Source organism: Scyliorhinus torazame, chromosome 16 (assembly GCF_047496885.1).
Source record: "Scyliorhinus torazame isolate Kashiwa2021f chromosome 16, sScyTor2.1, whole genome shotgun sequence".
In the NCBI taxonomy this organism is placed as follows: Eukaryota; Metazoa; Chordata; class Chondrichthyes; order Carcharhiniformes; family Scyliorhinidae; genus Scyliorhinus; species Scyliorhinus torazame.
Genome location: NC_092722.1, coordinates 177,326,613 through 177,802,979, shown reverse-complemented (window position 1 = coordinate 177,802,979; position 476,367 = coordinate 177,326,613). Strand labels below are relative to the sequence as shown.

At 48.6% G+C, this 476,367-nt stretch overlaps 2 protein-coding genes, 1 long non-coding RNA gene and 1 pseudogene across 5 annotated transcripts; 3 read left to right on the top strand and 1 right to left on the bottom strand.

The window, feature by feature from the left end:
- The first annotated feature begins 80,035 nt into the window (after positions 1-80,035).
- LOC140392457 (ubiquitin-ribosomal protein eL40 fusion protein-like) lies at positions 80,036-80,480 on the top strand (annotated as a pseudogene).
- A 12,841-nt stretch (positions 80,481-93,321) lies between these two features.
- rbm20 (RNA binding motif protein 20) lies at positions 93,322-367,576 on the top strand. The gene is given in 18 exon segments (XM_072479520.1): positions 93,322-93,498; positions 259,576-259,909; positions 259,911-260,124; positions 260,127-260,293; positions 260,295-260,523; positions 260,526-260,824; positions 273,743-273,804; positions 276,606-276,691; positions 278,132-278,217; positions 293,160-293,306; positions 294,336-294,467; positions 307,160-307,239; positions 309,911-310,592; positions 313,943-314,044; positions 316,143-316,788; positions 328,631-328,747; positions 330,341-330,462; positions 366,967-367,576. Coding segments are annotated over 18 exon segments (3,762 nt in total). The 5' UTR covers positions 93,322-93,364; the 3' UTR covers positions 367,090-367,576.
- LOC140393253 (uncharacterized) lies at positions 325,117-328,807 on the bottom strand. Its single transcript, XR_011935556.1, has 3 exons — positions 328,706-328,807; positions 327,860-328,233; positions 325,117-325,859 (listed from the first exon to the last, which is right to left on the bottom strand). It is a non-coding gene; the product is annotated as an uncharacterized lncRNA (long non-coding RNA).
- A 38,025-nt stretch (positions 367,577-405,601) lies between the features above and the next one.
- pdcd4b (programmed cell death 4b) lies at positions 405,602-460,423 on the top strand. 3 transcript variants are annotated; one of them, XM_072479518.1, is made up of 12 exons: positions 405,602-406,012; positions 406,903-407,000; positions 416,275-416,571; positions 428,655-428,749; positions 429,828-429,941; positions 438,523-438,744; positions 446,170-446,267; positions 446,538-446,652; positions 448,469-448,576; positions 457,237-457,347; positions 457,883-458,022; positions 459,706-460,423. In XM_072479518.1, the coding sequence occupies exons 2-12, from the start codon at positions 406,997-406,999 to the stop codon at positions 459,752-459,754; spliced, it is 1,353 nt and encodes a 450-aa protein (XP_072335619.1). In that variant the 5' UTR covers positions 405,602-406,012; positions 406,903-406,996; the 3' UTR covers positions 459,755-460,423. The 3 variants fall into 3 exon arrangements, with proteins under 3 accessions (XP_072335619.1, XP_072335620.1, XP_072335618.1); XM_072479517.1 differs by lacking the exon at positions 406,903-407,000 and having other exon boundaries at positions 405,603-406,012; XM_072479519.1 differs by lacking the exons at positions 406,903-407,000; positions 438,523-438,744.
- Positions 460,424-476,367: the final 15,944 nt, after the last annotated feature.

Here is a 476,367-nt window from a genome sequence, read left to right as displayed (position 1 = left end):
CTGAAATTGCGTGGACTGGGTTCCGGCCTGTCTAGATCTAGCTGCAATTTTACACAGGACCGTGACCTGACCGCCCGCTTGCCCAGAGGGCCGTAACACCACCTTGAGTCTTCATTCGTCAAATGATCAGCATTCTCCAGAAATCACAATCCATCTCATTAGAATATTGATTTACTAAGTTTAGGTTATTGTGAAGTAGTTAGCTTCAATTTAACTTTTGCTGCAGATCATTGAGTCGTTCAGCATATGGATAGAACTTTCAACTTGAGATTATTCTACATTTCTTCATTTCTTTTTGGCTTCGTCCCTCAACCTAGATGAATTGGATTATATGTACTTGTCCATGTATCTTTTCAATATTTCAATTTGTCCTCCATTCCAGATTGGGTTAACTCCTCATAAAGCAGGCAGCCCAGTGGCTTAGCATTGCTACCTCACGGAATGCTGGTTCGTAATGGTGTATGTTTTCAATTTGGTATAATGCCAGGAAAGATATGCAAACCAGTGAGGAAAGATTCAGTCTTGCTGTAATCAATCATCAAATAATATTTATTAACTTAAAAGAAATGGACAAGACTACAACACAAGACAATTAACTACAGCAATGGCTACACACCATGTCCCATTACCGTCTATCTACAATTTGAAACTGAGAAATGTCTCGTCCCAAAACAACACCCCACGTGGTATAACAGAGTTAAAACCAGCCAATGGTTACCACCGACAAGTAATCTTTAGGTTTGGGAGAATCTGTCTTCAGATCAGTATAGTTCTCTGGTATCTTTAAAAACCAGCAGCTTTTAGACTGGAATTCTGTGCTTCTTGGGAGAGTCCTGCTTGCTAGCTGTTCCCTCTCCTACTGTACCCAGTTACCCTGCTATAGATGTACTATTTTCCTCCTTTGATGTTACTCTCCAGATAATGCCTTGTACCAGGCTTTAAGCATGCCCGTGTAAATTGTATTTTTCTCTCCATTTTGAACTCCACTCTTCTGCTAAAGTTGTAACACCTATTTCTATACACTATATTGTTCGGCATCCCTCTCCACCACCCCACCCCCCACTCCCCTTCAACTAGTCACTTATGTGGTACTGGGAGCAGGGTGACAAGACACAGGCTGGGAACAGAAATTGCCAAATGAGGCTGGCTGAAATTGATACTGGCTCCCTACCAGAGCACTCATGCCAATACAGAAGCTTATTGCTATATGGACGTTATGATTACCCACTCAGTAATTAACACTTTTATACTATAAAGAATAAGACCATGCTATAAATATGTAACTAACTTCCAGACAGAAGGGATCAACTTTGCAGCAAGACAAATAATAAACAAAAGAGGCCATCAGACTCCACAATGGTCTAATAGCTTGTCAGATGCGCATTTCAGAGCCCAATGGATCTTGATTGAATCGCCCTGGCTGAACAGGAAAATCCTGTTTTTTCCTATTAATGAGCTTGAGTCTGAATGGGACAATAAAACTCAGGCCAGGTGTGGTGTGTACCAATGACTCCGTGCTAACAGAACCAATATTAAAAAAAGGAACGTTGGACCAGATCGTCAACAAAAACCTGGGCGTCCCCCATGCACAACCATCACAAAAAGAGGCCCTGAACTCCGAGAAGAAAGTATCCACATCGAGTAACTGTAGCCTGGCTAGCCTCCTTCACTAAGTGCAAGTAACATTCTGTGAGCAATATTGAAGATTGTAATTTCTAAATAAAGTAGAGTTACAGTAAAATAATCAGAATTGTAAATAAAATTGAGTTAAACCATGAACATGTTTCTGTTTGTTCGTCTCATAAGTAAGGGCACCAGGGTAAACGTTTTAATAATACACTTGTTGAAGTGTGATAATTCACCAGACAACACTTAGGTAAACATTTGTTTTCCTGCTGCTAAGCTAATTTGCATATCAAAGACCCCCTTCAAGCAGATGCAATTCCATTCTTCACTTTATTTTATACAAATCTTTTATTTAATCTTTATTTTACTCAATTCTTGAACCTTCCTTTTCTTTGAGGATCTTGACAGCATATATTAGGCACAAATGGTCTATTTGATGTGTAAAAAGGCCAAGCACAACAGGCAAATGCATCTTGACTTCGAGAGAACCCATCAAATGAGTGTAAATTATGTTGCTGACAATGTTCTTGCTGCTCTTAGCCTGGTTGTTGAGGGACCACAGCGTGACACAGTAAGACTACTGTCAAATGTATTTCCTGAGATTTATACAATTCCCACCTCTTATAGCGGGAGTGCTGCGTGAAAGTGGTTTGTCTGTTTTATGTAGTAACCAGTGTAACATTAGAATATGGTGAGAGATGGTGGAGGCATAAAAGAACGCTGAAAATCCTTCACAGAGGGTGATTCGGAAGCCTAAACCATCAACTGATGAATCTGTTACTTTACTGAAATTCAAACCCTAGAACGTTATTGAAGGCAATTGGTATTGGACAATAAAATAGTTGATCCACCCAGCTACACACAGGTCCCATGAAAGAACTTCAAAAAAAATTCCGATGTCTACAGGAGAGTGAGGTAAATGGGCCGGGCGAGCTTTCTGATCTTAAAAAAGCTGTCTAAGTGCTTTATTATATTAAAGTTAGATCATGTTTAAGCAGAGAGAAAGAAAAAGAAATACTCTCAGGTGTTTAACAAGAGTCAGAATGTGTCCAGCCCTGCAGCGGCAAGAAGAGTTTGCAGCACAACAACTTCCACCTGTGAGAGATATAAGACTTTATACTGTATATCTTTTAGAAAATGGATAAATGGCTACATAATAGATGGATATATATATTTTTATATATGTGGCTATTTAAACATTTTTAAAACTGGACAAACATCATTTAAAATGACTTAACCTCTGTCTGTGTACCTCCAACAAAAGAAGTACCCTGGAAGTTTCAAATAAAACTTGCAGTTCATTGTCTCTGAAGAGAGACTAATGATCCCCCATGGGCTGCAAAGACCAAGTTCAAAGAGAGCCATACAAAGGCTATTTGCATTTATAACCCAAGGTTGGCCATCTGGAGTGTATTCATCTGTTGGGACAAACGGCCCCACAACCTCCTTTTCAATTCTTAATCAGAAGTCTGACAGCACCAGGTGGAAGTCCAACAGATTTATTTGGAATCACTAGCTTTCGGAGCATAGCTGCTTTTATCAAGTGAGTTCTTGATAGTTGAGACATCTTTAGGAACCCAGATGGTACCCAAGGGGGTACACACCCTTTGTTAAAGACAATGTGGGAAAGTGGGAGACATGTGACACAGTCCTCGAGTATATGTAGCCAGTTATATTGCCTTTCTGCACTATAAACTCGGTTTGCCATTTTACCATTTAATTAGCAGCATCATAGAAAAGAAAGTCCTGCCCAAATTGAATATCTGGCCCCAGCTATAATGTTTCGATCTACTGGAGATCTGAACCATCGCCAGCAAGACTGATTGATCTTTACTTCTAATTGTGTGAAGTCAACACCATCAGAAAAGTGTATTGCACCGCATTGGTTTTCAGTCCACTGACCTCCATGAATAAATACCTCGTTGGACTTTGATTTGGATTCTGGAACCCACTTGGAACAATAAATATTTTCCCTGTGGTCTTTGCCCTGCAGGTTTTTTCTGTATCCTTCATTTACTGTATGAATGTGAAAGGGGCAATATTGCTACCCTCCTCCTGCAGTTTGAGTGTGCGCAAATAAATTAACCCTTTGAGTTCATCCTACCTGAAGCTTGCTGTGGGCCTATTAGAAATTGGATCACAGCAAAACCGAGGGGTTGGGAAATATGCCCCTGTTTACGAGGGGGGAGAGCAAATCAAAAACACTTTTCTATTCCTGCACAGGTAGTGAGAGGAGAAATTATTGCTGTTTAAATTAAACACCTTCCTGTCCGTAACACACTCCATGCAACCACTATTACAGAAACACGGTTAATCAGCTTCATTATAGAGAGTTATCTATTTTCTTCCCCCTCCCCGAATGGACACCTCTTCACTTTTCTTTTGACTGAATATATTAAAAGTTTCCATGAACTGACATATACTATTCCTATGTAGGGGATCAGTTCAGCTCAGTTGGCTGGATGGAGGTGCAAACGATTGTACAGCCTGTTCAAGAAGTAATTGTTAAGAAGAATTTCAAGAATTTACTTTTGTGGTGCCTACTGTGGTTGATAAGCCAGTGGAAAATCAGACAACTGAAGTGTTGAAGGACGAATATCCTGGGATTTTTCCGGATTGTGTAGTAACAAGGTCGCAAAGTCACAGGTTAAGACAAGAGGAGAAATCAAAGAGTGAAGATGAAGTTGAAGTGCAATTATCAGAAACGATTTTTGATCAGATGGTTGAAAAAGAACAAAAACAGGTGGAGGATGAGGCAGATATTTTTAGTTCAGGAAAATTGGCGGAGTTACAACAGAAAGATGTAGAAATAAAACGGATATATCAGAAAGCATATACGGAAGAGGAATCTAAGAGGATACCAGAGTGTTATTACCGCCTGCATATGTACAGGTCTCCTAAAACAAAAAGTGGGAATCAATATCTTTTGACTATAATGGATGTGTCTACTAGGTTTCCAGAGGCCATTCCAGTACGTAATATTACAGCTAAAAGGATTGTGGAGGAGTTACTTAAATTCTTTACTAGATATGGACTACCCACGGAAATTCAATCAGATCAAGGATCAAATTTTACTTCAAAGTTATTCAAAGATGTTATGGATAGCTTAGGAATAAAACAATTAAAATCAACTGCGTACCATCCAGAATCGCAGGGAGCGTTAGAAAGGTGGCATCAGACATTAAAGACAATGTTGAGGGTGTATTGTCAAGATTATCCAGAGGATTGAGATAAAGGAATCCCATTCGTATTGTTTGCAATTAGGGATGCACCTAATGAGTCTATCAAATTTAGTCCTTTTGAACTAATTTTTTGGTCATGAGGTAAGAGGACCACTTAAATTGATTAAGGAAAAATTGGTGGGTGAGAAATCGGAAATTAAACTATTGGATTACGTGTCAAATTTTAGGGAACGATTAAATAGAGCAGGTGAATTGGCTAGACAACATTTGAAAGTTGCACAAAATGTGATGAAACGGGTAGCGGACAAGAAATCCAAAGTTCGTAGTTTTGCCAGTGGGGATAAAGTTTTAGTGTTGTTACCAGTGGTAGGTGAGCCTTTAAAAGCTAGGTTTTGTGGACCGTATCAGATTGAAAGGAAATTAAGTGAGGTGAATTATGTGGTAAAAACACCAGATAGAAGGAAGATTCACCGAGTGTGTCATGTGAATATGCTTAAAAGGTACTTTGAAAGGGAAGGAGAGAAAAAGGAGGTTTAATGATTCTAACTCACAGTGACGAACCAACTCCAGATGACTGTGAATTTGACATACCTCAAATTAAATTGGAAAATGAGGATGTTCTTAAAAATTGGGGTGAATTGTTAAGTTACCTTCCAGAGGAAAAACAAACTGACCTGAAAGAGTTATTGATATCACATGGGCAAATTTGTAGAGATAAATTGGGAAGTACTAAAATGGCTATACATGATGTAGATGTGGGAAATGCTGTTCCGATCAAACAACATCCATACAGACTTAACCCTTTAAAATTGGCGCAGGTTAACAAAGAGATTGAGAGTATGCTTAAAAATGGCATAATTGAAGTGTGTTGCAGCCAATGGAGCTCACCCATAGTGATGGTACCTAAACCAGACGGTACCCAACGGTTGTGTGTGGACTGTAGAAAGGTGAATGCAGTCACAAGAACGGACTTTTACCCTATCCCACGTTTGAAGGATTGCATTGAGAAAGTGGGACAATCTGCTTTTATTTCCAACTTCCAGACATGGAAAGAACATCATATGGAGTTATTCGATCGACTTCAGGGGGCTGGTTTGGTGATAAACCTTGCCAAAAGTGAATTTGGAAAAGCCCAAGTCACTTTCCTTGGCCATACAATTGGACAGGGTCGAATGGTCCCACGGGATGTGAAAACGAAAGTTATTGGGGAGTTTCCGATACCCTCGACACGACGGGAAATAATGCGATTTCTTGGTATGAGTGGATTTTACCGGAAATTTGTATCAAGTTTTAGCACTGTGGTCACTCCACTGACGGACTTGCTCAAGAAGCGTAACAAATTCCAGTGGACAGCGGAGTGTCAACAGGCATTTGACGGCCTGTAGGCTGTGTTAACCACTGCTCCTGTGTTAGTCATCCCAAATTATACCAAACCATTCAAAGTGGCTGTTGATGTGAGCGTAGGTGCGGTGCTTCTACAAGACGACGACAACGGGCTAGAGCGGCCTGTTGGTTATTTTTCAGAGAAATTGAATTCTCACCAGAAAACGTATTTGACGATTGAGAAGGAGACTTTGAGTTTGGTGCTGGGTTTGCAACATTTTCACATTTATGTGACCAGCAATCCGTCTGACACCGTTATATATACTGATCATAATCCTTTGACGTTTTTGGAGCGATTCCGGAATAACAATGCAAGGCTGTTTCGCTGGAGTTTATTGTTACAGCCATTTCATTTTAAAATAGTACATGTGGCAGGACAGGAAAATGTGATAGCCGATGCTTTGTCAAGAATGTGATGAATGGAAGGATTTTGGTTGGAGGAAAAAGAATGGGAAAATGGACTTTATTATTATACCTGTTTGTGTGTTATTGTTTTTTTTTGAACCGGTAAAGTGTTTTTACTGTGTGCATTTCTTAATTGATGGTGCAAAGGTGAAAAATGAATCTTGAAGTTGATGGTTTACTTTTTTTTCTTGGGGGGAGGTGTCATGTGAGAGTACCTTTAAGAAATGGATGTTTAAGCAATGTACCTTTAAGAAAACAGTGGTGTCAGAGAGTGGGTGGAGCTGAGCTCAGTTCAGCCATTTTGAAGTTTCAGTTTGAAAAAGAGCTTGGTGTGTGTCTGTGTTTTGCAGTGAGCTGGATCTTCTGTGATTTCTGTCATGAAAGACTATCTCTGGATCATTTGGGTGATTTAAACTCATAATAGTAAAGCCTTTAACCTGATGTGTTTCTGTTTAAAGGTATTAAGTCTCATGGATGTTGAAAGGGATAACTGAAGGATTATTTCGTGTTGTAATATTTTTGGGGTTATCTTTGAAGTAAGGGGTGTTAAGAGATCCAATGTTTATTTAAGAAGTTAAGTTGAGTTCATGGAATAAACATTGTGTTGTGTTTAAAAACCCACGTGCCCATAATTGTAATATCACACCTGGAGAACAAGCCGCATGCTTCAAAAGCAACAATCCATTAAAGGGAGAGGTTGGTTGAACTCCATGATACATTTTGGGGTTCTGAAAACGCCTCTCCCATAACACAATCCACCTACCCTGCAAATCTTTGAGTTGTGGGGGTGAAACCCATGCAGACCTGGGGAGAATGTGCAAACTCCACACAGACAGTGACCTAGAGCCGGGATCGAACCTGGGACCTCAGCGCCGTGAGGCAGCAGGGCTAACCCACTGCGCCACCGTGCTGCCTTCCTTCCGCATTTGATTAGACGAAGATAGTTTAAACCCACCCCAACAACACCGGAACGTCTCCCTGTGAGCATATCAGTGCCAGTCCTTTTAAGATGTAACCCGCCCATTTTGTAAAGGTCCCACCGCTCCCAATGCCTCAGGAATCTGATGCCCTTCCTCCTACACCATTTCTCCCGCCATGAATTTAATCAACCAATTTGAGCGAACAAGTTCAGAAACACTTCTTCATGGAAAGGGCAGTAGTAGTGATGGATAACCTACTAAAAGCAGTAGTAGATTTATAACTTTAAATCTGAGATCGACAGGCTTTTGTTGGACAAGAACAAATGAATACAGCTGAAATGGGTGGATTAAGTCAAGGTACAACATCAAGCCACAATCTAAATGGATAGTAAAGGTAAGATCAAGTCCCCATAGTCCCTGATGGAACAGATTTGAAGCTCTGAATGACCCACTTCTGCTCCTACATGTTCAATATATACTTTGCAAAGTTAAACTTGCCAATGGAAATTGAAGTCAATTTCTCCAAAGATGCAATGAGTTTGGTTCTGAATAAGATTACACAATCTCTTTGTCAAAAGTGGCAGGCTCAGTAGTGCTAAAAAAAAATATTTTGACCACTTTTAATTCACTTTTCATCTACTCTAAAGATATCCACATGCCGCATGCTAAAACTGACTGAAAAGTTGGGACATGCACAGCTGGTATTCAAAAGCCAACTGCAGTGTCTGTCTGGAAAGTTCTGGGCCATCCATACTCTGGCTGGAATTTCCCCAGTCAAGTGGAGGGCAGTTCTGGTTGCAAATGAGAATTGTTTTTAACACAGCGCGTTACAACCTGGGATGCACTGCCTGTAAGAGTGGGCAGGAAGCAGATGTAATAGTTTTAAAAGGGAATTGGATAAATTCTTGAAGAAGAAAGCGTTGCAAGGTTATGTGGCGAAAGAGTCGGGGAGTGGGGAGAATGGGATAGCTCTTTCAAAGAGCTGGCATACGCACCGAGGACTAAAGATTCAATGAAGTCAAACATGCATTCCCCCATTGCCAGAGCATCAATAAACAGGACCACTTCGTTACTGGTTGGAATGATGGTTTCAGGTTCCGAGAATTTCATAACAAGTTCCTATGTAGAATCCAATTGTTCCGAAAACTCACAAAGGCAAACGCATCTTTTTGGAGAAAATCTCCGAACTAATGTTCTCACGTTTTATTTTGAGCATGCAAATCTAAATTTAAAAACATTGTAAATTAAATTTAAATATCAGAAAATTCAAACCTTGAGCATTCATTGTTAGGCAGCTATAATGTAATCTGAGACGGAAGATTTAATTGTATTCAGAAACCACTTCAAGTGACTGATAATTAATCATAATTAAAGCCTCTTCAGTGTGTCATTGCTTTATTTAATGTCTGTTCATCTCCATGGCTTTGATATTGTTCCTCAAGTAGAGTCCCCAAAGTTGGACACAATCTTCTAACTGCGGGCGAACCGATGACTTGTAAGGTTTAGAATTTAAAATTGCAGGAGGAGGCCATTCGGCCCATCGAGTCTGCACCGGCCCTTGGAAAGAGCACCCTACTTAAACTTAAGCCCACGCCTCCACCCTAACCCCATAACCCAGTAACCCCACCTGACCTTTTAGATGCTAAGGGGCAATAGCATGGCCAATCCACTTAACCGGCACATCTTTGGACTGTGGGAGGAAACAGGAGCACCCGGAGGAAACCCACGCAGACACCGGGAGAACGTGCAAACTCCACAGAGACAGTCACCCTCGGCCGGAATTGAACCCGGGTCCCTGGAGTTGTGAGGCAGCAGTGCTAACCACTGTACCACCGTGCCGCCCATGGCCTCATTGCACCCAGCTACCTCCAGCTGAAATAACAAATACCAGGGCTCAGCAAGGGACAATTTTGGGGACTATGACCCCGAACCCAAAGAATGCCCAACATTTGTCGGACCTGATGTGAGGTCAGGTCATTTCTCAGGTTGCTCCTCATGGCCCTTTCTATCTGTAATGAGGGCCCAGAATCCGATTTTAAGCTCCTTTTCTGGGAAATTGGGTAGAGATGAGTGGAGCTAGAACAGGGCCTGGTGAATTTGGGATTCTTCAGTACTGTAAGCTTTTTTTACATTTGAGAAATCCTTCCGGAGGAGGCAGGAGGAATTGGGGTCTCCTCACGGGCTTTCATGGTATTTCTGATGGCCACCTCCTTCTGCAATTTGCTGAGAAATATATTATTTTATAATGGCCAACCCCTCCGTGGTAGGGCACGTGTTGTTGCTGGCTCTCCCACTATAAGGAGGCCCGATCAAACCGGCCCAATCTCGTGTTCACCTCAGGCCTCGGGCCTTCTGGGTGGGGTGCAGTCCTTAGGCCCAGACGCAGGACGCAATGGGTTACTGCCACCAGCAATTCCATTGTGCTTTGAAGTATGGAATCGGAGGCCACGCAATGGTGGAAATGACAGGCCTCATTCCTTGATTCGGCCTACAGCTGCCTCGTGCATTTTTGCAGTTCAACACAAGACAGTTTTATCGTCTCCTCATGATGTTCAGTAAGTTGAATATGCATCATGTTCCTTGCGTGGAATTGATTTACAGATTGCTTCACCAGTCTTCAAAAAAAAAAAGATGATGCCGTCATTCCTACTTGGTTTAAAGTTGCAGTGGTTGGGCTCAACGCAGGTTCCAGTGACTGGTACTTGCTGCTGACTTTATAGGGTGCTAATTTGGTTTTAGAAACCATGCCCACTCTATTTACTGTTTTTAACTTTTATGTTACTTTCTCATTATAAGCAGAAATACCTTTTGTGATGTTTCCATTTGCTGGTAAAGATAGGCTCACCTACCAGTGCATTCAACTGAAAAGGCAGAACAACAGTTTGGAAACTGTAGCTATCCGGTATTTCATTGAAAAATCATGGGTGAGATTCTCCCTCGGCTGACGGCAAAATAGGGAAACGCGATTGGGCGGAGAATAGGTTCTGACGCCAAAATCGCAGCGAGCGCCAATTTGTCGGTAAATCACTATACTCCGTCACCTCGACAGCGGCATCAATGTGGCCTGGAATGCATGTGCAGTCGACACCGTTTGCATACCGTCGGTATTCTCCGGGGCCGCCACGATTCTCCCCCTCCGATGGACCGAGTTTCCGAAGGCGCGGTTCACTTAAAAATCGTGAAATTGGCGTTGTGGCTTCTGAGGGAGAGAGAGGGGGTGGGGAAAGTGTCCAACATGGCCATAGTTTGCTGACAATTGTGTTGCTGGCCGGGGGGGGGGGGCTTCTGCCAGGGCCGGGGGAGTGGCAGGCAGTGGCCAGGAGGTGGGCTGTGGGGTCGGGGTGGACACCTATATGACCCTTGATGAGGAAGTTGTGTTATTAGGACATTCCTAGATTGTGGCTTTGTTATCAGGTTTTAATAAGGTCAGGCACTATCTTCCCTCTTCTGGCCTTGTATGATACAATTATGTGGATTCTTAGCTTTGTCTAGTTTGTCAGGGTCTGATCTTGGCACTTAGCTGACACAGCTGTCTCACACTTGGTTACATAAGTTGGCTATTTTTCCCATCATGCTATTGCTGAGTTTGTACACTTTCACAAATGTAATGTCAATCCCCATTTGTTTGTTTTTTTGGAAGGCGTTTTTACGCAGTTTTCTCTGTCTCAGTACAGATTGCAAACCTCCAGTCAATTGAAAGCTGAAATGTCATTAAAAATAAGGGAGCCTTGTGATGCTATTGACAGTGAATATTCTCCGCCTTGCTTGTGTTTTAGTAACAGAACACCAACAGTTAGTTTGCTGAATAACTAGTCACATATTTACCAGGACTTAGTTATTAGCACAATAAAACCTTGCAAAACAGGAATGCATGCGTTTGCAGTTTACTGCCATTGACTGCAGAGGGCGCTGGTGGGTCTCTGTTGCCTGTGGATGGCATTTGTACTGTACAATTACTCTGGAGTATTAATAGGCACCGCGTGATGAGGAACGGGGTGAACGGATTGTCAGATTACTCAATTCTAAATGGATAGTTTAAGACAAAAGAACAAAGAACAAAGAACAAAGAAATGTACAGCACAGGAACAGGCCCTTCGGCCCTCCAAGCCCGTGCCGACCATACTGCCCGACTAAACTACAATCTTCTACACTTCCTGGGTCCGTATCCTTCTATTCCCATCCTATTCATATATTTGTCAAGATGCCCCTTAAATGTCCCTATCGTCCCTGCTTCCACTACCTCCTCCGGTAGCGAGTTCCAGGCACCCACTACCCTCTGCGTAAAAAACTTGCCTCGTACATCTACTCTAAACCTTGCCCCTCTCACCTTAAACCTATGCCCCCTAGTAATTGACCCCTCTACCCTGGGGAAAAGCCTCTGACTATCCACTCTGTCTATGTCCCTCATAATTTTGTATACCTCTATCAGGTCGCCCCTCAACCTCCTTCGTTCCAGTGAGAACAAACCGAGTTTATTCAATCGCTCCTCATAGCTTATGCCCTCCATACCAGGCAACATTCTGGTAAATCTCTTCTGCACCCTCTCTAAAGCCTCCACATCCTTCTGGTAGTGTGGTGACCAGAATTGAACACTATACTCCAAGTGTGGCCTAACTAAGGTTCTATACAGCTGCAACATGACTTGCCAATTCTTATACTCAATGCCCCGGCCAATGAAGGCAAGCATGCCGTATGCCTTCTTGACTACCTTCTCCACCTGTGTTGCCCCTTTCAATGACCTGTGGACCTGTACTCCTAGATCTCTTTGACAAGATGGACTCAGCTCCAATGTTATTCAAAGTTACAGGCACCAATTTGCAGGTGAAGTGTTTTCGACTTATTTCTTCTTAGGCTGAGCTTGTGGAAATTCTGTGCTGTGTTCTTGCAGCTGATCTTTGATTTTTGCATAAAATTAGGAAAGACGGAGAAATCACTGACAGAGGTATGGAGTCTGTGGCTGTATCATGGCCATGAGATGGAGCAGAAACTGCAGAGAGGGGAAGCTCAGTGAAGAGGAAATGTCTCCAAAGAAGGCACGATGATCAAGGTTTTTCAGGAACACTTCTCCTACCTACACCTGATCCAGGAACAATGCTTGAGGTGACTAAGGTTCAACACAAAGGTTACCACTGAACTGTCCTCTTGCAACCCGACCGGGAGTATCACACTGGAGTGAGGAAGCTCCTGTCAGCACCTATCAAAATTATCATCACCGTAAATGTTAAGTGTCCAGTCCTTACAGGTCGACGTGTGAGACACCACCGACGTAGCCCAGTATGCCGCTCATCAGGGCATCCAGGAGGTCATGGTGGTCATCTACTCCAGACAATGACCAGTTTGACCAATCTGGTAGCATGTTGATGCTAGAGTGAGGGATGTGGTGGACAGTAAGGTTATTAATTGTGGTGGAATGTAATTCTGTGGCTATTGACAGTCAGTTGTGCCTCATTGATGCCCAGTTTTGGGCTGCTGGACCTATTCGGAATCAGTGGATTCAGATTTAGGGGCAGAAATGGAAGATGTTAAGGAAATGGAATTCAGCGGTACTCATGATGAAGATACGGGAGATTAAATTCACTTCAAAGACAATCAGGGCTCAGGAGATCAAACCAATTTAACATGACGATCATGCTACACAACAAAGTGTCCTCAGAGTGAAGGTGGAAGTTTGTCTCCAGAGGGACCGTTTGGTGGTCACTTGTACCGATACTGTCACGGACAAATGAATCTGTGGCAGGTAGATTGGTGAGGACGAGATCAAATAAGTTTTTTCCTTTTCTTGTTTCTCTTGTGACATACTAGTCTGGCAGACATGTCTTTCAGGATTCAGTCAGGTAGATCAGCGCCGGTGCTATCAAACTTCTCTAAGTGAAGGGCTTTGAAACCTTCCGCCAAAAAGTACATTTTGTGCCCTTCCTCCACACAGTGCTTCTTGGGGCAAAATCTAACGCCTGCATCTGACAGAGGCCACAACCTGTCTAGTAAATCTCGCAAGAGGCCTCTCGCGAGATTTATCCGGCTCACTCCGCCTCGTGATCTCTTGAGATGTCGCGATCTGGAACCCGCCCACAATAGGATCTAAATTTGCATATTCAAGTGTGTCGTTAGGCACATTTAGATACATTTCCACCGGATCTAACCAGTGCCCGGAATCGAACCTCCTTGCAGAGGAGACCCCGAGCGAGATCTGTTTAGCACTGGTCTCCACAAATGGGGACAGGTTGAATGGCACTTTGGGAGGGGGTGGTCTCTCAGGTGATCGGAGGCACCCGGGTGGGCCTCTGGTTAACAGCCTGCAAAGAAGATCCTTAACCCGGGAACAAAGCAGTAGGAAGATGATTTCTTGAGGTATGGTTTTGTCCAATTGTGCCAATGCAAATGAAGATGCAAAGTCCAAATGTGTTATATGCAGGGAGGTACTGACAAATGGGAGGAGAAATTTCAGATTTTGAAAGAGAAGTGGTGGGTGAAAAATTCCTTTTGAGGTTGAGACCCCAGAGTCAGTTATTAACTTACAGCTGACTCCAAATGAAAAGAATACGCTACTATATCTGACCTGTGACAGCACATTAAAAACACGCCAAAACCCCATGAGACTGTCAGCATTCTGGAGTAGCATCTCCCAGGAGTGTCCAGTGCTGAGTAAAACAAACATTTTGTTGCTATTGTCCATCACGATGACCTACACATGTGAGGTTGGATTTTCTGCTTCCATAAAGATGAAGACAGCACAAAGGTTCTGCACCTGATAAGCGCATTGCCCTCTCCTCTTTTGAACCTTATTCAAGTGAGATCGTGAGGACCAAGGAGGCTCCCCTTTTGCATTAAAGGTAGGCGAATGTGGCGGGTGTCGCAAAGGTCGACCGTTGTGGATGGTCAGTGTGGGTGGCAAACGTGGGTCGATTAGAAAAAGTGCGTCCTCGAAAAAAAAGTTGGATGTGAGCCATCGAAAGAATACAGTGTTAGATGATAACAGAGATTGAGGGTCTATAGTTATGAGAGGTCATTTAAGATTCTGGAATTGTTTGCACTTAAACAGAGAACCAAGTAAAGATTTATGGTAGGATAAATAGGGAAACACTTATTTCCTCTGTTTGGGCAATCAGTGTTGTTAGTCACCCAATTGTTATGAAAAGTGTGAGGAAATAGAATAGGAGTAATTTCTTTATGGCGTGAAACTCAATTGCCCGATTTCTGGGTGGGGAGTTGCAAGTCACGATGTGTCTGCACCCTTTCACACCAAGGTGGGTAAGACAACTTAACTGGTCTGCCCACCTTAGCTGCGTTATTCTGGGCCTCCCCCAGTGCCAGCCTCTTGCACTTTTGCTGGGCGGTTTTGCAGAGTCGGTGGCATCGGCAGTGTTGTTTGCTGATCACCTGGATCAGGCAGGCTGCTCTTCTTAAAGGCAGTCTGCCTTTTGAAAGGAAAGTGGTCAAAAGATTGGTGCAATTGGAATTGTAGAAAAAACACTCACACAGGGATCCAAATTAACAGATACGGCACTGGAGGCATTAGTGCTGCAGCAGGAGGAGAGACCCCATGCTCCTTAGGGGTAGGGGTGGTGGGGTTGGGGGGATGGGGGTGGATGTCAAGTACAGGAGATTCTGAAGGTAGTGTGAGCAGGTGAATGGTCACTTCTGAGTGATTGAATCCGAGACCCTGACAGCACTGCCACGAGGTGTCTAAATCCCTCATGCGAGTAGTCAAGGTCGGTGAATACATCTCCCCCTGACATCTCCCACCCACTACACCATCAACCTCTCATACTGCTCAATCACTGCAGCCACACCGCTTACGTGTTAACACTCCCCGGAACTCTAAATGCACATTCTAACATCCAGGTATTCCACCTCACTCTCACGCACCTGCCAATGCTGCCAGCCTCACCTCCGCCTGTCGTTGCCCCCACATGCCTCCAGCTATTAAGCTATCATCAAAACACAGTGCAACTCAATCAGTGACATTCTGTCCTTCCTCTTGTAAGACAAGGTGTTGCACAATATCAGGAAGCAAACCAAGAACAACGGCCCCTGTGGAGGAGACGGTTGTCCATGTATCTGCCAACAGCATTCGTGATAATACCGAAGGTGATTGCATCTTCCTGCCTTATGCCCCTTCTTGATTCCCAGCACGCCCCTCATCCTGCTCCCTGTGTTGAACAAGCTGGAGATGGAATGTCCATGAATTCCTTGGTTCTCACTCCACTCCCGGATCTGAATCCCGGATTTCAGACACACAAGAACTCCAGTCTGCCCAACCGGAGGAGCTTCTGGGGGAGGGGGCGGTGGGGGCATTGAGGATGAAAAGCAGCACATCACTTATGCAGGAGCCCCGTAACCTGATCCAACACTTGAAACCACCAACTCAGGTATTATTGGCACTGCAGTTACCTTGTAGTTTAGCACAGAGTTGGGTTCAACATGTGGTGAGTCACCAGGCATGATATGTTGCAACTAGGCCAGGAGTAAAAGATGTTTTGTTTGCTATCTCTCTGGAGAATTAGGTCACAGACATGTTCTGCTGCAGAAGATTCAGATAGTGACTTAACAAATATACAGTAAAGGGTGAAGGCATGGAGTTAACTCTCTTGAAACGCCATAGCATACAAGGCTATGGACCAGGAGCTGGAAATTGAGATATGAATAGATAGGTGCTTGGTGGCCAGGACAGAAAAGATGGGCTGAAGGGCCTCTTTTTGTGCTGTAAAACTCTATGACTTTGAGAACTGGGGCTTGTTTCCAATGGTGAATACGCAATGCTAAATTTACATCATATCCAATAACAATATGAATATAGAATCCGCCTGATGATAAATCACCTAGATTGGTGACCCTCTTGTACCCCATGGATATCCAACATGTGAGTATAATAGGTATGGAATAAAAGATTTGTAGACTCTTTCCTATTGACATAGACATATTTCCTTCCTTGTAATCAAGAACATTTTGTGTTCAATAAATCTTGGAATTACATACATCCATATATGTGTACACACATAAACTTTTCTCCAGTGCCAGAACCTTACTTAGGACTGGACTGCAAGTCCAACACAGTATGAGTCCAACAGTATTAATCTGTCCATCACATCTGCAATACTGTGTGTTTTTAAAGGATCTGCTATGCCGTACTGTGTTGATGCTCTCTTTGTTCAAGGCACTGTGACTGAGATGAAATAATTAGCATGGAGTGGAGTGTATTGACACATTAAAGGTTACAGTTTTGTTTGACACAGTTCACTCCATGTACTGGGATAAAATATCAGCACCGTCAGTCAATCTGCCAGTAGGTTTCATTATTTATGTAAGTGGTAATAGTTCAAATGAAATGTTTCAGGTTTAGGGTACATCTGCTTAATTTGAAGGCTGATTTGTGCTTATACAACAATTTGATTGACCTTTTGATAATTTGTGTTCCAACAGGTGTTAGCTGTAACTTTAAACATAGTACGCTATTTAGACACTGCGTTGCACCCAGAGTCTTCCCTACGCTGGTTCAAAACAGCATGTCCAGTTGGAATGATTCAACGTATGCTTGAGGCTCAGTGTCTGCAATCTACCAACACGCATCGCGAATCTTCTTCCCATTTTGACTCCGCCGCCGGTTTGGCCGAAAAGATTGTTAACGGTAGATAAAACGATAGCACAGTGTTAAGTGGGGAAATATGTGCTGTGCGCCATCGGGTCTCCACGCATCTTGACACAAGTTATCGTGCTCTCAACCCTAGAGAAACATCTCCAGATTTCATTGTCGTGTATAACGCTTAGCCTCGTAAATCACCAATCACTTGCCTGGCAGCCCTCCAATTATTTTAAAGTTATAAGCAACCACATTACTGACTGTCTCCCTCCCCCAACTCCCCATCAGTCGCCTTCACTCCCAGTCCAATCCTCAAAAATAAATCTGCTGCCAGGTGTAATATGGCAATAATCATATTTTGATGAAGAAGCTCTATGAATACACAGGAACTTTACCCAGGTCGTGCCAATGCTTAGATGCCGACGGACATCAGTAAATTAACTTGAAGTGCCGATTTATCGCATTGTTTTGTAAGGGGCAGCGAAAGGAGTCCACACCAAGTTGTAGAGAAAAACTGAACCTATTTTATTTAACACATTAACTATTATGTACAGCTCCAGTAGTTCCCTGCTGGGTCTTCTCTAGTCGAGTGGCCGACTCTATTTATACAAAGGCACGTGAGCTTAGTTAAGGGTCCCCCGCTCCCTTATGGAGGGGAGTTTATATTCTGCAAGCTCCATGGGATAGTGGGTCAACCCTACCCCGTAAGACCTGTGCGGGTGATAACACATCGCATTGATATTAGTGGCTGTTCTGGTTGGAGGCTGATGTGACTTGACTTGTTGAATTGTTGATTCCTGCTGCTGAATGCCAATAAATAAGTCACCTTACTACAACAAATTGGACGTTTATTACCACATGTCCTGTTTTCTCAAAAGCAAAGGAATTTCTTTTTTTTACAATTTCTTTGTCGAATTGACTGTAGTTATCAGCAAAGCACAGGTTAAATCCTCTCAGTGCTACTTAATAAATCATTTAAGATAAATGAATTCAATCGGATTTATGGAATAATCCACATCTATCTATATAATTAAAAATATTGTAGGAATGTAGCAACAAAGGACTGCACTCTAACATTGGACAACTGCATCCCACAGGTAAATTCAGCTCCCATTTCTATCAGTCCTTTAAATGCGTAGTTCCTTTTCTGTGGTTAAACAAATTAGATTCTGCCAAAATTCTCTCCATCAAGCTAACCATCACCCCTTGACATTCAGTGGCATTCCCATCGACAAATCCATTGCTATCAACTCCTTAGGAGTTACCATTGACCCGGGACTGAATTGGACTGGCCATATATAAAACTGGCTATAAGAGCAGGTCAGAGGCTAGGGGCTGGATTCTCCGATTTTGGGGTTATGGCCGGCGGATCCATGGCATTTTATGTGGGAAAAATCGGCGAGGCCCCAGTACCAATGCTCCAACTGGTGAGGGGCTAGTAGCCAAGCCACGTAAAACGCTGGGTGTGTGGCTGCGCATGCACACGGTGATGACCTGCAGCAGTCACGCCACACAACATGGTGCTGGATGCGTGCAGACCCCCCCCCCCCCGGGACACCTCCTTGCAACCTCCGGGCCACCCCCACCAGTCCCCCCAGCCCTCATCGCAGCCCCCCTGGCCAGCAGCACGGCTCCTGCCCGACTGTGGCGCCGCTGGTCACAGTCCGCAGCCGTCACGTCGGGTTCCCGACCGCTGAGACCATACTTGCTCCGCGCGGCCGGGAAATCAGTCCATCGGGGGCAGAGCATGAAGGGGAGGGGCTGAGGCCGTCCCAATGGCGTGCAGCAGACTCCTCGATGATGCTGTTTCGGAGGGGGCAGAGCATCTGAAAACAGGTGCCCCTCCCGATTCGGTCGTAAGAAGGGATTCTCCGCCCGATCGCCGATTATGAAATCGGAGTTGGCAAGCGGAGAATCCCTGCGGAGATGTCCTGCGGCGAGTAACTCAAGTTATGACTCTCCAAAGCCTGTCCACCATCTACAAGGCACAAGTCAGGATTGTAATGGAATACTCTCCACTTGCCTGGGTGAGTGCAGCTCAAACAACACTCAAGAAGCTCAACACCATCCAGGACAAAGCAGCCCACTTGATTACTACCCTTTCCACAAACATTCAATCCCTCCACCACCGACATACAGTGGCAGCCATGTGTACCATCTACAAGATGCAATTGCAGGAACTCAGTAAGCCTCCTTAGGCAGCACCTTCCAAACCCACGACCACTACCATCTAGAAGGACAAGGTCAATGGACGTATAGAAACATCACCGCCTCGAGGTTCTCCTCCAGGTCACTCGCCATCCTGACTTGGAAATATATCACTGGGTCAAAATCCAGGAACTCCCTAACCCTAACAGCACTATGGATGTATCTACAGCGGTTCAAGAAGGCAGCTCACCACCACCTTCTCAAGGGCAATTCGGGATAGGAAATAAATGCTGGTCTAGCCAACAATACCTATAATCCCGTAAACATATTTTTGTGAAGAATTCTGATGTTTTGCAACTGTTAGGAAAATTTCTTACCTTTTCCATTATATATTTCTAAAAATACATTGATAACATCATCCATAGATTAAAGATAATGAACCGTGTAGAAACAATTGAATAAACTTACCTATAAATTTTCCGATAACAACTGTTCCTCTTTCCCATGGCATGATGCACGTACCGGGATTGATGTTTATGTCTCCCTGTTTGTGAACATATTCTCCCAGACACTCCATTGCTTGGACCATCAGGCTAATGCAGGACTTCATCAATGTTCACAGCAAAGTGTATATACACAGGGCTCTAATTATTCCCTTTGCTGTCTGCCATGATGTAACTGTTACCATTGCCACATGCCAGCAACTTGAGCCTCCTTCTTGGGAGTTTCAGATCAGGGTATATCGATGCAGTCCACCTGCTCTGGATGCCTGCATCTTAGATATGGGTGGCATGGTGGCACAGTGATTAGCACTGCTGCCACACAGCGCCAGGGACCCGCATTCAATTCCGGCCTTGGGTGACTGCCTGTGTGGAGTTTGCACGTTCTCCCCGTGTCTGCGTGGGTTTCCTCCATGTGCTCCGGTTTCCTCCCACAGTCCAACATTGCGCAGGTTGGTTGGATTGACCATGCTAAAATTTCCCCTTAGTGTCCAAAGATGTGCAGGTTATGTGTGTGTGTGTGTGGGGGGTTACGGGGATAGGGTGGGGGAGTGGGTCGAGGAATGGCGCTCCTTCAGAGGGTCAGTGCAGACTCGATGGGCCGAATGGCCTCCTTCTGCACTGTCGGGCTTCTATGAATTCTATCCTATGTTGTTACAAAATAATCCGCATGCAAGTTGTCGCATGTCATAAAGCATGCACAAACAAGTAATGCCATGGCAGAAAATATTTCAGGAATGTTATGTAGATGTAATATTTCATTTTAGATTTCCAGCATCTGCTTTTGGCGTTTTGGAAAATTGAGATTCAAGCAAGTGAGAAAAGGTGGGACCAGAATGCGATGTTGCATTTGAGCAAGATTACTGCTTCGACCAAAGGCCCAGAAGCTAAAATAGAAGTGACGGGATATCCAGATGCAGATAAATCAGAGAAATGGCAAAAGGCGCCAGGCCACTTTTAGATCTGTTTGGTGGATGAAGCTCTCAGAATAAAGGACCAAGTGATATGGGATATGAAGGAATACAAGGATCTGCTGTATTTCAATTTTTTTTTTTGCCAGGCAACACTGAGATCAGGATAAGTTACAATAATAAGATGCTCAGGCTGCAAGTTGCACTGTGGGGAGAAATAAAATGGGACTTGAGCGAAAGGAGGACTTCATTAGAGGGTATATTAAAGGGGCTGGTTTAGCTCACTGGGCTCAATCGCTGGCTTTTAAAGCAGACCAAGCAGGCCAGCAGCACAGTTCAATTCCTGTACCGGCCTCCCCGAACAGGCGCCGGAATGTGGCGACTAGGGGCTTTTCACAGTAACATCATTGAAGCCTACTTGTGACAATAAGTTATTTTAATTTCAAGAGATGAACCCGTGTAGTCTGTGAACTCTGTTGCGGAAGCAGAGTTCTGTTCTGCCTCAAACGAGGAATGACTTGTTTGACAGGTGAGTTTAAATGCACAGGGTACACATTTTCTACATAACTAGAGCCAAAATAAAAGCCTTTAAGAAAGAGCTCAAATCTCAGCTGTCCGTACGAACCGTGATGTGAACATGTTATCCCAGATGTCACACGGGGAGAACGTGCAGACTCCGCACAGGCAGTGACCCAGTGGGGAATTGAACCTGGGACCCTGGCGCTGTGAAGCCACAGTGCTACCGTGCTGCCCGATGGAATTGTATCTCACATTAAAAACCCTTGTGCACAACCAGTATGTTGACTCAGTCACTTTCTTCCCCAATGCGGCTGACCTCCGCACCCTTGGCCCACCTCTCCAGGCATCCCCCAATGGGTGTGAGCGAGCACTCAGCAGACAGGCAAGGGTCAGACTATGGCATAGTCTCATTGAGGAGCACCAGAGCCCAGCTCTCTGTGGGTCATCACCCCCTCCCCCTGCCCTCGACAGTGACCCGTTGATGGTGCCAACAGAGTCCCAGCACCCTGGAGTGATGTGACACACATACCCTGGGAGGGTGGGAGTGAGTGGTGATGGACCTGGCCACGTCCTAAGTGATTCAGGCGAGTGTGAAATAAATGACACCTTTGAATAATAGGTAAAAAGGTGCACTCATCAGTACACTCACCAGTGACTGCTCTGCAGTGCACAGCTCACGTGCCATGAAGCTGGTGGGGTTCAGGCACTGTCATCTTTGCTTATCACTCATACCTTGCGAGGCAAATGGACATACAATAAAAATGATTTGCAGCATTCTGCAAATGCAATTCACCATATGCTTCCCACAAGCTAAAAGGAGAAACACTGTCCTAAATATGATGATAAATTACAAACTACAATCCTCCATGCTGTTCACTCTGGCAACATGCTGCCTTTTTTCATTCCTGCACAATTTGTTCTACGCCAGATTAGTAACAAGACTTGCCTTTCCTGTCGCACCTTGAAGAAGCTGTTGTTTCTTTCTTTTCCAACTCTTCTCACTTTGCTTTTTTAAAATAAATTCAGAGTACCCAATTATTTTTCTTCCAATTAAGGGGCAATTTGGCGTTGCCGATCCACCTACCCTGCACGTCTTTGGGTTGTGGGGGTGAGAGATGAAGACCTTACCTCCATCTCACAAAGCCTCTAATTGTTCATTATTTCTGTGTTTTAGCTCAATTAGGAGCACAGCCCAGGGTTTAAACATCCTATAATGTTTACTCCGCAAGATTTACAGAAAATTGAGGGTTTTTTTGCAAGGCACGGTTAATGGGAATGCTACAAAATAGGAACAGGAGCAGGCCATTCGGCCCCTCGAGCCTGCTCCGTCATTCAGTAAGATCATGGCTGATCTGTTTGCGTTTCTTGTTCCATGTTTCTCTCTGTTGTGTTCTGCGGTCTTGCTGTTGCAATGATGCCCACAGAACTACTGATCAGCTATTTAGAACGATGATTTATTGATGAACACGTGGAAGGATACAGAATGCAATATAGATTAGGTTGCTCTGGAACTACCCGATGTGCGACTGTCCTTGTGTACGCCTTACTGCCACAAGAGTCTGCCACATCACGTGGACAAGATCTGACGCCATCAGCTGGTTGGAGGTCGCATTGCTAACTGCATATATTATTCACAGACCTATCACCACACCCTCTACCCCCGATAACCTTTGATTTCCTTCCATAACAAGACTCTATCTACCTCTGCCTTAAAAATATTCAATGGTCCGTCCCCCACCGTCTTCTGAGGCAGAAAATTCCAAAGTTGCACAGCCCTCTGAGAGAGAAATAAAAGTTCCTTGTCTCGGTCCAAAAAGTGTGACCCCCTTAGTTCTGAACTAACCCACAAGAGGAAAGATCCTTTCCACGTCCACCAGGTCAAGACTGTTCAAGATCTTACATACTTCAATCAAGTCACCCCTCACTCGTCTAAACTCTTCTAAACTCCAGTGGTAACAACCCCAGTCTGGCTAACCTTTCCTCTTAAGGCAACCTGCTCATTCTAGATATCAATCAAGTAAAACCTCTGAATTGCCCGCCAATTTATGTAGAAAAGGAGACCAAAACTGCGCACAGTATTCAAGATGTGAGCTCACCAATGCCCTGTATAATTGAAGCAAAACATCTTTACTTTCACGTTCCATTCCTCTCACAATAAAGGATTGCCCATGGTGTTGGAGGTAGTATATTGGCATGGATAGAGAATTGGCTAATGGGCAGGAAACAACGAGTGGGGATAAGGGGCTATTTTTCAGGTTGGCGACCTGTAACTAGTGGGGTTCCACAGGGTTCAGTTCTGGGATCGCAACTGTTTAAAACATATATTAATTACTTGGAGGAAGGACGCAAATGTACTGTTGCCAAATTTGCAAACGACACAAAGATGGGTGGAAAGGCAAGTTGCGAGAGGGATACCAATATTTTGCAAAGATATATTGATAGGTTAAGTACTTGGGCACAAGGTTGGTAAATGGCGGGAAAATGTGAAGTTGTGCATTTTGGAAGGGAGAGCAAAAGAACAGAGTACTATATAAATGGAGAGAAACTGCAGAAAGCTGCAACACAAAGGGACTTGTGTTGGGGTACTTGTGCACGAAACACAAAAAGTTAGCACACAGGTGCAGCAGGTAATCAGGAAGGCTAATGGAATGTCGGCCCTTATTTCAAGGTGGTTGGAGTATAAGAGTAGGCCTTGCTGCAACTGTACAAGGTACTGGTGAGACCACATTTGGAGCACTGAGAGTAGTTTTAGTCCACTTATTTAAGGAAGGATATTTAAATAGAGGCAGTTCAGAGAAGGTTCACTAGGATGATCCATGGTATGGAGGGATTGTCTAATGAACAAAGGTTAAACAGGAATTTAGAAGAATGAGAGGTGATCTCATTCCTCATGGAAATCGCTTATTGTCACAAGTAGGCTTCAAATGAAGTTACTGTGAAAAGCCCCTAGTCGCCACATTCCGGCGCCTGTTCGGGGAGGCTGGTACAGGAATTGAACCGTGCTGCTGGCCTGCCTTGGTCTGTTTTAAAAGCCAGCTATTTAGCCCAGTGTGCTAAACCAGCCCCTCATATCTCATATGGGATTTTTAAGGGGCTTGACGGTAAATGTTGAGAGGATTTTCCCCTCATGGGAGAATCTAGGATTAGAGCTCATAGTCTCAAAATAAAGGGTGCCAATTTAAGACGGCGATGAGGATGAATTACTTTTCTCAGAAGGTTGTGAGTCTATGGAATTCCTTGCCGCAGAAAGCTGTGAGGACAGAGTCCTTGTGCATATTTAAGGCTATGATAGACAGATTATTGAGCAGTGAGGGGATCAAGGGTTACGGGGAAAGGGCAGGAAAGTGGGCGTGAGGAATGTTGGAGCAGGCCATGATCCTATTGTTAGGTAGAGCAGGCTTGAGGGGGCGAACTGCCTACTCCTGTTCCGATCTCTTATGGTCTTATTAGTCTTCTTGATTACAAAACACCAAGTGAGCTAAAAAAAGACAAACAAGGTCCAATAAAAAATAAGGAACACAGAGTAGTTATCTCTGATTACAACTGTTGAGAAAGAAATATTGAACTCAGGAAAGTAAGGATTGAATTAATCCAAAAAAGGTTTAACCGCAAGTGGTATTAAAATCCCATTATACAAGATAATGAAACTACAATACTTGAAATCAAGGCAAAAGGGCAAGTTTGAGATTAAACAGGAGAAAGGGAGCGGAATCATGGTAAATCTTGATTTGAGTATAGCCAGAACACAGGAAGCAGGAAGGAGGCATATTTGGGGTTTGGGAAGAAAGTTCTGGCGGGACATTGATCAAATAGAAAAATACAAGAACATGTTGTAGTGAAGAGGAAAGGGTAGGTGAAAGAAGAGCTTCCTAAAGAGAGGGCATTCCCCACGTCCTCCTGTGGTCAGGTGACCCATGACCTCCAGGATTGTGGCAGAAATATTGATATTTTTTCATGAACATGGATAGAAACTCGAAATGTGGAAACCGAGTTTAAACCAATTCGAAAACCGCAGAGCATGGACAGATAGTATTCATGCTGCCTTGGACAATCAGCCTCCCGTCGAAACCAGACAGGAACTGCTTGGCCAGGTGCTAACCACCACATTGTTTCAGAACGAACCGTTGTTTGTGCCTCCAGTGAAGCTGCTTTGTTAGAAGAATGCTACGCAGACTTGGTGGCACCCAGTTCAGTAGAAGCCAGAGGCAGAGTGCAACAAGGACAGCACTTGAAGGTTCAAAACCATGTTCTTTGACCTCCATATATGGGAGGTAGTCACCTCATTGGATCTTCCTGACCCGCCCGATGCTAGTATTGGACACAGGCCACAGAATCTTAACCAAGGGCACAACAGCGAGAAGGAGGTGGGTAAAAGTGGAACCCCAGCGTTCGCTGCTTTTAGCACCTTCTTCAACGGCGTCTCCAGAGCGCATCTTCAACTGGCGGCCGAGCAGCATGGCATCCTCAGCTCCTAGTACCTCATTGCGAGCATCGTCTGACTGACCAGATCCAGGAGACCATCCTGGTGAGATGACCCGAAGACCCAGAACCAGACCAAGCCGAGCGGGGAAGCCCAAATCGACGACTGCAGATCTTGAAACATCAGTCAATCCTCAAAGACCGAGGAACAGCCTGTCCCAGCTTTATTGAACGGGCATTTACCAGTCTTTAGAGACCAACAGTTCAAAAACAGCGATATAGACCTGTGGATAGGGTGCAGTGCATCCACGGAAGCACGTGTTAGAAGTAGGTAGCTATTGTAGATTTGAGACTGTTTACTTAGAGATTTAAGACTGTTTAACTGAAGAGTCCTGTGAAGAGACTGATAGTTCAATTAAAGTACAATAGTAAAGTCTGATAAATATTGTTTTTCCTTGATAAAGTGATCTTCGGTGGTGGAGGGTTTGAATGTTTGTGGAAGGATGAATAATCAAGCGGGCTGCTTTGTCCTGGATGGTGTTGAGCTTCTTGAGTGTTGTTGGAGCTGCGCTCATCCAGGCAAGTGGAGAGTATTCCATTACACTCCTGACTTGTGCCTTGTAGATGGTGGACAGGCTTTGGGGTGGCCAGGTGAGTTAGTCACCATAGGATTCCTAGTCTTGGACCTGCCGTGGTAGCCACAGCCTTAATGTGGCTAGTCCAGTTCCGTTTCTGGACAATGGTAACCCCCAGGATGTTGATTGTGGCGGATTCAGCGATGGTAATGCCAATGATTGTCAAGGGGAGGTGGTTAGATCCTCTCTTGTAGGAGATGGTCATTGCCTGGCACTTGTGTGGCGCAAATGTAACTTGCCACTTGTAAAATGAGGCTGTTGGGCTTGCATCATAATCCCATAGGTCCCAAAAGACCCCAATGTATGGCTTCTAAAGCTCTGGTTGCAGGGGGAATCCAGTCCTGTGCCAGTATTTCTGCAGTTGGGAACATTGAGTATACTTCAGTGAGACTTTGCTGCAGTGGTGAGGTGCTGGTGATGAAGTTGGGTAACAGAGATGTTGAATGACAAATAGGTTCTCATGGACTCTGGCAGTTATTAGTTGACCGGCAGCGGGATTCTCTATTCCCCCACCGGCCAATGGGACGTCCCATTGTGCCCACCCCAGTTGAGTACTCAGTTGAGTAAACAAACTTATGGTGGAAACTTTCAATTTTCGTGCATCTCAAAAGTGGGACAAACATTTTTCTCAGTTGCCCGGGGATTATATTCCCCCAAATTTCCTTCACGTACAAATATTTGCACCGAGATTAGTATTGCTGGAGGTAACATGGAACGATATGGATAGATAGAAATTGTTCTAGAGCGTAATCATTCTCATTATTTTTGAAAAATCAGATCATGGCAAAGAAGTAAAATAAATTCCATTTAAGCACTAAACCATCCCAAGGTGCTTCACAGGACTGACTCACTTTCCGGCACACTGAGGAATTCTATCTCAAGAAGCTTCCTAGTTCCCGGAGGAAACACCCCCTCACATTTGTTCTCCCAGCTCAGACACACTTCAGTTTACAGAGTCAAACATCCTGCATCACGCCCCTCCATCACCCCTTTCCCCCACCATAACACCCGCCCCTCCAACCAACACCACCAGCCACAAACCCATCCCATCACCCCCACCACCAGCCCTAACACCACCTCCCTATGCCCAACACCCCCATCAACCCCCCCCCCCAAGACCACCAGCAGCCGAGCTCTAGACCCACCACTCCGAAAAGCCCCCCACACTCCCACCCCTGCTCTCACTGCTACTCCCACTCCCCCACCTACCCTAATCACCCCACCACACCCATCACCCCCGCACCCCCAGCAGCCCTGCCCTCCATACCCCCACACTCCACTACACGCATGTAGCCCCGGCTGCGGGTTTCCCAGCAGCGTGGGGTGGGCACAATAGGAAGTCCCATTGGCCGGCGGGCAAACAGAGAATCCCGCTGCCAGCAATGGCGTGCCGCCAAGGAACACACAGCTGGGTAGGCGGAGAATTCACCCCGGAGAATAGGAACAGGAGGAGGCCCTTCAGCCCTTCGAGCCTGCTCCACCATTCACTATGATCATGGCTGGCCATCCAACTCAATAGCCTAATCCCGCTTTCCCCCGCATATCTTTTGATCCCCTTCGCCCGAAGTGCGAAATCCAACTGCCTCTTGAAAACATATGTTTTAACTTCCACTGTTTTCTGTGGCAGCCAATTCCAAAGGCCGACCACTCTCTGGGTGAAGAAATTTCTCCTCATCTCTGTCCTAAATGATCTACCCCGTATCCTCAAACGGTGCCCTTTGTTCTGGACAACCCCACCATCGGGAACATCCTTCCTGAATCTACCCTGTCCAGTCCTGTTAGAATTCTTAAGGTGACAATGAGATCCCCCCTCATTCTTCTGAACTCCAGTGAATACAATCCTCACCGACTCAATCTCTCCTCATACGTCAGTCCCGCCATCCCAGGAATCAGCTTCTTTGACTGTCGTGAAGCACCTCGAGAGGGCAACATGATATATGTGTAGAACCAGAATATTATTGAACTTTGTGTGATGTCCATTTTGAAATGTGTGTAATGTTCTTTCAGATATTTTACGAATAATGTATATTTTTGCAACAAAAAAAAAAGTTTTCTTTGGAGGGAGAAGTCTTCAGAACTTTCTTTCTCTTTGCTATTCCAGATTATTTTTCACCTGCAACCAAATATATAACGCCTGGAGTGTGACAGACATACTCAAAATGCCAAACTTTAAAATTTTGAAATGACTATTGGCACTGCGACCATCTTGAATTGCGTTTATGGAATGACACCACACACACACACACGTATATATCCATCTCAGGCCGGAGAATAATTAAAGACAAATATTATACAATATTGTTTTATTGACCTCATCGATGACTCAACAGCACCTTGAACAAATCTCCTGAGTTGTCTATTCACTGCAATAAAAACATGTGGGACATGCTGCAGCAGGCTGGAAAACACACAAGTCCACTTCAAAAGCAGAATTGTGTATACTGGTATAGGGCTCTTATAGGACAGTATTTCTTCTGACCTATCATGATAAATGGCTTCAGGGGGAACTGCTAGTTGTGACATAAGAGATTGATGTGAAGTTTGTATTTGCATCTGTCCCGTTGACAGATAAAACCCAACCTGCTGATCATTATCCCAGAAGGAGTTCAACATTTATTACATTAGAACATAGAACATAGAACAATACAGCGCAGTACAGGCCCTTCGGCCCACGATGTTGCACCGAAACAAAAGTCGGTCCGAAACATTGTCGGTCATGTGCAGCAGCTTTGAATTTTCTTTGTTACAAATTTCCATCAGTCCCTCAGAAGATATTTCAAACAGGCAAATGGCTGGAGTTATGTTTTTATGGTGAAGTATTTATAAACCGTCACTTGCATATTTGTGGGGCCTGTAGCGGGGAGTGCTTCCTATTGATTCATTATTGATAAATTATTGATTAATTTACGAAGAAGCTCCTTCGTTCAAGTTTCCATTATCCCCCCTCCCAATCAGTCATCCAGTCAAATCCATTGACGATTCCGGAAAATAGATATCGCTAATCCCGCTTCCAGGATGGCGAGGTAGTAACTGTTGGAACCATGGCAACGTGGAGTCACGTGCCTGCCAGGTTTTTCCTATCTGGTTTATGTGCTGTAGTTCAGAAACGGAGATGCTCATGTTGGGATGGAGTTGGTGATCGAACTTGTCTGGTGAAGACATCTTCATCGCCTTCTGCATGTTAACAGCAAGTCTTTATTAACCACAGGTGGGATTCTCCGCCCGGTCACGGCAGCCAGAATCTCCGGTCCCACTGCAGTGATTGGGAGATTTGGCTGAGTGCCAACTTCTCCGCCCCCACTGGCAGCGCCAGGGAGGTGGACTCTCAATGGAGTTGTGGTGTTATAGGTATTACGGTACCTGATAGGCTGAAGCACCATTGGTGGAAACTGTATGCTTTCTATTGGTTAGAATGTATGATAGCTCCGCCCTGCTAGGCGGGGTATAAGAACCCGTGCCGCCCCAGCAGCCTTCATTCTGTACCTGAGCTGCTGGGGGAAGCATCTAGCTTATTAAAGCCTTCAGTTGGACTACAACCTCGCTTTAGTGGTCATTGATCGTGCATCAACTTAATAAGCTAGATATTTAAGAAGAAAGGATGGAGCTCCAAATCAAGCCGGAGTGTCTGCAACTTAGCCCCCACACGGCGAACTCAGCGGCAATCTTTAAGCACTGGCTGGCGTGTTTTAAAGGGTATCTCCGGACTGCCGAAAACGCACCCACGGGAGAGCAGAAACTGCACGTCCTGCACTCAAGGGTGAGCCCATAGATTTACACCCTAATTGAGGAAGCGAAAGACTTCGTTGCTGCAATAGAGCTGCTAAAAGGACACTATATTCGCCCGGTAAACCAGGTCTACGCCCAGCACTTGCTTGCAACAAGGTGACAAACCCCTGGGGAATTGCTGGAGGAATTCTACCGTGCACTCCTGGTGTTGGGAAGAAGCTGCAGCTGCCCGCAGGTTTCGGCGAGCGAACACACGGAACTCTTAGTCCGGGACGCTTTCGTGGCAGGTATGCTAGCTTCTCAAATCCGCCAGCATCTATTAGAAAAGGACACCCTGTGTCTCAGGGAGGCATGGGCCCTTGCAGGCTCCCTGGACGTGGCCTCCAGGAACGCCCACGCTTACGTTCCCGACCGCGCGGCAGCCCCCTGGGCAGCATGGAACCCCACCGCGGCCGACCCCGAGACTCCCCCATTTCTCCCACAGGCCTGTGCTGCAAGGTGGCCTGGCAACCCCGGGGGGCCCGCTGCTGCTTTTGCGGGCAGGCCAAGCACCCCCGCCAGCGTTGCCCGGTCCGCGCATCCTCCTGTAAGGGATGCAGCAAAAAGGGCCATTTCGTGGGGGTATGTCAGGCCCGTGCGGTTGCCGCGGTCTCCGGCGGCGAATGTGGACCGCAACCACAAACTTCTCCACTGTCCCCGTGCGGCCAGCGGTCGCGGCCATCTTGTTCCGCAGACGCCACATTGGAGGGATGGGCGCCGCCATTTTGTGCACCCCCAGCCATGTGCGACCAATGGGAGCCGCCATCTTGGATGAACCCCCAGGACCCCAGCTCGGCTGACCACGCACTGCCCGAAGAGAACTCTCAACTGCTGCAATTAGCCTCGGTGTCTCTGGATCAGTCTCGGCCTCGAACATTCTCAACTGCTACGATGGCCGTATTCATCAACGGGCACGAGACGTCCTGCCTAATCGACTCTGGGAGCACGGAGAGCTTCATACACCCTGACACGGTAAGGCGCTGTTCTCTCCTCATCCACCCCGTTAATCAAAAAATCTCCCTTGCCTCCGGTTCCCACTCAGTGGAGATAAAGGGGTTTTGTGTAGCGAACCTCACAGTCCAGGGAAGGGAGTTCAAAAATTTCCGTCTCTACGTCCTTCCCCACCTCTGGAGCGGCCACACTCCTGGGTTTAGACTTCCAGTGTAACCTTCAAAGTCTGACCTTCAAATTCAGCGGCCCTCTCCCCCCCTCACTGTCTGCGGCCCCGCGACCCTTAAGGTCGACCCGCCTTCCCTGTTTGCAAACCTCACCCCGGATTGCAAACCAGTCGCCACCAGGAGCAGACGCTACAGTGCCCAGGACCGGATCTTTATTAGGTCAGAGGTCCAAAGGCTACTGAGGGAAGGGGTCATTGAAGCCAGTAACATCCCCTGGAGAGCTCAAGTAGTGGTGATAAAGACCGGGGAGAAGTATAGGATGGTCATCGACTACAGTCAGACCATCAACAGGTTTACGCAGCTGGACGCGTACCCTCTCCCCCGCATATCCGACCTGGTAAACAGGATCGCGCATTACAAGGTCTTCTCCACGGCGGATCTCAAGTCCGCCTACCACCAGCTCCCCATCCGCACTAGTGACCGCAAATACACTGCCTTCGAGGCAGATGGGCGGCTCTATCACTTCTTAAGGGTTCCCTTCGGTGTCACCAACGGGGTCTTGGTCTTCCAGGGCGAGATGGACCGAATGGTTGACCGGTACGGTTTACGGCAACATTCCCGTATCTCGATAATGTCACCATCTGCGGCCATGACCAGCAGGACCACGACACCAACCTCCGAAAATTCCTCCAGACCGCAAAAATCCTTAACCTTACATACAACAAGGATAAATGCGTGTTTAGCACCGACCGCCTAGCCATCCTCGGCTACGTGGTGCGAAATGGAGTTATAGGCCCCGACCCTGAACGCATGTGCCCCCTTATGGAGTTCCCCCTCCCTCACTGCTCCAAGGCCCTGAAACGTTGCCTAGGGTTTTTTAGCTACTACGCCCAGTGGGTCCCCAACTACGCAGACAAGGCCCGTCCCCTGGTCCAATCCACAGTTTTTCCCCTGTCAAGAGGCCCGCCAGGCCTTCAGCCGCATCAAAGCAGACATTGCAAAGGCCACGATGCGCGCCATCGACGGGTTCCTCCCTTCCAGGTCGAGAGCGATGCGTCTGATGTAGCTCTGGCGGCCACCCTCAACCAAGCAGGCAGACCCGTGGCCGTCTTCTCACGTACCCTCCATGCTTCCGAAATCTGCCATTCTTCAGTCGAAAAGGAGGCCCAGGCCATAGTAGAAGCTGTGCGACATTGGAGGCATTACCTAGCCGGCAGGAGATTCACTCTCCTCACGGACCAACGGTCGAAGTTCATGTTTGACAATGCACAGCGGGGCAAGATAAAAAACGACAAGATCTTGCAGTGGAGGATCGAACTCTCCACCTACAACTACAAGATCTTGTATCGTCCCGGGAAGCTAAACGAGCCTCCTGACGCCCTGTCCCGCGGCACATGTGCCACCGCACAAGTGGACCGCCTCCGAGACCTCCACGAGGACCTCTGCCGCCCAGGGGTCACTCGCTTTTTCCATTTTCTCAAGACCCACAACCTGCCCTACTCCATCGAGGTCAGGACAGCCACCAGGGACGGCCAAATCTGCGCGAAGTGCAAACCGCAATTCTACCGGCCAGAGAAAGCGCACCTGATAAAGGCTTCCCGTCCCTTTGAACGCCTCAACATGGACTTCAGAGGCCCCCTCCTCTCCATCGACCGCAACATGTACTTCCTGAACGTGATTGACGAGTACTCCCGGGTCCCATTCGCCATCCCCTGCCCCGACATGACCGCAACTACCGTCATCAAGGCCCTCCATAGCATCTTTGCACTGTTCGGGTTCCCCGCTTACATAGACAGTGATAAGGGGTCCTCCTTTATGAGCGACGAACTGCGTCAATTCCCGCTCAGCAAGGGCATTGCCTCGAGCAGGACGACCAGTTACAACCCCCGGGGTAATGGACAGGTAGAACCGAACGGTCTGGAAGACCGTCCTACTGGCCCTACGGTCCAGGAACCTCCCAGTCTCCCGCTGGCAAGAAGACCTCCCGCATGCCCTCCACTCCATCCGGCCACTGCTTTGTACGACCACCAATCAGACACCTCACGAACGTCTCCTTGTCTTTCCGAGGAAGTCCTCCTCTGGGACCTCGCTCCCGACCTGGCTGGCAGCACCCGGACCCATCCTGCTCTGAAAACACATGAGGGCGCATAAGTCGGACCCCGTTGGTCGAGAGGGTCTATCTGCTCCATACTAATCCCCAGTACGCCTACGTGGCGTACCCCGACGGCCGACAAGATACGGTCTCCCTACGGGACCTGCCGCCCGCCGGAACCCACGCACATCCCAGCCACCAGTCCCACCCTCCCCTCCACCGCAGCACCTTACAGGAGGATCGGTCCTTCCGCCGGCCCCGTCTAGGCCCTCCCACCCACCGACACCCCCCCCGCAGGCGCTCCGTCCCCAGGTCAACCGTTTTCCCCACCAGCGCCGTCTAGGGGTGCCCAAGCTGCCATGGAGATCGAAGCCACGCTCCCGGAGTCACAGACGCCCGAGCCTCCAACGGAGTCACCACCGAAGTTACGACGATCATAGAGGACGACCAGGGCCCCCGATCGACTGATTGCTTCATTTTAATTGTAAACTGTAAATGTAAACCGTCAAATGTACATAGCTATCAGAATTGTAAATTGTTTTGTAGTTTCAGGCCACCACCCCCGCCGGATTCTTTTTTAACAGAGGGTGAATGTGGTATTATAGGTATTACGGTACCTGGCTAAAGCACCATTGGTGGAAACTGTATGCTTTCTATTAGTTAGAATGTGTGATAGCTCCGCCCTGCTAGGCCGGGTATAAGAACCAGTGCCGCCCCAGCAGCCCTCATTCTGTACCTGAGCTGCTGGGGGAAACATCGAGCTTATTAAAGCCTTCATTTGGACTACAACCTCGCTTTAGTGGTCATTGATCGTGCATCAGGAGTGTCCCAGCCAACAGGTAATTATATACAAATATACAGTGCAGGGGACAGGCTGTCTCCAACCTTGGTCTTAACATGTCTCTGGCCAACACCACACTGACCCTAGCTGAATCATAGTGGTGAATGATAGCATTTTCAGTGCAGAAGGAGGCCATTTGGTCCATCGAGTCTACACCGGCCTTTGAAAGAGCACCCTAGCTAAGCCAACACCTCCACCCTATCCCCGCAACCCAGTAACCCCGACGAACGTTTGGACACTACGGGGCAATTTAGCGTGGCCAATCCGCCTCACCTGCACATCTTTGGACTGTGAGAGGAAACCGGAGCACCCGGAGGAAACCCACGCTGATATGGGGAGAACGTGCAGACTCCACAGACAGTGACTCAAGCAGGAATCGAACCCGGGTCCCTGGCGCTGTGAAGCAACAGTGCTAACCACTGTGCTACCGTGCCACCCTAGGTCCTGTGCCTTCTTACAGTACCGTGTGGGTGGTACGATACTCAGACTCACATTAACCCTGTATGTACCAGAACCGTATGCTACAATTTTCTCAGCCACCAACAAAAGAGTGCTGAGATTTGCAAGTTAGGTGGATTGGCCATGCTAAATTGTCCCATGGTGGCCAAAAATGTTAGGTGGAGTTACTGGGTTACAGGGATAGGGTGGATAGGATGGAGGTATGTGCTTAAGTAGAGTGTTCTTTCCAAGGACTGTTGCAGACTCGATGGGCCGAATCGCCTCCTTCTGCACTGAAAATTCTATGATACTATGAGATTTCAGTTTATTTGTATAAATAACGCACTGCTTCCTGGGACAATATTTTATGTGGAAAAGAGTGGTATTTGTTTTTTGGTAATGGATTTGAAAGTCGCGTAGTACCCCACAATATTGTGACTTGTCTTTTCAACAGCAAGGTTAACTAAAGGCATTTCACAGGAGCATTACCAGATAAAATTTGACACTGAGCAACAGAAGGAGATGTTCCGAAAGCTAGCCAAACGTTTATTCCCAAAAGCACAGTTTTGAAATAAGGGGCACGATCGAACAGCCACACTGCGGCCAAAAAAGCATCTCGATATGGTGCAGCGTGGCCGACAGTAGGCGGGAGACCGCACTCCCAGGATCTACCCAGCTCACAATGCCTCGTGAGATCTAAAGCGATCTCGCGAGACATTGAGATGTAAATCCTGCCCATTGTGGGCAGGATCACTTTTGCGCAAATATGCATATTAGAGCGAGATAGTTAGTCGCACTTTAATGTGCAGATTTCCGAGTTACCCGATCTTGGAACCTATCTCTTTTGCCTCGGAAACCTTGGGTGAGCGCTGTTCAGTGCTGGTCTCCACAAACGGGATGGCACTCATGGGGGTCACCCAGGGGTTTGGAGGCCCCCAGGTGCATGCCCTTTGGGCAGAGTGGTACCCTGGCACTGCTGGTGTTACCTGGGCACCCTAGCACTGTGTGCCTGGCACCCTAGCAGTGCCACCTGGGTGCTAGCCTGGCACTGCCAAGGTGCCCAGATGGCACTGCCAGGGTTCCAGATTGGCTGTGCCAAGTGGCATTTTTAATGTGCTGGTGATCGAGCTGGAGAAGCCCTATGTGGGTGATGGGAGTTGCGGCCGGGTGCTTGTGCCCTCCCATATTGCGTTGAGGCTTGGGGGGAGGGGTTGGGGGTCACGGCAGAGGCCTTGGAGATCGCTTGCGAGCGGAGATCCTCAGTGCACAAAACGGAGCTATGTGCGACCTCGGCCATGCTTTCCCGCTGAGGCCCCTTATCTAACGCGAATGGCGTTTTAAGGCCATGTGTTTCTTGGCACTCACGACTAAACACACTTGCTATAGGACTTTGTTCCCTTTAAATCGTGCCATAGGTGTTTCCTATTTGCGAAGGAGGTGAAGAGGGATGCTCCTCTCTGAAGGTCGTTAGTGTTTGGAATTCTCTTCCCCAGCGAGCTTGGAGGCTGGGTCACAAAATATACTCAAGGCTGAGTTAGATGGATTTGTGACTTACAACCGTTCAGGGTGGCAGGCAGGAAGGTGGAGTTAAGGCAACTTCCTCTTTTCTCTGCTGAAAGCACTTTCCTGCTTTTGATGTAGTCAAGAGCTGTCAATCAAAGCTAGATGTTTATAAACATTGCGGTTGGTTGCACAGCTGGGTACTTGGGATCCATTCAAGCATGAAAGGAAATGACATTGCACAATCCAGAAAACTGACTATGTGCAAGGTGTCACTCTCAGCCTAATCTAAGCAACTAGCCATTGATGTGAATGAAAGCCTTGCAGATCAAAGATCTGAAGGGGTTTAAACCCTAGAGATGTAGCTTTCACTTCCCAGGAATTTTCAGCTGCTGCTTTCTCTGCCTGAGACAGCAGGTGGAGGGCACTAGTGAGTATTAAAGCAGTGAAATTTTATTCACTGTCTCTGTCTGGACTGCTTTCTGGCTTCCAGGCAGGGATCTCTGTATTGCCAGGTCTTTGGTGGGGATCTCTCTTATGGGGCAGGTCTCTGTTCGGGGCTCTGGTATGGGGGGGGTCTCTGGTGGCAGGCTCTGATATGGGGGTCTCTTCTGAGGGGCTCTATTATGTGGGTCACGGGTCGGGGGGTCGGGTCACCCTCGTATTGTTGGAGGGGAGCGGAATTGCATTGTGCACAAAATGGCGGCCCGATAGCGGGATTCGCAATGCAATCCCTTGCAATCCCCGCCATGCATAAATTTGCATGGCCAAAGGATAGTGAATGACCTCTGAGAACCCGCTCCCGGCGTGAGTGCAAATCAGCGGCGGCTCATCTCCGGCAGGAAAACATAGTCTCCCAAATGGAGAATCCAGCCCGATGACACTATTGGTGCTCCTGGAATTCGCTGCTTGGAAATAGGTTAACCTTTCTGGGAAATGAGAAGGAAATATTAAGGTGGCAGTAATTACCGATGGAGGAGTGTAGGAACCATTGAAAGCAATACATCCAATTCTCTTCCTGCACCTAGTGATGTGCTGAGGCAGACTTCCATTTGTTTCCATAGCTAGTTATTCCTGGAACAGGCCGCTACTCTGTCACCAGAGGCTTATGTGGCTTGAGGGGCGTCACTCCACATCAAGCGTGACTGACCAGGAGTCTCCCCCACTCTGACCACCAGCCATTGGCGAGTTGGAACGATTTGTAGGTTGACATTCAGCCTGTTTGACCCCATTATGAACGCGCCTTCCTCGGGCATTCAAGTCCTGGGGTGGGACTCAAACCCGGAGCTTCTGGCTCTGAGGCGGGGCCGCCACCCATTGTGCCACAGAACCACCTTGAAAGCCTATTGAAAGCAACAAAAGAGGATAAGGCTCCAGGATGGATTCAAGGGCGCCTCAGGAAATGGTTGACAGAATTAGTCACATTGGTGAGGATCATTTGTGAATCAGAAATTGTACCAAATATGGTAAAGAGGACAACCTTAAAACTACATTTAAAGAAACAAGTCTTGACATCTTTTTGCGTATAAACTATTGGAGGCCAAAGTGAAGAAGCATGTCATAAGACACTTAAAAGAGCATGAAGGTACCAGGGCAAGTCAATATGACTTTGTCGGGGAAGATCGCACTCCATAAACCAGTTAGAATTCTTTAGGAGGTGTGGATTCTGCCAGACCTTGTTTAGTTGACAGGGTGTTATGTAATCAATCAGTCCATGGAATAAGAGAAGTGGATGAACAATGTTGTTCATCAAAGGAGGTGGAAAGAGGCTGTATGCATGGAGTTAAATTGGAGTGGTATAAGTGGGGTGCCGTAAGGATAAGCGTGGACACCTTTGCTATTCACATTTTATATCAACAAAATCAGAAAAAAACGAAACTATTAAAGTCTGCCGACGAGGCCAGGGCACTTAGGGGTTGGGTGTCAACGTTCAGGAACGGAATGTTCAGGGGCAGAGATCTAAAAAAATAGCTGGAGAACATAGACTAAATGTGAACAGATAAACTCAGAGATGGAATTGGTTACTCAGGGCGCCTGTACCTGAATCGGAGAAATCTCGCAACGAAAGCAGATTCCTCGCTCTCGCTCCAACTTTAATTTTGGTGAAGCACTGACCGTCCAAACACAACAACTAACCTCAGTTTTATCCTTATAATTTTAAACATGACCTTGCGCTATATTTCAACCAACATCTAGTCCCCTGTTGGCAGGCCACCATGACTGGAGCGTTTTACAATCATTGTTGAGTATTTCTGTGGGCATTTTGTTCCTGATTTATGATATCTGAGGCCATGTGCCTATTCTAGTCATTCACTGCCATTACTGTTTGCCAAGGGCAAGTTCTGACCCTGAAGTTTACAGTTTCTCTGCCTTCTAACCACCCACTTCTACACTAAACACATGAATTATATAAATAGTAGCTCTTACATACATCGTGTTAGCAAATCATTCACTTGGATAATATTTCAATAATAACAACATAAATCCTCAAATAAATAAGCTGATAAATATTAGATTCCAGCATCCGCAATCATTTGATTTATCTTTGTGATTAATATTGGGTTACATATAATAAGGATTTCCTTCCCACAGTGGTCTCCCAGTGGTGTACTGTGACAAGTGGCTGGTGATCTGCAGTCTCATTTATACCAGTAAAAGTAAAGTTGCCATAGTCCCAGATGACCACAGGCTGCTTTCCACTTTGAGGGGGGAGAGCTGACTGGTGGTGATTTAACCTGAGGATCACCCCAGGCAAGGGGCAAGGTTGAGAAGGCAGGGTCTTCATGAATAACCTCAGCCGGTACAGGGATTGAACATGAATTTTACTCACAGTGACTAGTTGATGAGGTAGAAGTAATATTGGTAAAGTATTCCTTGGGATATTGGTTTTCTTTTTGGACTGGTCAAGATATCACTGAGGAAAGAGCAGTGCTCCGAAAGTAAGTGATTCGAAACAAACCTGTTGGACTTTAACCTGCTGTTGTAAGACTTCTTACTTTGCCCCCATTAGCATTCTTCCGTCCTTAATGGCACCATTAACACTCTCCTTTGTCTTATGTCCAGGACAAATCTGCCCATATCTCCTTTGCCCTGACCTATCCTGGTCTTCTATTCTGCCCCACCTCCTCTGCCCCCTTCCCACCTACATAACTTTGCACATTTCTACCTTCTGTAGAAGACTCATTAGACCTGAAACGTTAACTCTGTTTCTCTCCACCGATGCTGACAAACCTGCTGAGTTTATCCAGCATTTTCTGTTCTTATTTAAAATTCCTTGATCTTTTGTGTTGGTTCTGCCTATTACCCCTGTATTACTCTGATAATACTAGCCCAATGTTACAGGGCAACGCGCAGTTTTACTGGGCAGTCAATGAATGTTAAACATTGAGTTGTATGTGTGGATAATGCCTCTGCTCTGATGTAAAGTACCCAGTGCTCTTTGGGTATCGTAAATGACTTTAAACTCTTCAAAATTGTGACATTTAATCCGAGTGTGCCATCAAACAAGCAAGCTTTAACACTCTCCAGTCTAGACCATGTTACTTTACTGGGATTATACGGAGTCTGGTATCAATTATTAATTCCAGCTGCGCGCTACCATCAGCCGAAAATATTTTAACAAATGACCAGTAGGATCTAAACATCAATTATCACTATGTTAATTGGCAAACTGTCCTGACAGTTGCTGTGAAAGGTTTCAGACTGTGCTACACTGATTCTTTATATTTTCGGCGAGCATTCCTAAAAGAAACAAATGTTATTCGAATAGAGTGTAAAAACAAACTCCCAGTATAAAGGTCACTGCATTAGACACAGGCCCATGGGATAGATAGAAAAGCATTAACTTGGATTAAGAATAGTTAGTGAAAATAAACAGGTTAATGCCTCGGTTAAAATGGGACAAAGGAATGTTATGTGAACCTGTCCATGGTTCATTTACTTTTGACTCCAGCAGGGAGTTCCTAACATTGACGACTTTCGCACTTATCCTGTGGAAATGATCAACAATTTGTTTGCCAGCATTCACTGCCAGGGTCCCAGGTTCAATTCCCGGCTTGGGTCACGGTCTGTGCGGAGTCTGCACGTTCTCCCCCGTGTCTGCGTGGGTTTCCTCCGGGTGCTCCGGTTTCCTCCCACAAGTCCCGAAGGGCGTGCTTGTTAGGTGAATTGGACATTCTGAATTCTCCCTCAGTGTACCCGAACAGGCGCCGGAGTGTGGCGACTAGGGGCTTTTCACAGTAACTTCATTGCAGTGTTAATGTAAGCCTACTTGTGACAATAATAATAAAGATTATTATTACATTTAGATGGCTCTTTGGGTTCTACAGGAATGGAACAAAACCTGGGACATTTTCACTCAATCCCTGACTCAATGGGCAGTACACTTGCTTTTGGGTATGAAAGTAGTGGGTCCCACTCCAAAGACGAGCACAAAACGTAGCCGGCTCCAGTGAAGTACTGAGGAAGTGCCGCACTGTCGGTGGTGCTGGGATGCCTAGACGGGGGGGTGTTGGGGGGTGGGACTATCTTATGAGGAAAGGTTGGACAGGCTGCATGGGCCTGCAGAGGTAAGGTAAACTCACCATAGTCCCAGATGACCAGAGGCTGCTTTCCCCTTGAAGGGGAGGGCTGACTCCTGGTGATTTAACCTGAGGGGCTAGGGGCAAAGTTGAGAAGGCTTCATGAATAACCTCAACCAGTACAGGGAGTATTCACTGCAGTTTAAAAGAATGAGAGGTGATCTTATTGAAACACGCCAGGCGCGATCGAACAGAAATGTTTCGAAGTGTCATTTGTGGCAGGTTTTTCTGGGAGTTTTGCACTTGCTCTGTCGGCGAGTTCCCCACCGCTATCGAACTGCATTTGTCACTTTTTCAGGCCCTGGGGAATTTCTGCCCAGTCCACCTCACACTTAGAATTGTTTACATCGCCTGGGAGCTGAACTTGCCGGCCAGATCAGTTCCTCAGAGATAGGGCCGCCATTTTGAAAGGGTGATCCGATTTCTAAGTGGGCTTGCGGATCTCCCAAACCCCCCACCCATGCGTAATGTCACCCCCCCCAACACACATGGGCATTATCCCACATCGCCTCAAGTGATGACACCCCGCTATGGAGTCGCTGAGCATCCCCCCTTTTGGCCCCCCCCCCACTTCCAGGGCCCCCCCCCCTTCACCCCCCCAACCATCCAGAGGCCTGTTCATACCCATCCTGCACCTCACCGTCCTTCCTATACGGCACCCTCTCAGGCCCTGGTCCTTGGCAGTGCTCCTGCCGGCTTTGCAGTGCCACCCCGTGGGTTTCCTCCGGGTGCTCCAGTTTCCTACCACAAGTTGCGAAAGCTGTGCTGTTAGGTGAATTGGACATTCTTAATTCTCCCTCAGTGTACCCGAGCAGGTGCCGGAGTGTGGCGACTAGGGGCTTTTCACAGTAACTTCATTGCAGTGTTAATGTAAAACTACTTGTGACAATAATAAAGATTATTATTTTTAAAAATTTTTAAATAAATTCACATGTTTGTATGTTTCAGATGAGTTGTTGAACCCTCTCAGCTGGATGTATAAGGGCAGCAGTGGTTAGCAGTGCTGCCTCACGGCGCTGAAATCCCAGGTTCGATCCCGGCTCTGGGTCACTGTCCATGTTGAGTTTGCACATTCTCCCCGTGTCCTCGTGGGTTTCACCCCCACAACACAAAAGATGTGCAGGGTAGGTGGATTGGCCACGATAAATAATTCCAATTAAGGGGCAATTTAGCCCAGCCCAATCTCCCTGTGCTGAAGACTATGTGATTGCCATCGTGAACAATTATGTGCCAGTGCAATGCCAAGCGAGAATATCACCATCTATATTCGTGAAAGAATGAGTTAAGCAGTACTGCCATCTTTGCACAAACGATATTCAAAAGTCACGACTTATATAGCTGGCCATTGTGGTAACCATTACTCACTGAGTGTTTTATTCTCATTCATATTTGTTCAAATACATTGAACAAAGATGTACTCAGAAAGCATCGGAAACATTGAATCCTAATGAAATGAGATAAATTGTAGTCTTTACCACCTGTGCGTTCAGGAATTAAATGAATGGGAAGAAATTCCAAAGGGTTCTTTGGGGGGTGATTGAGAACCAGTCCATCAAACTTTCATTTCTGTGCAGCTGCCGCTTAAATGCCCGGGCGATAAATAAAAACAAAGATCGACCCCAATGTCCAACATGTATAAAAATATTGTAAACAAAATAAATGGTTGGGAACCTAGATAAAAAACGAGAAGCAGTTCTCCACTGCTGTGGTGCTGAATGTTCAGGAACAATAATATAGCAAGAAATCAAAAGATACCAGGGGCCGTAACAATATATATCCTGTTGCATTATGATTATAGTTCATACTGCAGCATTAAGTTTTATTGAGGAAGCGACTATGACATGATAAGCATCCAAAGGTTATAAAACAAAATATGACACTGAGGCACATAAAGAGATATTAAGGCAGATGAGCAAAACCTTGACCAAAGAGGTGAGTTTTAATGGTGGAAAGCAAGGCAGAGAAACAGAGAGACACAATGAGGGAATTCCTGAGTTTCGGATCGAGTTAACTGAAGGCACTGACACCAATGGTCGAGCAATTAAAATGGGGAATGTTCATGAGGTCCAGAGAAGTGCAGATATTCTCAGGGAACTGTAGGGTTGTCGGAGATTACAGAGGTTAAGAGGGACAAGGCCATGGGGGGGATTTGAAAACAAGGATGAGAATTTTAAAATCAAGGTGTTAGTTGACTGTGAACGAGTGCAGGCCAGCGAGCACTGCGGCGATGGGTCAACAGGACTTTTGGTCCGATTTGCTGAGAGGGATTCTGGTGGCAGATTTAAAGGAGAGAGGGAACCGTCTGCAAAATCTGCTAACGGGGCGGGGGGGGGGGGGGGGGGGGGGAGGGTGCTGCTGCTATCTGAACCTTACTGCTTCCTCAAACCTTGATCCCTTCATCATTCTTTCAGGCAACTTCTCTCCGCCCTCTTGTTCCGTGTCCATGACTTTCCCAACAGTTTGTTACATGGAAATGCTCTATATTAGTGCATGTTATGTATTGATGGTTCTTTTAATTATTGATTATTAATTCACTCAATGGTCGGAACTTTCTGCTCCTGTTTCCGTTGGACGGGTTCGGCGACAGGAACAGAGAATTTGGTGAAATATCTAAATTGCATTTCACGCCAAAATAAAAGAATGACGCAATTGTCCCCGTCCCTCATCAATGGCGTAATGGGATTCCCAACATTGAACATCGGGAACATTATTTCCACACATTAACATCTCGTTATCAGGGCTCTACACTTGAGTCATTCCCCCCTCGCCCAAGTAAGACAGTCCATTCATGTAAGCGTGAGGGCAGGCGAAGGTGAATCATGGCTGGTCTCCCAAGGATGGCACCTGGCAAGCAGATCTTGCACGGGAGCTCAGGTAGATGCATTGCTCAGGAGGGAGAGGGGTATGCCTGGGCACTACCTGGGCACTGTGCCTAAGCACTGCCGCAGCACTACTATTTGGCACTGCCCCCAGCACTGCCTTGGCACTTCCTCTGGAACTACATGGGCACTGCACTCTGACACTGACCCCTGGTGTTCTGATGTGGCACTGCCTCTTGGGGTGCGTGGGGCGGGGAGTTCCTGGTTAACTTTTGTGCACTGGGGTGGCCTTTAAAAATGGCAGCCCCATTCTTCACAAAAGCCAAGTTGCTGGTGGAGAAAGCGCAATCAGAGTCTGCCCTGTCAGCATGATGTTTTAGGACATTCCTCTTGCCATTTTTAATACAAGTCTGAGACCATATGGTGAAGAAAGCTGCCATTAACACTGCTTGCCCCGCCTGCTATCAGCCTTTACCAATATTCAGGAAAATTCCATCAAATGAGTTAGGATCAAGAGTAGACTAGGAGACCGATAATCCTGGAGACACAGAACTACACTGTCGGGACTGTTGCTCTTAGACACTTTGTACACATGTGCACATATTACCTCACCCAGAACTGGAAGGTCGACATGTTTCAATATCGTTTACAGTGGCTGAGACCAGGAGTTCAGTGACAGGCAGCCATGACCCATCTGGCCTTATTCTTATTTGACTTTTCTGTGGCATATAATACAAGGGAATGGCTTGCTCGGCCATTTCAGAGTCAACCACATTGCGGGTGAGGACAGCAGATTTCCTCCCCTGAAGGACATTAGTAATTCATTATCAAACGCTACAAACAGTCCTCTGCTGCTATTCACTAAAACCAGGCTCAGTTCAGTTGAGTAATACTATCTGCACAAACAAGAAGACATAGCCACATGTGGTAACTAAATCTATAGTGTGACGAGGATGCCCCATGCCCTGAGAAAAGCCTGAATGAACTGACCTCTCGAATCAAGTTACAATTTTGTCCGAAACTGTCCTTTTCAGCTTGACCTTGACTTTGATCTAAGATTTTAAGAGTGGTGCCTCTAACACCAGTTGCCGTTCCCTGGTGAATTCTGATTAAAATCCGGACCTTGCAAGTCACAAGCCTACAATGTTCCCCATGCAGGCATTTCTGAGTTGAAGAATCTGGGGTTACGTTTGTTAAGATCTTCTCCAGCCACCCTCCCCACCCATTGCAATTATCTGGTTCTCTGAATACCACCAATTACTTTTCCTGCAATTTTATTCTGGGAACATTCTTAATTGTTCGACCCCAGTTCTGGAGTTTTTAACTCATTTATTATGCCTTGGATTTCTTTTAAGGTCTATTTTTAGTTGTATTTTTGGACTCCCCTGAGATGTGGGCTTGAATCGTTTATCATTATTTTTCATTCATTGCCAGATGTGGCATGTTGAGACACAGGGTAAAGCTGTCTGCCAACGCTCTTAACAACCTACAAATGCCATCTTGGGCGCGCATGGCATAATACTGGTGGCAATGTTGGGACAGTGCCTGTTGCTGAACTCTGCCACACACCAGACGTTTTTGGGTTCGCAGGACACGCCTAGAGGAGTGTGTCCTTGGAGGATTGTTGTAATTTATGGGGTTCTCTCGGTAAAGAGGTAGGAAATGCCTGATGATGGTTTCCACAGTGAGAGGCTGTGGAGGGTTGCTTCAAAAATAAAATGGATTTTGCGTGCAAGCGTTCACAATCTGGACCCCAAATGCACCCCAACTTCCATTTGGGCTCCAACTCTGCCAATTGTTGTAGAAATTTCCAAACCTTTCCTCTCGCGGAACGCCTCGTGTCCTCGCAAGAGGATCGGGGCCCACCCCAAACATTCTTATCATGTCGATGACCCGTTTTAGCCCCCTCACATGAATCCCCCCCATCCTCCCAAACCCCCCACCCCCATGGCTCTCTCACATCAGCCTCTCCCATGGCCCCCCTCGCATGAACCCCCTCCCAATCACCCCACCATCCCATAACCCCATCCATCAGCCTCTCCCATGGCCCCCCCTCACATGAACCCCCTCCCAGAACCCCCACCTCCATGGCTCCCTCACATCAGCCTCACCCATTGCCCCCCCTCACATGAATCCCCTCTCAAACCCGCCTCCGAAGTCCCCCCTCACAAAGCATTTCGTTTCTTTGCCAGGATTTATTTTTTAAAATAATCTTTAGTGTCACAATAATGAAGTTACAGTGAAAAGCCCCCAGTCGCTACATTCCGGCGCCTGTTCGGGTACACGGAGGGAGAATTCAGAATATCCAAATTACTGAACAGCACGTCTTCTGGGACTTGTGGGAGGAATCCGGAGCACCCGGAGGAAACCCACACAGACACAGGGCGAATGTGCAGACTCCGCACAGACAGTGACCCAAGCCGGGAATAGAACCTGGGATCCGGGCGCTATGAAGCAATAGTGCTAACCTCTGTGCTACCGTGCTGTCCAGTACTGTTCTCAGGATGTGGTTGACACTGCCAAGCAAACACTTTCTCTTACTTAGTAAGAGTACTTTCCCCCGAGGCTGCCCCTTCTCTGCTGCAGGGATCACTTCTCCACGCGCTCAGCTGTCGTTCTGCCCACCTACAGAAAATAAATCAAGAAAGCAAATTGGCCAATCAGAGCCCTGTCTCGCTGATCATTGGCTACTGACAGGCTCACTAGTCAGCCTATCAGAAGCCAATGCTCAAAGAGGGTGGGCAATTTGATTTTCTTGTTTTCCTTTGGTTTGTGCCCGTTGCTCTTTGCATCTTTAGCTGACTGATGCACACTGACTGATGCATGCATTTTAGTTTGCACGCTCTTTTTTCGGGAAAAAACCCTCAATTTTTGTTTCTGCCTGGAATTGAGGGAAGAGGAACAATTCAACCACCACTGTTATCCCTACTGCAGCTCATCACTGGAATCCACCACTGCAACTCACCACTGCAACCACTACTGCAACCCATCACTGCAACCCACCACTGCAACCACCACTACAACCACTACTGCAACCCATCACTGCAACCCACCACTGCAACCACCACTGCTACCACTACCGCAATTCATCACTGGAATCCACCACTGCAACTCACTACTGCAACCCATCACTGCAACTCACCACCGCAACCACACTGCAACTACTTATGCAACCCACCACTACAGCCCACCACTGCTACCAGCACTGCAACCACCACTGCTACCACCACAACAACTCACCACTGGAATCCACCACTGCAACCACTACTGCAACCCACCACTGCAACTCACCACCGCAACCACACTGCAACTACTTATGCAACCCACCACTGCTAACAGCACTGCAACCACCACTGCTACCACTACCGCAACTCATCACTGGAATCCACCACTGCAACCACTACTACAACTCACCACTGCAACCACACTGCAACTACTTATGCAACCTACCACTGCTAACAGCACTGCAACCACCACTGCAACCACTACTGCAACTCACCACTGCAACCCACCACTACAACTCATTGCTGACACCCATCATTGCTATCATTACTGCAACCCATTTCTGCTACCCCACCCCTGCTACCCCCTGCTGCCCACCACTGCAATTCCACCCCTGTAATCCTAGCACAGCAACCCTTCCATAGCAACACCCCTCCCATTGCAACTGGACCACTGCGAATATTGTGATCCATTTCTCTCTGCTCCTCCCTCACCCCCTGTCATAGGCCCACGACTACCTCATTCTTGCTCGGGGAGAAAGGTCCCAGGGAACACAGGCAACCACACTGCCTCTTGTCTCAACAGGGGTCATCAGCATAAAAGCAGTCGCAGCCTCTGGAGTAATGGTAGGTTCTCTCTTTGCAGAATGATTTCAAGTCAGGCTGTGGCTCCCTCTTTAAGCCCCTTACCTCATGTTAGAGGGTCTCCAAGTGTATTATGATGCACCTGTCTTGCACGGTGAAATGAAAACACTCCCTGTGACCCTTCTATTCTCTTTAAGTCTCTTCCTTTTCTTTCTGGTCCTGGAGCAGATGATACCCTGCGTCAGCGCTGTTGACCGTTGCTCCCTCTCAGCGCTCAGCATTCCATTAGTGACTGGAATTCCAATGGGAGAAAGTCCTCCACGCATAACGAGCCCTGGGGCAGGAAAATGGGTCAGGGTCGGGGCAGAGGGTGAATCGTCACCCATTAACAAAGCCTGACTGTCTGGACTAACAGGTGAATGTTCATTTAGTTCCCTCAAAGGTTAAGGTGCCACAAAAATAGCATCATCCACATAGTCATCATCTTCATTATCATCACCGTGATCATCAGCAACTATGTTCACACTACTTTTTAAAAAATCTATTGATTGGAATTTTCAGTTTTTTACAACAGAATTGCCTCAGACAAACAAAAGCAGAAATATATCTAGGTGTCAATGTACAACAGGTACAGCACAAAACAATAGTCATTACATAGTTGGGAATAAATAAGATTGGATGAACTGAAGAAAAAGTTTAAATGTTGTTTTTTTTTCTTTTGTTTTCATAAAGTTTGTTTATAAAATAACCAAGCCCTATTTCTTATATTATTACTCCTGGAACAAACCGATCCTTCCGCACTGCATTAAAACTTTAAAAGTTATGGTATCTGCTCCAGTCTCTTGGCCACTGTTGAGAGCTGACCAGTCATCCATAACAATGGTCAGTCATATCGAACATTGTGGAGCGTTGGCAAGAACAATTTGAGATAACACATTACAATCAGAATCATGGCTCTGACTAGGTCTGTTTTGGTGCATTGAGATGGGCAGAAGTCAAATGAGTAAGATTTAAAGAGACCGATACAAGAGAGATGGCAACTTTCCTGAGAAGGTATGGGGCAGCACGGTAGCATTGTGGATAGCACAATTGCTTCACAGCTCCAGGGTCCCAGGTTCAATTCCGGCTTGGGTCACTGTCTGTGTGGAGTCTGCACATCCTCCCCGTGTGCGCGTGGGTTTCCTCCGGGTGCTCCGGTTTCCTCCCACAGTCCAAAAATGTGAAGGTTAGGTGGATTGACCATAATAAATTGCCCTTAGTGTCCAAAATTGCCCTTGGTGTTGGATGGGGTTGCTGGGTTATGGGGATGGGGTGGAGGTGTTGACCTTGGGTGGGGTGCTCTTTCCAAGAGCCGGTGCAGACTCGATGGGCCGAATGGCCTCCTTCTGCACTGTAAATTCTATGATATCCTCAAGTACCTTAGACATGAAGGGAGGTTGAGACGCAATGCTAGAGTGGCGACTGACCATTCCTCTAACCTTCAAGAGCCCTGTCTGTTCTCTTCCCTTTCTTTTGAACAGAAACCAAATTCGCAGAAGCACCCTACTTGGTCACAACACAAATCAGTTCCCCCTGCTTTCCACAAGCAGTAGCTCCTTTGTTTTTGCCTCTCAGAGAGCAACTGTCCTTTTTCTGTGAGATACTCTGAAAAGGTGTCACCCTACTTCAATAGGCTTCTGTTTGACTTTCTCTCCCCCTGTCAACCTGATCACATAGGCATGTCTCCAAACTGAAATGTTTATCTGGAATCCTCGTTTTACTTTGAACTTTTTTCTTATTCCTCCCCATCCACTTCCTCTCGAAAACAGCTCTCCCAGTATTGATCCCATCCCCCCCATCTTTCACAGCTCCCAGGCCCATCGAAACCTGTTCGACCAGGCTCCAATGACCGTGGCCCCTCCCCACACCACACTCCCATTCACTAGCCGATTTACGCTTGCTAATGTGGCCCTGCCCAGGTCCCCCTCTTCCTAAACCCCTCCCCCATGCCCAGTTCCTGAAAAAATGCCCATCAGATAAACAGCTAAACAACCCCAGTGCAAACACACAAATCTTAGAAAACCGCTATCGCAAAGAATCCCAACTCCTACCCTTCCCAAACAGGCAACTTCCTATCCTTAAACCACTAATAAAAAATGAGAAACAAAACTATATACTGTCATAACATACATCTATGTATACAATGGAGTGCAGACAGGCAGTGATTGACACACAGGATGATCAGTAAGTACACAGAACAGAGCAGCCAATCACCCCAACAGGACACGACCACTATAAAGCCAGAGGGCACCAGTTTTCCTGCTCTCTTGGGACCCAGCCTCTGAGACAGTCAGAGCTCGTGAGCTAGCCAGTGCCTACACCATGTGGTAGCAAAGTTAGTCTGGTCAGGCTAGTGTCAGGTCTCCAGTCAGGTCAGCATAGTGTCACCCCACAGTTGAACATGTATAATAGTTTGGATTTTGAATATAATCGTGTTGCATTTTATCAAGTGTTGGAGGTCTGTCTCTCGCTACACTGCATCAAGTGCAGTTCACCTCGACCCAGCCTACCCAACACGTCATATACAACCTTCCACCACCCGACCCTAGGTCCAGGACCAGACCCAGACCTATTCCTCATTTCCGCCCCAGTCCTCAGCCTTCACAAAAGCCTCCACCGTTTCAAAGTAAAAGTCCTTTGAGTTGTAGATCAGTGTTCTTCAAACTTTTTTTTCCGGGTACCCATTTTTACCAATCGGCCAACCTTTGGGACCCAACCCGGCCGACCTTCGAGACCCACGCAGGCCAACCTTCACGACCCACACCAGCCGACCTGCGTGACCCACCATTTTCTCTTACCTTGTTTGCTGCTGACAAAAATGGAGGAAATGGTTTTGGGTCCCTTTGGCCCTCGTACACGCTCCTCCAATGGAACCTGTTGGATGAAGGTGAAGGTGTTGGAAGGTATGGAGTCTCCATCTGTCCAAAGTTCTGAATTTGTTTCCTGTAAAATTTTATCAAATAAAACCCCTCCCCCCGGACTTGTAAAAACGAACTTGTAAAAAAAAAGAATAAAATAAATGAAAAAAATGAAAAAAACCCTCCCCGAACTTCTAAAAAAAAATAAAATGAATGAAAAAATGAATAAACCCCCCCGCCCCGAACTTGTAAAAAAAAATGAATAAAATATATGAAAAAAAAAATTAAATGAATAAAATAAATGAATGAACGAATAAAAACCACTACAGAACTTGTAAAACAAAAAGCTGCCACCGTTTAAAAAAATAGCGGCCGCACTGCGCATGCGTGCCCGATGATCGGCGCGCATGCACAATGCGGCCGAATTTTTTTTTTAACATGTTCACGGCCGCTTGCAGCCGGCGTTATGAAAAGCCAGCCGCTGCGCGGGGATTTGTGCGATCGGGAGTGCTGCGGATAACGGCTCCGCGACCCTCCTGACACCCGCCCGTGACCCACCCGCGGGTCGCGCCCCCGACTTTGAAGGACACTCTTGTAGATCACCCTCAACTTCGCTGGATATACCAGGCCGAACCTCACACCACTGCTGTATAGTGCCGCCTTCACTTGACCTAAGGCCGCCAGTCCTCTCGCAGGCTCCACGGTTAAGTCCTGGGATATACATGTACAAGCTCTTGACCATTGCACCTCCCGCTTCTGTTTCGCCCAAATCAGGACCTTCTCCTTCACATGGTACCCGTGAAAACAAATTATTACCACACTTGGAGGTTAATTCGTCTTCGGTTTAAGCCTCAACAACCGATGAGCCCTGTCCAGTTCATACCGGGAGGGATCTTCCTCCTCCCCCAGCAAGTCCGCCAACATCTTGGCAAAGTACTCAGTCAGCCTGGGGCCCTCCATCCAACAAATCTTACGTTCTGCTGCCTGGACTTATTATCCAGGTCCTCCACCTTCACTGTCAGTCCTTTGTTGGCCTCCCATCCCCCGTAGCTCCTCACCCGTCGAGGTGAACTGGTTGCTATGCTGCGACAAAGCCTCTTCCACCCCCTTCAGCTTCTCTCCCTGCTCCTGCGTCTCGGCCGATGTCTTCGACACAGCCGCCTTCACCGGGGCAATCGCCTCCTCCACCAATACCTTCATTGCCTTCCTCATCTCTTCCATGTGTTTGGCAAACTGCTTCTCAAACTCCCCGACCCATCACCCCGGTTACCTTCTCCACTGTGAAGGGTGCGGCCCCACCCAGCGACCCGGCCTCCGCCGTCTGTCCTGCTGCCGCTTTGACCCTTTCGCTCGACGGCGAACCTTCACTCACCCCCATCTTCCCGACGACTTTCTTCTGATTTTTAGACATCCCCCTCCTATCTTACGTCTTCCTCCTACACCTGCTCGTCTAAAGATTCTCCTGGCACCGGGCATTAAATTCCGAAAAACTGAGCCTCAAGCAGGAGCTACCCAATGCGTGATTTCCACCTCCATACCGCCACCGGAAGTCTGTTTTACTTTGAGCGAAGGGTACAATTCAAAATTATAGCGTGTTGTAAAGTTCCGCGTTTGTGACAACAGCTCATTTAGGGTGGGGTGCTCCAATCAGAATCAGTGGCCTGGGTTAGGAAGGGGAGGCTAACAGGAGTTTCAAGCCTTGATCCTTATCTAGCAGTCCGTGCTGGGGAAGCAGAGTGTAAACCATCCTGTCGCCACATCTCCACATTTCTGGCGCTGATCAATTTTCGGGCTCAGCAATATAAACCGCTATCGGCGTGCTATCTGCATTGCCTGTATGCGACTACCAGCTGCACAGGCTAACTCCCACCGGGGTTATAACGCCTCAAGAACTCATGGCTGGGTATCACCAGACAACATTTCACAAGGTCGGCGCACTGCTCACATTACAGCTTAGGTTATGGTTGAGCCACGGGCTTCATGGAAGCTGTTACTCTTAAGCTGAGTAAGATAGCTTCCAAGAAAATATTTGGCCAAGAAAAAAATAATTAGAAGCGGATTCTAAAAAGGACATTTTTATAATAAGTTGGCAGTGAGTGCTTCATCTTGCGAACTGTGCCAGTTAATTTTTCAGCATTATAAATGCACTCTGAATTTGAAAGCAAACACAACGATCGCAATCTATTTAGTGATAGACTGTGATTCAATTACTCAGAAAGTGGTATAAAGTCCCCCTATTCCCCCTACATCAGAAGTGCCATCAATAGGACCAATATAATTTCCACCTCCTTTGCTTCCTTCAAACTGATGAAATAAATAGTAAGAGGTCATCTTGTGGGTCAAACAAAGTGAAATGTAATTGTTTCTCACATTTCCTCATGACTGCGTGGGGTTCCTCTGGTTTCCTCCCACAGCCCAAAGATGTGCGGGTTAGGTGGATTGGCCATGCTAAATTGCCCTTAGTGTCCAAGAAGGTTGGGTGGGGTTGCTGGGTTACGGGGATAGGGTGTGGGCTTGTGTAGGGCGCTCTTTCCAAGGGCCTGTGCAGACTCGATGGGCCGAATGGCCTCCTTCTGCACTGTAAATTCTATGATTCTATGACTTATTCCACAGCCATAGTCAAGGACCCAATATTCCTTTGGCAGTGGGATAAATAAAATGGGGAATGGGATTTCACGTCTCCATGAACTTGTGTTCATGATGTCAATGTGTGACTGGAGATACTGTTCACCTTGAGATTGCATTTAATGATTTATGAGTGGAGATATACTGTTCAACTTTTAAAATTGCGTTTTATGATGTTGGTGTGTGAGGGAAGCTTAAATCCACCCCTTTGAAATGGCGCTGCATGATGTTAGCGTGTGAATGGAGCTTCAAGCCTTTCCCTTGTCTATTTCAGCGTGCTTCTTACAGGGAACCTGCCGCAGTAATATTTGCTGGGGCCGGGTGAGAAATGAAGGGAATGAGAAACCGCGTTGTCATTTGCCTTCTAACTAGCAGAATGAATGGTCGACAGGAACCGCTGCTGCAGCTGCGGAAGATTAATTGTGGATCGGTGGCTGGAAAATGCTTGAAAATGTAATCCTCTTGAAATCTGATCAGTTTTTGCAGTATTTCCTGGCGGTCAGCTGCTGATTTTTAAAAGATAGATGGCGTAGAAAGAGGCAATTTGGGGCAAGCTGCCCGTGTCGAGGCTTCTACTCCACCCAGGCCGCTTCCTGGCCAGGATTCTCGCTTCCGGGGACTAAATCCCCACGCCGGCGGGAAAACCAGCGTCAACGACTCCGGCGTCAATGGGCCCCCAAGGTGAGGAATTCTCACCTGCCTCGGAGGGCTAGATGGACGGCGGGAGGGTTGGCGCCGGGGGGGGGGCTGCTGCCAACGGCCCCCGACCGGCGTGGTGAGTCCCGCCCCCACCCGAAAAACGGCGGTGGAGAATACGGCAGCCGGCGTCGGGGCGGCCGGGATTCGCGCCACCCCCCGGGGATTCTCCGACATGTTTCCTCATTTAAATCTATCGTTGTAACCCTCTACTAGTCTATTCTCTCTCATCGGCTGGTCAAGCTTCCCCTCAGGTGCATCTACACGATTCAACCATTCCCTGTTTTAGCAAGTCCCACATTCTCATCACTCTTTGAGTAAAGAAGCTTCTTCTGAATTCCCAATTGGATTCCTTGATGGCTATCTTATATCGATGGCCCCAAGTTAAACTCTTCGTCCCAAGTGGAAACATTAGCCGGGATTCTCTGAGCCCGCGGCGGGTCGGAGAATCGGCGTTGACGCCAAAAATTCCCGCCACGCCGCTCCGACGCTGGAACGCGATTCTCCAGCGACCGGAGAATCGGCGCCAGTCGCGCGCGCGCGGTCGACAAAGCGCCGATCGGGGGCCGTTGAAAGTGGCCCCCACTGCGATTCTCCGCAGTCGACCGGCCGAATTCCCGCCGAGTCCCGCCGGCGTGTTTCACATATGGAGCTCGGACCCGCGGCCGCGGTGGCCATCCTGGTGGAGGGGTGGGGGATCAGACTCCAGGGAGGGGGGCCTTCATGATGGCCAGGCCCGCAATCGGGGGCGTGCGATCTGAGGGGGGGCCTACCTTCTTCCGCGCAGGCCTGCTGTGTCGCTACGCCATGTTGCGCGGTGCAGGCACGGAGATGGCCACCACGCGCATGCGCCGGCGCAGAAATGGCGTGGACCCGCGCCGGCAGTGCAGGGCCAAATATCAGCACTGGAGTTACGTGGAGCACTCCGGCGCCATGCTGGCCCCCTGTCAGCCACTGAATCGCTGGACCAAGAGGCCCATTGATGCCTGCGTGAAACACTCCGGTGTTTACGCCGGCGTCAACACTTATCCGGGATTTTGGAGAATCCTGGCCATTCTCTCCATACCTATTTCATGAAAACTTTTCACAATTTTAAACATCTCTACCAGGTCAACCCCCCCCTTCCCCCCAAGCATCACCGGCAAGAGAAAAGAGATCCAGTCAATTCATGCTGCCCTGCTAGGAGTAATTTCTGGTATCATCCTTGTAGATTTTCTCTACATTGCCTCCAGTGTCCATAGAATCCCTACAGTGCAGAAGGAGACCATTCAGCCCATCGGGTCTGCACCGACCCTCAGAAGGAACACCCTAGCTAGGCCCAATCTCTCGTCCTATCCCCATTATCATTGCCCACAGTCAATCCACCTAACCTTCACATCTTTGGATTGTGGGAGGAAACCGGAGCGCCCAGAGGAAACCCACACAGACACGGGAGGAACATGCAAACTCCACACAGACAGTGACCCAAGGCTGGAATCGAACCCAGGCCCCTGGAGCTGTGAGGCAGCAGTGCTAACCACTGTGCCAACGTACCACCCCTGAACTGTGTCACTGAACTAAAAAGTTTTTCTTTATAATATGGCAAACAAAATTGCGTGCAGTTCTCAAAGTGTTGTCTTACCAAAGTTTAATTCAGGTTTAGTAGAACATCCATAATTTTCAATTCTATTCATTTGCAAATACTTGTCAAGAAACTCAATTTCATCTTTGCTTTACCAACTGACCCACTGGTGAAGTTCTGCTCTGTGTAAAACTATCAGAGTTTCCTGCATCATACACTGGCCAGGGATCACTCATTTGGAAAAGGTGCAAAGGAGATTTACCAGGATGTTGCCTGGAATGGAGAGGAGGTCTTACGAGGAAAGGTTGAGGGCGCTCGGCCTTTTCTCATTAGAATGGAGAAAGATGAGTGGCGACTTGATCAGAGGTTTATAAGATGATCAAGGGAATAGATAGACAGTCAGAGACTTTTTCCCCGGGTGGAACAGACCATTACAAGGGGACATAAATTTAAGGTGAATGTTGGAAGATATCGGGGGGATGTCAGAGGTAGTTTCTTTACCCAGACAGTAGTGGGGGCATGGAATGCACTGCCTGTGGAAGTAGTTGAGTCAGAAACATTAGGGACCTTCAAGCGGCTATTGGATAGGTACATGGATTACGGTAGAATGATATAGTGTAGATTAATTTGTTCTTAAGGGCAGCACGGTAGCATTGTGGATAGCACAATTGCTTCACAGCTCTCGGGTTCCAGGTTCGATTCCGGCTTGGGTCACTGGCTGTGCGGAGTCTGCACATCCTCCCCGTGTGTGCGTGGGTTTCCTCCGGGTGCTCCGGTTTCCTCCCACAGTCCAAAGATATGCAGGTTAGGTGGACTGGCCATGATAAATTGCCCTTAGTGTTGGGTGGGGTTACTGGGTTATGGAGATAGGGTGGAGGTGTTGACCTTGGGTAGGGTGCTCTTTCCAAGAGCTGGTGCCGACTCGATGGGCTGAGTGGCCTCCTTCTGCACTGTAAATTCTATGATAATCCATGATTAATCTAGGACAAAGGTTTGGCACAACATCGTGGGCCGAAGGGCCTGTTCTGTGCTGTATTTTTCTATGTTCTTTGTTCTATGTTCTATTTATTCATCACTATCCACTAATACACAAATAGGGTTGATTCCTTACTGGCAGCACAATCCTAGCATCACATTTTGACTTTCAAAATATACTTGCAGTTTCTATCAGACTATAGCATGTTTAAAGCACTTTGCAGTCACTGAAGTACTTTTGAAGTGTACCCACTATCTAATGCAGGAAGTGCACACAGCACATCCCACAAACGCAGACACGGTGGCACAGCGCCAGGGACCAGTGTTCGATTCCGACCTCAGGTAATTGTGTGGAGTTTGCACGTTCTCCCCGGGTCCACGTGGGTTTCCTCCAGGTCCTCCCACAGCCCGAAGATGTGGCGGATAGTTGGATTATCTGTGCTAAATTGCCCCTTAGTGTCCCGTAACAGCCTCCCCAAACAGGTGCCAGAATGTGGCGACTAGGGACTTTTCACAGTAACTTCATTTGAAGCCTACTTGTGACAATAAGCGATTTTCATTTCATTTCATTTCAATGGTTAGGTGGGGTTATGGGGATAGGGCGGTGAATAGGCCTAGGTAGGGTGTTCTTTCAAAGGGTCGGTGCAGACTCAATTGTCAAATTGCCCCCTTCTGCACTGGGGGGATTCTGCCATTGTTCTATAATGTTCTTCTTTGTGATGTTGATACAGGGATAAATATTAGCCAGGGTTAACATCCTGCTCGTTTGAAATAGTGCAATGGAATCTTTAACATCTACTTAAGAGGGCAGTTGTCTCATCCGAAAGCCGGCACCTCCACCAATGCAGCACACCCGCAGTACTGCACTTGATTTTAGTGCTCAGGTGTCTGCAATGGATCATAATTCACAGAACTGACAGGCAGCCTGATGGCGCAGTGATTAGCCCTGCTGCCTCACGGCGCTGAGGTCCCAGGTTCGAACCCGGCTCTGGATCACTGTCTGTGTGGAGTTTGCTCATTCTCCCCGTGTTTGCGTGGGTTTCACCCCCACAACCCAAAGATGTGCAGGGTAGGTGGATTGGCCACGCTAAATTGCCCCTTAATTGGAAAAAATGGATTGGGTGCTCTGAATTAAAAAATTAAAAAATGATACACAGAATTGTTAGAGCACAAGGAGGACATTTGGTCCATTGTATCTGCACTGGCTCTCTGAATGAACAATTCACCGAGTACCATTTCCCCCACCCTCTCTTCGTAATCTTGCACTTTTACCTTTTCAGGCAACAGTCTAATTCACTTTTAAATACCTCAATTGAATCTGCCTCCACCACACTCTCACAACTGTCAATCATTCTCAGCCATTCATTGTATCAATTTCAAAAAGCTTTTATCCACTTCAGACCTCTTACCCTTGAGTAAATAAACACACAGACCACTCTAAATAAACAATTATTTATTGCAAGGTATTAGCGATAACAATCAAACATAATTCTCATGAGCTGTAAGCTGTTCGAACATTGCCTCAGTTATTCTTGGAGCTCAGCCAGACATTCATAATGAGGCCTCCTGGCAACTATATAACAGAAACAGACCTTAACGGAGCTGTGTTTGCGGGGTTGGGACCTTTCCCAACTTTCAATAGCCGTCACCTTGACAAAATGCTGGTCTCATGTTTCTAATTTTAAAAAACATACCAGGAGCAAAATTCTCCATCCCGCCCCGCCACATTTCTGCCCCGATCCGCCGGCGGGATGCTCCGTTACACCGGCCGGTCAATGGGGTTTCCCATTGTGGGGCAGCCCCACGCCGTCGGGAAACCCCCGGGCGCCGGCAAAACGGAGACTCCCGCCGGCGGAGAATGACACCCCACATATTTTACAACAATCTGCTAAAATCTAAATATTGAATTATTTTTCATGGTTTGAATATGATCAATAATGTTTTCATTAGGAAGTCTGTTGGAGATTTAGGAGATGCCGGCGTTGGACTGGGGTGAGCACAGTACGAAGTCTTACAACACCAGGTTAAAGTCCAACAGGTTTGTTTCGATGTCACTAGCTTTCGGAGCGCTGCTCCTTCCTCAGGTGAATGAAGAGGTATGTTCCAGAAACACATATATAGACAGATTCAAAGATGCCAAACAATGCTTGGAATGCGACCATTAGCAGGTGATTAAATCTTTACAGATCCAGAAACGCGGTCAATGAAAGGAAGTGGTCGAGCCAGCATTCAAGTCCCCCCCCACCCCCTCCCCCCGCACCCTCCCCCCTCTTCCCCATCTGATCCCATCCAGTTGCTGATATGGGAAAATAGTCCGAGCTGCCATGTTTTCCCTCCACAAGGGCAGGTCTGACAGCTGTGGCCATTGTTATTCCAAAAGAGTTAAAATTACTAAGAGGGTGCTGCCATCTTGAATCACCTTATCTTCATTGTCAGGCCGCAGCTTTCGCACTGTTGGAAGGCCTCCATTGGCCCTCCAGTGTCGGGGGTCCACCTGCCGTCGAGTGCACCCTCTGGCCATCATTGGCCCACCCAACAAAACTGGCATTTGGAGTGTCAAACCTGTGATGATGTGCCTGTAAGCAATATTGTAGATGGCTGGTGGTGCGACCTCCAACCAGCAGGTGGTGGTACAGACACACCATGGAGTCTCAAGGCAGTGGTCATGTGACAAGGCACACAGATATAAGTGGGGCACATCTGGTGATACTTAGATGGTTATAAAACATACAAGAGGACAGACGTGCACTAGGGGTAGTTCCAGAGTACAAAGAAATGGCATGATAACTTGCTCTGTAACTGATTGTTATCTTACCACATATGATTTAATAAAGATCCTGGTTTGGACAAGTCACAAGTCGCAATGCTTGCATCCCATGGAAGAATTTAAGAAAGTCAGGGGCTCGGGGATCCGGGGGGTGGGGAGGGGGGGTGTTGGTGGCAGTTATAGCAGGGTTCCAGTGGAGACTCAGGAGTTAGAAGAGGTTTTATTTCTTTTAATCTTCCTTGGGTAACTATTCTGCAAAGTGAGTCAGAACAATGGAGGGCGCGGGGCGGAGAATCAGAAATCAGGTGCTGCTCCCGATTTCGGCGTCAAAACGGACTCTCCGCCCCATCGCCGAGCGCGATTTCGCCGTCGGGGAGCGGAGAATCCAGTCCAGGGTAATTGTCCAATGGAAGTTGGAAATTGGATGTTCCTGGCCAATTCCTGTGCAGCCAGTGTGTGGGAATATCAACGGTGTGCCCCCAGTGCATCCTCCGGGTACCTCTGGGGTACCACCATCCAGAGAACAGAAGATCTGACCAACAACCATAGCCAGGTGCCCTGAGTATTTTGCCAATGGGATGAATACGATGCCGAGTAGGATTTCACCCCCCCCCCACCCCCCCACCCCCCATTTCTCCACCATGTAATGATGTTGCATTTGGGTGGAGCTTCACCCCATTCCTTTGTAACCGCACTGCATGATGCCAGCGTGTGGGGTGGCGCTTCAATCCTCTCCCTTGCCTTTTGAGGGGAATGAGAAACGCCGTTGCCATTTGTTTTCTAACGAGCAGGACAAATGGTTGACAGAAGCCTCTGCACCAGCTGCGGAGGATTAATTGGGGTTTGGCGGCTGAAAAATGCTTGAGAATTTAATCTCCTTGAAAGCTGATAAATGTTGTTGTATTTCCTTAAAGTCAGCTGGCTAATTTGAAAATATTTGTCCAGAAAGGCAGTTCCAAACTGGACAGTCGCTTGGCCATCTGAGCCGCTGGTGTGGCTCTGCCCCGTACAAAACTACCCGAATTTCCTGCAGTTTGCATTCCTCAGAAATCACTCGCTTATCTATTCCTATTGATTGACAACAATTGCACAATGGTTTATGGTTCCTCTCTGTAACACAGTTACCCCAATCCATGCGTCATACTCTGGCTTTACACTCCAGTGTTGCACTGTTTGATTGAATGAGATGAAAACAGCACATCACAACTCATTGACTATCCACACTCACCTGTTACTAGAGAGGCTCACATAATTCTACCGCGCACTGAAACTTGACCAATCTGATCATTCAAGTTTCTTTACCGTTCAACCTGCTGATTGTATGTTTCCAATTGCGTTTCGGTTATGGAAAACCACATCAGTACTTAGGAATAGGGCGGCACGGTGGTCCAGCGTTAGCGCTGCTGCCTCACGGCGCTGAGGACCCGGGTTCGATCCCGGCCCCGGGTCACAGTCCATGTGGAGTTTGCACATTCGTCCCGAGTCTGCGTGAGTCTCACTCCCACAACCCAAAAATCTGTGCAGAATAGGTGAATAAGCCACACTAAATTGCCTCTTAGAAAAAAAAATAATTGGGTACTCTAAATTCATTTATAAAAACTGGGAAATGATATGCTGAAATGTACATACTGAAGTATTTTTCAATGTTTGGATATGTTCCACAATGTTTTCATTGGGAAACCTGGGCGAAATTCTCCGTTATCGGCGGAAACTCCGCCGATCGGCGCAAAAAACGGCGCAAATCCCACTTGCGTCACGTCATAAAAATGGGCCGATAGTCTGCGGCCCGAAATGGGCTAGCAGCGACGTAACGGGATCCGCGCTTGCGCAGTGGTTCACGCCGTGCAGCGTCATACGCGCTGCACGGCGTGACGGCTCATAAGGCCGCGCAGCTCCCCCCCACCCGACCGGAACAGCCGACCGCAACACCCGACTTGATGGCTGGCCGTCGCTCAGCCCCGAGGTTCGAGTCACGCGATGTGGAGGCGCTCCTGGATGCGGTGGAGCAGAGGAGGGACGCCCTGTATCCCGGGCACGGCCGCAGAGTTGCCCCACGCCACAGCCGGCGTCTGTGGAGGGAGGTGGCAGAGGCCGTCACCGCTGTGGCCCTGACACCACGGACAGGCACCCAGTGCCACAAGAAGGTGAACGACCTCGTCAGAGCAGGCAGGGTGAGCGTCCCCCATATCCCCCATATCCCCTCTCCCCCAAATCCCCCCCTCCCCCATATCCCCCCTCCCCCATATCCCCCCCTCCCCCATATCCCCCCTCCCCCATATCCCCCCTCCCCCATATCCCCCCCTCCCCCATATCCCCCCTCCCCCATATCCCCCATATTCCCCCTCCCCATATCCCCCCTCCCCATATCCCCCATATCCCCCCCTACCCCATATCCCCCCTCCACCATATCCCCCATATTCCCCCCTCCCCCATATCCCCTATATCCCCCCTCCCCCATATCCCCCATATCCCCCCTCCCCCATATCCCCCCTCCCCCATATCCCCCCTCCCCCATATCCCCCCTCCCCCATATCCCCCCTCCCCCATATCCCCCCTCCCCCATATCCCCCATATCCCCCCTCCCCCATATCCCCCCCTCCCCCATATCCCCCCTCCCCCATATCCCCCCCTACCCCATATCCCCCCTCCACCATATCCCCCATATTCCCCCCTCCCCCATATCCCCCCTCCCCCATATCCCCCCTCCCCCATATCCCCCCCTCCCCCATATCCCCCCCTCCCCCATATCCCCCATATCCCCCCTCCCCCATATCCCCCCTCCCCCATATCCCCCATATCCCCCCCTACCCCATATCCCCCCTCCACCATATCCCCCATATTCCCCCCTCCCCCATATCCCCCCTCCCCCATATCCCCCATATCCCCCCTCCCCATATCCCCCCCTCCCCCATATCCCCCATATCCCCCTCCCCCATATCCCCCCTCCCCCATATCCCCCCCTCCCCCATATCCCCCCTCCCCCATATCCCCCATATCCCCCCTCCCCCATATCCTCCCCTCCCCCATATCCCCCCTCCCCCATATCCCCCATATCCCCCCCTACCCCATATCCCCCCTCCACCATATCCCCCATATTCCCCCCTCCCCCAAAACCCCCATATCCCCCATATCCCCAAGTGAATCCAGCCCTAACCTTAACCTCTGCAATGCACGCGCAACCGATGGCGTGCATTCATATACCTGCCTAACACTGTTGCCTTTTACCCCTGCCACCACCCCCCCCCCCAGGAGAAGCGCGCACACAACAATAGGGAGCATGTGAGGACTGGAGGAGGGCCCGCTGATGAGAGGCCACTGACCGTACACGAGGAAAGGGCCCTGGAACTGGCTGGCGGACCTGACGACCGGGAGGTTGCTGATGCAGAGGTCGGGGCCCCACGAGCAAGTGAGCCACCAACAGCCCGTCCCCATATCCCCCCTCCCCTATATCCCCCTCTCCCGTATCACCTGATCACTGCCTGATGTCTAACCATGCATGCTTCATTGTGTATCGCAGGACCAAACGTCCAGGCACCCATCCCCGCAGATGCAGACCGCCCGCAGGATGCCCCTCCGAGACCACGGGAGACGGAGAGACCCGCACCCTCCAGCATGCGACGCCTGCAGGATGCCCCTCCGAGACCACGGGAGACGGAGAGACCCGCACCCTCCAGCATGCGACGCCCGCAGGATGCCCCTCGGAGACCACGGGAGACGGAGAGACCCGCACCCTCCAGCATGCGACGCCCGCAGGATGCCCCTCGGAGACCACGGGAGACGGAGAGACCTGGAGCAACAGGGAGACGACACCCCCGTCACGTGCGGGAGCGACCACCCAGCGATGAGGGGGGCAGCCACAGGCCACCGTCACATCCGAGCCAGGACACCACTACCCAGGACACCACTATCCAGGACACCCCTACCCGGGACACCACTACCCAGGACACCCCTACCCGGGACAGCACTACCCGAGACAGCACTACCCAGGACACCCCTACCCGGGAAGACGAAATACCGGACAGTGACTCAGAGTGGATGGGTGGAGACGAACCCCCACCCCAAAGTGCCATGGACTCAGAGTGGGACGAAGAGCACGACACAACGCCACTGCTGTCACCAACACCCTCCACCATCGCAGAAACACTCACCACGGTTGGGCACTTTAGTGATGAGGCGTCTGGTACACTCACTGGTGCGCACAACACAGCCGTCCCGGTACAGCAGGTGGAGGTAGGAGCAGCAGAGGGACCGGGCGGTCGGAGGGCAGCCCAGGCCAAGCGAACATCTGCCGCCCAGATGGATCCCGGGTTCCTGCAGTTACCACACCCACACATAGATCCGATGCAACCACCGACACGGAGACGAGCGAATAGGGTGACGGGTGGCTTGCGGCGGCTGCGGTCGCAGGTGGAGGAGTCCACCCGCGTCCAGGAGCTGGGAGTGGTCCCGGTCATGCGTGCCACCCAGGCTGACACCGCACGGGTGGCGTCCGCGGTGGAGGCAATGGGTGCGACGGTGTCAGACATGGGGAACGGTTTGCGAGGCCTGGGGCCTTCCGTGCAGGCGGCGTCTGTGGCCCAGGAAATGGCTGCCCTCTCACAGGAGGCCATGAGCCAGTGCCAGCGCCAGATGGCAGAGGCGCTCAACGCCATAGCCCAGTCTCAGCAGGCCATGGCCCAGTCTCAGCAGGCCATAGCCCAGTCTCTGCAGGCCATGGCCCAGTCTCTGCAGGCCATGGCCCAGTCTCAGCAGGCCATCGCTGAGGGCATCGGCGCCAGTGGCCATGTGCGAGCTGGCGTCGCACTGTCGCAGACAGGGTTCGACAACCCCCTGGGCTCCATGGCTGCAAACCTGCAGACCCCTGTCGATACCAGCACGGGCCTCCAGGACTGGCAGCGCCAGATGTCGGGGGCGCGTCGGATGGCCAGTCCGTTCGCATCCCCCACCCATGTAGAGGCCTGGGGGCCATCGGGCACCCCGAGGGAGGAGGAGGTGGTGTGGTCCGTCCCGGCTCCCTCTGTAGGGGAGGTCCCGGTACACCGGTACACCTCGGACTCCCCCCCTTCCGTCCCAGGTGCATCGGGTGGGCAACGGGCAGGACAGGCTGGCAGCTCGCCATCCCAGTCGCCCGGGCCGCAGCCTGGCCCATCTAGGCCAGGACGCCCCAGGAAACGGCCGCCAAAGGGATCCAGTGTCAGAGGGCAGGAATCACAGGAGTCCACCTCCAGTTCTGCTGTACCGTCTGGGGAACCACGTAGACGTAGTCAAAGGGCCCGTAAGGCCAAACAATTAGACACTGAGTAAGTTGGCACGGGTGCAGGGCACAGATGAGTTTTAGGCGCTAGGGCACGTGCATGAACTCCTTTGGTTATTAAAGTCAATGTTACACCTACCGAAGCTGCCTTTGTGCTCTGTCCAAAGTGTGCGGGGGTGTCATGTACGTTGAGCGCAAGTGTGTGTGTGAGGGGTGGTCTTACCTCAGCCCCAGGTGAGTCTGCCCCCTTCCCCCTGGGCCGCCATCAACATCCCCTGGGCAGAGGACGGGACCGTGCGCTGCAGTGTCACAGCCGCATGCAGGGATGGTCCGGGTGGATGGTGGTACTGTGGCCATGGGTCAGACATAGTCCAACGATGTAGAGCCAGGAGCTCATCGGAGGCGGGCTGTCATCATTCTCCATGGCCTGCGATAGACACGCGTCCACCCGCAACTGGGTGAGCCCGGCCCGTTGTGCCGCCGGTGGATCGGCAATTGGGAGTGGGGGGGTGGTGTGCATGCGGGTGGGGTGTGTGGGGTTGGGGAGGGGGGTGATGGTGCTGGGTGGATGGATGGGTGGGGGGTGTGGGTGGTCGGCTGTTGTCATGGTGTGCGGTCTGTGGCCATACTACCCGATTCCCACGCCCATCTAGTCAGTGAAGCGGGCGTCTATCAGTCTGTCCCGTGCCCGCTGGGCCAGCCGGTAACGGTGGACAGCCACCCGTCTGTGTCTACCCCGTCTGCCCTGACCATTGCCCCCATCCCCCTCATCTGGGGAGGACTGGGCCTCTTCCTGCTGCTCCTCCACTCCGCCCTCCTCTGCCTGCGGCACATCGCCCCTCTGCTGGGCTATGTTGTGCAGGACGCAGCACACCACAATGATGCGGCCGACCCTATCTGACCGATACTGGAGGGCGCCCCCAGAGAGGTCCAGGCACCTGAAACGCATCTTCAGCACGCCAAAGCACCTCTCGATCACTCCCCTTGTCGCTACATGGGCATCATTGTAGCGGTTCTCCGCCTCATTGCGTGGCCTCCGTATAGGCGTCATCAGCCACGATCGCAATGGGTAGCCCCTGTCGCCCAGCAACCAGCCCCTCAGCCGGGGATGGCGTCCCTCGTACATGCCGGGGATGGATGACCGCGACAACACGAATGAGTCGTGTACACTGCCTGGGTAACGGGCGCAGACGTGCAGGATCATCATGCGGTGGTCGCAGACCACCTGTACGTTCATCGAATAGGTCCCCTTCCTATTAGTGAACACGGCCCTGTTATCTGCAGGTGGCCGCACGGCGACGTGCATCCCATCGATCGCGCCCTGGACCATGGGGAACCCGGCAATGGCAGAGAAGCCCACGGCCCGGGCATCTTGGCTGGCCCGGTCCACGGGGAAGCGGATGTAGCGGTGCGCCATGGCATAAAGGGCATCTGTCACTGCCCGGATGCACCGATGCACCGATGTCTGCGATATGCCGGACAGGTCCCCACTCGGTGCCTGGAATGACCCCGTTGCATAAAAGTTCAGGGCCACCGTAACCTTGACGGACACGGGGAGAGGGTGTCCCCCGCCAGTGCCACGCGGTGACAGGTGTGCCAGCAGGTGGCAGATGTGTGCCACGGTTTCCCGGCTCATCCGGAGTCTCCTCCTGCATTCCCGGTCCGTGAGGTCCTGGTATGACTGCCGGGGCCGGTACACACGGGGCGCCCTCGGGTGCCTCCGTTGCCGTGGGGCCGCGACGTCCTCCTCCCCCTCCTCGTCCTGTCGGTCAGGTGTCCCTCCAGCCTGGGCGGCTGCCGCCTGCCCCTCTGCGGCAGCCTGCGCCGCCTCTCTGGCACGCTCCTCCTCCTCCTCATCCAGGGCAACATAGACATGAGCGGCTGCCACCACGGCGGCCAACATCGCTGGATGATCTGAAAACATGACGACCTGGTGGGGGGGAGGGGAACGACGACATGTCATCATTGCCCATATCCCCTCCTCCCCCCAGCCAGGTGGCATGGACCGCATGGGTCCAACTGTTGGAGGCTGGCACCTGGCCAGGTGGACCAACTCATTTGCCCTCCCATCACCCACCCCGGCACGGACCCCCCCCCCCGCCCCAACCTCCACCCCAGCACGGACCCACCCCCCCAACCTCCACCCCGGCACGGACCCCCTCCACAACCCCCAACCTCCACCCCGGCACGGACCCCCTCCACAACCCCCAACCTCCACCCCGGCACGGACCCCCTCCCCAACCTCCACCCCGGCACGGACCCCCCCCCCAACCTCCACCCCGGCACGGACCCCCTCCCCAACCTCCACCCCGGCACGGACCCCCTCCCCAACCTCCACCCCGGCACGGACCCCCCCCCAACCTCCACCCCGGCACGGACCCCCTCCCCAACCCCCAACCTCCACCCCGGCACGGACCCCCTCCCCAACCCCCAACCTCCACCCCAGCACGGACCCCCCCCCAACCTCCACCCCGGCACGGACCCCCTACCCAACCCCCAACCTCCACCCCAGCACGGACCCCCCCCCCCCCAACCTCCACCCCGGCACGGACCCCCTCCACAACCCCCAACCTCCACCCCGGCACGGACCCCCTCCCCAACCTCCACCCCGGCACGGACCCCCTCCCCAACCCCCAACCTCCACCCCAGCACGGACCCCCCCCCCCAACCTCCACCCCGGCACGGACCCCCCCCCAACCTCCACCCCGGCACGGACCCCCTCCCCAACCTCCACCCCAGCACGGACCCCCTCCCCAACCTCCACCCCGGCACGGACCCCCCCCCCAACCTCCACCCCGGCACGGACCCCCTCCCCAACCCCCAACCTCCACCCCGGCACGGACCCCCTCCCCAACCCCCAACCTCCACCCCAGCACGGACCCCCCCCCAACCTCCACCCCGGCACGGACCCCCTCCCCAACCCCCAACCTCCACCCCGGCACGGACCCCCTCCCCAACCCCCAACCTCCAACCCGGCACGGACCCCCTCCCGGCACTCCCCCGGAGCCCAGCCTACTCTAACCACCCCCCCCCCCCGCCGCACACACACACAACCCGAGACACACCTCTCCTCAGGCAATCAGTCTGCGGCCACGCCATTTCCTGCCCAGAGCCAACCCCCCAGGCCGTCACTCACCTCCTCGCTGGTCGGCGTGAGCCTGGAGCACCGGGTCACGCCGATGAAAAGGAGGTTTGATTGACGTCGACGTGAACGGTCATCACGTCGACGGGACTTCGGCCCATCCGGAAGGGAGAATATCGGCAGGCCGAAAATCGGCTGCCTTGCGCAGACCCGTGACATTCTCCGCGGCAGCGGCGCCATTAACGCCCCGCCGACTTTTCTCCCCTCGGAGACTTCGGCGGGGGCGGGGGCGGGATTCACGGCGGCCAACGGCCATTCTCCGACCCGGCAGGGGGTCGGAGAATGACGCCCAGGGCCTGCTTCAAGCCAAAGGTCTATATCAGTGGTGGGGAACCTAGGCCAGTGGGTGTCCCTCCTTCATCTTAATGGACCGTAAATTGAAATTGGGCTTGTGCACTAACCATGACCCTATGAAAAAGACTAAATACATTTATTACACGCTGAATATTTCATAACGAGTTATAGATAATGCTCCATAATTCATGCATTAATAGAACTGTCATCACCTTCAAATGATAAAAACAAAAGCAATGTTTATGCTTACCTTCCTTGCATCATTCTCTGAGCGACCTCTGGTTCAATCTGTCCTCCACAAGCTTTCTTACATTATGATTAAGCATGCAGACGCTTCACAATTCCACATTGGGGTTTCCATCAGCTACTCTGGATTCTCCGGCCTCCCAGCTGCATGTTTCTCGGCAGTGGGAGGCAGCGCGCTGTTCGGTGGTGGTGGGATTCACTGCTCCCACTGCTGTCAATGGGAATTACCATTGAATCCACCCCATGCTGCTAGGAAACTCATGAGCTAGGGTGCACTGACAGTGGGAAGAGAGAATCCCACTGCCAGCGAAAGGTTGGAGAATTCCACGGCGGGATTCTCTGTCAGCTGACGCTGAAATCAGGGGCGAAATTCTCCCCCAACGGCGGGATGTCCGCCGACTGGCGCCAATCAGACGGGCATCGCGCCGGCCCAAAGGTGCAGAAGGCTCCGCATCTTTGGCGGCCTAGCCCCAACATTGAGGGGCTAGGCCGACGCCGGAGGGATTTCCGCCCCGCCAGCTGGCGGAAATGGCGTTTGTTTCCCCGCCAGCTGGCGCGGAAATGCGGCGCATGCGCGGGAGCGTCAGCGGCCGCTGTCAGTTTCCCGGCGCATGCGTGGGAGCGTCAGCGGCCGCTGTCAGTTTCCCGCGCATGCGCAGTGGGGAGAGTCTCTTCCGCCTCCGCCATGGTGGAGGCCGTAGCGGAGGCCGAAGGGAAAGAGTGCCCCCATGGCACAGGCCCGCCCGCGGATCGGTGGGCCCCAATCGCGGGCCAGGCCACCGTGGGGGCACCCCCCGGGGCCAGATCGCCCCGCACCCCCCCCCCCCCCCCCAGGACCCCGGAGCCCGCCCACGCCGCCTGGTCCCGCCGGTAAATACCAGGTTTGATTTACGGCGGCGGGACAGGCAATTTCTGGGCGGGACTTCGGCCCATCCGGGCCGGAGAATCCAGGGGCGGGTCCCGCCAACCGGCGCGGCCGGATTCCCGCCCCCGCCCAATCTCCGGGAGCGGAGACTTCGGCGGGGGTGGGGGTGGGATTCACGGCGGCCAACGGCCATTCTCCGACCCGGCGGGGGGTCGGAGAATGACGCCCCTGGAAAGACAATTAGGCGGAGAATCGGTTTTGACACCCAAATCATGGTGGGCGCCAGTTTCACGCCAAATCGCAATTCTCCAGTGCCTCAACAGTGGCATGATTGCGTTCCACTCCACTCGTACAGTAACCGCTGTTTATATATCATTAGCGGTCCTGACCCGGTATTCTCCGGGGCCTCCGTGATTCTGTGCCTCTACCGGGGAAATTCCCGATATACTTTCAAAAATTGTGAGACAGGCGCTGTGGCTGCTGAGGGGGAGAGAAGGGGCACAGAAAGTATCCAATGTCGCCATAGTTTGCTGACAGTCGTGCTGCTGGCTGGGGGAGGGAGGGGCTTCTGCCGGGGCCGGGGGGAGTAACGGAGGGGGGGGGGTGTAGCCAGGAGGTGGGCGGTGGGATAGGGCTGGATGGGCATGGAACATCATTGCCGCAAACTGCAAAGCAGCCATGCAGCTGCGCACGGCGCTGCTGCCCACTGCGAACCGAGTGCCACGTGTCCGATGGGTCGTTCCCCCCCCCCCAGGCCACCCCCTCATCTAGGTGCCCTCTGGCTCCAGCCGACCAATCAATATGACGGGTGCGCTCCAGCGCAACTAGTGCTATCTTGTTGGCTGGGATGAGTGTGTGTGGGGATTGAAACGTGTCTATGCGGCTGCAGCTTGTCAGCCTCGTGAGTGTCAATCGCAGACCTGGCGAATCAGACACGTTTTTCATTGAAATCTGTCGTGTTCCACGTGCCGCCGGTGCTAACCCGTCAACGATTATTGAATGAGTCCAGGTGCGGTGCCAGTTTTGCTGTTGTAGAAGTCCACGAATCCTGCCCGGGTGTCAGCAAATCGTCTCAGGAATGGAGAATCAGACCCCAGGTCTCTGTTGCACTTCTTGCATTTGACGTGTCCCAGAGCAGTAAATGTCTGCTTACATGCAACGCTTTGCCTTGACTTAGAGGGACTGGGCGGCTCTCACAATCAATGTCGTGTGCAATTACACACCCTTGCTTTACGTGTGTATCTCCTCAGTAATACCAGCAGGAAAAACACATTACAGGGACAAAAACGGTCTGGCAACCGTGCACATGGGCAACGGTTCAACAAAATGTCCCGTGGACCACACTCAGAACCCTGATGGGCCACATGTGGCCCGAGGGCCGCAGGTTGCCGACCAATGGCCTATCTCCTACGGCGAAGCCCATTTACTGGGCTTTCTACTCAATCTCCCCCTCTGTATTGTTTGCACACTTAATTTTCTTTGAAGTCACCTTTGACAAGTCTCTTTCCAGATTCTTCCACTAGAGTTACAAACCTCTTCCCTAAGTTTACAACTTGCACGATAACCCTCACAATTCCGCTCTGCTGAAACCCTCAATTGTTTCTGATTTTAAAAAGTGAGCTTGTCCACATTCAGGGATTGAACACTTGCCAGGGAGCGGTGTGGGGGGGGGGGGGGGGGAGCATGGGTTGCGTGGTCTCATGCCGTGGCACCAGATGATTGCGAGATACTCCCCCCCCCCCCCGCAACCCCACAGCAATCCAACCCGTTCAGAGTTTGGCTTTACAGTCTCTGAATTCAGTAACGAATCACAGAACAGCGGAGGAAACATGGTGGCCTTTCTTGCCACTCTGATGCTGCTAACTCTTCAGCTGGCTCCGTGGATTCTCACCCCATTTCCCTGCATTTTATCCATATCCATTCTTAATTTGCAAAAAGTTAGCCAATCATCTATCAAATGACAGACAAGCTTGGTTATGCAAGCTTTCTATTGAACACAATATGCGGATGAAGCCGTGATTTTGACTTCTTTCTGATCTGTCAAAGGCTTGATTTGACTGAGACTGTTGACATTTTTTGAGTCACTTTTGTATTCATGAAAGGGCATATTTATAGTGCTGGGTCGTGGAGCTGACATTCTGTTGTAGGTATCCGATATCATCGTTAAGCTGTTATAGACCAGAGGAATGCTGTAGGTATTGTTTACTCTAACTCAACAATGTCCTTCAGTCTTCAAGGTGTGAGCCTTGACTCAGTGGCCAAGAACTCACCAAGCTGCCTGCACACTATCATGATTTGGAAATATATCACCGTGCTTCACTGTCGCATGGTCAAATACCTGGAACTCCCTCCCTAACAGCACTGTGAGTGTACCTACACCACATAGGCTGCAGCGGTTCAAGAAGGCAGCTCACCACCGCTTTCTCAAGGACAATTAGGGGTTGGAAATAAATACCGGCCCAGCCAGCTACGTGCGAGGCCGGGAAGAATAAATAAAAGCTTTCAGCGCTGAGGCCTTACTCCAGAAACCGGAGCACAAAATCAAGGTTTCCACTCCAATTCTGGGGGAGTGCAGCACTGTCAGAGGGACCCACTTTCAGTTAAACTGAGGCCCTATCTGCCCTCTCAGGTAGCCACAAAAGATCACATTTGAAGAAGAGTGAGGGCCTTCGGCAATATTCATTCCTTAAACAATATCACTAAAACGCACTATTGCAAAACAATGGGATCTTGCTTTGCACCAATGTGCTGCTGCATTTGCCGCATGACAACTATTGCTGCACTTTAACGGCCGCCCGGAGACATTTTCCATTTCTCACACAAACTATCCTGTGGCCTCTCTGATTGCGATTGCCAATTGGGACTTGGAGGCATTTTGATGGTGTGAGTCCAAACCTACCAGGAACTGGTCTAAAAATCTCTAAGCTTAAAGCCAACATTTTTTACATAACTGTACACGATCCCAAATGTAAGAGTTTCTAACTGCACTTTGAATGCCTTTCATAAAATATGTGCTGTGGAAAATTGAGCTGGGAGAAAACAAAAAGGCTTTCCTGGTCAGCCTCCTGTCATCTGAACTCCAATAACCTGAGCCCATCCATAATTCTATTGCTTCTATCTTAATGAGCACCAAGGCCCGTTCACCCATCAGCTCTGATTGATGGCCTGAATCTTTCTCTCGGCGTGCCTGCTGAATCAGCGGGCCCAGTAGCGGATGTAAAGCCCACTCCTACCCAACACCGACAGCCGACACCAATCACACGCTGGCTGGCCAGTTATCAGCTAGACAGTGGGAAAGTCGCTCAACAAGAGGCCCAGTACTGTCGGCGGGGTGGGGGGGGTGGGTAGGGGGAGGGGGTGGGGGGAGGAGGGGGGTAGCAGAGCAGGGTCCTCCATGAAACCAGCTGTGGAAAGGGAGTTTAGCATATGGGCACTGGGAAGACCAAGGGAAGAAACCTGGTACTTTGTGCAAAGGCAAGACCCTCTTCCTGGATGTCCAGCAGGAAGTATGGCGTCAGCTGGTGGAGCTTCCGGACGCTATGCGTGCCATGATTTGTACAATGGTGGCGGCCATGCAGAGCGTTAGCACTGTGGTCACCTTCAGCTCTGAACGCACGACGTCCTTCATCGAGGGATTGGCGACCCGCATGAAGCAGCAGCTCCAGCAGCTCAATCAAGAGTCTCTGGGGATGAGGCACCTGGTCACTCTGCTGGCAGCTCGTCCATCGATGGTGAGCCGAGCAAACCTCACCTTGGTGGATGAGTGGCCGCTCCGTGCAGCTGGGGGCTGCTCGCAGTGTGATTCTGACGGTGGCAGCAGCTCCTCTATCAATGACAGTACCAGCTGAAGAAACCGGGACGACTGGAGAACTTCCTACCACTGTGCAGGAATCCGCAGACACATTTGGGGCCCTCCACAGCTTTCAGCTACCAGCGGACGACCGCCAGGGCCATCCAGCCCAACGGGGCACCTGAGTCAGCAGCCTGCCTCCAATGCAGCTGCCAGCGATGGGGGCCCATTAAGATAAGGACTCATAGACGGTTTCCGCAAACACAGAATAGCAATTACGGCTGGAATATGCAGCTGTCTGACCTGTGTAATGTTGCTTCACATCCCTTCATTAAATTGTTGTTTCATATCACATGTTCCTCCTGTGCTATGGGTGGCATGAAGATCAGAGGCCTGTAACTCAATCCCAAAAAGTAATTGAGATGATTGCGCTTCTCTGGAGGAGCTTCAGGTCAAAGGGGGATTCAGGAGGGGTTCATGAGCATGAGGGGTTCATGAGGGGTTCAAGGGCAGCACGGTAGCATTGTGGATAGCACAATTGCTTCACAGCTCCAGGGTCCCAGGTTCGATTCCGGCGTGGTCACTGTCTGTGCGGAGTCTGCACATCCTCCCTGTGTGTGCGTGGGTTTCCTCCGGGTGCTCCGGTTTCCTCCCACAGTCCAAAGATGTGCAGGTTAGGTGGATTGGCCGTGATAAATTGCCCTTAGTGTCCAAAATTGCCCTTAGTATTGGGTGGGGTTACTGGGTTATGGGGATAGGGTGGAGGTGTTGACCTTGGGTAGGGTGCTCTTTCCAAGAGCCGGTGCAGACTCGATGGGCCAAATGGCCTCCTTCTGCACCGTAAATTCTATGATGAGCTCTGAGGGATTATGTAACTGCATTTCTTCAAGGGTATTGAATGAGGGCTTTGAAAGCCTAATGGAAGCTCACTTTGAAAGAGAGCTTCCCTGGTCTCCCTATTCCAGAGACCTGAGCACAAAATCTAGGCTTACACGCCAGAATAGTACTGAGGGAGTGCCCTACTCATTTAACTATGCAAGACTGGTTCATGCCCTCGCCCAGCGAGGCACGTACCCCGAAGAATAGCGGGAGGTGCGCCAGGCGCAACACAGGGGAGAATCACACCCACTGTCAAAAAACGAGAAAATTCCACTAAATTGGATGATAATTATTGATACTGTCATGTATGGGCAAAGAGGGTTGATGGTTTCTCATGCTGTGGGTTGGGTCTGGGTCAACGATGTGCAGGTTAGGTGGATTGGCCGTGGTAAATTGCTCCCTTAGTGTCCAAAAGGTTAGGTGGGCTTACTGGGCTACTAGGATTGGGTGGAGGTGTGGGCTTAAGTGAGGTGCTCTTTCCAAGTGCCGGTGCAGACTCAATGGGCCGAATTGCCTCCTTCTGCTCTGTAAATTCTATGATTCTATGAATGAATCCTTCTCTATCTGAAGGTAGGCGAGAAGGAGTTACAACAATGGTGTCCGAATTGAATGTGTTAAACAGGAAGGTAGAGTTCAGTGGTGAGTATTGTGAGTGTACCTACACCACATGGACATGCGTTGGTTCAAGAAGGCAATTCACCATTGCCTTCTCAAGGGCAATTCAGGATGGGCGACAAATGCTGGCCTTATTCCCCGCAATGCCTACATTTGAATGAATTACAGAGAACGCAGCTCTGTGTGATTGTACTGGATGGTTTCCTTCCCTATTAAATCATTAGAGGATCATGTGTTGAATTGCTTCTCTGACACTTCCGATGGGATCTGCTGGTCCCATCCACTGACGGGATTTACCGGTGTTGCCGATGACAATGGACTTTTGGCTGACCCGCCACGTTTTCTGGCACTGCCGGCGGTGCTGGTAAACCCCAAACTTTGTCAATTGTAAATGGAAGAAGTTACGGAATTAAAATATGAAAACAGGTCATTCGGCCCAACCAGAATGTATCAGCATTTACCCTCCATGCGAACAAATAATTATAAATACATTTACCCGCCCTATCCCTTGCAGCAGCCACTAAAGAGCAACTCTTCTGCTGCCCTCCTCCATGAAGTCCTGTCTCCAATGAAGTTAGTCCAACCTCCCCGACAACGTCAAAGTCCAGTTTTCATTTATGTAGTCGCTTTGTGTGGGGCAGCGAAGGCTGTGTGACACGCAGCCAACAGTATTGACCAGGTCCTGCTAACCTGTCCTGAACTGAAAGAGACGGCCTTTTCAATGATTAATCTTGTGGCGAAATGTGCCATGTCGTAACCAGCTGTTAACAATGGTCTTCTTCCCCTGAAGAGATCAGGCAGGGAGTGCAGCATGTCTAAGGATGATTGAATCAGAATAACATTCACTTCGGGCCGGATTCTCCGTCCGCGCCCAGCTGGCGACCGGGATTTCCACCCAAGGTCAATGGACCTTTACATTGTTTGCATTCTGCCCGCAGCGATCTTGCCCTGGAAGAATCCAGCCCTATATCTCGTATTAATATGCAGGATCCATTGCACGGTCATATAAAGATCTATTCAAGGAATAGAAACCTTTCTCTAGAGATAGTTGAGGCCTTTAGTTTTGATAAAAGGTTGCACAGCTATGTGGGTGCCATTGATTATACTCTGGGCCTTACTAAAGCCACAGTCCCCAGCACTATATTACTGTGACACCAAAGGACAAACCTCACAGCTCTCCTGTAAATTCCATCAATCACCCGACAGGTCCATTCCCCTATTGTGGCCTGACTGATGTTATCAAAATCATCTGTTCAAACCAGCCTGCGTCATGGAGGTTAAGCGTAGTCACCATCATCATCGCCGCGGAGGAAGCAGTATGGACTGTGACTATGTCTGCAGGTCTTTGTGCTGTATGAGGCCGGACTGGCTCTCCTGCCTCTCTGGTGAAGTGTGCTATTCTTATACACCTTAACATCAGCTTGCTGGTATATGGAGCCTTTAATGTAGTGAAGCACACCAAGGCACTTCCCAGGATCATAATCAGATTGACACCAAGCCAAAGTAGGACGCGTTAGGACAGGTCGCACACTTGGTCAATGGAGTGGGTATTAAGAAGCATTTTAAAGCTCTCAGTAAATTCCTTATAGCATCAAAGAGTTTTACAGCCCAAAGAGAGGCCCTTTGGCCCATCATGTCTGGCCCATCATGCTATCAACCATCTATCAAATGGGATCTAATCCCATTTTCCAGCACTTGGCCCTAGCCTTGTATGCTATGGCATTTCAAGTGCTCATCGAAATGTTCCTTAAGTAATGGGCGGGATTCTCTCAGCCCATGCCGGGCCCACGGACGCCACCCCCCCGCCCCCCCGCCCCCCCCCCCCCCCCCCGCCCGATTTTCTGCCCAGGACGGGCCGAGCAGCCGCAAAAAAAATCCGAGTCGCGCCGACCACCTGTGGTCTTACCCGGCGGGACCACGGCATGCATCCATCCGGGGGCGGCCTGGTGGAGGGGGGGGGGAGGGGGGGAGGGGGGGGTCCGACACCGGGGGGGGCCTCTGCTGTGGCCTGGCCCGCGATTGGGCCTACCAATCGGCGGGCCGGCCTCTCGGGCTGGGGGCCTCTTTTGCTCCGCGCTGGCCCCTGTGGCCCTACACCATGTTGCGTCGGGGCCGGGGCGGAGAAGGGAGCCACTGCGCATGCGCGCAATTGCGCCCGTTGCACTGCGCATTGGCGGCGGTCGCAGCGCACACCCGCGGCTTCCCATTTGTCGTCGGTATCGGCAGCTGGAGCAGCGTGCTGGCCCCCTGTAGGAGTCGGAATCGCTGCTCCTGGAGGCATGTTGACGCCGTTGCCTTACGACGGCGTCAACACTTAGCCTCAGGATCAGAGAATCCCGCCCATTACGTTAGTGTATTGCTGACAAAAACTGAAGCTGATTGGTTTTAAATGGTTGCTGCTTTTCATTGGTAGCTTTTCAGGTGAATGGTACTGAGGTTTGTTGATTGGTTCCCATTTAGTCAGTCAATTAGATATTGCAACCAATCAGCATAGTTAACTCAACAAATTGTGATTATTTTCACCAATTATGATGAACACATAACATCTTTGAGCTCCATGTTGCTATGGATGTATTCTTAATGTAAGACCTTTAATTAATCTGATTTTGAGCAAGATGCAAAAAAGATCAGATAATTATGTAGGAGTCGCCATTGTTAGAATTCCAATGGGGACGGAGTTGGACAACAGGGCTAACTGGATAACTATTTCAGGTGTAAAATTCTATGGTATCTTTATATTTATCTTCCTGGTTATAATATTTGTTACATTCTTATTTATACGCCTGTATAGATTTTCTTTTTGAAACACTGATGAAACAGAAGAATACATAAGTATTGGAGTATCTTTAACTTTTCAGGAAGTGTCAGTGGTAATGGTTCATGGTAAAAGGCTGGAACTGTTCTTTTCCGATGGGAATATTTGAGCAAATACTGTAAAGTTCAGAGCTCCTCCATGGAGGGTAAGGATTTACAACTTCCATCGTATTAATACCCAGTAAGCTGAGCGGTAAGGTGAATGTTGATTTATTTACAGTCGCAGAAGGTCTGCCCACATCAGCGAATATATTTACAGAGTACAATCCTGTTGGGACAGCCAACATGTCGGTCCCTTACCGGGGCCGGCCTTTATACTGAGTCCTTATGAGCCCCGGCTGGACAGGCATCCGCCCACTAGTGGGGAAGCTCGTAATCCGCGGGTTCCGAGGGGAGATCGATCAGCGTGTCCCAGTGAGCCTCGTGGGGGTTGTTTCACATTGCAAGGCTGGCAGTGCCACCTATTCAAGGCAGGTGCCATGGTCGATGGGAGGACGTCTGTTGGCTGGCAGCGATGTCCCGGGTGGGATGGCAGGTCAGGCCTGGGAGGGATGCAGGCGAAGGTGAAACCAATCCTGGAGGGAGCAAGCAGCAGGATGCGATATCTGCACTTAGCTCAGGGTAGAATTCCTGACCCAACAATCAAAACAAAGCTTGGTGCCTGATGGAATGGTGCACAGTGTGAGCCAGTGCCTTGTAAATATGCACATAGTCATCCATTGCCCAGTAAATCTGCATGGTGGGATCCAGTACCCAGTGAATCTGCACGATGAGATCCAGTGCCCGGTAAATCTGCACAGTGGAATCTAATGTCTGGTAAATCTGTGTAGTGGGGTACAGCACCTGTAAACCTGCATAGTGGGATCTGGCGTCAATAAATCTGCACAATGTGACCCAGTGCCCAGTCAACATGCACAATGGGATCCAGTGCCCAATAAACCTACACAGTGTGATCCAGTGCCCAGAATCCCGCACGGTGGGGGTCCAGTGCTCAGTAAACCTGCACCGTGCGATCAAGTGCCCAGTAAACCTACAAGGTGGGGTGCAGTGCCCAGTAAATCTGCACGGTGTGATCCAGTGTCAGTAAACCTGCAAGGTGTGATCCAGTGTCAGTAAATCTGCAGTGTGATCCAGTGTCAGTAAACCTGCAAAGTGATCCAGTGTCCAGTAAACCTACAAGGTGGGATGCAGTGCCCAGTAAATCTGCACGGTGTGATCCAGTGTCAGTAAACCTGCAGTGTGATCCAGTGTCAGTAAACCTGCAAAGTGATCCAGTGTCCAGTAATCCTGGCCGGTGTGATCCAGTGTCCAGTAATCCTGGACGGTGTGATCCAGTGTCCAGTAAACCTGTATGGTGTAATCCAGTGCCCAGTAAACCAGCATAGTGTGATCCAGTGCCCAGTAAACCTGTATGGTGTAATCCAGTGCCCAGTAAACATGGGATGTGATCCAGTGCCCAGTACATTTGCATGGTGTGATCCAGTGCCCAGTAAACCTGCAACGTGTGATCCAGTGCCCAGTAAACCTGTATGGTGTAATCCAGTGCCCAGTAAACATGGAATGTGATCCAGTGCCCAGTATATTTGCATAGTGTGATCCAGTGCCCAGTAAAACTGCAACATGTGATCCAGTGTCCACTAAACCCGCACTGTGTGATCCAGTGCCCAGTAAACCTGCAGTGTGATCCAGTGCCCAGTAAACCTGCACAGTGTGATTCAGTGCCCAGTAAACCTGTATGGTGTAATCCAGTGCCCAGTAAACATGAGATGTGATCTAGTGCCCAGTATATTTGCATAGTGTGATCCAGTGCCCAGTAAAACTGCAACATGTGATCCAGTGTCCACTAAACCTGCACGGTGTGATCCAGTGCCCAGTAAATATGGATGTGTTCCAGTGCCCAGTAAACCTGCACGGTGTGATCCAGTGTCCAGTAAACCTGCACAGTGTGATCCAGTGCCCAGTAAACATGGGATGTGTTCCAGTGCCCAGTAAACCTGTATGGTGTGATCCAGTGCCCAGTAAACAGGCAGTGTTCCAGTGCCCAGTAAACCAGCACGGTGTGATCCAGTGCCCAGTAAACCAGCATGGTGTGATCCAGTGCCCAGTAAACATGGGAGTGTTCCAGTGCCCAGTAAACCTGTATGGTGTGATCCAGTGCCCAGTAAACAAGCAGTGTTCCAGTGCCCAGTAAACATGCATAGTGTGATCCAGTGCCCAGTAAACATGGGCTGTGTTCCAGTGCCCAGCAAACTTGCATAGTGTGATCCAGTGCCCAGTAAACCTGCATAGTGTGATCCAGTGCCCAGTAAATCTGCATGGTGTGACCCAGTGCCCAGTAAATCTGCATGGTGTGACCCAGTGCCCAGTGCGCCATGCAGGTGTGATCCAGTGCCCAGTAAACCTGCATAGTGTGATCCTGATCCAGTGCCCAGTACACTTGCATAGTGTGATCCAGTGCCCAGTAAACCTGTACAATGTGATCCAATGCCCAGTAAACCTGTACTGTGTGATCCAGTGCAGCAGACCTGTGCAGTGGGATCCCGTACCAGGCAATCGACATAGCGCAAGCTCTATCCATTTGCACATCAACATTGGAATTGGAGTTCTAAAATGGCACTGGATGCTGATTTGCAGCTGGTTTGTGATGCAGAACAAAGCCAGCGGCGCGGGTTCAATTCCCGTACCAGTTGAGAATTCTGAATTCTCCCTCTGTGTACCCAAACAGGCGCCGGAATGCGGCGACCAGTGGCTTTTCACAGTAACTTCATTGCAGTGTTAATGTAAGTCTACTTGTGACAATAAAGGTTATTTATTTTTTATTTAATTTATTTTATACAGTTTCCTGTCTGAACAGCTGGGTTGTTGCTCGCCCATTTGCAAGCGATGCTTGATAATTGCCTCAGGAGGCCTCACCTATCTTCCCAACTGTTGGCTGTCCCCTTTCCTCCAGGTAGAAGTGAGCATCCATTGATAATGGTCCCTCCATTACAGTCACATCGCTGGGACTGTGCAAAGGTATCTCCTGTGCTCGGTTACTTCAGAATCGTTCAACAGGTTTGGCTCATTTGGTCGGCACACATAGACGATCGAGGGAAAAGAAAGAGAATATGTTCTTGGAGGTTAATTCGTCCCACGCAGTGTATCTTGAATTCAACTTCTTGCGAACTGTTTGCTTATCATAAAAGTGGACGACATTCATTTTAGGACCTAATAAGATATTGACTTTCTCAGATTACTTTTGTATGGTTCTGAATTGACGATGCATTGTGTCTTGGTTGGAGGTTGTTAGGGAAACAAAATTTATTGTAAGGCATTTATATTTGAATTGGTAAACATTAGAAATAAGGTATAGTTTTAAGTGGGTTTAATTTAATGTTTCTGTGTTTTTCGGTTTTGACAGTCGGAAACAGACAAGATGCAGATTTTTGTGAAATCTGACCGGGAAAACCATCACCCTGGAGGTGGAACCGAGCGACACCATCGCGAATGTGAAAGCCAAAACCCAGGACAAGGAGAGGATTCCCCCGGATCAGCCGCGTTTGATCTTCGCTGGGAAGCAGCTGGAAGATGGACGCACCTTGTCTGACTACAATATCCAGAAAGAGTCGACTCTACATCTGGTGCTGCGTCTGAGGGGTGGTGTCCTGGACGCTTCCAACCGAGTCCTTGCTCAGAAATACAACTGCGACAAGGTGAATCTGTCGCAAGTGCTATGCCCGTTTGCAACCCCGTGCATCAAACTGACGGAAAACCAAGTGTGGCCACACAAACGATCTGCGACCCAAGAAGAAGCTGAAGTAAATGTTGGGCAATCAGTCCATGGTAAACTTGTGTTTGTGCTAAATTTTCAATAAAAGCACACATTGCGTCATTAAATTTTTTTTTTAAATTAATGTTTCTGTGCCTGGAAGGGTAAAACCTATAGTTAGATTCATGCCGGATGAAGGTGTTTGTGTTTGGGGTTATTTTCAATTCTAATGGTAATTGTATTGTACTTAGAGAAGGCTATGGCAAAAACAGGAAACAAACCAGCAGTGGTTGCTTAGCAACTGGGGCCCTGTAAGGTAGAGAAGCTTTTAGGTTTCAAGGGGCTGGTTTAGCTCACTGGGCTAAATCGCTGGCTTTTAAAGCAGGCCAGCAGCATGGTTCAATTCCCGTACCAGCCTCCCCGAATAGGTGCCGAAATGTGGCGACTAGGGGCTTTTCACAGTAACTTCATTGAAGCCTACTCGTGACAATAAGCATTTTTCTTTTCATTTCATTTCAAGTTTTAGTTTAGCTAATTTGATTGCAGTTGGAGATAGATAGTGAGAGAGAAGTTAGCTGTCATGGCTCTGCTAAAAGTAGTTGGTTTTAGAAGGCTAAAGAGGGAACATATCTCTTTGCCTTGCGAGAAGAAAAGCCATACTATGGAGTAATGGGAAAGAAAACAGATGCTGGAAATCTAAAGTCCAGCTAGTTAAGGAAAATAGAGAAATGAGAAGTTTGGAGTTAATGGAACAGAGGAAACTGGGAGCCAGAACAGATTACTGTTCAGTAAAGTAACAGAGAGCTGAAAAGGCATTGCATCATGCAAGGTCAGAAAGATTCCTGCAGTGGTGCTAAGGTTTATGAGAAATTACTGTAGTTTGAGAGACATTGGGCTGGATTCTCCACTTCCCCAGCTATGTGTTTCTTAGCTGCGCACCATTCGTTGGCGGTGGAATTCTATACTCCTGCCACTTGTCGAAGGGATTTCCCATTGAAACCGCCTCACGCCACCTGGAAACCTGTGGGCAGGGATATGCTGCCAGCAGGAAAAGTTAATTACAGCAGCTGGAAAATACTGGCCATCATTTGAAATAATTGTGGAAATCGGTGGCTGGACCTCAGAGTTTGTTTAAAAAACATTTTTTTAAAATTACTTTATCAGAGTTGCAAAGCCAGAGCTCAGAGTGTGGACGGGGGCAAACCCCTAATCCAGCTCCTTGCCTGCTCCAAAAACCAATTCAAACTGAATCCAATTCATGGGGCGAGATTCTCCGACCCCCCGCCGGGTCGGAGAATCGCCGGGGGCTGGCGTGAATCCCGCCCCTGCTGGTTGCCGAATTCTCCGGCACCAGAGATTCGGCGGGGGCGTGAATCACGCTGCGCCGGTTGGCGGGACCCCCCCGCCCCCCGCGATTCTCCGGCCCGAATGGGTCGAAGTCCGGCTGCTAGAATGCCTGCCCCACCGGCGTGGATTAAACCACCTCTCTTACCGGCGGCGCGGGTGGGCTCCGGGGTCCTGGGGGGGCGCGGGGCAATATGGCCCCGGGGGGTGCCCCCACGGTGACCTGGCCCGCGATCGTGGCCCACCGATCCGCGGGCGGGCCTGTGCCGTGGGGGCACTCTTTTCCTTCCGCCTTCGCCACGGTCTCCACCATGGCAGAGGCGGGAGAGACTCCCTCCACTGCGCATGTGTGGGAATACTGTCAGCGGCTGCTGACGCTCCCGTGCATGCGCAGCCTGGCAATGTCATTTCCGCGCCAGCTGGCGGGGCACCAAAGGCCTTTCCCGCCAGCTGGCGGGGCGGAAATCAGTCCGGCGCGGGCCTAGCCCCTCAAGGTGAGGGCTCGGCCCCTCAAGATGCGGAGGATTCCGCACCTTTGGGGCGACGCGATGCCGGACTGATTTGCGCGTTTTTGGCGCCGGTCGGCGGACATCGCGCCGTTTCCGGAGAATTTTGCCCCTGATCTCACGCTTATCTTAGCAAAAAAGCCCAGAAGCGATTGTGTAAAAACTTGTAAGATGAAGGAAACCTGAAGGGAGAGGTGTAAAACCTGAAAGAGAAACCTTGATGGAAGCAATGGAGGGAAAGCATAATTTAGAAGAAGATTTGAAGACGTGACTTTTGAAAGCAGAATTTGAAATCACTGAATTCAGAAATCAGGGGCGAAATTCTCCGTTGTCGGCGCAAAGTCCGCCAATCGGCGCAAAAAACGGCGCAAATCCGACTTGCGTCACACCGGAAAAATGGGTCAAAAGTCTCCGGCCCGAAATGGACTAGCAACGACGTAACGGGATCCGCACTTGCGCACGTGGTTCACGCCGTGCAGCGTCATATGCGCCGCACGGTGTGACGGCTCATAAGGCCGCGCTGCTCGCCCCCACCCGACCGGAACACCCGACTGGATGGCTGGCCGCCGCTCAGCCCCGAGGTTCGAGTCACGCGATGTGGAGGCGCTCCTGGACGCAGTGGAGCAGAGGAGGGACGCCCTGTAGCCCGGGCACGGCCGCAGAGTTGCCCCACGCCACAGCCGGCGTCTGTGGAGGGAAGTGGCAGACGCCATCATCGCTGTGGCCCTGACACCACGGACAGGCACCCAGTGCCACAAGAAGGTGAACGACCTCGTCAGAGCAGGCAGGGTGAGCCTCCCCCATATCCCCCCTCCCCATATCTCCCCCTCCCCCATATCCCCTCCCCCATATCCCCCCTCCCCCATATCCCCCTCCACCATATCCCCCCCATCCCCATATCCCCTCCCCCATATCCCCCCTCCCCATATACCCCCCTCCCCATATCCCCCCTCCCCCATATCCCCCTCCCCATATCCCCCCTCCCCCATATCCCCGTCCCCCATATCCCCCCTCCCCCATATCCGCCCTCCCCCATATCCCCCTCCCCATAGCCGCTCTCCCCCATATCCTCCCTCCCCATACCCCCCCTCCCCCATATCCCCCCTCCCCCATATCCCCCCTCCCCATATCCCCCCTCTGCCATACCCCCCCATATCCCCCATATCCACCCCTCCCCCATATCCCCCTCCCCATATCCCCCATATCCCCCCTCCCCCATATCCCCCTCCCCATATCCCCCCTCCCCCATATCCCCCCTCCCCCATATGCCCCCCTCCCCCATTTCCCCTCCCCATATCCCCCTCCCCCATATCCCCCCTCCCCCATATCCCCCCTTCCCCATATTCCCCATATCCACCCCTCCCCCATATCCCCCCTCCCCCATATCCCCCATATCCCCAAGTGAATCCAGCCCTAACCTTAACCTCTGCAATGCACGCGCAACCGATGGCGTGCATTCATATACCTGCCTAACAGTGTAGCCTTTTACCCCTGCCACCACCCCCACCCACCCCCCACCCCCAACAGGAGAAGCGCGCACACAACAATAGGGAGCATGTGAGGACTGGAGGAGGCCCCGCTGATGAGAGGCCACTGACCGAACACGAGGAAAGGGCCCTGGAACTGGCTGGCGGACCTGACGACCGGGAGGTTGCTGATGCAGAGGTCGGGGGCGTACTAGCAAGTGAGCCACCGACAGCCGGTCCCCATATCCCCCCTCCCCCATATCCCCCCTCCCCCATATCACCTGATCACTGCCTGCGTGTCTAACCATGCATGCTTCATTGTGTATCGCAGGACCAAACGTCCAGGCACCCATCCCCGCAGATGCAGACCGCCCGCAGGATGCCCCTCGGAGGCGACGGGAGACAGAGAGACCCGGACCCTCCAGCATGCGATGCCAGCAGGATGCCCCTCGGAGGCCATGGGAGACAGAGAGACCCGGACCCTCCAGCATGCGACGCCCGCAGGATGCCCTTGGAGGCCACGGGAGACAGAGAGACCCGGACCCTCCAGCATGCGACGCCCGCAGGATAACCCTCGGAGGCCACGGGAGACAGAGAGACCCGGACCCTCCAGCATGCGACGCCCGCAGGATGCCCTTGGAGGCCACGGGAGACAGAGAGACCCGGACCCTCCAGCATGCGACGCCCGCAGGATGCCCCTCGCACACCACGGGAGACGGAGAGACCTGGAACAACAGGGAGACGACACCCCCATCACGTGCGGGAGCGACCACCCAGCGACGAGGGGGGCAGCCACAGGCCCCCGTCACATCCGAGCCAGGACACCACTACCCAGGACACCACTACCCAGGACACCACTACCCAGGACACCACTACCCAGGACACCACTACCCAGGACAGCACTGCCCAGGACACCCCTACCCGGGACAGCACTACCCAGGAAGACGAAATACCGGACAGTGACTCAGAGTGGATGGGTGGAGACGAACCCCCACCCCAAAGTGCCATGGACTCAGAGTGGGACGAAGAGCACGACACAACGCCACTGCTGTCACCAGCACCCTCCACCATCGCAGAAACACTCACCTCGGTTGGGCACTTTAGTGATGAGGCGTCTGGTACACTCACTGGTGCGCACAACACAGCCGTCCCGGTACAGCAGGTGGAGGTAGGAGCAGCAGAGGGGCCGGGCGGTTGGAGGGCAGCCCAGCCCAAGCGAACATCTGCCGCCCAGATGGATCCCGGGTTCCTGGAGTTTCCACACCCACAATAATATGATCAGGGATAGTCAGCATGGCTTTGTGAAGGGTAGGTCATGTCTCACAAACCTTATCGAGTTCTTTGAGAAGGTGACTGAACAGGTAGACGAGGGTAGAGCAGTTGATGTGGTGTATATGGATTTCAGCAAAGCGTTTGATAAGGTTCCCCACGGTAGGCTATTGCAGAAAATACGGAGGCTGGGGATTGAGGGTGATTTAGAGATGTGGATCAGAAATTGGCTAGCTGAAAGAAGACAGAGGGTGGTGGTTGATGGGAAATGTTCAGAATGGAGTTCTGTCACAAGTGGAGTACCACAAGGATCTGTTCTGGGGCCGTTGCTGTTTGTTATTTTTATCAATGACCTAGAGGAAGGCGCAGAAGGGTGGGTGAGTAAATTTGCAGACGATACTAAAGTCGGTGGTGTTGTCGATAGTGAGGAAGGAAGTAGCAGGTTACAGAGGGATATAGATAAGCTGCAGTGCTGGGCTGAGAGGTGGCAAATGGAGTTTAATGTAGAGAAGTGTGAGGTGATTCACTTTGGAAGGAAAAACAGGAATGTGGAATATGTGGCTAATGGAAAAGTTCTTGAAAGTGTGGATGAGCAGAGGGATCTAGGTGTCCATGTACATAGATCCCTGAAAGTTGCCACCCAGGTTGATAGGGTGGTGAAGAAGGCCTATGGAGTGTTGGCCTTTATTGGTAGAGGGATTGAGTTCCGGAGTCAGGAGGTCATGTTGCAGCTGTACAGAACTCTGGTACGGCCGCATTTGGAGTATTGCGTACAGTTCTGGTCACCGCATTATAGGAAGGACGTGGAGGCTTTGGAACGGGTGCAGAGGAGATTTACCAGGATGTTGCCTGGTATGGAGGGAAAATCTTATGAGGAAAGGCTGATGGACTTGAGGTTGTTTTCGTTAGAGAGAAGAAGGTTAAGAGGAGACTTAATAGAGGCATACAAAATGATCAGAGGGTTAGATAGGGTGGACAGTGAGAACCTTCTCCCGCGGATGGAAATGGCTAGCACGAGGGGACATAGCCTTAAACTGAGGGGTAATAGATATAGGACAGAGGTCAGGGGTAGGTTCTTTACGCAAAGAGTAGTGAGGCCGTGGAATGCCTTACCTGCTACAGTAGTGAACTCGCCAACATTAAGGGCATTTAAAAGTTTATTGGATAAACATATGGATGATAATGGTATAGTGTAGGTTAGATGGCTTTTGTTTCGGTGCAACATCGTGGGCCGAAGGGCCTGTACTGCGCTGTATTGTTCTATGTTCTATGTTCTATAGATCTGATGCAACCACCGACCCGGAGACGAGCGGAGAGGGTGACGGCCGGCTTGCGGCGGCTGCAGTCGCAGGTGGAGGAGTCCACCCGCGTCCAGGAGCTGGAAGTGGTGCCGGTCATGCGTGCCACCCAGGCCGACACCGCACGGGTGGCGTCCGCGGTGGAGGCAATGGGTGCGACGGTGTCAGACATGGGGAACGGTTTGCGAGGCCTGGGGCTTTCCGTGCAGGCGGCGTCTGTGGCCCAGGACATGGCTGCCCTCTCACAGGAGGCCATGAGCCAGTGCCAGCGCCAGATGGCAGAGGCGCTCAACACCATAGCCCAGTCTCTGCAGGCCATGGCCCAGTCTCTGCAGGCCATGGCCCAGTCTCAGCAGGCCATCGTTGAGGGCATCGGCGCCAGTGGCCATGTGCGAGCCGGTGTCGCACTGTCACAGACAGGGTTTGCCAACCCCCTGGGCTCCATGGCTGCAAACCTGCAGACCCCTGTCGATACCAGCACGGGCCTCCAGGACTGGCAGCGCCAGATGTCGGGGGGGTGTCGGATGGCCAGTCCGTTCGCATCCCCCACCCATGTAGAGGCCTGGGGGCCATCGGGCACCCCGAGGGAGGAGGAGGTGGTGTGGTCCGTCCCGGCTCCCCCTGTAGGGGAGGTCCCGGTACACCGCGACACCTCGGACTCCCCCCCTTCCGTCCCAGGTGCATCGGGTGGGCAACGGGCAGGACAGACTGGCAGCTCGCCATCCCAGTCGCCCGGGCCGCGGTCTGGCCCATCTAGGCCAGGACGCCCCAGGAAACGGCCGCCAAAGGGATCCAGTGTCAGAGGGCAGGAATCACAGGAGTCCACCTCCAGTTCTGCTGTACCGTCTGGGGAACCACGTAGACATAGTCAAAGGGCCCGTAAGGCCAAACAATTCGACACTGAGTAAGTTGGCACGGGTGCAGGGCATAGATGAGTTTTAGGGGCTAGGGCACGTGCATGAACTCCTTTGGTTATTAAAGTCAATGTTACACCTACAGAAGCTGCCTTTGTGCTCTGTCCAAAGCGTGCGGGGGGTGTCATGTACGTTGAGCGCAAGTGTGTGTGTGAGGGGTGGTCTTACCTCAACCCCAGGTGAGTCTGCCCCCTTCCCCCTGGGCCGCCATCAACATCCCCCCCCGGGCAGAGGACGGGACCGTGCGCTGCAGTGTCACAGCCGCATGCAGGGATGGTCCGGGTGGATGGTGGTACTGTGGCCATGGGTCAGACATAGTCCAACGATGTGGAGCCAGGAGCTCACCGCAGGGCGGGTTGTCATCATCCTCCATGGCCTGCAATAGACACGCGTCCACCCGCAACTGTGTGAGCCCGGCCCGTTGTGCCGCAGGTGGATTGGCAATGGGGGGGGGGGGCTGGTGTGCATGCGGGTGGCGCGGGTGGGGTTGGGGAGGGGGGTGAGGGTGCTGGGTGGGTGGATGGGTGGGGGGTGTGGGTGGTCTGCTGTTGCCATGGTGTGCGGTCTGTGGCCATACTACCCGATTCCCACGCCCATCTAGTCAGTGAAGCGGGCGGCTATCAGTCTGTCCCGTGCCCGCTGGGCCAGCCGGTAACGGTGGACAGCCACCTGCCTGTGTATACCCCGTCTGCCCTGACCATTGCCCCCATCCCCCTCATCTGGGGAGGACTGCGTCTCTTCCTGCTGCTCCTCCACTCCGCCCTCCTCTGCCTGCGGCACATCGCCCCTCTGCTGGGCTATGTTGTGCAGGACGCAGCACATCACAATGATGCGGCCGACCCTATCGGACCGATACTGGAGGGCGCCCCCAGAGAGGTCCAGGCACCTGAAACGCATCTTCAGCACGCCAAAGCACCTCTCGATCACTCCCCTTGTCGCTACATGGGCATCATTGTAGCGGTTCTCCGCCTCATTGCGTGGCCTCCGTATAGGCGTCATCAGCCACGATCGCAATGGGTAGCCCCTGTCGCCCAGCAACCAGCCCCTCAGCCGGGGATGGCGTCCCTCATACATGCTGGGGATGGATGACCGCGACAACACGTATGAGTCGTGTACACTGCCTGGGTAACGGGCGCAGACTTGCAGGATCATCATGCGGTGGTCGCAGACCACCTGTACGTTCATCGAATAGGTCCCCTTCCTATTGGTGAACACGGCCCTGTTATCTGCAGGTGGCCGCACGGCGATGTGCATCCCATCAATCGCGCCCTGGACCATGGGGAACCCGGCCACGGCAGAGAAGCCCACGGCCCGGGCATCTTGGCTGGCCCGGTCCACAGGGAAGCGGATGTAGCGGTGCGCCATGGCATATAGGGCATCTGTCACTGCCCGGATGCACCGATGTCTGCGATATGCCGGACAGGTCCCCACTCGGTGCCTGGAATGACCCCGTTGCATAAAAGTTCAGGGCCACCGTAACCTTGACGGACGCGGGAAGAGGGTGTCCCCCGCCAGTGCCACGCGGTGACAGGTGTGCCAGCAGGTGGCAGATGTGTGCCACGGTTTCCCGCCTCATCCGGAGTCTCCTCCTGCATTCCCGGTCCGTGAGGTCCTGGTATGACTGCCGGGGCCGGTACACACGGGGCGCCCTTGGGTGCCTCCGTTGCCGAGGGGCCGCGACGTCCTCCTCCCCCTCCTCGTCCTGTCGGTCAGGTGTCCCTCCAGCCTGGGCGGCTGCCGCCTGCCCCTCTGCGGCAGCCTGCGCCGCCTCTCTGGCACGCTCCTCCTCCTCATCCAGGGCAACATGGACATTAGCGGCTGCCGCCACGGCGGCCAACATCGCTGGATGATCGGAAAACATGACGGCCTGGTGGGGGGGGGGGGGGGGGGGGGGGAACGACGATATGTCATCATTGCCCATATCCCCTCCTCCCCCCCAGCCAGTTGGCATGGACCGCATGGGTCCAACTGTTGGAGGCTGGCACCTGGCCAGGTGGACCAACTCACTTGCCCTCGCACCCCCCCCTCCCCGGCACGGACCCCCCCCATCCCCCTCCCTGGCACGGACCCGCCCCCCCCGTCCTCCTCCCCGGCACGGACCCCTCCTCCCTGGCACGGACCCCCCATCCCCCTCCCCGGCACGGACCCCCCCATCCCCCTCCCCGGCACGGACCCCCCATCCCCCTCCCCGGCACGGACCCTCCATCCTCCTCCCCGGCACGGAACCCCCCCCATCCTCCTCCCCGGCACGGACCCCCCATCCCCCTCCCCGGATCGGAACCCCCCCCCCCATCACTCTCCCCGGCACGGACCCCACATCCCCCTCCCCGGCACGGACCCCAACCTCCTCCCCGGCACGGGCCCCCCCCCATCCACCTCCCCGGCACGGACCCCCCCATCCCCCTCCCCGGCACGGACCCCCCATCACCCTCCCCGGCACGGACCCCAGCCTCCTCCCCGGCACAGGCCCCGCCCCCCATCCTCCTCCCCGGCACGGACCCCCCCCATCCCCCTCCCCGGCACGGAGCCCCCCATCCCCTTCCCCGGCACGGACCCCCCATCCCCCTCCCCGGCACGGACCCCAACCTCCCCGGCACGGGCCCCCCCCATCCTCCTCCCCGGCACGGACCCCCCCATCCCCCTCCCCGGCACGGACCCCCCATCCCCCTCCCCGGCACGGACCCCAACCTCCTCCCCGGCACGGGCCCCCCCCCTTCCTCCTCCCCGGCACGGACCCCCCCCCATCCCCCTCCCCAGCACGGACCCCCCATCCCCCTCCCCGGCACGGATCCCCTCCCGGCACTCCCCCGGAGCCCATCCCACTCTAACCCCCCCCCCCCCCCGCCGCACACACACACACACACAACCAGAGACACACCTCTCCTCACACATTCAGACTGCGGCCACGCCATCGCCTGCCCAGCGGCCAACCCCCCAGGCCGTCACTCACCTCCACGCTGTTCGGCGTGAACCTGGAGCACAGGTTCACGCCGATGAAAAGGAGATTTAATTTACGTCGACGTGAACGGTCATCACGTCGACGGGACTTCGGCCCATCCGGAAGGGAGAATATCGGCAGGCCCAAAATCGGCTGCCTTGCGCAGACCCGTGCCATTCTCCGACGTCAGCGACGCCATTAACGCCCCGCCGACTTTTCTCCCTTCGGAGACTTCGGCAACCGGCGGGGGCGGGATTCATGGCGGCCAACGGCCATTCTCCGACCCGCTGGGGGGTCGGAGAATGACGCCCCTGAATTCATTGAGACCAGGGGCGAAATTCTCCCCCAACGGCGCGATGTCCGCCGACTGGCGCCAAAGACGGCGCCAATCAGACGGGCATTGCACCGGCCCAAAGGTGCGGAATGCTCCGCATCTTTGGCGGCCTAGCCCCAACATTGAGGGGCTAGGCCGAAGCCAGAGGGATTTCCGCCCCGCCAGCTGGCGGAAATGGCGTTTGTTGCCCCGCCAGCTGGCGCGGAAATGCGGCGCATGCGCGGGAGCGTCAGCGGCCGCTGTCAGTTTCCCGGCGCATGCGCGGGAGCGTCAGCGGCCGCTGTCAGTTTCCCGCGCATGCGCAGTGGGGAGAGTCTCTTCCGCCTCCACCATGGTGGAGACCGTTGCGAAGGCGGAAGGGAAAGAGTGCCCCCATGGCACAGGCCCGCCCGCGAATCGGTGGGCCCCAATCGCGGGCTAGGCCACCGTGGGGGCACCCCCCGGGGTCAGATCGCCCCGCGCCCCCCCCAGGACCCCGGAGCCCGCCCACGCCGCCTGGTCCCGCCGGTAAATACCAGGTTTGATTTACGCCGGCGGGACAGGCAATTTCTGGGCGGGACTTCGGCCCATCCGGGCCAGAGAATCCAGCGGGGGGTCCCGCCAACCGACGCGGCCCGATTCCCGCCCCCGCCCAATCTCCGGGAGCGGAGACTTCGGCGGGGGCGGGGGTGGGATTCACGGCGGCCAACGGCCATTCTCCGACCCGACGGGGGGTCGGAGAATGATGCCCCTGGAGGCTCACAGTATAAGAATCATCTGGGGGGAAATTTTGAAGAGAAATCCACAGACATTCACTTGGGTTCAGAGGGGAGTGTGTATTACCACAGTCAGCTTGAGTGCTTAAAAGGGGGCGGGATTCTCCACTCCCACGCCGAAGTGGCTGCGCCGTCGTGAACGCCGTCGAGGTTCACGACGGCGCGGAACGGCCCCGGTCCCGACCGATTCAGACCCTGACAATGGGCCAGGATCGGGGCCGTGTCATCTACCCGCGCCAGGCCTTGTCGCCCACGTAAAAGCGGCGCCGCATAGATGACGCGGCCGGCGCCGCATAACGGGCGTCATCCGCGCATGCGGCGTTGCCGTCCTCTCTAAGTCCGCCCCGCAAGAAGATGGGGGACGGATCTTGTGGGGCCGCGGAGGGAAGGAGGTCCTCCTTCAGAGAGGACGGCCCGACGATCGGTGGGCACCGATCGCGGGCCACCCGACATCTGAGGTACCCCCCGGTGCAGGATCCCCCCTCGCCCCCCCACAGGCCGCCCCCCCCCAGCGTTCACGCACCGCCCACGACTGCAGCGACCAGGTGTGGCCGGCGCCGGGGGGATACCGCCATTTTGGCCTGGCCGTTCGGCCCATCCGGGCCTCAGTATAGCGGGGTGCCGGAGAATCGCCATTTTCGGTGTCTCCGGCGATTCTCCGGCCTGCGGCCCACGAAACACGACCGGGCCGTTCCCCCTGCTTGGGAGAATCGCGGGAGGGCGTCGGAAATGTTGGCGGCCCAGGCGATTCTCCCAACCGGCGTGGGAGTGGAGAATCGCGCCCAGGGACTTTGTGTGTTAATGAGACCACTGTAGTTTAAGATGTACTTTGTAATCTGTGGTAATCCTAAAATACGTGTGTATCTGTTAAACTAAGGAGAAAGTAAATGAGTACTGTATCATAATCCAATTATTTCATATTTATTTTTTTCTCTTGTTGGTATAACTAATTAGCGGTCCTGTGACTCTGCTCCTCTGCATTTTATAAAGAAAAGTAAAAGTTCTTTTGATCTTCCCATCCAGTTATAACCAACTGGGATTGTAACAAGGTGCTGTGAGGAGGCATAGGGTCAGCATTTCCCTGGTTGTACTATAACTGCTGCCGGTGTGAAGCCCAGTTTACAGCCTGCATTGAAAAATTGTAGCTGATTCTCCTGTTAGCACTGGCTTGAAATTAAAAGTACGATTGGCTTTTAGACTCTCATGAATGTTTTTGGATGTGTTCACGCGTGTGCAGAACTTCGTACGCTTGACTAAATAGCAATGCGGAGCTGGCAGTATAACTCCGAATAATCAAAGCAGAAACTGGCTATGAACCGGTGTCTGTAGCGTAATAGCACCAGATGCAGAGAGGCAGAGAGTTTAATTAATTTATCATTGGATTTAATAAGCGGTGAGACATTACGTTACATATATGGAAAGCAGTTGATCAATACATCACACTCTGTAAACGTTACCTGTCATTCACACATTTGCTGTCACATTATTAACTGCTCTCCCTTATTTAGTTGCAAGTGTGTGACTTTGAAGTGAAGTGGAGTAAAGCCTGGCTTATTTTTAATCGATGATTTTCCTTTTTTATTATATGATTTATGATGCAGAATTCCAGTGCTATAAACTGTGCGGAGAATTCATGGGGCACTGCGACTGTAATGGTCAGGAGAGCTCGACACTGGCAACATTGGAATCTGATCCAGCTGCTGCATGAGGTATCAGAATAGCAGCTGCTCGCAGGCTGATCCTGTACCTACTGGGTGACTAATAGCATTCCAGACGCATCGACCGTAGTCTGTATGTGTATGTCCTGGATCTGGTCTCTGTCAATTGCACTTACAGAGCGGCAGCTTGGCCTATCTGCAGGATCTAAGTGGCCCATTGGATTCAAACCCTCTCAGCTGGTTTCCAGCACGTCTCCTGTGAGCCACCCGGTCTCCCACCTACTTCGTTCGGAGACCCTCGTACAGATGAGTAACTAAAAGTGGCTGGAGGAGCCTGATAGGGCGGTTGGAGAATTGGAGGACTAGGGACTTGGTTACACGGCCTTTGACCTCGTTGAGCCCGTACAGAACCTTCTTCAGCGCGACAGGCACAGGGGGTTTGGCTGGTTGGTGCTGTTGGGGGGGAGGGGGGGGGGAAACGGACGCTTGTCACTTCAAAGGAAGGGGATAAATAGCAGCGGATTGCTGGCATGAGGAAGCAGACCAGTGACTGTGGCGCTAATAAGCTTGCCGATAAGAGAGCTGGCGACATGGCTACCCACACGTCAGATTCTGGCTTTTCGGGATCAGGAGGGGAGCCACCTCCTACACCAACTGTTACAAGGTAATCTGAACAAAATCACACCAATGTATTTTCACGGTGCAATGAAGTACTGGGAAACCGTAGCTTTTTTGTTTGGTAAAAGCTGAGAATAAAATGGCTGTGCCTGTTGTGCAATGTTTGTTTGATGACACCCGGTGCCACAGATAATGCGCAGAGGACGAAGGGGGTTTGTTTGTTTGAGACTCCTCCACAAACAAAATAGAAATCACCTCCAAACGCTTCTGTCAGCAAGGTTAGAAAACACAGCGAGGTGAGATCAGTGTCATACGTAGCCCATCTGGAGGGCCCAACGGCTGTCAATTTTTACAAGTTGAGACAATTTGTGCAGCTGCGATTTTAAGCGATATATATTGATGCAAGAACCCAAGGAAACCTTCTGTCAGAAGCATTTTTACGATGTTCCGTGCGGAACGGCAAGGACAGAGAGAGATAGAGCATTTCACCAGTTTATTGTTGTGCCGTTGTCCAAGTAGCTTTCGTTTCGTTAAGGATACAGAGTGATACAGACATTGAAACACTGCAAGTCATGAACTCTGAGATCATAACATTGTACCTCTTTACCAAGATAAATCACTGAGAACTCCACTTAAACAAAGTTCACCTACATACAGATATACACGCAAATCTTTAATCTATAATAATCTGTCAAGCTTTTCCTCGGTTGGTATAATCCCTTGTATTAGTTCAATTAAAAAAGTACTGCTTGCCCTGTTACACATAATCAGATTTCACTGCTACATACATTTTTGTGCATTTTTGTTTAAGTGACCACGATAAGATTTATAAGACAGAAGTTCTCTCATACTTTGGGGGAAGAACAAAAAATAATTCCTGGCCAATTAAACTGGATAGGTTACAGAGCCATAATGTACGATATTTACTCATACACTCCTGGGAAGTGGATGAAATGTTCATTCAACAAAAATACTCAATATCACTCAACCTCTTTGAATGCTGAACATCCTTTGCAGCTTCCCAAACGGGCACAAACGCAGGGGCATGACCTATTTATTGCCATTGGCAAAGAGGTAAAGCAAAATAAAGTCGCCATAGTCCCAGGTGACCATAGGCTGCTTTCCCCTTTGAGGGGGGAGAGCTGGCTGGTGGTGATTTAACCTGAGGGTCACCACACCTCAGGCGAGAGGCGAGGTTGAGAAGGCGGGGCCTTCTTGAAGAATGGCAGCCGTTACGGGAATCGCCGTTATGCTGCCCGCCTCGCCCTGCAAGGAGGACGCTGTAAGTAAAAGCAGAAAATTACCATTTAAAAAAAATTTGAAATAGGAGCAACAAACAGAAAGAAAAAAAAACGCTTTCTTACATTACAACAGCATTGACACTTTTAACGTCATTTTTGTGTCTGTTGAGCAGTGGGATATTGCGTAGCAGTGAAAGACATTATGTAAATGTAATTTTTTTCATTACTCACTTGCTCGTAGACATCTCATCAGCCTCTGGAAAATGAAACAATAATCTTACAAGTTCTTGGTATCTGTGTGTTGCTGCTGACTCTAAGGGTAAAGGTTGCATATTTTTGATTAAAGTAGATCCGGAAAATGAAAAATGTTGTGTCAATGATAAAGGTCTTCTGGAGCGCATAAGGGAGTAACATGTTGGAGCTCTAGCATACTTGTACCATGGGCAGTGGGATGTCGGCTTGTTCCTGGAAATACCTGGACTTTTAGTTTCTGGGCCGGAATTCTCTGGCCGTTGGGATTCTCTTTTCCTGCTGGCAGCGCACCCCTGCCTGCGGGTTTCCCGGCGGCGTGGGGTGGCTTCAATGGGAAATCTCATTACGAGCAGCGGGAAGAGAGAATCCCGTCACCAGCGGACGGCGCTGCCGTGAATTACACAGCTGGCGGGCCAGAAAATCCAGCCCCTGATTCCTAACCGGCACAAAACACAACCCAGGCGTTCCCATACAGTGAGGAGGGGAAAATTACAGAACCAGTTACCCCCTTTCGCTCAGCTACACGGAGGTCTTCACAGAGGTTTGTGAACAGGTTCCAGGGCTGATGAAAAGGAGAGCACATGATCTGAGAAGGGAAGTAAGTGTATGATAAATTCAGGGAAAAGCGAGATTCGATGGGTGATCAGTGTCAAAGCTTTATTTACACTCCAGCTGATAACAGAAGTCTTCTTGCTCTTTAATCTCTGAAACATGCCCCTGGTTAGACCATTGGTTTGTGGCTTTTTAACAAAAGATAGGCATGAATTGCAGAACGTCAAGACACCAGCATGAATTGCAGGAAATGGAACTTGTCTTATTCAGTCATTTTAAACCAGTAACTTTCCCCATGAGATGCAACAAGATTTAATGTGAACAAAATGCAGGCGTAGTTTAACACTTTACTAAAATATGCAAAAAAAAGACTAACATTCTAAATGCAATTTGTCTGACTAAATTTCACTGTTAAATTGATAACTTTGATTTAAGTGCGATTGCGTTTTTGGCGAATGGAGATTAAGATGGAATATATACAGTTGCAACGTATTCTTTTGAGAGAAGACAGACTTGAATAATTGTGCAAATAATAAAATATTGTATATAATAAAATAGCTTTACACTTAACATTAATAATGCATCTTTAAAATAATTTCAAACTGATGGGCAGAAGCATACACATTTTGTGATAAAAATTGGAATTTGATGCGTGTCTTTTGAATTTTGCTTTCCTGGGTTTGAATTGCCAGCAATTTTTTTTTCTGTTTTCCCATCATGTTTTATCGAAAATGTAGTGAGCTTAATTCAAAGGTTTAGTTCACATTGGTGCAGCTTTTGTTTCAACTCTTGGTGTGTTTATGTTTGTTGTGAATTAAAGTTTAGTTCAATGTATTTATACAAACTACAAATCATTCATGCCACTAATGTGGATCCAGAGCCACATAAAGCTGACGGTTCTTACTGATGGAATGCAACAACGTTTTAATAGAGCTCTTCAAAATCCTTGTCCAAAGCCTATCTCTTCATTCTTCTTCTCATCACGTGTCCTCTTTTTCTGCAAACTGCTGTTAGATATCCCTCTCTGTGAGGGGTTGTGCACAAATGCAAATAGTTATTGTAAGCTTAAAATTCATGCAAATACGAGGCAGAGACTGATAGAGGTCCCTCCCTATCTGATATGCCCATATTTAACTCCGAAACATATCTTAAAGATGCAGCGAGCTAATTCCACACAGTATTTCCCCGGAAGAGCAAGATTTACCGATTTTGTTGCTATTGCTAGTCGCTGATAATAAGATCTGTGGACCTGTTTGATGTGAAATGTGCAGATAGTGGAACAATGCTCGGTAAAGATTGCTACTTTCATCACAAGATGTAACAAATCATGCAAGCTAAATCCAGAGCTCCCCTTCCCGTATAGGTGCTTACTCCCCTGTACACGACGGCCTCTAATGCAGACATGTGTAGGGGCTGGAAAGCATGGACAAAGCATTTACAACCTGGGTGGCCTCATCGCAAGTATTTTCCAGTTAATGGAAATCAGCTCTGGCATGTGTCTTGCCATTAAATGACTCTGAGAGTTCCATTGTAGCTACAACAACCCCGTGTCACAATGAAACAATGCTTGTTGCTTTGCCTGTGCTTGCTGAATAGACTTATTCGGACCCGTCATTGGAACGCAAGGTAAACAATCTCACTTTAAATTGAAATCCTGATAACACCATGAGAGTAAAGAATCCGTGCAGTGAATTACTGTGAGAATGTGAGGTGCCCTTCCCACTTCAGTGTTTCATGATTTAGAGGCAGAACCACATTTACTGAACTGGGGAAATCACTTTAAAAAAACAAGCTAAACCGTCGAATAAAGGCTGCAACTTATGCACCGTGCATGTACTGTGCCTTTAAATTAAACAAACTTAATTTCAGTTTAGATGGATAGTTTGGTTACAGTTGCAAAGAAGGTATCACGCTGAAACGTAGCTATTATTAAACTGGATATGGAAAGTTGTTGAAACTATTTGAAATTGCAGAGTGATTTATCGCTTTGTTTCTGAGAATTATAGGTTGTGAATATTATTATTTCTTTATACAAATGTTTTTTTTGGTCAAATTCTGCCTCTTTCCTTTGAGATGTTGATGTTCAATCCCGGCCTTGGGTGACTGTGTGGGGTTTGCACTTTTTCCCTGTGTCTGCGTGAGTTTCCTCCGGGTGCTCACCGCGGTTTCCTCCCACAGTCCAAAGATGTGCAGGTTAAGTGGATTGGCCATGGTAAAATTGTCCCTTCGTGCTCAAAGGTTTGTGGGTTTACGAGGGAGTGCACCTAGAGAGGGTGCTCTTTCAGAGGGTAGGTGCCAACTCGATGGGCCGAATGGCCTCCTTCTGCACTGTAGGGGTTCTATGGACTGCTCAGTGTAGCTTTGTGGATTTGGTCTGGTTGAATAATCTTCAGTGTAATCAACATCACAGAGTGAATAGTTAAATTTGTCTTTTAATATTTTTGTTCCTGCATTGAAAACTCACAAATCCAGTGATAGTGTTCCTCTAATCAGCCAATATTTTCCATGGGTTTTTATTTAATGAATTGGGACTCAGTATTTGAAAGTGTTTCTATTTCAAAAGGTTGTGTTTTTGTATTAAGGAAACGGAGCGAGGAAGCTCACGCCAATTCCTTTGGAGCTTCTGTTGATTTTATGGAAGGAATTTTAGTTTGGATCGCATCATATTATTTACTTTTGATTATTCATATTTGTCCTTTAGTTGGCATACCGCAAATAATGTCCTTATGACGATAAGTAGCTCGAGATATGACAAAATGATTCTATAAAATGCTAGACTGTGCAACATTATATTTTCCTGTGTCTCTGAAAATTTTCAGTACGAAAAGCTTATGTTGATGCAGTTTGAAATGTTCGATCCAGCAGTGAGTACAGTTAAGTGCTCTGCATGAAGAATTTGGAGTCAATGCTAAGTTTTCAGAGTAAATACTGAATTACTAATACCGCAGCTTTCAAGTTGTTAAGAGCTGCAGGTAATGAGGGCTTCCCTATCAAGCTGGTCAACGACATACTGCTCGAGCTCCTCCGCACTGCTCTGATGGCAATTACCAACCACAAAACGTGGAGAAAAAAATCCTTATGCTTCCTCTCCCAATCCAAAATAGCAGGACTGTTCTCATAACATTACGCAACAAACCGGATTGGGGCTACTTCCTTCCCACTTTCCGCTGGACATCAAAACAACAGTTTTATCAATAAAACTGCTCATGCTGATGCTGGTACTTGTCTACCAGTAATAGCGGTTGCATAATTACAAATATTGCTGCTGTTCACTGATAATGTATTCTGTTTTTTATTATTAAGGGCCACCGACCAAGTACTTGAAAATGGGATCATAATAGATGCTTGATGGCCGGTACAAATGGGCCGAAAATGAGCTGTAAAGCTCTATGATTCCAAGTCAGGGTATCACAACTGCAGACTTATCAAGAAACGTGTGTGGCAGACATATTGATCAACTGCATGTCCAGCACATACTCCAACAGCTTATATGTACATATATATCGATTTTGTTTAAAAAAAAAAATTCAGAGTACCCAATTCATTTTTCCAATTACGGGGCAATTTAGCGTGCCACTCCTCCTAGCTTGCACATGTTTGGGTTGTGGGGGCGAAACCCACACAAATACAGGGAGAATGTGCAAACTCCCCACGGACAATGACCCAGAGCCGGGATTTGAACCTGGGACCTCGGCGCCGTGAAGTAGCAATGCTAACCCACTGCGCCACCCTGCTGCCCTGCGATTCTGGTTTTAACTGAAACTAAATGATTGTCTATCATTGGCTTTATTCAACTTATCAAAGACAGTTAAATAAGAGCGAGAAGAAAACAGACAGTAAAGTTTCCTTTTACGGTTTAATTACGGGGCGGCGCGGTGGTGCAGTGGTTAGCACTGCTGCCTTCAGCGCCTAGGACCCGGGTTCGATCCAGGCGCTGGGTCACTCTCCATGTGGAGTTAGAACATTCTCTGCATGTCTGCGTGGGTCTCACCCCCACAACCCAAAGATGTGCAGGTTAGGTGGATTGGCCACGCTAAATTGTCCCTTAATTGGAAAAAAATAATTGGGTGCTCTAAATTTATTTTTAAAAATACAGTCTAATTTAGTACTTTCGCATGGTTTCTTTATTCACCAAAATGTTTACTATATTACAAGTTTATGGGTTTTTCGGAAACTGAAATTCTTATGGATATTATTCTAGGCAGCCCACATTCAGATTGTTATAATCCATCCTGAAATGTTGCTACAACTTTTGATAGATGTGTAATGGATATTTATTTTCAATCCCACACATGTGGACTGCACAGTAATTGATGATGTCATCTGTTTTAGCGCGAATGATAGTGCATTCCAGATGTGAAGAAAAGGGGGAGAGTTTAAATTGAAAATGAGAACCTCAGCAAGTTTAGGCAGGAAACCCTGAATAAATTTGTAACATGCCTTTCACAACGAAGTGGAAAAAATAACTGCGAATTCGCTTTTATAAAATCTGACATCTTCTGTTAATCTCTGCTAAAAAAAATGTTTGATGTTTGACATTTGTACCAGAAGAAAAATAATAATAATAACTTTGCCTGTCACATAAATTACTGAATGTCGATTCTCGCTCTTTTTATGGCTCACTTCAGGAAAACTGCTGTGGAGGAACAGACTCTTAATTCTTTTGGTTTATAATAGAAGGTACATAACAACCATGTGCATAATATATATAAAAGGTGGATACAAATTTGCACGACATGTATATATAATTTGCACTGTATATATACAGTAAATAATATTTGAGTATATGTGCATGCATATGGATATATGTGTCTACCTCGATGCTTGCATGTTTGAGGAAGCAACACATTTACATTGCTGTATATTAAATTTAATTTTAAGTCTGTGTCTCTGATAAGCAAACATTGGGGCAAAAAGTGAGCAGAACGGCAACTTTGTTGGTATTTGTGTGATTGAGTAGATGCTTGTGACTATTTGCGAAGGTATGTGGTCTGTATGTGTATGTGTGAGGTTCTAGGTTTGTGATTGTGAGTGCCCAGGCACACCTTATAAATTACAACTTACAATGTAAATTCTATTCTCTACCCACATCGGAAAAAAAAGGTTAGAAAACGATAAGTAACCGAATACTTGTCACAATGTGTCCGTGATCATTTTGGCTGTTAACTCTGTGAGTGCCAGACACACCGATAATCTAAATGTTATTTTGCGGTTTTCTAAATTTAAAATGCTATTTACTTTTGGAAATGGTACGAAATTGTATTCTGGAGTCAGTGAACCTTGAATTGGAGGTTAGATCAGATTTACAATGGGTGTTTGTCAGAGAGTTATTAAGGAGGCACAGAAGGTGCATTTGTGATGATTTTATACAAGCTTATGAAATTTTCTGGTGATGCGAAGTTTGCTGCCTTGACCTATGAAATCTCTGGGGGTTTTTGCTGAAACTTGTGGAAGTAACTGCAGAGTTTGCAGATCAAATCACTGATGACTCGAGCCTTCACATTTAATATGTTGTGCGTCCTCGGTTTCAGATTTATTGCTGCCCGAAAAGTTGTAAGTCAGCGACATTTTGTATTTCACCGCCCTTCCCGTCCTTCTGCACCACCTAAAGCCACAGAGCACAAATGCCCGAACCAGGAAAACTTGCCCAATCTTATGTTCGTCCTTGCAATAATCATTGAGGATCCTGCACAACCTGCCCTGGTAGTCCAAATTCATTTTAGAAATAAGCCTTTTCTCTGATTTTACGTACGATTGTTATTACACGAGGTCGCAGTGCCTGAAACTAATCCACTGTGAATTTTCAAAATTATTTCAGTCCAGGGGTGTCCCATTATTCTGTCCGTCAAACAAAACGCTTCTGTTTTGTCCGTTGGAATTATGGTTTAACAGAAAACCGCAAAAGCGGCAACTTACTAAAAGTCCCATTGAATTCAAGTTAATAAATGAACAAGCTAATTGTAATAAAATACCTTCCAGTTAATACGTTCTTCGGAAATCTCCTCAGTTCGAAATAATATCGTTCCAGCTTTACTTTGGGCCTGATTATGATAATTCATTAAAACCGAAGCATTATAAACACGCAAGTTCCATTGCGAATAAAACAGAAGCCCTTTATAAAACTGGAATGAGAACAGAAACATAATCCACTTTTTTTCAGAAATTACCTTTGCAAACTTTTTCTTCATAGTGTGGAATTTTAATTTGGATAATAAGCGGAAAATAAATTCTCAAATTAAATATGCTCATGTTTGCCTAGACTATTAATTACATTTTATGAACGTAAGATGTAATAAAATGAAAGACTATTTCACTCAAAAATGATGATGGATTATTGTTAGGGATCTAATCGAATATACTCAGTGATATAGGGAAAGGTTACAGCGGAAAGTAAACCACGGAATTGACCAACATTATCAATAGCAGCCAGATTCAAATTAGCATTTTTCTTTTCACCGATTAACTACAGACTATTGCAATTCATTTATTGTGGCCGAGGATGACTTACAATAATTTATTAGTACCGTAGAATCCAATTTTTTTTGACACACTGCTGTGATGGCGGAGAATCGGAACTTGGTTGGGAACTCTGAGAGCTTTTCGATCAAATCCAATCATTATGAGAAAATAGGTATGCACACTACACATCTGTATACCTATATCTGCGTGCTCATTTAGTCGACATGTATATACATTCACGAATGCGTGTGCATTACTTTATACGCATGCGCACCGTGTATGTGCATGTTGTGACCTTTTGTGTCTAGTGTGAGCATGCATGTGTGTTGGGAGGTACTATTTTTGGTTATGAGCAATGAATCACGTCTTCCCTGCACCGGAGACAGGAACAAGATTGAAACCATCCTGACAAAATATATTTGTGGTTACGCATGTCATTAAATTGTTAAAGTTAAACACGCTATCCCACTTTCCCAGTGAAATGCAGGAATCCTGCACTCCTTGATCCTTCCTCATCTTTCTGATTAGTTTGGGCCTATAGCTATTTTTCTTACCAGTAATTTCCTGACAAATATGAACCATATGAGTGCCTATATATATCTAATATGTTTTGCTGCTTTGCAAATTGATTATTTCTGGATAATGTGAAAATAATCTGAGAGGCGATTTTGATTAGTTTGCATGATCCACAGACACTTTAATAATATTGTTTAAAACTGGACATTTTATGAAGTAGGCATTTCTTCCTATGGGATCTCGGGAATGGCACCTGGTTTGTTGCTCAGGACACATATTGCAAAAGAAACGCTGCGACGGCAAACTATCGAGCTGTGGTCTCTGCAGTGAATGTTCAGTATCGGGTTAATCTTCACCACTCCCCCACCCAACACCACCCTTCTCTTTGATGGGTTGCTTCTTGGTGTCACTGCGGGATGATAGTGTGCACTCCTTATAAAGTAAAGGGAATGGCTTCCTTTATAGATTTGGCCAGGACACCGCGGTGTGTTTTCGGCTGTACCAGACACTTGGCTGACCGCGTAAACGTGGTTTCAGTGCTGCCATTTTTCTCTTCCACTGTCCTCTTCAGTTTCTGGGCAAACAGCCTGATGTTTGATCGAAATCAGATTGTCTGATTTGTTTGGGATGAACAGGATTATTGTAGATCTCTTTTTTGTGTATGATTGGTCTCCATGGAGCTTCTGGGTTTTGTCAATAAATAATTTAAACTGGTACCATCATTTTGATTCAACATTTGAGTAAATGTTTAACAGATACAGACCATACAGTCATCAAATGACTTTGGACCCAACAAACGTGGATAGGTGGAGATTCTACTGCTAGGCTATGAAAATGGCCGAGGTTTTCCAGTAGTAAAACGGTCTGCAATAAGATGAATGGCTTATTGTTGCTGTTACAATATTAGAAACCTAGGTGGTTTCAATTAAAAAATTAAGAAACTTGCATTTATGTAGCACCTTCTATAACCTCAAGATGTTCCAAAGCATCTTGCAGATGTGAAGTACTTTTGAAGTCACTGTTGCAATGTAGGGAAATGTAGTAGCCAAATGGCACACATCAAGCTCCTATGATGAGGTGATGGCCAGCTAACCAGTTTTAGTGGCAGGGCAGAGGTGGGGGGTGGAGGGGTTATATATTAGCCAGGACACTGGGAGTCCTGCCCCCAGCTTCTTCAAATAGTGGCAAGTTTATTTTTGAGGGATCTACAACAAGAGATATAAGTTTATTTTTACATCGACCTCCCTCTCTACCAGGATCTCAAAGCGAAGAGGCCATTTGTCACAGAAAACATGCCAAGGGCCAGTGCGCGGGTGGAGTCCTTTGAAGCGGACAGGCTGTTGCAGCTACCACACAGTTCTGGCTGACCAGGAAACTCTCCCACTCTTAGGCATCCCCACCTTGACAATCTACCTTCTAGGCCTTGCCTCAAACACACTTGATTCCCATCAAATTCCAGGGGTGGGACTTGAACCGGGAGCTTCTGGTTCGGAGGCGGGGAATTCTACCCACTGCAGCACATGGCCTCCTCCCGACATTCACCTAAAAGAACAGGCAAGGCCTCGGTCTAGTGTCTCATCCTAAAGATGAACTCTCTGACAGTGCAGCAGTCCCTCAGTAGTGCACCGGATTGCCAGCCAGGATCTTATGCTCATGTTTCTGACAGTAGACCTTCTGACCCAGAGGACTGAGTGTTGCCCACTGGAATTGCACCCCAGAGGAAGTAATTTTGAGGAAATTTTCAACTACCGCCTGCCTGCTGGGAAATGTGAGTGGCTGGCAGCTGGAAATTGAAAATAAATCATCTATTCATTGGCTGCTGACATGAGATTCACTTGTCAGTAGAAAGTCAAGGCAGTGATTTTTTAAAATAGAAATGACGTCCCATGTTTAAACGCTACTAAATATATACTCCTGATCATTATCAGAGAACGATCCAGCTTTCCATTCTTTCTACTTGGTCACAGTGGGTTTTTTTTTTTTGCGGACAAATCATTCCTTGAAAATTTGCTCCTTTTCTCACTTTCCATTGAGACAATGGCCTGGATTTTCCAGCCCTGTCTACTACCAGGATCATTCGGTCCAGCCGAAGGTCAACAGGCTTTTGGCTGGGCCGCCTAAACCCCCGCGAGTGGGTCCTGACACGACGGGATCAGAAAATCCCAGCCAATGAATTGACAAGGGACATTTGTTTTTCATGCCTCACAAAGACTTCTTTTGTGTGAAACCAATTCACACAAAGTACGTCAGCAGTTTAAAAAAAAAAACTTTTTAATAAAGTTTTGGTTTTTTTTGCCTTTCAAAACCTGTTTACTTTTTAAAATTAGTGTACCCAATTCATTTTTTCCAATTAAGAGGCAATTTAGCGTGGCCAATCCACCTACCCTGCACATCTTTTGGGTGGTGGGGGCAAAACCCACGCAAACACAGAGAGAATGTGGAAACTCCACACGGACAGTGACCCAGAGCCGGGATCGAACCTGGGACCTCGGTGCCGTGAGGCATCAGTGCTAACCACTGTGCCACCGTGCTGCGCTTCAAAACCTGTTTTAAGCTATTCACACGTAATGACCTTCTTTGAAATGCAGCATTTATTCTTATGAGAAACTATTTGCCTTGCAGTCCAGAATCAAGAAGGTAGAGCCAGCTCATTCAAAGGGTGAGGTCAGGAAGCACCTTCTTCACGCAAAGTGTAATGGAAATCTGGAACCTTTTCCTGCAAAAAGCTGCTAAGGATGGGGGATATTTCAAAGCTGTGAGTTGTTAGGTTTTTGTTAGGCTGAGGGTATTAAAGGTTATTGAACTAAGATGGGTAGATGGAGTTAAGTTCCAGGTTAGTCATGATCAGCTAAATGGTGGAACATGCCCAAGGGGTTGAATGGCCTGTCCTTTTTGCCATGTCCCTGTGTTGGTGAGCATGACGACCTTTTGGCTCACGTTAATATTACACAGTGGGCAGCACGGTGGCGCAGTGGTTAGCATTGCTGCCTCACGGCGCCGAGGTCCCAGGTTCAATCCCGGCTCTGGGTCACTGTCTGTGTGGAGTTTGCACATTCTCCCCGTGTTTGCATGGGTTTCGCCCCCACAACCCAAGGATGTGCAGGCTAGGTGTATTGGCCACGCTAAATTGCCCCTTAATTGGAAAAAATGAATTGAGCACACTAAATTTATTTTAAAAAATACTACACAGCGAAGTGAATTGGCGGTAATTTTTTTTTTACGCTGGTTGTTGTCATTGTTTTGTTTTGGGACCTATATTCATAGAATCATAGAATCCTTATAGGCAGAAAGAGGCCATTTGGCCCATCGGGTCTGCACCGACGCTTCGTAAAACCACCCTACCTAGGCCCTATTCCCCGCCTTGTAACCCCACCCTAAGGTGGGGACACATGGTCGGCACAGGCTTGGAGGGTCGAAGGGCCTGTTCCTGTGCTATATTAGTCTTTGGTCTTTGTAAGGGGCAATTTAGCATGGCCAATCCACCGAACCTGCACATCTTTGGACTATGGGAGGAATTTCATTTTTTCCCCACTTCTGAATGACGACAAGGGTTCTGCTGAAATGCCCCTTGATTCTTGGAATTATAGCTGATTGATGACTTCAAAGTAGAGGTAGTTCGATCAACTATTTCAGAAAGACTGAATTAGATCATACTAGCCGAGGACTAGACATATCAGAAATCAGGCCAATCTATGTGCCCGTCACTCTGTGCAAGCAAGCACTTCAATAGTTTGAGGTTAAGTTTGATTTTCACAAAGAGAAAATGTCACTCTCGTCGGTTAGTCGCTGTCTGTATTTAACAACAGTACTGCGCACCCCGCTACCCGACCATATCTATGAAAACTACCGCGGATGCTATGTTGGCTTCAGTGTGTGTTTGTTGGAAGGAAATACTAAGCTGTTGTTCTTGATTCCCAAAATGTGTGTAAATGAGACCGTTAACACATTTGAGCAGATGAATTGACTGTTTTGGATGACTGTATACCTCAGCTGCTATAAGTAAAGACAAACCAAGATTGTACTTTTTGAAATGAATTTCTGCGGGATTATGTGAAACACTCTGGGACAGCTGGATTTTGAAAATGCTGATCAGGCAGACTGGATATCTTAATACTTCTAAGTTTGGTCGGTTCTTAAGACTTCAAATACCAATTATCAATATCAAATTGTAATTTATGGCTTCCAGATACTTAAAGGAACCTTCAGTTTCATCTTCTGTTTCAGAAAATCGAGTGATACATGCTCAGCTACATAATTAATTTAAAGAATCTATATTGTTTTAATTACCATTATTTTAATTCTTGATCCACCATAAATCATTATCAAAGTAGTGACTCTATAAAAAAAAGTGTCAAGAGTATTTTTGTTTTAAATTTCACTCTAAAATAATGAGGGATTCAGAGGAGAGGCGGAGGCATAGTGGGATTGTCACTGGAATAGTAATCCGGAGACCAGGGTAATTCTTTGGAGACTGGTGTTCGATTCCCAGTCTCCAATTCAATAAAATTCAATTAAACCATTGTTGTAACAACCCATCTGGTTCATTCATGTTACTTAGGGAAGGAAATCTACCATCCTTACCTGGTCTGGCCTACATGTGACTCCAAATTCACACAGATGCGGTTATCTCTGAAATGGTATGACAATTAGGGATGGGCAATAATTGCTGGCTCAGCCAACATTGCCGTAACCCAATGAATAACACATTTTCCTGGTTCTCTCAATCCCATAGACTACTGCCTCCCTCCCTCATTCTCAGGCGCTACCATGCTCCTCAATCTTAGCTATTCATATCTTTCTTGATCATAGTTACTCCTTTCTCCCTCACTCCCAGTTTCTCTCAGCCCCAGCCACTCTCGAAATTCGAAATGGGACTCTGCAGTGATTCATTCATCATTATTTATTTCACACCATTATGTTGGAGACAGGCTTTTCTTCACATGACAAGCTTCAGAAATCTACTCTTGAAGCACAGTTTCAGCACCTGGTTATGTAACAATGACCATCGATCAGATATCAGAATTAATATTCTCACCTCTTCTCCTCAAAGTTACTCAGAGCTGTGATACTTGTTGACGTACTGACTGACAGGCAGCCTCGTCGGTTAATTTGATCCAGAAATTAACAACAGCTCCATACAATGGATGGGTCTGTTAAATATCCTACAGCAACTGAACCAGATGGACCAGGACACGGGGACGGTAAATTTAATTTTTAATCATCCAAAGGTTTACGGTGCTGTCAAAGGTTCACTTTTAGGGGGCGGCATGGTGACGCAGTGGTTAGCACCGCTGCCTATGGCGCTGAGGACCCGGGTTCGATCCCGGCTCTGGGTTACTGTCTGTGTGGAGTTTGCACATTCTCCCCATGTCTGTGTGGGTTGCACCCCCGCAACCCAAAGATGTGCAGGCTAGGTGGATTGGCCGTGCTAAATTGCCCTTTAATTGGAAAAAAAATAATTGGGTACTCTAAGTTTATAAAAAAATAAAAAAAGCTTCACATTTAGTTTGGAGAATCTTCGACCAAACCAATCTGACCTCTATGGGGCTGCAAGTAGTAACAGGATGGCTTAAAGAGCATTATTGCTACACTGTCATAAAAGTCTAGTTAACAAATCCATAATGGGCTAAAAAATGTTTTTGTTTTGCAGATTTCTAGATAGTTGGTGCTCAAGTCATGTTCTTCATGATTCCCACCCTTATATTTCACTGCTTTCTGTCAGTCCGTTTGATGGTAATGCCTAAAACCTGAATGCAATAAGACCTTAAAACCAGAAGCTGCAGAAGGAGGTGTTGACATAAATTGGTTGTTGTACTAGTGTGGTAGTCGGTATTAGGGGTATTACGGTACCCAGGTTGATGCTGTAAGATCATTGGTGTGGGAGGTACCTGAGACAGGAAGATCATTGGTGAAGCCTGCCTGCTGGTTCCGCCCAGTAAGGCGGAGTATAAGAGCCTGTGTCTCCCTAGCAGCTGCATTCTGTACTTGCGCTGATGGGGAAAACATCTCGTCCAATGAAGCCTTCAATTGTCGTCCAATTTCGCTTCTGGAGTTATTGATCGAGCATCAATTTATTGGACTAGATTTTAAAGAATGGAGCTCCGAATCAAGTCGGAGTGTCTGCAACTCAGCCCCCACATGGCAAACTCAGGGGCAACCTTCAAACACTGGCTGGCGTGCTTCAAAGGGTACCTCAGGACGGCCACGACTGCACCTACAGAGGACCAGAAAATGCAAGTTCTCCACTCGAGGGTGAGCCCAGAGATCTACACCTTCATCGAGGATGCGGATGATTTCGAGGCTGCAATGACCCTGCTGAAAGGACACTATATTCGCCCAGTAAACCAGGTCTATGCCCGACATCTGCTAGCGACGAGGCGGCAAATCCCTGGGGAATCGCTGGAGGAATTCTACCGTACGCTCCTGGTGTTAGGTAGGAACTGTGACTGCCCGCAAGTTTCAGCCAGCGAACTCACAGAACTTTTGATCCGGGACGCATTCGTTGCAGGTATGCTGTCCTCACAAATCCACCAGCGGCTGCTAGAAAAAGCGATACTAGGCCTCAAGGAGGCATGGGCCCTTGCTAGCTCCCTGGATGTGGCCTCCCGAAACGCCCGCGCTTACGTACCCGACCGCGCAGTGGCCCCTTGTGCAGCATGGAACCCCCCCCCCGATGCCGACTCCGATTCATCCCCCATCCCCCCACAAGCTTGTGCTGCGCGACTACCAGGCAACCCCGGGGGGCCCCGCTGCTATTTTTGCGGGCAAGCCAAGCACCCCCGGCAGTGCTGCCCGGACAGCTCCTCCACCTGCAAATGGTGTGGCAAAAAGGGCCATTTTGTGGCGGTATGCCAGGCCCGGGCGGTGGCCGCGGTCTCCGGGGCGAACCGGGACTGCCACCCCAACTCTCTCCACAAGCCACGTGCGGCCAGCGGGCGCCGCCATCTTCCTGTTCCAGAGCCACGTGCGTGCCCCGGCGCCGCCATCTTGTTCCCCAGGGACGACGTGCGCCGGATGGGTGCCGCCATCTTGCACACCACCAGCAATGTGCGACCAGTGGGCGCCGCCATCCTGGTATCTCAGGACCCCGATTCGGATGACCACACACCGCCCGAGGAAATCCTCCAACCTTTACCACGACTCACCTCGGTGACCCTGGACCAGTCTCGGCCCCGAACGCTCTCGACCGCGACGACGACCTTGCTCATCAATGGGCACAAAACATCCTGCCTGATCGACTCCGGGAGCACAGAGAGCTTCATACACCCCAACACGGTAAGGCGCTGTTCTCTTCCCATCCACCCAGTTAATCAAAAAATCTCCTTGGCCTCCGGGTCTCACTCTGGAGAGATCAAAGGGTTCTGCGTCGCGAACCTCACGGTCCAGGGAAGGGAATTAAAAAATGTCTGCCTCTACGTCCTCCCTCACCTCTGCGCTGCCACGCTCCTAGAATTAGATTTCCAATGTAACCTCCAGAGTTTAACTTTTCAATTCGGTAGCCCTATACCCCCCCCCCCCCCCCCCCCCTCACTGTCTGCAGCCTCGCGACCCTCAAGGTCGATCCGCCTTCCCTTTTTGCGAACCTTCATTAGGTCGGAAGTCCAGCGGTTACTGAAGGAAGGTATTATTGAGGCTAGCAACAGTCCCTGGAGAGCTCAAGTAGTGGTTGTAAAGACCGGGGAGAAGCATAGGATGGTCATCGATTATAGTCAGACCATCAACAGGTATACGCAGCTCGACGCGTACCCTCTCCCCCGCATATCTGATCTGGTCAATCAGATTGCACAATACAAGGCCTTTTCCACGGTGGATCTAAAATCCGCCTACCACCAGCTCCCCATCCGCCCGGGCGACCGCAAATACACTGCATTCGAAGCAGATGGGCGGCTCTTCCACTTCCTAAGGGTTCCCTTCGGTGTCACGAATGGAGTCTCGGTCTTCCAACGGGAGATGGACCGAATGGTTGACCGGTATGGTTTGCCCACGTTTCCGTACCTCGATAACGTCACCATCTGCGGCCACGACCAGCACGACCACGACACCAACCTCCGAAAATTCCTCCGTACCGCAAAAATCCTTAATCTAACCTACAACAAGGACAAATGCGTGTTCAGCACCGACCGTCTAGCCACCCTTGGCTACGCAGTGCATGATGGAGTTATAGGCCCAGATCCCGAAAGCATGCGCCCCCTCATGGAGTTCCCCCTCTCCCTCTGCTCCAAGGCCCTGAAACGCTGCCTGGGATTTTTTTCATATTATGCACAGTGGGTCCCCAACTATGCGGACAAGGCCCGCTCACTAATTCAATCCACGTTTTTCCCCCTGTCGGCAGAGGCCCGCCAGGCCTTCAGCCGCATCAAAGCGGACATTGCAAAGGCCACGATGCACGCAATCGATGAATCCCTTCCCTTCCAGGTTGAGAGCGACGTGTCTGACGTAGCTCTGGCGGCCACCCTCAACCAAGCGGGCAGACCCGTGGCCTTCTTCTCACGCACCCTCCACGCTTCAGAAATCCGCCATTCCTCAGTTGAAAAGGGGGCCAGACCATAGTAGAAGCTGTGCGACACTGGAGGCATTACCTGGCTGGCAGGAGATTCACTCTCCTCACTGACCAACGGTCGGTTGCTTTCATGTTCGATAATGCACAGCGGGGCAAGATAAAGAACGATAAGATCTTACGGTGGAGGTTCGGGCTCTCCACCTACAACTCTGAGATCTTGTACCGTCCCGGGAAGCTAAACGAACCTCCTGATGCCCTATCCCGCGACACATGTGCCAACGCACAAGTGGACCGACTCCGGGCCCTCGACGAGGACCTCTGCCACCCGGGGGTCACTCGATTCTTCCATTTCATTAAGACCCGCAACCTGCCCTACTCCATCGAGGAGGTCAGGACCTCCACCAGGAATTGCCAAATCTGCGCGGAGTGCAAGCTGCACTTCTACAGGCCAGAGAAAGCGCACCTGATAAAGGCTTTCCGTCCCTTTGAACGCCTCAGTATGGACTTCAAAGGGCCCCTCCCCTCCACCGACCGCAACACGTACTTCCTGAACGTGATTGACGAGTACTCCCGGTTCCCATTCGCCATTCCCTGCCCCGACATGACCGCAGCCACCGTCATAAAAGCCCTCCACAGTATCTTTACACTGTTCGGTTTCCCCGCCGACACACACAGCGATAGGGGGGTCCTCCTTTATGAGCAAGGGCATTGCCTCGAGCAGGACGACCAGTTACAACCCCCGGGGAAATGGACAGGTAGAGAGGGAGAACGGAACGGTCTGGAAGAACGTTCTACTGGCCTTACGGTCCAGGAATCTCCCAGTCTCCCACTGGCAGGTGGTCCTCCCGGATGCTCTCCATTCCATCCAATCACTGCTGTGTACCGTGACCAACCAGACACCACACAAATGTCTCCTTGTCTTCCCTAGGAAGTCCTCCTCCGGGACCTCGCTCCCAACCTGGCTGGCAGCTCCTGGACCCATCCTGCTCCATAAACATGTGCGAGCGCACAAGTCGGACCCATTGGTCGAGAGGGTCCACCTCCTTCACGCTTACCCTCAATATGCCTACGTGGCGTACCCTGACGGCCGACAGGATACGGTCTCCCTACGGGACCTTGCGCCCGCTGGGTCCTCACCCACCCCCCCACCACCAACCCCACCCTCCCTCCCACCGGCGCACCCCACAACCGCCCCCTTCCCAGGTGGATCGGTTCTCCCACTGATCCCATCTAGGGGTGATGAAGCTGCCGAAGAAGCCGAAGCAACGCTCCCGGAGCCACGGATGCCCGAGCCGGCGCCTGCATCACTGCTAAAACTGCGACGATCGCAGAGGACGACCAGGACCCCCAATCGACTAATTGCTTCATTTTGAATGTAAATAAATACAGTAAATAGCGACATGTAACGAGGCAAAACACTGTACTAATGTATACCGGGTACCACCATAACCTCAACCTCTACCACTATATAACGCGAGACCACCATCCCCGCCTGACTTTTTTTAACAGGGTGTGAATGTGGTAGTCGGTATTAGGGGTATTACGGTACCCAGGTTGATGCTGTAAGACCATGGGTGTGGGAGGTACCTGAGACAGGAAGATCATTGGTGAAGCCTGCCTGCTGGTTCCGCCCAGTAAGGCGGAGTATAAGAGCCTGTGTCTCCCCAGCAGCTGCATTCTGTACCTGCGCTGCTGGGGAAAACATCTACTCCAATAAAGCCTTCAATTGTCATCCAATCTCACTTCTGGAGTTATTGATTGAGCATCAACTAGAACATGGTTATCTGGGTTGTGGGGGTGAGACCCACGCAGACACGAGGAGAATGTGAAAGCTCCACACGAGCAGTGACCTGGGGCCGGGATCGAACCGGGGTCTTCGGCGCTGTGGGGCAGCAGTGCTAACCACTGCACCGCCATGCCACCAAACCAGAGGGCAATTAGGAATGGGCGCGCTGCCGATTGGGGGGTCTCCTTTGTGGGTCTACATCCGCGATCCAAGTCCGTCATGGAGCACGGCACGGCCGCTGGCGTGCGCATGTGCGGCCTTTGACCCGGAAGTGCGGGGGCCCGTATCTGCAGCAAAAGCTGCGAGATTTACTCCGGGTCCCTGCTAGCCCTCTGCAGGCCTCCGAATCCGTCTCCCTTTAATCCAGGATTTCCGGGAGTAAAACTCCACCATTTTGATGCCGGCATGGGGACATAGTCCCAATAATGGATAATCCAGCCCACTTTATATCTCTTGTTGTAGACCCCTCAATAACTGGAAACAGTCTAGGGGTTATTTTTGTCTTCACTGTATGGGCGATAAACCAAAAAAGGGCAGAGAAATCTGAGAGTTTCTATAAAACATGGGTGATCCAGTTTAGCCCTGATGAAGATCAAGATGAAAACATCCCCTCTATCTGGTTTGGCCCACCCCTTCGAATTAAAAAGCTAGTGCCAACAATGGCTTAATCGGCGGCAACCTTACCTCTGCTTAGGAGGTTGTGAGTTCAAGTACAAAATTCAAGTTGCCATCCCAGTGCAGTACTGAGGGAATGCCGCACTGCCAGAGGTGCCATCTTTTTGAAGTCATTAAACCAAACCCCATCTGCCCTCGCAGGTTGATGTTAAAGATCTGACACTATTTTGAGGAACAGGAGAGTTGTCTCCGGTATTTTGATCAACGAACTGCGTAAAAACAGATCTTCCGCTCATCATTGCGTTGCTGGTTATGGGAGCTTGCTGTGCACAAATTGTCTGCTCCATTCCCCAGATTACATCAGTGATTACACCTCCAGAATACTTCATTAGCTTTAAAGCGAACCCCATGCCATCCAACAGCCCCTGCCCACCCAGCCCCGGCCACAGCGGGGGCCCCTGCCCACCGGACCCCACACCCTGTACCCCAGATACCCGCGCAGTGTCCAGACATCAAGGTCTGGTTGGAATACTAGGCAATAATTCCCACATGCTACATGGCATGCCCACACACAGCAATTAATTTTTTCCAATTAAGGGGCAATTTAGCGTGGCCAATCCACCTAGCCTGCACATCTTTGGGTTGTCGGGGCGAAACCCACGCAAACACGGGGAGAGTGAATATAGAACATAGAACATTACAGCGCAGTACAGGCCCATCGGCCCGTACCCCCCCCACCACTGATGGCAGGACACCCCAACCGAGACCTGCCCCACCGAGCACCGAACCAGCAACCCCAGTGCCACCGGGCTCATTGCCCGGGAGCGAAGATGGCTAGTCACCTCCTTGGGTCTTCACAGCAGCCCTTCCGGCAGCTTCACGTTTTTAAAAAGGATTACTAATCAGCACCTCCGTCACCATTTGCTGGGGGGGGCAGTTAGATCACAGGATGCCATTAGATAGGGGGTCGTTCCCGTTAATTATATAGAGATTGGACTTAAGTGGTGATAATTGGCCTCTCAACATGCTACGTCGGGTTCATATTTTGCCAGCAGGAGTGGGCCGGTTAGATCGCAAACCAATCGGCACCCAGCGCAGTTCTCGTTTTTAGCCTCTCCTGTGATCTAACAGCCTCGTCGCGCACTACCTTCAGTGCAACGCGGCTATTAAATCGCGCCCTAAGTGTGGGTAAATACCGGTGTGGATCTCACCAAAGAAGCCGGCAAGAAACACCCTGCCAAACCCAGCCAAAATAACTTCAACCGTGCCCGCCGCAGGTTCGCCACGGGCGGGACGCAGACCACGTAAAGGACCATTGACCTCGGGCGGGAATTTCCGGTGGCCGGGCGGGCACGGTCGAAAAATCACGCCCTCAGAAATGTTTCCCAGTATTGGGAACATTTCTCCACTTAGCTGAATTTTACATTTTAGTTATTTTTTATAAAGTTGGACAAAACTGGCTTCCAGTGACATCCATCGAAACAAACCAATAAATCAGGAAACATTTTGAGGATTAATAAGAGAACATTAATCAGGAAAAAGAGCTCAGTATGTTGATCCGGTTAGGCTTATGGATTTCACATGAAACATCAGCTTTCATGATTAATGATATTCGAAATCTAGGAATGATTTCAGGCTCATTCAATGAGATGAAATGCAAACCATTATAGTAGATGCGGGTTAGTCAGTAATAACCTCATTGTGCTTTTAGTCTTCAAAAACCAGAACTGAATTTCAATTCTAGATTCAGACAAAATGCTTCCTTTAGTTCTGTTTCACTGTTGAAGAAAACTCGGAAGCTCCTCCTGTCTATTGCGGGGTGTACGTTTGGTTTGGGCTAGATTTTTGAAGTTATTGTCTGTTCTTCATTCTTGTTCTGGGGAAACTTTATTCTCTAAATCACACAGAATTTTTACAGAGCTGAAGGAGGTCATTTGTCTCATTGCGTCTGCACTGGCTTTCCAAATAAGCAATTCACCTAGCCTTCGCCCTCTACCTCTTAGCCTCTCCCTAATCTTCACCCTCTCCTTCCTATTTTCCCCCTCTCCTTCTTGCTGTGCCTCTCACACTCCACAGTCAACTCCCTTGCCATGCTAATGTTTGAGAGCATTGATTTTCGGCCAGCTTGGCTCGCTAGATGGTTGGCACATGGTTCAGACAAATGCCAACAGTATGGGTTTGATTCCCGTTCCACCTGAGGCCGACTTGGGATCTGCCTCCTTGCCCTACCCCGAGGAGAAGGCAATAACAAACCACCACTGAAGCAAAAAACTGCTAAGAAAGCAGCTTGGATGAAGCATGAGCGCCCGGAGAGTGAGTCAAAGACCTGCCTTTGGGCAGAGAACACATGACATTTGATGAAATACATTGGCAACGTTGCTGGCTGGGAATGGTAGCCTGGTGTTTTTGGGGGGAAATTCTGAGGAAAAATAAAATGAAAGGAATTGTTTACTGATACCCACACAGGAGGAAACAGCGACAGAATGGTACGGTCACTGGATTAGTCATCCACAGGCTCATACTCTGGGGATAAAGGTTCAAACAGTAGCTGGTATCATTTTAAATTTAAATACAGTCTGTAATTAGAGGCCTGAGGTACCCTCAATAATGATGCTAGAGATTAAGCTGTAAAGAAGGCTTTATTAGGCTAATAACTATGCTACAGATTTGGACGAGAGCTGACTGCCATACAGACCATGAGGCAGGCCTTTATGTATGGCTCCCAGATGGGCGGAGCCAGAGGCGAAGTCCCCAGGGTTCCAAGCCTGGTCTTAAAGGGGACATCACCTTACATGATGATAAGGCAGTAACAGTTCATCACATTCACCCCCTGTTTAAAAAGGAGTCCGGCGGGGGTGAAGTGCCATCATAGGTCCATCCGTCTCGGCGGCCGGATCGTCCTCCTCGATCTCCTCAGTTCGGGCGGTGGTGCGGCGGGCACGGACGTCCCGGTTGAGGGCACATCCGGGAGCACAGCGGTCGGAGCTTCGGTCCGGGTCGGGGCAGAGGAACTAGGCAGGGCCGGGGGTAGTGGAGCCGGGGCAGAGGAACTAGGCAGGGCTGGGGGTAGCGGAGCCGGCGCCGGCGGGGTGTGTAAAGTGGGGGCGCAAGGGGGGGTGCACGGTAGGAGCTCACTAACGGGTGGTAGGGCCGGAAGGGGGTGTGTTGTAGGGGTCGACGGGTCCTGCAGGGGAGCAGCGCGGGAAGGGGTGTCTGTGGTGGAGGATCCAGCGGGCGCCAGATTCCGGAGGGAAACCGTATCTTGCCTGCCGTCGGAGTACTCCACGTAGGCGTAACTGGGGTTGGCGTGGAGCAGTCGGACCTTTTCAACTAGGGGGTCCGTTTTATGGCTCCTCGCGTGCCTCCGGAGAAAAACAGGTCCCGGAGCCGTCAGCCAAGGTGGAAGCGAGACCCCGGAGGTAGACTTCCTGGGGAAGCGAAAAAATCGCTCATGAGGGGTCTCATTTGTGGCCGTGCAGAGGAGCGACCTAATGGAGTGTAGGGCATCGGGTAGGACCTCCTGCCAGCAGGTGGTTGGGAGATTTCTCGACCGCAGGGCCAGAAGGACAGCCTTCCACACGGTCGCGTTCTCCCTCTCCACCTGCCCGTTTCCCCGTGGGTTATAGCTGGTCGTTCTGCTCGAGGCGATGCCTTTGCTGAGCAGATACTGACGCAGTTCATCGCTCATGAACGATGTACCCCGGTCGCTGTGGATATAAGCAGGGAAACCGAACAGGGTGAAGATGCTGTGCAGTGCCTTAATCACCGTGGCTGAGGTCATGTCGGTGCAGGGAATGGCGAATGGGAAACGGGAGAACTCATCGATCATGGTGAGGAAATAGGCATAACGGTTGGTGGACGGGAGGGGCCCCTTGAAGTCCACGCTCAGTCGCTCAAAGGGGCCCGAGGCCTTCACGAGCCGAACCTTGTCTGGCCGATAGAAGTGCGGTTTGCACTCCGCACAGACTTGGCAGGCCCTGACCATGGCCTTGACCTCCTTGGTTGAGTAAGGTAGGTTGCGGTACTTGATGAAATGGACGAGCCGGGTAACCCCCGGGTGGCAGAGGTCATTGTGGATGGCTTGCAGGCGGTCCTCCTGCGCGTTGGCGCATGTGCCGCGGGACAGGGCATCTGGGGGCTCGTTGAGCTCCCCTGGACGATACTTGATATCGTACGAGTAGGTGGAGAGTTCGATCCTCCACCTCAAAATTTTATCGTTCTTTATTTTGCCCCGTTGCGTGTTATCGAACATATAGGCGACCGACCGTTGGTCGGTGACGAGGGTAAACCTCCTACCGGCGAGGTAGTGTCTCCAGCGCCGCACAGCCTCCACAATGGCTTGTGCCTCCTTTTCGACTGCAGAGTGTCGAATCTCGGAGGCAGTGAGGGTTCGGGAGAAGAATGCTACTGGTCTGCCTCCTTGATTGAGGGTAGCAGCCAGGGCGATGTCTGATGCATCGCTCTCTACCTGGAAAGGGATGGTTTCGTCCACCGCGTGCATGGCGGCCTTGATGATGTCGGCCTTGATGCGGTTGAAGGCCAATTGGGCCTCAGCCGAGAGGGGAAAAGTGGTGGTCTTTAGGAGTGGGCGGGCTTTGTCCGCATACTTGGGGACCCACTGGGCGTAATAGGAGAAAATCCCCAAGCACCGTTTGAGGGCCTTGAGGCTGCGGGGGAGAGGGAGTTCCTTAAGGGGGCGCATGCGATCGGGGTCGGGACCTAGGACCCCGTCTTCCACGACATAGCCGAGGATGGCCAGCCGGGCGGTGTGGAAAACGCATTTGCCCTCGTTATAGGTCAGGTTAAGGGCTTGGGCGGTCTGGAGGAACTTTTTGAGGTTAGCGTCATGGTCCTGCTGATCATGGCCGCAGATGGTGACATTGTCCAAGTACGGGTATGTAGCCCGCAAACCGTGCTGGTCCACCATTTGGTCCATCGCCCTTTGAAAGACGGAGACACCATTTGTGACACCAAGGGGGACCCTGAGGAAGTGGAAGAGCCGGCCGGCTGCTTCGAAGGCAGTATAGGGGCGGTCTTTTGGTCGGATGGGGAGCTGGTGGTAGGCAGATTTGAGGTCGACCGTGGAAAAGACTCGGTATTGGGCGATCCAATTTACCATTTCCGCGATGCGAGGAAGGGGGTACGCATCAAGCTGCGTGAATCGGTTTATGGTCTGGCTCCACGACCATCCGTTTCTTCTCCCCGGACCGGACTACCACCACTTGCGCTCTCCAAGGGCTGTTGCTAGCCTCGATGACCCCCTCTCCCAGTAAACGCTGGACCTCTGACTTGATAAAAGCCATATCTTGGGCACTGTAGCGCCGGCTCCTGGTGGCGACGGGCTTACAGTCAGGAGTGAGGTTAGCGAATAGCGAGGGGGGTGCGACTTTCAGTGTCGCAAGGCAGCACACCGTAAGGGGGGCAAGGGTCCACCGAACTTCAGTGTCAGGCTTCGGTGGCTGCACTGGAAATCCAGTCCGAGCAGCAGGGGGGCACAGAGGTGAGGGAGGATATAAAATTTGAAACGGGTGTATTTGGCACCCTGGATCGAGAGATCCGCAATACAGTACCCCGTGATTTGTACCGAGTGGGACCCAGATGCGAGGGCTATGGTTTGGGATGTGGGATGGGTGCGTAGGGAGCAGCGCCTTACCGTTTCAGGGTGGATAAAGCTCTCCGTGCTCCCGGAGTCGAAGAGGCATGCAGTGTCGTGCCCGTTGACCTGGACCTGCATCATGGAGTCCTGCAGGTGTTTTGGCCGAGTTTGATCGAGGGTGACCGCACCCAGTCGCGGGTAGTCGGAGTCGTAAAATGGCCGCTGCCGTTGGTCGCACGTGTCGGGTCGAGAAGATGGCCGCTCCCATGATTCGCACGAGGCTGATGACGCATCAGAAGAGGACGTGTCGGGTCGGTGCGCAGCAGCATTGCGAGGCCTTTGTTCTTTGTTTTTCTGGCCCCTGGGTCTGGCCAGGCAGACCCTCGCAAAGTGCCCTTTCTTCCCGCAGTCGCTGCAGATCGCGGAGCGGGCTGGGCAGCGTGGGTGCTGGCCCTGCCCGCAGAAGTAGCAAGGTGTGCCCCCATGGTGAGCGGGTCGCCGCGTGGCGCAGGCCTGTAATACGGGCGAGCCTGAGGAAGTCCGGGGGGGGCTGGCAGAGTCCGCGGGGTACGTACCCAAGTTGTGTCGGGCCACCTCCAGCGAGGAGGCGAGCGTTAGCGTCTCCTGGAGGTCTTTTGCCCCGTTTTCGAGCAGTCGCTGCCGGATGTAGGTCGAGCGGATGCCGGACACGAAAGAATCTCTGATGTGCAGGTTCATATGGACTTCCCCTGTCACATCCTGATGGTCACAGTCCCTGGCCAGCGCGGTGAGTTTCTCAACAAACTCGTCGAGCGATTCCCCCGAGCGCTGCCGGCAGGTAGAGAGAAGATGCCGGGCGTGCACCTCATTGACGGGTTTGACAAACCGCTTGCGGAGCAACTCAATCGCTTCCTCATAACTCGTCGCCTTTTCGAGCGTGGCGGAGATTCTGTGACTCACCCGGGCGTGGAGTAGACGCAGCTTGCGTGGCCCCAGGGTGGGAGTCTCTGCAGAGTCCAGGTAGGCCTCGAAGCACCGCAGCCAGTATTTAAAAATTTCCTTTGCCTCCGGCGTTCGTGCTTCCAGATTGAGCTTCTCTGGTTTTAGGCCTGCGTCCATCCTGAATCTAGTTTAGCCTAATAAATTGAGGTACCCTCAATAATGATGCTAGAGATTAAGCTGTAAAGAAGGCTTTATTAGGCTAATAACTATGCTACAGATTTGGACGAGAGCTGACTGCCATACAGACCATGAGGCAGGCCTTTATGTATGGCTCCCAGATGGGCGGAGCCAGAGGCGGAGTCCCCAGGGTTCCAAGCCTGGTCTTAAAGGGACATCACCTTACATGATGATAAGGCAGTAACAGTTCATCACAAGGCCACTATCAGGAAGGGTCACCAAGAGATTATTGTTTAAAAATCCATCTGGTTCACTAATTTCCTTTCGGGAATCTGCTGCCTTCACCGGGCCCGGCCTACAGTGTGGCTCCAGATCCTCACCAACATGGTTATCTCTTACCCGCCACTCAGCTACTCCTTTCAAGGACAATTGCTGACCTTGCCAGCGGTGGCCGCACCCTACGAAAAGGAAAATAAAACATTTGAACCATTTGTCCTGGCAGATGTATTCAACTTACAAGAGAAAGATTCACGTCAGCGATTACAGGCAAAGACACCAGTGGGCACCGCAGGGGCTGGATTGCTTTATAGACCCTCTTAACTACATTTTGATATGATGTTTGGCAAGTTTCCATTGCTCTTTCTTTTGTTTGGGGCAATGCCCCTACCAGGAGCAGCCCCTTTTAAGTTGTCCCTGAGTTTGTTTCTGTTCGTGTATTAAGTTGACCAACATCAAAAGACCGTCAGACCGATGCTGCCATTGCTGTGAAGTGGACGTTTCTCAAGCAACTGCTTCAAGTGGAAAGTCATCTCCGAAGCCAAATGAATGTAGAGGTTTAATAGAGAGCATTTGTTCCGAACGCCTTTCATCCTTAAAGCTGCAAAATATATATTTCCCAGCAGTGAGTGATAAAGTTAAACAGGTTTTACAGTTTGACTATCAATCTTTCCCCCCGCCTGAGACCGTGTAATTGCGCAGATGATTAATTTGTATATCTCGACCTGTCTTAAAACCTCTCACACAGAATTTTTAAGAAAACGAGGTTTAGGTCACCTCAGAAGTGCCGTCCAATGGAAATATGATACGGTGGGACAACACTGAGGCACCATTACATGGGGGAGGGGGGGGGGGGGGGAGGTGGTGACCAGGGGGGTGACCACTTGCTTCTAGCCTGTAACCAATAAATGAGGACTTTTCCGAGGGAAGGCCAGGCACAGATGGGATCGCCCCCCCCCTCCCCCTGCTTTATCTGACCCTGAAACCATTGCAGTCTCGGGCGGGGCTAGTTCCTAAAGCGACTTGCCAAGTGCTGATCCCTCCGCCCGTTGGAGGAGTCAGTGCTCCTGGGGAATGTTGCAGCGCCTGGGCAGGGCGGGCGGGGGGGGGGGGGGGCGGGGGGGGGGGGGGGGGCGGAGGGGGCTACTGAGCAGAAATGGCACCTTCTGAAATTTAATTGAAGCTCATGTCAGCGCTCAGCCAGCCTTGTTGGGGCAGCATTTTTGCTCTGAAACGTGTGGCTGGTATAAATGGTAATTTAAGCATCAATAGCTGTTTCTTCCCCCCCCACAACTCCCCTCCATTTTTGACCTGCATTGAATGTCATTCAGCAGACGGGGGGGGGGGGGGGGGGGGTGTTGGACCATTGACGCCCATTCCTTCCTGCACAATCGTTTCATCCATTGAAAGGCTATTGGGCAAACAAAACAATTACTGCCCCCCGCACTTCAACTGGACAGGTCTAATTCTGTCCTGATGTTCAACTTGTCTCTTGGTTAGATTGGTGATGACCAGATCTAACTTTCCAAAACACAGCTTTGACAAAGAGTCATTCAGACAGGAACCGTTAGCTTCAGAAGGAGCTGTGCTCCGAAAGCTAGTGATTCAAAACAAACCTGTTGGACTTAAACCTGGTAATGTAAGACTTCTTACTGTGTTCACAGATGCTGTCAGACCTGCTGAGATTGTCCAATGTTTTCTGTTTCCAAAACAATTGCCTTTCTCTCCATTGCAACAATGACCACCTGGGTTGGGGGGGTGGTGTGGGGGAGGCATCCTCAAGTTGTGAAGGTGCTATATACAATGCAAGCTCTATCTTGCTGTTTTAAAATAACACCACAAGGCAGCAGCCTGCACTTCCAACCTTGCCAATGAATTCAAAGTACAGTCTCTCCCAGCACCACACCACCCCTCCACCCAGGTGGTCATTGGTGCAACGTAGAGAAAGTCCAGTCTCTCTGACTGGAGCAGAGTGCTCCCAGCCAGTTGGTTAATTGAAACATTGTCAGATATAGAGTGTTCCATTCTTAGACTGTGGTGAAACACTAAATCTTTCTGCATGGATGGAAAGAAGCTCTTCTGCCCATCGTGTCTGTGTCGGCCAGCAAGCACCTATTTACTCTAATCCCATTTTCCAGCACCTGGTCCATAGCCTTGTCTGCTGTGGTGTTTCAAGTGCTCACCTAAGTAGTTCTTGAAAGTTGTGAGTGTTCCTGCCTCTACCACCCTTTCACGCAGCGAGTTCCAGATTCCAACCTCTGGATCAAAAAGTTTCCCCTCACATCTCCTGTAAACCTCCTGCCCATTACCTTCAACCTATGTTCCCTGGTCATTGACCCCTCCACTAAGGGGTCTACCCTATTTACGCCCCACATAATTTTCTACACCTCAATCAGGTCGCCCCTCAGCCATCTCTGCTCCAGGGAAAACAACCCTAGCCTATCCAGACTCTCTTGATAGCTGAAATGCTCCAGCCCAGGCAGCATCCTGGTGAATCCCCTCTACATCCTCTCGAATGCAATCACTTCCTTCCCACAGTGTGGTGACCAGAACTGCACACAGCTGTGGCCGAACCAGCATTTTATACAGATCCATCATAACCTCTCTGCTCTTACATGCTGTGCCTTAATAAAGGCAAGTATCTGATATGCTTTCTTAACCATCTTGTCTACCTGTCCTGCTGTCTACAGGACCTATAGACATACACACCAAGGTCCCTCTGTACTTCCTAGTGTCCTACCATTCATTGTATATTGCCTTGCCTTGTTCACCCGCCTCCCCCCCCCCCCCCCACCCCCCCCCCCCCCCCCCCGCAAAATACATTACCCGACACTTTTCAAGGTTAAATTCCATTTGCCACTGTTCTGCCCATGTAACCAGCCGTCTATATCACCCTCTGATCTGAGGCTTTCCTCCTCACTATTTACCACACCACCAATTTTCGTGTCATCTGCAAACTTACTGATCATTACTCCTACATTCACGTACGGATCATTAATGTACACTACAAACAGTGAGGGACCCAGCACCGCCCTGCGGGACACAGGCTTCCAATCGCAAAAACAACCTTCGACCATCATCTTCTGCCTCCTGCCACTTTGCCAATTTTAGACCAAAGTACAGGGACTGGATAAATGAGAGAAGAGTGGCATTTATGTAGCATCCTTTATGATCACCCAACATCTCAAAGCACTTTCCAATAATCTTTTTGAAGTGTAGTCACTGTTTTAATGTAGGAAAAGTGGTGCAGCCAATCTGTACAGAGCAAGCTCCCAAAAACAGCTATGTAACCACTTTTTTCCTATTGATTGAGGAATGAATATTGGCCAAGGCATCAGGGAGAAATCACCTGTTCTTCTTCAAAAATAGTCCCATTGGACCTTTTATGTCCACCCTAAGATGACTGATTGGACCTACAGGGTTTTCTGGACAGCCTTCAGGGGGCATGGGAAACCCTTGCCAGTGTAGGAGAATCCCTGAGCTGCCTCTAAATCTTGGTAGGCTCAGGGATAATGACCTTTGAGTGGCCGGTTAATGAGGTTAGTTAACCAGCGTATGGGTTCACGATGGGAATCAGCTTTCCCACCTGCAGGAATGGGCTGTGCGGCCTCTCCCACAATTATGTGGGTCTGCCCAGAACCCTCGCCGCTCCAGCAGCCTCCATTAAATCCAGCCCTATGAAATGTCTGTGATTTTGTCATCACCTCTTATGAAGTGACCTTTCATCCTTGAAATCATTGGGCTTCGAAATGGGCGATCTACCGTTGGGGGTATAGCTGGCACCAGCACCTCACCTAACATAATCGAACAATGCCCATAGCTCACTGTAAGGTTAGCCCTGGCCCTCTGTTACGTTCTTTGTTGAACGCAAAGAGAAAGAATCAGAGTGGCACATGCCAAGTTCATATAACATCATGCAAGGGATTTATTTCCAAGATGCTACTCAAAGAGTAAAATGGCGAACTTCACAAAAGCCCGCAAAATGCTCCGATGACATCTATGCGTAAGAATTGATATTACACCAGCCAATGGTGTTGCTCTGATACATAACGCCCCTCCCTCTTTACTCCTTTAGTTTCCCTGGCATTTTTACTTAATCAAACACAGATCTAACATCATGCCATAACTAACATTGTTATGTTATGGATACATGTCACATTAGTAAGGCAGTTTCTTGGTGGACGTCTGTCTCGTTTAGGCAGAATACGGTGTTCAGGAACTTGGCTCTCTGGGGTATTAGGAATGTCTTTCTGTACTCGGGTCGGTGTTACACCTGGGAAAACCAACTGTCTCTGGCTGTGTGGATGATTCCGCCGTAACAGATTCCGTAATTTCGGCAGTTTTGGTCCTCAAGTTAGGCATGTCACTGTCCATACTCTCTGTGGTGTGAACATCGGGTACAGATTCTGTGCTCTGACTACGTCACCATGCTGACACCAAATTCATTCATTGTAAGATTGTGCAGTACATGAAATTCAACCCGTTTTGGCTAGTACAATTTCTGGAGACTTTTTTCGCCTTCGGTGTAATTTCACACAAGAACACGTTCCCCACAGTCAAAGACTCTGCTTTTGCAGTGTTGTTGCATCTGATGTTGTTGTCTGACTATCTCTGAAGTTAAAAGGGTGTTAAAAGGTTGTACTGTGTGCTTAGTTTCCTTTTAAACATCAGTATAGCCAGGGAGCTTTGTATTGTTGAAAGCACAGTGTTTCTATATGTCATTAGAAAGCTACTGACATGTGAGGTAGTCACCACTAGCAGTATTATATGTATTACGGTAAGACACGTATACTAGAGGTACATGGGTAAATCCCTGCCTGCTGGCTCCGCCCAGTAGGCGGTGTATAAATGTGTGTGCGCGCTGGTGCTGCAGCCATTCTGGTAGCAGCTAAAGGAGGCACAACATCTTTGCTCAATAAAGCCTCGATTATTCCACTACTCTCGTCTTTGTGGTAATTGATAGTGCATCAACATGTTTAGGTAGAGAACGTTTACCCCTTAAAAGCTTCACTGCATCCCTGAGCGATTGTTTGAAACGTTCAGTTAAGCTGTTGGTAGCTGGGTGGTGGGGGGCAGATTTGATATGGCGAATGTTTCACCCCTTCAGGTAGGCCTCAAATTTAGCAGATGCGAACTGCATACCGTCATTGTAGTGATTTCTGTATGTAGTAATACATGATCAAGTAATGTTAAGCAAGTACAGGCAAATGATCACTAGATGGCCACACTACCAAGACCTATAAAAAGATTTTCCCGCTCTTTCGTCAAGGAGAGTGTGTTAGGAACGTGGAGAGTACAAAAGGGAAACAGCTAGAGAGAAGAAGTTAACAGATCTTAGTGTATAGCATTATCTTATTTAATAGTTTAATCTATAGTTATTTGTTTGTTTACTAGTTTAGTATTAAGTAAAAAGACCTCACTAGTTTATTTCACATTACTCATTAAATTATTTTGTCATCACCTGGAAGACTATATTTATATTTCAACAACTCGGCTGGACAAAATGAGTAATATATGTATTACAAAATCGTAATATAACAGTCATCGCACATGAGTTGTTCAGGTCACCTGAAACTTGCAAATGCCTCGTTGAACCTTTCTATGATCTGTTCCGTAGTTGTCGATTTCATGATGGCAGTACCCGGCCACTTCTAATGCGCCATAACTAAAAATATGTGTCCTTCGACTGGTCTCACATAATTGACATGGATTCTTTGCCATGGCCTGGTAGACCATTCCCATAGATGCAAAGGTTGTAGTGGAGGTACATTTCTCAACGCGTCCAACCTGGGCCACCAGATGTAGCTTCTCGTCAACTCTTTCATTCTAACTACACTGGGATGGCCCTCGTGCAGCTGTTCCAGCACCTTATAGACATGGCGGAATGATTACTCTAAAACCCCACAGCAATACTCCATTTGGTACTGTCAACTCAAGATGTCTCGTAAGATAGGGTTTAAGGTCTGGATTATTTCTGTGATCTTGCGTTAGAGTGCCTTTTTGAATCATGTCCAACTCCTTCCCCATCACTGGATCTGTTCTGGTAAATTTTCATACCTGTGAAGACATTACCAGAATATTTTCCACATGAGACAGATAGACTATTTTGTTGAAGTGTTCATCAGATTCATGCTTATCTTTTTGGCCTTGTTGATCTTGCAGCGGCAGTCTAGACAAAGAGTCTGCGTTTGCGTGCTGCTCAGACCTACAATATTTGATGACATAATCGTGCGCTGACAAGATTGACGCTCAAAGTTGTAATCGCCGATATTACAATCCTGGACCAGACCCCAGCATGGCTCGGATACTGGACTGAAACCCCAATATTTTAGTTTAACTTTGTAAGACTGTGAGTAAAGTTTACTTCGCTCCAGAAGTGATTTCACGCTAAATAGCAATATGGTCTAATTTAACAAACGTTATTACTAACACAGTATTAAAATATATTTAACATCACACAAGAAAATAGCTTACAAATACCCCTTATACAATGCTAATCAATATAGTGACACAATAACCCTTAACTGCTATCTTTATTCCCACTCAAACAACAAAACCATCTTAAGTCACAATCCACTTTCAAATATAGTTAGCAGACTCAGAAATACTTGCTGTACAGAGATGTCTTGGACATTCCACTTTGGGAAAAAGAGATCTTTTGAGATTGCTTAAAAGAAAGAAACCTGGCACCCTATCAGAATAATGCCGAATATCTGGCTGTATTCTTCAGAAACCTACTCAGCTCACCTTCCAGCGAAAACTAACACTGAAACCTCAACACCTGACTGATCAACCCCTGTCTTCTCCCATTAACTACATTATCATACTGAGCTGAACACAGTCTCTAATTAACTACTCCTTAAGGAACCCTTTTAATATAAATAAAAGCCCATTTGCCCAAACTTTTACAATGCTTTAATTGCCTCTCTGTCTCTGGAAAGCCTAGCTGTCTTTTAAACCAGGATTTTTAAAAACATGACTGCAGCAGTCGTACACACACTAACCCCGGCTTTTAATCCGGTACTGCAACAAATACATATAATACAATAGATCTGAAATTCCTACATTCACCACAACTAGCAGCGAGCGAAGGGATTCCTTTATGTGGCCCAAAGGTTGCTGTTAAAGGGCGATGGTCGGTCAATAGAGTAAATTGACAGCCAAATAAATAATAGTGGAACCTTCTATACCAAAATTAATGCTGAGAGCTTCTTTCTCAAGTCGAGCATAGTTGAATGCAACGCTAGTCAACATCCTGGAAGCAGGTGCTACTGGTCGCTCTTCACCTGAAGGCGAAACATCTGCTCCAACCCCATGGGATGATGCGACGTAAGAAAGCTGCAGCTTCCGTTTTGGGTTCTAATGGACCAATAACTCCAATTCCTCTAAAATTTGTTTAACATTTTAGTAAGTGTCCTCACAATCATTTGTCCAGAGTAAAGCTTGCTTGTTATAAAGCAACATATGTAAAGGCTTCAGCCTTTTTGCTAAGTGTGGTACCATCCTTCCATAGTAATTCAATAATCCGAGAAACGACTTTAACTGAGTGATGTTCTGTGGTCGTGGAGCGTCCAGGATCTCCGACACCTTCTTAGGTTTTTGTGAAGACCGCATTGGTCGATGATTTGTCCAAGATAGTGAATAGAAGATTTAAATAATTCACATTTCTCTTTCTTGACCCTGAGGTTATGTAGTTGCAGCCTTTAGGTTCTTTACATGCTCTACATCATTCAAACCTCTGATCAAAATGTCATCCAGGAAGTATTGAAGATCTGATAGTCCACTCAGATCATTGGAAGAGAGCCGTGCTGAGGTTATCCTGAACGGAAGCCTCCGATAACGAAACAGACCCTTGTGTGTTACAATGGTCACTAAGGGTTGAGAGTCATTTGTAGATAGACACGAGAAAGATCAGCTTTGCTACATTTTTGACCTCCTGAGAGTCCTGCAAAATGATCTTCGATAAGTGGTAAAGGGTACTGATCAGCACATAATGCAGGGTTGATAGTTGTTTTGAAATCCCCGCATATTCATATTGACCATCCTTCTTTAAGACTGGGACGATTGGGGTTGCCCAATCGCTGGCGGTAACAGGCTCAATGACTCCTGTCTTAAGTGAACTCTTGAGTTCTTCTTCCACTTTAGGTCGAGTAACATAGGGTATGGTACGCATTTTCAAACTTAGGCACGCTGTCTGTTTTTATCTAGTGTTTCACGTCAACCTTAGTCATGGATCCAAGTGACTCCTCGAATACCTTCGCATACTTTCTCAGAAGTGGTTTATAGAATCAACAGTTGGTTCACGATGGCCCAGTTCATCTTAATCTCCCTTAACCAAGGTCTTCCAAACAATGCTGGAAAGTTTCCTTGAGCTATGTGAAGAGGCAACTCCACTTTCTGCTCGTTAACCTCCACAGTCACCTTGATGAAGTCCTTCAGCAGCATGACCTCCTCGGCATATGTCCTCAAGACCACATCAGATGGTTACAATGGCAGGTACTTCAATTTTTGATGGTATATCGATTCGGGTATAAGTGATACTGCAGCGCCCGTTTCCACTTCCATCTTAATAGTGTTCCCATTTAATTTGGGATAGACCCAAAATTGTTGTTGGCCTCCTTGTACTGCTAGATCTTGCAGCTTAAATTCCTTAAGCTGACTTGACACTTTGGTACTTGGTGAGTCTTTAGTTGGATCACTTCACTGGTAAACTCGCCCTCTAGGCTTTGCAGTATTTTTCGTGATACATTTCTGTTGCGCTGATGAAGGTTGGCGTGACCAACATGCCTTGGCAATGTGGCCAACTTTACCACAATTTTTGCATTTGTTCTCTTGCTCCAATAATTTCCAGCCATATGTCCCACTTGGTTACAGCATTGACATGGCAGGCTCTTGGTAGACCTGCCGCTCACAGACTTCATCTTATGAACTTTGGTTTGAACACCAATCAGCAAAGCTTCTCTTGCAGCAAGTTCCAGAGATGTTGAGATTTTTATGGCTGATCTTCAGCCAACAATTTCCTTTGGATGACTTCATTCCCGAGGCCGCAAACTAATCGGCCGCGAAGTGTATCATCCAAAGCCTGACCAAATTTGTAGTACTTTGCTAGCTTTCACAGCGATGCAACAAATTGTGAAATGCTTTCCCCTTCCTCCTGTGCCCAGTGGTGAAAGTGGAATATTTCAGCTATTAATAGTGGTCGGGGATAGAAATGTTCTTGCAAGACAGTCATTAACTCATTATACGACTTATCTCCAGGTTGAGCTGGGTGTACTAAATTCTGTAGCAACATGAATGTTTTCCTCCCAACTGAGCTGAGAAAGGTCTCAGAATGCAGGTCTGCTGGGTTCCGATTGGCTTTAAGGAATGACTGGAACCTTTCTTTATAAGAGTTCCATGTCTTGCCGGTGAAGAGGGGGAGGGTGGGGGTGAGGGTGGGGGGTGGGGGTGGGGGGGTAGTATTATTTTCACATCACACTTACTTTTTTTTGCAAATCACATGGTCCGCACCATCGGGAACTCGGACCATCGGAGGCAGAGTATCGCGTTTGGGCCCGCTAATGACATTCCAACGGGGTTGCGACTGCGTGTATCGATGATGCCAATTTGGAGGGGGCGGAGCATCGCCCGGTGCCAAACCAACAGGTGCCGCGATTTTGGCGTCGGGAGCCATTCTCCACCTGATCATCGTTCCCGATTTCGGCGTTAGGCTACGGAGAATCCCGCCCCTCGTGTTTCAGCTTCAATGATTAGGTCATGGGGTGTGAGTGGGATAAAGATACGTCGTGATGGGAGGAGCCAGGTCTGTGGCAGGCAGTTTTGAGTCAGTTTAGCTGCTGTGAGCTGAAAAGCAGCTTCTACAAAATGCTATCAGGTTAAGCAGTAGTCTGACACAGACAAGAATTTGCTGTCTGTTTCCTGACAGAGACTGTGATTCACCATTCCTTCTCGACGGCAGTATTCTTCGTTCCCACTGTAGTGAATGGAGATTTGGCTGAATACCAAATTCGCCATCCCCGCTGGCAGCAGTAGCGAGGTGGACTCACAACAGATAATTCCGACTAGGATCTCTCTCTTCAAGCAGTCTTTTGAAATAAAGTTTAAAGTCTACAGCAGGTACCCCTGTGTGGATAACTGCATTTAATAGTGGGTTTTGACCTATAATGGGTTTTGCTTGATTGGAGATAAAGGAGGTATCAGGAGTTTAAATGTTTGTTGTAATAGATCATATCCATATCTTTGCGTGGAATCACTCTTGGAGTGAAGTATTCTTTCCTCAAAGTTTTACAAATTTAAAAAAGTATTGAGGTTCCTGTCCGGTATCCAAGAAAAGGTTGGGGTTTGGTCCGGGGTCGTAATAGATGAAATCTCCAGGAATACATTTAATCACACTTGCCAACCATTTTCTGGTTAGGCCTCAGCTGGAGTTTTGTGTCCAATTCTTCTCATTGAACTTTAAGAAGGACATCAAAGCGGTGGAATGGTGATGCAGTGGTTAGCGCTGCTGCCTCACAACGCCGAGGATTCGAGTTCGATCCTGGCTCCAGGTCACTGTCCATGTGGAGTTTGCACATTCTCCCCGTGTCTTGCGTCTCACCCCCACAACGCAAAGATATGAGCACGGTAGGTGAATTAGCCACGCTAAATTTCCCCTTAATTGGAAAAACAAATTGGATACTCTTTTTTAAAAAATGTTTTAAATGAAGGACATCATTTGGAAATGGTGCAGAGGCGATTTACCAGAATTGGCACTGAAATTGGCAAACCTATTTAAAGACATTTCAAGGTGGATGATGAAGTAGATGGAAAAATGTCACACGGGTGTAGAGGGGCAGTAGCGGGGGGTGCGGTGGGAACAGGTTACTTTCCTGAGGCTTGGGACTCAGGCTCATAGTTGGGACAGATGGAGGAAGTTATACCCAACACTGATATCTCTCAGCTTAAAGAGCACAACATTCACACAGGAGAGAGTTTGAAACAAGGCTTGGGTTTTAAAGGCTTGTGTATTGAACGAGGAAGGGAAGACAGGAAGTGGCGGCGACAATATCCTCTCATGATACTCCATTGAATGAGTTAGTCTTGATTTTGCAGAGAGAAAATGTGAAACATGAGCAAAGAACCAACTGTCAAATGAGAATCTTTTCGGTGCACCCTTTCCAGGTAGATGAGCAAAAATTACATTGAATATGCAGCACATAAACAGACCATCAGCCCAACATGAGGATATACCACACGTATTATTCTATTCCAGAAAGCCTGTTGATGAAGGATGATCCAGGAGCCAATAAACATTTATTGACTTCCTAACTCAAAACATACCACAGTTTCAGATACTTCTGGCTGATCATCGAAATTAGTTCGAGCTATTTTGATCCATCGTAAGTTGGTGCACAGCTGGCAAAATTCTGAGCTTTTCCTGTCATAAATGTAACAGATATTGAATTACAAATATATAGGACTACAAATACATGATACAGCCTTTGAGGTTATATGATATATTTGTAGTTCTATTAGCCTAGAAGTCCTGCTAAGCCTGCCAACAAGTTTCATTTGGAATACACTTATAAAGCAGCAGATCATGTATATTTTGATCTTTATTGACTATACCACATTGGGTACTGGTAATTTGTCAAAAAGAAAATATATGCTGAAAATTTAAATCGATGCTGGGAACTCAGAGCAGAATCTGAGATAAAAACGTGGGCCGAATTCTCCACCTTGCACTGCCGGGTAGCAGAGTTCCTGATGTGGTGGAGAATGCAGCGTCGGGGAGAAAACTGAATCGGCGCTGGGCACCGACCCATTTCCGATGTTCCGGCCCCCTGCTGGCGTCGGGAATGAGGTTCGCAACCGCGCCGGACCGGGCAACATATTCTCTGTGCTCTTGTGATGTAAAAGGGTTTCCTTTACTCCACAACAGATGGTACTGGGTGTCACAGATAACTGCGGGTGTCTCTCTCCTGCAAGTGTTGAAACCACAACCCAGAAGGTGCGCACTGGGACAGCTTCACAAGAGAGAGGAAACAAGTCTCACTGTTTATGCCTAACCAGTGGGCCTGGCCTTAAGCTGCACCAGTTACATTGCCACCTACGCCTGTGTGAGTCTCCCTCCTGCTGATGGTGAAATGTCACCCGAAAGTGCCCCACTAGTGCAACTTCACAAGAGAGAGAGCGAGAGGGACCACTGTTTATCCCAGACCAGTAGCCTCTCTTGAGCGAGTGTGTTGGAAACGCTCGGATTCTTTTTGGGTCCTCGACTACGGAATTATGTCCTGACAATTAGTGTGACTCAACCAGAGCAGACAGAGAAAGAAAGGCGAGACTACAACAATGGTAAATTTAAAAATAAATAATTTATTCAAGAAATTTAGGCCCTCCACAACCAGACTATAACACACAAACACCAGTTATCAAAATACTACGGGAAGCAAGAAACTAAACGGCATATCGAAAAGTCTTACTTTTACACAAGTTTACTGAAGCACACACAAACATATATATATATATCCACTCACCCACCCCAACCTCAACAATCTAACCTAATAGGGAGTTTCTGTGGGCTGAGGGAGTATACTCACCGGTCCCAGGAAGAATAGTTAAACTAGCTCGGGTGTCTCTGGCTCTTCCTCAAAACTGACTGGCCCGTTTCGCTGCTGGGCTTTGATCCTGTATAGTCTGGTGTTCGTGACGTTCTGTCTTGTAGTCTGGTAGGAGTCCCGTAGCAAGTGAAGAGAGAGCGAAGCAAGATGTTCGCTGCTCCCAATGTGGTCTCCTCTATATCGAAGAGACGAAACGCAGACTGGGTGATCACTTTGCTGAGCATCTTCGGTCTGTGCGCATTCAGGACCCTGACCTTCCTGTGGCTTGCCATTTTAACAAAAGACCCTGCTAACCTGCCCACATGTCTGTTCTTGGCCTGCTGCAATGTTCCAATGAAGCTCAATGCAAAATGGAGGAACAACATCTCATCTTCCAGTTAGGCACGCTACAGCCTTCCAGTCTCAACTACGAATTCAACAATTTCAGATGATCAGCTCTACCCCATCTCAACCCATTTGTTCTCATCTCACTTTATTTTAACTGTCTTTTACCATTTCTTTCTTTCTTAATATATATTTAATCTCCCCCCCCCCAATCTTATCCACCTATCCTTAACCTTTCTCCTCTTTGCTTCCCCCTTCCCCTCCCCCCACATCTACAGTTCATCCTCTGATAGTTTCTCTGCTGTTTGACCGTTCACATCTTTTGTCCTCTCTGGGGACTGCCATTAGCACTCTTTCCGCTGGTTTCTGTGGCTATTAGCACCCGGTTTCCCTGGGTTTCTGTGGCTATGACTCATCTTTCATTCTCACTCCACAGTATAAATATTTCCCACTTTCTCAGTCTGTTAGCTTTGACAAAGAGTCATCGGACTCGAAACGTTAGCTCTTTTCTCTCCCTACAGATGCTTCCAGACCTGCTGAGATTTTCCGGCATTTTCTCTTTCGTTTCAGATTCCAGCATCCGCAGTAATTTGCTTTTATTGAAGCAAGAGCGAGCCTCTGCCCTGAGTCCCGAACTTTTAAGGGCAAAAACCTGAATGGAGCTGACTGGCCACTCCCACAGGTGGGTTCCAGGACAAAGCCTGCTACTTGCTGGCAGGATGAAACTGATGTGATCAGTTTCTTCACAAAGGTTCATTAATGTCTCCGGAGACCCTGATCTCTTGCAAATGGCTTAAGTGGACGTGGGGGACAACTTTAATAATATTCCATTAGTATAGTGCGATTTCGTCTATCCAGGGCAAAAACCATTTACATCCCATTGTTTCTCCAAGAGTGAATTTGGGCCATGCAGATCTTCCCCCATAATATCTTCATTGGCCCTGTCATGACTCATGGCCCTGCTTTGTTCCTATCCGAGATGAGTCTTAGGGATGCAGACATGGGGCGGGAGTCTCCAACCCCCCACCGGGTCAGAGAATCAACGGGGGGGGGGGGGGCGGGGGGGGGGGGGGCGGCGTGAATCCCGCCCCGCCACTCCGATGGCAGCTGCCGAATTCTCCGGCGCGGGGGTGGTGATCGCGCTGCGCCGGTCGGGGGCCGTTGGCAGCGCCCCCCCCCCCCGTCAATTCTCCGGGCCCCGAAGGGCCGAGCGGCCACCCGTTTTCGGCCAGTCCCGCCGGCGTGAAATAGACATGGTCCATCCCGGCGGGACCTGGCTGGGAGGGCGGTTAGCGGGGTCCTCGGGGGGGGGGGATCCGGCCACTGGTGGGGCCCCCACGGTGGCCTGGCCCGCGATCGGGGCCCACTGATCTGCGGACGGGCCTGTGCCGTGGGGGCTCTCTTTCCCTCCGCGCCGGCCTCTGTAAGGTTCCACCATGGCCGGCGCAGAGAAGAAACCCCCTGCGCATGCGCAGGAAACATGCCGGCGGTTCTGCTCAGAGGCCACTGAAGCCGCAGGGTGGTTGCGGACAGGGTAAGGCAGTGACCTGGCATTGCCCTGGTTTCCTGGCAGTGCCAATCCGGCACCCCAGCAACCAGGTTGGCACTGCAGGGGTGCCAGGTAGGCACTGCCATGGTACCAATTCAATGCCAGGGTACCAAGCAGCACTGCCAGCATGGAGTCTGGCGATGACCAAGGCCATGAAAGGGGAGGTGAAGGGGGGGCATAAAGCACCGGGAACGGCCCCGCTATCTAATGGAACACAGTCAATCAGCACCGGGAAGGAACCTGCTACCTAACGGAACACAGTCAGTCAGCACTGGAACGGCCCCGCCACTAAACGGAACACAGTCGGTCAGCACTGGGAAGGAACCTGCTACCTAACGGAACAGTCTATTTTTCTTGTGCCTCAGTCGTATTTCCTGCACTGAGTTCTGCTCATCACTGCAGGCAGAGAATGGGACTGTATTTTTAAATAGCACCCCGATTTCTCGATCCCCTCAACCCAACCCCTGTACCACCCAACTCACCTCGAGCCCCCTGCAGCCACCTCATATGGACAGGGTACCCAGGCCCGGCCCTCTGCACATGGGCAAAATGCCACCTGGGCACCCTGGCAGTGCCAGGCTTGCACCCAGGTGTCACTGCCAGGGTGCCAAGTCGGCACTGCCAGGGTGCCAGGCTGGCAGTGTAAAGGTGCCCAGGTGGCATCAGCAGTGACAGGGTGATACCCTTCCCAGATACCAACCACTCGGGGGTCTCTGATCCCTTGGCAGCAGCACCCCCCCCCCCCCCCCGCCTAAATGTGGAGGAGTTGCGATCACGTCCAAACACCAGCAGAAATAATTCCACGATTCCCACCCAAGTATAGACTGCGTCATTTTTCTGAGAGACTCTCGCCCTGTGTCTATAAGGGCCTCTCCATAAGTTGGCAGAAGAAGCTCTCAAAATTATACTTTAGATCTGCACTTACAGGGGTCCTTCACCATAAGGTCAAATGGGTTCAGTGTGTAATCTCCATTTCAATTCAGCTAACAAGTAACAGCTATAAATAGCAAAGCAGTGAGAGGTGCAATTGAAGTGTTTTTCTTTGGGTTTCTAATCACTTAGTAGAAATATCTGCTTATCGGGGATTGAGTTATGTGGAAACAATAGGCCGGAGATATCTGAAGAGGAGTGAATGCTGGACGAGCTGCTGTGTCCTGTGATTAATTATCAGGACTGACACACTAACATAAACCAGGCTGCATTAACCTATCATAGGCCCTAAGCGAAACAATCAGCCTTCTCAGCATGAGATTCCTCTGTAAATGGGGATCTAAATTCTTGGGCCTTTCATATCTACTGTTGCCTACGGAGTGCACTTTAGAACAGACCTGGAATTTATGACTGCAGTCTGCAAATAGCAAATTGGTTAATGATTTTTTTAGAAACTCTGTCATACCAACATGACTGCTCGGCAATGTGATGCGAAGTTCCGTTTCATGAGCGTGCCAAATAGAGCCCGTAGGTGCCATTGTACACTAAATGAAGGCAAAGTGCGGCCTCACGTACAAGACTGTCTCAATGAAACGTGGCTATTAACAAGAAAAATCAACACATGTCCATTGTTTTGCCAATCCAGGGATCCTCCGGGACATCAATTTCTAAAGACTGGATATAGTTTCAGTGTTGGTGGTGAGCTTGCAGAGTTCCTTCCAGCATTACGGAGCTGGAAAAAAATAGTATCCAAATTTTCCCTGGGGTTGGGCGGGGGTGGGGGGGGTGGGGGGGGGTGGGGGGGGGTGGCATTCAGCAATTCCACAACCAGTGCAAAGCTGAAATGATTTCAGAACATCAATTTAAAGTGTTTCTTTCCAGGTCGGCAGAATTTAAAGCCCTTCCACACTTCACTTAAACTGCAGCTTTTCCATTAACATGACAGGTGAAGCTGTAGGGCCAGAACATTCAGTGCAATTTAGCTGAAATAGAATGGATTTCCACCATGTTGAGTGAATAGAATTAGCGGAATAGAATTCAAACGCACAAACGTCGTGTTCAACTTATTTAAATCCTGGCTAAATCACGTTTGAAACGTTGTGCACAGTTCTGGTTACCGTGGTAAAGAAAGCAGAGAAGCACAGGCGAAAGTGTGAAAACAGAGACAAGGAAAAGGATCATTACTATCAAGTAAACCTGAACAGATTTAGATTTAGATTTCTTGTCACGTATACCGGGGGTACAGTGAAAAGTTATTGTTCGCGTACAGTCCAGGCAGATTGTTCCATACAGAAAAAATATCAGACCTACGATAAATACACAATGAAAATACATAGCTATTGGCATCGGGTGAAGCAAACGGAGTGTAGTCCTACAATAGTAGAGAAGATGTGTGGAGAGATCAGTTCAGTCCATAAGAGGGTCATTCAGGAGTCCGGTAACAGCGAAGAAGAAGCTGTTTTTGAACCTGTTAGTGCTTGTTCTCAGACTTTGGTATCTTCTGCCCGGTGGAAGAGGTTGGAAGAGCGAATAAGCTTGGTGGCAGGGGTCTTTGATTATGCTGCCTCCTTTCCCACGCAGCGGGAGGTGTAGACAGAGTCAATAGATGGGAGACGGGTCCGTGTGATGGACTGGGCAGTGTTCACGACTCTCTGTAGTTTCTTACGGTCTTGGGCTGAGCAGTTGCCATACCAGGCTGTGATGCAGCCAGATATTGGCAGGAGTCAATGGGACCATGCCGAATTTCTTTAATTTCCTGAGGAAGTATAGGCGATGTTCAGCTTTATTGGTCGTAGCATCGATGTAGGTGATGGGCTGGGGCTCGTTGCTTTAGAAAAGGGGAGACCAAGAGGCGACCCGAGAGGTGACCTTTAAAATTATGATATTGTTGATTATTATAGAATCTAAGGTAGAGAGGGCAATTCCACTTGGGTGTAGTTCATAACTAGGGGTCATAAATATTACATTATCATTATTAAACCCAATAAAGAAATCAAGAGAAGCATATTTACTCAAAGAGCTGGGAACTTACTACATGGACTGGTTGAGATGATTGGCACAGGTACATATAAGGAAAAGCTGGATGAATAAGAAAGGCAACAAATATTATGTTGATAGGCCAAGGTGAGGTAAGGTGGATGGAAACATGTGTGGGGCCAAATGACCGGCTCTAAGATTTGATCTAATTCTACGATGGGTGATTTGCCAACCATAGCTGGGGCAGTCCTGGACATCTGGAACAGTTTTTGAGAGAAGTCTGGATGTGGGGCCAAAGATCTGCATTTATAGCAACTCTAGGCTTTTTTCTGCAGCCATACTTGAGGTTGGATACTTAGTATGTGGGTCAGAATGTACATCGTTCCACTCTACTATGTCCTCCAGAAAATGGCACTTGTTCCACAGGAAGTGGATAACTATGGCGCTCACTTGTGAACTACATGATCATTATTGTAGCAGAAAGCTAACATGCATCATTCTCGTGTAGAGATGAGACTTGAAGTGCTTCAGTTGCTCTAAATTATCATGAAAATCCTTAGGGTGATTATGGGGTACCAACGGCATCTTCCATTCAATGCCCTGCGTCACAAGGAGCTAATAAATCAAACGTTAGGATGCTTACAGATCTATGGCAATGTGCACACATTGTGAAATATGATAATCATTGCACCTCTGAAGAAAATGTCTCTTAGCTGCCAGAAATGAATGCTGTCATCAAGTAGAAATATTTTTGTACATGTTCCAGTTCAAAGGTCTCTTTCACTGTTTTATAATAATAATAACCAACAGGTGGTCCAGTGCGTCGACAGAGGTACATAAAAGGCCAGAGGTTTGTTGACCCATTTCGATACAAAAGTGAGGAACAATAAATCCATGGTGAACTGACCAAGAAGAATATAAAAGCAAAATATTGCAGTTGCTGGATGTCTCAATCAAAAACAGAAAATTCCGGAAATGCTCAGCCAGTCAAGGGTTTGCAAAGAGAGAAATACAGAGTTAACGCTTCAGGTCGATGACATTTCGGCAGAACTGGAAAAAGTTTGAGACGTGATAGGTTTTCGGTTTTGAACAAGTGCAGTAACAGGGAAAAGGCGATGGCGTAAGAACAAAAAGAGATCTGTGAAAAGGTGATGGGGGGGGGGGTGGTGTTTAAATGACGAAAGGGCTGATGGCATAAACTGTAAGGCTAAAGGAGGGGCTAATAGGACAAGAGAAGAAAAGAGACGTGGAACAACAGAATCACCACCAACAGCTGGACAAATAGGAGCAGTGGTTATGACCTGAAGTTATTGAAATGAAATGAAAATCGCTTATTGTCATAAGTAGGCTGCAATGAAGTTACTGTGAAAAGCCCCAGGCAAAGGGGGCAGGAGCAGAGATGGGGGGAGCTGCCGTTGAAGGTGGTGGGAGGGAGCTTTAGGTACCTGGGTATTCAAGTGGCACCAGAATGGGGTCAGCTTCACAAATTGAATTTGAGAAGACTAATAGAACAGATGAAAGGGGACTTCCTAAGGTGGGACGTGCTCCCGTTGTCACTGGCGGGGAGGGTACAGACTGTGAAAATGACAGTCCTCCCGAGATTGCTGTTTGTATTTCAGTATCTCCCAATTTTTATCCCTAAGGCGTTTTTCAGGAAGATGAATGCGACGTTCTCCGGTTTTATCTGGGCCGGAAAAACCCGCGGGCGAAGAAGGTATTGTTGGAGCAGGGGCGAGGGGAGGGGGGCCGCTTCTGAACTTTGTCAATTACTACTGGGCGGCTAATATATCGATGGTCAGGAAGTGGATAGTGTGGGAGGGGTCAGTGTGAGAGCGGGTGGAGGTGGCATCTTGTAAGGGCACGAGCCTGAGGGCTTTGTTGACGGCACCTCTGCCATTCTCGCTGGCTCGGTACTCCACAAGCCCGGTGGCAGTGGCAGCAGGTTTTTTGAGGAGGTGGAGGACAGGTGTGGGCGCTGTGGGGGAAGTCCTGCGAATCACGTGCACATGTTCTGGGCGTGCCCGAGGTTGAGGGGCTTTTGGCAGGGATTTGCGGACGTCATGTCTGCGGTCCTGGAAGGGAGGGTGACTCCGAGTCTAGAGGTGGCGATATTTGGAGTGTCGGAAGATCCAGGAGCCCAGGGGGGGAGAGAGCCGCCGTTTTGGCCTTTGCTTCCCTGGTGGCCTGGAGACGGATTCTGCTGGGATGGAAGGACTCGGAACCCCCGGATTCGGGGGTTTGGGTCAGTGACATGGCAGGGTTTCTCAGGTTGGAGAAAATCAAATTCGCTTTAAGGGGTTTGTTACAGTAGTTCGTTCGGATGTGGCAATCGTTCATTGACCTCTTTAAGGAAAATTAGTCTGTTGGGAATGGGGGTTGGAGGGGAAAAGGGGAGAGGCATAGAAGTGACGAACAAGGGTCGGAAAACCAATGAAGGGAGGGCCGTGAGACGGCGTGAGATGGTTTATATGGACCATGTTGTTGGGGGGTGGATGGCTATGTTATTGTGGGTTTTTTGTCTGTTGTATTTTTCTGTTTAAAAGTGTTAAAATTATAAATGCCTTAATAAAATATTTTCTAAAAAAAACAGATGAAATGCTGTTCCTCAAGCTTCATTGAACAGTGCGTTTTTCTACCTTTACCGTAATTCTTTATTTAAAAAAAAAAATATGTTTTATTGAAATTTTTTCGATCAAAATTTTTTCCCCTTACAGAACAAACATAACAGTAAAGAAAGTTTAACAATAAACAAATGGCTAATCAACATGGTAATCTAATCATATAACATAAACTAAAACTTCCACCCCCCCCCCCCCCCCCCCCCCGCCTCCCCCCTGGGTTGCTGCTGCTGGTCATCTGTCTTCCCTCTAACGTTCCTCTAGGTAGTCGAGGAATGGCTGCCACCGCCTGGTGAACCCTTGAGCCGATCCTCTCAGGGCAAACTTTATCCGCTCCAGTTTTATGAACCCCGCCATATCGTTTACCCAGGCCTCCAGTCCGGGGGGTTTCGCCTCCTTCCACATGAGTAGAATCCTACGCCGGGCTACTAGGGAGGCAAAGGCCACAACGTCGGCCTCTTTCGCCTCCTGCGCTCCCGGCTCATCCGCAACTCCAAATAGAGCTAGCCCCCAGCCTGGTTTGACCCGGGCCTTCACCACCTTAGAAATCACTCCCGTCACTCCCTTCCAATACCCCTCCAGTGCCGGGCACGACCAAAACATATGTGCGTGGTTTGCCGGGCTTCCGCCGCACCTCCCACACTTGTCCTCCACTCCAAAGAACCTGCTCAGTCTTGCTCCCGTTATGTGTGCTCTATGTAGCACCTTGAATTGAATCAGGCTAAGCCTGGTGCATGAGGAAGAGGAATTTACCCTGCTTATGGCATCAGCCCACATGCCCTCCTCTATCTCCTCCCCTAGCTCTTCTTCCCACTTTCCTTTTAGTTCGCCCACCAACTCCTCCCCCTCTTCCCTCATCTCTCGGTATATCTCTGACACCTTGCCCTCTCCGACCCACACCCCCGAAAGCACTCTGTCCTGAATCCCCTGTACCGGGAGCAGCGGAAATTCCCTCACCTGTTGTCTTCTGAACGCCCTCACCTGCATATATCTAAGGAAGTTTCCCCGGGGCAACTTATACTTTTCCTCCAATGCTCCCAAGCTCGCAAACGTCCCATCTATAAATAAATCTCCCACCCTCCTAATTCCCAACTGGTGCCAGCTCTGAAATCCTCCATCCATTCTTCCTGGGGCAAACCTATGGTTGTTCCTGATTGGGGACCCCACCAGGGCTCCCAGCACACCTCTCTGTCGCCTCCATTGTCCCCAGATATTCAATGTTGCCGCCACCACCGGGTTCGTGGTAAACTTTTTTGGTGAGAACGGTAGCGGCGCCGTCACCAGCGCCTCTAAGCTCGTCCCTTTACAGGACCTTCTCTCCAGTCTTTTCCACGCCGCTCCCTCTCCCTCCATCATCCATTTACGAATCATCGCCACATTGGCGGCCCAATAATAGTCGCCCAAATTCGGTAGCGCCAATCCTCCTCTGTCCCTGCTACGTTGTAGGAACCCCCTCCTTACCCTCGGGACTTTCCCTGCCCACACGAAGCTCGTGATGCTCCTGTCTATTTTTTTGAAAAAGGTCTTCGTGATTAGTATAGGGAGACATTGAAATACAAATAAGAACCTCGGGAGGACCATCATCTTAATTGCCTGCACTCTGCCCGCCAACGACAGAGGCTGCATGTCCCACCTCTTGAAGTCCTCCTCCATTTGTTCTACCAATCGTGTCAGATTAAATCTGTGCAGGGTTCCCCAGCTCCTAGCGATCTGAATCCCCAGGTATCGGAAGTTTCTTTCCACTTTCCTTAGAGGCAGGCCTTCTATCTCTCTACTCTGGTCCCCTGGGTGTATCACAAATAGTTCACTCTTCCCCATGTTAAGCCTATATCCCGAGAAATCTCCAAACTCCCTCAACATCCGCATAACCTCTATCATCCCCCCCGCTGGGTCCGACACATCCAACAGTAGGTCATCCGCGTATAGCGAGACTCGGTGTTCTTCTCCCCCTCTAATCACCCCTCTCCATTTCCTGGAGTCTCTCAACGCCATGGCCAGAGGTTCAATTGCCAACGCGAACAACAGTGGAGACAGCGGGCATCCCTGTCTTGTTCCCCTATATAATCGGAAATACTCCGATCTTTGCCGACCCGTGACTACACTTGCCGTTGGGGCCCCATAAAGAAGTTTGACCCAGCTAATAAACCCGTTCCCGAACCCAAACCTCCTTAACACCTCCCATAAATACTTCCACTCCACCCTATCAAATGCCTTCTCTGCGTCCATTGCCGCCACTATCTCTGCCTCCCCCTCCACTGGGGGCATCATTATCACCCCTAATAGTCGTCGCACGTTAACATTCAGTTGTCTCCCTTTTACGAACCCTGTCTGGTCTTCATGCACCACCCCCGGGACACAGTCCTCTATCCTCGATGCCAGTACCTTTGCCAGCAATTTGGCGTCCACGTTCAACAATGAAATGGGTCTATAGGACCCGCACTGCAACGGATCTTTATCCCTCTTCAAAATTAGCGATATCGTCGCCTCCGACATTGCCGGGGGTAAAGTCCCTCCTTCCCTGGCCTCATTGAACGTCCTCACCAACAACGGGGCCAACAAGTCCACATATTTTCTATAAAATTCCACCGGAAACCCGTCTGGTCCCGGAGCCTTCCCTGCTTGCATGTTCCTCAGCCCCTGAATAACCTCGCCCACCCCAATCGGTGCCCCAGGCCTTCCACCTCCTGCTCCTCCACCCTCGGGAACCTCAATTGATCCAGGAACTGCCGCATCCCCTCCTCTCCCTCTGGGGGTTGAGACCTATACAGTTCCTCATAAAAGGTCTTGAACACCTCATTTATCTTCCCTGCTCTTCGCACCGTGTCTCCCTTTTCGTCTCTAATTCCTCCTATCTCCCTCGCTGCTGTCCTCTTTCGCAACTGATGAGCCAGCAGGCGACTAGCCTTTTCCCCATATTCATACCTCCTCCCCTGTGCCTTCCTCCACAGCACCTCCGCCTTTCTGGTGGTCAGGAGGTCAAACTCCGTCTGGAGTCGTCTCCACTCCCTGTACAGTCCCTCCTCCGGGGTCTCTGCAAATTCCCTATCCACCCTTAAAATCTCCCCCAGTAATTTTTCCCTTTCCTTGGCCCCTGTTTTCCCTTTGTGGGCCCCAATGGAGATCAGCTCTCCTCTGACCACCGCTTTTAGTGCTTCCCATACCACTCCCACACGGACCTCCCCGTCGTCATTGACCTCCAGGTATCTCTCAATACACCCCCGCACTCTTCCACACACTCCCTCGTCCGCCATCAATCCCACATCTAATCGCCAGAGTGCTCTCTGCTCCCTTTCCTCTCCTAGTTCCAGGTCCACCCAGTGTGGGGCATGGTCCGAAACCGCTATGGCTGAATACTCAGCTTCTTCCACCCTTGAGATCAACGACCTTCCCAAAACAAAAAAATCTATCCGGGAGTACACTTTATGGACATGGGAGAAGAAGGAGAACTCCCTGGCCCTCGGTCTAAGAAATCGCCATGGATCCACTCCCCCCATTTGGTCCATAAACCCCTTGAGCACCTTGGCCGCTGCCGGCCTTCTTCCGGTCTTTGAGCTGGATCTATCTAGCCCTGGGTCCAGCACGGTATTGAAGTCCCCTCCCAATATCAAGTTTCCTACCTCCAGGTCCGGTATACGACCCAGCATCCGTCTCATAAATCCCGCATCGTCCCAATTCGGGGCATATACATTAACCAACACGACCTCCATTCCCTCCAGCCTGCCACTCACCATTACATATCTACCTCCGCTATCTGCTCCGATGTTCTTTGCTTCAAATGCTACCCGTTTCCCCACCAATATGGCCACCCCTCTATTCTTTGCATCTAGTCCTGAGTGGAACACCTGTCCCACCCATCCTTTCCTTAACCTAACTTGGTCTGCCACCTTCAGGTGCATCTCTTGGAGCATAGCCACGTCTGCCCTTAGTCCTTTCAAATGCGCGAGCACTCGGGCCCTTTTAATCGGTCCGTTCAGGCCTCTCACATTCCACGTGATCAGCCTCACTAGGGGGCTACCTGTCCCCCTCCCGTGTCAACTAGCCATCACCTTCTCTAGGCCAGTCCCATATCCCGCCTCCGCGCTCCCACTCGCTCCCCAGGCGTCGCATTCCATCCCCGTCCACCCACTCTTTAGCCATTTCCTTTTTGATTTCCGCAGCAGCAACCCAGTTGTGTTCCCCCCCCCCCACTAGATCCCTTTCTAGCGTGATTGCTCCCCCCATATTACTTCCGCAAGTCAGCTGACTTCAACTGACCCCGGCTACTCCTGCTCACTCCTTGTGGGGAACTTCCATCCGCCTTGCGTCTGTCTTCCCGCCATAATCTTTCTGGCACGGGAACATCCCTTTATCTGACCCGCCTCTTGTGGCGCAGCTCCCTTTCCTCTCCCCCTCCCATTCCTCATTCTCCGCCTATGTCCCTTCTTTCCCCCCTCACCGGCGCCCACATTTCCTAGTGTCTCCCCCCATCCCAATTTACTTCTCTATTTACATCAACCATAACAATAACATTCCCTACAGTATCAGTCCCTCAGTTCCGATCCAATTTCTCCTCTTTAATAAAGGTCCATGCTTCCTCCGCCGTCTCGAAATAATGGTGTCTCTCCTGGTACGTGACCCATAGTCTTGCCGGCTGCAGCATCCCGAACTTCACCTTTTTGTGTAACACCTCCTTGGCTCGGTTAAAACTCGCCCTCCTTCTCGCCACCTCCGCACTCCAATCCTGGTACACCCGTACCACTGCATTCTCCCATCTGCTACTCCGCACCTTTTTAGCCCATCTCAGGACCTCTTCTCTATCTTTAAGGCGGTGAAATCGCACGATTGTCGCCCTGGGTGGTTCTCCCGCTTTTGGTTTTCTCGCCGGGATCCGATGTGCCCACTCCACCTCCAAGGGGCCCGCAGGGGCCTCAGCACCCATCAATGAGCTTAGCATCGTACTTACATAAGCTCCACAGTCCGCTCCTTCCACTCCCTCAGGGAGACCCAGTATCCGAAGGTTCTTCCTTCGCGCTCTGTTTTCTAGGGCCTCAATCCTTTCAATGCACTTTTTATGGAGTGCCTCATGCGTCTGTGTTTTGACCGCCAGGCCCAGGATCTCGTCCTCATTATCCGTCACCTTCTGTTCCACCACGCGGAGCTCTGTCTCCTGGGTCCTTTGTGCCTCCTTGAGCCCCTCAATTGCCTGTAGCATCGGGGTCAGCACCTCCCTCTTTAGTAGCTCCACACACCGTCTCAAAAATTCGTCTTGCTCGGGCCCCCATGTCGCCTGAGCTTTTTCTGCCGCCATCTTGTGTCTTCTCCCTTTCTGTCCCTCTCGTCGACGATTCCTCGCGCTGCAGCCGCCGCCGCCGATATTTTCCTCCTTCGTTGGGGGGGGGGGGGGACTCCCTACTCACTCACCCCACACCGGGTCGCGTCGCCCAAAAATTTCCCGTTGGGGCTCTTAAAAGAGCCCGAAGGTCCGTCGGAGCGGGAGCCGCCGAAACGTGCGGCTAGCAAGGCATCGCCGCAACCGGAAGTCACCGTAATTCTTTATACTCTTTTGTCCAACTGCTCTTTGTAATGGTGTGTTCCACAATCTAACAACTCTTTCAATAAAGAGAATTCTCTGAAATTCCCTCTTGTATTTATTGGTGACTATCTTATGATCTTTAATTTCATTCACCATTGAATATATGTCCATTGTATATATACACTCATTATTTTTGGCTTAGGGAGCACAGCATTTTAATTTGTTGGTGGAAACTTTGGGGCTTTGCAAACTGTGAGGAGGAGTATACATGCATTCTTTGCTATTGTGGAATAATGGAGGCAAAGATGGTGGTGTTCCAGTTTGCCAGGCAGTGAAAGATAGAACTGGAGCCTGATCTTTACACACTTGAAAAGTATTTTCTTTCCAGAGAGACACATTACAAATATGCAGCGCTTAACGCAACAGCTACAATTTCACTCTGCGATGATATGTGGGAACCCAAGTGGATCCCCAAATACTGCCCACAACCCCGAATACAATCAAATGCACAATTACTAAAACATCAGCGGAGACTTTTGCAACATTCACAATAGAGTAAATAAATATTTTAAACTGCAGAGATTCAGGACGACAATGTGTTTGCAGCGATTAGTTTTAAATGACTCCAGTAAGGAGCCACCAAAGCCTTAATCAGCCAAATCACCTTTTCTGTTCTAGAGATCTCTATGGTTCCCTCAATGCCCATCCTTTCCCATGTTTTCAAATTAACCTGCTATTTGTTTTCATTCTTTTACTGTGGGCAGCACGGTAGCACAGTGGTTAACACTGTTGCTTCACAGCGCCACGGTCCCGGATTTGATTCCTGGCTTGGGTCACTGTCTGTGCGGAGTCTGCATGTTCTCCCTGTGTCTGTGTGGGTTTCGTCCGGGTGCTCCGGTTTCCTCCCACAAGTCCCAAGGGCTTGTTAGGTGAATTATACATTCTGAATTCTCCCTCTGTACCCGAACAGGCGCCAGTGTGGCGATTAGAGGATTTTCACAGTAACGTCATTGCAGTGTTAATGGAAGTCTACTTGTGACAATAATAAAGATTATTATTATTATGTTGTTGTTATTTACAATGCTGATAGCAGCAGCCTTCAGTTACAAAAAAAAGTTTCTGATGATTGCTTCCGAAATGTTATGGCCCACGGTCTTTACAGCCACTGATTTTAGCAAGAGGTGCAGACAAAATGTCTTACGTTGTTGACAAGTGGGATCAACTTACTGTCATTTGCACCAGTGTCCTGAGAATGGTGCAACGTGATGAGCTCATCTTAAGTCTTTAAAAAGCCATGTATCAGAGCTATCGGATATCTTGTGCAAAAGCCCGAGTCCCTTGAAAAGTCTAGAACGAAATAGCAGTTGTGGGAGACGTCATGCTTGTCTTGAGGAAAGTTACAGTTGAGTCTATTTTTAACGTTTCCTTTGAAGTCAAAACTTCATTGTACAGTTGAGCAGGTGATCCTGAAAGTAAGTATATAACGGTTGTTGACATGCATCCATTCATGGGGCAGCATGCTAGCACAAGTGGATAGCACTGTGACTTCACAGCGCCAGGGTCCCAGGTTCGATTCCCGGCTTGGATCACTGTCTGTGCGGAGTCTGCACGTTCTCCCCGTGTGTGCGTGGTTTCCTCCGGGTGCTCCGGTTTCCTCCCACAGTCCAAAGATGTGCAGGTTAGGTGGATTGGCCATGATAACTTGCCCTTGGTGTCCAAAAAGGTTTGGAGAGGTTATTGGGTTACGGGGATAGGGTGGAAGTGAGGGCTTAAGTGGGTCGGTGCAGGCTCGAAGGGCCGAATGGCCTCCTTCTGCACTGTATGTTCTAAAATAAAATCTACAAGATAGTGACCCTATCAAGGGATTCACTCAATCATGTTTCATTTTAAGAGCAAAGCTCTGATTGAGGCCACTGCCTCGTAAATGTAGCTGCTTTATTAAAAAAATTAAACTGTGGTGCTTCGTCGAATCGTAGGTGTTAAACTGCAACAGGAAATATTTGGATCATCCTCTGCTGACTCTTTAAAGAAGCTATCTAATTATTCCCAGACCCTTGTCCATTTCCCAGAATCCTGCAAATGTTTCCCCTTCAAATAATTATCTAATTCTCCGCGGAAATGACTTCTGCCTCACTTTTAGAAGGTGCATTCCGGAGCATAGTCCCCCACTGTGTAATTTTTTTCATTTTGTTGTCAATTGCTTAAATGTTCTCCGGACACCAACCCTTCCGTTAAATAAACAGCTTCTCTTTATTTGCTCTTTCAATATCCTTCACGCGTTTGAACATCTCTATCAAATCAGCCTTGCTTCTCTACGAAGAACAAACCTAGCTTCTCTATTCTCTGAAAATAACTTAAGTTTTTCCTCACTGGTACCAAGCTGTTAGATGGCCTCTGCACCCTCTCCAAGGCTTTGACACCCTTCCTGGAGCGTGGTGCCAAAATTGGCTACTTTACTCCAACTGAGGCCATACCAACGTTGCATAAAGTTCCAGCATATCTTCCCTGTGTTTGTACAGTATGCCTCTATTTAGAATGCTAGAATCACCACAGCGCAGAAGGAGGCCATTCGCCCTGTCAAGTCTGCACCAACCCTCCGGGAAAGCACCCTATCAAGGCCCATGCCTCCACCCTATCCCTGTAACCCGACCTAACCTTTTGAGAACTAAGGGACAACTTAGCACCTAACCTGTACCTTCTTTGGACTGTGGGTGGAAACGGGAGCACCCGGAGGAAACCCACGCAGACACGGGGAGAAAGTGCAAACTCCAGGGCGGCACGTTGGCACAGTGGTTAGTACTGCTGCCTCACAGCACCAGGGACCCGGGCTCGATTCCGACCTCGGGTGACTATCTGTGCGAAGTTTGCACTTTCTCCCCGGGTCTGTGTGGGTTTCCTCCGGGTGCTCAGATTTCCTCCCACAGTCCAAAGAGGTGCAGGTTTGGTGGACTGGCCATGTTAAATTGCCCATAGGTGGGGATAAGGTGGTGGATTAGGCCTAGGTAGTGTGCTCTTTAAGAGGGCTGGTGCAGACCCAATGGACCAAATGGCCTCCTTCTACACTGTAATCCACAACGACAGTCACCCGGGACCCTGGCACTGTGAGGCAGCAGTGCTAACCACTGTTGCCACCGTGCTACTTATGGAGCCAAGAATCTTGTATGACTTCAGAACAGCTGATCAACTTTCTCTGCCATCTAAGACTTGTGTACCTACACACCCAAGTTCTGCTGTGCCCACTCTAAAATTATAACATTTACTTCATATTGCTTCTCTTCATCCTTCCGACTGAAATGAATCGCTTCACACCTCTTTGCAGTAAATTTCATCTGGCATGTGTATTTCAAGGTCTATGTCCCCATGAAATGTTTTACAATTCTCTTAAACGTTTATTACATTTCTAAGCGACACATCATCCTGACTTGGAACAACATCACCATTTCTTCACTATCGCTGGCCCAAAGTCCTGGAGCTCTCTTCCTAACTGCGCTGTGGGGGTATGTACACCACTTGGACTGCAGCGGTTCTCCTCCACTTTCTCAAGGGCAATTAGGCTTGGGCAGTAAATGCTGGCCTGGGAAGCAATGTCCCCATCTCATGAAAGAATAAAGGAACTCTAATGCCATCTGCAAGTTTCGACTATAGCCAAATACAGGACTTGAAAATATATCAAAAAGAGCAGTGGGCCTAATACTGACCCCCTTATAAACATTATTGTGTGCTTTCCTCCAGTCTGAAAAACCATTCACCCCACGGCACTGCTAATTCGATTCTATGGGCCTCAACTTTGCAGCCAGCAAAGGGTGCAGTGGAGATTTGAGATAACAACACCACTGTAATATAAAAAACCTGATTGTGAATGATTGTCCCCATCTTTCACTCATGCAGGATGTTGTGTATTTGGAACAGATTTATTAGCAAAGTTAAAAATGACAGTGTACAAAATGTCAATAAAACATTGGAAGGTACTATCTCATCAGTTCAAATGTACGGGGAATGGAATCTCCTGACTCTAAACAAGAGTATTTGAGTTATTTGAAATTCTTATTTCATTCACGCTGAATAGAGAGCAGACTTTTTTTTCCTTTCTTTTTTTTTAAATTTAGAGTACCCAATTCATTTTTTCCAATTAATGGGACAATTTAGCGTGGCCAATCCACGTACCCTGCACATCTTTGGGCTGTGGGGGTGAAACCCACGCAAACACGGGGAGAATGTGCAAACTCCACACAGACAGTGACCCAGAGCCGGGATCGAACCTGGGACCTCGGCGCCGTGAGGCCGCAGTGCTAACCCACTGCGTCACCGTGCAGCCCTAATAGAGAGCAGACTTAACTGTGGATAAACTGTCACCTTGATAACATGGCTCTTCTCATACGCTCTTCCCCACTAACAATGAAATGTTTTGAAAATTCAAAGCTAATTCTTAAGAGGATAAGCTATGCATTTCTATATATGATGATGCTCAAGACGGGTTTGAAAGAATTATGTTGACTTGTCTCGAATAAGTATTTAAAAAAAAATTTTTTTTTAGAGTACCCAATTCATTTTTTTCCAATTAAGGGTCAATTTAGCATGGCCAATCCACCTACTCTGCACATCTTTGGGTTGTAGGGGCGAAACCTACAGGCAGCAGTGCTAACCACTGCGCCACCATGCTGCCCGGTAAGTATTTTTAAATGTCACTATCAACCAGTCACCATTAAATTATTTCAGCCTGAAGGCTATTCTATTCTAATCTATTCTACAACTTCCTACTGGATTGTTGTGAACTCCCAAACCATCATACAACTCACCCTGTGGCCTTAGTGATGTTGTCAAATTTCTACCTCCTGTTACCTCTGAAGAATGTTCATCTGGATTGAAAACGTCAATTCTATTTCTCTCTCCACAGATGCTGAGTTTTCCGAGCGTTTTCTGTTCTTATTTCAGATTTCCAGCATCCGCTGTATTTTGCTTTTATCAATTTAGTGTCAAGTTATACGCAGTTTTTGCTGCGAGCTTACACTTGCATTGACTGGGTTACGAGTGCGTCATCTCTTTCATGTAGGACCTCATAGGCAGATGAAAGAGACTCATGGTCTGCAGCGAGGAATTCACCTCCTGACTCCCCGAAGTCTGTCCACAATCTACAAGGCACAAGTCAGGAGTGTGATGGAATAATCTTCACTTGCCTAAATAAGGGCAGCTCCAACAACGCTCAAGAAGCTTGACACAATCCAGGAGAAAGTAGCCCGCTTAATTGACCCTCCATCCGCCAGCATTCACTCCCTCCACCACTGATGCATGTGTACCATCTACAAGATGCACTGCAGGAACTCACCAAGGCTCCTTAAACAGCACCTTACCAAACCCACGACTACTACCACCTAGAACGACAAGAGCAGCAGATACATGGGAACAGCACCACCTGGAAGTTCCCCTCCAAATCTTTCACCATCCTGACTTGGAAATATATCACCGTTCCTTCACTGTTGCTGGGCCAAAGTCTTGGAACTCCCTCCCTAACAGCACTGTGTTGTACCTATGCCACATGGGCAGCAGTAGTTCAAGAAAACAGCTCACCACTACCTTCTCAAGGGCAATTAGAATTGGGCAGTGAAGGTTGGCATCGCCAGCCAAGCCCACATCCCATGAACGGATAAAAATAAAAATGGTGAGCTAATTTGAACACGGAATCCAGGGGAAGGAGTGGAGCTTGGTCCGTGTAACATGCATATTCTTAAATATTGAGGGTATCTCTCAGTAGCTAACACATCCAAAGCAAGTGATACTATTTCTTTAAGATATTTAACTTCCTCCCCAACAGCTTAATGTAAAACAAATATTTGTCAACCATCCACGAGGTTATGGGCCACTCAGATGTTTATACTGAATTAAACCATGGGTAATAGCGATAGCTACAACACAGGGGTCCAGATATGAACTTGTCATCACAGGGATATGAAAAGCCAGCCATAAATCTGTATTTTGCCTCTCCGCCTTCACTCTGTCCATCCTACATCTAAGCCCTTTTGCTGGCTGAATCTATACATACTGTTTTTGGCAAAGGGAGGGGGATACCCAATTTAGACATTCTAATCTGGGCTTGTCAGGTTCTCATCTAATGGTTACAGACAGTTCAGAGTTAGGTTCAGTGTTTGAGTGTAACTATAGCTCTTAATGGGGGTACTCAGATTTCCCTAAGCTGCAACTTTACAAGTGTCTCCATTGCATAGTATAATTTTTAAACATTTAAAAAAAAAACGGGAAGTATATTTGAACGACCTAAATCCCAAGCAGATACTCAATCCACCATCGTTTGTTACATATGCATTCCCATTGTGTGATCGCAATTTGCTGCCATTGGCACATTTTTGTGATGGTGATATTATAAACTGTAAATTACTCCTGCCAGTATTTGGGGGCCGATGTTCAAGTAGTGTAATGAAGGAAATCCAATCGCGTTAATTGCTAACAAAGCAACAATCATTTGTAGTCTTATTTAACATTTAAGATCATTATGTCCTAATTGTAGGAAAGCATTTTCTGAAGTCCACTCCCCTACGGGGTCAGGCAACAGCTAATTCAAGCACAGCATTCTATTATGGAAAGTCACCCTACTCTCTCTTTGTGTAGATTGTCTGACTTAAACAGTGTTCCCTAAGGAGATGCACATTTTAAAAATGTTATTAAAGAAATTGGGACCATTATCGTGTTAAATTACAGTCTGGCATTTAAAAAGTGGTGATTTAGATCTTTTGATGTTGAATGTTAATATGAAAGGTTATTTGGTAGTAGAGAACTTGAGTTTTGCTGAAAAAAGAGACATGCCATCGAAGTTTGTTATCTCGCACTCACCAGGATGGCTCGCAAGAATTTTGCAACAGTAATGGGGGAAGAACAATATATGCTGCATGGAATGAGAGTGCTGATTCGTTGGCAGGTTGACTCAGACTGGTGCCCAGCTTTGTTCAAATTCAAACTGGGCAGGTTGACTACGGAGGGTCAAGATATTTCCCTGGGGAATGAACCAGGGAATGACTGTTCCCTGACTCTCCTCTGTCCTTTGCAGACAAAAGTAACAGATCCACACTTTGCAACAAAACTTCAACCAAACAAAGCAATGGATATGGATAGTTTTATTGACATTTTCAATTGACCACTGACAGTATTTAGGATTGTATACATCCGAACTATTGAATAATACTGTGAGTGGGGCTAATGGTGACACCCAGGCCAACAGGTAATTACTAAGGGAAAGATGGGCCCAACGGTCTTTTTCAGTGTTGTCTCATTCTATGAAGATTCCAGATTGCAGAGTTTGGAGTGAGGTCCTGCTGATACACTGGGATGGATTTACTCTTACGATCGTGGCACTTTTTGACTGGCTTTGAAGTTGCCAGGAATCTCGTGGGGCCTGTGGCTGGTGGCTGAACCTGATCATGTCACTCAGAAATATCAGAAACTGCAGGAATGGGGTTGGGAATCCCGGAATTGGGTCCCGGCTGCCATTTTTAAAGGGCACCCGTGCCATCCTACCTCAATGAAAATCCAGGCCTGTGTCTCCAAGATCAATCCAGCGTCCTGTGAGTCACTGTCTTGGATGTCCTAATGACTCACACTGGGCCAAAGGAAACCAGTTTTCACTGGCCGTGTTACTGAAGACATGAGAGACACATGCGAGGTTCACTCTCGGGGAGGTAGGGCTAAAATGTGTGAAATTGCATATACATTATACGCAAGTGGGCAATTATGCATATCAATGAACTTCCCGCCCCTGACATTATCATTTACAGTTTTCCTGTCACTGGGGGTTTGATGCAAGTAACTTTCCGAGCCCACTTGCCACCTTGCCCACTCCAGTGGGCTCCACAAAATCCAGCCAACAAAGTCTGATATCTCACCAAAACCCTGCAGCTTTGCCGCACACCTTCGGTCCGTCCGCAAGCAGGGCCCAGACCTTCCTGTCACTTGCCGTCTCAACTCACCGTCCACATGTCCGTCCTTGGCCTACTGCAATGTTCCAGTGAAGCCCAGCGCAAACTGGAGGAACAGCACCTCAGCTTCCGATTAGGCACGTGACAGCCCTCCGGACTTAACATTGAGTTCAACAACTTCAGACTGCGAACTCTGTCCTCCGCCTTCACCCCATTTTTATTTCTAACAATTCGTTTCATTTCTTCCATCCATCTGTTTTTCCCTCATCATTGTTCTTCCTTCCCCCCAACACCGCCCCCCCCCCCCCCTCCAACAGCTCCCTGTTCCTAGTTGTCCTTTGACTCACTGCTCACCTTTGTTCTGCCATTAACACATTCTAATCTCTTTATGAGCCACTATCAGCACCCTTCTTAGCCTTAATCGTCTCCATTTACATTCCCTTTGTCTGTCTGTCCACAACATCTTTGTCAATCTCCACCTATCGCGGACCCTCCATCCAGCACCTAATGCTCCACACACCCGCCACAACAGTATAAATCTGACCCTAATTCCAATTCTCTCCAGCATTGTCAAAGAATCACCCAGACTCAAAACAGCTCTCTTCTGTCTTCAAAGATGACGGCAGACCTGCTGAGATTGTCCAGTATTCTCTGTTTTTGTTTCAGATTCCAGCATCCGCAATAATTTGCGTTTATTTACGAGCTGCATAAGACGCTGGTTAGGTCACAGCTGGAGTACTGTGTGCAGTTCTGGTCACCAGACTATAGGAAGGAAGTGATTTCACCAGAGAGAGTGCAGAGGCGATGCAGCAGGATGTTGTCTGGGCTGGGGCGTTTCAGCTATCAGGGGAGACTGGATAGGCTGGGGTGGTTTCCTTAGAGCAGAGAAGGTAGAGGGGGGCCTGATTGAGGTGTATCGGATTATGAGAAGCATAGTGAGGGTAGGTAGGAAAAAACTTTAGTGGAGAGGCCAATAAAAAGGGGACATAGATTTAAGGTAATAGGCAGGATATTTGTAGGAGAAGGTGAGAAAAACCTCTTTCGCCCAGAGGGTGGTTGGAATATCAAACTCACTGTCTGAAAGGGTGGTAGAGGTGGGAACCCTCAACACTTAAGAAATATTTAGACGACAACTTGAAACGCCATAACATACAAGGCTATGGGCGAAGTGCTGGAAAATGGGATTAGAGTAATAGGTGCTTGATGGTCTGCCCGAACACAATGGGTCCAAAGGCCTCTTTCTACGTTGTAAAATCTCTATGACTCTTATGAGGGACCTTATCAAAAGCCTTCTGAAAATCCAAATACACCACATCCACTGGTTCTCCCTTATCTATTCTATTAGTTACATCGTCAAAAAACTCAGTAGATTTATTAACCATGATTTGCTTGTCATAAACCGATGCTGGCTTTATCCAATCCCCTCAATGCTTTCCAAATGTTCTGTTATCACGTCTTTTGCATCCTCCCCACTGCTGATGTCAGGGTAACTGGTGTTTAATTCCCCCTTTTTTCTCTCCCTCCCTTTTAAATTATAAGGTTACATTTGCCACTCTCCAATCTGTAGGAATTGTTCCAGAGTTTATAGAATTTTGGAAGATGGCCATCAATGCATCCAACATTTCCAGGGCCACTTCCTTTAATACTCTGGGTTGTAGATTATCAGGCCCTGGTATTTGGTCAGCCTTTAACCCCATTAATTTCCCCAACTCCATTTTCATGCTAATGCTGATTTACTTTAATTCCACCCTCTCACTAGATCGTTGGTTCCCTCACATTTCTGTGAAGTTATTCGTGTCCTCTTTTGTGAAAACAAAACCAAAATATTTGTTCAATTCTTCTGCCATTTTTTTGTTCTTGATTATGATTTCCTCGACTTCTGACTGTCAGAGACCTACATTTGTCTTCACTAATCTTTTTCTCTTCACAAATTTATAGAAGCTTTTGCAGTCAGTTTCTATGTCCCTGCAATTTTTCGCTCATACTCTATTTTCCCTTCTTGACCCTGGGCTGGATTCTCCGTTTCAGCAGCTAAGTGACGACATGAAAACTCACCGATTCCAGTACTGGTAAGAGGCTAGCACCGGCGCCAACTGAAACTCCCGCCGCCCGCGCCGAAAAGGCCGGAGAATAGCCGGGTCCCGGGCCGCACATGCGCACGGCTGACGACCTTCACCGGTCGCGGCGTACAACATGGCGTCGGCCGTGTGCGACCCCAACCTGTCAACCGGGACCCCACAGCTCACCCTCTGACCATCTGCACCAAGTCCCCCCAGCCCTTGCAGAAGCCCCCCCCCCCCGCAGCCAGCGGCAAGGATCCCGGCCGAGTGTGGCGGCACTAGATACAGCCCGCAGCCGGCACGCCGGATTCCCACACGATTGGGACCACACGTGACCCGCGCCGACGGGAACTCGGCCCATCTCGGGTGCAACATCGTGGGTGGACCGCTGATGGTGTGGCAATACCGTTGAAATGGCGCGGCACGCATCACGATGATGTCAGTTTGGAGGAGGCTGTGCATGGCGGACCGATGTCAAACCGGCGCTGGCCCCGATTTCAGCGCGCAAATCCATTCTCCACCCAATCGCCGAACACAATTTTGGCGTCGGGCTACGGAGAATTCAGCCCCACGTCTTTTGTCCTCATTTGCTGAATTCTAAAATGCCCCCAATCTTGAGGCTTGCTGCTTTTTATGGTAATTTTACATATCTCCTCTTTGGATTTAACATCATCCCTAATTTATTTTGGATGCCATGGTTTAGCCACCTTTCCTCTTTTATTTGTGCGCCAGGCAGGAATGAATAATTGTTGTAATTCATGCACACGTTCTTTAAATATAAACCATTACCTATCCACCGTCAACCCTTTAGTAATGTCCGCGATCTTGCAAATGTTCCAAATTCGCACCTTATACCCTCATAGTTCCCTTTATTAAGATTCAGGACCCTAGTTTCGGATTTGACAACTTCACTCTCCATCTTAGTGAAGACTTCTGTTGGCTGGAATTCTCCAGCCATTGGGGTTCACTTTTCCTGCTGGCAGTGCACCCCCGCCCACAGGTTTCCCGGCGCTATGCGCACCCCTGCCCACGAGTTTCCCGGTGGTATGCGCACCCCTGCTCCCGGGTTTCCCAGCGGTATGCGCACCCCCTGCCCATGGGATTCCCGGTGGTATGTGGTGGCTTCAATGGGAAATCCCATTGACAAGCTGTGGGAAGAGAGAATCCCACCGCCAGCGAATGGTGTCCCGCTGAGAAACATGCGGCAGGCGGATTGGAGATTCCCGCACATTATATTATGGTTGCTCTTTCCCAAGAGACTCCGCACAACAAGATTGTTAACTAATCCTTTCTCATTGCACAGTATCCAGTCTAGAATAACCTGTCCACTGGGCTCATTCCTCAATGTATTGGTCGAAAAAAACCATCACGTACATACTCCAGGAACTCTTCCTCCAATGTACCATTGCTAGTTTGGTTTGTTCAATCTATGACTAAACTAAAGTCACCCATGAATACAGTCATACCCTGATTGCATGCATCTCTGATTTCTTGTTTAATACCTTCCCTTATATTTCCACTGCTGTTTGGGGGCCTGTAGACAACCCCCAACAAAGTTTTCTGCCCCTTGGTGTTTCTTATCTTCACCCGTAAGGATTCCATATCATGATTTTCCAATATCCTTCCTCGCTATTGCATTGATTTCCTCCTTCACTAACAACGCTACCCCACCTCCTTTCCCTTTTTTGAATACACCTGGATGTTCTGTTCCCATCCTTGGTATCCCTGTAATTGCAACTACATTATAACCCTTTAAATCTCTCAGCGCTGTTAATTCATCTACCTTATGGTGAACGCCCCGTGCATTAAGTCACAGCACGTAGACTTGTCTTTTTAACCTTGTTACACATCCGAGCTTTATTTAGCATTCTGCCACCATTTGTTTTTGTCTTTGCTTTTCTGCCTTCCAATTTTGCTTCTTACATTTCTGGCTTTTGTTCCAAAGCTTGTTTCTCCTTCCTCTGCCCCCCTGCACAGGTTCCCACCCCCCTGCCATTCTAGTTTAAACACTCCCCGAGAGCACTAATAAAACACCTCCGAACTTGTCTACATAGGTTTACTTTTAGCCCTTCACCCAAAATTAGGACTGTTATCTCCTAGCCAGAGACTACCTGTCCTTCTAATTCATTTCGCAGCAAGTAAACATCCAGAGTCCCAGTCCAAGCAAATTGTACTTACACGGTTCAATCTTAGATCATTCTGTGGAGGAATGGAGACATAATAATAAACTTGCAGCATTTGTTTTACCCCTGTATTTCTTTCAGGCGACTTCTACTTGAGAAAAAAAGTGCAATAGTATTTTTAGCTTTTAGCTCTGGGTTATATCACACAGCCCTTTGTCAAAATCTGATTATCACTCTGTTCTTTGTTTATGTTAATTCCAGCTCCAGGAAAATATAGGACTGTGTCCTTGACAAAATCCCGTGGAGGAATTTGCTAGAAGTCCTGTTGAGCAGACCAACTCTGGTTGGATATGTCTCTCGGGAACATATCCTAGGTGAACAACCCACCAAAGCATCACTCCCACCATCATGCGTTTAAACCTTTGTTTGATTGCTAGTATATTGCTTCATGCTAGCACAGTGGTTAGCACTGTTGCTTCACAGTGCCAAGGTCTCAGGTTCAATTCCCGGTTTGGGTCACTGTCCGTGCGTAGTCTGCATGTTCTCCCCGTGTCTGCGTGGGTTTCCTCCGGGTGCTCCGGTTTCTTCCCACAATCCTGAAAGACGTGCTGCTATGTGAATCGGATATTCTGAATTCTCCCTCAGTGTACCCGAACAGGCGCCGGAGTGTGACGACTGGGGGATTGTCACAGTAACTTCATTGCAGTGATAATGTAAGCTTACTTGCGACAATAATTAAGATTTTTATTATTATTCACGTCCCTGGTCATTCTGGCTAATGGACCTGTGTTAACACAATAGATTCTTTTTAAAAAATATAAATTTAGAGTACCCAATTCATCTTTTTCCAATTAAGGGGCAATTTAGCGTGGCCGATCCACCTACCCTGCATATCTTTGGATTGTGGCGGTGAAACCCACGCAGACACGGGGAGAATGTGCAAACTCCGCACGGACAGTAACCGAGAGCTGGGATCGAACCTGGGACCTCGGCGCCTTGAGGCAGCAATGATAACCACTGCTCCACCATGTTGCCCAACACAATAGATTATTGTTGCCTTGGTTTGTAATAGTCTGTTGTGACATCTTCAAAAACAGCTCTTCTGGCCTGAAGATTTCGCCTTCAATGCCTGCGAGAAGGAAAAGAAATAGCAAAACCCATGAAATGACTGGTCCTGGTTCTAGCTGGTCGCTTAGATCTTGGAATGGAACTCAGAACAGCACCAGTCACTTCCAAGTTTTACTGACTTTTTCTTCTGCGGCTGTGGCCTTTAATACCTGTGCAAACATCACTTTGTTTTAAAAACACAACCTTTGAACTTAATCCTATTCCATGATGAAAAGAAATTCAAAACCCCCAAAAAGGGCCCCGAGTCAGATTGAAGCAGCTGAATGATCTGGCAATCTTTCCCCCATACAGTTAGTTTCAATGTTTCCATCTGGTCATTCGGCATCTTTGGACTTCGATAGGGAGTGGTGTCAGCCAATTATTCTAACCCAGGGGCCATTATCCATTTAGCAGCTTGATAGCATGTAGATCTTCCAATAATCGATTGAAATTGCCACTTGCATTGGTGATGTTGTGATTACTCTCGAATTCAGGTTCATGCTGAAGTTAGGAAACTGGTTTCATCTCAGAATCTGTTCACATCAGTGCAGTTACCCTGAGAAATCTACAAACTCGGCGACTGTGCTTAGAATTCCCCAGGCAGCCTGACTGTCGACACGTGGTATGGGAGGGCCCATCCTGTTTAGGCACCCTGTACCCCATGGGCCTCCCCAGTGGCCAGGACCGCCCCAGCTTGGTCGCCCCAGTCAGGTCTTCCAATTGCCCTGTTCTTAGCACCCCCCCCAAAAACATGCCAGGGCCTACCTGACTAGCCCCAGCGAGGCCGCCCCACTTACCTGCCTCTCCGGCCACCTACATTACTCCTGACTAGGCACTGTCCCCCATCTGAATGACCAGCCACTCTTGGAGGCAGCACATCCTGCCTCAGGGGCAGAATCCAGAACCTGAGGCAACAAATTATCCGCTGATCGTAAATTTCTGTTGTGGCTTGCTGGGCGGGCAGAGGCGGGCTCACCCGCAGGTTTACTGTGGTGACCTTTATTAATCTATACCTTGCAGATATCTATGCGTTCAAGACGCATTTTAGAGATAGGAACGTTGGGCGTGATTTTCCGCTCCCGCGACTAAGTGCCCACGCCGGCGTGAGCGCCGTCGAGGTTCACGACGGTGCAAAATGGCCCCGATCTCGACCGATTCAGGGTCCGAAAATGGGCTAGGTTCGGGGCTGTGAGAAACTCGGGGGGGGGGGGGGGGCGTGTTGCTAAAGCAGCATCGTCAGCACACGCCGGGCATTGGCGCCGCATAAAAGCGGCGCCGTGTCATCTGCCGCCTAACTGCCGTCACCTGCGCATGCGCGGGTTGGCCGGCGCCAGCCGGCGCATGCGTGGTTGCCGTCCTCCCCGACGCCGCCCCGCAAGAAGATGTCGGATGGATCTTGCGGGGCGCGGAGGAAAGGAGGATCTCCTTCAGAGAGGCCGTCCCGCCGATCGGTGGGCACCGATCGCTGGCCAGACCCCTTTTGAGTGCAACCCCGGTGAAAGAACCCCCCTCGCCTCCCCACAGGCCGCCCCCCCCAGCGTTCCCGCGCTGTTCCCGCCGGCAGCGGCCAGGTGTGGATGGCGCCGGCGGGAAGCCGTCGTTTTGGGCAGGCCGCTTGGCCCACCTGGGCCGGAGAATAGCGGGTGTAGCGGAGAATCGCCATTTTGGGTGTCCCGGGCGATTCTCCGGTCTGTGCCGCGCAGAACTCGACGGGGCCGTTCCCGCCGCTTGGGTGCATCGCGGGAGGGCGTCGGACCGGCGTTGCGGGATAAAATGGCACGCCAGGCAATTCACCAAACCGGCACGGGAGCAGAGAATCGCGCCCATAATCCTGTATGAATTCTCAGTGTAGTACTGAGGAAGTTCGGAACAGTCGGAGGAGCTGTTTTATGGATGAGACATTAAACCAAGGCCATTTTGTCTGCCTGATAGTAAGTGGCCTATCCCCTGGTCCAATTTGCAATAGAGTAGGGGAGTTCTCCCATTGCCCTTGTTAACATTAATCCCTTCATCAATACCTCAAAATAGGTCACAAGGTCATTTATCACATTGCTTTTCTGGGGGGGCATCTTGCTGTGCGGAATTGGCTCCTGAATTTATTACATTGCAGCAGTAATTACACTTCAAAAGTGTGTTACTAGTAGTAAGGCCCTGAGTTCAGGAAATTGTGATATAAATCAAGTCTTTTTTTCTGAATGGGACTTAATTAATGTTAAGAGAAAATGAGAAGGGCGTGCAATTGTTTTGCAATGAAGAAAAGTTTGAATGGAAGAGAAAATAAATTATGTATTTTTGCAACTTTCTATTTCCTCACCAAGGTGCAAACTCTGTACAGCTCAGTGGGAATGCAACATCTTTCCAAAGCATCTCTTCTTTAAACTCTTGCCTAAAGGTCGACTGTTGACAGATTGTTTGATCATGGAACAGGGGGTATGATAGCTGAGTCTGGTTAATATCACCAGTATCCACGCTGAGCCACTTTTAAATGTAGAAGCATTAGGTGATTTTTCTCCTCCATAGCCCATGTCCTATGATCTCAAATGTAGCATTCTTATACAGACTTAACTAAGTGAGGAGCTAATGCAACACAGACCATGGAGTGAGTGTAAGGAACTATCTTCCTCTGTGTTGCTCAGTTTTGTACAGGACGGTGTGTTGACAAACTGCAATATTGAAGGCGGATGCAGCATTCATTTATGTAATTGAAAACAGTGCAGCAAAATGCAAGTTCCAGGGTTAAACAGTCACAAAAACTCGATGTTCAGTGAATGTAAATTTTGAGGAGCCACTCTCCATGCCCATAAATCTGTCAATTTGAGTTTAGTATCAAAAATTATTTTTTTTTAAAAATTTTTGGCCTGGGGGAATTACAGACAAATCCAATATTTCCTTGAACTCAATGGTTTGCTGGGTCATTTCAGAGAACGGTTAAGAGTTGGCCACGTTGCTGTGGGTCTGGAGTCATATATAGGCCAGACTGGGTAAGGATGGCAGATTTCCTTCATTTGGATATAGTTCAGGACACATGTGAGCCAGATGGGCTTTTATGACAAGCGGTGATAGCTTCATGGCCACGATCACTGATGACTAGCTTTTCAGTTCCAAATTCATTAATTAAGTGAATTTAAATTCCCACCAGCTGCCATGATGGGATTTGAACCCACATCCCGGAGCATTATCCTGGGCCTCTGGATTGCAATTCAAGAACATTACCACCATGCTACCATCTTCCGGTAAAGGGCCAGTTGTAAACATTTCTAACCAGCCTGTTTTATGATGAAGCATCGTCATGATATGCAAACATGCAACCAATGAACACTCAGAATAGGACACAACCAATGGCCAGTCAGGACACTCAGAGGTGGCATCACCACAAGGGGGCATGACATAAACACTATGGGGGCGATTCTCCAAGTGTTCGCGCCGACGTGAACGCCGTCGCGTTTCATGACGGCGCAAACAGGGCCCGGGCACGTCCTATTCTGGCTCCCACAGGGGGCCAGCACGGCGCTGGAGCGGTTCATGCCGCTCCAGCCTCTGTACGCGGCGCCAAATGGGCACTGTGCCAACCCGCGCATGCACAGTTGGGGCAGTATAATCCTGCGCATGCGCAGTTGGGGCAGCATAATCCTGCACATGCGCAGGGAACTTCTTACGCACGTCAGCCCCGACGCAATATGGCGTGGGTGTTCAGGGGCCGGCCGCAGTGGAATGTAGGCCCGGGGTGGGGGGGGGGGGAGAGGCCGGGCCGCCGATCGGTGGGCCCCGATCGTGGGCCAGGCCCCTTCGGAGACCCCCCCCCGGTGAAGGAGACCCCCTCCCACCCCGCAGGCCGCCCCCCCGAGCGTTCCCGCAGAGTTCCCGCTGACAGCGACCAGGGGTGGAAGGCGCCGGTGGGACCCCGTCGTGTCGGAGCGGCCGCTCAGCCCATCCGGGCCGGAGAATCGCCGCTCGCCGTTTGCGCCGATTCTCCGAGCGGCCTGGCGTGATTCGCGCGGTGCTGGTTTCGGGGGGGGGGGTGGGAGAATCGCGTGCGGGGGTCGTGGCGGCGTGGCCCGATTCGCGCAGCGCCCTGACGTTTCTCCCACCTGGCGGGGGAGGGGGGGGGAGAATACCGCCCTATAAAAGGGATGAGGCACTCACACCCCGCCTCTTTCCACAGACAGACATCTAGAGAGTTAGACAGGGTTGATCAGCAGCATCACACCTCAGCACGTGGCTCAGAGCAAGCTGGTACAGTTAGACTGAGTTACTACAGTTAGATTAGCAGAGAGTCGAACTCATTTGAGAACTGTGTTAATAGTTCAATAAACACGTTGAACTCACTTCAGAGTCTGGAGCATCCTTGAGTTAAGACTGCATCAAGTAGCAGCCTGTGTTATCCGAAGCAGCATAACACAACAGCTATGTCCTCTCAGGATCAGCAGGAGAGCTCTTTCAGCCAAGTTTGATAGGTCACCCTTCGGTAGTCAACATCATGCATCCAAACTTAGAAGATTATTAATGGTGACTTTATTACCCATCCAGTCAAGTTAAAGCTGGTTTACGAGACCATATCTAATTACAGTACATTGTGCGTGGTGAGGGATTAAACAGAATTCAGCCATTGCAAACAACCCAGTCTTCTCCCTTGAGAAGCACCTCGTTCATTTGTGGACAGTGATATCAAAGCTTCACTCACCGGTCTTCCAAACTGATTTGTCCTTGTTCTTGGCTTGCATTACAATGCTGCAGTTTTGTAATGGAAGCTTTCCTAAGGATTAGTCATGTCTCCTAGCACCTGGGTTTATACCAGCACCTCAGACCATGTTTAGAAGGTGCATGTTTAGGGGTTTTTGATCCTGACTGAAGCAACTCCAACATGAAGAATGCAAAGCATTAATACAAGCAGGTTGTTTAAGTTGCATTGTGATAGAGATGGTCAATATGAATGGGACAGACATTGAACCTGTCGGATGTACAGTTCAAACACTGCGCCTTTCAGCACATAGGCAGGAATGCTAACCATTAAACCAAATTTTAACACAACCCACCTGGGCAGGTCAGTGGCAGTATTGGATCGATGCCTGATTGGCACTCTATCCAATTATACTTATCATTGAAGCCACCAGGCAGTCGGACTGAGCCTTTGATTTTATGGGTTAGCGTTCCTGCCTGTGGGCTGCAGGGTTCGAAACCTACTTCAGATGGTCTGCTCCAAATCCCACCTCATAATAGTCCTGCAGAGTGAAGGCCAGAGCTCCCATTCTGAATTCCTGATTAACATTCAGTCAGGAAAATTGGGCGGGATTCTCTGATCCTGAGGCTAAGTGTTGCCGCTGTCGGGAACGCCTCGGGATCAGCAATTCTGGCCCCTACAGGGGGCCAGCACGGCATTGGAGCGACCCACGCCGCTCCAGCTGCTGATCCCGGCGTCAACTGGGCGCCGCGGGGTTCGCGCATGCGCAGTGGCACCGACGCCAACGCGTACATGCGCAGTGGCTCCCTTCTCCGCGCCGGCTCCGATGCAACACGGCGTAGGGCTAAAGGGGCCTGCGCGTAAGAAAGGAGGCCCCAAGCCCGAGACGCCAGCCCGCCAGTCTATTATTCGGTTCATGAATCTTTCCGATGCCTCCTGCTATTATCCAAGATATGAGTATGAAGATTACGCCTTTAAAAAATGCAACGTGAAATCGGGCAGAGTTTAAATTAGCTGTCTGACCTGATCCTGTCAGTCTCCTACTGTGTTGGTTTGGTTAAAATTATCTGCATAATATTTTACAGCACAAGAGGCACTGTTCTATCTGTCTACCAAGATCGTGCCGGCTTCGGAAAGGTCTACCTCCTTACGCCCTTATCCTTTAGAATGTTAATTTTGCCCCCAACTATATATCAACTTCCCTTTAAAAAACATTTATGAAATCTGCTACCACAGTGTTTCTGGCAGATATTTCCATGTCCCAACTGCATGAAAGAAAAATCTAACTTTTCTCTTCATCCTTTTGGTGCTAAAATTAAGAGTGAAGTTAAAGATAGCAGAATGGCACACAGCTCAATGGTGTTTCTATGCAGTTTCACCAAGGGGCCAGTACTTGTCTGCCTAGGTTATTAATTCTAGTTGATGTGATGTGTAGTTGCACACAAACTGTGTTTGTTAAGCACTTTCTATGCGCCATTCATTAATCTGTGAGGGAATGATCTCTGGATTGCTACCTGAGCCACCAGCAAATAATGGCATGGATTCTCCACTTGGCAGAAGTGTGAATTGCGATCGGGCGGAGAATCACGGGTGATCCAAAAATCGAGGTTTGTGCCTTGCCCTGGTTCCGATGCCATGCTCGAGTCCCTCACTGGCAGCGATATCAATGATTGCACCCCCGCACCAGCAGATCCATGTAAAACCATCACATGCACCATACGTAGGCACACGCCGTGCCCCATCTCCACAATGGGGAAATTTAGAATGGCTAATCCATCTAACCTGCACATATTTGGACTGTGGGAGAAAACCAAAGCACCCGGAGGAAACAACGGCGGCGGCACGGTGACACAATGGTTAGCACCGCTGCCTCACAGTGCTAGGGACCCGGGTTCAATTTTGGCCTCGGGTGACTGTCTGTGTGGAGTTTGCACTTTCCCCCCAGTGTCTGCGTGGGTTTCCGCTGGGATGGGAGAGTTGGCCGATACTGAGGCTCAGTAAATTGGGTCTATGTTCTCTGGAGCTGGAAGACTGAGAGATGATCACATTGAAACAAGATTATGATGGAGGTTTGACCTTCGAACGCTGCACAATGTTTCCATTGGTTGGAGAGTCTAAAACATGGAGGCACAGTTTCAGGCTGAGGGGCCAATCATTTAGGACTGAGCGGAGGAGAAATTCCCTTACTCAAAGGGTTGTGAATCTTTGGAATTCCCCACCAAAGGGGTTTGTGGACGCTCCATTTGATATGTTTAAGGTGGAATAGACAAAGCTTCGGTCTCTTAGAGAAATCAAGAGATATGGTGAATGGCAGGAAAGTGAAGTTGAATTCTCAGGTTAGCCATGGCCATCTTGAATAGTGGGGCTGGCTCGATGGGTCATGTAGTCTACGCCAACTCCTATTTCCGAAGTTCTGAAATGTATTCTGTCTATACACCGGTGTACATTGAGATCTCAGCTTGCATTCAAATTATGCCAGCTGCAATCAGCAACCTGTTATAAAATGCATTAATTTGCATGCAAGCTATTTAAGTTTGTGCGTAAACTATATTTCCATTGAATAGAATCCATGGAATCCCTACAGTGTAGAATGAGGCCATTTGGGCTAACGGGTCTGCACCGCCCCTCCGAAAGAGCACCCTACCCTGGCCCACTCCCCCACCCTACCCCATAACCCCACACATTGATCATGACCAATCCACCTAACTTGCACATTTTTGGACACTAAGGGGCAATTTAGCGTAGCCATTCACTTAACCTGCACACCTTTGGACCAAGGACGGAAACCGCAGCACCCGGAGGAAACCCATGCAGACTCCGCACAGACAGTGACCCAAGGCCGGAATTGAGCATCGGTCCCTGGCGCTGTGAGGCAGCAGTGCTAACCGCTGTGCCTCTGTTCCGCCCTTTGCATATATGAACATAAGAATGGAAAATGCAAATGTCTTTTGGACCATTTAGTACATTGTTTGACCAGATCATGTGGAATCCATTCCATCAGGAATGCTCCAGACGAATGATACTGCAAAGTTTCTCTGTGTTCCCCAAGAGCGAATGGAAGAAAATGAACTAACCTGATAACACAGCATTTCCAGAGATCGTTGTTCCAGGGAGAATCAGATCTATTTTATTGCCTTTTTAAGACTTTCATTGACTTCACATTTCCACTGTTCCACGGGTGAAAAAATCAATTGCTGTGCGAAATAAGTTGATTTGTCATTGACGTCCTGGAAGACAGCTACATTTCATTGGTTTCTGAAAGCCTCTATTGTATTGGAAAGAATCAACATAAATTGAATAATTCAAAGCGTCACTCTGGTTTCATTGGTGACATTTATTTCATGTCAATAACTTCAAAGTGCAATTTCCTTTACTAGCCGAATGTTCAATTCCATAAGATTTAGACCCTTCATTTTTTGGTTGTTTTTAAAACAGGTTTTCCATGTTAGCACAGATCTTTGAATAAATGTTCAGTTTTTGAGCAGGGTGGTGGGGTGGTGCTGGTGGACAGGATATTTTCCAATGGTTGTTTTGGGGCCTAAAGTAAAATCTCAAAATGAGACCCGCTCCAGTGGCTAATAAACTACTGAGAACACAAACAGATACCCAGGGTCACCTGTAAGGAGGGAAGCAACAAGCAATAGGAATGAATACCAGTATATCTAAATCTGAAGCTTAATCAAAATAAAGATCTATAAAACAAGACGAGGGAAAGAACAGTAGATGAAAAGAAAAGTGGAAATTTCCCCTTGCGCCCTTTGAAGTTTGGCATTTTTGCATTTGTCCAGATGAGTGTACGATAAAAAGATTTGACAGCACTCTCTTTTCAGCAGTAAATCTGTAATTCTGTCCTGCAAATGGTTTGGAGATTATAGAACAATTGAATCATATAAGATACATAAGACTAGATTTTATGACCAATGTGCAGGATCAGTGGACAGATGTGCAAGCAGATGTAATGTCTTCTTCCACCCAGTTCAGTGCCCCCACGGTGATTTAATATCATGTGGGGCATTAATTGCTTTGAGGCAGGGGGTCGGTTAGCTCAGTTGGCTGGACGGCTGGTTCGTGATGCTGAGTGACACCGACAGCATGGGTTCAATTCCTGTACCGGTTGGGGCTATCCATGAAGGCCCTGCCATCTCAACCTTGCACCTTGCCCGAGGTGCGGTGATCCACGGGTAAAATCAGCACCAGTCAGCTCTCGAAGGGGAGAACGGCCTATGGTCCCTGGGGACTAGGGCGACTTTCATTTCACCTTGAGATGAGACATCTACCCCCACCTTGGAGGGGTTTCTCATCCCGAAGAGCAGCTGGTCAATTGGTTGGCCAGCAGCTCTTTGATCCCAGCAGTGCCACCAGGCACCGGTTGGGGGGGGTGCGCATGTTATGGAAAGGAGAAGGCTCCTTACCATCCAAACCCTAAGCTGTGCTACCTCCCGGGTTTCTGACCCGTTGCTTGCCAGGCCCAGTACCCGTGAGGTAGCAGTGGAGGCAGCAAGTGACCCACTACAGAGTCTCAAGTCACACGAGGGCAAGTACCGCTTACCCTTACCGCTCGTAGAATTGCAGCCGGTGGAAAGGGCAGACAGAAAGACGTGTGAAAGGTATCCAGGGCATTTTATGGGTCTCCATGCCTACGAACCTTAAAATTCTGCCCATAGATTTTTGTTGGGTGAGGGTATTAAAGGATATGGAGCCAAGGTGGTAGATGGAGTTTAGGTGCTGGTCATGATCTTACTGAATGACGCGACTGGCTGAAGGGGCTGAATGGCCGACTCAGTACCGATGTTCCGATTCCACAACAGGCATTGTGGCTGGTCTGTATGGTTTAGTGCTGCACTTTACTAATGGAGCCACAAGCAGTGCTCGGCTTTGCAAAATCCCTGATGGCAAACATTTGTAAAGCAGCTTGCAAACTCTGACAGCAATGGAAGATGACTATTCAGCAGCGGACAGAGCCCCCTGTGGGCGACAGGATTAAATAATGATACAGTGCAAACTGAATCAAGATTCTCCTCATTTTAAATGGTAGCTGAGAGATTTTAGCAAAAAGAAGTACTGAGATTTCTTTTCAAAGAACATACTTTGTTCATTAAACTTGTAAAAGTACATGACAAAACATTCTGACTTGAAAACTACAGGAAGTGCAATAAAATTCAACTTATCTACACACAAAATGTTCCACTCTTAGTACACCCAACAAAAATCTATGGGCAGAATGTTAGGGTTCGTAGCTATACAATTGTATTACCCTTGATATTTACAAAGTACATTAAATGTCAGGCACACGGCTCAGGTGGGGGGGGGCGGGGATTTACAAAGTTGCTGCCCTTCTGTGTACTATAATCGGAAAGGACATAGACAGCGACCGTCTCCATATTTCCCCAACAGCGGCTGCCCCAAGACTTTGTGCATCCACCTAGCCCCGGACTTTGGAATGTGCCACACTGCAACACTCATACTAAAATTATTAATCTCCAAAGGTTTGACGACATAATTCCCTCTGACAACAACATCCTAGAGTGGAGTGTTCTCGCTTTTAGATAAAATTAGTGACGATGGGGCTTTGATCTCGCAATGAATTATCCAAGGTTTTGTTAGAATTATTTTGAAGTTTGCTTGTAATTTGAGGAACACATTGAATATGTCGATCTACTTCAGTCAAACCTCTGTGAATAATGCAGATAACAGTGGACCGTGAGCAGATTGTTGTTTGAAGGCTGCTTTTTCGTAGAATTATCAGAGAATTTACAGTGCGGATTGAGGCCATTCGGCCCATCGAGTCTGCACCGGCCCTTGGAAAGAACACCCTACTTAAGCCCACACCTCCACCCTATCCCCGTAACCCAGCAACCCCACCCAACCTTTTTGGACTCGAAGGACAATTTAGCATGGCCAATCCACCTGACCTGCACATCTTTGTGGAGGAAACCGGAGCAACCGGAGGAAACCCACGCAGACACGGGGAGAACGTCCGACATCCAGTGCAGAATGAGAGGAGATTTCCTCCACATTGGGAAGATTGGAGACATTGTTTTCTGTCCCCGCTCCAAATTCTGTTCCCTAACGACTGACTCCATTCCATTCACCTCCCCCCCCCCCCACCACCAATGCCCCGATGACAATCTGAGATAAAGTCAGTCTGTCCACAACCTTGATGCGACATTTTGATTCTGGGCTTCCAACCTTATATTCATGTGATCACAAAACCGTCTGATCGCAACTCTTTAACGTTGGCCAACTTCATTCCGTTCCAATTTATCTGCTGCTGAAACCCTCCATTATGCCTCGGTTACCTCTAAGCTATGGGAGAAGAACAGGTTTCGGCGAATGAGTTGAAGGCCAGGTGGGGGAGGGGCTGGGGCCATTTTGGAGGAGGAGGTGGGGAGTGAGTCCCTTCATAGGGTAAATGTTACATCCTCCTGGTGGGGCTAAGCTTGATGCAACTATATTTTTGTAAATTTAGAGTACCCAATTCTTTTTTTTCCAATTAAGGAGCAATTTAGCGTGGCCAATCCACCTATCCTGCACATTTTGGGTTGTGGGGGTGAGACCCAGGCAAACACGGGGAGAATGTGTAAACTGCACACGGACAGTGACCCGGGGCTGCGATCGAACCCGGGTCCTCGGCGACGTGAGGCAGCAGAGCTAACCACTGAATCACTAAGCTGCCCTAGAGTGTGATGCATTTGAAGGTTGTGTTCAGGAGGCACCTCACCAGGCCCAGGATGAGTCCATTTTTTGAGGGGTCGGAGATAAGTGTGAGCGGTGCTTGAAAGGACCTGCTCACCACAAGCACATGTTCTGGTCCTGTCACAAAGTGGGCTAGTGGAGATCCTTTTCTGCATCATTACGGCAATCCTGAATTTTGACTTATAGCCCTGTGGGTTAGTCGCCACATTTGGAGTGTCGGACCAACCAGAGCTGAGGACGGAGGTGAATGCTGTGGCATTTGCATTACTGTTGTCAAGGTGACGAATACTGCTGAGCTGGAGGCAGGCCAAACCACCCAGTGCCGAAGCATGGCTGGGTGATTTAATGGAATGTCTGTACCTCGAGTTTACGATAAGAGGGTCGATTGACGCGTTCTATCGTTTGTGGGGAGTTACGGAAGGGGGCCGGTTAAGCTCACCTGGCTAGACAGCTGATTTGTGATGCAGAGCAAGGCCAACAGCGCAGGTTCAATTCCCGTACCGGCTGAGGTTCTTCATGAAGGCCTCGCCTTCTCAACCTTGCCCCTCACCTGAGGTGTGGTGATCCTCAGGTTAAATCACCACCAGTCAGCTGTTCCCCAGTTTTAGTCTACGGCAATCAGGACTATGACAACTTCACCTTTACCTAAGGGAGGGGGGAGGTTAGTGAGTGGGGGTGGTGATTCTGGCTAGTATTATGGTTGTCAGGGTTCATCTTGCTGTCTGGTTTACTGATGTATGTATTGGTATTGTTGGACTGTCTAATTGTTTCTCCTTTTTATAATATGTTTAAAAGTGCAATGAAAATATTGTTTTTAAAAAAATAAAAATAAATAAACTTGGCCATTCTGGTGCACTCCTGACTGGTCTCCCACATTCTACTCTGTGTAAATTTGAGGGCATCTGAAATTCTGCTGCCTGTGTTTTAACTTGCACCAAACCCCATCCACGGTCTTTATCCTGCCTAGCTCTGGGATCTTCTTCAACCCTCTCAGATATCTGTGCTTCTGGCCTCTCCTGCATTCGCAATTCCAATTGCTCTCCCACTGGCAGCCATGCATTCAGTTGTTTAGACCCCAGGCCATGGAATACCCTTGCAAATGCTTTCTGCCTCTCCAGCATTCCTCCTTTAAGATGCTCCTTATTTCACCTCTTTTAATCACGTTGTTGCGATTCACTTTTCCCGCTGGCAGTGCACCCCTGCCCGTGGGTTTACCAGCGGCATAGGGTGGTTTCAATAGGAAAAACCATTGAAAAGCGGCAGGAGTATAGAATCCCCCGTACGGCGAACAGCGCACCCCCGAGAAACACGCGGCTGGGGGAACGGAGAATCCCGCCCCTAATATCTCCTACGTGGCTTGCTGTCATTCCTCATTTATAACTCTCCTGTGAATTAAGCATGTTGGGCTGTTTAATAATAAATATATAGGACGCAATTCTCCCATCGGGAGTCTAAGTGCCGACGCTGGAGTGAAAACCAGAGTGTTTCACTCCGGCGTCGGAGCCCGCTACCAGCCCCCTATTCTCCCACCCCCTGGGGGCTAGGAGCGGTGTTGTGTCATTTACGTGCGCCGGCCCTTGGCGCCGCGTAAAAGCTGCGCCGTGTAAATGTGTGGATGCCGTCCTCCCCTCGGCCGCCCTGCAAGAAGATGTTGGATGGATCTTGCGGGGCGGCTGAGGAAAGGAGGTCCTCCTTCAGAGAGGCCGGCCCGCCGATTGGTGGGCACCGATCGCAGGCCAGACCCCATTTGAGACCCCCCCCCACCCCCGGTGCAGGACCCCCCCCCCCCCACAGGCTGCCTCCCCACGTTCCGCGCTGTTCCCGTCGGCAGCGACCAGGTGTGGACGGCGCCGGCGGGAACCCGTCGTATTGGGCAGGACGTTCGGCCCATCCGGGTCGGAGAATCGCGGCTCACCCGTTGCAAACGCCGAGCGGCGATTCTCCCAGCGGCCAGCCGTGATTCTCGCCGCGTCGGTTTGGGGGAGGGTGGGAGAATCGCGCGCGGGCATCAGGACAGCGTGGCGGGACACGCGTGGCGCCCTGGCGATTCTCCCACCCAGTGTGGGGGTGGAGAATTCCGCCCATACTGTTGTCGTCGAAGCTTCACTCAAAAAGGCCTTGAAGCTTCAATAAAGATGCATGTAACAAAAACAACCTATTCTGTGTGACTGCACTGGAACCACGGGCGTCATTCTCCGACCCCCCAGAGGGTCGGAGAATGGCCGTTGGCCGCCGTGAATCCCGCCCCCGCCGGTTGCCGAAGTCTCCGAAGGGAGAAAAGTCGGCGGGGCGTTAATGGCGCCGCTGCCGCGGAGAATGTCACGGGTCTGCGCAAGGCAGCCGATTTTCGGCCTGCCGATATTCTCCCTTCCGGATGGGCCGAAGTCCCGTCGACGTGATGACCGTTCACGTCAACGTGAATCAAACCTCCTTTTCATCGGCGTGACCCGGTGCTCCAGGCTCACGCCGACCAGCGAGGAGGTGAGTGACGGCCTGGGGGGTTGGCTCTGGGCAGGCAATGGCGTGGCCGCAGTCTGATTGCGTGAGGAGAGGTGTGTTTCGGGTTGTGTGTGTGTACGGCGGGGGGGGGGGGGGTGGTTAGAGTAGGCTGGGCTCCGGGGGAGTGCCGGGAGGGGGTCCGTGCCGTGGTAGAGGTTGGGGGGGGGGTCCGTGCCGGGGTGGAGGTTGGGGGGGGGTCCGTGCTGGGGTGGAGGTTGGGGTGGGGTCCGTGCTGGGGTGGAGGTTGGGGGGGGTCCGTGCCGTGCCGGGGTGGAGGTTGGGGGTTGGGGGGGTCCGTGCTGGGGTGGAGGTTGGGGGGGGGGTCCGTGCTGGGGTGGAGGTTGGGGGGGGGGTCCGTGCCGTGCCGGGGTGGAGGTTGGGGGTTGGGGGGGTCTGTGCTGGGGTGGAGGTTGGGGGGGGGGTCCGTGCTGGGGTGGAGGTTGGGGGGTGTCCGTGCCGTGCCGGGGTGGAGGTTGGGGGTTGGGGGGGGTCCGTGCTGGGGTGGAGGTTGGGGGGGAGTCCGTGCTGGGGTGGAGGTTGGGGGTGTCCGTGCTGGGGTGGAGGTTGGGGGTTGGGGGGGGTCCGTGCCGGGGTGGAGGTTGGGGGGGTCCGTGCTGGGGTGGAGGTTGGGGGTTGGGTGGGGTCCGTGCCGGGGGTGGAGGTTGGGGGGGTCCGTGCCGTGCCGGGGTGGAGGTTGGGGGGGGTCCGTGCTGGGGTGGAGGTTGGGGGGGGGTCCGTGCTGGGGTGGAGGTTGGGGGGGGGTCCGTGCTGGGGTGGAGGTTGGGGGTTGGGGGGGGTCCGTGCCGAGGAGGGGGATGGGAGGGCAAGTGGGTTGGTCCACCTGGCCAGGTGCCAGCCTCCAACAGTTGGACCCATGCGGTCCATGCCACCTGGCTGGGGGAGGAGGGGATATGGGCAATGATGACATGTCGTCGTTCCCCTCCCCCCCCACCAGGCCGTCATGTTTTCAGACCATCCAGCGATGTTGGCCACCGTGGTGGCAGCCGCTCATGTCTATGTTGCCCTGGATGAGGAGGAGGAGGAGGAGCGTGCCAGAGAGGCGGCGCATGCTGCCGCAGAGGGGCAGGCGGCAGCCGCCCAGGCTGGAGGGACACCTGACCGACAGGACGAGGAGGGGGAGGAGGACCTCGCGGCCCCACGGCAATGGAGGCACCCGAGGGCGCCCCGTGTGTACCGGCCCCGGCAGTCATACCAGGACCTCACGGACCGGGAATACAGGAGGAGACTCCGGATGAGACGGGAAACCGTGGCACACATCTGCCACCTGCTGGCACACCTGTCACCGCGTGGCACTGGCGGGGGACACCCTCTCCCCGTGTCCGTCAAGGTTACGGTGGCTCTGAACTTTTATGCAACGGGGTCATTCCAGGCACCGAGTGGGGACCTGTCCGGCATATCGCAGACATCGGTGCACCGGTGCATCCGGGCAGTGACAGATGCCCTATATGCCATGGCGCACCGCTACATCCGCTTCCCCGTGGACCGGGCCAGCCAAGATGCCCGGGCCGTGGGCTTCTCTGCCGTGGCCGGGTTCCCCATGGTCCAGGGCGCGATCGATGGGATGCACGTCGCCGTGCAGCCACCTGCAGATAACAGGGCCGTGTTCACTAATAGGAAGGGGACCTATTCGATGAACGTACAGGTGGTCTGCGACCACCGCATGATGATCCTGCACGTCTGCGCCCGTTACCCAGGCAGTGTACACGACTCATTCGTGTTGTCGCGGACATCCATCCCCGGCATGTACGAGGGACGCCATCCCCGGCTGAGGGGCTGGTTGCTGGGCGACAGGGCCTACCCATTGCGATCGTGGCTGATGACGCCTATACGGAGGCCACGCAATGAGGCGGAGAACCGCTACAATGATGCCCATGTAGCGACAAGGGGAGTGATCGAGAGGTGCTTTGGCGTGCTGAAGATGCGTTTCAGATGCCTGGACCTCTCTGGGGGCGCCCTCCAGTATCGGTCAGATAGGGTCGGCTGCATCATTGTGGTGTGCTGCGTCCTGCACAACATAGCCCAGCAGAGGGGCGATGTGCCGCAGGCAGAGGAGGGCGGAGTGGAGGAGCAGCAGGAAGAGGCCCAGTCCTCCCCAGATGAGGGGGATGGGGGCAATGGTCAGGGCAGACGGGGTAGACACAGGCGGGTGGCTGTCCACCGTTACCGGCTGGCCCAGCGGGCACGGGACAGACTGATAGACGCCCGCTTCACTGACTAGATGGGCGTGGGAATCGGGTAGTATGGCCACAGACCGCACACCATGGCAACAGCCGACCACCCCCACCCCCCACCCATCCACCCACCCAGCACCCTCACCCCCCTCCCCAACCCCACCCACCCCACCCGCATGCACACCACCCCCCCCCATTGCCGATCCACCTGCGGCTCAACGGGCCGGGCTCACACAGTTGCGGGTGGACGCGTGTCTATCGCAGGCCATGGAGGATGATGACAACCCGCCCTGCGATGAGCTCCTGGCTCTACATCGTTGGACTATGTCTGACCCATGGCCACAGTACCACCATCCACCCGGACCATCCCTGCATGCGGCTGTGACACTGCAGCGCACGGTCCCGTCCTCTGCCCGGGGGATGTTGATGGCGGCCCAGGGGGAAGGGGGCAGACTCACCTGGGGCTGAGGTAAGACCACCCCTCACACACACACTTGCGCTCAACGTACATGACACGCCCGCACACTTTGGACAGAGCACAAAGGCAGCTTCGGTAGGTGTAACATTGACTTTAATAACCAAAGGAGTTCATGCACGTGCCCTAGCCCCTAAAACTCATCTGTGCCCTGCACCCGTGCCAACTTACTCAGTGTCTAATTGTTTGGCCTTACGGGCCCTTTGACTACGTCTACGTGGTTCCCCAGACGGTACAGCAGAACTGGAGGTGGACTCCTGTGATTCCTGCCCTCTGACACTGGATCCCTTTGGCGGCCGTTTCCTGGGGCGTCCTGGCCTAGATGGGCCAGGCTGCGGCCCGGGCGACTGGGATGGCGAGCTGCCAGCCTGTCCTGCCCGTTGCCCATCCGATGCACCTGGGACGGAAGGGGGGGAGTCCGAGGTGTCGCGGTGTACCGGGACCTCCCCTACAGAGGGAGCCGGGACGGACCACACCACCTCCTCCTCCCTCGGGGTGCCCGATGGCCCCAGGCCTCTACATGGGTGGGGGATGCGAACGGACTGGCCATCCGACGCCCCCCCCGACATCTGGCGCTGCCAGTCCTGGAGGCCCGTGCTGGTATCGACAGGGGTCTGCAGGTTTGCAGCCATGGAGCCCAGGGGGTTGGCAAACCCTGTCTGTGACAGTGCGACGCCGGCTCGCACATGGCCAATGGCGCCGATGCCCTCAGCGATGGCCTGCAGAGACTGGGCCATGGCCTGCTGAGACTGGGCCATGGCCTGCAGAGACTGGGCTATGTCGTTGAGTGCCTCTGCCATCTGGCGCTGGCACTGGCTCATGGCCTCCTGTGAGAGGGCAGCCATTTCCTGGGCCACAGACGCCGCCTGCACGGAAGGCCCCAGGCCTCGCAAACCGTTCCCCATGTCTGACACCGTCGCACCCATTGCCTCCACCGCGGACGCCACCCGTGCGGTGTCAGCCTGGGTGGCACGCATGACCGGCACCACTCCCAGCTCCTGGACGCGGGTGGACTCCTCCACCTGCGACCGCAGCCGCCGCAAGCCGCCCGTCACCCTCTTCGCTCGTCTCCGGGTCGGTGGTTGCATCGGATCTATGTGTGGGTGTGGTAACTGCAGGAACCCGGGATCCATCTGGGCGGCAGATGTTCGCTTGGGCTGGGCTGCCCTCCGACCGCTCGGTCCCTCTGCTGCTCCTACCTCCACTTGCTGTACCGGGACGGCTGTGTTGTGCGCACCAGTGAGTGTACCAGACGCCTCATCATTAAAGTGCCCAACCGTGGTGAGTGTTTCTGCGATGGTGGAGGGTGTTGGTGACAGCAGTGGAGTTGTGTCGTGCTCTTCGTCCCACTCTGAATCCATGGCACTTTGGGGTGGGGGTTCGTCTCCACCCATCCACTCTGAGTCACTGTCCGGTATTTCGTCTTCCTGGGTAGTGCTGTCCCGGGTAGGGATGTCCTGGGTAGTGCTGTCCCGGGTAGGGGTGTCCTGGGTAGTGGTGTCCTGGGTAGTGGTGTCCTGGGTAGTGGTGTCCTGGGTAGTGGTGTCCTGGCTCGGATGTGACGGGGGCCTGTGGCTGCCCCCCTCGTCGCTGGGTGGTCGCTCCCGCACGTGACGAGGGTGTCGTCTCCCTGTTGCTCCAGGTCTCTCCGTCTCCCGTGGTGTGCGAGGGGCATCCTGCGGGCGTCGCATGCTGGAGGGTCCGGGTCTCGCCGTCTCCCGTGGTCTCCGAGGGGCATCCTGCGGGAGTCGCATGCTGGAGGGTGCGGGTCTCTCCGTCTCCCGTGGTCTCCGAGGGGCATCCTGCGGGCGTCGCATGCTGGAGGGTCCGGGTCTCTCCGTCTCCCGTGGTCTCCGAGGGGCATCCTGCGGGCGGTCTGCATCTGCGGGGATGGGAGCCTGGACGTTTGGTCCTGCGATACACAATGAAGCATGCATGGTTAGACATCAGGCAGTGATCAGCTGATACGGGGGAGGGGGATATAGGGGAGGGGGATATGGGGACGGGCTGTCGGTGGCTCACTCGCTAGTACGCCCCCGACCTCTGCATCAGCAACCTCCCGGTCCTCAGGTCCGCCAGCCAGTTCCAGGGCCCTTTCCTCGTGTACGGTCAGTGGCCTCTCATCAGTGGGCCCTCCTCCAGTCCTCACATGCTCCCTATTGTTGTGTGCGCGCTTCTCCTGTGGGGGGGTGGGGCAGGGGTAAAAGGCAACAGTGTTAGGCAGGTATATGAATGCACGCCATCGGTTGCGCGTGCATTGCAGAGGTTAAGGTTAGGGCTCGATTCACTGGGGATATGGGGATATGGGGGAGGGGGGGATATGGGAGAGGGGGGATATGGGGGATATGGGGGAGGGGGGATATGGGGAGGGGGGATATGGGGGAGGGGGGATATGGGGGAGGGGGGATATGGGGGATATGGGGGAGGGGGATATGGGGGAGGGGGATATGGGGGAGGGGGGATATGGGGGATATGGGGGAGGGGGGATATGGGGGAGGGGGGATATGGGGGAGGGGGGATATGTGGGATATGGGGGGAGGGGGGATATGTGGGATATGGGGGAGGGGGGATATGGGGGAAGGGGGGATATGGGGAGGGGGGATATGGGGGAGGGGGGATATGGGGGATATGGGGAGGGGGGATATGGGGGAGGGGGATATGGGGGAGGGGGGCATATGGGGAGGGGGGATATGGGGGGGATATGGGGGAGGGGGGATATGGGGAGGGGGATATGGGGGAGGATATGGGGGATATGGGGGAGGGGGGAATATGGGGGATATGGGGGAGGGGGGGATATGGGGGAGGGGGGATATGGGGGAGGGGGGATATGGGGGAGGGGGGGATATGGGGAGGCTCACCCTGCCTGCTCTGACGAGGTCGTTCACCTTCTTGTGCCACTGGGTGCCTGTCCGTGGTGTCAGGGCCACAGCGGTGACGGCCTCTGCCACTTCCCTCCACAGACGCCGGCTGTGGCGTGGGGCAACTCTGCGGCCGTGCCCGGGATACAGCGCGTCCCTCCTCTGCTCCACCGCATCCAGGAGCGCCTCCACATCGCGTGACTCGAACCTCGGGGCTGAGCGACGGCCAGCCATCCAGTCGGGTGTTGCGGTCGGGTGTTCCGGTCGGGTGGGGGGGAGCAGCGCAGCCTTATGAGCCGTCACGCCGTGCAGCGCGTATGACGCTGCACGGCGTGAACCACTGCGCAAGCGCGGATCCCGTTACGTCGCTGCTAGCCCATTTCGGGCCGGAGACTATCGACCCATTTTTCCGACGTGACGCAAGTCGGATTTGCGCCGTTTTTTGCGCCGATTGGCGGACTTTCCAGCTGGCGGGGCGGAAATCCCTCCGCCGTCGGCCTAGCCCCTCAATGTTGGGGCTAGGCCGCCAAAGATGCGGAGCATTCCGCACCTTTGGGCCGGCCCGATGCCCGTCTGATTGGCGCCATGTTTGGCGCCAGTCGGCGGACATCGCACCGTTGGGGGAGAATTTCGCCCCATATGTTTGACAAATCTACTGGAATTCTTCACGGATGTAACTAGTAGAATTGATGAAGGGGAGCCAGTGGATGTGGAGTATATCGACTTTCAGAGGCTTTTGACAAAGTCCTGCATAAAACATTAGTGTGTAAAATGAAAGCGCATGGGATTCGAGGTCGTGTGTTGAGATGGAATGTTCAGATGCAACTTTGGTCTTCTTTTCTGAGGAAGGATGTTCTAGCTATAGAGGGAGTGCAGCTAAGATTTACTAGACTGATTCCTGGGATGACAGGACGTAAGTATACGAGGAGAGATTGAGTCGGTTAGGATTGTATTCGCTGAGGGTGGCATGTGGCGCAGTGGTTAGCACTGGGGCTACGTCACTGGGTCACTGTCCGTGTGGAGTTTGTACATACTCCCCATGTCTGCGTGGGTTTTGCCCCCACAACCCAAAGATGTGCTGGTTAGGTGATTGGCCACGCTAAATTGCTCTTTAATTGGAAAAAAAATAAGAGTACTCTAAATTTGTTTTTAAAGGGGCGGGATTCTCCAACCCCCCCCACCGGGTTGGAGAATCGCCGGGGGGGGTGGGGGCGGCGTGAATCCCGCCCCCGCCAGCTGCCAAATTCTCCAGAGCCGAGATTTGGCGGGGGCGGGAATCGTGCCGCGCCGGTCAGCCCCGGCGATTCTCCGGCCCGCGATGGGCCGAGTTGTCGTCTGTTTTCGGCCAGTCCCGCCGGCGTAAAATACACCAGGTATTTGCCGGCGGGACCTGGCTGCACGGGCGGCCTCCGGGGTCCTCGGGGGGGGGGGGGGGGGGGGCGCGGGGGGATCTGGCCCCGGGAGGTGCCCCCACGTTGGCCTGACCCGCGATCGGGGCCCCCACCGATCCGCAGGCGGGCCTCTGCTGTGGGGGGCACTCTATTCTTCCGCGTCGGCCGCTGTGGTCCTCCGAGATGGCCGACGCGGAGATGAACCCCCCCCCCCCCCCCCGTGCGCATGCGTTGGGATGACGCCAGCACACGCTGAGAGTGGTGAGCCTGTGGAATTGGCTGCTACAGGAAGTAGTTGAGTCCAAAGCATTGTATAGTTTCAAGAAGCAATTAGATATTGCACTGAGGCCGAAGGGGAAAAAAGGATATGGGGGAGTGTGGGATTAGGCTACTGAGTTGGGCGATCTGCCATGATCATAATGAATGGAGGAGTGGGCTTGAAGGGCCGAATGGCCTCCTCCTGCTCCTATTTTTTTCAATGTTTCTAAATACATTTTATGTGGGTCAGACCCTGTTTGGAGTATTGTGAGCAGTTTTGGGCCCCGTATCTGTGGAAGGATGTGCTGGCCTCGGAAAGGGTCCAGAGGAGGTTCACAAGAATGATCCCTGGAATGAAGAACTTGTATGAGGAGCGGTTGAGGACTCTGGGTCTGTACTAATTGGAGTTTAGAAGGATGAGGGGGATCTTATTGAAACTTACAGGATACTGCGAGGCCTGGATAGAGTGGGCGTGGAGCGTATGTTTCCATTTGTAGGAAAAACTAGAACCAGAGGACACCATCTCAGACTAAAGGGACGATCCTTTAAAACAGAGATGAGGAGGAATTTCTTCAGCCAGAGGGTGGGGAATCTGTGGAACTCTTTGCCGCAGAAGGCTGTGGAGGCCAAATCACTGAGTGTCTTTAAGACAGAGATAGATAGGTTCTTGATTAATAAGGTGATCAGGGGGTTATGGGGAGAAGGCAGGAGAATGGGGATGAGAAAATATCAGCCATGATTGAATGGCGGAGCGGACTCGAATGGGCCGAGTGGCCTAATTCTGCTCCTATGTCTTATGGGCTTATGGTCTAACTTCCTTTGGGGAAATCGTCCGGGAGTTTATGGCACCGTGGCACCCTTCGATAAAAAATGTTGAGCGATGGGACTTCTATACCGAGCATTTTGACTATTTTGCGCAGACAAAGAAAATAGCAGAAGATATTCGGGTTTCACGTTCCTCAGTGCGATTTAAAAAAAGCATGATTCAATTAAGAGGCAACCTAGTGTGGTCAATTCTCCTGACCTGCACATCTTTGAGTTGTGGGGGTGAGACCCACGCAGACACGGGGAGAATGTGCAAACTCCACACGAGCAGTGACCCGGGACCGGGATCAAACCCGGGTCCTTGGCGCTGTGAGGTGGCAGTCCCAGCCACTGCGCCACCGTACCACCCTTCCCTGAGCATGATGAGGGCAAAAAGTTCAATCTCCTCAGAAGTTTAGTGCAACTTATGGACAAATTGTAGAGATCCTGCCAGCACACTATTCGCTGAAGCCGTTGGTGATTGCAGAGCCTTTCAGATTCCACAAAAGTCTTCAAGAAGAGGGGGAATCAATTGCTCCATTTGGAGCTGTATTAAAAAGACTGGCAAGAGTACTGTGAGTTCGGTGGCGTGTTGAATGGCGCAATTTGGGGCAGATTGGTTTTTGACCTGCGAAGTGACGTATTATAGAAATGGTTGCTAAACGAGAGTAGCCTTACTCTGAAACAAAATGCTGTTTCGATCTAACTGGCTGCGAAAGAAGCTCAGCAGCTTAATTTGAAACCTGGATACACAAAATGTCGGCTGAATCGAAGCCGATGAGCTCTGAAACCCGTACATGTCACTGGTGCGCGAAGCCAGGGTATTCAGCTGTGGAATGCTAGTGCAAGGGTATAACATGCAGAAGCTGTGGGGAAAATAATATACAGCGTGCCTTTTAGAAGAAAAAGCAAGCTACGAGGAGGAATTTCTTCAGCCAGAGGGTGGTGAATCTTTGGAACTGTTTGCTGCAGAAGGCTGTGGAGGCCAATTCACTGAGTGTCTTTAAGACAGAGATAGATAGGTTCTTGATTAATAAGGGGATCAAGGGATATGAGGAGTGGACAGGACATGATCGAATGGCGGAGCAGGCTCGTTGGGCCCAATGGCCTAATTCTGCTCCTATGTCTTATGGTCTTGTGGTCTTAAAAATAACAAGAAACACGAGCAAACCAAAACAGCAACCAAACAAAAGAAGACATGTTCATGCTGTGCAAAATGGTCGAGGGAAACGAGGCGACTCATAGTCTGAAGACGAATTGTCACTGAATATGCTCGCCATTGCTGGTGGTACGAATAGACACTTAGTCACTCCATTGCTGGATGGATAGCCAGTGAGGATGGAAGTTGACACTGGGGTAGCAGTCTCACTGGTGCCCGAGACCGTCTATAAAGATAAAACAGACGTATTCCCTTGAAACCTTCAAGAATAGCGTTGAAGACACACACTGGTGAAGTGGTTCCATTGAAGGGCTGCATTGGCATAGCTGTGCAACTTAATGGGAAACAGCAGATTTGTCTTTACGTGTAGTAAAGGGCAATTATCCAGCATTGTGTCGAACATGGTTCGAAAAGATTCGACTGAACTGGGCTGAGGTCAACCTGATGACTAATGAAGGATTGGGCTTTACAAAAACTCTAAAGAAGCATACTGTTGTGTTTGATGGAGAACCGGGGATTATGAAAGCCATCACAGTTAAGATGAAGATGAAAGAAGGATGCCCAGCAAAATGCTTGAAGGCAAGGTCGATGCCCTATGCTATCAGACTAAAAATGGAGGCTGACTTAGAATGACTGGTGAAGACGGGAGTCTCGGAACCTGCCAGTATTAGTGAATGGGCTACACCAATAGTACCGGTCTTCAAAAAGGATGGATCCGTACAGATTTGCGGAGATTTCAAAGTCACCCTTAATCCAGTGTTGTGCAAAACAATACCCACATTGGTGACTTGTTTGCAGGATTGACAGGAGATCAACAGTTTAGAAAAATCGACCTGAGCCAGTCATAATTACAGATGAATGTAGAGCGCGTAAATCGAAAGTGATGCCTTAGGGATTATCTTTGGAGTAAGTAGTTTGTCAAACTATTCGAGTGGAAATATCTTGAACATATTTGTTTGCACCGTACCATCACATTGAGAGCAATCAGGGAACAAGGTTCACTGATCAAACGCCTTAATCAATTCCTACTGGTGTATAGGAATACCGCTCATTCAATGACTAAAATCTCTCCTGCATTATTAATGATGACAACTACGTTCAGTATTCGACTTGTTGAAACCTCCAAAAATGAAAGAAACACCAAGGACAGACAAAATGGAGGGGAAGTAAAGCAAAACAGTGTACCTTCCACCAAGGACAAGGAATGTTGGCCAGGAATTACTCCGCAGGAGAAAAATGGGTTCCTGCCACAATTCTTGCACAGACTGGACATGTCTCGTATACTGTCCAGACCAGAGATGATGCCATCTTGAGGAGGCATGCACACCAGCTGTTGGCGGAGACAACCGATCCGCCGGAAATGGAACCTGCTGAAAATTCGGATTCACTGTACAAAGTTCTGACCTGAACCTTCCTACAACACTGACACTGATGAGGAAGACAGCACCTCACCTTCACTAAGTACAGAGTCAACCTCTAGATACAACATCAACACCGGTCAAAACAATCACTGCTGACATTCATATGAAGACAAAATAGCAGAGGTTATAATGAGTGCAAAGAAGCAGACGCCAGATGTTCACCGCCAGCCGTTCCGAGAGCGACGACCTCCAAACTGTCTGGCTTACTGATTATTGTTATTTGATTATTGTTCGTGTTACACTTGTTTGAAATTGTTGAAGGCTGCTGTCAGCTAGATAATAGGACCAAATTGACCCTGTCGCTCTGCTTTGGGCAGTTCATCACTTAATGATACTGCGAACCATACCTGAAGTACCAATCAACTGTAGCTTGGACATTCCTGGCATTCGCTCGCTTATTATTGCTGTTACAATTCTGTCTTCGACTGTAATTTCCTGGTCTGTCAAAGATGCTGTCATCCTCTTTCCGTCTGCCTGTAATCCTTCAATTGCATTGATTCCCGGGGTTAAGTATCTGGACCAATTCAAAATCCTGCAATAACGGTGTCTTCTATTCTTTGTCCCACTGCAGAAATTCCCATTTGTTCCACCAAGACTGCGGGAAATAACTGTATTCCCGGGAACAGCAGATCCAACTGGGAGTCTCTCTCTGAGATCCAAACACCAGTTAGAAACAAGAACATATCCAAATGTGACACTGTTGTGATTTTTGCCAACTCCAGCAATTTAAATACAAGCACAAAACCAGAGAGCTCAAAATTTAATTTCCTCAATCTTTTATACACTTTGTATATATATTCTTGATATATTCTTCCTTGAGTCTGTTTTCCAAAATCTACCAAAGTCTAATGGTGTTTCATATGTATTAATAGATTATCCTTTGTGTAAATTTCATTTACAAACTCTAATAGACCGTCCAAACTTTCATCAGTTTGCAAAATACTTTCTGATTTTATTTCTGACAAGAAACGACAAGGCCAGGACCATTATGTTTGATTTCTAATAGAGACATAACCCATGTCCACTTAATTCATCCACTGGTCATATGGTTAGATTCCAAGTACATCGCAGGGTAATCATATCCTCACAACTGAAACTTGCTCTCTGACAACTCTCAATGACTACAACGATTACGGTCTTCTTTCTTATTATCCTTTTGGGTCTAACCTTCACCTTTAGCAATCATTCTCTGTGACCACGTTCTATTTGAAAAAAAAGCCACGTGGTGAAGCATAGTACTGGAGCCAATGTTTACCCAATCTTACATTTATTTACAGACAGAAGTGCACCCCTTCCAACTCAACGGGACCGCAGTTTCAATACGTGTCTTTTTATTTCCGCTCAAGTGAAATCCAAATTTATGCCTACCAGCTGCAAACAGTAAAACTTAATTATTGTACAGTTAATCATCGCTGGGGAAGTACTGATTAGAAGCACTACGTCAGATAAAGGAACACACGAGACAGGCGAGATTCTGCAGGGTGTAGCAGGTTTTGATAAATTGTGTGACATGCTCGTTAGAGTGGAGCAGGGCTACCGCTGAGCAGTCCAGGTAGCGGACACATTGAGCACCCCAGTGGCGTGCTCAGTAACATTTTGTTTGGCTTTCATTCCATGAATGTTTCCCACGTGTGGTTGGGTTGAGGACCGGAGTCATTATCTAGTACAGTGTCTTCAAACTTTCTTTCCTGGGACCCACTTTTACAACTGGCGGAAATTCGGGACCTATGCCGACCGACCTTAGCGAATCACGGCAGCTGACCTTCGCGACACGCCATTATTGCTTACCTCTAATGTGGCAGGTGAGCCTGCTTGGTCTGCATAATCTAACTTGCTTTGTCATTCAACGTTGCATTTATGCTGAGGACTTCAGCTGATGTTTTAAGTTCTCGCTGCATCCTTTGAAAAAAATGAAGAGGCTTAATAATAATAATAATAATAATCTTTCTATTATCACAAGTAGACTTACATTCACATTGCAATGAAGTTACTGTGAAAAGCCCCCTAGTCGCCACATTCTGGCTCCTGTTGGGGTACACAGAGGGAGAATTCAGAATTCTCAGCTGGTACGGGAATTGAACCCGCGCTGCTGGCCTTGTTCTGCATCACAAACCAGCTGTCTAGCCCACTGAGCTAAACCCTGTAACTCGCCATGCTTAGTCTTCAAATACCCTTGAAGACTTGAAGCTTTTAAACTTTAATTTGCCAGTACTTCCCTGCATATGACACACATGGGCTTTGCATCCTGAGTTGCATTGACATAATTAAAGCCATAGCTCAATAGATCATCTTTCTACTTCTTTGTTCCCGATTTCTGTTTCTTCTTAATGGATTGTTCACCAGAGCCCCTGGAGCTCTGTATACAACTCAAACCAGCACTGCTTTGTCCTGCTGTGGACTCTCCTGAGAAGCTCTCTCCAGCAGATTCAATTGTGAGATCCTGGCCTCTTTGTGTCTCTGATCCTCTCTTCCCTATTACAAAAGAATCGATCTTCAGTTCTTCACACAGTCCTGTTGCTCACTTGCAGGCAGCTACAAAATGGAGGAATCTCTCCTCCCTGATTTTGCGCTCAAAGCACAGACCTACAGGGCATGTGCTGTCAGTTTACGTGTCGGGCGTGTGACCTTCTCTCTGCCTCTGCCTCTGGCGGAAAGACTCCATCGTTCTTATTAAAAGGCCGGTTGCGGCTCTCAGAGAGAGGCTCCCAGTTGGATCTGATGTCTGCTGTTCCTGGGAAAACATTCTTTTTTTTTTAACTTTGAAACTTTATTTCTACTACCTGATTTTTGCAAGTTTATGACTTTTTACTACTGAAAATTAAAACAGTTTCAGTTGAACATGGGCATCATTACATTTACACATGAACTTTGTTTTAAATATATTCCAATTTCTTTAGAAATTTAAACAAGTATAGAAAAAGGTACAATCTTCTTTTTACTTTACAAACTATGACTTTCGGCGAGATGAAGTAACTTGTCAAACACACACAGTGACACAATATTTATTATTGCGTTTCACTGCATTGCACTATCCGAATATCCAAGTCATCTCCTTCTCCATTCTCACCAAAAGCACTGACTTCCTGGTTTCCAGAGAGCGGCGACACAAAGTGATGAGTGTGTAGGTTTCTTTCAGTGTTGACATGTGTCAGCTGTATTGACTAGCCTTGTTTGATCGGTATTCCTGGCTGACAAACCTGGCTTGGCTTCCTTCTCAATTCCAGAAGCTGCATCTAACCCAGTCACAGACTGCTGACCACTTCCGACCAGTACTTCACGTCGTGCGAGTGCAGGCGGACGTTGTGCCGGCATTGAACAGCTTGACCACAGAGCCGCAGGTCGCATACTGCCGATCGGTGGGGGGGGGATGAGCCGAGCAGCACGCAGAGGACAAGCACCAGAGCAGAGCTCCAAGCTGGGGCCACCACCGTTAGCATCGCGCTCCCACATGGACGCTCGTCAGCCCCTGTCCCCAGCCTCGCGCTGCCCCGCCCCCTCAAATGCCACAACCAATCGGGGACTGCCCGCGGCCGGCATTCTTAAAAGCTGGTCGCGGCCATTGGGGGCTTCTTCCCGCGATCGGGAACGCCACAACCCATCACTCCGCGACCCTCCCAACACCTGCCCGTGACCCACTTCCATGTTGCGACCCTGCTTTTGAAAAACCCTGATCTGGTGGATAGCGGATACCCCTTGTTGTCTAGTAGTCACCCTCTGTTTTTTTGTGTAGGCTGAAATGCTGATGATACAGCAGACTGGTCCAGAATAAAGGCAGGGTGACTGCTGCGATGATATCGGGCATTGGCCTGCATGATGCATTGACTATGGTTGCATACCGACTACACATTGAGGGAGTGGAACCTTCTGTGGTTGCTGTACATCTCTGAATTTACTTGTAGTACCTGTAACGTGACATTCATGTACTCAATGGAACCCTGCACCCTGCTATCCCGATGAAGCCACTTGTTCACTTTACCTCTTCTTTCTGGAAATAGAGACGGTAATGTACACCCCATACTTTGCATACAGAATATCAGTGCCCCCTTTATTCAGCAGTGGAGGTTGTCCTGTGAGATGCTAAATATGTTGCCTGCTCCAGTCTACCAGAAGCTGAATGCAAAGGTGTAGACAGCTGGCAATGCCATCTCTCTGCCCTGAAGCTGCAAGTCTGCTGGTAACTGGTGGCAGATTTCATAGAATCATGGAATCATAGAATCTACAGTGCAGAAGGAGGCCAATGCACCCCATCAACTATGAACCGGCCCTTGGAAAGAGCACCCTACTTAAGCCCATGCATCCACCCTATCCCCGTAACCCAGTCATCCCACCTAACCTTTTCGACACTAAAGGGCAATTTCGCCTGGTCAATCCACCTAACCTGAACATCTTTGGACTATGGGAGGAAACGGGAGCACCCGGACAAAGTGCAAACTCCACAAAGTCAGTCACCTGAAACCGGAATTGAACCCGGGACCCTAGAGCTGTCAGGCAGCAGTGCTAACCACTGTGCCACCCTGCCTCCCAAATTCTACCTCCTCCCCCCCCCCCCCCCCCCAAGCCCGAATGCAATATGGGGGGGGGGGTCCCTGCCACCCCCCCACCCCCCCCACTCCCCCCCCACCCCCCCACTCACAGCCCCCCAACACCCACGCCGGGTAACCCTGGCCTGATTGCGCTCATAAGATACCAATCTAGCACCTTGGCAGTGTCCTTGCCAACAGTGTCAGGCTCGCACAATCAGATGGCAGTCCCAGGGTGCCAGGCTGGCATTGCCAGGGTACCCAGGTGGCACCATCAGTGCCATGGCACCACCCTGCCCAAAGGGCATGCCCCACTATTGAGGTTTGCAGCCAGTAGTGTCTTTTTAACTCTCCCCAAGCTTCTTGCCCAGGTTAACAATAATTCTCTCAGTTGGTGAAGGACTGCCTCTTTGTGCAGGGTATGAATGAGACCTCTCTTTCGCTTCTAACCAAAATGGTCCACCCTGTGCGGCTGACTGTTTTAAACCCCCAAGGTCAACGGGAGTTCAAGAATGTCAACTCAAACCAGCCAGTCTTTAGACTCGCTCAGTCATTAGAATCCAATTGCCTTTGGGGAGGAAAGCTCAGCATATTTGGTAGTTACGAAAGCCGTAGTCATGAAGGGCTGACATGTGCGGGCAGCCAGAGTCCGCTGTGGTGATATACATCACTGTGAGTACACAAAGGGTTAATGTACATACACTACACCTAGCTAGACACTAGAGGGAACACCAGAGACATGACACACAGACAGTCAACCAATAGGTCAGTAAGATAGGACACGACCAATGAGCAGTCACGATACACAGAGGTGACACTACCACAGGAGGGCATTACACCAACCCATATAAAAGGACACATCACACATGCTCAGTCTCTTTCCAGTGGAGACACTCAGTGAGTACAGACACAGGGTTGATTGAACATCACACCCACCACGTGGATTGTAGCAGACTGGTTCGTCAGTCTGAGTAGCTATAGCAGGATTAACAGTAGCGTCGAATCCAAGTAGGAGAATTGTTAATAGTTTAATAAACGTGTGAAAGCTATCTCCAAGTCTGAACCTTCCTTTGTCAGAGTGCACATCAAGGAAGCAGCTTCTGCTACGTCAAGAGCATAACAAAACATTTGGGGAGGAAAGCTCAGCATATTTGGTAGTTATGAAAGCCGTAGTCATGAAGGGCTGACATGTGCGGGCGGCCAGAGTCCGCTGTCGACGGTGAGGCATCATGGCAGGCCCACTGAGTGACAGCCACAGCCTGAGGGTGATGACAGGTGGAATTTTGCTGTGGTGGCAGTCAGTCGGACGTGGGCCAGCCAACCTGTGCTGCCAGAACAATCCTCCGAGAGGTGTTCCTCAAAGCTGTTATTCTGGCCTCCTGCCCTATTTTCCAGGTTGATTTTGCTTTAATTATTCTCTTCAGGTTTTCTCATTTTTGTTCTCAAGGCGGTAACTCAGCCAGGCTTGCTCAAAGGGCACATGACAATTAAAAGCCATAGACCTGGACAGCGATAGTCAGCAAGTCATTCACCGCAAGGTGTCAATCCCCACTCAACAACCACACCTGAATGGCATTGCACTCCTGGGAGAGTTTGGGAGCCAGTGTAGCATCCCAACTTCTGTTTGACTGAGATGAGCTGAATCGGGATAGACACAGAATCACAGAATTACTATGGCACAGAAGGAGGCCATCTAATAACAATCTTTAGTGTCACAAGGGCAGCACGGTAGCACAGTGGGTAGCACAGCTGCTTCACAGCTCCAGGGTCCCTGGTTCGATTCTCGGCTTCGGTCACTGGCTGTGCGGAGTCTGCACGTCCTCCCCGTGTGTGTGTGGGTTTCCTCCGGGTGCTCCGGTTTCCTCCCACAGTCCAAAGATGTGCAGATTAGGTGGACGGCCATCCAAAAATTGCCTTTAGGTTAGCTGGGGTTGCTGGGTTACGGGGTAAGAGTGGAAGTGTGGGCTTAAGTAGGGTGCTCTTTCCAAGGGCCGGTGCAGACTCGATGGGCCAAATGACTTCCTTCTGCACTGCAAATTCTATGAAATTCTATAACTAGGTTTACATTAACACTGCAATGAAGTTACTGTGAAAATCCCCTAGTCACCACACTCCGGCGCCTGTTCGGGTACACCGAGGGAGAATTCAGAATGTCCAATTCACCTAAGAAGCACGTCTTTCGGGACTTGTGGGAGGAAACTGGAGCACCCGGAGGCAACGCATGCAGACACAAGGAGAACGTGCAGATTCCGCACAGACAGTGACCCAAGCCGGGAATCGAACCTGGGTCCCTGGCGCAGTGAAGCAACAGTGCTAACCATTGTGCTCACCGTGCCGCCCTTCATCTGGCCCGCCATGTCTGCACCGACTCTCCAAATGAGTATTTTTGACTTAGTGCCATTTCCTGTACCCCTGAACATTGTTTCGATCCAAATAATCACCTAATACCCTCTTGAATGCCTCGATCGAACCTGCCTCCACCACATTTTCAGGCTGTGCGTTCCAGACCCGGAACACTCGCTGTGTCAAAAGTGTCAGCCTCCTCATGATTTTGGACATTTCTGTCATATCTCGTCTTAGCCCTTCTTCTCCCCAAGGAGAGCAGGCCCAACCTCTCCAATCTATGCTCATAACTGACATAACTCCCCATGTCCTTCCTGCCAAAATGCATCACCTCACACTTCTCCACCTATCTGCTCACTCCACCAACTTGTCTGTGTCACACCAAGATCTAGATCATTAATATATATCAGGAAAAGCAAGGGTCCTAATACCAATCTCTGGAGAACACCAGTACAAACCTTCCTCCAGCCTGTAAAATATCCATTGACCATTACTCTCTGCTTCCTACTATTCAACCAATTTGGCTGAATAATTCAAACTTGGAACCTTCAGGCCTGACTGGCTCAGTACCATTGGATTGATGTCCATAGAGTTGATGTTTATTCGGGAATTTCCTCCAAGCTGCTCCCATTGTGTCACCAGAACTACACTAGACCCCATCCCATTCAAATTAACTGCGCTTCTGGTGAGGTTTTGGTGGTGGATTAGGAACGTGACCGAGGATCCCTGGCACCGCTGGTGCGGTTATGACGATGGATTGGGAACGTGACCGAGGGTCCCTGGCGCCACTGGTGAGGTTGTGACGATGGAGTGGGAACGTGACCGAGGGTCCCTGGCGCCACTGGTGAGGTTGTGACGATGAAGTGGGAACGTGACCGAGGGTCCCTGGCACCGCTGGTGAGGTTGTGACGATGGAGTGGGAACGTGACCGAGGGTCCCTGGCACCACTGGCTCATCTTTCAGACGTGCGGAGCTCATTTTGTTTCGAGTTCGCATTTAATACGGGGCAGACTCACCCTCACCGGATTGGAGGTCCTCAGCACACATTTCTGGCCTTTGGCACACTGCGCGCATAGTTCCACAAACAGCAGGAGAGATGGTTCTGCATTTTATTCAAAGAAAAAAAAATCACAGTGTTTAGAGAAACAACTAGATTTAAATCCTATTGAAGTCAAGGGAAAGACTCGAGGGTAAGAAAAAACAGGAGGAAATGAGGGCCGAGATTCTCCGTTTCGGAGCCTAAGTGCTCCCGCCAGCCGAGGAGCGAGACTGGGGTGAGATTCTCATGACCTGACTGCAAAAATAGGCATAGTGCCGAACACACCCGATTTCCTTGCATTTACTGGGGTCGGGCTGCTTTTTTAAACGGGCGCCCTGATTTCAGCATCCAGGGGCAGGCCCCACTCCTCCCAACAATGGCAATGTTGACCCCCCCGCCCCCATTGACAAGGGGAGTACCCCCAACCCCTCATCAAGGAGGGGCATCCTCCCTCCCCCCACCATGAGAAAGATGGATCACACCCCCACACCATGTATACATGAAAGTGACCTGACCCTCCCACCTGACCCCATCAGCACTCACAGCCGCCCCATAACCCCCTCCTTCCAGCCCCCGGCCTACCCTTCAGTCCCCTCCCCCCCTGGCACTGTATGTGGTGTTTTGCCCCCTGGCACCATGGCGCTGACACCCTTGTAGTGACTCCCAAGCCTGGCACAATGGACCCCAAGTGGGGTCAAGGGCTTTCGCCCATTGCTCATGTGCCCCCCCCTGCTGCTGCCTGCCTGCAGAGGTCGGGTCCCCCAAGAGTCCTGGGGGTTGTGGGGGGATTGTGGGGGGGCTCGGGCTATGTGTAGGAGTGATGGGTGTCCCGTGTCTGGACTGCACCCCCGAGCCCTGGGAAGATCACTATTGGCATGGTGACCCCAGGCAACCCTCTGTTCAAGGCCTTCATCCTGGTCTGACCTGTTTATGCTCTGAAGTGGCCCTCTCACTCTGAACTGCTCTGCCTGACAGCTGATGAGCAGAACAGATAGTTCAGTGAAGATGTAACCCAGGAACACTTTCCCTCTCCCCACAACTGCGCCCTCAGACCAATGCTTTCAAAACTGCTGCTTTTTAAAATGTCGGAGCCTTCTTAGAAAGCCCACAACACTTGAAGTCCCCCAATATCCTTAGAGCAGCAGGAGGTCCTTCAGGTTGAATGCAGGTGAAGTACCCTCCATTGATCCTAACTGCAATGTTTATGAACATTCTTGTTGTGATTGGCAGCTGTTGACCACTTCACAAATGCTAAGTGCTTTCTGCTGTTAGAAAAGAGGAAGTGAAACTGGAGAGATTTCCAGCTTGTTAATTGCATTCAATTCAATGCAAATCCGCTGCATGTTTCTGCCGTTGCGGAGCGGGACGCCTGACGCGGCTGGCAGGGCGGGAGTGAAGGCTACGGACAGGTCTGCCGCCCAGCGCCGATCCAGTTTTTGGCCCAACACGGGATTCTCCGCCCGATCTGAGATTCCCGATCTCAGCGCGGGGGTGGGGGGGGGGGGGGGGTGAATGAGAATCCCGCTCGAGATTTCGCTGCACAACTCATGACGATCACACAGCAGTGATGTCGATAAAACCATCGATCTTTGCTTTTCAACCGTGTTACGACACTCTGGCCCATTGTTGGGGGTGGTTGGAGGGAGAGGGGTGAACATTGTCTGGGGCGTGAACATTGCCGGCGGGAGGGTGGTGGTGGTGGTGGGTGGGGAGGGGGTCGGGGGGGTGAACATTGTCTGTGTGGGGGGGGGGAGCAACATTTACAGGAGGGAGTGAGGTAAGCATTGTCAGGAGTAGTGTGGGTGCTGAAATTCTTCGACACTCTGGCTGATTTACTTCAAGCTGTGCTCCTCAGCTAACCTTACACCTGTTTGGAATATCTATAAGTAAATCTGTGTGAAAGACAAGGTAGATTAGGGCAGCACAGTAGCGCAAGTGGTTAGCACTGTGGCTTCACAGCGCCAGGGTCCCAGGTTCGATTCCCCGCTGGGTCACTGTCTGTGCGGAGTCTGCACATTCTCCCTGTGTCTACGTGGGTTTCCTCCGGGTGCTCCGGTTTCCTCCCACAGTCCAAAGGCGTGCAGGTTAGGTGGATTGGCCATGATAAATTGTCCTTTAGTGGCCAAAAAGGGTAGGAACGGTTATTGCGTTATGGGGATAGGGTGGAAGTCAGGGCTTAAGTGGGTCGCTGCAGACTCGATGGGCCGAATGGCCTCCTTCTGCACTGTATGTTCTATGTATAAGTCAAACAGCCCAAATATCCATGATTCTGGGCATGTGGTCCAACTATCCTAAGGACCAAGCAGCAGTTTGGACAGGGTATAGACGGCCAATTTGAAGTTTAAACTTTCCGTGTAAGTATTGGGCATTTAAACACATCAGGACTTCCCAGGTTCCTGAGGCAGCGGCTGAAGATTCAGACCATTATTTCCATTGGCCATTGTGGCCCTTGAGCATCGAAAAACAAATAGGACAAAGTAAGAAATGGGGCGGAATTCTCCATTTCTGAGACTAAGTGTTGATGCCAACGCAGAATCCGTGGACTTTTACGACAAAAAAAACGGCGCCGTACCTGGGCCAATTCTGCTACCGATGAGGGGCTAGCACTGGTGTCGTTTGGGATTCTCTAGGTCTGTGATTGACAAGCTGCAGCCACACATACACATTACACTCCCCACACACATTTATGCCAGCCAAAAAGATGGCACTGGTTGTGCTAAAGCACGCCCATTCAGCTGATGGGTCGGCTGGGGCCAGAGGGCACCCAGGGGAGTGCCCTGGGGGGATGGGGGGGGGCACCTATACAACCTGTGGCACTAAGTTCAAAGTGGGCTGTTAGCGGTGTGCGCAGCTGCATGGCTGCCTGTCCGGCTGCAGCAATGGCGTTCCCTGCCCGTCCACCCCGACCCCGCAGCCCACCTACTGGCCACCCCCCCACTACTCTCCCCGGCCTGGCAGAGGCCCCCTGGCCAGCGGCACGACTGTCAGCAAACTATGGCGATGTTGGGAACTTTCCGTATCCACCTCTCTCGTCCCCAGCAGCCACAACACTGGTTTCACGATTTAAAAAAACACAAGTGAACGGCCCCCGCCGGAGGTGGAGAATCACGGAGGCCCCGGAGAATACCGGGCCATGCCCGCTAATGATATGCAAATGGTGTCTACTGTACGTGTGTTCTGGAATGCATTGACGCTGCTGTCGAGGCGCTGGAGCATTGCGATTTGGCATCAAATCGGCGTCTGCAGCGATTTCGGCATCGCAAACGATTCTCCACCCAATCGCCTTTCCTGATTTTGCCGTCGGCTAACGGAGAATCCTGCCCGTGATTTCTATTGCAATAGGCAACTAACATGTGGAAGGAAAACATGTTGATGTTTGTTGCTGGAGCTTTAGATTGTCCTGCATCATAAAAGCTCCAATGTAACCTCACCCGGTAGTAAGTATTATTGTGCAGGTTTAGCCAAAGATAATACAGTGATATGTTCTGTTCATTTACCACTGGCAAGGGAAATATCAGAATAACATGCAAATGAACTTGTATTATTTCTTAAATCAACAAACAGACAGGAATATTTCAAATGGTCCAGCTCCCAATCCACTTAGCAGGGCTTTACTCGAGTATGTGTTGTGACAGAACATGATGCCAAGGCCAGCAATTGACCTCAGCAACATTAAGCTCGTCAGATGCTAATTCTGAAGCATGTGGGCTTTGATTTAATCCTTTTGCTATCGTTTCCTAACATGATAAGATCACAACTAGGCAACCACCCTTTCATGTGCTGGTAGGGTGTAGTATTTCACAGCATGAAGCCATGGGACGATTTTAGAGAAATCAAGAAATACTGATTACTTTGCTGAGGAAAATGCGTGTGGGGAGAAAGATAAAATTTAGCAGAGTGAGCACCAAGGCCCAGATTTTACATTAAAAGTAACAGTGAGGTTGTTGGTGCTCACTGTTCTTATGGAAAATAACCAGACAACAACCTCCGGAATCTCCCCATGTGCAGTTGAACTTGGAAATCAGGATGTTGTGGCCTGAGTAACTCCGTTTCATCAAATACTTTCCCTGTGCTATCACAATCCTCGCTGAAAGGCTCAGAAATATCAGGGAATAAAATTGTGGTACTTTTCCACCAGTTACCAACTAATGTTGCCAGGAAAGGTTCAGGCTGGTGCATTGAGGTGTTGTGAATTTTTTAAGAAATGGTTAGTCATGATCATTGCCAAATAAAACCCTTTTCCAGAAAGTGTAACTTTACAAGTGTGGAGACTTATCCTTTCAGAATTAGTGAAGGAGAATTTCTTTTCAAACTATAATATTTTAAAACATTTTCTGCCTGTTTCTTTTGTATTTCAAATCCAATCTTCCTTTTGCAATCCTTATTTTGCTTCCTGTACATGGTTTATATATCATTTTTACTTCTTGCTTCAAACTCTGCATGGTTCAGTGAGAATTCCTCACTCTGCGGCTATACAAGATCTTAATATATTAAGGCAGAGTCAACATGGTTTTGTGGAAGGCAAATCACATTTGACTAATTAATCAGAGTTCTTTGAGGAATTAACAAACAATGTGGATAAAGGGGAACCTATAGATGTGGTGTACTTGGATTTCCAAAACGGATTCGGATAAGGTGCACATCTAAGATTACTATGTAAAATGAGAGTTCATGATGTAGGGGGAAATATATTTCCATGGATAGAGGATTGGTTGGCTAATCAGAATCAGAGAGTAAGGCTCAATTGTGGATTGGCAATCTTTAACCAGTGGAATGCCAAAGAGATCAGTGCTGGCACCTCAACTATTTGCAATCTATATAAATGACTTAGACGAAGGGATTGGATGTATGGTGTTAAATTTGTTGATGACACAAGGATAGGCAGGAATGTAAATTGTGACGAGGACACAAAAGGTTAAGAGAATGAACCAGAATTTGGGAGATGGAGGATAATATGGGGAAAGGTGAACTTATCCACTTGGGCCAGAAGAATAGAAAAGCAATACATTATTTAAATGGAGAGGGATTGAAAAAACTCTGTGGCACAGAGGGATCTGTACAGGAATCAGGAAAAGATAGAATGCAGTTACAGCAAATTATTAGCAAGGCAAATGGGTTGTTGTTTATTGCAAGCGGAAAGGAATATAAAAGTAGGGTTTTTTTGCTCTGGGGAGTTCATGAAACCACATCTGGGGTTCTGTGGATGGTTTTCTCTCCTTACCTGAAAAAGGATATAACTGCATTGGAAACAGTTCAGTTCAGCTGAATGAATCCTGATGTGAAGGGGTGATGAGGAAAGGTTGGATGGGCTGGAATTTTATGCATTGGAATTTAGGATCTTATTGAAACAAATAAGATCCTGAGGGGATTTGACAGCGTGGATCCTGAGACGATGTTTCTCTGTGTGGAGAGACTGGAACCAGGGATTGCGGTTTAAACATGAGTGGTCTCCAATTTAAGATGGAGATGAGAAGAATTGTTTCTCTCAGTGGGTTGTTGGTCTGTAGAATTCTCTTTCCCAGAGGGCAGTGGAGTTAGGGTCTTTGAATATTTTTAAGGCTTGAGATAAATAGGTTTTTGATTGACAAGGAAGTCAACGGGTATGGGATAGAGAGGAAAGTGGAGTTGAGACCACAATCAGGTCAACTATGATCGTATCAAATAGTAGAGCAAGTTCGAAGGGCCTCCTCCTGCTCCTAATTTGTATATTTGCATTTTCTGATTGGTTGAAAAGCCACATCTTGCTTGCCCTGCCAGAGATTCCCTGCAGAGGGCACAGATCTTGGTCAGATGATGGTGAGGGAACGATCTGGGGCGTGATTTAACCGGAATAAAGCAGAGTCCCGTGCCGAGTGCGTTTAGCCGGGTGAGTCCCTTTGCTGGCAACGCCGTGAACGGCCCTGCTATTAAACAGGATCGTGCTTCATTTCTGGGCCCTGGCAGGAACGTCCCGCTGAGGCTACACTTAGTGCAAGCAGATATTGGGGTGCCAATAACAGGGGAGACCCCCCAATTAACAGGGGCGACACCTGGTCCACGTTTGTGGAAACAAACTGACGGCGCTTGTTCAGGGTCTCCGAGTTCAGGCTGTTGGGCGCTGGGTAGATCTGCCGGAGACAAATTCAACTGAGACTAACTGCTCACTTGAATATGCAAATCTGGGTCCCGACCTCAATGGCTGGGATCCCGATCGTAACACCTCGCGAGACCTCGTTGTCGCGTCGCGAGTTGGCCGCGGTGCGGCCGCTAGACCGCACCTCTGAATTCAGAACCCATTCACTTAAGAGTTAAAAGTGGGCCCAAAATCGTTCTCACACAAAATCCAGTACGAACTCTGTGGACAACTGCATCATAGTGAAGGGCAAGGTCTGTCCCATCACTGCTGGGCCATTAATGAGATGAAGAGGGAAAGGAAGATCGAGTAAGGATCTCTGATTAGCAGTAGCTATGTGTAATTCACATAAGTGTTTTCTCATGTAATTTGCACCCACTCTGTCGCAAGCCTATTATCTGAGACCATGTGGTAAGGGTATGTGTTGAGTGGGAGGACAGGCAGAGAGTGATTTACTGGTAACATGTGGCTAGGATACTGTGATGGCCAATCACACCCCAGGAACTTCCTCTGCAATTGCTGATTGTTTCACCACAAGATCCCAAAGTAGGTTTGGATGAAGACAGCTCTTACTCCCATTTCATCTGATCTATCCAGGAGGACAACACTTGGACATCTCGTTGTTTCTTAAATGAGCCTGGTGTCCTGAGATCAATTACTCTGCCTGCCAACCATTCCAGTTCTTGATCAACATCAATATTTCCTAACATTTGTCTTAGGTTTACTGTGAACCTGCCCCCTTACATTCTCACTGCTCTGGGATATCAGATAGTGTCGTCATGTTTTTACTTCCTCCAGCCCTTTATGCAATGATATGTATAATGCAGGGAGTGTAAAGGGTTAACAAGATGATGATCATGTATCTCAACACTAGATGGCACCACAGAGTAATCATATAAATAGACTCTGCCTCCTAGAGTTCTGGGAGAAGGTTGGAGAAGGTGTTGCAGAAGGTTAGGAGAAAGGTTGAGATGGGGGGACGATTCTCCGAGCCCCGCGCCGCGCCGGAGAATTGGAGCAACCGCGCCCCGACGCCGGCGCGCAATTCTCTGAGGTGCGGAGAATCGGCGCCATTTGCGCCGGCGCGTTTGGTGCGGCGCCAGCCACAGGAATCAGCAGGGCCGCCGATTCTCCGGCCCGGGCAGAGTCCCGCCGGCGCCGTTCACTCCTGGTCGCTGCCGGCGGGAACTCTGCGCGAACGCTCGGGGGGGGCGGCCTCACCGGGGTGGGGAGGCCTCCGATGGTCTCTGGCCCGCGATCGGGACCCACCGATCGGCGGGCCGGCCTCTCTGTCAGCGGGCCTCCTTTCCTCCGCCGGAAATGTCACATCCCTGAGCCATTGTTGTGCGGGGCGGCCTGGGGGAGGGCGGCCACTGCTCATGCGCTAGCTCCCGCCTGCCCAACTGCACATGCGCGGGACCCAAGACACCGCGTCTTCTACGCGGCGCTGGGTCTCCGACACTGCGCCGCGGTCCCGCCCCCGCAAATCATGCCTCGCCACTGCCAGCCCCACGGAGGCCCCAGAATAGGGGTCTGGGAGCGGGCAACGACGCCGGAGTAAAACACTCCGGTTTTTACTCCGGCGTCGCCATCTAGACTCCCATTGGGAGAATCTCGCCCAGGGTGTTAGTTGTATTAAGGAGATATTATAGATTTCTGTAGCATAGATTTAATACTATTCTTTTATTAGCTATTACGTGGTAAGGTGTGCTAATCATTTAAAGTGGTGTAAATAAACTAGCTTTGTTTCAAATACATAGCTTAATGTTCTTTGTCAGCATTACGACTTTAAGCCATCTTGAAGGACTTCACAAGGAACATCACACCTTACACTTGTATAACGCTGCTCCTTTCACATTTCTCTTATCGAATTGCCTCTCACAACTTCTCTGTCCATTTCCTGATATCAGCCTCCCTGTTCTCTGAGGAGCGGCCTGTGGAGATTAGCTGACCCATGCAGTATCCTGGTCAGAGCTGTATGCAGCAATCTGGTTTGGCATCTTCAGTGGGACCTCTGGAGAGCTGGGATCATAACACATAAATACTTTGGGTAGCACAGGCACTATGATGTTGCTTCAGGAAGGACAAACAATGTGAATGGCAATGATACAATCCGACAGTCATCGTTTGATTTTTCTATTGTGATCAGGGGTTATGGGGCGAAGGCAGGAGAATGGGAATGAGAAAAGTATCAGCCATAATTGAATGGCGGAGCAGATGTGATGGGCCGAGTGGCCTAATTCTGCTCCTATGTCTTATGGTCTTATGGTGCGTGGTGGGGGACAAAGCAGTAACCTGCTACAATGTCAGTTTATTTGTGCCCGGTACACCCAATTTGCGAAATTTCCCATTTCTTGAAATGGATAGCCGACCTGCACAATTCATGAAACAGGCAGTTTAACCACCCGTTCATGAAATGGGCATTGGAAAACTTGCCCAGTTCATGAGCTAGCTAACTTTTATGAACAAAGAGAAAATACATTTTGCAAATGTATAATCAGCTTGATTATATTTCTTGTTCTCTTACATTTCTTCCAGTATTACATTCAAACAATTCAGATATGGCTTACAGTCATTAATGGTTAAAATACAGCAAAAATAAAGTAACAATTCATACATGCATAATGTGTCTTCATTCAATGTACATTTCAGATTCATTGTGAAATCCACACATTTCAAATTAATTGGTTTATGATCTGTTATATTTCATTAAGGATTACACCCAGCCTATACATCAATATTTACAAAAAAAACATAAATACAATTCATACATTGACACAGCAATACTCGGGTGATTTCTTCTTTTGCTTTATTAAGGGCGGCACGGCAGCAGAGTAGTTAGCACTGTTGCTTCACAGCGCCAAGGACCCGGGTTCGATTTCCAGCTTGGCTCACTGTCTGTGCGGAGTCTGCAAGTTCTCCTCTGTCTGCGTGAGTTTCCTCCGGATGCTCCGGTTTCCTCCCACAAGCCCTAAAAGTCGTGCTTATTAAATGAATTAGAACTTCAGAATTCTCCCTCAGTGTACCCGGACAGGCGCCGGAGTGTGGCGACTAGGAGATTTTCACAGTAACCTCATTGCAGTATAATCTAAGCCTAGTTGTGACAAAAGAAAGATTATTATTGTCTAGTAATGAGGTTGGACTGCTTTACACCATCTGTTATAGAATGTTATTATTATGCATCTTCTTATTTAAATCAATTGCTGATGTCATCAGTGAGTGCTCTGACGTCATTAGCTGTTGTTGTTACCTGTGTGTATACGTATTTAACTGTCGTTAGTTCTAATTCTATTCAGCTATTGTTATTTCAGTGTTTAACTAGCTGCTCCCAGTTTTGAGTCCATGCTGTATTTTAAACTATTTTTATATATTAAAGAAGATTAACTTATAACGCATTTTCGACTACCTTTTTGTGGTCAGGTTACCACACCTTTCTTTGGTTTTCTGAAGTGCTGTATTTGCTAATCGATGATTATGAATTCTGCATTTCACCAAGATTATATTGCAGAATTAGATTATCTATTTGTAGCCGATGTACAGAAGCATTCAGTTACATTGGAGTCTTGTTTGTATTGGGAGCTGGATCTAGCATGTATCAGCAGACATTCAGGAGCTGTCCTGATTTTGGAATTTCTTCCCCTCTTCATTTATCCACAGTTTTAGGACTTTGACAAATACGGTCCAAGTAGCAAGGGACACAGCAGTGCTCGAATCCTTAGTTGCGGTGCAGTAAGATGTTGTTGCAACAGAGGGCAACAGTGCTGCTTCTCAGAAAGTGTTGTTGGCTGAATGAAAGATCGTTTCAGAGAGATCAGGAAATGGGATCTTCCTATCTGTACAGTCTTGCTATCTTCTTTGCAGAATGTAGACAGGTTAGCGATTAGTACAATCGGACAACGATCAGAGTTGGCTGACTGCAGCCTTTCTCATTTCATACACCCCCATCAATGTAACTGCTACAGGCTGGGTCTTTAATTGAGGTAAACAAGTTACGTGAGGGCCATCTTGTGGTGATCATTGATAGAGCTGGAATGGTATTCAAGTTCGGATCAACCCTGATGTAGTATCATAGGGCAAAACTTTAACCCACTCAAAACCCATCCACAGAATTAGAATTGGGCCCTAGACAACATCTGTGAGGGTTTACAGAGCTACAAACAACCCTATCCTTTCTTCTCTTTTTCTTCCTCTCGCTTTCTATCCCTCCTTCCCACTCTCCCTCTCGGGATTCTGTCATCACCTTTGACAGGCCAATGGGAGAGGTATGTAAACAGCACAGTGTCACTTGATCACTCAGTTTTAACAGCGCCTCTGCACAAATTGCAGAATAAATAATTTAAGGCCTATTCCAAAGGCTCATTCTGTAAATTGTCGGGTACTCAACCTAGCCGTCCTATTGCCAATCTCTTGTGTGGGGCAAGTCACAGCCAAAAGAGTTGCTGGCGTGTTACTGGTCTCAATGGTGAATCTTTAAAAGAATAACGCTGTTGTTTAAAATCTTGATTTTATTTCCTGTCACAATAGCTTGTCCAGCTTTGCTGTGCCTCGTGCAAAGGTACTTATTCTTTCAAACTTGATGTCATTGAGTGAATGAATTATATACTTAAAATCTGAATCAGAGGGCAGCACGGTGGCACAGTGGTTAGCACTGGGACTACGGCGCTGAGGACCTGGGTTCAAATCCCGGCCCTGGGTCACTGTCCGTGTGGAGTTTGCACATTCTCCCCGTGTCTGTGTGGGTTTCACCCCCACAACCCAATGACGTGCAGGTTAGGTGGATTGGCCACGCTAAATCGCCCCTTAATTGGGAAAAAAATAATTGGGAACTCTTAATTTTTTTAAAAGTAAATCTGAATCAAAGAGAATTTTAGCACACTGCAGGCACCCAATCCAAGCCCAGCAAATCGAGTCAATGCAGAGCTGTATCGCTTCAAATTTCAAGATTGGAGGGTTCGATTCTTGCTTAGCACTTCTTGATCAGCGTTTTCCCTACCTGCTATTTTGTGACTAAGAAATTGAGCCGGTCAACTAATATAAATTTACTTATGTGGATAGAGCACATAAAGTGTACACACTTGATGCCACAACTTCTATGTATTATATACACATATCTTTATTATATTATATATCATACATTTCTGCATATATATACATTTTGACTCACTAGCTCTCACAGATCAAGTGCGATAGCTGTCCAAGGTGATATGCCACATCACTGAGCTGTTTTAGTTGTAACGTCATGTCTTCTAAAATGAATGCATGATCGAATGATTAGCTTCTGAACATTCTCTTTTCACCTTCTTCACTTCCCTTCTCTGCCTCCCCAATGCTCCATTCTCCAAATAGGCAGTGACTGAGTCCATAAAGACTTCAGAGCAGGAGTAGGCCATTCAGCCCTTCGAGATGCTCCACTATTCAACACGACCATAGCTGTCCTGGTTGCGGTCTCTACTGAGGTTTAGCAGTTGGGAAACTGAGAAGCCCGTGTTTATCTCTGGTAATCTGCCTGATTATGTTTTTGGAATTGATTTCCCAGCTGTAGCCACATTGAAAGGCAACTTCTGGCCTCTTCTTTGTAATCTGTCCGCAGGGGCTTTGTGATAAACAATAAGGAGAGAGAACTCGGTCTGATTATCTTCCCCTTCCTGCTCCCAGGCTTGTGTCACTCGGTTCCAGTTGAAGACCTCAGGTGTTAGCTAACACACGCAATTAAACTCTGACCCTCATGAACTGTCTGCCTCTAATTGTCAGCCATTGATCCACCTGAGGAAAAGTGACAAAAGCTTATTAGTTGAGAGCATCAACTCTAGTGAATTAGATATATAAGTGCAGGTATTATTACATGAGCAATTTAGAGAGGATATCCTGTGGGGTTGATGTGCTACGTCATTTATGCAAATGGCCATTGTATAGTGGGCGGTACGGTAGCACAGTGGTTAGCACTGTTGCTTCACAGCTCCAGGATCCTAGGTCTGATTCCCGGCTTGGGTCACTGTCTGTGTGGAGTCTGCACGTTTTCCCCGTGTCTGCGTGGGTTTCCTCCGGGTGCTCCGGTTTCCTCCCACAAGTCCCGAAAGACGTGCTGTTAGGTAATTTGGACATTCTGGATTCTCCCTCTGTGTATCCGATCAGGCGCCGGAATGTGGCTTTTCACAGTAACTTCATTGCAGTGTCAATGTAAGCCTACTTGTGACAATAAAGATTATTATTATAGATACAGTGCAGAAAAGGCCCTTCGGCCCATCGGGTCTGCACCACCGCATAAAAGGCACCTTATCTGCCAATCCTAATCCCATTTGCCAGCACTTGGCTCATAGCCTCGAATGTTATGACGTGCCAAGTGCCCATCCAGGTGCTTTTTAAAGGATGTGAGGCATCCCACCTCTACCACCCTCCCAGGCAGTGCAGTCCAGATTGTCACCATCTTCTGGGTAAAAAGCTTTTTCCTCAAATCCCTCCCGAACCTCCTGCCCCTCAACTTGAACTTGTGTCCCCTCATAATCGACCCTTCAACTAAGGGGAATAGCTGTTTCCTATCACCCTGTCCATGCCCCTCATAATCTTGAACACCTCAATCAGGTTGCCCTCAGTCTTCTCTGCTCCAGAAAAGATCACCCAAACCTATCCATCTCTTCATAACTTAAATCTTCCATCCCAGCATCACCCTGGTAAGACGCCTCTGCACCCCCTCCAGTGCAATCACATCCTTCCTATAACATGGCGACCAGAATTGCACACAGCACTCCAGCTGTGGCCTCACCAATGTTCTATACAAATGTCCAAAGATGTGCGGGTTAGGTGGATTGGCCATCCTAAATTGCCTTTGGTGTCCAAAGTTGCCCTTAGTGTTGGGTGGGGTTCCTGGGTTATGGGGATAAGGTGGAGGTGTGGACCTTGGGTGGGGTGCTCTTTCCAAGAGCCGGTGCAGACTCGATGGGCCGAATGGCCTCCTTCTGCACTGTAAATTCTATGATCTATGATCTATGAAATCCAACATGACTTCCTTGCTTTTGTAATCTATGTCACGATTGATAAAGGCCCTTCTGCCTTTAGAGATCTATTTACAAACACACCAAGGTCTCTTTCTTTCTCAGGACTTCCCAGTGTGATGCCATACATTAAATATTTCCTTGCCAAATTGCTCCTTCCGCTGTGTACCACCTCCCACTTTTCAGCATTAAATTCCACCTGCCACATTTCTGCCCATTTGACCATCCCGTCTATATCTTCCTGTAACCCAAGGCACTCAACCTCACCGTTAACCACCCGGCCTATCTTTGTGTCATCTGCGAACTTTATGATTCTACCCCCAACATAGTCATCAAAGTCATTGATATGAATGATGAATAATAGGGGGCCCAGCACAGATCCCTGTGGTACGCCACTGGACACGGGCTTCCAGCCTCTAAAGCAGCCGTCTGTCATCACCCTTTGTCTCCTACAGCTCAGCCAGCTTTGAGTCCACCTTATGAAATTTTCCAGTATCCCATGTGTAATTTTTTTAAATCTCCACCGCATAAATGTCCGTTGGAAAGAACGCCAGGAGAAAATCACCAATTTCTGGCAGACATATCACAGAATTAAAAGGAAGGATACTGTCTCCAGCCAGGTGCAGTTACCTGGATTTCAACTCAACGCCAGAATTTTAAAGGGGACCAGCTAGCTTCAAAGCGCTGCAATCTTCAACATTCTCCACCTCAAGGACATGCAAAGACCCTAATTGCCAGCTTGAGAAGACCCCACTTATGCCTACTCTCTGCTTTTATCCATTAACCCAATCCTCTATCCATGCTAAAATATTACCACCAATTAGCCCGTATCTTACCTCTTAAACCTATTAACATTTCGTATGGCACATTATTGAATGCCTTTTGGTAATCCAGGTATACTGGGCGGCATTCTCCGACCCAGTGCCGGGTCAGAGAATCGCTGAGGGGGGGGGGGGGGGGGGGGGGGGCGTGAATCACGCGCTGCCGCTCTGACGCTGGTCCGCTGATTCTCCAGCGACCGGAGAATCAGCGCCAATGGCACCGGCACGGTCGCTGCGCCGCCGGTGAACCCCCCCCCCCAGCGATTCTCTGCACTCAACAGGCCGAATGCCCGCCGAGTTCGGCTGAGTCCTGCTTCCGCGGGTTACGTATGGTCCTACCCGGTGGGACCTCGCCGTTCATGCTGCGGGGACCGTCCTGGTATGGGGGGGGGGGGGGGTGTCCGGCTCTGGGGGGGGGTCCTCCATGTTGGCCAGGCCCGCGATCGGGGCCTACCGATCGGCGGCGGGCTTACCCCGGAGGGGCCCTATGTTCCTCCACGCCGGGCCCCTGTAGGGCTCCGCCATGTTGCCCAGGGGCCGGCGTGGAGAAGGCAACCCACGCGCATGCGCAAACTCGCGCCAGCCATGCTGGCGCCCGTATCAGCAGCTGGAGCTGCGTGAAGCGCTCCAGTGCTGCCCTGGCCCCCTGTGCAGTGCAGGATCGCTGCTCCTAGGGGCCAGATGACGCCGTCTTAAAACGCTCCGGCGTTTACGACGCCGTCAACACTTAGCCCCAGGATCGAAGAATCCCACCCACTATATCTACTGGTTCAACTTTATCTGCCCTACTAGTACAAAAAACACAAATAGGTTTGTGGAACGAGATTTTCCTTTCGTCAAATTATGATGCCTTGTTATAATAATACTTTGCATTTCTGAATGCATTATTAAGCGTTCCTTATTACTAGATTCCAGCATTTTCCTAACAACTGATGCTAGGCTAACTGGCCTGTAGTTCATTGCTTTCTGATTTCCCCCTTTACAAAAAAACATTCACCAACATTCAGCCTAATGGGACTGTTCCCAAACTAGCAAATCAGCTGTTTCCACCCTCCTCCCATTCCCACTGGTCCTGCAAATCTTTCTGTTGAGGTGTTTGAAAGGCTTGATTGTATCCTCCTTCACCACAGCTTCAGGCATAGCTTTTTAGATCCTTGGATTGGATTGGATTGGATTTGTTTATTGTCACGTGTACCGAGGTACAGTGAAAAGTATTTTTCTGCGAGCAGCTCAACAGATCATTAAGTACATAGGAAGAAAAGGGAATAAAAGAAAATACATAATAGGGCATCACAACATATACAATGTAACTACAAAAGCACTGGCATCGGATGAAGCATACAGGGTGTAGTGTTAATGAGGTCAGTCCATAAGAGGGTCATTTAGGAGTCTGGTGACAGTGGGGAAGAAGCTGTTTTTGAGTCTGTTCGTGCGTGTTCTCAGACTTCTGTATCTCCTGCCCGATGGAAGAAGTTGGAAGAGTGAGTAAGCCGGGTGGGAGGGATCTTTGATTATACTGCTCGCTTTCCCCAGGCAGCGGGAGGTGTAGATGGAGTCAATGGGTGGGAGGCAGGTTTGTGTGATGGACTGGGCGGTGTTCACGACTCTCTGAAGTTTCTTGCGGTCTGAGCAGTTGCCATACCAGGCTGTGATGCAGCCTGATAGGATGCTTTCTATGGTGCATCTGTAAAAGTTGGTAAGAGTCAATGTGGACATGCCGAATTTCCTTAGTTTCCTGAGGAAGTATAGGCGCTGTTGTGCTTTCTTGGTGGTAGCGCCGACGTGGGTGGACCAGGACCTTCGACTCATATCGCTTTTGGTTATTTTGGCAGTCACCTTAAATCTGTGTCCTCTGGTTTGCTACTCTTCTGTCAGTGGGGGCAGTTTCACCTACTTTGACCAGACCCCTTGTGAGTTTAAACACTCTCCTCTCAAACTTTGCTTCTCTAAGGAGAAATAATCCCATTTTATCCAGTCTGGCCACATCAGTGCTTGTTCCAAAGAGCTAGTATTCACTGACACAAAAGTGTTAGGAAAACAACGGTATTTTTAAGGGATTTATATTTTTATTGGTAAACATTAGAAATAGGTATAGTTTTAAGTGGGTTTAATTTAATGTTTCTGTGCCTGGAAGGGTAAAACCTATAATTAGATTCATGCTGGACAAAGGTGTTTGTAGGTGTGGGGGGTGGTCTCAATTCCAACTGTGTTTCTATTGTGCTTAGAGAGGGCTATGGTGTGAAGAGTGAATAAACGAGCAGTGGTTGCTTAGCAATGTTTAGTTTTAGTTTAGCTTATGTGATTGCAGTTAGAGATATGTCATGAGAGAGAAGGTAGCTCTCGTAGCTCAGTTACAAGCAGTTGGTTTTACAAGGTTAAAGAGGGGCCTTCTCTCTCAGCCTTGCTAGAAGAAAAGCCATACTATGGAGTAATAATTAAAAGAACAGATTCCGTAAATCTAAAGTCCAGCTAGTTAAGCAAACTAGAGAAATGGAGGGACATTTCCAAGAAGTCGGAGTTAACATAACAGAGGAAAGCGGGAGCTAGAACAGATTACTGTTCAGTAAAGTCACAGGGAGTTGGAAAGTCATTGGATCATGACAGGCCAGAAAGATATCTGCAGTAGTGCTAAGGTTTGTGATAAATTACTACAGTTTGGGAGACATTATTTGAAGTAATTGTGGAAATGGGTGGCTGGAGTTTGTATTAAAGCCTTTAAGAAAAAGGAAACCTGAAGGGAGAGGTGTAAAATCTGAAAACAAAACCTCGATTGAAGCAGTGGAGGTTCTGAGCCCAACTCGTTGGACTGGGCATAATCCATGGGTCACCCACAATGCTGATGGGAAATTCCAGTTGGTGTGGGAATAGGGCCTTAATAGGCCCCCCAATTAACTATAATTGGTCTCGGCTGGCTGTCTGCCACACTCCAGCTGTCTGACCCAAAGCAGCACAGAATCTGACAGTGGCAAATTGCACGCCTGCCTCTAACGAGACCCTAACACCTTTTCCCATCTCTGAACTTTATTCAAACCTGATAATCTCAAAACTTTTCCTGGTTCTGACGTACTTTAGTCTACGCAACCTTAATCTAATTGTTTAAGGGAGGCTACTTTTTACTTGCTTCAAGGTTTGGAGAGCCTTTGAAGTGCGAAAATCTATGGTTAACCAGTATGAAACCATATTTATCTACATTAAAGATCAGCTAAAAGACATGTGTTTTCATATCACTGAAATTATTTTGGTTAGGAATTTGTTTCGGCTCAGTGGTGTTAATGGGAAGCCAAATGACAGCTGCAGTCAAGGACTCTTGGCACTGTATAATATCTTACTTGGATGGCCATAATTATAAAACTGTGAATGATTCCCATGACAAATCATTGCTCTTACAGCAGCAGTCTTATCCATCCATATTAATTTCTACCGGACTGTGTATTCATTAAGGCCCAGTGCCTGTATTACTATCTTATGCTGAAGTTGGTAAAGTTAGTCCTGCTATACTGAGACATGGGCCTGGATTCTCCAAAAATGGGGCTATGTCGCCATGCCAGCGTACAAATGCTGCCGTTTTACTCTGGAGATTCCTTAAAAATATTAGCAGCTATTCTCCTACCTGCAGGGGGCTGGCAGGGCCTTGCCGTGCTTCTCGCAGCTTCAGCTGCGGATACGGCCCCCGCATTTCTGGTTGCGAGTCCACGCATGCGCAAGGCGGCGGCCTCAGGCGGCCGCACCAAACGCTATGGCAGACTCAGCCGGCGGACGTGGGCGAGGAAAGAACGTCCCAACGATCGGCCCCGCGCCGCTGCATCTCACACGCCCGATCGCCTCCCCGGCTGCCCATAAGGCCACCCCCGCCCCCCCCCCACCAAGGTGACCCCGGACCGATCGGCCAGACGCGGTTAGAACCACGCTGTCGGGAATTCGGCCGGTTGGGGCCGCAGCATCGCTGGGAGGGCCTCTGGCAATGCCCCCCCCCCCCGCCAGCTTTGCCGCGTAAACCGTGCGCGAGCGATTCTCCGGAGACCGGAGCGGCACCAGGCCCGATCCTGTCGTAAAGGTGGATTCTCTGCCCCCGCGCCAAACACGATTTCGGCGCAGGGCTGCGGAGATTCCAGCCCCACATATTGTAAAATCTCTGATTAAGAATGCTTATTTCTTCATGGTAAACCCATTTTCAGCAGTTTCACATAATTGTTCCTGATTGCTCTGGTTAATGGAAGATTTTGAGTTTGGCGTAAAGGTGCTCACATTGAGTGAAAATATCATCAAAAGGTTCAACTGAGAAAATTAGTGCAATTTTCCGCTCAATTTGCAGTCAGATTGCTAATTGTACCCAAACCGTAAATTCTACCCAAATCTGATATCATTACGGTAATTCCTTTCTACTCTTCACAGGATGTGACCATCACTTGGCTAAGACACCATCTTTTCCCCATCCCTAATTGCCCTTCAGAACCTGTTGGTGAGCCACCTTTTTTGACCTGCTGCATTCCATGTACAACCACAGTGCTGTTCGGAAGGGAGTTCCAGGGGTTTGACCCAGCAACGGTGAAGGAACGGTGTTATAATTCCAAGTCAGGGTGGTGTCTAGTTTGGAGGGGAACTTGCAGGTGGCGGTGTTCCCAACATCTGCTGCCCTTGTCCTTCCATGTGGTGAGGTTGCAGTTTTGGAAGGTGCTGTCCAAGGAGCCATGGTGAGTTGCTGCAGTGCATCTTGTAAATGGTACACACGGCAGCCACATGCATCGGTGGCAGGTGGAGTGAGTGTTTACAAAGGTGGATGGAGTGATGATCAAGCGGACTCTACTTTGGTCTGGATGTTGTCAAGCTTCTTCATTGGACTCATCCAGGCAAGTGGCAACTATTCCATCACACTCCTGGTTCGTGCTTTGTAGATGATGGACAGGTTTTGGGGAGTCAGGAGCAGAGTTGCTCTCTGATCTACTCTTGTAGCCACAGTATTTATATAGTTAGCCCAATTCAGTTTCTGGTCAATGGTAACCCTGAGGATGTTGATAGTGAGGTATTCGGCCATGGTAATGCCATTGAATATCAAGTAGAGATCGTTAGATTCTCTCTTTTGGAGATGGTCATTGCCTGGTGCATATGTGGCACAAATGTAACTTGCCACTTATCAGCCTAAGTCTGAATGTTGCGTAGGCCTTATCGCCTGGGGGCACAGACAGCTTCAGTATCTGAGAGTTTGTAAATGGCATTGAACATTGTGCAATCACCAACTAACATTCCCATTTCTGACCTTACGATGGAGGAAAGATGATTGATGAAGCAATTGAAGATGGTTTGGCCTCGGACACTACCCTGAGGAAATCCTGCAGTGATGTCCTGGAATTGAGATGGTCGACCTTCAACAACTGCAACTGTATGAAATGAAATGAAAATCACTTATTGTCACGAGTAGGCTTCAATGAAGTTACTGTGAAAAGCCCCTAGTCGCCACATTCCGGCGCCTGTTCGGGGAGGCTGGTACGGGAATTGAATTCCTTTGTGCCGGGTATGACTCCAACCAATGGATAGTCTCTCCTTTGATCCTAATTGAAATGAAATGAAATGAAACGAAAATCGCTTATTGTCACAAGTAGGCTTCAAATGAAGTTACTGTGAAAAGCCCCTAGTCGCCACATTCGGCGCCTGTTCGGGGAGGCTGGTACGGGAATTGAACCATGCTGCTGGCCTGCCTTGGTCTGCTTTAAAAGCCAATGATTTAGCCCTGTGCTAAACCAGCCCCTGACTACAGGTTGACTACAGGTTTGCTAGTGCTCCTTGATGGCACACTCGGTGACGTGCTGCTTTATTGTCAAGGACAGCCACTGTCACATCACCTCTTGAGTTCAGCCCTTTTGCCCATGTTCGAAGTAAGGTAGTAAGTTCCTTTGGTTGTTTAATTGTCCGCCACCATACATGACTAGATGTAGCTTGTGCACTTAGATTTAATCCACTGGTTGTAGCATTTCTCATTGCTGTCTATCACGTGCTGTTTCGGCTGCTTGGCATCCTGGTAGTCCTATGCTGAACTTTTAGCAGTTGACACTTTATTTTTAAGTACGCCTGGTGCTGTTCCTGGCCTGCCTTCCTTCATTGAACCAGAGTTGATTCCTGAGCTTGATGGTAATGTTGATTGACCCAGGTCACCAGGGAGAGGTGCCCTACTCTTCTTCAAAATTATACAAGGGGATTGTGCTTTATCAGAGACAGCGGATGGCGCCGAGGTTATTTCATAGAATTTCATAGAATTTACAGTGCAGAAGGAGGCCATTTGGCCCATCGAGTCTGCACCGGCTCTTGGAAAAAGCACCCCACCTAACCCCACACCTCCACCCTATCCCCATAACCCTGCAACCCCATCTAACCTAAGGGCAATTTAATACAGCCAATCCACCTAACCTGCACATCTTTGGACTGTGGGAGGAAACCGGGGCACCCGGAGGAAACCCAGGCAGACACGGGGAGAACGTGCAGACTCCACACAGACAGTGATCCAAACGGGAATCGAACCTGGGACCCTGGCGCTGTGAAGCTATAGTGCTAACCACCATGCCACCGTACTGCCCACAGAAAGATGGCACCTCCAATGGTGCAGCACTCCTGCGATGCAGCCTTGAGAATGGCAACCTGGATTAGCTGCTCAAGTCTCACAGAAACATCTCCAGTCTTCTGATGAGAAGCAAATGGCGGAGAACCTTTGTAGAACATCATTCCAAGATTTATGGGAGGGCATTTGTGTGAATGCTTTATTACACTTCAGGGGCGAGATTCTCCTACCCCCCGCCGGGTCGGAGAATCGCCGGGGGCTGGCGTGAATCCTGCCCCCGCCGGTTGCCGAATTCTCCAGCACCGGAGATTCGGCGGGGGCGGGAATCGCGCCGCGCCGGTTGGTGGGCCCCCCACCCACGATTCTCCGGCCCGGATAGGCCGAAGTCCCGCTGCTAAAATGTTTGTCCCGCTGGCGTCGATTAAACCACCTCTCTTACCGGCGGGACAAGGCGGCGCGGGCGGGCTCCGGGGTCCTGGGGGGGGGGGGGGCGCGGGGCGATCTGGCCCCGGGGGGGTGCCCCCACGGTGGCCTGGCCCGCGATTGGGGCCCACCGATCCGCGGGCGGGCCTGTGCCGTGGGGGCACTCATTTCCTTCCGCCTTTGCCACGGTCTCCACCATGGTGGAGGCGGAAGAGACTCCCTCCACAGCGCATGCGCGGGAATGCCGTCAGCGGCCGCTGACGCTCCCGCGCATGCGCCGCCCGGCAATGTCATTTCCGCGCCAGCTGGCGGGGCACCAAAAGTCTTTTCCGCCAGCTGGCGGGGCGGAAATCAGTCCGGCGCGGGCCTAGCCCCTCAAGGATAGGGCTCGGCCCCCCAAGATGCGGAGGATTCCGCACCTTTGGGGCGGCGCGATGCCCGACTGATTTGCGCCGTTTTTGCCGCCGGTCGGCGGACATCGTGCCGATTACGGAGAATTTCGCCCCAGATACCATTAAAATAAAGAACAGGTCCTACGATGTGCAGACTGGCTGCTGCCTATATAACAGGTTTGTTGACTAAATAAGGCAAGACTTCAATCCAAGGTAGCGATACTCTGTGCCTATGACCACTAACAGAAGGGCAGCAGTAAATCTTCCTGCGGCACACTCCTGCTGTGCAGTACTGTAGTTAGAGCTTCTAAATAAAACCAGAAAGGTGGCGCTAAACCAGGGAGGGATTTCTGCTCAAACAGTTCATGTACGGCAGAAATAGACTCCAAGGCCGAGAGTGAAAAACAAAGAAAGGCTTTCATTTGTGCAGCCCCTGGACATCTTTAGAACAAATGAAGTACTTTTTAAGTGCAGCCACTGTTGTAGTGTCGGAAGCCCAGCAGCTAATTTTGCCCACGTAAGCTCTTGCAAACAGCAATGTGATAATGGCCAGGCAATCAGTTTTATATTACATTGATTGAGGAATAAATATTGCCCCAAGACACTGGGGATAACGCTCCTGCAAAATAGCGCCGTTGGATTAATTCCACTAGTGTAGGCAGATAGGGCGTCAGTTCAACATTGTAAATAAAAGTCAGCACTTCCGTCAGCCTTGAGTCGGAGTAACAGCTTTGATCGTTGCACTCAAGCCCTGGAATGGGACTCGAATCCCAATCCTTGTGATTTGGTGGGAAGATTGTTATCCACAGAGCCATGGCTAACACCCTCTGAAGGTAATGAATGAGAGGCCATCATTAACAGCATTTCACTTCATCGGCAATGTAAAGCTCATCGTGGCAAGAGGCAACTATAGGACAAAGCTTCCATTGATCTTCGACTGTCTAAATAAATAATGGTTATAAATGGTTCTTGATGACAAGAGGCATGAGATTGAGAGCCTACCTTCTCATTTCTATCCCTCTGTTTTCTTCACAATAGTTTCTCTATAAAAGACAGTAAGATCGTCCTCAATCTAATAGCTATGCACACAGATATATTCTTCTTTGTTCCAGAGAAAATAGATCAGCAATTAAGGGAAATAAAATGAGATGAAAGCAAGGGGAGTAGTTTTTTTTGTACAAATTAAGACTCCAATTTGTTTAAAAAAATAAAACAATGTGCTTATGAGAAATCTTGTTGCAATAATAAGCTATTGGCTCCCTGAATATTTAGCATCTCCACTCTCCCCCTGCTCATACCATTGATTTTTTATACGCTAGTCCTTGTACATTTGTTACAATCCCAGTTAGTATTATAACTGGTCAGTAAGATCCCAGAATGGACCGCTATTTAGTTTTATCAACAAGAAAAAAAACATTTATTAAACATTTTAAAATTAGATTATGGTATCATGCGCTTTTACTCCCCACCCCACCCACCCCACCACCTCCTCCCTTAGTTTAACAATTACACACAGGTTTTAGGATTGACATGGATTACAAAGTACATCTTAATCTATAATGGTCTCATTAACACAAAGCCCTTCTTAAGCACACAAGATGATAAGGCAAATACACACTCTACTCTGAACCCCAAGTGAATGTTTGTGGATTTTTCCTCGGAATCCCCCCAGGTGATTGTCACGTGGGAGTTTCCAAACTCCGCTCCCAAGAACACGCTTTAAAATTTTCTCTCATAAGTATGCTTTCGCACAGCAGTTTACAATCTGAAACCCAGGCCAGGTTTTCCAAATGAAACTTTTAAACAAAGCTTCCGCTCCACTTTTAGCAGCTAATCCAGTCCAGGATTTTACACCAATCCCTTTACAATTTCTTTGTCTTGACTGAACATAAGAACATAAGAACTAGGAGCAGGAGTAGGCCATCTGGCCCCTCGAGCCAACTCCGCCATTCAATGAGATCATGGCTGATCTTTTGTGGACTCAGCTCCACTTTCCGGCCCGAACACCATAACCCTTAATCCCTTTATTCTTCAAAAAACTATCTATCTTTATCTTAAAAACATTTGATGAAGGAGCCTCTACTGCTTCACTGGGCAAGGAATTCCATAGATTCACAACTCTTTGGGTGAAAAAGTTTCTCCTAAACTCAGTCCTAAATCTACTGCTGTGCAAATTGATTTAACTCTCAATTTCCAGACTGCATTACAATTGCATCAGAGCCGGGATTCTCCTTTCCAGGGACTAAGTCCCCACTCCGGCGGGATAACCAGCGCCAACGACTCCGGTGTCAACAGCCCCCAAAGTGAGGAATTCTCACCGGGGGCTATGTGGACAGCAGAGGGGTTGGCGCCGCTCCAGCCGGCGCCGAAGGGACTGCGCGAGTTTGCGCATGCGCCAAAGGGCCGGCGTGATCTTGCGCGGAACCGGCGCCATGTTTTGGCACATGTGCGGGGGGTTCTCTTCTCCGCGCCAGCCATGGCGGAGTCCTCCAGGGGCCGGCACGGAAGGAAGGAGTGCCCCCACGGCACACGCCCACCCGCAGATTGGTGGGCCCCGATCACAGGCCAGGCCACCGTGGGTCGGATCCCCCCACGCCCCTCCCGAGGACCACCCCCAGCCAACTTACCTGCTAGGTTCCGCCGTGTTGGATCATGTGTAACCCATGCCAGCGGGACTGTCCAAAAATGGATGGCCGCTCAGCCCATCGGGGCCCGGAGAAATGCTGTGGGGGGGGCCCGCTGCCAACGGCCCCGACCGGCGTGGCGTGAAACCCGCCCCCACCTGAAAAACAGCGGCAGAGAATACGGCAGCTGGCGTCGGAGTGGGATTCACGCCGCCCCCCGGGGATTCTCCGAGCCGGCGGGGGATTGGAGAATTCCGCCTCTGATGTTTGATTTACCTTTAGGTAGCTGTCCCACTTTAAACATAGTTATTGCAGGGCAGCATGGTGGCACAGTGGTTACCATTGCTGTCTCACAGCTCCAGGGACCGAATTCAATACCGGCCTCAAGTGACTGTATGAGTGGAGTTTGCACTTTCTTCCCGTGTCTGCGTGGGATTCCTCCGAGTGCTCCGGTTTCCTCCCACAGTCCAAAGATGTGCAGGTTAGGTGGGTTGGCTGTATTAAATTGCCCCTTGCTGTCCAAAAAGGTTAGGTGGGGTTATTGAGTTACGGAGATAGGGTGGAGTTGTAGGGTGCTCTTTCCAAGGGCCAGTGCAGACTCGATGGGCCAAATGGCCTCCTTCTGCACTGTAGGGATGCTATGCAGCTCTCTAACAATGATTGTTACAATCAGAACACTTTGTTTACTCCTCCTTGAATTCTTCTGAACAATATCTTGTCTGTGTTCTCTTAACTTCAGGTGTCTTAAACATTCTTTCTGTCCCAATTCCCTGGTTCTCTGGATCGTGTTCTTTAGGAAGCTTGCATCTTTGCAACTCCCCTGTCCTGTCCTGACAGAATTGGGAGGGTTTCGTTCCTCAGTGTCCTGTCTCCGATTGAGCTAAAACTAAAACTTAAAATCTTCTCTACCTGACAGTTATTACGATCCCAGACTAGACCCCAACAGTGGTTAGGATACTGGACTGAACCCTAATATTTTAGATTATTTTTAAGACTGTGCGGAAAGAATACTTCACTCAAGGAGTGATTGCACGGAAATTAGGTATTTGGTATCGTAAAACAAAACTTGATTATTAGGACAGTATTAAAATCTTAAACCTAACACCTGAAAATAGCTTACAATTGCCCCTTATTCAATACTACTCAATTCCTAATTAAACAACAAGAAAGGAAAAACATACAGCTCTCAATCCATCCTACATCCCAACGGCACAGAGTAACACATGCTTTCCAGGCCAGATTTGGTTCCTGTAGGAACCCCTTCGAACTCTGGCTTCAAAAAGCTGTTTCAACTGGTTTGTTTCAGCTTCTCCCTTGTCCTCAGGCAAGGATATGCTGCTTTAAATACAAGGGAGAAGCTGAAACAGGTTTAAGATTTTAATACTGTCCTAATAATCAAGTTTTGTTGTACAATACCAAATACCTAATTTCCGTGCAATCACTGCTTGAGTGAAGTATTCTATTCTACTTCAGAGAATCCTAGAATCCCTACAGTGCTGGAGGAGGCCATTTGGCCCATCAGGTCTGCACCCACCCTCCAAAAGAGCACTCTTCCTCTGCCCAATCCCCTGCCCTGTCTCTGTAACCCCACCTAACCTTCGGACACTAAGGGGCAACTAAGCAAAGTCAACCCGCCTAACCTGCACATCTTTCTGCCCGGAAAGTGATGGAGGATGAATCTAACGGAGGCTCAGTTTGGAAGGTGGGATTATAAGCATTGTGGCGGCCTCACGCAGCCATGGGAATGCTGAAAGCAGATGGCAAAAGAATCCACTGGCACTAGCTGATATTTAAGTACAGGCTGTGTAATGCTTCAAGCATTGCTGCAGATTCCTGGAGACATGTGATCATTTTCAAAGTGCCCCCCACTCACCATCCCCACCCCCATACCACCCCCCGCACATCACCACCCACCTTCCACTCCCGTTCTCTGTCCTGTTTCCAGAGTGTTTGGCATTTGTAAATGCAATAGTGTGTTGAAGACCACCAGTGTTCTGCCCTCTGATTTATAGCCATTAATTTTAAACCGATTGAGGTGGCTGGGAATGCGGGATTGGATTTGAGCGAACTGCAAAAATTGGAATGGATCTAAACATTGAGTTGTGCCCTGTGACGTGAAACTGAGCCCGTTAATGTCTAGTCGGCAAAACGGTAAGAACGTCTTTAAATCAATGGAAACCTGATGGTTCCTGTTTCACTCATAACGACCCACTTTAACGGAGTTCATAACTTGACTAAATTGTTTCTGGATTCAGCATTTCTTCCTGTTTTACTTGCCGTCGTCCCATTTCCCAAACTGAAAACAGACTCCGAGGCAGGGGCTGAATTAGTGGGAAATTGAATGCAGAAACTGCAACAGTTAAATCCTGATCTTTGAGGCTGTCAAAATCAGCTTCTGGTCTTAAAAACACAGTGATTTTGAAGAAGTAAACTCAACTCCCAAGATTAGTCTCAGAGCGCAGAGCTTTGAAGAGGAGAGCTACCTTATCCGGCATTTAAATTAACTATCGGGAGAGGCAAACAAAACAAATGTTAACATTCTGTTCCAAAATGTTTTAAAATAATTCCGCTTTGTGTGAATTTCATGTGAAATTACGGTGACAAAAATGCACAAATCAACTCCACCACAGCTCATAAAGCATTTGATAAATCTTTCTATGAGGAGCGTGCTCCTTTAATAGAGTTTTAGCCAGCTTTGTGCAATAATAACAATCTTTATTGTCACAAGTAGTCTTACATTATTGTGAAAATCCCCTCGTCGCCACATTCCGGCGCCTGTTGGGGTCACTGAGGGAGAATTCAGAATGTCCAATTCACCGAGCAAGCACGTCTTTCGGGACTTGATGAAACCGGAGCACCCAGAGGAAACCCACTCAGACGCGGGGAGAACGTGCAGGCTCTGCACAGACAGTGACCCAAGCCGCGAATCGAACCTGGGACCCTGGAGCTGTGAAGCAACAGTGCTAACCACTGTGCTGCCTTGCTGCCCCTAAACAAAACAATGACTGTTAAAAAATAATTGACAATTATACACTGTTCGTAACTTCAGGACTTTCTCAAGCACTTTTCAGCCAATTAAGTAATTTTAATCACTTTTGTTAGTCGGAAAGTATTCTAATACAAAAGCAAAAAGTGCTGGGAACATTCAAACTTTCCTCAGAGCAGAGATTCTGAGGAACGCTTTCCGTACTGAAAATGCTAACTCCGTTTCCCTCGCGAAAGATGTGGCCTGACCTGTTGAACGTTTCCAACATTTGCTTGTCTTGTTTCGGTTCTCCAGCAACCGCAGTATTTTGCCTTCTGTTCAAAACTCCCAACTTGTTGTGTACTGCGGATTGCTGGAGCATTGGGTACTGAGCAGCTAGCTAGCTACGGGACACTCTTCATCATTGGGAAGTGAAGCAATGCTTCAAATAGAAAAGTTTGAATGACAATTGGGCTATTTGTGGTGTGCTAAAATACAAGCTTTCAGTTTTTTGGTACGTGACAGAACATGTGAAGAATCTCTGCAATGTAAACATTGTTGACCTGCTAGGGACCACTTGCACTATCGCCTCAAGGCCCAATCAGCCCCTCTTAACGCTGAACATTCAAAAAAATAATAAATGCGGTTCAAGAGGAAGGTTCAAATTATACATTTCTCTGCCAGAATGCCACACAAATGTGACATTTTATTGGTAGGAAAGAAGCCAACCCATTGGGTAAAGATAGTGGTGTGACTAGCACAGTTTATTTGCTCATTTGCCACCCATAAAAACTCAAATGATCCACTAGAAGTAAATATCTAGGGTGTTAATTGAGTTCTTTTGGATTGTTGGCATACTTTCTTTCGGAAAATAAATCCAAAGCTGAAGCAACGTGCAATTTACCTGAGCCTCCGATTTTGGCCAGTTTAACTTTTTTATCAAACTCATCGCCTCCCTGTTATGTTACAGACTGCTTCTGTTGAAACGTATGACTGAAAGGAAATCTTTACATTAAGTTTTGAGGTGTCGATTTTTGTACCATTGAACACCACAATGAAAGTCACTTCTTGTACATTTTTAATGATCAACCGGATATTATGCGTTAATGCAGAGTTCGCCTGGATGGCAATATTTGGCTGTTCAGCTCTGAAATGCCCATACTCTCTCCACTAACCATTACTGCACCTTCCTCACATCTCAAAGCTTTCTCGACCATCATCATGTTTTGATGATCCCCATATTCTGTCCCTCGCTGTCTGTTTTCACCTCTCTGAGATTTTCTCCTCCTCCACCACCATAGCACACACTGGATCTCCACACTTCTCTGGTCCTACTTTACATGCCCCAATGCCCTGTCGCCCTTGACTCTGAGGTCGCTCTGCACTCTCATTATCTCCAAGGTCACCCATCACTGGAATTCCCATTCCCTGGGCCTCTTACGCACACATCTCCACATCTTCAATGGTACTAATCTGGCCCCGGACCTCCAAGATCCTCACATCATCACCATCATCTAGTTACCTGCCATCTCCTTTACTCCGTAATTCATAGGCTAATTTGGAAACTTGGAGATTCCAACCCTCTCCATGGGTGGAGTTTTCCCAGATTTTTTTCAGAGTGTCAGGCCCTGACTGAAACCCAGTGTGCAGCTCTCCAGATGCATAGCTGAGTTTTAGTCCAGATTTTCAGGCTGTCTGGGAAAAAAAATGAGTGGGCACTGTCGGTCTGGCAAGGCAGGCATGGCCCTCTCCCACCGGGGGCTATACTTACCATGGCGACCCCAGCGGGTTCCCCCTGACTGTTTACCAACTTCACAAATATGTTGTGAACCTCGCCGACATGATGTCATGTCAGTGAGGTTTCAATATTCCGTGAGGGGAATAATGACCGGCGAGGGACAGGCAAAATCAGAAACGCCAGCGGCACAGTGGTTAGCCCTGCTACTTCACAGCATCATGGACCCGGGTTCAATTCAGGCCTTGGGTGACGTTGTGGAGTTTGCATATCCTCCCCGTGTCTGTGTGGGTTTCCTCTGGGTGCTCCGGTTTCCTCCCACAGTCCAAAGATGTGATTGCAGATTAGATGGATTAAATTGCCCCTTAGTTTCCAAAAATGTGCGGGTTAGGCGGGGTTATTGGGATAGGGTGGGGGAGTGGGCCTAGGTAGTGTGCTCCTTCAGAGGGTCACTGCAAACTTGATGGGTCAAATGGCCTCCTTCTGCACTGTAGAGACTCAATGGATGTACTTATTCTATGGAAAGTACTTTTGAAGTATAGTCTTGTAGGAAACATCATTCTGGAATAACAATTTAAAATTATAATGAAGGTAAAGGATCGACAGGGCCTTTATAACCCCCTCTATCCCTTGCTGAGTCCTTCAGCTGCTTTCAGACTCACCTGCAGCCTCTCCGTAAATATCACAGTCTGAGTGTCACCGCTGTGTTTCATTGTGGGGGCAATCCCAACGCTGATCAACCCTGTCCTCATTGCTCGCCAGTACGTTTCTGTTTTCAATCAGGCCGCAAATCTCCTTCAGGAACAGAGAAACTCGTTGATTTTCCCTGACCTGAAAACACCAGGACTGACATGATCTTAAACAATTAAATGGAAGTTTTTATGATGAGTTGAGCTACTCCTGCTTCTGGTCAGAAAGTCGATGACAAGGTGATTTAGGGCAGGGTATATAACAGGCATCCACTAACACCCACTTTACATCTGAAGATGAAAGTGGGAATTTCCACCCATTTGCGTTTATTTCCAACTCTAAAAATATCGATATCAGTGGCATTATTTTATAAATCACCTTTGTAAGTCTGTTGACGGTATGTTACTGATGATTGTCCGTAAATAGAACTTGGATTCAATATGGAAAATATTTATAGTCAGTATATACATGAGGGCTTGACACGCTAGCTAAATTTACTAACACTCATACAAAAAGAATCTTCGTTGTGCAGAACACAATGTTATTTTTCTTCTCCTAGTTCAGAAAGCATATATCAAGCCCATTTCAGAACAATAATCTATCAGTGTAGATAATATGAAGAGGGAGTTGCATAACTATGTCCCTGTGATTTCCCAAGAGGTGCACCCTGCGAGAGATGGTCTCCACTGGGAGTCCTGGAGTGTCACGTCACCCCAGGAAAGAAAGAAAGTCAATCCTTTGCTATATTTTTCCTTGGTCTCCAGGTAACCAATGGCAGTTGTGGGTGTCGCCTGATGGTTCTGGTTGGGGTTAGTGGCCCCTTGTCGTGCGTGGCCCCTTTAAAGATTTTTGCGGTAACTTAAGGGGGCTGACTTGCTCACAGCCTGCACAAGACCTTTTGGGTTGCTGCACTGTTTAGAGGGAACAGTGCTTGGTATCGTAGCTTGTTCCCTGAAATAGAAGTGTTTTGGGGGAATATTTTCATCCAATAAGGAGAGTGGCCAATGGGAGAGGACTCACTCTTGTTTCTTCATGGGTTGGCAACCAGTAGCACCTTCCCCGTCCCATCCCACCCACCTTCCTCTCCCCCATTAGAATGGTACACAACTACTGTATTTTCCACCGTTAGCGGGAAGGGCAAGTACTGCCTGAGTGGCACAGATGGCGACCAGGGCCGTGCAAATGGGGTGATTGCCCTCTGACCCTGCAAATAAAAGCAGGGCAAGGACCAGGTTCACCCAGTTATTGTTGCGGGATGTTGTTCTAGTGGGTTTTCAATCCTGATATATATTGCAGCCTCCTCTGCTAATAGCAAACAGGCTGCGTTTCCCCCATTTGACATTTCAATTTTTGGTGTTGCTTGATACATAAGACCATAAGACATAGGAGCGGAAGTAAGGCCATTCGGCCCGTCGAGTCCACTCCACCATTCGATCATGGCTGATTTCATAGAATTTACAGTGCAGAAGGAGGCCATTCGGCCCATCGTGTCTGCACTGGCTCTAAGAAAGAGCACCCTACCCAAGGTCAACACCGCCACCCTATCACCATAACCCAGTAACCCCACCCAACACTAAGGGCAATTTTTGGACACTAAGGGTAATTTAGCATGGCCAATCCACCTAACCTGCACATCTTTGGACTGTGGGAGGAAACCGGAGCACCCGGAGGAAACCCACGCTCACACGGGGAGGATGTGCAGACTCCGCACAGACAGTGACCCAAGCCGGAATCGAACCTGGGACCCTGGAGCTGTGAAGCAATTGTGCTATCCACAAGGCTACCGTGCTGCCCCTAATTTCAACTCCATTTACCCGCGCTCTCTCCATAGCCCTGAATTCCTCGAGAAATCAAGAAATTATCAACTTCTGTCTTAAAGACACTCAACGTCCCGGCCTCCACCGCCCTCTGTGGCAATGAATTCCACAGACCCACCACTCTCTGGCTGAAGAAATTTCTCCTCATCTCTGTTCTAAAGTCTAAGGCTGTGCCCCCGGGTCCTAGTCTCCCCTGCTAATGGAAACAACTTCCCTACGTCTTCCCTACATACTTCAATTATCCGATTTCCGGGATTTATACACAGCCAATTGTTTAATTTGGATTTTGGAAAACCAGGATCTATGAGACCGCTTCCCATGCCTCCACTGCCATATCCAGTATCCCTTGTCATGGATCCAGGATACAGGTCTGACACTGGGAGATGGAATCAATTTTCGCAGCCTACGCATTGAGAGCTGGCATCAATCAGGAATGTCAGTCTGCTGAAATCTAAACTTCACACATGCAAACATCAACACGCTTCTGGTGTGATGGATCAGTGGCTGGCACTCTCACCTCTGTGCCAGCGGGTTTGGGGTTTTGCGCTACGCTGCAGAATTATGTACAAAGATCTAGCCCCATGTTTCAATACAGTTGTGAGGGAATACAGTCCACTGTCAAAGGTGTCATATTTCAGGTAGTATGTTCAACCATGGCCCCATGCTCTGTCGGGTGGATGTTGTCCAGGGTTGCCAACACTCCAGGATTGGCCTGAAGTCTCCAGGAATTATAGATTGATCTCCAGGTCACTGCTGGGTGCAACCCTGGCATAAAATCCTCAGGGCATTGAAAAAGATTGTGTTATTTAAAACTTTATTTGAGTTTTTCTCTCTACCAGATATTAAAATATTGAAAATGGGAAGGAAAAGGTTGTTTGGTTGACAGTCTAGCGTCATCCAATTGGGTAATGAGTTTAATTTTGCTTGTCAATAGGCAGAGGAAGGCCGTATGTCACAAGAATGGGTGTATTGGCTGATGAATGGCTGAAGCATGAGAGGGCAAGTCAAGTGTTGAATACTCCAGGAATATACTCCCATCAGTTGGCAACCCTAATGTTGTTGAGAAACTAATGATAGCTACTGAGCCATAGAGTAATAGTGTAAATAGTGTAAGGAGCTATATCATAGTGAGGTCCCTCACGGAGTGAAGGTGAGTGAGAAGAAAGGAGCTGTATCTGTCTCCCGACGTTCTATAACTTTGTCTCCAGTTGGTGATGTGAACGAAAGAGTTTCTCAGGGAAGACCATTGCTTCCAGCAAGATCTCTTCTAGAGTAAGAAAATCACTGTCCCCCGAGACACCCCAGCAATAACAAAAATATAAAAGGCCCCATGGACTAGTTTGAAGAAAAGTTGTCCCCATAGCCCTTGCTACTGTTTATCATTGGATCAACATCATTAAGACAACTAATCATCCGGTCGTCATCGCATTGCAGTTTTGGGGAGCTGGCAGGGTGAACATTGCTGCAATTCAAAAGCATTTCATTGGCCTCCAACAGTGCTGCACTCCCTCAGTACTGCACTTGAGTGCAGGTCGGAATCTTCTGCTCAAGTCTCTAGAGTGGAAGTTGAGCCCCCCCGAGATAAGACAGCTGCCACCAGCTGGCACTAACCCCCAAAGGGATTGTTTGCTGTTCTAATGCGGTGTTGTGGATCCTATTTACATCTCTTGCACAGCAGGTATTATTTGCCTCATGTAGACATTACTGTACAATTGGCAGCACTGGTGGGATTTCAGGCTGCCTGACTCATACGGTGACGTTAGAATATGGAGGGAAGGGGGAGGAGGTGGCAGATGGAGCACCTGAGCCTTGTCCTGTATCAGAATTCCTTATTGGGATCAGACCTATCACTGTGGCTCCTATGGCAATATCATATACTTGACGTAACCATTGACAAGAATATCCACAACACAATGCCAAGAGTTAGGTTGCAGTGTGCCTCCACTGCATGCGTTCAAAACAATAGGATTTTATGAGGCTTGTAAACAGGGGAACCAAAATCCAGCAGGCTTGAATAATTCCGATTCAACTCCCAGATTAATATCCTGATATTATTCATATTTGGCACTTTCAATGGGCTGGGCTAAATCTACGAGGGCACAAATTGTACCTGGACAGTCAGAAATAATCGTTTCAAAACCTTTCAGTTTATATCTATACAAAAGCAGGACATTTGGATGAGTGTGGGTGGACAAGAGGAGCAGGTTGAAAAATAACAAGGCAGGAGCCCTTGAATTTTTCTGTCAATTCTGAAGTTCACACCTGTGTAAACCCACTGGCTTAAGCTGTCAGTGACTTTTGAATGCAGGGACTCATAAATCTCCTTGGTTTATCTAAGTGTCAGCCTGCCAGGCCTGCGGGACAAGTGCACCTCTTCCTGTGTGTCAGCGCTGGGAGCTGAAGTGAGATTAAACTCCAGACTTTCTTGACACTGGGCATCCTGAGCAGACGAGTCATATTTCAACAGGAAGATTTTTGCCATCAAAGCACATCAACAAAAATGGACTCATGGAAATAAATGAGAAGAGGAAAAGGCGTCTGCACCCACAATCTACAGATTGTTTCAGAGGATACGGCGGCACAGTGGTTAGCACTGCCGCCTCACAACGGCAGGGATCCGGGTTCGATTCCGACCTCGGGTGACTGTCTGTGGATTTTGCATGTTCTCCCCGTTTTTATGTGGGTTTCCTCCGGATGCTCCAATTACCTCCCACAATCCAAAGATGTACAGGTTAGGTGGATTGGACATGCTAAATTGTCTTTTATTGTCCAGGGATGTGCAGGTTAGGTTTGGGGTTACGTGGATTAGGGGAGTGGGCATTGGGTAGACTGTTCATTCGTAGGGTCGGTGCAGATTCGATGGGCCCAATGGCCTACTTCTGCACTGTAGGGATTCTACAATTCTATGAACGAATTGAATGATGGCACAGGCTTGATGGACCAAGTGGCCTATTCCTGCCCCTACTTCATATGTTAGTGTGTTAAGACACATCGGCCAGTTCTTTTGAATTCATGCATGGGGTTTGGAGGTGGCTGGCTAGACCTGTGTTTGTTGTCCATCCTTAATTGTCCTTGAGAAGGTTGAGGTGATCTGCCTTCTTGAAGCCCTGCTGTCCATGTGGTGTGGGTAGATCCTTAATGCTATTAGGGAGGGGGTTTTTGACCCAGGGACAGTGAATGAACAGCTGAAGTTACAACCAGATCAGCCATGATCTTATTAAACCGTGAATCAGGCTCAAGCGGCTGGGTGGTCTTCTCCTGCTACTAATTGGTATGTTTGTAGATGGTGGACAGGCTTTGGGGAGTCAAGAGGTGAGTTGCTCACTGCAGGATTTCTAACCTCTGACCTGCTCTTGTAGCCACAGTATTTACATGGATATTCTAGTTAACCTTCTTGTCAAAAAGGATGTTGATGATGTGGAATTCAGCGATGGTAATGACATTAAGTATCAAGGGAAGATGGCGTGAATGTCTCTTGCTGGAGATAGGTTTCCCGGCGACGAGGGGGTGGATTCAATGGGATACCCCGCTGACAGTGGCAGGAACCAGAAAAGCTCCTTTCGCTGCCGCGAAAGACACGGCGAATTGCGCAGCAAATCCCACCCAGTTTTTCACATTAGCGACCTTGGAATGCTGGACATTCCTAAGCCTTTTATTTCATCAGCTACCTATCCCTATCCCCCTTTGTAACACATGGACATTTTTACTGTTTCTCTGTGGTTTCCTCCAATCTTATGGCAGGAGAATGCATGTGGAAATGATACACCAGACCAGCATTAAGCAAACCACTACGTCTTGATTCATTCCTTCTTCTCTCCAACTCTTGCTGGCATTCTGCTGACTGGGCCGCGGTCATTAATCCAGGATTCTCAATACGGAGAAACAAGGCGCTTTAACTGGAATGGTCGGGGTGATTTGCTGACACCCGGGAGAATTTTCACAGCCCCTTGAGGTAAATTTGAGGCAGGCAATATGGAGAAATTGTAAAAGAAAAATGCCATAGGCCGATTCCCTGACGTGCTCCCACCTCTGGCCCCGCTTTGAGGGACAGAGGGCTGTGCGTGTTAACAACAACCCACCTGGTAACTGTGGAAAATCATTACCGTAGGGGGAGAGATGGTGGTGTCGTAGTAATTACTCTGGACTAGCAACCCAGAGGCCCAAGCAATGCTCTGGGGACATGGGTTCAAATCCCACCAGGACAACTGGTGAAACTTAAATTCATTTAATAAATATCTGGAATTGAAAACTAATCTCAATAATGGCCATCGATTGTTGTGAAAACCTGCCTGGTTTACTTAAGGGAAGGAAATCTGCGACCCTTACCCGGTCTGGCCTACATGTGACTCCAGACCCACAGCAATGTGGGTGACTCTTAACTGCCCTTTGAAATGGCAGAGTAAGCCACTCAGAGGGCATTTAAAAGTTAAATCTTTGAAAAAATGTCAAGAGTGTTAAAAATAATCACTGCTTGCTATTTCACTTAGTCTATTGACATAGGTCTGAGGTTTCTGTTACTGGATTAATGTGGTATGACTGATTTCACAACCATCCATTGTCAGTTGTCAATTCCATTTCACAGTTGGATTGACAACTACATGAGGTTATAGACTTTTTGAAGTGGGACTATGAATTCCAATGTTCCTTGCTGTAAGTCAGTGTGCACTTGAATTAAATGTTTGTGGTTATCAGACTTTATGTACCCGAAGGACTGTATTGGAGTAAGTAAGTTTTTATGAATTAGAGTGTTTTTAAAATGTAATGAAGTGTGAAATAGACACTTAAGGCTGGATTCTCTGTCCCGGGACGCCCGGAATGCGTTCCCTGATGGGAAGAGAATAAGATGTCGGGGCAAAATCGGGGTCGTTGACCAAAGTGCCATGCTCCAACCCCCCCCCCCCCTTCCCCCACAGACACCCTCCACCACACACTGACCCCCCCCCCCCCCAAACAGACCCTCCCACCCAGAAAAGGGACCTCTGCCTGGAAGCTAGAGAGCAGGTCAGACCGGGGCAGTGGGAAGCATTATAGCTGTAATACTTACAGCTCCACATGTCCATTCCTCAAAAGAGAGCAGCTGTATCTGCATCTGGTTCCTACAGATCCATTCATAGCTTTTGAGTAGTGGTTTGTGATTAAGAGCTCGTAAATCCATCTGGAGCATTGATCCAATCGTATCCTTTCATGTTCCAGTGGCTAAAGTGGTGAAACCGCAATGTTTGTAAACATGTCCATATCAAAGACCACAATGTTTGCAAACATGGCCACAATGTTTGTAAACACTGACCACATCAAAGAGATGTAAGTTGCACTGAGTGCATTTGAATCACTCAAGCGTGTGATTTCACTGCACCTACCTCTGTGGGGACCCCCTATTACAGGAGTATCTGTGAGGGGACCCCTTTACAGGGGTCTCTGAGGGGGGTTGCCCTATATGGGGCAGCACGGTATCACAAGTGGATAGCACTGTGCCTTCACAGTGCCAGGGTCCCAGGTTCGATTCCCCGCTGGGTCACTGTCTGTGCAGAGTCTGCACGTTCTCCCCGTGTCTGCGTGGGTTTCCTCTGGGTGCTCCGGTTTCCTCCCACAGTCCAAAGATGTGCAGGTTAGGTGGATTGGCCATGATAAATTGCCCTTAGTGACCAAAAAAGGTCAGGAGGGGTTATTGGGTTACGGGGATACGGCGGAAGTGAGGGCTTAAGTGGGTCGGTGCAGACTCGATGGGCTGAATGGCCTCCTCCTGCACTGTATGTTCTATGTTGTATGTTCTATTACAGGGCTCCCAGGGGGGTACCCTTATTACAGGGATCCCTGGCGGCCCTCTTATTACAGGGCTGGGGAGAGGTGGGTCAGGTCACCCCTGTACTTGGGTGGGGAGGGTGGCATCCAGGGAACCTGGGGGTCGGGGCTGCCTTGCAGTGGTGGGGGTCGGGCTGATTTATGGTGGGGGGAAGGGTCTGAGACACTTTGTGGTGCAGGTTGGTGGTGCCGTCTGCCGACCCAGCTATCGGGCAAGATAACGACCCGATGGCAGGATTCCCTGGGAATCCCTCATATTCCATGCCATGCACAAGGGATCATAATACTGGTGCAATTCAGCTGTCACTTAGAACTTAATTTTATAGAATTATTTTTTCTCATCTCTGCATGGGTCCTGAGGTCTGCCTGAGCTGGTATATTAGCTGCAATAGCAAAGGATGGTGGGATTGGACGGCATAGTTTGGCATGAATTGGCACTGACTTAGCGTAGAGTCGATAAAGGGCCATGAGGGGAGAGTGGTGGAGCATAGGTTGGCATGGAAAGTATGAGGGGAACGCGGAGGCACTGGATATGGGATAGCATGGATGAGGCATGAGGAGTGTGTGGGGAGTGAGAGATGAGTGCTGGAGGTATCTGTTCTGTTTTACGCTTGATAGTACATTTTTGGTCATCATGTTGGAGCCCCTGGGCAGACCTTCCAGAATTCTCCTCATGACCTCTGGAGACCCCACCCCAATTTCTAATCCCAGTTTTTAGAAGCTGGACTCGCGGAACCAGGAATTTTCCCAACTCTGTGCACTTGACGCGTGGATGGAAATTCAGGACAAACTCTTACCAGAGTATCTACTGACAGTGGGAAAAATTCTCAGATTGGGAGATTAGGTTCTCCCGCTGGAGCTGAATTGCTCCTGATTTACTCTCCCACTGGAAAAATAAATCAGGGAGCGATGCCTAATCCTTCGCTATGCAACTTTATGCACTGCACAGATTGCGAGGGATTCCTGCTATCAGGCGCCATTTTGATCTCAATAAATACAGTGTGATTCCCCCCAACAAAAAAGCTGTGAGTGAAAGATAGTTACCAAACAGAGGTTTTGTGTATTAAATCAATCCTAGTCACCCTCAGCGGGCAGGACTGACATGATTTAAATATGCATGGCCATCTTGACGTGCATTCACCCTGTGCCCCAGAGTCACTGGCTGCACCAACGAGGCCTCACCCAGGCGGCGATTCGTACCGATCTCCACCAGCGGAGACAGGAATTTCCCCAGTCACCTCCATTCTGGCCAGAAACAGCGTCATCGATGTTTACAGTTAACCCTTAAGTACTGATTGTCTGTGGGCATTGGAAGAGGGAAGTGAAAATAGGCACTGCTCAAGTAGGGCCTGAGGGTATATCTCCATCTGTTGCTTCTGAAGGAGGGAGGGAAGGATTAGATGTAACATCAGACAGCCTGGCAAAGATATTGAACGCTACCGTTGCTTTGTGCATCTTGTACAACCTCAGCCTGCTTTGTAATTCCAAAACGTTTCGGTTTACCTTCCAAAAGATTGGAAAAGTGCGGGTGAAGGTACCTGGTGAAAGATTGCTTTCTTTTTATCTTGGACAGTCTTTTTCTCTGGAACCCAACCAGGTATTACTTCATTTCTAAACCCTGATGAAACCTGATAGAAACGAGGGAAGGACGCATACCTCAAGGGGAACTGCTGCCGTACGAGAACAGTGATGGGGTTTCTCTAAAGTTACTTAGTCTCCCAGAGACAAGGTCCAGGAGGTGCCATATTTGGTGTGGGTGATGGGTCCCTATTACAGCATGGGATCATTTGCTGATTACCTTTGCATGGGTGGAATGTCAGTGGTGATCGGTGCTGAGTTAAGAGCTACTGTTTAATGTTAGCTACAAATTCATGAAGACAAGCTTAGCCACTTGACACTGAGATTCATTACGGAGCAATTATCAGTCATTTCAGACCCCGGCTGAGAGATGTGTTGGAAGATTGACTAGGAATGTTGGGCATGTGTGCTTGATCCCTGGTGCTGAGTAAACCGGCGTCAGCCGAGAGACAGTGTCAGGCCCAAGATTGATCGTATTCCTGGATGTCCGATCGCATGACATTCGACCATGTGACATTCGATCGCATGACAGCTGTGTACACTTTGCAGTTGATGTTGCATTTACCTCTTCAGGGTTGTGGCCCCAGCAACTGAGTGTCTTTTCTTTTGCACTGTGGTATTTTTAGGGAAAAAAAGGCAAGGGCAGTTAAAGGCTACTCATTTTCTACTGTGTCGTGAATGAAAGATATCAAAGCAGTTTCAGTTGACTGATGTATTTGCTTTGTAATTTGACCTTTATCCCTACTCGCCTGGAGATGCTGAGCATGGGGCAGAATTCCCCCCCCCCCCCCCCCCCCCCACTCCCCTCTGGGGCTGGCGCGAGGACTGTACAATTCCAGCCATGGTGCCCGGCTCCGAAAAGAGCCAATTTCCAGATAGGGCTGCCAATTATGAGTAAATGTGTTCCTGGAGGTATCATCACATGACTTGCTCCCTTGCTTCAGCCATTTGTCAGCCAATATATCCATCCTTGTGAAACACTGCCTCCCTATGCCACTTGCCTGGGTGGGTGCAACTCCCGAAACACTCAAGAAACTCGACACCATCCAGGACAAAGCTGCCCACTTGATTGCTACCTTTCCCAGAAACACTCACTCCCTCCACCACTGACGCACAGTGGCAGCAGAGTGTACCATCTACAAGATGCACTGCAGGGACTTACCAACGCTCCTTCGACCACAACCACTACCATCGAGAAGAACAAGAGCAGTAGATACCTGGGAGCACCACCACCTAGACGTTTCCCTCCAAGCCACTCACTATCATAGTCATAGAAACATACAGCACAGAAAAGGCCCTTCGGCCCATCGAATGCGCACCAGTCAAAAGCAACCAGCTACCTATTCCAATCTCATTTCCTAGAAATTGGCCTTTATGTCTTAGGACAGCAGGTGAACATCGAAAATTTAGAGGACTCATTTCAGTTTCTTTCCAATGAAGGGGTAATTTGGAGTGGTCAATCCACCTGACCTGCACATCTTTGGGTTGTGGGGGTGAGACCCACGCAGACACGGGGAGAATGTGCAAACTACACAAGCCCGGGTCTTCGGCAGTGTGAGGCAGCAGTGCCAACCACATGCCGCCCCACAAAATACTCCTTAAATGTTATGAGGGTCTCTGCCTCCACCGCCCTTTCAGGTAGTGAGTTCCAAACTCCTACCACCCTCTGGGTAAAACAGTTTTTCTTCACATCCCCTCTAAACCTCCTGCCCCTTACTTTAAATGTATCCCCCCCCCCCCCCCCCCCCCCGGCCATTAATCCCTCCACTCTATCTATGCCCCTCATAATTTTGTACATCTCAATCATGGGCAACTATGGTGGCACAGTGGTTAGCACTGCTGCCTCACAGCAGCAGGGACCCGGGTTCAAATCCGGCCTTGGACCTCTGTGTGAGTTTCCTCCTGGTGCTCCGGTTTCCTCCCACAGTCCAAAGATGTGCTGGTTAGGTGGATTGGCCATGCTAAATTGTCCTTAGTGTCCAAAAAGATGTGTAGGTTAGATTAAGGGGATAATGGGGTAGACTCGATAGGCCGAATGGCCTCCTTCTGCACTGTAGGGGTTGTGCGCCCACCCTTAGTCTCCACTGCTCCATGGAAAACAATCCAAGTCCATCCAATCTCTCTTCATAAGTAAAACTCTCCAGCCCAGGGACATCCTGGTAAATCTCACAAGAAGACAGCTCACAACCTCCTTCTGAAGGGCAATTGGGGATGGACAATAAATGCTGGACTAACCAATGAAGCCCACATTCCTTGAATGAATAAATATAATGGAAAGCATTTTAGCCCATTTTCAATTTTAGTAGCTGGTAAAGAGAAATGCTCAAAGAAAACTTTAAAATCACATTCATTTATAATGCCCTGCTGATTTTTCTCCAGGATTGCAAACAGCGGCGTCCTCGAGATTTATCTTCCTTTCCCGGAGACTCCAGACTAATCCTACAGGATTGGCAACCCTATTTCCAGGGCATTGGTTCACTATCAGATCAACACTATGAAATGGAAGTGAGTGTGGAGTGAAGGTGATAGAGGTAGCAAGGGGTATAAAACGTGTACCCTTTAGCTACTGTTAGGCTTCTGTAAAGACACAACTATTGCCCTGTATAAGGTAAATGAAAGAATATTTTCAAACTGTGGGCAAATGTCACCTGGTCAGCCGTCATGGGATCAAATGTCACATGATCGATCTAACCTCCAAGGTTCTGTCCAAGCAGACTTAGCAACCCTATCATCGCCTCATGGCTGACATCCATTAACCCATCACCAGAGCTCAAGCACAAATACCCAACATTTCTAGTCGGTGTTCTACCATATCTGTAATAGTGTGAGGTATCAACGAGGAGGCAGCTTGAATCGCAAAGTGATTTATTAGAACAACAATGAGGTTGAACTGTATAGAACATAGAACATTACAACGCAGTACAGGCCCTTTGGCCCTCGATGTTGCGCCGACCTGTGAAACCACACTAAAGCCCATCTACACTATTCCCTTATCGTCCATATGTCTATCCAATGACCATTTGAATGCCCTTAGTGTTGGTGAGTCCACGACTGTTGCAGGCAGGGCATTCCACGCCCTTACTACTCTCTGAGTAAAGAACCTACCTCTGACATCTGCCCTATATCTATCTCCCCTCAATTTAAAGCTCTGTCCCCTTGTGCAAGACATCACCATCCGAGGAAAAAGGCTCTCACTGTCCACCCTATCCAATCCTCTGATCATCTTGTGTGCCTCAATTAAGTCATCTCTTAACCTTCTTCTCTCTAACGAAAACAGCCTCAAGTCCCTCAGCCTTTCCTCATAAGATCTTCCCTCCATACCAGGCAACATTCTGGTAAATCTCCTCTGCACCCTTTCCAATGCTTCCACATCCTTCCTATAATGCGGCGACCAGAATTGCACGCAATACTCCAAATGCGGCCGCACCAGAGTTTTGTACAGCTGCAACATGACCTCATGGCTCCGAAACTCAATCCCGCTACCAATAAAAGCTAACACACCATACGCCTTCTTAACAACCCTCTCAACCTGAGTGGCAACTTTCAGGGATCTATGTACATGGACACCGAGATCTCTCTGCTCATCCACACTGCCAAGAATCTTACCATTAGCCCAGTACTCTGTCTTCCTGTTATTCCTTCCAAAATGATTCTCCTCACACTTTTCTGCATTAAACTCTATTTGCCACCTCTCAGCCCAGCGTGCAGCTTATCTATGTCCCTCTGTAACTTGTAACATCCTTCCTCACTGTCCACAACTCCACCGACTTTAGTGTCATCTGCAAATTTACTCACCCATCCCTCTACGCCCTCCTCCAGGCCATTTATAAAAATGACAAACAGCAGTGGCCCCAAAACAGATCCTTGTGGTACACCACTAGTAACTTGACTCCAGTCTATACATTTCCCATCAACCACTTGTCTTCTTCCAGCTAGTCAATTTCTGATCCAAACTGCTAAATCACCCTGAATCCCATGCCTCCGTATTTTCTGCAGTAGCCTACCGTGGGGAACCTTATCAAATGCTTTACTGAAGTCCATATACACCACATCAACTGCTTTACCCTCATCCACCTGTTTGGTCACCTTCTCAAAGAACTCAATAAGGCTTGTGAGGCACGACCTACCCTTCACAAAACCGTGTTGACTATCTCTAATCAAATTATTCCTTTCTAGATGATTATACATCCTATCTCTTATAAACCTTTCCAAGATTTTGTCCACAACAGAAGTAAGGCTCACTGGTCTATAGTTACCGGGGTTGTCTCTACTCCCCTTCTTGAACAAGGGGACAACACTTGCTATCCTCCAGTCTTCTGGCACTATTCCTGTAGACAAAGATGACTTAAAGATCAAAGCCAAAGGCTCAGCAATCTCCTCCCTAGCTTCCCAGAGAATCCTAGGATAAATCCCATCCGGCCCAGGGGACTTATCTGTTTTCACACTTTCTAGAATTGCTAACACCTCCTCCTTATGAACCTCAAGCCCTTCTAGTCTAGTAGCCTGAATCCCAGTATTCTCCTCGACAACATTGTCTTTTTCCTGTGTGAATACTGATGAAAAATATTCATTTAGCACCTCTCCTATCTCCTCGGACGCCAAGCACAACTTCCCACTACTGTCCTTGACTGGCTCTACTCTTACCCTAGTCATTCGTTTATTCCTGACATATCTGTAGAAAGATTTAGGGTTATCCTTGATCCTACCTGCCAAAGACTTCTCATGTCCCCTCCTGGCTCTTCTTAGCTCTCTCTTTAGGTCTTTCCTAGCTAACTTGTAACTCTCGAGTGCCCTAACTGAACCTTCATGTCTCATCTTTACATTAGCCTCCTTCTTCCTCTTGACAAGTGTTTCGACTGCTTTAGTAAACCACGGTTCCCTTGCTCAACCACTTCCTCCCTGCCTGACAGGTACATTCTTATCAAGGACACGCTGTAGCTGTTCCTTGAACAAGCTCCACATTTCCATTGTGCCCATCCCCTGCAGTTTTCCTCTCCATCCGATGCATCCTAAGCCTTGCCTCATCGCATCATCATAGATTATCATAGACTTTACAGTGCAGAAGGAGGCCATTCGGCCCATCGAGTCTGCACCGGCTCTTGGAAAGAGCACCCTACCCAAGGTCAACACCGCCACCCTATCCCCATACCCAGTAACCCCACCCAACACTAAGGGCAATTTTTAGGGGGAAAGGCAATCATAATTGCCTTTCCCCCAGATATAAGTCTTGCCCTGCGGTATATACCTATCCCTTTCCATCACTAAAGTAAACGTAATGGAATTGTGGGCACTATCACCAAAGTGCTCACCTACCCCCAAATCTAACACCTGTCCTGGTTCATTACCCAGTACCAAATCCAATATGGCCTCTCCTCTCGTTGGCCTATCTACATACTGTGTCAGGAAACCCTCCTGCACACATTGGCCAAAAACAGACCCATCTAAAGTACTCGAACTATAGCGTTTCCAGTCAATATTTGGAAAGTTAAAGTCCCCCATAACAACTACCCTGTTGCTTTTGCTCCTATCCAGAATCATCTTTGCAATCCTTTCCTCTACATCTCTGGAACTTTTCGGAGGCCTATAGAAAACCCCTAACAGGATGACCTCTCCTTCTTTGTTTCTAACCTCAGCCCATACTACCTCAGTGGACGAATCCTCATCAAACGTCCTTTCTGCCACCGTAATACTGTCCTTGACTAACAATGCCACCCTCCCCCCTCTCTTACCACCTTCCCTGAGCTTACTGAAATATCTAAACCCCGGCACCTGCAACAACCATTCCTGTCCCTGCTCTATCCATGTCTCCGAAATGGCCACAACATCGAAGTCCCAGGTACCAACTCATGCCGCAAGTTCACCCACCTTATTCCGGATGCTCCTGGCATTGAAGAAGACACACTTTAAACCACCTTCCTGCCTGCCGGTACACTCCTGCAACTTTGAAACCTTACTCATGACCTCACTACTTTCAACCTCCTGTATACTGGAGCTACAATTCAGGTTCCCAAGCCCCTGCTGAACTAGTTTAAACCCTCCCGAAGAGCATTAGCAAATTTCCCCCCCAGGATATTGGTACCCCTCGGGTCCAGGTGTAGACCATCCCATTTGTAGAGGTCCCACCGACCCCAGAATGTATACATTGAAGCCAACAAAATCTTTGCAACGGCGCATCTCTTGAGGGTGGTCTCTGCAAATCTGCAAAATTCGTCAAAATTCCTGGGCTGATGGCCCGTTTCTGTTCTTTGCGTCTGCCCACGATCCTGCTGCTGGGATCTTGGTTCATCTTCCTCTGTGCCGTCACTCGGGGTCCTTGTCAAGCAGCCGTTCCACTCAGAAGTTGCCTTCCTGCACGCACTGGAGCTGTTTGGGGAAACATGGGGCACGATTCTACCACAGCGACACACCCGGCGCAAAGCCACGCGTGAGTCACCTGACCTGGGTGTGAGCCAGATAATCATATTAAATAATCCATTAGGCTCATTTAAATATGTGCGGCCATCTTCACGCCGCATTCACCTGGCGCCCGGGAGTTACCAGCGAGACCTCAATGGGGCGCCCATTAGTACAGGTCTCCATAAGCGGCGACCAGTTGTGATGGCCACTTGGGGGTCCTGGAGGCCATCGGAGACCCTGAGTGGTCGGAGTCAGGACAGGGCAGTTCCCTGGCACTCACCCTGGCATCGGGCACCCTGGCAGTGCCTTTTTTGTCACATTCTGTGGCTTGAACAGCCTCTATTGCTTTATCCAGGGATACTTTCAGTTCAGCTGATAGTTTTCTTTGGACGTTGAGATTGTTAATATCACAAAGCAGGCGATCGTATAACATTTCAGTTAATGGAGAGTCGATTGCGCACTGTTCAGCCATTTGACGGAGCCTGGCTACAAATGCTGAAATGGTCTCCCCTGAGTCCATGATGGTCGAGTTAAATTTATACCGTTGCAGTACGATGGAACGTCTGGGGTTGTAATGCTCCTTCACTCGCATCGACTGAATAACTTGGTGTCTGGAGCATCTGGGGATGTTGAATTTCTAATCAGGTTATAAGACTGGGGTCCGCATTTCATAAACAGGGTGACCTTTAGTTTGTCTTCCCCGGTAATCTTATTAACAGTGAAAAAGTATCAAAGCCTCTCAATGTATTGGCCAGGGTTTTCGGCCTCCTGGTCAAAAGAATCGGGTTTTCCTATTGGTGGCATCATTTCTCATTCACTGTTACTGCAGAGACCAGTAGCTGGATTCTCCAATGCTCGGGGCGATAGCAAAGTTTCTGATGCGGCGGAGAATGCAATGTCTGGCAAAAAAAACGGGATCAGGCTGGGTCGGTGCGGTGGGGGGGTGTCGACGGGGGGGCGGGGACGCGGTGGTTGGCTCACCCTTGCACTGCGGGGAGTAGGTGAGGGGGTGCCCCAGAAAATACCAGGTGTGGGCTGAATTGTTTTGCGGGGGAGGCCCAGACATCGGGGACGAAATTCTCCACCAACGGCGCGATGTCCGCCGACTGGCGCCAATCAGACGGGCATCGCGCCGGCCCAAAGGTGCGGAATGCTCCGCATCTTTGGTGGCCTAGCCCCAACATTGAGGGGCTTGGCCGACGCCGGAGGGATTTCCGCCCCGCCAGCTGGCAGAAATGGCGTTTGTTGCCCCGCCAGCTGGCGTGGAAATGCGGCGCATGCGCGGGAGCGTCAGCGGCCGCTGACAGTTTCCCGGCGCATGCGCGGGAGCGTCAGCGGCCGCCGACAGTTTCCCGCGCATGCGCAGTGGGGAGAGTCTCTTCCGCCTCCGCCATGGTGGAGGCCGTGGCGGAGGCGGAAGGGAAAGTGTGCCCCCACGGCACAGGCGGCGTGGGTGGGCTCCGAGGTCCCCGGGGTCAGATCGCCCCGCGCCCCCCCCCAGGACCCCGGAGCCCGCCCACGCCGCCTGGTCCCGCCGGTAAATACCAGGTTTGATTTACGCCGGCGGGACAGGCAATTTCTGGGTGGGACTTCAGCCCATCCGGGCTGGAGAATTGAGCGGGGGTCCCGCCAACCGGCGCGGCCCAATTCCCGCCCCCGCCCAATCTCCGGTACCGGAGACTTCGGCAGGGGCGGGGGCGGGATTCACGGCGGCCATCGGCCATTCTCCGACCCGGCGGGAGTCTCCGTTTTGCCGGCGCCTGGGGGTTTCCCGACGGCGTGGGGCTGCCCCACAATGAGAAACCCCATTGACCGGCCGGTGTTACGGAGACTCCCGCCGGCCGGTCGGGGCAGAAATGGGGCGGGTAGGAGAATTTCGCCCCTGACCTCGCTATCGGGCCACCCGCTCAAAATGGCGGCCCAATAGCGGGATTCATGGGAATCCCTCGCAATCCCTCGCAATCCCCGCCATGCATAAATTTGCATGGTAAACAATTGTGAACCACTCCCGGATTTGCACTCCTGCCCACAGTCTCCCACAAGGAGAATCCTGCCCACAGTCTCCCATACGGAGAATTCCGGCCCACTTCTCTTCCCTTCCTTGGAGATTTCTGGCACAACCCCTTCCACCTCGAATTTTGTATTCCGCAACCTTTGCCCAATTTACTTTTGTCACCTATTTATTAGAACAACAGTGAGGTTAAACTATGTACAGGCACAGAGGTTTTTTAATACAGGTCTTTACTCCTTGACCCCTGGGTTCATGCTCACCGGGCCCCTCTCCCCAGGCCCCTTGTTTTCTTCCCATTGGCTAGGGTTCACACGCTCTGTGCGGTAGGCCCCAGGCAGGTCATGTGGCCCGCAAATGATTGTCCCTTAAAGGGGCCACGCTACCACAATGCATTTATTTGTGAGATCAGTAAGATAACATCTCGTCATTTCAACCAAAGTCCTCGTGTTCTGAATGCTGATGTCTAGCGTACCGCGGAGATCTGAACAGCATTGCCCACCGCTGGCACAATGATTTTTAAAATCAAAAACTTGGTCCTCCTGATGCAAAATCATGACAAAATACTCTCGTGGGGAGTTACAATATTTCATGTTGCTTTTGAGTGCTCAATCTTCGCGTTTATTAAGTGTTGTGTTTTATTCCCAACGTGAATGGGCTGTTGTCACATCTGCCCCAAGTTCCAATCCCTCTAATCTTGTCAGCCAGACTATCCTCGTGTACATCCTAGTGTGCAAAGTGAAACAGGAGCGAAGAAGCTGTGCAAGTATACCTGTATATCCGACGCTGCATCGCTCCCGACTGCACTACTGTCTGAGTAGCATTGCAGCCTTGTATCATTCTGCTATACACGCAGATGTGAAAATTATACTTGATATAAACCCCAGCGTCTGCACCAAAAGCTGTGATTATTTTGAGAACCACAAGGCCAAACAGTCATTTTTCATTATCACTTTTATTTTCTTGTTTTTGTCCAAGAAGATTAAATCGGGGTAAATCCAGCAATGGCGGGTGGATAGAGATTTCGTTGGCGGGGTGTTGCGATTTGTTCTTTCAAGAACTCAGTAAGATCTCTCTCAAATTCATATCAGTTTAGCGTACTGTTTAAAAAATGTTTTTATCAAAATATGTTTGAATTCAACTCGCACTCTTTGGAAATAATGTGAGTGGGCAAGTTTGTTCATTTTCCATTGAGGGTCAGTGAAGATGAATTGGGAACAATTTAAAAATTGGCATATTTGTATTACGATCCAAGACCCAGATCCCGACAGTTGCTAGGATACCTGACGGAAACCCTCAGATTTAATTTAATTTGTAAGACTGTGAGGAAAGGATGCTTCACTCCAGGAGTAATTCCACACAAATGGGGATATGGGCCGGGGATTCTCCGACCCTGCGCCGGGTCGGAGAATCCCAGGGAGGAGGCGCGAATCCCACCCTGCCCACCCGACGCTGGCTTCCCTATTCTCCGGCGCCGTTTTTCAGGTGCCCGCGGTATTCGCGCTGCGCTGGTCAGGGGCCATTGACAGAGGCCCCCCCCCCCCCAGCGATTCTCCGGCCTCTGATGGGCCGAGTGGCCAACGAGTTTGGCCGAGTCCCACCGGCGTGGATTACTCACCTCCCACATGGCGGGACTTGGAAGATAAGTGTGCAGGGGCCGTCCTGGAGGTGAGGCGCGATCGGGGCCTATCTATCGGCGGGTGGGCTGTTTCCCTGTCGGGCTCCACCATTATGCCCGGGAGCCAGCGCAGAGAAGGGAACCAGGCGCATGCGCGGAAATATGCTGGCCGTTCCGCGCATGCGAGAAAATACGCCGGCCCTTCTGCACAAGCGCGAACTCGGGCGGGCCGTTCGGCACCGGCTGGGGCTGTGGGAACCACACCGGCGGCAACCTAGCCCCCTAGAAAGGGGAGAATTCCTCACTTTCAGGGGCCGTTGACGCCGGAGTGGTTGCCGCTGGTTTTCACGCCGGCGTGGGCACATAGCCCCATTATTGGAGAATCCCGCCCATGGTATATTAGAACAAACTTCATGATTAACATAGCCTTAAAACTAATTTTTTATATCATCAAGAAAATAGCTTACAATTACCAGTTAAACAATGCTTAACAATGACAATGAAACACTAATTGCTAACTCCTATATTTTATTTCCACTCAAGCAAAACCCATCTCAGGTCAAAATCCACGTTTAAATGCAGTTAGCCAACCCAGGAATACTTGTTGTAAAGAGATGTCTTGCACAAACCACTTTGAGAGAGAGATCCTTCAGGAAACCAGCTTGCAGATTCATACCTGTGTCAAACTAATGTTTAACCTGCCAGCGTTTTCAGAAACTGTTGCTCTGTTCACAAAGCAAAATCTTTGTAACTAAAGTGCTTTGAGAGAAACTGCTAGGCTGTTCACAGGCATCTCAAAACTGAACTCCAAAACTCAAGACCTGATACTTTCAGCCCCTGGTGCCTGCCAATAACTATATCATCTTACTTAAGCTAAACAAATGTCTCTAATTATCGACTCCCCAGGGAACCTTCTTTATATAAACAAAATTCCACTAGCCCAGGTAAATAACATACATGGCTGGAATGATTTCAATTTTATGATGCTTTAATTACACCTCCGTAGCCAAAGGGTTGGATTCTCCGATATTCATGCTCTGTCCTGATGCCGGTGTGGGAACAGTGGCATTTTACAACCGGAATATCAGCACAAAATGGCCACCGATCTTCTTTTTGGTGGGGGACTAGCAAGCACGCAGCGTAGAGCACCCGGCTCTATTTGCCGATACAGCCGGAGAATTGCCAGGACCGCGGCCACGATGCGCACGGTGGCGGCCTGCAGCCGACCCGCCGCGCAATATGGCGGTGGCCGCGCGCGGATCCAGCCTGCCAAATAGTGCCCCCCATTTGGCCAGGCTCACGACCCCCGGACCACCCCCCCAACAGTGCCCCCAGCCCCTGCCAAAGCCTTCCCTGCCCGCGGATCGGCTCTCCCCCAACTGTGGCGACGCTGGACTGAGTCCGCAGCCGCCACGCCGAGTTCCCGACAAAACAATAGCATGAGAGACCCACGCCGTCGGGAACTCGGCCGGTCGGGGGCGGAGCATCGGGAGGAGGGCTGAGGTAACGTCTTGAGGCCGTCAATGCGGCCTGCGGCATACTCCTAGAGTACGCCACTTTGGAGGAGGCAGAGCATCGCGAAAGCGACGCCGCCTCCGAGTTCGGCTCAAACGGGGATTCTCCGGCCGATCGCCGAACACGATTTCGGCGACAGACACCGGAGAATCCCTCCCAAAATGTTGTCTTGCCAACCAGGATTTTTAAAAAACATAACTACAGCAATCATACACACTAACCCAGGCTTTTCACCATTTCCATATACATATAATATAATATATCTGAAATGCTTATATTCATCACACAGGGAAAATCAGTCGATCTAGAAGATTCCTAACAAGGTACTTGGTATCAGCATTGAACATGTATTGCAAATAGGGCTACATTATCATCAGATAAAACTATTCCAGACCAAGCATAGTTCATGACCTTTCAGTCCCAGGTTTGCTGAAGCAGATACATCCATCATACTTAAGGTGCTGCACTGCAGGCATCAAACATTTGATCACAATGTCAGTGTCCTACTTTTAAAAAAGCCTGATATTTGCTGTTGGGATATTTTAACTTCTCTTTTAGTAATTGATCATCTGCAGAGAAACTTCAGCCTATTTAAAAAGAGTGGGCCTTGTGTTATTAAAGGTCTCAGCCACGTAAGCCACCCTTTGGAGCAATAGGGTTTGTGTTGCCAGATGTCATGGCTCCTATTCATCAGAAACATGCTAGTCGCTGACCTACCTTGTGGAGAGTACCACAACTGATCTTCCATTTTGTATGCATATTTTTCTCCCTTTCTAATGAAGTGTGATGTAGCGGGGATGACCACACAGTGGTAATATTCCTGGACTAGCAGTCCCCAGATCCCCGGATTAAACTTTGGGAGGCATGGGTGCCATTCTACCACCACGGTGGGGGTGAAGGTGGGGGTTGGGGAGTCGTGAAAGGGGAGGGGGCCCAAAAGGTTGATGGGATGGCTGAAACAGGGGGGCCCATAGCGATCCCATAGCGGGGTGTCCTCACTTGGGGGGAAGGGGGTAATGCCAATGTTGACAGGGGTATCACGGCCCATGCGTGAAGGATGTGGGGGCCCCCTCAGGCTCACTTGGAGATTGAAACACTCTTTCAAAATGGCTCCCTGATATCTGAGGAACTGGTCTTGCCGGCGAATTCAGCTCCTCACCGCTCAAGAAATTTCGAATTGTGAGCTGGACTGGGGAAAAACTCCCCAAGTCCCCAAAAAACGACTAAGTGTGGGTGAATACTGATCTGGATCCCACCCAAAAAGCTGATGGGTAACACTCTGCCAAACACCGGGCAGCACGGTGGCACGGTGGTTAGCACTGCTGCCTCACAGCGCCAGGGACCTGGGTTCAATTCTGGTCTCGGGTGACTGTGTGGAGTTTGCACGTTCTCCCAGTGTGTGCGTGAGTTTCCTCCAGGTGTTCCGGTTTCGTCTCACAATCCAACGATGTGCAGGTTAGGTGGATTGGTCACGCTAAATTGCCCCTTCATGTTCAAAAGGTTGGGTGGGATTACAGAGTAGGGCCAGAGATAGGGTACGCTTTCAGTGGGTCGGTGCAGGCCCGATGGGCCAAATGGCCTCCTTCTGCAGTGCAGGGATGCTATGATTCAATCCCACCCAAAATGACACTTCTAAAATTAGCTCAAGACCCACTGTGGCGGCTCGTGAAGTTTAAAATTCTATTAATCAGTACACCTGCAATAGTGTTGCCTCATTAATAGTAATCATGAAACCATCTGGTTCACTAATGACCTTCCGGGCAGAAAATCGGCCAGTCTGACCTGGCCTGGCCGATATGTGACTCCAGAGCCAAAACAATGGGCGGGATTCTCCGCCGGCGTGATTCTCCGTTTTGCAGGCGCCCGGGGGTTTCCCGACGGCGGGGGGCTGCCCAACAATGGGAACCCCCATTGACCGACTGGCATAGCGGAGAATCCCGTCGGCGGGTCGGGGCAGAGAATCCAGCCCAATATGTTTGACTCTTAACAGCCCTCCAAAGTGGCACAGTGAGTCACTCATTTCAAGAGTGGCCAGGGATGGAGAATGAATGGTAGCCTTGTCAGTGATGCCCACATCCCAAGAATGAATCCCAAAAAACTTTAATCAGTATTCCAATTTTCTCTCATTCTTTCCTGAATATAATAAGTTAGGTCCGCAGATGTTGTCAGGCGTTTGGTACCTTTCCAGCGTCCTTCTTCATGTGTGAGTGTGGATGGTGAATGTCGGTGGGCTATTTCCATGCTTCGCAACTGAGCCAGTTATTGCTTTTGCCCAACGTATATTTGCACCAAGAGTCACTGGACAGCCATCAACATCTTTGGCTAATTTAGTTCCCCCAGTCTCTGGACATTGAATTGAGACACCAACTGTTATTCTGGCTGCAATGAACCAACTTAAAACAGGCCTTGGACAAAATGTTAGACATACTGATTTGGATCACCCAATGGCACACCCTCCAGACAGATATATTTCTAACTTGAACTCGCTGCAAAATGATTCTGTCTGTTATGTTTATATGACTGAATGATTTCTTAAAGCGCAAGTGTAAACTTTATATTATTAGTGAACAAGATTTCTTAGAACTGTGAAGAGGAGGCATTAAATGCAGATGAGTGTTGCAAATTCAAACCTCTTGTGCAGCCATTGTTTTCAAAAGGATACTTATGATGGATGTGGCTTATTTTCACCAGCGCTGCCAATTAGTGAGCTCTCACAGAAAGCATACAAGATCAAGTTTCAAAGCTTATGTGCTTTATAAATGTCAATGGTTAAATAAAGGAGCAATGGCACTGCTCACAGACAACTGTTGTTCATGTGCGATACAGTGAGATGGCAATGGACTGAGAACGGAGTCAAATTACATAGAATTTACATAGAAATGACAGCACAGAAACAGGCCAAAAATTCCAACAAGTTTGTGTTGGATTTTATCATCCACCCAAGCAGTGGTCCCAACCTACCTCCTCCAACCTGTCCCAGACGTCAAAGATTCCCTCAATAGGTTTATATTACATACTGCCGCAGACAGAATTTATGTATTTTCTTCCTGCCCATGATCAGTGTGTTTTGCATATGAGGGGTAGGTATTTTCATACCATCAAAGGGATTGTGAAAATTTAAATACTTCCAGCGGCAAACGTTTTGTGAACTTAAATAATAATAATAACAATCTTTAGTGTCACAAGTAGGCTTACATTAACACTGCAATGAAGTTACTGTGAAAAGCCCCTAGTCGCCACACTCCGGTGCCTGTTCGGGAACACAGAGAGAGAATTCAGAATGTCCAAATTACCTAATAAGCTCGTCTTTCGGGACTTGTGGGAGGAAACCGGAGCACCCGGAGGAAACCCACATAGACACGGGGAGAACGTGCAGACTTAAAGACTTGACATCTCACTCACTCCATTCACCCACGCTACCAAGCATACAAAGATACAGACGAGGGAGAAAAAAAACAATACAATTGCAATTTATGATTGTCTCAGTGTCTTGCACGCAGGCCTATAGTTTCTTTGATGAGTTGATGCTTTGGTTGAAATGAAGGTTTTGTAAAGTGAAGTTAAAAACTCACCACTATTCTTAGAAGACCCCCAAAACCAAAAAAGTGTCGATATTCTAAATGGTGAACAGGGATTCTCACTCCCCGACTCCGATGCAGGCTTCAGTGGGTGCTATTCAGGTCAAACTATATTTTCAAGTTATCCCCCGGTATAACCCATACCTTCACCGAAGAAGTTTACCTACTTACCCCTCAGTAGCATTGATATCCTGGGTCCTGCATTGCTAAGTAAGTAAAGTAGGCTAATAACCACTGTTTCAGGTTAAAACTTTTAAGTCATTTTATTATATATTTTTTTCTTTTTAAAAGATGCAATCACTGTCTTTACAGAAAAGTAAAAAGATCTTGCTTCTGAATCCTTCTGGTTGGTTGAAGGGACCTTCAGGCCCAACTTGACAATCAATCTTCTTTTTAAAATCTGATCTTCTTTAGATGTGTTCGCTGATGGGCTCAGTTGCTGTGTCCTATCTTTCCCATGTACCGAGCTGTGAGAGCTGGCTCTGCTGGCTATCTCTGAGCTGACTCTGAGCTGACTCTGCCTCCTCTTTAAATTCTAGTCTTCCTTAGATGTATTAGCTGTTTTAGCTCGGCTGCTTTGCCCTGTCCCTTTCCCATGGCCGAGCTGACTGTAATCTGACTCTGAGCTGCTTGTTCCTTCTCTGCTTCTCCGCCTCTCTGCTTTTCTCTGAGTTCTGGTTCTGGCTGCTGTCCCCTTTCTTCGGGTTTATATATTTTTCTGACAGTTACCTAGTTTTTATGACTTTACTGTAAAGTAACTCTTTGATTGTAAAAATGATCATAGAATTTACAGTGCAGAAGGAGGCCAGTCGGCCCATCGAGTCTGCACCGGCTCTTGGAAAGAGCACTCTACCCAAGGTCAACACCTCCACCCTATCCCCATAACCCAGTAACCCCACCCACCACTAAGGGCAATTTTGGACACTAAGGGCAATTTATCATGGCCAATCCACCTAACCTGCACATCTTTGGACTGTGGGAGGAAACCGGAACACCCAGAGGAAACCCACGCAGACACGGGGAGGATGTGCAGACTCCGCGCAGACAGTGACCCAAGCCGGAATCGAACCTGGGACCCTGGAGCTGTGCAGCAATTGTGCTATCCACAATGCTACCGTGCTGCCCATATCTTTGATCTAAACATTCTAATACAACTAAATATTCATTTTGACATAACCTCACCTTTCAGGCCTCTGATTACATTGTTTCCTTTGCGATGTTCAAAGTTCCTTTGTGATATTTAAAAGGTGTGAATTTTGGTTTGGTTCCTGTCATTTCTATAGTTTTATTTTCCAATTGTGTCCTCAGCTCATAATTTTGACTTTGATTTTGGCTTTGAATTATGTTTCTTGTAGACTGATGGTCTCCAGTTTTCTTTAATTTACCTGGTATTAGCAAAATTTCACACCTAGAATTATCACCAAATTCAACTGAACCTCATCCTTTCCTTTCCAGCTGCTTACTAAGATAGTTAATTTCAATGAAGGTGCGGAAACCATTGTTTTTAACTGTATGCTAAACATCCACTTGGTTATAACTTCAAAGATTTACATTTATCACCTAGCTCAACTGAAACTATCATCCATGCTTTTCCAGCTGCTTACTAAGATAGTTACGTTCAATGAAGGTGTGAGCCATTGTTTTTGGCTTCATTCAAAATCCTGTGTGTTTGCTAAGCCTGCTTGAGAGAAAGAATCTGCATTTTACAATCCTGCTCTTTGCAGCTGCTGTTAACCCTTTGTGGGATCTTTCCCTGTATCCTCTCCTGTATCTCTCAGACCAGATATTGCCAGACGTCCATGTTTCAAATGACACATCTTTCCATATTTTCAATAACAAAGATGTGGCGATGCCGGCGTTGGACTGGGGTGAGCACAGTACGAAGTCTTACAACACCAGGTTAAAGTCCAACAGGTTTGTTTCGATGTCACTAGCTTTCGGAGCGCTGCTCCTTCCTCAGGTGAATGAAGAGGTATGTTCCAGAAACATATATATAGACAAATTCAAAGATGCCAAACAATGCTTGGAATGCGACCATTAGCAGGTGATTAAATCTTTACAGATCCAGAGGTGGGGTAACCCCAGGTTAAAGAGGTGTGAATTGTGTCAAGCCAGGACAGTTGGTAGGATTTTGCAGGCCAGATGGTGGGGGATGAATGTAATGCGACATGAATCCCAGGTCCCGGTTGAGGCCGCACTCATGTGTACGGAACTTGGCTATAAATTTCTGCTCGGCGATTCTGCGTTGTCGCACGTCCTGAAGGCCGCCTTGGAGAACGCTTACCCGGAGATCAGAGGCTGAATGCCCTTGACTGCTGAAGTGTTCCCCGACTGGAAGGGAACATTCCTGCCTGGTGATTGTTGCGCGATGTCCGTTCATTCGTTGTCGCAGCATCTGCATGGTCTCGCCAATGTACCACGCTTCAGGACATCCTTTCCTGCAGCGTATAAGGTAGACAACGTTGGCCGAGTCGCACGAGTATGTACCGCGTACCTGGTGGGTGGTGTCCTCACGTGTAATGGTGGTATCCATGTCAATGATCTGGCACGTCTTGCAGAGATTGCCATGGCAGGGTTGTGTGGTGTCGTGGTCACTGTTCTGAAGACTGGGTAGTTTGCTGCAAACAATGGTTTGTTTGAGGTTGCGCGGTTGTTTGAAGGCAAGTAGTGCCGAAAGCAGCGCTCCGAAAGCAAGTGACATCGAAACAAACCTGTTGGACTTTAACCTGGTGTTGTAAGACTTCGTACTGTTCAATAACAAAAGCAGAGGATTCTCAGTAAGCGGTGAAGCTTCTTGCAGTTGACTTTGTAGGAGGTTCATTCTCAGTTGAACACAGGTTGGAGAGAGTCCCTTTCCCACTTTCTAGGTATTGCTGTCTCTTACATTGGCTGCTTGGATGTTCTGCAGCTGGATGGTAGTCCTCTGATGGATTTCTCTGCCTGCAGAACAGCTTTGTGCTGTTTTAAAAGCAGGCAAAATCATGGCTGTCTCACCATGTGACCGCTACAAGTTCAAAGTCCTTTTACAAATATCGCGGAAATTCCAGGAGAGCCTGAAACGGGATTTGTGCCAAACAGTGTGCGGCGTTCCCGGGCCCTCCCTGGAGGTGTAATCAGGTTCAATCCCAGTGAAGGAGAAAAATTAATTAAGAAGCGTGGATTTCCTGCCAATATCTGACAAAATGTGCGCAACTCTGCTGAGTAAATGACCCACCGTTTGAAGTGAAAATTGCATATGGAGGCCACAGTAGTTACGTACAACCAAAGGCATATTCCAGTTCGTCTGTACGGCAGGTTATCGTTCACTCAGCCAGTCCAACTGTCACTTTTACAGATAGTAGCCTCCAACCTTCTTCCCATCACATGGCTGATCAGGAATCTCTCCCATACTTACCACCTGCCGCTGGGGTGTGTTGGAAGGATTGGCCGGTTGATATTGTAACCTGTTTGGTCACATTATGATTGCACCTTCAATGGCCATCACTTCGTGGGGCTCAAACCCGGAGCTTGTGGCTCAGAGACAGGGACACTACCTACTGTGCCATGGGATCTGCTCTTAGGCCTTATAAAACACCCCAAATATCAAGAGTATGAAAGATCTACTTTCTTAACAATATGGTTTGCAGTAGTAAAAATGGAGTTGCGACGTGCAAATGATTAACAAAGCTAGACACAACGGTAATTTCGCACTCTGTTAGGTGGGTAAGATAACTCAACGGACATGGGCGGCACAGTAGCACAGTGGTTAGCACAGTCGCTTCACAGCGGCAGGTTCCTAGGTTCGATTCCCGGCTTGGATCACTGCCTGTGCGGTGTCTGCACGTGGGTCTGCGTGGGTTTCCTCCGGGTGCTCCGGTTTCCTCCCACAGTCCCGAAAGACGTGTTGTTAGGTAATTTGGATATTCTGAATTCTCCCTCAGTATACCTGAACAGACGCCGGAGTGTGGTGACTCGGGGCTTTTCACAGTAACTTCATTGATGTGTTAAGGTAAGCCTACTTGTGGCAATAAAAGATTATTAAATTAGAAACTGCTTGTAGTGAGCAGCATCCTGTAATGAGCACTCATGCCAGACAAAAGTGCTGAGTTTTGATTCTGATGACCCCTATTAATATACTTAAAAGAAGTACACTTCTGGGAGTTGCATTCTGCCTGAATCAGGGTAAATCTGGATGAGGGGTGGGGTAGGATGCACGGATTGATCATGGGATCAGATACCCTCTGGCACTGGAGGAGCAACAGCTGGTGGCTCTGCAAAATATTGGCAAGGGTCTACGCGACGACAGGGCTTGTGACTATAGCACCATTCCGAATTAGCACTTTGTGATCCGCCTAGTGATTGACGGTCCCGCCTGCCGTGTGTTCGATGAAGAAAAGAAATGTATACAATTGCAAAGTACCAAGAGGTCAATTTGAAAGTGTGCTAGGACATCGATGTGGTCTGTGAATCATCTTAGGACCAAGCCATCTTCACATTTGTTCTTTCCCTTTCCACTGTTGGAAAATTGATTAAGCTTCCTAACTAGGCTGGGTTGAAGCAATGTGAAATGTGAAGATATTGGGTTGGATTAATTTTCCTCATGTTGGTTTCAGATATTCAGACATTATCACGATACCATTTCAAACTAGCCCAATTCTCCATGATGCACCTCCATGTTCTTGGTCCACCCCGGTTACTGGAGCGATCCTACCTATGGTCTGAGCAGGGTGGGATAAGAGAAAGAGGCATTGTAACCCACACGAGACCTCGGGGGACGGATTAATTAGTATCCCCGTGAGCCTTGTGAAATATGAGCTGATGCGGGGCCCATCAACAGAGTAATGGAGTCTAGCATAAAAGCAGGCCCGGATGGGAGCCGAGTGTGAGATGTCCTTGCTGGGATCTAAAGTAGATAGTTTACTTTGCAATGAAATACATTTCTCTACGCTTCTCGTTTTGGACTCCATTGTGGCCACTAGGTTGGCGATGAGGGTAAAAGTGGAGCTACAGTCGTGCTGCTAACTGTTGGAAGAACGGTCACCTCCTATCGCACTACCAGGATAAGGTTTGCACTGATTTAAAAATGCCGCTCTTTGGGAGAGTTGATGTGTTTGATGGTAGTGTGGAAGATTGGACGCTACTTTTTCAGGGTTAACACTATAAGTGATGATGAGTGACAAACAGTAATAATCTTGACTGCCCCACCTTCAGTGTGATAAAAAAAAACCTCACGTACTCCACAGCCCTGGACTCCAAGATCTTTGAAAAGCTGGTAGCACCAGTGGCAATTATGGCCCCAAGCCGTCGGCCATCGTGCCTAACACGGCTGAGAGGGCCCCAGGGGAGTCCGTTACCGAGTCCTTAAAGCATTTAAGGAAACTAGCTGAGTTTTGTGATTATGGCCTTTATCTTCCCACAATCTACGGGACCGATTGATTTGTGGATTGAACAATATGGCGACCCGACAAAAGTTACTGGCTGAGCCATTGTTAAAACTTAGGAAGGCTGTAGAAATGTCTCTTTCGTGAGAGAGTGCAGGAAAGGGAGTACAGGAACTCCAACGGATGAAAGTGAACAGTGTGCGATGTGGCCCCTCCTGGCCTTCAGCCCCCCCCCCACCCCCGAGAATCGGAACCCCCGGAACCCCGCCTTGCGGCAATACCGCCGAGGCCAGGACCACAGATCTCAAATCACATGAACTAGGCCAGATATGCCCCCCCAGAATCTGAAGAGACGAGGTGGTGCGTGCAGCCGGAGAAACTGCAGGCAGCAAAAGCAACAGAGCAGCCAACAAACCCACCGCCCCACCCGAGGTAGACCACAACCCAGAGCCCGAACTTTTCACTTGGAACAGCCCGATGACGAATGCATGCAGCTGAACTGCATCACAGCACCCAAAGGTGCCCCCATTCAGATCACCGTGCAGGTAAACGTCACCCTCTTGTAATGGAATTGGACACTGCAGCCGCTGTCTCGGTCATAGGTAAACAAATGTTTGAACATACAGCAGTTGACTTTATGTGATATGGAGGTAAGACTACACCGGGGAGCCACTTACCATAGCGGGGACCACGATGATCCTGGTGATTTATGGGCAGCAGTCTATAAGGCTAACGTTGATTGTAGTGAAAGGACAAGGCCCTAGTCTGTTAGGCCATGATTGGCTGCCACGCCTTCGCCTAGATTGGCAGCGGATCTTTCAGATGAGCGCTGCAGGCCTCTGTGAGGTGTTGGGGAAAGAGGCCAAAGTTTTTCAAACCGGACTGGGGAAAATCAAGGGAGCCTTGGCGAAAATTCATGTCCACCCTGAAGCGGAGCCTAAATATTTTCAGCCCCATCCGGTTCCCTACGTGCTACTGCCGAAGGTTGAAGCAGAGCTCAGATGTCTAGAGGGCCTAAGGAGCATTCGGCCAATAAAATCCGCTAATTGGGCAGCATCGGTAGTCCCCGTCCTTAAACCGGACAAAACGGATTGACTTTGTGGCAACTATAAATTGATGGTAAATAGGGCCTCCCAATCGGAAGGCTTGTATGCGAAATTGGCTGGAGGTCATTCATTTACAAAGCTTGACAAACCACTTAAATACTTTGACTACAGGAACAGGTTAGAAATGGGTCTCACCTTCTGACTCCCCATCTACAAGCCTGTCCGTCTACAAGACACAAGTCAGAAGTGTGACGGAATGCTCTCCATTTGTCCGTATAAGTGCCACTCGAAGCTTGAACATCCAAGACAAAACAGTCAAGTTGATCGGTACCCCATCCACCCATTAACAAAGAACAAAGAAAAGTACAGCATAGGAACAGGCCCTTCGTCCCTCCAAGCCCGTGCCGACCATGCTGCCCGACTAAACTACAATCTTCTACACTTCCTGGGTTCATATCCCTCTATTCCCATCCTATTCATGTATTTGTCAGAATGCCCCTTAAATGTCACTATCGTCCCGGCTTCCACCACCTCCTCCGGCAGCGAGTTCAAGGCACCCACTATCCTCTGTGTAAAAAACTTGCCTCGTACATCTACTCTAAACCTTGCCCCTCGCACCTTAAACCTATGCCCCCTAGTAATTGACCCCTCTACCCTGGGGAAAAGCCTCTGACTATCCACTCTGTCTATGCCCTTCATAATTTTGTAGACCTTTATCAGGTCGCCCCTCAACCTCCGTTGTTCCAGTGAGAACAAACCGAGTTGATTCAACCGCTCCTCATAGCTAATGCCCTCATAACCACGTGCTCCCTCTACTACTGGCAAAATGTGGCTGCAGTGTGTACCGCCCACAAGATCGATTGCAGGAACTCACCAAGATTTCTTTGACGTCCCCTCTCAGACTCACCACCTCGACCATTGAGAAGGCCAAGAGCAGCGGGCATGTGGGAACACCACCATCTGCAAGTTTCCCTCCAAGTCACACATCGTCCGGTTTTGGAACTGTAATACCATTTCTTCCTCATTGTTAGGTCACACCACCATCTTCTCAAGGGTAATTATGCCTGGTCAGTCAATGCTGATTTAGCCAATGATGCCATGTCCTGTGAATGAATAAATAACACAAATTTTTAAAAGATTTGATAAGACTGCAGGGTGGATGCATGAATAGCAAATGAATTTAATGTAAGTAAGTGTGAGGTGGTGCCTTTTGTAGCGGTAAGGAATATCCCATACCATTTGGCAACTGAGAGCCTGAATGGGGCAAATAATCCAAGGGTACAGATTAACAAAGCATTAGTAGTAGCAACGCAATTTAATAAGGCCAGAAAATAAATGGCAAACATTCAAGGAACGCATGGAGGAACTGCTGCAACTGTTCATTCCTGTCTGGCAAAAAAGCAAAATGGGTAAGAGGACCAATCCATGGCTTACGAAGGAAATTAGAGATAATATCCAATCCAAGGAGGAAGCATAGAGATTGGCCAAGAAAAATAATAGGTCTGAGGATTGGGAGCAGTTTAGAATTCAGCAAAGAAGGACGAAGGGATTGATTAAGAAGGGAAAACTACAGTACAAAAGTAAGCTTGCAGGGAACATGAAGAGTGACACTAAGAGTTTCTATAAGTACGTGAAGAGAAAGAGATTGGTGAAGACAAATGCAAGTCCCTTACAGACAGAAACGGAGAAATGTATAACAGGGACAACGAAATGGCTTAGCAACTGAATACATACTTTCTGTCTTCACAAGAGAGGACATAAATCAGGGGCAGGATTCTCTCAGCCCACGCCGGGCCGCAGAATCGCCGGGCCGGGTGGGAATCGCGCGACGCCGGTCTGCCGATTCTCCGGAGAGCAGAGAATCGTCGCCTGGCGATTCTCCTCCCGGGATGGGCCGAGTGGCCGCATAAAAATATCCGATTCCTGCCGGCGCCATCCACGTGTGGTCTTACCCGGCGGGGGCGCGAGACCCGCACCGCACCACTCCGGCCCGTCGATTCTCCGGCGCCAATTCTGCGGGACGCCGCCGCACCGGTTGGGGGCCGTGTTGAAAGCACCCCCCAACCCTCCCGGCATTTCTCCGCGCCTCGACGGGCCAAGTGCCTGCCTGCCGAGTCGGCCGAGTCCCGCCGGCGTAGGTTCCATATGGCCCTATCCGGCAGGACCTCGGAGTTCTAGCAGCGGGGGCTGTCCTGGTGGGGGGGGGGGGGGGGGGGGGAGGATACCGACCCGGGAGAGGGGGCCTCCACGGTGGCCGTGCCCGAGATCGGGGCCTACCGATCTGGCGGGCGGGCTATTTCCGTGGGGGGCCTATGTTCCTCCACGCCAGGCCCCTGTAGGGTTCCGCCATTTTGCCCGGGGGCCGACAGCGGAGACGGGCATGCGCGAACACGCGCTGGCCGTGGCACGCCGGCTGTGAGCAGCGGAACCACCTCCGGCACCATACTAGCCCCTGGGAAGAGGGGTGAATACCTGGGCCTGGAGGCCCGTTGACGCCGGAGTGGCTCGCGGCGCTTTTGACGCTGGCATCAGAACTTGGCTGCGGGATCGGAGAATCCCGGCCACAAGATTTAGTGAGAGGGGAGAATTGAGGGAGAAATAGTGTTGGGGAAATTGATGGGGATTGAAGGCATGATAAATCCCTAGGGCCTGATAATCTACATCCCAGAGTACTTAAGGAAGTGGCTCTAGAAATAGTGGATGCGTTGACAGTCATCTTCAAGGACTCTATAGACTCTGGAGCAGTCCCTGCAGATTGGAGGGTAGCTAATGTCAGTCCAATATTCAAAAAGGGAGGCAGAGAGAAAACAGGGAATTATAGGCCAGTAAACCTGATGTCGGTCATGTGGAATATTCTCAAATCCATTATCCAAGGACTTTATAGCGGTTGCATTTAGAAAACAGTGGCAGGATCAGTCAGAGTCTGCATGGATTTATGAAGGGGAAATCATGCTTGACAAATTCTTGTAATTCTTTGAAGACGTAACCAGTAGAGTTGACAAGGGAGAGCCAGTCGATGTGGTATATTCGGACTTTCAGAATGCGTTTGACACGTTTAAGAGATTATCGTACAAGATTAAAGCGCATGGGATTGGGGAAGTGTATTGAGGTAGATAGAAAACCGGTTGGCAGAAGGAGAAACAATGAGTAGGAATTAACGGGTCCTTTTCAAATTTGCAGGCAGTAGCTAATGAGGTGCCATAGAGATCGGGATTGGGACCCCAGCTATTCACAATAAATATTAATGATTGGGACGAGGGAACAAAATGTAACATCTCAAAGTTTGCAGATGATACAAAGTTGGGTGGGTGGGTGTGAAGAGGATGTATAGATCCTTCTGCATTATCTGGAGAGGTTGGGTGGGTGGGCAAATCAATGGCAGATGCAGTTTGGAGAAATGTGAGGTTATTCACTTTGGAAGCAAAAACAAGAATCATAGAATTTACAGTGTGCAGGAGGCCATTCTACCCATCGAGTTTGCAGCGGCCCTTGGAAAGAAAGCCCTACCTAAGCCCACACCTCCACCCTATCCCCTGTAACCCAGTAACCGCAACCTAACCTTTTTGGACACTAAGGGCAATTTATCATGGCCAATCCGCCCAACCTGCACATCTTTGGACTGTGGGAGGAAACCGGAGCACCCGGAGGAAACCCACGCAGACACGGGGGAGAACGTGCAGACTCCGCACAGACAGTGACCCAAGCCGGGAATCGAACCTGGGACCCTGGAGCTGTGAAGCAATTGTGCTATCCACAATGCTACCGTGCCACGCAGAGTAGTACCTGAATGGCTATAAATTGGGAGAGGGGGAGTGTGCAGCTGGGTGTCCTTGTGCACCAGTCGCTGAAGGTAAGCATGCAGGTGCAGCAGGCGGTAAAGAAGGCTAATGGTATGTTGGCCTTCATTGAGAGAGGTTTTGAATACAGGAGCAGGGATGTGTTATTGCAATAATACAGGGGTCATGGTGAGGCCACACCTAGAATATTGTGTACAGTTTTTGGTCTCCCTTTTCTGAGGAAGGATGTTCTTGCTCTCGAGGGAGTGCAGCGAAGGTTTACCAGACTGATTCCAGGGATGGCGGGGGACTGACGTATGAGGCGAGATTGACTAGGTTAGGATTATTTCTCTGGAGTTCAGAAGAATGAGGGGGGATCTCAAAGAGACTTATAAAATTCTAACAGGAATTAGACAGGGTAGTTGCAGGGAAGGATGTTCCCGATGGTGGATGTGGCCAGAACCAGGGGTCACAGTCTGAGGATTCAGGGGTAAACCATTTAGGACAGAGATGAGGAGGACATTTCTTCACCCAAAGAGTGGTGAGCCTGTGCAATTCATTATCACAGGAAGTAGTTGAGGACAAGACATTGAATATATTCAAGAGGCGGCTGGATATAGCACTTGGGGAGAATGGGGTCAAAGACTATGGGGGAGAAAGCAGGATTGGGCTATTGTTTTTTTTTTTTAAATGTTTATTAAAGTTTTTTAACACAATTTTTCACCCTTACAAACAATAACCCCCCCCCCCCCCTAGTAACAAAATAGAAAGAAAACGCACATAGCAAGATATATACATGGTAGAACGATATGTTACAGAGCTTTGTACACTGGCTCTCTCCCGTACATGCCAGTTTCCCAAATCTTTCATGTGTTCTCTTGCCCAAACCCCCCCTAGGCAAACCCCCCTTCCCCCCTCCCTCCCCTCCCCCCCCCCTTCCCAGGATGTCCCTCCCCCCCCCCAGGTTGCTGCTGCTGCTGACCGACCTTCCTGTAACGCTCCGCGAGATAGTCTAGGAACGGTTGCCACCGCCTGTAGAGCCCCTGCCCAGACCCTCTCAAGGCAAACTTTATCCTCTCCAGCTTAATGAACCCAGTCATGTCGTTTATCCAGGCCTCCACGCTGGGGGGCTTCGCCTCCTTCCACATTAGTAAGATCCTTCGCCGGGCTACTAGGGACGCAAAGGCCAGAATGCCGGCCTCTTTCGCCTCCTGCACTCCCGGCTCATCCACTACTCCGAATATTGCTAGCCCCCAGCTTGGCTTGACCCGGACTTTCACCACCCTTAGATATTGTTCCCGCCACCCCCCCTCCCGAACCCTCCAGTGCCGGGCATGACAAAACATATGGACATGGTTCGCCGGACTCCCTGAGCACCTTCCACATCTGTCCTCTACTCAACTTCGCCCCTGTCAAGTGAGCTCTATGAACCACCTTAAATTGTATCAGGCTGAGCCTGGCACACGAGGAGGAGGAATTAACCCTACCTAGGGCATCAGCCCATAACCCCTCCTCAATCTCCTCCCCCAGCTCCTCCTCCCATTTACCCTTCAGCTCCTCTACCAGCACTTCCCCCTCTTCTTTCATCTCTTGGTATATTGCCGACATCTTGCCCTCCCCGACCCATACACCTGAGATCACCCTGTCTTGAATTTCTTGTGCCGGGGAGCAACGGGAATTCCCTCACCTGCCGCCTCACAAATGCCCCTCACCTGCATATATCTAAAAGCATTGCCCGGGGGTATCTCAAACTTCTCCTCTAGTGCTCCTAGGCTCGCAAACGTCCCATCAATGAACAGGTCCCCCATTCTTCTAATCCCCGCCTGATGCCAGCTCTGAAACCCCCCGTCCATCCTCCCCGGGACAAACCGGTGGTTACCCCTGATCAGGGACCACACCGAGGCTCCCATTGCACCCCTGTGCCGTCTCCACTGGCCCCAGATCTTTAGCATTGCCGCCACCACCGGGCTCGTGGTGTACTTTGACGGCGAGAGCGGCAGCGGTGCCGTCACCAGCGCCCTCAAGCTCATTCCTTTACAGGACGCCATCTCCATCCTCTTCCATGCCGCCCCTTCTCCCTCCATCACCCACTTACGGATCATCACCACATTTGCTGCCCAGTAGTAGCTCCCTAGGTTCGGCAGCGCCAGCCCTCCTCGGTCCCTGCTGCGTTCCAGAAAACCCTCTCCCTTACCCTCGGGGTCCTATTCGCCCACACAAACCCCATAATGCTCCTGCCTACTCTCTTAAAAAAGGCCTTGGTGATCACGATGGGAAGGCACTGAAACACAAAGAGAAATCTCGGGAAGGACCACCATTTTGACCGACTGCACTCTACCCGCTAGCGAGAGCGGTAACATGTCCCATCTTTTGAAGACCTCCTCCATTTGCTCCACCAACCTCGTCAGATTCAGTTTATGTAGGGCCCCCCAACTCCTGGCTATCTGGATCCCCAGGTACCGAAAGCTCCCCTCCGCCCTCCTCAGCGGTAGCTGACCTATCCCCTTTCTTGGTCCCCTTGCCTGTACTACAAAAAGCTCACTCTTCCCTACATTGAGCTTATAACCTGAAAAATCCCCAAACTCCCTTAAAGTCTGCATGACCTCCACCATCCCCTCCACTGGATCCGCCACATACAGCAAAATGTCATCCGCATAAAGCGACACTCGATGCTCTTCTCCCCCTCGGACCACCCCCCTCCATTTCCTAGACTCTCTCAATGATATGGCCAAGGGTTCAATCGCCAATGCAAACAACAGGGGGCACCCCTGCCTCGTCCCACGGTACAGCCGAAAATACTCCGACCTCCGCCGATTCGTCACCACACTCGCCACCGGGGCTCTGTAAAGGAGCTTAACCCAACTAATAAACCCTCCCCCGAACCCAAACCTACGGGATTGGGCTATTGTGTTGGACGATCAGCCATGATTGTGACGAATGGTGGAGCAGGCTCGAAGGGCCGAATGGCCTCCTCCTGCTCCTCTCTTCTATGTTTCTGTGTAAATCACACGAAAGACGGGATTCATTTTGAAAGGAATAGAATTGAAAAACTGGGAGATTTTGCTAAACTTGTACGCAACCCACATTAGACCACTTTTTTTGAAGTTCAGTGTACTGATCCAATCTCCACATAGCAAAAATGGCATTGAGGAATGGGAGCCAGTGCAACACCAATTTACACGGCTGATGCCACAACTGAGAGGTTCTCACCATCAGGAAAGATTGAACAGGCTGGTGATTATTCCTCTGCAAAAGCGAAGGCTAGGGTGGCACAGTGGTGCAGTGCTGCCTCATGACACAAGGACCCGGGTTCGATCCCGGCCCTGGTTCATTGGCCGTATGGTTGTTGCACGTTCTCCCCGTGTCTGCGTGGGTCCTACCCCCACATGGATTGGCACGCTAAATTGCCCCTTAATTGAATAAGAGATGAATTGGGTACTCTAAATTTATTTTAAAAAGGGGTAAAGGGAATGCCGAGGAGTGTCATAACAGTGCTTTTCAAGTGATGAAGAGTTAGGTATGCCAAGAGGAGATGGCTCCACCTACAGAGCGTGGGGAGATTCGGACTAGCGACCATAAATAATCACTACCAAGTCCAGTAGGAAATTCAGGAATACTCCATCACCCAGAGAGTGGTTAGATCGCGGGAAACTGCTTTCACAAGGATTGATACATTTGTGGAGAAACTAGATTATACAAGTCGGAAAAGGAATAAATGGTGATGGCGATAGGGCAAGAGGAATGGAGGGGGGAGGCTTACGTGAAACCTAAACACTGCCTTCAGCCAGCTGTGCCAAATCCGGCTTTTCGGTTCATTCGAGCACTGCTGTTTTCAAAGGTGGTTGGCCCCTTTGTCTTAACTCTGGGTAACTACAGCCTCTATTCGTGGCTTTGCAGCTCCAAGTTCAAACACGACCGTGAGATTTGTATTTTTTAAAAACACGGTAAGGTCTACTAACTTTTATTAAGTTGTTGCCGAATCGAACGCTTTGAAATTTCTTGGCCTGGCTGCTTCTCAAGATCAGGACCATCTCCCTAAGCGTTAAGCGGCCCCAGCAAGATCAATCCAAGATGATTCATGTCAGATGTATCTCATATATTAAATCGTTAGTTTTGATATAGAGCATTACACACAGTGGCTGACACTTCTGCTGCCTGAGTGAGCTGCCAGGTGCCTGTCAGCTTCATCCTCTGCAATAAACTGGTTTGGCAGCGTTTGCCTTCAAAGCGTAGAGTTTTACAAGGCCTTTGATTATGTGATACTTTGTGCTCCTTGACTGCACACTGGTAATGACTCCCAGGATTCAACTCGACCAGAGATGTGGCTCTAATCCAGACTGGGGTTGTCTTTTTTTTTTGATTGTTGCTAACTGGATTGTCTTTTACTTGCAGTTCTGCGAAGGCCTTGGATAGGAACCCTTTTTCCATCAGCACCCAGTTAAGCGCAGGGAGTCCAAACCCCATCCTGCCATCTGCGGCCAGCATCCAGCTCGCACAGCTCCAAGCTCAGCTCACTCTTCAGCGGTTGAAATTCGCTCAGTCCGCTGTGAACAACAATACAGCCGCTGCGACTGTCCTGAGTCAGGTCCTCAGCAAAGTTGCTATGGCCCAGCCTCTGTTTAACACATTAAGGACTCCCGCACTGATCAATGCCACTCATGGACAACCAGGAGCTGCGCAGCTCGGGCCTTGTATTTCAGGCCCTGGCATGCCACCTAGTGGACTACCCTTATCCTTCGCAAAACCCGGGACTACCTCCTTTGGTCGGGGGAGGCATCAGCCAAGGCGGAAGCTTACAGCCTCAAAACACAGGTCCAATCGGATTGAATCCTTTTGCGGGGATAGTATCGCAGCCGTCCACGCATTCAGCAGCAGTTTTGAATCTGAGCAAAGCCGTCTCGTCACATCCTCCGGGCGGATTTTCGGGATATCCCGGAGACTTTTCAACAAGCCTCATGTTCCTAATAGCCACGCGTATATGCATGACGAGGTGCTCACCACCCAGGATTTCAGACAGTTTGCCTTTAGCGGGGACATGTCCAGCGTACTTTCTGCCAACCTTGCCTCGGAGAATCCAGTTAAAGGACAGCATATTTTGAACCAGACTGGCTTTCCAGCGGGATTTCCAGAATCACCAAGGACAGCCGGTATGTGGAATGCAGCCGCCCCATTACTCGGCACAAATGATTGCTTGTGGCTTCCCACAGCAGTCCGAGGGCCTCCATCAAGTCAACCCAACTGGAGGTGGTAATCAGGGTACCTGGGCACCTGAGCAGTGGCAAGGTTCCTCACCGTTCTTGCAACCCAATAGGCCGGAGTTTGCAGCCCAGTCACAGAATATGTGCCACCGAAAAGTCAACAGCTGCAGGTGAGAAATGAGCTCTATAACCCAGAGGAGCCAACATCTGAGGGAAGGGTCAACATTGGAGGCCCCCCACCTTTCAACAGGTTCAACAACAATAATCAGAACTTCACGGGCCCGCAGTTCAATCAAAGTGGCAATCAGCCACAGGGCCCCTTCCACTTCAATCTACCAGAAAGACAGATCCAGCCGCATGAACTTAATGACTTCCATGGCTCGGTGCCATCACAGCTGCCGCACATCTGCTCAATATGTGACAAGAAAGTCTTCAACCTAAAGGTGGGTTTTCTAGCGCGACTGTAGCAAATCTTGTTGGGTGAGATGGGGATGGGCCCTGGTGCATGGAATGCGTGGCTTTAATTCGAGTGTGTTTCATTCCCATGGGGATCTTCTCAGCATTCTGAACTCATTGAGACAGAATCTATGCTACTCGGGTGCGCTTTACTTTTGATGAGTATGCATTGTGTGCCATTAATTAACCTCACTATGGCTTACATCCTTTAATCTGCAGCGGTCTGCATAAATATTCTCGAATGTGCAAAGGTTACCAAGCATAATCCAGAATATTTGCTGTCTTTAACAAGGACGCAGGTAAACCGAGCAGAAATAAGAAGAAAGTTTTATTTACAAATTCTGGGCGTCATTCTCCGACCCCCCGCCGGGTCGGAGAATGGCCGTTGGCCGCCGTGAATCCCGCCCCCGCCGAAGTCTCCGGTACCGGAGATTGGGCGGGGGCGGGAATCGGGCCGCGCTGGTTGGCGGGACCCCCCGCTCAATTCTCCGGCCCGGATGGGCCGAAGTCCCGCCCAGAAATTGCCTGTCCCGCCGGCGTAAATCAAAGCTGGTATTTACCGGCGGGACCAGGCGGCGTGGGCGGGCTCCGGGGTCCTGGGGGGCGCGCGGGGCGATCTGACCCCGGGGGGTGCCCCCACGGTGGCCTGGCCCACGATCGGGGCCCACCGATCCGCGGGCGGGCCTGTGCCGTGGGGGCACTCTTTCCCTTCCGCCACGGCCTCCACCATGGCGGAGGCAGAAGAGACTCTCCCCACTGCGCATGCGCGGGAAACTGTCGGCGGCCGCTGACGCTCCTGCGCATGCGCCGCATTTCCGCGCCAGCTGGCGGGGCACCAAACGCCATTTCCGCCAGCTGGCGGGGCGGATATCCCTCCGGCGCCGGCCTAGCCCCTCAATGTTGGGGCTAGGCCCCCAAAGATGCGGAGCATTCCGCACCTTTGGGCTGGCGCGATGCCCGTCTGATTGGCGCCGTTGGGGGAGAATTTCGCCCAATATATTTACAGTCCCCCATAGTCCCCTCTCAGGTCAGTGCCTTATTGGCCGACCTTATAATAATAATAATTATAATAATCACTTATTGTCAGAAGTCAGCTTCAATGAAGTTACTGTGAAAACAGTACATCCTTCTAAAGTTTAATTTCAAAGGTTTAATTTAAAGGAATAAATTCACCAAAGAGAAGGAATTGGTGGATGTTGAGTCTGGAGAAGGGAGTGTAGCTAGCCTGGGTCACATTGAGATCCAAAAAGACGAGGTGTTGGGTGTCTTAAAAAATATTAAGATAGATAAGTCCCCAGGGCCTGATGGAATCTACCCCAGAATACTGAAGGAGGCTGGAGAGGAAATTGCTGAGGCCTTGACGGAAATCTTTGGATCCTCGCTGTCTTCGGGGGATGTCCCGGAGGACTGGAGAATAGCCAATGTTGTTCCTCTGTTTAAGAAGGGTAGCAAGGATAATCCCGGGAACTACAGGCCGGTGAGCCTTACTTCAGTGGTAGGGAAATTACTGGAGAGAATTCTTCGAGACAGGATCTACTCCCATTTGGAAGCAAATGGACGTATTAGTGAGAGGCAGCACGGTTTTGTGAAGGGGAGGTCGTGTCTCACTAACTTGATATAGAGTTTTTCGAGGAGGTCACAAAGATGATTGATGCAGGTAGGGCAGTGGATGTTGTCTATATGGACTTCAGTAAGGCCTTTGACAAGGTCCCTCATGGTAGACTAGTACAAAAGGTGAAGTCACACGGGATCAGGGGTGAGCTGGCAAGGTGGATACAGAACTGGCTAGGTCATAGAAGGCAGAGAGTAGCAATGGAAGGATGCTTTTCTAATTGGAGGGCTGTGGCCAGTGGTGTTCCGCAGGGATCAGTGCTGGGACCTTTGCTGTTTGTAGTATATATAAATGATTTGGAGGAAAATGTAACTGGTCTGATTAGTAAGTTTGCAGACGACACAAAGGTTGGTGGAATTGCGGATAGCGATGAGGACTGTCAGAGGATACAGCAGGGTTTAGATTGTTTGGAGACTTGGGCGGAGAGATGGCAGATGGCGTTTAATCCGGACAAATGTGAGGTAATGCATTTTGGAAGGTCTAATGCAGGTAGGGAATATACAGTGAATGGTAGAATCCTCAAGAGTATTGAAAGTCAGAGAGATCTAGGAGTACAGGTCCACAGGTCACTGAAAGGGGCAACACACGTGGAGAAGCTAGTCAAGAAGGCATACGGCATGTTTGCCTTCATTGGCCGGGGCATTGAGTATAAGAATTGGCAAGTCATGTTGCAGCTGTATAGAACCTTAGTTAGGCCACACTTGGAGTATAGTGTTCAATTCTGGTCGCCACACTACCAGAAGGATGCGGAGGCTTTAGAGAGGGTGCAGAAGAGATTTACCAGAATGTTGCCTGGTATGGAGGGCATTAGCTATGAGGAGCGGTTGAATAAACTCGGTTTGTTCTCACTGGAACGACAGAGGTTGAAGGGTGAACTGATAGAGGTCTACAAAATTATGAGGGGCATAGACAGAGTGGATAGTCAGAGGCTTTTCCCCAGGGTAGAGGGGTCAATTACTAGGGGGCATAGGTTTAAGGTGAGAGGGGCAAGGTTTAGAGTAGATGTACGAGGCAAGTTGTTTACACAGAGGGTAGTGGGTGCCTGGAACTCTCTACCGGAGGAGGTGGTGGAAGCAGGGACGATAGTGACATTTAAGGGGCATCTTGACAAATATATGAATAGGATGGGAATAGAGGGATACGGACCCAGGAAGTGTAGAAGATTGTAGTTTAGTCGGGCAGCATGGTCTGCACGGGCTTGGAGGGCCGAAGGGCCTGTTCCTGTGCTGTACATTTCCTTGTTCTTTGGAATAAATCATGACAGGACAGCTCCAAGGCGTGGTCTGCTCCTCTTGCTCCATGTGGCAGGCTGGGGTCAGTTCCAGTTCCCAGGGTCAGCAGGTGTGCAGGAAGTGTCTCCGGTTACAGCTCCTGGAAGCTCGAGTTTCAGAGCTGGAGCGGCGGCTGGAGACACTGTGGAGCATCTGCGAGTCAGAGAGTATCGTGGATAGCACGTATAGAGAGGTGGTCACACCGCAGGCTCAGGCTCCGCAGGCAGGAAGGGAATGTGTGACCACCAGACAGAGCAGGAGAGCGAGGCAGGTAGCGCAGGAGTCTCCTGTGACCATTCCCCTGCAGAACAGATATACCGTTTTGGATACTGTTGAGGAGAATGGCGTCTCAGGGGAAACAGCAACAGCCAAACTTGTGGCACCATGGTTGGTTCTGCTGCAGAGGGGAGGAGTAATAAGTGTGACAGTGCAATAGTTATAGGGGATTCAATTGTAAGGGGAATAGACAGGCGTTTCTGTGGCCGCAAACGAGACTCCAGGATGGTATGTTGCCTCCCTGGTGCTCGGGTCAAGGATGTCTCGGAGCGGGTACAGGACATTTTGGAGGGGGAGGGTGAACAGCCAGTGGTCGTGGTACACTTCGGTCGAAACAACATAGGTAAAAAAAGGGATGAGGTCCTAAAGGCTGAATACAGGGAGCTGGGAAGGAAGTTAAGAAATTGGACCTCGAAGGTAGTGATCTCAGGATTACTACCGGTGCCACGTGCTAGTCAGAGTAGAAATGACAGGATATATAGGATGAATACGTGGCTGAAGAGATGGTGTCGGGGGAAGGTTTCAGATTCCTGGGGCATTGGGACCGGTTCTGGGGGAGGTGGGACCTGTACAAACTGGACGGGTTACACCTGGGCACAACTGGAACTGATGTCCTAGGGGGGCTACTGGCTAGAACGGTTGGGGAGGGTTTAAACTAATATGCCAGGGGGGTGGGAACCTACACAAGGAGTCAGAGAAAGAGGGAGCAAGGACAAAAGCAAAAGGTAGAAAAGTGAATAAGAAAAGTGATAGGTGATCAAACCAAGGACAAAATTCAAACAGGGCAGTAGAGAAAAATATTGGGAGCAAGACAAGCATTGTGAAAAAGACAAACTTAAAGGCTCTGTGCCTTTATGCACGGAGCATTTGCAATAAAGTGGATGAACTAATCGCGCAGATAGATATAAATGGGTATGATATAATTGGGATTTTGCAGACATGGCTGCAGGGTGACCAGGGATGGGAACTGAATGTCCCCGGGTTCTCAGTGTTTAGGAAGGACAGGCATAAATGAAAAGGTGGTGGCATGGCACTGCTGATTAAAGAGGAAATTAACACCATAGCGAGAAAGGATATTAGCTCTGACAATGTGGAATCTGTATGGGTAGAGTTGAGAAATACCAAGGGACAAAAAAACATTAGTGGGTGTCATATATAGACCCCCAAACTGCAGTGGTGAGGTTGGGAATGGCATTAAACAAGAAAGTAGTGATGCATGTAATAAGGGGATATCGGTGATCATGGGTGATTTCAATCTGCACATAAATTGGGCAAATCAAATTAGCCACAATGCAGTAGAGGATGAATTCCTGGAGTGTATATGGGATGGTTTTCTTGACCAATATGTGGAAGAACCAACTAGAGAGCAGGCCATCTTAGACTGGGTACTGTGAAATGAGAAGGGAATTATTGCCAATCTGGCTGTACGAGACCCCTTGGGGGTGAGCGACTATTACATGATAGAATTTGTTATCAAGGTGGAGAGTGAAGTAGTTGATTCGGAGACTTGGGTGCTGAATCTTAATAAAGGGTACTATGAGGATATGAGGTGTGAGTTGGCCTTGATAGATCGTGGAGAGTTACTTAAAGGGATGACAGTGGATATATAATGGCAAACATTCAAGAAACGCATGGAGGAACGACAGCAACTGTTCATTCCTGTCTGGCACAAAAGCAAAGAGGGTAAGAGGGCCAATCCATAACTTACAAAGGAAATTAGAAATAGTATCCGATCCAGGAAGAAGCATACAGATTGGCCAAGAAGAAGAATAGTTCTGAGGATTGAGAGCAGTTTAGAATTCAGCAAAGAAGGACGAAGGGATTGATTAAGAAGGGAAAGTACAGTACGAAAGGAAGCTTGCAGGGAACATAAAGACTGACACTAAGAGTTTCTACAGATATGTGAAGAGAGAGAGATTGGTAAAGAGAAATGTACGCCCACTGCAGACAGAAACAGGGGAATGCATAATAAGGGACAAAGAAATGGCTGAGTAATTGAATACATACTTTGGTTCTGTCTTCACAAATGATGATGTGGAGATGCCGGCGTTGGACTGGGGTGAGCACAGTACGAAGTCTTACAACACCAGGTTAAAGTCCAACAGGTTTGTTTCGATGTCACTAGCTTTCAGAGCGCTGCTCCTTCCTCAGGTGAATGATGAGGTATGTTCCAGAAACACATATATAGACAAATTCAAAGATGCCAAAAAATGCTAGGAATGCGACCATTAGCAGGTGATTAAATCTTTACAGATCCAGAGATGGGGTAACCCCAGGTTAAAGAGGTGTGAATTGTATCAAGCCAGGACAGTTGGTAGGATTTCGCAGGCCAGATGGTGGGGGATGAATGTAATGCGACATGAATCCCAGGTCCCGGTTGAGGCCGCACTCATGTGTGCGGAACTTGGCTATAAGTTTCTGCTCGGCGATTCTGCGTTGTCGCGCGTCCTGAAGGCCGCCTTGGAGAACGCTTACCCGGAGATCAGAGGCTGAATGCGCTTGACTGCTGAAGTGTTCCCCGACTGGAAGGGAACATTCCTGCCTGGTGATTGTTGCACGATGGCCGTTCATTCGTTTTCGCAGCATCTGCATGGTCTCGCCAATGTACCACGCTTCGGGACATCCTTTCCTGCAGCGTATGAGGTAGACAACATTGGCCGAGTCGCACGAGTATGTACCGCGTACCTGGTGGGTGGTGTTCTCACGTGTAATAGTGGTATCCATGTCGATGATCTGGCACGTCTTGCAGAGATTGCCATGGCAGGGTTGTGTGGTGTCGTGGTCACTGTTCTGAAGACTGGGTAGTTTGCTGCAAACAATGGTTCGTTTGAGGTTGCGCGGTTGTTTGAAGGCAAGTAGTGGGGGTGTGGGGATGACCTTGGCAAGATGTTCATCGTCATCAATGACGTGTTGAAGGCTGTGAAGAAGATGACGTAGTTTCTCCGCTCCGGGGAAGTACATCACAAATGATGACACAAATCATATCCCAGAAATGTTGGAGAATGAAAGGTTTAGTGAGAGGGAAGAACTGAGGGTGATTAACATATAGTAGAGAAATGGTGCTGGGAAAACTGATGGGATTGAAGGCGGATAAATCCCTAGGGCCTGAGAATCTGCATCCCAGAGTGCTTAAGGAGGTGGCTCTGGAAATAGTGGATGCATTGGTGGTCATCTTCCGGGATTCTATAGACTCTGGAACTGTCCCTGCAGATTGGAGGGTAGCTCACGTCACTCCGATATTCAAAAAGGGAGATAGAGAGAAAGCAGGGAATTATAAACCAGAAAGCCTAACATCGGTAGTGGGGAAAATGCTTGAATCCATTATATATTTTTTAAAAATAATTTTTATTAAAGTTTTCACAAAACATCAACAACAAAATGCAAAAGGAACCCAACAAAACCAAATACAAAACAAAACAAAACTACCCAGTGCTCCCCTCCCCCCCACACACAAACAATATATTAACACCCGCCGAAACACACAGCAAACATGTACACCCCCTCAGATCCCCCAGCACAGACAAACAAAAATAAAATAGAACCCCCCCCCCGGGCCTCCGCCGCTGCTGACCACCGTCCACCGTTCTGCCAGGAAGTCCAAGAACGGTTGCCACCGCCTGAAGAACCCTTGCACCGATCCCCTTAAAGCAAATTTCACCCTCTCCAATTTAATAAACCCCGCCATATCGCTGATCCAGGATTCCATGCTTGGGGGCCTCGCATCCTTCCACTGAAGAAGAATCCTTCGTCGGGCTACCAGGGATGCAAAGGCCAGAACACCGGCCTCTTTCGCCTCCTGCACTCTTGAATCCATTATCAAGGACTTTATACCGGAACATTTAGAAAGCAGTGGCAGAATTCGTCAGAGTCAGCATGTATTTATGAAGAGAAAATCGTGCTTGACGAAGCTGTTGGAATTCTTTGAAGAGGTAACCAGTACAGTCGACAAGGGGGAGCCAGTCGATGTGGTATATTTGGACTTTAGCAGGTGTTTGACAAAGTCCCGCATAGGAGATTATTGTGCAAAATTAAAGCGCATGGGATTGGGGGAAATGTATTGAGGTGGGTAGAAAACTGGTTGGCAGAGAGGAAACAAAGAGTAGGGATTAATGGGTCCTTTTGAAATTGACAGGCAGCAACCAGTGGGGTACCACAGGGAACGGTGCTGGGACCCCAGCTATTCGCAATATATATTAATGATTTGGATGAGGGAACAAAATGTAACATCTCAAGGTTTGCAGATGATACCAAATTAGGTGGGAGGGTGAATTGTGACAAGGATTCAGGGATCCTACAGCAAGATCTGGACAGGTTGGGCGAGTGGGCAAACCAATGGCAGATGCAGTATAATTTGGATAAGTGAGGTTATTCATTTTGGAAGCAAAAACAGGAAGGCAGATTACTACCTGAATGGTTGTAAATTGGGAGAGGGGAGTGTGCAGCGGGACCTGGGTGTCCTTGTGCACCATTTGCTGAAGGTAAGCATGCAGGTGCAGCAGGCGGTAAAGAAGGCTAATGGTATATGTTGACCTTCATTGCGAGAGGTTTCGAGTATAGAAGCAGGGATGTGTTGCTGCAATTGTACAGGGCCTTGGTGAGGCCACACTTGGAGTATTGTGTGCAGTTTTGGTCTCCTTCTCTGAGGAAGGATGTTCTTGCTCTCGAGGGCGTGCAGTAAAGGTTTACCAGACTAATTCCAGGGATGGCGACACTGCCCTATGAGGAGAGATTGACTAGTTTGGGATTGTTCTCGTTGGAGTTCAGAAGAATGAGGGGGGATCTCATAGATACTCATAAAATTCTAACAGGACTAGACAGGGTAGATGCAGGGAAGATGTTACCAATGATGGGTGTGTCCAGAACCAGGGGTCAAAGCCTGAGGATTCAGGGTAAACCATTTCAGACAGAGATAAGGAGACATTTCTTCACACAAAGAGTGGTAAGCCTGTGGATTTCATTACCACTGGAGGTAGTTGATGCTAAAACTTTGAATATATTCAAGAGGCGGCTGGATATAGCACTTGGGGAGAATGGGGTCAAAGGCTATAGTAGCTGGTTTAGCACACTGGGCTAAATTGCTGGCTTTTAAAGCAGACCAGCAGCACGGTTCGATTCTCGTACCAGCCTCCCCGAACAGGTGCCGGAATGTGGCGACTAGGGGCTTTTCACAGTAACTTCATTTGAAGCCTACTTGTGACAATAAGCAATTTTCATTTCATTTCAGGGAGAAAGTAGGATTAGGCAATTGAGTTGGATGATCAGCCATGATCGTGATGAATGGCGGAGCAGGCTCGAAGGGCCAAAAGGCCTCTTCCTGCTTCTAACTTCTATGTATCTATGTATTTATGTAAGCCCCTAATCGCCACATTCCGGCGCCTGTTCGGGGAGGCCAGTATGGGAATTGAACCTGCACTGCTGGCCTTGTTCTGCATTATAAGTCAGCTGTTTAGCCCACTGTGCTAAACCAGCCCCTCTATTGTCTAGATAGCCCGCCGCTAGTGTGGGAGCTCATACTCCGCAAGGACCACAGGGAAGCAGGCATTCCCACCCCCTAGGCCCCGTGCGGGATTGACCTTGGGGTAATGTTCTCTCAGTTTCCCAGCAGCTCAGGGACAACTAAGGTTTTAAGTTTCCATTACACCCAGTGGGATAGCTACTTCTATGTAACGAAACAAGAGTTTCTGAGGAAGTGAGAAAGACCTGTGGAGATACGTCTTTAAAAGTTCATCATGACTGTAATCAATTTAGGTCTGAATCCACTTACTGGTGACAGTTTTATGATGAAATTGGATCAGGAAAGCAATTGGCAAAGTGAAGAAAGTAAATGGCTCGTGTTCAAATATCTGACATCACAAGTTAAAAACTTCAGAGTCGTGAGTGAGAAGGGAAGTCAGGTGGAACCTGAGGAGGCCTTTGAACTAAATCGCTGAAGTAAATTGAAGTAAAACATTGTGTTTTGAACAGAGAAAAGTGGAACAGGGCGAGAAAGTGTAAAGGTAGGAATGGGAAGTGAGATCGTCTGGCGTTTTCCTGGTTCTCAAAATTCATTACATCCTAAAATACTTGGTTTCTTTGGCCTTTGTCTCATATTCCAGCATAAAACACATTTTAATGTTCGTTGAGATCAGAACCATTGTCCGTGTAAACAATGACAGAATTACTTGGCTGTGTCCGCAGGCCTCAGCGTTACACACATTTGGCCATGTTGTTTTCTTCAGCGACCAGATTAGACTAAATTGTAATTAGAAATAACTGCAGAAGCCTGGCTTTGTGTTAGTGATGTTGACCAGTTTTGTGTTTTCACAAAGCCTGCGGATCAATAAATGTTCACATATTGACGACCTGTGGCCGTTTTGTTATCTGCTATATGCACAGGGCCAAAGGAACAAAATGGCTGACATGAGAACAAAAGGAATCTGGAACTCTCACTCCATATCGAGTCCATATAACCTCACCAGCTCACCAAAAATCACCCATGCCCTAGACGATGTGTGTGAACGTTGTGGGGGGGGGGGGGGGGGGGGGGGCGCAAACCACGTTCATATGTTTTGGTCCTGTCCAAAGATGGAGGATTACTGGAAGGAGATTTTAGGGTAATCTCTAAAGTGGTGCACGTGAAACTGGACCCGGGCCCTCGGGAGGCCATATTCGGGGTGTCGGACCAGCCGGGGCTGGAAACGGGTGCGGAGGCAGATGTTGTAGCCTTCGCCTCGTTGATCGCCCAAAGGCAGATCCTGTTGGGATTGAGAGCAACCTCTCCACCCTGTGCCCTGGCGTGGCGGGGGGATCTGTTGGAATTGTTGACTCTTGAGAAGGTGAAGTTTGAACTGGAGGGATGGATGGAGGGGTTCTACAATTCATGGGCGTGATACATTATGCACTTTCAAGAATTGGATAACATCGAACATTAGTGGGGGGTTGGGTTTGGAGGTTTGGGGGAGGGGGACTGTATGTGTTAATGGTGACTATGGGTGATTCCTGATTCCTTGTTGTTATTTATTTATGTTAACATGCGGGGGTTTAGTGGGAGGATGTGATTGTTGTTGTTGATATGGAGGATTGACATTATATTCATTACTGCTTATTGTTTATTGTTGGTGGGTGTAAATTTGGGAGAAAATGTGAAAAAGGAGAATAAAAATAGATATTTTTTAAATCATCCGTGCCCATTTCAGCTATCATTCCAGTAATTTGCTCAATGTCTGTTTTTATGATTTTACAATATGGTTAGAAATGTGATCCACATTAGTTAATAACCAATTTGCCAACTACTATAGTTTCCAGAATTTTCCAGCTAATTTCTAACTGTTCCAGCCCCCACCATCTGCAAAGCTCAAATGATTTCTCAATGTATTAAAGTAAAGAGTCAGTAAATTAGTCAACGGCACGATTTTACCCCAAACAATTTCATGAGCAGGGTCACCGTGGGCGCGATTCAGCGGCCACACTGTGCCCGATAAACCAGCTCGGCGAGCTTGAACTACTGGCCGATAAAAACCCGGAGTTCCCGCTCCCGGGATCTACCCGGCTCATAACTCCTCACGAGATCCAACGCGATCTCGCGAGACGTTGCGATGTAAATACCGCCCAATGTGGGCGGGATCACGTTTTTGGCAAATCTGCATATTAGAGACAGCTAGTCTCACTCTAATGTGCAGATTCCCGAGGTACCTGAGGCTTTGAGATTCATTCCCTTGGAGACCGAGGGTGTGGGCTGTTCACCACTGGTCTCCACAAACAGGGAACCAGGCGAGCGCTGGGACGAATGTGGCTAAACCTGCTCGCTATGGGATTTTGTTCCCAATTAGTTGAATCGCGCCCTGTGTATTTTCTTTAATGTTTCACGGGATGGGAGCTTTGCTGGCTAGGCCAACCTTTACTGCTCATCCCTAATTGCCCTTGAGGGATGATGGTGACCCACCTTCTTGAACTACTGCAGTCCATGTGGTGCAGCAACATCCACTGATAGGAAGGGAGTCTAAGATTTTGCCCCAGCAACAGTTAAGGGACGACGTTACATTCCCAAGTCAGGATGGTGTGCTTCTTGAAGGGGATCTTGCAGATGGTGGTGTTCCCATGCACGGTGGCACAGTGGTTAGCACTGCTGCCTCACAGCACCAGGGACCCGGGTTTGATTCTAGCCTTGGGTGACAGTCTGTGTGGAGTTTGCATGTTACCCTCCCGTGTTTGCGTGGGTTTCCTCCGGGTGCTCCGGTTTCTTCCCACAATCCAAAGAAGTGGACGTGAAGTGGATTGGCCACGCTAAGTTGTCCCTTGGTGTCCAACACCACATAATTCCCAGCCTCTGACCTGTTCTTGTAGGCACAGTGTTCATATGGTACTGCTACTGTATATCCCAATAATATTTCTATTGAGTATAGGTTGTGATTTTATTGAGAAATAAAGATGCCAAAGTTTTAATTGGAACAAGCACCAAAAACATAATGGGCGATTTAATGGGGGAAAACTAGAGTCCCGTGTGGGTGCGTTTTGCAGGGTGCTTGCTGGTGATCGCAGCGCCAAGAGCAACCCCGCCATTAAACGGGTCTCTGTTCTTTTTTCAGGTCTCAGCGAGGAAAGCCCCACCGAGGCCACACTTATCTTAATTTCCTATATTGAGGAGTTCAGCTCAGGCATGACCTCCCCTGGACGAAGCCACGTTGACTCAGTCCTATTTTACCATGCACTTCCAAGTACTTCCCAATCGGTAAAGGAGTTGTGGGAGGGGGCCCGGATAGGCCTGGAACAAGGATTGTTCCAGATACCCCATAAAAAGGCAAGCATAGCTAGGACCCGTGCGGGTACCCATTGAGGAAATAGGTTCGGTGGGGCAAAGGGGTAGGTAAGACGAAGTATCTGAGAGTTAGCGCTCAGCCTCTGCGAGGTAGAGGTCAGTGCGCCAGACGACAACAGCACCCCCCTTGTCGGCAGGTTTGATGACAAAGTCGGGGTTAGACCTGACGGCCGATGTCCCGTCGACAGTTCTCAATGAAAAGATCAAGGGCAGGTAATTGTCCCGGTGGGGGGGGGGTCTACTTGGAGGCAGAATTTGTCATCCTTTTGCTGTTTCCAAAACAAGACAGACCTCCAGAATTCCACAGTGGCTTGTGTCTGTCAGCACCAGCCTCTTTAAAGCTGCTATTGCAAATGATGTCTTTCCCCACCACAGCTAACAATTTTTACTGCTGTGAGTAAAGCCAAGCCCTCAAGTTGTAAAGCAATGTAATCTTGCTTTGGTAATAGAGGCATTCTGTGTAGCCTATTCCTGCCATTTTACATGTGCCCACATTTCCCTCTTTGTTTTGTGGATCGTTGGTGTGTGTGAAATAGGTGAATCATTCCCAAAAGAAAGTTTGCTTGCTGATTGCTTGGCTCCAGCAGAGTGCGTACCTGGTGTGCTGCTCGCTAATTGTCCTTAAAAATGATTGGGACAGAAAATTAGTCTAGTGTTTCTTCAGTAACAGAACGCCAAAGTTGGGCCACATGTTGGGCATCGAATCACAGAATTGTCACTGAAGGAGGCCATTCGCCCCATCATGTCCATGCCAGCTCTCCGCAGAAGCAATTTAGCTAGTACCACACCCCCACCTTCTCCCACTCTTCCTCTTCAGGTAATAATCCAATTCCCTCTCAAATGCGTTGATTGAACCTCCCTCCCTCCCAATCGCTCTGGCAGTGCATTCCTGATCCACACAATCGCATAGAATCAACAATCTTATGCATTTGCTTCTCCTTTGCATTGGCAGGATTGGGAACACCATGTGAATGGAAAGCATCACATACAAAACTGTGCTCTCTTCTCAGAAAGGTAGGTGCTTCATCTGTATTAGCTTCCTTAAATAAATAAATAAATACATTTTTTTTTTCTTGTGATCCATTCTGACTCAGGAACAGATCTCCATGTGTTGCAATTCTAGATTATCCTTCAGATCGCCCATCACCATGGTGAGCCTTTGGTTTGTGTCCATCTTAGTCAAGCTGCTTGTATTGGTCATCCTGTACGATGACACGCCCAGCTGATCAGAATGTCGTGCTCGGTAATCCCTTCAGCTCCGTGTTTGAGAAGTTCCTGTTCTGTTCAGTGTTTTATTCATGAGTGACTGCAAACACAAAAGCTTTTTGTTCCATTGATCCCTCAGAGGAACAACATTTGTCGATGCTTTCAAACTTGGAGGGGCGTCAGACAACAAAGACGATATGAATCGAGTGCAACAGGACACAGACAGGCTAGCAGAATGGGGGCAATACTGAGAAAGGCAGCATGGTAGCACAAGAGGCTAGTACTGTGGCTTCTCAGCGCCAGGGTCCCCAGGTTCGATCCCCCGCTGGGTCACTGTCTGTGCAGAGTCTGCACGTTCTCCCCGTGTCTGCGTGGGTTTCCTCCGGGTGCTCCGGTTTCCTCCCACAGTCCAAAGACGTGCAGGTTAGGTGGATTGGCCATGCTAAATTGCCCTTAGTGTCCAAAAAGGTTGGGAGGGGTTATTGGGTTACAGGGATAGGGTGAAAATGAGGGCTTAAGTGGGTCGGTGCAGACTCGATGGGCCGAATGGCTTCCTTCTGCACTGTATGTTCTATATAAATGTGAGGAGACGGCAACAATGGCAAAATGGCACAGTTCTAAAGAGCTACAGGGTCATAGCGATCTGGGGGTACAGGTGCACATATCTTTGACGGTGGCAGGACATATTGAGGGAGTAGTTTGCAAAAATCTATGGGATCTTGGGCTTCATAAACAGAGAGATTGAGTACAAATGCGGGGAGGTTAAACTCAATCTTTACAAAATCTTCTTAGGCCCCAACTGCAGAATCACGTCGAGTTCTGGCTACTACACTTTAGGAAGGCGAGAGTGCAGAGGAAATGGTTCCAGGGATTTTCGGCACAAGGTTAGGTCAGTGAAGCTGGTTTGTTCTACTTGTAGAAAAGGAGATTGAGGAGAGATTTGATGGAGATGTGCAGGATTACGACAGGTTTAAGATAAGGTAGACAGGGGGAAAATTGTTCCTGTTAGCTGGTGGTGCAAGGATTAGATTTAAGGTTTGGGGCAGGGGCTGCAGGGGAGGGGATGGGAGGAAAAGCTTCAACCCTTTTCGTAGTGAATCAATAGCCCTCTGGTCAAAACTTAACTCAAATGTGGATGGACCCAAGTGGGAGCAGAGAGGATGAATAATTTCAAATGGGAATTGGATGGACACCTGGAAGCAAAGGCTGTGGGGATAGAATGGGGGAATGGGACTGATTGAATTGCTCCACAGAGAGCCGACACAGGCAGGAATTTCCGGCCCTTCACACCAGTGGCATCTTCTGGTTCTGCTGAAGGAACCCCCCCCCCCCTCCCCCCCAACATGTTTCCCGGCAGCGGAACGAGCAAACCACATAAAACGCCACAGACAGCAGCGGAACCAGAAGATCCCAATGGAAGCCAATGACGAAACACCTCCATTGCCGGAAAACATGCCCCCTGTGGAGGGGGAGGGGGTGGGGGGTGGGGGGGGGGGGGGCTGCAGAACCTCCCACCCACCTTTTGTGCCATAATAATTTGATGACTTTTCTCTTGTTCTTCCATCACTTTTGTAAGTTTGTAACCTATTCCCCCCTCGCTGCTCTCTAAACATTACTAAGTGCGGATTTTAGTTACTCGCCTTCCGTATTCCTTCCCTTTCTTTGGGAGAAGAGCTTCAAAACCATTCCGCAACTTCTTTGAGGTACATTTTGTAGCTCCAATCTCTCTATAGTATCATGATTAACAATGTGGGGTGTAGAAAATTTCTGTATCTTCACTGTACATCAAAACAGTAATGGACAGCAGCCAACTCCCCCCCCCCCCCCCCCAACAACACCACACAATTTAGGCCCACATCTAACTTAAGTTTTTAACCAGAGGACCTTTGATTCAATGAGGAAAGGGTTGAAAAGTAGGTACGCAGGCCCATTCGCGCAGTTCAAGTTGTTCTGGAAAAGTCTACATGATCACCATGTAGCCCTGACATACCATAGACAGTAAGGCACGTTGTACTGGTTAATTGATCTTCTGGTTTATCCAAAAATGTTAGAATTTAGATTCACACAGAATTAGGTAATGTGGACATTCTGAATTCTCCCTCTGTGTCCCCGAACAGGCGCCGGAATGGGGCGACTAGGGGCTTCTCACAGTAACTTCATTGCAGTGTTAATGTTAGCTTACTTGTGACAATAAAGATTATTATTAAAAGAACATCTAACGTAACGAATTAATGTGAACAATTTCAGTTCTAGAAATTATGCTAATTCTTGAAAATAAGCAGCAATAAAATAGTTGCCTTTCCACAATACCTATTACATCCCAGGATCTCCTCAAAGTGCTTTACTATGATTAGATTGCTATTGAGGCGTCGATGCTGTTTCTATAGGCAATAACTATATTTTATCCATATGCATCTCCCTTACGACAGTGCAGGAAGAGAGCCTGCTCTTCCGCAGTAAAATACATGAAATTCGGTGCAACGAGTCTTTACAGCTTCTGAGGTAACTGAGCCAGTGAAGAAGTTATTTGAGAGGATCTAGGTTTTTCTGCTATTTAGCCTGTGCTGTTCTGACTTTATTCTTATTGTTCATTCTGATTTTAATCCTAGTTCAGGCATCGGGTCAACTAATTTTACAAGATCAACGAATGGAGGTGTCAACTCATGCGGAGCCAGTATGGCTTTGAATCCGTCCGGTAATCAATCTAAATCCACTATGTGCTTTTGGTATCGGAAAAAATTGAATGTTGTGTCAGCAATCAAAGTTAAACACAATTTGCAATGTTAGTGGTGCTAACTGACGAGTGGTAGTTATCATTTTGTGTTGAATTTAGCAATAAATCCTCAATAGTGTTGATGCTGGAGAGAAATGTGGAAAACATGTTATTGGTTGTAAGTGGATGGGGTGGAGAGGATGAAATTTCAGTCGGGCAAGACAGTCCCATTAAGTCACCCATCTGTAGCTCAATAACCCAGGCTTGTGCAGTGTTGAAATTATCTGGTTAAACGATGATGTGAGGGATATTACATTTAAAACCCAGGGTTAGGGAATAGCTGGTGCAGGTAGTGTTATCTGGGTTGAGTGTGATGCTGCATGGATCTCCATTCACATTTTAAACTTGTCAGCGTGGGTGCTCACATCAATCCCTCCCTGCCCTGTGGAGAACTGGTTGGTCTCTCCAGAATCCTGCTCCTGAAAAGGATGGGAAAGGGGGAAACTGGTCATTTTGGGTTTATCGGGCAGGAATCGCACGCCGTGGGTGGAATCTGCTGATACTTTTTCAGAATGTCAATTTCAGCAAGATAACCGGCATGTAGCTCTCCAGCTGCGCAGCCGGGTTTTCTCTCCAGGTTCTCTGTCAACTCTGTGCACATAAAATCTGCAGGCGTGCAATGTGCCGTCACAGTGGCAGAGCTGGGCCTGATAGAGCTGGCAAGGTCAGCTCCACAGAGATCAGGGCATCTTTAAAGGGTGCCCCGATCTGCATTATAAATAAACTCCGCCCCACCCCCCACCAACCCCCTTCCCCCCCCCCCCCCCCCCCCCCCCCCCCCCCGGATAAGGCCCCCCTCCCCAAAACAATGGGGCAAACCCCCACACTTCACAAGAATCTGAGCCCCCCCCCTGCCCCACATATACACACGTACATATGAACACGCACACACACACAGGCTCACGCACACGCTATACTTACCTTTGTACCTCTGGCAGGTTCCCCTCTCCCAGCTTCACATTTTGCTTAAGCTGTTGTGAACCTTACGTCAGTGAGGGGTGGGAGGGGGGGGGGGATTTCCCTACCTGGGAGGAACATATGGCGGGGAAGCTATTTAGATGCATTTGAATTTATTTAAGGGTGGGAACCTCGTTGCGGCGGGGGGGGGGGGGGGAGAGAAATCCGAGAATGAGATCTCGCTGCCGAAAATCTCCCCTCCCCCCCCCAAACCCGCCACAAGCCCCAATGGTAATGACTCTCTGCCACTGCAATTGGTCTTGTTTCAGTTAATTCATACAATAAAAAATGGTCTTTTATTGTTTGCAAGCATACCACTATACAACTCTGGAGCAAGGCTAGCATTGTATATCTGCCTACTAACACTCATTCATTTTTAAAAAGTTATTGTCCATTATCTTTCAGACCTTCCATCAGATAGCAGCCAATCTCAATTGATGACATTTGCCCAACCAAGTCAAGGATTCTCTTCAGCACCTTCTGGGCCAAAGGTAGGTGCATTCTTAACAGTTATACAATTCCCCATGGTATTCTCAGATTTGTGCAATGCTGGCTAGGTTGTACTTGTTGCCTATCCACCAAAGTTGGATTTATGTTTCACAATTCGATGGCTTGCTGGGTGACATCAGAGGGTATTAAAAATGCAATCATTTAGAATGCGTATGGGATGACTAGTCCCATTTATTAAAGGACATTATTGAACCAGTTGGATGTTTGTGACAACAGAACAGTTTTCCAGGTTATGGTACGAGCTGACATTACTGAATTCCATTTACCATGGTGGGATTTGAACTTGTGACCTCTGGGTAATTGTTAACCCAGAACCAGAACCATTACAGCGGCTCTGCTACTAACACTGCTCACCTGTACTGTAGAAACATGTGTCAAGCTGCTACACAGGGGTTAAGGGGGAGAAAAAACAGTACTGTAGCAGTATAACATTTTTTTAGTAATGAATAGAGTTGTGACAAATGTGTTCCCGTGTAATATATCACACGGGACGTACGGGATGGGAATGCTTGTCTTCTCTGTGCTCCTTGTGAGTACAAGAACCCCCCGCTAGGGACGGGGTATCTCAATTACCCAGTGTATATAAGGTCAGCCAGTAAGACACCGACTAGGCAGGTAGCCAGTAGGGGTCAACCGGGAAGTTTATATGTATCGATTGTAAATAAAACTTTGTTCTTACTTTTACTCGGTGTGGACTCCCCCTGTCCTTATGGAATCCTGGAATCAATCTTCGGATTTCAGAAGCGGAAAATCCTGTGCAAGTCCCAAAATGCAGTTTACGCGTGGGATTTCCCGTTCAGGCTGTTCCCACCTCCCACTAATAGTGAGATGGGAATCCACATATTGACTGCCGGGCTGCCCACCTGAATATATTCAAATATAGATATCAGACCTTTACGCCTAATAGCCCCGACCACCTTCCTCCCCCCTGCTGACATCCCCCCACCTACCACCCCACCCCTCCCCAGTTAGACCTTTAGATTGTCCATTCAATGAGGGAACATTGACATGAATCACAACAGGCCTCTCACTGCGGGCACCTGGCGAGCAGAACCTGCCAAGGGACTTCAGGTGAGAGTTCAGCTCCTGGGGAGAGGGTTATGCCCGGGCAGTACCAGGGAGGTGTCTTTGTGGTGGGGGTGTTTCGTGGGTGGGTGTTCCGTGGGGTGAGGGGCAGCTTCTATGGAGGGGGTTGTTCTGTGTGTGTGGGGGAGGGGGGGGGCAGTTCTATGGGGTTGGTTCAAATGGCAGGGGGTTCTATGGGGGGTTGGGGTGTATTCCTGTGGGGGGGGTATTGGGTTCCGTGGCGGCGGGGGGTGGGGGGGGGGGGCGTTGTGTGATGGGGGGGGATGTTCTCACGTGGGAGGGCTCCATTGGGGGGGGGGGGTTCTTTGGCGGCATGGGGAGAGTTGTGTTCTCTGTGGGAGGGAGGAATGGTGGTGTTCTGTGGACTGTCTGGGGTGATTGTGGGGGAGGGGGGGTGGGGGGGGGATAGTGTTCTGGGGGCGATGTTCTCTTTTTATTTTTTTTGTATTGGGGTTCACTTTGAAAGTGCCTGCCCCACCAGTATGACAAGGTGGGGTCGTCCCTTTGCTTTTGCTTCTCCGTGTGCCTGACAATACGGTGGGCAGATCCCACTCTGTTTCCTGCCCACTGCCGTGCTCTGTAAACATGTGAGAAAATTCCACCCCAAGTGATTGTTGAAATAGGAGATCAACGTCTAATGTGGAAGGGAAGGCCAGGATAAAATAACGGTACATAGACTCTCAGTGGAATAGTTCTGTTCCTCCATGTGGTCTTTTCCCATGATGAGTTCTGTACTTTGATAATTGCTGGCAGAGATAAGGTGAGACATAAAATGATGAGTGCCTGGATTTTCTACAGGGGGTACATGATAATAGGTACATGCAGATACAATGGGCGTGATTTATCGTCCCGTCCCGTTGGAATCGGGATGGCACGCAGCCAAAAGGTCCATCGAGTGGTCTCTCCTGGGATTCCCAACAGTCGTTGCGCTTCGTGGGATCTAATGGGCGGGACCCAGACTCGCAGAGTTAAGTGAGTTTAGAAACTTACTTAACCCTGCCGACCCAGATTGAACCGGCTCGTGGAGACCTCACCGAGGAGACCCCAGCCGGACGCCGTTCACCACTGATCCCTACAAACGGGGACCAGGCGGAATGGCACTTGGGGGTCTCCCAGGCAATCAGAGGCACCCGAGTGGTTGGTATCTGGGCTGTTTGGCATTCTGGCACTGTTGTTGCCACCCGGGGACCTTGGCACTGCCAGCCTGGCACCATGGTAGTGTCACCTGAGCACCCTGGCAGTACCATCCAGGGATCAGGCTTGGGGGTGCCATGCCCATGGGAGATGCAGGAGCCTTGAGGACCCCCAACAGGTGAGTTGGGGTGTTGGGGTATCCGGGGTCTGCATCGGGGGTCGAGAGATCAAGGAACCATTTATATAGGCACCCCAATCTCTTCCTGCACCGAGGACCTCCACTCGTCAGAGCCTCTCTGCAGGAAATGCGGCTGAGTGGGGCCTCAGCGGGCATTTTCCACTGAGGCCTGAAAAAACAGAGTGCCGTTAGATAGCGTGCCGGGGACGACCCCGCTAATCCCGCCCAGAATGGATTCTGGTTTTTATTGGTTAGATCGTGCCTATAAACACAATATATGTACTTCCTTTATTATGTAAGAAATTATACATTCTTCCAGAGCCTCTTGGTAATTCGCCAAGTATTGGGTTGCGAAATATCAAATATTCATCTTGCGGCTCCCAATAGATTTTATTTTAGCATTAAAAAAAAAAGTCTCTTCAAGTAAAAAACGTTGCCAAAGTCTAAACTAGTCGTTGGAAAGATTTGGTCAACAAAAGACCAATTGCTGTCAACAAAGAGCTCACGGTTCAGTAAGAATTAGAAAGCCCCATGTCTTTTTTCTAAAGTGGTGATGTATGTTCCTGCAAGGTCTCAGCATCAGAAATAAACCTGGAGCACTTCCGCACTCACATTACGTAGGCTTACTCATTCTTCCTTGGCACAGATTGTGTTTCCTCCGATTGTGAGGGAAACTGGGCAAGGGTTGGATACTCTTGATCCAAGAAAATAATATTTTCTGGGAGGCTCCCATGTACATGCCAAAGATAGATTTTGGTAAACAATGAGTAACGTGGAGGGACCCTTGCTGTTATTCAGAAACTACCTTTTGTTTTGTCTAGAGAAGACATTAAATCTGCAGCAATTGTACAAAAAGCTGGAACCTGTTGCTGGAATCTTCATTGGATGCGATGTACAAAAGCTTCATTAAAAAGTTTCAAAATTGACTCACAGATTCCAAACCTTTTGTCAAGTTGAATGAGAAACACCTCAGATACCATTATACTTCACAAATGCTTAGTCCCACTGCTCTTATTTAGCATCTGTAGGTAAAGGTTTTGGACCTGTTGTGATGAACGGTTACTGCCTTATCATCATGTAAGGTGATGTCCCCTTTAAGACCGGGCTTGGAACCCTGGGGATTCCGCCTCTGGCTCCGCCCATCTGGGATCCATACATAAAGGGCTGCCTCATGGTCTGTGTAACAGTCAGCTCTCGTCTCTAGCTCTAGCATAATTATTAGTCTAATAAAGCCTTCTTTACAGTTTAATCTCTAAGCGTCATTATTGAGGGTACCTCAATTTATTAGACTAAACTAGATTCAGGATGGATGCAGGCCTAAAACCAGAGAAGCTCAATCTGGATGCACGAACGCCGGAGGCGAAGGAAATTTTTTAATACTGGCTACGGTGCTTCGAGGCCTACCTGGACTCCGCAGAGACTCCCACCCTGGGGCCACGCAAGCTGCCTCTACTCCACGCCCGGGTGAGTCACAGAATCTCCGCCACGCTCGAAAAGGCGACGACTTATGATGAGGCGATCGAGTTGCTCCGCAAGCGATTTGTCAAACCCATCAATGAGGTGCACGCCCGGCATCTGCTCTCTACCTGCCGGCAGCGCTCGGGGGAATCGCTCGACGAGTTTGTTGAAAAACTCACCGCGCTTGCCAGGGACTGTGACCATCAGGATGTGACAGGGGAAGTCCATATGAACCTGCACATCAGGGACGTTTCGTGTCCGGCATCCGCTCGACGTACATCCGGCAGCGGCTGCTCGAAAATGGGGCAAACGACCTCCAGGAGACGCTAACGCTCGCCTCCTCGCTGGCAGTGGCCCGACATAACTTGGGTACGTACCCCACGGACTCTGCCAGCCCCCGCCGGACTTCCTCAGACTCAACCGTATTACAGGCCTGCGCCACGCGGCGACCCGCTCACCATGTGGGCACACCATGCTACTTCTGCAGGCAGGGCCAGCACCCACGCTGCCCAGCCCGCTCCACGATCTGCAGCGACTGCGGGAAGAAAGGGCACTTTGCGAGGGTCTGCCTGGCCAGACCCAGGGGCCAGAAAAACAAAGAACTGCCGGCCCGAAAATCAGGCTCTCGGGCCCACAGGCCTCGCAATGCTGCTGCGCACCGACCCGACATGCCCTCTTCTGACGCGTCATCATCCTTGTGCGAATCATGGGAGCGGCCATCTTGTCGGCGGCCATCTTCTCGACCCGACACGCGCAGCCGGCGGCGGCGGCCATTTTACGAGTCCGATTCGGCTGAGGACTCCGACTACCCGCGACTGGGTGCGATCACCCTCGATCAAACCCGGCCAAAACACCTGCAGAACTCCATGATGCAGGTCCAGGTCAACGGGCACGACACTGCATGCCTCTTCGACTCCGGGAGCACGGAGAGCTTTATCCACCCTGAAACCGTAAGGCGCTGCTCCCTACGCACCCATCCCGCATCCCAAACCATAGCCTCGCATCTGGGTCCCACTCGGTACAAATCACGGGGTACTGTATTGTGGATCTCTCGATCCAGGGCGCCAAATACACCCGTTTCAAATTTTATAGCCTCCCTCACATCTGTTCCCCAGCTGCTGCTCGGACTGGATTTCCAGTGCAGCCACCGAAGGCTGACACTGAAGTTCGGCGGACCCTTGCCCCCCACTCACGGTGTGCTGCCTTGCGACACTGAAAGTCGCACCCCCCTCGCTATTTGCGAGCCTCACTCCTGACTGTAAGCCCGCCGCCACCAGGAGCCGCGCTACAGTGCCCAAGATATGGCTTTTATCAAGTCAGAGGTCCAGCGTTTACTGGGAGAGGGGGTCATCGAGGCTAGCAACAGCCCTTGGAGAGCGCAAGTGGTGGTAGTCCAGTCTGGGGAGAAGAAACGGATGGTTGTGGATTATAGCCAGACCATAAACCGATTCACGCAGCTTGATGCGTACCCCCTTCCTCGCATCGCGGAAATGGTAAATCGGATCGCCCAATACCGAGTCTTTTCCACGGTCGACCTCAAATCCGCCTACCACCAGCTCCCCAGCCGACCAAAAGACCGCCCCTATACTGCCTTCGAAGCAGCCGGCCGGCTCTTCCACTTCCTCAGGGTCCCCTTTGGTGTCACAAATGGTGTCTCCGCCTGTCAAAGGGCGATGGACCAAATGGTGGACCAGTACGGTTTGCGGCTACATACCCGTACTTGGACAATGTCACCATCTGCGGCCATGATCAGCAGGACCATGACGCTAACCTCAAAAAGTTCCTCCAGACCGCCCGAGCCCTTAACCTGACCTATAACGAGGGCAAATGTGTTTTCCACACCACCCGGCTGGCCATCCTCGGCTATGTCGTGGAAGACGGGGTCCTAGGTCCCGACCCCGACCGCATGCGCCCCCTTAAGGAACTCCCTCTCCCCCGCAGCCTCAAGGCCCTCAAACGGTGCTTGGGGCTTTTCTCCTATTACGCCCAGTGGGTCCCCAAGTATGCGGACAAAGCCCGCCCACTCCTAAAGACCACCACTTTTCCCCTCTCGGCCGAGGCTCAATTGGCCTTCAACTGCATCAAGGCCGACATCATCAAGGCCGCCATGCACGCGGTGGACGAAACCATCCCTTTCCAGGTAGAGAGCGATGCATCAGGCATCGCCCTGGCTGCTACCCTCAATCAAGGAGGCAGACCAGTAGCGTTCTTCTCCCGAACCCTCACCGCCTCCGAGGTTCGACACTCTGCAGTCGAAAAGGAGGCACAAGCCATTGTGGAGGCTGTACGGCGCTGGAGACACTACCTAGCCGGTAGGAGGTTTACCCTTGTCACCGACCAACAGTCGGTCGCCTATATGTTCGATAACATGCAACGGGGCAAAATAAAAAACGATAAAATTTTGAGGTGGAGGATCGAACTCTCCACCTACTCGTACGATATCAAGTATCGTCCAGGGGAGCTCAACGAGCCCCCAGATGCCCTGACCCGCAGCACATGCGCCAACGCGCAGGAGGACCGCCTGCAAGCCATCCACAATTACCTCTGCCACCCGGGGGTTACCCGGCTCGTCCATTTCATCAAGTCCCGCAACCTACCTTACTCAACCAAGGAGGTCAAGGCCATGGTCAGGGCCTGCCAAGTCTGTGCGGAGTGCAAACCGCACTTCTATCGGCCAGACAAGGTTCGGCTCGTGAAGGCCTCAGGCCCCTTTGAGCGACTGAGCGTGGACTTCAAGGGGCCCCTCCCGTCGACCAACCGTTATGCCTATTTCCTCACCGTGATGGATGAGTTCTCCCGTTTCCCATTCGCCATTCCCTGCACCGACATGACCTCAGCCATGGTGATTAAGGCACTGCACAGCATCTTCACCCTGTTCGGTTTCCCCGCTTATATCCACAGTGACCGGGGTACATCGTTCATGAGCGATGAACTGCATCAGTATCTGCTCAGCAAAGGCATCACCTCGAGCAGAACGACCAGTTATAACCCGCGGGGAAACGGGCAGGTGGAGAGGGAGAACGCGACAGTGTGGAAGGCTGTCCTTCTGGCCCTGCGGTCGAGAAATCTCCCAACCACCCGCTGGCAGGAGGTCCTACCCGATGCCCTACACTCCATTAGGTCGCTCCTCTGCACGGCCACGAATGAGACCCCTCACAACCGATTGTTTCTCTTCCCCAGGAAGTCTACCTCCAGGGTCTCGCTTCCACCTTGGCTGATGGCTCCGGGACCTGGTCTTCTCCGGAGGCACGCGAGGAGCCATAAAACGGACCCCCTAGTTGAAAAGGTTCGACTGCTCCACGCCAACCCCAGTTACGCCTACGTGGAGTACTCCGACGGCAGGCAAGATACGGTTTCCCTCCGGGATCTGGCACCCGCTGGATCCTCCACCACAGACGCCCCTTCCCGCGCTGCTCCCCTGCAGGATCCGTCGCCCCCTACAACACACCCCCTTCCGGCCCTACCACCCGTTGGTGAGCCCTAACCGTGCGCCCCCCCTTGCCCCCTTTACACACCCCGCCGGCGCCGGCACCGCTACCCCCGGCCCTGCCTACTTCCCCTGCCCCGACCCAGGCTGAAGCTCCGACCGCTGTGCTCCCAGATGTGCCCTCAACCGGGACGTCCGTGCCTGCCGCACCACCGCCCGAATTGAGGAGGACGATCCGGCACCGAGCCGGATGGACCTATGATGGCACACCACCCCCGCCAGGCTCTTTTTTAAACAGGGGGTGAATGTGATGAACAATTACTGCCTTATCATCATGTAAGGTGATGTCCCCTTTAAGACCGGGCTTGGAACCCTGGGGACTCCGCCTCTGGCTCCGCCCATCTGGGAGCCATACATAAAGGGCTGCCTCATGGTCTGTGTAACAGTCAGCTCTCATCTCTAGCTCTGGCATAGTTATTAGTCTAATAAAGCCTTCTTTACAGTTTAATCTCGAAGTGTCATTATTGAGGGTACCTCACCTGTCCTATAACGTTTGCCTTTGAACTTCCCAGATACATTCATGTGGAGGATGTGGGAGTGTGTCGGTTACAGGGCGAGGCTGGCAATCCTGTGATGTTGAATTCAATAAATCTGGTCACCACTGGTCTATCAAATGCAATAATCAGGGTGGGCCCAAATCTTCTGGTCCCGCCTGCTGAAGGAACCGTCGCAGGCAGGGGCGGAGAATGGGGCAGCCAAGCAAAATGTCCGCTAACCTTGGGCAAGAACTTCTAGTCCCAGGAAAGGCAGGACAGGAATATTCCTCTCCATAAAAGTCTGTGAACCTGCCATCTCTACCAGTCTCATCTCAATGTCACCTCAAGTCCAAGCTTCTCGGGGGAACCCGTGAATCGGCAGAACTGCGCCAGATTTTATTTTCCATTCACTTGGATAATATTGTCAAGATTTCTACGTTCAAATCAATTAAAAGCAACAGGAAGACAAGGAAATGAGTCTCCAAAGAGTTTGAACTATTGTTCTGCGAACTGCGGTGGAAAGATGAACAGGCATGCTATTAATTGGCCTCCAATTCACTCCGAGCCTATCTGGAGCTGCTGGAGTACAGGCCAATTTCACCCCTGAATCCCCTATGAAGAGGCCTAGCAAATAGTATGAAGCACCGTCTCCTCAGGGGAGATAGAAATGGGAAATAAATACAAAGATCAATCTCCTATATTGCCTCTAACATTGTAAATTCTCCTAAGGTACTTGACGCAGCTTTTCCAACGCCATTAAACAAATAAAAGTTACATTATTTTTCATCTCCGCACTCACCAGATTTATTTTCCTTTCCCCTTCCTTTCTTTTATTTACACTGAACTGCAAACATTTCACATCCCATTCCCAACTCAAGTGAAGATTCTTTGTTTTAGCCCCTTGGAAAAATAATTTTCAATTCAAAATAAAGTTGTTCTCAGGATGTGGGAAAGGCTAGCAAGAATGCATTCTTTGTTTGTCCCCATAAGACATAGGAGCAAAATTAGGCCACTCGGCCCATCGAGTCTGCTCCGCCATTCAATCATGGCTGATACTTTTCTCATCCCCATTCTCCTGCCTTCTCCCCATAACCCCTGATCCCCTTATTAATCAAGAACCTATCTATCTCTGTCTTAAAGCCACTCAGTGATCTACCTCCACAGCCTTCTGCGGCAAAGTGTTCCACAAATTCACCACCCTCTGGCTGAAGAAATTCCCCCTGTTTTAAAGGATTGTCCCTTCAGTCTGAGGCTATGACCTCAGGTTCTAGTTTTTCCTATTAGTGGAAACATCCTCTCCACGTCCACTCTATCCAAGCCTCAGTATTATTATGGGCCAGGATTTAGAGAACACCAAAAGTATATCATGGAGTTCACCTGACCCACAACTTTTAATAGATTTTGGTTATGGGGAGCACAATGGCCCACTTTACAGGTGTGATGCAACAGAGAGCTAAAGTATGTTTAAAACAAAACAATGTTTATTCTATGAATCCCGTTAATATTTTATAAACGCACAGTAAACAGTTTATCAACTACCAACACACGTAACTCCACAGATACAATACTCTATAGATAACCCGTAATAACTTCCCAAACAACATCCATAAGTTAAACCCTTTTTTTAAATAAAGACAGCAGGTTTAAATGCTCTACAGAAACAGGTATTACTTTGAAATCATCAATGATCTGGAGACATTCTTTAGCCTACACAGAGAGAGATCATTACACAGCTGCTTGCTTTGAATGCAACTCTCCACCTCCGAAAACAAAACCAAAACACACTGCAGCTCCCAGCTCAAAACAAAAGTGAAAGACAGGCAGCCCAGCTCCACCCACACACTGACATCACTGCAGCTATTTGATAAACACCCATTTCTTAAAGGTACATCCACCTGACAGTATCTTGTAGGGTTCAATAAGATCCCCCCTCATCCTTTTAAACTCCCAACGGGTGCAGCCCGCGCCTCATATGACAAGCTCTTCATTCCAAGGATCATTCTTGTGAACCTCCTCTGGACCCTTTCCAAGGCCAGCACATCCTTCCTTAGGCACGGGGCCCAAAACTGCTCACAATACTCCAAATGGGGTCTGAACAGAGCCTTATACAGCCTCAGAAGTACATCCCTGGCCTTGTATTCTAGACCTCCCGACATGAATGCTAACATTGCATTTGCCTTCCTCGCTGCCGACTGAACCTGCCCTTTAACCTTAAGAGTATTTTGAACAAGGCCTCCCAAGTCCCTTTGTGCTTCTGATTTCTTAAGCCTTTTCCCATTTGGAAAATAGTCTATGCCTCTATCATTCCTACCAAAGTGCATAACCTTACATTTTTCCACATTGTATTCCATCTGCCACTTCTTTGCCCACTCTCCTAGCCTGCCTGATCCACAGTACTACCATCATCCCCTGGGAGGTTGGTGGTGGACCATTACATGAAATCACAAAACTGTTACAGCACAAAGGCGGCACGGTGGCACAGTGGATAGCACTGCTGTCTCACAGCGCCAGGGACCCGGGTTCAATTCCGGCCTTGGGTAACTGTGTGGAGTTTGCATCTTTTCCCTGTCTCTGTGTGGATTTCCTGCGGGTTTAAACTAGTATGGCAGGGGGGTGGGCACGGGAGCAATAGGTCAGAAGGTGAGAGCATTGAGGGAGAACTAGGGAATAGGGACAGTGTGGCTCTGAGGCAGAGCAGACAGGGAGAAGTTGCTGAACACAGCGGGTCTGGTGGCCTGAAGTGCATATGTTTTAATGCAAGGAGTATTACGGGTAAGGCAGATGAACTTAGAGCTTGGATTAGTACTTGGAACTATGATGTTGTTGCCATTACAGAGACCTGGTTGAGGGAAGGGCAGGATTGGCAGCTAAACGTTCCAGGATTTGGATGTTTCAGGCGGGATAGAGGGGGATGTAAAAGGGGAGGCGGAGTTGCGCTACTTGTTCGGGAGAATATCACAGCTGTACTGCGAGAGGACACCTCAGAGGGCAGTGAGGCTATATGGGTAGAGATCAGGAATAAGAAAGGTGCAGTCACAATGTTGGGGGTATACTACAGGCCTCCCAACAACCAGCGGGAGATAGAGGAGCAGATAGGTAGACAGATTTTGGAGAAGAGTAAAAACAACAGGGTTGTGGTGATGGGAGACTTCAACTTCCCCAATATTGACTGGGACTCACTTAGTGCCAGGGGCTTAGACGGGGCGGAGTTTGTAAGGAGCATCCAGGAGGGCTTCTTAAAACAATATGTAGACAGTCCAACTAGGGAAGGGGCGGTACTGGACCTGGTATTGGGGAATGAGCCCGGCCAGGTGGTAGATGTTTCAGTAGGGGAGCATTTCGGTAACAGTGACCACAATTCAGTAAGTTTTAAAGTACTGGTGGACAAGGATAAGAGTGGTCCGAGGATGAATGTGCTAAATTGGGGGAAGGCTAATTATAATAATATTAGGCGGGAACTGAAGAACATAGATTGGGGGCGGATGTTTGAGGGCAAATCAACATCTGACATGTGGGAGGCTTTCAAGTGGCAGTTGAAAGGAATACAGGACCGGCATGTTCCTGTGAGGAAGAAAGATAAATACGGCAATTTTCGGGAACCTTGGATGACGAGTGATATTGTAGGCCTCGTCAAAAAGAAAAAGGAGGCATTTGTCAGGGCTAAAAGGCTGGGAACAGACGAAGCTTGCGTGGAATATAAGGAAAGTAGGAAGGAACTTAAGCAAGGAGTCAGGAGGGCTAGAAGGGGTCACGAAAAGTCATTGGCAAATAGGGTTAAGGAAAATCCCAAGGCTTTTTACACGTACATAAAAAGCAAGAGGGTAGCCAGGGAAAGGGTTGGCCCACTGAAGGATAGGCAAGGGAATCTATGTGTGGAGCCAGAGGAAATGGGCGAGGTACTAAATGAATACTTTGCATCAGTATTCACCAAAGAGAAGGAATTGGTAGATGTTGAGTCTGGAGAAGGGGGTGTAGATAGCCTGGGTCACATTGTGATCCAAAAAGACGAGGTGTTGGGTGTCTTAAAAAATATTAAGGTAGATAAGTCCCCAGGGCCTGATGGGATCTACCCCAGAATACTGAAGGAGGCTGGAGAGGAAATTGCTGAGGCCTTGACAGAAATCTTTGGATCCTCGCTGTCTTCAGGGGATGTCCCGGAGGACTGGAGAATAGACAATGTTGTTCCTCTGTTTAAGAAGGGTAGCAAGGATAATCCCGGGAACTACAGGCCGGTGAGCCTTACTTCAGTGGTAGGGAAATTACTGGAGAGAATTCTTCGAGATAGGATCTACTCCCATTTGGAAGCAAATGGACGTATTAGTGAGAGGCAGCACGGTTTTGTGAAGGGGAGGTCGTGTCTCACTAACTTGATAGAGTTTTTCGAGGAGGTCACTAAGATGATTGATGCAGGTAGGGCAGTGGATGTTGTCTATATGGACTTCAGTAAGGCCTTTGACAAGGTCCCTCATGGTAGACTAGTACAAAAGGTGAAGTCACACGGGATCAGGGGTGAGCTGGCAAGGTGGATACAGAACTGGCTAGGCCATAGAAGGCAGAGAGTAGCAATGGAGGGATGCTTTTCTCATTGGAGGGCTGTGACCAGTGGTGTTCCACAGGGATCAGTGCTGGGACCTTTGCTCTTTGTAGTATATATAAATGATTTGGAGGAAAATGTAACTGGCCTGATTAGTAAGTTTGCAGACGACACAAAGGTTGGTGGAATTGCGGATAGCGATGAGGACTGTCGGAGGATACAGCAGGATTTAGATTGTCTGGAGACTTGGGCGGAGAGATGGCAGATGGAGTTTAATCCGGACAAATGTGAGGTAATGCATTTTGGAAGGTCTAATGCAGGTAGGGAATATACAGTGAATGGTAGAACCCTCAAGAGTATTGAAAGTCAAAGAGATCTAGGAGTACAGGTCCACAGGTCATTGAAAGGGGCAACACAGGTGGAGAAGGTAGTCAAGAAGGCATACGGCATGCTTGCCTTCATTGGCCGGGGCATTGAGTATAAGAATTGGCAAGTCATGTTGCAGCTGTATAGAACCTTAGTTAGGCCACACTTGGAGTATAGTGTTCAATTCTGGTCGCCACACTACCAGAAGGATGTGGAGGCTTTAGAGAGGGTGCAGAAGAGATTTACCAGAATGTTGCCTGGTATGGAGGGCATTAGCTATGAGGAGCGGTTGAATAAACTCGGTTTGTTCTCACTGGAACGAAGGAGGTTGAGGGGAGACCTGATAGAGGTATACAAAATTATGAGGGGCATAGACAGAGTGGATAGTCAGAGGCTTTTCCCCAGGGTAGAGGGGTCAATTACTAGGGGGCATAGGTTTAAGGTGAGAGGGGCAAGGTTTAGAGTAGATGTACTAGGCAAGTTTTTTTACGCAGAGGGTAGTGGGTGCCTGGAACTCGCTACCGGAGGAGGTGGTGGAAGCAGGGACGATAGGGACATTTAAGGGGCATCTTGACAAATACATGAATAGGATGGGAATAGAAGGATACGGACCCAGGAAGTGTAGAAGATTGTAGTTTAGTCGGGCAGCAAGGTCGGCACGGGCTTGGAGGGCCGAAGGGCCTGTTCCTGTGCTGTACATTTCTTTGTTCTTTGTTCTTTGGGTGCTTTGGTTTCCTCCCACAGTCGAAAGATGTGCAGGTTAGGTGGATTGGCCAGGCTAAATTGCCCCTTAGTGTCCAAAGATGTGTTGGTTAGATAAGGGTACGGGGTTAGGGTGGGGGAGTGGGCCTAGGTAGGGTTCTATTTCAGAGGGTCGGTGCAGGCTCAGTGGGCCAAATATCCTGTTTCTGCACTGTAGGAATTCTATGGATTCATTAGGGTCATCCTTTCTGTGACGGCTCTCCGAATGAGAACTGCTGCAATCCTTGAGCGAAGGGTGTCCTTACCCACAGTTACAAATTTCACCACTGTGGGAATGTGAATGCAGCCAGAAAGGGGAAGCTTTCCGGCCTCATGGAGGCAACTTTGGAAGAGGAAAATCAGACTCAGGCATGTGGGCCTGCTTCCTGACACCATCCTGCCTGCAGGGGATTTTCCCAGAGGTGGCTCGTTGCGGCAGCAAATTCCCCACCGTCTGCGGCAAGTCGGCAATTATGGTATTTAACAGGGCATTTGGCCTCCAGATGCGCAGAGCGACGGAGATTAGAGGGATCTCCGAATCTGCTGCTCAGCCAAGAAGTGCACATCTAATGCGAACAGGGATGTGGGTACTTAACAGCTGCTGCCAAAAGGCTGATGAGGGCTGGATGAAAATGAAGGCCCAGAGCCTGTAGGGCCATTATCGTGGGAATGGAAATCCCCTCCCGCAGGAGCGTTCAGCCATGACTGTGCCATGTTGGAGGCATGAACAGTAGCATCTGAGACCCCTCTAATCTGCCACTGGGAGAATATCTCCAAACCCATGCTGGATTCCTGGCATAGTGCGGGATCTATGAACCTCCCCTAATACTGCATCGCTAATAATATACTTGAGGGCTGATTGCCCTTTTAAATAAACGCACCCAATGTCTGAAATGTTTTAAAGCAGAGAAGACTCTGCCCAAGGTTAACAGATATGGAGATGAATCATGGAATTAATTATAGGCTCATCGAATGGTTGCAGCGCCGATGGAAACCGTTCAGCTCCTCATATATGTGCTGGTACTCTGCAAGAGTAACTCATCAAGTCCCACTCCTCTGCATTTCCTCCATAGCCCTGCAACATTTTTCTCTTCAGAAAATTACCCAACCCTCTTCTGAATTAAACCTGCCTCCACCACACCCTCAGCCAGTGCACTCCGGGTCCCAGCCACTGGTTATATTGGATAGTGTTTCCCATTGCTTCAATCAACACAAATTGGCACCGTCTCGTTCCTGCTCCTTGCAGTTGGGCTCCTCCCTATCTGCTCAGCCGCGACCCCTCATGATTTGAACTCCCAAAAAAGAGTGCAGCAGCAAGTGGGTAAATACTGGGTGTACACCGTTCTGGGGTTACCCAGTAGAATAGTGAGTACGTTACAGGTTTGGGCCTTTGTGTCTGCCATCTGACTTTCTAACCCAATAGTATTCCCCAGTGCTGTGAAGCTAATATTCTTTATTCCCAGCTGTTCCCACAGTGGAAGCCTGGACCGAGCCGAGTTGTTCACATCTGTAACCTTCCTGAGGGAAGCTGCGCTGAGAGTGACGTCATCAACCTTGGACTTCCCTTTGGAAAAGTCACCAACTACATCCTCATGAGGGCCACAAAACAGGTACGAAAATGGTTTTGGCCGCTGTGAATCACAAGCCTACCTTCCCTAATCCCCAGTAGCATAGTGCTTGTCAAGCATTCCCACAAAACCAAACAAAGGCTTAAGTTTGGAGCTAACAACATTTAGTTAGAAGTAAAGCAAATAAAACTTCATAGAATTGACAGCACAGAAAGAGGTCATTCAGTTTAAAAGTTCCGTTCCACATGAACCTCCTTCCAACCTATTTCATTCAATCCTATCAGCTTAACCCTCTATTCCTTTCCCCCTCATGTACTTATATAGCTGTACCTTAAATACAAAATGGCAAAATTTGGTTCCAACTCCATCTACAAGTTTGCTGACGATATGACCATAGTGGGCTGGATCTCGAATAACGACGTCAAAATACGGGAGGGAGATAGAGAACCTAGTGGAGTGTTGCAGCGACAACAATCTATCCCTCAATGCCAGCAAAACTGAAGAGCTGGTCATTGACTTCAGAAAGCAAAGTACTGTACACACCCCTGTCAGCATCAACGGGGCCGAGTTGGAGATGGTTAGCAGTTTCAAATTCCTAGGGGTGCACATCTCCAAAAATCTGTCTTGATCCATCCACGTCGACGCTACCACCAAGAAAGCCTATACTTCCTCAGGAAACTAAGGAAATTCGGCATGTCCACATTAACTCTTACCAACTTTTACAGATGCACCATAGAAAGCATCCTGTCTGGCTGCATCACAGCCTGGTATGGCAACTGCTCGGCCCAAGACTGCAAGAAACTTCTGAGGGTCGTGAACACAAATACCTTTGCACAGCATGAATCAAACAAAAGGTTTTACTCTTCCAGGCACAGAAACATTAACTTAAACAAACGTAAAACATTATTTCCAATCTTTACGATTACAAATATAAATGCCTTAAAACTACCTTTGTTTTCCTAACACTGGGAATTCACATGGCATAGCACATCAGCACATCAAAGCACAGAATTCTAATTCAGAGCACCACCTTCACCAGGTACAGACTGATTATCTTTGATTGTTTCGCAGGCCTTCTTGGAGATGGCATATCCTGAGGCAGCGCAGGCCATGGTGCAATTCTATCAGCAAAAGCTTCCTGCCATTAACGAGCAACAGCTACTGGTGCGCATGTCCAAACAATACAAGGAACTCAAGCTGAAGGTAAGGTTATATCGAAAGACGCGATAAGGTCATTACAAAGCAAATAGAAATAAACAGCTCAGTGGCGCAGAAGAAATTGATCAAAAACTGGTGGGCATGTGGAGATGAGCTGGCTTTTAACAGCCTGTGGATTACAGGAAGAAGAGAAGACTAAGGAAAGTCAGGAATGCTACATTTGACATCCTAAAACAGAATGAATTTCAATAGAATGTGATACGGTAGTTAGATGTTCTTGCCTGCCCTTGTTGGCTATTTTTTTGTGAAAATGAATGCTCGGAATCATGCCCCACAGCGCACCCACCTTGTTGTGAGGCCCATACCCCAATTTCACTGTCTCCCCCACATTGATGCTTGCTAGTACAGCCAGGAGACAAATCAGTGGACAATACATGAGTGGATAATGTGCCACTGGACAAGATGCCAGTGTACAACACACTACTGGTCAATGTGTGTGTACCCTCAATAACGACGCTTAGAGAGTAAAACGGTAAAGAAGACTTTAATAAGCTAAGAACTAGCCTGGTGCAGAGACGGGTGCTTACTAGGCGGCACCTTATCTATGGCTCCCAGGTGGGCGGAGCCGGAGGCGGCGTCCCCCAGGGTTCCAAGCCCAGTCTTAAAGGGGGCATCACCTTACATGATGATAAGGGTACAGTAATACAGTAACCGTTCATCACATTCACCCCCTGTTTTTTAAAAAAGGTCCAGCAGGGGTGAAGTGCCATCATAAGTCCATTCGTTTCGGCGGCCTGATCGTCCTCATCGACCTCCTCAGCTCGGGGGGTGGTGCGGCGGACACGGACATCTTAGTTGAGGGTACGTCCGGGAGCACATTGGTCGGAGCCTTGGTCCGGGTCGGGGTAGGGGATCCGGGCGCAGGGGAAATAGCTGGGGTTGGGGGGAGCGGTGCCGGCGTGGCGGGGTGTGTAGAGGGGGGGGGGGCGCTAGGGGGCGCGCGCGGTCAGTGTCCACCAACGGGGAGTGGGACCGGGGCGGGGGGGGGGGGGGGGGGGGGTGGCGGTGGGTTGGTTGTGGGTGCCGGATCCCACAGGGGAGCGTGAGGGAAAGAGCGTCTGTAGTGGGGGAACCAGCGGGTGCCAGATCCCGGAGGGAAACCATATCTTGCCTGTCGTCGGAGTACTCACGTAGGCGTAACTGGGGTAATCGGATCCTCTCGACCAGGCGGTCCGTTTTATGGCTCCTCGCCTGCCTCCGGAGAAGAACAGGTCCTGGAGCCATCAGCCAAGGTGGAAGCGAGACCCCGGAGGTGGACTTCCTGGGGAAGACAAACAATCGGCTGTGAGGGGTCTCATTTGTGGCCCTGCAGAGGAGCGACCTAATGGAGTGCAGGACGTTGGGTAGGACCTCCTGCCAGCGGGTGGTTGGGAGACTTCTCGACTGTAGGCCCAGAAGAACAGCCTTCCAAACTGTCGCGTTCTCCCATCCACCTGCCTGTTTCCCCGCGGGTTATAACTGGTCGTTCTGCTCGAGGCGATGCCTTTGCTGAGCAGATACTGACGCAGTTCATCGCTCACGAAAGATGTACCCCAGTCGCTGTGGATATAAGCGGGGAAACCAAACAGGGTGAAGATGCTGTGCAGTGCCTTTATCACAGTGGCTGAGGTCATGTCCGGGCAGGGGATTGCGAATGGGAAGCGGGAGAACTCGTCGATAACGGTGAGGAAATAGGCATTGCGGTTGGTGGACGGGAGGGGGCCCTTGAAGTCCACGCTTAGTCGCTCAAAGGGCCCCGAGGCCTTAACGAGTCGAGCCTTGTCTGGCCGGTAGAAGTGTGGTTTGCACTCCGCGCAGATCTGGCAGGCCCTGGTCATGGCCTTGACCTCCTTGGTTGAGTAAGGCAGGTTACGGGACTTGATAAAGTGGATGAGCCAGGTAACCCCCGGGTGACAGAGGTCATTGTGGATGGCTTGCAGGCGGTCCTCCTGCGCGTTGGCGCATGTGCCGCAGGACAGGGCATCTGGGGACTCGTTGAGCTCCCCTGGACGATACTTGATATCGTACATGTAGGTGGTGAGTTCGATCCTCCACCTTAAAATTTTATCGTTTTTTATTTTGCCCCGTTGTGCGTTATCGAACATAAAGGCTACCGACCGTTGGTCGGTGACGAGGGTGAACCTCCTACCGGCTAGGTAGTGCCTCCAGTGCCACACAGCCTCCACAATGGCTTGTGCCTCCTTCTCGACTGCAGAGTGCCGAATCTCGGAGGCGGTGAGGGTCCGGGAGAAGAACGCTACTGGTCTGCCTGCCTGTTGAGGGTAGCAGCCAGGGCGATGTCTGACACATCGCTCTATACCTGGAAGGGGCTAGTTTCATCCACCGCGTGCATAGCGGCCTTGATGATGTCGGCCTTGGTGCGGTTGAAGGTCGATCAGGCCTCAGCCGACAGGGGAAATATCGTGGTCTTTGTGAGTGGGCGGGCTTTGTCCGCATATTTGGGGACCCACTGGGCGTAATAGGAGAAGAGCCCCAAGCACCGTTTGAGGGCCTTGAGGCTGCGGGGGAGGGGAAGTTCCTTTAGGGGGCGCATGCGGTCGGGGTCGGGTCCTCGGACCCCGTTTTCCACGACATAGCCGAGGATGGCTAGCCGGGTTGTGTGGAAAACGCATCTTTCCTCGTTATAGGTCAGGTTGAGGACTTGGGTGGTCTGGAGGAACATTTCGAGGTTCGCGTCATGATCCTACTGGTCATGGCCGCAGCTGGTGACATTGTCCAAGTACGGGTATGTAGCCCGCAAACCGTACTGGCCCACCATTTGGTCCATCGCCCTTTGGAAGACGGAGACTCCATTTGTGACGCCGAAGGGGACCCTGAGGAAATGGAAGAGCCGGCCGGCTGCTTCGAAGTCAGTATAGGGGCGGTCTTTGGGTCGGATAGGGAGCTGGTGGTAGGCAGATTTGAGATCGCCCTTGGAAAATACCCGATATTGAGCGATCCGATTTACCATTTCTGCTATGCGAGGAAGGGGGTATGCATCGAGCTGCGTGAAGTGGTTTATGGTCTGGCTATAATCCACGACCATTCGTTTCTTTTCCCCGGACCGAACTACCACCACTTGTGCTCTCCAGGGGCTGTTGCTAGCCTCGATGACCCCCTCTCCCAGCAAACGCTGGACCTCTGACTTGATAAAAGTCATGTCTTGGGCACTGTACCGTCGGCTCCTGGTGGCGACGGGCTTACAGTCGGGGGTGAGCGAATAGAGAGGGGGGTGCGACTTTCAGTGACGCAAGGCTGCATACCGTGAGGGGGGGCAAGGGTCCACTGAACTTCAGTGTCAGGCTTCGGTGGCCGCACTGGAGATCCAGTCTGAGCAGCAGGGGGGGCGCAGAGGTGAGGGAGGATATACAGTTTTAAACGGGTGTATTCGGCGCCCTGGATCGAGAGATCCGCAATACAGTACCCCTTGATTTGTACCGAGTGGGACCCGGATGCGAGGGCTATGGTTTGGGACGCGGGATGGGTGCACAAGGAGCAGCGCCTTACCGTTTCTGGATGAATAAAGCTCTCCGTGCTCCCGGAGTCGGAAAGGCATGGAGTGTCGCGCCCGTTAACCTGGACCTTCATCATCGAGTTCTGCAGATATTTTTGCCGCGTTTGGTCGAGGGTAATCGCTCCCACTCGCGGGTAGTCCGAGTCCTCAGCCGAGTCGGATTCGTGAAATGGCCGCCGCCGTCGGTCGCACGTGTCGGGTCGAGAAGATGGCCGCCCCCATGATTCGCACAAGGCGGATGGCGTGTCAGAAGGGGGCGTGTTGGGTCGATGCGCAGCAGCATTGTGAGGCTTGCGGGCCTGTGAGCCTGATTTTCAGGCCTGCTGTTCTTTGTGTTTCTGGCCCTTGGGCCTGGCCAGTCAGACCCTCGCAAAATGCCCCTTTTTCCCGCAGTCGCTGCAGATGGCGGAGCGGGCTGGGCAGCGTGGGCGTGGATGCTGGCCCTGCCCGCAGAAGTAGCACGGTGTGCCCCCGGTCTGGGCGGGGCGCAGGCCCGTAATGTGGCCGAGTCTGGGGAAGTCCGAGGGGGGCTCGCAGGGTCCGTGGAGTACGTGCCCAAAGTATGTCGGGCCACTTCCAGCGAGGAGGCGAGCAATAGCATTGCCTGGAGATCTTTTGCCCTGTTTTTGAGTAACCGCTGCCGGATGTAGGTCGAGCGGATGCCGGACACGAAAGCGTCTCTGATGTGCAGGTTCATATGGACTTCCCCCGTCACATCCTGATGGTGACAGTCCCCGGCGAGTGCAGTGAGTTTTTCGACAAATTCGTCTAGTGATTCCCCCGAGCGCTGCCGGCAGGTAGAGAGCAGATGCCGGGCATGTACCTCGTTGATGGATTTGACAAACCACTTGCGTACCAACTCGACCGCCTCTTCGTAGGTAGTCGCCTTTTCGAGCGTGGTGGAGATTCTGTGACTCACCGGGCGTGGAGTAGGCGCAGCTTGCGTGGCCCCAGGATGGGAGTCTCTGAGGAGTCCAGATAGGCCTCGAAGCATCGGAGCCAGTATTTAAAATTTTATTTTGCCTCCGGTGTCTGTGCTTCCAGATTGAGCTTCTCTGGTTTTAGGCCTGCGTCCATCCTGGTGTAGTTTAGCTTATTAAATTGGTGTACCCTCAATAACGACGCTTAGAGAGTAAAACGGTAAAGAAGGCTTCTATAAGCTAAGAACCAGCCTGGTGCTGAGATGGGTGCTAACTGGGTGCCACCCACAAGGCGGCCCCTTATATACGGTTCCCAGGTGTGCGGAGTCCCCCAGGGTTCCAAGCCCGGTCTTAAAGGGGACATCACCTTACATGATGATAAGGGTACAGTAATACAGTAACCATTCATCACATTGTGCCACTGGACAATATGCCAGTGTACAACACACTAGTAGATAATGTGCCAGTGGACAGTATGCCAGTGTCCAACACATTAGTGGACAATGTGCCAGTTGATGATAAGCCAGTGGACAACATACTGCAAAATACATTGTGTAAAATTGATGCAAATCAAAGAAATATATCCTTCAAATTATTTCCCAAGACATTCAGCTTCAGAAACTGGCTGCAAGTTCATACCTGTTAGTGCCAGACATCCCGGCCGGGATTCTCCCAAAGTATTGACGCCGGCATCAAAACCGGCACGAATGACGGCGGTGGCAACGGGCCGTCCTCAGGGGCTAGAACACCGCCAGAGTGCTGTGCGCAGCTCCGGCGCCGAAACCCAGCCCGCCACGGCCGGCGCGGGTCCGTACATGCGCGCCACAGTTGTCTCCGCGCCGTCCCGCGGGCAACATAGCGGAGCCCTACAGGGGCCTGCGCAGAGGAACATAGGCCCTCCCCGGAATAAGCAAGCCCGCTGATTGGTTGCCCCCGATCGCGGGCCTGGCCACCGTGGAGGGCCCCCACGAAGTCGGCTCCCCCCCCCCCCCCACCACCGGGACAGTCCCTGCAGCCAGAACGGCAAAGTCCCGTCGGGTAGGACCACACGCAAACAACGCCGGCGGCACTCAGTGGAACTCGCCGGCACTCGGCCCGTCGAGCATGCAGAATCACCGCGAGGCACGCTTTCAACAGCCCCCGACCGGCGCCGCGTTGACTGCGCCGGCGCAATAGGTGCCGATTTTCCGGTCGCCAGAGTAGCGTGGCAGGATTCGTGTGCCCCCCCCCCCCCCGGCAATTCTCCTACCTGGCGCGGGCTCGGAGAATCCCGGCCCCCGTGTTTCAATGGCGATTCAGGAAGTCATAAAAGATTTTTTGCATGTTGGGGGTTGCACAATGGTTTATCGAGTGATGGAATGTACATGCCTAAAGGGTAAATTATCTATTGTCTTGCCAAAATGGAGACAGTACTGTTCTCTAGCACTGCAACAAACTTGTACTTCAATGGGACTCCACTGCAAAGGTCAGGGCACCCCGCACCCCCCCCCCCCCCCCCCCCCCCCCCCACCCCCCAACTTCCCCCTATACGATGTTCAAATGATTCAAAAACCAGAAGATGGGCTGATGTCTGGGGAACATCTCTGCAATAAGTAGCAGTTCTGTTCAGTCCTGTCTCACCAGAGATTCACCCTTGAAATCAGCAGAAGTAGACAAAATATAGACCAATACGGGCACGTAAAGAGGATGATAAGTGGGTGGACAAGTGTATATGGAGTGTAGGAAGACAGCTGCTAATGATGTCTCTGAATTATATGATAGAAGGTCCATGTCATCTCCTTCTGCAGTTCATCAGATTGGGACATGTTGCTCATCCATTGCTACAAATCAATTCAATAGAATTTGAACTTGCTGCCGTCTAGAGAGGAAGGTAATGCCCTTTCACTGTGTTACTCTGCCACCTGTTACACATTAAAAAAAACAACTGTGGCAGTATCCCTGTGGGAATCCATGCCTCAGATCAAATTCTGCACTTGGGTCTAATTTGGGCAGGAGGGTAATCTGTCGCACCCAGTCAGAGCGCGCCCTATCACTCTCTTTATAAACTCACTCTCTTAAATCAGAAAATAATCAGCTGAGCAAATCTTTTCCAGTGTGATTTGCCCAGTTACAGTGCCACCCTTCCTATTCGCGCTCCACCATCACAATCCCCAGAATAAATAACGGCATCCTGTTGACTTCCCGTGGTTGTATTACTGCGCAAAGCGATTCCTTGATTAGTGCAACTGCGAACCAAGCAGTTTGAGTAGCAGAAAGGGCAGGGTAACTCAATGATAGCGACCAAGCTATAATTGATTCTCCCTGGTGGCAGATCACTTTTAAAGCCTTGGTTTATGAATCAGCGTTTTGACGCAACTGCTCTGTGCAATGAGATTGGAGCAAGCCCAGTTGGTGTGGTGTTAAGTTTGAGCAATTAGGAGAAGGAGTGGGTCAATTGGCCTCTAGGATCTGTTCCAGCATTCAAGTTAATCATGGGCTGGATTTTACAGGGGTACAGGGATGGGAGGCTGTGGTCACGAGAACTCTGGGTGACCGCCAGTGGGTAAAGGCGACAACCGTTTATTTACAAGCAGAAAAACTATTTATGGGCACCTATTTACAAGGCACAGCCAGAGCAGAGCACCACTCCGACAACCTAATAAAAGCAAATTACTGGAATCTGAAACGAAAGAGAAAATGCTGGAAAATCTCAGCAGGTCTGGCAGCATCTGTAGGGAGAGAAAGGAGCTGACGTTTCGACTCTTTGTCAAACTCCGCCAACCTCCTGGTGCAAGCTTTGACTGCAGGTATTAAAGCCCGCGCTCATCTTTGATCCGTGCTCACTCCCATTCCATTGGACGGGGAGTCACGGGGTCTCCGAGGTGCTCTGTGACATCCTTCCCCCTTCAGGTCCCCGAGTGCCTGAAAATCTCAAAATCAGTACCCCAGTCGATCGGGGGAGTTCCGTTTATGTTGAGAGCAATGACGTATCATTGGTTGGGATTTCTCCTCAGCAGTTGTCTTGATCAGGACAGCCTCTCCATTGACTTCTCCTGGTACAAGTACCTCCTCAGCTGACACCTCTCAACACCCGCCGCAACGGGCTCTGTGTTTACAACAGCCTGTCCAGTCCCCTCAGTACTTTGATCAGTTGTAATGGCAGACATGTGTGAGGTTGGTGATGCCACCTGCATTTTCAGAGGCTCTTTTTTCCTCAAATGGGCTAAATGTTTTCCAGGATCTTATCCTGGTTTCTTACCATGTACGATACTGGCCCAGCCTAAGTCACAATGATCTCGGAGCCAGGACCATTTCCACCCGATTATAGAGACCCCACCAGCGACACTCCATTACACAGACCCCCATAAGCGACCCCCCCCATAAGAGAGAGCTCCCACCAGAGATCTCCCCATTACCGAAACCTCAATAAGAGAGACACCTATTACAGAAACCCCCACCAGAGAGCCCCCATTAGAGAGACCCTCTACAAAAGAGACCCCCACCAGAAATACCCCATAAGACAGACCCCCACCGGAGCCCCCCCATTAGAAAACCCCCACATCAGAGACCCCACTCATTTCAGAGACCCCTGCCTGGAAACTAGAGCGCCCCCCAGACCGAGACAGTGAAAAAAATCTCTGCTTTAAAACTTACCTGAGCAATATACCTGCTGACTCAGGCAGAGGAAGCAGCACCTGTCAATACCCAGAAAGCAAAAATCACAGCAGTGGGGTTTAAACCCCTTTCCCTGGGCCACACTGGGAAATAGCTGCCCCAATTCTCGCCCATGTGAATCCCGGCCCAGAGGACTATGCGGACTTGGAGAATGTGCTCAGTCTGTTGATAGAATGTACATGGGTCAATGTGACCTATTTTGCATCCTCCTGCTGATGAACCTCGATGCTACCGCAAACGGGGGACCGGAGCCTCACCTTTATTTGACGAGACTGGAGTCTCCGCTGCATCGGGAACTCCACTACCAGAGGCGGGCAGTGAAAGGTCCAGCCTAATATCTTCAGGGTCCACATTTTTCCTAGCTTCATAGATTATCATAGAATTTACAGTGCAGAAGGAGGCCATTCGGCCCATCGAGTCTGCACCGGCTCTTGGAAAGAGCACCCTACCCAAGGTCAACACCTCCACCCTATCCCCACAACCCAGCAACCCCTCCCAACACTAAGGGCAATTTTGGACACTAAGGGCAATTTATCACGGCCAATCCACCTAACCTGCACATCTTTGGACTGTGGGAGGAAACCGGAGCACCCGGAGGAAACCCACGCACACACGGGGAGGACGTGCAGACTCCGCACAGACAGTGACCCAAGCTGGAATAGAACCAGGGACCCTGGAGCTGTGAAGCAATTGTGCTATCCACAATGCTACCGTGCTGCCCCGAGCTTGGAGCACCTTCGTCTTCCATTGTTCTTCTTGGAAAACCTTGGATATTTCCGGATGACTTCGTATCAGCCTCCCTCACTCGGTTTAAATATTTCTATCCAGTTTCTAATAATAATAATCTTTATTAGTGTCACAAGTAGGCTTACATTAACACTGCAATGAAGTTACTGTGAAAAGCCCCTAGTCGGCGCATTCCGGCGCCTGTTCGGATACGCAGAGGGAGAATTCAGAATGTCCAAATCACCTAACAAGCAGGTCTTTCAGGACTTGTGGGAGGAAGCCAGAGCACCCGGAGGAAACCCACGCAGTCACGGGGAGAACATGCAGACTCCGCACAGACAGTGACCCACACCGGGAATCGAACCTGCGACCCTGGTGCTGTGAAACAACAGTGCTAACCACTGTGCTACTGTGATTTAATTTAATATGTTGGAGTGAGTCACGCCTTATTAATCTTGGTCCTTGTCCCAACACGACAATGAGCAGGAGCTGAACTGATTGCGGTCTTTAAGCTACCATCTTGGTCCCCTTCATTTTAAAAGACTCTCTCATATAAGTGACTCGCTGGGCTGTGGTGTTCTCCAGCTTCTATAGTTGGACCACGTCTTGTAAGCAATGGTAACTTTGTTCCCCTATGATGGTTGTTGAAGTACGGTGTCTACTTCCATCTTCAAAGCATGTTCAGTTACTAGCAATACCACGGTTATTAGAGTCATTTTGCCTACCTCAGTATGGTTCAATGTCAACACAGGTGATTGGTACTCCCCGATACTATGGACCAACACTGGCTATTACCCCCTTCCTGGGCTGGGTAGGCTCTGCTTGCTCTTACATCTATGCCTTAAGTGACCTCTCCTACCGCACCTGAAACAATCTGCATCCTGCAACCTGCAATCCGAAATGCCCATTGAAATTTGATGTTGATGGAAACAACGGGCTTTACCTCAGTTTCCTCTGTCGGTCATCCTTCCATTGTTTGAACAGGAACCTTCAACCCCGCTGATGCTGTAGCTCACGGTCCCTCTCCTCAACTAGTAGACCTCACCTCCAGGTACGCTTTGAAATTCTGAACCTTCCATGGAAAAGGCTATTTCCATAAACTTTTTAAAGTCTAACTCTGATTCTGCCAGCAATTTCTTTTGGATAACCACGTCATTTATCTTGCACAATAGTCTATCCCTTAGCATATCATTCAGAGTTGCTCCAAATTCGCAATATTTTGCCAGTTTCCTTATTCTGGCCACAAAGACAGCAACAGATTCTCCTGTAAAAAACATTTGTACCTCTGAAGAATGATTGAGGGTTTTGATTAATAATGATTCCTAACTAACTCTGAGTTTGGTAAATGATTTTCAATCAGGGACTTTAGGGTAGGTTAAACCTCTTCGTACACTGAATGTCTGGGTGCTGCAAGCTGTGAGCAAAACAATGCTCTGCCCCTTCTTCCACCTCTATTTTATTTGCTCTAAAAAAAATAAAGCATAGGGTCTACGTATTGTACCAAATCTTCTTTGTTCACATCAAAAGGTTCGAGCTTACCAAAAAACGGCCCAATTGTACTTATTTCGCAGTATATTGAAATAGCTTTGAATCAGTATGGGAAGGTCTTCTTTTCTTGTCCTTGCTATTGAAGCATCAATTACTTTTCTCCTCATCGCCAATGTGATAATGAAAATACGGGGCGATCATCAGTGGATAAAAGCAGCAACTAATTATTTACAAGCAAAGAAATGATTTACATGCAACTATTTACAGGACAGAGCCACAGCAAACTATAACTCGTACAATCTCCTAGACCAGGCCTTGACTGCTGGTATTAAAGCTCGCACTCACTTTTGATCCGCGCGTGCTCCTACTCTATTGGACGGGGAATCATGTGGTCACCGAGATTTTGCGAAACCTCAGACGAAAAAGCCAGGTGGTCTCCGAGATTCGCTGCGACAGAAGCCTATTGCTCGCTCTCCCTAGTAGAAAAGAATTCTGATTAGCCAGCGCCTGAATAGTCCCAGCAGTGCCAGACGCAAATAGTGGCCACTGTTGGGACTACAAGGAAGTCCCCGGGAAGAAGTGCCATGGACGCCAGGATGAGACAAGTTGCCACTTTTTGGGCCTGGAGGAATCAGGGACCTGGGAGCAGGGGCTGGGAAGGGGATTGGGATGTCAGATTTTGGAGACCAACGGTGGAGGTACAAAGGGAGGGATAATATATCTCAGGGATGGGGGTGTGCGCAACCGATGTGTACCTACAGCTCCAAAAGGAAGGGACTTCTTGTATGGTGTTGGCCACAGTTTGGTAGGTCTGAAGAAGTCTTTGTTGTCATACATAGGTTAACTGTAAGTCTTTATTGGCTCTTAAAACTATTTATAAATATACAGTTGTGGGACCAATCTAGGATGCTACAAGACTTCAGTACCATTGCCAGAATATTGTCAGGGCCCATAGCCTTTGCAGTATCCACTACCTTCAGCTGGTTCTTAATATCACATGGGGTGAATTAATCTGTGATGCTGGGGACCTTTGGAGGAGGCCGAGATGGATCATCTGCTCGCAGTAGCAAATGCTTCAGCCTTATTTTCTGCACTGATGTGCTGGGCTCCCCCATCATTGAGGATGGGGATATTTGTGGAGCCTCCTCCTCCAGTGAGTTGTTTAGTTGTCCACCACCATTCATGGCTGGATGTGGCAGGACTGCACAGCTTAGATCTGATCCGTTGGTTGTAGAATTGCTTAACCCTGTCTATCACATGCTGTTTCCATTGTTTGGAGTGCAAGTGGTCCCATGTTGCTGCGTCACCAGGTTGACACCCCATTTTTAGGCATGCCTGGTTGCTCCTTGCATGCCCTCCTGCACTTTTCATTAAACAAGGATTGATTCCCTGGCTTGGTGATAATGGTAGAATAGGGGATATGCCAGTACATTAACCTCAGGCTATGTTCTGTAGGTATCAGTGTAAACAGTATTCTTTCTGGTGAAAACTACATTTGATTGTTCTGTACAGCACTACTAATAGGTTTAAATTGGAATGGTATGCCTTGGTGGCATCATAAATAAGAGACAGCAGCGTCGCAGTGAACATAAATTAGTGCAATGTACTGATTTATTTTTCAGTTTCCATTGTACAATGTTGATGGCAGTCCATTGTAAAACTGTCTAGGTAGAAGGATATATTGACCATTGAGCAGGTGCAACGAAGATTCACCAGCATGATACTATAGCTAAAAAGGTTCAATTATGAAGATAGGTTGACTAGGCGAGGCTTATATTCCTTTGAGCAGTGGATAGCTGAAACTCGCTCCCCCTATTCACTGTAGATCAAAATGCCGAAACTGCGATTGAGTTTTTTTTTGTTATGCAGGGATATTAAGGGATTATAGAACCACAGGCAAGTAAATGGAGCTAAGGTACAAATCAGCCATGATTTAATTGAATAGTAAAACAGACTTGAAGTGCTGAATGGGCTATTCCTATTCCCATGCTCCTTATGTGTGTGGCTGTCTTGTAATAAACTTGTTGCATGTTAACTCCCCACTGCTAGTTTAGGTATACCGAAAACCCATGCAATTTTCACGCTGGTGCTGATTAGCTCTTGGTACCAAATGTTACATGCTTGACAGCAGCAGCCTTCAGTCTAATGACCATTTGTATGATGGATTTAAGAAAGACATCGGTTAGCATTTCACACCTCACAGTGGGAATAATTATTACTTTAGCTTCCTTTAGAGTGAACTTCAGTACTAAAGAACATGATTGCGCAAAAACTAAGACTGAATCTGTAGCCTGATCACCTATTTAATCTGCTGTGGCCGTCAGGAGCAATCAGGGTTTTATCCATAATAGAGCGAGACAGCACATTTTAATTTGCATTCTTTGAATTCTCCTTAGAAACCAGGAAAGAACGTTGACTCAATAATCAATGATATTAATTCTCAAAAGGAGAGGGAGATGCACAAAGACTGGGACAGGTAATGTCATGTATTAATAAAATACTAACTGCGGTCATTTTGCCTGTTCAAATCATGAGCGGGATTCTCCGTTGGCAGGACCCTCCTCTTCGCTGGCAGCTCACTCACACCGCCGGACAAGTCTGGTAGGATGGACAATCCTGCCCCATTCGTTTAAAATGTAACCATGCTGGCAAATTAAATTCATATCCGAATAAAAATATACAGGGGTGTATTGTGCGGTTATTGGGAAGGGAGTTGATGATATGATTATGTCGCCTGTTGATCTCCTTGATGAGAAGATTGTACCATTGAGTCATTTCCATCTGATTGGAGATCTTTGATTGATGGCCCCGATTGCAATGGGTGGGGGGGGGGGGTCGAAATCTGGTGCTATCTTGGAAGAGTCGAACTTGAAGTGATAGCTTAAAGGACTGAGGAGAGGGGCAGCACGATGGTGCAGTGGTTAGCACTGCTGCTTCATGGCGCCGATCCCGGCTCTGGGTCACTGTCCATGTGGAGTTTGCACATTCTCCCGTGTTTGAGTGTGTTTCGCCCCCACAACCCAAAGATGTGCAGGGTAGATGGATTGGCCACGCTAAATTGCCCCTTAATTGAAACAAAATGAATCGGGTGCTCCAAATTTATTTTTTCCAATTGGACTGAGGAGGGGCTTGGGGCACAGGGACGGGGAGTCAGTCTTAGAAACAAAAGTATAACCCGTTGGTAGCAAGATTTGTGAGGGGTCAGGATGAGCATTTTGCAAAATAACAGATTCTCTGATCATTATCACATTGCTGTGTGTGGGATCGAACTGCGCACAAATTGGCTGCCGCTTTCTTACATCTCAACAGTGGCTACAAATGCTTTGTTGGCTGTAAAGTGCAGGACATAGCGAGATTGTGAAGGCACTGCACAAATGGAAGTCTTTCTATTCTCTTTTCATTTCTTGCTTCTCGCTATGTTCTCTGAGTGCCCACTAGTTAGGTCACTCAACACATGTGCCAATGGACGGAACTGTGATGTGCTCCACTACATAACTTCCAATGGACTTGTTGTTAAATTTAGCCATTGGTTTGTTATGAACTGGATTTGTTTCTTCAGGTTACTCGAAAGCACGATCTGCCCCCAGAAAATCCTGATCTCTTTTTTAGCTTTATTGGGTGCATTTTTCAGAAGTTGGGAATATACTTTTCACATTCCAGTCAATAGTTATGGTGTTGCTGAGGCCAATTCGCCAAGGGAAATTAAGTCAGAGGGTGAGAGACGATTGTAGAAAATCCTACCCCTGGTCTCACTTTGACAGTGCAGCACCCAGAATCCCACTGAACAACCAGGCTGGAGTCGGTCCTTAAATCTCTGCAGAGGAATTCCAGTCATGTAATGAAGGGTGGGATTCTCCGCCGAGTCGGAGAATCGCTGGGGGCTGGCGTGAATCCCACCGCCGCCGGTTGCCAAATTCTCCGGCACCGGATATTCGGCGGGGGCAGGAATCGCGCCGTGCCGGTTGGTGAGCCCCCCCCCCCCCCCCCCCCCACCCCCCGGCGATTCTCTGGCCCACGATGGGCCGAAGTCCCACTGCTGGAATGCCTGTCCCGCCGGCGAGGATCAAACCACCTCTCTTCCCGGCGGGACTAGGTGGCGCGGGCGGGCTCCAGGGTCCTGGGGGGGGCTCGGGGCGATGTGGCCCCGGGATGTGCCCCCACAGTGGCCTGGCCCATGATCAGGGCCCACCGATCCGCGGGCGGGCCTATGCCATGGGGGCACTCTTTTCCCTCCCACCCATACACCCCCTGCGCATGCGCGGGGTGATGTCAGCAGCCGCTGACGCTCCCGCGCATGCGTGGACTTCCGCCGCCCGGCAAAGTCCTTTCGGCCCCGGCTGGCATGGCGCCAAAGGCCTTTGCCCCCATCTGGCGGCGCGCCAACCACTCCGGCCCCACTCCATCCCGCCGGGACCACCCGCCCCGCTGGGTAGGGGAGAATCCCACCACTATGGCCCCTTGATAAATCGTTCTTATTGTCTGAATGAGAAGACTGAATCAGTGTGAACCCGGACTAAACCCTGTGAAATTTCCTACACTGGAACTGCAAACAATAGAAATAGATTGAGAATGACCCAGTTCCTTTCACGGAGTGCCCTTGTTAAGATCTTTCAATACTGTACCAGAATTCCCATTTTGAATGACATTCAGAAAACCAGAAAGATAGTAAACTACAGTACAAAGTCTTCCAACACCAGGTTAAAGTCCAACAGGTTCGTTGGACTTTCGGAGCGCAGCTCCTTCATCAGGTGAGTGAAGAGGTGGGTTCTACAAACACATAGATAAACAAAGTCAATGATGCAGGTCCAGATGGTGAGACTGGAGAGAGGGATAATCACAGGACCAGTAAAGACTTAATTACCTGCAAAGTCTTGAATTCAAAGTATTATCTTGCATCATTGACTTTGTCTATATTTGAGTTTGTGGGACCCACCTCTTCACTCACCTGATGAAGGAGCTGTGCTCCGAAAGCTAGTGACTCCAAACAAACCTGTTGGACTTTAATCTGGTGTTGTAAGGCTTCTTACTGAGCCCACCCCAGTCCAACGCCGGCATCTCCACATCATGGAAAGTAAAGTACTGAGAGCTATTACTGATATCTTTTCACTGAGTGTTGTTTTATACAATGGGAACATTTCTCGTTACAGATTGGAAAGGCCCAGGTCCCGCAGTCCCCTGACTCGGTCACTGAGCCCTAGAATGGAACCACATAGCCCAAGCTTGACTTCCTGCAGTTCTTCCCAACGTTCCTCAACGAGCCCCAGGAGGAGAAATATGAGCCCAATAGTAATCAGCAAAGGAGAGCGGAATAATGGAATGGAAAGAAAAGGATCACAGGACTACCTTTCTCATAAAAGAAGAGAGGAGGAAAAAGAATCCACAGGAAAGAATTATTGCGAGCTGAATCGTGATGGAGCTGACAAGTGGAGCTATGACAGAAAGCAATACTTTAAACCAAGTGGACGATCGAGCCCCAAGTCCCTGGAGGACAGAGGAGATGACTATCAAGGGCATAAAGATAAATATGCAAAACCTAGCCTTCAAAGCCCGATTCCATCCCAGTCTAAGTACAAGATCCAAAAAGAAGAGGAGTATAAGAAAGAACAAAAGCTTAATTCAATAAAGAGTCAACATTCACTGCGGACTAAAAGGAAAGATAGTGAGGTCCACCAGCGAGCAGGTCGGAGAAGATCCTCAGGTAGCCAAGATCGGATTGAGGACAAGGGTGAACATGATAGTCTGACATCTCCAATTCTGACAGACACGTTCCATGCAGTTCTTGGACAAGATGAAAGGAGTGAGCAGGAAGATGAAACATCTGATAGTGAGGTGAGAATGAAATATTATGGCCATGATCATAATCATGGAATCACATCTCTCATTGTCACCGACCACTGTTCTTGTAAAGTCCTATTTGAAGTAGATTTTTTATCAGAGATTTTGAAGAAAGAGCTTTATTTGTACAACGCCTTACACAACCCCGGGATGTCACCTCATGCTCTACATCTAATTAAGTCCTTTGATGTCTTGTCACCCATTGCTCAGTAAAACTTTTTCAGATACAGTAGTTCATAAGTTACAAGTTTCATTGCCAAAGGTATCAGACTTAGTTTACTTTTATTTAAGATCTTGGATGACCCTCTGAGATAAGTAATGTCATGGTAGACTGTTATACTTGGATTTAGCTTTCCTGACGCATCAGAGGTGGGCCATGGTGTGTTGGGAAGGCAGGCAGAGCTTGGAGGTCAGGTCACTGAGCCATCTCCCACCTGGAATTTAGCCGGAGCCTTGGCTCCCAGTCAGGTGGGGACTACATCAGTGAATATTCCAGGGGCATGGGGGTGGTCGATTGAACATGGATCAAGGGGTTTCAATCCCAGTGAAGTAGCAAGGAGGGGCGCATCGTGATCCCAGGGAAGCTGATGACACGGGGGGGGTTAGATCAGAGGCCTGGAGAGATGGAAATCAGAGACCAGGGAAGGGAAGGGAATCAGAGGCCTTGGAAAGGATCAGAGGCTTGGGAAGGAGAGGTCAGTGGCTTGGGATTAGTGGGAGGACCAAATTCCTAGGAGCTAGAGGACTGGGAGGCCTGGGGCAGTGATGTTAGGAGGTCAGAGGCCTAAGTGGCTTAGAGGCCAAGGTCGAAAGCTTCCTGAGGAAGGTCTGGGGTGGGGGTTTGCGACAACAATAACAACAACTTATAATTGTATAGCTCAGGGCAGCATGGTGGCGCAGTGGGTTAGCACTGCGGCCTCACGGCGCTGAGGTCCCAGGTTCAATCCCGGCTCTGGGTCACTGTCCGTGTGGAGTTTGCACATTGCACATGATGATTGCACAATGTTCAGCACCATTCGTGACTCCTCAGACACTGAAGCAGTCCAGGTGAAAATTCAGCAAGACCTGGACAATATCCAGGCTTGGGCTGACAAGTGACAAGAAATATTCCCGCCACACAAGTGGCCAGGCAATGACCATCTCCAATAAGAGAGAATCCACCATTGCCCCTTGACATTCAATGGCATAACCATCACTGAATCTCCCATCAACATCCTGGGGATACCATTGACCAGAAACTGAACTAGACTAGCCATATAGATACCATGGCTGCAAAAGCTGATCAGAGGCTAGGAATCCTGTGTCGAGTAACTCACCTCCTGACGCCCCAAAGCCTGACCACCACCTATAAAGTATAAGTCACAAGTGTGATGGAATACTCCCCACTTGCCTGGCTGAGTGCGGCTCCAACAATATTCAAGAAACTCCACACCACCTAGGACACAGCAGCCCGCTTGATTGGCACCCCTCCCACAAACATTCACTACCTCCACCGCCAACGCACAGTAGCAACCGTGAGTGCCATCTACAAGATGCACTGTAGGAACTCACCACGGTTTCTTCAACAGCACCTGCTAAATCCACTACCATCCAGGACAAGAGCAGCAGATACATGGGAACAGCACCACGTGGTAACTCCTCTACAAGCTACTCACCATCCTGACTCCGAACTATATTGCCGTTCCTTCATTGTCGCTGGGTCAAAATCCTAGAACTCCCTCCCTAACAGCACAGTAGGTGTACCTACACCATGGAACTACAGCAGTTCAAGAAGGCAGCTCACTCTCCCCTTCTCAAGGGCAATTAGGGATGGGCAACAAATGCCAACCGCGCCAACCAAGCCACATCCTACAAACGTGAATTTTAAGAAAGTATCGTAACGAGCCACAAAAGGAGCTGGTAGGTCCGATTGGTCAAAGATACAGATTTTAAAGGGCGTCTTAAAAGAGGAAAGTGAGGCAGAGAAGCGAGGTTTAGGGATGAATTCGCAGAGCTTAGGGCTGAGGCACCCGAAGGTGGAGCAATTCAAATCAGCGGTGCTCAGGAGGCCAGAATCAGAGGCGTGCTGGAGGGGTTGAGGGGCTGGCGATTACAGAGAGAGAGGGAGGGGGCGAGGCCACGGAGGGATTTAAAAACAAAGATGGGAAACTTAATACCAGGACACGATTGATCAATTGGGTGCAGAGCCATCGGAGTCTTCTCAGGTAGGCCTGCTGAATTCAGCAGGAAGGTGTAAAGGCAGCTGGCTCCTTCAGGTAGCAGTCCTGCCCTAAGAGTAGCTGCCTTGTTTACGGAGAATTAGGAAAATCAGCTGTCCACAGTTAAATTAAAGATTGCAACTTATTATAATATCTAAAATGCCAACCCCCCCACCCCCCACTTCCTTGGAGCGGGTTGATAGCCCACCTGCCTTCTCACCTCTGTTAAGCATGGATGGTTTGGAGGTGGGATTTGATCCGGATTCTGACTTTTAACTCATCCATCTTTAATAGTTAGGGCAGCACGGTAGCACACGTGGCTAGCACTGTGGCTTCACAGCGCCAGGGTCCCAGGTTCGATTCCCCGCTGGGTCACTGTCTGTGCGGAGTCTGCACGTTCTCCCCGTGTCTGCGTGGGTTTTCTCCGGATGCTCCGTTTTCCTCCCACAGTCCAAAGACGTGCAGGTTAGGTGGATTGGCCATGATAAATTGCCCTGAGTAACCAAAAAGGTTAGGAGGGGTTATTGGGTTACAGGGATAGGGTGGAAGTGAGGGCTTAAGTGGGTCGGATGGCCTCCTTCTGCATTGTATATTCGCCTAAGTTTCTGCCGATTTGATATTTAACCAAAGTGCAATAGGTACAAGATTAACATATCTGTAAAAAGTTACAACATCCTTTCAATATTATTCTCAGCTTCATGCACATATCTGGAAGTTTTAAATATATTTTCAATCACGTTATTATAGAAAACTATATTTTCTTTGCAAATTATATACCAATCAGGTCGATGGAAGATAACAGGGGAAATGAAAACATTTCTTCTTTCAGGCCCCCAGTATCCGTGCACATCAAACATTCCTGGATCAAACATCGCATCGTTAGGTGCAAAACAATTTTTTTCTTTCTCTTCCTCAGTAATATCCTTCAGAACCATCTTCAGGGCTGTGTCCTTTCCCCCATTTCCCGTACCAGTTATTCTGTGGTAATTATGTACCTGCTGGGAACAAGGTAGAGATGGCCCAAACTAATTTGGTGCAGCTCTCTTGCAGCTAACAGGCAGAGAAACTCATTTATCATTGGCAAACATTTTATTCTTGCTCAGTTCAAGGCATGATACTTCAAAATCACCCTCATTGTGATGACAGGTCAATGAAGAAGACGGTCAGTGTTCTTGGAAACAATCCTCATCGCCCCACAGCAGCAGAGGATCGTCAGAACCAGAGCTAGAAAGGAACATAAAAGAACAGGTATGTCCCAGTGATTGCTCTACTGGTTAACCCTGTGACAAGACTATCCAACAATCAAAGACAAGGCATTCTAAGGCAGGGTATTGGCGTTCTAGTGCACAATAAGCTGTTGACAGTAGGACATTGAGACGGTAGCACAGTGGTTAACACTGGTGCTTCACAGCTCCAGGGTCCCGGGTTCGATTCCCGCTTGGGTCACTGTCTGTGCGGAGTTTGCACACTCTCCCCGTGTCTGCATGGGTTTCCTCCGGGTGCTCCGGTTTCTTCTCACAGTCCAAAGATGTGCAGGGTAGCTGGATTGGCCATGCTAAATTACCCTTTGTGTCCAGAAAGGTTATGTGGGGTTGCTGGGTTATGGGAATAGGGTAGAGGTGTAGGCGTGGGAAGGGTGCTCTTACCAAGACCCGATGGGCCAAATGGCCTCTTTCTGCACTGTAAATTCTTTGAAATCTATGAAATCATGCTCTTGATTCCTGATCACAACCAGGAAGAAATGACCAGGGACCAGACCATTTGCAGAAAGGTTGAGGAACTTAGAGGGGGAGTCGACCCAGGCTGGTGTTATACCTCTCCTGTGTGGAGACTGCGAGCAACTTCAACAGATGTCTGACATCAGGTGGTTTCCCTATCTTCCTGGTTCAGTAAAATCAAGTGATCCAGTAAAACACAGGAGAAGGAATATAAATCGAGGAGGGATTGAAAAAAAGGAAATGTACAGTTCGAATATTCCTCAGCAAAATTGATTAATAATAGCCCAGAGTTTATTTACACAACTGAGGATGATCAAATCCTAAAATGAGATACAAATAAGAGCAAACCATAGATCGAGCTCAAGACTGGGAGCATTTATACCTCTAGGACAGCCTTGGTGTTCAAATACAGGCCGCACTCTTTAAGTATAAAGATTGAGATTGTTTAAATTTGCAATGCAGCGTGTAGGCTATTTATTGACAATATTATCCCCCTAAGGATAGAGGTTCAGTTTGGGGGTTTGTCTATTTGCAAGGATAGCCAATATGACTTTATTTATACAATTCAAATGTTAATCACATTTGGATCCCTATGATGTTACAAGTTGGAAAAAATAGATTACATTTTCGCAAAACATTGATTAACAAACAAAGCTCAAATATTTTTGTTTTAGATTTAATGATGCCAGCTGTTTAATTAAGCCACTAGAGACATATTTCTAAGGATATTCTTTGGATATTTTTGAAGCTGAGTTTTTTTTTTTACCCCTCATCTTTCAGAATTGGATGGATACTCTTTTTTTATTCATCGATGGGATGTGGCTGTCGCTGACTGAGCCAGGATTTATTGTCCATCCTTAAGTGCCCTTAAACTGAGTGGCTTGCTCGGTCATTTCGGACAGTTTTCTAAGAGGCAACCACTTTGCAGTGGATCTGGAGTCACTTGACCAGATAAGGACCACAAAAGTCCTTCCCTAAAGGACATTAGTGAACTAAATGGGTTCTTAAGACAATCAACAATGATTTATTTCATGTTTACCCATTAGACTTCTGATCAGAGATTTATTATTGAATTTAAATTCCGCCATCTGCCTTCGTAGTGTTTGAACCTGGGTCCCCAGAGCATTACCCTGGGTCTCTGGGTTAACAGTCCAGTGGCAATACCACTACACCACTGCCTCCCCCAAAGGAGAAATTTGCAGGGTTTTGGGTTAAGAGCAGGGGAGTGGAAATATTTGCTCATTCTTTCAAACAACTGGTACCAACACTATTGGCTAAACAGCGTTCTTATGAGATGTTTGATTTTACTTTTTTGTCCCATGATTCTTAGTCTCCCTACATCATAAGCCGTGTTTGGCTAAGTGGATGTCCTGACCACCTACTGTCAGACTTCCACCATGGCCGCTCTGATCCGGGCTTCTAGTGGCATGAGAATGTAACATAGGGATGGTCACTCTTCAGTGGGGACTAGATGAAGTTGAGATCAGGAAGTCAATCATGGTGAAGAATCATGGAACGATACCTACATCCCACCACTGGATAGTGTATTAGTGCTCCAACACAGTAGACTTCTTGACCTGACCTTTACATTTAATGATATCTTTGTCAACATTCACACTCTTGTATAGAGCGCAACTTGGGAAAGTGGAAGTGAAGCTGAAGGAGAAGCTTGGTATTCTGGCAACATGGAAGAGTTTGTAACTGTGGATGAGGTTGGAGAAGAGGAAGAGCATTCGATGGAGATACAAGTGGTCTTGCCTGAGAACAAGGAGAATGACTGCATTCAAGCTGAACAGGATGGAAAAATGGAAACAAGCAATGAAGACTTGATAACAAAAGAGACAATTCCTAACTGCGCACATCCCAGTGACAATCATCGTAGCCCTTCACCCGAGGAGCTAAGAGTAATGAGTCCAACTCCGTCTGCAGGCAATGACCGAGTGGAATCTACGAGTCATTCTCAAATGACATCTACTTCAATGAATGAGACTGAACAGAACCTGAGAACGTCTGTTAACCAACCCATAAGTCCTGCGAATTGTAAAAATTGTGAAATGAGCAAGGTGTTGAGTGACGCTGAATCCACTGGGCATCTGGATACAGAGAACCAGAGCGCACCTCCTGTGTCTTACAAAACTGATGAGAAGTTTCAGGAAGAACATTTTTCAGAGGAAATACCAGAAACCCAGAAAACTGACCAACCAGGGCCAAGCTGCAGTAAAAGTTCAGAAACAGATGAACTCAAGAAAGTGTCCTCAGAAGCATTTAGTAAAGGTACTTAATGTTTATCTCTCTTAACAGAATTTTGTATCTTGCTTTTTGCTTATAGTTCTTTTGTTCCACTCAAAAATATTGCATTTATTTAGCAAACAAAACGTGTTCTTGCTGCATTCCTGTAGTCCTTGTTTATAAAAATTAGTATGTCGTATAATATTCAATATTGGGCACTCTAAATGCTGACAAGTTTGGCACAGTCAATATGATGCCTTTTTATTCGACTTTTGACTAATGTTTGAATCCCAGTCTTGGGGCTTATATTTGTAATCATGAAGGCCCATATTTCGCAGTCAGAGTTGAAGTGAAAGCACTAACCCCTTACCTCAAAGAAAATTGCCACAAAGATCTAGCAGTCTGTGTGGCACAGATTTCCGACATCAGTTTTAGTCTGGCATCAAGACAAGGGAATTTCTAGACATCCAGCAACAGTGATATCCTCAGGCAAGGTAAGCAGCCAATCACGTTGAAGTATTCTCACAAACCACAAACCAGGAAGTAAAAAGCACTAATTGTCCTTCATTCCTAAGTAATTTTTATGGAGAGTGACATAAATGTTTAGGACGTACTCATGGGATTAAGGTAAAAGCGGAAAAAAACATCAAAAGAACTTGAAACATACTCTTAAAATATGGATCATTTTTACCATAATAGTAAAATGTGACAGTGCACGAATAAAAAAAATAGTTTTTCAGGGCCAATGAGGCTGTTAGCAGTAATTATAAACTTAGCATGCTGTTAAAAATCCAGTTACACCTCATTCAACGAGATGGATTTTTTCCAAGGGAATTTACAATGAAACCAAATGATGGAAAATGACAAGTTCTCCTCAAATTGGTGATTTTAGTTAATTGCACACTGGGAAAACATCAGCCTGACTAAGGCTGAACCAGAATGTTGCCAATCTCAGGTGCCCAATTCGACCCTTGGGTGAACTTCCAGCCCTATATCCTCTATAGGATCAAAACTGTTTATTTCCACCTCTGTGACTTGACTCACTTCTGTCTGAATTCTTCATATCTTCAACTGAAACCCTTTTTCATGCCTTGATTATATCCGGACTTGGCTATTTTAATGATTTCCTGGCCAGCCTCCTTTGATTTTAGGCTCTTCCAATAATCTGAAGCTTAAAACCTATCCTGCAGCAACCATGCTCAGTCCTATCCTTGAGCCACACTGGTCCCAGGTTCCCCCGACACCTCAAATTGAAAATCTTCTACCTGTGTTTGAATTCCTTCATGGCCTTCCCCTTTCTTGTGTAGGGAACTTCCTTCACTGCTTTAAACCCCTGAGAAGCTGTCCTCCCCTCTGAATCTTATCCCTTCGGCCTACACACCACCTCTCCCTTCCTTCACCTTCCAATTGGTGTTGCTGACTTCAACTATCCTGTACTGTAGAGTTCCATTCCCAATACCTCCACCTCTTTCATGCCCTGTATGAACTATCTTTAAACCCATCTCTTTTGGTCCCTTAACTTAAATTCATAAAACCATCTCATACGACAGCAGAGGAGGAGGTCATTCAGCCCCTCAAGTCTGCGCCAGTTTTTCCATCCAGTTGGTCACTCCCCTTCACGTTTTTCCCAGACCTCAGCGGTTTTGGTCCTTCAGGTATTTATTCAATTCCCTTTTGATGGTTACAATTAAATCTGCACCCACCTGCCAATCGGTGAGTGCATCCCAAACCTTAAATGTTGTATAAAAGGCTTTTCCTCACTTTGGCTTGGATTTTCATCCTCGAGGCGAGTAGTGGGATTGGGGAAAATTCTGAGGCGGTATCTTCATTATTGGAGGGTGGGTCCGGGCTGTAGTCCGACATGTCGACGCAGCAAGAAGTTTGGAGGCAGCCACAGGGGCTGCTGGGTGTCAAGTTATTATAATGACATAGTAACTTTGGGCTTATTTCCTGTCCAGGACACAAGGAACCCAGTCAATCAAAAGTGATTGGGTAAACACATTGTGTGTTCATTTATTAAGACTAGGTATATGAGAAGTTATACAGAGGTATAAAAGTTGAAAGCATCAGAGCTGTTTGTGTTTCTTTTAGACTAATCAAATAAACGGATTCAACAAATTGAGGGATACATTAAAAGTCAGACCTTAAGGATACTGCATCAAAGTAAACAGAATTTCAAAGGAAACTTAAAATAGGTTAAAATAATATGATTATTATTATATGGATAAAACATCCCAGGTCCCTGCATTTCCCACCGGGCACAGAATGCCTCATTGTGCCAGGGGACAACATGTGCTCCCTTTCCAGAGACCCCTGACAGCGGACATAGCCTTGGAAAAGTGGTTGACAGTCAGGACGGGCGACCCACTCGACTGCCCACTGCCTAACAGAACTGTGTGTGTGTATGCTCTGTTCAAAGCAAAAGTGAAACTGAGACTGGATCACATGACACATTTCCCTTCTAGTGACATCATGCTAATATCCCTTAAAGGCATATTACAACATCTCCCTTTCTTTTTAAAAATATTTTCCCACTTCTAAAGAAGCATATCTTATGGCAATACATGCTTTGTTACCATTACATATGCGCGTAGTACTGATTAATCTTTGAGTCTCTAAACAGTGGAGTTATTCTGCCGTTTTGCCCAGATCTTGTGATGGTAACCTTGTCTGGAGGTTTCTTTAATTGCTCACAGTAATATGTGGGAATGTCATTCTTGGATATTATTCCTGGTGGCACTTTGGGTGTTATCTTAGATACAATAGGACTGCACAGTGGCTGAAGAGCAGGAATGTATCTGATTTGTCCTTGTGACATGACAATGGATCTAAACCCGAATTACGTATGGATATATTGAACTTTTATGGTTTTTAAAGATGGCCATACAAGCCAAAGATGGCTGATAATGTACATTCAGTGACTGTTTGATAAGTTCCTGTGTGGATGATGGTAAGTCCTGAGAGAGAGGCAATGGAATATCACACTCTTTTTCAGATAGGGACATACCAAATAAGACACAATACAAACTGAACTGTCATCTCCTGTGGGGATAATAGAAGCTGAATATCAAATCAGCAGGAATCACATTATGCAAGTTATTTCCCAGACCTGTTTGTGAGGTTTTTCCAGGAATACCCAGGGGACTGGGATAAAACGTCAACTGCAAGCCTGATCAGTGTGGATTAGTGCTGGATGTGACAGAAAAACAAGGAAAGACAGCTGACTCTGGCAGGTGAAAAAGCTTTGCCCCCTTTCTGATTGTGGGAAGCAGGTCAAGTCAGCAAAGCCACAATGGAAAAGGAACTAGGCTAAGTTCTTTTAGATTAACTGCAGAGCCAGGAATCATGAAACCAACCATTCAACCTCTGAAGTCAGTGCCATGGAAATCATGGATCTAAATGACTGCAACGGCTCACCACCTACTCCTCATGGACAAGTCAAAGATTTATTAATTTCTTTTTTTTAAATTTATTTTTGAACTCACTTCTCATTTCTAATCTGTCTGCATGTATGTGCGTGCATTTTATTATCTTTTCTTGTGTTTTTGTAGCTAATAAACTCACTCTTTCTTTAACTCAAGAAAACCTGGTTAAATTGGCCCCTTTTAAAACAGAAATATATTTGGACTGGGAAAAGGTCGCCACGAGGGGAGGGATCCTTTTTAAATTGATATTGTTGTGACCAACCGCGGGGGTTGAATAAAGAAAGGGAGCAGGTTCATCCTTCTTCACCCCCGGGGGCGGGGGGGGGAGCGGCATATAAATTGAGGCTGTCCAGTCCAGAATTTAATGAATTGGGGCTCTTGCTGAGATAGTTCCCACAGGTAGGTGAACGGTAAAGATTGAGGGACCTCGTCAGGGACCAGTTGTAACATTGTTTACGCCCCACCATTGCAGCTTTGTATGTAATAACTTTATGGGACCTTGGTTCTGAACATTGCAACCTCAGTTGGTTGCCATGTAGCTTCCATGGGATCCTGGATGATCCCTTTCTTCTTTATGACACATGTGATTGAGCTGCACTAATTTGAATGTTCTTGTACTCTTCTAATTATTCCGTCTTTCTTCATTTTGTCTGGTTTGACCTTCAATTTGACTTGTATGTAGATGCAGTGCTTATGTGGTAGATCAGTTGATGGACTTGTATTCCCCTGCAAGTGTAATGTTGCAGTTCCCTTGCAAATTGCCAATGTTGTCGAAACATTCTCAATATTTTGATCTTAGATCATGAACTGATGTGATAGGGCTAGTTTCTGAGGTATATCTACCTTGTAAAGTCTGACTGATTCCATGGGCTGTTACTAGTGTGGGGTCCCAACTAGTTGGTAGACCTGTAATTGCTGAGCTTTTAGTTTCCATGATGTCGAACATCTGTAACACCAGGAGGATCGATTGTACTTACACTCCAGGACTATGAATCCTGCACCTGGGATCAGTGAACCGTTGTGTGCTGAAAGTTTTATAGTATTAGGTTTCACCAAGAACTTCCACCTCTGTGGATACATTTTTTTAGAATCCTCAGAGATGGTATGTTGGCATTTGCCACTGTGTCAAATAGTTACCAATTTTCTTGGGAATAATAATTTAAATCTTTGTAAACACTTTGGATAGGAAGATGGCATTGTCTCTGTTTTCCACGAGACCTTTGGTGTGTAACATGTATTCACCACCGTTTTGTCTCATCATGCATATTATCAGTATTTTCTGGTTTGTCAATAAGCTCTTACATATGTTTCTGATGGGATACTGGTGTTAAACCCCGATGGTAACTCTATAGGAAGCAAGTCTTGACTTCTTCAACTCCAAGTTTATTGCATTCAGTAATCACTTCACCAACAACAAAACAATGCTACCTGCATCCCCTTAAAGTATTGGTGCAGTCTATTAAACAATTAGAGCAATGTATTAAGCAATTAAAACCCTAATGCCAACTTCAGTATTAGGAAACATTAACTCTTTCCTATTCCCCCCTTAAAAGAAACATTTTGACGTAAGTTACAATATGCCAGAACACAAATGTACATATATTTTTTAATTCAGTAAATGCACCCTATTTTCCCTTTCATGTTAAATCACATATATCTTTAGGCTTTTCATCAAACAGTCAGATAATTGGTAACTACTATCTTGTGAATTTCTCTGTTCTCTCGAATCTGTTTTAGGCTTGCTATGTCAATCCATAGTCACTTTTCATTGACGCATTTTATAGAATGGACATTCTCCCAATTGTCTATGTGACACTCTATAGGTATTTTTCGTAAATGCCCTGTACCATTTAAAATATCAGTCAGGATCCTGGATATAAAAAATGCCATATCTAGTACCTCCGGGAGGGCACGTGTTTCCACTGCCAATGTACTTTTTACCACTCTTCGTATCTTTTTAGTTTCCCATGTCAAAGGGCAACATTTACTTTTCTCCCCCAGGAGAAAAATTATAAATTCTCCCGTACTCGAAAAGCCATCACGGAGATTAGCATAACATGCGGCACAATAAACAATCAGTTTCAATTGTCTAATATCACCGAAAGATGGAAATTTAAAAAAACAATTCTATTAAAATTTTGCCAATGTTTTGTTTGCCATATCCTTTGTGATGCCTACCATGAGTAATTGCTATGGGGCTTAATATTCTCCAAGTAAGGCTGCTGATGACATACGAGCCACTCTCCCTGATTTCTAACCCGATGCATTTGAATACACCAGAGGCCTGACTTCCAATCTTGAACTTCGTTCTAAGCTCATGAATAACAATATTTTCAAAATCGCTACCGCCGTCCCACAAAAAGTGATCTCCATGCACCATGACGATGGCCGAATGTTTCCCTCCATGGTGCCAATAAAACATTGCAGTGCAGCATGGTAGCATTGTGGATAGCACAATTGCTTCACAGCTCCAGGGTCCCAGGTTCGATTCCGGCTTGGGTCACTGTCTGTGCGGAGTCTGCACATCCTCCCCGTGTGTGTGTGGGTTTCCTCCGGGTGCTCCGGTTTCCTCCCACAGTCCAAAGATGTGCAGGTTAGGTGGATTGGCCATGATAAATTGCCCATAGTGTCCAAAATTGCCCTTAGTGTTGGGTGGGGTACTGGGTTATGGGGATAGGGTGGAGGTGTGGACCTTGGTTAGGATGCTCTTTCCAAGACCGGTGCAGACTCGATGGGCCGAATGGCCTCCTTCTGCACTGTAAATTCTATGATAATCTATGGTTTGATTTCAACTGAAGACAACCTAACTTCTACAAAACTGACCTCACTGAGAAATACCAAATTCTGGAAGCGTCATTCACCCACACACACATTTATTTAAATTCCAGAGTACCCGTTCTGTGTTCGGCACCTCTTTCCAAGGACAAAGAAAAATTTCTCTTTAAAGCTGATGTTGCTGTAAAAAAGCAGCTTTAATATCTGTCGACTTCCCTAGCATTGCAGCTAACAGAGCCAAAAATATCTTCAAAATAACCTTTCCTGCTGTCGGTGAATCTACCCTTACATCTTGCTCAACCAAGTTTTCTTCAAAACCTTGTGCCACCCGCCTGGCTTTGACCTTACAAGTTCCATCAGGAAACACCTTCTCCGTGCATATCCATCTATGAGATAGAACTTGGGGCGCGATTCTCCGCTCCCGCGCCTGTTGGGAGAATCGCCTGGCGCGCCATTTTTCCCCGCCACGCCGGTCCGACGCCCTCCCGCGATTCACCCAAGCGGCGAGAACGGCCCCGTCGAGTTCTGCGCGGCGCAGGCCGGAGAATCGCCCAGGACACCCAAAATGGCGATTCCGATGGGCCGAGCGGACTGCCCAAAACGCCGGCTTCCCGCCGGCGCCATCCACACCTGGTCGCTGCCGGCGGGAACAGCGCGGGAACTCTGGGGGTACGGCCTGTGGGGGTGCGAGGGGGTTCTTTCAACGGGGGGGGGGCCTCAAATGGGGTCTGGCCCGTGATCGGTGCCCACCGATCGGCGGGCCAGCCTCTCTGAAGGAGGACCTCCTTTCCTCCGCGCCCCGCAAGATCCATCCGACATCTTCTTGCGGGGTGGCCTCGGGGAGGATGGCAACCACGCATGCGCGGGTGACGCCATTAGCGTCATTTACGCGGCGCCGCTTTTACGCGGCCCCAATGCCCGGCGCGCGCTGACGACGCAGCTTTCGCGACATGCCCCCCCGAGGTCTCGCGGCCCTGATCCTAGCCCATTTTCGGGCCCTGAATCGGTCGAGATCGGGGCCGTTTCGCGCAATCGTGAACCTCAACGGCGTTCATGACGTCGTGGGCACTTAGTCGCGGGAGCGGAGAATCGTGCCCCCTGTGTCTCCTATCTGGCACCTCCGTGTACACCCCAAATTCTTTGCAACTTTGTCGTTCGTGCTGTTTTGCATCTTTTATTAATTTATCATCTGATTTGTTGGAAGTCACTAATACCTCTCGATCATATGGGCTTCTGCTCCCTGGAGCCTTCCTAGTCTGTACCATATTTCGTGACCTTGTTAAGCTGCGCCTTCTATCCTGACTTCTATCTTTTTCCTGACTACTACTGCGTGATCTCTCCTTCCTATTATTTTTTTTTTAAATAAAAAAAATTGAGAGTACCCAATTAATTTTTTCCAATTAAGGTGCAATTTAGCGTGGCCAATCCAACTAGCCTGCACATCTTTGCGTTGTGGGGGCGAAACCCACACAAACATGGGGAGAATGTGCAAACTCAACACGGACAGTGACCCAGAGCCGGGATCGAACCTGCGACCTCGGCACCATGAGGCAGCAGGGCTAACCCACTGCACCATCGTGCTGCCCTCCCCTTCCTATTATGAGATGTTCTTTCAACAGTTCCTGATCTCTTCCTAAAGGCATGTTCACTACCAGACCTACTATCCAAACTGACACTACTTTTCTGTGCTCTCCATTTTTGTACTTCATGTTCCCAACCTCCTTCCCTTTACCTTGTACATTCAACCAGTTTTTATACTTTCCGGTGACCTTTCTTACTCTATCAATGATAGTTGAGTCCTTCTGCTGACTGTCCCCTTCTGGCAAGTATGTCACTTTAGTGTCAACTTTTGGCAGTTGTCCTTTGGGACAAACAGCCTCATCCAGTTTATCAGAATTACTATGCCCTCTTCAGCTACCTTGTCACTTTCTGCGATCTGGTCCTCATAATTCTGTAACATATCTGTATGAGAAGTACCTGGTTCCTCAGCACTTTTAGTAACCCCCTTTGGATCTGTAAACTTGTAATTTGTGCCCACTAATCTTGATGATTGTACCTGAACAGTCTGGTTTCCATGCTGCGAAATGATTGCTTTACCATCTGTACCTATATCCTTTCCTGGACCTTTCCACTCATTAAATCTGATGCACGATCAATTGCACAAAGACTAAAGTTGGGTACAACTGTGGCTTTATTGCAGTCAGATGCCTGGCTTCCTGCTGCAGCTGGCGAAATGGCAGCTGAATGGAGGACATGCATATTTATACTCCTCCCACTGGGCAGGGGCTACCGGCGAACCTGTAGTACAGGTCCTACCTTACGTCCCCTAATACAAGTGTACAGTGATTCACCACATTCATCCCCTGTTAAAAATTAGTCCGGTGGGGGTGATGTGGAACTACATACAGTGTTGAACATTAGTTACAGTGTCGTAGAAACAACATGAAGAGAGAGAAGAAAAAAAAAAATTGTCCACTTTGAAGGTCCAGTTAAAGGTTCAATCTGTCTGGAGCCTTGAAGTTCCGCTGGGAGCGACGTAACGGTGGCGGCGACGGCGGTGCTGGCCTGCTCTTAGATGACTCCGGGAGCGTGCCGAAATCTTCCTCGTCCTCTTGCATGGGCAGGGGAAGGAGGGATGGGCCTGGTGGGGACAATGATGGAAGTGCCGGGGAAGTGGAGGATGACACTGGGGCGGGGGAGTATGTTCAGTTGGAACCTGACGGTGCCAGGTCCCTGAGGGAGACAGTATCTTGGCGGCCGTCGGGGAATGCAACATAGGCATACTGGGGGTTGGCGTGGAGCAAGAGTACCCTATCCACCAACGGGTCCGCCTTGTGGAGTCGGACGTGCCTACGGAGCAGGACCGGTCCTGGAGCTGCGAGCCAAGTCTGGAGCGACACCCCGGATGTGGACTTCCTGGGGAAGGTAAAAAGACGTTCATGGGGTGTGTTATTAGTAGCAGTGCACAGTAGTGACCGGATGGAGTGCAGTGCATATGTGAGGACCTCCTGCCAGCGAGAGGCTGGAAGGTTCCTGGACCGTAGGGCCAGCTGGACGGCCCTCCAAAACATCCCGTTCTCCCCGGTGCCAGGTCCCGTATCAAACCAGATTGCCTGCAGCTGGATCCGCAATCGACCGACGCCAGAAAGGACATTAATCACTGGCTAGCTTGCTTCGAGGCCTACATTAATTCAGTTGCCATTTCGCCAGCTGCAGCAGGAGGCCACACATCTGACTGCAATAAATTGATGCACGATCAATTGCACAAAGACTAAAGTTGGGTACAACTGTGGCTTTATTGCAGTCAGATGCGTGGCCTCCCGCTGCAGCTGGCGAAATGGCAGCTGAATGGAGGACACGCATATTTATACTCCTCCCACTGGGCAGAGCCAGCCGATAGGGGCTGCCGGTGAACCTGTAGTACAGGTCCTACCTTACATCCCCTAATACAGGTGTACAGTGGTTCACCACAAAATCCATCTCTTTTATGGTATGCCACGTCTCCCTATTTGAAACTAGTTTCCCATGGCGGCACGTTTTTTGCCTGAAATCTCTCCAAATTCTTTATGAGATTGCTGCTTTAAGGAATGATCTCTTGCCCACGTGCAGTGCATTCAAATGCTCAGAAAGGGTAAAGCTAATCATAGCCCCTCCCAAACTGGAGGGTAATCACTCACGACTGAAAGAATTTGGGGATTTCTTCCAAACACCAACCGATATGGACTGTAACCCCAACCATGTGTAGTGAATTCTTGACATGGAGACCCATGCTAAAGCCAGAGTTATTTTACAGTTTGGCCTATCGTCGAAATTTTACAAAGCATTTAATCTATCACAGCACGATTTCCCACACAAACCCCGTTACTGAATGGGCTTTCTGCTGGTGTAGTCATAACAATTATGTTCATGTTCTCACAGATATCCCAAAATTCAGCATGAGCAAATCCACTCCTCGCTCCCTCTATTATCAGTGAGAAACTTTGCCGATGGCCCCAGCCTGGTCGCTATCCATTTTTCGATTATCTATTCCACAATTATTTACTTTTCTTCACTATGTATAATTGTCGAATGACTAAACCTCATTGCCAAGCCTTCGACGTGTAAAATGAAAATATTATTTTCTTGATCCTGCATCTTAAGATCCATTGCCTCAAGTTCATTAAAATCTGTCACTAAGGACATTGTCACTGTGGGTTGCTGTGGTGTTCTTCTATATTTCTTACATGTGTCACATCTATCGTTTATCTCTTCCGTAAGTTTGGTGTATTCTTCATCTCTTATACCTGCATTTCTGTGCAGACTTTTTAATCTTTGGGAAGACAGATGGCAAAATGCGAATGCAAGTTTAATGCAATCAACTTTTTGTTTTATAAACTCCTGTTCTCTGATGCGTGGAGGGCGAAGGGGGGTTTAGGGCTGGTTTAGCACAGTGGGTTAAACAGCTGGCTTGTAATGCAGAACAATGCCAGCAGCGCAGGTTCAATTCCCATACAGGCCTCCCGGAATGTGGCGACTAGGGGCTTTTCACAGTAACTTCATTGAAGCCTACTTGTGACAATAAGCGATTATTATTATTATTATTATTGTTGGGGATGGTGTGAAGCAAGAGTCACTTGCCACTCCGTTATCTGAGCAGCTGCAAATTAAACTGATCACTGTGCTATCATCAGTGATCATCCCCACTTCTGACCTCGTGATGGAAGGAAAGTTAATGATGAAGTAACTGAAGGATCTAGGACACTACAACAAAAAGCTCCTGCAGCAATGTCCTGAGACTAAGATGATTGACCTCCAGAAAGCTAAACCATCTTTCTGTTTGCTAGGTATAACTCCAACCAGTGGAGAGTTTTCCCAGTGACTTCAATCTTACTGGGGCTCAGACACTCAGAGTTGATGTGAATGGTAGTCATTCTCACCTCACTCCTGGAATTCAACTCTTCTGGCAATGTTTGAACAAAGGCTTTAATGATGTCTGGAGCTGAGCATTGCTGGTGAAGCCCAAACTGAGCATTTATGAGCAACTTATTGCTGAGTATGCGGCGTTTGATAAGATTGTTGATGGTCCCTCCCAATCACTGTTCTGATGATTGAGGGGAGACTGATCGGCCGGTAATGAATTGGATTGGATTGGTCCAGCTTTCTGGAGACAGGTCATATCTGGGCAATGTTATCGGGTTAATGCTACGGATTTGGCTGGAATGGAACAGTTTGGCGAGAGGGGTGGCCGGTTCTTGAGCACACGTTTTTCACGCTGTTGTGTTGTCGGGCCCATAGCATTCCAAATGATTTCCTGCTGGGAATAACGTAACGGTTCCATGAACAGTGGAGATTTCAACCAGGAGAGATTAGCACTTTGAATTGTCATTCAATTAATCAAACATGACACCGTGTGAAAGCAAAGAATGACATGTCCCGGATAATTGGACCATTATGTCACAGAAAGAATCTAATTAGAATCCAGTTACTTTCAAATGACTTTGATCAGTACTTACTAATTGTAATAATTTTATCCTGCCAATGGTCATCAATTATGAACATACCAGATAATTTGATTACAGTTCATTTGAAAAAGTTAATTAAATTGTGTGTTCTCTTGTGGCAGGCCCCTTTTTATGTGCTGCCATTTTTCACCATTCCCCGATCGAATGGATATTGTCTCTCCTGATTCTTTTTTCTTTATCATTTAGAGAACTCAAGCCAGTCACTCCCAGAATCAACCGGAAACAATCAACAACTACCAAATATACAACAATCTCACTCACCGTGGGAGCAGAACGTCTTCTGCAATCTTAGCATCCCCTTAGGTAAGTGCTGCTGCTGCTGTGTCTTGTTTCATCGCAGATTTTTTTTTGTGACTGTTGTTCACTGCAGGAGCGGTTAACAGTTACCTTTAGTTTAGTGCAGCTGTCAGCATTTGTTTTGGCAAACTAAATATTTACAAGTTCACAGTCCACCTTTTTCTCTTCCCCACACCCAATAGTGCGCTAAAGCAGACTTGCATCCGTTTCCAAAGCTCGTTACTCCTGGAACAGGTTGCTAATCTGTCACCAGGGACTGAGAGCTTGAGGAGTTCTACTCCCATCAAGCATGTCCGACCAGGAGTCTCTCCTGCTCTTACTGCTGGCCGTTGGCGCCTTGGAAAGATTTTGCAGGTTGACACTCAACCTGCTTTGGCCGCGTCATGAACACACCTTCCTTGACCACCAAGTCCTGGGCTGGGACTCGAACCTCGAGCTCCTGGCTCAGAGGCAGGGATGCTACCCACTGCGGCACAAGGCCTCCTCTTGGTCCTCTTGCCTAATGTCATCCTTGAGATCCAGAGCCAAAGCAGAATGTCAAAAGGGGAATTAAATGGAGAAGTTCACATTTCAGAGATGGGGGGCGGGGGCGGAGGAGGAAGAAATTCAACTAATGAATCCATGTTGTCCTCTGGGAAAATAAGCCCGGCAGATTTAGATGTCATTGCAGAGTGTGCGAGCGGGGTCAGTGAGAAGAGAAGGGGAGGGGAAGGTGGACCAAATGACCGTCTTCACAACTTACAATGGACTGAATTCTCCAGTCCCGCAGCCACGTGTTTCGCGGAGCCGCGCCATTGGCTGGCGGTAGGATTCTCAACCCCTGCTGCTTGTCAATGCGTGAAGCCACTCCACGCTGCTGGAAAACCCGTGGGCGGTGGTACGCTGCGGGCAGAAAAAGTGAATCGCAACAGCCGGAGAATTCCAGCCAATATTTCGGATCCACCCTCTGCTCGCTACATCAATAGCTGCCTCTTCCGAGCAGACAGCCATTGATATGATGGTGTTCCTATTCCTATATAAATCTATCCTTTTCTTATTGCGTACTAGCTTGTCCTCCAAGAAGGAAGGGTTTTGGTTAACGCTGGCCCAAAACTGAAGGGTTTTGAAGATTTGTGTGGGTCGGAGGAGGAGAGTGTGAATGGTGTGTGCTGACATGTATCAGAACATATTTTAACATTTTCCCAAACCAGCTATATTCTTAAGAGTCTCTGAACATATGGAGCAATTTAGTGCCAATTTACATCAAATCAGATAGAATATACAGTCCAGAAACTGGGCATTCAGCCCAACTGTCCGGATCAACCAATTGCATTAAGCAAGAAATGAATCAGGGTCCTTTGAGACGTGGAGACCTCATTTACCAAGGGAGCTCCCAGTAAAGTTCTATTCAAAATATGTTTCATATTAATCTGAAAAGCCGAACAGTAGAGAGAATAAAGTAAGAAAAGCTTCAATCTGTAGAACTTCAAAGAAAAAAAAATTGAAATGTTGCTATTTGGGCTTGTGCATTTCACAGTTCAGAAAGGCCTCAGCAATTGCCTGTCAATCGGTGCTGATTGAGCAGATATGTTCCCTAACTGGGGCGCTCTCATTTTTCAGGTGTTGAGTTTGTGGAGGCGAGAACAGGGTTTTACTGCAAGCTCTGTGGCCTCTTTTACATTACTGAGGAAGCAGCGAAGACCAGCCACTGCCGGAGTACTGTACATTATAAGAATCTGCAGGTAAGTGAGAAAAGAACTACCTGATTTGATTTGCTTCCCGGGATGTGGGCAGCTACGTTGGCATTTATTGCTCATCCCTAATTTCGTTGCGAAGATGGTGGTGAGCCGAGTTGGGATGGTGGCCCTTCGAGCCAGCTCCGCCATTCATTACGATCATGACTGACCATCGAGCTCAACACCCTGATCCTTCCTTCCCTCCATATCCCTTGATCCCTTTAGCCCCACGAGCTATATCTAATTCCTTCTTGAAATTACACAATGTTTTCGCCTCAACTACTTTCTGTGGTAGTGAATTCCACAGATTCACCACTCTGTGGGTGAAGAAATGTCTCCTCACATCAGTCCTAAAAGGTTTACCCCATGTCCTCAAACTATGAGCCCCTAGTTCCGGACTCCCCCACCCTCAGGAACATTCTTTCAGAATCAATCCTGTCTCATCCTGTCAGAATTTTCTCAGTTTCTATGCGATCCTCCTCTCTCTGTTCTGAACGCTGATGAATTATAATCCGACCCGACTTAATCTTTCCTCATATGGCAGTCCCACCATCACAGGAATCAGCCTGGTAAACCTTCGCTGAACTCCCTCCATAGCAAGAACATCCTTCCTCACATAAGGACACCAAAACTGCCCACAATACTCCAGGTGTGACCTCGCCAATACCCTATAAAATTACAGCAAAACATCCCTATTCCTATACTCAAATCCTCTCGCTATCAAGGCCAATCTGTAATCTACGTCAGCGAGGCATGGAAGGTGTCACGCAAGTTGGATGTCTTTCACCAGAGCTGCCTACGTAAGACCCTGAGCAGTACATGAAGAGACACCATCGCAAATGAAGAAGTATTACAGAGGACTGGTGAGATGCATCACGCTATGTGTGGGACATCGTGACGGACAGATGACTGAGGTTGGCGGACCAAGTATTTTGCCTACCGGATCTATGCCCTGCCAGATTGGCAGTAAAATGGACACCAACAGATGGAAGAAGAAGACGGGGTCAGCCAAAGAAGACCTGGTAAAGTACATTTAAGAAGGTCTTACAAGAGTGAGACACCATCAGGGCTGTAACAAAAGAGATTGCAATGGACCAGTCTTGCTGCTCATTGTCCCTCTCTGGATTACTAGTCCGGTGACAATACCACTGCTCCTACTTACTAATATTTGTGGGTTTTTCACATGTTGGATCCACCCAATTCTTTCCCCACACCACATGTTGGAACATTTAGGGTTAACTATGCTCAGGCACTCAAGCAAAACTCAATTGACATTTGGGATTTACTTTGTCATCAGTCAACGGCAACATAAGACCATAAGACATAGGAGCGGAAGTAAGGCCATTCGGCCCATCGAGTCCACTCCATCATTCAATCATGGCTGATTTCAACTCCATTTACCCGCTCTCTCTCCATAGCCCTTAATTCCTCGAGAAATAAAGAATTTATCAACTTCTGTCTTAAAGACACTCAACGTCCCGGCCTCCACCGCCCTCTGTGGCAATGAATTCCACAGACCCACCACTCTCTGGCTGAAGAAATTTCTCCTCATCTCTGTTCTAACGTGACTCCCTTTTATTCTAAGGCTGTGCCCCCGGGTCCTAGTCTCCCCTGCTAATGGAAACAACTTCCCTACGTCCACCCTATCTAAGCCATTCATTATCTTGTAAGTTTCCATTAGATCTCCCCTCAACCTCCTAAACTCCAATGAATATAATCCCAGGATCCTCAGACGTTCATCATATGTTAGGCCTACCATTCCTGGGATCATCCATGTGAATCTCCGCTGGACCCGCTCCAATGCCAGTATGTCCTTCCTGAGGTGTGGGGCCCAAAATTACTCACGGTATTCTAAATGGGGCCTAACCAATGCTTTATAAAGCTTCAGAAGTACATCCCTGCTTTTATATTCCAAGCCTCTTGAGATAAATGACAACATTGCATTTGCTTTCTTAATTACGGACTCAACCTGCAAGTTTACCTTTAGAGAATCCTGGACTAGGACTCCCAAATCCCTTTGCACTTCAGCATTATGAATTTTGTCACCGTTTAGAAAATAGTCCATGCCTCTATTCTTTTTTCCAAAGTGCAAGACCTCGCACTTGCCCACGTTGAATTTCATCAGCCATTTCTTGGACCACTCTCCTAAACTGTCTAAATCTTTCTGCAGCCTCCCCACCTCCTCCATACTACCTGCCCCTCCACCTATCTTTGTATCATCGGCAAACTTAGCCAGAATGCTAAGGGGTATTTGACAGGCAACAATCATTCATGTTCAACATGATTTCTTATATATCGTCATATGTCCTTCCAGCATCACTTGATCTGTGATTCCATGTGAGTCTCCCATTCCTGCTTTATAGTTTGGACATTGCCAACTTTCCTCCCTCCTCCATATAAAACACTTACTGTCGCTAATGCAGTTTATGATCATCATTCTTACTTTGGGGTAAATTTTCCCTTTCGCCGCCTTCCTTGGGCTCTTGGATTAACAGCACCGTGAAGATGGAATCTAAGATCAAAGAAACCTTAGACCAGATTAATGGAGAGCTTTACATCAAAACTTTAATTTTTAAGTTAAACAAAAAACATATGCTACCATGCAAAGTCTTCAGAACTTTTCGGTTCTGTATTTATAAGGACATATTTCAAAGGAAATGAACACTAAGTGTAAATACTTTCTACTTCTATCTGGACACTTTGATCTGATAGGTTTATACTTCAGATCTAAAGAATCCATGTGAGGATAAATGGTGAATAAAATTTTAGCTTGCAGAATAAATGTTCGGCTTGTTGATCACGCAGTCAGAAATTTATATTTTTCAGGACAGCACGGTGGTACATTGGTTAGCACTGCTGCCTCATGGCACCGAGGTCCCAGGTTCAATCCCGGCTCTGGGTCACTGTCCGTGTGGAGTTTGCACATTCTCCCCGTGTTTGCGAAGATGTGCAGGGTAGGTGGATTGGCCATGCTAAATTGCCCCTAAATTGTAGAACATAGAACTGTACAGCACAGTACAGGCCCTTCGGCCCACGATGTTGTGCCGAACTAGTCTGAAACTAAGATCAAATCAACCTACTCCCAATCATTCTAGTGCACTCCATATGCCTATCCAATACCCGCTTGAAAGTTCCTAAAGTGTCCGACTCCACTACCATAGCTGGGAGTGCATTCCACGCCCCAACCACTCTCTGAGTAAAGAACCTACCTCTGACATCACTATCCCTCCTATATCTCCCACCATGAACCTTATAGTTATGCCCCCTTGTAACAGCTACATCCACCCGAGGAAAAAGTCGCTGAACGTCCACTCTATCTATCCCTTTCATCATCTTATACACCTCAATTAAGTCACCTCTCATCCTCCTTCGCTCCACTGAGAAAAGCCCTAGCTCCCTCAACCTTTCCTCATAAGACCTACCCTCCAATCCAGGCAGCATCCTGGTAAATCTCCTTTGCACCCTTTCCAATGCTTCCACATCCTTCCTATAATGAGGTGACCAGAACTGCACACAATACTCCAAATGTGGTCTGACCAAGGTCTTGTACAGTTGCAGCATAACCTCACGGCTCTTAAACTCAATCCCCCTGTTAATAAATGCGAACACACTATAGGCTTTCTTCACGGCTCCATCTACTTAGGTGGCAACTTTCAGAGATCTATGGACATGAACTCCGAGATCTATCTGCTCCTCCACATTCTTCAGAACCCTGCCGTTAACCCTGTAATCCGCATTCAAATTTGTCCTACCAAAATGAATCACCTCACACTTATCAAGGTTAAACTCCATCTGTCACTTTTCAGCCCAGCTCTGCATCCTATCAATGTCTCTTTGCAGCCTACAACAGCCCTCCACATTATCCACTACTCCACCAATCTTACTAACCCAATCTTCAACTCCATCATCCAAGTCATTGATAAAAATCACAAACAGCAGAGGACCCAGCACTGATCCCTGTGGTACACCGCTGGTGACTGGACTCCAGGATGAAAATTGACCATCTACCACCACCCTCTGTCTTCTATGTGATAGCCAGTTACTGATCCAATCAGCCAAATTTCCCTCTATGCCATGCCACCTTACTTTCTGCATGAGCCGACCATGGGGCACCTTATCAAACGCCTTACTAAAATCCATGTATACGACAACATCAATTGCTCTACCTTCATCTATGTACTTAGTTACCTCCTCAAAGAATATAATCAAACTTGTGAGGCAAGACTTACCCCTCACAAATCCGTGCTGACTATCCTGGATTAAGCTGTATCTTTACAAATGATCACAAATCCTATCCCTCAGGACCCTTTCCAATAATTTACCTATGACCGAAGTGAGACTAACCAGCCTATAATTCCCAGGGTTATACCTATTCCCTTTCTTGAACAAGGGGACACCATTTGCCTCGCTCCAGTCTTCTGGCACTATTCCTGTAGACAGTGAGGACATAAAGATCAAAGCCAAAGGCTCTGCAATCTCATCCCTCGCCTCCTAAAGAATCCTAGGCTATATCCCATCAGGCCCAGGGGACTTATCTATCCTCAGGCTTCTCAAAATTTCTAACACATCTTCCTTCCGAATATCTACCTCCTCCAGCCTACCAGCCTGTATCGCACTATCCTCCTCAACAACTTGGCCCCTCTCCTTTGTGAACACTGAAGAAAAGTATTCATTTAGGGCCTCTCCTATATCTTCAGACTCCATGCACACGTTCCCACTACTGTCCTTGACCGGCCCTAACTTCACCTTGGTCATTCTTTTATTCCTCACATTAGTGTAAAAAGCCTTGGAGTTTTCCTTGATCCTACCCGCCAAGGAGTTCTCACGCCCCCTCCTAGCTCTCCTAAGCCCTTTCTTGAGCTCCTTCCTAGCTATCTTGTATCCCTCAAGCGCCCTAACTGAACCTTTTTTTCTCATCCTTACATAAGCCCCCTTCTTCCTCTTGACAAGACATTCAACCTCTTTTGTAAACCATGGTTCCCTCACTCAACCATTTCCTCCCTGCCCGACAGGGACATACATATCAAGGACACGCAGTATTTGCTCCTTGAACAAGCTCCACATCTCAATTGTGCCTATCCCTGACAGTTCTTGTTTCCATCTTATGCTCCCCAATTCTTGTCTAATCGCATTGTAATTACCCTTCCCCCAGTTATAAACCTTATCCTGCCGTATGTTCCTATCCCTCTCCATTGCTATAGTGAAAGTCACCGAATTGTGGTCACTATCTCCAAAGTGCTCTCCCACAACCAAATCTAACACTTGGTCCGGTTCATTACCCAGTACCAAATCCAATGTGGCCCCGCCTCTTGTCGGTATATCCACATATTGTGTGAGGAAACTCTCCTGCACACACTGGATAAAAACAGTCCCATCCAAACTGATGCGACCATCAATTCACTCGAAGACACGTGGAGAAGTAAACCGTGGTTTTAATCAGCTTAGAACTGTGCCAGCCTGCGACGGGTACAATACTGAATACAGGTCAGCTGCTCTTATACTTCCTCTAAAGGGGAGGAGCCATGGGCGGAGCCTGTACATGCCCGACATATCCCCCTGTGGGTGAAGCCACACAATGGCCCATAGGTGGAGCCCACAGGGTTCATAACATAACATAACAAAATACAGTGCACTGGTGAATTATCAGTAATTATACATTCACCACATTCACTCCCTGTTTAAAAAAATGAATTATGGCGGGGGTGACGGGCTCATAGATTCAGTCGGTCCAGTGCCCGGATCATATGTTGCGACCGCCGAAGCACTGGTGTTGCAGCCGCTTCCGTGGCTGTGGAGTGGGTCCGGTGCGTGGACTCCGGGAGCGGCTCTCGGAGCTTCATTCCTGTGGACCGGTGCGGTGGGTGGGAGGGAGCGCGTGAACCATATCGGGGTGGGGGCGCTGAACATGGGAGGTTGGACGGGGGATGCAGTAGTGGTAGTGGTGGTGGAGACTGCGGACGCCAGGTCCCGGGGGGAGACGGTATTCTTGCCGGCCATTGGGGTGTTCGACGTATGCTTAGTGTGGGTTGGAGTGCAGGAGCTGGACCCTCTCGACCAGGGGGTCGGTCCTATGGCTCCGAACGTGCTTTCGGAGGAGGACTGGACCCGGTGTCATCAGCCAGGACGGAAGCGAGGCCCCTGAGGTAGCTCCCCTAGGGAAAATAAACAAGCAGTCATGAGGAGTCTGGTTTGTGGCTGTGCAAAGGAGGGACCTAATGGCGTGGAGCGCATCAGGGAGGACCTCCTGCCAGTGAGAAACAGGGAGATTCCTGGACCGCAGGGTCTGTAGGACGGTCTTCCAGACCGTCGCGTTCTCCCTCTCCACCTGCCCGTTTCCCCTGGGGTTATAACTGGTAGTCCTGCTTGAGGCGATGCCCTTACTGAGCAGGTACTGACGCAGTTTGTCGCGACGAGCCCCTGTCGCTGTGGACATAACTGGGGAAACCAAACAGGGTGAAGACACTATGCAGTGCTTTAGTGATAGTGGGGGTGGTCATATCGGGGCAGGGGACGGCAAACGGGAAGCGGGAGAACTCATCTATGATGTTAAGGAAGTACGTGTTGCGGTTATTGGAGGGGAGGGGCCCTTTGAAATCGATGCTGAGGTGTTCATAGGGTCGGGATGCCTTCAACAGGTGGGCCTTATCTGGTCGATAGAAGTGCGGTTTACACTCCACACAAATTTGGCAGTCTCTGGTTATAACTCTGACCCCCTCGGTGGAGTAGGGCAGGTTGCGGGCCTTGTTGTAATGGGCGAACCGGGTGACCCCCGGTGGCAGAGGTCATCGTGGATAGCCTGTAGTCGGTCATCTTGCGCTCTGGCGCATGTGCCGTGGGACACGGCATCTGGGGGCTCGTTAAGCTTCCCAGGATGATATACTATATCGTTGTTTTTAAAGGTGGAGAGTTCGATCCTCCACCTCAAGATCTTATCATTCTTGATCTTGCCCCGCTGTGTATTGCAAAACATGAAGGCAACCGATCGTTGGTCGGTGACGAGGGTAAACGTCTACCAGCGAGGTAGTGCCTCCAGTGCCGCACGGCTTCCACGATGGCTTGGGCTTCTTTTTCGACCGAGGAGTGTCGAATTTCAGAGGTGGTGAGGGTGCGTGAAAAGAACGCTACCGGTCTGCCTGTTTGGTTGAGGGTGGCGGCGAGAGCGACCTCTGAGGCGTCGCTCTCCACCTGGAAGGGGACGGACTCGTCCACCGCGCGCATCGCGGCTTTGGCGATGTCCACCTTGATGCAGTTGAAGGCCTGGCAGGCCTCGACTGCCAGTGAAAAGAGGGTGGCTTTAAATAGTGGGCGGGCTTTGTCCGCATACTGGGGGACCCACTGGGCGTAATAGGAGAAAAGTCCAAGGCTCAGGGTCTTGGGGCAGTGAGGGAGAGGGAATTGTAGGAGGGGGCGCATACGGTCAGGGTCGGGCCCTAGGACCCCGTTTTCCACGACGTAGCCGAGGATGGCTAGCCTGGTTGTGCGGAAAACACATTTCTCCTTGTTGTCGGTGAGGTTGAGGTTTTGGGCGGTTTGGAGAAATCGGTGGAGGTTGGCGTCGTGGTCCTGCTGATCATGGCCGCAGATGGTGACATCGTCCAATACGGAAACGTGGCCCGCAGCCCGTACTGGCCCACCATTCGGTCCATCGCTCGTTGGAACACCGAAACCCCGTTCGTGACGCCAAAGGGGACCCAGAGGAAATGGAAAAGGCGGCCGTCTGCCTCAAACGCCGTGTAGTGGTGGTCCTCCGGGCGGATTGGGAGCTGGTGGTATGCAGACTTCAGTTTCACCGTGGAGAACACGCGGTAGTGCGCGATCTGATTTACCATGTCTGCAATCCCGGGAAGGGGGTACGCATCGAGTTGCGTAAACCGGTTAATGGTCTGGCTGTAATCAGCCACCATCTGGAACTTTTCCCCGGTCTTGACGACCATCACCTGAGCTCTCCAGGGGCTATTGCTGGCTTCTTTGACCCCCTCCCGCAAGATACGCTGGACCTCGGACCTAATGAACGCCCTGTCCTGCATATTATACCGCCTGATTCTGGTGGCTACTGGCTTGCAATCGGCGGTAAGATTTGCGAAGAGAGTTGGGGGGTTCATTTTTAGGGTCACGAGGCTGCATATGGTGAGCGGGGGCTGGGGTCCCCAGAACCTAAGAGTTAGGCTCCTGAGGTTGCACTGGAAGTCGAGTCCCAAAAGGAGAGGGGAGCAGAGGTCTGGGAGCACATATAGTTAAAAATTAGTATACTCAGCGCCCTGTATCGCTAGGGTTGCAGTAGTGCACCCTTGGATTTGTACTGGGAGCGACCCAGAGGCGAAGGAGATAGTTTGTTGCATCGGGAATATTGTGAGCGAGCAGCGTCTTACCAGATCCGGGTGAATAAAGCTCTCTGTGCACCCGGAGTCGAAAAGGTAAGGTGTCATGGACGGCCATCATGGAGCTCCGGAGGTGCTTGGGTCGCGACCGGTCCAAGGTGACTGCGCGGAGTCGGCGGCATGATCGGAGGTGCTCGGGTGGCCCCGCGATGGCTGTCCGTGCAGGGCGTACGCGTCGAGCGGCGTAGCAGATGGTGGCCAAGATGGCGGCCCCCGTTGATCGCACGTGGCCGGCCGCGTGGGGAGGATGGCCAAGATGGCGGCCCCCGTGAGTCGCACGTGTTATGTGGAGGAGGAGGAGGCAGACACGCTGCCACATTGCGGGGTCTGCGGGCCTGTGAGTCTGTGGATCGGGTCTGTGGGTTCGAGTTTTTAGACCTGGCCAGGCAGACCTTGGCGAAGTGTCCTTTTCGCCTGCAGCTGCTGCAATTTGCGTTGCGGGCCGGGTAGTGCTGTCGGGGATGTTGAGACTGGCCGCAAAAATAGCAGGGTAGCCCCCCATGATGGGCGGGCGGCCGCGCGGCACAGGCCTGGGGTAATCTCTGGTCGGGGACCCACGAGGGGGTCGAGTGGTCGGCGGGGAACGCAGTAAGGCTCTGAAAAGCGGCCTCCAGAGAGGTAGCCAGTTTTACACGTCGTCCAGGTCCTGGGCCCCTTTTCCGACCTGGCGCTGTCTCACATAGTTCGATCGGACCCCCGCCACGTAAACGTCTCGGACGGCGAGCTTCATGTGCTGAATGGCCGTAACGGCCTTGTAGTTACAGTTGCGCGCGAGGGCTTTGAGGTCGCGTAGGTAATCTCTAGAGACTCCCCGGGGCGCAGGCGGCGAGTGGCGAAGATGTGTCGCGCGTAGACCTCATTCACAGGCCGCACACAGAGGCGTTCGAGTAGTGCGAGGGCCTCTGTATAGGAAGCGGCTTCGTCGAGATGGACAGAAATGCGATGGCTCACCCGTGCGTGGAGGAGGCTCAGCTTCTGTTCGTCAGTGACGGATGGCGTAGACGACGCGGCGAGATAGGCCTTGAAGCATCGAAGCCAATGCGAAAAAATTTATTTCACCTCTGCGGCCTGTGAATCGAGTTCCAGTCTGTCAGGTTTGAGGGCTGATTCCACAGTAGTATTTTAAGCTGATTAAATTGATGCAATTCACTCGAAGGCACGTGTGAAGTAAACCGTGGTTTTAATCAGCTTAGGACTGTGCCTGCCTGCGACCGGTACAATACTGAAGGCGGCCCCGCAGGTCAACTGCTCTTATACTTCCTCTAAAGGGAAGAGCCATGGGCGGAGCCTGTACATGCCCCAACATATCCCCCTGTGTGTGAAGCCACACAATGGCCCATAGGTGGAGCCCACAGGGTTAATAACATAACATAACATAATACAGTGCACTGGTGAATTATCAGTAATTATACATTCACCACACAAACTATTCGAATTACAGTGGTTCCAATCAATATTTGGAAAGTTAAAGTCACCCATGACAACTACCCTGTGACTACCGCACCTATCCAAAATCTGCATTGCAATCTTTTCCTCCACATCTCTGTTACTGTTTGGGGGCCTATAGAAAACTCCTAACAAAGTGACCGCTCCTTTCCTATTTCTCCTAACTTCAGCCCACACTACCTCAGTGGACAGATCCTCCTCAAACAGCCTTTCTGCAGCCATTATACTATCCTTGATTAACAATGCTACTCCTCCACCTCTTTTACCACCTTCTCTAATGTGATGAACGTATTATAGTAACCATTCACCACTGTACTACATTGTAGCACGCTGTTGCCCATGTGGGCTCCACCTATGGATCATTGTACTGTACTACACTGATTGTATCATGTTGGTCCCCTTGTGGGCTCCGCCCCTGGCTCCGCCCCCTTGAGGGGAGGTATAAAGAGCAGCTGCCCTGTAGGCGGCTCTCTCATTGCAGAGCAGTCTCAGGCAGGCACTGTTCTAGTTGATTAAAGCCACTGTTCACTTCAACTCTGTCTCGTGTGAATTGATGGTCGCATCACCTAATCTTACTGAAACATCTAAACCCCGGAACCTTCAACAACCATTCCTGCCCCTGTTCTATCCACATTTCCGTAATAGCCACAACATCGTAGTCCCAGGTACCAATCCATGTTTCAAGCTCACCAACCTTATTCCTGATGCTCCTCGCATTGAAGTAGACACACTTCAAACCACCTTCATGCCTGCAGGTGCACTCATGTGACCTTGGTACCTTCCTCGGTACTGCACTACCCTCAACTTCCTGAACTGTAGCAACACTATCTCCTGGTCCACAAATCAGTTTCCCATCCCCCTGCCAAATTAGTTTAAACCCCCCCTCGAAGAGCTGTAGCAAATTCCCCTCCCAGAATATTGGTGCCCCTCTGGTTCAGGTGTAACCCATCCTGTTTGTACAGGTCCCACCTTTCCCAGAATGTGCTCCAATTATCCAAGTAACTGAACCCCTCCCTCCTACACCATCCCTGTAGCCACGTGTTTAACTGCACTCTCTCCCTGTTCCTCACCTCGCTAGCACGTGGCACTGGCAGCAAACCAGAGATGACAACACGGTCTGTCATGGCTCTCAGCTTCCATCCTAGCTCCCTGAATTCCTGTTTTACATGCCCGTCCCTTTTCCTACCTATGTCGTTGGAACCGATGTGTACCATGACTTGTGGCTGCTCTCCCTCCCCCTTAATGATCCTGAAAACACGATCAAAGACGTCACGAACTTTGGCACCTGGGAGGCAATACACCAACCGTGAGCCTCTATCGATTCCACAGAACCGCCTACCTGTACCTCTAACTATAGAGTCTCCAATAACTAATGCTCTCCTGCTCTCCCCTTTCCCTTCTGAGCCACAGGGATAGATTCAGTGCCAGAGACCTGGTCACCGTGGCTTACCTCTGGTAGGTCGCCCCCCCCCCCCCCCAACAGTATCCAAAACGGTATACCTGTTATTGAGGGGAACAACCACAGGGGATCCTTGCACTGACTGCTTCTTTCCCCTCCTTTTAAAAGTCACCCAGCTACCTTCATTCTTAGGAGTAACTACATCCCTGTAGCTTCTATCTATAACCGACTCTGCCTCCTGAATGACCTTCAGTTCATCCAGCTCCAGCTCCAGTTCCCTAACACCGTCTTTGAGGAGATGGAGATGGGTGCGCTTCCCGCAGGTGAACTCAGCAGGGCCACTGACGGTGTCCCTCATCTCGAACATCCTGCAGGAGGAACATTGCACTGCCCTCTCTGCCATCCATTCCATTTATCCACTTGACAATGACAGAGAGAAAAAAACAAAGCAAAATAAAGGCTTACCTGATTTTCACACTCCCCGCAGGTTAGAGGTGGTGGAAGGGTGGAGAGAAGAAAAGGAAAGAAAAGCTTACCTCACCAACTCACCACACAGTCTTTTTTTTGGATAGAGGAGGAGGATGGCTGGGAGACACTACCTGTGTAGTGTCTCGGGTTTAGCCACTGCCTGAAATATATTAGTTCTAGAAACTCACCCGACAGCTGCTTTCCACAATTCACTCCCCGCAACAGCCAATCAGCGTCGCCGCTCTGCTGCCCTCTGCAGGATACTTGCCTCAACTTGTCCCCACAGTCTATCCTCACTGAGAGCTCCTTCTAGTCGCAGTGACTGCGCCTGAGGCAAATCACTCCCCGCAACAGCCAATCAGCGTCGCCGCTCTGCCACCCTCTGCAGGATACTTGCCTCAACTTGTCCCCACAGTCTATCCTCACTGAGAGCTCCTTCTAGTCGCCTGAGGAAAATCACTCCCCGCAACAGCGAATCAGCGTCGCTGCTCTGCCGCAGGAGGAAAAAATTGGAAAAAATGAATTGGATACTCTAAATTTATTTAAAAGAAGAAATTTATATTTTTCTTTCAAAAGCTTGGAGCTTAAAACCAAATTAATTTTGCCTACGTTGGTGTGCTAAATGTGAGTATCATGGAAGTAGTAAGTATAACATGATACGGTTGAAGAGTTGACGAAGTGAGAGGAAAATTGTCAACATAAAAATTGGAAGACCAGATTTAGTTAGGGCAGATTATAGAAAAGTGAGAAGGAAAGTGGAAGAAGTAACGTTGACGCCTCACAAGTGCCAAGCAATGACCATCCGCAACCAGAGAGAATCTAGCCATCTCCCTTTGACATTCAATGCATTACCATCGCTGAATCCCTCACTATCAACATCCTGGAGGTTACCATTGACGAGAAACTGAACTGTACTAGCCATATAAATACTGTGGCTAGAAGAGCAGGTCAGAGGCTGGGAATTCTGCAGACAGTAACTCACCTTCTGACTCTGCAAACCTGTCCAGCATCTACGAGGCACAAGTCAGGAGTGTAAAGGAATGCTCTCCACTTGCCTGGATGAGTGCAGCCCCAATAACACTCAAGTAGCTCAATACCATCCAGGGCAAAGCAGCCCACTTGATTAATACACCTTCAATATTCACTCCCTCCGTGTCTGATGCATAGTGGCACCAATGTGCACTATCTACAAGATGCTTTGCTGTACCTTACCATGGCCCTTCGACAGCACCTTCCAAACCCACGACCATCTAGAACAGTGTTATTCAAACCTCTTTTCCCCGGGACCCACTTTTGCCAACTGGCCGACCTTCGGGACCCACGCCATGTTCGTTTGCCCAGTCTATCCTGAGTCAAGGCAGTGTTTGGGACACTAAAGGTTTCTTGCCCCAACCAAGGGACAGAAACAAAATTATCCGGTTTTCCTGTTCATAGCCACCATGCAGTAGCTCCTGGTATATTAGTCTTATGTTATTATTAGTGCAAAAACTGCTACGAAGGAAGATTCAGAAACACTACTTCATGATTGACTCAAAGTTAAATTCCGTAGGGAAAGTTCTTCAAAATTTCCTCATGCCTTCCAACGATAATCAAACAAAACTTGAGGGGATCTGTGCATTTCCACATCCCTAGCAATTGCGAGAAACCAAAGAGGCATGTTTTTGTGAAGGTTGAAAGATTGTACTCTCAGATATCAGAAAACCCATTACAGGTTATCAAATATTTGCAAATGAATACTTTTTAAAAATGCAGAGCCTCTCACCTTTCTATTTCAGTGCTCAAAACATTCTCCTTCCTGCCGCCAATCCAAAAGTAGAGTTAGGAATAAACGTGAGGTTTAGAGGGAAATCCTAACGTTGCCATGCACCTGCCGCCATTATCTTTCTGCGAGGCGGAGGTCGCAGATCGGGGACGCTGTGTCACTAAGGAGTATTTCTGGGCTCCACCTCTGTTATGGTTCAAAGTGCTGAGGGGCCAGTACTTTGGTGTGGGTCAAAATAAAACACCAGGTGAATGGATTCTGGTGACAGCAACTTACTGAGCAGTTGCAACGAGTCAGGAGTGAGGCTAAGGGCAGCGAGCGAGGCGGCACACAGCCAACACAAGAGACATGGTTGAATAAGTGAACTCAGTGACTATCCTTTGCTTCGATATTTTCCCCATCTCTTCTGTCACAGTTCTGTCTCTCATTCACTTTCACTGGATTGTTTGAAGGATGGGTCAGTGTGTCCATGTATCTGACCCCCTCCCCCCCACTTCCCTGTTTGACAAAAGTGCAGAGCGCGACTCTTAACTCCGCAACCCTTCTGACACCCGCTCGCGATCCACCCACGTGCCACGACCCGCACTTGGAAAAAGCCAGATCTAGAAGGCCAAGGGGAGCAGATACATGGGAACACCTCCGCCTTCAAGTTCCTCTCCAATTCTCACATCATCCTGACTTGGAAATGTATCAGCGTTCCTTCACTGTTGCTGGGTCAAACTGGAACCTCCTCCGACACAGCTCTGTGCTTGCACGTGCACTACATAGACAGCAGCAGTTCAAGAAGGCAGCTCATGGGAGGGCCACTTGATGCGAGCACGGGAGTGGCTGCATGTTCATAGGCTCCGGCTCTGCTCATCTTTTAATCCGTCTTTTCATCCTGTTGTACGTTTCGTAGTTGCCTCTTCTTGGGATGCATAGCCTGTGCTATGTCTCAGCAAGTGTTTGGTCGCTGTTCTTCCAAGAAAAAGCCAAGATAAAATGCTACAAATCCTCATTTGTCCATGGCAGTCGGAGTGGGCTGGGGCCCTGCCTTCAGTGGCATAGCTGCTATTGAGCGGGCCCCCATCTTGCCGGTGCTGTGTGCAGTGGATAATGGCTGCTAGCGGAGATGTCGTCCTGGCTGAAAGTCTCATTTCCAAGAATCATTAAAGTGTTGCAGGTGCACGAGGAGCTTCTTGCACTTGAGAAAGCACATCTCCATACGGTTTTGATCCTGCTGTATGGCTTATCATCTCTGCTGATGGATTTGGGCGAGGGAGAGGGGGACTGAGAGAGGCACACTGCTGAGTCTGGTGAGAGGTGGTGGAAGGGATCCCGAGTGAGTTTGAATGCTATCTGCCATGTTTCCGTAATCTCGATTTAGAGACTTTCAGATTGGATGGGGCACATTGTATCCAGTCTTCGAGGCCAGGAGTCAGTTTGGCCTACTGATCACTGGTCCTGTATTGTCCTATTCCTGATGCTCATCCTGATGGGTTGGAGATGGCCATGCTGGTCGAGTCAGCTCTCCGCCACTGGAGCCTAGGCTCTGGTCCGCCTGGGTGTTGATGAGACCGTGTGGTGGAAGTAATGGTGTGATTAACGATCAATTACACAAAGACGAGAGTTGGATGCAATCGAGGGTTTATTACACTGAGATGTGTGGCCTCCTACAGCGGCTGGCGAAATGGCTGCTGTACAAGGAGCACACATATTTATACTCCGCCTACTGGGCGGAGCCAGCAGACAGGGAACTACCCCCGTACCTGTAGTACAGGGCCTTACCACAAAGCACCTAATATATACATCAGTGGTGACTACCACATTCACTCCCTGTTAAAATTGAGTCCGGTGGGGGTGGTGGAGAACTATATACAAGTAGATGTTTTAAAGTACAGAAACAAAATTGAGTCCAGCGGGGTGGAGGAGAGTTATACAGAAGGATGTTTTTTTTAAGAGTCCCGATCAAGTTACAGGTTCAGTCGGTCCGGAGCCTTGATCTGCCGTTGGGAGCGCCGCAGTGATGGAGGCGATTCCGGTGTCGGTCTGGTCTTCGGTAACTCCGGGAGCGTGCCAAAATCCTCTTCATCGTGTTACGGTCGGTGGAGGGGAGGGGCCCTTTGAAGTCCACGCTGAGGCGTTCAAAGGGGCGGGAGGCCTTCGCCAGGCGCACACGGTCTGGCTGGTAGAATTGCAGTTTGCACTCCGCGCAGACCTGGCAGTCTCTGGTGATTGCCCTGACTTCGTCGACGGAGTAGGGCAAATTGCAGGTCTTGATGAAATGGTAAAAACGTGTGACCCCCCCGGGTGACAAAGGTTGTCGTGCAGAGTCCGGAATTGGTCCACTTGTGCGCTGGCACATGTACCTCGGGACAGGGCATTGGGGGGCTCGTTGAGCTTACCGGGGCGATACAAAATCTCGTAGTTGTAGGTGGAGAGCTCGATCCTCCACCTCAAGATTTTATCGTTCTTGATCTTACCCCGCTGTGTGTTAAACATGAAGGCTACCAACCGTTGGTCAGTGAGGAGAGCGAATCTCCTGCCGGCCAGGTAATGCCTCCAATGCCGCACAGCTTCAACGATGGCTTGGGCCTCTTTTTCGACGGAGGAATGCCGAATTTCGGAGGCATGAAGGGTTCGTGAAAAGAATGCCACGGGCCTGCCCGCCTGGTTGAGGGTGGCGGCTAGAGCGACGTCTGATGCATCGCACTCGACTTGAAATGGTAACGTCTCGTCGACTGCGTACATCGCGGCCTTGGCGATGTCAGCCTTAATACGGTTGAAGGCCTGGTGAGCCTCGGCCGTTAGGGGAAAAAGAGTGGATTGAATGAGTGGGCGGGCCTTGTCCGCATAATTTGGGACCCACTGGGTGTAGTAAGAAAAGAACCCCAGGCAACGTTTGAGGGCCTTGGGGTAGTGGGGGAGGGGGAGTTCCATGAGGGGGCGCATGCAGTCAGGATCGGGCCCCAGAACTCCGTTCTGGACCAAATAGCCGAGGATGGCTAAGCAGTTTGTGCTGAACACGCACTTCTCTTTGTTGTAAGTGAGGTTGAGGAGAGTGGCGATGTGGAGGAATTTGGCAAGGTTGGCATCATGGTCCTGCTGATCGTGGCCGCAGATGGTGACATTATCTAGGTACGGGAAAGTGGCCCGCAGCCCGTACCAGTCAACCATTCGGTCCATTTCCCGTTGGAAAACCGAGACCCTGTTGGTGACGCCAAAGAGAACCCTAACAAAGTGATAAAGGCGGCCATCTGCCTCGAAGGCAGTGTATGGGTGGTCCGCCTTACGGATGGGAGCTGGTGGTAGATGGATTTTAGGTTGACAGTTGAGAAGACCCGGTGCAATCTGATTGACCATGTCAGATATGCGTGGGAGGGGGTACGTGCCGAGCTGCGTGTACCGATTGATGGACTGGCTGTAGTCCACGACCATTCTGTGCTTCTCCCCAGTTTTCACCACTACCACTTGGGCTCTCCAGGGGCTGTTGCTGGCCTCGATGATGCCTTCCTGAAGCAGTCGCTGGACTTCGGACCTGATGAAGGTCCTGTCCTGGGCGCTGTACCGTCTGCTCCTGGTGGCGACGAGTTTGCAATCTGGGGTTAAGTTTGCAAATAGGGAAGGTGAGTCGACCTTTAGGGTCGCGAGGCCGCACACTGTAAGGGGTGGTAGAGGCCCGCCGAATTTCAATGTTAGGCTCTGGAGGTTGCACTGGAAGTCCAGGCCGAGTAGCAAGGCAGCGCAGAGGTTGGAGAGGACATAGAGGCGGAAGCCGCTGATCTCCACGCCCTGGACAGTGAGAGTGGCTATGCAGTACCCCCGGATCGCCACGGAGTCGGACCTGGAGGCCAGGGAGATTCTCTGGTTGGTGGGGTGTACCGCGAGGGAGCAGCGCCTTACCGTATCGGGATGGATGAAGCTCTCGGTGCTCCCGGAGTCCAGCAGGCAGATCTCATGCCCATCGATTTTCACGTTGGTAGAGGCCATTGCTAGGTTGCGTGGGCGGGACTGGTCAATCGTGACCGAGGCGAGACGCGGCTGGTCGTCGATGGTGGCAGACAATGGGGTGCTCGGGGGGGCATGGGTCCTGGTACGATGGCAGCGCCCACGGGCCACATGTGGTGGGGGTCGAACAAGATGGCGGCGCCCACGGGCTGCATGTGTCGTGGGGGAAACAAGATGGCGGCGCCTGATGATCCTGGGGAGGGCAAGATGGCGGCGCCCATGGGCTGCACGTGGTGGGGGTCGAACAAGATGGCGGCGCCCACGGGCCGCACACGGTGGGGCTCCAATAGGATGGCGGCACCCACGGGCCGCATGTGGTCTGGGGAGAGGAAGATGGCAGTGCCCACTGGCCGTACGTGGGGGGGGGGGTCGGTACAATAGCGGCGACTGCACACCGCAGCGAAGTGTCCCTTCTTGCCGCAGGCCTTGCAAACGGCGCTCCGGGCCGGGCAGCGTTGTCGGGGGTGTTTTGGCTGTCCACAGAAGTAACTTTTGGGGCCCCCGGGGTTGGTTGGCTGCCGTGTGGCACAGGCGTGGGGTTGGCTGAGTGGGGTCCCCGATGGGGCGGCCGTCTGCGGAGTCCACGATGCGTAGGAGGGGTGGGCCGCGCGGCCAGGGGTGTCGGCCTGGATGTTGTGCGAAGTGACCGTCAGCAAGAGCGCTAGCTTTTTGGTTGCCACAAGGTCGAGCGTGGCCCCTTCTAAGAGGCGCTGGCTGATGTAATCCGACCCTATCCCCGTAACAAAAGCGTCTCTCATGAGCAAGTTCGAGTGTTCCGTGGCCGTGACGGCCTGACAGTCACAGTCTCTGACTAGGGGAATTAGAGCACGCCAGAAATCTTCCACTGACTCACCAGGAAGTTGACTACGAGTGGAGAGGATGTGTCTGGCGGAGAGCGTGTTAGTCCGCTGAGCGTAGTTTTCCTTCAGTAGCGCCATGGCAGCTTCGTAGGTCGGCGCGTCCTGGATAAGCGGAAAGACGTTGGAGCTCAGCCGCTTGTAGAGGATCTGAATCTTCTGAGCTTCCGGAATTGGGTCTGGTGCAGACCTGATGTAAGCTTTGAAACAGGCTAGCCAATGTTCAAAGTCCTTTTTGGCGTTTCTGATTGCGGATCCAGCTGCAGGCGATCCGGCTTGATGGGGAGGTCCATCTTCTGAAAACTTTAGTGTAATAAATTGATGCACGGTCAGTTACACAAAGACGAGAGTTGGATGCAATCGAGGCTTTATTACACTAAGATGTGTGGCCTCCTACAGCAGCTGGCGAAATAGCTGCTGTACGAGGAGCACACATATTTATACTCCGCCTACTGGGCGGAGCCAGCAGGCAGGGAACTACCTCCGTACCTGTAGTACAGGGCCTTACCGGAAAGCACCTAATATGTACATCAGTGGTGACTACCACATGGTGTCTCCTGCTTCAAGTTGAAATTCTTGAAATATCCTGAAAAGTGCCCATTGTTCTGTCCTCAGCTTTTGCTTTCTTTCTGTGTCCGGGAAGATGATTTTATCCTGAGGACTGCCCTGCAATTCAGTTGTCATGCTGGACATTGTACCCTGTTGATGATGCTGCCTTTTTTCCGACAGGGCAGTGTGTAATATGAGTGTGTCTGCCTGTACCGCTGGTTATCCTGATTTAGCAAGTTCATGTTTAGCCGAATATGGAAAATGGGATTTGTGCATAGTTTTAATCCTAATCATTTTTCATTTCTTTCTTCTTCCCCTGCATGGGTCTCTCTCTTCAGCTTGTTTTGGTACTATTGCAGCTGACAGAGTGTCTTATCTGATATCGGAGCAGGCTGAAGTGGAATCGGTATCCATGGTTGAGGATGGGGGATAAGGGTGGGCCTAGCTATCCTTTGTATGACGGTAGTTTCCGTGAATTGGCTTGGTTTGTGTGTTCCCTCCTTAGGGGTCTCGTATTTCCTCTCTCGTCTGAGTGGGCCTGGTCCTGGTTTTGCTGGCCTGGTGGAATTGGGGGGGGGGCGCTCTTGGGGGTTGGGGACCAACCCTCCCTCCAAGGGTCCCCAGTTGAAGGGTGTCTTGACGTCTCTCCTTCTTCCTGGCTAGGGCTGGAATTTATCCTTCCTCTCCTTGTGTGAATGGGAGTGGTGCCCTGCCCTAGATAGGTTGGATCAGTGTAGGCTCAGAGCGGTATAGGTTTGCGGTTGTGTGAGAGGTCCTGCCGACATAATTTTCTGTGCTCTCTTTTTAGTACGGGCTAGGCCTGGCTTGGCGCCGTGGTCAGTATCCTGTTGTCCCCAGAGATCGGGAGTACTCTCCTCTGTGGGCGCCTTGGGGGAGGGTCTGCTGGGCTGGGTTCGGCCCCTTGGGTTTTGGGGGACTTAGATGGACTGAGCACTGCACTGAATAGATACCCTGTTTTTTTCCCCTGGGGTAGGTGAGGCGCATGGGGCAGGCAATTACCTGAGAGGTGTGGGGTTTGGGTCGGATGCTGTTTCCCTGTTATCCGTGTGATTAGCTCTGATGGTTCTTGCTTTTTCTTCTGGGATGTCTTGGAGGTTGACGTCTCCAATGCCTTTCTCACGTAGCCTTTGCTTTTTCCCTGAGATACTTAGAGAAGCAGCTCAATCCTGGCCACGTTGAAGCCAGCTGGGTTCCGATGTCCGGGATATTTAGTAGTGGATCCACTTTGAATGTTAATTTTAAGGTGGAGTTGGCTTTTCTCCTGGGCGGTCCTGGTGGATGGGGCAGGTTGCCTGGTGCCAGGGGAGAGGAGGGGTCAGCCCTCCCTCTCAGGGTCTCCTATTGAGGAGCATCTTGATGGCTCTCCCCTTTGACTGGGACCGGAATGATTAACCTTACTCAGGTTTTAGGCTGCGTCGGTTCCCCTTGTTGTCTGCTTGTCAGTTGAATGGTCTATTGCCCTTCGGCTTATGGTCCTTCCATGAGTGCTGTGCTGCGTCAGGACCTGAGCTCTTATTTATCAGGGGGATCAGCCGAGGACCCGGGTTCGATCCCGGCCCCAGGTCACTGTCCGTGTGGAATTTGCACATTCTCCCCGTGTTTGCGTGGGTCTCACCCACAACCCAAAGATGTGCAGGTTAGGTGAATTGGCCACGCTAAATTGCCCCTTAATTGGAGAAAAAAAGAATTGGGTGCTCTACATTTATTTTAAAAGAAGAAATTGAAGAGGGCCTGAAGGGCTATGTGAATTAATAATAATAAAAACTAAAATCAAATGTGAGAAAATGACAAAAAAGGTCAGCTTGAGTTCTTTTGCGATTGGCTTCTGAGGTGTTCACAGGCTGCAGGCAAAACAGAGCTGGTCAGGGGAGAGAGAGGAAAAGGTGCAAACCAACTTGTAAATATAGGAGCCAGGATCCTCCGATCCCAGTCCACCCACTACCGCTGCTCGCGAGAAGGGAGAATTTGGCGCTCAGCCAAAATTCCAATTCACTGCAGCGGGTCCGGAGAATCCCGGGCCCGGACAACCCCGCCGGTGTGCAAGGACGGAGAATTCTAGGGTTGTTTTTGTAGCTGTTATTGATTTGATGGAATCAGCTTCAATCTAAGAACAAAGACATCAGTAACCTGGGAGAACGCCTCTGAAGTCCATCAGCTTTGTGCCAATGTTTAAAATATGCCGGCAATTTCTTGTACCTTTCAATTGATTCTTGCATCAAAAAAGTATGAAATGGTTTATTTCTGTTCTGCTTATTCATACATCAAAGGTGTACATGCCAGCCCAGCAACAGCAAACCAAATGCTTTGAAAAGGCTGCTGCAGTGCTTAAATAAACAAGAGCTAGAGTCTTAAAAATAAACCTTATGATATGTGAAAACGAGTTAGACTGAAAGTGCAGTGGGATATAGGTTTGGGATAACATTAACTGCAAGTAAACCCGGGAGTGGATCACTTTTATTGTAGGGAAGAAACTTCATGAAAGCATAGTTTGTAGCAGTGGTGAGTTTTGCCTTCACTAAAGGGGCTATGAGCACTGAAAGCGTGTCATTTATTTTCCAATGGGATTTAATTTTCAGGTATCTCCTTATACCATCGCTCCCCTCTCCAGAAAATTATTGCAACGTGCACCGACAATAACACCCACCACGCCTTCACAATCCATAATCATAATACAAGAGTAGCCCATCCCATTCCTGAATATGTTCTTGTCCCAGACCTCAAGGCAGCCCAGAGACAGGCAGGGCACTTACTGAATGTGTGCAGATTTATCTAGTTTAACTTTTGTTTTTTCATGAATTTAAAATACCCATGTGATGAATGGTTACTGTACCCTTAACACCATGTAGGTGATGCCCCTTTAAGACCCTGGGGGACTCCGCCTCCGGCTCCACCCACCAGGGAGCCGTATATAAGGTGACGCCCTGTAGGTGGCACTCAGGAATAACACGTCTCGGTCACTGACTAGTTCTCTGCTTATTAAAGCCTTCATTTACCATTCTACACTCTCGTGTCGTTATTGAGGGTACTACAACCCAATTCATTTTTTCCAATTAAGGGGCAATTTAGCATGGTCAATTCACCTACCCTGCACATCTTTGGGTTGTGGGGGCGAAACCCACGCAAACACGGATGTGCAAACTCCACGTGGACAGTGACCCAGAGCCGGGATCGAACCTGGGACCTCGGCGCCGTGAGGCAGCAGAGCTAATTCACTGCGCCACCGTGCTGCCCTCTCGTTTACGGGCAGCACGGTAGCATTGTGGATATCACAATTGCTTCACAGCTCCAGGGTCCCAGGTTCGATTCCAGCTTGGGTCACTGTCTGTGCGGAGTCTGCACATCCTCCCCGTGTGTGCGTAGGTTTCCTCCGGGTGCTCCGGCTTCCTCCCACAGTCCAAAGATGTGCAGGTTAGGTGGATTGGCCATGATAAATTGCCCTTAGTGTCCAAAATTGCCCTTAGTGTTGGGTGGGGTTACTGGGTTATGGGGATAGGGTGGAGGTATGGACCTTGGGTAGGGTGCTCTTTCCAAGAGCCGGTGCAGACTCGATGGGTCGAATGGCCTCCTTCTGCACTGTAAAATTCTATGATCTATGATATCACAGAATCTCAGAATTGCTACAGAACGAATCTATTCAGCCCATCGAGTCTGCACCGGCTCTCCAAATGAGCATTATGATATGAGAGCTGGATTGACCAAGAGAACATAGAGCCAGATGAAAAAGCAACACCCCTGGGTTAGTGCCTAAAAGCAAATGGTAGTGAGAGAACATCACACAATTCCCACTGTGGACAAAAGAGTTGTCAACAAGCAAGGTATTTTCCAAATTAAATTTGAGATGCCACCAGCTGGAAGTTCATACTGTTTCAATGGAAGTCACAACATTTTGTCACTCATTGTGGACTTTACCAATGCAAGAGATTGGTATTTGGCATCAATGTTCACCAGAGATTTACCAACACAAAATTCATAAGGTGATACAAGGAACAGCCAACATCTCAGATGACATCATTATTCATAGGACCAATAGAGAGAGACAATAAAAGAGGCCGAAATTAGTATTGGCTGGATTGCATTTAGCAAGACCTGCGGTAAATACAGACAAATGCTTTCCAGCTGTGAGAGCTAACATTCATGGGCCATTAACCCACAATTGGTAGAATCAATCCAACTAAAGACAAGAAAGAAGCAATAGCAGAGGCACGTGAACCACTTGTCCATTCAGGGCATACATTGCTATACAAGGTGAACTGTGCATAATTGGGAAGTGTGTTCTCCGAGGAAGCAGACTGGTAGTGCCATGAATGCTTGGGTCTAGATGAGTGAGGCTAGCTCATGAGGGTCACTTGGAAGTGGTTGGTATGAAGCCAAACTTATAAACCAAAGAATGATGGCCAGGGGTGGAGAAACTTGTGGAGAAGTTTGTCAAACTATGTCACGAATGTCAACTTGTCAGTCGACCAAATCTATCAGAACAAGTCCGCAGTGCACCTACTGGCTGGACCATGGGAGGATGCATACACCTTAGGCCTCCTTCCATCAGGAGAGTCCATATTAGTGGTGATGACTATTACAGCTGTTTCTATGAGTATGTTGTGATGAAGTCTACAACAGCAGAGAAAACATTGTCTGCAGTGAGTAACTGAAATATCTTTGAGGCACGGTCTACTCTGCATTCAGAAAATGGGCCACAATTCATTTTACAAATGGTTGCAAATTACATGCGCATCACAGGCATTCGCCATCAGAGAGTGACCCCCTAAATGTTCACAGGAACTTGGGAATGTGGAACAACAAAATCATTCCTTCGAAAAACGGAATGAGGATTGTTCAGAGCATAGTTTGGAAGGAGGCATTGCTGTCATATGTGGCCATGTATAGAGAAACTCCACACACCCCGACGGGAACGGGCCCAGTTGAGCTGTTATTTGGATAAAATGTACGTAGCAAGGTGGCAGAGCTGAGGGACATCAGTGTTGATCAGGACGTTCAAGACCATGATGCAGAAAAGGGTGCTGCAAAGTTTTATGCAGGCCACGGAAGGGGAGCTAGACACAGTGTGATGTGATACCAGGAAATGAAGCACTACTGAGATAGGAGAGTTCAGGGAAATAGCATCTTACACCACATCATATTGTCATTGCCAAGAAGGGAAACAGTAGGCGAGATTCTCTGTTTGGGAGACTATGGACTGGATTCTCCGTTTCGCCGGCATCGCACTCACGCCCGCGCGTTTTCCCAACGGCGTGGGGGTGCCCACAATGGGAAACCCCATTGGCCGGCTGGCGGGACGGAGGATCCCGCCCTATGTTCTCCTGCCGGCGGAGAATTGCTACCGATTTACATTCCCGCTGGGTGCGCAAACCAGGAAGCAATTCACTATCCCTCGTCATGGGGAGGGATTCTCGAGGGAATCCTTCTATCGAACCACCATTTCAGCGGGCGGCCTAATAGCAAAGTTCTGCCGCCAGCCAACCCCCCCCCCCTTCACTGTAAATCAGCCCCCCCCCCCACCCGCATCTCAAAGCAGACCCCCATCCCTGGATTTTCTGGTTGGCCCCCCCTTCTCCCAAGTACTTGGGTGACCCAACCCGCCCTCCCCCCAGGAACTCCCTAACTAGGGAGACACCCCCACATGGTCACCCTGAATAGACAGACCACCCCCCAGAGACTCCCTAAGGAGTTACACTCTTGGCCCACCACAATGTCCAGCACGTCGGGCTTACATTTGGTGAGACCTGTAGTGATTCCTGCCCATGTGATTCCCAGCCAAGAGGACTGGAGAATCATGGGGGGGTGGGGGGCTGGAGAATAGAATGCCCCGCCCGCTAAGTGGATTCAAATAGATTTTTAAGACCCATTGGCAATCATTTGCATTCTCCCGCTGGCGTGCGGGCACAAACCCCGATCCCGCCGCCATTGGGGGTTCAGAGCATCGTAAACGGAGCTGCGCCCGATTTCCCCAGTGCCTGATTCTCCATCCCATCGGGAAACGTGCTTCGGGCATCCCGGGACGGAGAATTCACACCAGTGTAACTGTGCCATCACCAGAAGGAGTACTGTATGACAGAAATGCTTCATGCATCAAAATGTACCATGGTGACGAAGACGCAGCAGCAGATGAATCAGGCGGAGGAGCTGAGACGAAGCTGGCATCCAGCAATTCAGGAGTGCAGGCCAGTGATACTGTTGGCAGACAGACAGATTGCTATTCAGAGGGAAAAATATCAGTTCCCAAGGAGATGACATAACTTCTAATCCTGATGTGATGACTAGAGTTCCTGAGACAGCAGGCGGACCATGGTGTGAGAGGAAACCACCGAAACAACAGAGACATAGAGGAGCATTGAATTACATACTGATATTTATCACAATTAAATTGCGATAGAGAACTAAAGTGAGAGACCGAACAAAAAAATGAAATTCTATTGGACTGTAATTCACTGAACTTACCTGGCATTCGTATTAGAAGAAATTAATTTACCCAGTGAGTTAGGAAAATAATGATTTGTTACGTTTGGTTGCTAAATTTATTGCAGTATGTTGAGTAAGGGTTATCAAGCTACATGTAACAAACCAAAAAATCATGGTTTTGGTCTAATAAGGGACAGATGTCATAATGACATCTGATTGTGTGTGATTGTATTCGATACAATATGTTACTCGAGTAAGATACTGTAAAGTACAGGCTGTAATACATATGGGGTCACCAGTTCTAGAAGGTTTAAAATCACATATTTTAGGAAAACAAAGGTAATTTTAAGGAATTTATTGTTGTATTGGTAAACATTAGAAATAAGGTATAGTTTTAAGTGAGTTTAATTTAACGTTTCTGTCCCTGGAAGGCTAGATTCACGTTGAGCAAAGGTGTTTGTATGTGTGGGGGTTGGTTAAGTTCCAACTGTGTTTGTATTGTGCTTAGAGAGGGTTATGAGTGAAGAATAAAGAAAAGGTATAAGCACATGGCTATTGCTTAACAACTGGGGCCATATAAGGTAGAGAAGCGTTTACGTTTTAGTTTACTAAATTGATTGCAGTTGAAGATAGGTAGTGAGAGAGAAGGCAGCTTTCACAGCGCTGCTAGAAGCAGTTGGTTTTAGAAGGCAAAAGAGGGAACATCTCTCTCAGTTTTGCTAGAAGGAAAGCCATACTATGGTGTAATGGTTAAGAAAACAGATACCGGAAATAGGTCCAGCTAGTTAAGGAAACTAGAGGAATGAAGAGAAGTGTCCAAGACGTCTGGAGTTAAGTGTGCAGAGATCCGTGGCAGCACGGTGGTGCAGTGGTTAGCACTGCTGCCTCATGGTGCCGAGGTCCCACATTCGATCCCGGCCTTGGGTCACTGTGGAGTTTGCACATTCTCATATGTTTGCGTGGGTTTCGCCCCCACAACCCAAAGATGTGCAATGTAGGTGGATTGGCCACGCTAAATTGCCTCTTAATTGGAAAGAATTAATTGGGTACTCTAAAGTTATTTTTTAAAAGGTGTGCAGAGACCAAGGTATGGCTCACAGGGGCGGCATGGTGGCACAGTGGGTTTCACTGCTGCCTCACAGCCAGGGATCTGGGTTCAATTCTGGCCTTGGGTGACTGTGTAGAGTTTGTACGTTCTCCCCATCTCTGCGTGGGTTTCTTTCGGGTGCTCCAGTTTCCTCCCACAGTCCAAAGATGAGCAGGGTAGGTAGATTGGCCACGTTAAATTGCCCTGCAGTTTCCAAAGATGTGCCGATTGGGTGGGGTTATGGGGATGGGGCGTAGGTGGGGTGCTCTTTCAGAGAGTGCAGACTCAATGGGCATAATGGCCTACTTTTACAGGGATTCTATGATTCCAAAGGGATAATTGCAGTAACTAGATTTAAAGTGGGACAGCAAACTTCAGAGGTCGCTGAAACATTTGATGTAATTTTAATGCAGTCCAGGAATCGGCAGTTAAAGCAATAGTGATCAGTCTGCACAGCAGTCCAGACAAAGAATTCCTAAATGGGGTTGGTGTAAAATCCTGGACTAGATTTTCTATTAAAAGCAGAGCAGAAGCTTTGTTTAAAAGAATCATTTCTAAAACCCGGACTGGATTTCGGAATGCAAAGCTAAGGAAAAGCATTATTGTGAGAGAAGATTTTAAAGCAGGTTTTGGGGAGTGGAGTTTGGAAACTCCCATGTGACATTCACCTCGGGGGATTCTGAGGCGAAATTACAGACTTGGATTCAGAGCGGAGTGCATATATTTGCCCACTGTCATCTGGGGCGGGATTCTCTCCTACCCGGCGGGGCGGTGGGACCCGGCGCCAAGGAGTGGCGTGAACCACTCCGGCGTTTGGCTGCCCCAAAGGTGCGGAATCCTCCGCTCCTTCAGGGGCTAGGCCCGCCCCGGAGTGATTTGCACCCCGCCGGCCGGCAGGGAAGGGGCTTGGTGCCACGCCAACCGGCGCTGAAGGGCTTCCGCCGGCCGGCGCGAGTTGGCGCATGCGTGGGAGGGCCAGCGTGTGCTGGCGTCATCCCGATGCATGCGCGGGAGGGTTCGTCTCCGCATTGGAGACCTTCCGGGGCAAGATCCCCCCACGCCCCCCGAGAACTCCGGAGACTGCCCGCGCCACCAGGTCCCGCCGGTAAGGACCTACTCCAATTTACGCCGGCGGGACTGGCAAAAAACGGGCGGGACTTCGGCCCATCGTGGGCCGGAGAATTTGGGCGTCCCCGGGGCCCATTGAGTCGCGCCGGTCCCCGCCATTCTCCGAGGAGGGCGGAGCTATTCACGCCGGGGCGATTTTTGAGGGGCTGGAGAATTCGGAGGACGGCGGGGGCGGGATTCACGCCGACCCCCGGCGATTCTCCGACCCGGCGGGGGGTTGGAGAATCCCGCCCCTTGTATGCGGAAAGGGACTTTGCATTAATGAGACCATTGCAGAATATACTTTGTAACCTGTTACTCCTAAAACCTTTGTAATTGGTTGAATTAAGAGGGATGTTAAAGGAGTGTAGCATAATAATCCAATTTTTCATCTTTAATAAATGTTTTTTCTTATTGTTAAAACTAATTAGCAGTCCAGTGACTCTGTTCTTCCCCGTTTTATTAATAAAAAGTAACGGTCACAGTCTATTGAGCCAGGGTTCCATTCTGGGATCTTCCCATCCAGTTATAACATCAACTGGGCTGGTAACACAGGTTGGGGAGTTAGTCCGTATGGCAGATTAAATAATGTTGTTCTTGCAGTTAAATCTGTGACTTTGAGTGATGTTCATTCAGCCTGAGATGTGACACCCATATTCACTGCTACACTGCAGTCAAATACCAAACAAGAAGGGGTTGTAACTTTTTCAGACGAGCAATAGGTGGTGGATTGCCACTCTGTTGAGACTTAACTGCGCGAAAATGCTGAAGCGGTTCCCGGCTCCAGCGGTGAAGTGTAAAAGTGGTGCACAGGAGGACACGCCTCCTTTTTTACACCACTTGCTGCCGTAAGGCAGGTGAGTTTAAATGTCACATTGAAAATAGGCCAGGGAGAAGGTAAGTGACGAAGGTAAGCAAATGGGATGTGGAGAGTCGGGCATTGGGGGAAATCAGACAGAGGTGGGGACAAGTAGGACATCGGGGAGGGGGGAAGTCACACATCAGTGTGGGGGGGGAACTAGATATTGGGGTGAGGGGAAGTCACACATCAGTGTGGGGGGGTGAGCTAGATATTGGGGTGAGGGGAAGTCACACATCAGTGTGGGGGGTGAGCTAGATATTGGGGTGAGGGGAAGTCACACATCAGTGTGGGGGGGGAGCTAGATATTGGGGTGAGGGGAAGTCACACATCAGTGTGGGGGGAGCTAGATATTGGGGTGAGGGGAAGTCAGACATCAGTGTGGGGGGGCTAGATATTGGGGTGAGGGGAAGTCAGACATCAAAGGGGAGTCGGACATGGGGTGGGTGGGGTGTTTAGACATCAGAGGAGGGAGTCGAACATGGGGGGATTTGGACATCGCGAGGTAAATCACACATCAGAGGGTATGTGCTTCAGATGTCGGGGAGGGTGCCGGAATCGGGGAGGGGGCAGTTTGTGTCGGGAGGGGCTCAGGTGGGAGGGGAATGGTCAGGTTATTGATGATTAAGTCCGATCAGATCGGGGATTTGGTCGTGGGAGAGGGATTGTGTAATGCCCTGTCGATGGGGAGGTGCTAAATATTGTGGGGGGGGGGGGGGGGAGTTCCACTGGGAGGTCCGGAATGTGGGAGGGCGCGAGCCCCGCGTGGGCTCGGTCCGGTTGTTTGAAATAGTTGCACTAAATTCAGAAGCACTTTTATTTCTCCCAACTCTTTCAGATTAACTGTGAATGTAAAACTAGCAGAACTATCCGAAGTTGGCGATTTAAATCACTTTGTGGGACGGTCGCCAGCTGCTCAATTGTCCAGGGGAAGTTAGTTCTTCTGGGCAATGGCTGGGTAAGCCCTTACCTGGGAACTTCCAAGAGGGACTTCCCCAGCACATCTTTGGGGTACCCCCAAACCTAACGCTGAGGAACCAGGAAGTTACAGAAATGTAACAGTCTATTCAGTCTACTGGTCACATGGTGACAGCAAGAAGTACACTGGATGGAACTCAAACAAGCGTGATTATTTCTCATTTGAACCAGAAGACATAACATGAATTTCAAATAATTTATTTTCTTTCAAACCTTATTGATAGTAATAATAGCAGACGTATACATTTAAAATAAATGAGTTAACGCAATCCACCAAATTGAAAGATGCGGAAGTGACTGGATCAAGCATCTTGTTTTCTTTTCTTGTTCATGAAACAAATGTGTTTCTTATATAAAAAGAATTAACGGATAGCACGGTGGCGCAGTGGTTAGCCCTGCTGCCTCACAGCGCCGAGGTCCTGGGTTCGATCGCGGCCCTGGGTCACTGTCCGTGTGGAGTTTGCACATTTTCCTCGTGTCTGCGTGGGTCTCACCCCCACAACCCAAAGATGTGCAGGGTGGGTGGATTGGATACGCTAAATTGCCCCCTAATTGGAAATTTCTTTTTCAAATAAAATTAGATTAATTAACTGCAAATGCTGATATTTGGGACTGTGATTTTTATAGCCCTGGTTACTCTGCTTCCACAGCCCTGTTAGAATTGCATCCTTTACTTACTGCTGCCTCCCCTTGTCCTTGCAGTAAGATTTGAAACACATGACAAACTGTGCTTTAAAAAGATCAGGAGGTTTCAGCTGGTTTTAGAATACCACTGGCCTTTCAGCTGTACTGGAAATCCCTGACAGGTTAGTACATCCATACCTCAAGTGAAACAGCAGCACAGCCTGAAATAATTGACAAGATATAGGGTTGCTCATTAAATTTGGAATGTGCTTGTTCTATGGTCAGAGCAAAAAGTAGCTGACACAAATCCAAAAGGAGAAGGCTAACTAGATGACAGCTTCTTGGGGACAGTCCAGTGCAGGAAGCAGTTGGTGCACTAAAATTGAATATCTCACTGGTTATCCCTTGAGGGTGTTACATTAACAATAACAAAAGGTCAAATAAAGGGCTTGAATCTAATGGTGTATATCCACAGGGAGCAGAAACAGCACTGTGGGAGGTGAAAGATTGCTGACTTTATCATGCCCTCTACTTACATAACTGAGATACAGTTGGCGCATGTTGAAATATAAATAGATGGTTAACAGTCCTCTAATAAAGACAACCGCCATGTTTAAAACGTTGGCCTACTTGACCCCTAATCAGAAAACAACAGGTGTGAGTCTCAAAGCGCACTAACGTCACCTGGACTAGCTGACACTAGTCAGCAGTGTCGAACTGAATGTAGCCCCTTATCCAAATAAGTCATTTCCCCCCCCCACATGGAAGGAAGAGACATTTTCTGCTGAATTGTGTAAGGCCGGGGAGGGGAGTGGGGTGGTGGGGCGGGGTGGGGGTGGTGGTGGTGGGGGGGGGGGGGGTACCAATGTCCATTCTACCTACAGATCGATTGCAATCTGGTAAACTTGACTTTATCATTGAACCATAGATGGGTGCAACTCAGAAGGAGACCATTCAGCTCACTGTGTCCACGTTGGCTCTCTACAAGAACAACTAGGCTAGCCCCAGTGGGGAACGTGTCACAGTTTTGTCTTTGTACTCGCACCTGCCAAACTTTCAATGACTTTTGGAAAGCATCTATTTCTTCATCATCCTTCCCTTGCAATTTGAGGTTCAGTTCATTTAGAATTGAAAAGATGTCTGCAAGTTAATACATAGTTGGCATCCAAGTTTCATCACCTCCTACTAACGTCCTACTCACCGCTCGAGCATTACAGGGGATCCACAGTCCAAGTTAGTAATACTTGGCGGAACTTTACGGAAGATCCAGCCTTGCACATGTTTTATCCTGCTGGCCGGCCAAAGTCAATAGACTTTTGAATGGCTCAGCAGTCCCGTCCCACCGTGATGGAGCCATACAATTACACTCATTGGGAACAGGTGTATAGGTTTTTGAAAACGTTATTCTCATTGGGTTTTTTTAACGTATATTTATTTAGGTTTTACATTTTCAAGGATAATGCAACAAAATAATACATCGCCATCAGCAAAGATCAAGAAAAAAGAACGCTCAGCATACATGAGTAGGGAGAGAGACAGGAGAACATCACCACCACTGGCTTGATACAATCAACAGACATAAATGGGCACTCACACAGCCCACCAGAAACCAAGGGTGAAACAGAATAAGGCCATGGAAAACATGGTGCGCACCCTCCCACGTCGCGTCAGCCCCCAATTACTACAAGAAATATTGTCAAATCTTCCGTGCCATGTTTGGGTGTACACCAACATACATGTTTCTCCCATCTCCAGCAGCACCAAAAGGCACCAACAACCCACCAAAGCCTCTTCTCCTCGGATACCACACCCATCAGTACCCATGTAGGAGCCAAGCACGGATTCTTCATACCCACCCTTACGAAAATAAAGAAACTATACGAAAACCCCAGTTCGAACCAACATCAGTCCGCACTATTACATAGAGAGAACCAGCAGCAACACGTTAAGATTATGATTAAATCTTCAGAGCCTTTCAAGAAAAGGCGAACGCCAATGAAAGAGGAGAATAGGTCGCTCAATCAACCAAAAGATCTCCCACCCCCCCGGGGAACACCAGGATATCTACCAAGCATAGAACTTGATTCATCACCAGGCTTCTGTGCACCAAAAAAGCAAAACTTCACCGCCCAGGATGCCCCCAATAAGCACCCTCGAAAGGGACAGCCAAGCCCCCAGAAGCAACACGATACTAGCCACAGTGCCAGACCTGGCCTCGAGCAGCACATCCCGACACACCAGGAAACTACACCCACAGGGCCTCCAACACAACCCAAAAATCTGCCGCCCCCACCCCCAGCCAAACCTGTACCTCTCCCACCCCATCCAGGGCAATGCACCGGCCCCACTAATACTCAGAAGAAAAGGATGATCACTCCAGCCCCAAATCGGGGGAGGCGGGGGGGGACCCCACTCAAGAAGAAGAAGAAATGTTAAGATCCCCAACAATTGAGCGTCCTCGGAGGGAGCGCCGATTCCCTCCCCCCCACCCCCCCAGTACAACCAGAGGAACGTCCCCGAAACCACCGAATCCAGCCAGGAATACTCAGATGAAGTGAGAAAGAAAGAAGCCCCCCAGGGAAGAGACACACGAACTGACTCAGAATGACCATCATCACAGAAAGGATACCAAGAGCAAATCCCTACCCACCACCCCAACAACAATTAGCCTGTCTCTCCTCAGCTTTCCCCTGTATTAAATCGTAGTGTTCTGGTAGCTCAAAAGAGCTCCCCAGAATAATATAATTGCCCAAGCCATCAAAGGATATAGGCATAGATTCTTGAATTCAAATACCTCAAAATTAAGAAAACAAATAACACGTGAATCCAAAAAAAAACCCGGCACGGATTAACTAACTGACGGGCTGTCCTCAATCTCAGTGAGGACTGAACTAACCCTACCAACGCCAACCAACCACCCTTCACCCCACTCTGGCTCCACTCACCCTTCTTATAAACAAGACAGTGGGGTAATAAAAACAGAGCACTCCCTACCACAACCATAAGGATAACAAGACATAATAACAAAAAAGGAGTAAAACTGTACACAGATCACACTTCACATAATCGACTCAGTATGATTTTGCTAAACCACACACACCCTCACACTCACATCCCGCACTCCCTTGCAGAAGAAAAGACAACCTTAAATATTAAATAATCAACAGTCACAATGGTGTAATGTCCAGGATTATAGAAGGATTGCCGGGTACATTGCAGAATAAAGACACCATCCACATTGCACGTGAAGATAAAGGATGAGCCAGGATCAGCGAGCAATCTTCAGGATCTCTCAAGGATTCCAACTATCGAAATACAAGGCACCATCACTTCCATCCTGCCATCCCTCCGACGACCAAGAGGTCCAAAGCCTAGGCCCTGGCCGGGAAGGGGAATGACTCGACCCCCTCAGCCATCTCCAACTTCCCACAACAAGCATCGAGAATAGGACCAGCGATTGGTGGACCTACCAGCCCCTGGCCTCGAAGATCGGATTTGTTGTGAATCCAGCCTCCGAAACAAAATTACCAAAACATGGGAGCCCATTTTCGAACTCAGTCGGGAACTCACCTCTCACCCCTCGCCAGGGACCGAGCCCACAAACACACTTTGCCTGGCCCCTTCCTCACGAACCCGTCAGGGTACACGACACATCAGGCAGCAGGATCTTGAAGGCACAAAGGCGGGCCCTCACCAGGGAAAGTGCTCTTTCGAGTGCAAGGACTCCCACATGAACCTTCACTAATCTCCCAATGGTACCCTGCAATTCCTCAAAGTGAGCTCGGGCGACCTGCATCGCAGAGCCTAGATTTTCATCCAGGACAATATTTTGAATGGCGGCCATCACCTGGATGGACACAGCACTGCCAAAGTGAGAGTCCGCTTAGCCACTACAAGCTGGTGCCCACCCCGCCCATTCCGACCGCCATGAACAAACAATAACTTTTACTATTTATCTTGGCTTTTCTTGCAAAGACGCCAATCAGGAACCTCCAGGGACATAGTGCAAGCCATGTAACCCAAAAGAAAGCAGATACGAAATGTGCACCAGGATAAAACATTAAAGGATGAGCAGGGGCGGAGCTCGCAAAATGTAACCGCTCCCGCGCTCACATCACACGGTGCCCTTTATTCTCATTGTTGATTGACGCTATTCACGATTATTCTTTCGTTTCCTATTTCATTAGAAAGACTAGTTTCTAGAATATTGTATTGCCTCGGTAAAGGAGTTCTATGTAAGTCCTGTACTATACAGACAGAAATAGTTTAGGGTGCTGTATGGCATTTATCAATATAGTTGTGATGACCTACCCAGAAGAGTAGGGCTGTGAAATCACCAGCCAAATCCACAAAATGTAGTTTGACATCAAGGTGATGAACCAGTGTTGTGGTGGCGCCATGTCATGTCGGAAACATTGAGGGAGGAATAAGACCTTCCCAGAAGATGTGTAAAGGATTTGCACCATGCCAGACATTCTACTTTCCAGTGCAGGATTGATGCCAATGCTTTTGCTGAGCTGTGGTAACCTACAGCAATCTATACTGTTTTAGAAATCAGTCTAATAGTGCTGGACTGCAAGCTTGAGCAACAAGTCCACTTTTTAAAGTATATGGCCAAATGAAAATGTCTTACATTATCATCAGTGATTAGACTTCAAAAGTAAATCGACGGCTGTAAAGTGCTTCAGGACATCCTCGGCTTGTAAAAGGTGCTACATTAGTGGAAGTCCTTCCTTATTTTTAAAATCCTTAAAATATACTTTAAATTTAATTTCCAAAATTGGGATGCTGTACATTGTTTTACATTAAAAAATAAGAACTCGGAGCAGGAGTCGGCAATTCAGCCCCTCGATCCCGCTCTGCCATTCAGTACGATCATGGCTGATCGCCACTCGGCCTCAACTCCACTTTCCTGCCCATTCTCCATAACCCTTCAACCCATTGCTAATTAAAAACCTGTCTAGCTCCTCCTTTACTCAATTTCCTGGCATCCACTGCACACTGGAGTGGTGAATTCCACAGATTCACGATCCTTTGAGAGAAATGACTTCTCCTCAACTCTGTTTTAAATCTGCTGCCCCTTATCCTAACACTTTGGCCTCTAGTTCTAGATTGCCCCACAAGAGGAAACATCTGCTCTACGCCTATTTTGTCAGTACCTTTTATCATCGTTCTCTGGATGGTTTGACAAGTTCAAAGAGTAGGCAGAGGTGATGCTTATGACACAACAGAGAGGAGATAGGAATGCCACATAAATGTTCAAGATAGATATTTAAAGTTTTTCAATATTGTCTTCTAATGACAAAGCTATTGCCGATCAGAATTTCAAATGTCTGGGATGTGATGACATGTTACTGCATGCATTATAACTGTAAGATGCTTGGCAGAACAAGGGTTAACATGAGACTGAAAGGTCGTACCCCCCCGTGTGATGTATGCAGTCACATGGTGAGAGATCTGTAAGCAGCTAGCCTGCAGTGTAGAGGACCACCATGAGTGACCATACCTTGGAACTGTAAATATTTAAAGCCTATCACAGAATTAACAGTGCAGAAAGAGGTCATTCGGCCCATCAGGTCTGCACGAGCCCTTGGAAAGAGCACCCTACCAAAGCCCATACCTCCACCTATCCCCACACTTCCACCCTATCCCCGTAGCTCCACCTTACCTTACCTTACCTTTTTTGGACACTAAGGAGTGTCGTGGAAATCATAATAAAGACAAATTCCGCGAGGTTCGATTTAAGGAAATTTATTTACACAAATATATTTGTGGAGAGTGTTCTAGCTGCATAGCCAGTGCATTGCACTCTGAGATTCGATTGAAGGAAGCATATTTTTATAGTCTGAAATAACAGCTTGAAGTAAACAGGCATGTTTATATTAAATAGACCTTGGAAAGTACGTAAGATGAAATACATAGTACGTATGTTGTTGCGCTTGGCTAAAAACAACTCGAGTACACATTTGTTATCTTTCGGACGACAATGTGTTTTCATAATAAGGCCGAGACCAGAATATTAAGCAGTATTTTGTTTATGTTACCTGACCTACTTATTTTAGTCCAAAAGCAGTGTTGAATTATAGTCAGGCATTTCCCAGCATGCTTCTAAGTTGGTTTATGTTAATTTCCCAAGGAGAATTTAGCATAGCCAATCCACAAACCTCTGCCCATCTTTGGACTGTGGGAGGAAACCGGAGCACCCGGAGGAAACCCACGCAGACACGGGGAGGATGTGCAGACTCCGCACAGACAGTGACCCAAGCCGGGAATCGAACCTGGGACCCGAGCGCTGTGAAGCCATTGTGCTAATCACTATGCTACCGGGCTGCCCACCAATAAATGTCTTTATGTTTAAGCACACAAGTCTCAAGATCTCAACAATGAGCCACTTCCTCTGCAACACAAAGAACCCATATTATGACATGGGGATTAATTTAAAATTATGTAGTCAGTAATTTGCGAGATCTAATTATGATTAGTTTTGTAATTTGCACCATGCTCGCAGAGGTTTAATCTTAAGTCTTTTTGCAAGTCCATATTTATTTACAAAAGACATTTCATTTTGTTGCAGAAATACCTGTCGCAGTTAGCTGAAGAAAGCATGAAGGAAGGTGAAAAGGTCCGAACTCCTGGAACAGAGGAGGAAGTTGGGATCATGCCACAGTTTGAAACGAAAAAACCTAATCCATCCTGAAAAAGCCAGTTAAGATTAAGCTTCAGAGTCTCCAATATCAAATAACCAATGGAATCAAAGCCTGGTTCTTAAGGTTATGTTCCAGGATGTGAAGCCTAAGTACCACACCAGGCCAAGGAAGGACTGACAGAAAAAGAGAGAGTGTGAGGGAGAGATGAACCTTTCAATTGAAGCGGTACTTCAGAAAGACATCTTCATTTTTCATTGACCAGGCAAATTATATTCAGGGAGTTTCTTCTTTTCAATTGTCACTGCGATCATGATCAAATGTACTGGTTTGATGAAAGAATTTTACTTGGACCATTTCATATGGGTAATTAATTTATGCCTCAATAACATATTGCTTGATTCAAGAGCAGATAATTAAAATAAGTTTTTTGTCAATTCTGTATAATTTATTAGAAGCACTAATTAGAAAACATGATTATTGAGAAAATCGTGTCTGGCAAACAGATATGAATTTAATAAAATATTTCTTGAAAATTTACATTGATCGTTTTCTTGCTTTTTAAACATTTTTTAGAATATCCAATTCTTTTTTTTCCAATTAAGGGCCAATTTATTGTGGCCAAACCGCCTACCATGCACATCTTTGGATTGTGGGGATGAAACTCACGCAGACACGGGGAGAATGTGCAAACTCCACACGGACAGTGACCCAGAGCCGGGATCGAACCTGGGACCTCGCCGCTGTGAGACAGCAGTGCTAACCACTGCGCCACCAGGCCACCCTGATAGTTTTGTTGCTGAGACTCACAAGGCCATTTTCTTGCCTGAAGACATTGGCATTGGTTGGTGCTGGATTATGTTCCACAGGTCGCAGACGCTCTCCGTCACCGAGTCCAATGATCATTCTTCACATGTGGGGCTAGAAAGCGAGTGGCAACAGCTTATTTGACTGTACTAGATTTCACAGCCACGTTTGCTCATATAATATAAAACAAGAGTCCCTCTCATTCACCCATTGCCTGAGTTCACTGATTTATAGTAGCTCCCAGTTCAACAACACCTCAAATTTAAAATTCTCATGCTGATGTTCGAATCTCTCCTTAGACTTGGACCTCCTTATCTCCCCCAACTTCACAACATTCCAAACACCTGTGTTCCTCTGGTGGAGATATGAGGCTGGATTCTCTGCACCCTCGCCCCGAAATCGCGGCTGGCACAGAGCGGAGAATCCATGTTCCTGCAAGAAATCGGGACTGGCGCCTGTTCACTGATTCTGCGTACGCCGCGCCGCCTGGGACCTACCTGGGGCCATTGCCAGAGGCCCGCTCAGCCATTCTTCGCCCCCGACAGACCGAAGTCCCGACGGCGTGGAACTAATGTGCTCCAGTCGGGATACTCGCGTGGAAGCTGCACTCTCAGTCCGCGGCCGCCCTGGTCGGGGCGGTCGAATCGGCGGCTGGGGGAGCCTTATAGGCAGCCGGGGAATGCTTGTGCGGGGGTTGAGGGTAGGGCGGCGGCCGATTGGGGGGTCTCTTTTGTGGGTCTAGCTCCACTGTCCAAGTCCGCCATGGAGCACGCCGCGGCCAGCGACGTGCGCATGCGGGGGCCCATATCTGCAGCAAAAGCTGCGAGATCTACTCCGGGTCCTTGCTAGCGCCCCCTGCAGGGCTAGGAATTCGTGTCCCTTTGATCCAAGTTTTTCTGGCTTAAACTCTACCAGCATGGGGACATAGTCCCAATAATGGAGAATCCAGCCTGGCAGTAATGGCAGTGAAGATAGGCGGCAGTATTGGGTTTCCTGATAGGTATCATGAGCCTGGTTTGCAGTGGGCATCCCTTATCATCCAGAAGTCTGCTTCCAGGTGGGTAAACATCGGGGATCTTGGCCACTACAGGCCAAAAGCATCATTGAAGACAACTAGGAATTTTTGCATGAACTTGCCTGTAGATCTTTTCTTCTGGCTGCATGTGGGCTGCATATTAATGGAGTGGAAGTTCTTCTGATTGACAAATACTCCTGGTTGTTCTGTGAGCACCTGGATTACCGCAGTTGATGGTACTTTCCACCTGTGCGAAGCTAGCCTGAGTCACAAAGCTGAATTCCTGCTCACTCTGACTGGCCTAATCAGATATAATTCCCAGCCCTGGCGAACAACCCATCAGTCACTTGTTTTGTGCCTTTTTGTGTGGTCAACTGGGAGGCCCTGTATGTGTTTGTGGCAGAGCCCTGGGAGGATCCACATGCAAAAATGTTGAGGGAAGTGTTGACTCTAAAATGTAATGGGTAATGCTTGACCTTTGGTTCCAGCAGCCAACAATCTCCTACGAAGCTGCAGATGGCTGATATATTGACCCTCCTGAAACACCGTTGTCCAGACATATCAAGGAATCTGACCTTCCAGGTGTAAACCCTGTTTAATGCTCCTGCGTGCAACCCCTCTCTGCTTGACCTATCCTTGCTGATTCCCCTCCCTGCTGGACCCCATTCCTGCTGGTTCCCATTCCTGCTGCTCCCATCTCTGCTGATCCCTTCTTTGCTGGTCCCCTCCGTGCTGGTTACCCTTGCTGCTTCTCCCCTCCCTACCTGTCCCCTCCCTGCTCCCCCACCCCCCTCGCTGCTGGTCCCCATCTCTGCTGGTCCCCTCCCTCCTGATCCCATCTCTGCTGGTTCCCCTCCCTAATGGTCTCCATCCCTGCTGGTCACCAACCCACCTGGTGCTGGTCATGCCTCTGCTGGTAATTTCTCTGCTGATTCCATCTTTTCTTGTCCCCATTCCTGCTGGTCCCATCTCTGTTGGTCCCATCTCTGCTGGTTCCCCTTCTTGCTGCTGCTCATCCCTACTGGTCCCATCTCTGCTTGTCCTCATCCCTGCTGGTTACCCTTCTTCTTGCTCCCCATCCATGCAGGTCCCATGTCTGCTGATCCCCATGTCTGCTGGTTCCATCACTGCTGGTTCCATCTCTGCTGGTTATTTCTCGGCTGGTTCCGTCTCTGCTGTGAGTGTTAGACAGCTGCTGGCTTCTGTTGTTGGTCATTTTGCTCCTCATCTGAGAATCCTGATGTGGTGTGATTCTAAGTGTTGAAAATAATCTCTCATTTGTTGAAAGTCAATGGAAGTTATCAACTTCTGTGGGAAGGTGGATTACTGTTATGACCCCCTGGGCTAATGCGCGGCCAATTCCAGCCTCACTTGACCCGGAGTTGCAACACAATTTGATTAACCAATAATTCTTACAAAAATACCCAAAGTCTTTGGCCCTTGGTTGCCCAATAATTACAGTCACCGGGTTTGTAAACTTAAACACAATTACTTTTTTATTTATAACAAGAACTGTAATGAGATCTGCAGAAAATACAACTGGTTAACTATTATGTAATTCCTAATCTTCCCACTTTAACTTGCCCTCTACAAACATACACACGCATTGGACAGACAAACACAGAATAATAATTATTATAATAATCTTTATTGTCATAATTAACACTGCAATGAAGTTACTGTGAAAAGCCCCTAGTTGCCACATTCCAGAACTTGTTCAGGTACACAGAGGGAGGATTCAGAATTGTCAGCCGGTACGGGAATTGAACCCACGCTGCTGGCCTTGTTCTGCATTACAAACCAGGGGCGGGATTCTCCGACCCCACGCCGGGTCGGAGAATCGCCGGGGGCTGCCGTGAATCCCGCCCCCGCTGTGTCCCAAAGTCTCCGCCACCAGAGATTCGGTGGGGGCGGGAATCGCACCGCGCCGGTCGGCGGGCCCACCCCCGCCGATTCTCCGGCCCGTGATGGGCCGAAGTCCCGCTGCTGGAATGCCTGTCCCGCCAGCGTGGCTTAAACCACCTTTTGAACAGTGGGACAAGGCGGCGTGGGCAGGCCCCGGGCTCCTGGGGGGGTACGGGGCGATCTGGCCCCGGCGGTGCCCCCACGGTGGCCTGGCCCGCTATCAGGGCCCACCGATCCGCGGGCGGGCCTGTGCCGTGGGGGCACTCTTTTACTTCCGCCTTCGCCATGGTCTTCACTATGGCAGAGGCGGAAGAGACCCCCTCCCCTGCGCATGCGCGGGGATGACGTCAGCAGCCGCTGACGCTCCCGCGCATGTGCCGACCCGCGTCACCCGGCGAAGACCTTTCGGCCCCGGCTGGCGTGGCGCCAAAGGCCTTTCCCGCCAGCCGGTGGAGCGCAAACCACACCGGCGCGGGCCTAGCCCCTCAAGGTGAGGGCTTGGCCCCTAAAGGTGCGGAGACTTCCGCACCTTTGGGGCGCCCGACGCCGGAGTGGTTCCCGACACTCCATTACGCCGGAACCCCCCGCCCCACTGGGTAGGGGAGAATCCCACCCCAGCTGTCTAGCCCAATGAGCTAAACCAAACCAAAGAAGGGAGGAGAGGGATGAAAGTCATAAGTAAACAAAAAAGAGTCTTTGTTTCAGATGGTTGTCTTTCAGCAGGCCTTCCTTCAAAGTAATATTTCAGATCCGGTACTCTGTTTGCATCCTGTAATGGTTTCCACTGTAGACTCATTCAGGTCTCTGAGGTTTCAGAAATACATCAACTCACAGCCTTTCTGGAAAGAGAGAAAGAGAAGGGAGAGACCTGTGTGTCCAGGTCTCAACTCTGCTTTCCTTGGGTCTCTGAAAGTCATTCCACTCAGGCAGGATCCAATCGCCACCTGTTACTGGGCAGAACACAGCCTTTTGACCAATTCATTGGCCACCAACCAACCCATCGGACTGAGTCCCACCCAACCCCATGGGTTCTGCTGTCCCAAGCTAGCAACACCATATACAATATTGCAATTTCTTGAATTCTTCATTCTCTCTGCTGCTTTACTTAAAGATATGTGTCCAGTAAGCATCTATGGATCAAAAATGAAGACGGCAAAACTAAAGAAAGGGCAAATAACAGAATCAACAGGCAGGGCCCTTACAATATTCTGAGGGTGGTTATACCAAGAAACCTAGAGATAATTGATAAGAAAGAAGATCCGTATCCAGTTGCATTTAATATTGAGAAATGGACAGTTTTACAAATTTGTGCTAAAGTATTCGGACACAAATTCAATAACACAGGAGCAAATTTGACATGGAAAACACATTGCAATTGGCTCCCAAGCTTTCAAAGTTTTTCAGTCCAACCAAGGTCAGAATTTTGCATTGCACCTGCAGTGGGTTTAATGATGGGCAGAAAGATAGTGTAGCTGGAGCTGGAAAACGTGTTTCCCACTCGCGTGAAAGGGCAGTGGGTACATGCATTCCCGCATTTCATGGCAGGTCACCATTCCCGCCAGAGGCCAATGTGAAGTTATTTTGTATCTCATTAATGGGATGTAGATGAAGCCCTGACTGCAATTCTGACCCCATCAAATCGACCGCACCACCAGCGGGAACACACCCAGACTGGAGGTCCCAAGGGTGACCAACATCCCCTCCTCTTCCCTTTGGGCGCCCATGAGCCTCTGCATGACACCTGGCGGAAGAGGGGCCCCAGAATGGAGGTTGAGATGCCCCACTGCCCTCCCGCATTGCCACAGCACCCATGGCTACAGTGATGAAGTGCAGGGCTGCACACATCTCCAACAGAAATCTGACATTTTGCTGGACGAGGTTCTCCTTGGGGTTCGCCATCCTCTCCATGGAGACATCCACGTTGCACAGGTCAAAACCATTTCATCAGAGAGTAGTCGGGAGCGAGCTGCCCTGGGAGTCCTCAACATCAACTCAGGACCCCATGAAGTCTCATGGCTTCAGGTTAAACAAGGACAAGGAAACCTCCTGCTGATGACTATATACCGGCCACCATCAGCTGATGAATCCTCCATGTTGAACACCACTTCGAGGAAGCACTGAGGGTGGCACGGGCACAGAATATACTCCAACATGGGACCTCAATGTCCATCACCAAGAGTGGCTCGGTAGTACCACCACAGACCAAGGTGGCCGGGTCCTAAAGGACATAGCTTCTAAACCGGGACTACGGCAGGTGGTAAGGGAACCAACAAGGGGGGAAAACATACTTGACCTCATCTTCACCAACCTGCCTGCTGCAGATGCATCTGTCCATGACAGTATTGTAGAAGTGACCACCGCTCAGTCCTTGTGGAGACAAAGTCCCATTTTCACATTGAGGGTACCCTCCATCGTGTTGTGTGGCACTACCACCGTGCTAAATGGGATAGACTTCGATCAGTTCTAACAACTCAAGACTGGGCATCCATGAGGCGCTGTGGGCCATCAGCAGTACCACCAACTCAGGGGATCAAACCTAGTTCAATGAAGAGTGCAGGAGGCCATGGCAGAAGCAACACCAGGCACACCTAAAAATGAGGTGTAAACCTGGTGAAGCTACAACATAGGACTACTTGTGTGCCAAACAGTATAAGTAGCTGACAGAGCTAAGCGACTCCAATGCATCAGATCTAAGACCTGCAGTCTGCCACATCCAGCCGTTAATGATGGTGGACAATTAAACAACTCACTGGAGAGGACTCAGTACATCTGTACAAAAGACAAGGCTGAAGCATTCGCAACAATCTTCAGCCAGGGGCAGCATGTGGTGCAGCGGTTAGCACAGCTGCCTCACTGCGCCAAGGACCCGGGTTCGATCCCGGCCCCGGGTCACTGACTGTGTGGAGTTTGCACATTCTCCCCATGTCTGCTTGGGTCTCACCCCCACAACCCAAAGATGTGCAGGGTAGGTGGATTTGGTCACGCTAAATTGCCCCTTAATTGGAAATTTCCTTTCAAAACAATCTTCAGGCAGAAGTGCCAAGTGGCTGATCCATCACAGTCTCCTCCAGAGGTCCCCAGCATCACAGATGTCAGTCTTCAGCCAATACCATTCACTCCACACAATATCAAGAAACAGTTGAAGGTACTGACAATATTCCAGCAAAAGTACTGAAGATTTGTGCTCCAGAACCTGCCACACCCCTAGCGAAGCTGTTCCTGTACAGCTACAACACTGGCATCTACCCAGCATTGTGGAAAATTGCCAGGTGTGTATCCAACCCAGCCAATTATCACTTTATCAGTCTACTCTCCATCATCAGCATGGAAGGAGTCATCAACAGTGCAATAAAGCAGCACTTACTCAGCAATAACCTGCTCACGGACACTCAGTTTGGGTTCCGCCAGGGTCACTCAGCTCCTGACCTCATTACAGTCTTGTTTCAAGCATGGACAAAATAGCTGAATGCCAGAGGTGAGGTGAGAGTGACTGCCCTTGACATCAAGGCAATATTTGACCAAGTATGGCATCAAGGATCCCCAACAAAACTGGAGTCAATGGGAATCAGGAGGCAAGCTCTCCACTGGTTGGAGTCATATCTGGCAGAAAGGAAGATGATTGTGGTGGTTGAAGGTCAATCATCTCAGCTCCGGGACATCACTGCAGGAGTTCCTCAGGGTAGTGTCCTCAGTCCAACCATCTTCAGATGCTTCATCAATAACCTGCCTTCCATCATAAGATAGTGGAGATGTTAGCAGATGACTGTACAATTTTCAGCACCATGCATGACTTCTCAGATACTGAAGCAGTCCATGTCCAAATGCAGCAAGACCTGGACAATATCCAGGCTTGGGCTGACATGTGGCAAGTTCCATTCACACTACACAAGTGTCAGGCAATGACCATCTCCTACAAGAGAGGATCCAACGAACCAACACCCTTTGACAATCAATCATATTACCATAGCTGAATCCCCACAATCAACATCCTGGGGGTTACCATTAATCAGAAACTGAACTTGACAAGCCATATTAATACTCTGTCTACCAGAGCAGGTCAAAGGCTTTGCATCCTCTGGCGAGTAACTCACCTCCTGACACCCCAAAGCCTGTCCACCATCTACAAGCTACAAGTCAGGAGTGTGATGGAATATTCTCCACTTGCCTGGTTTTGTGCAGCTCCAACAACACTCAAGAAGCTCAACACCATCAAGGCAAAGCAGCCCGCTTGATTGCTCCCCCTCCACAAACATTCAACCCTCCACCACCGACGAACAGTGGCTGCCGAATGTACCATCTACAAGATGCATTGTAACTCACCAAGGTTCCTTGGGCAGCACCTTCTAAACCCACGACCACCGCCATCTAGAAGGACAAAAGCAGCAGATACCTGGGAACCCCACCAGCTGGTGCTTTCCCTCCAAGTCACTCACCATCCTGACTTTGAAATATATCGCCATTCCGTCACTGTCACGGGGTCAAATTCCTGGAACTCCCTCCCTAACTGCACAGTGGGTATACCAACACTTTTATGGGCTGCAGCGGTTCAAGAAGGCAGTTCACCACCACCTTCTTACGGCAACTAGGGATGGGCAATAAATGCTGGCCTAACTAGCGACGCCCACATCCCGTAAAAAATAAATTTTTAATTTATGTGTCACTCTGTTGAGGGCGTCACCACCTCTGCCTAATGTTCCCCTTCCTCCTGCTGCATCTTCAGCATCTTGTGCTACGAACACCTGTCTGTGTGGTGACCACCTGAATGTGAGACTGGCGTGAACTAGATCTAAGTCCTCACCGAGGTGTGTGTGTCTGGGCTGCTGGAGGGTGCAGCTGTCTGCTGTGACTTTTCTACAGTTGCACTTTTTCCTCTTCAATTTCCTCGGTACAATGTGGACGGGATGTTCTGCTCGATAGGACTTCACCTTCTGGCCTCCCACTCTTCCTGTTGGCACCTGTAAGTAAGCGAGGAGAGAGAAAGCGACTGCATGAGCTGCCTCCAACATGGAGGAAATGAAATGAAAATGAAATGAAAATCGCTTATTGTCACAAGTAGGCTTGAAATGAAGTTACTGTGAAAAGTCCCTAGTCGCCACATTCCGGCACCTGTTCGGGGAGGCTGTTACGGGAATTGAACCGTGCTGCTGGCCTGCCTTGGTCTGCTTTAAAAGCCAGCGATTTAGCCCTGTGCTTTTGCTTCTTTTGCAAATCACTTTAAACCTGTGTTCTCAATCCTTTTACAAAGGAGAACAGCTTCTCCCTGTTTACTCTGTCCATCCCTCTCCTGATTTTGAACATCTCTATCACATCTCCTCCCAGCCTTCTGCTCTCCAAGGTGACCAGTCCCAACCTCCTCAATCTATCCTCATAACTGAAGTTCCTCATCCCTGGGACTATTCTTGTAAACCTCTCCTGCACCCTCTCCAATGTGTTCATATCCTCCCAATACTATGACGCCCACAACCATGCACAATATTCCAGCTGGGCTCTAATAACTGTCTTGCATAAACTCAGCTATGCAATTCTTCAAGCAGTAATTCTCTTCCTGCCATGGGGAAGACCACTCTCGTTCCCCAAAAGATGACACCATCTTTGCAACTAAGCTCATCTTTCCTGAGCTGATAAGGCTTCATTTCATCTGAAGCTTTGTAATTCTGCCGTCCATGGATTATCATATATTTAACTCGGTTAAATTTGCTGTGCCGTCACAGGGAGAGTCCACAAGCTTTAAGGCCATTACAGTCCCGGTGCTAGAGGGGGTGGTGTACTTTCTGGTCATAGAAAATGATATATAAAGCATCTGCATTGGCCCCTGGCCGATGTTCAAAGGTTTATTCATTGGTCGATGAGAACCACACCCAACATTGTACTCTAACAGAGGCAATTGGAAGAATTGCTTTGTCTTCCCTGAAGAGCCCTAAACGTGACTTGAGGAAACTTTGAGTTTATTATAAATTCAAACTTTAAAGATAGAGTTGCTGTCCGGAAGGAGTTTTGAATCTGCTGGTTGGAGACGAGATCTCAGGAAAAGGACCAGTCCCATTCAAGTGAGATTATAGTGTGCTGGGCCACGCCCTTGAAAGGGGTTTTGGTTTATTGGAGTTTGTATTGAATTGGAACAGTTACTAAGGGGATTCATTAAGCTTTATATACATAGATCACTGTAGTTGTTGTGTTTTCTTTAGGTTTGTAACTGATAACAAATTCTTGCTGTGTTTTATATATGTTAACTACATTCTTATAATAAACTTTGTTTTGATAAAAGCGCCGAGGAAGTCTGATGAATCACACCTGAAGTGAAGGCTCGTGTGCTCATCCTAGCCAAATTCAACATAAAGGTTATGGGTCAGGTGAACTTCATAATACATTTTGGAGTTGGCCCATAACACACGTTGAGGCGCTCTTTTATGCATGGGCTACATGGATGGTGTTCTTGCCACTGAGGCCCACGTCCCATCTCCCATTCAGAGAGGTGTGTCATGTGAGAGTACCTTTAAGAAATGGGTGTTTATAAATGGGTGTGTATATAAATATCTGTAGTGAGAGTACCTTTAAGAAATGGGTGTTTATTATTGCAGTGATGTCAGAGAGTGGGTGGAGCTGGGCTGTCTTTCGTTTTAGGCTGTTTGCTGCAGGATGCTTTTAGTTTTGTTTTCAGAGCTGGATAGCTGCAGTCACAGCCAGAAGGTGTATGAATCTCTCTCTCTGTAATCTAAAAACTAAATTGATCCTGGTGATTTAAAACTTATAACAGTAGTGACTTTAACCTGATGTACTTCTGGTAAAAGGTGTTTTAACTTAGTGTTGTATTCTTTGGGGGTTGTATTTGAATTAATGATTGCTAATATGTTCACTGTATGTTTTAAAAAGGTTAACTTGAGTTCAAAGAATAAACATTGTTTTGCTTTTAAAAAATACTTTTCCATTTCTGCTGTACCACACCTGTAGAGTGGGCCATGTGCTCTCCATACCACAATCTATTAAAAGTTGTGGTCAGGTGAACTCCATGATACACTTTTGGGTTCTCTAATCCCTGGCCCATAACAGGTGAGTGTGTGCAGTTGAGGGTTCACTTACCCTGGCATCCATTTCCGGCACTGCAGGGCAGCCCTGTGATGGAGGCCATGGGCACAGGTCACCCTGGCGACTTTCTCCCATGCGGAGTTGATCATATGGCTCCTCCTTCCATCTTTGGGGAACAGGACGTCCCTCTTAGCCTCCAGTGCAATGAACAGCAGATTGAGAGAAGAGTGGCTGAATTTAGGGGGCCGGAGCTCTCTGTGATCGCCGGACCATCTCCTCAATTCATGTGGGCTCACGGCAGGGAAGCTGATCTGGGGGCACCTCTTAAACATTGCGCCCAGATATGACGACCCGCCCCGGCACGCAATACATCGGGAAACCCCTGACGGGCAATTAGTCAACCCAGCATCGTGCAATTCGGTTAAATTCCCATCATTCTCTAGGGCGGGAAACACTCCCGGTTCCCATCCCCGCCATGGGACTTAGAGCCGGAATGGAAAATCCCAATGAAGACTTCAGCTGTCTTTGGTTCTTGAATTATTGTGAATCATATTCATAGGAAAATGTACCTAAATTGCACACAATTCTGAGCCAGTAATAACGGATTCCTTTTTTAAAATAGCTCTCAACCAATACTGCGGCAGAGTAACTGTGATAAAAAAAAGTTATTGACAGTTGCACAGCATCATAGAGAGGAAATCGAAGTCAAGTCTAAAAGGTCAAACCACAAACCGTCTTATTTGATATTTTGGTCTTCTGCACATTACTGATTTTTTTCTTTATCAAACGGTAAATTAACAAAGAAATACCGAAGCTTAAACATTATCACAATTGTGGCGCAGTGCTTTGGAGCCCAAAGTTTCTGTGACTATGTCAAGGAGGGGCGGGATATCAAGTAGCCCTGGTCTTAGTTGTGCTGTGGTGAGGATGTGCCTATAACCCAGGTTACTGTTAATTTTGCATTTGTTGAATATTTTATAACAATATTGTTAACTTTTTAACAGAGCCTCATTCATAATTGAGGGCTGTTTTTCAGTGTAAATCCAATATCCTAAAAATAGTTCATCGGGTAGGTGGAGAAAATTTACCCCCCTGGCCAGGGAGTCCAGAACAAGGGGACATAACTTGTAAATTAAAATGTCAGGAAGACAGGTATTGGAACTCTGGACCTACTCCTCAAAAACCTGTTGAGAGTGGGGGCAATTGAAAACTTTGATACTGGGATTGATATACATTTTGTTCAGTAAGGTTATTAATGGTTCCAGAACCAAGGTATGTAGATGGAGTTAGGATACAGATGTTGATGTATTTGAATAACAGAACAAGCTTAAAGGGCTGAATGGCCTACTCCTGTTCCTATGATAAGTTAGTATAATAAACTCCAAGGGGTCTATAAAATAGATCCATAAAAGTCTCCATCATCAGTTTGTGCCCATCTCTAAAGCTAGTAATATATTCTTTCTCCACCTATCTCCACTTAATGCTCGCCCCCTATCCATCTCCACTGCTCTATGGATCCCCCCACCACACACACACAAAGCAATATACATCTCAAGCTATTTCCAATTCTCTTTAGCTTTGACAAAGAGTCATCCAGACTCAAAACATTAACTCTGTTCTCTCTCCACAGATGCTGTCAGACCTGTTGAGATTGTCCAGCATTTTCTGTTTTTGTTTCAGATTCCGGCATCGTTTGTCTTAATTTTATTCTTTTGTGTGATCTTGGGCGGGATTCTCCCCTACCCGGCGGGGCAGGTAGGGGAGAATCCTCCGCACCTTCAGGGGCTAGGCTGGCGCCGGCAGGGTTGGCGCCGCTCCAGCTGGCGTGGAAGGGCTTGGCGCCGCGCCAACCAGCGCCAAAGGGCCTCCGCCGGCTGGCGTGAGTTGGCGCATGCACGGGAGTGCCAGCATGCGTTGCTGTCATCCCAGCGCATGCGCTGGGGGGTCCTTCCCCGCGCCGGCCATCGCGGAGGTTGGCAGCAGCCGGCACGGAGGGAAAGAGCACAGGCCCGCCCGCGGATCGGTGGGCCCCAATCACGGGCCAGGCCACCATGGGGGCACCCTCCCGGGGCCAGATACCCCCACGCCCCCCCCCCCCCCCCGAGGACTCTGCAGGCCGCGTATAGAGCCAGGTCCCGCCGGTACGGACCTGGTTTGATTTACGCCGGCGGGACCGGCCAAAAATGGGCGGCCACTCGGCCCATTGCGGGCCGGAGAATCGGCAGGGGGGGGGAGGGGGGGGGGGGGCTGCCAGCGGCCGCCGACCGGCGGGGCGCAATTCCCGCCCCCGCCAAAACCCTAGCGCCGGAGAATTCGGCAGCCGGTGGGGGCGAGATTCACGCCTCCCCCCGGCAATTCCCCGGCCCGGTGTCTTTGTTGGAGGTGGGAAGTGAAGAAGGAGAGAAGCTGCAGTCTCCGACACAGTCCTCTCTGACACTGAGGGACAAGGGTCTGTATTGGCAATTCCCCACAGCACGTTGCTGACTCAATTGTGGTTCCTGCGGGTAGATTAGAAGCCAGGCGTTTTTTTCAAAGGAAAGGGTGGAGAAAAAAACGGCAACACTATGAAAATTATTGATCCCTCATGAGAAGGTGAACTAATGTGCTTACTCTTTGGAAGGATAGACCCAGTAGCCAAGAGGCACGGTAAATGGATGGGGAAGGGGATGCACTTGCAAGGGTAAGCAACAACATTCAAAGCTGAACTGCAAGCTGAAACTCTAACTGGACACCAATAAACTCCACCTCGTGAGGAATTACACTAATCTTCTAACTAGATTGAAGTTCCTTAATTACTCTGGTCGATCAGTAGATTTTGGAGATTTGTACATTTTACACTAGAAAAATATAGGGCGCGATCTTCCCAAAAGGGGACAAAGTTCCCTAGAGGGCGCATTTAGCCGCCTGTTTCCCGGCACTCGCAATGCCAAGAAACATGTGGCTATTCAACGTTACTCGCGTTGAACAAGGGACCAAAATGGGAAACGTGCAGCTGAGGCTGCACCTGGCCCCATTTTTACAATGGGGAGCTCCGCTCGCCGGAACTGCCCGTTGTAGCGAGAGATTGAGACGCCATTTTTAAATGGCATCCCGATCTCCAGGGTCCACAAATCAAATCACTTAAATTCCCCACAGCTCGAACGCAACATGGGAGGATCCCCAGGCCCCCCTCCCCCCGCTGCACGGGCAGCCCGGTAGCACAATGGTTAGCACTGTTGCTTCACAGTGCCAGGGTCCCAGGCTAGGCAATTTGGACATTCTGAATTCTCCCTCCGTGTAACTGAACAGGCGCCGAAATGTGGCGACTAGGGGCTTTTCGCAGTAACCTCATTGCAGTGTTAATGTAAGTCTACTTGTGACAATAAAGATTATTATTATAACATGGCAGGATCCACAGGTCCCCCCCCCCCCAGAAACCCTCTGATGTCCACGGTGGGCAAAATGCGCAAAAAATGCCAGCTAGCCACTATGGCAGTGTCAACCTGGCACCATGGCAGTGCCCCTGCAAGCTGCCACTTCCAGGGTGCCAGGCTGGCACTGCCAAGGTGCCAGGCTGGTACGTCCAGGATACCCAGGTGCACCAGCCGTGCCAGGGCACCACCCTGCCCAAAAGGTATGCACCGTGAAGCCCCCACGTGTGCCGTTCCGTCTGGTCCCCGTTTGCGGAGACCAGTGCTGAACGGCGCTCACCCGAGGTCTTCGAGGTGAAGGGATTGACCCACAAAGCTTCAGGTACCTTTGAGGTCTGCACATTAGACTAAGGTTTACAGCCTTGCTCTAATGCGCAGATTTGCCAAAAGGTAATCCCGGCCATTGTGGGCGGGATTCTCTTGGCAACGTCTCACAAGATTGCGTTGAATCTTGTAAGGCGTTGTGAGCCGGGTGGATCCCGGGAGCGGGGTCTCCCGGCTTTCACCGGCCACGCTGCACCGCAGCGAGATCATGCCCATAGACTTGAAGGAGAACAGATTGAGGTTGTCGTCACACTGAAAGGATTAGATTTGGTCCATAAGAACAGGGTTGACAGGTTCAGACGGACCAGAGGATATAAACAGAAATAACGTAAGCACAGAGCTAGGTTGGATGTCATGAGTACTTCTTTCCAATGTAGCTGCTGACCTGAGGAATAAGCTGCTGGCTCGTGAAGTGTGCAGATTAGCTGCAAACATTCAAGGAGATCGAGATGAATCTATGATTGTGGCCCATTTCATTACCTAAAGTGGGCCATCGCTCATGTGTCTCCCAGTCACTGTAATTTCCAGAACTTGTTCAACCTCCCCCCCCCCCCAACTTTCCCCAGAAGAATTCTTCATTCTTTACTCTATCTCAGGAGCTTGTACGATTGGTTGGTGGGGGCGAGTGGGGTCTTGATGTACAAAGATGGGACTAGCTTGATGGGCCAACTGGTTTTTTTTCCGACCCTTCATTTGCTTCTCTATGGGTGTTCCCAGCTGCAGTTAGGCTCAATGGTTGTGGGTGACAAGAGAGATAGCGCAGGCAGTGAATCGCAACTCCCTAACTCCAGGACTTACCTCTGTTATAGTTGTTGTGTTATGCTTCTTCACGTAGCATAAGCTGCTTCCTTGATGTATACTCTGACAAAGGAAGGTTCAGACTTGGAGATAGATTTAACACGTTTATCGAACAGTTAACAATTCTCCTACCTGGGTTAGGCTCTCCTGCTAATCTTGCTATAGTAACTCAGTCTAACTAACCAGTCTGCTCTAATCCATGCGGTGGGTGTGATGCTTCCTGATCTGCTCCTGTGTCTCTGAGTGTTGCCTATGGAAAGAGAAAGAGCATGTGTGCCCTGTCCTTTTATATGGGTAGCTCCCTTGTGGTAGGGTCACCTCTGGGTGTCTTGACTGCCCATTGGTTGTGTCCTATCTTACTGACCTAGTGGTTGAATGTCTGTGTGTCATGATGTCTCTGGTGCTCGCTCTAGTGTTTATTTAGTCTTAGTGTATTTGCATTAACCCCTTGTGTATTTACAGTGATGCATATCATCACAATAGTCGAAAGTTCAATAAAGATAAATGTGATGGCAGCAACCTGCTGTTTATCTATATTTTAAATTATGCAGAGCACAGACCAATATTAACCTAAAAGTTCAGTGACAAATTTAAAGGTCGAAAAATGTGAACTAAATAAATTGTACAGACATTTATATCACTGGAGAATCCTACTATGCATTCATTCCTTTTGAGCAATAATTTTTCAATGGGGGCAGCACAGTGGCGCAGTGGTTAGCATTGCTGCCTCACGTCGCCGAGGTCCCAGGTACGATCCCAGCTCTGGGTCACTGTGTGAAGTTTGCACATTCTCCCCGTGTTTGCGTGGGTTTCCTCCGGGTGCTCCGGTTTCCTCCCACAAGTCTCGAAAGACGTGCTTGTTAGATGAATCGGACATTCGGAATTCTCCCTCTGTGCACCCGAACAGGCGCCGGAGTGTGACGACTAGGGGATTTGCACAGTAACGTCTTTACAGTGTTAATGTAAGCCTACTTGTCACACTAATAAAGATTATTATTTTTTAAATAATAATTTTTAAATGGAAACTCCGTAAGGGAAGTAATACAAATTCTCTAATATTTGCCAAACACAGGTTGGGCCACTTGTGGAGCTGTTCAGACAGATAGCATAGAAAGGAAATAAAAATAAATAAATAAAAAGATATACTGATAGGGTTAAATGAATTGAGGTTGGAGGAAGCGTGTTGTGTGGCATAAACGCCGACATGGATCAGTTGTACTGGTACATTCTCTGCAATTCCATGTAAATAAGCTAGCCAGTGACTGAAAGTAACAATGAACTAACAATGTGCAGAAAACAACTGCACATCACAACAAGCTATGGGAGGAGAAACAACAGACATTTGTCCATTTATCCAATTAACACCAGCACAGATACGATGGCCTAATGCTCTTCTTCTGTGCCAAAAACCATTCGATATTTCTATGAGAAAGAAGCTTTCAGGGTTTTTCTTCCAGGAGTTATTTTTAGAATTTTGCTAAAAGTGTTGCTTCACTTCAGTGGGCAGTATAATCAAAGACCTGGCAAGTGTTCACAAACTTCCCAAATAACTTGGGCGGAATTCTCCCCCCCGCCCCCCCCCCCACGCCGGGTAGGATAATCGCCCGGGCGCCGTGCGAGTCCCGCCACGCCGTCCCGACGCCCGCACGCGATTCTCCCACCCCCCCCAAACCGGCACGGCTAGAATCACGGCTGGCCGCTGGGAGAATCGCCGCTTGCCGTTGGTAATGGGCAAGCGGTGATTCTCCGGCCCGAATGGGCCGAGCGGCCTGCTCAACACGACAGGTTCCCGCCGGCGCCATCCACACCTGGTGGCTGCCGGCGGGAACAGCGCGGGAACACTGGGGGGGTGGCCTGTGGGGAGGCAAGGGGTGTTCCTGCACCGGGGGGGGCTCAAAAGGGTTCTGGCCCGCGATCGGTGCCCACCGATCGGTGGGCCGGCCTCTCTGAAGGAGGACCCCCTTTCCTCCGCTGCCCCGCAAGATCGATCCGCCATCTTCTTGCGGGGCGGCCACGGGGAGGATGGCAACCGCGCATGTGCGGGTTAGCGCCGGCCAACCCGTGCATGTGCGGGTGACATCATTTATGCGGCACCGGTCGCGTCATTTACGCGGCGCCGCTTTTACGCGGCGCCAAGGCCCAGCGCGCATAAATGAAGCGCCGCCACTCCTAGCCCCCCGGGGGCGGGAGAATAGGGGACTGGGAATGGCCTCCGCGACACTCCGGTTTTCACTCCGGCGTCGGGACTTAGTCACCCGATGGGAGAATTGCGCCCCTTGTGTTTCCAAAGCTTACGCAGTCTTATTTTGCAACCTAAATGTTTAGTTCTCATTTGCAATGAATTCCCACTAAATTGATTTTTTTTTGCTCCCATTCGTAGCATGTTACTAAAATACACAGTTCTTGTATGTGTATATATATATATATATCAAATTATTTTTCTTGGTTATTTGCCAGAACTGTTGAAACAGTTCCGGGCTTGCCGACCCTCCAGGACTGACCTGCAGTCTCCATAATTGAAGATCAATCTCCAGGACACTGCTGTGTGCAACCCTGAAGAAAAATCACCGGGACATTAAAACATTCTCTTTTTTTGCCATTTTTGTTGGAAGTGGGAAAAAGGCTGTTTGGCTGTCGGTCCAATCATCATCCAATTGGGCAATGAGTATTTTTGCTTTCCAATTGGTAACTGAAAGCAGTGCATCACAAGGTGGATCTGTTGGTTGATTAATGGCTGGAGTGCAGGGGCAAGTCATGCAGTGAAGCTGCTGGGAACACATTTAATTACAGTTGGCAGCCCTATACAGATCCCACTCAGCTCAGGTGATTGAGAAAGAACTTAGAAACTAATGGATTAGGAGCAGGTGTAGGCCATTCTGCCCCTCAAGCCTGCTTCACCATTCAATAAGATCATGGTTGATCTGATTGTGGCCTCAACTCCACATTTCACCTACTCCCAGTAACCTCTGACTCCCGTGTTAGCAAGAATCTATCTCCCTCCCTTAAAAATATCCGATTACCCGACCTCCACTGCTCTCCAGCGAAAAGAATCCCAGAGATTGACAACCCTCCTCACCTCCGTCTTAAATGGGAGACCCCTTATTTCAAAAATGCCCCCCCCCACTTCTCCCGAGCTTTATTAACTATTACTGGGCTGCCAACATATCGATGGTCAGGAAGTGGGTAGTGGGGGAGGGGTCGGTCTGGGAGCGGATGGAGGCGGCATCCTGCAAAGGTACGAGTCTGGAGGCTTTACTGACGGCGCCCCTGCCGTTCTCGCCAGCTCGGTACCCCACAAGTCCTATGGTGGTGGCAGCCCTGAGGGTGTGGGGGCAATGGAGGCAGCATATGAGACTGGAGGGGGCGTCAGTGTGGTCACCGATCTGTGACAATCACCGGTTTGTCCCGGGGGGGGCGGGGGGGGCTGGATGGGGGCTTTAAGGTATAGCAGCGGGCAGGGATTGAGAGGTTTGGGGATCTATTCAACCAGGAGAATTCCTGACCTTGGAGACATTAGAGGAGGAGTTTGATTTGCCGCGTGGGAACGGATTTCAGTACCTTCAAGTCCGGGACTTTGTACAGAGGCAGGTCCCAAGCTTTCCTCGCCTCCCTCTGAGGGGACTACAAGATAAAGTGCTGTCACAAACGGGGGTTGCAGGTGGGAAGGTTTCGGACATATACAGGGAATTGTTAGAGTGGGAAGGGGCCCCTATCAGAGAGGTGAAGAGGAAGTGGGAAGAGGAGCTAGGAGGGGAGCTGGAAACTGAACTGTGGGAAAAAGCCTTGAAAAGGGTAAATGCATCCTCGTCCTGTGCTAGACTCAGTTTGATTCAGTTCAAGGTAGTCCACAGGGCCCACATGACGGTAGCTCGGATGAGTGAGTTCTTCGAGGAGGTGGAGGACAGGTGTGGGCGGTATGGGGGTAGCTCGGCCAACCATGTTCATATAGAACATAGAAAATACAGCACAGAACAGGCCCTTCAGCCCACAATGTTGTGCCGAACCTTTGTCCTAGATTAATCATAGATTATCATTGAATTTACAGTGCAGAAGGAGGCCATTCGGCCCCCTGAGTCTGCACCGGCTCTTGGAAAGAGCACCCCACCCAAACTCAACACCTCCACCCAACACCAAGGGCAATTTTGGACACTAAGGGCAATTTATCATGGCCAATCCACCTACCCTGCTCATCTTTGGACTGTGGGAGGAAACCGGAGCACCTGAGGGAATTCTGGCAGGAATTTGCAGATGTTATGTCGGAAGTCCTGGAAGGTAGGGTAACTCCGAGTCCAGAATTAGCAATATTTGGGGTGTCGGAAGATCGGGGGGCAAAGTGGGGGAGGGAGGCCGAGATCCTGGCCTTCTCTTCCCTGGTGGCCCGGAGACGGATCTTGCTGAGATGGAGCGACTCGGAGCCCCCGAAGTCAGGAGTGTGGGTCAGCGATATGGTAGAGTTTCTCAGTCTGGAGAAAATCAGGTTCGTTCTAAGATGATCAATACAGGGATTCGCCCGGAGTTGGCGGCCGTTCATCGATTTCTTTAACAAAAACTGAATGTCAGCAGTAAGGGGGGAATTTGAAAAAGTTGGGGGTAGGAAGATAGGAGGCATGGCGATGTTATATAAGGACAGGGAATTTAGTATACGGGTAATTAGGAATAGGGCTGGAGAAGTGGGGTACGTGGTCTATTGTTTGTTGTTATTTTAGGGGGTATTTTGTGCCTCGACCCACGCGGTTGTTTTAGAAATGTCAATATGTTAAATTGTGAAAATGACAAATGCTTCAATAAAATATTTTGTAAAAAAAAAAGTGCCCCTCCTCTCTCCCAGTGCTAGTCTCTACCACAAGGAGAAACACCTTTTCATCATCCATACAGTCAAGTCCACTTTAATAAAATTACCACTCATTCGTCTGAGCTCCAACGGATACAGGCCCAGCCTGTTCAATCTATCCTCATAAGATAATCGCACCATCTTCCCCCCATCCCAGGTATCATTCGAGCGAACCTTCTCTGATCTGCTGCTAATGCATTTATATATTTTATTAAATAACCAGACCAAAACTGTACATGGGGCGGGTTTCGCCGTAGCCTGACGCCAAAATCGAGAATGGCGATCAGGCGGAGAATGGCTCCCGGCGCCGAAATTGGGGCAGGCACCGGTTTGACGCCAGTTCGTGATTCTCTGCCCCCTGCAAATCAGCGTCATCGGGCGCATACCGCATGCAGTCGCAACCTCGTCGGAGCGCCAACCGCCGGCCCACCCACGATGCTCCGCCTCCGATGGGCCGAGTTCCCAACGGCGTGGGCCACGTGTGGTCCCAGTGGTCGGGAGCCTGGCGTGCCGGCTGCGGCCAGTGTCCAGCACAGAGATCCATGTCGCTGGCCGGGGGGGGGGGGGGGGGGGGGGGGGGGGTTTCTGCTAGGGCTGGGGTGAGTGGCGAGGGGTGGGGTGGGCGGGTACGCCATGTTTCCTGGCGCGACTGGTCCGGGTGTAGGCATGCGCAGCTGCAGTGGTTAGCACAGTTCCTTCACAGCTCTAGGGTGCCAGGTTCAATTCCCAGATTGGGTCACTGACTGTACGGAGTCTGCAGGCTCTGCCCGTGTCTGCGTGGGTTTCCTCCGGGTGCTCCGGTTTCCTACCACAGTCCAAAGATGTGCAGGTTAGGTGGATTGGCCATGGTAAATTCCCTTGGTGTCCAAAAAAGGTTGGTGGGTTACGGGGATAGGGTGAAGGCGTGGGCTTAAGTGGGGTGCTCTTTCCAAGGGCCGGTGCAGACTCGATTGTCCGAATGACCTCCTTCTGCACTGTAAATTCTATGAAATCTATGTGCGGCCCAGGTCCCACCGATTCTCCGGCCGTTTTCCGCATGTTCCACGGGTGTTTCACGTGGCGCTGGTGCTAACCCCTCACCGTTACCGGAATTGGTGAGGGTTTCATGCCTATTTTCCCATTGAGAAACACCATGAATTCTCCGTTGGTGCCAGCACTTCGCCTCAGAAACTAAAAATCCAGTCCATGGTACTTTAGATGTGGTCTCACCAATACCCTTTACAACTGTAGCTAAATATCGCTATATTTATATTCCATCCCCGTTGCAATAATTCCATTTGCTTTCCCAATCAATTGCTGTACCTGCTTACTAACTTTTTATAATTCATGTACCAGGTCACCCAGATCCTTCTGTACCTCAAAGTTCTGCAATCTCTCTCCGTTTAAATAATATGTTGCTTTTCAACTCTTCTTGCCAAAATGGACACGTTCACATTTTTCCACATTGTACTCCGTCTGACAGATTTTTGCTCACTCACTTCCCCAATCTATGTCCCTTTGCAGATCATGATGTCCTCTTCACAGCTTATTTTGAATCTATCTTTGAGTCATCAGCAAATTTAAACAATCATATTTTGGTCCCTTTATCCAAGTCATTGATATAGGGCTTGATTCAACAGGAATAAATCCATGTCTGGTTTTGGGCGCATTTAGTGGGGCGGTTCACGAGAAACACCCCACTATTCAACAACCATTTTTATTTGGCCTCGTGGAGATTCTTTCCACTGCGGCCACACTTGAGTCATTTCCTGCTGGCAAACTCAGCAGGAAAGGCTCCTCACAGATTGGGGCACCATTTTGGCTGGCTGCACCGATAACCCTCCCTAACCCTCTGTCAACAACCCCCCCCCCCCCATTTTCGACCCCCATCTTCCCCCCAACCTCAGGAAGGCCCTCGGGAATACCCTTTCATCCCCCCCCCCCTCCACCTAGTAAGCCCCCCCACCCGAGCCCAGTCCCTGGCAGTGCCAACATGGAAATACTGGCAAATGAAAGTTTAAAACCCTCAAAAGTTCAAAGGCATTTGAAGACGAGTTTGAGGACAAAAGTCTTGATTTTTTACAAAGATTGCAGTAAGAACTTAAATCGTCAGCTGAAGTCCGTGGGAGAAATGAAACATTGAATGATGAAGCAAGTGAGATCGTGAGGACAAAGCGGGCACACCTGTTGTATTAAAGGTAAGCAATAATGGTATACTGCAAAGGTCAGCCGGTGTGGGTCGCGGATGTCAGCCGGCATGGGTCGCGGAGGTCGGCCAGCGCGGGTCACAAAGGTCAGCCGGCATGTGTCACGAAGGTCAGCCGGCATGGCTCCCAAAGTCCGCTGGTTGGTAAAAGTGGGTCCCAGGAGAAAAAGTTTGAAAAACACATATGTTACCCCTACATCATAGGCTCCTATTTTGCATAGTAACATTTGATGTGGCACCTTGTCAAATGCCTTCTGGAAATCTAACTGCACCACATCCACAGGTTCCTCTTTATCTACATTGCGTGTTACTTACTCAAAGAACTCCAATAAATTAGCCACACAGGATTTCCCTTTCACCAAATCATGTTGACTCTGCCTGGTTGCATTGAGATTTTCTAAGTATCTCGCGATAACCTCCTCAATAATAGATTATAAAAATTTCCTTTTGATGAATGTTAATCTAAATGGCCTGTAATTTCCTGCTTTCTGTCTCCCTCCTTTTCTGAATCTGATGGGACCTCTCCAGATTCTAGGAATTTTGGAACAATAAAACCAATGCATTAACTACCACAGCGCCCACTTCTTTTAAGACTCTTGGGAAAGTCTATCAGGACTTGGGGACGTGAAAACTTTTAGTTCCCATTATTTTCTTAGTACTCTTTCCCTGGTGATTGTAATTGTTTTTTGTTTTTCCCTCCCATTCACCTCCTGATTCTCAATTATTTCTGGGATGTTATTTTGTATCCTCTACAGTAAAGACAGATGCAAAATTTCCATGCCACCATTTCCTTATCTTCCATTATTAATTCCCCAAGTTCATTTTCTAGAGGACCAATGCTCACTTAACTTGGTCTTTTCTTTTTTAAAGGCTCTTAGTATCTATTTTATATCCCTAGCTAGTTTTCTCTCATACTCTAATTTCTCTCTCCTTATTAATCTTTTAGTCATTCTTTGCTATTCATTATATTATTTAATCTACTGACCTGCCACTATACACGTGGAATTACATGCTTTTTCTTTCAATTTGATACTATCTTTAACTTACTTAGTTAGAAACAGGTGGTGTGTCTTTCCTTTAGAATCCTTCTTTCTCGTTGGAATGTATCTTTTCTGAGCATTCCAAAATATCTACTTAAGTGGCGGCCACTACATCTCTTCTGATCTATTCCTTAACCTAATTTCCCAGTTCACTTTAGCCAGCATTTTCCTTATGCTTTCATAATTGCCCTTAATTAAATTTTAAACACTGGTATTAGATCCACGCCTCTCTCCCCCAAACTGAATGTGAAATTGAATCAACTTATGACCATGGCTACCTAGGGATGCCTTCACCATGAGGTTATTAATTAATCCTGTTTCATTGCACATTACTAGGTCTAGATATCCTGCTCTCTGGCACTAGAAAGTGCTGCTGTAAGAATTTCTCCCAAAACCATTCAATGAACTCATCATTGAGACAGCTTAGTGGGCTAGACAACTGGTTTGTAATGCAGAACAAGGCCAGCAGTGTGGGTTCAATTCCCACACTGGCCTCCCCAAACAGGTGCTGGAATGTGGTGACTAGGGGCTTTTCACAGTAATGTCATACTTGTGACAATAACAGATTATTATTCCCTTTACTAATTTTATTCATCCAATTTATATGTCAATGAAAATTACCCATGATTATTGCCATACCTTTCTCACAATAAATCCCATTTTTTCTCCCTGCACATCCCATTCTATGGTGTGGTTACTGTTCAGGAGTCTATAAACTACTCCCTGAGTGACTTCTTAACCCTACTATTTCTCATCTCTACCCAAACTGATTCTACATCTTGATCCCCAGAATTGAAGTCATCTCTCTCTATTGTACCAATGGCATCCTTAACAGAGCTGCCCCTCCACCTTCTCACTGTTTCCTATCCTTCCTAATTGTCATGTACCGTTGAATATTCAGGTACTAGTCTTTGTCATCCTGCCTTCATGTTTCGGTAATGGCTGTCAGATCATACATATTTATTTCTATTTGCAATGTCAACCCATCTGTTTTGCTACAAATACGACATACATTCAGATACAGAGCTTTTAGTTCTGTCTTTTTACTATTTTTGTATCCTCTAGCTGTATCTGCTAGTGCACTCTTAGATTTGTTCACTCTGTCTCATCTTGCCACACTCTGAAAATCATTTCCTCAATTCCGACCTTGCTCTGGTGTCTTATCTACTTAATTTATCACACCTTCCCAAACTTGATTGCTCATCCCCGCTATCTAGTTTAAAACACTTTCTACTGCCCTAATTATATCACTGGCAGGACACTGGTTCTAGCATGTTTCAGGTAAATATGGTACAGCTCCCCCTTTCCCCAGTACTAGTGACAGTGCCCCACAAATCGAAACCCATTTCTCCCACAATTTCTATGAGCCATGCATTTAACTCACTAATCTAATTTATCATAGATAATCATAGAATTTACAGTGCAGAAGGAGGCCATTCGGCCCATCGAGTCTGCACCGGCTCTTGGAAAGAGCACCCCACCCAAGCCCACACCACCCTAGCCCCATAACCCAGTAACCCCACTCAACCAACGCTAAGGGCAATTTTGGACACTAAGGGCAATTTATCACGGCCAATCCACCTAACCTGCACATCTTTGGACTGTGGGAGGAAACCGGAGCACCCGGAGGAAACCCACGCACACACGGGGAGAACGTGCAGACTCCGCACAGACAGTGACCCAGCTGGGAATCGAACCTGGGACCCTGGAGCTGTGAAGCAATTGCGCTAACCGCTATGCTACCGTGCTGCCCAAACCTGTGGCCTATGCCAATTGCTCACGGCTCACGGAGTAATCCAGAAATTATTACCTTTGAGGTCCTGCTTTTTAATTTGAAAATTGAAATATTGTCACAAGTAGACTTCAAATGAAGTTACTGTGAAAAGCCCCTCGTCACCACATTCCAACACCTGCTTGGGGAGGCTGTTACAGGAATTGAACCATGCTGCTGGCCTGCCTTGGTATGCTTTCAAAGCCAGCGATTTAGCCCAGTGTGCTAAACAGCACCTTTAGCTCCTAGAGGTTTATTGTCACATCAGAACCTCTTCCCTCGTTCTATCTATGTAGCTATGTGGACCATGATCATTGGATCCTCCCTCCCACTAGGGTGGGACATCGCAAACCCTGACACTAGGCAGGCAACACAGCCATCTGGACTCTCGCTCTCGGCTGCAGAGAACTGAGTCTATCCCCTCAACTATACTTTCTACCAGTACATTCTGATCAACTCCCCCTGTCCCACTGTGCCATAGACAGTTTGCTCATCTTCAAGTGCAGCGATTGCTTTCATCTATGCAGATTGCAAGAACCTAGAATCTCTTGGACAATTGCAACGGCTGAGGCTCTTCCACTCCTACCTTCTGGCTTGCCAAACCTGCCTCACTCACAGTCACCCCCCCCCCCCACCCCCGTCCCTTATCACTGACTAAATCAGAAGACCCTGTCTCAAGGGTGTGACTTTTCCCGGGAACAAAACGTCCAAGTAAGGAAAGGTTTGTGGACTCTGGGTCCTTTGGGACGTCTTGCTTTTAACCCTGAATGAAGTGTTCTGACGGATTGTATACATAAGTTAGGTGGAGCATACTGGTGTTTACAGATGTTAACTAATGATGATCTTATCATACATAACTCAAAGTCTTTCTGAGGAGTTTGTCTTGTAGTTCCGTCCCAACAGATGCCTGTGACTCTGCTATGTCTTCCTCACATCCAGATTCCTATATCTCAGAAGTTTAGTTTCTGGTTCAGTCTTGGTCTCAGGAATCTTTACCTCTTGGCCTTCCTAAAGAGCAAAATTGCAGCTAAAGAACGCCACAAAGCTTGAAGTGACATCGGGAAAAGTGTGGAAGGAATATGATCAAACTGTCCCTTCAATTTTCTAATTGTGGTTCAATTTTGATAGGTTGCAGCTATGAGCTTCACTGTAGCATTCCCCTGTTTTCATTGGTGGTCCGGCTTGATGCTTTTAGCAGCTTCAGTGGTTACTAGACATGTCCAATGGCTGGTTTAGCTCTGTTGGCTGGACAGCTGGTATGTGATACAGAACAAGGCCACAAGTGTGGGTTCAATTCCTGTACCAGCTGAGGTTATTCATGAAAGCCCTGCCTTCCTAACCTTGCTCCTCGCCTGAGGTGTGGTGATCCTCAAGTTAGATCACCACCAGTCAGCTCTCCCCCTCAAAGGGAAAGTAGCCTATACTGACTTTACTTTTTTTTTCAGATATGTCTCCAAATTGCCAATCAGCACCATCCCCTTTGGGGGCCAAAAACTCAAATAGTACATCAGTTTACAAGTTATACCTTAAATGATTCAAACCACTCTCACAAATGAGTTTTAACCTTTCAGTGTGTCAAATAATTGATCAGCGTAAGGACACAGCTTCCATTTTTCATGGCTAAGTACAGTTATTCAGTGGTACACTCACAGTTGGCACTAGTTTAGCACTGGGGACTGGTTTAGCACAGGGCTAAATCGCTGGCTTTGAAAGCAGACCAAGGCAGGCCAGCAGCACGGTTCAATTACCGTACCAGCCTCCCCGAACAGGCGCCGGAATGTGGCTTTTCACAGTAACTTCATTTGAGGCCTACTTGGAAGAATAAGCGAGTTCTTCTTCTTCTAGTGAAACATCATTTCATTCCTTATCACTCGGACCAACATTTGCTCAGAAGATAACTTGTTATCAGGCTGCTAAGACATTCCAAGAATGTACATTCATCCAACTGTCTAACTGAAGCAGCCAGCTGCAGGACAAGGAGCTGTTATGGATCCCTCTATGTGAAGTTTGATAAAGTCACCCAAGCGTTTGGGCAGAGCAACAATTTCTCTCTTCGTAATTTAACCTTTCGGGGTAATGATTTTCTTGGCCTTGCAGCTGACTTCCTCCACGTAACACTGGCTGTGAAAAGCATGATGGTGCGGGGGTCGCCTTTTTGCTTCCAATGGGAGCCTAATCTGCCAGACGTATCGATCAAAATTTCACTCACTAACAATTTTTCCAAAAATTAAACATTCAGAACATCAGACACAGTGCACACGCACATTGCACATGCACACTGCACACGCACAGTGCACACGCACATTGCACACGCACAGTGCACCCGCACATTGCCATATGTGCTTCTGGCAGAATAGAATGAATTTGGAAAATTACCCTTACAGGAGGAACTTGAAGCTTTGGAAATGTGAACCCCAAGCTTTTAATCAGTAGCTCCTTATGCGGCTCACTGTTAAATTTTGTTTGACAATACTCCTGTTAATAATAATAAGTAGGCTTACATTAACACTGCTTCGGAGATGTCTTGAGGACATCCCCAAAATGATTCTGCTGTCCTGTCCTGCCACGACTAAGCTCGATAGAGTACATTAATTATGTTGAAGATGCTGTTTAAATACAAGTTGTGCACTGGCTTGTCAGGGTACCTAATTGATCAAGAGAATATGAGAATTAAAGAGGTTCTGTCTGTAGGAAACGTGCTCTGGAGACCTTTTTTGAGACTTGGGAAGAAGTTGAACTCTTCATTTTTGGCATGGTGTCACAGTCAGGAACTGAAGGAATGATGATTTTCAATAAAAGTAATGTTAATTCGTCTTGCGCTTCTAAACAAAGTATAAAACATTTTTCTGATGATTCATTTTATGGTGTTTTAGAGCATGTTGTTGGAATGCTGTATGGAATATAGCAACTATACTAGTCAGTCTTATGTACTATCTCCGACTCATCATCTTGTGATATAAGATCTAGATAACTTCTAGAGAAATTCAAACAAAATGTCGCTGCCGTATCCTGCAAATTCAATGGAAAGGCCGTCCACTATTTTCATTTTCATAACCTACAAGCAGGGTCCGTCGGAGTACAATACTTAGTTGGGAAATAGCTAATAGACAATGAAGTAATTGATGAGGAATTTATAAGATACCTATATGGCAATGTTTCAGCTTAGATTTCAAAATAGGATGTTGAAAAAACTGAGAAATTAATTTAACCCTTTTTAGTTAATAAAATTTAAACCTGATGAGATTGAAAGTGGGCCATGGCATTAAAATCAACTAGATCGCATTCTGTTGTAGGCAAACAGGAAATGAACTCACCAGTAAGATATCCCATTGGGCAGATAAAACCCAGCCCTTAATGTCTGTTTGAAAACTCCCCAATGATAATAATAATAATCTTTATCAGTGTCACATGTTGGCTTACATTAACACTGCAATGAAGATACTGTATGATGCACGATCAATGACCACTAAAGTGAGGTTGTAGTCCAACTGAAGGCTTTAATAAGCTAGATGTTTCCCCCAGCAGCTCAGCTATAGAATGAAGGCTGCTGGGGCGGCACGGGCTCTTATACCCCGCCTAGCAAGGCGGAGCTACCATACAGCTTGACCAATAGAAAGCATACAGTTTCCACCAATGGTGCTACAGCATACCAAGTACCGTAATACCTCTACTACCACATTCACCACCTGGGGTGGTGGCCTGATACTACAATCATGGCAACGTGGTAGAATTAGTTATGGAGGTACCGTAATACCTCCATACAGCATTTTGTAACTATTTAAAATTCTAATAACTATTTACAATTGATGTTTTAAATTTACAGTTTACAATTTAAAATGAAGCAATCAGTCGATCAGGGGCCCTGGTCGTCCTCTGTGATCGCCGGAGCTTCGGTGGTGACTGCGGTGGAGGCTGGGGCATCTGTGACTCCGGGAGCGTGGCTTCAATCTCCATGGCAGCTTCGACACCCCTAGACGGCGCTGGTGGGGAAAACGGTTGACCTGGGAAGGGAGCGCCTGCGGGGTGCGTCGGTGGGTGGGGGGGCCTAGACAGGGCCGGCGGAAGGACCGATCCTCCTGTAAGGTGCCCTGGTGGAGGGGAGGGTGGGACTGGTGGCTGGGGTGTGCATGGGGCTGCGGCGGGCACCAGGTCTCGTAGGGAGACCGTATCTTGTCGGCCGTCGGGATACGCCACGTAGGCGTACTGGGGGTTATCGTGGAGAAGATGGACCCTCTTGACCAACGGGTCCGACTTGTGCGTCCGCACGTGTTTTCGGAGCAGGATGGGTCCGGGTGCTGCCAGCCAGATCGGGAGGGAGGTCCCAGAGGAGGACTTCCTGGGGAAGACAAGGAAACGTTCGTGAGGTGTCTGGTTGGTGGTGGTACAAAGCAGTGACCAGATGGAGTGGAGGGCATCCGGGAGGACTTCCTGCCAGCCGGAGACTGGGAGATTCCTGGACCGTAGGGCCAGAAGGGCGGTCTTCCAGACCGTTCCGTTCTCCCTCTCTACCTGTCAGTTACCCCGGGGGTTGTAACTGGTCGTCCTGCTCGAGGCGATGCCCTTGCTGAGCAAGAATTGACGCAGTTCGTCGCTCATAAAGGAGGACCCCCTATCACTCTGTACATAAGCGGAGAACCCGAACAGTGCAAAGATGCTATGGAGGGCCTTGATGACGGTGGTTGCGGTCATGTCGGGGCAGGGGATGGCGAATGGGAAACGGGAGTGCTCGTCAATCACGTTCAGGAAGTACGTGTTGCGGTCGGTGGAGGGGAGGGGGCCTTTGAAGTCCATGCTGAGGCTTTCAAAGTGACGGGAAGCCTTTATCAGATGCGCTTTCTCTGGCTGGTAGATGTGCGGTTTGCACTCCGTGCAGATTTGGCAGTCCCAGGTGGCTGTCCTGACCTCCTCGTTCGAGTAAGGCAGGTTGCGGGTCTTGATAAAATGGAAAAAGCGAGTGACCCCCGTGTGGCGGAGGTCCTCGTGGAGGGCTCGGAGGCGGTCCACTTGTGTGGTGGCACATGTGCCGTGGGGACAGGGCGTCAGGAGGCTCGTTTAGCTTCCCGGGACAATACAAGATCTCGCAGTTGTAGGTGGAGAGTTCGATCCTCCACCGCAAGATCTTATCATTTTTTATCTTGCCCCGCTGTGCATTATCGAACATGAAAGCAACCGACCGTTGGTCAGTGAGGAGAGTGAATCTCCTGCCGGCCAGGTAATGCCTCCAATGTCGCATAGCTTCTACTATGGCCTGGGCCTCCTTTTCGACTGAGGAGTGGCGGATTTCGGAAGCATGGAGGGTACGTGAGAAGAAGGCCACGGGTCTGCCCGCTTGGTTGAGGGTGGCCGCCAGAGCTACGTTAGACACGTCGCTCTCGACCTGGAAGGGGAGGGACTCGTCGATTGCATGCATCGTGGCCTGTTACTGGCTTCAATGACTCCTTCCCTCAGTAGCGTTTGGACCTCTGACCTAATAAAGATCCGGTCCTGGGCACTGTAGCGTCTGCTTTTGGTGGCGACAGGTTTGCAATCCGGGCTGAGGTTCGCAAACAGGGAAGGCGGGTCGACCTTAAGGGTCGCGATGCCGCATAAAGTGAGGGGGGTACAGGGCCGCCGAATTTGAAGGTTAGACTTTGGAGGTTACACTGGAAGTCTAAACCTAGGGGTGCAGCCGCGCAGAGGTGGGGAAGGATGTAGAGACGGAAATTTTTGAACTCCCTTCCCTGGACTGTGAGGTTTGCTACACAAAACCCCTTTATCTCCACTGAGTGGGAACGGGAGGCCAGGAAGATTTTTTGATTAACGGGGTGGACGAGGAGAGAACAGCGCCTTACCGTGTCGAGGTGTATGAAGCTCTCCGTGCTCCCAGAGTCGATTAGGCAGGACGTGCCCGTTGATAAATACAGTCGTTGTAGCAGTTGAAAGTGTTCGAGGCTGGGACTGATCCAGAGTCACCGAGGCTAATCGCAGCAGTTGAGTGTTCTCTTCGGGCAATGTGTGGTCAGCCGAGCTGGGGTCCTGGGGGTTCATCCAAGATGGCGGCTCCCATTGGTCGCACATGGCTGGGGGTGCACAAAATGGCGGCGTCCATCCCTCCGCGGGACAAGATGGCGGCGCCCGGGGGCCGCACGTGGCCCTGGAGTAGGACGATGGCGGCGACCGCTGGCCGCACGGGGACCGTGGAGAGGTTTGTGGTGGTGGTCCGCATTCGCCACCGGAGACCGCGGCCACTGCACGGGCCTGGCATACCCCCACGAAATGGCCCTTTTTACCGCATCCCTTGCAGGTGGATGCGTGGGCCAGGCAGCACTGGCAGGGGTGCTTGGCCTGCCCGCAAAAGTGCAGCGGGGCCCCCTGGGGTTGCCAGGCCGCCTTGCAGCACAGGCTTGTGGAGGGATGGGAGATTTCTCGGGGTCAGCTGCGGAGGGGTTCCAAGCTGCCCAGGGGGCTGCCGCGCGGTCGGGAACGTAAGCGCGGGCATTTCTGGAGGCCACATCCAGGGTGGCCTGCAAGGGCCCATGCCTCCTTGAGACCTAGAGTGTCTTTTTCTAGCAGTCGCTGGTGGATTTGTGGGGATAGCATACCTGCCACAAAAGCGTCCCGGACCAAGAGTTCAGTGTGTTCGCTCGCCGAAACTTGCGGGCAGCTGCAGTTTTTCCCCAGGTGTGCACGGTAGAATTCTTCCAGCAATTCCCCAGGGGTTTGTCACCTCGTTGCTCACAGGTGCCAGGCGTAGACCTGGTTTAACGGGCGAATATAATGTCCTTTTAGCAGCTCTATTGCTGCATCAAAGTCTTCCGCTGCCTTGATGAGGGTGTAAATCTCCGGGCTCACCCTTGAGTGCAGGACTTGCATTTTCTATTCTCCCGTGGGTGTGTTTTCGGCCGTCCCGAGATATCCTTTAAAACACGCCAGCCAATGCTTGAAAATCGCCGCTGGGTTCGCCGCGTGGGGGCTGAGTTGCAGACACTCCGGCTTGATTCAGAGCCCCATCCTTTTTTTAAAACTAGCTTATTCAATTGATACACGATCAATGACCACTAAAGCGAGGTTGTAGTCCAACTGAAGGCTTTAGTAAGCTAGATGTTTCCCCCAGCAGCTCAGGTACAGAATGAAGGCTGCTAGGGCGGCACGGGTTCTCATACCCCACCTAGCAGGGCGGAGCTACCATACATCTTGACCAATAGAAAGCATACAGTTTCCACCAATGGTGCTCCAGCATACCAGGTACCGTAATACCTCTACTACCACACTGTAAAAAGCCCCTAGTCGCCACACTCTGGTGTCTGTTCACTGAGGGAGAATTCAGAATGTCCAATTCACCTACAAGCATGTCTTTCGGGACTTTGTGGGAGGAAACCAGAGCACCCGGAGGAAATCCACGCAGACACGGGGAGATCGTGTGCAGACTCCGCAAAGTCAGTGACCCAAGCTGGGAATTGAACCCGGGTCCCTGGCGCTGTGAAGCAACAGGGCTAATCACTGTGCTACCAATGGTCATTTGCAGAAGACTAAAGAAAGAAAGAACTTGCACTTATATATGTCCTCTCACTATGGCATCAGGATGACCCAAACAACATTATAGTCAACAAAGCACATTTTAAATTGTTAAAATGTAAGAAATGCGGCAGCCAATTTGTGCACAGCAAGACCCCACAAATAGCACTGGAGGAGATCATCTGTTTTAGTAATGTTGGTTGTGGAACAGGTATTGGCCAGGACACCCAGTAAAACTCCCCACTTCGACATATTGTCGCTGGATATTTTGTATCCATCTGAGAGGGTAGACAGGGCCTCAGTTTAGTGCCTCAGCCAAAGGTTCTGTGTGTAGTGCTCCCTCAGTGCTGCACTGAACTGTCAACCGAGATTCCGTGCTCAAGTTTCTTGAGTGGGACTTAAACCTATGAGCTTGCGGCTGACCTACGGGTATGCTACAACTGAGCCATGGCACACAGGCCAGAAAGAGTTAGTGGTCCCTATTTCATTTAGGCCATTCCAAGGATTTAACGTAAATGTTTTTCTGCCTACTGCTGCCAGGTTGGAATGTATAATGGAAATTCAGGTGCATGATTTTCATGTATGGAACGATCTGCCTGGACTGTACGCGGAACAATACTTTTCACTGTACCTCGGTACACGTGACAATAAGTCTAAATCATCATTGAATCATCATGATTTCCCACTATTTAAAGGAATCAGAACTTGAAACTGGGAAATAAGCATACTCATTATGAATGAAATTAAAATGTAACAGGAAAAAAGCTTAATCAGTCATCTGTCTTTTCTCTTTCCAGAATGACAGCAGGCCCGTTATGTATTTCTAGCAATTTAAGTTGTATTTCAAATTATCATAGTTACAGTTTCCACTTTCTAGCCCCAATGAATTTAAAGAATCATAATGTAGGTGATCCTATTGGACCACTTTTACCCCTGATTTACAAATTTGGCTAATCTGGCTATTTGCAGTAGGTGAGTTTCATTATTTCCCAGCAAGGCCAATAAGCGGGCTTGACATAAAGAAAATGTGAAGAGAAACAGCAACACAAAATGAAGGACAGGTCTCACCCAAAGCACATTTTAAAAATTCATTCATGGGATGTGGGCATTGCTGGCTGAGCCAGCATTTATTGCCCATCCCTAATTGCCTTGAACTGAGTGACTTGCTAGGCAATTTGAGAGTCAACCACATTGCTGTGGCTCTGGAGTCATGAATAGGCCAAAGATGGCAGATTTCCTTACCTCCAGGGCATTAATGAACCAGATGGGTTTTTCCGACAATTGTTTCATGGTCATCGTTAAACTTTTAATTGAATTCAAATTTCAACATCTGCTATGGTTGGGGGGAATCGAACCCAGGTCCCCAGAGCATTGCCCTGGGTATCTGGATTATCAGTCCTGTGACAATAACGCTATGCCATTGTATCCCCATCAGGAAGCATTTCCAGTTTGAAAGAATGAGCTTCATATTATTTTTGTAATGGATACATGTGGGACCTAAATCCCTCCGTGGCCCAAGCCAAGCATGATTTCAGCAGCAGTCAGCAATAACATGCCTGAAGAGGAAGGCATGAGAACTGAAATAAATTCACCCCAGGGCAACAATAGCATAAATCCGGTCAGTTGTGAGTACCAAATAGCATTCCTGACCCGATGCCTGTCATTTCAGTATTCAACCCATACTGAGACCCAAACATATGTCCAAGGCGTGTGGTTAAACAGGTGGGTGTGGGGGGGGGGGGGGGGGGGGGGGGGGGGGGGGGAGAGAGTGAAATTAAGACAAGGGATGGGGGGGGAGGAAAGGGGGTGAAGCACAAGGGTGGGCCAGCAGTGACCTGCTGTTGTTTTGTGCAGCCGGGTGAAACATCCCTCCTTTTGGATTCCATGAAATATTGTGAATTAACTCTATTTTCTCCCTCCACAAATGTTGCCATTTTTCCAGCATTTTCTGTTTGTTTCAGGTTCCAGCATCCTCAGTATTTTGCTTTTATTGAAATATCTGTGAGTGTTTGGGCCTTTTTTCAGTGTCTCCAGAAATCCTGTTGAGGATATTATTTTGGAGAGACCTATTGTCAGTGTGTTCAAGTACTATTTGTTAACACTTGGAATTCCGGGCAGCGCTTCTTTAGTCATAGAGCTTTACAGCACAGAGGCAGGCCCTTCGGCCCATCGTGCTTGCGCCAGCCATCAAGCACCTATCTATTCTATTCTCATTTTCCAGCACTTGGTCCATGGCAATAATTTGCTCTTATACCTAAACTATTTTTGAAAGACCTATAAAGCGTCCTGAACTTTGTTGGTCCTCGTTGGACCTTAATTTCAAACTGAGACTAAACTGGTAGGGTGAAAGTTTTTTGTCTTTGCTAGCTATAGTTTACACAGTATGAATGCAGATCAATTCCTAGTAGGCATGGGTTTAGAATACAAAACTGGCCTAAATTCAAAGCAACGTGACATTGAAGTGCAAGGGGATCCCTCCAGCGAGAAAGAACCAATAGTACTAAGGGTGGCATGTTGGACCAGTGGTTAGCACTTGCTGCTGCTTTCCAGGTTCAATTCCGGCCTTGGGTGACTGTCTGTGCGGAGTCTGTACGTTCTCCCCATCTCTGCGTGGGTTTCCCCCAGGTGCTCCTGTTTCCTCCCACAGTCCAAAGATGTGTAGGTTAGGTGGATTGTCCATGCTAAATTGCCCCAAACGAGCAGGATTTACCAACCACCCCGCCGCGTGGTTTTCAGCAGCAGAGGCAGCCAGCCAGCGGGATCTATTAGTCCCGTTGTTGTCAACGGGATTTCCCCTTGACTGCACACCTGGGAAACCCATGCGCTGGCGTGGGACTGGAATTTCCCACAGACGTGAACAGCCGGTAAAACCCGCTCTTGGTGTCCAAGGATGTGTAGGTTAGGTGGGGTTATGTGGATAGGGCCCCTCAGAGGGTCGGTGCAGACTCGATGGGCTGAATGGCCTCTTGCTGCGCTCTTGGAATTCTACGGTTCTGTAGGAAATCTATCTGTGAGTAACCACCAAAGGTTTAGAACCTTGTCCAGGGATCAAATCATGCATTAAAACAAAGATGAAATATGCTAGAAATTTGAAAGAAAAACAGAAAATGCTTGAAATGTTAACTGTTCTGTTTATCTCCACAGAAACTGCCTGACCTGCAGAATATTTCCAGTTTCTTTCGTCTTGCCACAAAACTGAAGTCACTCATCCCTGCTACCATTGTAGCAAATCTGCTCTGCATCCTCTACAAGGCTGTGACAATCTTCCTGAAGTGTAGTGCCTAGAATTGAAAGCATTCCTGGAGAAGAGACTAACCAGTGTTTAGCAAAGTAACCCTTTGCTTTCATTCTCTATCAGACGAAGCCCAAGATCCCCAACCCGGGCTTTGACAATAACAACAGAATATGCTGGATAAATCCGGAAACATGCATGGAGAGTTAATGTTTCCAATACCTTCGAGTTTTGATCAGCCATGATCGTGATGAATGGCGGAGCAGGCTCGAAGGGCCAAAAGGCCTCCTCCTGTTCCTATCTTCTATGTATCTATGTAATCTTCTTCAGAATTGAAGTGGGGCAGAAATGTGAGGTATCATATAGTTGGAGGAGGTCGAGCAGAACGGTCAGGGATTGGTCAGAGTGAAGGAGAGATTGACAAAGACGGCATGGACACAAGACTGAGGGAGTGTTAATCATAGATTTTACAGTGCAGAAGGAGGCCACACGGCCCATCATGTCTGCACCGGCCCTTACAAAGAGCACCCTACTCAAGCCCACGTATCTACCCGATTCCCGTAACCCCTACTTAGCCTTCATGGACACTAAAGGCAATTTAGCATGGCCAATTCCCTAACCCGCACAACTTTGGACTGTGGGAGAAAACCGGAGCACCCGGAGGAAACCCAGGCAGACACGGGGAGAATGTGCAGACTCCACAGACAGTGACCCAAGCCGGGAATCGAACCTCGGACCCTGGAGCTGTGAAGCAAATGTGCTAACCACTGTGCTACCGTGCTGCCCTAAGGATGAAAGAAATGTGAATGGTGAAATAAAAGTAAATTATTGCGGATGCTGCAATCTGTAACAAAAACAGAAAAATATTGGATAATCTCAGCAGGTCTGACAGCATCTGTGGAGAGAGAACTGAGCTATCGTTTCGATCCAGAATGACTCTTTATCGAAGCTAGAGAAAACTGGAAATAGGATGAGTTTTATCCTGCTGGGGTGGGGGGGGGGGGGGAGGGGAGGGGGGAGCAGTGGGGCTAGATAGAGGGCCAGCAATAGATGAAGATTGAAAAAGATGCTGTGAACAAAAAGCCAAAGGGAATGGAAATAAAGGGAATGTAAAGTGCTAATAGTGTTTGGTGCTTGCTGCCTCACTGCGCCTGAGATCCAGGTTTGATTTTGACCTTGGGTGATTGTCTGTGTGGAATTTGCACGTGCTCCCCGTGTCTGCGTTGGTTTCCTCCAGGGTGCTCCGGTTTCCTCACACAGTACAAAGATGAGTAGGTTAGGTGGATTGGCCATACTAAATTGCCCCTTAGTGTTCAAAGGTTAGGTGGGGTTACAGGATTCCGGGTGTGGTGATATGCCTGTAAGCAATATTGTAGATGGCTGGTGATGCAACCTCCAACCTGCAGGTGGCGGTACAGGCCCACCATGCGGTCTCCAGCCAGGGATCATGTGATAAGGCACTCAGCTATAGGTGCGGGCACAACCGGTGATGGTTATAAGACGTACAAGTGGACAGTCGAGCCTAGGGGTAGTTCCAGGGGAGTACAAAGAAACTCCATGATAACTTGCTCTGTAACAGGTCGCTAATTTACCAAGTGTGATTCAATAAAGATCCCGATTTGGACAAGTTACAAGTTGTTTGATAAACTCCTTGCTAGACATCGAACACCAAAAACAACACTGGATACAGGGCGGGAGGGTGGGTGGGGTGCTCTTTGGGGTGGGTCGGTGCAGACTCGACTGGCCGAATGGCCTCTGCGGTAAGACGCAAACGGGTCCGAACCGAGCTGGTAAAAAAAGAAAACTTGGTTTTGTTGCAAAGCAATTATATGTACAATAAACATCAGATCCCAGACGGGTCTTGCTGCATCTGTTCAATACATGGCCAGCTTCATACAGACCTCAATCATGAATGTCCTGATCCCCCCCCCCCCTTAGAGGGGGTTAGGAGGGGGGAGCTCGTATTGGGCCAGAGGGAGACCCATTGCTCCAACCCCGTAGATCTCGGGTGGGCATAACAGCCCCCTTTGGGCAGCATGGTAGCACAGTGGTTAGCATAGTTGCTTCACATCTCCAGGGTCCCAGGTTCGATTCCCAGCTTGGATCACTGTCTGTGCAGAGTGTGCACCACGTTCTCCCCGTGTCTGCGTGGGTTTCAGATGTGCAGGTTAGGTGGATTGGCCACGCTAAATTGCCCCTTAGTGTCTAAAAAGGTTAGCAAAGGTTACTGGATTATGGGGATAGGGTGGGGGGGGGGCGTGGGCTTAAGCGGTTGCTCTTTCCAAGAGCTGGTGCAGACTCCTTCTGTGCTGTCACTTCTATGATTATTGTGGGGCTGATTGAGCACAGTGGGCTAAATAGCTGGCTTATAATGCAGAACAATGCCAGCAGCGCGGGTTCAATTTCCGTACCGGCCTCACCGAACAGGCGCCGGAATGTGTAACTTCATTGAAGCCTACTTGTGACAGTAAACAATTATTATTTTGATTCTGCCCTGCAGGGAAACCCAGGAATAACAACATTTGCAGTACTGGCGTTGGGAAGTCATCCAGCCTGGGTGGCAGCACCGAGCCAGAAAATAAAAATAAAATGGCGGGCGGGCGGGCGGGAGCCAGAGCTGATTGGTGGCCAGGGAGGGGGGGAGGCCGGGGATTGGTCGGACGCGCGGCGAGGGTGACGAATGAACAATGCTGTTGCTACCCACGTGACGGGAGGGGGGGGGGCGGGAGGAAAAACAAATCGAAGCGACTGGAAGGCGTCGGGGCGAGGAGCGGATTATGAAACGCCTCGCAGCCAAACAGCCCGCCCGTTAAATATAATTTTCTTTCTTCACACACGCACCCATCGGAGGGTGGCAGGAGGGGGAAAAAAAAAAAAGACAGGCCGATGTCCCCGCATCACTGACATTTCACTCTCCTCCTCCCGAGCGGCTCGGTTCAAACGAGACAACGGGTTTGTTTTGGTTTGAGTTGGAGGCGCGGGGGCAGAGGGGTGGGGGAGAGAGAGCAAGGCAAGGCCCGGGGCCCAGGGGGAAGCAACGTCCCTCAGAACACGACTCCCAGACAGCGAGCCTCCGGCTCCCACCCTTCGCCGCCGGCATGGCAACGGAGGCCGAGGCCAAATTCAGCAACTCTCCAGCAGGTACCGTGAGTGTGGGTCAGCACGCCTGTGTGTGTGTGTGTGTGTGTGTACAGATATATAAATAACACCTTGGGAGTAAATGCAAGGTAAACGCCTGGCTTGGCATTTAAAAGTTTTATTTAAAACCCTAATTCGGTCAGGTGAACTCTTTATTTTTCTTTAAGGGCGGTGCATGCATTGGTGGCTCTTCTCTCTCTTCAATGTGCTATATCTCCTCTAAAGGTAGACACTTCCTTCCAGTGCCGGGTGTTAAAGTTCCAGGGAAACGCTTTGCCTGAGCACGTGCTGCGGTGGAGCCATTGCCGTTCTTTGGTTTACTTCCCCCTCCCCATGTGTACAGTGTTGACACCGGGGGAGGGGTTCAAACAAGTTGCAAGCGTGCTTTTGAGCGATCACTGGCTTTGCTCTCTAAAGGATATTGTGTACAAGTGATTCGTTTAATGCGCTTCAAAACGACTGGTACATTGCATGCCCTGTGCTTGTTTTAACCCCACAATGATTTTTAAACTATTAACGCATGCTGCTTCCTTCTCCATGCAGCCCCCCCCCCCCCCCCCCCCCCCAACCACCACCGTTGGCTTGCTTTTACTTAAATAGACTTCTCTTTCACGATTTAAAACTACGTTTGCTGCGCTACCCGGGTGATGTCGCTGCTTTACGTGTATAACTCAGGAAGTTGTTTACTTGGCACCTGTGGCAGTGAAAGCAACCTCATATTTGCATGCATCTCCGCCTATTGAAGAACTTTGCACCTTGATACTTTGACGTGCTGCACCTGATTGTGCGCGAATGCACCTTTTTTTTTCAAATAAATAACTTAATTGTCAGTGTGGCACTGACTGAAGTAGGTTTGTTCTCCACAACATTGCGCTCTCTTTCTCTTTGAATAGTGTTGTGTAGCCTTTAATGCCGACCTGAATCACTGGAATAGGTAAACTGGGCTCGCCTCCATGGAGCTCCACCGCATTTCCAACTCCACAAATTATGCGTGAGTCTGCAACTATCCTAACTGACTGCCACTTTTATTAGTGATACGATTGAGATTCTACTGTTAAAACAAAAGTTCATTGGACATTTAAAAAAAAAAACCTGTTGTGCCATTTTGGATCTGATTGGGTGCACTGTGTTCCTGCTGCAGTTCTTGTTTCCTAGCGTGTGTGTAACAATAACAATGTTGCTGTCTATCACTGCAGGACAATTGGTGGGTCTAACCGGGTGAGTGATGGATCTCATAACCATTTTAAAAATGAGGTGGTTTTTTAAAGCTAATTTGTCCTTGTCCGTGTGACAGTGTAATGTTTTGACTTTTCCTCTGCACTGCCAGCCTGCTTCTGACATTCTTTAGTTAAACATTTGGAAACTTAGAAACCATAGGACCCAGCTTTCCCAATGCGTTGCACCAAGTTCCATTCACCCATCTCATCTCTTTCCCCCATCACTCCAAGCTTGCTGATTGACACTGTTCCACTCCCGAGGGATTGTGGTAACATTCTCACTCCTTTAAATCACTCTTTAAATTCCTTTGTGGCTTTGTCCCTCTCTATCTCTCTAACCTATTCCGGCTTTGTAACCCTTCAGAAACACTGCCACCCACTGAACTTTTAGCTGTTTCGTCCCCAAGATCTGGGTTCTCTTTTCTAAATGTTTCTGCCTCTGCCTTTACCACCTCCTTTAATATGTTCCTTAAAGCTCATCTCTTTGACCAAGCTTTTTGTTACCCCCCCCCCCAATAGTGACTCATTTATGTCTGTTTAGATTTCTGTGCTACACCAGAACCTTTTTGTAAAATGTTATAGTTGTTTATATAAATGCAGGCTGTCCCATTTGAGGGCAATTTGAAATTTATCCATAAACTTCTCAGTATTATTTTGGTTTCTGCCTCTGCAGTAAAGGTCCATGGCTGTATTGAGTTCTGTTCCTGATTTATTTTACTTCTGTCTGCTAACGTTGACCCCAAAATTAAATGGTGATCAACATTAGCAGGTTAACAAATACCACAACATTCTTCAGTTCCTCATTAGTTTTATCAGTGACGCAGTCTCTTATTGTTTGCTTTAGTGGTTTCCATGTTAGTTGATCCCAGCAATATTCACTGTTTAACATCAGAAAAGATTAAAATAAATATTAGAAAATGTTATGCTGACATTCACTTTTCAGTGCTCAGTTTTACTTCTGCCTTGAAGATTTTCTTGTCGCCTTATGAATTATCCCTACAGTGCAGTAGGATGTCGTTTGACCCATCAAGTCTGCACGGAGTCTGACTCCACCCAAGCCCATTCCCCTGTCCTATCCCAATAACCACTAAAACCTAACCTATATCTTTGGACACTAAGGGGGAATTGATCATGGCCAATCTACCTAACCTGCACATCTTTGGACTGTGGGAGGAAACTGGAGCACCCGGAGATAACCTGTGCAGATACTGGGAAAATGTGCAAACTCTAAGCACAGTCTCCAAAGGTGGGAATCGAACCGGGTCCCTGGGGTTGTGAGGCAGCCGTGCTAACCACTGCCACCCTGCCGATCCATGGTGCAATTCCAACTGATGATGTGGATTTCTGTTAGCACCTCAAAAAATTGTTTAAACATGTTATGATGCAATCAGCTGTCTCGTACTTGTTTAGTATCTCTTTCCCCTCCCTTCTACTTTCCAACTTCTGTCAATGGAGCACTTTGCTTTTGCTACCGATCTGCAGCAGATGCATGATATGTCCCATTTAAATTATGCAATTCTTGAGATGTGTTGCAGCACATTAAGTTGATGGCTTTCTTGTATTCTTAGCCAGGGATATGGCAGCCTGACAGCTCTTCAAAGGATTGTTACTGGACTGGTGTCTATAATGACTAGAGATTTAATTAAAATTTATATGCATGCACTTGAACTGTCAAGTAACTTGCAAAATTTATCTGTGGCTGGCATTACAATTGGAGGATGTTTTCCTGTTTCAAACTGCTATTGCAGCAACTGATGTGCTTCCAATCTCCTTCAAAGCTTCAAAATAATTCTTATGGTTATATAATTGTGTTGGAAGAATTTCCCAAATGGGGACAATTTTCTGTCGTTGTTTGATTTAGAACCTTTAGAGCCTTTTATTCACTCAGAATTTAGTAGCAGTGGTGCGTGCTGTTGCATGCAGCTTTATTCACTTTTTATTGGTCAGAGGCTACATTTTATGTATCCTGATTGGCTGTTGCTCAAACTGTTTTGAATACTTCAAATCACTATTCTGAACTGTCCAAATAAGAATTCTACTTGACTCTCAACTGGCTAATATTCTAATTCTACTGCAAAATTGGTCATGAAAGCTAATGATTTTTGTTTAAGCCGTGGCTTTTTAATTAAATGAATTATTTAAATAAATACTACTTCTAGTTCTTGAGTTTATAAAGCGATATGCTTTTTTGGACATGGGTCTCCACATCCTCCTGAAAGCCAAGCTGAGATCATGAACTCCCTGTAGAATTTTATTGACGTGAATTTGTATCCTTTTTGTACAAAACATTTTGCAGTCTATTAAAAAAAATATTCCTCTGGGTTTAATGTGGCCTGGGCCTTATTGCCTTTATTTCTCATTACCAGCTGACCGATCTTCTAGCATTTTTAAAATAAAAGGGTGATTGTGAAGCCTTAGTTAATGCACACTGGAAAGCTTTGCAACTGCAATCCTGATTTCAGGAATAATTTCTCCATAAGTGAAAATTCAAGTTGGGTCTTCAACCATCAGTTTTAACATATATATAAAAGTGGAACCATGCACAAATGTAGAAACCATAATTGAGTGGGAATGCACTTAATTTTGAAGTTGAGGATTTAAACAAGGTCAACATGGATTTATGAAACAAAATCATGATTGATAAACCTACTGGAGTTTTTTTGAGGATATAACTAGCAGAATAGATGAGGGATAGCCAGTGGATCGGGTGTATTTTTAGAAAGAGTTGGTGTGCAAAGTTAAAGAGCATGGAATTGGGGATAATATATTGGCATGGATCGAGAATTGGGTAGCAGAGTAGGAAAAGATGGATCTTTTTGGAGGTGACGGGTGGTGGCTTGTGGAGTCCTGCAGAGGTCAGTGCTTTGGCTCCAGATATTCACAATATACATCAATGATATGGAGCAGGGAACCAAATGTAATATTTCTGAGTTTGCTGACGACTTGAAACTAGGTGTGGTGAGGCGGATGTTAAGAGGCTTCAAGGTGACTTAGACAAGTTGAGTGAGTGGGCAAAAACATGGCAGGTGCAGTATAACATGGATAATTGTAAGTTATCCACTTCGGAAGGAAAAAACAGAATGGCAGAGTATTATTTAAATAGTGATAGATTGGGAAATATTGATGCACAAAGGCATCTGGCTGTCCTTGTACATCAGTCACCGAAAGCAAGCCTGCAGCTACAACCAGCAGTTAGGGTGGCAAATGGTATTTTGGCCTTCATTGAAAGAACACTTCAGTACAGGATCAAGGATGTTTTATTGCAGCTGGATGTGTGTGGTTTTGGTCTTACTGAAGAATGGATATACTTACTATGGAGGGACTGCAACAAAGGTTTACCAGACTGATTCTGGGATGGCAGGATTGTCGTCTGAGGAGAGATTGTGTCGACTAGGCCTGTACTTACTGGAATTTATACTGAAACATACTTTTTTTTCTCATTGAAATTCTGACTGGACTGGATACAAGGATGTTGTTTCCTCTGGTGGGGATCTAGAGCAAGGGGCCACAGTCTCAGAGTATGGGGAAGGCCATTTTGGACTGAGATGAGAAACTAGTATGGCAGGGGGGTGGGCACGGGAGCAATAGGTCAGAAGGTTGAGGGACAACTAGGGAATAGGGACAGTGTGGCTCTGAGGCAGAGCAGACGGGGCGAAGTTGCTGAACACCGGGTCTGGTGGCCTGAAGTGCATATGTTTTAATGCAAGAAGTATTACGGGTAAGGCAGATGAACTTGGATTAATACTTGGAACTATGATGTTGTTGCCATTACAGAGACCTGGTTGAGGGAAGGGCAGGATTGGCAGCTAAACGTTCCAGGATTTAGATGTTTCAGGCGGGATAGAGGGGGATGTAAAAGGGGTGGTGGAGTTGCGCTACTGGTTAGGGAGAATATCACAGCTGTACTACGGGAGGACACCTCAGAGGGCAGTGAGGCTATATGGGTAGAGATCAGGAATAAGAAGGGTGCAGTCACAATGTTGGGGGTTTACTACAGGCCTCCCAACAGCCAGCGGGAGATAGAGGAGCAGATAGGTAGACAGATTTTGGAAAAGAGTAAAAACAACAGGGTTGTGGTGATGGGAGACTTCAACTTCCCCAATATTGACTGGGACTCACTTAGTGCCAGGGGCTTAGACGGGGCAGAGTTTGTAAGGAGCATCCAGGAGGGCTTCTTAAAACAATATGTAGACAGTCCAACTAGGGAAGGGTGTGGTACTGGACCTGGTATTGGGGAATGAGCAAGGCCAGGTGGTAGAAGTTTCAGTAAGGAAGCATTTCGGGAACAGTGACCACAATTCAGTAAGTTTTAAAGCGCTGGTGGACAAGGGTAAGAGTGGTCCTAGGATGAATGTGCTAAATTGGGGGAAGGCTAATTATAACAATATTAGGCAGGAACTGAAGAACCTAGATTGGGGGTGGATGTTTGAGGGCAAATCAACATCTGACATGTGGGAGGCTTTCAAGTGTCAGTTGAAAGGAATTCAGGACCGGCATGTTCCTGTGAGGAAGAAGGATAAATACGGCGATTTTCAGTTACCTTGGATGACGAGGATAAATACGGCAATTTTCAGGAACCTTGGATGACGAGAGATATTGTAGGCCTCGTCAAAAAGAAAAAGGAGGCATTTGTCAGGGCTAAAAGGCTGGGAACAGACGAAGCCTGTGTGGAATATAAGGAAAGTAGGAAGGAACTTAAGCAAGGAGTCAGGAGGGCTAGAAGGGGGTCACGAAAAGTCATTAGCAAATAGGGTTAAGGAAAATGGGCAGCACGGTAGCATTGTGGATAGCACAATTGCTTCACAGCTCCAGGGTCCCAGGTTCGATTCCGGCTTGGGTCACTGTCTGTGTGGAGTCTGCACATCCTCCCCGTGTGTGCGTGGGTTTCCTCCCACAGTCCAAAGATGTGAAGGTTAGGTGGATTGGCCATGATAAATTGCCCTTAGTGTCGAAAATTGCCCTTAGTGTTGGGTGGGGTTACTGGGTTATGGGGATAGGGTGGAGGTGTTGACCTTGGGTAGGGTGCTCTTTCCAAGAGATGGTGCAGACTAGATGGGCCGAATGGCCTCCTTCTGCACTGTAAATTCTATGACAATCCCAAGGCTTTTTACACGTACATAAAAAGCAAGAGGGTAGCCAACGAAAGGGTTGGCCCACTGAAGGATAGGCAAGGGAATCTATGTGTGGAGCCAGAGGAAATGGGTGAGGTACTAAATGAATACTTTGCATCAGTATTCACCAGAGAAAAGGAATTGGTAGATGTTGAGTCTGGAGAAGGGTGTGTAGATAGCCTGGGTCACATTGAGATCCAAAAAGACGAGGTGTTGGGCGTCTTAAAAAATATTAAGGTAGTTAAGTCCCCAGGGCCTGATGGGATCTACCCCAGAATACTGAAGGAGGCTGGAGAGGAAATTGCTGAGGCCTTGACAGAAATCTTTGGATCCTCACTGTCTTCAGGTGATGTCCCGGAGGACTGGAGAATAGCCAATGTTGTTCCTCTGTTTAAGAATGGTAGCAAGGATAATCCAGGGAACTACAGGCCGGTGAGCCTTACTTCAGTGGTAGGGAAATTACTGGAGAGAATTCTTCGAGACAGGATCTACTCTCATTTGGAAGCAAATGGACGTATTAGTGAGAGGCAGCATGGTTTTGTGAAGGGGAGGTCGTGTCTCACTAACTTGATATAGAGTTTTTCGAGGAGGTCACAAAGATGATTGATGCAGGTAGGGCAGTAGATGTTGTCTATATGGACTTCAGTAAGGCCTTTGACAAGGTCCCTCATGGTAGACTAGTACAAAAGGTGAAGTCACACGGGATCAGGGGTGAGCTGGCAAGGTGGATGCAGAACTGGCTAGGTCATAGAAGGCAGAGAGTAGCAATGGAAGGATGCTTTTCTAATTGGAGGGCTGTGACCAGTGGTGTTCCGCAGGGATCAGTGCTGGGACCTTTGCTGTTTGCAGTATATATAAATGATTTGGCGGAAAATGTAACTGGTCTGATTAGTAAGATTGCAGACGACACAAAGGTTGGTGGAATTGCAGATAGCAATGAGGACTGTCAGAGGATACAGCAGGATTTAGATTGTTTGGAGACTTGGGCGGAGAGATGGCAGATGGAGTTTAATCCGGACAAATGTGAGGTAATGCATTTTGGAAGGTCTAATGCAGGTAGGGAATATACAGTGAATGGTAGAACCCTCAAGAGGATTGAAAGTCAGAGAGATCTAGGAGTACAGGTCCACAGGTCACTGAAAGGGGCAACACAGGTGGAGAAGGTAGTCAAGAAGGCATACGTCATGCTTGCCTTCATTGGCCGGGGCATTGAGTATAAGAATTGGCAAGTCATGTTGCAGCTGTATAGAACCTTAGTTAGGCCACACTTGGAGTATAGTGTTCAATTCTGGTCGCCACACTACCAGAAGGACGTGGAGGCTTTGGAGAGGGTGCAGAAGAGATTTACCAGAATGTTGCCTGGTATGGAGGGCATTAGCTATGAGGAGCGGTTGAATAAACTCGGTTTGTTCTCACTGGAACGACGGAGGTTGAGGGGCGACCTGATAGAGGTCTACAAAATTATGAGGGGCATAGACAGAGTGGATAGTCAGAGGTTTTTCCCCAGGGTAGAGGGGTCAATTACTAGGGGGCATAGGTTTAAGGTGAGAGGGGCAAGGTTTAGAGTAGATGTACGAGGCAAATTTTTTACGCAGAGGGTAGTGGGTGCCTGGAACTCTCTACCGGAGGAGGCGGTGGAAGCAGGGACGATAGTGACATTTAAGGGGCATCTTGACAAATACATGAATAGAGGGATACGGACCCAGGAAGTGTAGAAGATTGTAGTTTAGTCGGGCAGCGTGGTCGGCACAGGCTTGGAGGGCCAAAGGGCCTGTTCCTGTGCTGTACATTTCTTTGTACTTTGTTTGTTCTTTGTTCTTCACTTGGTGGTGAATCTGTGGAATTCTCCACCACAGAAGGCGCGTGGAGGCCAAGTTGCTGAATGTATTTAAGAAAGAAATAGATTTGTAGACGTCAAGCGGTATGGGAAGAGCGTGGGATTATGGAGTCGAGATAAAGGACAAGCCATGATATTGAATGGCAGAGCAGGCTCAAAGGGTTTAATGACCTCCTCCTGTTTTCTGGTATACAGTTACAAATCATTTCTCGTGTTTAGCTGAACATGTGAACCTTGCTTTCACACCGCACTAGTTGTCTTAGTATTTTTAAGCTATTGTTCTTGCAGGGATTCTTTGCCTTTCATCTTGCGTTTCTCCTGCCACATTTCCGCTGCTGTACTGTTTCTCCTGGAATAGCAAGGTCCTTCAAAAGTTGAGCTGAGACTGAACTCCGTGCTCATGGCTGTGAATTTGCAATTTTGTTGTTCACGCTTTTTTAAAAAACAAAATAATTAGCCCAGTGTTCTAGTATTTTAATTAAAACATAAGTCATGGGTTATAGTCCCTGTCGCACCTTGTTTTATACTAGACCTTGACGTACCAATTTAAGAACCTACCAAAGCTTTACTGTCATAGTTAAGAGCGTATTGTGACATGTCGTCATTGCCAGACATGCGGTAGAGTGCAACTGATATCCTCCGTCTAGGGAGGCAACTCTGGAAAAGTTAAATATTAACATAATATGGGATCAGATAACTCGTGTCATGAGAAATACCACCAACAGCTATGAAGCAGCTTCAGGCTTGCTTTGAGTGAATGATGAAAGCAGGTAGTAGAAATTAAACTAAGTACTTCAGTACTGAATGTTCCGCCTGTGGTTTAATTGATGTATAACTTGAGCGGATAAACCAAAGTATTGTTTTTTTGTGTTGGAACCAATTTGCATGTCTGTGCTGTAGTTATTTGTCATGTTTGCATCCTCTCGTGTGTTTTACCAGAGAAAGGGATGTGAAAGGCAAAAGCTCATTAGTTTAGAATGCTACCAAAATTGAATAGAGCAAGAGCTGCCCATTTGATGGTGCTTGGATTTTAAAATCATGGAGGAAAGAGGAACTGATAAGTTTCACTTTTCAAGTTTGTTTGTAGAATGAGTAGAAGATTGAGTTTTGATTTCAGCACTATGAATGTGGTGGAAAAGGGGTGACCTAATTGAAGCTTAGAAAGAGTGAGAGAGAAAAAAAATCACAAGTTGACCATAATGCTGTTAAAGTGAAGAAAACTAAGATAAATCCTGATGGAGAGGCTGCACATGAAAGAGGTCTACCTATCAGATCACATGCTATTTTTGGTAACCCATTTGCATGTTTAGACTTTATTAAGTGTGCACCTGTATATGTAATTCATTGAAAGTTGAGCTGCCTTAGGTAAAGCCAATATGGTGCCGAGAGGCCTTCTGACAGATTTATGTACTTTGCTGCAGTATTGAGCTCTCAAATAACCATACTCTTGGTAAGAAAGGTATTAACAACTTGCATTTAGATAATTCCTTTAAGATAGGAAATATCCCATGGTGTTCCACAAAAATCTAATCAGAGGACAGGACAAGTGACAATGTTTGGTGAAATAGGAAAGTGTCTTAAATGAAGAGAGAAAGATTGAGTACGATAAAGGTGTGCAAAGTTTGTGGTACACTTGTGTGACTTAATGGAAGGATGACCGCTGTGGGACCTTGCAGAGGGCAAACATATACTCAAACTTCAAGTGCCATTTACATCATAACCCAAATCCGAAGAGTTTGATATTTTCAGTAAGAGCAACATGTCCTTCCAGTCTCTGCGCAATTTCGTTTTTTTTGGTAGGTGTTTGGATTTATCTTGGACAAGACCCGATGAATAGCTTGCACGCTAGTTTGCAGGCAGTATCTGTGTGTGATGTAACTCGCCGGAGGTGTGCATATTTCAGGCCAATTGAAATAGGGTGTACCATTTGCTAAGTTGAAATTCACCATTGTCACAGATCTTGCAGGTGCAAGTGTCAACTGCTACCGGTGTAAATTGTTTTTCTGTGCTAGTCTCCGCCTTAAAAAGTACACTTTATATTGTACTTTTACTAAATGTTGAACACCATTGTTGACTTAATGGCTCAACTTGCTGTTTCAGAACTTGACAACAGTACTAGTAACATGTTGTCTGGAGATGAAGATCAAACTGAAGCCATTATGCTGCCAAATGAAATCAATGGGAACTGGACATCACGAGAGACGTCCATTCATGAAGCTCGGCTCAAGGCCAAAGCCAAGAGGCGTTTGAGGAAAAACTCTTCTCGAGATTCTGGACGAGGAGATTCTCTCAGTGATAATGGGGAGAATAGTCGGAGTATTGTTCCCACTAGCCCGAAGGGGAAAATATTGGACAGGAAGTCACGGATGGGGAAAGGAAGAGGACTGCCCAAGAAAGGCAAGTACTTGAGGTTTTATTTTGGAACTGATTAACATTCAAGGATGCACTCTCTAACAGAGCATTTTGAGGAGGAAGATGTGGGCTGTGCTGAGGTAAAGTCTTGCGACATTTTATAAGCACAAGTGTTCAGGAAAACAACAGACCATTAAACTCCGTGGTATCCTTTGATACTGATGCTTTGCAGCCTGCATGCTACTATTGTTATTTGCTTCAGTGGCTTTTCTTAAAAGCAGGATTCAGTTATCCTAGTTTTGCTTGCCTTCCTTTCTTACTCTTTTAAGTTGAATTCCATTGGTATTTGAGATCCTCTTCATGGTGAACAACTTGCATGGGTCACCTTTATTGGTTCCTTTCAATAGTTTGACAATGTCCTGGTCTTCAGCGTCTCCACAGAGAGCCTAACTCTATTGACTTTTCCTTGCGCCTGAAATGACTGATGCCTGAAATCGCCTTGCTTGTTTTTAAAGCTGCTTGAGAGCAATGATATCTTTCCTCCGTTTATCACATTAGATGAATCTGAGTCAGCATCCTCTACATAGACAATACAAACTTCAGATTTGTATTTTATGCATCTGCTCTTTACTATTGTACTTTAGCCCAGTAGTGGGATCACAAAAAGTGATTTTCTCAAAAACTTAAGAGAGTGGCTTCTTTTAATTCTGCCTTGATATACGATGATTTAGAATTCAGCTTCATTCACAGAAATGATGCCGCTGCTCTTGATGCGGTACAATGTTGCAGCAATTATTTGTTTGATCGCTGCTCAGTTTGTTGAGGGAGGAAGGAGCCAGGCTACTTAATTCAAATAACATGTTTCTGCTGTATTGTTTAAACAGTTATTTAAATTATTGTTATATAGCATTTTATTAACTTGCCTCATTTCAAATCTCATCAAAATAATTAATTCTATTGGGGATTTAAAGATACCTCAATTTGCGCGAGTCTAAAAAGAACAATTGAGTGTAGAAGTGGAGCTTGGTATAGATTACAAGTTCTTTGCATGTAAAACAAAACCAGCTAGGTTTAACCATTACTTTTTTTTTTCGGTATTTCAATAAGTTTGTTTGGCAGGTGTAAGATTCTCATTTATGTATATGGCATATTTCCTTTAACTTTTTTTTTCAGCAACACTTTTCAATTTATGGTTCTTGCTTTTTAATCAGTTATACAGTGTACTACTTTTCCTCCTATTCCATAATTTCCCACCTTGTAATTGTACTTGTGCCTGTGTAGGAACAGGCACTGTCATCAGGGGCTATTTAGATGAGCAGAGGTACTTGAAATCAATGCTTTAGGGAATAGAGATACAGTGCAATTTGGAGAGACTGAATGATGAGAGATGGTTTCAGATGTGGACTGTAGCGATTGATCTTAGGAATGTGGTACGAGAGGAAATCATATTCAAGGGTTAATGATGTCAGGGACAATGTCTGAAAGATGAATTGAATAACTTGCGTTCTTTATTCAACCTACTTTAGATAAACTTCTGGTTGATTTTGTAATGAATGCCTGCTCTGGTGTCAGCCATAAAATGGCTGGCTAGAACTGATGTAGTTGCTAGGTCTTGGCAGGTATTGTATTTACAGGAAATTGTGGTATTTCATGATTCGTTTCAGTAAGTCAGTAGGAAACTACAGTTTGCTTTATAAGTAGCCTGTGTTAGAATCATCCCATGCTGTCGTCTTTAATTCGCAACAAACTTCAAGTGCATTGTAATAGTTAAAGTGTTCTGATTCTGAAATTATGCCCCAGTTTAATTAGATTCAAGGGTTTAGGGAGCAAATGCCTGTGTTGGGCCTACGAGTTCAACCTGATTTTCTTCTATAACTAAAATTAAATTTGGTGAATTTCACTGCCCCATTTATATTGTAGAAACTTGTATTGTATTTGACAGACTTGCTCCATTTATTCTGGTTGTAGATCTTCCCAGAGTTAGAGATTTATTGCTGGTGAGTATGCAACCTGCTTGTGGCCAAAATATAGTGATTTAATCCAACGTCAAGTGATGCCGGGGACTAGAATAAAAGCAGCCCTTCACGATGGGAACATGATCAGGCCCACTTAACCGTGTGAGAGACCCTGCATCATCCTCTCGGCAGGCAGCAAAACTTCGCTGATCAAGTCTGAGGGTAGAAAGGACTGATTTTCTGGCTGCTGCTGGCAGAATGTCAATTAAACTCCTTGCTGAGCCAATAGTGGGTAACACTATAAGTGTTGCTTCACTGCTCCAGGCTACCAGGTTCGATTCCCGGCTTGGGTCACTGTCTGTGCAGAGTCTGCACATTCTCCCTGTGTCTTCGTGGGTTTCCTCCGGGTGCTTCAGTTTCCTCCCCAAGTCCCGAAAGACTTGCTGTTAGGTGAATTGAACATTCTGAATTCTCCCTCCGTGAACCCGAACAGGCGGTGGAATGTGGCGACCAGGGGATTTTCACAGTAACTTCATTGCAGTGTTAATGTAAGCCGCCTTGTGATAATAAAGATTTTTAAAAAATTAAATTGACACCCATTATCTCTGAAGTCGCCACAATTTAGTGGTGGCTGAGAGATGAAATGGAAGCAACATGGCTTTCCCGTGCCCGTGGAAGGCTGCCCACCAAAACCTGTCACATTTGTCAGTGGCCATTCTGGGAGGATTCCTCGAGGGACCAGTCATCAGATAAGAGAGTTGCTGCTGGAAGCCCGGCCTTTTCCCCCCACTTGACAATCTCCATCCTGCTTTCATTCACCTTTGAACACCAGAGCATAAGAATTAGGAGCAATTCAGCCCCTCAAGTCTGCTCCGCCATTCAATATGATCATGACTGATCTCATCTCTGTCTCATCTCCGCCTTCCAGCTTGCCCCCCATAATCCTTCATCCCGCTACTAATAACCTATTTAGCTCGTCAAATTTGTTTAGTGTTCTGGTGCCCACTGCACTCTTGGGGTAGAGAATTCCACAGATTCATAACCCTTTGAGTGAAGTAATTCTTCCTCAATTTTGTTTTAGTTCTGCCACCCCTTAGCCTCTCGTCCTAGAATGTCCAACAAGGGGAACATCCGGTCTACGTCTACTGTGCCAATCCCCTTTGGCACCTTGTATACCTCCATTAGATCTCCTCATTCTTCTGATTTTATATTTGATTTGTCACATGTACCGAGGTGCAGTGAAAAGTATTGTTCTGCATACAGTCCAGGCAGATTGCGTCATACATGAAAAACAGGACATACAATAGATACACGGTGTAAAGACATAGACATCGGGTGAAGAATATAGTGCTACAACTGTAGAGAAGCTGTGTAGAGAGATCAGTTCAGTCCATAAGGGGGTCATTCAGGAGTCTGGTAACAGCGGGGAAGAAACTGTTTTTGAATCTGTTGGTGTGTGTTCTCAAACTTTTGTATCTTCTGCCTGATGGAAGAGATTGGAAGAGACAATAACTCCTGTGGGAGGGGTCTATGATTATGCTCCCTGCTTTCCCAAGGCAGTGGGAGGTGTAGACAGAGTCCATGGATGGGAAGCGGATTTGTGTGATGAGCTGGGCTATGTTCGCGACTGTCTGTAGTTTCTGAACTCCAGCGTAGGCATAAACTGCTCAATCTTTCTTCAGAAGACAAATCCTTCGTCCCTAGAATCAATCTAGTGAACCTTCTCTGAACCACCTCCAATGCATTTACATCCTGCCTCAATTAAGGGGATTAAAGCTATGCATGGTATTCCAGGTGCAGTCTCACCAATGCCCTATACAATTGCAACAACCCGTTTTGCTCTATTCCATTAGTAATACATGCCAAAATTCCATTTGCCTTCCTTAATACTTGCTGCACCTGCACACTAACTTTCTGAGATTCAGGTATGAGAACACCCAGTTCCCTCTGCACCAAAGCATTTTGAAGTTTCTCTTCATTTAGATAAGTTGCTTTTTTATTCATCCGACCAAAATGCATAAATTCCATCTGCCAAATTTTGGCCCACTCACCTAACCTCTCCATATCTATTTGTATATTTCTTATTCCATCTTGCTTTCCCACCTATTTTAGTGTAGTCTGCAAACTTGGCTACAGTACAATCTATCTCTGCATCCAAGTCATTAATATAGATTGGAAATAGTTGGGGACAAAGGATCGAACCCTGTTGCACACCAGAAGATGATCTATTTATCCACAGAATTGGTCAGACAATTTTTTTTATCCAAACTAATATATTGCCCCCAACCCTATGGGATCTTAGCTTGTTTGTTAACCTTTTGTGTGGAACCTTATTAAATGACTTGACTTCTGTAAGTTCCGATACACTACATCTACAAGACCCACATTATCCAGTTTGCTTGTTACATCTTCGAAGAGTTCCAGCAAATTAGTCAAACACTTAGCCCTTCATAAACAGTGCTGACTCTGATGGATCGCGATTTGACTTTCCAAATGTCTCGTTACTACCTTAAAAATGGATTCTATCAATTTCCAACAACAGACGTCAAACTATTGGGTTTATAGTTTTCTACTTTCTGCCTTTCTTCCTTTTTGAACGGGGCACTAAATTAGCCTTTTTCTAATCCACTGGAACCTCTCCACATCTAGGGAATTTTGGAATATTATACCCAAATCCTCCGTTATCTCTGCTGCCACTTCCTAGAATTTATCCCATCTGGCCCTACAGACTTGTCTGCCTTTAACCCCACTAATTTGCTCTAGTGATGACGATTGTTTTAAGTTTCTCCTTTTCAACAATCTGCATTATTGTGATGTGTTTAGTGTCCCTTCGTAAAAACTGAGGCAAAATAATATCTCTGTCATTTCCATGTTCCCCATTATTAACTCCCTAGCCTCGTCCCCTAAGAGACCAACATTGCCTTTAGCTAGTCTCTATTTTATACTTATAAAACTTTTGCTATCCCTTTTTATATTTTGAGCTACATTTCTTAATATATATATTTTTTTGCTTTTTTAGTCACCCTTGTTGGCCTTTAAAGTTTTCCAATCCCCAAGCCTGCCACTGACCATTGCAATGTGATATGCCTTAGTTTTTGCCTTTATATTATCTTTTACCTCCTTGTAGTCTTTCTGTCCAGTCCACTAGGGCCAAATCTGTCTTCATACCTCTGTAATTACCTTGGTTCAATACCAGAACACTAGTGTGAGACTGAAGTTTATTGCCTTCAAACTGAATTTGAAATTCAAGCATGCAATAATCACTCTTCCCTAGAGGATCCTTTACTACAAGATCGTTAATTAATCCCATCACATTACACAATGCTAAATCCAAAATAGCATGCTCTCTGGTTGGGATCCCACAATGATCCTTGGCCTCTTGTGGGTGCCTTGCCAACAACTGCCACTGCACCTGCTGATATTGGTGTCTCATTGTCCACAGCTCTCCACAGGTGGGATATAGGTTGCTGTGGTCCTCAATCGCAAGAGAGGACTGATGGTGGCACTCTGGTGACTTGATTCCCTCGGGTCTCCCCGGGTTGTTCAACCGTGGACATAACCCCAACAGAATTTGGGTTCAAGAAGCTTTGCTTTCAGAGGTGTTGCACATGCTGTTCCCTGCTTCTGAGAGCATTTGGCCTAAAATTATAATCCTAATGGATTATTAGCCACAGTATGATTTGATACTGGTGGGCGGTTTAGCTTCATCTGGTTCGTGATGCAGAGTGAGGCCAACAGCGTGAGTAAAATTCCCATACTGGCTGAAGTTATTCATCAAAACTCTGCCTTCCCAACCTTACTCCTTGCCCGAGGTGTGGTGACCCTCTGGTGAAATCATCACCAATCAGCCAACTGGGATTATGGCGACTTTTCATTTGAGTCTGATGGCTGAAGTTTATATTATGGATATCTTTCCAATTCCATTCCCAAATTTCCATTTTGGTCACCGATCGAAAAGGAATGATTGGTCTCATGAGGGGGAATAAGCCTACTATCTGAAGTCACCATTTAATCCAGAAAATACCTATTCTGTTGCCAAGGTGCTCGCAGCTAATATTTATTTTCAAACTGGAAGTGGGAAAGCGTGTCCATGCTAGGGAATGGAGCATTTTCACTTTCTAATGCTATTATCCACATCAATTGCAGGCTAATAATTATCTGCTCTGATTGGCCCTTGAACTGGAGTCTTGGTTGCAATCCTAGAATATCACCTGAGACATTTCTTCTTTTTGTTTTAAATATGTTTATTCAAAGTTTTTCCAACACAAATTTTCAACCAATTAAGCCCCCCCCCCCCCCCCCCCCCCCGTAACAGAAAAGAAAAAGAGAACAGAACACAACATAAACATATCAATCAAACATAATACAGAACTCATACAATGGGTTTCTCCCGCACATATTAACCCTCCCATATGCTTTTTTTACAAGTACCCCTAGGAACCCCCCCCCCCCCCCCCCCCTTCCCTCCCTGGGTTGCTGCTGCTGACCGACCTCATTCTAACGCTCCGTGAGGTAGTCTAGGAACGGTTGCCACCGCCTGAAGAACCCCTGCGCAGACCCTCTCAAGGCAAACTTTATCCCCTCCAGCTTAATGAACCCTGCCATGTCATTTATCCAGGCTTCCACACTGGGGGGCTTCACGTCCTTCCACATGAGCAAGATCCTCCGCTGGGCTACCAGGGACGTAAAGGCCAGAATACTGGCCTCTTTCGCCTCCTGCACTCCCGGCTAGTCCGCCACCCCAAATAATGCGAGCCCCCAACTTGGCTTGACCTGGACTTTCACCACCTTGGACATAGTCTTCGCAAAACCCATCCAGTGCCAGGCACGACCAGAACATGTGGGCGTGATTCGCCGGGCTTCCCGAGCACCTCCCGCATCTGTCCTCCATCCCAAAGAACCTACTCCGCCTCGCCCCTGTCATATGTACTCTGTGAATAACCTTAAACTGTATCAGGCTGAGCCTGGCACATGAGGAAGAGGAATTAACCCTACTCGGGGCATCAGCCCACAGACCCTCTTCAATCTCCTCCCCCAACTCCTCCTCCCACTTGCCCTTCAGCTCCTCTACCGAAGCCGCCTCCTCTTCTTTCATCTCCTGATATATCGCCGAAACCTTGCCTTCTCCGACCCATACACCCAAAATCACCCTGTCCTGAATCCCCTGTGCCGGGAGCAATGGGAATCCCCTCACCTGCTACCTCACAAACGCCCTCACTTGCATATACCTGAACGCATTTCCCGGGGGTAACCCAGACTTCTCCTCCAGCGCCCCTAGGCTCGCAACCGTCCCGTCTATAAACAGGTCCCCCATCCTTCTGATCCCTGCCCGATGCCAGCTCCGAAACCCCCCGTCCATCCTTCCTGGGACGAACCGATGGTTCTCCCGGATCGGCGACCACACCGAGGCTCCCATCTCACCCCTATGTCGTCTCCACTGCCCCCAGATCTTTAGCGTTGTCGCCACCACCGGACTCGTGGTGTACCTTGTCGGCGAGAGCGGCAGCGGTGCCGTCACCAGCGCCCTCAGGCTCGTTCCTTTGCAGGACGCCATCTCCAACCTCTTCCATGCTGCCCCCCTCTCCCTCTATTACCCACTTACGGATCATCGCCACGTTGGCTGCCCAATAATAGCCACCCAGATTCGGCAACGCCAGCCCTCCTCTGTCCCTACTACGCTCCAGAAACCCCCTCCTTACCCTCGGGGTCTTGTTTGCCCACACAAAACCCATGATGCTCCTACCTACCTGCTTAAAAAAGGCCTTGGTAATCATAATAGGAAGGCAGTGGAACACAAAAAGAAACCTCGGGAGGACCATCATCTTAATCGACTGTACCCTGCCCGCTAACGAGAGTGGCAACACATCCCATCTTTTGAAGTCCTCCCCCATCTGCTCCACCAGCCGCGTCAAATTAAGTTTGTGCAGGGCCCCCCAGCTCCTAGCTACCTGGATCCCCAAGTACCGAAAGCTCCTTCCCGCCCTCCTCAACGGTAGGTCGTCTATCCCTCTTCCCTGGTCCCCTGGATGCACCATGAAGAGCTCACTTTTCCCTGCATTGAGCTTATAGCCCGAGAAGTCCCCAAACTCCCTTAGGATCCGCATGACCTCCACCATCCCCTCCGCTGGATCTGCCACATACAGCAACAGGTCGCCTGCATACAGCGACACCCGATGCTCCTCTCCCCCTCGGACTACCCCCCTCCATTTCCTGGACCCCCTTAATGCCATGGCCAACGGCTCAATTGCTAATGCAAACAACAAGGGGCACCCCTGCCTCGTCCCTCGATACAGCCGAAAATACTCCGACCTCCGCCGATTCGTAGCCACACTCGCCACCGGGGCTCTATAAAGGAGCTTAACCCAGCTGATAAACCCCCCCCCCCAAACCTTCGCAACACTTCCCAGAGATAATCCCACTCCACCGATGGCATCATAATCACGTTTAGGAGCCTCCGCACATTGGTGTTTAGCTGCCTGCCCTTTACAAATCCCGTCTGGTCCTCATGAAGCACCCCCGGGACACAGTCCTCAAATCTCGTAGCCAGCACCTTTGCCAGCAACTTAGCACCCACATTGAGGAGCGAAATCGGCCTATACGACCCACATTGCAGCGGGTCCTTGTCCCGCTTCAGGATCAGAGAGATCAGCGCCCTGGACATTGTCGGTGGCAGGGTCTTCCCCTCCCTTGCCTCATTGAAAGTCCTCACTAGCAACGGGGCTAACAGGTCCACATACTTCCTGTAAAACTCAACCGGGAACCCGTCTGGCCCCGGGGCCTTCTCCGCCTGCATGCTCCCCAGTCCTTTAACCAGCTCCTCCAACCCAATTGGTGCCCCCAAACCAGCCACCTCCTGCTCCTCCACCCTCGGAAACCTCAGTTGATCTAGAAATCGTCGCATCCCCTCTTCCCCCGCTGGGGGCTGAGATCTGTACAGCTCCTCATAAAAGTCCTTAAATGCCTCATTTACTTTCACCGCACTCCGCACCGTAGTTCCCCTGCTATCCTTGACTCCACCTATCTCCCTCTCTGCCATCCTCTTACGGAGCTGGTGTGCCAGCATCTAATGCTGGGTCCAACACCGTGTTGAAATCCCCCACCATTATCAAGCTTCCTGCCTCCAGATTTGGAATCCGCCCCAACATGCGCTTCCTAAATCCAGCAACATCCCAGTTCGGGGCGTATACGTTTACCAATACCACCCACGCCCCCTGCAACCTACCGCTCACCATCACGTAGTGACCTCCATTGTCCACTACAATATTCTTGGCCTCAAACGACACCCGCTTCCCCACCAGTATTGCCACCCCTCTGTTCTTTGCATCCAGCCCCGAATGGAATACCTGTCCTACCCATCCCTTTGTTAACCTGACCTGGTCTGCCACCTTCAGATGTGTCTCCTGAAGCATGACCACGTCTGCCTTCAGTCCCTTTAAGTGCGCGAACACTCGGGCCCTCTTAACCGGTCCGTTCAGGCCCCTCACATTCCACGTTATCAGCCGGATTAGGGGCTTCCCACCCCCCCCCCTGCCGACAAGCCATCTCCTTTTCTAGGTCAGTCCCGTGCCCACGCCTCCCGCACTCTCCAGTCCCCCAGATTGGGGACCCCCGCCCCGACCACCTCTACTCTTTCCAGTTCCCCATCGGCCAATGCAGCAGCAACCCTATTTCTCCCCCCCCCCACTAGATCCGTATCTAGCTCCTTTGCTCCCCTCATAACACTCCCGTAAGTCAGCTGACTCCTGCTGACCCCGGCCTCCCCTGCCATCCCATTGACCCCCCCCCCCCCCCCCCCCCCCCCCCCGGTGTGGGAATCCCCCCTCCCCAGCAATCAGTGTGCGCTCCTCCACCCCCCCCCCCCCCCCCCCTTCTCTAGCATGGGAAAAAGCCCGTGCTTTCCTGAGCTGGCCCCGCCCCCTCTGGCGCCGCTCCTGTTGCGGCCTTATCTCCATCACCCAACCCGTGGAACATTCCCTATGCATAGTTAAAACCCTGTATACAACCGACATCCCCCCCCCCACAACCACAAACCCTCAGTTTGAGTCCAACTTTTCAGTTTGTATAAAGGTCCAAGCCTCCTCAGCGTTTCGAAGTAGTGGTGTCGATCCTTAAATGTGACCCACAATCTCGCTGGCTGCAGCATTCCGAACCCCTCCCCCTTCCGATGGAGCACCGCCTTGGCCCGATTAAAACCAGCTCTCTTCTTTGCCACCTCCTCACACCAGTCCTGATAGATTCGAATCTCCGTATTCTCCCACCTGCTGCTCCGCTCTTTCTTGGCCCTTCCCAAGACACACTCTCTATCCACGAAACGGTGAAACCTCACCACTACTGCCCTTGGCGGCTCGTTGGCCTTGGGTCTCCTCGCCAGGACCATATGAGCCCCATCTAGCTCCAGGGGACTCGGAGAGGCCCCCGCACCCATCAGCGAGTTGAGCATCGTGCTCACATATGCCCCGGCATCGGCCCCCTCCACTTCTTCAGGGAGTCCCAGAATCCGAAGATTCTTCCTCCTCGACCTGTTCTCCAGGTCCTCTAATCTTTCCGCCCACCTCTTGTGCAGCGCCTCGTGTGCCTCCATCTTCACCGCCAGGCCCAAGATCCCATCCTCGTTCTCCGAGGCTTTTTCCCGCACCTCCTGGACCGCCGCGCCTTGGGCCTTCTGGGTCTCCACTAACCCCTCGATCGCCGTCAGCATTGGCGCCAGCATCTCTTTCTTCAGCTCCTCAAAGCAGCGCCTGAGAAACTCCTGCTGCTCCTGCACCCATGCCACTTGATCTCCGCCCGCCACCATCTTGTTTTTTCTCCCTCTCACTTTTCGCTGCTCCAAAAACGCTTTTTTGACCGCTCCACTCCTGGTCCAATCCATATACTATGGAGGGGGACCTTGCTCACCTTCCCACACTGATGTCGTCGAAAAAAATTGCCGTTGGGGCTCCTCTGGAGAGCCCAAAAGTCCGTTTTAGCGGGAGCCGCCGAATGTGCGGGTATCCGGAAGTCCCCTGAGACATTTCTAACTAACCCATCAGTCATCCATATATTTCATATGATTATAGATGTGTTGTAGAATTTTGTTGAAATGGCTGTATAATTTATTGAGATCATAGATGGGAATTACCTGAGTGGAATGACTGGAGGAGGTTAGCAGGGAATTTTATGTGGAGATTTTTAATGTACATAAATGATCAGACGTAATTTTGAATCTGTCATTTTTTTTAACAAGCGAGTTCATAATTTATCGGTGAGTGAGAGGAAGCAAGTTGTTTGGGAGTGAAAAGAGGCTTTTAGTGCAACTTGGGGAAATCAGTGATGGGTACATTCTGGAATTTATGATCATAGTTTGTAGATCGCAGCTTTAATTATTGGGAGCAGCATCTAAAAATTGGATAGTTGGGTGGAGAATTATTCATACATGTCCTTACTAGTTGAAAATGCAGTGTTTACGGCTGGGTATAAATACAGCCAAGAGGGTGTCTCAAGTTTGAAAAGTGATTTATCAATGTTGCACCAGTCAGTGAGGAAAGATGATACTTAACTTGTGACATCTCCGTGGCTCAAAAGGGTTACCCACAGATGCTTGTAAGCATCGTGATTTTTTAAAATATCTGGTGTAAAACCATGCAAAAGATTCCTATAATGTCAAAAACATACAGGAATACATTTGCTGTAGTAATTATTTTTGCAGGAACCATATTAAACTGACCATATACTGATCCTGCACAAGATGCGATAGGAATCAAGTAACCATGATTGCACGAAAGTGGAGAGCATTGGAAACCTAGTTAATAAACATTTTTTTGTTTTAGAGTTAACTGGAATATATATTTATGGTATGAAAATAAAAATCCAGAGCTTGTTTGTTTCTTGACCAATATTTGAAAATTATTTTCCACTGAAGTTGCAAAATTCTAGAGCTGGTTGTACCTAATAAAATGCAACTGGAATAGGAGCGATGTTTAGACTGGCTAGCAGTTACTCTAATTTGTTTCACATCAAATGTCACTTCAATCTGTACTCTCCATTGTGCTGGGAATAGAATAGATTTCTAATTTGATTTTTAACCAAGCTCCAGATTTGAGTTCCGAAAGCCTGCAAAAATTTGGGATTTAAAAGCGGTAAACACCTATTTGCTCTCTTATTTTAAATTATCCAACGTTCACATTCTGTTGGTAGGTGGAGCAGGAGGTAAAGGTGTCTGGGGGACACCTGGTGAGGTTTATGATCTGGAGGAAGTGGATGTCCGAGATCCCAATTATGATGAAGATCAGGTAAGTGAATATTAGCATCAGATTTATTATTTTTTTTATTGAAGCTTTGTTTGTTGGTCATGGTTTATCAAATAACTTGTGGTTAGGTGTATATTGATAGGTTCCTCTTATTTTTCAAACTTCCTTTAATGGCCAAGAAAGGAATAATGTATTTTGCTGAAAGTAAATAATTTGTACAGTTGGTAGGTTGAAACATCCTCCATCTCCCAAAGTACACCTCGCTTCCTGGTTCTGGGTGAAGGTCAGTGTTAATTTGTTTCCCTATAGCGGTGCTGAAGATGGTGACTCTACAAATACACAAACAGGTGGAGTTTAGAATTGAATTGAGCGTATTAAATGTGATCACTCCGTTTGATCTAGCTTTCTACCACATATATCCCACATATACCCAAAAATACTCTGGATAAATTCACTGCAAGTGTTACTGAGGTATGCAGTTTCCTGGTCTGCAGTGAAATAGTTCATCATAACTCAGTGATGGGGTCACCACAAGGCCTCAGTGCCCCCAAGCTGAACATTGACTGGAATTAGTCGCAATTTCTGTGTATTAATTGTTTTATACATAGTTGGTACCGCAAAGCGCTGTGAAATACACATAGTTAACTGTTTTTGGAGGTATTAGTTGAGGCAAGATTTGACCAGGGAACGGAGTGAACTTCCTACTTTTTGAACAGTGCAGCGAGATATTTGATATCCACCCGAAAGACCAGTCGGGGCTAGGTTTGCTATCTGGTCCGAAGGATGGGGACAATTGTCTTTCCTTCCATAAAATTAATAACATTAGACAAGTGAAAAGTTTGGAAGTTGAAGGCATTCCGTTCTCTACAAGCAGTTCACAGCCTTAAGGGGATGTGGAGGAGAAAGCAAAGTATCTACAGAACCACCATAAGTTTAAATCAACCTGTTTTCTGTTCTGTGGCTGATGTCAATTCAAGCACTGTCTCCTCTTTAATGAGCAGATCATCATGCGTCTCCGTCTAGTATCAACAGAGTGCCAAATATTCTGAATGAGGACATTTCTTTCAGTTTACAGTACCACTGGATGACAAAATCTTAGTTTTATTGTACATCTCAACAGGAGAATTGCGTGTACGAAACAGTGGTTCTACCCTTAGATGAAGGGGTTTTTCAGAAAACCGTGACTCCAATTGTACAAGAATACTTTGAACATGGAGATACTAATGAGGTTCTGGTATGTATTCCGATATTTAACTTACTATAAAAGTGAGTGGAGTTATTTGGAATTGTTATGGTTTTTTACTTTTTAAGCTTTGTAGTTTTTTTCTATGTGCTGATTTTTAAAGATTAGTCATTTATAATTTTATGGATGTTTTATCCTTACAGAAAGGAAGTAATGTTAAAGAATTATTGGGTGGATGCATGAGAGAATTTGACAGTGATATTTAATTTGCCTTGGGCAAGATATTTTTCACTAAATTTGCTCAATTGATTCATTTCCTGCTGCTCATATTTGCTCAAACACTCCACAAAATAATAGACTTTTTAAAAAAGTGTGTTGATAGGTAGTTACTAACATTTAATTCAGTATTTGAGTACCCAATTCTTTTTTCCAATTAAGAGTGGCCAATCTACCTACCCTGCACAACTTTGAGTTGTGGGGGTTGGACCCATGCAGACACTGGGAGAATGTGTAAACTCCACACGGACAGTGGGTCCTCTGCACCGTGGCAGCAGTGTTAACCATTGCGCCTCCGTGCCGCCCTAATTCAGTATTTTTAACAGCATGTGTTAATGCATTTGTCATGTGCAGGAAGCAACCATTTAATTAAATGCTTCATTAATAGACTAGTTTCAAAATTTCACGAGTGCGATTCATGCCAAAAAATGACTCTTTGGCGAAGTGCTTCGTGTCGGCTGTAACAGTAAGATCGCAACCTGTATTCAACCACACTTGGTGTAAAAATTGAGCCCCCATGCTTAACTCCCTCGCTGTCTGATTCGCCCACCTCGCATCTCAGCTGCTTGCCGCTAACAAGAGAGAGCTTCTTTTAAATGACCGCTCAGTACTCATTCCCAGTTAAGACACGAAGATGGCAGCATGGAGACCTGCTTCCCGCTTTGGGGATGCCGACCGTGCCAGACGTCTGTACGGCGGAGGGTGGCATGTTCCCCCAAAGGGGTCGGAGAACCAGCAGCAAGGTCAGCAGCCGCCTGGGAGGCAGGGGCAGCTGCAGTGAGTGCAGGCAACATGATCGGGAGGACCGCCAACCCAATGTAGGAAGAAGATGAACCTCCTACGAACTGCAAGGTTTTTATTTTAAAATTTTATAGTATCCAATTATTTATTTTTTTTCCAATGAAGGGGCAATTTAGTGTGGCCAATCCATCTACCCTGCACACCTTTGGGTTGTGGGGGTGAAACCCACGCAGACACTGGGAGAATGTGTAAACTCCACAGGGACAGTGACCCAGGACCGGGATTCAAACCAGTGTCCTCAGCGCCATAGTCTCTGTGCTAACCACTGCGCCATGTGCCGCCCTACGAGCTGCAAGGTTAAGTTCTCGCCCCTCTGCTGGAGGGGGAATGGAAATCTGTATAATTTAAAATGTTCACCATTAAAACATTTCACACCTGATGCAGGTGACATCATTGATGACCCCCTGGACCTCCGGCATCCTGATGATGGCAGCGAATCCAGCAACCGGTCACCTTGGTGGGCCTGATCCAGGTCGAAAGTGATTTAACTCTGATGCCTGGACATAATAATCATTATTAGTGTCACAAGTAGGCTTACATTAATAATGCAATGAAGTTACTGTGAAAATCCCCCAATCGCCACAATCGGGTGCCTGGATACACGGAGGGAGAATTCAGAATGTCCAATTCACCTAACAAGCACGTCTTTTGGGACTTTGTGGGAGGAAACTGGAGCGCCCGAAGGAACCCCACTGCAGACTCCACGCAGACAGTGACCCAAGCTGGAAAATCGAACTCTGGTCCCTGGTGCTGTGAAGCAACAGTGCTAACCATTGTGCTACCCGTTCCCAGTGGCCATACAGAGCATCTGTCATCTCCTGGATATACCTGTGCGCTGATGGCTGCAAAATGCCACACATCCCCTTTTTCGCCCTGGAATTACCCAGTGTTGCAGAAATCTAGGGCTGCAGTAACCTTCACGGCCACTGGGAACGGGTGTCCTCTTCCTCCACAGGGTGCCATGCCCGCAAGGTTGTGGCACAGGTGCCGCATTGTTGAGACCATCTCCTGCGGCATATGCTGTTGGTCAGCTCATTGGAGCACGTCTCCTGTACACTCTGACACTTCACTGGCCTCCCCTTCTAGCCCCTTCCTCAATCTAATGGGCGGCCGGGTCTTAGTGTGCGGCGGCTCCCTGCATGTGGTGCTGTCTCCAGCCTGTGTTGGCCATGCTGTCGTCTTTGGTGTCTGCTCGCATTGCTGCGACAAGCACACCGAGGGCAATCTCAGTGGGATCAGTACCAGCATTCGTTTTTGTATCTGTAAGGAATTCAGAAGGAGCAAGACCAACAATCAGTTAGGTCTTCCATCCCGGGGCCCTCATATATCTCCCAAGCCTCCCTCACTCTTACCATGTCCCGCCTTCTCTGAGTGTGTCTATTTCTTTGTTTAACTTGTGCCATGTTGTGGCCGCTATCGCTAAAATGCTCCCCCACCACCACCTCACCACCTATCATACATTTTAATAAATCAACTCCATCTAAGCCCTTAACACTATTAATGCTGGGAAAGTTGAAATCATCGATTGTTATTTTTACACATCTCTGCAAATTGTGCGCACATTTTCTTCTCAATTTCCCGCTGACTACCTGGGGTCTATAATAAACACTTAGCGATGTGGCTATCCCTTTTTTTATTCTTAAACTCTATCCACAAATATTCATTTGATCCCCTCTCCAAGATATCATCTCTCCTTACTGCAGTAAATGACTCCTTAACGAATAGTAGAATGCCTCCTCCTCTTTTATCCTCTCTCCCAACTCACCTGAAGATTCTATATCCTGGAATGTTGAGCTGCAAATCCTGCCCCTCCCTCAACCATGTTTCGGTGATGGCTACTATATCACAATTCTACGCATCACTCCTTACCTTGTAATGCTCCTGGCATTAAAGTAGAAGCCATCCATCCTTGCTGTACTCCCTTGAACCTTAATAAAGCTGTGCTTCCCCCTGACTTGATTGCTTTCCTGCTACAGCACACAGTGGCAAGATAGCAGTGAATGGTCCATCACTTGATTTGGTTCTGTTTTTCTTAGGACTACTACACATTTCTGCTTTAGCTATTGCACACTCTCTCTTGAGCTCTTACAGTTAATGTGCCATTTAATCTTTGGACTGTATATTAATGGTTACTCCATATCCCATTTCCGAATTGAATTATCCACAGGTGGTCGTTGTACAAAACAAATTCTTTCTAACTGCTTAGCACTGTTTGCTGTATGGAAGTCAAAAGTGAATTATATTTTCTGGAAGCTATAGTGGAGCTTGGTGGCCATCTTCAAATTCAGAAAAACTTGGCTCTGTATTTACACTCCAAGCATTAATTTTATATATTGATGCTCAAAACTAGTTTTGACACTCTTTACTTTTTAATACATAGTAGATTTTGTAGCAGGGTGTTCCAGTCCCTCATCTTCCTTTTTCTCCAGACAAAAAAATTGTGGTTGGTGCCAGCTAAACATGGCCTCAGGACATTGCTGCTAGAGTTGCCCATAGTAATGCTCTGGGCCCAAGCACCTTCACCTGCTTCATCAGTGATCGTCCTCCAACACCTGATGTGTTGACAATTGTGCTGTCTTGGGTTCCATTTGCAAATCCTCTGATACTGGAGAAGGCTGTGCCTGCATGCAACAAGGCCTGGGCAATATTCAGGCTTGAATTCAGAAATGGCAAGTAACACTTGTGCCACACAAGTGCCAGGTAATGGCCATCTCCAGCAAAAGTGAATATGATCGGGATCCCATCCCCATGATGTTCAATTGCATTACCATTGCTGAATACTGGTGGTTATCACAGTGGAAACTCAACTGATCAAGGCATACTATATATGACTACTGTGATTACAAGGCGGGTCAGAAGTTGGGAATTCTGCAGCATGTAACTCACTTCTGACTTCCCAAAGCCTGTCCACCAAATACAAGGCATTAGTTAGGCCACACTTGGAGTATAGTGTTCAATTCTGGTCGCCACACTACCAGAAGGATGTGGAGGCTTTAGAGAGGGTGCAGAAGAGATTTACCAGAATGTTGCCTGGTGTGGAGGGCATAAGCTATGAGGAGCGATTGAATAAACTCGGTTTGTTCTCACTGGAACGAAGGAGGTTGAGGGGCGACCTGATAGAGGTATACAAAATTATGAGGGGCATAGACAGAGTGGATAGTCAGAGGCTTTTCCCCAGGGTAGAGGGGTCAATTACTAGGGGGCATAGGTTTAAGGTGAGAGGAGCAAAGTTTAGAGTAGATGTACGAGGCAAGTTTTTTACGCAGAGGGTAGTGGGTGCCTGGAACTCACTACCGGAGGAGGTAGTGGAAGCAGGGACGATAGGGACATTTAAGGGGCATCTTGACAAATATATGAATAGGATGGGAATAGAAGGATACGGACCCAGGAAGTGTAGAAGATTGTAGTTTAGTCGGGCAGTATGGTCGGCACAGGCTTGGAGGGCCGAAGGGCCTGTTCCTGTGCTGTACATTTCTTTGTTCTTTGTTCTTAAGTCAGGAGTGTGATGGAATACTCTTTCACTTGCATGGGTGAGTGTGGCTCCAACAACCCTCCAGAAGCTTGACACAATCCAGACAAGGCCACCCACTTTATTGGCACCTCATCCAGTGCCTTAAATGTTCACTTCCTCCAACACCTGTAGTGGCAGCAGTGTGTACCATCTAGGTGCACTGCAGGAACTCACCAAAACTTCTTCGACAGCACCTTCCAAACTCTACCTTTATCACCAAGAAGAACCAAGTGCAACAGATGCTTGGGAACACCTGTCAGCTCTCCTTCCAAGTCACACCCCATTGTTTGGAACTATTTTGCCATTCCTTCATCGCTGGGTAAATTCTGGAACTTCGTCCCTCAAAGCACTGTGGGTGTACCTACACTGCACAAAAATGGTTGACCGCCATCTCCTTGAGGGCCATTGGGAGTGGACAAGAAATATTGGCACAGGCAGTGGCACCCACAGTCCATGCATGAATGCTTGAAGTTGCACAATAGTGTAGTTCAGCAGTTCTGTCGTGTCACCGTGTTCCATTCTTAATTGTAAATGTGTAGATTCAAGTTGTGGAAATTATCCATAAATTGGGAAGCCTTCAAAATGCAATGGCAATATTATTTTATTTAGCAATAGAGCAGCTGTAGAGATACCATTGCTAGTTGCTATGAAGTGGTTTGAATCTGGGTATGGAGGGATTTACTTGAGAGGTTGAGTAGTTTGGTCCTTATGGGGAACAGTGAGATGTTTGCGGTCCAGGCAAGGGGGCAGGAGAGGTGACTGGGGGAACTGCCGTTTAGAGTGGTAGGGGGAAGCTTTCGGTACCTAGGCTTCCAGGTGGCGCGGGAATGGGAACGACTGCACAAGCTAAATCTGGCCCGACTAGTAGACCAAATGAAGGACTATTTTCGGAGGTGGGACGCGCACCCGTTGTCACTAGCTGGGAGGGTGCAGACAGTGAAAATGATGGTCCTCCCGAGATTCCTGTTTGTGTTTGTGTCTCCTCATCTTTATTCCATGGTCCTTTTTTAAAAGGGTCAATAAGGTAAGTTTAGTTTAGAGTAGGGAGTTAGTAAAGGTGGGACCTGTAAGGGAGGAAGACTGCTTTTGCACTATGTTTATAAATTCATGTACATTGTTTATTTTGTTGTTGCAAAACCATAAATACCTGAATAAAATGTTTATTAAAATAAGTAGATTGGTCCTGTACTCATTGGAATTTAGAAGAATGAGAGGTGACCTTATTTGAGACGTATAGGATTGTCGGGGGGCTTGACGGGTAGATGCTGAGATGATGTTTCCTCTGGTGGGAGAGTCTAGGACTAGACAGAATAATCTGAGTAAGGGGTCACTCATTTAAGACCGATGAGGAGGAATTTCTTCTGAGGGCAGTGAATCTGTGGAATTCTTTACGGCAGAGAGCTGGGTCGTTTTTCTTAACGATTGGGGATCAAGGGTATTGGGGATAAGGGGGAAAGGAGTTGAGGATTATATCAGATCAGCCATGTTCTTATTGAATGGCGGAGAAGAACGATGGGTTGAGTGGCCTACTTCTGCTCCTCTGTCTTGTGGTTTATTTTTCATAAGGGAAGATAGTACACTGAGTTATGGACTGCCATGGAAATCAACAGCTTGTTTTGTGGTTAGCTGTTTTATACCTTTCATTTAATTTTCCTAAAGACTTAATTTATTTTGAGGATTGTTACAATCCATAGTATTTCATAATTCTACTATGTTATACCAGCTGCTGTAGTCAAAACATTTATGGTCGTCATTTTGCAAATTTCTTCCGTAGTAAATTCATGGGCTATCTTGACCCACGCAAGAGCTAAAATACCTTTTTTGTAGGGAGTAGAGCTTGTTTTTTGTTTTTAAAAAGTGATTTTTGGGGAATGAACTGTACAAAATGCACATTCACCCCTGATTGAAGAAATGTAATTTAAAAGTTCAATTCTAAACAGATGATCAAAAGTATGATTTAGCTTTAGCTTTTCATTTCAAAATGCTTTTTCCTCAATTGGAAGCTGGAGGAACAGGATTGAATATCCAAGGTCAATTTATTAGATATAGAACATAGAACATAGAACAATACAGCGCAGTACAGGCCCTTCGGCCCACGATGTTGCAACGAAACAAAAGCCATCTAACCTACACTATGCCATTATCATCCATATGTTTATCCAATAAACTTTTAAATGCCCTCAATGTTGGCGAGTTCACTACTGTAGCAGGTAGGGCATTCCACGGCCTCACTACTCTTTGCGTAAAGAACCTACCTCTGACCTCTGTCCTATATCTATTACCCCTCAGTTTAAAGCTATGTCCACTCGTGCCAGCCATTTCCATCCGCGGGAGAAGGCTCTCACTGTCCACCCTATCCAACCCCCTGATCATTTTGTATGCCTCTATTAAGTCTCCTCTTAACCTTCTTCTCTCCAACGAAAACAACCTCAAGTCCATCAGCCTTTCCTCATAAGATTTTCCCTCCATACCAGGCAACATCCTGGTAAATCTCCTCTGCACTCGCTCCAAAGCCTCCACGTCCTTCCTATAATGCGGTGACCAGAACTGTACGCAATACTCCAAATGCGGCCGTACCAGAGTTCTGTACAGCTGCAACATGACCTCCCGACTCCGGAACTCAATCCCTCTACCAATAAAGGCCAACACTCCATAGGCCTTCTTCACAACCCTATCAACCTGGGTGGCAACTTTCAGGGATCTATGTACATGGACACCTAGATCCCTCTGCTCATCCACACTTTCAAGAACTTTACCATTAGCCAAATATTCCGCATTCCTGTTATTCCTTCCAAAGTGAATCACCTCACACTTCTCTACATTAAACTCCATTTGCCACCTCTCAGCCCAGCTCTGCAGCTTATCTATATCCCTCTGTAACCTGCTACATCCTTCCACACTATCGACAACACCACCGACTTTAGTATCGTCTGCAAATTTACTCACCCACCCTTCTGCGCCTTCCTCTAGGTCATTGATAAAAATGACAAACCGCAACGGCCCCAGAACAGATCCTTGTGGTACTCCACTTGTGACTGAACTCCATTCTGAACATTTCCCATCAACCACCACCCTCTGTCTTCTTTCAGCTAGCCAATTTCTGATCCACATCTCTAAATCAATATGAAGTAGGTTCCTTTACCAAGAATTCAATTGAAATTTTGCAGATATTACTCTGTGCTGGATAGAATTGGCCTAGTGTTGGTGACAGATAACAAGTTTGGCCAACCTTCAGCTCATCCAAAACTCTGCCCATATCTGAGCGACACCCAGTCTGGCAATATCTCAAATTTTAAATACTTAATCCTTGTATTCACCCATAGCCGTACCCCTTTCTCCGCCAGCCCTTGGTTTTGCACCTCTTCTCTTTCCTCCCCCCACCTCCCAAGAAACCTCCGGGACGGAACGGTGGCACATTGGCTAGCACTTCTTCCTCACTGTACTGAAGGCCATGGTTCCATCCCAGCCCTGGGTCACTGTCCGTGTGGAGCTTGCACATTCTCCCTGTGTCTGCCTGGGTCTCTTTCCCCCCCCCTCCCACACACACACACTCAAGGATGTGTTGGGTAGGTGGACTGGCCACCCACACTAACTGCCCCTTAATTGGAAATCCCCAAATCTCTGTACTCCTCTCATTCTGCTTCTCTGATTTTCATCGCCACATCATTGGTGGCCAAGCCTTCAGCTGCTAATACCCCAAGTCTGGATGTACCTCCCTAAAGCTCTCTGCTATCAACCTCTCTTTTAAGATGTTTCTTATAGTCGATCTCTTTGACTAAGCTCCTGGCCACTTGTCCTAACATGTGGCTCAGTGTCAGATTTTGTTAATGCTCCTTGAGGTGTCATGGGACATTTTATTACATTGAAGCTGGTTTGGAAATGCAAGTTGCTGTTGTCTATTGCCATTCAGTTCATTTCCTGTCCCCTCAGATTGTTTGTCCGAGCCGTTTTCTTCTTTTTGAAATGGGCAAGTTTCCCATTTCTAAATCATAACTTTTCTAGGTTGTTTTGTTAACACTTTATATTGTGCTTCCTGTTATACAGGAGCTGCTGAATAACTTGAATCTTGGAGAAATGAAATGTACTGTGCCAGTGCTGGCAGTGTCGCTGGCTTTAGAGGGGAAGGCCAGCCACCGTGAGCTCACCTCCAGACTTCTGTCTGATCTATGCGGAAAAGTGCTCACGACAAATGATGTGGAAAAATCCTTTGATATGCTGCTGAAGGATTTGCCAGAACTAGCCTTGGACACTCCAGGGGCACCCCGGGTGAGTGAATGAAATGTTGGGTGAGACCTGTTGTTTTTATTCTTTTATTTCTTCAAGGTAATGAATGTTTGTGCTGGGGAATGGGATACTTTCAATTCCAACCACTTCATATTAACATCAAAAACCTGCAGCTGGATACAGACTAAAGCTGGCTTTCTGTCAAAAATTTGCCTCCGCTCTAACCCTGAGGGCACTCACTACTGCACCAGGCTAGCATTTGTCTACTACGTTCAGCAGTAATCCTTGCTCCTTTTTGTCATCTAACAACTAATATGAAATTGGATTGTGATGACACAAAATTGCCCCATCAGGATATGGATGGAGGGTTAGCACTGCTGCCTCACGGCGCCAAGGACGCGGGTTCTACCCTGGCCCCGGGTCACTGTCCGTGTCAAGTTTGCACGTTCTTCCATGTCTTGTGGTCAGGTGGATTAGCTACGCTAAATTGCCCCTTAATTGGAAAAAAATAGTAGGGTACTCTAAATTTATGAAATTTTAAAAAAGGATATGGATGGAGACTCCTCTTAACAGTTTCACAGAAAACCCTTGCCATAGATTTGAATCCAAATCCTGATAAAGGATCAGTATCTAATCCTGTAAGCGGCGCTCGTGTGCACGCACGCGCACCTCATGAAGAGGAATTTCTTCTCAGAAGCTCTTGAATCTGCAGATTTCTTGCTTCAGAGAATAGTGGTGGCAGTGTTAGACAGATTTTTGAAGTAGAATTCTGGAAAACGGGCAAGAAGGGGAAGTTGCCACCATGGCCAGATCAGCGATGGATAGTACTGAATGGCCCAGCAAGCTTGAAGCGAATGGTCTACTCCTATTCCTTTTTTTCTTATGTACTGGTATTTTGTTCCCTTGTGTTTAGTAGACTACTGCTGTCTATTTTCCCACACTTGTGACAGTTAACGTTTATAAGAGTATTATGTTTTGGGGCTGAATCTTTAAATTTTGTGTAAATGAAGGGGGTCATGTGACCTGAAGGTGCTGTCTAAGGAACCTTGGTGAGTTACTGCCATGCATCTTGTAGATGGTACACATGGCTGCCACTGTTTGTTTGGCGGTGGAGGGTTTGAATATTTGTGGAAGGGGGAGCAATCAAGCAGGCTGCTGTGTCCTGGATGGCGTTGAGCTTCTTGAGTGTTCATAGAATCATAGAATTTACAATGCAGAAGGAGGCCATTCGGCCCATCGAGTCTGCACCGGCTCTTGGAAAGAGCACCCTACCCAAGGTCAACACCTCCACCCTATCCCCATAACCCAGTAACCCCACCCAACACTAAGGGCAATTTTGGACACTATGGGCAATTTATCATGGCCAATCCACCTAACCTGCACATCTTTGGACTGTGGGAGGAAACCGGAACACCTGGAGGAAACCCACGCACACACTGGGAGGATGTGCAGACTCCACACAGACAGTGACCCAAGCCGGAATCGAACCTGGGACCCTGGAGCTGTGAAGCAATTGTGCTATCCACAAGGCTACCGTGCTGCCCCGTGTTGTAGGGGCTGCACTCAGTCAGGTAAGTGGAGAGTATTCCATTACACTCCTGACTTGTGACTTGCAGATTATTAAGGGGCAATTAAGAGTGGCCAATCTACATACCCTGCACAGCTCCTTGGGTTGTGGGGGTGGGACCCACATAGACACGGGGAGAATGTGCAAACTCCACACAGATGGTGACCTGGGGCCGGAATCGAACCTTGGTCCTCAACTCTGTGAGGCAGCAGTGCTTGCCACTGTGCCACCCTTGCTGGGTAATGCTTTAATTGGAGGTCCTGATTCTGTCAAGAATGAGCTGACGGTGTGCTTCATGTTCTTGCATAACACGACCCCAAACGCGGATGTCATCAACAATCATCTCGCAATTTTGGCTTACAAATGCACCTCTGGGAAAACCCCTCTGCCAGTGGAGATCCCATAGGACATATAAAGAAAATTATATCTACCGACCGGAGACATGAAAGTGGTTAGTTTTGAGGATGCCTCATCTAGCGGGATCTGCCAGAACCTGCATTTCAAGAATGCTAAGCATTTTGGCATGTCTACCATTACCGTTTCTCCTGTCTTCATAGGATGATGTCAGAGCAGCATTTTTTTCAATAGGTCAATACATATTTTGATCGTACCACCTTTTTTAACTGTGGTCATAATTGATTAAACCTATTCCCTAGCCTAGTCTGCAGGAGTTATGACATCTTGTGCTGTCATCCAATAGAGCACATTAACTACTGTCAGCTTCATGGCTACTGATGCTCTTCCCTGAACACCAGCTGTTGGTGGTACAGAATCGTCTAGTCTGGTAATTTACCAATCACATCATATTTAAAGAGGTCTCTTTATTCTGTCACATCTGGGGCTTGAAGGTGTTGAGCATGCACTTCTGGACTAAGTTAAATCAACTCCAATGCAATGCTGTCCCAAAACCCTAGTAGTGACTCTTTGTTTGGGTCAACTATATGCCACACCTGTGTCCGCCATAAACCATGAGGTGTGCCTGGGTGCTGCGATCTGGTGCTGCATATAGAGGTCCGTTTCCTGAAGCCTTCGGCTGGATCGTACATTATCCTTTGCTCCACTGTCAATCTTGACTTTAAGTCTGGCGTTACTGCTGATTATGGTGAAGATCTCTCCTTTCCTGTGATGTTGCCAACACTGTCTCAGAAGAGTGTTGTTGGAGACTGTAGCTTCACTGCTTTGGTTGAACTCCCAATTCATTCACCTTACTGACTATCCTGCCCCTGGAGTATCTAACAGCTGCTACATTGCTTATGGCAGAGAAGGGCTACTGGGTTTGGATCCAAAGCACTTGGCAAAGTGATTCTATTTCCCACATTTGTTGCATCCTTTACCAAATGCAAATCAAGCTATTCTGTTCAGTGGGTGCTGACCACTGCAGTTGGAGCAGGGCGCCCCTGTACTGCAAATAGCTTGGTTTCCCATAGCTGTTTGTAATGTTAAGTCTTTCTCTCGTAGCAGCTGCTTGCGGACTGATAGGCAGAAAGTGGGGATAAAGGGGTCTTTTTCAGGATGGCAGCCGGTGACTAGTGATGTACCTCGGGTTGGTGCTGGGACCACAACTTTTCACAATATACATTAATGATCTGGAGGAAGAAACTGAAGGTACTGTTGCTAAGTTTGCAGATGATACAAAGATCTGTAGAGGGATAGGTAGTATTGAGGAAGCAGGCGGGCTATAGAAGGACTTGGTCAGGCTAGGAGAGTGGGCAAAAGTGGCAGATGGAATACAATGTGGAAAATTGAGATGTTATGCACTTTGGACGGAGAAATAGCGGTATAGACTATTTTCTAAATGGGAAGATGTTTAGGAAATCTGAAGCACAAAGGCACTTGGGAGTCCTTGTTCACTATTCTCTTAAGGTTAACTTGCAGGTTCAGTCGGCAGTTAGGAAGGCAAATGCAACGTTACCATTCATGTCGTGAGGGCTAGAATACAAGACCAGGGATGTACTTCTGAGGCTATACGAGGCTCTGGTCAGACCCCATTTGGAGTATTGTGAGCAGTTTTGGGCCCCATATCTAAGGAAGGATGTGCTGGCTTTGGAAAGGGTCCAGAGGAGGTTCACAAGAATGATCCCTGGAATGAAGAGCTTGTCGTATGAGGAATGGTTGAGGACTTTGGGTCTGTACTCGTTGGAGTTTAGAAGGATATGGGGGATCTTATTGAACCTTGGGGATACTGCGTGGCCTGGATAGAGTGGACGTGGAGACGATGTTTCCACTTGTAGGAAAAACTAGAAGCAGAGGACACAATCTCAGACTAAAACAGATGAGGAGGAATTTCTTCAGCCAGAGGGTGGTGAATCTGTGGAACGCTTTTCCAGAGAAAGCTGTGGAGGTCAAATCACTGAGTGTCTTTAAGACCGAGATAGATAGGTTTTTGATCAATAAGGGTTAAAACCATTGGGGGTTATTGGGAGAAGGCAGGAGAATGGGGATGAGAAAAATATCAGTCATTGAATGGCGGAGCAGACTCGATGGGCCGAGTGCCCAATTCTGCTCCTATGTCTTATGGTCTTCTGACGATCTACATGTGCGAGGTTAGATTTTCCGTTCTCACAAATATGAAGACAGTACTAAGGAACTGGCTGAAGTCTGCACCTGATATGCACATTACCTCTCCTCCCTTGAACCTGATTGGAATGAGCGCATGAGGACCAAGCAGGCTCCCCTAAAGTTAAGTGAACGTGGCGTGGGTCGCGAAGGTCAGCGGGCATGGGTCCCGAAGGCTGGCCAGTTGGCAAAAATGGGTCCGGGGGGGAACAGTTTGAAAAACACTGGTCTAGACTGAGTAAAGGCACATTTTGTAAAGTGAGTAACTACATGTTGTTGTGGAAATTTGGTGGTGGTGCCTTTTAGACTGCACTCCAGTTCCCACCTGTCATCACTTTTCAATGGTAGGAGTAAAACGAACACAAGAGACGGGATTCGCCAGGAATCGGCGCGATGGCCCGGCGCCAAAAACGGTGCAAAATGCTCCGGCGTCGGTCACCCCGCAACGTCGCAAATTCTCCAGCCGGGAATGGGCTAGCAGCGGCGTGACTCCATTCACAACGGCGTCACCCATCACAGATGCGCGCGGCGCCGCAGCACAAAAGACGCGCCCCCCCTGGAGACCCAGCAAAATGGCCGCCCGCCGCGCAGCTCCGAGGTTCCAGGAGCGCGACATCGAGGACAGGACAGGCGTCCATTGCCACAAGAATGTCAATGACCTTGTCAGGGCACCCACCCCACCCCCGATGGGCGGCACAGCCTTAGGCGAAACCGACATGGCTGCACCCACCCATGCAGGTTGCATTGGCAGGATGGGTTGTGAACCTCTGCCAACATACACACAACCGCTGGTCCGCATGTATATGTCTGCCTAACACTGTTGCCCTTTATCCCGCCCCCCCCCCCCCCCCCCCCACAGGAGAAGTGCGCTCACAACAACCGGGAGCGTGAGAGGGCCGGAGGGGGTCCACCTGAATTGCGACCACTCACCATTTATGAAGAGAGGGCCCGAGGACCGGCAGGTTGCGGATGCAGAAGTCGGGGGCGCACCACCAAGTGAGACCCTTCCTTTTCCCCCTTTCCCCCATACCCCCCCCCCCCCCCCCCCTCTCTCTCTCACTCCCCCCCCATATTCCAGGGCGGCTAGGAGACAGGGACAGACCCGGACATCAGGCATACGATGCCCCCAGGACGTGCCTGGGCGCCCACGAGCAAGGGACAGACCCAGAGCACCAGGCAGACGCCGCCCCCATCTACAGAGTGGTGAGGCCGTGGAATGCCCTACCTGCAACAGTAGTGAACTCGCCAACATTGAGGGCATTTAAAAGTTTATTGGATAAGCATATGGATGATAATGGCATAGCGTAGGTTAGATGGCTTTTGTTTAGGTGCAATATCGTGGGCCGAAGGGCCTGTACTGCGCTGTATTGTTCTATGTACTGCGAGTGCAGCGACGCCGGCGGGTCACACCCAGCGACGAGGAGGGCAGCCACGGCAACAGGCCCCTGTCGCAGTTGACCCAGGACACTGACGTACGGGACACGAGCACCCAGGGGACCCACATACAGGACACCTGCCCGGGGCCCCCACGCCCAGGGGACGGATGGACAGGAATCACCACTCCATGGGACTTCGGGTCGGATGAGAAGCACAACACTACGCCACTGCTCTCTCCTACACCCTCCTATTCGTGAACACTGCCCTGTTATCCGCAGGTGGCCCCACGGCGACGTGCATCCCATCAATCGCCCCCTGGACCATGGGCATCCTGGCCATGGCAGCGAAGCCCGCTGCCCATGCATCCTGGCTGGCCCGGTCCACAGGGAACTGGATGTAGCGGCCCGCAATGGCATACAGGGCGTCTTTCACTGCACGGATACACCAATGTCTACGAGATGCCGGACAGGTCCCCACTCGGTGACTGGAATGACCCTGTGGCATAAACGTTCAGGGCCACCGAAACCTTGATGGCCACGGGGAGAGGGTGATCTCTCCCGGTGCCAGGTGTGCCATCAGGTGGCAGATGTGGGCGACTGTTTCCTGGCTCATCCGGAGTCGTCTCCTGCATGCCCGGACCGTGAGGTCCTGGTACGACGAGCGGGGCCGATACACATGGGGCCTCATCGGGCATCTCCGTCGCCGTGGCACCACTACCACCACCACCACCTCGTCCTGTCGGCAGGCGGCCCTCCAGCCTGAGTGGCTGCCCCCTGCCTCCCTGCAGCACGCTCCTCTGTGGCAGCCTCCGCTGCCTCCCTGGCATGCTCCTGTTCCAGCTCCCCAGGGTAACATGTAGAAGTATTGCTCCCGCCACAGCGGCCAACATCGCTGGGTGGTGACCAAAAATAACAGCCTGTGTGTGTGTGTGTGTGTGGGGGGGGGGGGAGGGAGGAGGGAGGGAGGAGGAATAGACAACATGTCATCATTGCCCATACCACCCACCCCCCCCCCCCCCCCCCCCCCCCCTGCAGCCAGGTGCCAAGGGCTGCATGTTCGCGACTGTTGCCACCTGGCAGCTGGCCAGGCGAACCCCCCCCCCCTCCACCTTTCCAGCCCCCCCCCCCACCTTTCCAGCCCCCCCCCCCCCCCCCCCCCCCGGCACGCGCACTCCAACGGCTCCTGCGACCCGTCAACTGCTGCCGTGCCGTCTTCTCCGGTGGCTGCCCCACGCCGACCCCTACCTCCGTGCTGACCGGCGTCAACCAGCACGACTGGTTGACGCCGTTAAATAGGTGGTTCGATTTACCACGGGTCACGCCGGCGTGACTTCGGCCCATCCGGCCCGGAGAATTGGGGCGGGCCCGGGGCCCGTTGCGTCGCGCCCGTCCCCTCCATTCTGCGAGGCGCGCGGTGCCATTCACGTCAACGGGAGTTTTGGGGGACCGGTGAATATCGCAGGCGGCGGCGGGGCGGGATTTACCCCTTGGTCGTCCCCCCCCCCCCCCCCCCGGCCGATTCTCCGACCTGGCGGGGAGTCGGAGAATCCCGCCCAAGAATCCTGTATCTTGACAGTACTTCCCCTGCAGTACTGAACTGTTCTTCCTGTTTAATGGATCAAATGCTTGGTCTCAACAGGAATCAATAGATTGATCTCAAATTATCCTTTGATGGATAACGGATAATTTGTCAGTTTAGAAGTGATTTTTAGTGCTTCAGTTTTGTCCCAACCATGTCTCAACTTTAGAAAGGCAGTCTTTATTGGAACATTTTGTATTCTCTTCAGGTCTTTCCTAGATTTAAACCAAGATAGACTGCAGGAACATCTGTTACATGGCAGTAAGTGTTCCCTCGTAGTAAAATGCAAAAAGATTTTGTTTAAATACATGGATTTGCATGTCTTTTTTGTGGTTGAGTAAAGGTTGACTTGGAAGCTAATGCTTAATACACCTGTTTCTTCTTTCTAGCTTGTAGGCCAATTTATTGCAAGAGCTGTGGCAGATGAAATTCTGTCAAAAAGTTACATTGAAAGTTACAAAGGGAAGGTGGATTGTGAGAATGCCAGGTGCGTGATTTGAGTTTTGCCTCGTACTTTGGGAAACTGGAGGAGTCCGTCCACAGGATACCAAGATATGTTTTTAACAAGTTCTTGCAATTGAGAAACTGCATAATTTATTCATTCTCAAAAACGTAACTTTAGTTGACTTAACGCTTGTTCGCACTGTGGAAATGCGGAAGTAACTTGCAATATCTGGTCACTTGAACAAACGTGATTGAGGTTAACATTACTTTTCCCCCTTTTCTCTTTTCCCCCCCCCCAACACCATCTATCTAGAGCTGCCTTGGGTAGAGCAGCAGTGTTGCTAAGTATGAAGAGGGGAGGTCTGCGCCTGGACAATGTCTGGGGAACAGGAGGTGGACAGAGGCCAGTTGAACAACTTGTCCAAGAGGTATATTACTTTTGCAGTGGTGTGTACAGTGTGTAACTTGAATGTGTAATTGCCTTTATCCTCATTACTAAAAGGACTGGATTTTGTAGCTGATGATATTTTGTCATAGTTTCAAATAGTAAAATAAACCCTTCTAAAAAAAGGATTTCTAGTTTTGAATTTCCCTTTGTATAACTTTCCTGGGAATTGAGGAGAAATTTTGTATGAAATGGGAATTGTATGCAGTTTGGGCCATTATCAATATGATGCCTTGAAATTAGATGTTTACGAAGGGCCTAATGTAGTTCATATGATGAATATAGGAGGTCCCGCTATCAAATCTCCTCTGCCTTTGAAATGAAATGAAAATCGCTTATTGTCAGAAGTAGGCTTCAAATGAAGTTACTGTGAAAAGCCCCTAGTCGCCACATTCCAGCGCCTGTTCGGGGAGGCTGGTACGGGAAGAGCCTTTGATGCTCTAACCCCAGCCTTTGTTTATCAATATGAAAAGATCCATAAGTCAGGACTCTTGGAGCCAATTAATTCCTTCAGCTGCAAATTTGAATCGGAATCAGCCAGTGGTCATGGTTGATGTTGATTGGATCCTGGGCATTGTAAATGGAGACATAAATGACAAAAGCCAGTAAGTTGTGCTAAACCAATTGGATTATTGTGTCCAATTCTGGGCATCATACTTTAGCGAAGATATCTCAACTTTGGAGAGGTTATAGAGAGATGTGCTAGAATGTTTCCACAGATGAGGAATTACAGTTTAGACTGGAAAGGCTGGGGTTAGAGCAGCGAAGGCGGAGAGGAGATTTGATAGCGGAGGTGTTTAAAATCAAGAATGGCTTGGTCAAGTAATTTCTAATGGCTGAGGAATTGATAACCGGAGGGCATTGATTTAAGATGATTGGGGAAAGTACCAGAAGCGACATTAATCAGTGGTAGGATTTGGCATGATTGGGTGGTGCATTTATTAGTCTTCAAAAGGGAGTTGGATAAATGTTTGAAAGAGACGATTGCGGAGATATGGGTAAAGAAGAGAGCGAGAGTAACTTGTTATTTCCCTTCCCAAAAAAACCGGTGCAGATTTGATGGGCTGAATGGTTGCCTCCTGTGCTATTCTGATTAAATTTGCAGTGTAAACGTATGCGTGTCCACCCCATAAATAAGCTTCACTGTATAACAATTGTCTTTTTCTTTTGTAGCTAAATTTAGTCCTATCCAAATAATTTGAGTGCCTAGAAATTTGTCAACTTTTCAGAACCTCTTTTTTTACACTTATTCATTCAAGGGATATGGGTGTTTCTGCCCAGCATTTATTGCCCATCCCTAATTTTCCTTGAGCTGCAAGGTTTGCTGGGCCATTTCAGCAAGCCGTTGGAGTCAACCTCATAACTGTGGACCTGGAATCTTATAAGGCAGACCAGATGAAGATGACAGGTTTCCTTCCCTAAAGGACATTCATGAACAATAAGGGTTTTTAAAAAACAACAATTAATGCTCATTGGCATGGTAACCATTACTGAAACTAGCTTTATCTTCCAAGTTTATTAATTGAATTTAAATTCCATCAGCTACTATGGTGAGATTTGAACCCATGTCTTCAGAGCATGAGTCTAGACCTCTGGATTACCAGTCCAGTGATAGTAATACAATGCTACCATCTCCCATCCTTTAGCTACCTTGACTGGAAATCTGTGTAAACTTAATAGCGGTAACCAATGGGCAAGTTTTAAGAGCTAGCTGCATAGTTAATGGTTAAATGTTATTTGATGCAGAGAGTTGACTGTACCTTCTTTCCTCCCCACCATCCCAATAATTACTCTGGTAGATTGACATGTTGCTGAAGGAATACCAAGTGTCTGGAGATGTGGCAGAAGCTGAACACTGCCTGCGGGAGCTCGAAGTACCACATTTCCACCATGAACTTGTGTATAAGGTAAAAAATAATGAAGGCCTCCAAGTACAGTATAAATGTACTTTAAATCAATAGGTTGTCCACAATATTGAAATAATTACAATATCCAAGGAAATGGAAGTAAAAGTAGGAGCGTATCTAAGCAGCAGTGATCAAAATACAGTTTAAGATAATGAGGACAGAAATTATTATGTATAGATTGAAGAAAAGGTTGATTTTGAGGGGCAGATAATAAAGTGGTAAAATAAAATGGACAATAATATGCCAACATTGCATGGTGGTGCAATGGTTAGCACTGCTTCCTCACAGCGCTGAGGACCCGGCTTCGATACCGGCCCCGGGTCACTGTCCGTGTGGAGTTTGCACATTTTCCCCGTGTCTGCGTGGGTCTCACCCCCACAACCCAAAAGGATGTGCTGGGTTTGTGGCTTGGCCACGCTAAATTGCCCCTTAATTGGGAAAAAAAGAATTTGGTACTCTAAAGTTATATTTTTAAAAAAAATATTAGCAAACAAATGATGTAGAACAATAATGGGAAACAGTGTTCAGTAAAGCTCAAGAAAAACGTATTCGGACAGAACATCAATGAAAATTCATGGATTAATAAAGACATGAAGAGAAAATTGAGGGTTTCCGAGAAAGAGATATACAAAGTTCATGAACAGCAAGGGAGAGCATGACCAAGGAGAGCACAAAGATTACAGAGAGGTTAAGGAAATTGGGAAAGCCAAGAAGAACCATGAAATTAAATATCAAGGATCACAAAGCAGTACAATATTCTACAGGCACATTATAAAAAGAAAATGCAAGTCTGATGTAAATGGGGCCATTAAGGAGAGGGCACAATATAAGCACAGGCAAGAATAGGGAAATGGGCAGCACGGAGGCACAGTGGTTGGCACTGGGACTGCATTGCTGAGGACTCGGGTTCGAATCCCGGCCCTGGGTGACTGTCCATGTGGCGTTTACACATTCTCCCAGTGTCTGCGTGGGTTTCACCCCCACAACCCAAAGATGTGCAGGTTAGGTGGATTGGCCACACTAAATTGCCCCTTAATTGGAAAGAAAATAATTGGGTACTCTAAATTTAAAAGAATAGGGAAATGGCAGAAATATGAATATTATTTTGATTCAGTATTTCCCAGCTAGACTGATCATCTGTACATGACTTTGGAATATAAGATTACAAATTGAATACCCACAGTTTTAAAAACTAACAAATTAAACTGGTTAATCGGCGTCACAGTAGCACTGTGGTTAGCACAGTTGCTTTGCAGCTCCGGGATCCCAGGTTCGATTCCCAGCTTAGGTCATTGTCTGTGCGGAGTCTGCACATTCTCCCCGTGTTTGCGTGGGTTTCGCTCTGTTGTTCTTTTTAATGAGTGGAATACTATCCCACCAGCGTCACCAATAATGTTGCCAAATTAACTAGATATGGCAGTTATTAATGATAATATTGCTTTTCAGAGTCGGCAGGTATCAAATGATACCACCACAAGGCTTTACCAGATATCGATCAAAGACCACACAACCAGATAGTCAGTTCAAGTTCAAGGATAGTTTATTTACACACAAGGATTACGTCGACATGCAACATAAAACACTACAAGTTAAACTACACCTAACAACTACAATAACCTATACTTAACTTCAGGGCAACCGGCTCTATGCAGATGGAAAGGCCTTTGTCCGGATCTTGCGTGGCTGGGTGGATGAAGTGGCTTTGTTTCTGCTGGGCTCATCCGTCTGGTAGCCAATCGTTGGTCTTGAACTTTTCTGTCTGGTCGCTATGGGATTTTGCGCTCTTTGGGGCGGTCCTTGGCTTTGGATCCAATAATTCAACAGGCTTCGATCACTGCCTTCGATTTTGGCCAAGAGAGGAGCGGGTGCCTTGATGGCTGTGCGTGTCCTGAGCAGTCATTGACCTTGGCTGTTTGGGCTTTCTTCGCAAAGGGAGTGGCACCGGTTAGTCTGCATCTGTATCGGTTACCTGAGTACTGTCCTTTTGTTCTGGGGAAATGGGCCATTAGAATGCAAACGAGCGGGGGTTTCGATCGCGTCTAGCTATCTGGGTTGCAAATACACACACAAGCTCTGAGTGTCTCTGAGTCCTGGGTTGGCCATAATTCCCATGGTCCTTTGCAGGTGGCTATCTGAGATGGCTACAGTCCCCACAACCCAAAGATGTACAGGGTAGGTGGGTTGGCCATGCTAAATTGCCCCTTAATCGGAAAAATGAATTGGGTACTCTAAATTTATAAAAAGAAAAATCTAGGAAAGCGTAGCAAAGGCTACTTACTAGAAGTAGGTGTAGTGCCAAACACTAGAAGATGGCAAATGTTCTATCTTTTATTTAAGAAAGCAGATTGATCATGCCCAGGAACATGTCCTATAGACCAGTCATCGTAACACCTGAAATCGCTACTAATGGAGAATATAGAGAAACATCTAGAAAACAAAAATATAACGAATAATCGCCATGGATTTCAAAAGTGATGTCTTAACTTACTTAATCTCATTGTGTCCTTTGAAGAAGTAACGGTAGATAAGGGTAATGGGTAGATGTATCACACATTTCAATTTCTAAAAGGTCTTTGATAACGTATCTCACAATAGATTAATGGATGAGGTTGGAGAGTGCAGAGTCCGGATATAAGTATCAGAATGAAACTTGCACAACAGAAAGCAGAAAGTAAGGGTAAAGGGTCCTTATTCAGAGTGGTAGAAAGTAGGAACTGCAGGTCCTGCAAGGATCAATTCTGGGATTACTGTTCACAATTTGTACGAATGATTTAGACTTTGAATCACAAACTTTACCTAAGCTTACAGACAACACTAAATTGGATGTCTACACTGAGGACTGCCACAAATTGCAAGTAAACAATAAACTTGAAGAATAATCATATGTCAAATGTATTTCAACATGACAAGAAAAATGAGGCTACAAATTACTTGGAAAATTAAAATCCTAATCCATCGAATCCCCACAATGCAGAAGGCCACTCGGCCCATCGAGTCTGCACCAACTCTCCGAAAGAGCACCCCACCTAGTCCCACTCCCCTGCCCTATTCCCGTTACCCCACCTAACCTAGACACTATGGGGCAATTTAGCATGGCCAGTACACACAACCTGCACATGATTGGACTGTCAGAACAAACTAGAGCATCTGGAGGAAACGCAGGCAGACATGGGGAGAGCATGCAAACTCCACACAGTCACCGGAGGTCGGAATCATTTTTTTTTCATTTTCAAACCCGGGTCCCTGGCGCTGTGAGACAGCAGTACTAACCACTGTGCCACCGTGTTGTAGGGTAGAGGAGCAAAGGAATCTGGATGTATCACTAAATCTCTACAAATTATGACTTGAGTCAATAAAGCCTTAACAAAGGCAAACCATTCACCAGGATTTATATCTAGAAGAGTAAAATTGAAAATGGAGAAGGTATGCTGAACCTGTTGCAGTGTCCAGCCGCATTTGAATACTGTGTTCAGTTACAGTTGCGTATTTTTTTTTTAAACATTTAGATACACTGAACAGGGTGCAAAGAACATGGATGATACCAGGTGCATTTCTATCAGGAAAGAGAGATAACATCTCTCTCTCTCTCTCTCGATTGGGGGGGTAACCTAAAAAAGATGGGCCTGAACTTGCTCACAGTGGCAATCACTCATTCCGTGCATCAATTTTCATTTTAAAAAAAATAAAATTTATTCTCCTTTTTCAAATTTTCTCCCACATTTACATCCATCAACAATAAACAATAATCAGCAAGATAATGCCAGTCCCCATAATAACAACAATCCCATCCACCCACCAATCCCCAAACCTCAACCCGCATGTTTACATAAACAAATGGCAAAAAGGAATCAGGGATTACCTGTAGTCACCCTTAATCTTACACAGCTCTCTTCTCTCCCCCCCCCCCACCACCGCAGGTCTCCAGCTCCTCCTGTCCACTGCCTCTTGTTAAACTCCTCCTTCCAACCTCGGTACCTTCCCCCCCCAACTTTCCACCCCGGCTAGACCACTCGGACCCTGTTCTGCCAGGCTCCGATGGCCGCAGCCCCTCCCCCCACCTCCCGTTCACTGGCTGGCTTAAACCGGCCAGCGTGGAGGCCCCCGCCCGGGTCCCTTTCCCACTTGTCAATTTTGTTTTTCAATGCTATCTTGCCCAACCTTTCGACTCGGGCTGTGTGAGGTCCAGGCAGTGCAGTGCGTCCCCAGGGCCCAGCATCGAGGTTTAGGAGATTTTTAAAAAAATTTAGAGTACCCAATTTTTTTTCCCAGTCAGGGGGCAATTTACCATGGCCAATCCACCTAACCTACACATCATTATGGGTTGTGGGAGTGAGGCCCATGCAGACCCAAGGAGAACATGCAAACTCCACACAGACAGTGACCCGGGACTGGGATTGAACCCAAATCTTCAGTGCTGTTAGGCAGCAGTGCTAACCAATGTGCCGTCGTGCCACCCCAAAGTTTAGGAGAGTAGAAGTGAAGAAGGCGCGCCATGTAGGGCCAGAGTGGGGGCTGTGGCCTCTGGTCAGGAACAAGAATGATCGAGCCTCTGGATTGTGGGGGGATGAGACTTGTACAAGGGAAGTTGGGGAAGATCCCAGGGCACCAGGGAGTCCTGTGGGTGATGTAGAGAAGGGTGGGGGAAGATCCCATTGGGCCCTTTTTTGGGGTGTAGTGGGGGGGGGGGGAAGCGGGGAGAAGAGTCTCGCTGGGAGGATGGGGGGGGGGGGGGGTGGGGAGTCTGTTGGGAGGGTGTAGTTAGGCATTGGGTGGGCGGAATCCCCTGGAGTGGGAGCCCGTTGATGAGTGAGGTAGAGCAATGGGCAAGTACCACAGCAAGGGAGTAATCGGGCATTTAGGGTGTGGGGAAGCCCCTGAAGATTTGGTCTGGTTATGTACGATGGTTATCTACAAGTTAGATATGGTTTTAATTCTTCTAATTTTTTCTGGATAACTATTGGTGTAATCCAGTTGGAATCATCCAAAGTTTGCATTTTAAATTGCACTTTCGGTTGGTTCCCAGTGCAGGGCACTTGAATATTGCTTATTGTCACAAGCAGGCTTCAAATGAAGTTACTGTGAAAAGTCCCTAGTCGCCACATTCCGGTGCCTGTTCGGGGAGGCTGGTACGGGAATTGAACCCGTGCTGCTGTCTTGCCTTGGTCTGCTTGCAAAGCCAGCAATTTAGCCCTGTGCTAGGCGGAGCACTTTGAGTGTCCGAGAAGGATACCCCAACACACCTTTGGGTTATTCTTTTCTCACCCCTGCAATCTGATGCTGCGGAGCTCTGAAGTTATGGCCCAGTGTTTCCATTTCTGGGGAAGAGCAAAATCAGAGGAGAGCAAACAGCTTCTATGCTGTTAATAAGTTGGTTAAGGAGAAAGATGTTGCCTGTTTTGCAACATAGCTTTAAGCCATTTTTAATACATCTATATGAAAATCCTTTTGTTTTGGTGATCTATACCCAGCAGTATTTCAATCAACATACTGAGCTGACACCAATTTGATGAAACAGAAAGGAAACTATTGTTCAGAGCATTTTGGGGGTAATGCTTTCAGAAGAAGCTGTGTAATTTACAGCTCTTGTGTTTAAAGTACCTGTCAGCACTGAAAACTATTACTCGCCTGGTTAACAATAGGGACTTCAACACCAAATTGTTCAGTGCAGTCGATGAAGAAAACTGAATTTATAAAAATAGTTCTGGCAATTTTAGTTTGAATGCTACAACAGTCTATTCATGACCATTACAAGCAATGATCATTTGAAGCAAATTGCACTCTATCTGGCTACAGATGAACACAACAACTACAAGCTTGTTTTTTGGGTCCAATGTAATGTTTGGAAGCTTCATTTTCAATGTGCTGTTATCTATTCAGACTTTGTTTTAATGCACACAATGTACTCCAGCTACACTATCTTGTACAATTGCTGCAGCCTATGTAAATGATCTGGTTATTATGTTTGTGACACTAAATTCCCACTTTACTGTATTAGAGTTGAACCTGCAAGTTAGGGATACATAATCAATTTGCGTCAGGTGTCCTCATTTTGAAAATGGTCATTGTATGTAAACTGAATAAGACAAATATTTCAAGGTTAATTATTTCTTGCAACCTTTCTCCTTTTTGTTGCCCTTATCTGGAATATTGATTTTTGGTTCATTTTCTGTTTGTTGTGTTTCCAAATTTATTGCTGTCTCAGCATTCTTTTCCATTGAGGGAGGGGTGTCCTATTGCTGAAGCAATGCCAGTAAGGGCATTTATGAATTTTCGGTCAATGCTTCTAAATTAGACGCTTCTAAATTAGACACAAGCCTGCTGTGGTAGCTACCACAAATCATGTGCCCTATGCCATTTGGACTACAGCCAGTATAAAATCTTCTGCAAATGCCTCTCAGCCATCAATGGAACTCTCACATCTCATTGTTTAAGGATGGGCCAACAACTGACGACAATGAACTTTAGACTGCCTGTCACCATTTATATATTAGACTAAACGAAGATCGAAACTGAATGGCAGCTTCCTATTTTTCATTCTTTCATTCAGTGTGGGCATCACTGGCTCGGTCAGCATTTATTGCCCTGTGAAGGTGGTGGTGAAATGCTGCCTTGAACCACTGCAGGCCATAGATACATCTACAATGTTGTTAGGAAGGGAAGCAGCTATAAATTAGTAAATGGGAGGGTGGAACTCAGGAAAATTACAATCATCAGAAAAGTGGTACTGAGTAAATTGTTGGAGCTGTGAGCTGACAAGTGCCCAGGTCCTGATGGATTTCATCCTAGGGTCTTAAAAGCAGTGGCCAGTGAGATAGTTGATGCATTGGTTTTAATGTTCTGAAATTCCCTAGATTTGGGGACGATCCCATTACATTGGAAGACAGCAAATATAATTCCCATTATTCAAAAAGGGAGGGAGACAAAGTGGGAAACTACAGGTGCAGAAGGGTTTCCAGCACATGCTGGATGCATTCCTGGCAGATTGATGTACATAATGTTTTGATCAAATGACATCCACAAATAATATTGGATTGACATTGTAAAAGGTTGGCATCCACTGTAGCTGAGAATGTTTGCTCGCAGTTATGCAGTGAGATGTTTCATGAGCCAGCAGGTGAAAAGAAGAAACTGGGGGAGATTGGCAGGGAAAAGGGAGAGAAACCATTCTCTCCATCTCTTTCCCTCCCCAAATATAACTATAGGCTTCTGAACAATCTGGATTTTGTGATTTTAGCAAGAGTGAAACTCCGCCATAGTGTCATCAGTATATAAACTGGCAGCAACTTCTGATGTCCACACGCGCACAAGTAAATGCAGAAATCCAAAAATTGTGGTCAGTAATTTCTTGATTTTCCACAGGTGAACTGTTGAAACCCATGGTGGAAATCTTAACCACTTGATTTGGCACAAGCTTCCACTTTTTATATTGTTAGTCTTGTAAAAAAAACCATGGTTGAAAAGGGATGTCACGATGGCGCAGTGGTTAGCACCGCTGCCTCAGTGCCGAAGACCCGAGTACGATCCCAGCCCCGGGTCACTGCCCGTCTGGAGTTTGCATATTCTCCCCGTGTCTGCTTGGGTCTCACCCTCACAACCCAAAGATGTACAGGGTAGGTGGATTGGTCACGCTAAATTGCCCCTTAATTGGAAAGGAAAATAATTGGGTACTCTAAAACCATGAAAAGATTATGGTGATGCACTGTCCACCCTCTTAGGTGGATGTAAAAGATCCCACTGTTTTGAGTATAACTGGGGTTTTAATGCCCTACTAAGGCAGTGTTATTCAAACTTTTTTTCCCGGGGACCCATTTTTACCAGCCGGCTGACCTTCGTGACCCACGCCAGCCGACCTGCGCGACCCACCATTTTCTCTTTCCTCGTTTGTTGCTGACAAAAATGGAGGAAATGGTTTTGGGACCCTTTGGTCCCAATTGTCCCTTTGCCCCCCCCCCCCCCCCCCCGGACCATGCACACCAATGATCGGGCACGCATTTTGTTTATCCGTTCCTGGCCATTTTGAAGGCCAATTGCAGCCGGCATTATTAAAAGCTGGCTGTTGCGTGTGGATTTGCTCAATCTGGAGCGCCGCGATGGACGGCTCCGCAACCCTCCCAAAACCTGCCAGCATACGCCCCCGAGTTTGACATTGCCTGTACTAGGGTATGGTTACTGCTGGACTACCTCAGGCCCTGAATAATAGTTTTATTTGTGTAATGTCAAATTTCTCCATTATGATAAAAGATAAATTTATCACTTTTTAAAAAGTTTTTGATATTTAGCTTCTACCTCGATTCTCATGCAGAAGGAGGCCATTCGGCCCATCGAGTCAGCACCCGACCTAACCCCCTGTCTGCCCCTTCTGCTCGCTGTGTGAAGGATTGTTGGTTCATTTTGTTCTGATTTGATATTCACGGCCTGTTTGATGACATTGCTAGTTGCTGGAGATCTCCAGTAGCTCATGCCAGCATTAAATTATTGTCAGGGAAGGTGATATCCGTGTCATGATATCTGCATCTTTGTGAGAAGCTTTCTTTGAAGTCTGCTGCATGCCCCACCCCCCTCTCTGCTGACTGCAAAATTCAGGCATCTATCATTGAAAACTAAACCAAGTACAGTCATGAGTTATTTTTGATTGCATTATTCAAAATGTGTGTGTTTAGGCTATCGTGATGGTTCTGGAGTCAACGGGGGAAGTTACCTTCAAAATGATACTGAAGCTACTTCAATCCTTGTGGGAATCCTCAATCATTACAGTGGACCAAATGAACAGAGTAAGTATGCCACCTGCTGGACAACAGTGTAGCATGCATTTGAGGGCTTGTGACCCACAACTCCATCCTTATCAGGGATTTGTGCTTCAGGCTTTAGAAGATTGATTTGGTTGCGGAAACCTGTTTAAGTGCACCCCACTTTTCAATATTTGCTGCTGATAATTAAGTCTGTTAAAATTACTGGTGCCTTTTTTGTTCGCAAAATAAATGGGTTAACTAGGACTATGGGTGAAGGCAACTCTGTCTGTGTGCACTGACACCCGGTATTTAAAAAGCGCTGGTGCTCCAGTTCATGTCTGACATTTCCCAGAAGCTGACTTCCAATCTCGGCTGGAATGAAATGCTATATCTCCTTCCATAAAGGTAGGATTGAACTGCCTAGTTACGCACACTGCCCATGGTTTCTTTGACATGTAACTTGGTTGGTGTAAATATATATGGTGAGCCCAAGTACAGGGCCTACCTAGCAAAACGCATACTCTTCCAAAAATCTAATTGAGATATTGTAATTCGAAATTTAACTTTTATATTGCAGGGTTTTGAGAGGGTGTACAAGGAAATTCCTGATATTCATTTAGATGTGCCACAGGCATACACAGTGATGGAACAATTTGTGGAACAGTGCCATCAAATGGACATCATTGTGAAACAGCTGAGGGATCTTTGTCCCTCCAGGTGAGTTACATTGTGGTTGATCACTCAACCAATTTTAAACTCAATCAAAACCTTTATTTCATACACTATCATGAAACTGGGACAATGAGTTGAGTGTACTCCAAGGACACAGTAGGCTCAAATAACTAAATAGGAGTTATTTTGAAAGCATATTTGTTTGCACTCCTCACTATACTATTTCCTTTTAAAAATGTTGACCTGCATCTTTACAGCTCTTTTACAGTCAAACATCTAACCGCCAGAGTAATATACACTGCAATGTTCCTTTCTGTATTCAGAGAGGTTCATGGTTGGGGCTGGGAAGCCTTCAGCTCTTTTCCTTTTATTCTGTTTGCTGAAAGAACCTGTTTATATTTTTTCACAAAATAGTATTTTTCTTCTTGCCACATGTCCTGCTCATCCATGTTCTGATGATGTTCTTACTTAATCGTCAGTGCACACTGCAGCCCTATTACTTTCCTACCTACAGGATTGTTATGGGCCAGGGTTTAGAGAACCCCAAAGTGTATTATGGAGTTCACCTGTCCCACAACTTTTAATAGATTGTGGTATGGGGAGCACACGACCCACTTTACAGGTGTGGTACAGCAGAAATGGAAAAGTATTTTTTAAAGCAAAACAATGTTTATTCTATGAACTCAAGTTAACCTTTTTAAAACATAGTGAACATCTTAGCAACCATTAATTCAAATACAACCCCCATAGAATACAACACTGAGTAATCCTTTAAGCTTTCCTTTTAACATCCATAAGACTTAAAACACCTTTTACCAGAAGCACATCACGTTAAAGTCACCACAGTTATTTAGTTTTAAAACACCAGGATCGATTTAGTCTTTAGATTACAGAGAGAGATTCATACACCTTCTGGCTGTGACTGCAGCTATCCAGCTCGGAAAACGAAACTAAAACACACCCTGCAGTAAACAGCCTAAAACGAAAGTAAAAGGCTGACAGACAGCCCAGCTCCACCCACTCTCTGACATCACTGCAGTAGTAAACACATTTCTTAAAGGTACTCTCACTACAGATATTTATATACATACCCATTTATAAACACCCATTTCTTAAAGGTACCCACACATGACAGGATGCACTACAGCAACTCGCTGAATGGCACTTCCCAAACCCATGGCCTTGAAGGACAAAGGCAGCAGGTGGTTGGGAATGCAAGTCTCTCTCGCCCTCCGTTTTCCAAAGTCCTACACAATCCCAATTTGGACAATCCCTTAATGTGGAATCCTGAAAGTGCGTTGGTCTTCACCACTTCGATTGCTACAGTTCAGGAAGAAGATTCGACACTGTTCTCTGGGACAAATAGGATTGGACAATAAATATTAGCCAGCACTTGTAACCCAAGAAAAGATTATTTTTTTAAAATAAGAGGTAAATATAAGTAGCCCATATAAGATTACCTCTGCTTAAACCTTTTAGGGGCTGAGTGCAGCCAATTAGTTAAACTTAATTTTCCCATATTTGTACATGGGGAACAAAATGCAGCATTAACCAGTTTGAACAAGCCCAGTTCAGTTCAAGCTTGTACACTAGTCAGAAGAATTTTTAACATTGCCAGAAGTTGGTGCCATGTAGGGGAGCATCTACCACAATTACTATTGATTAAGAATTATCTGTGCCTATATTGTTAGTGGTACTAATTTATTTTTAATTGTCTTCATCTTTAAGGGGACGCAAACGCTTTGTGAGTGAAGGAGATGGTGGACGCTTCAAATGAGAAAGTTGTCAGAGGTGATTAATCACAGGTTCCTGCAAATCTTTTTTGTTTTTTTTTTGTTTTTGTGCAGTCAACTTTTTGAATATAGCTTTTCAGTCCACATAGCTTCCATTACGTGTGAGCATTGGACATGGCTTAAACCTCATGAAATATTTTCGAGTGCACTCGCTACGAAAATAGAACCAAAAAGCACTTCACATGTGGGGTATAGATTTTCTCTTTTTCCAAGGGTGAAGAAATAACAGCAGTGCCACACGCTTGTGGTCAATGAAAGCAAGCTACTTCAGGATATATGTAGGTAATCTGATCATTCCATAGTCTTGTACAAACTTCACTGCCAAGCCTTTCTGAATACTACGGTCTTCAAAAGGACTGGCTTAAATACTGAAATCTCTATGAATGGGTTACACATGCTGTGTGTAACGGATCTCTTCTTGGCTGCTAATGCTAAAAATGCAATGCTTCAAGCAGTTTAAAAAAAAAAAAAGCTGGACTCTACCTTTTTATTTCTGTACAGTTTCCAGCAGAATGTATAAACTGTCCAATTGATTTATGGTACAAATAACTTCTGGCATTAAACATTGATTTTGAAGATGGAATATGACAGTGGATGTACTTTCCTTCCTTGCAGAATATGAAAATCAAAATAAAGTTGGATTTTAAAGTGAATGTTTTTCTTTGTCACCCGCGCTACTATTTTGCAAATTGTCCAGTTACAAACATAGGAAAATACCAGACTAGAAAAAACTCTGTGCTTCATTTCTCCCCCCCCTCCCTGGTCCAAAACTATACCTGAGTTAGCCATGCACTGGATACCTTGCTTCAGCCACGAAGACATGTTAACAAGACCAGCGTTGTTTAAATCAAGAAAAACATTCATGATTTCTTAATGGAATAAAATAAATCCTCTTCTTTCTGAGTTTTCTGCATTGAAAAGGGAAGATGAGGCTAATTTTAGTTGTAATTGGTTTATAGAGATGGTAACTACAATGGGGGGGGAGCATATCCTTGATGTAGGATGGCAACCAATCATGTATCAGTCTTATTTTAAAATGAACATTTTAATTTCACCAAAAACTGAAATGGTGACATGCTTGGAGTCATTTTGAACAGATCATTCACTTTGTTACTCTCAGCTAGTGAGAATCTTGCCTTTTGGTAAGCATTGTTATTTACCAGCTTTAAAACTTGGTGAATGATTAGTAAATAAAGCAAGGCTAAATACATTTTCTTAAACTGTACATTTTAAAACTCACATGGAAAAAAAATTGTATCCCTTGTCTTTTTGATGGACTGATTAGCACAAGAGCTGAAGACAATATTCTGAAGTTCGAGGGCGGCACAATGTTAGTCTTGCAGTAAAAACCATGAAAAGGGGCGTCATAGTGGCGCAGTGGTTAGCACTGCTGCCAAGGACCCGGGTTTAATCCCGGCCCCAGGTAACGAAGTGTGGAGTTTGCACGTTCTCCCCGTGTCTGCGTGGGTCTCACCTCCCACAACCCAAAAAGATTTGCTGGATAGGTGAATTGGCCATGCATTGCCCCTTTATTGGAAAAAAATAATTCGGTACTTTTTAAAAAGTATTCTGAAGTCCACCTGGTGCAGCATTTTTTAAGGTCACTGGGACATATTGATTCATACACTATTCAACTGCTAAAATGGCATAGTGGACAAAATGCAGCTTTACAAAGAGTGGATGTCTAAATAGTGAAAATGACAGGATACTGAACTTGGTTAGATCTTTGATAATATGAAGTTGCAAACTGTAACTGATGAGCTAGAAAGATTTATTTGTGAATAGTAGCAATTAGTATTGCAGTGCAAGAAAATTGGCTTAGACGACGTCCTTGTACCACAACTGATTTTATTTAAGAAGGTAAACAATTCCAATACCCCAGGTAGTTTCCCTGAAATTGTTTGGAATTCCATCTGTCGAGTTCTTTGGATGTCCAAGATTTGACTTTAGTGTCTTTAAAGCAATTAGCATGTCATAAGTATTTCTTCCCAAATGCAGAACTTGTAGAACCATTCTCTTTTTTAAACTGAACCCACCCAAGTTCCCAGCTCTCTTAACAAAATTAATTCTTCTAACTTCAAATTAAAATTAAAGCCAATAACTTGGCGTATAGATCATTGCATCTCTGTGGTGCATAGTAAGATCCCACCAATTTGGATAAATGAGCAGTTAATCTGTTGTACAGCCGGTTATATTACTTGGAGAACTCCTTGGTTTCCTTTGATTAGTGTTGATCTAAACCATCACAACAGACAGAGGGGGTGTTTGATTCTTATCTCATCTATATAGCAGGACCTGCCAATGCAACACTCCATTCAGCCTAGATTATGTGCTGCAGTCCAAAAGTGAAGCTTGAATCCCATAACTTAATTGACCCACTGAAGCAACAGGGCTGTACCATTGGGAATCTGAAAACTGTAGAATTCTATTGAGTCATTCTTTGAACGATGATAGCATACAACAGTAGTGACTAACTTCAATTTGATCTGAAAGCAAACTTTATAATTTTCCTCAATTCCGATGTTCCCTGCTGCTTCCAGCATGTCGATGTTAATGCAGTTCTGTAGCGAAGTCAGGAGTATAGTGTCGAGAGAAACGGATGTGATCACTGCATCGTGACAATGAAGCTTGTGTTTACATGTTTTCTGCCCCATCCACCCAACAAACAATGTTGACCAATGCCAAGTTAATTTCATTTCCTGGTCTACGTACATGGTACAAGATTGTTTTCTTCAAAATTGGTGTGAATGTCAAAGCAGGCGATACATTTCTATTTTCACTTAAAAGTATAACTGAATCCAATATCAAAGTTACAAAATGTCAACTGAAGTTCACAAAACTGATATTGTTGATGGTTCACTATCATTACAACTTGGAATATAATTGTGGCAGGTTTTATGGATACAATCAATCCAGTAAGATTGGGGAAATCATCTTATTTCTGATCTTTTTGTACCAATTCCTGTTGCCGAATGGTCTCCTGTGCTTCCCTCTGCATTTTCTCCATCTTCTCCAGTGTTACAGATTTAAGTGGCAGCAGCTTTGGTTTGCAAAGCACCATAGCAGGGACATCCTCAAAAGAGAGTTGACCTAGTATAAATGAATAATGGATTAAAATAAAACTGCAAAATAATCAGAAATGTGTTTCTCTTATCTTCCTTCCCCCCCCCCCCCCCTCCCCTTTCTCTTTTGAAAATAATTATTTCAGTGCATCAGAGCTCATTGTTGGATCTTGATTGCATGACTCCTGGCTGATTAGTCTTCCTGGGCCCAAGACAGTATCTCTCCTTCTGGCTGGAATTCAACTAACACTGCAAATTAGGGACTTCCGAATCTGTAAGCACACTAGGTATTGCACATGCTTTCTAAAGTGCGAGGCCAAAATACTGCTACTAATAAAGGATATTTAGGTTGACTAATAAAGGATATTTAGTTCTTTATATTTCTTGTGTTTTTAAAAGTGCCATTAATTCTAGTAGTGTGCAGCCTTTTGCGTGCTTTGCGGAAAACAGATTATTGTTTCTGAACTAATATTTTAATGTTATGGTTGATTAATTTGACATCCACTCTACATAAGTAGCTGATTTACCAGCCTGTGATTTTAAAAGACCAATGATTATAAATGCACACATTTTACTGATCTTTGATACCTGCCAGTACAAGTCTTTGCAGAAGGAATAGTTTAGCTCACTTGGCTAAACAGCTCGTTCATGATGCAGTGCAAGGCTAGCAGCGTGGGTTCAATTCCTGTATTGATTGAGGTTATTCACTCAGGCCTGTCTCCTCACCTTGTCCCTCACCTGAGGTGTGGTGATTCTCAGGTTAAATCACCACCAGTCAGCTCTTCCCCCCCCCCCCCCAAAGGAGAACCCAGCCTCTGGTATTCTGGGACTATGACAACTTTACATTAGTGGGCATCACAATAGCATAGTTGCTTCACAGCTGCAGGGTCTCCAGTTCAATTCACAGCTTGGGTGACTGTGCGGAGTCTGCGTGGGTTTCCTCCGGGTGCTCCGGTTTCCTCCCACAATCATCCAAAGATGTGCAGATTAGATGGACTGACCATGCTAAATTGCCCTTAGTGTCCAAAAAAGGTTAGGTGGGCTTACGAGGACAGGGTGGAGGCATAGGTTTAAGCAGGGTGCTCTTTCCAAAACTATTCTTGGTACTATTCTTTCACTGTACTGTTCTAAATCAGGATCACATGCTCTGTCCTATTTGTGGAATATGTAAATCTCTGATGAGCTGCACATCTTAAAGCCAAGACCCACAATATTTGTTGCTTGTGCCAGTGCTTATTGCTTAAATTTGCAGTTTGATCTTCCACTTTCCTCCGACTGCAAAAATGGAAAGCTTTTAGAACAAACATAAAAATGACTATTTAAAAAATCATCACTATTCTAAAGTAAAGGAGTACAGTACGTTAGAATCGGGTCAATTACACTGCCTCATGGCGCTGAGGTCCCAGGTTCGATCCTGGGTCACTGTCTGTGTGGGTTTCACCCTCACAACCCAAAGATATGCAGGGTAGGTGGATTGGCCATGCTAAATTGCTCCTTAATTGGAAAAAATGAATTGGGTACTCTAAATTTTTTTTTTTTTTTTTTTTTTGAAAAATGGGATCTGCAATCAAAAACTGTTCTACACCATCTCAGTTCCACTGTGTGTGGGTCTCTTTCTTCCACTTTGAGAACATTTGCGTTTTTGGCAAATACCAGCATATCATACTAGTAAGAAGTAGAGCTACTTCTGTAGAGATGTACACAATAATATACAATGTACAGTGCTTCACTTATTCACCAGGACAGATCAGTAGGTTAGCTATTAGCTCCCTTTCCTCCAGCTCTAGGACCTGCATCAGAATATCCTCTAACTTTGAGAATTTCTCCAACTGCACAATTATGATGTCCTCTGACTGACATTGAGAAGGAATTCAACTTGTCTACAGTTTTGTGAAGTTAAAAACTGGGTTAACAGTGCTCAAACTTATTTTACACAAGACCTTTGGAGCCATAGATAAGCAAGGGAGATTTTTATACTACCACTGAAATGCCTGTGCTAATTGCTTGGGCCACCCAGTACATCTAATTCTAAATAAGTGTAAATATAAGGAATGGAGTATCATATAATCATTTCAAATCCTATAAAACAGCACAAATAAACACATTTGTTAAAAGGTCCTGATGTTTTGAATACTTCTGGACAACGTCCAAGAGTTTCTGAAAATCCTTCGGGTAGTTGCTGTCTCCTGTTTTCGATACAGTTGGTGTAAACTGCCAGAAATGTTTTTTCTGACACTGGTGCCAGATCTCTTCTCTTTCCTCTCCACCTGGCCCTAGGCTTCCATCATAAGACGTAGGAGCAGTAGTATGCCACACAGTCCATTGAGTCTGCTCTGCAATTCATTTGTGATCATAGCTGATCTGATATCATCCTCATTCCCGCCTTATCCCCCATACCCCTTGATTCCCTTGCGATTAAACATCTATCTCACCTTTTGGTTTCCTCGGCGTGGACTCGGCCTATTCTCCGATCCCATGCCTGACCAGACAAAGCTATCAGCCTGATGTAGCTTAATAAACACTTCATATGTCGATACTAAAAGACTTTCTCAACAGCAGTTTGTATTCACAGAATCCCTACAGTGCAGAAGGAGGCTATTTGGCCCATCGGGCCTGCACCAGCCCTTGGGAAAAAGCATCCTGCTTAAGCCCACGCCTCCACTCGATCCGAATAACACGACCTAATTTTTGGACACTAAGGGGCAATTTAGCAAGGACATTCCACCTAACCTGCCCATCTTTGTACTGTGGGAGGAAACTGGAGCACCTGGAGGAAATCCATGCAGTCACACGAGAAAGTGTAAACTCCACAGTTGCCCAAGGCAAATTGAGCCCGGGTCCCTGGAGCTGTGAGGCAGCAGTGCTAGCCACCGTATGGCCCTATGTTCAAACAAAACATCCTGGAAACACTCAACATTTGGGGATAGAGGAACGAGATAATATTTCGGGTCAATTCTGATGAAAGGTCACTGGCCTGAAATATTAACTCAGTTTCTGCTGCATTTGTGGGTGTTTCGTGCATTTTCTGTTTGTATTTCAGAATTCCAACCTCCAGAGTATCTTGCTTCCCTATTAAAATAGGCTCACCTGAGTCACATAAAAAAAAAGATTGCCCGAGAGTTCTTGATCTTGGAAAAATGACACAAGGTGTTAGTGGAGCAAAATATATTCAGATTGTGGCAAATGGCATTTAACTCAGAACACTGAATTAAACAAAGACACACCTTGTTTCGGAAGGACTTCTCGAAACATAGACTTTATCTCTGGCATTTTTAACCACGGTCAAATTGTATATGCAATGTGTTGAATATCCTGCAAATAAAATAAGTAATTGTTATTATTGTGGACTTTTATTCTGTCATTTACTGGATTTAACCTGTAAACAATAATTATTTTGGTCATGCTTTAAAGTTTCATTACAAATGTTAAAATGTGTAACCAATGCAAGTAAAAAGATCAAAACAGTTACACAAAAGTATACAGGTACTGGCCAAAGTAGATTGAGGACATTTTTTAAAGATATTTTGCAATGTGGAGAGGGAAGCAGAGTGCATTCATGAGGCCAAGAGGAGATAAACTGACTACCAAGGGAGTGCTACATTGTCTTTTGTAAAGATCTCCTGATACCATTTTGAAGAGCAGAGGAATTATCTGCAGTGGCTTGGCCAATATTTATCTCCCAATTAACATCGCAAAAGCAGATATCCAGTCATTATCACATTATTTGAGGCAGCGGGGTTTAATATTCCATCCAGAAGATGGTGCACTAGGAAACAAACTTAACTATTATGTTTTATGATGTGGGGATGCTGGCGTTGGATTGGGGTGAGCACAGTAAGACGTCTTCCAGGTTAAAGTCCAACAGGTTTGTTTCGATATCACTAGCTTTCAGAGTGCTGCTCCTTCCTCAGGCGAATGAAGAGGTATTTCCAGAAACATGTATATAGACAAATTCAAAGATGCCAGACAATGCTTGGAATGCGAGCATTAGCAGGTGATTAAATCTTTACAGATCCAGAGAGGGGTAACCCCAGGTTAAAGAGGTGTGAATTGTGTCAAGCCAGGACAGTTGGTAGGATTTCGCAGGCCAGATGGTGGGGGATGAATGTAATGCAATATGAATCCCAGGTCCCGGTTGAGGCCGGACTCATGCCGCGCGACAATGCAGAATCGCTGAGCAGAAACTGCTAGCCATGTTCCGCACACATGAGGGTGGCCTCAACCGGGACCTGGAATTCATGTCGCATTACATTCATCCCCCATCATCTGGCCTGCGAAATCCTACCAACTGTCCTGGCTTGACACAATTCACACCTCTTTAACCTGGGGTTACCCCATCTCTGGATCTGTAAAGATTTAATCACCTGCTAATGCTCGCATTGTCTGGCATCTTTGAATTTGTCCATATATATGTTTCTGGAACATACCTCTTCATTCGCCTGAAAAAGGAGCAGCGCTCCGAAAGCTAGTGATATCAAAACAAACCTGTTGGGCTTTAACCTGGTGTTGTAAGACTTCTTACAGTATTACGTTTTAGGCTGACTATTCCCATTACATTTTTCAATACAAAGCTACTATGAGTCAAGGACTTGCGATGAATGACAACTCAGCGTTGCAAGAGCCGAGACTGATTCCGGGGGAAGGGGCAATCCCTGCCGCTGGCTCTGTGCTGGTCCCTGGGGGGGAAGGGGCAATCCCTGGGGGGGAAGGGGCAATCCCTCCCCCTGGCTCTGTGCTGGTCCCTCGGGGGAAGGGGCAATCCCTCCCCCTGGCTCTGTGCTGGTCTCTGTGGGGAAGGGGCAATCCCTCCCCCTGGCTCTGCTAGTCCCTGTGGGGAAAGGGCAATCTCCCCCCCCCCCCCGTGCTGGTCCCTCGGGGGAAGGGGCAATCCCTCCCCCTGGCTCTGTGCTGGTCCCTCGGGGAAGGGGCAATCCCTCCCCCTGGCTCTGTGCTGGTCCCTCGGGGGAAGGGGCAATCCCTCCCCCTGGCTCTGTGCTGGTCCCTCGGGGGAAGGGGCAATCCCTCCCCCTGGCTCTGTGCAGGTCCCTGGGGGGAAGGGGCAATCCCTCCCCCTAGCTCTGTGCTGGTCTCTGTGGGGAAGGGGCAATCCCTCCCCCTGGCTCTGTGCTGGTCCCTCGGGGGAAGGGGCAATCCCTCCCCCTGGCTCTGTGCAGGTCCCTGGGGGGAAGGGGCAATCCCTCCCCCTAGCTCTGTGCTGGTCTCTGTGGGGAAGGGGCAATCCCTCCCCCTGGCTCTGTGCTGGTCCCTGGGGGGGGAAGGGGCAATCCCTCCCCCTGGCTCTGTGCTGGTCCCTGGGGGGGGGGGGGGGGGGCAATCTCTCCCCTTGGCACTGTGCTGGCCCCTGGGGGGAAAGGGACAATCCCATTGGTCCCTGGGGGGAAGGGGGCGGGGTTTTGGAGCTGTGATTGACAGAAATCCGTTCCATAGCAACCGCGCCGACTGCCGCCCCCGCGGTGGAGAGACAGGAAGCACCTCCAGCCGCCCCTCTCCCCGGAACCGCAGCCCGGTTCAGGCGGGCACGTTGCGTCGGGTGTGCTTTGTCCCGGTGGGACGCAGCATGGCGCATACAAACCCCAGCCTCCGCCGTCAGCGTCGCTCCCAGCCGATGCACTCGGCTGCGTCATACCGTGACCTCATCGCACCTAACGTCACCACCAACTTCTGCCGTACGTCATCGCCGGCCACAAGCCCCGCCCCTTGAGCCGCGCGCGCAATGCGTGGCCCCGCCCCAATACCTGCCCCCGCCCCCTTGTGGATGTATCCAAGGCGGCGCCCAGCCTATTGAATCGCCGCTGATCATGCGCGGTTCGGCATTACCCGTACTGCACCACCTTTCCCTGCCAATAGCTCAATGTGCTGTTGTTGTTTCTCCAGGGTTGCCAACTCTCCAGGGGTTAACCGCCAGGACAATGCAAGCCCCCTGGGGGAGGAGAAATCATAAGGGTCACAAGAATAGTGTATTTTTAAAATATTCTCTGTGGTGTTGGGTGCTCTGCTACACAGACGAACCAACACGGTTGCGGAAGGTACAACTCAGTTTTATTGTTAACATTTGTAAACTGGTTACTGCGGTTCGTTCATTACCCTCTAACCTGTGGACCTATTTCTAACACTATCTTGGAGAGGCACTCAGCACGTGGTGAATGTCTCAGTGGCTTGCTGTGAACTCTGCGCCCTGAGCTGTCTCCTGCTGGAATGAATCGGAAGTGCCGTGTTCCCCGTTTTATAGTGTGTCTGCTCTTGCTTGTGATTGGCTGTGATGTTGCGTGTGTATTGATTGGTCTGTTGATCTGTCCATCAGTGTGTATGTGTGTTTGCACCATGATGTTTATCTGAATATCATGACATCCCCCCCTTTTTTACAAGAATATGTGCCTATGTGGTAATAAATATAGATGTGTACTGAGTGCAGCTGAATGTGTGTGCAATATCTACAACATGTACATGAGGCTAAACTATACACATTGGAAGGTGTCAGGTGCAACGTAGCAATGAGGTTGTACCATCAACAAAACAAGTGTAAACATCAAGCATCAAAATGAACTCCTGTAACGACAAAAGAGAACCTTATTAACATAGTGGCATAAAATTTTTAGTGAGTCCAATGTTCAAACAGGCTCATAAGTCCAGCCTAGTAGGTGAGCAACAAATTTGGGTTGACCACCTCAAGGGTGGGTCAGGAACCACCGGCTGAGGAATGGGTCTGGCCACAGGCAGCAGAGGAATGGGCATGGTGGCAGGAAGCTCCACGAATTCGACATCAGGAACAACAGGAGGGCGTGGCACCGGCGTATGATCACGTAGCGAGCGTGGAAGTAGGCAAAGAGTCCGGCGATTGCGCCAGCGAATGGAGCCATCAGGCACGTGAACCAGGAACGAGCGGGGAGCCACACGTCGGAGAACATTCGCAGTTGCCGACCAGCTACCCTCCGGTAGGTGGATGCGGACGTTGTCTCCAGGCGCCAAGGCAGGAAGATCAGTTGCCCGATTGTCGTGTGCCACCTTCTGCTGAGCGTGCTGCTGTCACATCCTTTGCAGTACTGGAATGTGGTTGAGTGTAGGGACAAGAATGGATGGCACAGTGGTCCTGAGGGCGCGACCCATCAACAGCTGGGCTGGTGTGAGGCCAGTGGCTAGTGGGGCCGAGCGATAGGTCAGCAGGGCTAAGCAGAAATCCGATCCGGGATCAGCAGCCTTGCAGAGGAGCCGCTTGACGATATGACAGGGATGGGAAGTTGTGTGTAGAGTCTGAAGAGATAGGCGAGATACTAAATGAATATTCTTCGTCAATATTCACTCAGGAAAAAGATAATGTTGTGGAGGAGAATGCTGAGCTCCAGGTAAATAGATTAGATGGCATTGAGGTACGTAGGGAAGAGGTGTTGGCAATTCTGGACAGGCTGAAAATAGATAAGTCCCCGGGACCTGATGGGATTTATCCTAGGATTCTCTGGGAGGCCAGGGAAGAGATTGCTGGACCATTGGCTTTGATTTTTATGTCATCATTGGCTACAGGAATAGTGCCAGAGGACTGGAGAATAGCAAATGTGGTCCCTTTGTTCAAAAAGGGGAGCAGAGACAACCCCGGCAACTAAAGACCGCTGAGCCTCACGTCTGTAGTGGGTAAAGTCTTGGAGGGGATTATAAGAGACAAGATTTATAATCATCTAGATAGGAATAATATGATCAGGGATAGCCAGCATGGCTTTGTGAAGGGTAGGTCATGCCTCACAAACCTTATCGAGTTCTTTGAGAAGGTGACTGAACAGGTAGACGAGGGTAGAGCAGTTGATGTGGTGTATATGGATTTCAGCAAAGCGTTTGATAAGGTTCCCCACGGTAGGCTATTGCAGAAAATACGGAGGCTGGGGATTGAGGGTGATTTAGAGATGTGGATCAGAAATTGGCTAGCTGAAAGAAGACAGAGGGTGGTGGTTGATGGGAAATGTTCAGAATGGAGTTCAGTCACAAGTGGAGTACCACAAGGATCTGTTCTGGGGCCGTTGCTGTTTGTCATTTTTATCAATGACCTAGAGGAAGGCGCAGAAGGGTGGGTGAGTAAATTTGCAGACGATACTAAAGTCGGTGGTGTTGTCGATAGTGTGGAAGGATGTAGCAGGTTACAGAGGGATATAGATAAGCTGCAGAGCTGGGCTGAGAGGTGGCAAATGGAGTTCAATGTAGAGAAGTGTGAGGTGATTCACTTTGGAAGGAATAACAATAATGTGGAATATTTGGCTAATGGTAAAGTTCTTGAAAGTGTGGATGAGCAGAGGGATCTAGGTGTCCATGTACATAGATCCCTGAAAGTTGCCACCCAGGTTGATAGGGTTGTGAAGAAGGCCTATGGAGTGTTGGCCTTTATTGGTAGAGGGATTGAGTTCCGGAGTCAGGAGGTCATGTTGCAGCTGTACAGAACTCTGGTACGGCCGCATTTGGAGTATTGCGTACAGTTCTGGTCACCGCATTATAGGAAGGACGTGGAGGCTTTGGAGCGGGTGCAGAGGAGATTTACCAGGATGTTGCCTGGTATGGAGGGAAAATCTTATGAGGAAAGGCTGATGGACTGGAGGTTGTTTTCGTTGGAGAGAAGAAGGTTAAGAGGAGACTTAATAGAGGCATACAAAATGATCAGGGGGTTGGATAGGGTGGACAGTGAGAGCCTTCTCCCGCGGATGGAAATGGCTGGCACGAGGGGACATAGCTTTAAACTGAGGGGTAATAGATATAGGACAGAGGTCAGAGGTAGGTTCTTTACGCAAAGAGTAGTGAGGCCGTGGAATGCCCTACCTGCTACAGTAGTGAACTCGCCAACATTGAGGGCATTTAAAAGTTTATTGGATAAACATATGGATGATAATGGCATAGTGTAGGTTAGATGGCTTTTGTTTCGTTGCAACATAGTGGGCCGAAGGGCCTGTACTGCGCTGTATTGTTCTATGTCTATGTTCTATGAAAGCCCTTTTCCGCCTTGCCATTTGGGATGCAGAGGGCTGGACGTCACGTGTGTGAAGCCATACAAAGCAGCAAAAGAAGACCATTCTTGACTTGCAAAACAGCGCCCATTGTCCGACATGACAGTAATATGAATGCCCTTTTCCGCCTTGCCATTTGACTGGGGATGCAGAGGGCTGGACGTCACGTGCGTGAAGCCATACGAAGCAGCAAAAGAAGACCATTGCCCGACATGACAGTAATCGGAATGCCATGTCGAGCGAAGGTGTCTTTGCAGGCCCTTATGATAGCGGACGATGTTAAATCGTGCCGGCGTATGACCTCTGGATAATTTGAAAAGTAATCTATGCTGATTACGTAGTCCCTGCCAAGCGCATGAAAGAGATCCACACCCACCTTCGCCCAGGGGGACGTCACCAACTCATGGGGCTGAAGTGCTTCGGGGGGTTGCACCGGCTGAAACCTTTGGCAGGTGGGGAAGTTGAGCACCATGTTGGCAATGACATCGCTGATGCCCGGCCAGTACACAGCTTCTCGGGCCCTCCGTCTGCACTTCTCAACCCCGAGATGGCCTCCGTGCAGTTGGTCGAGGACCAGCTTGTGCATGCTGTGTGGAATCACAATGCGGTCCAGCTTTAGGAGGACACCATCAATGACGGCCAAGTCGTCCCGGACATTGTAGAATTGTGGGCACTGTCCTTTGAGCCACCCTCCCGTCATGTGACGCATCACACGTTGTAGAAGGGGGTCAGCCGCAGACTCCCGGCGAATACGTGCCAGACTTGAATCGTCAGCTGGCAGATTGGCCGATGTGAAGGCCACATGCGCTTCGACTTGACAGACGAACCCTCCCGATTCGGGCGGTGTGCTCACTGCTCTGGATAGGGCATCCGCAATGATGAGGTCCTTACCCGGAGTGTAGGCCAGTTGGAAGTCGTACCTCCGGAGCTTGAGCAGGATGCGCTGGAGGTGAGGGGTCATCTCGTTCAGGTCTTTATGTATGATGCTGACCAGGGGACAATGGTCGGTTTCCACGGTAAACTGGGGGAGACCATACACGTAATCGTGGAACTTATCTATTCCGGTCAACAAACTCCTTCTCGATCTGCGCATAGCGTTGTTCTGTGGGGGTCATGGCCCGCGAGGCATAGGCGACCGGGGACAATGACGCAGTGTCATCCCGCTGTAGGAGTACCGCCCCAATGCCGGACTGGCTGGCATCAGTCAAGATCTTCGTATCCCGAGAGGTGTCGAAGAACGCCAATACCGGGGCTGTGGTGAGCTTAATTTTGAGCTCCCATTCCTTCTGGTGTGCGGGCAGCCACTGGAACTCCGTGGACTTCTTAACTAGGTGGCGAAGAGCTGTTGTGTGGAAGGCAAGGTTGGGAATGAACTTCCCCAGGAAGTTGACCATGCCTAGCACTGCTTTCTTGTCTGCCGGCTGCAGCATGGCTGTAATGGTGCTCACTTTGTCTGCACCTGGACGCACTCCCGACCGGGATATATGGTCCTCCAGAAACTTTAGCTCAGTTTGGCCAAAGGAGCACTTTGCTCGGTTGAGGCGCAGGCCGTGTTCCCATATCCGCGCGAAGACACGCTGGAGACGACTGTTGTGCTCCTGTGGTGTGGTGGACCAGATGATGACGTCGTCAACATAGACGCGCACCCCTTCGATGCCCTCCATCATCTGTTCCATGATTCTGTGGAATACCTCGGATGCCGAGATGATGCCATACGGCATCCTATTGTAGCAGAACCTGCCGAAAGGAGTGTTGAAGGTGCACAGCTTTCGGCTGGACTGATCCAGTTGGATCTGCCAAAAACCCTTCGAGGCATCAAGCTTTGTGAAAATTTTAGCCCGGGCCATTTCGCTCGTGATCTCTTCCCATTTGGGTATGGGCCAGTGTTCCCTCATGATGTTGTTGTTCAGGTCTTTCGGGTCGATGCAGATCCGGAGTTCGCCAGAGGGCTTTTTAACGCACATCATGGAGCTGACCCATGGCGTGGGCTCTGTGACCCGGAAAAGCACTCCTTGGTCCTGGAGATCCTGCAGCTGCTGCTTGAGGCGGTCTTTGGGTGGTGCTGGGACTCTACAAGGTGCGTGAATGACCGGGGCGGCATCCGGTTTGAGCCGTATTCTGTAGGTATAGGGCAGTGTGCCCATGCCTTCGAATGCCTCCTGGTTGTGGGTGAGGAGCGAGTGGAGCTGTGCCCTAAATTCAGCATCCGGGAAGTCTGACGTGCCTTTTGGAGACAGAGCGTGTACCCTCTGAACGAGGTGGAGAACCTTGCATGCCTGTGCGCCTAGCAGGGAGTCCTTTGATGAACCAACAATCTCGAAGGACAGTGTGGCCTTATGCGCATTGTGCGTCACCTGGAGCTGGCAGGATCCCATGGCCGGGATAACGTTTCCGTTATAGTCGACCATCTTACAACGGGATGGCCGTATTGGTGGTCTGACCTTCAAGGCGTAGAAGGCTGACCATGCTATCAGGTTGGCGGAGGCACCAGTGTCCAGACGGAATGTGATTGGTGATCGGTTGACCGTTAGGGTGGCACACCATTCATCACCCGGATTGACACTGGCACTGGCATCGGCTGGTGGGTCCTGCTTGGAGAGATCCGGTTCCTGTCGATGACCGCAACGTGGAAGGCTTCCCGATCGTCTGTATCGCAGGTCTGTATATCGTCCGGGTATGATTCGGAGTATGGAGGCTGAATGGTCCGCACGTCCCTGCGAGACTGTCGGGATTGGGGAGCGTTGGCAGGTTGAGCTGCTCGGCAGCAGGCAGCGTAGTGGCCCATCTTGCCACAGCGGAGGCATTGTCGGTTCTTTGCTGGGCATTGCCGCTTTAAATGTGCGGATCCACAGTTGCCGCACGTCGTGACGTCATGGCGTTCGTTGCGCCATCGCGCATACACAGTTCGGTCCTGCGTAGAGCGCGCCTGCGCATCACGTCCCTCTGCGTCGACGTTTCTTTTGGCGCATACAAGCGCGGGAGGCTGCGAAAAGCGGGCAAAATGGCCGCCTCCATCCGGGCCGCGGGCCGGGAGGAACTCGATGGACTGGACCCGCTCGTAGGACCCCTGCCCTGCCGATTCTGCCACGTAGGACCCCTGCCGTGCTGATTCGGCCGCTTGGAATTGGGGGTAGCGGCTGGTCCCGTTTTCATGGAGGATGCAGGCTTCAATGGCGGTGGCTAGGATGAGCCTTTTTATCTTGAGGAGCTGCTGGCGTAGGGCGCCCGAGGTGACCCCAAAAACTATCTGGTCCCGAATCATGGAATCGGAGGTGGCCTCGTAACCACAGGACTGTGCAAGGATACGGATGTGTGTAAGGAAAGATTGAAAAGGCTCATCCTTACCCTGCAGGCGCTGTTGGAAGAGGTACCTCTCGAAACTCTCATTTACCTCGATGCTGAAGTGTTGCTCGAGTTTGAGAAGGACCGTCTTGTACTTCGTCTTGTCCTCACCTTCCGCGAACACCAGGGAGTTATAGATGTGGATGGCGTGTTGCACTGCCGTGGAGAGGAGGAGGGCGATTTTCCTGGTGTCCGAAGCATTCTCCCTTTCTGTGGCTTCTAGGAAGAACTGGAAGCGCTGTTTGAACAACTTCCAGTTAACGCCAAGGTTTCCAGCGATTTGGAGCGGCTGCGGCGGGCTGATGGTGTCCATGGCGCAGGATGGCGGATTCCTGAGGATGCGTAAGTAGGTCTCACAGGTACTGGGTTCCACTCTGGTACTATGTCGTGTTGGGTGCTCTGCTACACAGACGAACCAACACGGTTGCGGAAGGTACAACTCAGTTTTATTACTAACGTTATTAACATTTGTAAACTGGTTACTGCGGTTCGTTCATTACCCTCTAACCTGTGGACCCAGCCCTAACACTATCTTGGAGAGGCACTCAGCACGTGATGAATGTCTGAGTAGCTTGCTGTGAACTCTGCGCCCTGAGCTGTCTCCTGCTGGAATGAATCGGAAGTGTCGTGTTCCCCGTTTTATAGTGTGTCTGCTCTTGCTTGTGATTGGCTGTGATGTTGCATGTGTATTGATTGGTCCATTGATCTGTCCATCAGTGTGTATGTGTGTTTGCACCATGATGTTTTTCTGAATACCATGACATTATCAACTTTGTTTTAAAATTTAGAGTAACCAATTCATTTTATCCAATTAAGGGGCAATTTAGCGGGCCGATCCACCTAGCCTGCACATCTTTGGGTTGTGGGGGTGAAACCCACACAAACATGGGAAGAATGTGCAAACTCCACACGGACAGTGAACCGGGGCCGGGATCGAACCTGGGACCTCGGCGCCGTGAGGCAGCAGGGCTCACCCACTCTGCCACTGTGCTGCCAATATCCTCAACTCTTCGTTAATGGTTGTAAAAATATTGGCAAAGGGGAATTAAGCTGCTTGTAACAATCAAGAACCATTGAGTTGGATAATGAACAATCTGTTCCATTTTCAGTTGCTGTAGAAAGGCAAGGTGCTGACAAGCATGGTCCATTAATGAACATAGAAACATTAAAATGTGCCATTCACTTCCTTGGACACAT

Excerpts from the sequence above, each read along its gene's own strand:
- pdcd4b (XM_072479517.1), top strand. The coding sequence starts at position 405,970 with ATGGCAACGGAGGCCGAGGCCAAATTCAGCAACTCTCCAGCAG. Across the intron at positions 416,572-428,654 it reads AAGAGGACTGCCCAAGAAAG|GTGGAGCAGGAGGTAAAGGT; the intron begins GCAAGTACTTGA and ends TTCTGTTGGTAG. Across the intron at positions 457,348-457,882 it reads CAGTGGACCAAATGAACAGA|GGTTTTGAGAGGGTGTACAA; the intron begins GTAAGTATGCCA and ends TTTATATTGCAG.